The 576716-nt window shown below is 36.6% G+C and overlaps 3 protein-coding genes across 7 annotated transcripts; 1 reads left to right on the forward strand and 2 right to left on the reverse strand.

Annotated features, from left to right (window-relative positions):
• Positions 1-68670: 68670 nt before the first annotated feature.
• Positions 68671-385675, forward strand: LOC149548183 (uncharacterized). 5 transcript variants are annotated; one of them, XM_089792225.1, is made up of 12 exons: positions 68671-68920; positions 141280-141358; positions 174485-174579; positions 285217-285288; positions 285378-285487; positions 322424-322537; positions 322668-322760; positions 322926-322994; positions 359267-359355; positions 359476-360333; positions 384845-384939; positions 385190-385675. In XM_089792225.1, exons 1-12 carry the CDS (start codon positions 68822-68824, stop codon positions 385364-385366), a joined length of 1950 nt encoding a protein of 649 aa, XP_089648351.1. In that variant the 5' UTR covers positions 68671-68821; the 3' UTR covers positions 385367-385675. The 5 variants fall into 5 exon arrangements, with proteins under 5 accessions (XP_089648351.1, XP_089648354.1, XP_089648352.1 ...); XM_089792229.1 differs by lacking the exon at positions 68671-68920 and adding an exon at positions 69301-69422; XM_089792228.1 differs by lacking the exon at positions 384845-384939 and having other exon boundaries at positions 385190-385445.
• LOC149548184 (uncharacterized) lies at positions 135645-137296 on the reverse strand. Its single transcript, XM_089793660.1, has 4 exons — positions 136839-137296; positions 136299-136696; positions 135978-136201; positions 135645-135867 (listed from the first exon to the last, which is right to left on the reverse strand). The coding sequence occupies exons 1-4, from the start codon at positions 136921-136923 to the stop codon at positions 135645-135647; spliced, it is 930 nt and encodes a 309-aa protein (XP_089649786.1). The 5' UTR covers positions 136924-137296.
• LOC149548185 (uncharacterized) lies at positions 155037-156505 on the reverse strand. Its single transcript, XM_089794836.1, has 4 exons — positions 156229-156505; positions 155993-156117; positions 155622-155898; positions 155037-155514 (listed from the first exon to the last, which is right to left on the reverse strand). The coding sequence occupies exons 1-4, from the start codon at positions 156448-156450 to the stop codon at positions 155128-155130; spliced, it is 1011 nt and encodes a 336-aa protein (XP_089650962.1). The 5' UTR covers positions 156451-156505; the 3' UTR covers positions 155037-155127.
• Positions 385676-576716: the final 191041 nt, after the last annotated feature.

A 576716-nucleotide genomic window follows, 5' to 3' on the forward strand; every position in this document is an offset into this window, starting at 1 on the left:
ATGTAATCTATACTTAGAAAAAATTTCAAAAAAAATACACTCCCAGGAGCAAAATTGCTCACTAGAATTTGTATGGGAGACCATTTTAATTTGAAATGGAACAACAAAGAATATTCCTTTAATTATCCTTTTCATTTAAAATTTGAAATAGAACAAAATAGAGGAAAACATAGATATACTTGATAAATTTACAAAGAAATTCAAAAAAAAAAATACATAACATAATATCCTAAATATCTACTTTCTTACCTATAAAACTTTATTTCATCAATGCATTATCTTCTCTCTATGCACGTCAGTTCCCATGATACTTGAATAAGTTTTGTTTTAAGAAATTTAATTGCAAAGTTTGTTTTTGTCATCATTATGATGACATCATCCATGTCCCATCCCCCCCACCTTTTTCTCCTAAGCTTTGAGTGCTCACCTTTGGTTGCAAGTGGGCATGTTGTTTTTTTTATTAAAAAAAAAGATAAATTGGGGCTTGTGTTTTGTTTTGGGTGCCTCCCTTTTGATTAGGTTTGCATGTTTTTAATTGGGTAGAGCGGTGTCCCAAGGACAGTGCTTGGGAAGCGCTGCCCATGTGGAGGGATGTAGGGTGGGGTATAAGGATAGGGTAGGGTGTAGGTAGGGTTAGGTGTTAGTAGGTTAAGGGGGTTATTAGTTAGTATTAGTTATTTTAATTGTGTTTAGTTAGTGATTGATGTTAAGTTTTGATTTTGGTTAGTTGTTAATTAATGTAGTTTAAGTTTCATAGATTTAGTTGATGATATTTAAATTAGTATTAGTTAGTAAATGTTTTATTTAAGTTGTTTTAGATTTTCACATTTATTTTAAAAGTGTTTAGTTTAAAATTAGTTTAGATGGGTTGCTTTTATAAAGTATTAAATTTAGTTAGTTTCTTTTTTATAATTTAAGATTAATAGTATTTATAGTGTTAGTTAAGTTATGGGTTATTTTAAGAAATCAATTAGTTTTATTTTAAAAATATAGATGGAAGTTAGTTTGTTTTCGATTCTTTCAATTTTAGATATTATGGATGTGACCTTTAATTCATATTTGATTTTTAAAACCTTGAATGTATTTAGTTGGTAAGTAAAGTTAGATTTAGTTAGTTTTATTTATTTATTTGATTAAGTGTCTTTTCAACATCAGTTAGATTATCAATCAATAATTGTCTAAGAGTTTTATAGTTGAACTTGATTAGATATTTTAAATTAATTTTTTAAAACCGAATTCATTGAAATTGTTATTTAAATAATTTTTTTATATATTGGTGAGAAATAAATGAAGTAACATGATTAATTATTGGTATCAACCTTTTTACGAAAGTTTCAAAATCTTAATGATGTATTCATCCTCTAGAGTTTTAAACTTAAGATGTAACGTAGAGAACCTACACTTTAACTGTGATCGCAACTTATCAAACTTGAGCATTTTTAAAAAAAAAATTGTGTGTTTTTGCCCTCGTAGTTTGGGCATGACATAATGGGGCTAGTGCAGGCATTTAGTTTTTCATACCTCATGGTTGCACAATCCCAAAGTCCTACAAACTCATGTTTCCTTGAACTAATAACATAGAAGGGTATAAGGCCTTAACAAATGAGATTAAAATGGCTTTAGAATGGAGAATCGCAGAGCTGCACATCTATGGAGACTCCCAACTTGTTATTAACCAAGTTAATAATGATTATCAAACTAAAGATGACAAGTGCATACCCTACAAGAAATTTATTGGTGTTTTACATAACTACTTCACATTTATGAAATTTCAACAAATTCCTAGAGCTAAAATAAGATTATAGATTCTATGGCCACTCTAGCATCAATTCTTCAGTTAGAAGAACATGAATCACATTTTGAGTTCTTGGTGGAAGAATTATGTCACCCTACATATAAATCCTCCAAAAATCATGTGATCTACACTCTTGTTGATCATGATTCCTCATGTTATTACCCCATTTTCTCTTACCTAAATGTTTATAAAAATATTCATCACTTATAGCAGATTAGTCACAATTCTTCTTACATCTACAAATAATTCTAGGCAATAGCAGTTAACTAAGACTCAAAGATTAAATGTAAACAAGTAATGACCAGCTATGATATTCTTCATACATTTAAAGTAAAATCGATATTGATTTTTAGATGTTTGCTTGACATCTATCTATGATATTTTTATATGCTAATTGAAATAGTTGATCAATGCCTCACCCATTGGGATTTAGAGTCTATCCTATTTCTTGACCTAATTGACTACATTATAATCAATATCATCAACAATTTTTCCTAAAACTCATTCTTACATAAATCCTTCTTATTTCTTGGAGATCCTATCAAATTCATTGAAGCATTTACTCAATTCATTGAATCAAAAGCAATAACCAATTGACATACAACTTATCCTAGTTGCATTAAACTAAACAAGCTTGCTCATACAATCTCAAAATAACCAGCCAATAAAAATGGAGAAAAGATTTAGAGAGAAAAGATATGGGGATAGTTCATCTTTGTATTAATTCTCTTTGAAAATTATGTAACATTGGATAATACCTAGAGCAACTCAAAATAAGACACCACAATCATGGACAATTAATGTATTCATAGAATTGTAGAGAAAATACATCAAAGAGTTGACATAAAGCTAAACTAGACCAAAAATAAACTAGCAAAACTAAAAAGTTATACAAATAAAATTGGACCCCTTCTCTAGCTTTGGAATCTCACTTATATAGTGTGAGATGCAACAAGATTCAAGCATAGAGAAAACTGACAGCTATCCTTAAGACAGAAAGAGATTTACAATAATACTACCATAAAAGAAAAGAAAAAATAGTGCAATAGAAAAAATTTACATCATAAATATTCTTTTGTGTGGACCACTTTCTACCAAAAATTTTGTTGCTAAGAAGTTCATGATTGGTTTTGAGGTTGTTGACATTCCTCGAATGGTGTGACCAATGGAGTTGCATGTGATGGACCTGTTTTAGATTTTTGTAAAGTTATTTCAACTTGAGAGTCTCCATTGATATCATCATGCATTGTTAAAATAACATTTACATCTAATTTTCCTGTTGTCATGTCATCATTTTGGACCATTGTACTCATTACTGCAGCTAATTGTTCTTCTTTTTCTTCTTCTGCTTGAAATGATGTATTAGTTTCTTGCATCCCATCTTGGTCCATTTCCTTATCATCAATTTCTTCATTTACTAATTGCTTTAAATGCACAAAATCCTCCATCCATTTATTAAAAAACCTATCATCTAGCCAATCAAAACTCAAAACCTCTCATTGCTTCTTTATCACAAAACTTCCCAACTTAATAGTTTCAACAAAATCTTCTCTAATGGAATTATAACACAATTTCACTTTAACAATTTCTTCAATGGTCATTGCCCATAGCACATGCCCTATTTCATTTATAACCCCATTCATTCTAAGGCATAATAATTCATCTAATTCTTTGCCCCATTCCTCCTTTTCTTTCAGTTTATCAATTTTTTTAAGTGCATGGGGAAAAAGCTCAAACTTCTCAGCAAGATATTTTTAAAAGAAAATTATTATCTTCTTTTGTACTGCAATCCTTTACTCATCAAAATCAAATAAATCATTAGCCACATTCAAGATTTTTTCTTATATGTTCACAAGGTAGACTAATGGTTGAAATCAACAAGAGGGTGTCTCTACTGCTCCATTTACACATGATGGGTTTTAAAGCATCTTCACCATTCTTTATTTTAGTTCACATGTCCATTATTTGTACTAGTTGTTCATAAAATGTTGGTCATTCAATCTTGTCCACCAGATACAAGATTGTTTCTCTAATTTTATCTTCATATAAATCATTTAATTCTACATGCAAGGCCCAAATTTTATTCTTTTTCTTCTTCAAATTCCTCAGTAGTATAAAATTTTGACCTTTGTGGGGTGTTAGGTAACTCTACTAAGGGAGTTTATTTGAATGGTTCAACTAGGGGGCGAGGGTAAGTAATTCAGGGCCTATTAGACTCTCCCACTTTTATTTTTCCAAGTAGGTTATCCATTTGGGCTACTTGAGCCTCCAACCAATGTATTTTGTTTCCCCTTTCATCATACGCTTTAAGTATTTCTTCAAAGTTGGCATTGAGTTCAAGGAATTTGTTTCTATCCTTTTCAGCAACTACCACTCCAAAATCCATCATTTCCATAGTCATTTTGGATACTTTTTCACTATCTACCTCCTCTGATCTATATACCATAAGGCTACCTATATGCTCAACACTTGAAACTTTATGAATTTTGGTCTTGTCTCTTTTTTCAATGGACCATATCACCAATGCCTAGTGATTCTTACTAAATTTCAATCCTTTATGTGACTGCAAGATTTCTTCCTCAGTTTTAAACTGAGTGTCTTTTGTTTTCTTGACAAAATCAAATATCATAGCATTGCCTATGTCCCACTCATGCAAGATTAAAATTCCTTAAGTCCTTTAATAATTGTCTTCCCCCTTCAGGGGTTATATGTACAAATTATTCCATAAATCCATATTTAACTTCGTCTTCAATTTCAAAGTCCATTTTATTAGATTGCTTTGCTTTTATTAATTTACACTTATTTTCAAAATTATTAATGTTTCTTCTCCATAAAAATTGGGCAAAAGCTCTAAATTTCATGAAACTTTCATCATCAATGAATTTTTTGGCATCCTATACTATCATAGGATCTATTTCTTTACCTTTATAATCTTCAATAGTGAGATCAAGTATTGGCACAAGAGGTTCTTCTGGTACTCCTTCTTCAATGTTTATAGTGGTAACCACAATATTCTTCTCCCCTCCAATCTATCTCAAATGTTCTCTCAAGGATGATTCATCATCTATCCTAAGTGGTGTTTATGTTGGTGAGTACTCCTAAACATTAGAGGATGATCCTATCTCCAAATTTTATTTCTTTAGAGTATGTGTGTTAGGTGGACTCTCAGATCTTGGCCTCTTGTATAGAGGAACATACTACACATTCCTGACTACTATATACCTATCTCTTTTCTACAATGTATATTTCCTTAGGTTCATAATCATTTTACTGGCCATCCTCCTTTCCACCTCAATAGATTTATTCAGGTATGCTTGTGTCAAAATATCTTTCTTTTCATTCATTGTTTGCATGATCCTAGAAAAATTATTCATTAATAACTCTATCTTCATACCCCAATATTTCTTATCTACTAAGGGGTCATAATTTGGTTCAAAAGCATTTATAAAGTCTAAGACTTTACTATAAACTGTCTTTTTTTCCTTTCTAAGCTCTTGTTCTTGTAATGAAAACTTATTTCTAATTATATCCTTAGGAAAGTATACAATTTTCTTCTAAATATTATCCTTACTCCTTTCTTGAAGGAGGTCATAAAATCCCTTTGAGTCTACAAAACAGACATGAGACTGAGCCATTTGATATCTATCTGAAAATTTCTCCAAATTTCTCTAGCCCTTCTTAAAAACTACAAAATTGTGAATAATAGTAAGCTATGGAAAGAATATACCTTTAGATTTACCTAGTAAATCTCTCTCCTCAACTGATCCAATCTACCACAACAATTTAGAAATCCCTATTTTTAGAGGCACTTGGTATGGTAACACATGTGGTTTTTCCAAAAAACCATAAACTTTGAAAATAGTGGACACTTTATATGGGATGATATCTCCCCAATTATGGCTCACTGATAGCCCCTTAGCATGCTCTTTGGGTCTAATCAATTCTAATAGAGGTTGTGGTATCCTAGGGTTGTTCCCTATTAATAAAAATATGAGCCTAGAAGCAAAATATTTGTCAAATCTGACAAAACTAGCATCAACTACCTCCCATGTCATATCCACACTCCATAATTGAATAGGGAGCTTCTCTCCATCTCTCTTTAATTATGATTTCATCTCCTTGTTGAAAAGGTAACTCCCTTGTATAAACAAATATACATCCACATGGAGTACCAATAGAAAGGCTTATCAACCTTAGCCTTTGCAATTCCTATTAGGCCATCATGAATATCCTCTACTAAATAGGTAGAAAATTTTAAAAAAATCAACTCATTCCATATTGAAATTTCTAAGAAATAATAAAAACAAATGGAGCCTAGGATGTGATCTTGCTCATCCATGCCAAAGATCTTGTAAAAACAAAAATACAAGGCCTTTTTTCTAGGGTTTAAATATTTTTGGAGTAGAGGCTCAAGGGTTTTTTGTGTAACCAAGGGAAATGATCCAATTTTTACAAAATGTTCTCATAATGGTCCTCCCCTTAGATATATCTTTTGTGCCTCATACCTACCCTAGAGGCCTTCCATATCTATTTGTTCATGAATTTCATGATTAGGGTTTAGCTTAAGAACCTCTCTAATTAATTCTGGTGAAACCCTAAATAGATTATCATCCACATGGTTCTTTAAAATCTTGGTAATTAGATCATACTTTTTTGTGATTTCTGTCAGTAGATCATCATCAAAAATTACTCTTGGAACAATCAATTTTCCTATATCGCATTCCCACACATTGTTTATTGGCATATCTAAATTTCTCTCTACAAACCATTTCCAAAAAAGCCCTAATCCTCCAACAGACACTTATGCATGCCTTGACCAGTTTTCCTTGTCATAGAAACCCTCACTAACCAATAACCTAGGGCTTTTTGGAATAAGTTCCCTTCCCCTAGCTAATTCATTCATAGACTATGGCATTTGTTGTAGGAAATCATCATGAATAGCCCTCTTCAAGTAATAAACTTTTATAGAAAATCCTCTCATGGAGGCATTTTTTAATTTCACCCTAATGCAATTACAATTTCTCAATTTTCAAAATTTTAGATGACTTACCCACTTTTTCTTCTCTTCTCTTCTCTATAAATCACTCATTAGTGTGTCAAATCCCTTGAAAATCTTGCCCTTAGCTCTGGAAATCATTGCACTATCAGAATTATGTAGTCTTTTACTCAATAATGGAGAATTGGGAATTTTATTATAGCATTAAGCTCACATAAAACAACATTGATTAAATTTTTGCTTCAAAAGTTTGATTTTGTGTCACACCGTAAAGTTTAAAATTCAACCATCAATCATAAAGAATCAGATGGCCTAATTTGAAATGAAAATGGTTGGATTTACCCTTTTTAGAAATTTCCATGTGTCAACAGGGTGCATTCTCGGATTTCATAATGTTTGATCACTTCCACAAAGTGGTGAAGCATCGATCATCAATCTTCCAAAGATCAATGATCATGAAAATCCTTCTATCTTTATAACTCTAGCTTTAAAGTTATGAGCCCACTAGTACAATCACCTTCCAACTCAGTGAACACTTAGACAGCTCCACCAATTATCACATACCATGTTAGCATGCTTTCTAGCTTAGTGTGATAAGGAAACTTTTTGAATGACTAGCCCCACTTGTAACCATGGAAAGAAGGTGCTTCACCTCTTTAGTTAAATTTCCTTTACTTTCATGTTGCAGTGAAGTGCCTTCCATTGATCTTTCAAAGATCAATGGTGTCATACATCTTACCTTTTCTACAATCCATTTAGCAAGGTCAACCAATAAAATGTGTTTCTTTTTTCCAACATGTATGATAGTTGCCAACTAATTCAACACCTTTTAAAACTAAGATGCATGACATCACTAACTACACATGTTGTTAGGGTGCTTTCACTTATCAATTAAACTTTTCATGTCTTCAAGTTTTGGTGATATGTGTAATGTCCCCATCTTTTTAGCATCTCAATAGAGTTCTTAGCCTTTACGTTCTCCAAAGGTTAAGTGGAGAAGTAAGGAGAAATTGATTAAATTAATTTCTTATAAAGTCATTAAATAAATTAAAATTAAAAGGTGACTTTATATTTAATTAATTTAATTTTCTAGAAGCACAACTAATTATTGTATTGGAAAGGGGGAAGCTTCTATAGAGTGCATTTTTTAGAAGTACAACTAATTATTGCCTTGGAAAGGAGGAAGCTTCTAGAGAGTGCAATAAATAATATCTTATTTACTTCTAGAAGGGTGAAGAAAAATAATAAATAGGGAGGGCAGCCTCATCATTGAGCATCAAATACATTGCCATCTACTCTTCCAAATAGGTTGTGGAGCCAAAGGTTTTTGTAGTTGTTATATTGATCGTTGGGAATGAACGCTCCCATTGATTTTCATAACAGAGGTGGTGAAATATCTTCCAAAGGGTTGCGACTGTTGAGAAGACAAATTAGTATTTTTATTGTGCCAAATTTGTGGCCTAGGGCCAGCTTTGTGGAGTAGGAAATAAGTTTAAATTTTCTACAGGAAAATTTATGTTTTTGTAGCAATTCTAGGCTTTTATCTACTACATTTTGCACTGTTTGAGAGTAGATATTTAGGGCATTGGTAGGGTTTGTAAAATCTATTGTAATCTAATTTATATCAAAGTTTTATATTAGAATTTTTTTCCCTAATTTCTTATTGATGGAGATGCATATTTTCCTATTTATAATCAATGTTATTCAAAACAATTGCATCTACATTGCTAATTGTTTGGTGTATTCTTTGGAAGCATATTTATTAAAGTTTGGCATTTAGAAAGCAATTAGAATTTACATATGCAATATATCTCTTGTTTGCAAAGTGTTTGACAAAATGTCAAACAATTGAATTTGATGAGGATTTGGTGTTTCACAAAGTTATAATTTGTTGGGGTTATTACATTGGTATTAGAGATAAATTCTGCCATCCTAAGGGTTTAGCAATCACATACAATCACTTGGGGTTGTCTATCACAGATTTTACACTCATAAGAAAACTATGTTTGATAGGGAACAAGATTTTGATAGGTGGCCAGACATCATGGGTGATAGGCAAGAGCATAGCCCACCAAGAGACAATAGGAATGAGGATCAAGAAATAAGGGAATTTTTCAAATCACTAGTTATAGGATAAGAGCAGATGGCTTAGGCTTTGTAGGCACTCACCACAATGGTTGAGGGCATGAACCCACAAGATAGATAGAATTAGGAACAAGGGGATAATAGGACTGCAGTGGGATCTCCTAGAGCTCATAGAACTCTTTCCAGAATAGCAGACAAGCCCACACATCCTACCTTTGTTAGAGAAGAACTAGTACAAGAGCCAACAGAGGAAGTCAAGGATGGGACATTTGCAGATATCCTTATGGTTGCTAATGATGAATGGGAATTACTAATATTATAGTTACAGGAGAGAATAATTTTTGAGAGGTTTTGGAACCAAAGAAGAGAAAACTATCGTACAGTTAGATAGAATGGGAGACCTCATGGTGAGGATAATGAATTAAAGCTAGCTATAGGGAAGCTTTCCTTGACTACATTTGATGGGAGTAGCAGAATGGTAGTACAAGCTTTGATTCACAAGCTTGATACCTTCTAAGCACTAAGACCTATGAAAAAAGTGGAGGAAATAAAATATGCCACACTACATTTAGAGGGAGCTACACATGATTGGTGGTACCATGGGATGCTTACCCTTCAACATAACCAAGTGACTTCATATCAAGATTTCATAGATAGATTGGTAGAGATTTAATAAGAAGGATTTAGAAGTCTACTTTAAAGAGTTGGCACAGTTGAGATAGATAGGCAGATTGGAGTATATCGTTAGTAATTTTTAGAGGTTATCTATTATGGTGCCAGATATATTAAATAGGAGATTGGTTGTTTTGTTCATGGAGGGATTATCCAAACCATTGAAGGGTTAAGTAAAAGCTTTTGATCCATTCAATTTGCAAGAAGTGATTAATAAGGCTAGAAGTATGAAACAAGCAGCCCTAGTAAATAAATTTTAGTGAAAGGGACCATCATCTAGCAAAGACAAACCATTCTTCAAAAAACCTGATAGGAATGAAACAAAGGCTAAAAATAAAGATAAAACATTTTCTCCTTTGAATAGAGAGACATTGAATGATTTAAGGAAGAAAAAACTTCTTTTTTTATTGAAAAGGAGCTTATGACATGAACCATGAGTATCTCTTAAGGCCAAAGGGGAAAGAAAATAGGGTTATATGGGCATATTATGAGGATTCTAATTCTAAAAATTTAGACCAGCAATCTAAAAATGAGGAATCAATTGAAGAAAAGGAAGATGATATAGGTGATGAGAAGACTAAGGGTAGACTTAAGGAGGGCCATCTTACTAGTGTACAATAAGAGGGATCATTACAGATGAGAGAGGTATTGGTTGGTCAGCTAGTTATTACTTTGATTGATAGAGGTGCTACTCAAAATTTTATTGATTCCATATTGATTGAGAGGCATGGGATACAAACAAATAAATTTGAGGGTCTAAGAGTGAGGGAAGTTGATGGCTACATCCTCAAGTGTGATAAGAAGATTACAAGTCTTCTTCTAAAGATAAATAATTTCAATTTCAAAGTAGATTTTTATGTTGTTAAAATGGGTGATATAGATTTGGTCTTGGATTAGACTTGGTTAAATGACATAGGGGAGTTCACTCTCAATTTGAGAGATATGGAGATGAAGTTTTAGTTAGAAGGGAAGATCCATAACTTAAGGTCATTCATGAAAATGGGTTTGGGATGATGTCTTACACATGCATGGAGAGCTTGTTGAGACACAACCAAGTTGAGTGGGCAGCCCACTACACTTTAATGCCATCACAGGGGCAACCAAAATCAGAATATCACCTAGACATACAAGAATTGAGAATCAAGCACTACAAGGTTTTTAGTGAAATACCACTAGGTAGACCTCTATATAGAGGTATTAAGCATATTATTGAGTTAGATGAGGGTGTTGAACCCATCATGATCACACCATACAGGCATCCAAAGAAATTGAAGGATGAGATCAAGAAAACTATCAATGAACTACTTTCTATGGGGCACATTAGACCAAGTAAGTCAACTTTCACTTCTTCTATGGTTTTTCTGAAGAAGAAGGATGGAACTCTTAGGATCATAAATTATAGGGCCCTGAACAAGAAGACTATAAAAAATAGGTACCCCATCCCATGGATTGATGAGTTATTAGATGAGCTACATGGAGCATGTTTCTTCTCCAAAATTGATTTGAGATTGGGCTATCATTGGATCTAAGTTAGAGAATAGGAATTTAGATGTCATTATGGCCATTTTGAGTTTGTAGTTATGCCATTTGGGATAACTAATGCTCCAGCTACTTTTCAGTCCACATTGAACAAGGTTTTTTAGCATCAGTTGAGGAAATTTGTTTTAGTCTTCTTTGATGACATCCTAGTGTATAGTAGGACATGGGATGAGCATGTGTGGCACTTAGACACTATGTTGAGCATTCTAAATAGGGAATCCTTGTATTAAAGGAGTCCAAATGTGATTTGGGATTATCAAAGTTATTATATCTAGGTCACATTATGAGTGCTCAGGGAGTACGCATGGATCCTAAAATGATTCGTGCTAGTATTGAGTGGCCTACTCTAGTGAACCTGACATAGTTGAGAGGATTTGGGGTTGTGTAGGTTCTACAAGAGGTTTTTTAGTGGATATTCTAGGCATGCAACACCCTTTACAGACTTAATGAGAAAGGGTGCTTTCTTATGGACTCTTGAGGTATAGGAGTGCTTTGATAAATTCAAGGAGTTGATGACTTCTTGTATACTGCTAGCTTTACCAGATTTTAGCAAACCTTTTGTGTTGCACTATGATGCATCTAGAAAAAGTGTTGGAGTAGTGCTTATGCAAGACAAGCACTTGATTTCTTATGAGAGTAGGAAGCTAAGGGAACCTAAGAGGAGCTTGAACATTTATGATAAGGAAATTTTGGCCATAATGCATGCTTTGGTCAAATTCAGGCAGTATTTAGTGGATAGAAAATTTAGCATAAAAATTGACCAAAATAGCTTGAAACATTTCCTGAGTCAGTGAGATCTTAATGACACGCAATAGAAAGGGTAAGTAAATTGCAGGTATATGATTTTAATATTACCTATTTCAAGGGGACACAAAATTTAGTAGTAGATGCCTTGTCACAAAGACCCCACTTGAGCTTGATGACACATATATCAGAGGATTAGACACATTTTATCCTTACAGAATATGCAAAGGATACATGGGCATCGGGATTCGTAGATGGATTGATCCAAAATAGTGATTTCACCCTTATGAATGACATCATCATTTACAAAGGGTGTATTTATTTGGTGTCGGGGTCAAAAGTAAAGAGGATGATGTTGAGAGTTTATCATGAAAAACCTATGGTAGGACATCTAGGTTATTACAAAACCTACCAATAGATTTTTGAGCATTTTTCATAGAAAGGGCTCAAAGATGAGGTGTTGCAATATGTTAGAGAGTGTCCTACTTGCTAGCAGAATAAATAGGAGCACTCTTACCCAGCTAGCTTACTTAAACCACTTTTGATTCTTGACAGGAAGTGGACGTGGGAGAGCCCATGGTAGAGATTTTTTTTTTTTTTTTTTTATCAGCTTATTTGCCCACTTCTTCCTGATTAACACTACATACACTACTACACAGGTGGAAAATTTATTCTTCAAAGAGGTATTTAGGTTACATGGTTTATCTTGGAGCATTGTTAGTGACAGGGATAGAAATTTTATGAGTTACTTATGGTAGGAGTTGTTCAGATTATGTGGGATGGAACTCACTCTGAGTACTAGCTACCACCCCCAGATAGATGGTCAAATAGAGATAGTGAACAAATGGGTGGATGGTACCTTATAAATTACATAGCAGGGAAACACAAGACTTGGGTTAAGTGGATATATCTATGTGAATATTATTATAATTCCACTTATCACATGTCTATCTAGATGTCACCATTCATGGCATTATATGGATATGAGGCACCAAATTTCATAGATTTGTTGCTATCAAATAGCAGAGTGCCCAGTGTTGGAGACTTATTATAGGAGAGTCAAAGACATTGTGAAGGCTCTTAAGGATAAAATCACCAAGGCACAAAATCAATAGTAGTATGTTGATTAGAAAAGGACTGAGTGGACTTTTGAGGTAGGTAATATGGTATATTTGATGTTGCAACCTTACCGTTAGTCCACTCTCAAGAAGAGTGGTGTCAAAAAACTTAAGCCATGTTATTATGGGCCTTTTAGGGTGATCGGGAGAGTTGGAGAGGTGGCTTATGACTTGGATTTACTTACTGAGAGCAGAGTCCATAATATTTTTCATGTGTCACATCTCACAAAGGCATCAAGACACCAGATTGTTCCTTCTACAGTGCTTCCACCCTTGGACGATGAGGGCAAATTGGTTTTAATATAGAAGGCTATCATTGAGTTTAGGGAGAGGAATTTGAGGAGACGTACTATCAGGGAGTACTTGGTGAAGTGGAAGGACCTACCAGTAGAAGATGCCACTTGGGAGAATGAAGAAATTTTGTAGCATCCAAAGTTGAGATTGCTTGGGGACAAGCAATTTCAAGAGGGTCATATTGTAATGTCCCCATCTTTTTAGCATCTCAATGGAGGTCTTAGCCTTTACATTCTCTGAAGGCTAAGTGGAGAAATAAGGAGAATTTTATTAAATTAATTTCTTATAAAATCATTAAATAAATTAAAATTAAAAGGTGAATTTATATTTAATTAATTTAATTTTCTAGAATTGCACCTAATTATTGTATTGGAAAGGGGAAGCTTTTAGAGATTCCATTTTTTAGAAATACAATTAATTATTGCCTTGGAAAGGGGGAAGCTTCTAGAGAGTGAAATTAAATAAGATCTTATTTCCTTCTAGAAGGGTGAAGGAAAAGAATAAATAGGGAGGGAAACCTCATTGTTGAGCATTGAATGTGTTGCCATCTACTCTTCTGGATAGCTTGTGGAGCCAAGGGTTTCTGTAGTTGTTATATTAATCATTGGGAACAAACACTCCCATTGATTTGCATAACTGAGGTGATAAAATATCTTCTGAAGGGTTGCAACTGTTGAGAAGACAAATTAGTCTTTTTATTGTGCCAAATTTGTTTCCTAGGGCCAGCTTTGTGGAGTAAGGAATAAGTTTGAATTTTCTATAGTGATTTGCTACAAGAAAATTCATGTCTTTGGAGAAATTCTAGGTTTTTATCTACTACATTTTGCATTATTTGAGAGTAGATATTTAGGGCATTGGTAGGGTTTGTAAAATCTATTGTAATCTAATTTATATCAAAGTTTATATCAGAATTTGTTGCCCTAATGTATTATTGATGTAGATTCATATTTTTCTATTTATAGTTAGTGTTATTCAAAAACAATTGCATCTATATTGTTAGTTGTTTGGTGTGTTCTTTGGAAGCATATTTATTAAAATTTGGCATTTATAAAGCAATCAAAATTTACATATGCAATATATCTCTTACTTCCAAAGTGTTTGACAAAATTTCAAACAATTGAATTTAAGAAGGATTTGGTGTTTCGTGAAGTTATAACCTGTTGGGGTTATTATAATATGCCTACCATAGATCTTTCAAAGATCAATAGTGTTATGTTTATAATGCAAAATGGTAACCCTATTGCTTAGCTCAACTAATGAAATGGCTTGAAAACCCAACGTACTCTAACAACCCCCTAACATCTTTAAAAACCTGATGACATCTTTCAGCTTTTGTGGCACATTATGAAGCTTAATGTTAGGAAGTACTATGTGGCATGCAGGTGCTTCCCCAGATTTCCTAAAGGTTGAGAAAATTCATGTTGTGGGCAAGTGCTCATCGTTGATCTTGGGAAGAGCAACGGTTTGCAAAAGTAAACCATAGTGGTTAAACACTTTATAGAGTATTAAGAAAATAGTAAGGGTGAAACCATAGTGAAGGCAAGGTTTACAACAAAGGATTTTTAAATTTTAGAAAAAATTAACTTAAAAATAAATACGGGAAAAGGTAAAATTAAAACCTTAGGGTAACAAGCTTCCAGTGTAATTTTTATAAAACCTACTTTCCAAATTTTTTTAAAACTAGGGCGCATAACAAGGGTTTGATGAAATTATTAATAATTTTGTCTAGGGCTTGAACACATCTCACACATTGTTTAAAAATAGGACCAATGGGTTTTTCATTATGGAATGTAAAAAACTATGCAAGATGAAAAACTAGGCCAACAATGGCTCTGTCTAGGGATGATGAATGTACAAAATTCATACGAGGGATCAGAATCCCTAGGAGAAGCAAACCACAAGCTTGACCAATTTCTTGCTTGACAACTTTGAGAGAGAAACAATACAGGAAAACAATATACAAGGGTTGTACAAGAGAAAACAAAGAATTTATAGAAAATACAGAAAGAACCTTAAACTATTGTTCATGGAAGAAACAAGTATTTTCAGCAAAAATACCTATTCAAGAACTGTCCATGAATTGGTAGTTCAAGAATATTGTCTAATAAATCTTTCAAGATATAAGAATCTTCTCCCCATGTAGCTTCCACTAGATTAGGACATAGCCATATTGGGTCAAATTTTCCATGCTTTCCTTTATCCTCGATCCTAGAATTCCACATGAGAACTAGGTCTTCAATTTCAAACTTCTTATTCACCATTTTTCTGTCATAAAGTGTTTTGACTTATAACTGTAATTTTACATTTCTAAGAGAAGCTTCCTTTCTAGTCTCAATCATCCCTATCAATTCATCTATCCTCTCCTATATATCATCAATGATATCCTCATTATACATCTGGATGTAATTGCATAGGCCTGCTACATTTTTTTGGGGCATTCTTGCTTGGATTCCATACACAATATCAAAGGGTGCTACACCAATTGCTTTCTTTATTGTTACCTTGTCAGCCCATATTTCCTACTGTAGTTTGAAATCCCATGCTTTTTTATTATCATTCAGAGTTCTCTTTACGACTTTTAACAAGCTCTTGTTTGTAGATTCAGCTTGTCCATTCCCTTATGGATGATAATGGGAAGATGTTGACCTTGTTATACCATATTTATCATAGAACTTTATGAACCCCTCTAACCTAAAACACATTGCATTATCAGTTACAATCTTCTATGGGCATCCAAACCTTGAAATGATATTATTCAAAAGGAAATTATTCACCATTTTTTTGGTAGCATTCCTTGTAGGAATAGCTTCTACCATTTTATAAAATAATTAGTGGCTACCAGAATCCATGAATAACCAATGCTTGATTTGGGAAAAAATTTTCCTATAAAATCTATACCCCATTGCTGGAAAGGTTCTTAGACTCCAACTAGTTTTAAAGGAGTATTTTCGAAAAAAATTAGCTTACCTGCAAATCTCTAACAATAATTGAGCATCTTTAAAATGAGAAGGCCACCAAAATCTAGCTCTGATCACTTTATAGGCAGTAGTTTTAGCCATATAGTGTCCTCTACATATTCCTGCATGCATCTCATTCAATATCTCCTTGTATTTCTCTAGATCAATATATTTTAGTAAAACTCCTTCAAAATTCCTCCACCATAAAGTGTTTCTAACAATAATGTACATGATGGCCTATAAGTTTATGCTTCTTTTCTCATAATCTATCAAATGGGATGGAGCCTCCATGTGCTACAAGTAGTATATGAAATTGGTGTACCATTCACAATGATCCATATCACATAACCCTGATCTTAAGTCATCTTCTACCGCATTTATTTTATTGGCATCTAGGTTTGATTAAGCCATGAGATTTTCTAGTCCTTGACCTCTTACTAATTTGGTGATCTAGATATCAATGTTAAACTCTTGAATCCTATTGATCTATCTACATCTTCTACCAAACACTTCCTGTTGAGAGAATATATCCTTTATAGTTACATTAGGTACAAATGTTATAATAGTAGCCCCCACAAGGTAACACCTGAAACCTTTGATAGCTTTTACCAAGGCATAAGCTTGTTTCTCATTTATCTCATAATTCAACTTAGTAGGCTGAAGGGACTTACTAAAAAATGCAATAGGTTGTTCATAACCTTTCTTCATTCTTCTGCAATAAAACTATTGCCACAATGTGAAAAGATGCAAAAGAAAATATGTGCATCGGTTTTGTGTAATCAAGGGTTCTAAGGACTAGGGTATTTTTTATAGTTATTTTAATGTCTTGAAAGGCTTTTGAATAATAGCTCCCTTTTTGAGCATTTTAGATATTGGTCTACTAATCTTAACAAAATTTGTAACAAATCTTCTCAAAATGTTTACTTGCCTAAAGAATGATTGTATTCCTTTTGCATTCATTGGCTTAGGAACTTTATCAATGATAGCTACTCTTTCAAGATCTATCTTCACACCATCCTTTAATACTATATGACCTAATAATCTCCCTTCTGTTACTCCAATTGGACACTTCTTTGGGTTCAAAGATACTCCATATTCTAAGGCTTTGATAAAAATCCTTTCTAGATGTTTACAATGTTCCTCAGCCTTCTTGGAATATGTTGTGAGGTCATCTTGATACACTACCATAAACTTATTAATCTAATCATGAAAGGCCACATCCATAGCCCTCTAAAAAGTTTCCCTTGTATTAATTAACCCAAATGGCATTCTCACATATACATAAGTACCCCATGCAGTTGTAAAAGCTATCTTAAATTATTCTTTTTCATTCACAAGGACCTGATTGTATCCTAAAAATCCATCCATCATAGACATTAATTTAGAATCAGTCACTTGTTGTAGCATGGCTCCATGTTTGGTAATCCATAGTTGTCTTTCAAGGAAGCAATATTCAAGTTTCTAAAATCCACACATAGCCTTATGTCTCCATTCTTCTTTCTGACAGGCACTAAGTTTGATACCCAAGTGGAATGCTAATGGGTTTAATTATTCCCCTATCCCTTAGCTTCATTAATTCTTCTTGCATTTTAGGAACTAAGGTGGGATTTATTGGTCTCTACTTTTGCCTAAAATATTTAACATTTTCTTTTAGTGGTATGAAATTCTAGAATAAATATTCTCTATAGGCCTTAAGGTCATCATAAGACCATGAAAAAATATGTCTATGCTTTCTTAGAAAATCAATCAAAGGCTTTCTAATTTCAGCTAATAATTTTTGACCAATATAAACTTTCTTTGGGGTTTTAGAAGTACCTAGGTTTATCTCTTCAAGTTCTTGTGGTTTATGATCTCTAATTCTAGGCTTTACCCTATCTTGGTTATAAAACATGCTTTCCAAAACCACTAACCCTTTGGGTACTTTATTGGTTTTTAATTGCATAATTTCTTGGCCAAAAAAATTCTCCTTACCATCTATTGTTTCAATTAGGGAATTACAATATAATTCTTGACAATGGTATTTATCTTCACTTGACAAGAAATTTAAAATATCTCTATCATCTTCATAGACTTTCCAATGTTCTATATTATGAGGTATTGAAGGCTAATTTTGTACCTCAATTTGTGAAATCCTAGCAAATGATATGTCCTTTGGTTTAATAGCTGCATTTGCTAGCAAATTAGCCATCTTGTTATAATTTCTTTCCACCCAAGAAATATCAAATGCTTCAAATAACTCAATTTGGTCCCATACAACATTTCTATATTACTTTAATCTCTTATTTTTTGATGCATAAGTTTCTCTAACTTGAGAAACCACTAATTCAAAATCACCAATAACATATAACTTCTTGATTCCATGATAGGTTGCAACTCTCAATCCTAATAAAAGTGCTTCATACTCTACTATGTTATTAGTGCAAGAAAAATTCAAGGTGAATGAATATCTAAAAATGTTCTTCTTAGGAGAAACAAGGACTACTTTTTCCCCCGAACCTTCTTTAGAACTTGTCCCATCAAAATACATGGTCCACAAGATCTATGAATCCATGAAGCATTCAACCTCATGCGCAATTACAAAAGGGAGTTTCTCAACCTTTTGGATAATCAGTTTAGTGTTGAATGCATTTACACCAGTATCTAGGAAGCAAGTGGAATCCTTATAAATTTCATCTCCAAAAATATGATTAACCCTTGGCTCCCTGTCTACCCTAATATCCTTATCACCTATATGAAAATTAGCATAAGATAAGTCACATTATAGGCTACCTCCCATAGAAGCACTCCATTTTTTGGATAGCAACATTCCATAATGTGGAGGAATATCAACTACAAGGAATGACATTGTCAATTCTACATTAGGGTGTGCTGCTAGTTTGAAAGGTAATGCATTGATAGTACCCACGACAGGCACTTCCCTAGCATCCATACCTCTACATCTACCTTTTTTGGTGTCTACTTTCAAACCTAGGGCTTCCATGACTTTAAAAGGCATAATGGTATTAGAGGCTCTTCAGTCTATCATGCAATTCTTAAGAGTTTTCCCTTTTATAATTAAGCTAAGGAAAAATGGGTTAATATCCTACAAATAAGCCACAAATGAATCATATACATTTGAGGAATTTGGCACACAATGCCACTATCTTCAACTACCACTGGTGTTTTCTATATAACACTTTACTCTGCAATATTACTAATGTTACCTATCCCACCCAACCATGATAAAGCTTTGTTCTTATGTTCATTAATCCTAAACAATTTAGATAAAGGTACTTTGACAATTATTTGGGACAACATAGATATCATGTCAATTGGTTCAGACATAATAGCTTTTACAAGCATACCTAAAGATGAAGCCTTTTGAATAGTAGGTACTATTATTTTCTTAGCAACATCAGATCCTAAATTCTTCTCTTGCACATTTTCCCTAACTATTCTATTTTTCTAAAATTGGACGTTCTTTTTGGGCTCCTACTTCTTGGTCTTACTGTCTTTAACCTTTGCTATCTCTAGATTATTTTTCTTACTGTCATCCTTCATCTTATGAGTGATATCTTTTATAAAGATACTAGAAGGTTTGTCAATCTCACTACCAACTATCTTGCTTCTCAAGTTATAATTACTATGAACTTGAGAAATCATTTCTTTAGTAATTATGTCAATCTCCTCTTTAGAAGGCATTCTCAAATTTATATGACCAACATCAAAAGATGTAACACATACCTTATCTTCATCATAATTTTCATCATCTGAGAATACTTACTGATGGTGTAATTAATAGACAATTCTTTGATCATTAATGTTATTTTCATGCTTTTCTAGATCAAAATCTTCATAATCATCACAAATATTAACCATGTTACAACTTACATCATCATGATTCTTTTCTTCTTCCTCCTCATTCTTCACATTTTGATCTGCAACAAATGATTGAGCAATCACACAGTAATCTGAGGAGTGAGGTGATTGGCATATGATGCACCATGGCACATCATCATTCATGTTAACAAAATTCCTTTATAGAGGATCTGGGGAACCCTTATCTTTAATATTTTGAGTTTGATTAGGAATAGGCTTACCATCTTTCCATTGGGTAGTATATGGGTAGTTTTTCATTCTTGGTTGCCCAGTGAAATAACTATTATTTATTGGGGCATTTTCACCAACATTTGACTTATGTGTATTGAAAGCTGGTGGAATCATCTTTTTCAATAAGTCCAATACTTGACCTATTGTGGCTTCCTCAGGCTTCTTTCCTACAGGAGTTTTATCATTCTCTTTCTTATTTTTCTTTGGATTGAACAACTTTGGATCATCTCTCCTTCCTAGCTTACTATATGCTTTCCTATTGTTTTCAATATTCACAGCTACCTTGTAAGCATCCCTTAAAGTTTTGGGATCTTCGTCTCTCAACTGATAAGCCATTTTACTATCAAAAGAATTAAATTATGTTGTGAGACACACATCCTCATTTAATCTCATTACCTAAAAGAGCTTTTACATTCCCTTCTAAAACCTTACATTGAAGTCAAAATTAGATTCATTAGGGTTCTTTTTTATATTATTGAAATCATTCAACATAAAGATAGTATTAGCATTATCTCCATATTGTTCTTTGAAAAGCTTTTCTAAATCACTCTATGAACTAATGCTATCATCTAGTAATCTCCTAAACCATTCCCTTGCATCTTCAGTTAATGAATGAACAAACAACTTCATCACTATATCCTTATGTTCACCTTCAAAATCATTCAATATATCTATGAAAGCTCTCAAATTTTCCTCACCAATAACAACATTATTTCCTGAAAACTTCACAAAATTGTCTCTTAAATCAAATGATATTGGGTGTGGGAAACTAGGAATACCTAAGAATGACATATGTCTATACTTTTCCATGTATATAGGCTTCTTCTAAAAACCAATAGCATTTGATATGCTTGCTATATTAGTCTATTTATGAACAACATTTTGATATTGTTGTATTTGAATAGGAGGGATTTGGGTACTAGTGGTGGATGATGAAGTAGGAGCATATTGAGACACATTTTGGTTAGAGACTATTGGTCCATAATTAGGTACAAAAGTTGTGGCTTGTGTGGAAAAATTGGGCCATGAAGCTAAGGAAGAATTAGATTTAATAAATTGACTCTTCCATCTAGTCTATGTTGCCTAGGCTTCATTTTCAAATTTCTCAAGCTCTTTTGCAAGATCCTCTTTCTCTTTTCTGGCATTTTCTAGATCTAGATCCAATTTAGACATGGGAAGGTTTATATACTTGCTTGGTATATCTTAAGGTTCATTTATCTAGATCCCTACAGCCTCACCCTTCCCTTTATTTGTTGGCTTGGCAATATGCTCTACATGGTCTATTTGAATAGGCTTATAGGGTTGGACTTGAAATGTGACAGGTTCTTGCCTTTAGCTTATGAGTTTCTCTTGTTCTAAAACCTTGGATCTTAGGCTATCAATATCTCCAAAAACACTAGCATGAAGAACTGAAGTCCTTTCTTCTAGGTTTTTATTTTGCTCTTTTAGGGTAGCCATCCTTCTGAGAAAATTATCTCTTTCAATAAGAGCTTTCAAGGTGGCTTTCTCTCTTTCTTACTCCAAACAAACATGTTTGTCTTCTTCTTCTAAAATCCATTTCTTTAGAATCCCTATATTTGAGTAAACTTCCTTTCGATCTGTCAAAATTTTTTTGAATCAGCAGGGTCATCAAGATCTATAAGGTTTGTTTCAACATATGGAACTACTCTAGGATTAAAGGGATCTTCCATGATATTCTTATATCCCACCCTATGATTCATTTCATCTATTACATCTAGTTTATGTAATGTATCTCTTACTGAGGAAAAATTCTTGTCATGGTAAGTTTGTTTTTCTTGTACTAGGGTACTAAACATCCCTCCTAAGAGTCTTGTGGTTTCTAATTTAGAGCTTAACAAAGAAGATTCTCTCCCTACTAGAGGTTGGTATTGAGAATTTACTAATACACTACCCCTTGGCTTCCAAGTAGGATTTACATCTGGTTTCTTCTTATTTTGGTTCTTCCTACAACCTTGAGGTAAATTAGTATACAATGGTATTTTAGGATTGGCCCTTGTATAAGCTCATGTACATTTTTTTCTTGTTTGCCATTTGCAAAAATTATTTGTCAATAAGCACTAGTTTTGAAAACCTTGATCAAGTCGTCACCCTATCCTAGGGAAACTATAATGTGAAAAGCATTGACTTAGAGAAAAAATCACTAAATAATATGGAATAGATTGACACATAGAATAACCAGTCACAAATAACATAGAATGGCAACTCTTGCTTAATAGATAAGACACTTTTGTAAAATCAGAATACATCAATCTACACCTGGAGTACTGGGACTTTGTCCTTATTTTAAATTCTCAAGGTTTGTCACTAGAAAAGTCTAATACAACCATGAACAATTGCTAGAAGAATCTAACAAACACATACATAGACAAGACCAAAGAAAATGTAGTACTTTTTAGACATAAGCATGCGTTGAACAACAAACCAACAAAGTTGCCATTTTATTGGTGTTTCTTATTCTACCAATTAATAAAGAAACTTGATACTAATATAATGAATATCAAAACAACCAAAGGATTAGCTACTTCCCATTAACAACTAGATGCTCTCCAAATCTAGACCCAACTTCAACAAAATCATAAAAGATTTTCTATTCTTTTGGCTCTTCAAAACCAAGGCAGGTGCACCAAAGGGATAAAAGATTCACAACTTGATGCTACATTCATATTTCATTCATTCCATGAAATTTTATAACAATATTCATCCCTTATAGTAGATTGGTCACAATTATTCTTAGATCTACAAATATTTCAGGGCAATACTTGCTAACTAAGACTTAGAGGTTAAATGTAAACAAGTACTGACCAACTATGATATTCTTCATACATTTAAAGTAAAATTTATATTGATTTTTTAATTTTTTCTTGACATCTACCTATGATCTTTTCATATGCTAACTGAAATAGTTGATCAGTGCCTCATCCATTAGGATTCAAAGTCTATCCAATTTTTTGACCTAATTGACTGCATTACAATTAATATCATCAACAATTTTCCCTAAAACTCATTCTTACATAAATCCTTCTTATTTCCTAGAGATCATGTCACATTCATTGAAGCATTTACTCAATTCATTGAATCAAAAGCAATAACAAGTTGACATACAACTTATCCTAGTTGCATTAAACTAAACAAGCTTTGCTCATATAATCTCAAAATAACCAGCCAATAAAAGTGGAGACATGATTTAGAGAAAAAAGATATGGGGACAGTTCATCTTTGTATTAATTTTCTTTGAAAATTATGTAACATTGGATAATACTCTGAACAACTAAAAATAAGACACCATGATCATGGACAATATGTATTCTCAAAATTGCAAAGAAAATACATCAAAGAGTTGACATCAAGATAAAGTAGATTGAAAATAAACTAGCAAAACTAAAAAGATACAAAAATAAAATCAGACCCCTTCTCTAGCCTTGAAATCTCACTTATATGTTGTGAGATGCAACAAGCTTCAGGCATAGAGAAAATTGATAGCTATCCTTAAGATGAAAAGAGATTTACAATAATATTGCTATAAAAAACAAAAAAAAATAGTGCAACTAGAAAAACTTTACATCATAAATATTCTTTTGTGGGGACCACTTTCTGCTACACTTTTCATTGCTAAGAAGTTCTTGATTGGTTTTGAGGTTGCTCGCATTCCTTGGATGAAGTAACTAATGGAGTTACATGTGATGGATCTAGTTCAGATGTTTGTAGAGTTACTTCAACTTGAGAGTCTCCATCAACATCATTATGCACTGTTAAAATGATAATTACATCTAATTTTCCTATTGCCATGTCATCAGTTTGGACCATTATGCTCATTACTATAGTTGATTCTTCTTCTTTGTATTCTTCTACTTGAACTTATTTATCGGTTGCTTGCATCTCATCTTGGTCCACTTCCTCATCATCAGTTTCTTCAATTACTAACTACTTTGAATGCACAAAATCATCCATCCATTTATTAAAAATTGTATCATCTGGCCAATCAAAACTCAAAACCTCTTGTTTCTTCTTTATCACAAAACTTCCCAACTTAATAATTTCAACAAAATCTTCTCTAATGGAGTTATAGAACAATTGCACTTTAATAATTTCTTCAGTAGTCATTTCCCATAGCACATGCCCTTTTTCATTTATAACCCCATTTATTCCAAGGCATAATAATTCATTTAATTCATTACCCCATTCCTCCTTTTCTTTTAGTTTATCAAAAATTTTAAGTGCATGCAAAAAAAACTTAAAATTCTCAGCAAGATATTTTGAAAAGAAAATTATTATCTTCTTTTGTACTACAAACCTTTTCTCATCAAAATTAGATAAATTATTAGCCAAATCAAAGGTTTTTTCTATGTGTTCACAAGACAAACTAATGATTAAAATCAACAAGAGGGTGATATCCTTGGACCCTGTTGCCCAATTTACTCATGATGGGCTTTAAAGCATCTTCACCATTATTTATTTTAGTCCAAATATCCATTATTTATACCATTTTTTCATAAATGTTGGCCATTTAATCTTGTCTACCAGATACAAGATTGTTTTTTTGATCTTATATTCATATAAATCATTTAATTCTACATGCAAGGCCCAGAGTTTATTCTTTTCTTCTTCAAACTACTCAGGAGTATAAAATTATGGCCTTTTGTGGGGTATCAGGTAACTATACTAAGGGATTTGATTTGAATGGCTCAACTGGGTGGTGAGGGTAAGTAATTTGGGGCCTACTAGACTCTCCAACTTTTCTTGTTCCAAATAGCTTATCCATTTGGGCTACTTGAGCCTTCAATTGATGTATTTTATTTCCTCTTTCATCATATGCTTTAATTATTTCTTCAAACTTGGCATTAAGCTCAAGGAATTTGTTTCTATCCTTTTCAACAACTACCACTCCAAAATCCATCATTTCCCTAGTCATTTTGGATACTTTTTCACTATCTACCACCTTTTCTCTATATACCATAAGGCTACCTGTATGCTCAGCACTTGAAACTTCATGTATTTGGGTCTTGTCTCTTTCTTCAATGGACCATATCACTAATGCCTACTGATCATTACTATATTTTAATCCTTTGTGTGCCTACAGGATTTCTTCCTTAGTTTTAAATAGAGTTTCTTTTGCTTTCCTAATAGAATCAAATATCATAGCATTAGCTATGTCCCACTTAGGAAAGATTAAAATTCCTGAGTCCTTTAATATTTATCTTCCCCCTTTAAGGGTTATATGTGTAAATTCTTCCATGAAGCCAACTTTAACTTCCTCTTCAATTTCAAAGTCCATTTTATTAGGTTGCTTTGCTTTTATTAATTTACACTTATTTTCAAAATTATCAATGTTTCTTCTCCATAAAAATTGGGTAAAAGCTTTAGATTTCAAAAAACTTTTATCATCAATGAATTTTTTGGTAGCCTGTGCTATCACAGGATCTATTTCTTTACCTTTATAATCTCCAACAGTGAGATCAAGTGTTGGTAGAGGAGGTTCTTCTGGTACTCCTTCCTCAATGTCTATAGTGGTAACCACAACATCCTTCTACCCTACAATCCTTCTTAGTTATTCTTCAAGGATGCTTCATCATCTATCTTGAGTGGTGTTTGGCTTGCTGAGTACTCCTCAACATTAGAGGATGATCTTATATCCAACTTTTGTTTCTTGAGAGTATGTGTGTCAGGTGGACTCTCAAACCTTGGCCTCTTATATAGAGGGACATACTGCGCATTCATGGCTACTATATACCCATCTCTTTTCTGCAATGTATATTGCCCATGGGTTTAGAATCATTTTATTGGCCAACCTCCTTTCCACCTCAATAGATTTTTCTAGGTATGGTTGTGTCAAAAATGTCTTTCTTTTCATTCATTTTTTTCATGATCGTAGCAAAATTATTCATTAAAAAATCTATCTTTGTTCCCAAATATTTCTTATCTACTGAGGGATGATAATTTGGTTCAAAAGAATTTATAAAGTCTAAGACTTTACTATAAACTATCCATTTTTCATTTCCAAGCTCTTTTTCTTGTAATGATAACTTATTTCTAAATATGTCCTCAAGAAAGTATAAAAATTTACTTCTACATTTTAGCCTCTCTCCTTTCTCTAAGGAGGTCATAAAGTCCCTTTGAGTCTACAAAACAAGCATGGGACTAAACCATTTCATATCTATCCAAAAATTTCTCCAAATTTCTCCATCCCTTTTTAACAAATACAAAATTGTGAATAATAGTAAGCTGTGTAAATCTCTCTCCTGAACTAATCCAATCTACCACAACAATTCAGTAATCCCTATTTTTAAAGGCACTTGGTATGGTAACACATGTGGTTTTCCCAAAAAAATCATAAACTCTAAAAATAGTGGACACTAGATATGGAGGGCTCATCAACAGTCCTTTAGCATGGTCCTTAGGTTTAATCAATTCTAATAGAGGTTGTGGTACCTTAGGGTTGTCCCCTATTAATAACAATCTGAGCCTAGAAGCAAAATATCTATCAAATCTGACAAAATTGGCATCAGTTACCTCCCATGTCATATCCACACTCCATAATTGAATAGGGAGCTTCTCTCCATCCCTCTCTAATTCCAATTCCATCTCCTTGGAGAGAAGGGTAACTCCCTTTTATAAAAAAATGTACATCAGCATGGAGTACCAGTAGAAAAGCTTATCAAGCTTACCCTTTGCAATTTTTATTAGGCCATTGTAAATCTCCTCTACTAAATAGGTATAAAAATCAAAAATTGAACTCATTTCATATTGAAAATTCTGAGCACTAATAAAAATAATGGAGCCTAGGATGTGATCTTACTCATCCATGCCAAAGATCTTGCAAATTAGAGCTTTCTAAAAATGTAAACAGTTTGTCAATCGATATCCCAGATCAAAAGTTATGCCTCCCAGAAGTTGGACTACCATTTCTAGATTCTTTTAATTTTACACCAACTTCTGACATGTTTTCTAGAATCTTCCATTTTGGTGGTGGACGCCAAATGGCATATTCTAAAATGTATTCCTAACCCTAAACCTAATTTGGGTTACTTAAGGACATCTCTAGCATTGTAAATGCAATTTTTGGTGGAGTTTGGGAGAAGGTATTAGAGGAGGGTTTTTTCTAGAATTAGACAACATTGTAAGCCCGTAGGGCATGTCATTGGGTCCATTTTTAGTGTACTAAATGTAATAGTATATCAGTAATGAATGTAATAAAAAAGTGATATGCTATTATTAGTAGAAGTGATATGTTATTACATTTAGTACAATGAAAATAAACCCAATGATGTACCCTAGGGGCTTACAATGTTGTTTGATTCTAGAGAAAAACCCTCCTCTAGTACCTTCTCCCAAACTCCACCTAAAACTACATTTACAATGCTAGAAATGTCCTTAAGTAACTCGAATTAGGTTTAGGGTTAGGAATACATTTCAAAATATGTCATCTGGCATCCACGGCCAAAATAGAAGATTCTATAAAATATGTTAGAAGTTGGTGTAAAATTAGAAGAATCTAGAAATGGTAGTCCAACTTTTGGGAGGCATAACTTTTGATCTGGGATTCTAATTGAGGAACTATTTACATTTTTTGAAATCTCTCCAAGTACTCTATAGCCCTATGGATAAGCTAGGATTGTTCGCCATGTTTTGGGCCTATATGAGGTCGTTTAGTGCCTCAAATTTGACTTTGAAGTGCTCTTAGGGGGGTATCCAAGCAACTTAAAACTGTAATAACTTTCAAACTGTAAAGCCTTTTGACCTGATTCTTTTTTCTAGAGTGCTTTAAACTCATCATAATTATGGCTCAATTACAAAATAACCTATTTTCTATATTGACATGTACCCCAAGGGGCTCAAAAACTCTAACCCAAAAAACCAATAGTAGGACTACAAGAGTTGGAATCTCTATTTGACCCAAATGGGTATCCACAAATGAAAAAACATTAAATAAAAACTAACACTAAGCATATTTTTGGGTGATAGAGAATTGCCCCTACACCACTAGATGCTCCTACATCAAACACCTAGGGTAGATTGAAGAGTGTCCTTGTCACTTTATAGCTGGTAGAGGAAAAGCCAAATGGGCAACCTCCGTTGTGGATATCCAAGTTGAATCTTCTACTGGTCATCCTTTCCACTTCACCAAGTATTCTTCATACTACCTATTTCAAATACTTTGGCCCACATGACTATCTAGAATTTCTTCAATCTCTTCCTTCTCAGAAGTAGGAATTGGACATGGCTCTAGCATTAACTCCTCATTTGCACCATCATTATGATATTACGTTAAGTCTACAATATTGGAAATAGGAGAAATGTGAATCCCATTTGGATAATCCACCTCATATGCATTTCCTGAGTCATGTTTCTTCAAAAAAATTCAAGGGCCAAATTTCTTCATCTTCAGCTTGTTGTAGGTACCCACTAGGAATCGTTCCTTCCTCAAGTATACTATAACTAGATCCCCAACTTGGAACTTCTTATGTCTCCTCTTTTGATCTGCTCTAGCCTTATACTATAGGTTCATTTTGGTAATATGTGCATGTACCTCCTCATGTAGGTTCTTGACATGTTCAACAAATTCCTCTACCTTAGCACTTGTCATCTCCCCTTGCTCTATCTTCCTCAGTTCTAGTGCAGTCCTTGGACTAGTCCCATACACAATTTGGAATGGTGATCTACCAGTACTCCTATTCACAAAATTATTATAAGCAAATTCTGCTTGTGGTAGAATCAAATCCCATCCCTTGGGCTTATCTCCTACTAAACACCTTAGCAAATTGCTCAGAATTCTATTTACTACTTTTGTTTGTCCATAAATCTATGAATGATGTGTAGAACTAAACTTCAATTATGTCTTCAACTTCTTCCACAAATTCTTCCAGAAATACCCAACAAATTTAGTATCTCTATCAAAAACAATACTTTTTGGGAGACCATGTAGCCTCACCACCTCTCTAAAAAACAAATCTATAATATGCATTGCATAATGAGTCTTGTGGCATGGAATGAAATGTGCCATCTTGGAGAACCTATCAACCACCACAAATACTGAGTCATTACCCCTTTGTGTCCTTGGCAATCCAAGAAAAAAATTCATACTTATGTCCTCCTAAGGCTTTGATGGAATAGGCAATGGTTGATAGAGTCCAATATTGTAACTAAATCCTTTGGTTGTTTGACATACTTGACAACTTTGTACAAACTTCTTCACATCCTATGATAATTGAGGCCAAAAATAATGTTCTCTAATAATGGAAATGGTCTAATCTTGACCAAAGTGCCCTGTCATCCCTCCACTATGCTTCTCCTTGATCAAGTTGTCCCTCATGGAACTCCTTAGAATACACAATTGACTTCCCTTGAACAACATACCATCCTGAATCATATAATCTAGCTACCTGGTCTTGTCTATAGTAACATGTTCTCTATAAGCCTTCCAAGCCTCTACAAAGTCAAGATCCTTAGGTTATAGATTCTTGAGTTCATCAAACCCAACCACTTTAACCTACATTAATGTTAGCAACAATTGTCTCCTACTTAATGCATCTACAACCCTATTAGACCTTTTGCTTCTATGTTTCAATACAAATGTATAGCTTTGCATGAACTCTACCCATTTCAAATGCCTCTGATTCAATTTACCTTGGCTATTTAGGTACTATAGTGCCTAGTGATCAGTATACAAAACAAATTCTTATGGCGACAAATAATGCCTTCATTTCTTTAAGGCTTGATTGCATAGAACTCCTGATCATAAACAAAATACTTCTTCTTTACATCATTTAATTTTTCACTAAAATAGGTAATAAGCTTACTTCTTGTCTCAACATAGCCCTAATAGCACTGCCACTAGCATCACAATCCACCTGGAACACTTGTTGAAATTAGGAAGTGACAACACAGGTTCCTATGTCACATTCTTCTTCAGCAATTCAAAACTCCTTACAACTCCTGTAGTCCACTTGAACTCTTTTGTATCCCCCCTCATTGTTTTAGTTAGGGGTGCACATATACTACTGAAATTCCTAATGATCAACTTACTATAAAAACTAGTTAGACAATGGAATGACCTCACCTCAGTGGCAGACCTTGGAGTAGGCCATTCCAAGATGACTTTCACCTTCTCAAGGTCTATTTTGAGACCCTTAGCTAATACAAAAAACCACAAATAGACTAACTCCCTTTTGACAAAGCTACACTTCTTCAAATTAATCAATAATTTCTCTTCCCTCAACCTTTCAAGGACACTATGAATGTGTAGTAAATGGTCATCCAAAGACTTACTAAAAATCAAAATATCATCCAAATAGACAATAACAAATTTTCCCAAAAAAAATTTTAGTACCTTATTCATAAGTTGCATGAAGGTGCTTGGCGCATTGGTCAGTCCAAAGGGCATGACTAACCACTCATATAGACCCTTCTTGGTCTTGAATGCAGTCTTCCAGTCATCTCTCTTTTGTATCTGTATTTGGTAATGGCCACTCTTGAGATCTATCTTTGTGAAGTATTGAGCTCCACTCAAGCAGTCCATAAGATCATCCATCCTTGGCAAAGGAAATCAATATTTTATGGTTACTTTATTTATAGCCCGAGAGTCTATACACATTCTCCACTCTCTATCCTTCTTTGGTGCCAACACTGTAGATACTACACATGGACTCAAGCTCTTTCAAATTAAACCTTTCCTCAATAGCTCTTGAACTTGCATATTTATCTCCTTAGTCTTAATAGGAGTCATCCTATGAGCAACCTTGTTAGGCAAACTAGATCAAGGGACTAAATCTATTTGATGACTAATTTGCCTTATTGGTGGCAACCCTTCTGGAACATTATTAGAAATGACATCTCCATGCTCACTTAATAGACCTGAAACTTTAAGTGGAACTTCACTACTACCTTCCTTATCCTTTCTAGGAATTAAAGCATAACAAATATGTTGATGCTTCATGCCATCTAGAAATTTTCTTCCATCAGCAAGACATACCCTAGTACTAGTACATACCTTTTCACTCACCTTTATCAAGGGCTTCAATTTTTAGAAAACTCCATCCTTTGTCAAAGAGTATGTATTTGCATGACCATAATGTATAGCATCCTTCCCAATAATAAATGGTAGACATCCATAAGAATGATGTCACAGAGAACCTCATCATGGTAACTCCCAATCGTGAACTTTACCAAACATTACTCACTAACCAGGACCTTATGATCATCCAACACCCAAGCAATCTAATAGGGTTGTGAGTGTTTCTCCCTCTTGAGCCTTAGCTTTGAGACCATCTCCTCTAACACCAAGTTATCAGTGCTTCCACCATCAACAATCACATCACAACATTTACCCTCGCACTTACACCTGGTACAAAATAAACTCCTCCTTTGCCTAGGTTCAGTCTCACCGCTCAGTAAAACCCTTTCATTGACTAGAACCTCTCATCTTTCTACATCCTCTAAATGCAATGATTGTGCATCATCATCCACATGAGCAACCCTTTCTTGACCATTAGCTCTCCTATCTATCATGCCTTGGCATTAAGGGCATTCATAGGCACAATGACCTTCTTCATTGCATTGAAAATAAGTATGAAAAAAGCCTCCTCTTCCTAAACCTTATCCACATCCTCTACCTCTTCCTCTCTGATCTCCAAATTTTTGATCACGGGAGTGGTTAAAACTATCATTCCTTTGGCTTCAACTAGTACCCACATCTTCATTTTTCTTCTAGTTCTCATTTTGGCCTTCAAATGACCTACCACCGCCCCTTCCTCCTTGACTCTACCCTCTTTTCCATCCATCAAATTTTTTTTTTAACTTCTCCTCAACTCGCAAGGCAAACTAGTATGCCTCTTCAATGCTATTCATTATAACCAGACTTAACTCCTCCTGAATGCTAGGTCTTAACCTATTTAGGTAATGGGCAACCTTCTCCTTGTTTGCTTCTGCATGCCTTGCCCTAATAAGGACTTGATAAAATTCCTCTATGTATTCCTAGACAGATTTTCCCACTTGCTTTAACCCTTGTATTTTCTTGAACAAATCAAGCTCGTAATCAATAGGAATGAACTGCTTCTTTAGTTTGTCCACCATGTGATCCCATCTTGTGATTTTCTCCTTTCCTCTTCTATTTCTTTCCAAATGAATCTCTTGCCACCATATTTTGGCATGGCCTTTCATTTTAGCCTTGGAAAACTTAAATCTATTAGGGTCCTTGATATCCTCATACTCAAAATATTTCTCTAGCTCATTGATCAAGTTGATCAACTCATCCAAGTTTAGGTTTCTTGAGAACATGTTGACATCAATTTTATGTCTTTTTCCAATCTTGACCTCAAATATGACTTTGAAGTGATCTTAGGGGGGTCTCCAAGTAACTTAAAACTACAATAACTTTCAAATCATAAAGTTTTTTGATCTAATTATTTTCTAGAGTGCTTTGAATTACAAGTATAATCATCCCTCCAACTTACACCCTCTAACTCATCATAATTATGAATCGATTAAAAAGTAACTTATTTTCTACATTGGCATGTATCCCAAGGTGCTCAACAACTCTAACCCAAAAAACCAATAGTGGAACTATGAGAGTAGAAATCTCTATTTGACCCAAATAGGTATCCAAAAAAGAAAAAACATTAAACAAAAACTAACACTAAGCATACTTTTGGGTGATACAAGATTGGCCTTACACCACTAGATGCTCCTGCATCAGACTATTAAGTCTACCTTGTGAAAGGATTTAACTGTTTCACCTGTTAGGATGAGCTAGTGGCTGATCTCTGATCTGCAACTTTGATTTGCTAGTTGAGATTCCTTTGGAGTGTAATGATGACCCGTTGTGACAGATAAATCTCTATTGCTTCTTAGACTACTTGTAGCCTCTTACACTTATCTTTTTATATTCATTCTATTATTCTTCTCTCTGGATATGATATAATACATTACATATACCAATCCAAATTACAATTCATCAAAGTCGGCTACAATACAAGTTTTATCAAAATACAAAAAATTGGCCCAACTATTGGTACTCAAGTTGTGAAGACAAAATTGGTGAGGTTTTAATACTCAACAACCATTTTCAACACTCGGCATCATCATGCTCTCGATAGTTGTAGAAGCTCAGTTCATCCCAATCACTTCCAAGTAGTCTATGTATGCACTCTAAAATGGTCGCCTAGACTATGGGCCCCCATTATCAATTTACCAATTTATCAAATTTTCTGAGTCAATGGTTTGCAATATTTTATTAAATCAATTCAAATCAATTTTCTTGATCAAATTTGATTATTTCATTTCTAAGGTTGATTATTTTATCATGTCTTGTTTAATTAAAGGAAAATCTCTCTTTTAATTAAATAAAATAAGTCCCCATTTAATTAAAAGAAAACCTCTCTTTTACTTAAATTCATTACATTTAATTAATTAAGAGGGGGAAAAAAACCCTCTTTTAATTTAATTAAATATTTCCTATTTAATTAAAAGAACTTGCTTCCTGCCAATAGTGGCATGTTGTGATGGTTAAGTTGTTGTGTTGTTATCCTTGCCATCAAGGTTCAAATCTCATGGGGATGAGGTCCCCCGTTTGTGGCCTCACTGGTTCATTGCTCCAAGTCAAAGCGTTTACCCCTCTTTAAAAAAAAAAAAAAAAAGAACTTGCTTCCTTTTAATTAAATAAAAATCTCACTTAAATATTTTTTTTTTATGAAAAAGGAAATAAAGCAAATAAGAAATTAAATAAATCTATTTTTTGTTTTCTCTACACTTAATGTGGGAGTTATTATTTTCCTCTTTCCACTTTCTTCTCCAACACTCCTCTTTTCTCATTGGTGGAATTTTGTCTCACATGAATCAAACTCTATTATCCCATACTAGTTGTGAGAAGCCTCTCACCTCCATATTTTCCTTTATAAGGGAGAGCCCTCTCCTCATTTTTGGACATTCATTATTATGCTATTTTTATGCTACAAGTTTGGAAAGCGATTTTGAAGAAGAAGTTTGAATACTAAAGCTTTTTGTGGAAAACTTCTATCTTCTTGTCTTATTCTCTCTTGCATCCATGGTTTCCATCATGAGGTTTCATCCTTACATTTGCATATTAGCTTAGATCCATATTTGTTTTCATAGAATAATATTGCATTGTTATTACATTTCCTTTCTTGCATTATTTTGCATTGTTATCATATAAATTATTTTTCATCTCCATTTGCATGCATTTTGGATCCTTGAATCTCTTATTTCATGGTGTACTTACATGGGCACAAACTAGGTCAAACTGAGGGCCTCCATTAAAAACCCTTGCACTCCATGAATAGAGAGCTATGAGCCACCATTCAAGACCTCATTCTTGAGCAATCTTGGATATAATGACTCATAGAAGTGTGCTCACATTTTAGGCATACATTCTTTGGCACCCACCGTGGGGTAGCCCACCTTTACTTGTTGGTTTTGGACATTTTTAGATCTAAACCCCTTGAGTAGATTTGTCTGGAGACAAAAAATCCTATATCTAAAAGATTTGATCATATCTCCCAAATAGCTAGGTATTTTGATTTGAATTTTTTTTGTAAGGTGGTGACATATTAGACAAGTTTCAATCCAATTTTCAAATTTTTTTGAGGTATTTTCAATTTTTTATAATTTATTCTCTATTTTTAATTAAAAATCATTTTAAGGAGAAAATTAGTGAATTTTTTAGAAAACTCTACATTTTTTGAAAGCTCTCTGAATTCTAAACAGATTTGGTTTTTTGTGTTTTGATTTTAGAGATCATATTAGGGCTCAATAATTCGATTTGCAAAAATTGGTCTGTTTTGACAAAATGGCTCCCTAGTGCACAAATGAAAAGATATTTTTAAAATTATGACATTTTTGGAAAGCTCTCTAATTTTTTATAGGGGTCACTTTTTTGCATTTAGGGTTTTGGATCCGAATTCATATTATATAGGTCCAATCTTTATGACTAGGTCAAAAATCAATTTTAAAAAAGGGCATTTAATGAATAGCTTGCATTTAGTTTTTACAATGGATCAATGCATGACGTGAGCTTTCATTTGGATTATTTTCTGATTATTATCACTTTTAAAAATTAGATTTTTAGATCTAACCCTAATTTTGCATAAGTTGGATATACATTGCATATCTTGTGTTTGCTTGTTTTGCTTGTTGCTTTGTTTGTTGCGAGCGAGCAGTCAAGCGTAAACGAAAGGTACATCTTTCATCCATTTTATCTTCTCTCTTTGATCTTGACAATGTTGACCTATACACAAACATTTAGCTATCTTTTGAGCTATCTTATGATGATCTTGTTTTTATTCCTTTCATTTTTAGCCTTCATATCTATTTTCCTCCATTCATTCTAGTCTTTCACTATCCTTTTCCCATTACCCCCTTTGGTCTTGATCTAATAAAAAAGTGTAAATTATGATGCTATGAAGCCTCTTGACATGTCTACTCCTTTGGATTGCATCTTTCCCACTTTTACATTATGCTTGCATGAATTATCCTATGTTGGCCTTCATTTCTTGTCCAAATGTGCTTTACATGACAATTTTTCCCTAGCTTGGGTACTATTGCGGAGTTTTCCCTTGAGGATTTCTTCCCTTTATTCTCCTTCATTCTCCTATCTTTTATTTCTTCCACCAGCTTGCTAATCACTTTTGTCCTCCACCTTGCTAGACATTGGTATTGCACGATGTGCTCTTGCTTGAGAGTTTCATGCCCATTCTATCTAGGGGCATTGTATATTATTTGTATTTATTTATTGATCCTAAAAAAATGCCAAAAAAATTGATATATTTCAAAAATCTAAAAAAATGATATATTGTGAAAATTCTAAAAATTGAAAAATGTCTTGAAAAAATTATCATCTTAGTAATAAGCACTTTGATGTATCTCCAAAAAAAATTATATATTCCAAAAATACAAAAAAAAATCAAAAAATTCAAAAAATTCAAAAAGAAAAAAGAAAAAGAAAAAGTGCCTTGGTGAAAACCTGGAAATAGGCACCTTGGTAGCAAAAATAATAAGTCCTAAATTTTTTTATTTTTTTAAAATCTAAGTGGTGAAAACCTAGAAATGGCCGCTACTTGAGGCCTTTGCACCCTTATTTCTTAGCATGTGTCCTCGACACTTGGCCTTTCTCCATCATGCCTTGTCCTTTTTGCCTTGGTTTGGAATTGGTCTTTGTCTAGGGGGCATAACTGTGTTAGCTTTGGTCTCTTGGTTGCGTTAGTCTTTAAGACACCTCACAACCGGTTTTTTTAACACCATCCCAATTGTATTTTTCAATACAACCCCTGACATTGAGCATTTTTCAACACTTATTGGTTTGGTCTTAACCAGTTTTGTCATGTAATCTTACCTATTTGCAGGCATTTGATCCTTATCCTTGAAACTTGATATCAGTTAACACACTTAAATTTTTAAACACAAACACTTAATGATTGACTTATGTCATGATCTTTTCTTTGTGTGCTAGATGTTATTGATTTTCATTGAGTGTCCTTGTCCGATAAGTCTCTCTAAGATGAATAACTAGAGGACTTGGGGCATGGGGCATGTTTTTATTTTTATTTTTCTTTTGGGCATGGTCTTAAAACTCTAGAGTGTCTCTTGTTGTCCCCTTGAAACACTTAGGAGATTTGAGGCATTATCCTTGACTATTTTTGCACAACTATTCTTCTGGTCATCTAGGCATTTATGCCTTGATGCGAGCATGGTTTTGCTACATTAAATTGGGTAAGCTAACACCATAGTCATCTTGACCTTTATGTTTTTGATGCTTATGTTAGAATCTTTCCACATTCTAATCAGATACAAATCACATTCATATTTTCATAGTTATGCTTGTGACTAGTGATGATTGTGTGATTTTTCGATGTTTGTTAATAATGGCCCAATGATGAGAATAAGTTATTTTACATTCTCTAATGAATGATGAGCACAAAATCCTATGTTACAGTTGCTCTCTTGCAAGTACATCTTTTCATTTTCATGTAGCTTTCGTTGTTAGGCTTCATGTTAGTTTGTATCTTTAAGCAACTTATGAGTTTGAGAGGGTTCTCCCTTCATCTTTGTGGACTTTTAATCAACGGTGGTCATGTTTTGATCTTTATTTCCTTATCTTCTTTCGTGATCTCAATCGAAATTTCTATCTTAAACAGTTGATTGATTTTGGGGCATTATATTTTCTTCTTTCTATTTCTTTCATATCATACAAACTTCTATCTTCCATTTACTTTTACCCCACTTATTTTCTTTTAATTCACCTTTGGGGAATCATATTTCATGCTTAATAATCTACCTTGGTTTTGTGATTCTTATCTCTTTCATCTTACATCAAGAACTTTATCTATTGTTTGATTTGATCAATTTATCAATTTGTTGTTTCTCCTCTATCTCATTTCGATTTTGATCACGAGGAGGTAGTACCTATCAACTTCAATCCTTCATTTAATTTTATCAATTTTATTCTTGACTTTTTTAAGTCAAAATTTATTTGTATTCTTTGTCCTAATGTGTTCCTAAATCAACCACACATCTAGGTTGTTTTGTGATCCCAAATCGATCTCACACTTCAATTTCTTTCTTTGACTACATGTGTTCCCAAATCGATCACATATTACTCAAAGAGGGAAAATATATGCACCCTAAAATGGTCACCTAGATTATGGGCCCCCATTATTCAATTTACCAATTTATCAAATTTCCTAAATCAATGGTTAGCAATGTTTTATTAAATCCATTCAAATCAATTTTCTTGATTAAATTTGATTATTTCATTTCTAAGGTTGATCATTTTATCCTAAGTCTTGTTTAATTAAAAGATAATCTCCCTTTTAATTAAATTAAATAAGTCTCCATTTAATTAAAAGAAAACCTCTATTTTAATTAAATTCATCCACATTTAATTAATTAAGAGAAAAACCCCTCTTTTAATTTAATTAAATATTTCCTATTTAATTAAAAGAACTTGCTTCCTTTTAATTAAATAAAAATCCCACTTAAATATCTCTTTTTGATGAAAAATGAAATAAAGCAAATAAGAAATTAAATAAATTTGTTTTTTGTTTTCTCTACACTCAATGTGGGAGTTATCATTTTCTTCTTTCTACTTTCTTCTCCAACACTCCTCTTTTCTCATTGGTGGAATTTTGTCTCACATGAATCAAACTCTATTATCCCATATTGGTTGTGAGAAGCCTCTCACCTCCATATTTTCCTTTATAAGGGAGAGCCCTCTCCTCATTTTTGGACATCCATTATTATGCTATTGTTATGCTACAGGTTTGGAAAGCAATTTTGATGGAGTTTGAACACTACAACTTTTTGCGGAGAACTTCTATCTTCTTGTCTTATTCTCTCTTGCATCCATGGCTTCTATTATGAGGTTTCATCCTTGCATTTTTATATTAGCTTAGATCCATATTTGTTTTCATAGATTAGTATTGCACTGTTATTACATTTCCTTTCTTGCATTATTTTGCATTGTTATCATATAGATTAGTTTTCATCTCCATTTGCATGCATTTTGAATCCTTGAATCTCTCATTTCATGGTGTACTTACATGGGCACAAACTAGGTCAAACTAAGGGCCTCCATTACAAACCCTTGCACTCTGTGAATAGAGAGCTATGAGCCACCATTCAAGACCTCATTCTTGAGCAATCTTGGATATAATAACTCATAAAAGTGTGCCCACCTTTTAGGCATAAAGTCTAAACTTGGTCAACACTGGTGACTCGATGAACACTGAAAAACTTAGCACATAAACCGAATCACTTGGTTGACACTGCATAGCTCGGTCAACACTATCACTATGAGATTGGTATAAATTAAATCACTTGGTTGACACATCTTGGCATGGTCAACAATATATTCACATCATTGAAGTTGTGAACTCGATAAACACTAGAGAACTCAGTTTACATTGAGCAACGTGGTAAACACTATGAAGCTCCGATAACACTGATAATCATCAACTTGGTAGATACTGCTTGGTGCAAATTGAATACTATTTTCAAAACTTGGTAGCAATTGTAGAACTTGGTAGAACCTAAATGACTTGGTTAACACTGTAAACTGCAAGATAAGCTTGGTAGCTGCTAACCATTTGATTAAGTGTGTGTCACTAATATAAAAAATTGACTATAATGTCAACACTTACAACAACATTAGTATTGGAAGGTCCAAATGGGGAGTCACACTGATGCTTCTCACTATGCCATGGGGGTAATGTTAGGACATAAAGAAGGAGTAGTAGAACATGCCATTTATTTCATTAGTAAAAATTTGTAAAAATTAGAATTTAATTATAAAATAACAAAAAAGAAATTGCTTGTATTTATTTATGCACTAAATAAATTTAGGAATTATATTACTAGTTATGAGATATTTGTCTATACTGACCATTTAGCTATTAAATACTTGATGAATAAACCTACCATATTAGGAAAACTAGCTAGATGATTGTTGCTCATGCAAGAATTTGATATCACCAATGTGGACAAACCTAGAAAATCCAATGTAGTAGCTAAATTCCTAGCTTGTTTACATGTTCCTAAGGATCATGTAGTCATTGATGACAATTTTCTAGATGAGCATCTTTTTTTACTATTAGCACAAAATCTATGGTAGGTTAATATTACAAATTATCTAACCACGGGGAGGACACTAGCTCATTTTTCTCCCAAGCAGAGGAAATTTTTAGCACATAAAAGTTTCAATTTTTCTTGGATAGCTGGATTTATGTTCTACACTAGTCCTATTCAAGTAATGCATAAATCTGTTAAAGAAGATAAAGTATATGAAATCCTTTATGTTAAAATCTGAAAAGATTAATAACCCAGAAAACTAATGCAAAGAATAAATATCTAAACTATGAATGCAAATGATGTACAAAATCAAAATAGCATCATAGAGTTAGTCTCCAAGAGAGTAATGCAAATTCTGGAAGAAAAATAGCATTAAGAGGATGCAAAAACAAGAGATACAAATACAAGCTAGGTAGCATGCTTATATAGGCTAGGAAGAGGGAGGAGGTGGCAACACCAACCAATGAGGAGCAACCATCTATCGAACTAAAGATAGAAAAGTATCTTCCCAAGATAGCTAATGGATGCTCACATGTAGGAAGGTGACACCTCACAACCATTCACCTAATAAGACATGCTTTATTAACCTAAGCAAGATTATTAAAAGTGTAGGAAAAACCTAGCAAAATAGGAAAAACAAAAAACTACACTAACACCCCCCCATAAGTGAAGCTTAGGTGGATGCTAACCTAGCAAAGCTATGAAAGCAGGAAAATGGGTCTCGGCAACAAGGCCTAATCAGGTACCCAATACAAGAAAAAGAACTAGATGAAGGAAACTAAGCCTCCAATCTAGGAAATGTCCCATAGAGAGGAACAAAAAAGAGCATGAAGCATATCCGAAGCATGAAGTTGCAAACACTGTCAGAAGAAACTGCTGGAACCCCCATTGAAATAGTGCATGACCAAGTAGAGAAGACAAAGTTTGAAGAGCTGATCAATCGAAGAGGTGACCTCTAAAGGTAGGAATGAATGAGTGTCTATATAGTAGATGAACCATCTCACCGAAATGCATAGGTGCCTAGCCACTGCATCTACCTAGTACATAGGAGATCACTCAACCAAACCAAAGAAGCAATAGAGCCAACAGGTGAACCCCCCCATAATGCTGAAAAGGGAGAGGGGTGACAGGAACACTGAAATGCAATGCCAAAAACATTTGCAAGAAGAAGAATCAGGAACACCAATAGTGCAATATAAGTACAAGCACAGGATAAAGGGCGGTGTCACCGACACACTGCATGGGCTAATGTTGTGGAAGAAAAATTCACTTGACAAAGGTGAATGAGCACAAAATGGAAAAACATCATGACCCCCCATGGCACTGTATAACTGAGTGCGAGTATAAACAAACACAAGGTGTACAAGATCTCAGATATGCAAAAGCAAGCACTTTATCTCAGTGCGTTTATAGAAAAAGGAATGCAATAGAATAGAAGCATACAATGCTCAGAAGTTAGAAAGAAGAGTGAGCCAAAAGAACAGAAGAAGAGATTCTAGGACCTGCAGAATCCAAGTAATCCGCCAAAGTGCGAAAGTGCAAAACTCGAAGGAGAAAGAACCTAGAGCAGAATCTGGATAAAAGACCTCTACAACTGAATAACTCATAGAACCATCTTTCCAAAGATATCTAGCGAGCCCAGAAAAGAGTGTGAATGAGCGAGATATGGCTCTCGGAAGGAAAAATAGAACATCTGGCTTTGACTGCCAAAATAGGGAACTAAACTGTAGCAAAAATCAAAAAAACTTGTACCATCATCTTTGTCTCAGAACTAGCCTTCCGACGCATTTTACGGATCAAAAAAATACGTCCGTATGCTCAAGTTATGGAAGAAAAACCGATAGGGCCTCCTCATGAAGAGCATATGCTAAAAGTGAAACTTGGGCACAATAATCAAGGAAACAAATAGCACCACTGCGATCTACTCAAAAAATTATGCACTTTCAAAAAAAGAATCGCCTCGATACGAGGTCGTATGAGAAAGTTATGATCCTCCGAAGTATCCAAAACGAGAACTGTGCACAGTCACGGCTGAGAATCTGCAATTTTTGAAGAATTCATGCATGAAAATCAAAAAACAACTCTACTAGTGGATAGAGCACAAAAAAATAGCCAAGTTCATAATAAGAATCATCAAAATCAGAGTCTGTATGAGCAAGAATGAGACATTTGAAAACTGCGTTCAAATCTGCCACTGCCAATGGAGAGGGGTATGGCTGTAGCTTTGCATGCTCAATTTTGCAAAATATACAGCTTGCATGCAAAATCTAAAAGATACCTAGATGGTTTTTCGGGGCTGTGAACAAAACCCAGAAAGCGTTTTTCTTGTTGATGTACAAAAGATGTTGTTGTAGTGTAAATTAGATGCCTTTAACAGTAAAAAATGGCTCCAAAAATCAAAAACCGACCCCAGCAACCAAAATATGACATGAAAATGCTGAATCAGCTTCCTAAGTCCATCAATGGCATGCTGGAACCTGCAATACTGATTGAAAACTCCAAATATGCAAATTGGTTGTCAGATTTGAGATTGAAACCCCAAAGAAAAACTATTTTTGTCAAAACTTTTCTGATTCTCAGGATCATCCAAAGATGCAAGAGAAGAGCATACTATATTCTCTTTATTTCCAATTTTTAAGTTGTTTGTGCCATGATAATTGGCCGGTGAATGTCCCCAATTTCTTATTTCATATTTTGAAGAAGAGGGCTTTACTTGTACAAGGAGGTAAGCTTACCATTGTTTCTCACCATTGTCTAATTAAGATAATAGTGGAAAAGGAATTAAGGGAACAAACAGACATGTCATAGGAAGACATTCTTTTAGGAGAATTCGAGAATCAAACCTTAAGCCCTATAGGGAAGAAAGTAGGAAAACGGGTTCGTACTGAACATGGGATTAAGAAGATGATTGAGGAGATGGAATCAACATCTTCCTCTAGAAAATATAGAAGTTCTAGGCATAAAAACCCCAAGAATTCTCCTAGAGCCTCTAGGTCTAGGTTAGACTAGGCTAAAGGTAAGAAGTTAGTTAAATTTTTTGAAGAAAAGAATACACCCCTTCCATAAAAACTATGGCTTCTGTGAAGAAGAAACAAAAAGGAAGTGAATTGCCCTCTAGTTCCTATTAAAAGACAAAGTAAGATGTTCCTATAGTCTCATCCATTTCTAGAAAGTATAAAAATCTTATTAAATAAAAGGAGACATTGATAAGGAGAAGCCCTAGGGATAAACCAAATTTGTCTACAAATAAACCACAAACCAGGTCCTCAATTAGTCTTGAATCTTCTAAGCCACTTAAGAAAGAGATAAACGAACCTAGTAGTCATCAACAAAGTTTATCTAATTTACCACCCAAGGTTGAAGAAGACCAACCCTCTATAGATGAAAATGGTGAATAATGGATAGTAATTAAAGATGATTCTAGTTTTGATGAGCATAACTTTATATTTCAAAGGATGGGTTCATCTTCTCAAGAGCCCCAGTTATTTATCGACTCTATGATTTCAGAAAATGACATTGTGTCAGAGGGAGATTTCCTTGTGGAAGAAAACATTCTAGAGTCACCCCCTAAATCATCAAGAGGGAAGTATTTTGAAGTAGATTTTGGGGTTGACATGAGCTTCATGAATGAAGTGGAAGAACAAATATTGAAGAAAGGTATAGATGCACTGGCCTCATCTTCTCAACAGTTGGAAAAACCTAAGAAGATGAGAGTAGAGGAGACACACCCTTTAGAATTTGAAATTTTGGTTAAAAATGAGATTTTTGTTCCAAATACAACAAGAGGAGACCTTAGCGTGAATATCAAGTCAGGCACCTCTCATTCTATGTCATTACTCTATGTTATCTTTTAGTTATCCAATCAGTTGACTTTGGAATGAGAACAATGGAAGAATAAACATAAAAGGTTGAATCAAGTTATTGATAGTCATTATAATGATCTTTTAGAAAAAGAGGAAGAAGTAGAGTAGCTACAAACCAAGCTTACCAAGGAAATCTCAATGATGCCTAAACTTATGAGTTATCATTCTCCATTTTCTGATTATGCATTATTCCTGAGAGAATAGTTCCTGACTTATTAGATGCCTTGTGTAATGAGTGACATATCTTCATCCTTGGTTGATCCCCTTGAGTTTTCACAAGCCTTCCATATTTCTTCTACAATAATACAAAAAATGTTATGTGAATTTTTCCTTCATAACCTTGAAGTACTTGACAATAGAGAATGAAGTGTCTAGTTGTATGTTGGGGTTATTCAATTGAGAGCCCTGATGTCATGGATCCAAAATAAAATCAGTAGGGAAATACAAGATAAGTCTTATAGGAAATTAGAGGAAGAAATTTCGCTATACCTAAGGCCTAAAGCTAGAGATCCTAAGACTTACTATTATGATTGGTTAAAAATTACCCCTTAAGATACATGGAACCACACAATTTATCCCCTTAGAAGTATAGCATTTGATGCATATGATAAAATATCTAAGACAAAGTTGCCTAAAGCTATGTAAAAAATATTGTGGCAATGGGCTATTATGATAGAGGATCTCAAAAATAGAGAGCCACATTCACCCCTTAACTTCATTCTGGCTAATAGAAGAGCTCCTCGGTACATAATGTTAGGAAGGGTTTGACAGAGTTCTTGGATTCCTCTTACCTTCCAGCCAGCCATGCTTATTTCTCCTTTGTTGGCTAATGCTAAAAATTTGAATGATAATGATATGGCAGAGGAAGTAAGAAGATGGGAAAACTATAGAGACACAAAGGTTTTTAGTACGGCTTTGTAGAAGGAGGTACGAGACAAAAAATTGTTGTAGATTATAGAATGTCAGCCAGGGTAAAGAACTTCATGTTTACTGGAGGACTAGAAAAAAGAAAAGTTAGGGGGAAATGATCAGGTCAATTTAAGGCCTATTTGGTTCATATTTTTATATGTCTTGATGGTTAAAACTTGAAAACTTTATGAGTTTTTTATGAACTTATTCAGACTACTTATAGTTATACTATTATATATGTGTATACTTTGACATTTCTAAGATTGGATGAATATGCTATATATTATATGGTTACATAGAATAAAATGATGTATCTTTTTATCTTGCATTGTTTGGGTAGTTCTTCCTATAGCCATGTGATAAGAGCAAAGATAATATGAGAAAACTTATTATGAATTTTATCTTGGATATGTATTGTGGTTTTTGCATGTGCACACTAATATTTTGCAAGAAAATGGTGAGTCAACAATGGAAGAAGAAGTCAACATCAGAAGACAAAGTGTTGATAAGGAAATGGTTGACTATTTTAAGTTCATAATGATCCCATGACCTCTCAGTGATTAGATATTTTTATGGGTTAAGTCAAAGCCATTGACAATTATTATGGAGTGGATCTAGAAGCCATGAACTCTTGAATTCATGTGCAAATAGAGTGTAGCCTATTCCTATATTAAATGATGTTATGTGTCTTCAATCTTGTCATATCCCTGACATTGGAGGATCCTAGATTTTAGGAGTTTTTTTTTATGGAAATGTTATAAATAAGTTGGAGTTTAGATTCTTGAGTTTATCCATGGGAAACTCTTTTGTAATCCAACAATAGTGATGAATACAATTCTGCTACTGTAATATGTACTTATGAGTTGTTCATGAATGAAATAATATTTGCAATTCTTAATTTCTAAGTTGTTGTTTATTCATTCTTCTGTGGGGGTGCACACGAGAGGTGAACTTAGTTCATATCTAAGTAGGAATTAGTCTTTTGTTTCTATAGAATAAAAGCATTCTAGAACTTTGCTGCTTCTACAACCATATGATAACAAAACTGTTGGTTGTTTCCTATAGCATAAGTAAATAGTTTAGTTTCATGTGTGTAGCCTTATTTCTAAGTATTAGGTTATTTCATTCCTTAGCTTAGTATTTCTTTTAGCATTTATGTTGCAAGGTTACAATGACATATCAGATGAATTAGAGCATATACTTTATGGGCATCATTTCAAGTTTATGTCCCTGGTCGATAATTTAATGAGTTCAGTGTGTTATCCTAGTACATTACTTGGCACTGATAAGATACAGAGTCATTGTAAGAAGGATACCCAATCCTTAGATACAGAGTCATTATACTAACCAATCACCAAGTACAATTAAGGCCGAGCAATAAAAGGAAGAATAAGTATGACTAAGCATTAGAGATAGTGAGTATCTAGTAACACATAGAGAACACAAATGTCTAGAATGATACAAACTTTGAGGTAAATAGTTTCAAGCCAACATTGACATGGCATTTAATGATTGTAGAGTTTGTTGCAGAGGTTTTTATGCATTTTGACATGGACCACCGATCACTGTGAGGAATGAACAACCAATCAAATGAAGAGGCAAAAAGGGAAGCATCTAGAAGACTCTACAAAATTCTTTAAATAGGTAGACCCAAACCTTATTTTCATATAAAAGAGTGAGCTATCACATAAGAGATTGTGAAGCATGTGAAGGAAGTAAAGAAGTTAAGTTTTGGATGTTGCATGCATGTGAAATTTGTGGAGAACAGCAGGTAGTGACCTAATGAAGCAGTGAAGAACTAGACAAAGCAATATCAGATTGGAGATCAGATTAGAGATTAGAAGGAGGAGATCCATAATTAGTAATTAAAGTGCAGACTAAAGGATTAGGTATTGATTTAGTTCTAATAGATTGTATTAGGTAAAATCTCTTAACAAAATGGTTTTGATAGACCTTTGTAAATCTCCTAACAGAGTACTTACTTCATTGCAAGTGTAAAATCCTTTAACAAGGTAATACCCAACAATCTTAAATGCCTTTAGCTAGGAAAACCCCTCATAGGGTAGATCATCAGAAGTGATCAACATTGTAACCCTAATAGGTTAAATTTGTTACTACACTAGTGAAGATTTGTGGGTGTCATCCCCACCCCAGCTTTACCTTCACTTTGGAGGGTTTCTAGGTAACCAAATATTGTGTGTTATGTGTTTACATTTTGTGGATGTGATTGATAGTTAAGTCTACTCATTACAACATTTTGTTTTACAAGTTATGTTATGCATAAACTAGATATGAGAAGGTCAATATGGTAAATGCAGTGTAGTTGTTTTGAAGATTAAAATTTTTATAGATCCTAATTCAACACCACCCCCCCCCCCCCCCCACCCCGCCCCTTCTCAGTATCTTAGTTTCCCAATTAAAATTCCAACAATATTGTTGAGATTTTTATTTAGCCTCTAGGGCACATTCAAATCCTATTGTTGAGGCTACAAGCTATTATGGAAGGTTGGACACCAACACTTTATTAGATTAGATCTCTGAGACGGAGAAATTCTTTGAGTTTGAGGGCACCCCTAGTAATTGTAAGGTAAATATAGTAGTCACAAAGTTGAAGTTCCATGCTTCACTTTGGTGGGAACATTTTCAAATTGATAGACAAAGAAAGGGAAAAGAAAAGATCAAGTTATGGCTGAAGATGGTGAATAAATTGAAGAAGAAGTTTCTCCCTGCAAATTACCAAGTCAATTTGTTGAGGAAGATGCAAAAATTGATGCAAAAAGACATAAGTGTGAAGGAGTATACTGAGGAGGTCTATAGATTGGACATTAGACTTGGGCATATTGATGATGAGGTAGAGAAAGTGGTCAAGTAATTTGGTTTGAGGACTGCAATTCAAGATGAGATGAGTTTTGTGAAATTGGATAGTATGGAAGAAGCATATCAATATTCCTTGAAATCTGAGGAGATCTTGACACATAAGCATGAACAAAGACAAAGAGGTAGAGGTGGAAGATTTTAAAGAAGTAGAGATAGATCATATGGAAAAAATGCCAGATATGACAATACTATATTAGATAAGGGAAAATCTAAATGGAAAGCTGGCGAGAAAGGCAAGACTGAGTGGAAAGGTGGTGGCTCTTACTGAGGAAGAGGTAGTTCTTACCGAGGTGGTTATGGAAGAGGAGGATTTCATGGAACCTATTTCAAATCTAGTGAAGAACTGCATAAAGCCATTGAATGTAAGAAATTAAAGGTTGTAGCATAAATGTTGTCCAAGGAGAATCTTTGAGTCCACCAAAAGGACCTAAAAAAGGAGATAATTTGATGATAAGGAGAACTTTTCAAGGCCATATGCAAGATTGCAAGAAAATATTATAAGGTAATCGTTATTAGTGATAGTTTAGAAAATTTGGCATCAAAAGAGCTTGTTAATAAGTTGCAGTTGCTAAGGATGAGACACCCTAAACCTATCAAGTTGCTTGGATCAAGAATGAACATAAGTCACTAATAAGTGAACAATACCTTGTGAAATTAAAGATTGGGAATTATCATTATGAAGTCTTGTGTGATATATTCCCATGGATTGTTGTCATATACTTTTGGGTAGACCTTGCCAGTATGATAGACAAGCATTGCTTAAAGGTAGATTGAGTCAATCTACTATTTGGGCAAATGGAAAAAAGACAAGTCTTGTTACCTCTGATAGAAGCACATGATGAAAATCATTGTGCCATGATATGGGTTTCCATGGTTAATAGAAAACAATTTGTAAAAGATACGAGGAAAGAAAAAGTTTGTTTTTTTGTGATTCCTAGTGCACCAAGTAATGCTAGAGTTGACAGAGTTCTAGTAGGAGTTGAAAAGTTGCTCACCGAGTATCAAGAGATTATTTCAAAGAATGCACCTAATGGTTTCTATAGGAGTATAAGTCATTGTATGAACCTGATTCCTAGAGCTATTTTGTTGAATAAAGTTGTAATGAACCCTTTTTTGGGAGTCCTCTTTATTTACAACTTTTACTTTATTTGTATCCCTTTTTGCTATATTTTTCTTGATTGGTTGTCTCTAACATACAATATGTTATCCACACTACATATACAGGCTGAAGAATTATCTATAACTGCAGAGATATAGGTTGTGGTTGATATTTGTTTCTTGTATATATTGACTCTCTGATAAAAAGTTGTCTTTGATCTTTACTTGGGAGAATATGCTTCTAATGATACCATCTCCGATATAGAAAGGACTAATTTGCATGTTTGATTGTTGTAGCTATTGAGTCTGCTCAATCCAGTGCTCCACAAGGGAAAATATAAGTTATCAAATATGAATTCTTCACTATCACTTGGTAAGCCGATTGGTTTGTCTATGTATGTGCATCGAACTATGAGAGGGTGTGGGTGGAAGGATGTCACCCTCCATAACAATTGGTAATTATGTTGTTCATCAAATAATCATTCAAGATTATTTGATGAACTTAGTCATGAATGGTTATCGTTAACAATTTGCCAGCCCAATAATACTAATCAACTTGTATGATGGAAAATATATGATGCCTGATATATGTATCAGAAGTGATGCCTAATCCATATATCTATTGTGCCTCATTATAAACATTTTCATGCGATCATTCTTATTATAATGGCAAGATGTCTTTACAATCTAAGTGACCACATTCTCCCAAATCAAAATGAACGCATTGTGTTTGTCATTTATGTCATTCCCAGCAACATTATTATGTGTTCATCTATGCTGATTGATATAATAGTTGTTGTTTTCCGCAATTCCTTATAATTTTTATCTACTAGTCTTCATGTATCTTATGATCATTGTGCTGGATTGAGACATGTCCATGGTGCCTACTTCTTCTCACTATTTATCTCTTCTTTCCATATGTACTCATATGCACTCCTCTATTCTTTTCTTTTTAATCTGTACTATTGATTCTTCCTTTGTAATCGAGGATCAGATGTTGACCATAACCTTTTATGCCTGGATGTCGAATCTGAGGTTTATCTTGTGTCAACACCGACTAAATTGTTGTGCATATGGTCATTAACTTAATCATTCTGATGGTATATCTATTATCAAGTCGTTCTGTATGGTATGACAACTCTGTGCACATCTAATCTCCTTTAATACTATGAGAAACATGAAGAGATACATCTCTTCTCAAAAGGGTAGATTTAGTTATTAAAAATATTATTAGAAAGCATACTAATATAGTTTGATAAATTATAATATTTCATTTATATTTTTTTTCTTATTATTATCATATTAAGTTAATTTAAATATTAATAAGAGTATTTAGAATTATTATTCATCATTGTAATACTATTTTATTTATTTATTCTAAATAGTAACAAATTATATATTGTTTAGTGTACCATATATTACACATTATTATTATATTCATATATTACCTATTTGTGTATATTGGTTATTATATAAATAATATTTTATTATCAATTATTATATTATTAAATAATATAATTTTATCTTATTATTGGTATATGTTAATTAATTAATTTCTATTATCAATTCTTAAATATTATCTAAAAATGGGGACATTACAGTCCACCCTTCCTCAAATTGCTTGTCCTCAAGCAATGCAATAACTCCAATATCTACATGGTGACCTTGCAATGATCATTTCAACATAAGATTAGAATTTTAATAATTTATAAACTTTATCAAAGTACAAGATCGTAATATTAAAATTCAAAATATAGTTTAAAAAATAAATAAATAAACATGGGACTTATCTTGACTTATGGTGGCTCTTTTGATCTATTCTTGCTAAGCGGTGCTTGCCTTATGGCTAACTAAGCTTTTTCAAAGATATAATCCTTATCCTAATTCCTTTGTATGAATAAAAATCTTCACATTAACTCTATTGAGAATGCCCTTGATCTAATCTTGACATAATGCTGATTAATACTTGCTAAGAATGTTCATGATGTTTGAAACTGCTTAAAAATGTCCTTACTTTGACACTCATTGAGAATGTCTATAATCCTTGGCACTCACTAGGAAACATATACTAGGACATATGGAAACAAAATACATGCACCAAAGACAAATATATAAATAAATATTAGTGTATGAAGACACGATGCAGACACGAAGTATACACATTAATGCATGAAAACACAAAGCATACATGATGCAGACATATCATACATTCTTTGTTGATTCTCTATAATTTAATTTTCACAATGAAGTAGAGTAAAAGGAATTCTTTATAAAATATACCTCCCCAATACACCTTTTGATCATGGATCCTTTAAACACAAATAATTATTAGTATATAATAGCTCCAAGAAAGATGAGTCTTGTGATGATTCTTTTTCTTATTTACATAATCATTTGGAAGATTTCTTTATATAGGAATTTTTCTCTCTCCTTATTACGATCATCTTGAGATGGTAGATTTACAGTGCAAAGGGCACGTGAAACAGGCTACAAGTGGTTCCCTAAAGGATATCTGTCATGTGCCCGAAATTACTCCGCCTCTCCCTCCACCAACTCCCTATCTTAAAAGGTCATAATGTGGATGAGAAAATTAATCTAATAAACATAATTATTTGGCAAAGGAATCTTTCTCTCTCCTTATTACAATCATCTTGAGATGGTAGATTTACAGTGCAAAGAGCATGTGAAATAGGCTACAAGCGGTTCCCTAGAGGATATCCGTCATGTGCCCGAAATTACTCTGCCTCTCCCTCCACCAACTCCCTATCTCAAGAGGTCATAATGTGGACGAGAAAATTAATCTAGTAAACATAATTATTTGGAAAAGGAATCTTTCTCTGTCCTTATTATGATCATCTTGAGATGGTAGATTTATAATGCAAAGGGCGCGTGAAACAGGCTACAAGCAGTTCCCTGGAGGATATCCGTCATGTGCCTGAAATTACTTCGCCTCTCCCTCCACCAACTCCCTATCTTAAGAGGTCATAATGTGGATGAGAAAATTAATTTAATAAACATAATTATTTGGAAAAGGAATCTTTCTCTCTCCTTATTACAATCATCTTGAGATGGTAGATTTATAGTGCAAAGGGCGCATGAAATAGGCTACAAGTGGTTCCCTGGAGGATATCTGTCATGTGCTCGAAATTACTCCACCTCTCCCTCCACCAACTCCCTATCTTAAGAGGTCATAATGTGGACGAGAAAATTAATCTAATAAACATAATTATTTGGCAAAGGAATATTTCTCTCTCCTTATTACTATCATTTTGAGATGGTAGATTTACAGTGCAAAGGGCGCGTGAAATAGGCTACAAGTGGTTCCCTGGAGGATATCCGTCATGTGCCCAAAATTACTCTGCCTCTCCTTCCACCAACTCCCTATCTTAAGAGGTCATAATGTGGATGATAAAACATACCCTTACCAATTTGATATTCTAAAACTTCTCAAAACAGATAACTTATGTAAAAGGTATATTCAAGTGATAGTAGCATTCTTCCATGAAATCTACAAATTCAAATGCTTTTCCAAGCAATGTGGTAGCAATCCTATAGCATCCTATCAATAAAATGTGCATCTACCCCAAATATTTGGATACCTTGAGCCATATAACAAGATTATATTGCCATTATTTAGTTTTTTGTTAGTTATGTGCCTATCATGCCGCTATTTGCCTAACTCTCACCATTACTGGACTCCACCTTTCCAAAAGGCATCAGTCAACTAATCTTTCTATGTTTCAATTCACTTTTTTTTTTCATTCCTCCTTGCATAAGCCTAGATGCTTAAGTGACCCTCAAATTTGGCTCCAAAATTCAATTACATGGTATAATTTCTTCCTATTCATTCAAGGTTAAATAATTTCTACTTGTTCAACCACTTATAAGTTATCCTATAAACCAAGAAACTGTTGGTACACTAGTGTGCCAATTTAATCTCTGCACACTTCAATTTTTTTAATTTAGACACCACTCAGAATATTATTGAGGACCTCTAACATATCATTTGCCTTTGGGTGGCAAGATCTACTCATGTGATGCTATTATGAAATCTTTCAACAAAATTTATTCTATTCTACCAAAGAATGAGATCCACAATCACAATAAAGGCTCAAGTTTCAAGAAGCATCTGAAGCTAGTGGTTATTTTGTCACAGATAAACTTAGTCATTATCAATATTGTATAGTACCCTATCAGTGCCATCCTTATCCATTTTGTAAATACTTTGTTTCTAAGATTACCTATCTCATCAAAAGGATATTATAGCATAACTTTACACTTACTGTCGTCAACCTGCTAAAGTGGGAGTAAAATTTAGAATTGGAAATTAAATACCTTTGCAATTTTCATGTTATATTTTGGCTTTCTTTAGGTTTCACAACGCATTGTGTTTTGAGGTTGCTTTGGCCCATGCCTTAGCCTTTCCCACCCTCAGTGTCAACTTGTGTTTTATGCTTTTCTGTTCTCAACCTTTTCATGTAAAGCAATGTCTCTTTGAAAAGCCCAATTTGCTCAAAAGCCGACACAACATATACATCCACAAAATGCACTAGCATCGATTGACCCTCAATTTTTCCACTGCTTCTACCAACCGTTGCTACATTATCTTGATGATCAAGCTTGGTAACTAGCTTGGATCAAATCCTAATGGTGATCCCTAGCATTTTTATCTTTCCCTATACATCCATTTTTTGTATCTATCTCTTAAAATTTATCAAAATCTCTCTCAATCTGACTCTTGGACAATCTACAAAGCTATCTTGCAAGTTCTTTAGTTTTCTTACTCTTATTTAATATGTCACCAGAATACCATCAACGTATTAATGGTGAGGAATATGTTAATAATAAATCAAGAAGCGTAACCAGAAGCTTAGTAATAAGTGAATGTTTTTTAAATAAAGATAACATTTCTAATATTAGAGATAATAAGCTATCTCCAATATGGTATCATAGATTGATTTTCAACTTGACATCCTTCAAATATTTGCTTTGCATAAACCCTCTGATTGATTTGCATAAACTATACTTCATAGGTTGGCAGGATTTTTGCTCTGATACCATTTGTAATGAACCCTTTTTTGGGAGTCCTCTTTATTTACGACTTTTACTTTATTTGTATCACTTTTTGCTATATTTTTCCTAATTGGTTGTGTCTCTAACGTACAATATGTTATCCACATTACATATACAGGTTGAAGAATTATCTATAACTATAGAGATATAGGTTGTGGCTAATATTTGTTTCTTGTATATATTGACTCTCTGATAAAAAGTTGTCCTTGATCTTTACTTGGGAGAATATGCTTCTAATGATACCATCTCTGATATAGAAAGGACTAACTTGCATGTTCGATTGTTGTAGCTATCGAGTCTGCTCAATCCAGTGCTCCACAAGGGAAAATATAAGTTATCAACTATGAATTCTTCACTATCACTTGGTGAGTCGATCGGTTTGTCTATGTATGTGCATCGAATTATGAGAGGGTGTGGGTGGAAGGATGTTACCCTCCATAACAATTGGTAATAATGTTGTTCATCAAATAATCATTCAAGATTATTTGATGAACTTAGTCATGAATGGTTATCGTTAAAAATTTGCCAGCCCAATAATACTAATCAACTTGTATGATGGAAAACATATGATGCCTGATATATGTATAAGAAGTGATGCCTAATCCATATATCTATTGTGCCTCATTATAAACATTTTCATGTGATCATTCTTATTATAATGGCAAGATGTCTTTATAATCTAAGTGACCACATTCTCCCAAATCAAAATGAACATCCACATCTACGCATTGTGTTTGTCATCTATGTCATTCCCAACAACATTTTATGTGTTCATCTACGCTGATTGATATAATGGTTGTTGTTTGCCACAATTCCTTATGATTTTTATCTACTAGTCTTCTATATCTTATGATCATTGTGCTGGATTGAGACATGCCCATGGTGCCTACTTCTTCTCACTATTTATCTCTTCTTTCCATATGTACTCATATGCACTCCTCTATTCTTTTCTTTTTAATCTGTACAATTGATTCTTCCTCTGTAATCGGGGATCAGATGTTGACCATAACCTTTTATGCCTGGATGTTGAATCTGGGGATTATCTTGTGTTGACACCGACTAAATTGTTGTGCATATGGTCATTAACTTAATCATTCCGATAGTATATCTATTATCAAGTCGTTTTGTATGGTATGACAACTCTGTGCACATCTAATCTCCTTTAATACTGTGAGAAACATGAAGAGATACATCTCTTCTCAAAAGAGTAGATTTAGTTATTAAAAGTATTATTAGAAAGCATACTAATATAGTTTGATAAATTATAATATTTCATTTATATTTATTTTCTTATTATTATCATATTAAGTTAATTTAGATATTAATAAGAGTATTTAGAATTATTATTTCATCATTGTAATACTATTTTATTTATTTATTCTAAATAGTAACAAATCATATATTGATTTAGTGTACCATATATTACACATTATTATTATATTCATATATTTCCTATTTTTGTATATTGGTTATTATATAAATAATATTTTATTATCAATTATTATATTATTAAATAATATAATTTTATCTTATTATTGGTATATGTTAATTAATTAATTTCTATTATCAATTCTTAAATATTATCTAAAAATGGGGACATTACAAAAGCACCCGCAACCAAGAATGAAGAACTTTACATATAAGTGTAAGAATTGTTGTAGAAAGGTTTAATCAGAGAATTTTTTAGTCCATGTGATGCACCTAATTAATTAGAACCTAAGAAAAATGATGAGTGGAGAATGTGTATTGATTCTAGAGCTATTAACAATTTAATTGTGAAATATAGGTTTCCTATGCCAAGGATGGATGATATAATGGATTGTTTGAGTGGAACAAAATATTTTACAAAGATTGACTTGAAAAGTCACTATCTCAAATCAAAATCAAAGAAGGTGATGAGTAAACAAGGTCTTGAAGATTTTATTTGGTAAGTTTATGATTGTGTACCTTGATGATATTTTGATATTTAGCAAGACCAAGGAAGAACACCTTGAGCATGTTAAGCATCACATAGATTAAAAGATGAGAAGTTGTTGATTAACTTGAAAAGTGTTCATTCGTGAAGGAATAATTTGTGTATTTGAAATGTGCATAACAATATCATGGGTTGTTCATCGGTTCATATTACTTGGGTAAAGGTTGTCAACCTTTTGATTTAAAGGGAGAAAGAACCCTCCTTTGAAATGTACATATTATTAAAAGTGCTATTACAAAGTGGAGTTCTTCATTAGAAAATTATATATTATTTTAAGATAATATATTATAGAGAATCAAATTATAAATCTAATCAAATCTAACATGGTATCAGAGCTAGTCTAAGAAATGATCTCGATTAGATTTATTTATTTAGTGCATTCAAGCATTCTTAAACTATACTTATCAAAATGATGGATGGAATGAGAATAGAAGACCGACTTGAAAGTTCTTCAAATTTTGAATCTTGGAAACTACATATGATGATGATACTTAAAAAAAAGTTAACAACAATTATGGAAAATGCTCCTAAAAAGAAGACAGTTGAATTAGAAACTGACAACGCCAAATCTATGGAGTTATTAGTAGATGGAGTAAAAGATCATCTTCTACCTATTATCACAAAATTATACTCTGCATATGATATGTTCAAAGCTCTAGAAGATATGTTCGAGATCAACAACACTAGCAAGATTCTCACTCTGAAAAATCAACTCACTAATATAAAAATGAAGAAAGGAGAGGCCATTGCCTCATACTTTATGAGGATAACCAAGTTAAGAAACCAACTATTAACAGTCGGTCACAATTATTATAATAAAGAGTTAATTATTGTATCATTAAATGGGTTGCCTTTTTCATGGGAAAATTTTAGATAAGGAATAGGTGCTCATCCTAAACTCACCAAATTTGATTGATTAAAATATGACTACATTCAAGAAGAGTGTAACCAAAAAATGAGAGGAATTGACATAGAGTCCACAAATGAAGACATTCAAGCTCACACCACAAAATTAAAAGGGAAAAGAGGGGAGAATGATAACCATTCATTCAAGAAACCAAAAGATCTTTCTCATGTACAATGTTTTAGATGCAACAAATATGGTCACATTACAACAAGATGTCCTGACAAACTCAAACATCAAGCTTCCTTTGCTGAAGTCAATCATTCAAACTTGAATTTAGAGAAAGATTTATTCTAAAGAACTTCAAATATTAAATTTTAAAAAATTCTAGATTAAGAATGAGAGGAATTGACATAGAGTCCACAAATGAAGACATTCAAGCTCACACCACAAAATTAAAAGGGAAAAGAGGGGAGAATGATAACCATTCATTCAAGAAACCAAAAGATCTTTCTCATGTACAATGTTTTAGATGCAACAAATATGGTCACATTACAACAAGATGTCCTGACAAACTCAAACATCAAGCTTCCTTTGCTGAAGTCAATCATTCAAACTTGAATTTAGAGAAAGATTTATTCTAAAGAACTTCAAATATTAAATTTTAAAAAATTCTAGATTAAGAGGGAGTTCCTTATCATCTGCACCAAGTTTCTAGGGAAATAAAAGTGGATCACCTTTTAAGATAAACTTGGCATGTCTCATTATTGAGAAGAGTGTTAGTATATTTTATTATTGTATTAATGAATTACTTATTAATAATAGTTATTTCATATAGGCCCTGTGTACATCATGAAGGAGTGATGACTTCTAAATGATTATCACTTGTATTTGCAGAAGTCATTGAAAGGTGACGATCTTACAATAACTTAATTTTCTATTATGTGGATGTTCATATTGTAAGCATTATGAGAATGTGCATCCACATACCTTATGAACATATTTTTTTACATGGTGAATGTTATAAAAATTGATATTTAGGAGGCCATTACTCATAGTGCTTGGTGAATATCTTCCAACTCAACATTTAAGAGGCCATTACTAAAAGACATCTAGTGAATGTCAAATGAGTAGACATTCAAGAAATTGTAATGATATCCATAATCCATAATTTCAAACAAGTTGACATTCAAAAACCCATAATGTCAAATGAGTTGACATCCATTTTTAATATTATGTTGAGGTAATATGCTATTTATATAGTGCATGAATCTTATTATCCTCCCTAGCTAAGAGGGAGTGTTAATGTTTATAGCATGGGTCAAATAAAACATAGATTGAAAACCTAAAGAACATCTCCTTGATTATAAGATGTGTGTGTGTGTGTGTGTGTGTGTGTGTTTGTGTGTGTGTGTGTGTGTGTGTAATTGAATCGGGCATATTATAATTTATGGTAATTAAGACCATGTAACCATTGTGTCGGGCTTCATGTGACATGACTATAACAATTATATCATCAGGCCACTATTATATGGTTTCATCATTACCAAAGATGTCCTTCTTAATGGATAAAGCAGTACATTCATTGTCAATGTTTAAAGGGTTAAATAATGTTTTCAATATGCAACATGACAATGTCAAGTCACTTCATGTGCCCCCACTTCTATCTTGTCCATAGCATTGAGTTTTGTTGCTTACCCATTAAATGTGCATAACAATATGATTTATTATTAAAACTCATTTAAACTAATGGGTTGTTCATTAGGTCATATTGCTTGGGTAAAGGTTGTTAACCTTTTGACTTATATTTAAAGGGAGAAAGAAACCTCCTTTGAAACGTACATATTATTAAAATTGTTATTACAAAGTGGAGTTCTTCATTATAAAATTAAATATTATTTTAAGATAATATATTATAGAGAATCAAATTGTAAATCTAATCAAATTTAACAATTTTAGCTGATGGTTTGAAGATGGGTCTTGAGAAGGTTAAAGCAATTCTTGAGTGGCCTAAACCTGAGAATGTGAGGTAAGATCATCTCATGGTTTAGTTAGTTTCTATTAAAAGTTCATTAATAATTTCAATTTTGTTTGTAATCCTATGACTGAGACAATGAGAGGAGATAAAAAAGAATTTCAAGTGGACACATGGAGCTGATAAGAGTTTTGAAACTTTGAAACAAAAGTTTTATGAATTTTCTATGTTGGCTTTACCTAATTTACATAAAGTATTTCAAGTTGAATGTGATGCGAGTGGTAGTGTAATTGGAGTTGTATTGAATTAGGAGGATAAACATGTTGCTTTCTTTAGTGAGAAGTTGAATAATGCTAAAAGCAAGTATTTTTTGTATAATCAAGACTTTTTTGCTATTGTTCAAGCTTTGAAGAAGTGGAGACATTATTTGATTCCTAATGAATTTTTGTTGTGTACTGATCAAAAATATTTACAGTATTTGGGAAGTCAACATAAGTTGAATCAAAGACATATATATGAAGTGGGTTGAGTATTGTTGGTGTAAACAAATATTTACTATTTACATTTACTTAAGTTTACTTAGGTTAATGCATATTTTATTATTTATTTATTAGTCACCTAGGAGTATGCGTACTCTTGTGAGTTGTCATGATGACAACATAGGAGTTTGCACTCTAATTATGCACATGTTGTCTACACTTTGGAGTTAGCACATTATTTGAGCACATGATGTCTACAACATTCTAGAAACCTCATCGTGCTTATTATCTTATTGTGGAGGATATGTGATTAGTTGTCATGCTCATCTCCTAGTACATTCTAGACACCTCATCGTGCTTATCTTCTTACTGTGGAAGATATGTGCTTAGTTGTCATGCTTATCTCCTAGTTTTTTCTAGATACATTCTAGATGCATCTGAGAGGCCTTTATATATAGGCTCTCCTAGTGTGTATGGACATGCTTCTGATAATAGAAAGCATTTTCATATTGATCATACTCTTTGGTCTACTATGTGCTTGTGCTTGTGCTCCTTGATCTTGGGTGAATTTTGCTCTAAGGTAAATTCTTACATGGTATCAAAGCTTGGGGAGATTCTCTACACATAGCCGTTTGAGACCATTGTTGCTTCAGCACCTTCGATCCAAAGATCTAGAGAATAAGCAGAAATTGGGAGCATTTAGAGCCAAAGTAGACCTCACCACTGTGTCTGGTGTGTCGATATGGTGAATTGACTATAAATTCACCTATGTTGGGCAATAGTCAAAATTGAGGCAAAAATGTTTTACAAGCCGGCAACCCGAAGGCCCAATTTGTGAAATTGGTATTGATCATTTCAAATCTATTCATTTAATTTTTAGATTTTTATTTTTTTTCATCTACATCTCTACATTTTTTTTGGATTTGCATTTTTTTTGGGAAAAATTGGCCATTAGGCCTGCAGGAGAGATTTTTGCAGGTGAAGATTGAAGCTTGTTGGTGCAAATCTGATATTTGCATCACCTTTAAAAGGTCAAAAAAACCCCCAAATCAGATGTTGTTTCATCCAAATCGGACATCTGAGGTAAAATCTAGAGCCATTTCATTTTTGGAGGCGTGGCGATGATTCAGGAAAAATAATTACAGTAGTAATTTTCAAACTGTGATATCTCCCTCATATGGACTCCTTTTTGCGAGCAATTTTTTTTTTGTTTTTGGGTAGAATTTTGTGATCTACACATTGGTGCAAGTGGTTTGAGATCTTTGTTCCTAATTTTTTTTGTAACTTGAAAATCGTAATTTTTGCCACTTCAAATGCGTGGTACAGGCTCATCTGGACTCCAAATCAGGTTCCATTTTTTTTGAAAGTGCATATTTTTTTGTCTACTTTCCAAATCTGCAATAAGATTATAGGTTTTGTGGACAAAAATACTACTTTCAAAAATAGACTCTAAATGGCATGCGACTATTGCACTCGGTGCGAAATCATACATTTGGGGGGTTGATTGATTATTTCTATATTTTGGGGGGTGCATACATATATTGATCTCATAGAGCCTTATCACATATGTCAATCTGGTATAAGACCAAAGTTGACACCGAGGAACTATTAGAAATGGAGTGCTTTGATGCTTGATCAACTAAGAGAACATCAAGAAGTGATTCCTTCTCTCTGCTCGAAGATACCACCTTCATTCAAATATCTTTATAAACTTCTTGGCTTTATGTATAATAGTATGAGAAAGGAACCCTTTGCTCCTTTTCTTATGGCAAGTTTCCCTCATGATGTTTGGATGGCTCTTTGAGAAGCACATGGAGATCCATGTGTTTCTCCATTTCTAAAGGACGTTCTACATCCAGTCACTCTAGATGAGATCTCACCTCTTGATTCTACTGATCTAGTTCTAGCCATAGATGCTTATGATTCAGTGCAATTGGAAACATCATGTCTTCCTACTTCAGCTTCATTGGAAAACTTCCTTCTAGACATTGCTAGGTTGTTCGTAGAGTCTCACATTGAAGATGTATGAGACATCATTGATCATATCTGTCTTCTCTTTGTTGAGGAGACTACTTCGTGCATTGTGGAAATTGATAGTGACACCAATGATAATACTTCAACAAATTCAAACATGTGGGGTTCTATCGACATTTGTAGTGAGAGGTCACTACATCAGCATTCTCCACATGCCTATGCCACAATGATAGGTCCAACACAGTAGGGTACATCTAGTCTTCTAGGTCTAGCTTTAGTGATAGATTTAGAGGACAATATTGATGATTTGCCTCTTCTTCTTGATGCAACAGCTCCTTCCTCAGTTGTCACAAGGGCTCCATCTAACCCTCTTGTTCATTCTCTACATGATCAATCATTCCAGGTTGAAGTGATTGTGGATACTTATGATCAACAATTGCAGAAGGGTTCTTCATCAGTTTCAGTGACAAAATGTTCTTTGAGATAGGTTCTTTAGCCAGTTGAGCAGGTTTCAGAGACATCACTTCTCTATGAGATTCTTTCCACACACAGTGGAAGCGTCTCATTTGTACCCATGGCATTATTTCTTCCTGAGGGGAGGAACACCATTCTATAGTCTTGGATCAACTTCTTCATTGGAGTAGTCACTGGTAGGCATTCTTCTTTTTTTGTTGGGGGGGGGGGAGAGCCTATCCTGTCTCTCTTCCTCTTCTTATTTTACTCTATTGTATATACTTGATGTATGTTGTAATGGTTGGGGGGTGGTCTTGATTACTCCATCCATCCATACATCATGTGTGTTTTCATCTCTCTTTTTGGGGGAGGGTTTTTCCCATGAGATTTTCCCTCTTTCCTTGATTTATGAGAGCTTGCATTTCATTATGTACATGGGTACCTAACATGGCCTAGTAATTGGGACCCATCATGCATTGCATCCTAGATTTCATAAGCTTAAGGGCATTCCCCTAAGTTATACTTAAGGGGGGGTGTTGGTATAAATAAGTATTTACTATTTACACTTACTTAAGTTTACTTAGGTTAATGCATATTTTATTATTTATTTATTAGTCACCTAGGAGTATGTGTACTCTTGTGAGTTGTCATGATGACAACACAAGAATTTGCACTCTAATTATGTACATGTTGTCTACACTTAGGAGTTAGCACATTATTTGAGCACATGGTGTCTACAACATTCTAGACACCTCATCATGCTTATCCTCTTATTGTGGAGGATATGTGCTTAGTTTTCATGCTTATCTTCAAGTACATTCCAAAAACCTCATCGTGCTTATCTTCTTATTGTGGAAGATATGTGCTTAATTGTCATGCTTATCTCTTAGTTCTTTCTAGACACATTCTAGATGCATCTAAGAGGCCTTTATATATAGGCTCTCCTAGTGTGTATGGACATGCTTCTGATAATAGAAAGCATTTTCATATTGATCATACTCTTTGGTCTACTATACTTGTGCTTGTGCTCCTTGATCTTGGGTGAATTTCGCTCTAATGAAAACTCTTACAAGTATTTACATATTTCACATTTGAGATCAAACATAAGAGTGGAGTATTCAACCCAGTTGTAGATGCATTAAGAAGAAGAATATCTTTGTTAACTGAGATGAAAATTGAAGTTATTGGCTTTGATGAGATGAAGGATTTGTATGAGACTAGCCCTTATTTTTCTAAGTTGTGGACAAAGTGCAAAGTACTAGTACTAGATCAATCGAATGAATTTGTTGATTATATCATTCAGGAAGGTATTTTGTTCAAATGAGTTTAGTTATGTATACCAAGAGGATCTATGAAAAATAATATGATTAAGGACAAATATAGTGGTGGATTGGTTGGACATTTTGGCATTGATAAGATATTGAATTTTCTTAAGAGAAGTATTATTGGTCACAATTATACAAGGATGTTTAGAAGCTTGTAAGGAGTTGTGGAGTCTATCAAGTTGCAAAGGGAGTAAGTTAGAATATTGGATTATATACACCTATTTCAATACCTGAGAAACCTTGGAGTGATATCAATATGGATTTTGTGCTTGGCTTACCAAAGATTGCAAGATATCATGATTCTCTATTTGTTGTTATTGATAGATTTCTAGGATGACACATTTCATACCATGTAAGAAAACATCTGATGCAATGCATGTTGTTGAGATTTTCTTCAAAGAAGTTGTTAGATTGTTGAGGAGTATTATACTGATAGAGATAGTAAGTTTGTTGGTTATTTTTGGAAGACTTTGTGGAAGAGGCTGGATACCGAGTTGAAGTTTAGTTCTACATTTCATCCACCGACTGATGGACAAATAGAGGTTGTGAATAGAAGCTTGGGAAATTTGTTGAGATACTTAGTTGGGGATAAACTGAGTATCTGAGATTTAGTATTGGAAAAAGAACAGTTTACATACAATAATTCTCTGAACAAGAGTGTTGGAAAGACACCATTTGAGATTTTTACTAGAATACAACCTAGAGGTATATAAGATTTGAGGGATATTGTTGGAGAATAGAAGAGAATTACTCAAGGTGATAAATTTATAGAATTTATAAAGTCTTTACATGAGTAAGTGAAATATAAGTTGGAATAGAGTAATCATAAATACAAGGAGAATATGGATAAGTCAAGAAGACATATGATTTTTGAGGTTGGTGATGAGGTGATGGTTTATTTGAGGAAGGGTATAGATTTCTTGTTAGCGCATATAATCAATTAAAAATGAAGAAATTTGGTCCTTGTTGAATCTTGAGGAAGTTTGACAGTGGTAATGCTTATGAAGTTGAGTTACTTTATGACATGCACATATCTCTTATATTCAACGTTGTTGATTTCTACAGGTATCATGAATTTGATGATGAGTTGACAATACTAAGTAATTTACCCTGAGAAGTAGTCAATGGATTGAAGAGATAGAACAAATTTTGGACTAGAAAGTTGGTAAGTGTATGAGAGGAAAGGATTACTTTGAGCATTTGGTAAAGTGGAAGAATTTTCCAATTGAAGATCTTGCATGGATTTCTCAATCTGAGTTGGATTCAACTTAGGTTGTGACACACTCATGATTCAGGAGAATTATTTCTTTTCAATTTGGTTGTCTAATGCAGGAGCATCCTAGGTTGCACTGCTATCCTACTCGATAGATATGTGCTCGGTTATCATTGTGAACCTACTCAATGACTTTGTTGCTAATTGGCTTAGTGAAGGTGTTTTTGCCTTTGTTCACCAAGTGGATTAGGTTCTTCTTTTACCAAGTGGGTCTTTGTTTTATGTTCACTGAGTGCCTTAGCGACTCTTTTATGTTGTTGTTTGATGATTTCTTGTTCTTCTTTTAGTAAGTTGTTTGTTTGGCTCTTATTTGAGAACCAACTTATGTATTAATTTGAGGTCATGATTTAACATACTAGATTAATCATTGAGATGTGTGTAGACCATTAGTTGGTTGACCTTCTCCATATGATGATCTAGAATCTTTTGAAAGTTATTTTAGCAAGTATAAATAGAGGATCTTGGTCTAGGTTTAGCAATCAGTTGAGTAGGAACAAGAGCTAGGACTTAGAATCTAAAAGTCATTTGATGTGTATTTGAATCTTTGTATTTGTTGTAACCTGGAAGGCCTCAAAACCATACAGATATGATGAAATTTTGAAGAATTAATGAAAGAATTTTGGTTCTCTTTCCTTTCTAACATTATCTTTGGTTGATTTGTTTATATTGGGTTGACTCAAGGAGGTGGTGTGGAAATTAGGCGAGCCCTTAGCCCTTGTAATCATCTTTGCCTTGCATCAAGCATAGTGTGCCCCTGACCAATTAGGGGTGCAATTTGCCCTTGATGGTCCAATCAGGGGTGCAATTTACCCTTGATGAGGCCCTATTTTGGACCTCTTCTTGTGGTCTCGTGTTCTAAAATGTTCAGGGTGTTAAATTCCAGGTTGGTCAGCTTGCATGAGTTAGTTAATTTTGAGCTCTATATAAACCCTTCCATTTGCTCCATTTATCATCACAAGATTTCTACAATCAAGCATCCAAAAGTTCAAGTGCTCAAGTCTTCAAGTCCTCAAGAGGTCAAGGTGTTCAAGCTATGTCTCCATTGAAGATCAAGGATTCATGCATTCAAACCTTGAATGCATTAACATCCATCTCTTTCAAGATATACATTCATCCACAAGGCAAATTTCAAGCACATACATTCAAGAAGGTTTTGACTTCACTTTCATTTTCCTTCCTAGGGTTTTTGAAGTCGAGTCAAAGCTATTACATCTACATACTTAATTACATTCCAACTTCAAGAGAACATTCATAGATTTGCATTACTTCATGTTAGATTCATCACTACTACTTGCTAGCATTCCATTTGAATCATTTAAATTCAAGGTTAATTCCTAAATTAGGGTTTGACCAAGGCAACCCCCCTTCTAACAACAAACAAATAATCCCTTTGTTTTGAAGGTTTAAGATATTGAATTGACAAATAGGTTATAGATTTGAATACCCTCTTTGGCTTTTTGCATAACTGAAAAATACAAATTAGCATTGCACACTATCATTAAGAGTACACTGCACCCTTGAAGATTCCATTTCACCCTCGATAGATCTCTGAAAGATTTATGGGTTTTGTCCACCTCATAGATTTTAACCTAGATCTTGGATTACAATAGTTTTTTACATCATCTGATCACAAATTTCTAGGTTTGTATTCTACAAGGTATTATCTTCTCCTTTCTATTTCCATACTTTCCTTTTTTAAATTTCTTTATCTATATTCTATTTAAATCCTCTTAAGGTTGGGGTGAGAGGGAAGCAAATCCAAGTTATTCATTCCTTTTGTATTAGGGTTGTGTATTGATACTCCTTGTGTAACAATCAAATCCAATCAAATGGTTGGATCTTGGTCTTCCCCCTTTCACATGTATGTAGGGTTGGCTTGCTTCCATTTTCTAACCCTATAAGTTTCTATATCGATTCACCTCCTACCACACCTCCCCTTGCGTCGCCCCCTTTTGTAACTATGTGCTCTTCAATTGATATCATAATGGGTTCCTTCTATTAAGCCAAACTATTTGAAGGTAGTCATTGTGAGAACATATGAAAAAAGAGAGGAAGTATTAATAATAGTGCACCAAGAGCAAGTGGAAATGTAATTGATATTGAACTATTTAAAAGAGAAATTGAATCCATATGCAGTGGTGATTGTATCGATATCATAGAATCAAATATATGTGATAACATGAAAGCTAGCATATGTGAGTCACTTGTAATATACATGGAAATGCATAATGATGTTGTGATAAATAGAGATGATCTTGTGAGTGAAATAAAGACGAAGATGAAAGAAGATGATGATATTATAATAGAGTATGTAAGAAAGAGTTTGGTTCATGTATAGTACCCTTCCACTAGGATACATTATAGTTTCATGACAATGACCTTGTTTGGACTTTGTGTGTGTGTGTGTGTGTGTGTGTGTGTGTGTGTGTGTGTGTGTGTGTGTGATGCTATTTTTGACATCTTAGTTTTGGTTTCTCAAGATAATTATCATTGAGACCCTATATGATGACATTGATGTTTTATAATGAGATGGACACATTTCAATTGTGTATTAGTATATATGTTTTTGTTAAGATATATGTTTAGTTATATACATACTTATGGTTTATTGATGCACTAATTCTTGGTGATTATTTATGTTTGACGTGCCTTCATGATGTAGGATGAAGTCATAGTTACTCACTTGTGAGATCTACACATTTTCTCATTCACTTCATTATCTAATTTCAATTTGTAAAGCTATGCATATGTATACATACTTTTCTTTGTGATGAACCAACCATCAACTTCACTTGAATTAGGATGTTTATGCATAACCTCATATCTTTGATGGATATGATATTAATGTCTAGTTCTTGACTTAGCCCATCCACCATCCTATGCAAGGATGATCATGCTTTCAGTAACCCATCTGGGTTGTTAGGTAGAATTTCCTCAATCTCTTCATGACCCTATTGCTTGATTGGGTTGTGTTCTATTATGCTTGGTTGTGTTGTTTATGATATCAACTCCCATGGTTGCTTTTGTGAGTCATATCTCTTTGGTTGCTTATGTGTGGGGTACTGTGCTTCATGTTTAGATTCAATTAAATTAATCTGACGAGCTGATCATCATCATTATTAATATCTTTCAATAAAGTATGAAGAAAAAAAATATCATCATTAATTTATGATTACTAATGTTAGAATTAAAATATTATTAGCATATAAAGTATAAATGTAAACACCTTTATTTTATTAACGGTTAACTCACATTTTAGAAAATATTAAAAGTTGGCATAAGTTTCATTTTGGAGGAAATAATTTTGAAGATGTCAGGGGAGATATCTTGGCTTTGACTCCAAGAACAAGTTAAGTTGGGAGGATTGTGCAAAAAGATAACTTTGAAAGGATGGAAAGTGTCGCGTGCTCTTCAAAATAGGTGTAGAGAGACTAAAATTTGGCATAAAAAACTATCTAGGTTATCATTAGGCTTCTAGTGCTCCAATTTGTGCTTTAGAGATATGAATTATAGCTGGAAGAACTCTATTGTAAAGCGGAATCAAATTAAGAGTATTTCAAAGTGCTTGATCACAAGCAAGTTCAAGATAAAAAGTTTGGTTAGCTATGATATTTTGTTGAGTAAAGTGGGGAAAATCCTTATTGAAGCAATTGCTATGATAAGTTATATGGGTTATTTGAAAATAATTAAAAAACAAAACAAAACATGTAGATGACCAAACATTGCATTTCCTGATAGCTTAAGAAAAAAAGAGAGATTTGGATAAGATAGAAACACAAATAGATGAGTAAATGAAATATATATTTAAACCCTATAGGCAAAATAGAGATAAAAGATTTTGTCTTCGATAAAGTCAACATGTATACTTGGGGGAGAGTGCTTGTGAAAATAAATAGTAAATCGAGGAGTTCAATCCCACTTGTGATATTTTTTGAGAAAGTGCACATTAAGAGGTGCATCGATGGAGAGCTAAAATTATTGTTTCTTAATTAAGAATTAACTATCATCAACTTCGATGTGAAATTGGGTAGCAAAAATGGCCAAAAGAAACTTGGAAAGAGGGTGTGTGTTCTCTATACTTCTAGAGTAGTTGAATACAAAAAGACACTTCATTTTGGATCGTGAAGCTTACAACAACAACAACAACAAATTTGTTAATATCTTGATGACTAGTTCATGAATGGACTTTCCAGTGAGGGGGAAAATTGGGGAGCTCATGATCGTCCTGCATTAAAAAACAAAAAACAAAAAACAAAATCCTCAAGACAAAGATTGTGAAGCAAGTTGTCCCATAGGCAAAATGAGCTCTCTAATAAGAAAAAATGAACAAATGAGGTTATTGACATCTACAAGACCACCAATTTATGAGACCAAAGATATCATTGTTAACAATTTCCAATTTCCTATCCATTTAACTCTTTTATTGTCAATCTTGATAAAGAAATGTGCCTTTTGTAAAATCTTGCCTCCTCAAATAACTCATTTAGATTTCTCACCTTCAAATCATTTTTTAATTATATTTTATACAAATACCTTCCTATACTACACTTTCAATAATGAAGTGCCATTTAATTTCATCCACTTGCTATTTTCTTTGTCCATATTCTTTTCCTTCATTTAATTCCTCTTCAACAATTCTATGTATATATACCAGCAAAAGTCCACACCGAGTACCTGACGCAAAATTTATAAAATTTATCTTCAAATTTTGACATGGGATAGATTACTGGAGTAGCATTCCATACTAGTGCTTCGCGAATTTTCAAAAGATCCAAGTATCATTGGTAGAGTGATGAACCAGGAAACTCAAATTTGACGTAAATGGCGTGGTCAGGAACGGGATCGGGTTCGGTGCTCACTCACCTCCACGACGTCCTTAAGTCATGTTTGCTGAAAACAGTGGTCGATCCTTACGCCACTGTCTGTACTCTTTTCCCACTCTCTCGTTTGTTCCATTTACCTTCGTTTATCTGCAGGGTTTCAAAATGCTTTAGTCTTTTATCCAATTTTGTTTTTCCCTCTCATAATGCGTTTTTGACAAATCTGGATTGAAGAGCAACGACGCATACACACCAAACATATTTGAAATTTTTTCGAGATAGCTTTTCCAAATAGTTATAACTTTATGAACGTGACGTTTCTTCCGGTAGTGATCACAATGTACGAAAGAACCTTAAAATCTGTTACCAAGTCTCAATTTTTTATTTTTCTATAATTCCTTTTAATTGAGAATGCTTTTGTAAATTATATAAATTCAAACATATCAACAGAGCTCATTAGAGATTATAGTAAAACAGCGCTGCTAGGTGTGCACAACCCAAGAATTCACAACAAACTGTGAATCAAGGCGCCTCATAGCTACTAAGTTGGATGCACTATATTGAAGATGCGGCTGATCACCCTAAGATAGGGATTGGTCCATGTGAGGGCAAATCTTACTTTGTACCGAATTTTGGTTTCCATTTTAACTAATGGGAAAATAAAATTTATTGTTTATGCTTAATAGTTCATCCCTCTTTATTTTTAAAAATCGCGTTTTAAGTCTTGGCTATTGGCTTTCTGCTTGCAACCGAGGCAAAAACATGGACATATTAGCAATTTAGATTTCTTGTAAAACTCCCTTTTAAATGCTGTACAACGTGCATACTTATTAGGTGTCAAGGAGCTTTCTCTTATAATTCGAGGAACTGTTTGACCCATTATGCTGTCGGATTTAATTTATCTTGAAAAGAGACAAATTAAAACACGAGGAAGGCACAATTGCTTTGAATTAGTGCTATTTTAACTGGAGATGGCCTCTTAGAAGGCCCAATGTTGGTCTTGGCATGTCAAGATGAAGTGCAACCTCTTCGTTGAGAACATGGGGAAGAGACGTGGTGGTTCTGTAAATGACTTCACCATAAAGTTTAGGGCCGTGAACCATGGGTTTGGTTATCAAGTGTGCTGCATCCCTCAATATATTCTTTAGGAAAACTAAGTTTTAAATAATTTTTTAAAAATATGGATTGACCTGGTCAGATCACATAAATATTATTTTTTATCGTAAAAAATGCAAATTCTAGATTCATTTATAGGCCCCTAGTTCTCGGTAAACCCAACCCTACTTGGAGGAGTCTCAAACATTGGTCTAGCCACATTACAGGATCAAACTATAGAAGTTACTACTCCTTCAAGACCATCAGATTCTAGAGATGTGTGTCAGCAAGTACTAGTTCTAGTTACAAACCATTCATTGACTTTGATCCATTCATGCGCATAAATAGTAATAGACTTAGTTCATCCTAGTTGTCAGTTAAACCCATATATCCATCCACTTCATCTATGGCCACTATTTCTGATCTAGGTACTGATCATTAGCTAGTTGACTTTTTAGGCAGATAAGCTGGCCTGAATTTAACCTTAATCTTGAAAAAAAGCAAGAAAAGAAGAAAAATTGGATCAGGAAGATGAATGAACCGCTGGTATGATTAAGGAAAAATTCCCTACCTATGCAAAAACTCCGAAAAGAAAATAGAGTATGAAACACAAATCAACTCACATAAACATAAGCTTTTGAGTTTTATGAGTCAGGTAAATTGCCTACCTTTTATACTTTTATACTTTTAGAATACTCAATACTAATAAGAATTTCTGGGATACATGTAACCAAGGCTACATTACAAGGTTGGAACAACTCAGAGGCATAGAGGGATTAATTAGTCTGGCAGAATTTCTCTACCATGAAACATAGATGATATGGTTTTTGATGTTTTAACAACATTAGAAAAGGTTGAAAATATGAATTCAAAGGTCGAGATAACTCACAAGTAGTTTTCCACAGCATACAAGCCATCGATTCTCTAAACTTGCAATGAAGTGATTTGTTTTTTAAGGTGTTAAATGTTGTTTTTTTATATAAAAAATAAACATAAGCAATGCACAAAATAAATGAACAAAAGACACAACAAATTATCTTGGGAAAACCTTCCAACTTGAGGGGAAAAGCCCAGCCACACAAGAATCATTTTATTAATGAAAGAGCAGTAAACAGATTTACAATATGCCCAAAACTAGGCCAAGACTGAAGCCATGATCATCATCCCTATGATCCACAGACAATAAAATGAAAATACCCTTTTTTATACAACCAGTCAGCAAAGAATATCAATATCAACGAATTCCATCTTGAAGAATATAAAACATTGCCTTGATGATGTAGGATCATCTTGGGGTCGTTGACAATCTTGCATCACCCAAAAAGATTTCCTTTTTGTTTGTATTATTCTGTTCCACATGGGCAGTTTCTGGTGTCATAGTGTCATGTCCCCAATTTTCGGAGGCAGTCTGATTAATTGATTTGATTAACTTGGTTGTCCAAAATAATGAATATTTTATGAGGACGACTAATTAATCATTTTAATTAAATAAATAAGTAATATTAAGTTAATTATTTATAAAGTTATCAAATAAATAAATATTAAAAGATGACTTTATATTTAATTAATTTAATAAAGTGACTTGAATTATTAAATATTTTATAAAGTCACTTAAGAGATAAAATCAAAAAGGTTCTAGAAGTCTGTGGAGAAGATGGAGAGAAAAGAATAAATAAGCACCCTCGGGCTCCATTCGAATCAAGCAGTTGTTTTATCTCTCTTTTGATTCCAGATTGTGATTCAATCACAGGTGCATTGTAGAACCTAGGGTTTCTGCAATTGTCACAATTGGCCATTGAGAACGAAAACTCTCAATTGGTGCGCAATTTTGAGGGTGTGAAATATCATCTGAATTATTGCAGATTGGAGGTGACATTACAGTCATTTCATCAGGGCGATTATCTGTGGTTTAAGGCCAATTTCTGTGGTTCAGATTTAATGCTTCTAGAGACTGATATCAATTGAAATTTGTACGAAGAGTCTTGAAGATTATTGAAGATTAATTCCCCAGCCTGGTATTTACGCACCAAGTGGAGGGTTGCTACCCAAGACTGAACACGACATTGGATTACCTAACGGCCATCTTGAATATTCCTTTGCGACCTAGCCAGGAAATCTGGTACCTTCGTTCACGGGCTTCATGCATATGGTAATTACTGTCATCGTTCATAAGGGCACCTAAGTTACTTGCGGAACCGGCGGATCCATAGTGCGGGTGCAGCCGCAGGGGCGTCTAGGCAGTGAAGGCACCGTCTAAACAAATGCCAATTACATTGCGATTTCAATATTTCGGCAGCGCGACGAAATCCGGATGTAAATAATAGTTCTGAGTCTACAGCAAAGGACGAAGTTGGGACTTGTTTCCAGTAGAACGAATGAAACAAAGAGGTCGGGATTCCTTCTGGAGACAAGAGGAACATTGTTGAATTCTGATCTCATTTCTCCACCCTTTTGGCAGCCGCGGTAATAGAGAAATCAGATTATCGATAATGGAGGCCGGCCGAACATGTCAGCAAAGTCTATAATTGGGGAAGAAGCAGACGGACCAAGTTGGGAGGTTGCAGGAAAGACAGCACACTAATTTCCCCAAACGGAAATTTTGAATGAAGTTTCCATGCCGAGAACGTTGTGCTGTAGCGGCCATTCGATTCACAACTGATATTTCCGCCGAATTAAATTGAGGTGGGTAGGGAGGAATGAATGACTTACATTGGCCGCATCCTGCTGATGATTGCATTCAACAATTCAGTGATTACAACACCCATATCGGCTCAAGACCAGGCTGGATTGACATTCCAAATTAAAGAGATTGTTTACGGGCTCGGATTGAGGGTGGTAGGTTGGCGGCATCAGTCTACGTCTGCAAATAAGGTATATCTGATATGATGAACAGTAATGGTTGGGTCTCCCGTGAGCAAAATCCTAGGAGTTGAAGCACTGAGCAAAGACTGTGATCAGTATTATGAAGACGGAGGAAATGCAAGAGACCAGTTTAAGTAATTGAAGACTCAATATTGATTCTCCTCTTTGCCAGGTTCATCTAATTAATAAAATTATAGCACAGTACATTTGCAATTGTAAATATTGGCAAGATCCTATTAGCAAATAAAGCTGGCTTAAAGGTGTTGGACAAATTGTCGTAGAACAGTTTTGGTATAATTAAGTAGCTCCTTCAGACAGGATTACTACAGTAGCTTCAGAGCTTGATTGCTAACTGTTTGATGAAATGTCTAACCCTTGAAGTATTAAGATTTTGGTGTTTAAAGAAGCAATAACCTGTTGGGGTTATTTCAGTGGTATCAGAGCAGCATTCCTGCCATCCTGTTGGGTAGAAAATATTTAATGCAACCATATTCAGATATTATTTTCAGGAGAACAACACTTAAGGGCAGAAATATGAGTGAAAGACAGTCACAGAGTCCTCCGAGACTCTCCAGAGTTGATGCAACCAGAGAATTTTACAGAAGCATGACTACCGGACAACAAGAAATAGCTCAGTCACTGCAGGCTTTGACTACCTTAATGGAGAGAGTTGCTCAAGGTAGAGGTACACCGGATCATGAAATTAGAAGTGTGATAGGCTCACAGGGGCGCAGATCATGGACAGCGAATAAGCCTACTCGCCCCACTTCCCTAAGGGAAGAGGCTCAGGAGATAGGAGAAGATGATGATCTTAGAGCTGCTACTGCAGAATGGCAGGCATTACCCCCGCATGTGCGTAAACTATTGAACTTTGATCGTTATCTAAACCGAAGGAGAGAACATATGAGGAACAGCCACCAGAGCAAAGGAAAAAAGGAACAAGGGATCTCTACCAGTGAGGTATCAAGAAACCTTTACAAGGAGTTTGCAGCAGTTGATGACCAGCATATAGCCGAATCTAGGGAGAACAAAAATCAAACTAGTTTGGAGGAAGATGTTGGGCGCACAATACTTCAGGAGGTAGTGGGAATGGATATTATGCAGATTGATAGTAACTCCCAACTTGATGCTCAAGTTGAGACAGTTGTATACAGGTTTCCCAAGGGTGGTGTCTCAGGTACTCAGGGTGGTTTGGTTCCGACAGGCAATGATTACAGTGAAGTGAGTTCAGATGATGATAAGGATGTTGATGGTGAGATACCAGGTAGAGTTGAGCAGACATTGTGTATTCATGATTTTGCTGAGAGAGAGTACCAGGCTCAGTTAGATGCTTCATCACATGAGGATGAGAATGGCTGTACTTCTCATGATTTATCTAGCCAGCTGAAGGTGAGCGAAGACAATATTGTTACTTCATTATCTCATCATGACAAGATGCGGGACATGTTAGAGGATCACATCCAGATGATTCAGTTACAGAGAAGACTAAGGAAGTTCAGGCACAGTCCTCTTGTGTTGACTTACAAACGATTAGAGAAGGAATGGGAACGATGAAGTTGAGCTATTTACATCTTCTATCAGATCCTGACCATCTTCTTAGACTTGTCAGAGACTACTCAGATGCCTTGAGAAGGAAGGAGGGAATTGATAAGTTTTCTTGCAAGCTTGAAGGCACTCAAGTTTCTCAGGTAAATATTCCCTTGGCATTATAGGACAGGAAGAAACGTGGGTATGAGCACGACATGGAGCTGAGCTTAAGTTCATCTTGCACTCAGTTTTTGGCAGAAGACAAATCATATGTGGTTGCTGATAATGTTGCGCGTTCATCTTACATTCACATCCAGGATACCAGGACAATGGCAGACAGGTTTGTGGAGTTAGTTGGTCACATTACTCAGGTAAGGAGTTTGCTTGAGTTACCAGCTATTCCTTGTTTACGGATATGGACTCAAGAATGTTTTAGCAGCGTTTGGGATTCAGTTGACTGGAGAACACTTTATGGTAGCAATGATTGTTTGGTTGCTATCATGGATTTGATTAGCAGAATACACGGTGTTGTCTTTCCTTGTGCCAGCAGCTTGTCCGATGTTGGTATTGGTTTTTATACACCGGTGTTGGGCTCAGTTCATATTTTTAGACGACCATTTTTGCTGGAAGGTGTTGAAGATTTTTCATATTTGACAGTGTGTACAGGAGAGTTCCAGGATCATATTGGCCTTGCTGACATCCAGGAGGATGAAATGGACAGTTTTGAAGATTTAGCTTCTTTGACAAATTCCTTGGGTATAGAGGAATTAGAGAGCAGTACTACAGATTCTGACACTCTGGATGTTGATATGGACCTTGGAGATGATTCGCGAGATATGGATGATAATATTCTAGAAATCAGTAACCTGGAGGATACCCCTATAGACAACGCACTGGAAGAGGTTTGTGGGAGACAGTTCAGCCAGAGCCATCATGTGACTAGCTAGTTGAAAGTTAGTGAGCGAGACATTGCTATCGCTTGTGAGCATTTTGATACTGCTCGTCAGTTGTTGGCCGTTACTGGTTGGGGTACTTCTATGACGGATGAGTCCAGCGGTAGTTACTTTTCTTTGGCAGAGATTCATGCCTTGCGTGAAGCTGTCCGGATTTTGAAGCAAGATTACTTACGATTGGTAGCCGACCGTGATCACCTGGTTGAGTGGGGAAGTACAGCATATGAGGCACTCTTGGATTGTGAAGAAGAGGTGAGTGAGCTTTCCCAGGAGCTCATAGCGACTACTGAGGTTTTAGAGGACACACAACGAGATCTACAGAAGTCGCAGTTTCAGTTAAAAGAGGTGACTGTGGAGTTGGAGCAATTGCAGTCGAAACCAGCCCTAGACCCAGTTCACCTGACCATTGAGGTGGATGGTGGTGAGTACACTCCTGCGGTTGCTACTGAGGAGCATATTGTTGAGGCTGACACACATATTCGGGATTTGGTAGTAGCTGGTCCTAATGAGTTCGGGATACCAGTAGAGTCAAGTCCCCAGATTGATTCTTCTCAGATAAATGATAGTGTGGTTCAGTTGAGTATGCCACCCTTACAGGAAGATCAGTTGTGGTGTGCAGGGGAGTATGTTGACGCTTCCTCGTATAATTTTTACTGCACTGAACCGTTCATGGAATATTTGTTGGATAGTGCACATGTTCATCTGGATTCGCATAAAGTGACAGAAGGTGTTCTCATCCAGGATACTAGTGTTATTTGCAGATTGGTTGAGAAGATAATAGGGGTCCTTTCTACTATGCTACCTCATAGGGATCTCAAGGAGAGGTTTGTTGAGAAAAGTGCACAGGATCCTAATCAGCCTACAGCTACTCGGAGTCTGAGATTGGAGCCATCTATTGATTTTCCGTTCAGTAATGATGAGCTAGCAGCAGAGTTTGGGGGTTCTTACCGGTATTATACGGTGGGGTACGCTCATCTTTTTTCTTTTGACCTAGAGATAGAAGGTTTGATTTCACACAGGTGTAGATCGGCTCCAGTTTCTTGCCATCCATTATGGGATGGATTGGCACCATCTTTTGAAAATAAAATTGGTAGTTGCAAGTTACACAGCCTGCAGCATCGACACACCCGGAGCAGTTTATCAACGATTGGATTTGATGACAGTGACTCAGGTATCTATTGCTGTTATCATATCCAAAATACAGTTGGGTGCAGGTGTCATTTTGACAGGGGCTTGAGTTTTGATAGAGTTGATGTTTCAGTTGGCTTGAGTTCCGCAGAATGGTTTCTCCTATCGACAACTACAGTTGGTCTTCAGATGATTTTGTCAGTGATGTCAGTTGTTGGGGTGTCAAGTGCAGTGTCTTCGACGTTGATGATGATGATTTCTCCACGGGAGTATGGTGAGGATTGGGATATTACGCAGGTTTTCATTTGGGATCCGGGCGGATTGATTGGCTTATGGTTCAATCATTGCTTGGGGACAAGCAATTTCAGGAAGGGCGGACTGTCATGTCCCCAATTTTCGGAGGCAGTCTGATTAATTGATTTGATTAACTTGGTTGTCCAAAATAATGAATATTTTATGAGGACGACTAATTAATCATTTTAATTAAATAAATAAGTAATATTAAGTTAATTATTTATAAAGTTATCAAATAAATAAATATTAAAAGATGACTTTATATTTAATTAATTTAATAAAGTGACTTGAATTATTAAATATTTTATAAAGTCACTTAAGAGATAAAATCAAAAAGGTTCTAGAAGTCTCTGGAGAAGATGGAGAGAAAAGAATAAATAAGCACCCCGGGGCTCCATTCGAATCAAGCAGTTGTTTTATCTCTCTTTTGATTCCAGATTGTGATTCAATCACAGGTGCATTGTAGAACCTAGGGTTTCTGCAATTGTCACAATTGGCCATTGAGAACGAAAACTCTCAATTGGTGCGCAATTTTGAGGGTGTGAAATATCATCTGAATTATTGCAGATTGGAGGTGACATTACAGTCATTTCATCAGGGCGATTATCTGTGGTTTAAGGCCAATTTCTGTGGTTCAGATTTAATGCTTCTAGAGAATGATATCAATTGAAATTTGTACGAAGAGTCTTGAAGATTATCGAAGATTAATTCCCCAGCCTGGTATTTACGCACCAAGTGGAGGGTTGCTACCCAAGACTGAACACGACATTGGATTACTTGACGGCCATCTTGAATATTCCTTTGCGACCTAGCCAGGAAATCCGGTACCTTCGTTCACGGGCTTCATGCATATGGTAATTACTGTCATCGTTCATAAGGGCACCTAAGTTATTGCGGAACCGGCGGATCCACAGTGCGGGTGCAGCCGTAGGGGCGTCTGGGCAGTGAAGGCACCATCTAAACAAACGCCAATTACATTGCGATTTCAATATTTTGGCAGTGCGACGAAATCCGGATGTAAATAATAGTTCTGAGTCTACAGCAAAGGACGAAGTCGAGACTTGTTTCCAGCAGAACGAATGAAACAAAGAGGTCGGGATTCCTTCTGGAGACAAGAGGAACATTGTTGAATTCCGATCTCATTTCTCCACCCTTTTGGCAGCCGTGGTAATAGAGAAATCAGATTATCGATAATGGAGGCCGGCCGAACATGTCAGCAAAGTCTATAATTGGGGAAGAAGTAGACGGACCAAGTTGGGAGGTTGCAGGAAAGACAACACGCCAATTTCCCCAAACGGAAATTTTGAATGAAGTTTCCATGCCGAGAATGTTGTGCTGTAGCGGCCATTCGATTCACAACTGATATTTCCGCCGAATTAAACTAAGGTGGGTAGGGAGGAATGAACGACTTACATTGGCCGCATCCTGCTGATGATTGCATTCAACAATTCAGTGATTACAGCACCCATATCGGCTCAAGACCAGGCTGGATTGACATTCCAAATTAAAGAGATTGTTTACGGGCTCGGATTGAGGGTGGTAGGTTGGCGGCATCAGTCTACGTCTCAAATAAGGTATATCTGATATGATGAATAGTAATGGTTGGGTCTCCCGTGAGAAAAATCCTAGGAGCTGAAGCATTGAGCAAAGACTGTGATCAGTATTAGGAAGACGGAGGAAATGCAAGAGACCAGTTTAAGTAATTGAAGACTCAATATTGATTCTCCTCTTTGCCAGGTTCATCTAATTAATAAAATTATAGCACAGTACATTTGCAATTGTAAATATTGGCAAGATCCTATTAGCAAATAAAGCTGGCTTAAAGGTGTTGGACAAATTGTCGTAGAACAGTTTTGGTATAATTAAGTAGCTCCTTCAGACAGGATTACTACAGTAGCTTCAGAGCTTGATTGCTAACTGTTTGATGAAATGTCTAACCCTTGAAGTATTAAGATTTTGGTGTTTAAAGAAGCAATAACCTGTTGGGGTTATTTCACATAGTAGTGACCGGTCTAGTTGGCTTGTTATCTTATGCGATCCTTATGGTGTGATCTAGGCATTATGCAGATCCTATATCTAGCTTTGCAGCTTGATCCGTGATCTGATTAGGATCTAGGACTATTACAGAGGAATGCTTTAGATAATTACATAAAGTTAATTCAAAGTATTATTTCGCAAACTAATATAAATTAAATGCTTAAGTGAACAAAGCATAATAAGGTAATGATTGAAAGAAACAGAGAAGAGATAGAAGACAAAACACAATTGATAACGGAGTTCGTCTGCAGGTCGGACTACGTCTCTGGGTCCTACTCTAATAGAGGGACCGATCCGATTAGCTCCAAAATCAATTCCAAGTGTTTTGAAATAATTCTCTTCAAGCACAATTGCAACACTATTCTCCAATGTGTAGGAATAATCACCAAGTCTCCAAATTCATAATTTCCTTCTCATCACCAAGATGGTTTTTCAAACGACTAATGCCTCTTTTTATAGCTGAAATTAGCCATAATTAGGCTAAAACCACCAAAACAGATGAATAATCTTTCTTGGGAAAATAATCCCGAAAATGTCCCCTTTGCCATTTTTCAAATATGGCCTTATTTCATTTTTAGGGGTTATCTTAACAAAATAAATCTTATTTAACTAAGGTTGGTGGTTAAAACAACTTTCAAATAAAAATATGCACCGCTAAATGTCAAATTGCTATAAATAGCACAGCGGTGATCCACTATTTTGGGAGGCCGGCGGTCAGGGGTTCAACGCCCGCTGACCTCCATTCACTCTATTTGGCGGTCTGTTATTATTTAAAAACAAACTCCCTCCAAAATTTAGTTAATTCCATTTGTGGTGTGGCGCTTCTTTAGGAAACCACTTGGAAAGTGGTTGTGGGTTCAAATCCGACCATGTACTTTTGGAAAACAAACCTTCCCTTCAGATGCTACGTGTTAGATGTTGATTGCTTGAAGTTGCCATGTCACTTTGCTATGTCATGATGATGTCATCAATATTTGTATTTTTCTTCCCAATTCAAATGTGCATAATTTCAACATATGAGCTCCTTTTTTGATGAAACGAATGTCGTTGGAAAGCTCTTGACGAGCTGTTCAATTTGAAATCCATTGTTGACCACTTTTGAGATGATTATTTTTCCACCTTTTTACGACCTTTGTACCTGATTTGACCAATCTCTGACCGACCATAACTTTGTCATCTGGGCTCCAATTTTCCTTGTTCAAGTTGCGTTGGAGTTAGAATTGTGAACACTTTGTAATGATGTTGATTCTTGGAGCATCGGGGACATTTCAATTTTGACTTTTTTTATCCCCCGGATCAATCCGATGTTTCAAGATGAAGTAATCTTAAGATTGGTCCAATCCTATATTTGGTTTCTTGTTCTAATGGCCAGGATGGCAAGATATGGCTTGTGATAGAGATCCACATCATGTGAAGCCTAATGACACATTGTTCTACGTTATTATACATGTAGTAGACCTCCTTGTGTGTTCACACATGCTGATGTATCTAATTGGGATTGTTCTAATGGATTTGGGTCTTGGCCTATATTGTTGTAATATGTTTCTTTGACTTGGAGATTGTCGATCGGATAAGATGGCTTGTGGCTGGTGATCTTGTATGTAAGTAGGGTAGTAGTTCTTGTTTAGCAGTAGCATTCAGACAAAATATTGGAATGAGAAGAGCCAATGTATTTGATTGTGAAGATTAGGAATAAGGCTAGGTCCTTAGTAATGAGGTATGTCTGTTGAATGATTTGTAAACTGCACTTGTGGCCAACTTGATGATAATTAAAGATCATACTTCCTTTTTTGCTTGTGTCGTTCATTGTTTGCTTTGTCATTTCTCCTATAATGTTTCTAGTTGCAAGGTTTGACATTTCCTTTGAGGATTTCTCCTCCCTTAATTGCATCAGATGGTATCAGAAATAGGTTGTGATTCTTGTGATTGCGTATCCAAGTTTCCAAGCTTGCGAAGTCAGAGATTTGTTGTTTGCAGGGTGACAGTACCAAGGATCTCACCTACATGAACAAAGGACTTGCACAAGGTGGTTTGGGATAGGATTTGTTGCTGAGAGTGCACGACAACAAAGTTTCAACAAAAGGATTAATTAGATTGAGTCCCAAAGATCGTGAATCCTGAAGATCTTAGTTGTGGGGTGGCAAAAGGTGGATTTGACCTATAATTGTAGAGGATTGCGCGAAAGGAAGAGCTGGTGGATCAGTTGAGGGGCAAGTTGATGATTTTTAAAGATTGCATTGATAAATTGTTTGAGGTCAAGTGAAGGTGTTTGTAGACTGCTTAATTGCATTGGGGCAATCAACACTTGTGATCAGATTGCTGAAGATGAGGAAGTTGAGAAGTAAATTTTTAAGATATGCAAGGATGCTGCCTAGAAGAATGAACCCTAGAAGGCTAAAGCGAATGATGGAGGAATTCAGAAATGAGATCCAAAATGCTTTAAATGGGGCTAGGAGAAACCTTGAGATTGAAGATGAATTTGAAGAGGCGGTTGAAGATCTTGAAATAGCTGAAGTTGAGATCCTTGCAGATGACAAAAGATTATTGAGAGTGATGACACAAATGGGTAAGAGTCATAGAATGGATTATTTTTGCTTTGCTGGTTCATTACATCTCGAGGAATTGATAGATTGGACTAATAATAAATTAGAGGATTACTTTGAGTATGAAGATGTTAAGAATCCACAAAATGTTAGGTTAGCATAGACTAAGTTGAAGTGTCATGCCGCCTTATGGTGGAAAGAATTGTAGAAGGACAGAGAAGAAGTGGTGAATCTAAGATCACTACGTGGAGAGTTATGGTTTGTTGGTTTAAGGCCAAGTTCATACTAGAGGATTATGAATTGGAATTGTTTAAGAAATTGCTGAATCAAAAGGAAAAGGATTTGATAGTTAAGTTGTACATTGAAGAATTCTGCAAGATGAAAATCAGATCTGGACATCGAGAGTCATCTAAGGAGATGGTGGATAGGTATGTTACTGGTTTGGGCCTTAACATTCAAGATGAGTTAAGTATGTTGAGGATTAGGACAATTGAGGATGCTTATCAAAATGCTCTGAAGGGAGAACATAAATTGAAGAGGAGAAAAGTTACTCCTAAGGTAAGGGATAAAATGGTTTGTGATAAGAGCAAGGATAAGCTTGTGATTGAAGAGGAACTTGATTAGAAGATTCATGGAAGGGTGGTAACAACAGAGGGTTCAAATGTACTTGTTTCAAATGCGGAAATGTTGGACATAGAGCTTTCCAATATTTAGTTGGTTCTAGCAAAGGAAAAGAAAATTTAGTGGCACATGAGGAGCAAGCTAATGATGGTGACCTTGTTGAAAGAGAGGTAGCACTTGTGATGGGAGAATCTGCGATGTTTAGGAAGGTTATGTTGAGTAAGAAAGAACCAAAGCATGTGCAGAGAAGGCAATTGTTTCGAATTATTTGCAAATCAATAGGTAAATGTTGCAAGGTGATAATAGATAGTCGTAGTATCAATAACCTTGTATCAGAGAAGATGATACAAAAGCTTGGATTAAGGAGACTCAAACACCCTTGTCCACATGGGATAAGTTGGTTCCAGGATGACCATATGGTGGAAGTGAAAGAGCAATGTTCGGTTATTTTCAACATTGGGCCATACCAAGATGACATATTGTGTGATGTAGTTGATATGAGTGCTTGCCATGTTTTGTTAGGGATACCTTGGTAGTATGATGTTGAAGCTATTTATGATTGTCGAAGAACTGCTGTTTTTATTGTGAAGGGTGGCAAGAAGTTCACTATAATTCGTTTGAAGGAGGAAGGAAGAAAATCAAAGAACTTGAGTGTGACGAGGACTTATATTTTAAGAAACCAGATTGCTTTAAATTAGAAGGTGATGGATTTGAAGTAGGTGGTTAGGAAGGTTTCTAAGGTTGTCCAATTGTTGAAGGATTATGTAGATGGATCTAAATTGGTGGAGATGAAGACTTATGATATCCAGATGGTGTTGCAATAACAAATTACCGAAGTGGTATCAAATGAGCAACATGATCTTGTGAGTAGATTAGAGGCAAAGAAGTTGCTGAGCAATGATAGAAGTGGAGTCAAACAACGGAAGAAGCAACCATTGATTGTTGGTTGTAGGAGCGACAAAGACATATGTGATTGGTGTGAGTTGTATGAACAAAGCCGATGTTGTGGATGCAGTAGTAGAGAAGTACCCAAGGATAAAAGGTATACTACTGGACTTGTGAATTTGGATTTTTCACACAACCATTTGTAGAGAACGTACCTTGTTGATGAGGACATTTGGATAAAAAATGAGAATGGGACTTATGTCATGAATCTTATTTGATGTTCATAAGTTCTCTTATGGAACATCTTCTATTCACCTATGGTGTTTGGTGCAGGAGCATCTTGGGGTCGTTGGCAATTTTGTATCACCCAAAAAGATTTCCTTTTTGTTTGTTTGTATTCTATTTTAGTTGGGCATTTTCCTATATCTTAGGTAGCAATCAGTCTAGTTGGCTCGCTATCTTATCCGATCCTTATGGGGTGATCTAGGCATCTTAGAGATCCTATGTCTAGCTTTGCAAATCAATCCAATGTTTTGAGATGGAGTTAAGATTGGTCTAGTCCTATATTCAATTTCCTGTTCTAATAGGCAAGTTCAATGCCTAAAGCATGAAAAGGCATGGGAATGCCAAAATGCCCCTGTTGGAATGGATTTCATGCCATGAAACAAGCAAATTTGGACATTCTTAACAAAAATGTGCCCTTGGAGACTTAAAGCATGGAGGTATTTACTCTTGGAGGCAAAATTGTGGTTTCAAGATGCAAAAACATGTGAAGAATAATCCAAACGCATTCTTGGGAAGGCATTACATGTTTTAAAATGCATGGAATTTGTTCTCTTATGCGAATCGCACTCATGGAGTGCCTTTTCATGTTTTAAAATACATGTTTTTGGAGTCAAGAGGCAAATCGCTTTCTTGAGGGGTCATTATATGTTTTAAATTGTCAAAACAATGCATGTAGTGCAAAATCACACTCTCCAAGGGTCATTGCATAATTTTAAAAACAATGTAATTTTCAGGTCTTTGAGCCTTTAGATGCAAATTGCATTCTAGGAGACTCATTGCATGTTTTAAATTACATGTATTTACATGTTTAAGTATTTCAAAATGACTCTTTAGTGCAAAATCACACTCTAGAGGCATTTACAAGCATGCATATGCACAACTGAAATGATCAATTAAGCACATGTCTAATTGATTTTTGAGGAAATATCACTTAATTGGGTCAAAAAATATCATCTACACTATATAAATAATATATTATGTGCAAACATCATTTCAGAAAGTAATATTTAACTTAGACGTTTTAAATAAAACATAAAGTAACTCAAAAATAAATCAAACTATATAGTTAATAAAGTCACTTAAGTGAAAATTTTAAAAAACAACTTAACATGAAAATATAACATAAAGTGCTCTATAGTCATTTAAGTGATAAAGTAACTTAAAAACATAACATAAAGTGAATTTATGTTATATTTTTCAAAAAGTGAATGTCAGCATTAAAATATAACATGATATTTTAAATCATGCAATTGCATCTAGAGAGTCCACCTTTTGGGCATTTAAATGATCATATCTTTCGACTACCAAGTTCGATTAAGCCCCAAGATATACCAAATTGAAGGGAAAACCGAAAGAAATGGTTTGAGCAAAACCAAAAAACTAAAAGAAAACAAAAACCAGTGTAACATTGGGACGTGTCCCCCCCCCCCCACACACAAAAAAAAGGGCTGTCTCGAAGATGGGGATGTCCCTGGGATGGGGGGATGACGTCTCGGCATTTTGAGAGGCGCCACTATTGTTGGAGATAGGGAGACGTCTCTGATTGTGGGGTGCGGGGGGACGCGAAGGAGTCTCCTTCATTGCGGGGGGATGTTAGGAAGTCTCCTTTACTGAGAAGAATTGGTCTACATATAGCTTCATCCACTCTCTTAAGAGGGATAGACTCACCTCTCAAAGAGCAGAGAAGCTAGTGACTGTACACAGTGTGTTGTGTATCAATGACTGCAAGCCAACTGTGTACAAGGAGAATCCAGCATCACGATGGGATGTAGAGCCTGAGGAGCCATTATAGATTGATGAGGAGGAGGATGCTTTAGATCCAACCACAGGGCTAGTTGGTGTTCCCTTTTCGACTCTTGATCTTGGAGAGACTGATAGTTCCAGTGGCGATGAGTTTCAACTTCTAGCCTCCAGGGGATGATCATTGATCATTGATTTGACATTTTGATTTGGACTCTTGGAGACTTGTAGTTTTTGTTTGCATTATATACTTATTTTGATATCATGATTCATGGCACATGATACTTATTGTAATCATCTTTATGTCATGACTTGTATGATCATTGATTACTAATAGATAGTAGAATCTAGATACTCATACTATTGATTTGAAGATTGATATATAGACTAATATTTATTATTTGTTGATGTTCAATGTTCAATGTTCATTGTTTGTTTGTCATTTGATCATGAATCATGATGTTCCAGTTGAAAACTTCAATGCAATGTTCAATGTTTAAGTTTTTTACATTTTTGTATCTTATATTGTATAATTGTAGTACATCTTTTCATAACTAGCATTTTAAGTACCATATGTATAGTATATACACCCCTGCTCCCTCCGCCACCCCCCCTCCCCCCCCGCTATCCCCCTGCCGTCCCCAAATCAAGGCTCCTCTGTCCCCCTGTCTCAAAAACTTGTCCCCCTGTCCCCCGGTCCCCCCGTCTCCTAGGGCGGTGTAACTATGACAAATACACACTTGAAAACAAGAAAAAATGACGTTGAAGGCTTCAAAAATCAAGTATAGGCTCAACAAACAGAAAAACTAAAAGGACTTGGTGAAAGCCTTCAATAAAAAGAATCATTATATCAATTGGGATCAATTGGTTGATCAATGTTGGCCAATTAATTAATGAACTAACTTAGAGAAAAACGAAATTAAGTTGAAAAAGTTTCATATTGTTACCTACATTTTGTGGTGACAAAATGTAGGACAACAATTTATATATTTCAAATTGGGAGAAAGATATTCCCGAAGCTATATCTCCAATATTAAACATATCCCATAATCAAGTAATGATCAAATCTTTGAATAGCTTGATCAATCATAAAAACAAGTCTATGAAATGCTCATATGGTGTAGGAGCAACAAAGGGAAATCGTTGATGTGCACCTTCCAAAAACATATGCTAAATTATTTTTTCTAGTTTGGGTTTGTTGTGATTTTATTTTAGCTCTTGTGATTTGCTTTCTCCATGTTCAAATTCACAAATCATGGACGAATCTCAAAGAAGCACCTATTGATAATCTTATAAACTTGTCTCACCAATTCTCGTATTTTCAGCTCACAGAGCTGATGTAGAGGGATTATTTAGTTGCAACTACCTTGGTAGACATGTATAAGAAATGTGGGTTACTTGGATTGCTTGATAGAATACTTCAAAGAATTGTATCTCGAATTGCAATGATTTCAGAATATACACAGCTGGATTTGTTGAAAAAGCTTTATAAACTTTCAAGCAACTGAAATCAGTAGGTGTAAACCAAAATTATGCAATCTTTTACCGATCGAAAACCAGCCAAGAAAGGAATTATAGACACGGCGTTATGTTTCATAGAAAGGGAAGGGGATTGGTTTTCCATTACATGGAGCAATGCACAAGGGCAGCTATACTGTTGTGTGGGAGAAAAGAAAAGGTCATATTTGGGTTGTGGTAAACCAAAATAGGAGTCAACAATAATGTTGTTGCACTGAAAGGAATAGAAATGGAAAGTTATATAGGTATTGGGAAAGAGAAATAAACATAGGCATCCCAAATAATAGATAGTAGCGCTTGGTTGTAAAGATACCCTAATTTTACCATATGAAGAGAGGCTATGAGTCAAAAGGCTAGAATTTGAAGAACAAACATTTTTAAAGACAAGTAAATTCATAATGAATAGTTGACATTTGTAAAGTCAGGGAAATTAATTTTGAATAGGTGAGTATTGAACGAAGGAAAATGACTTGTGCATAATAAAGGGAGTCTTTGTGATTTGTGAGGGCTTAGAGTAAGTGCAAAGGAGTGACACCATAACATTGCCTTTCATAGTGCAAGGACTGGGAAATGACAAAGCTTGTGCAAGGTGTTGGGTGGATATTTTGCAACCAATAGTTTTTGGTAAAAATCTAGTCAGAAAATAGGATAACCAGCCACAACGTGCGAGACAGAGTCTCCCCTACCTTGAAGGGAAGGCTCCCCCTTCTCATTGTTCCTTGGATCAACTCAAGGTAAGCAAGAAGTCGAGAGATTTTGTTAAACGGGTGTTACCAATATCCTTTCTTCTTATCTTTCAAGAAAGAAACCACTTACTCGTGGAGCAAGTAATGGGCAGGGTAAATCTCTAACTACACTTCTATCAAGAGCTGGAAGCAGTGATACTGATAAACCTTCACTAACTCAAACGCTAGCTGAAAATGTACCAATTTGGCTCTAAGTCCATTCGTACTTTTATATGGAACAACTTTACAATTAGGGCACAAAGACTACTAAAAGAAACTAAACTAATTTGTGAATTAAGAGAGAAGTATAAACTATAGACAAAGCTTCTAGTTATATATTTCCACAATTGCTCCTAGTCAAAGCTTCGACTCCAATTGCTTCTTAACTCTTTTATATTCAATTTACAAGATACAATAACCAAGAATACAAGATAACATGAATCAAAGACAACTTAGATGAATTATAGACAAAGCTTATAATTCACACAAGTAACAATCTCACTTAATCAAAGTTAAGTCTCAAATGCTCCTTTGTATTCACTGTCTCCTCAAAATAGTGCTTACAAAAACAAAGTTCTGTTGGCACAATTTTTTCAGAGCTCTCTTGCATAAAGATAAAGATGATTTTTACAACGAGGGGGCACTCCTTTATATAGGCATAGGAGTTGAGAAAAAAGTGGAGGAAAAAGTGAGAGCAACTCAAACAACTTTGACCTAGTGTAACTAGAAGAGAAATTTTAGGGTTACATGCAACTGTACATGCAACTCGCATTACATCTTTTCAAGTACATGTAACTCACATTACATGTAATTACATCTTTTCATGTAATGCATTCTCTTAGACCTACAAACAAAAATAAAAATAAAAACAACAATCTTAAAGATTGTTTCTAAGTGCCTTGAATTTGACGATGATATCATGCATTGGGAGAAGATCAACAATTTCCATTGTCTTTGATATGGCTTTGATCCTCACTGCATTTGCATACGCTAATTGTACAACCTTGGAATTTGTTGCTAGAGAATCTAACAAGTGTTTTGTTGAGGGTTTATACATGACAAACTTGTCCATTGTGTGCGAACCAAAGTCTTCAGAATCTACATCAGCATTGATCCGGATTGTATATTCTAAGCTTACCCTTTCAATTGCAATGAGATTAACAGATTCGTCAATAACCTGGCATTCCATTTGTTCCAAATCACAAGTAACACTTGTTTCAACTACTTGACAATCTCCAAGGGTTGCTTGCAACTTTGTAATCAGCTTCCTCAACGTTTCTTTTTTGTAGCCAATAAGCCCTTGAAATCTGAAGAACATATTACATGACGAAAGAATGTCACATTAGACCAAGGCATCTCAATCAAATCTTGCCATTTCATCCCAATCATCGAGGATCCTTCAAATCATCCGCTTCTCGAGTCAAAGAAGAGATCAAATTTCGCTCCATTTCATTCATCTCTTTGACATGCCTAAGAACTGCAAATGTCTTCATAATGGCTCAAACTCCTTCAGAGATGATTTCTCCCATCCAAGACTTAGCGGCTTCAATCAACTTTCTTTCGTTGGATGTCTGAGACATAACAACTGCACTTTGAGAAGATTGTTGATGAATGACCTCGTTCAAGCGAGAAACTTCCTGTTTTAGTTGATTTTTCTTCTCCCATAGTTCATGATGGCTCTTTGATACATTAGCCAATGCGTATTGAGCATCTTGTAAACAACTCATACGTGATTGTTTCCCAATTTCAACCTTAGTAAACTTGTAATCAGAATGAAGTTCTTCAACAGGTTTGTCCACCAAGGGCTCGACAACTTCAACAAATATGGTTTTATGAATCAACCAAAATCCTTGAAACAATCATATTTTTTAAAGAGTTGGATTTGGTTTTCTTGATAGGGAGATTATCCAGAAGTACAACCATTTTTCTTCTCTTTGTTGTTATTTTGCTCAACCATGCAGGCAAGTTGAAACTTTCATCCGCGGAAGTAGGTACAGCAGAGACCATTGGCATTGATTCAGATTGTATTTCCATCGTGACTGAGGAAGATTTAGTTTACATAGTTGAAGGCATAAGAGCATGTTGAGAAGACTGTCATGAAAAGCTCAAAACTTGTCAAAGATGTATCAAGTTGAGAAACTTGACCACTTGTAAGAATTGGAAAATCCTCAAACACATTTGCCAAATGCTCATATTGTTCATTTGCGAGGATGAGAGGAGCAACAAAAGAAATAGGAAGAGCCATTTTATTGACTTTCGAGATTGGAACAGAAGGTGTGAAAATAGTGGAGAGTGAATCCACATCTTCATCTACTTCATCCGGAATAGGTGCTTCATGTATAGACGGTGCACGAGTTTGTGCAGGTCTTGGGGGAGATATGATCATGACTTCCCCTTCTTCGTCTGTATCTTCTTTATCCGATTTTGTCTCCAATTCCTCTTTTGATTCTTCCTCTGATTCTTGAACTGGTTAGGAGATCTGAGATAACTTAGCTCCTTTCCCACACTTTAATTTGAATTTGAGAGAATCCTTAGCATCAAAAGAGGAAGCACCATCCTTCCCTGTAATTTCTAGCTTTGACTTCCTGCTAGGAGGGCCAAAGCTTCCACAATCCAAGCTTATCTTAGGATTAATTCTTTTGAGGCCTTTATTTTTCAGCCATTTGTTGGTATTTACCAAAATGGATTGGAATCTATCCATGATAGATGTACCTTCCTTCTATTGCCACTGAATAGGAAAAGGGCAGCTCTTATCAAAACGCTCCGGATCAATGATGTTGCTATCATCTTCAACTTGGAAATCTGAAAGAATTTCCAATATGTTAAGATCAATTATCTGCTGCAAGGTTAACTTGTAGTAGTTCATCTTCATTATGTCAAGCTTTGTTCTCATATTGATCTAGATGTCCTCGATGCAATGAACATGCGTGTAAGCTTTTTTTATTTGAGAAATCATTTCTCGATAATAAAAGTTGAATCTGGCTTTGAACTTCGTCAAGGTGATCATCTGCAACTCTGCTTCCATGTTCTTTGCTTTGTGCATGGAGTTAATCGAATATTTATCAACCGCCAAGGGTTCGGCTGAAGTAATATCGAAACCAGGCCTGTGCATAGTATGCTGATTATTGTAATGACCCTGCTCAAATCTGATTCCAAAATGTTGATAAAGGTTCAAGAAAACACTTTGCATACAAGGGTCATATGACTGATATAAAATTTCAGTTTGCTTTTATGGCTCTTTCCTTCACTTAGCATCAATAAGAATGCTTGCAAGTGGACTCTGAATTGACTAAACAACGACCTAACATGAATTTGCAACTAATTTTTGCAATATTCTATGCATATATATGCTCTAAGCATGAGAAATGAACACCTACAGCCAACTGACATTTTTACAAATAGTTGGTATGCAAACTAACTAGCTGATAAATAATGATATTGAATTGCTCAAATGACACCAACAACTATTATCTCCTTAATTGCAATGAAATTTCTAATGCAATGCTCATGAAATATGGCCAAGACTCTTGGCATTTACATGGATTACAAAAATGATAATGTTGGTATAATGCACACCTACAACTGAAACTTGTAACACCTAAAATGCAATGCTAACAAAGGAACCTGGTTGTAGATGGCTGTAATAATTTTCTTCAATGCTGTCTTTCTGCTTTGCTTTTTTCTGTTCTGCTTTTTCACTTGCTTTTTTAAGATCTTTTTCGCTTGCTTTTTCGGACTGCTTTTTCGGACTTACTTTTTCGAGTTGCTTTTTCGGACCTGCTTTTTCGGACTGCTTTTTTCGGTTCTGCTTTTTCGGACTGCCTTTTAAAACTCAAACCCTCAGGTAGTCTGAGAATACAAATTAAGCTCAACTTGAAATGGCTGAATACCACTTCCAAAGTGCAACCCTTCAGAAGGTCTTTCACTTCCTCAGTTATGCAATCTCTTGAGAGGTATCGTTCTCAAGGATTATGCTGAATATTTGCAGACCTAGATGGTGCCACAAATGCTCAAAGAGAATGGTAGTAGAATCATCAATTCCTATCCGTCCAAATGAGAGGCCAAGCCCTCTATTTATTTACTTTTCTAAGAAGTTACTAAGGACTTTTAGAAGCATCCTTTTCTAAGAAGTTACTAAGAACTTCTAGAAACATCCATTATAAAATTCCGTTAGAATGCACTTTTATAATAAAATAACTTTATAAAATAAAAAGTGCAAGTCAACTTAGAATTATAACATGTAGGCCCAATATAAGAAGTAATGATAAAATATAAATAATATCTCCAAGAGCATAATAAACCATCCAATCCCCAAATAAATGCTAGAATGACTCTCTCATCACAACCACCCGTCTATGAGAGTTTGTGATAGATTGATCCGGCACGCAAAATGATGCCAGCCAAAACGGGGACATTACAGTCCGCCTTTCCTGAAATTGCACCTGGATCCCAAATGTAGTCATGAACCATACTATTGTCAGTCAACGTAGGCTCCAGTGACAACCTCTGAAATATAACCAAGAGGAAACCATGAATGGATCGTGAACCACTACGCAACTGAACTCCAAATCCACTACTGCCACGGTCAAAAACCCACGAGATACAAACTCTCAAAACATCAAAACCCAAGTAGAGTGAGCAACTCAAACTGCCAACACCATCCACACAACCCACCGTGTTATGCGGAATGCACATTCCAACTTTGCTACAATGGTGACCACTCTCGCATGAAACTGCACCAAATACAAAGAATCCACACATTGTACACCTATTGCAATCAGCACAACTCTGTAAATCACCGGTCACTGTCTCATAACCATAACTCCCATGCATCGCTGATGGCGAATAGTCATCACATGCTAAATAGCAAGAACTAGAACCCAAACCAAATCTGACGGCCATCAAGACCTCAACACCTGGATCCAATGCAAACTGATGAACATACCCTGCAGTATGATGCTGATTAAAAGAACTAACCTTAGTCGATAGCTTGCCATACATAGGTGATGCGACCCACTGCAACTGATCACTAACCAAGTCGGAACTAACTACTACTTCTGAAGTTATTGCCAAGGGAGTAGTGTCACTAGCAGGAACCATGCCAACTGTTGGCTCACCAACATCACACATGATCTTTGATACAACATCACTAGTCTCCTTGCCATCCGTAGTAGAGACCACCACCAAGTCAAACATACCATCATGCTTAGTTGCAACGCCCAACTCAACTAATCCTGCCTCCAGTGGAAACGAACCAAACATGCCAATACTGGTATTGAGGACAGATATATCCTCATCTCTACTGCCTCTATCAACCTTGACCATGGACATCCTTGGATCACCAAACACTGCGGCCTGTGACTGTACAAAATTTGGTAAAGACTGAAGTCGCTCTAACTCCATGGTCACCTCAGCCAAATGAAAATGTGACTCCTCGAAAGCCAACTGTGTACTCTCAAGGAACTCAGAAGTCACCTCGAGCTGCTGAGTAATCTCACTCACCTCATCTTCCTTGACCAATAATGCGTCATATGCTGTACTGCCCCACTCCATAAGATAATCTCTGTCGGCTACCAATTGCATATAATTTTGTCTCAGAATCCGGATAGCCTCTCATAAAGAGTGGATCTCTATCAAGGAAAGATAATTGCCTCCTTGCTCATCACTAGTAGGCATCAAAGTACAAACTGCTGCCCACTCTATATCATTATGCTTTGTTAATCTCTCCATCCGCCTAAATGAGATAGTCCTCACATCACCATTACGGATAGCCTTCAGCACATGAGTCCTGCCATTCACCTCGAATCGTATCTCCATATCCTCCAGTGTTAGGGTAACCTCCTTCAATGAATGTAGCCACTGCATCCTAAGTACTATGTCCATGTCACCCATGTTGACCACATGATAGTCCGCCTTAAACTCATAGTTGTTCAGGCGCAAAGGTAGATCTCGTACCATCCTGTCATAACAAAGAGTATATCCATCAGCTACCTTGACTCCCAGTCCCCCGAACTCCTCAGTAATGAGTCCACACCTCTCCACAAATCGTGCATCAATGAAATTATGCATGGCACTTGTGTCCAATAATGTAATAACCTTCTGCCCAGCCAAGACTCCTCGAAGTTTGAAAGATCCCTCTCTCTAGATACTAGACAGACGTGCCTCCTGTAAATGTAGCTTTGGTTCATTCTTTTGCTCTGCACTGTCTATCTCCTGCTCACCCTCTGCTTCATCAGGATCCTCATCATGGTTTTCTGAGCTATCTGAATCTGAACCCTCATAATAAGCCCACATCGCCTGGTTGGCCTTCCCTTTAGGCCTCATAGGACAGTCATGGCCATACTCATAGGGACCTTTGCAATAGAAGCAAAGCTTCTTCTTACGTAGGTCATTAAGTGTCTCATTGTCCAACCTCTTACTTTCCGCCTTAGGTAACTGAGCCTCTCTATGAAAAGGTTTCTTGTCCTTATCTTTTCTCGAAGGGAAACTTGTTACCTGGAATTTATTTTTAGACGTTGAAGAGGAATCCATGTCACAAGCTTTCTTAAAGGCTTCCTGCAAAGTGGGAGGGTTGAGAGCTTTAATCCACCCTCTCAACGGATCCGCTAACCCATCCATAAATAGAACTAGTATCATCCGTTCAGATACATCTGTTACTAACACTGCAAGTTTCTGAAACTTTGAACTGTATGTTTCCAATAATCCCCACTGTTTAAGCTGAGCTAACTCCTTGAAATGGAGTTTTGGATCCTTTTTATCAAAATGTTCAATCAATCTCTCCGTAAACTCCACATATGAGGTAATGTGTGCATGACCCATGGTGACCATACCATGATGCCACCACTCGTGTGCTAACCCATCTAGATGAATTGCTGCGTACTTAATAGCTTCTTCTTCAGACATAGGGTTCAATTGAAAGTATGTGTCAAGCTTTTGAACCCAAGCTCTTGCTATAGACTTCCCTGAGTGATCATAATATGGTAACTGAAGTTTCCCTACTTTCTTCCGTAGCTCATAATTCTGGTTCTTGTCTTGTCCATGTGGCATATGTTTCATCTGCACATCCATATACTCCCTAAAGGTGATTGCAGCAGTAAAGTCTGGTCCTCCAGCTTCACAATCTCTCCTCAGCTGATCCTGTATATCAGTGATCGAGGGCTCTAGTTCCGGCTGCTCCAGAGCTCTAGGAGGAAAGGTGGGAATCATAGGCCTTGAACTCACTGTCTTAAATTGCTGGGGTACATGACCGAAATTGTTCCCAACTTGTTCACCCCCTTATTGTGTCCCATCCTAGTTATTCTCATTCGGATTATTACCATTTTGATTATTTCCACCACCCATATTAGCATTCAACCCCATTTGATGAGCCATCATCTGCATCATAAGCTCCAATCTCTGATTCTATTCCTGTGCCCTTTGTTCTGCTAATCGCTGTCCCTATGCCAAGGTCTCTAATAATTGTAAAAATCTGTCCTCTCTAGGATCCCTAGTATTCCTGTCTCCCATATTGCCAATAACTGTTACAAATGTAAATGGCAGAATACTTGATTGATTAAACAGAGATCAAAACGATCAATATATACAAAAGGAGATTCGAATAGAATAGAAACATTCTATTCTAGACTACACCTAAATATTAGAAACATTCTAATATTTACAATAAGCTACAATAGTGAGCATTAAAGATTATTCTAATACCCCCCCTTAATGCTCAATCTATTTACTATACCAATAGATCCCCTGAATTTAACAAACTTGTGATGTGAATATCAGGATTTAACTGTGTGATTTTTGAGTCAAACTCGATGACCCATGTTTCATGAGTAGTGATTCAACATGAATCCATCTCTCATGAGAATAAATGGAACACTTAGCACTCATTGGATCTAGGTGATGCTCACAGGGGTGAAGCACCGGGACTTCCCGGGAGGTCACCCATCCCAGTACTACTCCAGCCTGAGCGCGCTTAACTACGGAGTTTCCTCCACAGTTAAACCCAAAGCTTGCAACCCCATTTGCAAAACCTTCACCAAGTGTTGTGCCTTATGAACCATTCATTAGAAAGCCCCTTGAGCTCATCAATTGATAATTAGGAGATGATTTCCACAGCTAGTCAAATTGTGATGTGAATATCAGGATTTAACTGTGTGATTTTTGAGTCAAACTCGATGACCCATGTTTCATGAGTAGTGATTCAACATGAATCCATCTCTCATGAGAATAAATGGAACACTTAGCACTCATTGGATCTAGGTGATGCTCACAGGGGTGAAGCACCGGGACTTCCCGGGAGGTCACCCATCCCAGTACTACTCCAGCCTGAGCGCGCTTAACTACGGAGTTTCCTCCACAGTTAAACCCAAAGCTTGCAACCCCATTTGCAAAACCTTCACCAAGTGTTGTGCCTTATGAACCATTCATTAGAAAGCCCCTTGAGCTCATCAATTGATAATTAGGAGATGATTTCCACAGCTAGTCAAATTGTGATGTGAATATCAGGATTTAACTGTGTGATTTTTGAGTCAAACTCGATGACCCATGTTTCATGAGTAGTGATTCAACATGAATCCATCTCTCATGAGAATAAATGGAACACTTAGCACTCATTGGATCTAGGTGATGCTCACAGGGGTGAAGCACCGGGACTTCCCGGGAGGTCACCCATCCCAGTACTACTCCAGCCTGAGCGCGCTTAACTACGGAGTTTCCTCCACAGTTAAACCCAAAGCTTGCAACCCCATTTGCAAAACCTTCACCAAGTGTTGTGCCTTATGAACCATTCATTAGAAAGCCCCTTGAGCTCATCAATTGATAATTAGGAGATGATTTCCACAGCTAGTCAAATTGTGATGTGAATATCAGGATTTAACTGTGTGATTTTTGAGTCAAACTCGATGACCCATGTTTCATGAGTAGTGATTCAACATGAATCCATCTCTCATGAGAATAAATGGAACACTTAGCACTCATTGGATCTAGGTGATGCTCACAGGGGTGAAGCACCGGGACTTCCCGGGAGGTCACCCATCCCAGTACTACTCCAGCCTGAGCGCGCTTAACTACAGAGTTTCCTCCACAGTTAAACCCAAAGCTTGCAACCCCATTTGCAAAACCTTCACCAAGTGTTGTGCCTTATGAACCATTCATTAGAAAGCCCCTTGAGCTCATCAATTGATAATTAGGAGATGATTTCCACAGCTAGTCAAATTGTGATGTGAATATCAGGATTTAACTGTGTGATTTTTGAGTCAAACTCGATGACCCATGTTTCATGAGTAGTGATTCAACATGAATCCATCTCTCATGAGAATAAATGGAACACTTAGCACTCATTGGATCTAGGTGATGCTCACAGGGGTGAAGCACCGGGACTTCCCGGGAGGTCACCCATCCCAGTACTACTCCAGCCTGAGCGCGCTTAACTACGGAGTTTCCTCCACAGTTAAACCCAAAGCTTGCAACCCCATTTGCAAAACCTTCACCAAGTGTTGTGCCTTATGAACCATTCATTAGAAAGCCCCTTGAGCTCATCAATTGATAATTAGGAGATGATTTCCACAGCTAGTCAAATTGTGATGTGAATATCAGGATTTAACTGTGTGATTTTTGAGTCAAACTCGATGACCCATGTTTCATGAGTAGTGATTCAACATGAATCCATCTCTCATGAGAATAAATGGAACACTTAGCACTCATTGGATCTAGGTGATGCTCACAGGGGTGAAGCACCGGGACTTCCCGGGAGGTCACCCATCCCAGTACTACTCCAGCCTGAGCGCGCTTAACTACGGAGTTTCCTCCACAGTTAAACCCAAAGCTTGCAACCCCATTTGCAAAACCTTCACCAAGTGTTGTGCCTTATGAACCATTCATTAGAAAGCCCCTTGAGCTCATCAATTGATAATTAGGAGATGATTTCCACAGCTAGTCAAATTGTGATGTGAATATCAGGATTTAACTGTGTGATTTTTGAGTCAAACTCGATGACCCATGTTTCATGAGTAGTGATTCAACATGAATCCATCTCTCATGAGAATAAATGGAACACTTAGCACTCATTGGATCTAGGTGATGCTCACAGGGGTGAAGCACCGGGACTTCCCGGGAGGTCACCCATCCCAGTACTACTCCAGCCTGAGCGCGCTTAACTACGGAGTTTCCTCCACAGTTAAACCCAAAGCTTGCAACCCCATTTGCAAAACCTTCACCAAGTGTTGTGCCTTATGAACCATTCATTAGAAAGCCCCTTGAGCTCATCAATTGATAATTAGGAGATGATTTCCACAGCTAGTCAAATTGTGATGTGAATATCAGGATTTAACTGTGTGATTTTTGAGTCAAACTCGATGACCCATGTTTCATGAGTGGTGATCAACATGAATCCATCTCTCATGAGAATAAATGGAACACTTAGCACTCATTGGATCTAGGTGATGCTCACAGGGGTGAAGCACCGGGACTTCCCGGGAGGTCACCCATCCCAGTACTACTCCAGCCTGAGCGCGCTTAACTACGGAGTTTCCTCCACAGTTAAACCCAAAGCTTGCAACCCCATTTGCAAAACCTTCACCAAGTGTTGTGCCTTATGAACCATTCATTAGAAAGCCCCTTGAGCTCATCAATTGATAATTAGGAGATGATTTCCACAGCTAGTCAAATTGTGATGTGAATATCAGGATTTAACTGTGTGATTTTTGAGTCAAACTCGATGACCCATGTTTCATGAGTAGTGATTCAACATGAATCCATCTCTCATGAGAATAAATGGAACACTTAGCACTCATTGGATCTAGGTGATGCTCACAGGGGTGAAGCACCGGGACTTCCCGGGAGGTCACCCATCCCAGTACTACTCCAGCCTGAGCGCGCTTAACTACGGAGTTTCCTCCACAGTTAAACCCAAAGCTGTGGAAATCATCTCCTAATTATCAATTGATGAGCTCAAGGGGCTTTCTAATGAATGGTTCATAAGGCACAACACTTGGTGAAGGTTTTGCAAATGGGGTTGCAAGCTTTGGGTTTAACTGTGGAGGAAACTCCGTAGTTAAGCGCGCTCAGGCTGGAGTAGTACTGGGATGGGTGACCTCCCGGGAAGTCCCGGTGCTTCACCCCTGTGAGCATCACCTAGATCCAATGAGTGCTAAGTGTTCCATTTATTCTCATGAGAGATGGATTCATGTTGAATCACTACTCATGAAACATGGGTCATCGAGTTTGACTCAAAAATCACACAGTTAAATCCTGATATTCACATCACAATTTGACTAGCTGTGGAAATCATCTCCTAATTATCAATTGATGAGCTCAAGGGGCTTTCTAATGAATGGTTCATAAGGCACAACACTTGGTGAAGGTTTTGCAAATGGGGTTGCAAGCTTTGGGTTTAACTGTGGAGGAAACTCCGTAGTTAAGCGCGCTCAGGCTGGAGTAGTACTGGGATGGGTGACCTCCCGGGAAGTCCCGGTGCTTCACCCCTGTGAGCATCACCTAGATCCAATGAGTGCTAAGTGTTCCATTTATTCTCATGAGAGATGGATTCATGTTGAATCACTACTCATGAAACATGGGTCATCGAGTTTGACTCAAAAATCACACAGTTAAATCCTGATATTCACATCACAATTTGACTAGCTGTGGAAATCATCTCCTAATTATCAATTGATGAGCTCAAGGGGCTTTCTAATGAATGGTTCATAAGGCACAACACTTGGTGAAGGTTTTGCAAATGGGGTTGCAAGCTTTGGGTTTAACTGTGGAGGAAACTCCGTAGTTAAGCGCGCTCAGGCTGGAGTAGTACTGGGATGGGTGACCTCCCGGGAAGTCCCGGTGCTTCACCCCTGTGAGCATCACCTAGATCCAATGAGTGCTAAGTGTTCCATTTATTCTCATGAGAGATGGATTCATGTTGAATCACTACTCATGAAACATGGGTCATCGAGTTTGACTCAAAAATCACACAGTTAAATCCTGATATTCACATCACAATTTGACTAGCTGTGGAAATCATCTCCTAATTATCAATTGATGAGCTCAAGGGGCTTTCTAATGAATGGTTCATAAGGCACAACACTTGGTGAAGGTTTTGCAAATGGGGTTGCAAGCTTTGGGTTTAACTGTGGAGGAAACTCCGTAGTTAAGCGCGCTCAGGCTGGAGTAGTACTGGGATGGGTGACCTCCCGGGAAGTCCCGGTGCTTCACCCCTGTGAGCATCACCTAGATCCAATGAGTGCTAAGTGTTCCATTTATTCTCATGAGAGATGGATTCATGTTGAATCACTACTCATGAAACATGGGTCATCGAGTTTGACTCAAAAATCACACAGTTAAATCCTGATATTCACATCACAATTTGACTAGCTGTGGAAATCATCTCCTAATTATCAATTGATGAGCTCAAGGGGCTTTCTAATGAATGGTTCATAAGGCACAACACTTGGTGAAGGTTTTGCAAATGGGGTTGCAAGCTTTGGGTTTAACTGTGGAGGAAACTCCGTAGTTAAGCGCGCTCAGGCTGGAGTAGTACTGGGATGGGTGACCTCCCGGGAAGTCCCGGTGCTTCACCCCTGTGAGCATCACCTAGATCCAATGAGTGCTAAGTGTTCCATTTATTCTCATGAGAGATGGATTCATGTTGAATCACTACTCATGAAACATGGGTCATCGAGTTTGACTCAAAAATCACACAGTTAAATCCTGATATTCACATCACAATTTGACTAGCTGTGGAAATCATCTCCTAATTATCAATTTAACAAACTTGTTAATACCAAGGGGTTTTGTGAAAATATCTGCTGGTTGCTCTGAGGTAGGGACATAGAGTAACTGAATAGATCCATCTTCTACTAACTGTCAGACATAATAGCAATGAAGCTCTATGTGCTTGGTTCGTTCATGAAACACTGGGTTTTTGGCAAGTTTGAGTACTGCCTGATTGTCTGGAAAAAAAGTTGGACCTCCTTGAGAAATATGCATATCTGCAAGCATTTGATGGAGCCAAACTGCTTCACAAGCTGCCTTGACAGCTCCTCTATATTCTGCTTCTGTAGAGGAGAGTGCATGTGCCTATTGCTTCTTACTGGTCTAGGTAACTGCTGCAGATCCGATACTGAACACATAACCAGAAGTAGATTTCTTGTCATCAACTGAGCCGGCCCAATCGGAATCGGTGAATCCTCTGAGCTGAGGAGTAGCACTCCTTGTGTAAAGAAGACCATAATCTGAAGTACCATGTACATAGCGTAAAACACGTTTCCCTGCAATCCAATGATCAGTCTTGGGGTTCGTCATGAACCGTGAGATGTAGCTGATTGCAAAACTAAGATCAGGTCTAGTAGTGGTAAGGTAGATGAGACTACCTACTAGCTGCCTGAAGAGTGTTTCATCTACAGGAGGAGAATCAGATTGTGCAGACAATTTCAGACCAATCTCCATACGAGTGGAGGCAGGTTTGCAATCCTGCATTCGAAACCTGTCAAGCAAATTTCTGGCATACTTGGACTTAGACAAAAAAATATTGTTGTCAGTCTACCAAACCTCAATACCTAAACAATAATGAAGCAATCCAAGATCGGTCATATCAGAAGTTCTGCATAGATCCTGTTTGATATTTGAAATCAAATGTTCTGAACTCCCAGTAATGATCAGATCATCCACATAGACAACAAGAAAAAGAATATCATTACTAGAGTGTTTAATATACAGATTACTATCTGACGGGCTGCGCTAAAATCCCTGATTAACCAAGTACTGATCAATCTTTATGTACCAACCCCTAGGAGCCTGTTTAAGACCATAGATGGCCTTCTGGAGTCTACATACTTTTGGTTTTGAACCAGCAATAAAACCTGGGGGCTACGTCATGTAGACTTCTTCCTGTAATTCACCATTGAGAAAAGCACTCTTCACATCTATCTAATGAACTTTCCAACCATACTGAGCTTCAATGGCAAGAAGAATGCGAATAGTGCTCATCTTGGCTGTCGGAGCAAATGTCTCCTTATAGTCAATGCCTTCGCACTGGATGAATCCTCGAGCAACAAGTCTGGCTTTGTATTTGTTCAAAGTACCATCTGCATGGTACTTGACCATATAGACCCATTTACAGCTAATGGGTTTCTTCCCAAGAGGGAGATCTGAAAGAACCCAGGTGTGGTTCTTTTGAAGACTCTGAAGCTCAACATCCATTGCCTGTTCCCATTCTGGAATTCCTTTGGCCTCTACATATGTTTGGGGCTCAGGGATACTATGGATGTTGGCCATAAGAGCTATATTAACTGTGTTGTGCTGAATGCTCTTATTTTTGGAAGTTCTACCCTCAATGAGTTCATCAGGACGAAGATCACTAATCGTTTGAGCCCACCATTTTGGCCGAAGAGTCGAGGAGCCAATATCAAATGCTGTTGGAATAGTTGGATGAGGAGCAGGAGCAGGAGCTGTATTATCAGGAAGTGGCTGAGGTGGTGTATCAGTGGCATTAGATGACTCATGTAAAATAGAAGAACCCAAGTCAGAGATTGCTAAAGACTGAATCTCGGAATCCGGTGAGGAGTTAGAGAGCGGAAATGGTCCGAGTTCCTCATCAAACAGAACATCACGACTGAAGATTAAACGATCAGTATTTACATCAATCACTCTGTAAGCCTTATGTGTGTGACTGTATCCTGGAAACATAAGTTTTTGTCTTTTGGAATCCAACTTAGTGCGTTTGGCATCAGGAATCCATACATATGCTAGAGAGCCAAAAACTTTCAAATGGTTGATCCTAGGTTTGCGACCAGACCAGGCTTCCTCAAGAGTCTTATGATTAATTGCAAGGGTGGGTGACCAGTTAAGAAGGTAGGTAGATGTGGATATTGCTTCTGCCCAATATTTTTTGGGAACATTTCCATGTTCTAGCATAGCCCTAGCCATTTCTGTGATGGTACGGCTTTGACGCTCTACAACACCGTTTTGCTGAGGGGTGTGAAGTGTGTGGTGAACTGACGTCTAATGCCATGAGTAGTACAGAAAGCAGAGAAAGCAGAAGAACAGAATTCCCCCCCATTATTGGTCCTAAGAGTACGGATGGAGAAACCAGACTCTTTTTCTACTAGAGCTTAAGAAAATATACTCACATTTTGCATCTGATTTTTGCTTAAGAAAATATACCCACATTTTGCGACTGAAATCATCCACAAAGAGTAAGAAGTACCTATTCCTAGTAACAGAAGGAGTATTCATAGGACCACATAGATCAGCGTGGACCAGCTGGAGCACTCTAGATGCCCGCCATGATTCGCCATTCTTAAATGGTGTCCTATGTTGCTTCCCTGCTTGGCAAGCTCCGCAAACGCGATGGTTCTGGGTTTGGATATTAGGTAGGCCATGGACTAAATTATCCCGAGCAAGTTGTGCTAGATATTGAATGTTCAGATGACCGTATCGTTGGTACCAGAGGCTGCTGAGAGCAGATGATTCGGTGATGAAGGCATGCTCAAGGGAATCTCCTGAATCTACAAGCCTATAAATACCATGATCCTCAAGATCGACAACAAGGGTAGTGCAAGAAGCACGATCAATAATCGAACACTTATTTCCACTGAAAACGACATCCAATTGAGGAGAGTGCTTCATAATCTGACTAATAGACAGAAGATTATGTTTCATGCCAAGAACATAACATACATTGAGGAACATGAGTTTTCTTCCTCTAGACTGAATCTGAACATTGCCCTTGCCGACAATGTTGTATTCTTCACCACCTCCAAAGATCACTGAATCAGAATAGGGAGTGAATTCAACAAACCAATCACGCCTATGAGTGAAATGTCGGGAGGCACCAGAATCGATGTACCAGGCAGAAGATTTCACATGATTTGCAAGTATGCTGGCCATAAAGGCATGATAGATAGATTCTTTCTGCTCTGAGTGTTGGGCAACATTGGCTTGCTGTTGAATTGAGTCTAACTTCTGATGCTGCTGATATAGATGTGCATAATATGTGAATATCTCAAATGGCACAAACTTCGAGGTGAGAAAATGAAAGACCTAGAAAAAATGGAGTACCCAGAAAAGAGCTCGAAAAACCCAGAAATAAAATGTCGGAATTCGGATTCGCTGGCTCGAAAATCGAGGCACAAAAAACAAAGCACCCACAAAAAACTAATGAAGACCCATTTGAGATCACGAAAAACCCACCAAGAATATGTGATCAAATTTTTTTTTTCGAGTTTCAAAACTAGGGTTTTTGAACAAAACCCTAGTCGACGGCCATTAATGAAGAAAAATGCAGAAAACGATAGTTTTCTTCAAAAAATGACAGTTGATGGCAGCTGTACCACCACTGAGACAATCGTTTGTCACTATGGACAAGAACAAACACCAAAAAAATGGTGTTAAGTCTTCCAATGTCGTGTGGATTTACAAGTGAAGTCTACAAAAAAAAACGGCACTGTAGATGCAAGAAATCGCGAGCATGGAGCAGAAAACGCAAGCAGAAAGAAACCACGAGTTTCCAGCGTTGGAGAATACAGACCCGTGTCAATAACCACGGGTTTCCACAGCTGAAAAACAGATCCGCATTGCAGAAATCACCATGAAAAAGGTTGCGATTTGCAGGAGAAAATATGCCAGAAACCCTAGACGGGTTTAGAGGAAAAATGCAAATTTGAACACACTGGGCAAATCATTCGAAAATCTTGAACCAGTAATTTCAAAGAGACATTAAAGATTTTTCGAAGAGACCAAGATTTGGTCTGATACCATGTTACAAATGTAAATGGCAGAATACTTGATTGATTAAATAGAGATCAAAACGATCAATATATACAAAAGGAGATTCAAATAGAATAGAAACATTCTATTCTAGACTACACCTAAATATTAGAAACATTCTAATATTTACAATAAACTACAATAGTGAGCATTAAAGATTATTCTAATAATAACCTGTTCACTTGTATCAATATGATCCTTTGGATTTCCCTGTTTCTCTTGTCTTGTGTTTAGATGAGCCTTGGTTCTTCTTAAATTATAATGATGATTTAAAGATTGAACATTCCAATCTGTCATATTAGCACCTTTTCATTGTGTTTGTACCCACCAGGATGGTAGGGTAATCTGGCTCAGATACCACTATAATGACCTTGCTCAAATCTGATTCCAAAATGCTGATAAAGGTTCAAGAAAACACTTTGCATACAAGGGTCATATGATTGATATAAAATTTCAGTTTGCTTTTATGATTCTTTCCTTCACTTAGCATCAATAAGAATGCTTGCAAGTAAACTCTGAATTGATTAAACAATGACCTAACATGAATGTGCAACTAATTTTGGCAATATTCTATGCATATATATGATCTAAGCATGAGAAATGAACACCTACAGCCAGCTGACATTTTTACAAACAGTTGGTATGCAAACTAGCTAGCTCATAAATAATGATATTGAATTGCTCAAATGACACCAGCAACTATTATCTCCTTAATTGCAATGAAATTTCTAATACAATGCTTATGAAATATGGTCAAGACTCTTGGCATTTACATGGATTACAAAAATGATAATGTTGGTATAATGCACACCTACAGCTAAAACTTGTAACACCTAAATGCAATGCTAACAAAGGAACTTGATTGTAGATGGCTATAATAATTTTTTCCAATGCTGTCTTTTTGCTTTGCTTTTTTCTATTACTTGCTTTTTTAATATCCGTTTTTTCGCTTGATTTTTTGAACTGCTTTTTCGGATCTACTTTTTTGGACTGCTTTTTTCGGATCTGCTTTTTCTTACCTGCTTTTTCAGACTGCTTTTTTGGGTTCTGCTTTTTCGGACTGCTTTTTAAAACTCAAACCCTTAGGTAGTCTGAGTATACAAATTAAGCTCAACTTGAAATGGCTGAATACCACTTCCAAAGTGCAACCCTTCAGAAGGTCTTTCACTTCCTCAGTTATGCATTCTCTTGAGAGGTATCGTTCTCAAGGATTATGCTGAATATTTGCAGACCTGGATGGTGCCACAAATGTAGTAGAATCATCAATTCTCGTCCGTCCAAATGAGAGGCCAAGCCCTCTATTTATTTACTTTTCTAAGAAGTTACTAAGGACTTCTAGAAGCATTCTTTTATAAGAAGTTACTAAGAACTTCTAGAAACATCCATTATAAAATCCCGTTATAATGCACTTTTATAAAATAAAAAGTGCAAGTCAACTTAGAATTATAACATGTAGGCCCAATATAAGAAGTAATGATAAAATATAAATAATATCTCCAAGAGCATAATAAACCATCCAATCCTCAAATAAATGCTAGAATGACTCTCTCATCACAACCACCCGTCTACAAGAGTCTGTGATAGACTGATCCGGCACGCAAAATAATGCCAGCCAAAATGGGGACATTACAATTACTCTGCATGTCCATGAGTTGTCTAGCTAGCTCCATCGAGATGATTTGATCTGTAGCATACTTAGGTAAGGCATACAGTTCGCCTTTGAAAAACTCTTATGTATGTACAAGTTGGAAACTGAATGAAAATACAACTGTATTGATTCACCTTTTCCCATGTTGCATCAGACACTCTCTTGATAGATAACTGTATATCCAATAAGCACCGAAAATGCTCAAAGAAGGCATCTTGGACTCTTCTATAGTGGAATTTACTATTAGCTAGAGTGATCTTGTCATAGTAATCCCAAACTGGAATTTGAAGATGATCTCCTTTGGTTGAGAGACCAGAGAAAGTTCTCATGGCAGTAGCAATGTAGACGAGGTAAGAGTTCATGTAAAATGGTGCCGAGGTTCCTACGTTGAGCAATTGTTGATAGTGCAGTGCTAATCAACTCTCCCCAAAAGATGTGTTCTTTGTTTTCCATGATCTGGAAGATGAACTTGTACATCCATGGCTCAAATTCAGTAGAATCTTTGAGACCACAAATTGCTAGAAATAAGGAATACTGAGAGGGGGGGTGAATTAGTATTCTACAAACTTTTGTCGTCAACTGGATATTATTAATTACTTTGAACCATGCATAAGAAAGTAAACAAGTAATATTGAACAATAAAAGTAGCCATGCATAGAGAAAACTCATAACACCATATTTTGTTAACTAGGGAAATCCTAGCCAAGGGAAAACTCCAGTGGGGATGATACCCACAAGATGATGCACTAATATAAATGTTCTTTGTAGAGGATGGACCATGTTAGGGGTCCATAAACTCATTCAATACATATGAGTCCCTGTTAGGAGACTTTGAATCCTTGTTAGGAGATTCCAACTTTGTTAGGAGTTGCGGTACAATGAGTGCAAGAAGAACTCACTGCCCAAACATGCATTTTCAATTACAAGAAGAGGTCACTACCCAAACCAGTGATTAAAGTTCCTCAAATACAGAAGTATGGATGTTGTACCTTCTTTCAGATCTCTGATCTCAGCTCGATCTCGGATCACAAAATCAGGTTATCAAAAATTCGCTTTTGCATATGATACAAAACTTTGCATTCACAACTTTTGCATGTCACTTCCAAATAATCTCGCAAGATGTCTTTACATAAATACCATGCCTTTTCACAAATTGTTGCTAGGTCGGTTAAGACCAGAATAAACTTTTCCATCTTAGAGTAAAAATCTAGGATGTTGTCCCTAATTGGTCAAGTAATTATTTTGTAAACAAAATAATTCCTTTACCTTTCATTCCAATGTTCTGTACATCTTAAATATTTTTCTTTTGTATTGTCCGTACTGATGTCCAAGGTTATACACATCATCATCAACATGTATACTGTTCCCATACATCTTCTTTCTCAAGAATAACATCGTATAAACCAGTTGCATATAAAACAATACACTACTGTAAACTATTTCCATACTTAGACAATTTCCTGAGTACCAAAAAGCTAAATATCTTTATTTTTGAAGTTTACTAAAAGCATGTACATCATGTGTTGTCATTAATGACAACATTTACATATCTACATATAGCCAATTGTCAAGAATCTCCCCCTTTGACATTGATGGCAACAACGTAGAAAAATTGGCTAAGTATCAAAAACTTTACCAAAACTTACAACATTACTATACTTACTATCTATTACAAATGCTTCATCTTACAAATGCTCCCCCTTTTGACATGACTACAAAATGCATAACTTACAATTTTCTCATACAACTTCTCCCCCTTTGACATCAATGACAAAGGTCAAAATGTCCAAAAGTTGTCAAAAAGTTCTGCTACTGTTGTCAAAAACTGTCAAAAATTTCTGTCTCATTGCTTCACGCTGATATCATCTTCACACAATCATCAAAATTTGCCTTTAGATTGTCCATGCTTTTCTACCATGTGTCTTTGACTGCTTCGGTTGTAGTGAGAATTGCACATAAGACATATGATGCAATCTCAACTTCATTAAGGTTGGAGTATATGAAATTGGAATAAGTGTCCTTTGCTTTGACACATTCCTCCAATTGTCTCTTAATGGCTGATAGTTTTAGAGCTATAGATTCTGTGAAATCTAATACTCTTCTTAAAATTTGCTCTTTCTCAAGTTGCAGTTTCCTAATGTCAGTGTGAACACTGACAACTTGTCCTTCAAAATCATCAACTCTGCTAGAGGGTTGCTGTAATTGTCTTGTCAGAGCTTCTAGCTCACTTAGCTTCCCTTCCATCTTATTATCCAGAACTTTAGTCAACTTGTGAGATAAAGTACATTTAATGTACAGTACCTTGCCATCTTGTTGACATCTTTGGAGCTCCTTGATATAAGTATCAAGACTCATCAAATCATTTTTTATGTTCTGACAAACAGTACTAAAAAGCTTAGCATCATGAGAAATTTGAGCCTTAGATTTTGCAACATTTAACAAATTATTAAATTCATCATCAAATGATTTTACTATTCTTTTGGCTCTCTGTTCGGGATCTGCTTCCGTATGTTTGGCTGCCAGAGTGCTGTACAATCTGTCAGTCACTTCCATTAATGCTCTCTGTAGACTCTTGACTTTCCTGTTCTTCTCAATTAACTTGTTCAAAGATGAGATCAAGTTAGATTGATCATCATCATCACCTGTAGGGTCGGCAAGAGATAGTGGAGTGGATGAGCTAGATGCTTTAGTCTCATCATCCTTTTGTTTCTTCTTTGCTGTCTCCCTTGTTTTTCTCTCTTCTTCATCCTTCTCCTCTTTTTCTTTCCTTCCCTGTTCTTTCATTTCTTCTTCTAGCTTCTTTTGTTTTTCCTCTTCTCTCCTCTTCTTTTCTTCTTTCTACCTCTTATCCTCCTCAAGCAATTTCAGCTTGGCTTCTTCAATCTTCTTCTTTTCTTCCTCTAACTGCCTCTTCTCTTCTTCAATCAGTTTTAATTGATCTTGAATGTCCTCGGAATGAGACTCAGGGTGATTAAAAGGATCATCTTGAATATTAACAGTAATACTAGTTTGATCAATTTGCATTGTATCACCACTTAATGATACTTCCAAAGTTTCTCTGTTGTGGTAGGTGTTACCTTTGATTCAAACATCATCTGGTTGATGGCTGCAGTTGTTTCACTTCTTATAACATTCTTCTCACCTCCCATTAACAGATATGGCTCTTCTTACTTCGCAAGTAAGGTTCTAGTTTGATCATCAATTTCTTGATTTGTTCTTCATCATCAGTTTTGCATATAGTCCTTAACATAGATTTCTGAAGTTCCATGTCTTCCTCATGAGCTGGTGCCTTCTTTTCTATAAGTTTGTCATAGACTTTCCGATTTACAATACCTTCAATATCTTCAAGTTTCAAGTTACAAAGAATCATATATCTCACAATAGAGATATCAATCTGATCTTTCTCAATATCATTGTACAAAGCATAAAACTTATTCATTTGCACAAAGTTCCCTTCACTGGCAATAGCTGTGTTAATATTTTCTATCTTCGGTTTCCAGGGTTGCCTTGTTTTACCTGCTGACTGCTTCGAAATAATAACCTTTTCTAGCTTTTTAACTTCTTGTTCCTCACCATCTTCCTCACTGGAGTCTTCAATTGTCAACAATGTTTTCTTCCTTTTCTCAGGTCCAGTAGCTAGTTGGTTAACTCTCTTTGACTTATGAGTCTCAACTTCTACTAACCTTTCAGACTTCCTTTTGGGTTCACTTGGTTGCTCAGTTGATACAACAGCATATGGAATACTCTGCTTTGTAGGAGTCGCTATAATGGATATACCTGATGCTTGCCCAACTGATAGAGGTGTTACATACATCACACCTTGTTCACCAATTTGCTTTAATCCGGAGATAGTTTGCCTAACTACCTGTGATTAACTTTCTGACATACCGGCCTTAGTTAATGCTTTCTTTATTATAGTCTCAATCTTCTTATGAGATGCTTTCTCCAAAGATGCCTGGTAAGCTGACTGAGTTATCTCCTCATATGTTCCAAATCTGTAAGATGCTTGGTCCCTTCAAGAGTTCAACACTAGATCAATGTAACCAATAGCTACATCATCACTCAATTCATAACCTAAGGGATCAAGAAATGTTTCTCGAGGTTCTACTGCTTCAATATTTGTTAGATTTGTATTACCATAAAGCATATATCATCCTTAAATCTGTCAACAATTGCAGGTGCAATTCTGTATCTCTATTTCATCTAATTTTGGAATGTTCTCATAATAAGGTTTCCGCTGTCCAAGATTTTATCTGTAGGATGCCTTTTGCATACATTTGTTATCTTATTCATAGTACATCTTTCACTGCTCATAATCGTTGTAACTGATAGAAATGGAAATCTCTTAAGTACATGAAATAAAATGTGATTGATTAGTGACTGAAATCTGAATACACCATTCTTAGTTTTCTTAATCTTCTCTAGATTCTCAAGGAGTTGTACTCTCAAAATCTCACTCAAATTCACTTGTTCTTTCTCAACACAAATCTTGTAGGCTACATAGATAAAGCCTGCAAACAACTCATCACTCTTAGAACTTGCACAAATAGAATATGCAAAGATTCTGCTCAAGAATCTCATATCATATTGTCTGATGGTGCTGATCACCATTGCCTTACCATTATAAATTGCCTCAGTATAACTTTCAACCTTTTTTTTAACTAATTTCTCACCAATAGGTACATTGCCTTGTTTGCTAAGACCAGTAACTTCATGAATAAGGTCGGCATAAATGTTAACTACATTGTCTCCCATCCAAAACTTCCCATTATGAATTTTGCTCAATATGATCTGAGTCCATTCTTTGGTATCAAGTTCACGGTAGAAATGATATATGAATAAGTCTAAATCCTTCAGATGTTCAAATCTGGGATTCACAGTCATATCATGGTTGAAAACAATTTCCATATCCTTGTTCATAAACTCACTTCCAATAGTTTCAAACCTTCTATTTAAATAACCTCCTACGTCTTCCAAATATACTACGTTGTTCGGAGTTGTTGATAGAGCCAAATTAAGGTTTCCTTCTAAGGGTTTCACAGGAGTAACCTTCAACTTGGGTCTCTCATCATCCTCAACATTATTAACTACTGACATATCCATGATTTCACCAAATATAAATTAATTGAAGAAATTCTGTGTGAAAAATACCTTTTTCCAAAGTAGGGTTTAGCTCAAAATCGCTTCTGAGTGCTCTAAGCTTTTGAGATAATCACAATGTGGAAATAATCAAGTTCATACTCTATTTTTCCAATTTGAACTTGCATTAATTGCATACTTTGCCAAATCGAAAAAGCTATTAATTTCATTCTAAAATCAAATATTTGCTCAAAATCATCTGTTTGATCTTCAAATGCTACCCGAGGTTAATCATAGCTTTCTTTCATCATGACAATGCTCCACAAAACTTTGCTCCTTGAAATTTGCTGTGAAAACACAGATTTCATCTTTTGTGATAGAATAAATTTTCTCCGTTATAACAGTAACTTTTATTTCCTTCGTAACTAGTTTCGATAAGCTCCAAATTGCACGCGAGCTTAGCTACAATCTCAACTCTTCTAGATACATCTTCTCTCAATCTCGCTACTCATAGCTCGATCTCTAAATGAAGTTTCAAATTCTGGTGTTGTGAAGATAAGATAAGATAAGATAAGATAATGATATTAATGTCCAACAAAAGACCAAAAAGAGGTTTATGGGACTGAAAGATTACAATAGTGAGGCTGACACTAGCAGGAGCACTGAAAGATGTCCGAAAATAAGAAAAATTCAACTTGGTTGAATCAAACTCGATTCCTGACTTCAATCTTTCTTTCTCTGCATCATCTGACTTTTCCTTAGATCTAATAGTTAATTCCTTTACAAATGTCTCATCAAGTTCTTTTCGAAGTTCATTGACTACATTTCTTTGACCTTCATTATCTTTCTTAGTTCTAGAGTTACTTTCCTGATTCCTTTTGTCATTTCCGAAGTTTTTTCCATTGTTGCTTCTGTTTCCAAAGTTTCTTTCATGATTCCTTCTATCATTTCCGAAGTTTCTTCTATTGTTCCTTCGGTCCATTTTGCAGTACTTCGCTATATGTCCAAAGTTGTTGCATAACTGACATACTGGGGTTCTGCTTCTAGGATTCTGTTGATCAATAGGTGCTTGACAGTTTCGGGCTATGTGTTCAAAGTTGTTACACTTATAACAAACGATCTGCTTTCTTTCCTCATAAGGTCTTCTTTCTCTTGATGTCCTTTCATTAGATCTTCTATCTGTAGGGTTAGTATTTCCAGACATTCTACTATTCCTTTTATCATTATCATATTTAGGCTTCTTACAATCAATTGCTTAATGACCAATACCATGGCAATTATGACAATAAAAATTCGTAACACGATCAAATGACTTATTTGTACAATCTCTTTTCATATGACCTATTTCATTACATGAAAAACACTTACCTCAAAATTCATACTTGGTTTCCTTAGGAGATTCCACTTGTTTAGGGTCATCTAGTTTCTCAGTTTGCTTCTCTTGTCTAACTCTTTAGATTTGTCAGAAGATTGACTAGATTCAATCTTATCATTAGATTTATCTTTCTCTTTCAGATCTGATCCACTTTTAGGTTTCTTTGCAGACATGTTAAATAGGTAACCAAGACCAATCTTATCATACGTAGGTCTTTGTATTGACATTGATTCATCAAACTTTTCTCTGCTAGAATAAAGCTTTTCAAGCTGTAGCTTGCACTGAGTTAGTTCACCTTTCACAATAGTGTTGTACTTATGAAGTTCTTCATGATCTGCTTTTAATGTTTCAAATTCAGATGTCCTCTTTGCTAGATTCACTCTAAGATCTGAATTTTCAGTCTTCAAATCAGATTCAACTTTGCTAGGATCATTCTTCAAACTCAACTTTAGATTGGTAATCTTCAATTCATGCTTCAAGGTCGTGTACTCTATCTTCAAATTTGAATATTCATCATCACTAGTTTCATATTTAGTAGATTCAGGCTTTGATTTGAGATGTTCAATCTTGTCCTTTAGTTGTCCAATGTATACTTTGGAGTCTTCATATTTATCTTTCAGCTTATCCTTTCTTCAGTAAGGAGATCAACTTGTTCAAGTGCTTCTTCAAGGTTCTTCATCAACTGTTCCATATCCATAGGGATCTCACTCAAGCTTTTAAGCCTCTTCTGAGTAACTATGCTTTGATACGAATTGTTAGAAATAGAGAATACTGAGAGGAGGGGGTGAATCAGTATTCTACAAACTTTTGTTGCCAACTAGATATTATTAATTCCTTTAAACCATGCATAAGAAAGTAAACAAGTAATGTTGAATAGTAAAACTAACCATGCATAGAGAGAACTCATAACACCATATTTTGTTAACCAGGGAAACCTTGGCCAAGGGAAAACCCTGGTTGGGATGATACCCACAAGATGATGTACTAATATAAATTTTCCTTGTTAGAGGATGGACCTATTAGGAGTCTATAAACTCATTCAGTACATATGAGTCCTTGTTAGGAGACTTTGAATCCCTATTAGGAGATCCCAACCTTGTTAGGAGTTGTGGTACAATGAGTGCAAGAAGAGCTCACTGCCCAAACATGCACTTTCAATTACAAGAAGAGCTCACAGCTTAAACAAGTAATTAAAGTTCCTTGAATACAAAAGTATGGATGTTGTACCTTCTTTCAGTTGATCTCTGACCTTAGCTCGATCTCGGATCACAAAATCAGGTTATCAAAAATTCGCTTCTGCATATGATACAAAACTTCGCATTCACAACTTTCGCACATCACTTCCAAATAATCTCGTAAGATGTCTTTACATAAATACCATACCTTTTCACAAATTGTTGCTAGGTCGTCTAAGACCAAAATAAACTTTTCCAACCTATAGTAAACCCCTAGGATGTCGTCCCTAATTGGTCAAGTAATTATTTTGTAAACAAAATAATTCCTTTACCTTTCATTCCGATGTTCTGTGCATCTTAAATATCTTTCTTCCATATTGTCTGTATTGATGTCCGAAGTTATACACATCATCGTCAACATGTATACTGTTCCCATATATCTTCTTTCTCAAGAATAACATTGTATAAACCAATTGCATATAAATCAGTCCACTGCTGTAAACTATTTCCATACTTAGACAATTTTCTGAGTACTGAAAGGCTAAGTATCTTTATTTCTGAGGTTTACTACAAGCATGTACATCATGTGTTGCCATTAATAACAACATTTACATATCCACATATAGCTAATTGTCAACACAAACTCTGCTGAGTAGAATGATGAGGTCTTTCTATTCTTGTTTGAAATTAGACCGATGAACTATCTTTGGCCATCTTGAGAAGTTATTCCTTTTATTGTCTAACCAATATTAGTTAGCATACTTCTGATAATCACCTTTCTTCTCATTCCAGCTTGCCAAAGATGATTCTTTGGTTAGATCTGCACATTCTACTTTATGTGGTACCTTGAAGATCTGCTCAATGACCTCTGGATCAAGGTTAATGATAACCTTGCTGTCAGTGTCCTTGATAGTCTTTGATTTTGGACTAAAGCATCATGCACATTCAAGAACGAAATCAGGTTCCATGGCAGCGATAGGAAATGCAAACACCAAGTGAATGTGCCTTCTTTTGATGCGCTTCATCTCGTGGTCAACAAGAGTTTCAACTCTCCGTAGAAAATCAACCACGTCCACATGACCGATCATTGTGTCCATTACATTATCAAGGACAGATATGACTGATGATGGAGTTGCATGAGCCAACTCTTTGTCATATTGATATTTCATCTTTCCTTTGGATTTTGATTTTGATGGTGAGGGCATTTTTTGTGCTTGCGCTGCAACACAAAAATCCCAAAACATAAACACATCATCAAAAGGAAACGCCACACAAGTTGATTTCCGATCAGCAATAAAGATTCAGAAATGGATTGGAGACTTTGTAGATCCAGTGAAATGATCTCAGAAATAAATCATATGCATATGCAGTGAATGAAGATGAATTGTGAACGAAATGTAGAATGAAGTGTTTTGAAGATGGAAAATGGAAGATAGAATGTAAATGAAATGAAATGAAAATGTGTGAAGATGGAAAGCATGAGAATGCGTACAAATGAAAATTGTTGATTTTTAAACGTGACTTGGGATCTTCAAGACGTTATTGCATTAAAAAAATGATTACATGTAAATGCAATATGCAACGGGGAATGAAGGATGAGATGGAATGCAAAGGTGGATGAAGATGAGCTTTTACATGTAAGTGCGAATGGAGGATGTTGTTGGTAGAGATTGTGTAGCTGACGGTATGATGTCGTCGGTAAACATTGTGTAGTTGATGGATAGATTAGCATTGTCATGTAGCTGACGGACCCCTTCAGGAAGGTTTGATGTGAAGTATATATACCCCATCTGAGATCATTGTAAATCATGATGGGATGGATTATGTAATCTCTTGGCATATGCGAATAATAAAAGGAGTATTGCTGTTCTTGTTCAGTGTCTGTATGCATTAATCTATTTACCTCTACAGTAAACATTTGGCATCGTTGCTTGATGGACTTGGAACGAAGGTAGAGGAATGTAGACTAATGCCAAATCAGCTTAACAAGGATAGAAATAAGCTAAAGGGAAAAGATGGAATACGCATCGCACAAGAAAATTTAATTTTAGCACAATAGGCCAAACGCAGACAAAGGTTTCAGCAAATTGTCGATGGATATCGAAGCATTGAGGAATTGTTGGAGGAGACTCGACAGCAGGTGGAATTGGTGGAAGAAGCAAGGGAGGAATTTTTGAATTTGTATTCGCCGAGGGAAGAGAGTCTAGACGGAAGGGAATTAACTCGCATAGCTTGGAGTGCCGAGGGAGCACGAGCATGGAGTGAACTCTTCGTCCGTGATACACTTCTAGAATGGACAACTTCGCTTAACAAAGACCCTTTTTCACCAAAGAACGCAACTGTTGGAAATAACACAACTGTTGGAGAGAGTGCCGATGTGGGAGTACAGAGTGCCGGTGTGGGAGTGTAGAGCGCCGGTGTGGGATTGCCGAACAACGCCTGTACACACAATCAAGTATTAATGGTTGGAGCAAAGGAAAAGTTGTCAAAGTTTAATGGTGATGGAACAACCGATCCAATCCGACACTGTAAAACATGCGAAACAATTTGGAGGGCGAATGGCATAACAGATACAAATGAATGGGTTCGACAATTTTCGACAACCCTAAGGGTTGTAGCAATTGATTGGTTTGTCGATACGAATCCCCAAAAATTAACCAATTGGGCGGCGTTAAAAAAGAATTTACCACCAAATTTCTATTGTTGCGCGACGACAATGAGATCGTAGCAGAGATATACAACACGAAGCAAGGAAAAAATGAAACAGTTTGAGTATATGTCAGAAAATTAAAAGACTTAATAAACAAGATGGAAAGTAAGCCAGCGAATGGGCTGCAAAAGAGATGGTTCATTGAAGGACTACACCCAAAGTTACGGAAGAAAATGAAGATTGTGCCGCCATCATCGTACACTAAAGCATACAATCAGGCGATGAACTAAAAAAGTGAGCAGAAAACAAAAAAGAAGAGTAGCTCATCCAATTTAGATGATGATGTGTCTTCGGAAGAAGAGAGCAACGATGACGAAAGGGGCAGCAAGAAGGTCCAAGCTCTCCAGAAGGATATGATCTGAATGATGAAAGGATTTAAGAACATGCAGAAAGACACGAAGGGAAACGACCTATGGTGCATGGAATGTAAGACAAAAGGTCACACGAAGGGATTTTGTCTAAAGAACCAATTCTGCGAGATCTGCCAGATCATGGGACATTCCACAAAAGAATGCCCCTTCACTATGAAAACAAGAGGACCTCAACAAGTGCTCCTGACCCAGGAGGCTTCCGCGTCAGGAGGGAGCGGAAACACCAGTAATGAAGGTGCCACATCGGGAGGATACAAAAATAACAGAAGAGGACAAAACAACAATACCAATAGCAATGCCAACAACAATAATGGGGGCTGCAGTAGAACTCAGTACGATGCGAATGACCGACCCATGGTTCAATGCCGAACATGCAATTTGTGGGGCCATTTTGCATGAAACTGTACATCAGCAAATACACCAAAGTTGTTATGCCGGTGGTTCGGTCTGGGAGATCATGAAGATGCGAAGTGCCTGAAATCAAGAGTCAATTTAATCACCATCGGGACGGACGAAGAGGAGGTTCTGACAATCACACGGAAACAAGCGAAACTGCACCCCGACCCGATGGAAGAAAAGAAGAGGCTGGAGGAAGTTCGGATGGAAATTGAGAAAGCGACACAAGCGGAGAAAACACACTTGAGGGACACTATAGGTACCTCAACAAGGAACTGTGCGGAACATAACATTGTACGACAGATACTACAAATTGAGGTACCCGTTAAAATAAACGATCTACTGCTCATAATGCCTCAGCTCCAATCGACACTCACAAACATCGCTCCAACTGCTAAATTACCAGCAGAACAAGGAAAGGAGAGGGAAAATGGAGCACGTGTAGAGGGCCCAATGTTGCTAGCTCTTACATCCAGACGACATCCAGCGGTCGTTGAGATGAGAATTTTGGGAACAGTTCTGATAGACCTAATTGTGGACTGAGGGTCCGGCGTGAATGTGTTACTAGAGGATACCTGGAAGAGGTTGGGACAGCCGATGTTGTGGCCACCTACATTCCAGTTGCTAACAGCGGACCAACACGGCATTAAACCTCTCGGTGTCCTGATGGCACAACCAGTGACGATTGGAACACAACCATTCTTACTTGACTTCGTCGTCATCCTGCTGAAAAGGAGAGGATATAACGCTATTCTGGGCCGAGGATGGCTCATGCAAGCAAAAGTTAAACATGATTGGAAGAAGAATACACTCACTAGAAAGCAAAGGACGGAAATTCACCATTGATTTACACACGCAAATGGTGGGCGAAGAAGCTTTGTTGTCAGATTCTGAGGAAGAGGATGAAGGAAAGCAGCGAATGGAACCAGATCAGGAAGGAGCCTTACGGTTGGAAGGAGGATCAATGGACAATGATCTGGACTTGGTGAACGGCCTTTTCCACTGGCAGATGGAGGACTATGAGCTATTCCAGAGCTGCAACATACTAACGATAGAGGAAGGACACAACGGAGACGGATTTCTTAAAGAATTTAGGGAAATAAAAGAGGGAGACGCACCGCTGGATGAAACACCTGCACATGAATTTGGTGAAGGGAAACAGATAAAATATGAGGAAGCCACGGTACAAACCATGAATTTGGGAGATGAGATAGAACCAAAAAAAATACTGGTGGGAGATAACTGCGATCCAGTACTAAAAGCAGCAGCATTTAAAATATTCTTTGAATACAAAGATGTATTTGCTTGGACATATAAGGATTTGAAAGGAGTTCCGCCAGAGCTTTGTGTTCACCGCATCTTGCTGGTTGAAGGTGCAGTACTTGTACGAAAGCGACCTTACAGGATGAATAAGAACTACGCGGTGCGGGTTACAGAAGAAATTAACAGGATGTTGGATGTGGGAATTATTTTAAAGGTTCAAACCAGTGAATGGGTGTCACCCATAGTCATATCCCTGAAGAAGGATACCACCCAAATCAGGATATGTGTCGATTTCAAATGCCTCAATGCAGTAACAATCAAGGACCCCTTCCCGATACCGTTCATAGATAGTATATTGGAGGTCACTGGACATGAGATCTATTCATTTATGGACGGGTTCTTGGGATATAATCAAATTTGCATAGCAGAAGAGGACAAGTTGAAAACAACATTTGTGATAGAAGATATGGTGTACGCATACAACCAGATACCATTCGGCTTGTGCAATGCGCCGGCTATGTTCTAGCGGATCATACTGCACATATTCGATCAAATGTCTGTGGGAAACTTCAAGGCGTTCCTGGATGACTGGTTTGTATTCAGCATCGAGGACAAACATCTAGCGGTGTTGGGCGAATGCATGGAAAGATGTCGAAGGCAGTGTCTAGCCTTGAACCTAAAGAAATGCAAATTCATGGTCCCGTAGGGAAGATTGCTCGGACATATAGTCTGTAAGGAAGGATTGAAAACAGATTTGGACAAAGTGAGAGTCATAATGGAAATGCAACTATCCACAAATGTAACGGAGGTAAAGTCATTCCTCGGATACAGGCTATTATAGAAGATTCATCAAATTTTTTGCCAAAGTATCATACCCATTGGACAGGTTAACATGCAAAGGGGAACTGTTCAAATGGGATAAAGAACAAGATGAGTCGTTTGAAGGGTTGAAGGTACGGTTGGCCACAACACCTATATTGGTGTACCCAGATTGGAACAAGGAATTTCATGTTCACGTGGATGCATCCAACTATGCAATTGAAGCAACTTTGGCGTAGACAGGTAGCTACGGGTAAGATCACTTGGTATATTTTGCCAGTTGACTACTATCTAAGGTAGAGAAAAATTACAGTACAATAGAATGGGAGGCATTAGGAATGGTCTACGTTGTGCAGAAGTTCTGACATTACTTGCTGGCGACACCGTTCGTGTTCTATGTGGACCATTAGGCTCTATTGTACCTAGTGAATAAACCTGTCATTCGAAGAAGAATCAACCAGTGGCTACTTTTGCTGCAGGAATTCACTTTCAAAATCATTGTACGGGCTGAAAAGAAACATGTCAGCGTAGACCATTTGTCACAAATTAAAACAGGTGAACCAGCGGATGGCAGTGTGAATGATGATTTCCCTGATGCATAGCTATTTCAAATTGCAGTACTGCTAAAATGGTATACGAGTATTGGGGAGTACTTGTCCACGGGACAACCACCGAGGGAGATGCCAGAGAATGAAAGCCGGAAATTGGTATTAAGGAGTCGTACATTTCAATTGATTAATGGATTATTGTACAAAATGGGGCCGGATCACATCCTGCGATGGTGTGTGTTGGAGGAGGAAATACCAAAGGTATTGAAGGAAGTGCATGAGGGGCCAGCAGGAGGACATATGGGACCCTACACCATGGCAAGGAAGATACTACTGGCAGGACTATGGTGGCCAATAGTGTACAACGATGTGTGAGAATGAGTCGTCGGTTGTGACACTTGCCAAAGGGCCAGGAAGCCACTAAAGGGAGACTTAATGCCACTTAACCCCTCACACGCGCAGGAACTCTTTGAAAGATGGGGATTGGACTTTATCGGACCTTTGAAGGTGAGCAAAACTAGAAGGTGCTGATACATTGTTGTAGCAATGGAGTATCTGACCAAGTGGGTGGAGGCATGTGCACTACCAAATAACTCGGCCGTAACACAACGAGATTTATTTATGAGCAAATCATTACCAGGGAAAGGATTCCATTATAGTTGACAAGTGATAGGGGAGGGCACTTCGTTAACCATGCTATCCGACTACTCACTACTGAATTTAAGATCTATCATTCATTATCGAGCCTGTACTACCCAAGAGCAAATGAACAGGTTGAGGCTACAAACAAGATCCTGGTAGCAATCATCTACAAGTCATGTACGATCGAAGGTGAAGACTGGGAGGAAAAACTGCCCTCTGCTCTTTGGGTATATTGCACGACGTACAAGGTGACAATGGGACACACACCATTCCAGTTGATGTTCGAGCAGGAAGCAGTGGTACTAGCAGAGTTCATGATACCAAGCCTGAGGATTGCGTTGGAAAATAAGTTGGGCGACATGGCAAGCCTGAGGGAAAGGTTGCATAATCTGAACAAGCTCGAGGAGAAGCAACTATTGGTACAATGGGCCACGAAGGCGACACAGAACATGCGCAAAACATGGCATGATAAACGCCTCAAACTGAACAAGTTTCAATCGGGACGGTGTTGAAGTATGATGGATGGAACGAAATCAAACCAGGCAAATTTAAAGTCAAACGGGTCGGGCTATACCAAATACGGGAAGTAGGTGACAACGGAGCAATAAAGTTGTGGACATTAGATGGACAAGAAATACCAGAAGCAGTCAACGGTTCAAAGCTGAAAATGTACCATGCCAGAATGATCCCCTTGTTGTCGGAGAAGGACGAAACTCGGAGGAAGAATTAGATGTATATGTTTCCAAAAAAAATAAAAATAAAAAAATAAAGAGGTCCCGCGGACACTTGTCCTGCGGACTAGGTGTTTCGTGTACATTGCCCACAGACACTTAGTGTCTCGCGGTCACGTGGCGGTGGACACAGTGTCCCACGGACATGGCTCCGCAGACACCATTGCCCGTAGAAGGTGGCCCACGGGTTACCTTTATTCCCCACAGGGTTGGTTGTTTTAAATGACTGTGCCCATCTATTTCTTCCGTGGCTCTTCTCATCAGCGTGCGATTATGTCTCATACTTTCCTTTTTAATTTATTTGGATTGCTTTCAAGAGGGCCACGAAGTCTCGTTGGTGTATGACTGATCGTTCTGGATAAAACTATTTACAACACCGTTGCAATATTGTGTCATGTGTATTGGTGTGTTTTGCTCTCTCTTCGCTTTCGGAGCAGGTTGTGAAAAGGCTGGTAGAGGGATTGTAGCTAGGATTCTCGAGGTAGTCGAGACTGCCGAGGGAGCACTCAAAATTCCGTGGCTTATGTTTTCCACTACCGCAGCCTCTATTTTTCTCTACGAGATATGCTTTGTATGGTCACGGCTTGTCTTGTTTTCAATCTCTGTGGGTGGGAGAGCAATTGATTTGTGCAATTGTTTTAAAGTCTCATGGGTATTTCCAGTTCGTGGTGAAGAATCCTGTGGGCAACCAGGCTGCCATTATTTGCCATTGGAGAAAGAAAAATATTAAGGAAAGGATATCTTCGGGAAAGTTCCAGACAGCTAAGAGAACATTGTTAGAATCTTTGCTGCAGAAGACAAGAAAAGAGGAAGAACCCTACATTATAAAGGTCAAGCAAGAAGCCGTTATTATGGAATCCGCAGGAAAATGGAAACGGTGGAAGAACTAGTTGAAGACAAATATGGAGAAGAATGCTAGAGTCTTGGCTTTTGGAATTCGAGTTGCAGGGCCATCAGCATCCTCCAGTAAGAAGCAAAAAGTAAGGGCTTAACTCTCACACTGCACGTTTCAGTTTGAAGGGCTCAATGGTAGCGAATGTCGGAAATGGTGGCAGGAAACTCCGGATACAGAGGTAATCAATCAAATTCTGGTACGAGCACAAGTGCATTGGGCCATATAGCTTCTAGTTTTCTCCATTCAATTGTTTGAATCAGTTTTGCGAACCATGATAGAATCATACAATAGGCATAGCAGAACCAATACATTTCTGTACAAAAAGCACGACATGATAGTTTTCTTCAAACCAAAGGATTTCACTAGGGTTTTTGGTATCCCTGGCCAAGGAGGACGGAAAGTGGAAATCAAGAACCACAAGCTGTCACAGGAACGAAAAAAATATTGGGTGAAGTTAGTAGGCTGCGATCTTACACCTGAAGAAATGGAATTGGTGGTCAAGGGTGCCAAATGTAGAGGGCTTCGGCGAGATTTTATTCGGGAGGGCCACTGGAGATGCATCATGGATGTCATCAAAAGCAAGTTGATAGGGGCATGTCGAGCATCGGAGATAGCTTTGCCACAAATTGTATTCATGAATGACATCATGAATGACACAGTGTACGATTGGGCTATAGTCCTCGTCGACAGGATGGAGTTCATGACACTTCAACACCAGACATTCTTTATGCTGCACCATGCCATTGGCTTGTTTTTGGAGGCAGCCATTAATTAGATACCACTTGATGATTTTGAGGTTCCTCCGAGGGGAAAGTTGGTGCCGGTAGAGCCTCTAATATTCTATTGGAGACATATGGACACGGGTGTAACAATAGCTGGGCAGAAGAAGGTATTCTAGGGATTGAAGGCATACGGAGACATAGACAATGGACGGGAGGACACTTCAGAGAGCAGCAAGGCCGAGTCCGAGGAAGAGAGTACTTTTGCGGAAGTTGGCAGCGACCCAACAGTTAGTGAGTCCACATTCTTCACTGCACCTCAGTTGCCAACTTCGATGCACTTGTCCACAACCACTTCACACATTTCTCTATTTGGCTAGCGTCATGCATTCGTCGTTATGACTTCACCGATAGTGGTAGATGTTGTCCCACAGACAGTGGCAAATGTCCCACGGGCAATGGCAGATGGTGTCCCACGGATGTCAGATGTTGTTGCACCAGCGGCCACTACAGATGCTGCTTTTCCGACAATCGCGGTGGATGTTGTTTCTCCTATGGCCATGACCAAGGGCATGCCTTCTCAGGATTGTATGCCAGACCCTATTGCATTAGCAGGGCCAGCCCCGGAGTTGGTAGAGTTGCCAGCGCCAGAGCCTAAACCTCAGGTTCGTTTGGATGTGATTGACTTTGATGCTGTGGTCACTATTTTATCCTCCTTGTTAACGGAAGCGCAACCAACACAGTCAGCATAGCCAACACAACAAGAGGAGAGCATCGAGCCAGCATAGATAGAGCAGCTCGAGAAGATGGAGGTGATGGATAGAGCGAGCGCATTCCTGCGGTAGCAGTTCCAACTCATTCCTGCAGAAGTCAGTCCATCCATTTAGTCCTCGAGGCATGGAGGGGTCTCCCCAGGACCAACCGCCGTATCAGAGCCACAGGAGGTGGTAGTTCCATAGTTCGAGGATGCACCCGGGAAGGAGGCGGCACCAGATGTGGACAGGGTTACTGCAGGAGTGGCAGAGACGAGTAGTGATGGGGAATGGACCATGGACGATGTGGCGAAGGAGGATTATGGGTCAGATGAGGACAGATGCAGGGACTACCTTAGGGCCATGCAGGTTGCACTGAAGAAATGACACACCATTGCATTACAGGCGTTGACTCTTTGGAAAGAGTTGCATTTGGTCTGGGCTTATATCGAGGGGGGTTTTTCCGGAGCGGTTCCGTTCGTGCTTTGAGGACAGGGGATGGCCAGTAGTTCAGACACCTGAGATGTTGGCTGATTGGGCCACCGAGCCTGAGTTGGAGCCATGCACCACTCCGATGGAGAAGCTGGCCCACGAGATAGTGGGATTATACAAAGAAGTCTATTATGCTCGCAGGCGGACAGGGTAGTAGACAAGGTCACAGCTAAGAGATCTTTGACATCAGAGAGGGAGGCTAGAGAAAAGTTAAATGCTGAGCGTGCAACACTTGTGCGGGATAAGGAAGCGGCTGAGCAGGAATTCAGTTAGCTAAGGCCTAGGCTATGGACACAACTCTTCTTCTGAAGGAAGCCGTAGAGGTTAATACACAGACTTAGAAGGATTTGCGCATTTGGACGGATCAAGTGTATGAATTGCGCCGGCAACAACATTCTTGAGGATCACAACCTCCTCTCTAGCATATATTCTTTCTATATTGTATATTATGGTCTCCTATTTTTGTTAGTTTTGAAGTCGCCAGGAGACGACTTTTCTTTTGGGAGGGGATGATGTCGTCGGTAGAGATTGTGTAGCCGACGGGATGATGTCGTCGGTAAACATTGTGTAGTTGACGGGTAGATTAGAATTGTCATGTAGCCGATGGACCCCTTCGGAAAGGTTCGGCGGGAATTATATATACCCTATTTGAGATCATTGTAAATCATGATGGGACGGATTATGTAATCTCTTGGCATATGCAAATAATAAAAGGAGTACTGCTGTTCTTGTTTAGTGTCTATATGTATTAATCTATTTACCCTTACGGTAAATAGAGGATGAGGTGTAAAGCATGGAAAAATTCAGAAACATGTATTTGTTCATGAAGGCGCAAATGCATATGGAGAGATGGAAATGGAAAATGGAAGAGGGACAATGAACTTTATAGTCATCTTTGGTGAAAAGGGGAAGTCAAAGTAGATGGAAGATGAAAATGACATCTTTTTGACTTTTCAAAAAGTGACTTTAAGTCAAAATCGAGGTTTCGAGATGCAATTACACGTAAGGTTTTTTCGTGTAATCGTGTTGTGCGAGTGAATGTGGAAAGTGAGATGAGTGAAAATAGAAGCAGAAAATGAGATTACATGCATGTGCGGATGGTGAATGAGATGGAAAACATGTAATCGCATTTGTCGGATGAGATGTGTTGTGACATAGAAGATGGAAGTGGAATGTGATGATGCTTTCGTATGAAAAAGAAACAAGTTCTTGGGAAAGAACTTGTAACTTCTCCAAAGTGGAGAAAACTGGAAAGCAAACACACAAAACACAAAAACTCAAAAAGAAAAACGTACCTTTGGAAAGTGACTTAAACATGTCAATACACAAACTTCAACACACAATTTCGAATTTGGAGTTTGGGAAAAAACCAAAAACATGAAAATGAAAATGAAAATTTCTTCATTTTTAAAGGAAAAATGCACTTTCTATGGTATTGATTTCAACAAGTGGCAATCAACAAGCAATAATGTGCATAAAATCAGCAAGATAAGCATAAATTAAATAGCAAGAAAGAATAAGTCCACTTACATGAAGATTAAGTGTCAAAAATGATAGAAAAAGATGCTCCAATGTTGAAAATTTCTTCAAAAACACTTTGAATCTTTCAAACTTTGCAAATTCGAATGGGAGAAGGCAGCAAACAAGGCGTTTTAGGTGGAAGATGCCAAAACATGCCCTATTCTTACTCCAAAATCCAACGTTTTTGGGTTGCATGCATATAGGACGTTTTCGGTAAAAAACCATTTTTCTCCAAGGTATGAGACCAAAACATTTTGGTCATTAAACACCAAAACATGTACCAAAATGCAATGCAAGCACCAAAATATGCTATATTGATTTCTTCTTGAGCAAAAACGTGGGCCAAAAATGGATTTATTTGGACTTTTTACCAAATTCATGCCCTTGGATGAAGCTTGAAAAAACATCTTTTAGCAAGATGAATCCATTTTCAATGTTAGAAAATCCATTGCTAAGCAAAAACGACCCTATTAGAGAAGATCTCATGAAAAACCATCAAGTAAATCTCTCACAATCTTCAAAATTGGGTTCTTGGAGGGTCTTTGCATGTGTTCTTCCAAAATCAGGTTTCTTGGGAGCAAATACATGAGTTTTAGTGTAAATCGCACCTTTTAGGAGGCATGACATGTTTTAAAATATGCTTTTGGTTAAAATCACAGCTTTTAGGATGGAATGCATATTTTAAAAACTCCCCATAAGGCAAATCACACCTTTTGGGAGGCATGACACATTTTAAAATATGCATTTGGTTAAAATTGCACCTTTTGGGGTGGATTCCATATTTTAAGTGAAAGCTCATGTTTTTGATGTAATGACACATTTCAAGTGAAAGCTCACAGTTTTGGTGTAATGACACCAAAAAGGTCCACATTTGATGACCTGATGCTTTTAAGTTGAACTTTATATGCAGTGACATGTAAAATGTCTGCTTTGATGGATTTTACATATAATAGCATATAAAATGTCCACTTTTGATAACTTAGAGTGGTTAAATAAACATATATCAATTTAATTTCATTAAAATGTTACTTTAATGCGACATAAACCATATTTATATATCATATTAAAAATTTAACGTATAAATATCATTTAAAAAGTAACATTTAAATGAGCATTTGATTTAAATATCAAAAATTAAGCTGAACTATATAGTTAAATAGTCACTTTAAGCGAAAAGTCAAAAAGTAACTCAACTTAAAATTATAACATAAAATGCATTATAGTTACTTTAAGTGAAAAATTTAATGATAAAGTAACTAAAAAACATAACATAAAGTGAATTTAAGTTATATTTTTCAAAAAGTGAATGTCAAATTAAAAATATAACATGATATTTTTAATTCGTGCTGTTGCACCAAAAAGGTCCACTTTTGAGGCACTAAAACGAACATATCTCTTGACTGACAACTCCGATTACGCTCTAAGTTAGATCAAATCAAAGGAGAAACTGAAAGCCATGACTTGAGCATGACCAAAGGACTAAAAACCAACAAAAGCAAAGAAAAGGATGATGAAAGTCTCAAAAATCAAGCAAAGACTCGATAGAAAACAAAACGAAAAAGACTTGACGAAAGCCTTTATTAAAACAATTTGATATACAAATTGGAGTTGATTGATCGATCAACATTAAGCAATTGAATATTAAATTCATCTTAGAGAGACGAAACTAGCTTGAAAAAGTTTCGTGCTGTTGCCAACATTTTGTGGTGACAAAATGTAGGACAGCACAAGGAAGAGTTTTGCAAAAGACTTGGGACATATGGCGTAGCATAAGAAATTGGAAAGCATTCAAAGTGAAGTTGAATTACAAACAAAGAATGACACAGAGATTTGTAGTGCGTGGGCAAGGACATCTGGTCAGAACACAGGAGAGTGTAATGGATAAGTACTTTATTGTTGTTCCAAACAAATAAGTATTTTGTAATTTGTAATTTTAAGTTTTAATGTCAATAGAACAAATATTAAAATTGCAAGTTTGTATATTGTTTCACGATTGATAGTTTAGTAAGAGTTATTGTGTTTTGAGGTTGTTTGAGAGATTAGATTGTGTAGTAAGAACCTCCAATCTCCCTTGCATAAATTGGCATCAAAGCCGGTTGTCTTGAGTCCGTGGTTAATAATGTCAAATGTGAGGTAGTCCACACCAGGACTTGGAGTGAGGAGCTGGATTGGATTGTTGTAGGTCCATGTGTATAGAGCAAAGTAAAGTTTGTGAATAATTTGGCATTACTTGAAACTTTTCAAGATGCTGACTCGAAGAAGAAGGCTTGCAAAGGGTGTTAGGATTAATGACGGACAAAAATAACAATTACAAGCAAATATAAACAATATCAGAAACTAATAAATTACATAGAAGAGAACACAAGACACCAAGATTTAACGTGGTTCACCCAATCCCTTGGCTACGTCCACCAAACAACAAGTCCAATATTATTACCATCTAGTGATTACAACCTGATTATAATTTGTAATCCCTTACAACTCCATACCGTCGCAAGAAGCAATTTTCGCATCACACATTATGAAATTCCTAACCTTAAGCCTTTTTATACAAGATTTTTGCCGCTTTAGGGTTAAAATTAATTACAACACGTCGGCCTAAAATTATGAAGTATGTACAGTACTTCCTTGATAAGTCACCACAAACTAACAAAGGGGCCTCAATTAGGGGACGATAGTGGGACAATGGCGGAAGGGGGTTGTATACACTGTATACTATACATATGGTACTTAAATGCTAGTTATGAAAAATGTATAAGACTACTAGATAGAGTAGTATGATATCAAAACAAGTACAAAATGTCAAATGGTAGTGAGTGGAGGCCTTTAGTCATCCCTTGGGAGGTTGTTCCTTAGGTGACAATTGGTAGCATAGTTGGGGACTTGGGAACAACTTTCCCAAGTCTTGAGAATGCCCCTGTCCCAGGGATAGCAACACTTGGGTGGTGGGGGGACATCCCCGTGAAACATTGCAGAATAGAGAAAGCATTGGAACAATTTTGAGAAATGATATAAAATGATATTCGAGATGAAATTAGAAATGAGGTGAGAATAGCTAAAAGAAATGTATGAAATTCTATGAGTGAAGAACATGAAACAGAGGATGAACAGTTAAAGGAAGTTGGAGAAGGTAGACTCTTGAGGATTCCTTTGAAAATCATGAAGAGCAATAAAATGGATGTATCAAATTTTATTGGAGCATTAAATCCAAAACAATTGATTGATTGGATAGGAGATCTGGAAGAGTATTTTGAAATAGAGGAAATTAGAGATGCTTAGAGGGTGAAGTTAGCCCAAACAAAGTTGAAAGGGCATGCTGCATTATGGTGGAAAGAATTGTTAAGAGTGGACAACAAATGGAGACCCCAAAATATCAAGGTGGAATTAAATGCTAACCAGGTTGAATGTAATGTCCCCATTTTAGCAGTTGACCAAGTGTGTGTGCGTTAGCCTTGTTCTACATGGTTCCGAGGGCTAATGAAGGGTTTAATGGGATCCTGGAGTGTTTTGGCCTAGTCATTTCCAGTTTGGGCCAAAACGAAGTTGAGTTACTCAGTTTCAGTCATACTTACTATTTTTAGTAAGTCGGCAGGACACAGTGCAGGTCAATTTTGGTGATTGGATTTGATAGTCCTCGGTGAGAGCTTTCCGATGAGCTATCACTCGCATTATTCTGAGTCCGATTGCTAATACATTTTAATGCCTGAAGTTTTATTAAAATAACGTCTAATTTAATTGTAATATATGTTTTATATATTACACATCTTTTATCCCACATTGCCCATATGAGTTGAGCGGACCCTTGGAAATAGAATAAAAGGAAGCATTTGTGGCTTCATTAGATAGGTTGAATATGAGAAGAAATTGGTGTGTGAGTTGCAGCTCCATTTTTGGCATTTGAGGACGTTTATCCTCTCGTGTAACATTCTAGACGTCATTCCCTTGGGGTTTGGCCTTTGGAATTCTTTGTTATCGGCTTCATTATCGGGCAGTTTAGTGGCATTTCCGGCTACAGGCAGATTTGATATTTTGCTCATATCTTCTTCACTACTTGTCCGACGCTTATGCCGCTTTGAGGGAATGATATTACCAAGGTAGTGGACTAATTGAAGGACAAAGTACTGTAGCAGCAAGTTCGAAAGCATGGGCTGGAGTATTATGTCAATAATGCTGAAGTAATTAGTGAGTTGATAAATCTGCCATGTATTTGGTTTTATGAATTCTGAGAATAACATTTTATTGGCAGCAGTTCATTTCCACTTTGCATATTACAGTAGTTTCTTTCTTGTTTATGTTGTATGATACCAATTCCATGCACAAAACACAACAAACAAATAAACATTTGATTTCTGGAGTTATAAGGGGTTTAAAACATTAAACGGAGAAATAAGAGGTTGGATGCAAACTGTTTGACATAATTTTTTCAGCAATTTGGTTTAGTTTTTGGGACATTCAGGGGTGCCCATTACAGTGGTATCAGAGCTATAAGTCCTGCCATCCTGTGGAGGTCTTATAGGGAATTTGGAACAGCCGGATAGAGGGAAAAGTGTTTGACGAAATGTCAAAACACTAAAATCAGAAATAAATAAATAAAAACACAGGCTAAGCATTTATGTTTGAGCATGCGACAGGGGCCTTATAATTTCCGTGATACCAGAGCAAGACAAAATAGGATTTCAGACTTGCAAAGCAAATAGTCTAGTACATCCGTGCAGGTGGACATTAAATCCATCCATACAGACACAGACGAAATATTCTTTGATCAGGCCAACAATATGGGTGATCGAGATGACAGGAATACAGGATTAGGCGGAGGCGGGAATGCCGGTCCAGATCAGGGGGAGGTAATGCTCAGACAGTTACTGGATACATTAGAGTAGGGGCAGCGTATGCAGCAGGAGCAGAATAGGTGAATGGACATGATGTTGCAGCTCATGGCTAGACAGATGGGTGTCAATATTAATCCAGGTGATGCCAACAACAAAAACAATAACAATGAGGGAAACAATAACAATGGGGGAAACAATAACCATGGAGGCCAAGGCAACAACAATGGTCTTGAGAATAACATTAATGGTAATAATGGACAGGGCAACAATGGGAATGAGGCTGATAACTTTAGACATGTTGCACGCCCAGCGCGGACTGTGAGCTCGAGACCTCTTCTACCCACTTTCTCACCCAGAGATCCGGTTCAACCAGTAAACGAATCGTAGATTACCGAGTTACAGGATCAGTTCAGGAGGGACTGGGAGGCTAGTGGACCGGAGTTTTAGGCGGATATTTCCCTTAGAGATTATATGGACTTGAGGATGAGACACATGCCTAAAGCAGGAGGGAGGAATCAAAATTTTGAGCTGAGAAAGAAAGTTGGAAAACTTTCTTTACCTTATTATGATGCTTCAGGGAAGATGACTGCACGAGCTTGGGTGCAGAAGGTAGATACATACTTGGAGCTAAATCCTATGCCTGAGGAGGAGGCTATCAAGTATGCGGCTATGCACTTGGATGGCGTTGCACATGAATGGTGGCATCATGGCATGGTGACTTTGGGGCATAATCAGATTACATCTTATGAGGAATTCACCGAAACATTGATTGAGAGATTTGACACTAGGGATCCCGAGTTACATTTCAAGGAGCTAGCACAGTTAAAACAGTCAAGTTCTGTGGATGCTTACATTGCCGAGTTTCAGCGCTTGTTTGTACTTGTTACTGATATCTCTCCTAGGAGATTGGTGGTGTTATTTTGTGATGGTCTTGCTGATCCATTATGAGGTTGGGTGAAGGGACATGATCCACTCACCTTAGCTGAAGCAACTAAAAAGGCACGAGATTTAGCCCCTTCGGTATACAAAGGAAAAAACCATTCAACAGATTCTTCCTACCACAATGACAAAGATAAAAAACCGTTTCAGAAAGAGTATAGCAAACCTAAAGAAGGATCAAAAGGACTAGACAATGAAACCTTGAATGAACTTCGAAAGAAGAAGTTGTGCTTCCATTGTAGAGAGCCTTGGGACTTATCTCATAAATGTTCTCTGAAGGCTAAGGCAAATCAAATGGAGTATTTTTCAGCAGAAGAGTCAGAGTCAGAGGGGGAGGATCAGCACTCCGATTCAGATGAGGGTAACACTATAGAGGAAAGTAGCATTCCTAAGGATGATAGATCGTTGGCACGCTTGACAGGTGCCCAAAAGGCAATCACATTTATGGTTAGGGGTACTATCCAGGGGCAGAAAGTGATATCTCTTATTGACACTAGGGCTACACATAACTTCATAGATGCACAGTTAGTAGCTAGGAGAGGGTTACAGACAGAGGAGCATGATGGGTTTAGAGTCATGGTGGCTAACGGTGATAAATTATTATGCACTCGAAAGATATCTTCACATCAGGTTTTGAGATGGCTACGAGTTGGAGGATGAGTTCTATGTTGTAGACATGGGAGATTATGATGTCATCCTCGGCATGACATGGATGGCTTCACTAGTTGAGTTCACACTCAACCTAGCGAAATTGGAGATGAGATTCTAGCATGAGGGCAGAACTGTGGTACTTAGAGGACTTTCAGATGGAGGTTGCAGAGTAGTGTCCTTGAGGAGAATGCAGAGACTTTTTCGTCATGATGACATAGAGTGGGCGGCAGAATGCTACATTATGCCAACTTCACCAGAGCCACAAGAAAAGAGTCATCCACCAGATATCCAGAAGATACTTGATAGACATGCTAAAGTATTTAGCGATATTCCTCATGGGGTTCCTCCTAACAGAGGGATGGAACATGTTATTGAGCTCGAGGAGGGAGCCAAACCAGTTATGATTACTCCCTATCGTCATCCTAAGAAACACAAGGATGAGATAGAGAAGGCGATTAAGGATTTGTTGGAGATGGGGCATATCAGGCCCAGTAAGAGCCCCTTTGCTTCAGCAGTAGTATTGGTAAAGAAGAAGGATGGGACGATGCGCATGTGCATCGATTATAGGGCATTGAATAAGAAAACAATTAAAAACAGGTATCCCATTCCTAGGATTGATGAGCTGATTGATGAGTTGCATGGGGCATGCTTCTTCACCAAAATTGATTTGCGATCCGGATACCATCAGATCAGGATGAGAGCAAAGGACATTGAGAAAACAGCCTTCCGATGTCACTATGGCCACTTTGAGTTCATGGTTATGCCATTTGGTCTAACCAATGCACCCTCTACATTTCAGAGTTGTATGAACCAGGTATTCAGGAAGCAGCTGAGGAAATTTTTCTTGATCTTCTTTGATGACATCTTGGTCTTCAGTAAGACCTGGGAGGAGCACTTACATCATCTGGAGGAGGTGTTATCTATTCTGGAGAAAGAGTCATTGTATGCCAAGGAATCTAAATGTGAGTTTGGCATGACTGAGCTCCTTTACCTTGGGCATATCATTAGTGCAGATGGCGTTCGGGTTGATCTTGAAAAGATTAGAGCTATTGTAGAGTGGCCTACTCCCACAAACCTTACACAGCTTAAGGGATTCTTTGGTTTATGTGGTTTTTATAGGAGGTTTGTTAAGGGATTCTCACAGATTGCTACACCCTTGATAGATCTTACCAGGAAAGGAGCCTTCGTGTGGACAGGGGCAACACAGAGGTGTTTTGAGCATTTCAAGCAGGTAATGTCTTCATGTCCAGTTCTAGCTCTACCGGATTTCACGAAGCCTTTTGAGCTTCATTGTGATGCATCAGGTGATGGGATTGGAGGAGTATTGATGCAGGAGAAGCATCCCATTGCATTTGAGAGTAGGAAGCTCCGGGGAGTTGAGAAGAGTTATTCTGTCTATGACCGGGAGATGTTGGCCATAATGCATGCATTGGCCAAATTTCGATCATATTTGGTAGGTGGACGTTTTGTGATCAAGACTGATCATAACAGTATTAAATACTTCATGAGCTAGCGTGATCTTAATGACCGGCAACAAAAATGGGTGACTAAATTGCAGGCTTATGACTTTGACATAGAGTTTGTCAAAGGTAAGAAAAATGTGGTGGCTGATGCCTTATTTCGGAGACCTCACTTATGTGCTCTGTCAGAGATTTCAGGAGATTGGAGAGATCGGATTATAGCAGAGTATGTCGGAGATGCTTGGGCTTCTGGATTGATTTCAGGTACCATACAGGATGATCGCTATGAGGTGATAGATGGATTGATCAGAGTTCAGGACAGGGTTTATTTGATTCCGTCATCACATTTGAGAGAGGGGATATTGAAGGCATTTCATGATGCACCCATAGCTGGACATCCGAGGGTCTTCAAGACCTACAGGCAGATCCGAGAGCGGTTTTCATGGAAAGGGCTCAAGGATGATGTTCAGAGGTATGTCAGGGAGTGTGTGGTTTGTCAACAAAATAAGAGAGAGCACACATTTCCTGCAGGTTTATTACAGCCCTTGCCCATTCCTGATAGGAAATGGGAAAGTATTTCGATGGACTTTATCACTGGTTTACCACGAGTGCAGGGAAGGGATTGCGTCTATGTGGTGGTGGACCGCTTGACGAAGTTTGCTCACTTCTTTGCTATTCTGTCCACTTACACAGCAGCACAAGTGGCAGATCTTTTCTTTAGAGAAATATTTAGGTTACATGGGCTGCCCAGATTCATTGTTAGCGATTGGGATAGTAAGTTTATGAGTGTTTTTTGGCAATAGTTGTTTAGGTTGTGTGGTACAGATCTTACACCTAGCACTAGTTATCATCCGCAAACAGATGGACAAATAGAGATTGTGAATAAATGGGTGGAAGGATATTTGAGGAACTATGTAACTGCACAACAAAAGGCTTGGATCAGATGGTTGCATATGGGAGAGTATTATTTTAACACCACTTATCATATGTCCATCAAGATGACTCCCTTCATGGCACTCTATGGTTATGAAGCACCTAGCTTCATGGATTTAGTTTTGGGGGACAGTAGAGTGCCCAAAGCCAAAAACTTATTGCAGGATAGTCAGGACATCCTGAAAGTGCTCAAAGAGAATATACAACAGGCCCAGAATCAACAGAAATTGTATGCTGATCAGCATCGAATAGAGCATAGGTTTGAGGTAGGAGATATGGTTTACTTGAGGCTACAACCATATAGACAGTCATCGCTCAAGAAGAGCGGAGCTGATAAGTTGAAACCTAGATTTTATGGTCCCTACAGGGTGATTCGCAAAGTGGGCAAAGTCGCTTATGAGCTTGAGCTTCCAAAGGGCAACCGAGTGCACAATGTGTTTCATGTGTCTAGGCTTAAGAAAGCCATTGGTCAGAGTGTAGTGCCTTCTGCAAATTCACCCCCTTTGGATGAGGAGGGGAAGCTTGTGTTAGTACCCGAGGCTATTCTGGACACCAGAGAGAGGAAGCTTAGAAACATGATAGTGAAGGAGTATTTGGTTAGATGGAAAGACCTGCCGGAGGAAGATTCTACATGGGAGAGTGAGCAGGTTATTCAGCAGGCTGGATTGAGATTGCTTGAGGACAAGCAATTTCAAGGGGGGCGGACTGTAATGTCCCCATTTTAGCAGTTGACCAAGTGTGTGCGCGTTAGCCTTGTTCTACATGGTCCCGAGGGCTAACGAAGGGTTTAATGGGATCCTGGAGTGTTTTGGCCTAGTCATTTCCAGTTTGGGCCAAAACGAAGTTGAGTTACTCAGTTTCAGGCATAGTTGGAAAACTCGCCAAATGCAAAAACTCGCCAAGCCCCTGAAAAGTTTAATCGGGAAAAACTTGGCGATTTAAAAAAAAAACTCGGGAAAAACTCGGGAACCTAAAAAACCGCTGAAATTTAATTAAAAATACATTTATTTTGCAAAATTTAATGAGAAGATGCATCTAATAAGTTAATTAAAGACAATACAAAAGAAAGAAACAAAGTTTAGATATATATAAATGCATAATGCGTACAAAATTGCATTCTCATGCAGAATGCTCATGGTAGGAAGCAAAATAGTAAATTACTAAATAGTTTCAATCTGTCAAATTAGAAGTAAATACTAAAAGTCTAAATACATCAATACAATGTGACAATGCCAATCACATCTTCCTCTTTCCACTTGCACTAGCAGGAAAGCGAGGGGGTCTAGTCCTAGAAGAAGTGCCCCGCACTGGGATAGGGCGTGAGCTGCGTGACTGTGAACTCTATGGCTGTGCACCCTCGCTCGATGTCCCTACTGACTGGCTCGGCATCCTAGAAGAGGATGCATCTCCACCTAATGGTAATGTCTGATCCTCGCCTGAATCATCATCATCCTCGTCCTCATCCTCAATGTCATCCATAGTGAACTGAAAATCAGTGTCAACCTCCCCCTCCATGGCCTGCCTCTCCAAATCAGCGATCTCATCTGGTGTAAAAAATGGACTTGGCTCCTGTGCTGTCCAATCAGAATAAGGATCTATCTCATCTAGATCAAGCGGACCAGGTAGTTCTAAGAGCTGTGACTTTTTTATGCGCAACTTAAGATTATAGTGCACATAAACAAGGTCATTAAGCCGTTTTTGAGTCATTCTGTTTCTTTTCTTTGTATGGATGGACTCAAATAAGCTCCAATTGCGCTCACAATGGGATGAGCTACAAGGTTGGGATAGGACTCTGAGAGCAAATTTCCTTAAATTGGGGGTATTGCCACCCCAACTTCCCCACCAAGCATCTGCAAAACAAAATTTAAAAAGTTGTAAAGCAATAAAAAACAAAATCAGAAGCACAACTTATCAATTAGCAAAAGTTTTAAAGTTTGACGCTTTACCTGGTGCTTGAGTAGATCTTGCTCTCTTTGCTAGCATAGAAGAGAACAAAGGACCCCTTGATTCCACATAGATTTGTTGTTCGGTCACAATAAGGTCTCTCTCCTCTTCACTTGATATCATTCTCTCAATGCATTTAGAGAGACCTTCCATGACCTCTCCATTAGGATCTGAGTAGGAATCATCAGCCCTAAAACAAATAGAAAATGATATCAAGTCTTACTACACAACCTTAAAAAGTAAAGTAAAATAAAGACTTATTAAAATCCCAACTTCAAGGACAATCAATTATCATAGTACCTGAATTTGGGATTGAGGAAGTAGCCTGCTGCATGAATAGGTTGGTGGAGCATATTGTTCCACCTCCTATCAATTATTTCCCAATTGGGGTCAAATCTGAGACTGTCCCCGTGATAGTAACTTCTAACAGCCTCTTTCGCCCTATCCATGGCCTCATAAAGACCTCCCATTGGGGATTGCTGCCCATCACATGTGCACAAGACTAGAACCAGGGGCATAGACATCTACATTTGAAATTCGAAAAATACAAATTAGTTAATAACATAGTAAGTTATGAATTGAAAATGAAACTTGAATAAACTAAAAATATAATGAAGTTACCTCCACAATCTTCTTAGCCTTTGCAAAAAAGCTATCATCAAAGACTATTCGTGCCACAGCTTCTCCTTCGGGCTTCTTTGAGTAAGGTGAAGCAACCCAATCAGCACACACAAACATTTGCTTCAAAGCCAATATGTGGTCAAGAATACTTTGCAACGTCAAGAAAACCATTGCAAACCTTGTCATAGCAGGTCTCATCAAATCTTTGCCTTTAGTGGCTTTTCTCATCAAACTGAGAACCCATGGGTGATTATAGATATATTTCGTGACTCGCCTAGCATCTTCCACAACTGGACTCACCCAATCAAGTTTTCCTATGTCCTCCAAAAGAAGGTCAAGGACATGTGCTGCACAAGGTGACCAAAAAAGTGTGGGATGCCTCTCTTGGAGGATTCTACCTAAAAGATTAGCAAAAAATCAATAATCAGTAACAAACTTTCCATATTTAGTATTTACAAATTACATCAAATCTAAATTGAATAATACCATAGCATTACATTCATGATTCATATTGATTCAAATATAAAAAATTAAATCTACCTGCTGCCACATATGCTGCTGCATTATCTGTGATTATTTGCACCACATTCTCTATTCCCACCTCCATGACAACATTCTCCAACATTAAAGCCAATGTGGCTGCATTTTTCACTTTGTTGGAGGCATCGACAGATTTCCAAAACACCACATCATCTTTGCAAGCAATCAAAAAGTTAATAATGGTTCTACTTCTTCCATCTGTCCACTCATCAGATAAAATGGTGCAGCCATACTTCTTCCACTCTTTCTTTTGGTCTTCTATCAACAATCTTGCCCTACCAACCGCTTTGTCAAGCAACCTACAAAATTTAAGTGTAATATTAAATAAAGTGTAAGTGTTAGTAAAAAATTAGGAAATAAGTTATAACAATTAAGATTTAAAATATAACAATGAACTAAAGTGAATCTCAATTATTTACAATTACTAAATAGTAAAATACTAACCTTCCACTCATATCCTTGCGATTAGGCGGCTTGTAGCCTTTGCCTGATATTGTCATTGCATTCACCATATTGACCCAATAGGGACTATCAGCGGCATTCATTGAGATATTGTTGAAAAACCAAAAATCAGCTGCTGCAATATCAGTTTGCTCATGCACCTCCTTAAACCATGCAGTGCCCTCTAATGATGGTTGTGCTCCAGGTGTGTTCCTGGGCACAAAATAACCACCTATCCCTGATGGGGATCCGGATGGTGATGATGAAGAAGTAGGAGATGTAGAAGAAGTGGAACTGGTAAAAGATAAATTTTGTTTGCGGATCCGTGGGCCACGAAGAAATCCTGGTATGTTCTCAAGTGCTTCTTCTTCCTCTTGCATATCAAAAGGAGCTCCTTCAGATTCAGCTATGGCTGCCCTCATAGATAATTTTGCCCTCTCCTTATTCAATTTTTTCTCTTCAGCAGCTGCAAGTAGGGCATGGATGAATCTTTTTTCTTCATCAGTTACCTTGAGACAAGGATTTGAGTCATGTTTCTTTATGCCTGCAAGGTGGTATTTGAGGCGGTTTATGCCTCCAGAAATAATTCTCTCACAGGGAATGCATATCACCTTCTCAATATCATTTGGACTTGGAGCTTCATAGGCATACCGCCATGCCTTATCTCTTGCATTTTTAGGCCGAGTGCCTATATATCCAGATGGGCATGGTGTTTGTGGCCACTCTTCTTGCGGGTTTCTCATGTTTTCTTAATGCTTGTCCGCTGCCCTACACATAAATAATTAAATTTATAGAAAAACGAATAAACAAAGTTAGAACTTAGAGTTAAAACTTAGAAGCTAGAAGTTTAGAACAACTAGCCACTAGGGTTTCAACTTTCAAATGATTTCAAATCATTTACAAACAACAACAAAAACAATAAAAGCTTTGCTTAAAACTATAAAAAGTTTTCAAACAATGATAAGATGAACATACTTGGAAAGAAATTTCTCTTTTAAATTCGGTTAGAATCCTCCAAAATCCACTCCAATCTGCCTTTAATCACTTGCAATCAGCTAAAACCTTCTTTGCTCCACACAAATGAAAGAAACAATGCAAAAAACAATGCAAATTTGACCTATTTAGGCGTCTGGCCGCTGGTTCCCTGAACCGCGAGTTTTTTAACATAACTCGCCGAGTTTTTGACTAAAACTCGCCGATTACTCGACGAGTTTTTGGACTCACGCCGAGTTTTTTGGCAGGCGAGTTTTTGGGCGAGTCTTCCATCTATGGTTTCAGGCATACTTACTATTTTTAGTAAGTTGGCAGGACACAGTGCAGGTCAATTTTGGTGATTGGATTTGATAGTCCTCGATGAGAGCTTTCCGATGAGCTATCACTCGCATTATTCGGAGTCCGATTGTTAATACATTTTAATGCCTAAAGTTTTATTAAAGTAACGTCTAATTTAATTGTAAAATATTGAAGTGTTACTTTAATATTTATTTTATGGGGATGTGTACCCAAGGGAGACATAAGGGGTATTTTAATATATGTTTTATATATTACACATCTTTTATCCCACATTGCCCATATGAGTTGAGCGGACCCTTGGAAATAGAATAAAAGGAAGCATTTGTGGCTTCATTAGACAGGTTGAATATGAGAAGAAATTGTTGTGTGAGTTGCAGCTCCGTTCTTGGCATTTGAGGACGTTTATCCTCTCTTGTAACATTCTAGACGTCATTCCCTTGGGGGCCTTTGGAATTCTTTGTTATCGGCTTCATTATCAGGCAGTTTAGTTGCATTTCCGGCTACAAGCAGATTTGGTATTTTGCTCATATCTTCTTCACTACTTGTTCGATGCTTATGCCGCTTTGAGGGAATGATATTACTAAGGTAGTGGACTGATTGAAGGAAAAAGTACTGTAGCAGCAAGTTCGAAAGCATGGGCTGGAGTATTATGTCAATAATGCTGAAGTAATTAGTGAGTTGATAAATCTGCCATGTATTTGGTTTTATGAATTCTGAGAATAACATTTTATTGGCAGCAGTTCATTTCCACTTTGCATATTACAGTAGTTTCTTTCTTGTTTATGTTGTATGATACCAATTCCATGCACAAAACACAACAAACAAATAAACATTTGATTTCTGGAGTTATAAGGGGTTTAAAACATTAAACGGAGAAATAAGAGGTTGAATGCAAACTGTTTGACATAATTCCTTTCAGCGATTTGGTTTAGTTTTTGGAACATTCAGGAGTGCCCATTACATTGAAGAACAAATTTGTTCTTGAAGACTATCAAATGGAGTTATTCAAAAAGATGGAACATCTAAAATGGAAAGACATGACTGTAAAGGACTACACAAAGGAGTTCTACATGTTTGTAGGGAACAGGTAGCTAGGTATGTGAATGCTTACAATTCAATATCCAATACAAAGTGAGTATGTTTCAGATTAATACTAGGCAAGAAGCCTATCAAGATGCATTGAAGGCTGAGGAGAAATTTATGAGAAGACAAATAAACAATTCCTAAAGTTATCGAAGATTTGCAACAAAGAAAGAACAAGGGAGAGAGGAAAGAGGAAAGAAGATTGAAGAAGAATCCAAGCCATAATGGAGGAAAGGATTGTGCAAAAACACAAAAGGAGGGGAGATACTAGCAAGAGGATGTGGTAGTGGTAATAGATGATTCCTTGGTAAATGTTTGCAATGTGAAGAAGCTGGTCATTGTGCCCATGGATGTCCCTAGATACACGAAGGCAGCAAGAAGAGTGAATCAAGAAACCATTTGGCGCAAGAGGATGAGGAGGAGAATGATGCATCCCCAAAAGGTGAAAATCCTGAAGAAGCTGAATCTGTCGTGATGAGGAGAGTGTTGGTGAATCCAAAGGTGGCAGAGGAGGAGCTATCCCAAAGGAGTCACTTTCAGGTTGTATGCATGTGTTGCAAAGTTGTAATATTTAGTGGTAGAATGATTTATCTAGTTTGAGAGGTTATGGTAGAAAAAAGAGTTTTGAAAAGGTCTACTCACCCTAGTCCGTACTATGTTTCTTGTTTGCAAAATGCAAGTGAGTAGTGTTTGATCGATTTTCAGATTGACTCATAAAGATGACATTTTATGTGATGTAATGCCTATAAGTGCTTGCCAGCGTTGTTGGGAAGGCCATGTCATTTTGATAGGATGGCCATTCATTGTGGTTGTAAGAATGTCTACACCATCTAGAAAGATGGTCACAAGTATGTGTTGAATCTTCCAAGGGAGAGGGAGAAGCGAGCAAAAGAATCAAGCTCCTTTGTTTGTTGTAGTGCTGAAAAACAGCGTATAGGAAAAGAGGAAGGGACTAAACATAGTGATCTGGAAACATCCGAAGGGAAGATTTTCGAGAGGATTTGGTAGATTGGATTCAAATTATTTGGAGCAGTGCAATGAAGGAAATTAGAATAGCAGTTAAAGACGCAAAAGAATGCAGTGGTTGAAAATCTGAACCCATGATAGAAAGTTGTTCCGAGTCATGGAACTGCACCAATGGAGGTGGCTTGGACTAAAGAGTGGAAGAGGGAAGATTCCTATGGAGGAGAAAAAGTGGATCAGAAACAAACTTGGAATTACCATCCTGTTTACCAAACAATGTTCCCGAGTTTAACAATTCAAGGACCATTTAACTTACCTAGCGTGTATGATGCATGAGCACTTGGGCGAAGCAACACTCTGCACCACCCAAAATTATTTTTTTCCTTATTTTGTTTAGTTTTGGTTTGTGGCGATTTTATTTTAGCTCTGCTGCTATTCATCTTCTCCATGATTGACTTATTAATCTTGTTGGACAAAGCTCAAAGAGGCACCTATGGCAATCTTATAAATCTTGTCCCATGAATTGTTGTATTAGTAGGATGTATACTAAATTCATATTGACTAATATTTTGGTGTTCACCTTATTTTTGAGTGTAGTTATATACATATTTTTTTTCAATTTTCTTTTAGTTTTAATCCAAATTGGTTTCTGCACATGCAGGTTTGTGATCTTTATTGTGGATGTGGAATAGATACTGAAAAGTGGGCCGAAGCTCAAATTGGGCAATACTTTGGAATTGGTAGGTTTGGCAATGCTCATATAGTTCTAATTAAATCCTTTGTTGTTCTCAAAATTATTTATTTGTGCTGGTTTGAGGTAGTTAAAAGCTTAGTATCAAGAATCCTCCAAACTGAGAACTGCCTACATTATTCATTTTCTATCATATACATTTAATATCTCACCTTATTGAAGATACCAGCTCAACACTAACGAATCTCTCACCAGCATTTTTTTTCCTTTCTATAGTTGAACACGCTTCGTTGATTTATGGAGGGATCCACGAGACCTTTAACTTTGAATAACATTTCTGGGGGTAAAAAAAATCCTTCTAAATCTTTTGGGGGCTCTAACCCAATGGACAAACAGTTTCTCTCAAAGCTCCTTAAACTTCAATTTTTGTTATTTCTAAAATCATGTATATGTGTTGGTTTGAAGTGGTTAAGGGCATTGCATCTAGAAACCTCCAAAAATTTAAAACAACCTACATTTTACTTTTGTAGTACAAATTAACAGTTTACTTTATTGAAAATACGAATATAACAATAACCACTCTCTCACCCATATTTGTTTAATTGAGGGAGCTACAAGACCTTTATTAAATATGAATAACTTTTATAGAGGTCAAATTCCTCCCCTTTTAAAGAATTTGGAGATCTAAGCACCCTTTTTCAATTAGTTGACCCATCCCAATGACAGACAATCTCTCTTTAAGCACACTTAACTTCAACTTTTGTTACTTCTAAAATTATTTGTATGTGTCAATTTGAAGTGATTAGAAAAGCAATATTAATAAATCTCTACTACATCTCTCTTTTCCACCATTTACTTAACAGTTCATTTCATTGGTGATACTAGTTCAACAATAACCACACTCTTATGAACTTTTTTTCCTTGCTATGGATGAGTACTCTTTTTGTTTTATTGAGGTAGCCATGAGACCTTGGTTAACCTTTGAATAACTTTTATACAGGTCATATTCCTCCCCTTAAGCATTTTTGGGCTCTTATGTTCTAGCACCCAATCTCAACTAGTTAACCTTCTTAATTGTATTCTTTTGCTTGCACAATTTTTACATATTTTGAACTATTGTTAAAAATTTCTCTCAAAACTAACAAAAGGATTGAACCTTGGCTATAAATTTCCTTGAAATCATTTCAAATTGGCATTTGTTGAACCTTGATTGTGTCATTATGGGTTGATGCTACTTGAGTCACTATAGGATTCTCACCAAAAGAATTTACATTAAACAGATGGGTGTTGAATTGACACCCAACCATATTATATAGAGACATAACTCTTTCTACGAAGCACAAGCATATATTTATTAAAACCTTTGTTGTGCATACACCTTACAAATATGTTCATATCAAAGTCATTGGAAATGGGTACTTTGTAAAGGAAATTGCCACTTTTAGAATTTCTTTGTTTTGGTTCATCTTGTAAATGTTGGTATGTACGGTTTAAAGGAAAATATGGCATAATATCAATGTTATGTGCATCATCATCATTTGAATAAACAAAAATTAATAGAGGTTTAGAAGTCATTGGCTTATGGGGGGTGGGGATGGATGTGTTAGTTTAGTTAATTTAGATTAAAAAAAAAGTTTTAGCAGAATTCATTTCTTGTTCATGCTAGAATTTACTTGGACTTGCTGGTACTTTTTGAAATTGCCAATTTCTTTTTCGATTTCCTTTTATAAGAATTTGATGAATATCAAGAGTTGATACATTCCAAGGTTATTCCAGACCCATGACTAAAACTGAAATAGAAGTAGTTTGTGTATATCGGGGGAGGAAGTCTTTGAAGGATCTTTGAAGAACCTGGTTACATAGTGAATAGGATAAAAATGAATGGGGAATGATATATGATGTAAGAGGGGGAATATAGGACCTATCCTTAACCCAAATTCCCAAAAGGAAAGATCCAAATTGATTAATAAAAAAGAAGCGATCAATGCACAAATGAATCAAATGATGGAGAATATGAAGAAAGGAGGAAATCCTATAATCTATTATAGAAAGTATGTACTTGAAATCTTGAATGAATAGAAGGAAAATACTAACTTCAAAGTAGGGCAAATCTGGAAAATGCTGATTTCTGATGTTTGTGCACAGTTTTGGGGAATTATGCATCTTGCTCCAAATTGGAAATGCCGAGACAGAGAAAACCCATAAAACTTTTGTGTTTTTGAGGGTAGGTTGACCTTGACCTAGATAGCGGGGCACAATCTTACCCCTTTATTTCTGACCACCTCTTGCATTGCTCCAATGAAAATTCTGTTTGCGAATCTCAGAGGTTCGCTGAAAAGGGTATCCAAATCTGAACTTCAATTCGCTGTCCCGTACATGTACCTACAAGGAAAATGGTTTTTTTGTTTGGATGGGGCATCTGCCTTGGTCAAACCCTAGTTTGGAATCAACTTGAATTGTAATTGAAATTGCAATATGTATAAACAAAGTAAATGAAACTATTCACCTTGCTTATGTTGAAATTCTTGTGGAGGATTCAAATCCTTGAATCCACAAGTATGGATGCTCCAAAATGAATGTAGGATGTCTCAAATCAATGGGATTAGATCTTCAACACCAATCTTGAATGGATCTTAGCATAGCAAGAGGCTTGAATGAAAGTGGATGGAGAAATCTTCAACAAGAGGGCTCCATAGCGATTGAATCCTTCAATGGCTAACAATGAATCTCTTTGATGAATTGGATCTTGAATGTTTAAATGCTTGAATGCTTGATCATGAAGATAATGGATTGTCCGATATCATAATGTGCATTAGAGAAAATGAGAGGAGGCTTTCTTATATAGTGATCTACGCCACAAACTTCTAGAAAGGCTGACATTGGAGAATTAAATCCCAATTAACCTTATCCCTAGAAATGGGCCTAGATTAAATACAATTTAAGAGTTTAACATTTTGAAATCCGAAACAACCGTCCCGAAAGTGGGAAAATGAAACTTTCCGAAGCCCGATATCCCGAAACCTTTGGAACTTGAAATTTGGACCTGGGGTTAGGATCAAGATCGACTTAGGGTCGAGGTTGACTTTGCTCTAGGTTAGAGTCGAGGTCAACCTTGACCCTTAGGTTGTCATTGACCTAGAAAGTCAAAGTCTTTAGTTCCTCAGAGAAAGTTGTCAGAAAGAGGTTGGTAATAGGGGGAGAAAAGCAGAACAGGGGGAAACAGTCAAATCCATGTAAAGACCTATTCAAATTGCTTGAGATGACCCCAGACCACTTACTCGGAGGGCTAAACGTTCTTATTATGGAAGTGCTTCCATTTTAAGACGATACATTAAGCCCCCACTTTAGCAAGAGTATGGACTCGATGCAAACTGTCGGTAAAAGAGATCATAATGAAAAGATAATCTTATTAAAATCAAAGGGACAAAGGGATCCTCAAATCCCTAGAGACTCAAGTCTTTGTCAACTCAAAGATCACAATAAGAGAGACATTTTTAGAAAAAGAGAAAGAAAGAGTGTGATTATCTTGCCCAATGAGAACTTATGTCCCATTGTGAACCACACAAGGAAACAACACAACTGGAAAGATGGAATTGAACCGCCTAGTAAATGTGACTACTCACTAGTCAACCCATCAAGGATTCACCCTCAAGAATATTCTATTAAGAGTAAAACCCCCCAAAAAAGAGATCCAGTCTTAAGGACACCTTCGACCTTAAGGGATCAAAACATTTGAAATTGAAGGGATCAAGAGATCCTAAAAATATAAATCCATGCTTTAAGATTTAATCACTAATCCAAAAAGTGCGTGTGCGCAATAGGTGAGTAGAGCGTATGACCCCACGTTAAAGTCATTGCTAACACTTTAATAGGAGCAATGGCTTTAACGAAAACATAAACAACTCCACTGATTACGTTTCCACTACGATATGCCCCCAGACAAAGACAAATCAAGGGGAATACCACATAAACATGTAGAGAACACAGAAGGGATCCACCTGCCGTGGGGTTAGTATGATCATAAGATTTTATATATATATATATATGATATTATTGCAAATGAATTGACATCATTTCCCAAAGAAATTAGAACTACAATCACAAAGGAGGAAAGATATATATATATATATATATATATATATATATATGATATTATTGCAAATGAATTGACATCATTTCCCAAAGAAATTAGAACTACAATCACAAAGGAGGAAAGATCACATAAGAGATACGAAGAAGTATCTTTTCAGACCATGACCTGAAGACCAAAAAGAATCAACGCTGCCAAGTCGTGGATCCAAGCAGATTACACAAGGAAACAGCTACGAACAATAGCACAGGTACAACATAACATGAAACAACATATGGAAGAATAGAGATACATATAGAGGAATGGTACAATAGGTTTGATTCCTTTATCACCTTGCACCAACAGAGCCACAAGGGTCGTATAAAAGAATCCAACAACATTTACACATCACGGGAGAAGCGCAATACAACAGGCAAACACACAACAAAAGCTACCATAAAAGACAAGCCAATCAAGCGTGCCGCCTACTCTCCCTATCTCATTCTATATCATTTAGGGAAGGTGGGTAACTCACAAGAGGGACTGTATCCAACACAATAGGAATGATAGCCAATTCCAAACAAGGATTCTCTTGAGATTCACAATGTTCGATACTAAGTGTAAGTGTCAATTGTGATGAAAGCATATTACGTAAACCAATATCAATGTCAATAGTCTCATATTTATCATCAACATCATCAGGATCATCAAGAGTATCTTTTTCATCTAGATTAATCAAAATAGGATCTAAGATATGAATGGAATCATTACAATCATGCATCTTAACATCATTATTAGCTACAACTTCTAACAAATCATGCATAGGTTTATCCGAAGAAGGTAAAGATTTTTGAAGAACAAAATTACGAACTTTAGCTTGTGCACGACGCTTCTTATGACGTTAATTAGCAGATTAATTATGTTTTTTCTTGTTTGAAATGTGTTGAGAACTAGGAGGAGCAATTACTAGATCCTTCACAGGTTCTATAGGAGGATTAATAGGATTATCAACAGACAGACAAGCAATAATAGGAGCTTGATTACAGATGTAGAAGTCATAGATAAAGGAGGTATGGAAGGTGTTGGCAAAAGACCATGATTAAGATCTATAGGAGGTAATCTTAACTCGAGAACCTTACGATGCTTATAGGTTTGATATGAACAAAAAAGATTATCAGGTCGAGAAGGACATGAATTAGGTAATTGTTGATGCGAAAGTGTGCACCCTTGCCTAAAGTTTTGACCTAAAGGCAACCTTGTGTAACATGGAAACAATCTCAGAAGTGTGGGACTTTGCAATTAGAGATTGAGTCTTTGGAGAAGGCCGACTTCCTTACTATCAGGGTGCATCTAACTATTTCTTGAGAGGAAAAGGGAGAAGGAGATGCATGAAAATCAAACTACCTATCCTAACCTAGAGGGGGTGATACACCAATTAGTATTTTGATCTACTTTCTGATAATTGCACTAACATCCAATAGACCTCACAAGATATACCACTATCTATATTCCTTCAATCTTATTACCATAGAAAAAGTCATGAAGATAGCGTAACCATACAAGGAACACAAAAGATTCACTTAATAGATAAGTTAACCAAAATGAACATAATCATATGATATTGAAATTGTCAAAATACATTCAGGAAAATGAGGTACAACAAATTACACAAACTTAATTGGTTGAGAATGGATATGACAGCAATGATTTCTATTGAATAAGAGGCAAGAACAATTACAAAGAATATTTGCAGAATACTAGAAAAGAGAGATCTTTGGAACAAGAACAAAACTTGCCTTTATAGGGTGTAGGCATAACCTAGATATAACCTTGAGTTTGAACTCACACAACCATGGGATTGGATTGTAGATGAGCAATAATTGAGAATTAGAGAAAATTTGATCATGAAGTGCAATTGCCCACAATAAATGACAGAAAGAACAAGGAAAAGAGTGTACTCAGCCGCAAGAGCTCAAATCAAAGTAGAATCAATCATGATATACATTTAAGAAGCATGGAGTGTAATGGTGTTGAGGACATCAAAAAATGGTTGTAGACGAACAAATCATTTCTCCTTAATCTTCCCTACTACTGCATGGATTACATACACATTGTGCCAGATCGGCCACATCAACAAGTCAAATGAATTCAACCATTCCATTTGCCACGTGGCCTTATACCCTTGAAACATTTCACCACCTTGCCCAATATTCCAACTATCTCGTTGACCTTGCATCCGCACCTATTCGTGGCTTCGCAACTTATTTTTCCTATTAATTGCTTGGCTTTGCAAAACTGCGACCTTTCTGCTTTATGCCTTACCGTTGCTTCGCAGCTCCTTATCACTTTAATCCTTAACTGTAGCGACCCTGCGATCAATATGAAACCGACCCATTGCACCATCGCCGTGGTCTGGACCTAACCATCCTTAATTGTGTGTCAATGCGAAGTCATTTGTTTTGCCTTTGTTGTGTCTTTGCAACCGCCAAACACAAAACATGTCTTAAACTTGCGATGTTGCGAACACGGTTAGGCTGACCATCATCATAAGTTGGAAGCTTCGTGACTTAAACCCTAATTGCATCTCAGACACTTGCGATGGTGCGAAGATCGCATCCTTGACTGTTTGATGTTCCTCGCAATTTCGCAACCAAATTTTATAACCGTAGACCAAACCCTGCGATGGTGTGCTCAATGGCTTGCGCGGCTTTGCCACTTTAACCCTGGTTTTCTTAGAACCTCCTGTGACATTGCGATCTATGGATTTCGCAACCTCGCCACCTTGACTCTGGTTTAGCCTTGACCGCTTGTTGTCGTCTGTAAAAACTATGTAGCCGACGGACTCATGTTGGTAAAGATTGTGTAGCCGACGGGTTCATGTTGTCGGTAAAGATTTTGTAGCCAATAGATAGATTAGGATTGTTATGTAGTTGACAGACCCCTTCAGGAATGTTTGGCGAGAAGTATTTATACCCCGTCTGGGATCATTGTAATTCATCTTACCTTATCTTATCTTATCTGATCTTAGGCTCTGTATGTAATCTTCTGGCATATGTGAATAAAGGAGTACTGCTGTTGCTGTTTCTTGTTCATTGTCTGTGTGCAGTGATTTAATTATCTATGAGGTAAACATTTGGCGCCGTTGCCCTATGAACTTGGAAGGAGGGAGGAATGAAGCTTAATGCCAAATCAGCTTAACAAAGATCGAAATAAGATAAGGGGAAAAGATGGAATACGTACTGCACAGGAAAATTTAATTTTGGCACAACAAGCCGAACGCAGAAGGAGATTTCAGAAGATTGCTGATGGACATAGAGGTGCGGAAGAATTGTTGAAGACTCGATAGCGGGTGGAGTTGGTGGAAGAAGCAAGGGAGGAGTTTTTGAATTTGTATTCGCCGAGAGAAGAGAGTCTAGACGGAAGAGAATTGACTTGCACGGCTCGAAGTGCTGAGGGAGCAAGAGCGTGGAGTGAACTCTTCGTCCGAGATACACTTTTGGAAGGGACAACTTCAGAAGATCCTTCTTCACCAAAGTTCGTAGCTGTTGAGACCACCGGTGTGGGAGAACAGACTGCTAGTGTGGGAGTGTAGACCGCCAATGTGGGATTGCAGACCGCCGGTGTGGGAGTGCAAACCGTCGGTGTGGGAGTACAGGCCGCCGGTGTGGGAGTGAACAGTGCCAGTGTTGTAGGACCGAACAACGCCCGTGCACAAAATCCAGTAGTGATGGCAGGACCAAAGGAAGGCTGCCAAAGTTTGATGGCGATGGTACAGCCGATCTGATCCGACACTGTAAAACATGCAAAACGATCTGGAGGGCGAATGGCATAATTGATACAAACGAATGGGTTCGGCAGTTTTTGGCAACCCTACGGGGTGTCGCAATTGATTGGTTCGCCGATGCAGATCCCCAAAAATTAACCACTTGGGACAACCTTAAGGAGGAGTTTACTGCCGAATTCCAACTGTTGTGCGATGACAATGAAATCGTCACAGAGATAGACAATACAGAATAGGGGAAGAATGAAACGGTTCGAGTCTATGCCAGGAAGCTGAAGGACTTGATCAATAAAATGGAGAATAAGCCGGTTGATGGGCTACATAAAAGATGGTTCATTGAAGACCTTCACCCTAAGCTGCAAAAGAAGATGAAGATCATGCTGCAATCGTCATACACTGAGGCGTACAATCGGGCAATGAACTTGGAAAGTGAACAGAAGATGAAAAAGAAGAAGAAGAGTAGCTCGTCAGATTCAGATGATGACACATCTTCAGCAGAAGATAGCAGCGACGATGAAAGTAGCAGCAAGAAGGTCTGAGCCCTCCAGAAGGACATGATTCGTATGATGAAAGAATTGAAGAACATGCAGAAAGAAACAAAGCGTAGCGAGCTCTGGTGTACAGAGTGTAAGACATAAGGTCACACCAAAGGGTCTTGTCCAAAGAACCAGTTTTGCAATATTTGTCGGATCATGGGACATTCCACAAAAAAATGTGCCTTCAACATGAAAACCAGAGGACCTCAACAGGTGTTCCTGGCACAGGAGGCTTCCGCGTCTGGAGGGAGCATGAACACAAGCACGAAGGGTGCCATGTCTGGAGGATACAGGAATAATAGACGCGGGTAGAACAACAACAATGCGAACAATAACAATAGCAATAACAATGGTAGCCGGAGTCAAATTCAGTATGATGCGAACGGACGACCGATAGTTCAGTGCCGAGCATGTAATTTGTGGGGCCACTTTGCTAGGGATTGTACAACGGAAAACACACCAAAATTGTTATGCAGATGGTGTGGACCCGACGATCATGAAGATGCCAAGTGCCTGAAGTCTAGAGTAAATTTGATCACCGTCGGGATGGACGAAGAGGTGTTGGCAATCACGCGGAACCAAGCAAAACTATACCCCAGCCCCGCGGAAGAGAAGAAGAGGTTGGAGGAAGTACAGAAGGAAATCAAGAAAGCAACACATGCAAAAACATCTCAGTTGAAGGACATCACGAGCACCTCACCAAGGAACTGTGCCGAGTAGAACATTGTACGACAGATATTGCAAACTGAGGTACCTGTCAAAATCAATGATCTGTTGATTACAATGCCTCAGCTTAGATCGACACTCACAAATATTGCGCCAGCTGCTAAGTTACTAGGAGAACTAGGAAGAGGGAAGGAAATTGTTGCCGGTGGAGAAGACCCAATGTTGCTAGCACTCGCATCTGGACGACATCCGATGGTCATCGAGATGGGGATCCTCGGACATGTTCTCACAGACACAATAGTTGACGGAGGGTCTGACGTAAATGTCTTACCCGAGTACACCTGGAGGAAGCTGGGACAATCGATGTTGTGGCCACCTACATTCCAGTTGTTGACTGCGGACCAACAAGCCATTAAACCTCTCAGTGTTTTGATGGCACAATTGGTGACGTTTGGCACACAGCTGTTCTTGCTTGACTTTGTCGTGATCTCGTTGATGAGAAAAGGATACGACGCCATTTTGGGCTGCGGATGGCTTATTCAAGCTAGGTTAAACATGATTGGAAGAAAAACACTTTATCACTTGAAAACAAAGGGAGGAAATTCGTCATTGATTTGTACACCCAGATGGTGGGGGAAGAAGCTTTGTCCTTAGATTCTGAAGCAGATGATGAAGGGAGGCAGCGTATGGAATCAGATCAGGAGGGAGTCCTGCGGTTGGAAGGAGGATCAACAGACAATGATTTGGATTCTATGAACGGTCTTTACCACTGGCAGATAGAGGACTGCGAACTCTTTCCGAGCTGTAATATGTTAAGGGCGGACAAAGGTGAGAAAGAAGAGGAAAGTGAATGTCCGAGGGAATACAGAGAAGTGGAAGAAGGAAAGGCGGTTACGACTGAAGCTGAAGGGAAGAACATACAGTACGAACCCAGAAAAAGGAAAAATCCCACCATATGACTGCGCAGGAAGAAAAGGTTACAGTGAACCACTGATATATTAGAAGGGTGTCGGCAGTAGGGAAAACACATTGTACGGTCTGCACAGGAGACAAAGAGAACAAGCTCAATAAAAACTTAAGCAATATAGAGTGAAGGTTCTAAAATCAAGAATATAGTTGACGGTGAGGAATGGCAGCCGACGGAACTCATGGTATGTGGCATGGAAAACCTGAGGGAAAGGTTGTATAATCTGAACAAACTTGAGGAGAAGAAATTGCAGGCACAATGGGCTACTGATCAAGATAATGAGGATTGTCCATTGGTTGTGCCGGACTCCATAAAGAGGCATCCAAAGAAGTGGTCGCCCAAGGTTTGACTCCGAGGGAGGGATATGGGGGATTCTTCTAAGGGGGATTCAAAAGGAGCCCTTTTTAGAAAGAGCATCTCTTCAATTATTGGGAAGAAGCGCTCCAGAGCTCAATTTGTGGTTCAATGCGCTTTGAAAAGATAGTTAACGGTGAAAACTCAAGTGTATGATTACATTCAGATGCCGGATAAGATCATGCAGGTGTTTGGAAAGAAAGTTTCGCCAAGAAGAAGAAAAAAAGAGAGCAGAAGTGGTCCTGCGGATAGGGTGCCCCACAGACACTGCCCGCGAACACTGAGTGTCCTGCGGATAGGGTGTCCCACGGACACTGAGTGTCCTGTGGTCTGGGTGTCCCGTGGACATTGAGTGTCATGCGGTCACATGGCCGCGGACACAAAGTGTCTCGCGAACACCTTTGCTGCGAAGGGTGACCCGCGGATTGCTTTTTTATCCTCGTGGCATACCTTTGTTTCTTCCGCGGACAGCATAGTATCCCCGCGGATGCCAGATTGTTTCTGTTTTAACCTCCCGCAAGATAATTTTTCTACTCCTTTAAATCTCAAGTCCATTTCTACCCTGGATTAGTGGTTGTGGTTTTCGGAGAGAGTTTGGAAGTTCCTCTTTCATGTGAGATCTCCCGTGGCTTTCATTCTTTAAAAAAAGAAAAAAAAGACGATAGATTGAAGCAGTTCAGAATGAGTAACGTAGGTGCCAAAGGGAAGAGAAATACATAATCAAGTAGAAAACATAAGCGGTTGTTAGAAAGAGTGTTGGATCAGAAGAAAATCACAAAAATGGTGTTTTGTGTGGCTTCGGAAGTGCTAATTTGGTCTTGGCGGTGAGGGGCATTGCCCTTCGACCTCGCCCTGTATTGTGACAAGGAGCGCACCTAGTGTGTTATCCCAGGACCTTGCGGGGCCCGTTGGGGGTGTTGCCCCCTAGACCCCCAGTGGTTGTGGTTATCAGTCGTGGGAAGTGTGACTGGTTGATGAGACTTGGAGCTACTGCAGGCATACTGTGCCAGAGGTAGAGACATCAGCGGAGCAAGCCTTTCGAGAGGGATGTTACGCTCGAGGCACTTGGAGTAGGTGTTGGATGTGAAGCTGTCTTGGTGGATGCATAGAGAGCTCGGGAGGAGCTGATCATCCAGTTGAAGGCAATACAGTGAAACGTGGCTCAGGGTACCCAGAGTTGGTAGCACAGGTGGCTATCAAGGTCAGCTTGACTAAAGTAGACAGTATTGTGTTTGCGGAGGCTGTAGATGCAACATATTTTGGAGACCAGTTAGTGTATTTTGTTTTGTTAATTTGTCCTGGATATGTTGTAATTGTATTTTGTAATTGTCGTTCGGAGACGACTTTTCTTTTGGGGGGGATGATGTTGTCGGTAGAAATTGTATAGCCGACGGGCTCATGTTGTCAGTAAAGATTGTGTAGCCGACGGGTTCATGTCATCGGTAAAGATTTTGTAGCCAATGGATAGATTAGTATTGTTATGTAGTTGATGGACCCCTTCGGGAAGGTTCGGTGGGAAGTATTTATACCCCGTTTGGGATCATTGTAATTCATCTTATTTTATCTTATTTAATCTTAGGCTTTGTATGTAATCTTCTAGCATATGCGAATAAAGGAGTACTGTTGTTGCTGTTTCTTGTTCATTGTCTGTGTGCATTGATTTAATTATCTATGAGGTAAACACTTGCGATGATGCGAAAGCACACAAATGGTTTGCTGTGGTTAACTTCATGCTATCGCAACCTGATTTTGTTTAAACTTGAAGCTACCTGCAATCATGCGATGCATGGTTAGTTGCATCTTCGCAACTTGAATCTGAATGCTAGCCTTCTCAGTTACGAAGCCGTACTAACTGTGAAATTGACCGTGTCGCACCTTCGCGAACCCTTTGACAGTTAAGCAATGAATTGGAGCGATCGAGCAAAAAGGAGTAATCGCATCGTTGCAACTTGAAATGACTCCCACAGTATGAAAGTTTTATAAGGCTAAGGGATATAAAAGAAAAGTCAAAATTTTGCCTATCCCTATAGGCTTGTATGGCAATTAATGAATAAATCAATGGACGTAGACATAGCTGTCACCTTGGATATTCAAATTTTAGGAAGGGGACAAAAATGGTCAATAGTAATGAAGGCCAAAAGAAGTCAAGGGTAGCACAATCTGGCCTAGAAGGGTGATATAAACTATGATTAACCGTCTTCGCTTCTTCGTCATGAATGTATTTAAGACATTTATGGATAGTTGAAGCAACAACATGCATAGCATTTAAACATGACAAACCAAACTTAACTTGAAATGATAAGAAGTAGGAACAACAACAAAGGTAGTGTTCACAATTTTGCCACAAAGTTCAACCGGTAAATTAATAGAACCAAATGATGGATAAAGAAAACCATTACAAGTTTGAATCCACACATCAGATGTATCATAAGAATCATGTTCCAAGTATTTCATTAAAAGATTTTCTTCAGTAATAACATTGACTGAGGAGGTAGGATCAACAAGACAACCACAAGTAGGTATCTGAGAAATCGTAGCATAAATATAAAGGGGACCATCAGGAGCTTTAATAGTCTTTGAATCATCAAAGGTAATCAAAAGTTCCGGAGGTCTTTTATTCTTAGGTTGTCGATGTTTAAGTTGAGTCTTCAATTTAGGCTTAGGTTTTAGTTGATGTTAAGATGGACCTTGAGATTGAAGCTGAGGTGGAGATACAGATTGAACAACATGCTTCACTTGATTAACAATGTGATTAAGATCATCCATCTTTGAATTATACACAATATCCATAAAAGATGGTTGAGCAATGGTATTAGTATCATGTTGGGGTAAAGGATTCTTATAGATTTGAAGAGGAGGATTAGGAGGAGAAACAGATTGGTTCCCACTACCAGCAAGATTATCAACAGATAAGGCATTAGAGTCGATTACGTCTTGAACCTTTTGTTTTAAAGAATAACATTTCTCAGTATCATGACCATTCTGACGATGATATTGACAAATAGATTTAGGATCAAAGGATTTAGATGCAACCGTCGTAGGTAAAAGAGCTCACATAGGAGGTAAAGCTTAGTTGCCGATTTGTGACACGAATCCGATTCGGGCACGTGAATCGGATCCGTGGATTCGGGATTTTTTTTTTTTTCTCAATTATGATTCGTGGAGGATTCGTGCATATATATATATATATATGCATTATATATACTAAAAAAAAGAGAAATATACATAATTCTAAAACTAAATCATTTCATAGTATGAATCTAGTATACTTGATCAATGACATTGATAATTAATCTATTTTCACGATTATAAAGAAAATCAACACATTCACATTGAATTACTGAAAGTGAAAGCTTGTAACATTCAAAATATAGATCATTAAACTTAAAGTTTATAACATGATTTACTCATAAAAGAGTCAAGAGTCAACACTAAAGTTTTTAATTTAATCATCAAATGGATTTTCAAGAAAATCCGCATCAGAGGGGTACTGGTGAGCTGCAAGTGCTGCATCTGTATTAGTAGAGGAACCCAAACCACTAGTAGTAGAGGGGATTGTTAACTCATAATCCTCCTCCTCATCATCCACATCAATCAAAGTGGATCTAGCAAGATCTCGGATGGTCATATCCAAATTAGGAGTCTCGGGTGCTACATCCCAAAGCTTTTCGGGCCCCTTCTTGTACTTAGGATCCTTCCGTGACAACAAGCGCAAATTGTTGTGAATGAACACAAGGTCTTCTGATTTTTTTGGAGCCAACCGGTTGCGTTTGATTGAGTGGATAAAGGAGTAAGTACTCCAATTCCGCTCAGCGGCAGAAGAGCTGGCAACCTAAAGAGAAATTAAAAATTATCAATACAACAATCAAGATAAATAAATTAAATAATAAATTCAAGGAATTGAGAATGTTAACCTTAAGCTTAATTTTACAAACTTACTTGGGATAGGACCTTTATGGCAAGAGGTTGGAGGTACGTGAAGGCTTGCCCATGAAGGTACCACCATTTGATGGCACCCATCCTGCTTTGGTTTGCTATGGCAATAGGGTCGAAATCCTCACCTGAGTTGAAAGCAGCAAATTCACTCCTCACAATTGCCCCAATCTCTGGATGTTGGAATATCTTAGCTAGTGCCCTCTTATACCCATCTGCAACCTCTGCATCTCTAAATGGTGGCACTCTACCTGGAAGGCGAAGTACATCTGCACTATAGTACCTGGGGATAACAAAAGACAATTGAACACTATCAAATATCAATAGCACAAACATTGGATAAAATAAGCACAAACATTTGATAAGAACTATAGTACCTCGGGGATAGAGCATATGCAAGGAGGTGCAAAGGTGTGGTCATCTTGTTCCATCGATGATGAACAATTTTTTCCACCTTCTTGTAAAGGGTTTCCTCAGGATCATTCTCCCTCCTCTGTATGACCTAAGATATGAAATATGAATAATAATTATAATTAGTGAATATGTCAATTTAAACTTTAGAATCTAGATATCTCTCAAATAAAAAATTGTTGTAAAAGAGCGTAAAACTTACCATTTTAATTTTTTCCAGCATACTATCCATGGAATCATAAATATCCCCAAGGCATGGCTCATCACTATCTGCGAAGCGAAGCATTGCCATTATTGGATCGGTGATTTCCAACACATAACTCACAAGACCCCACCAATCCTCATCTAGTATCATTCTTCTCACATTTAAAGCCCTTGCCGTATTGGAATTCTTCCAAATGCCCCATTGGGGGCTAATGACCATATGCTTCAATGCTTCTTTTACCTTCGCAAGTCGTCTCAAGACGATTGTGTGAGAGGCAAAGCGGGTTTCAGCAACCTAAGAACATGTTAAACTCAAGTTAGTAAAACATTTAAAAATTAAAACATGTTAATGTAAACAACAACAAAAATTAATAATTGTGGAATCCAATAATATTCAATTATATATTAAATATAAAAATTTACCTTCAATAACTCCAAGTCCGAGAAACTCCTAAAAATTGCTTGTGACATGTGGTGATTTGTCACAAGCATTTGAATCTCTTCAGCTTCCTCATATATCCTTTTCACCCAATCTATTTCGGTGCCAATTGCTTTCATCACTAAATTGAGAGAGTGGACGGTGCATGGTGTCCAAAAGATACGATCATATCTAGACTCTACAATTATCCCTGCAGCCCTGCAAACTTTTGCATTGTCCGTGACCACTTGAACAACATTATCAGGACCCACTGACTCTATGGCATCAATGAGAATGCGTGAAATAAATTCTGCATCTTTCACTTGCCCTTCACAATCAACTACCTTCAAGAACATTGCCCCCTTAGGGCATACAGCAATAACATTGATCAATGGACGGTTTCTACAATCTTTCCAACCATCCGAAATAATAGACACACCCGATTGAACCCAAAAATCTCTTATTGGTTGAAGTTGAGCCTCTACATTTTTCCTCTCATCATGTAATATGGTAGTGCGCAACTTCTCATAACCAGGCGGTTTGTAACCATGGGGTGCATCATTTATTGCTTCCACCATCTCCCTAAAATAAGGTGATCTAGCAAAATTAAATGAAACACCATTTGCAATTAAACAACATCCAATTTTGTGATCAGCAATGTCTCTCTTTTCAATTTGGAATGCCCTATCTAGTGGGCCTCTCTTGCGGGTGAGTGGAGATGGGTCTTCATCTTCATCATTTGTAGTTGGCATAGGCAAAAAAGGATGTGTTCTTGTGTTTGTTTGATCAAATGATGGTGTTGGTATATTTGTTTTTTGGGAAGCACCATGTTTTGCTTTTGCAACTGCTCTATTAGCATCATCTTGCTCTTTTGCTAATGCTGCTATTTGTGCAGCTGGTAATCCCTTCTTATCACTACCTTGACACATGTGAATTCCTTCACCCGCAGGGCCCAAAAAATGTAGTTTCACTCCGGAATAGGAGCTTCTATGTTGTATGTTGCAAAAATTACATTTCCATATGTATGCCCCACCCCCAGGACATTGTGCAACTCTTGTTGTGTGTCTCCATAAAGGAGACCCCTTATCAATTTTGAAGCTTGGTGATGCAGCCCCACCCCCACCCACTGAGCCTTGACTACTCATTGTTCTATTCTTGCAATCTAGAAAAAGTGAAAGAAAACCATGCTTCACACTTGCACAAAAACTTGAAAATTTGGAAAACTAAAAATAAATCAATAATCTATGAAAGAATTCAAAAATATGGTTGAAATGCATACCTTAAACACTTCTTGCAAGGTATTTGAAGCTCCACAACCAATCTCCTTCGAATCCAAGCACTTCACTTCAAACTAGCAAGTATGAGAGAGCAAAATGAGACAGCAAAATGAGACAGCAAAATAGAGAGCAAAATAGAGAGCAAATGAACTTGCATTGTGATTTAGAGGGTCGTTTTTAGGGTTTAGGGCCTTTAGGGCAAAAAAAAAACATTAAAAAATGATAATGGGCCCACGTTTTTGCATAATCCTCCTGTCATTGCCGCGGATTCACGCGTGGATCCTCAAGGATCCGGGCAGGATTCGTAATCCTGCCCGGATCCTCACGGATCCATACGTGGATCCGGATCCGAATCGGACCCGAGCTCGGATCCGGCCTTTTCCAGGCGAATCCGGTAACTAAGAGGTAAAGTAATCATATTAGCAGTTAACAACCTATACATAATGGAATGTAAAGATTTAGAAAGAGAAGTAAACACACAATTTAATTGAAAAACAGTGGATGCAGAAGTGGCATTGTGAGATGCAACAACAACTTGATCAGCAACTGCATTTACTTGTTTGTTTATCTTGACATAGTTGTTGAATTTTTGAAATTTGTTGGGATTAGTAGCAGCATCACTTGTATCAACAGGAACAGGAGCCATTGGAGTGTTGCTCTCAAATTGATTCACTTGTAATTGATAATGATGAAGTGCTGCACAAAGTTGTTGAAAAGAGGTAAATTCAGTAAGCAAAATCTTATCTCTAATATCGTTTTGCAAATTTGAAATAAACATGCGTTGAATATCAATATCAGAAACAAGATAGGAAATATGAGCATGCAAATGCTTAAATGTACCAATAAATTCAGTCAATTTTTCCGTAGCACTTTGTTTACAATGCATCAAATTAGTCAAAGACACTTGCGGGCCAATGTTGTTTTGAAATTGTTGAATAAAAGCATTGGCAAGTTGTGGAAATGAATCAATAGAATAAGGAGGCAAGGAACAAAACCATTATAAGGCCTTGTCGCCAAAGGTTCTAGCAAACAACTTGGCTAAAATCCTATGGTCATGAGCATAATCACTACAAAGGATTTGAAATGTTTTAACATGATGAACAAGGTCTTCCTTACCATTGTAATTCTCAAGACTTGACATATCGACTTGTTGAGGAATGGGAGTACGAATGATATCGTGGGACAAAGGACTTTCCATGTCACATGTAGGAATACTAAACTTGTTTTGAGTCAAGGATGCAAGTTGTTGTAAAGATGACACAGTTTGAGCCAAACTGATAATTGTTGAATCATTAAAGAAATAGGAGGAATAGCAACATTTGAAACACTAGGTAAAGTGTATGAAGTTGTAGGAATGGAAGACACAACTGGAGAAACATTTGGAAGTACACTTGGCAGAGGATTAGAATAAGTAAAAGGAACATTATGATAAGAAGGTTGTGATGTAGGAAGGGACATAGGAGAAACAGTCATAGGAATAGAGGGAACCGTTGTAGTCACCAAAGGAGTATAGGTAGGAATACTAGGTAAAGGAACAAAAGAAGGTTCTACACTAGTGACAGGAGGAATTGACCCTAAATCTTGAGCTTCTTGAGCTAAAGTTTTAACATTTGAATGCACAAGGTGAGTAATACTACGTAAGAGGTTAACACCTTGATCATTATTACCAAAAACTTTTTTAAGAGCCTCTATAACTTGAATAGAATCTTGATTATCGTTTTTTGCACGAGCCAATTACCCATTTTATCAAGTACGGTTGAAAGTTTTTGGACTTGTTTAGGAGGAACTCTTTAAGCATCATCGTCATCATGAGATGAGTGAGAAGAATTTTGCTCCATAATAGGATTGAAATCATGATTAATCAAATTATACACCGAGATCCTTAGAAAAGGAGAGAAAGGCTCAGGATCAAAGGCACCCATAAGTCTATCACTTTGTCTAACCAGAATATTATAAGTAGGACTAGAAGTAGTATTTTGCATTTTTTTTGTATTTTTTTGAAATATAGATGCAAGAAATCTAATTAGCATGCAAGATTTAACATAAAAGACAAATCTAACACTAAGAAGATAATATAAAAGGAAATCTAACACCACAAGACACAATAGGGCATCTAATCCCACAAAAGAAAAGAGGGTAAGTTTGTTGGGTTCACCAAAATGAATAGGATAAAAATGAATGAGGTATGATATATGATTTAGGAGGGGGAATATAGGACCTATCCTTAACCCAAATTCCCAAAAGGGAAGATCCAAATTGATTGATCACAAAGAAGTGATCAATGCACAAATGAATCAAACAATGGAGAATATGAAGAAAGGAGGAAATCTTATAATCTATTATAGAAAGTATGTACTTGAAATCTTGAATGAATAGAAGGCAAATACTAACCTCAAAGTAGGGCAAATCTGGAAAATGTCGATTTCTCATGTCTGTGCACAGTTACGGAGAATTCTGCAACTTGCTTCGGATTGGAAATGCTGAGACAGAGAAAACACAGAAATTTTTTGTCTTCTTGAGGGTAGGTCAACCTTGACCTAGATAGCGGGGCACAATCTTAACCCTTTATTTTTGACCTTGACTTGCACTGCTTCGACGAAAATACTGCTTGCAGATCTTAGAGGTTCACCAGATAGGGTATTCAAATTTGAACTTCAATTCGCTGTCCTGTACCTGTACCTGCAAGAAAAATGGTTTTTTTGTTTGGATGGGGATTTGTCGTGGTCAAACCCCAGTTTGGAATCAACTTGAAATCTAATTGAAATTGCAATATGTATAAACAAAGTTAATTGAACTATTCACTTTGCTTGTGTTTAAATCCTTGTGGAGGATTTAAATCCTTGAATCCACAAGTATGGATGTTCCAAATGAATGTAGGATGTCTCAAATCAATGGCATTAGATCTTTAACACCAATCTTGAATGGATCTTAGCGTAGGAAGAGGCTTGAATGAAAGTGGATGGAGAAATCTTCAACAAGAGGGCTCCATAGAGATTGAATCCTTCAATGGCTAACAATGGATCTCCTTGATGAATCGGATCTTGAATGCTTAAATGCTTGAATGCTTGAATGCTTGATCATGAAGATAATGGATTGTTCGATATCATAATGTGTGTTAGAGAAAATGAGAGGAGGCTTCCTTATATAGTGATCTAGGGCACGAACTTCTAGAGAGGCCGACATTGGAGAATTAAATCCCAATCAACCTTAACCCCTAGAAATGGACCTAGATTAAATGCAATTTAAGAGTTTACGATTTCAGAATCCGAAACAATCAACCTGGAAGCGGGAAAATGAAACTTTTCGAAGCCTGAAATCCCGAAACCTCCTGAAATTGAAATTTGGACATGAGGTCAGGGTCGAGGTCGACTCTGCCCTAGGTTAGAGTTGAGGTCGACCTTGACCCTTCAGGTTGTCATTGACCCAGAAAGTCAAAGTCTTTAATTTCTCAGAGAAAGTGTCAGAAAGAGGTTGGAAACAGGGGGGAAATAGTCGGATCCATACTAAGACCTATTCAAGGCGCTTGACATGACCCCATACAACTTACTCGGAGGGCCAAACGTTCTTATCATGGAAGTGCTTCCATTTTAAGACGATACACAGATACAAATAAGGAAAATTATTTTTATTTTTCATTGTCAAGACATGCTTTGATGGTGCATCAACTCATCATTTAGGACTGGTGTGAGATCAGTAGAAATTCAAATATTCCATTTCAAATGTGGCACTTGTTTCATTTTATCTAATTCCCTCTTGTTTCTTTTTGATCTTTATGGAGGATTTTGCGTATTTTTGTTCCAATGGATGAAGCCACTAGTTTTTCTTGTGTTTTTCCGATAGCCAATTCTGTTTTCTTTAATAGGAAAAATCCCTAGCTCTATGGGGTTGCCACCAAGAAACCTCCTGCATGTCTGTAGGCCTCTTAGGCTAATAATTCTGAAATAAGCAAAAAAGAATTATGTAAGAGCCAGACCCTGATTTTTTCCTTGAGATTTGTGCAAGTGTAATATCCCTAACTCCTCATAATAAATCCTCACAAAATCTCCTCACAATAACTCCTCCAACTTCTACATCTGAACACATGCAGTTTGCTCACTAAATATTTCGTCAATGTTATAATAATCAATTCCAGATTTGCAGGATGTAGCTCAGAATTTCATATGCAAATATGCAACTGTAATAACAGATCCTGCAAACTTCAATATCTCTGCTATTAGAAGTGCACCGGACAACACAGCAAGGTTTGACACAAATAAATAGAACAGATGCATCTTTTCCTGTAACAGACTAGGAGGAAGAAGTGTTCAATACAAAATTAATGCTGCACTTGGACGTGCTAGACATTTTTATATGTTTAAAAAGCTTTGACACATAATTCTAGTGGTAATGACATCCACAGTAAGACTTTGATCGCGAAGAAGATTTCTTTCCAGAATAATCTTGTGGTCCACAGTCTTCAAACCTCCAATACATGTAACTGCAAATGGCTTGCAAATAGGTTGCTTCTCATTCCACATCAGCTCATTTTGGAAGCTCATCCTGAGGCATATACTCCATGCCAGACCAAGTATACTCCTGACATACTAGGGCACATTCATCAGACTTATTTATTACAACATAGCTATGAATTGCTGGTTCAAGTCTCGGACCGATAGAGAGGAAATTCCACTCAGAACAATGTCTCACACTGTCTACAGATAGTCGCTCACACACAAAGAAGAACTCCACCCAGAAGTTTCAGGTGAGATGGCCAAAAAGGTAGGAAAAAACTGTTGAACCAGAAAGAAGGGTTGGTTTACAACTCAGAGCTCATGTGCAGGGCTAATGATGTCATAATGTCCAGTTCCAGTGCCTTAAAATTCAAATGAAATATTTATTCTAAACTTTAGCTTTACTTTATTGTTCCTATAATATCCGCTCTTAACTTGTCATGCTAATAAAGCTTATGCCAAATATATATTGGATTCACACATTCTAATCTACAACAGATTTATAATATTCAGAATAAATTAACTCTATTTCCAAAGTCATATAAATATAAAATACCTCTGTAGAAATTGTTTTCATTACTGTAAATTTGTCTCCAACACAGAGCTCATAAATTTGGCCCAGTTGTGAACATCATGAATCCACCTGTAAAAAGAGTCAGGCTTTTGTCCAACCCTTGTTGATACTGAAGGTTTCCGCCAATTTCTCATAAATCATCACACAAATTTGTCATACCAAGTCAATTATCATGCCTTATTTCAGCTCAAATCTCCTTATAAATACCTCTGGGTATATCTAAAAGATTAGGCCTCATTTAATATTTGCAAGACCTTATTTAATATTTGTTACAACTGGAGAACTCTATTTAACAAGAGGATGCAGTTGCATTATGTTCCTGCCATAATGTTTTTGTATTGAAGTTGAAACAGTTGTATTTTGTAGTAATAATATTAAAATCTTGATATTGTTAAATCATAAGTAGGAGTTCTTTGAATTATAATTGTAGTAATAATATAGTATACTTTGACAAATAGTAATGATAAATTTGAATTTATTAAAGCATAATTTTTTTTCCTTCCTAAGTAAACAATAGATGTATTGCTTCTAATTCCTCTCAATTAGTAAAATCTATAACATATTGCTTAGTTAAACGTTATAACAATAATTATTTATTCATGTAATGAAAACTAGATATGTATACTATTAGGTTTGCAAAAAAACGAAATATTTGAGATTAGAACTAAATTTCCATATACAATAATTTTTAGTCAAGAATGGTCAGAGATCAGATGATGCATGCAGGCACATGATATTGATGCTAGCATAGATAATGTTTATCATGTTTCATTAGCAATTGGCTGTTACTGACAAAAGGGCAACACACGTGATTGAGCAGAAATACAGATGTGGTAAAAAATGCATGCACAAATTCACAGACGAAGTCACAGAGAAGTGTTGGGTGATATCTTGCTGTCATGGAGGGAGTGCTTTAGTAGACATAAAGGAGATAATCGAAGAGAAGGGGTTGTAGACGGCGAGCAGGAGAAATATAAGGAGATCTGATGATCTGAGCGATGGAGAAATAATGGTCATGGAGGGACAAGGAGTCAAGGAGAGATAAGGAGGGGCTCAATTGACCAAATTAATGAGGAGAATGTAGGAATCAACATAAGAGAAATGTAGAAGGCATTCATGCCTTATCACTTGCCCATACCACCATGGGGAGGGGGTCCCCCAGTGTGACCCCATTGGTTCATTGCTCCAGTCAAAAGCATTCAGCGGTTAAAAAAAGCTTATTATCATATTCATTATTAATAATATCTGTTATTATTTAAAGTAATTATTCTTTAATTTATTATTATTATTGATTATGTAATATAAGAATGAATTATTCAATTAAATATTTGTTAAGTAATCAAATATAATAAATTAATGATAACTAGTATTATGTATAATGATACATGTAATAATTGATCTATATTATACTAATGAGAATAGACATATAAAAACAACTTATTATACTATTTATTTCTATTATATATAAGGAAGGCTCATTACATCAGTTTACATCAAAATACTACTTCCTGAAGAGATCAAGTACCTAACACTATGATACTATGTTCAGCTTACACAATATATATCACTGCTATCATGAGATAGATACATACGTTACTGATTATCAGTTATTTTATACAGAAAAGATCATTTACAAGTTTATGCCATCTATTTATCATCAAGGGTAAAACCTTTAATTTCCTTTAACCATGCTTCCTATCAGAGCCTTGAAAATGGTAATTCCTGTTGTGACTAGATTATGTAAGGCAACACCTTCAGGAACAACAACTTCCAAAAGAAGAAGAACAACCACTTCTTTTGGAACTGCAGGATCTGCTTGAGCTTTCCTTCTGTGTTCTTCAAATTCTGCCATAAGTTCTCTCATCCGATCTCGAATGGGGTTTTCTTTTTTGCTCTGCTGGTCTAGAGGTGTGCGTGACAGATTTCCTAAGTGAATACTCTCACTGTACCATCATGGAGCAGGCTTTCAAATTTGTCCTTGGCTATCCTATAGTAATTTTAACCTGCCATTCAATGTCATGTACTATGAGCTTCCAGCCATTAAAGAGCTCATTATTTCTAGCTTTCCATAATCACCAAAGAATCTCACAAGGAAGAGTAGCCAAAAAAAGGTCAGTGAAAATCCCGAGGAATTGGACCTGCCCAATTTTGACATCAACAGGACAGATTGAAACATCAAACTTAATACCAAAAGGATTCCACACTTGCAAATATGCAATCAAAGAAAATATGCTTAATAGATTTAGGTACTCTGCATAGAGGGCAGATATTAAGATCACATCAGGTTTGTTTATTGGGAGTTTAACAACAAGTTCTAATCAAAGCATTTTTTTTCTTAGGCTCTAAAGGTCTGGACTCTGGTCCACATGCATGATAGTACTAATGCCAAGTTTCAGGGTCTTTGTTCTTGTTCTAAGAGGTAGAAAGATGGGAAATAATGTCCAGATTATCAGAGAGCAGGGAGTAGATGAACTTGGCTTTAAAAGTGGAAGAGGGGACCCATCGGGCCACATGAAGCTGAGAAATCCGCTTTTAATGGATACACGAGGTCTAGGAAGGGAAAGAGTATGAGCAGGCTAGTCTCAAGACAGTGTATACCCTTCACTGAATAGGGGGAATATCAAACTCGTCTTGAAGTTCCTGCCATGTTATCAATTGGTCTTCCCTATTAATATCACTGATGGTTTTCAACTCTTTATGAACCCATATTTAAGTAGAGCATCCCTGTAGGAGGGCCTAAGGTTTATCATCATGCTTTAAATTCCACCATATAGACCTCTCACCACATAGCTTTTCATTGCTATTAATTATATCATTTTGAGCAATGTACGTCCTTTCCACATCCCACACTTTCCAGATTGATATGAATACAGATGAGCCTGTTGGTTTAACAGGGAAGTTGCCAGCAGTGATATCCACCAGTGGAAGACCGGTCCAAGATTGATTATGGGTAGGAAAAACACTGGGAATGTTATGCCTAATCGACACTTTTCATGGCTCATTACCTTGCAAAGCTTTAAAAATCCATTTGGCTACTAGAGAGATGCCTTGTGTTCTATGATCTTTCAACTGTAAACTGCCTTTTCCTTTACTCATACAACAACATGCCCCCTTCACAGAATGGCAGTTCCTGTTGCCCTTACCATCAGACCATAAGAAGCTTCTAATTTGCTTATAAATGTGATTAATCGATATTGGCAGAAGGGCCATGCAGAGTCATAAAATATGTGATTGATTAATTTTTTAGTATGTTTATTGTTACCAGTAAACTGTAATATATTAAAATTAAAATACTGTATATTGTTATTGCATTATATAACTGGTAACAATATACAGTATTGTAATATATTTAGTTCTACAATCTTTATTTGTGCAAACTGACAAGTCTATGATATACATACTTTTCATATACATAATATTAAAATTAACTTTATTGAAAGAAGTAGAATTCAAAATTTTAGTTAAAAATACCTCTAGAATTAATATGTAAGTTAAACAAGGCTAAGAACAAGCATTCATTGATAAGTTCTCTAATATTTGATTCTTTATCCTTAGACTTGCTGACTTGAAGTGTAGAAAATGGCTGGTGACAGAAAGAGGAACTCTTTATAGAAACATGGGACACCGGGACCAAATTGAGCAGATGTGAATTGTAACCATTGCGTTAAGAAGAAGAGTGGAGGTATATGCTGACTGAAATATCACCTTGCAAAGATTCCATGTAATGATGTTACACCATGTATTGGCTATTTGGAAGAGGCTACAAGGGAGGCTTTGGGGGATTTTAGTTCTACAGGGTCACAAAAAACGTGAAGAGGCTTCTTCCATTAGGCAATGGATATGAGGATTAGGAAATGTGGACAGACATATATCAAAGTTTTGGGTTCCACAAAACATTACTGGTGTTCAACTTGGATTGCAAAGCACTGCATGGAACAAAGAGATGCATGAGAAGACAAGGATGGTAGTTTCAATATTTTGGTACTATAATGAGATTCCTTGCAATGCTTTATATAGTCTATATTGGGATCAATTTGTTGCCGCAGTGACTGCTTTTGGTAAAGGGTTGGAGCTCTCAGCTTGTTATGTGAGGTGAGTGAACCATTGTTATTGGATGAGGTCTAAAGCATTCATCAACTTGTGGACAAGCAAAAAAGAGTTTGGGAATAGAGAGGCTACGCTATTATAGCCGATGGGTGGACAGATGGCAGGAATAAGACGGTCATCAACTTTCTAGTTGCTTCAAGGGAACAATTAATATTTCTAAAATGAGTTGATGCCTTTGATCAAGTGAAAAACTGCAAAGAATTTGTGCAACATGTTGAATGAGGTAGTTGTAGAAGTCAAGGTGGGTAATGTTATCCTGACTGATAATGCAGCTGCGTATGTGGCAGGTGGTAGACTTCCGATGGAGAAGCATCACACATTATTTTGGAGCCCTTGTGCTGCCCATTGTCTGGAGTTGCTCCTTGAGGACCTAGGGAAATTGATTTAGGTGGAGAAGGTGGTTGAAGATGGAAGGAACATCACAAAGTACATATACAACCACACATGGGTGCTGAGTCTTAGGAGAGAGCACACTAATGGTAAGGATCTTGTGTGATTGGGAGTCACATTCTTTGTGACTAATTTTCTCACCTTGCAGAGCATATTATCCACTTTGCGCCACTTGAGGTGGATGTTTGTGAGTGAGAAATGGTTGGAGAGTACCTATGCTAAGAAGCCTGAAGCAAAGACGTTGTGAAGGATATGCTTGATGTTAGATTTAGCAAGCTAATGGATGACATCATCAATGTAAGTTTTCAACCCTGATTGGTGATTTATCATTTAACTTTTAGATATTGCAATTTGCTGATTTTTTTTAATATTTTTATTTGCAAGTGTCAGAACCATTGGTGAGGGTTTTACAGCTTGTTGATTGGGATAGAAACCCCATGAGATATTTATACGAGGCTATGGATAGTGCCAAAGAGGCCATTCATCACTTGTATAGGTCAAATGAGACCAAAAATAGATCCCTATGGATCATAATCGATCGTATGTGGTGATGGAACCCTATTTTTTTTGCAAAATATTAAGAGTCTCCATTTAAGAAATAATTTTAGAAACTTGATGGAGTATTGATAAAAAATAAAGAAGAGAAATAAATAGTAAGGTGAATCATAGAACATTGGGTGGAGCAATGGTGACATCATTTGCTATATGTTGGCAAAGTATTCAAACTGATGGTTTTGGAAATTAAAAAGTTCAGTGGCATATCAAGGGTGAAGGAGTTAGGAACCACAAGGCTTTATGAGACAAAGCTTTTAGGATTAGAATATCAATACCAAAAGTATTTTCTACATTCTAATTAGTACAGTTGAACTCTTTGATGACTTCTTTCTGCAAATTTGGCATCAAAATTAATAGATCATATTCTGAGCTTGTATCCTCTGCTCACCAAAATCCAGATTGCCCCCTGGATATGCAATAGGTTTTATTGGAGGAGAATAGTGCTATTAACACAACTTTTGAAAATGATAAAAGCAAACACATAGCTAATACCAATCTATAGTGATGACCTTGAATGAAACCAGATATAACAATGAATAGAAGTAGTGGCACAATGTAGAAACGATAAAGCAAAGTAATTGTAGAGGTGCAGGAGAACATAAAATCCTCAAAATCATATATATATATGTATATACACACACACACACACACGCTATTGGAGCATGTATGACAACAAACATCCATGTTGGCAACAACTACTCCAAAGATAAATTCGTGTTAACTTTGCACTGACGACACTCTTTGCAACCATGGTCAATAAAAGAACAAATGTTGGTGGCAGTGTGTGTTCGTTCTGGAAAAAAATGACAAGAAGCATCTATGGAGCACGTTCACCACCAGACTCATATATTCTTCCTGAAGAGTTATCATTTGAACTTTTATCAATACACACGGTGAAACAAAGAGCAGATGTGATACATAAAATTGGCTCAATAACAAAGATGCTCTCGAGAATGGATGTTTAGAACGTCAGAAATGCTCCTTGTAGAGTGCTCGCACCAATTTCCTACTAGAATATTAGTCAAAAGACGAGTTCAAGTAGAAACGAGAGAAGCTTGCGAATATTGGTTGCAAAAAATATGAATGGTGAAGAACAAAAGTTTGGTGAAAATACCCGTGTGTTGAGTTTGAAAAAGCCTGATAGTGGTGCATCGGGATATGTTATTATAATACGAGGGATACTAGGCCGATGGATAGATATTAATGTTGAAGCCATGAGCAATCACGGTCAACAAGGAACGAGTTGAGAAAAAACATCGACTTGAACAGGAAACGACAGTTAATAGTCAACGTTTGAAGAAAGTGTTACTCCACAACATATGCATTGTCTTCCACTTGATCAATTATATAATCGTGCCAATACGTTCTTTAAAAACCAATTATATTCAATAGACCCAACGATTGTTCTTTAAACGTGTCCAGTTTTTTCAAACATGGTTTGATAACGATATTTTTTAAGGGTGTTATAAGTTTCCTGCCTCCTAGATAGCTCGATATAGAACTCAAATTTATGATCTGCGATCGACATTTTTGAAAAGGAAAGGAAGTTATTGGTTATTGCTAATCAATGTTTTGTTTTGAAGCAGTGTTATTTAAGCGATGAGTTATTTTCAAGGGGAATGGTCTTGTTGTGAAGGGGCACAACAGTTCCCTCTTTTGCCTATAAAGTTGGAAGTCAAATAACATAACAAGACATTCAAAAAATCATTCTACAATGAAGAAGTATTATATGTTTTCTACAAAGGGATAAGGAGCTTAAATATGATTTTATAATGTAAATTCAAATATTTTTTTAATAATAAAATAAAATGTCCTTTGTTTATTTTTATTAAAGGCATGGAGATTTAAACTATAGTTGATTCGTCCTTTATAATCATTTTAAAAAAATTCTGTAAACAATTTATGTCAGATAAGTGGACGTGGTCATCTATGGAATTTTAAACTCAATCATCGCAGATATTGTGAAATATTTGTTTGTTTCCAAATTTGTGTCCAGTTTCTCTCCCTGACCTAAGGAGTTAAATTGCAATCTAGACTAGTTTAGAATTGTGTATATATATATTTGATCCCTTGCATTTTGATTATTAAATTGTTTATAGTTCATGTGCATAGAACATTTTAAAGTTGTACGTTATAATCTTCATTGTAGTTGACTCTATTGCCCGAATAAGCTAAAGCACTGGTCTTTTTATCATTAAAGTATTGGATTTATATTTGAAGCCATAAAATCTATAACTTCCTTCATACAAACCTCAAATTCATTGTTAAAACCTTATACAATTCATTCAATTCAAACACTCAGCATAAATTTTCATTTTGATTGAGCTCTAGGACCTTTCCAACCAGCGAACTCCCAAAGCTTAAATTTGCTATAGAATGCTTTGAACCAAGTGATTAGGATTGAGGAGAAGGTTTACCTGCCTAGATGTAGTGGAGCCTGAAGTGCAGGGTAATCAAGGTGATTCTCGTTTGTTGGCCAAAACTGATTGTGGAATCCTATCGGAGAAGTGGAAGGCTCTTGGATTTTCAATTTATGATTTTTGGAACCAACAGGTGGAACTAACAACTCCACTGACATATTCATGCTATTGCCTACTACTTGAATCCCAAGTATTATTTCTCCAACACTTTCAAAGTTGGTGCATAGGTGTAAGTTGGTATGGACACATGTACTTGAAGATTGGTTGCTGATTTGGATTTCCGAGACCTTGTACTTGATGAGATTCAAAGCTACAAGAGGGGAGAGGGCCATTGTTTTCTTCACCTAATTGCAAATGTAGGAGATACACCTTACAACTAGGTAAAGGAGAACATGTGTTTAGTTTCATTATATCATTTATTTCGTTCACTAAGCTTATTGGAATCTTCACCACATTATAAATGAATTTTTTTATCCTTGTAGATCTGTGGTGGGAAGATTATGGTGCCATAACACCTAACCTCAAAAGCTTGTCACCAAATATTGTCCCGGCCTTGCAGTGCTTCTAGTTATGAGCAAAACTGGAGTACTTTTGAGAACATACACACAAAGAAGCACAATAGATGACTCAAAAGCGCTTGAACTACTTGGTTTATGCGTTGTACAACCTTCGGTTTTATGAAAAGGTTCAAGGGTAAGCTTCATATAAAACATTTGACTTAGATGAGATTTATCCATATTTAACAAATTGGATTGATCCTCTTGATGGCGAGGATGTAGATGCTCATGTGGATCCTTTTTTGACTAATGAGAAGCTAGCTAAGTTTAAAATGGAGGCAACTGACTGGGATGCAAAAGTGGTAGCATGTGAGGAGGATCATGAGCTTGGTCATCCATCAAAGGCTTCTGTTGAGGCACTTATTTAGGCACCTATTAAGGATGCTGCAACTATTTCAACACCCACACAACGACAATGATCTCTTTTAATCTTTAGTTGTAGATGCAATTTACGATTTCTACTTCTAGTTTTCATTTATGCTAAAGCTCGAACTTTATATGTATTCAAAAGTTGTAATTTCATGGAGTTTGAATTCTATAAATATTGAACTTATTTTCATTCAGGTATTGTACTTGTTTTTTGATATATGATTCTATGTTAATCTATTAAGTTTTAATTTCTATGTATTTAACTCAAAAAATTGATTAATATATGGTGGGCATCTCAAATCAATATATGTTCTACAAATTTGGTGTATATGTATGTGTTTTTAATAATATTCTTAGAAATTGTATATTTTCAAATGGTCGATTAAAGTACTGATTCATTGTTTATTTTTTCGCCAAGCTTTTGGGATTCCAAGATTTTCAAAAAAATTGGGTAGCCGGGATATTGCCAAGTCCAAGTTTTTCAAGTTTGGTCAACACCTCCTTGGAGATTTGTGAAATGGCTTGACTACCTTCCATTGGTTGGGTAAATCTGGATGGTTTGAGTTTTTGATGCAATGACAAATGATTCCAACAAGACCTTATTGTGTCTAATTTGGACATGTACCAGAATGAAAGGGGCAGGCTAGTCTCTTTAGAATTGGCCAAGAGAGGAAGAACCACTCAAACCATAGGTATAACATTTAGAATTTTGGAGTCTCACATGCATGATAAGTAGATAAAAATTAAAATATGTTTTCACCTTCTGACTCTTTAATATTTTATTTTGCAGATGCTTGGTGGTGAAATGGGTATTGAAATGCCTCAAATTACAAAAACCTACCCTCCAAATCTTATGCAAACCTTGTAGTTCATGCAGGTTGTGAGTGTAATTGGAGCTTGTTTCAGGCCATACACACAAAGAAGACGAACAAATTGGTGCAAAAACGCCTCAATGACCTTGTCTTTGTGCAATATAACCTTTAGTTGCACACAATGAAGGTAGAGGAAATGCTACGTAGTCCACTTGATTTAGATGACACAAAGAGTGTCCTCCATTGTTTACAGAGGATGAGATCTCTAATTTGGAGAGGCAGGCTATGGAAGGGGGTGGATTCAACTCAGAAGACATTGAGGAGGATGTGGAGGTTGAGGATGACGAGGAAAATTCATTGGCAATTCTATCAGTAGGACCATCTACATCAAGGATGGAGGTCGAGTCACAACCAGCCATGTTGAGGAAGGAGGTGCAACCACAGTGGACTCCTAGGACTCCTACCCCTCATGTAGTTTTTACCAGAGCTGCTAAGAAGGGGAAGAGGAAGATGTAGAGTGTTTTGATGTCATTTTTACTTATAGTTTTACATATACAATTTGCTATTTTAATTTTGCTTTAGACTATTAGTGCACCAGCCATCAACATTCCACATGAGGATGCCATTTTGTACCCAATTCGCATTGAAATTATCTTCAAACCCATTTTCATGTCCCCTTTCTAGGTCAATGAGTTTTGTTGTGTTGTTAGCCCACTTTTTGTTGGTCACTTGGGCTAACAGAGTATTCTCTAGGATTAATTCAGTTTTTGGCCTAGGTAGTCTTAGTCACTAGCCAATTTGTGCTATTTAAGTGGGGTTTACGTACACTTACTATATTTAGTAAGTCACCACACTCAACATTCTTTGCATTTTAAGGTTAGAGTAGGAGCGTTGTCTCGAGGCCTTTTCGGCGAGCTATTACACTTGCATATCCAAGTGTATTTGATTAGAGATTTTAATGCCAAAAGATTTAACTAGTTTATTATAAAGTGAGTTTTAACGTAAGTTCATATTGTTAATGACACTTTATTATATATGGGCACTTTGTTTCCTTAAGTGGGTGGAAATAACATTATTTCAAAAAGAAAATAAAGGAACAGAAAAGGGAACGCGAAAAGTCATCAGGTTGTGTTTGAAAGTAGGAGAAGCTCATTTTAGCATACTTGGTTTTGTGATTTGGATTTTATTTTCTCTTTTGGAGAATTAGTTTCGACGGCTTCAACTTTCAGCAGGTTAGAGGACAAAAATCCTCGATCATGGACAGTGGATGGAAACCCATTATTGGTTGGAGACATCGTGCGGGTATTTCACATTGTATTCTAGGTTCATCTTCCCTGTTATCCAATTTTGGTGTAGTTACTATATTTATGATAATTGGATTTGATTCTGATTTGTTTGAAGAACTTAAATGAAATATTATTCATGAAAATGTATTTCCGTTGGAGATTTATGGCAATGATGTTTTAAGACTTCTTTTTATCAGGTTGTTTAATGGGGTTTTGCAAGTGAAATCTGAAATACATTGCATAAATTTATTGGTTAAAAAACTTTTTTGATTTTAATCGAAAAGTCAGCCTAATATCCGGTTAGGGAAATTACAACCTAGCTAGCTTCTTTTGTTTAGTCATTAACTGACTCATTAGATGCATCTCCTCATTAAATTCTTCAAAGAAAGTGCATTTATAATTAAATTTAAGCAATCTTTTGAGTTGTCGAGTTTTCTCTGAATTTTTGCCAATCTTTTTTCGGGCCTTGGTGTGTAGTTGTCAAGTCCAGTTTTTCCAGCTATGGTTATGATAGTTTGTAAAATGGTTTTGTACTTTTGAAGACTCTATGTGTCTTCAGATCTAGTTTTGATCCCACTAATGGGGTCAAGCCTTGTGATGCAAACTGGGATGTAAATTATTTCGTTAGTTTAATTTATCGTGCAGTCCCTCTGCTGCGGTTTACCTATCAAAATAATAATAATGAGAAACTAAAATAATTGATAATATTTTATGAATGAAACAGGAGTATCTTACTAGAATGTTGGTTTTGATAAGTGTGTATTATTCACAGATGCTACAGCTATCTTTATTATTTGCTTTCCAAATTAAAAGAAAAGATTATGGAAAAATAATTAAAACTTAACTTTCCTGTCCAAGAACGCATGATATAAAATCAGAGGCTGTGATTATTGCTTGTGCAAGCATTTTAATGCAAATATAGAGACTAGCAGTACTTATTCATAATCTTTATACATTGAAAAAAGTTCAATTTTTGCTAACTGGCATGACTTTTTCCAGATTTGTCAGCATCTGCTCTTAGTGAAGCTCGGGAACAATGGGAGTATCATCGGAGGCCTTACCCTGCTGAGTTTTATGAACTGGATCCTTGTATGGTATGTGCCAATGCAGTCTTTTATCAATTGTACTATGTTGTATATGCATCGTTTACATAAGAAAATATCTAATATTCATATTACTATCTTTCATTTGTCTGTAGTTGCTTTGCATGCTTGCAGTGTATATTCTTGTCACATTTCTGTTGTATATTTCATAGTTACATAATGACACTCTTGAAATATTTAGAAATGTACATGTTGCACTTGCTGAGATTTTGTTCCCTAAGTTTTTTCCACTTCAGTAAAAGCATAAATGATATGTACATGTATAGTTAAGATTGGGAAAAGGTTGTGAATGTGGCTCAGCAGATAAGAAAAAATAAGATAAATTTTTTAATGTTCAACAAATAACATTGAAGATACCATGTCACTTTGAAAAACAGTCACTGAAGAAAAGAGCAACAACCAACCCCAAGGACAGCAACATATAGTGCCCCAGAAAGAAAGAAAACACCAGAAAGTTACCACATGTACACATCCCTTACATATTGATTGATTCATTATTTGGGTGATGGTAGTTTCCGAGGGTCATATAATAAGCCATATCAGAATTTCGACACCAAGAAAAAATCAAGAATGTGAGGAAGAACACATGACAGAGCTATTCATATCTGTTTGCCACGGTAGGATTCAACTCCGGTCACTGTTGGAAGGACTTGCAAATGTGACCAAGTGTGCAGGGCCAAAGCTTGTAGGACAGCTCTTCTCATCAGAGTTTCCATTAATAGAGATATGCAAAACATGTATATCATATGTCTTTGAAACTTTAAATAGAGATCCCTTGCTCTGATTACTGCCTCAATTGGAAATGGGTAGCTAGCAACGTCTATCAATGGGTTATCCTGAGCAGCAGGATCTTCTTCTTTCTGATGTGAGGAATGGAGCCCTGAAGAATCACCATTATCATTTAGCATTGCAGGTTAAGGAACCTGGGTTGCATCACGCGTTATGGGCCGGCCATCACTATTGTATTGTACACTGTCAGTTTCATCAACCTGTCCCAAACACACCCTTGAACATTATAAAATCTGAGCTAGAAAACAGTGTTCAACTCGTTGGTCCTTTTGTAAGCCTTTCTAGAGACCTGCTGTAATGTCCCCAGTCAGGATATCCCAGAATTAAAGTACAACTACTTGAATTCTTTATTTGTCGATACTATGTCAAAACGCTAGCATCAAGGTTATCTGCTATTACTCCTTTGGACAATTAGTGTAATCTTACTGAGATAATCTTTTAGATGATTCTATACTTAATTCAATGTCCACTGTGATTATTCCTTTACCCGATGTATCCTTAAATATATGCCACAAAAGATTATATTATTGCTTTGTTGTAACTGATGTGAATGTTTGTTTGTACAGCTGCGGTGCAATCCTAGATGGATAATTGAATGCTTGCAAACTTCTTTGTGTCACTAAAACAAGCGGTCAAGGAATGGGTTCTAAATAGGATAATCAAGAACCACTTGAATGCCTATCTGAATAACTTTGAAGATAATTAAGCTCTCATGAATCAGAACAACCATAATCAACTTAAAATGATATTACAATCTGTTGAGACTTCTTGAGCTAGGCAACAAATCTATGAACAATATGTATCTACAATGATACAAATTATATGAACCCAATATATGTCTCTAAATGCCAAATCGGGTGTGGAGAAGAATCTCTGGTGTGAAACTGATATGCATTCAACATGGATGCAACTTGCGCTGTGCAATCGGCAGATTTCCTTTATAGACTTGATGCATGTATTGAGTTGGAATTGTTTTGGTTACTCTGTATTGTTATCAACTTGTTCTAAAATTGATTGCTAGGAGGACATTGTGTTACTAATACCTTGCAAGAATGGTGATCGATGAAGCTGTAATGTCCCCTTTTTGACAGGCACCAGCTACTTATTTTATTTTAGCCTTTATTTTCCCTGGAGGTTAAAAAGGAAATAAGGGGGAAAAGATATATTAAATTAATTACTTATAAGGTTACTAAACAATGAAATATTAAAAAGTAACTTTATATTTAATTGATTTAATATTAAAGTGACTAACATAATAAAATATCAAAAAGTCACTTAAAAGAATAAAGTGCTGGATTCCTCTAGAAGCTTCTTGGAGTTGCTTGTGAAATCTTTATAAGGAGCCTTTGAGGGGTCATTTTACACATCTTGAGTTGCATATTCATCTATTGTGCTGAGAGCCTTAGTGCTTGCATACTTGCCTGAGGGTTTGAAGACTCTAAGGTGCCAATTTCGGTTGTGAGATATCAACCCTAGTTGGGAGTGGAGTTTTTGGTATTCAACCAATTCATTTGTGATTAATTGGGAGATAATATTCAGTGATTTTTGTTTAGCCTGTGCATCTAATTTTTGACATCAGTTGGCAAGGAGAAAGGTTTCAGTTTTTGCAGTGGATCCGAAAAAGCAAAGCCGAAAAAGTAGTCCGAAAAAGAAGATCGGAAAAAGCAGTTCGAAAAAGAAAAGCGAAAAAGCAGAGCCGAAAAAGCAGATCCGAAAAAGCAGTCCAAAAAAAGCAGAGCCAAAAAACATGTCATCTCAGATAGTTGTTCCAGGTTCTTTTGGTATTTACATTTGGCAATTGTAGATGGATACATTTGACAAATAATATATGTCTTTTTGTTACCAAAGTATTCAGTCATTGTGAACATTGAAGTATTGAAGGGAAATCAACTTAATTCAGCTGTTCAGTTTGTATGCCAAATGTTTGTAAAAACGTCTCATTGCATAGTCATAGGATGCATACCAAGTGTTTGTGAAAATACCTCTTGGCTGTAAGTGTGCATTTTACATCAGAATTTCATGTACTTGCATTTGGAAAATAATAAAAAGAAGTTGCATATCACTTTGATTTCCAATTAGTTATTTTGCAATCATTTGTATTCATGAATATCATTGGCATTCAAAAATCATAGCAAAACAACAAACATCAGCAAATTGAGGCTACAAGGGAAGTGTTTGACAAAATTCCTAAGGCAGAAAAATAGGGATAAAACTTCAAAAATTGTCAAGGCATTTTACAGAAGCTTCTATATATGTCTATGATCACCTTATGATGGCCCTTTGTACCTTTCTTCATGGTTGGTCTCATACTTTTCATATCTCTCTTGGTTCCCTCAGAGTGGGCTCCATGCCTAGATTGGCCACCATTTAGCTAGAGAGGACAATATTTGTTAGCTTTGTGATCTATCAGAGGCCGAGATAGAGACTCACTTTATTTTTTGCTGCCCCATATACTACAAGATGAGAGGGAGATTCTACTACTTATTTAGAGAGATTGAGTCTCTTCCGACCACATTTTCATTTACAGATTAGAGATTTTTTGTGCTATATCTTCAGGAGACGCAGAGACTCTTGGACGACACCCTTCAGCAGATTCTCCTACCAAGATCGCACTTTGATCAACTCATCGCCTCCTTTACAATGCTTCCCTATATGCGGGGCACCAAGTGGGCAATGGATCCCCCTTCAATGTCTCCTAAGGCTGTTAGGCCTCAAAAATCCTCCTATCAGCAGTGGCTTTCTTCTTCTTATAGCACTTGCATCGGCTCTCGGAGATGTCTTCAGACTTCCAAAATCCTACAGCCTATTTGTCGATTTGGGACTTTTTCCCGATAGATCAGAGTAGCTAGTTTTTTGGTCATTTGCTTGTTGCTCTGTCTTTTTCTGGACACTATTTTGGTGCTCTCGCTGTTTGCTGGGTTGCTGCTCTTTTTTTGGTGCTCCCTTAAGCTTGGCCTCATGTTGGACATTAATAAATTCATTTTATCTTTAATAACATTTTAATATTATATTAACATATGATAGTATATTGATATTATATATTAAAATATTAACACTATTATAGTATATGTTATTATATTAATAATAGATTTAATATTTAAAGAGAACAGATTTCCACAATCCATAAATAATGTTTGACAATTTTCTAGGTAGATTGCTTAATAGTTTTTTCATCAACGTTTCGGATCACACTTCGTGATGCATCATGAGGATGATAAAGAGAGCATAAGGAGATTGGAAAAAAGAAGAGCTATAGACCCAACACTAGCTATAAAAAGGAGGAAGAGGATGGTAGGTGACCCAAGAACCAAGGAAGGAAGATAGATAAGATAAGATAATGATATTAATGTCCAACAAGAGACCAACGAGGGTCTAAGGGACTGAAAGATACAACTAGGAAGAAGAGCAACCTAGTGGGAGCACCAAACGGTGTCCTAAAAAGAGCGAACAGGAAAACAAAAAAAGAAAAAAAAAACAACACAAAAGAGGATTAGAAATCCTTTCTCGGAACAAAGAAGTCTTTCAAAGAAGAAAAACAATAATAAGAAAAAAGAGAGCTGAATTGTAATGTCCCCAATTTAGCTAGTTTCGGGAGTTAGGGTTTTGTCAACTCATCATTGTGACCCTTGTGAGTTGACAATTGGTTTTGGGGGTCTTTCAGACAGATTTACTATTTTTAGTCACTTTCAGCTAGTGTCTATTCTTGGCAAGACAGTGTTGGCAGTGGTGGTTGCCTGTTATTTTAGTCTTGGGCTCCAGATGAGGTTTGTTTTGGGAAGTCATATTTATTGCATTTTATAAGGAGTTTTATAAATTTTAAATGCACTTATTATTATTAATGTGCTCTATATAATAAAGTAATTGCACTTTATATTCTAAAGCAATGTCTAAGTGAAAGGTGTACTTGAGAAGATAGGTTGCACAAAGGCATTATAAATATGGCTTTCATTGGAGAGAAAAAAGAATCTTGAATATTATTATTTTGCTTTTGACATCTGGCTGAGGGTTTCTTACTTCTATGAATAGCTCTGAGATCATCATTGCAAATTGTGCTGAGGTATACAATTTGTCAATTCCTCCTATTGTTTTACTATGGCTAAAGAGAGATTTGTTATTGAAGAATTTCCATTGGCATTGAAGGAAAATAGTGCAAATTATTACTTGCGATTTATGTTGTAGAGGGTGTGGAAATTTACAAGCTGTCGTCATTGTTCACGGGGCCATTTACATATTGAAAATGCAAGCTTGCATATCAAGAGGCTATGATTTAATCAAAGGTTGGGCGAATTTAGTGCAGGGCCTGTGATCAATTTTCATAGGCTGGCGACATTTATTTGGGACCTGGGATTCACCCTTTTGGTCCTGCGATCACTCTTTGAGGGGATTGATGCCTTTGTTGGGGGCCTGCAACTCCATTTCTGCTACATGCGTGAGCATTTAGGGTTGCATCTGTTAGATGTAGCCTACATTTGGGAGTTGGAGATCAACGTTTGGACTGGGTCTGTCATTATCTACCATGTTAAGCAGCGATCAGCTCAGTATGGGAGCATGTATGCATTTAGTGGTTGCTTTGAAACGTAAACCAGGTGTTATTTCTTATTGTTTGCAAATTTTAAATAACTTGAGTCAATAAAATTGCATAGTTAATTTCCTCTAGTCAATTGTTATACTTTGTATTTCCTTTCAGCAAATTAGTTAAGTACACTTATTTCGAAAAAACAAAATAAGCAAATATTCCCAAAAATCACAAAAAAACATAAAAACACCAAAATACAGATGACATTATTTACTTTCCATCAACATTTCAGTCAGAGGCTAGTGTGGGGCTTTACGGTGGTACCTAAGCAGTTTCTTGCTAGCCTGCAGCAATTGGGCTCAAAATTATTAATTAGTGGTTTGTACAGGAGTTGTTAGCATCCGTTTTCTATTTCAAAATCATGGGAGATGATAGGCTATTTGTGCTGGGTATGCGCTATACTTGAAGAGGTCATATCTCTCTTCCGAGAGGAGAACTTGGGATATAGTTTGATTTTGTTGATAGTCTAGGCGGTTCGACTGGTGCAGGATTAAGAGGTACTAATGCAAAGTTTGACGGAGAGGCCAAGCAGACATTCAAGAATTTGGCAGCCAGACAACACCAGATGACAAGTGTTTAGCAACAACTATTTGACACATTGCAGTAGTTGGCACTCCCATGGGGATGGAGCAGGGAGAGAGCTCATGATTGTTCGGTTGGTTCTCATAGATCATGAGTTTGGGATGGGTTTAGGGATGGTGACAGACACAAGGCTGAGGACTGAGTTAGGATTAATGATAGGGTGGACATGACAGGTTATATTGGAGCTTATGATAGGCTATAGAGACCCACTTTTTTGAGATTGGAGTTGGATGCAGTCAGTACCACGACTGAGGCTGCACCTTTTGTAGATGATGTTACTTACTTTGCTAAGTGGGATGCTCTACGTCAGGCATTGAAGGACAATTTGAACTTTGACAGGTACTTGACCAGAAGTGTAAGCATTCCAAAGGTAGGTCCACTTCTGATAGACAAAGGCCTAGGTAGACTGTGCTACAATAGGTTGCTAGTAAGATGACATTGGCTCATTTTGATGGGATTGGTAGAGTGATTGTGAGAGCTTGGGCTTACGAGATTGACACCTACCTTGCCTTGTGTAACGATCCTGTTCCCCTATGTCTTCTCTGAAACAATCTTTCTCCCGTCAATTACTGTTAATGTCAACCAATGAAGCTATTATGGAAGCCATACGGTCTATTGGGGAAGCAGTACAGCTAGGATTAGATGTTGTACGGTGCCAAATGGAGGATGTACAGTTAGGGTAGAGGCCGTACTGTGCAGGCCATATGATGTGGTGATGGGTGGCAGAGGATGTTTGTACTGTAGGACAAAAAATGTCGTACGGTAGTGAGGTAGTGGTGTACGGTAAACAGAGTCTTGGCCATACGGGAACCAAGGAGGCCGTATGGTTATCAATATGGTGGTCGGGTTGGTGAGAGGTATGGAGGCCTTGGTAGGTGAAAGACGTGGTGAGAGTGATGGAGTGGTGTAGGTGATGCGAAGGGTGAGTCAACGATAAGAAGTAATTGCCAATGATAACTCAAACCATACAATTATGTAATGAACATGAAAATGAAAGTGGCACTCACATATACTAGAATTTGCATTCCTGATCACAAAATATAATGGCACACACAGATGGTGCTCATGATGTTCCAGACCCGAAGTGAAGTAATACACACATGGAATGGGGTGAGGGTTGAATCCCACCGAAATTGGAATAGCCAAGTAGGGAAGATCTTTCACTTCCGAAATGACGAACAATACCAAACTCCAACAGGAATTCACAATACAAAGAAATAATCCAAATTGCATACTAACTACTACTTAGATGCCGTGTTCAAATACCCGTCAGGGAAACCTTTCTGAGGGTGTACAAAGATAGCGGATAGCCATACCTACCTACAAAAACAATTAAATAAAATGGGTCTGAGATATACTAAATCAATCCGTCCATTAACAGAGGTTTGATTAATTATTATTTTTATGACGAGAACATTACAATCCTCCCATCCCAAACTTTTCTTGTCTTCATGCAAATGCAATGCTAGATGTTGAAGAATGTGTTCGCCCTCCCAGGTCGTTTCATCCAATCGGGAAGTGTTTCCAGCATGCCAAGTGTTCCTTCAAAGTACGATTCAGCAGGATCATCTCACGTACATCAATGGTCTCGGTAGGTTCCAATATGAGCTTCCCTTCTTCATTGAGCGGCGAAAGGTCTGCAGTTACCATAATGTTTTGTCCCACAACTTTCTTTAGGCAGGAGACATGAGAAACGTTATGAATGCGGCTTCCCACTAGAAGTTCCAGCTCATAGGCAACTTCACCGATGTGGTGAGCTACACAGTAAGGGCCATAAAATCGTGGCTTCAGTTTTTCTTTCTCCTTTGCTTTCAATGAGGACTTCTTGTATGGATGCAACCTGAGATAGACCAAGTCTCCCACTTCGAAACTTCTCTCAATTCTGTGTTTGTTGGCGTACATCTTCTGTTGATTCTGCGACCTTTGTAAGTTCTCTTTCAAACATCTAAGGATGCCTTGCCCTTCCTGAAGCTAGTTCGTGGCCCTTGGTGCGCCACTCTTACCTAGCACCATGTTGACAGAGGAAAGGGGTTCATACCCATATAGTGCTTTGAAGGGTGCCATCCGGATGGACATGTGTTAAGTAGGGTTGTAACAGTATTCCCCCAAGTGCATCCATTTGACCCATGCTCGTTGTTGTGCTAAAACGTAGTTTCGAAGGTAGCCTTCTAGCCACTTGTTTACAATCTCTATCTGTCTGTCTGTCTGAGGGTGGTAGCTAGTACATGGCAACAATTTTGTTCCTTCTAACCAAAACAATTTTCTCTAGAAAATATTGATAAATCGACCATCCTAGTCACTATCAATATTTCGAGGTAACTCATGTAGACGAAAGACCTTTCGGAAAAATAATTCGGCTACTTGTGCGGCCTAGAAATCTGAAGAGATGGTGAAGAAGTGTGCATACTTTGTTAGTTTGTCAACTACCACGAAGATACAATCCTTTCCATTCAGCTTGAGAAGTCCAGTAATGATATCCATCAAGATACTTTCCCACTTCTGTTCCAGTATAGGAAAAGGTTGCAGTAACCCATCGGGTAAAGTATGTTCAGTTTTTTTTGCTGTTAGACTGCACACTCTCTTATATACTACAATACGTCTCCTTTAAGGCCTTTCCATGAAAACCTTTCCTTGAGTTGTCTGTAAGTTTTGAGGAAACGTGGGTGTCCATCCAAGGGTGAGACATGTATCTCCTTCAATATTTCTTGCTTTAGTTTGGATTTAGGCACTAAGTACATTTGATTCTTATAGTAAATGATGTTATCCACCACTTGTACTGATCCTGAGTGTTGCCATCCATTAACTCACAGACAAATGTGTTTTCAGAATATTCCACCAATAACTGTGCTTTCCAATGAGCTGAAATCTAAGTCAGTAAGCAGATGGCGGGTTTCTTGGACAAGACATCTGTAACCACATTGTTCTTCCCTTTACATATTCAATGTCGAAATCAAAAGCATGAACCTTGCTTACCCATTTTTGTTGCCTGTTGTTCAAGTACCGTTGCTCTAGAAAATATCTCAAGCTGTTATGATCAATATGGATGACAAACTTGGCGGCCACCAGATACTGTCGGAACTTGGTCAATGCATGTACAATGGCTAACATCTCTTTGTCATAAATGGAATATAGACGCTCTACTTGTGTAAGCTTTTGACTCTCATAGGCTGTGGGGTGTCTGTCTTGCATTAGTATCGTGCCAATGCCTTCTTCGGATGCGTCACACTCCATAATGAATGGTTGACTGAAGTTAAGACGAGTACTAGGCAAGCGCTCAGTACTTCTTTCAAGTTATCAAAAGTGAGTTGCGCCTTTTCATTCCACTGAAAGAACCCTTTTTTGTTAGAGCTGTGGTGCACTGAGCTGAGAAAATCCTTTTACAAACCTCCGATAATAACTGCACAATCCAAAAAACCCTCGCAACTTAGAGAGCGATTTTGGGAGGGGCGGCCAATCAAGGATAGCCTGATTGTTCTCCTGATGAACCTGTACTCCATATTTACTGACAATGTGCCCTAGGTACAATATTTCTATCATCTCGAATTCACACTTGGATTGCTTGGCGAACAAGGATTGAGCCTTCATGATCCTTAGGACTTCATCCAGATGCTTCAGGTGTTCTTCCCACGTCTTGCTATAAATAAGGATATCATCAAAGAATACCAGTAAATACTTACGCAATTACCTGTTGAAGATGTTGCGATTCATGCGTGACTGGAACGTAGTAGGTGCATTCATTAATTTGAACGGCATGACCAGGAACTCATAATGCCTAAAGTGACAATGAAAAGCCGTTTTCTCTACGTCTTCTTCCCTCATGTAGATTTGATGGTATCTGGACCAAAGATCTATTTTTGAAAAATAAACTGCACCATGTAATTCATCCAAAAATTCATCGATCCTAGGGTAGGATATCTATTTTTAATTGTCTTTTTGTTCAATGCACGGTAATCCACACAAATGCGCATTGTTCTATCCTTTTTTAATCAATACTATTGAAGATGCAAAAGGGCTAGAAATAGGATAGAGCCATTCTTTCTCAAGCAGTTCCTCAATCATCTTTTCGATCTCATCTTTGAATTTCTTGGGATGGTGGTAGGGTGTGCTTATGAATCGTTTGGCGTTTGCTTCCAATTTGATGGTATACTTAAACCCACGATGGGGAGGTATGCCAGGAGGAATATCTGTAAAAGCTTTATCATGAGCACTCGAGATCTTCTAAAGATCGTCATACTAGTGAGGTATCCGTTGTCCTTTTACGGGTTCTGCCGAAACAAAATAGTGTGCAACCCATACAATGTCATCATACCAAAAGATTGCTTCCATTTGTTGTACAAAACCTCCTCGGTCCCTCATTGGCCTTTTCACGGAGAACCACCTTCTTCCCATTGACAACAAAAGTGAAGTTCATTCGTTTGAAACTCTGAGTGTGTTCATAAAGTGTCTCCATCCACTGTATGCCCAGAATAACCTCCATATCATCTAAGTCCACTATAAAGAAATTCTCTGTCACAGTGTGGTTAGTCATGGTGATATTTAGTTGAGGAACAAGGTGTGTACAGGGCAGAAGGGTCTTGTTGGTTATCAAAACCGTTGATTAGAATCTTACGAGCCTTGCCTGCTCGATGTTGGGGTAATTGGTTTTGGCCAACTTGATAGGATCAATCAATTTTTGATTTGGATCCTCTGCACTTTTGGCTTCGCAAAACCAAGGATTGTATACCTGATCCTGGACAACAAAACTTGGATCCAAGATGTTTTATAGCGAATAGATATAATGCGAAGACAATTTCCTTAAATGGAAAGATTCTAAGGGAAACTTCTGGATTGCGAATGGTGAAAATTAATCTTCGAATTTTGATTACTTTAGTAGAGTTGTAAATTGCTGATTTTTTAAAAAAAAAATGAATTACTAAAACAAATAAATATCAAATGCTTTAGAGAAAAAGATTAGAAAATTGCCATCATATAGATTGAGAAATATGAATGGTTTCAATGATTAGTGCCGAAATTTAAATGGGCAATAGAGTCAAAAGTATATGCTTTCACATACAACTTTATGATATTAGGTATATTGTATCTATAAACAATTCAGTTCTCACGATGCATCAAATTGTTTCTTTTTATGCGTATTTAAACTAGTCTATGATGTTTTAACCCTGATACGGACAAAGTAGATACAAATAAAGAAAACAATAATATTTCAAGATATTTGTATTTGTCAGATTTAAATAGCAACGAACAATTTGATCTACTTATCGTGATAATGAATTGTAAATAAATAAAGAATAAAATGACCACAAAGGACGAACTATATAACATTTAACTCTAGAGCAAATGAAATTCTTACTAATTATATTGCAAAAAAGTCATGTTGAAGACACCCAAGTATTGATGCTCCACTCAACACAATTTCTTACAGTATTTGAAATGTATGTCCAATAATCTCAATATCCAGGAGCTTAGTTCAACTTCAATCCTTTTCAGAAGAGAAATTTAATAATATATGCTTTAGGAATGTCAAGAGCCTTTTGAAAGTATATTGAATGGCGTCTTATTTGATATTCTCATCATATATATATATAAACAACCTAAGGGTGTCGGTTGCTTTGTCCATTCATTGCAACCCTTCATAAAAAAGTAACTAATGTTTATATAATTTTAATAAAAACCAAATACAACCGCCAGTTTAATCATTCTTGCTTTATATATCTTCAGCTGCAGATGCTTATATCTTTTGTGTCTGTTGTGGTTGCACATAACTCCACCTTTTCTCGGATATGCATCCACAATTTGACACCCGCAAATGAAAACCTGTCCATATCTCTACATTCCGGTGGCTCAAAGAAAATTCGATCCCATTTCAACACATTTGCTAATCTCCCGCTTCTGCATATCTCCGGCTCAAGCCCGACATGGCTCCGCTGTTTTCGTCATGTATGAAGAAGTATTGCTTATCCTCCTTGGGTAATTTAAAACCTGCAATAGATACGAAATGTCATTAGATATGATAAAAATCAAAGAAAAATATATTCTGCCTGCTTCAGATAATATTGTAAAACATAGAAGCTACAGATTCAATTGTCGAGTATATTGATCTCCTCGCGTTCATTTGCTAGATTTTACTCTGAAGACGGTACTACCAGATATGCTTGCCCTTTGATCACACTTATTCGAAAAATAATAGATGGTATTCGCAGTTTCACACTGGTATCTAAATGCCTTTTATTTACCACAATTCTCATCGTATTTTGCAACCGTTCTTAGCTTTTAGTGGATTTTCAATACCTTTCATAGTGCATCATTAATATAATCATATTTCCTCCACGCCTGGGCTGAGAGCAATCAAAATGTGGCTATTCACTTACTGAATGCAATATGTGAGCACCTTGGATGTTCCATATCTTATATATGCAAAATCTTATACTTTCCTGTGGCTTACTTAACATTGAAGTCTTTGGAGATGGATGAATAATGATTTTCAAATAAATTCTTAAATCCAGAGAAACATGGAGTAAACTCTTAATGCCCTCCAAAGAACACCAAACATTTAGTCATGAATTAAGTCCATCGTAATCTCCACTCTCTGAAATTGAACGCACAAATAGAGGACACCATCCTCCAGGCAAGCATTAGTTGTAACGTTCCCTTTTTGGAACATTAGAAATATTGAAGTCTTATTTTATGCAATATTAAATTGACTATGAGACTTAGGCTCAAAATATTAAAAAGGTCGATTTAATGTTTTATAAAGGACAAAGGGGCAAGGAGGAACAAGACGAAATGCCTTAGGGAAGTTGAAGAGCCACGAGGGAATAAGACGAAAACTAGAGAGGAGCCGAAGAGTCTTGGTTTGCATATTAAAAAGGGAAAGAGGCTCATTGTTGGGAATGCTTGATTTATTATTTAGTTCAGTTTCCTCTCTTGCGAGAGTCTCAGAAAGCTTCAGCTTTCAGCTAGTTCGAGGACGTAGCCCCTCGTGCTAGCAGGCAGTGGATGCAAACCCATTGTCTCAGGAAACATCACTCCAAGTGTTTCATTCGTGCTTACAGTTTCTTGTCCTATCATTCCAATCTGACTGTTAAATCTTTATCTAGGATTGGTTTCTATGTACTGGTTATTGTATTGCTGTTGTATAAGAAAATAACATTTTAGTTGCTGGTTGTTATATTGCTGTTGTATAAGGCAATAATGTTGTTTAAGAAATTAAGAGTTTGCTGGTTCATCTCATCAGTTTGTAATTCATGGATATATGTTCGAAATCTTGAATGTTATGTTGGAAATAACAAATTGTTATCTTGTGGAGAAGTCTTTGGTTTTATTGTTGTTTTGTATTGCATGTGCTTATAATTACATCTGAATATTATATTCATAAAGAGGTTGTATATATGCTGGCTGGTCTTCTACTTTTTACGATTGGATTCGTGATACATCTGCAATATTCAATTTTAAATATATTGAAAAAGGGAAAAACGAGATAATATCCGAAAAGGGATATAACAGTGGTCTCAGAGCTGGTTTTCCTGCTAGCCTGTGATATTGCATGAGTAACATAACTTAAGGTTTTGCAGCTCTAGAAATTCTTATTTTGGAGAAAGAATGAAATAACTATTTTGCTATATGTTTACCGCATAAATTAATTGATTAATGCACACAGAGTTCGGTGGCTACATAACAATACTAATCTACCCGTCGGCTACAAAATCTTTACCGACAACATGAGCCCGTCGGCTACACAGTTTCTACCAACGACACTATATCATTGAGGACGAAGTGGGTTTCTGCAAATTAGTAACTTCTAAAAGAAAGTGTGTAGTTGTTGAAATATTGTTATTGGTTGAATGTAAAGCAGGTGTTAAAATACCGGATTGAAAGAAATATTTAATTTAAATCAATGAAACTTGATTGGTAAGGAGATATATTTTTTTGGTGTTTTGTAAAGGATTTGTGGGACTCTTATAAAGCCAAATTTGCTTGAAGCTCTGTAGAATTTTTTATGAAGCGCTTCATTGTTTTTGTGCAATCATATTAGAGTTCAAGATTATATTATTTTTGCTACACATTATGGAAGGCATTAGTTTTATTTTATTTGAAGCTTGATGGTGAAGAATGCATTGGAGAGAGGATTCACCCACTTTCACTCTGGTCGAATTAAATTGACCCATTTAAAAATTTGGAGCTCCTATCTTTAATACTAGTAATCGTTGGATATTGGCATGGCTTATCGTGGTGAACAACTACTTTAAAAATACATTTGTGCAAGAGGATAGTGGAAATCATTTGGGAAAATATTATCGAAATAATACAATATTTATATTTGGCAACTTGAGGTTGATTAAAATTTGGGTGCAGTAAATAATATTGATGCACAAAGACCTTGCATAAGGTTGGGGAATTATAGTCCTGACGGCATCAAGAGGAAGGGAATATTTCAAAACATAAAAAGAGCCAAATACTTCGATAAGGCAAAACCATGGAGATTAGCACAGTTATAGGTTGTGACTAAGGTGATACAGCAACCACGCTGTCGGCTGAGGAGTAGAACACGCACCTACATGAAAGTTGTGTTGACTGAGAGCAGACAAAGTGCGGGCATTAGGAAGGACATGCAAACAACACCACTCTCGATGACCAGTTGGCCGTTGGAAGCTTCCTAGGAAGTCATGTTGTGGCTGGAGATTTCACGATGAAAAGAAGAAATGGAGTCTGAATGTTTCTGAAAGGGAATTACAGGGTTCACCATCTTCTTGACTAGGAGTTACTAGCTGACACAGAAGCCCTTGAATTGATTTCAAAAGGAAACGATTATTTTGCCCACGTGTTTTCATCTCTTTCACGGACGTTGAGTAAACCGAAATCAGAAGCGAAAGCCTGCGAAGGAAGAAAATGAAATATATTTTCGAATGCACAATAGCTATACGAAGAAACTCTAAAGGCTGCAAGCTACGATAAAGATTGCAAACAAACAATTCCAATAGTCGTAGCCGTTACGAATTATAAAACTAGTTTGTGCCACTTGGAATGATGTCAATCGTGCTTATCATTTCTGCATGATAACATTGGAATTTTGGGTCGCGCTGGAGCCGTTACATTGAAAGAATATCAAAAATCATGACACTAGTCTATTTTAGGGGAGGAAAGTATCGCAGGTAACGTTTGGTGTCTGCATGCACAAATCTTCGATACTTGGATAGACATAACAGACGGTTGCGAATGGAGTGATGACATGGCATTGGGACTTTTGAATATCTATGGTGGGCTCAAGTTATAACAAATGTGTTGACAAGAAGTCAGGTTGAACTAGAATGTGCACGACTCATTTGTGAACGTACTGTTAGAATAGAAAAGTTGAAGCGCAAAGTGCTTCACTGCTCACATAATATACTTGCTTCCAAAAGGGATTGCGTTGCCTTTTTTGCAGTTTTCCACAGTTCTTTTCTGCTGCCAGATTTCAGCTCGCATGCTGACTTTGCTCAGGGTTCCATTACATCTTTTCGTGGACTTACTGATGCAAGTAAATCTTGGAAAGATATTAGTCTAGAAAAGTGTCGATTTGATGGATATGATATAGATATTGGGCCAGGTCATGTCAAAGAAGCTGCTCCAGGCTGCTCAAAATCAAATCATCAAATGATTGTCTCAAATGATATTTTTCGTGACAGAAATTTTGGAGATTCATTTGCATTAGTAGGGAAATTTGGATGTTCAAGGAAACTATTTTACATACTCATCTCAATTAGGTGTTGGTGACAATAGAGAAGATACAGAGAGAAGGACGAAGAAGTCTAGGAAGGTTAATTGAATTGGCATACATCATTCTGAGGAGAGGCGGTCCTCATATCTCCTCTTGCTGTGTTTGGGTTCATCAGTCGATCCATAAAATTGGAAGACATTCAATTTCCAGGGACGCCCATACCTTGCAGAGGTTCATTGCTTAACTAGACATTCAAGGAGCTTTGGAACTTAAGTTTTTTGTATTAAATCCTTATAGATCCACTAATGTGCTGACAGGGTTAAAACTTGATTGCTCTAGATGTTCTCTTATGAAACTTTTGCTAATGCCTCAAAAGTACGACTTGTGAAGGTAAGAAACTGTGTGTTATGAAGTGTGGAATTGGGTTACTTAAGGTTGAATTGTTCATAATCTGCTACAACTCAAACTCTGTTACAACAGATCTAATTCATAACAGTATTAAGCCAGTAGTCATAACAGCAGCTGCTAGCAGACTGGAATAACTTTCTGGGATCAAATTGAAGAAGTATTAAATAGAAGGGTTATGGAATAATTTAGAATCACGTGAAACATTGAAACCAGATTAAATGTACAACAAAGTGGGGAAAATATCACTCAGCTGGAATCAGATATCACTCTTCTGATTGTAATTCTCAAACAAAAAAGGGGGGTTTCTCTGGTTTTAAAGTTCGACCATAAGGAAAATACATTGAACAAATGACTTTAAACTACTCTCCCCATTAAGATTTTCGATATTGTATTGCAGAAAGTGAAGGCACAATAAGGAATTGCTATTACAGTTGAAGTGAATCTAGATGAAGTAGATGTGGCTTGCTTTGGTTGATAAGACGGTTACGTACAGGGATTTGAAGATGAGAAGGAAGGATAATGGGAATCGTGAGAGCAGAAATGTTAATGATCAATATGAAATAAGAGCAGAAATACTCAACATTTACAAGGAGTATCAAAGGCTTCCAAATCAAATTCAGAATGTTTTACCATTCAGTAATTATGTGGATTTTTATTTCGACCAGCAAAATAAGATTGAGATGGCAAAAAGAGAGTACTTGGATTTGGTTTAGGATCATTTTGCAAGGGGCCAGGACAAAAATGTGTATGAGTAATTTCAAACAGATCACGAGCTTCAATAAGAGGTTCTTGAAGAAGAAGAGCAGCCAACCACTATTGATGTACAGCTTTCTAGCGATCATGTGGAAGGTGTTACCCAAGGTACAAGTTTTTATGTTGGTGAAATTGAGGTTAGTGTTGACAAACAGGCAGATGAGGGCGGTTGCACTCAAGATTATTGCAGGTTGGAATCTTTGTATGATGAATCTTTTAATTTTGATGCCTATGACATAAAATTAGAAGAACATATCGAGATGACCCTACAAAATGATGAACCGCTTCGAAATGACAATCATGAAATGCACACCTTAAGGAGCCAGTTTAAGGTTAATGAAGATAGAATTGTGACTTCTCTAGTACAGTATGACGGCACTCACAAGTTGGTTGAGGATATCTACAGGAAGGCACGAAGGGAAGGGAAAGAAGATTGGTTTGTTGCTGATCTACAAGTGATCATAACAACTCTTGAGACTATGAAATCAGATTATTTGTATTTGCTTTCCGACAGGGATAACATTCTTAAGGTTGCTGAAATTCATGTTGGTCAGTAGGATAAAGAAAGGAATGAGATTATGGAGTTCAAAAGGGAGCTTAAGAATACTCATGAGGCATTAGATGATGCTCGATTTTCTCTTCAGGAGGTAGAGAATCAGATTAGGATTATGAATCACTCTCAAGAGCAGGAGGATAAAGAGGCAAGAGTTTTTCCTCGAGGTAATTGATGAATTTGAGAGCATTCAACAGATGTATGATTTGTATAACTGTCCCAAACAGTTAAGTAGCAAAGCTTCAGAACACTTTAAGCTTGTTGACAACCCTTTGTTTGAAGTTGCTACTGATTGGACATCCAACAATCCTCCTTTTGTGCTACATGATTAATCTTCCCTTGTTTGCCATGAAGAGGAAGAGTTTGATTTCAGACTTTGGGATCCTAGCTCAGATCCTAGCAGTGAATCCGAATCTCAGCATGGGAATGATGAATCAACTTATGTATCACTTGATCAGCCCCAACATATTTTCTAATTTCACCCCATTTAGGAATTGGGTGAATTTTCTTCATCAACCTTTGAACAGTTCTTGGAGTATTTATATGAGGTTTGCGGTTATATTCTTGGAGTATTCATTGAAAGAATGGCTTAAGGTACTGCCCATGGACTAGAAAATCCTGCATGCGACCATCTGTATCTTGCAAAAAATAAGAGTGCTCCCTAGCCTTTTCAAAGACGATAAATGGTCCTAGCCATAAAGCCTCGAACTTACCATGTTTTCCTTTGTCTTGATCTTTCTCGTTCTATTTCAGGACCCAATCACCTACCTTAAAAGATCAATTTAAAGTTTTCTTGTCATGAAGAAATTTAACTTGTTAGTGCTTATTTATATTCTGTTCTTGTGCAAGCTTCCTTGCTTCATCTAGCTCAATTAGTGTGTTTAATCTATTCTCCATGAAATTGATATCCTCTAATTGTTCCTTAGTAACAAATTTGTAAATAGGCAATAGATTTTTTAAAGAAAGCTTTGCCTCTTTGCTGTAAACTAGGTGGAAAGGAGAAAAACCGGTTGACTTTTTCATCGTGATTCTATCTGCCCATAATGCTGAATTCAACTTTGAATCCCAGGTGCGCTTGTTGTTGTCTAACATTGAATCCCAGGTGCGCTTGTTGTTGTCTAACATTCTTCTGATAATCTTCAAGATGTTTTTGTTACTAGATTCGGCTTGTCCATTTCCTTGATGATGATATGGAGATGAGTATGATATAGTTATGCCATATTTCCTACGAAAATAAGCAAACTCATTAGATCTAATACACATACCATTATCTGCTATGATATTTTTAGGGACTCCAAATCTAGTTAGTATATTCTCAATAAGAAATTTAATCACTACTTTACTTGTAGACAGTCGAGTGGGTATAGCCTCTGCCCACTTCATAAAGTAATTAGTAGCCACTAGAATCCAGCTGTGTCCTCCACTCTATTTATCACTGATTTCCCCGGTAAAATCGATTCCCCACATTTGGAAAGGCTCTTTTGCTTGCAATGTTCTTAAGGGGTGAGCACCATCATATTTCAATTTACTAGAGAATTTTTGACAAGACTCGCAATTTCGTACATAAGATTGACAATCTTTAAAAAGCTGAGGCCAGTAGTAACTTGCTCACAATATTTTATGCGCAATGGTCCTAGCTGAAAAATGACCGTCGCATACCCCCTCATGCATTTCTCTAAGAATAATTGCAGATTGAGCAATATCCGAACAGAAAAGTAAAACTCCATGTTGGTTTTTTCCAATATAGATCTCCCTGAATTAAGACATACTTAGCGGCCTATAATTTAGTAGTTCTTTTTTGATGGTGATGGAACGGCCGATCCAATCAGACACTATAAGACATGCGAAAAAATTTAGATGGCGAATGGTGTAACTGACATAGACGAGTGGGTTCGACAAATTCCAGCAACCCTAAGCGGTGTAGTAGTGGATTGGTTTGCCGATGCAGATCCCTTAAAATTAACTATATGGGCTAGAGTTAAAAAGGAGTTCATCACTGAGTTTCAATTGCTGCGAGAACACAGTGAGATAGTAGCAGAGATCTACACCACAAAGCAAGGGAAAAATGAAATAGTCTGTGTATATGCCATAAAACTAAAAGAATTAATAAATAAAATGGAAAGTAAGCTGACAGATGGGCTGAAAAAGTGATGGTTCATTGAACGATTACGCCTGGAGTTAAGGAAGAAAATGAAGATTGTGCCACCATCATCATACACCAAAGCATACAATCGGGCAATGGACTTAGAGAGTGAACAGAAAACGCAAAAGAAGAAGAAAAGTAGCTCATCCGACTCGGATGACGCGTCTTTGGAAGAAGATAGCAATGATGATGAAAAGGGCAGTAAGAAGCTCTGAGCTCTCCAGAAGGATATGATCAGAATGATGAAGGAATTTAAAAATATGCAGAAAGAGACGAAGGGAAACGAGCTGCGGTGGATGGAATGTAAGACAGAAGGTCATACGAAGGGATCTTGTCTGTAAAACCAGTTCTGCGATATCTGTCAAATTATGGGACATTCCACAAAAGAATTCCCCTTCAATATGAAAACAATAGGACATCAACAAGTGCTTCTGACACAAGAGGCTTCTACGTCAGGAGGGAGCAGAAACACCAACAGTGATGGTGCCACTTCAGGTGGGTACAGAAATAATAGAAGAGGGCAAAACAACAATACCAACAATAATAATGGGGGCCGCAGCCGAATTCAGTATGATGTGAACGGTTGCCCGATGGTTCAATGTCGAGCATGCAATTTGTAGGGACACTTTGCACGAAATTGTACATCAGTGAACGCACCAAATTTGTTATGCAGATGGTGTAGTCTTGGAATCATGAAGATGCCAAGTGCCCAAAATCGGGAATGAATTTGATCAGAATTGACACGGACAAAGAAGTCTTGGCAATCACTCGTAAACAAGAAAAACTGTACCCCAACCCGACAGAAGAAAAGAAGTGATTAGAAGCGCGGGTGGAAATTAAGAAAGCAACGTAGGTAGAGAAATCACAATGGAAGGACACTACTAATACCTCAACAAGGAACTGCACAGAACAAAACATCGTACGACATATACTACAAAATGAAGTACCAGTCAAAATAAACGATCTGTTGCTCACAATGCCTCAACTTCGATCGACACTCACAAACATCAGTCCAACTACCAAAACACCAGGAGAACATGGAAGGGAGAAGGAAAGTGGAGCAAGTGCAGAGGACCCAATGTTGCTAGCCCTCACATTTGGACGATATCCAGTAGTCATCGAGATGGGAATTCTGGGAACTATTCTGACAGACACAATTGTGGACGGAGGGTCAGGCGTGACTGTGTTACGAGAAGATACTTGAAAGAAGTTGGGACAATCGACGTTGTGGCCACCTACCTTCCAATTACTGACGGTGGACCAACATGGCATTAAACCTTTTGGCATCCTGATGGCACAACTAGTAACTATTTGAAATAGCCATTCCTACTCGATTTTGTCGTCATCCCTCTGAAGAGGAGAGGATATGACGCCATTCTGGGCCGTGGATGGCTCGTACAAGAAAAGGTTAAGCATGATTGGAAGAAGAATACACTATCACTGGAAAGCAACGGGCGAAAATTCATTATTGATTTACACACAAATGGTGGGTGAGGAAGCTCTCTCATTTGATTCCGAAGAAGAGGATGAAGGAAAGCAGCGAATGGAACCAGATTTGGAAGGTGTCCTATGGTTGGACGGTGGATTGACGGACGATGATTTGGATTTGGTGAATGGATTATTTCATTGGCAGATGGAGGATTATGAGCTATTTCAAATATGCAACATACTAATGAGAGAGGAAGGGCACAATGGAGACGGATTTCCAAAAGAGTTCAAGGAAATAAAAGGGGATGCACCACTAGATGAAACACTTGCACATGTATTCGTTGAGGGGAAGCCCATCAAATACAACGAAGCCATAGTGCAAACCATGAATTTGGAAGATGAGGCCGAACCAAAAAACATACTGGTGCGGGATAATTGGAATCTAGTATTAAAAGTAGCGGCATTTAAAATATTTTTGTAATACAAAGATGTATTCACTTGGAGATATAAGGATTTGAAAGGAGTTCCGCCGAAGTTGTGTGTTCATTGCATTCTGCTGGTCGAAGGTGCTGTGCCTCTACGGAAGCGACCTTACAGGATGAATAAAAACAACATGGCGCGGGTTACAGAAGAAATTAATCGAATGCTAGAGGCTGGTATTATTTTTAAGGTTCAAACAAGTGAATGGGTATCACCCATAGTCATATCCTTGAAGAAGGATACCACCCAAATCAGGATATGTGTCAAATTCAGATGCCTGAATGCAGTAATAATCAAGGACCCCTTTCCGATACAATTCATAGACAGTATATTGGAGGAAGTAGTTGGACATGAAATTTATTCATTTATGGACGGGTTCTCAGGATATAATCAAATTTGCATAGCAGGAGAGGACAAACTGAAAACGGCATTTGTGGTAGAAGGTGGGGTATACACATACAATCGGATGCCATTCGGCCTGTGCAATGCACCGGCGATGTTCCAAAGAATCATACTGCACATATTCAATAAAATGTCCATCAAAAATTCCAAAGCATTCCTGGATGACTGGTCCGTATTCAACACCAAAGACAAACATCTGGCGGCGTTGGGCAAATGCATGGAAAGATGTCGAAGGGCGCGACTAGCCTTAAATCCAAAGAAATGCAGATTTATGGTTCTGCAGGGAAGATTGCTGTGACATAAAGTCTGTAAGAAGGGATTGAAAACAGATCGAGACAAAGTCAGAGTGATAATGGAAATGCAACCATTTACAAATGTAACGGAGGTAAAGTCATTCCTAGGACACATAGGATATTATAGAAGATTCATCAAAAACTTTGCCAAAGTATCATATCCGTTGGAGAAATTGACATGCAAAGGGGAACTGTTCAAATGGGATAAGGAACAGGATGAGTTATTTGAAGGGTTGAAGGTACGATTGGCCACAACACCTATATTGGCGTACCCAAATTGGAACAAGGAATTTCATGTTCACGTCGATGCATCCAATTATGCAATAGGAGCAACTTTGGTGCTGATAGGTAACCACTGGTTAGATCCCCTGATATATTTTTCCAGCCGACTACTGTCAAAAGCATAATAGAACTACCGTACAACAGAATGGGAAGCCTTTGCAATGGTCTATGTAGTGCAGAAGTTTTGACATTACGTGTTGGCGACACCGTTCGTGTTTTATGTAGATCATCAGGCTCTGTTGTATCTCGTGAATAAACCTGTCATCCAAGGTAGAGTCAATCGTTGGCTACTTTTGCTGCAGGAATTTACCTTAAAGATCATTGTATGGCTTGGGAAGAATCATGTCAGCGCAAATCATCTGTCGGGAATTAAAACAGGAGAGCTGACAGACGGAGTGAATGATGATTTCCCTGATGCAGAGTTATTTCAAATTATAGTATTGCCAAAATGGTACACGAGTATTGGGGAGTACCTTTCCACGGGATAGCATCTGAAGGATATGCCACAGAGTGAAAGGCGAAAATTAGCAATCAGGAGCCGTACATTTCAATTGATTAATGGATTACTGTAAAAAATGGGGTTGGATCACATCCTGCGACGGTGCGTGTTAGAGGAGCAAATACTGAGTGTTGAAAGAAGCACATGAGGGTCTAGTAGAAGGACATATGGGACTTGATACCACAGCGTAGAAAATATTGCTAGCAGGACTGTAGTGTTCAACAGTGTACAACAATGCACGCGAATGGGTCGTCGGGTGTGACACTTGCCAAAGGGCTGAAAAGCCACTAAAGAGAGACTTTATGCCACTTAACCCCACACATGCACATGAATTATTCGAACGATGGGGATTGGATTTCGTGGGACCTCTGAAAGTAAGCCGAATGCATTGATGCCGATATACAATCGTAGCTACGGAATACTTAACGAAGTGGGTAGAAGCACGGGCTCTACTGAATAACTCAGCAGTCAGTACAGTGAAATTTATATATGAGCAAATAATCACTTGTTATGGGATTCCACTTCAGATAACGAGTGATCATGGAGGGCATTTGGTCAATCACGTCACTAAACTGTTAATGGCGGAATTCAAGATATATTACTCTCTATCTAGCCCATACTACCCGAGAGCAAATGGACAGGCTGAGGCTACGAACAAGATCTTGGTAGCAATCATTTACAAGCCATGTGTGGTTGAAGGTGAAGATTGGGAGGAAACACTGCCCTCTGCTCTCTGGGCATACTGTACGACATACAAGGTGACAACGAGACACATCGTTCTAGTTGATGGTTGGATAGGAGGCAGTGGTACCAACAAAATTTATGATATCGAGTCTGAGGATTGCGCTCGAGAATAAATTGGGCGACATGGAAAGCTTGAGGGAAAGGTTGCATAATCTAAACAAACTCGAGGAGAAGTAGCTATTGGCACAATGGGCCACGGAGGTGATGCAGAACAGGCGTAAAGCATGGCATGATAAACACCTGAAATTGGAAAGTTCCAACCGGGACAGCTGGTGTTGAAGAATGACGAACGAAACGAAATCAAACCAGGCAAGTTTAAAGTCAAATGGGTGGGGCCTTACTAGATCTGGGAAGTAGGTGATAATGGAGCAATAAAGTTATGGACATTGGACGGATAGGAAATTTCGGAAACGGTGAATGGTTCCAAGTGGAAAATGTATCATGCACGAATTGTTCCATCGTCGTTGAATATTGAAGAGTAGTAAAATTCTTTAAAAGAAAAAGAAAAAATTAAAAATTAAAAAAAAAAAGGAAAGAGAGAGAAAGAAAAGTGAGGTTATCGTACGGTCATCATACGACAACTCCAAGCCATTGACCGCCGTACGGCGTTAAGTGCCTCTACTGTACAACATAAACATAGATAAATAAGAAACCCTTCGACTACCCTAGTACGTATAAAAATTAAGAAGTTTAAAGGGAGGAAATATGGCTATCGGTGAAGGAGAACAAATGCCAGGTACAGAGATGTAGAGCCTAAAGACAAAATATTTATATGCCTTGAGAATATTGGCGTAACAATATGGAGATTTATATATTTTGGGTGGACGACTTCAGGTGTACAAATATACTTTTCAAAATAACGGTTTCTGCTGTTAGGAGGTGTTTGCGAACATATGAAAGGCCCATTTAAGTGACGTCGGTATACATTTTTGTGTAAAAAGAAAGCAACTGCAATCATTCTGATATGAAGTTTCATCAATAAATTATTAAATTGTGAGAAGACTTCATATGCTGAAGACAGTTATAACTTGTGGAAGATATCTTGTGAGGAAGGATTATTTTTGGCAACTTCAAAAAACTGACTGACTTCCATATGAAGTTTGGAGGGACGCATTTGGACAAACAGGTATGTAAAGGATTGCCGTCATGGAAAAGGGCAAGGATGATTTTTGTATTTTTTCTTCGTTGGTCTCCATCGACCAGCATCGGTATCTTTTGACAATTTTGGCTACCTTGGATTCCCTTAGTCTACAAAGGGTTTAGTTCATTGATATGGAAAGAATATTGAATCATTGAATCAATAGTATGAGCATCCAATATAGTAAACACAAGGAAGTAGTTGATTATCACAGTCAACCAAAACTGGCAACTAGAGGTAAGAGAATTTCATTCTAATATCAGGTGTGAGTGCATGAACTAAAGGATATAATCTCAAATCTAGAAATACTAAGTGCATCAGGAGAATGCCAGTCTTCGAAATTGAAATAGAATAGTCTACAGGAACCAAACTTGTAGCATTGTCGTCGACACCAACAACCATCGCATAGGAGGCCGTACGTTAGGTCGTTTAGAACAAGGGAAGGCACAGTGTCCGTACGGTGCACCCAACAACATAGAAGCAAGGACAACCATACGGCTGTACAACATATAGGGAAGGAAAGAAAACAGTAATAATAATAATAAATATATAGGTTGCTTCTATATGGTGGCCAGGGGTCTGTACGATCTGAGGTCAGGAGGGGAATTTTTGCAGTAGACAGTTGTATGGAAACAGTAACTGACCTAACGGTAATCTATCCAACAAAACGACAAAGGAGTAATAGGCATGCAGTCAGCCGGAAAAAGGGCTTGGAGAAAGAAACTCGATCAAGATTTAGCCATGAGTCAAAATACGCAAGCAAGGCCTTTAGAAGCGCGGCCAATCGGAAAAGACAAGGGGAGACAAAGGGCCAAAGTGCAGAACCAGCCAAATATATAGATAACGCCACAGAACATAGCATTCAAAGGGTTGAATGCGTTGGAATGCAGGAAATGGTGGAATGAAAATCTGGATGACCACCTCGTCAAAGCAAGCATACGGAAGGCACAAGTGGAGTGGGCAATCCGGATGCCAGTTTTTTTATCCGGGATTTCAAAGGAGTCTTGTGTATCATGATTGAGGCATACGACAGGCACACCTGTAAAAGTTCAGTTCCATACTTGGGATACGCCATGGTGATATCATTCCGGCCAACTGACTTTACTAGGGTATTCGGCATACCAGGAACAACACACGGAGGAAAGAAAATTGATAGCAAGCCAAGAAAGATGGACAAGGAGAGAAAATTGAAGCTGGTGGAATTAGCGTGCAAGGATCAGGTACAACAGAAGAAAGACGCCCTTACTAACACCTCGAGGGGAAGAGGGTTGCGGAAATCAGATATTAGAGAAGGCCATTGGAGGTGCTTCATGGACGTGATAAAGAGTCGACTTATAGGGTCAAGTAGGGCATCAAACATCTTTCCGCTGGTTAGTATGATGAACGAACTCATGAATGGGAGGGTTTATGACTGGGCTTCTCTATTGGCCACACGCATGGATGAGTTCATGACTTTGCAGCATAAAACATTTTACATGCCACACTGTGCCATTGAATTCTTTTTGGAAGCAACTGCGAGGATGATACCCAAAGAAAAGCTAGAAATCCAGCCGAGTCCGACAATACTCGGCGAGCCTCCAATAATGCAGTGGAGGGATTTAGACACACCTGGATGGCAGAAAGGCGTTGGCCAGAAGAGGATACTGCAAGAGATAGAGGAATTCGGAAACACGGATAGTGGCTGACAGGATACTTCTTGTGAGGAGGACGACTCAGAGGAAATGGAGGTAGAGCAAGATGAGGAGGAAGATGATGAGGAAGTCGGGGTGATTTCAGCAACCTCACTTCGCTTTCCGCAGCAATTGACAGCTGCCCCAGTGACAGTTATGCCATCTTTTTCAGCACCGCATGTACACACTATGTTAGATGTTCACATTCCAGGGTTTGGGCAGTTTAGACAACCAGTCTTGATGACCCCAGTCACCCTAAACCCCAGAGCACTGACAATAGCAGGAGCGACAGGATCAGTTTCACACTGAGCGGCTACCAAACCTTTAGGAAGCTGGAGGATAGCATCACTAGCAAACACACCTACGGGAATGCAACCTATGGGAACGCAACCTTAGCCAACAGTTCAGGAGGGAAGAGAATTGACCTTTGTACCTCAGGAGCACGGATCATCTCAGTTAGTAGCATTGAGCCTGGATTAGCCACATCCAATAGCAGAGTCGACAGCCACGGAGGGAGGAGATGGTCAGGGAAGGGCACAAGAGTAGGTCTGATTACAGGTGATTGGGACAGATGCATTAGTCACGATAGCCGACACACTGTTGGATGATGCAGCAGATCAGGGTGCTGATTTGAGCATGCCGGAAGCTGAACACTAGGCACCACAGCTGCACAAATTAGTTTAGTGAGTTGGGCAAGTGAGTATTTGAGACGACCACTAGTTTCCCCTGTTGCTAGAGGTCCTTCCATTCAATCTCCCATGCGAGAGGACCTTTAGTTAGAGGCGATTTGGTCGAATAGCGAGGTTGTTGAGGTCCCTACATCACCAGAGGTAGGAGATCAGAGTGCAGCGGCACCAGAAAAAGCAGAAGGAAGGATACAGATGCAGGGTCCTATACTAGTAGCGGAGGAAAAGGATAAGGATATCCATTCATGCTTCAGTGACGTCACCGAGAGAAGCAAGTTCTTGGCAGAGTTGGTGCTCACAGAGAGACGATGGGCAAAGGCTAGGCAAGAAGCTCAGGAGGCCCCAGAAAAGGCTCGGGAGGAGATGGCCGACCGACTTGCCACCTAGCAAATTGCATGGGAAACGGAGCGGACAAGATTTTTAGCACAACGCGATGAAATTGTACGAGGGAAGCAAGAGGTAGAACAACTTGTAGTAGCACTATAGGAAAAGGAATCAACAAAGAAAGCACAAGATCAGAAAGAAGCTGAATGCCATGAGGTCACAATGATGCTGAAGGAGGTAGTGGAGGAGAATTCACAAATCAGAGTTGATCCAAAGGTCCGGATGGAACAAATGTATCAGCTACGTTGAAGCCGGTCTACACAGTCAGAGACATATCCTTCGGTCTAGTTTCTATGCATTAATGTAATTAGTTGTTTTTGAGTTTTCTTGTGTTGATGTTTGGAGACGACTTTTCTTTTTGGGGGGATGATGTCGTCGGTAAATATTGTGTAGCCGATAGGTTGTTGTTGTTGGTAAATATTGTGTAGTCGATGGGTTGTTGTTGTTGGTAATTGTTATGTAGCTGACGACCCCTTCAGGGAGGTTCTTGTTTTGTAGCCGACGGACCCCTTCGGGAAGGTTCTTCGGAAAGTATATGTACACTATGCAAGATCATTGTAATCATCATTGAAAGCATTATGGAATCTTTTCGGCATATATGTGAATAATAAAAGGAGTATTGCTGGTACATGTTTTGGTTTTATTGTCTATATCATAGTTGGCATAATCGCCGAGTTTTTGGGACTGGCGAGTTTTTCTCAAATTTAATCGCTAGAAAAAATCGCCGACTAATCGCTGAGTTTTTGCAAAAAATCGGTGAGTTTTTCAGAAAAATTCTTTTTAAATTTTTTTTTTTTTTTTATTTTTTTTTTAAATTTTAATTTTTTTTTTTTGTTAAAAAAAAAGGCAAAAAGCCTATATATATTATGTAAGATAGAGAGTTAGAATATGCTAGTAGAGCTAGGAAGAGGAAAATGTGATTGTAATGATGTTTTTACTTCTAGTTTGACACAAATTATTTACTATTATGCTTCCCGCCATCAGCATTCAGCATGAGAATGTGATTTTGTACCCACTATGCATTTATATATATCTAAACTCCTGCTTCTTTCTTTTGTGTTCTCTATAATGAACTCATTAGATGCATCTTCTCATTGAAATTTGCAAAAAAATGTATTTTGAATTAAATTTTAGCGGTTTTTTTAGGTTCCCGAGTTTTCCCGAGTTTTTTTTTTAAATGGCCAAGTTTTTCCCGATTAAACTTTTGGGAGGCTCGGCGAGTTTTTGGATTTGGCGAGTTTTCCAACTATGGTCTATATGCATTAATTTATTTACCCCATACGGTAAACAATCTTTGCTCCCTTTTTAAGCACTTTAGTGATAGGTTTAATAATCTCAGCAAAATTAGAAACAAATCTTCTCACAAAATTGATTTGCCCAAAGAATGATTGGATACCCTTAGTTTTTTTAGGCATTTGGATGTTATCAATGGCTGCTACCCTTTCTGGATCTATTCTTACCCCTTCCTTAGAGACAATATAACCTAATAGTTTCCCTTCAATGACTCCAAAATGACATTTTTTAGGGTTTAAAGAAATTCCAAATTCAAGAGCTCTTATGAAAATTTTCTCTAAATGCTTACAATGATCTTCCGCTTTTTTTGAATAGGCAGTGAGGTCATCTTGATAAACTACCATAATTAGGTCAATTAGTCCATCAAAAGCGATATCCATTGCCCTTTGAAAAGTGGCTCTTGTATTTGTTAACTTGAAAGGCATCCTAGCATAAACGTAAGTACCCCAAGGAGTTGTAAAAGCTTTCTTATATTGTTTAGACTCTAACTTTAACTTGATTATAGCCCAAAAATCCGTTCGTCACGGATAACAGTTCATTACTAGTTACCTTTTGCAGTAAGATCTCTATATTAGGTAATGCGTAATTATCCTTTAGAAAAGATATGTTTAAATTCTTGAAATCTATACATAATCAAATATCGTCGTTCTTTTTTCTTATTGGCACTAAATTTGAAACCCATGTAGAGTTGCTAATAGGTTTAATTATTCTGGCATCTCTTAATGAGTTCCTCGTTCATCTTTGGGGCTACAGTTGGAGTGATTGGGTGTCGTCTCTACCTGAAAGGTTTAGTGTCAGGTTTGAATGGTTTTTCATGTTGAAACAAGTCTTCCCTAGAAGCTTTAAGTTCATCGAAACTCCAAGCAAAAACATGCTTGTACTTCCTTAATAAAGAAATCAAGTCAGCCCTGATCTTGGATGATAATTTCTTCCCTATATAAACTTTTTTGGGAAAAGTTTCACTTCCTAAATTTATTTCCTCAATATCATTTTGGATTTTAGTGGATTTGCTAGGTTTTGCACTTTTTCTTTCATTAAAGACTCTTTCTAAGGCTATTAGACCCTTAGGAATTTTGTTTGTTTTTAATTGAACTATTTCTTTTCCAAATAGCATTTCCTTGCCATCCTCTTCTTCCACACATCCTTTCCAATCAATGAACTGATTTTCATAATCCTTCTGACAAGTTAAAAACCTAATTATCTTTGTCATCTTCAAAGACCTGTCAGTTTTGTATGTTTTCTGGTATTAAAGTTCTATTTTTCATTTCTACCTGAATAACCTCATCAAATGGAAGATCAATATGTCTAGCCGCAAGGTTGGCCATTATATCAGCCAAATAGTTGGCTGACCTATCAATCCATTTTATTGAAAAAAGCGTCAAGAAATTCTAATAAATCCCTTACATAATTACGATATTGTTTTAATTTTGGCTTACTAGTTGAAAACTTATGCCTAATTTGGGAAACAATCAAATCTGAGTCCCCTAAAATAGTGAGTAATTTAATCCCATAAGCCTTAGCAATATCAAGACCGATAATCAAAGCCTCATATTCAGCAATATTGTTAGTACATTCAAAATTTAATAGGAAAGAAAATTTAAAATTTTTACCTGATGGTGAAATAAATATAATTCCGGCCCTATTTCCTTCCTTACTACAAGCACCGTCAAAGAACATCTGCCAAATGTGATTACAATCTTCTTTTGCATGTATTGAAATTGGATTAATAACTTCAGAAGCATGTTTATTAATACTTACTTGGAAATTATCCATGTCAGAGTGGCAAAAGTTGACTTCAGGATTTGGAATGTAATCCTCAACTAGGTAATATGATTGGGGTTCCCTCTCAATTTTGATTTCTTTGCCCCCTACTGGTATGGTAGCATAGGACAAATCTAGCTGTATATGACCTCCAACCAAAGTTGACCACTGTCTAGATAACAACATGCCATAACTCGCTGAAATCTCAACTACAGTGATGTTAGTCTTGTATGATATATGTGGAAATGGTGGAAAGAAAAATTCAACATTTTTAATAATTCCAAACTATTGGCACAGATCTGTTATCCATAGCTTAGCATTTGCCAAAAGGAGTATCTACTTTGAGACCTATTCCGTTCATCACATCAGTAGACATAATAATAACTACTGTGCCAGAATCAATCATACAATTTTTTATCAATTTATTATTTATCAGCAATGTTAAATAAAATGGGTCTACTTGATTTGAATTTTTATTCAATGCTGTCCCTGGATACACAATAGGCGGTTTTTCATTATTTCTTGCATCATTTTTATTACTAATATCCTCTATGCTAAATAATATCTTCGAAGTTTCATCCCTGTAATCAAAAAATTTCATCATTTCCATTAGAGAAACAATAATTTTTAATTGAGACAATGCATGATTCATAAAATTATGACAGTTGGATACTTGCTTACCATTACTGTGCATGAACGGCTGTTTGGTTAGCTTACAAGACTGATTACTTTCTTTTTTCTTAGCCTGAGCTTGATTACCAGGCTTTTTAGACGTTTCTATCTGTTGCTGAGTTTTTGTAAATATACCAGTAGGATTACCTTGATCAGCAGTGTTGTCTTTATTTCTTCTTTGATAGGTGTGTTTAGCATGTTCTACAACTGCAATAGTATAAGATTTCCTTTCATCTACTGTCAATCTCCGTAAGATAGGTATATCTTCCTCATTTGAAAACACCTGTTGGATACAACGTTGTTGATTAAAACCCTTGTAATGATAATCAGAATTTTGGTCTTCATCTGTAGAATCATCCTTATCTCTACCCCATAATGGTTCTGATGATATGGCGTTAACCACAGGTTTTTCTTCGCCTTCTGATTTTACTCCTCAAAAATAGATTGTGCAACAATGCAATACTTAGGATTATGGGGCAGCCTACATACATCACACCATGGCCCCATCAACAATGTTGATTTTCTTTAAAGGATCAAGGGTGTCCTTAACATAATTCGGTCTTTTTGATTTCCCATCCTTCCAATTTGTATTGTAAGGCATATCCTATAGTCTCAACTTGTCATTTATGTGGAATGATGGTTTTTCATTTCTATTTTGTTTAACCTTCATTTCTTTGAGCATATCCATGATCTCTTTTAATTCATCCTTTTTAGGGTTTTTAGGATTATATAATTTTGGGTCATCCCTCTTGTTGATTCTGCCTGCTGCTTTCCTATCATTTTCAATTGTCATAGCAACTTTGAAAGCTTGTGGCAGCGATGAGGGTCTTTGAGATTTTATCTTATAATGAGTTTTATTATCAAATGCACTCAAGTAGAAATCAATTAGAAATGAATCCACTAGTCTAGTCTCTCTAGGGATCTTGTTTAAAACTTTGTTAAATCTCTTATTAAATTCTGATATTGATTCATTTGTATTCTTTTTAATACTTTTCAATTCATGTGATTCAAAAGATGTGTCACTATGATCACCAAATTGCTCAATAAATTGATCAGCAAAATCGCATCATCCAAAAATGGATCCATCTGGCAAACTTCTATACCATTCTGTAGCATCCTCAGTTAATGATTGTACGAAAAGTTTCATGAATACATCCTCGTGATCCTCCTCAAAATCTTCAATTACATTTTTCAGATTTATCACATGCCACTCAGCAGATTCTGTCCCATTTCCTGAAAACTTTGGAATAGCATTCCTTAAATCATTAGATATCGGATTTGGATATCCTCTAATCCTACTGAAATCAAGCTGTCTATATCTTTCGATTGTCATAGGCTACCTTATTGCTTGATTCCTAATGCCTTGATTTTGAACCATATAACCGTGGGTGTTCTGATTGTTATTATTTTGATTCATACCATAGCGTTGTTTGATGTTTCCATTGTTTTGCGGAACTCCTCTGGTATGTTGTCCAGCATTCCAAGCCCGTTGGTTATTGTTGAAATGCCTATTAAAAGTTGTTGTTTTGATTCTTACCCCTTTTGTTCTCATATAGCAGATTAGCATGGCTATTGGCGAATTGAGATTCCAAGTTCTTTCTATGAGGTGGATTGTACTTTGATGATGTATTTACTTCATTTTGCACTTGATCAGACCTTTCTTCTGTCCACCTACTTGACTTATCTTCATTACAAGTTTGTGTAAGTGGGGAAGCAATAAGAGCCTTTGATATCCCTATTTTTTCAAGGATATAATCTGGCTGCATTTTTAATGTTTTTGCTAATATTGCAGCATTGGCATTTTCTATATAATCATATCCCATTGCATTATCTATTCATGCTCCTCGTCATTTTCAACACGAGTTATCTCGCAATCTGGCTCTTCATCTACCCTAGGAATGTGAAAAAATGGATTGCAGTTTTCTTCCTTTTTTTCAGAACTATTATGACTTGATTCGTCTCTCACTTTGCTTGTTGGTCCTCTCTTGAAAACTTCTGTGCCCTGTGTAAAGCATTTCCGATTTTTGATTTTTAAATTTCTTCTTTCTTGGTTTTTTCTCAAAAGTTAGCTGCTCAAGCCTTTTATGTCTGGGATTCATAGACCTTCTTCCCCACATACACCTTAAAAGCAAATATGAACTCTTCAATAAAATATGTTAATGATACACAATAGAGTTGCCGCTTTCCTTTTTTTCTTTTAAAAAAAAAAGGAAGAAATAAATGTTTGAGTTCTTTCTCAGCAGAGTTTAATGCCAATAATAACTTGAAAGTGATTTTCTGAAAATAACAATAGAACTTTAGTCTGAGTTGCTTTCAAAGTTTATGTAAAATGGAGAAAACTTCGGATTAAGCGAGAATTATAGCTTCAAACACAATCATAAATTTTAACCTCAGGAAGAAGTTTATGTATTTATGCTTAAATACTGATAAGAAAACTAATTTACAGAATTTGAAAATTATAAAACAGCAAATGAAAATACCAAAAGTAAACTTAATAATATATTCATGATTTTGGCAAATTCTTACAAAATTTGAAAACTTACCACAAAATCCTGTTTAAAAGAATTTCTACACTGGTCTGATGAAGTAAGTATGCAAAGGTTACTTGTGACTTTGTCTCCAATAGAGTCGCCAATGTGTTGGTTATCAAAACCGTTGATTAGAATCCTACGAGCCTTGCCTTTTCGGTGCTGGGATATCTAATCGGTTCTGGCCAACTTGACAGGGTCAATCAATTTGATTTCTGTGCTTTTGGCTTCGCAAAACCAAGGCATGTACACCTGATCCTGGACAACAAAACTTGGTTCCATGATGTTTTATAGTGAATAGATATAATGCGAAGACAGTTTCCTTAAATGGCAAGATTCTAAGGAAAACTTCTGGATTGCGAATGGTGAATATTAATCTTCGAATTTTGATTACTTTAGTAGAGTTGTAAATTGCTGAAAGAAAATTTTAAAATGAATTACTAAAACAAATAAATATCAAACACTTCAGAGAAAAAGATTAGAAAATTGCCAGCATATAGATTGAGAAATATGAACGGTTTTAATGATCTGTGCCAAAATTTAAATGGGCAATAGAGTCAAAAGTATATGTTTTCACATGTAACTTTATGATTTTAGGTATATTGTGTCTATAAACAATTCAGTTATCACGATGCATCAAATTGTTTCTTTTTATGCGTATTTAAACCAGTCTATGATGTTTTTAACCTTTGTACTGACAAAATAAATACAAATAAAGAAAACAATAATATTTCAAGATATTTGTATTTGTCATATTTAAATAGCAGTGAACAATTTGATCTACTTATTGTGATAATGAATTGTAAATAAATAAAGAATAAAATGACCACAAAGAACGAACTATATAATATTTAACTCTAGAGCAAATGAAATTCTTACTGATTATACTACAAAATAGTCATGTTGAAGACACCCAAGTATTGACGCTCCACTCAATACAATTTCTTACAGTATTTGAAATGTATGTCCAATAATTTCAATATCCAAGAGCTTAGTTCAATTTCAATCCTTTTCAGAAGAGAAATTTAATAATATATGCTTTAGGAATGTCAAGAGCCTTTTGAAAGTATATTGAATGGTGTCTTGTTTGATTTTCTCATCATATATTTATAAACAACCTAAGGGAGTCTGTTGCTTTTTCCATACATTGCAACCCTTCATAAAAAACTAACTAATGTTTATATAATTTTAATCAAAACCAAATACAACCACTAGTTTAATCATTCTTGCTTTATATATCTTCAGCGGGAGATGCTTATATCTTTTGTGTCTACTGTGCTTGCACATAACTCCACCTTTTTTCGCATATGCATCCACAATTTGACACCCGCAAATGAAAACCCGTCCATATCTCTACATTCCGGTGGCTCAAAAAAAATTCGATTCCATTTCAGGATCTTTGCTAATCTCCCTCTTCAGCATATCTCTGGCTCAAGCCCGACATGGCTCCTTTGTTTTTGTCGTGTATAAAGAAGTATTGCTTATCCTCCTTGGGTAATTTAAAACCTGCAATAGATACGAAATGTCATTAGATATGATCAAAATCAAGGAAAAATATATTCCGCTTGCTTTAGATAATATTTTAAAACATAGAAGCCACAGATTCAACCTTTGAATATACTGATTTCCTCGCGTTCATTTGCTGGATATTACTCTGAAGATGCTACTACTAGATACGCTTGGCCTTTGATCACACTTATTCAAAAATAATAGATGGTATTCGCAGTTTCACACTATTATCTAAATGCCTTTTATTTACCACGATTCTCATTGTATTTTGCAACCGTTCTTAGCTTTTAGTGGATTTTCAATACCTTTTGTAGTGCATCATTAATATAATCATATTTTCTCCACACTTGGGCTGAGAGCAATCAAAACGTGGCTATTCACTTGCTGAATGCAATACATAAGCACATTGGATGTTCCATATCTTGTATATGCAAAATCTTATACTTTGCAGTTGCTTACTTAACAGTAAAGTCTTTGCAGATGGATGAATAATGATTTTCAAATAAATTCTTAAATCCAGATAAATACGAAGCAAACTCTTAATGCCCTCCAACGAATACCAAACATTCAGTCATGAATTGAGTCCATCGTAATCTCCACTCTCTGTAGTTAAATGCACAGATGGAGGACACTATCCTCTATGCAGGCATTAGTACCCTGCTTTGCATTGCTATGCTTTCGTCATATATGACCAGTACTCAAATTTGATCACCGTGTCTGAATAGTAGGCTTTAGAAACTTAAACCATTACTATCTATAAGAACTTTAAACAAATCCCACTGTTATTCAATTCACCTTCACTTACTTTGACTGGTAGCAAAAGTGAGAAAGAAATATTACAGGCGCTAAATTTATGCAACTATTCACAGCTAGATATGCTCAAATCTTTTCTGTCAGCAAACTTCTATCTTAAATATATCTTCATAGTTTTAATCATGGAGTTTGATATTCATAAAATATCCTCAAATAGATGCCTAAAATTTTGAATTTTAGGGCTCAATCAGGTCCCTTTGGCAACCTTAACTTGGAATCCTACATTTATCTCAGTAGGTAGACCTCTTCATTTTACCAAAGATGAATTTATGAAGTTTAGAGTGGCTACGCTATCGAGCATCACCATGACCCTTTGTCCTTGAAGGGTTCCCTGTACAACTCGGGCTCTCGACTAAGGCGATAGTTCCTTCGTGCTGTACCAAAGCTACAATTCTCTCCATATGGTTCAGGTTAACCATTGTGGTCTCCTCATGGGGATGGTTGTCTTTGGTAGGTAGATCCTCTTGATTGTTCTCATCATTGGATACGACTTCAATGTAGTGTATGTTTCCTTTACTGAGGCATCTGTGCCCAGGCTCCCATGGTCCCTTGCAATTGAAGCATAATTTCTTCTTTCCTAACTCTTGTCTGGTGGCTTCATCCAACGAAGGTTTCTTTGGCAGAGGTTTGTTATCTTTGTCCTTGGGAAAATGCTAGTGGTTTGGAGTGTATGTAACCTCGAGAGGATGATGTCGATGATGATGCCATGCTTCGCGCCTTATTTATAGCCTCCAAAAGGGTGGTAGGATTGAAACCTTTTACCCAACCTTTCGTTGGTTCTGTCAGTCTGTCCATGAAGAGCACTCTCTGTCTCCTTTCGGAAATGTCTGTAACCAAAACAAAGAGTTTTTGAAATTCTGTGATGTATTGGTCCACCGATCCAGTTTGCCTTAGTTGTGCCAATTTCTTTAGCATGAAATCGATCTATCAATCTTTCAGTGAATTCCACATAAGTATTTATTTGGTCATGCCCTAGTGTGATGGTGTCGTGATGCCACCATTTATGCAGTACTCCCTCCAAGTGTTGTGTTGCAAATTTGATTGCTTCTTCTTCTGGCATTGGATTAAGTTGGAAGTAAGTATTGGCCTTAATTATCCATACTTGAGCAGATATGTATCCGGATCCATCAAATGGTGACAAATTTACCTTACTGAACTTTATTTTGAGATCATCGTTAAAATATCCTCGATTTCTGCCTCCAAAATATCTCATTCTTAGTTTTGTGTAATCTTTGTAGAATATATCCTCCTTCAAATTTGCATTCTTCCAATCTTTTCTCAATTGTCCTTGAACTTCCTCAAAGGTTGTTTTCTTTCCTCTATGTGGTACCTCCGTTTGTGGAGGGAACGATGGCATGGAAGGTCGAGAGTGTGTTGGATGAGGGTTTGCCTTCCCTGACGCCGAGTCCGCCCTATGACCATTCACAGGCTAGTAGGATGGTTAGCTTTGATAGCACTATAATGATCCCATTCCCCTACGTCTTCTCTGAAACAATCTTTCTCCTATCAGTCACTGTCAATGTCAACTGATGGAGCTATTGTGGAAGCCTTACGGTCTATTAGGGAAGCAATATGGCTAGGATGAGATGTCATACGATGCTAAATGATGTACAGTTAGGGAAGGTGTTGTATGGTGTGGTGCTGGGTTGCAGAGGATGTCTGTACTGTAGGCCACGGAATGTTGTGTGGTAGTGAGGTAGTGGTGTATGGTAAACACAGTCTTGATCGTACGGTAACCAAGGAGGCCGAAAGGTTATCAAGGAGGTCGTACAATTATCAAGAATGCAATATGGTGGTCAAGTTGGTGAGAGGTATGGAGGCCTTCGTAGATGAAAGACGTGGTGGGAGTGGAGTGGTGCAAGTGATGTGAAGGGTTAGTCAACAATAAGAAGTAATTGCCAATGATATCGAAATGATGTAATTTTGTAATCAACACGAAAATTGAAGAGTGGTACTCACATATGCCAGAAGTTGCATTCCTGATCACAAAATATAATTTCATACACAGATGGTGTGCCATACTCGAAGCAAAGTAATACACACATGGAATATGGTGAGGGTTGAATCCCACTGAAACCGGGATAGCCAAGTAGGGATGATCTTTCACTTGTGAAATGGCGAACAATACTAAACTCCAATAGGAACTCACAGTACAAAGAAATAATCCAAGTCACATATCAACTACTACCTACATGTCGTGCTTAAATACCCATTGGGGAAACTGTTCCAAGGGTGTACAAAGATAACCGATGACCATACCTACCTACGGAAACAATTAAATAAAAAGGGTCTGAGATATACTAAATCAATCAGCCCATTAACAAAGGTTTGATTAATTATGTATTTTCTGACGGGAACATTACTCCTTGCATGCTATGATTGAAGAGGATGCCATCGGATTCACAAGTTTACACCTTGATGGAGTTGCACATGATTGGTAGTATCGCTGTTTGGTATCCCTCCATGACGATTAAATCACATGATACGAGGAGTTCGTTAACAGGTTGATAGGGGGCTTCAACCAGAAGGATCTAGATGTTTACTTTAGGGAGTTGGCTTAGTTACGCTAGATAACTATCTTGGACGCATTTATTAGTGAGTTCCAGAGACTTTCTGTGATGGACTATGAGATATCAAAGAGGAGGAGAGGCATGCTCTTTATAGAATGCTTAGTTTAGCCACTAGGGGGGTTGGGTTAAGTCATTGGACCCACCTTCCCTATAGGAAGCTATGAAGAAGGCTCAAAATTTAGAGACATCTACACCTAGAGGCAAGTTTGCCTTGAAGCCTTCTAGTTCGGCTTGTGATAGGACAACTCCTAGGAGAGTGGAGAAATCTGAATCTAAGCAACCTATGGGAGTCCTATTGGATTAGGATACTATTAATGATTTGAGGAGGAAGAAGTTATGCTTTTATTGTAGAGGTCCCTATGATGTTAATCATGATTGTCCTATGAAGCCTAACGATAAAAATAGGATGATAGATTGGTTTTATGATAACGAGGATTGTTCTGATCCCACATGGCAGCTAGTTGATTATTAACAAGATGAGCACAAGGTTGCTGATGATGAGGTTGAGGTGGATGATTCCAACCTCAAGGTTGCTTATCTTTCTAGTATGAGGAAAGAGGGAGCTTTTAGGTGCATGGGCTTATTGCGGGAGAACATGTGATTGCTTTGTTTGACACATGAGCCACTCAATTTTATTGATGCCCATTTGGTTACTAGGAGGAGTATGAAGACCAAGGATTTTGAGGGCTTACAGATACAGGTGGCTGATGGTTACACCGTGAGGTGTAACAAGATGATTTCAGATCTTCTAGTGAAGCTTAATATATACCTTTAATATATATTTTTATGTGGTAGACATGGGTGGTTCCGATATAGTCCTTGGCATGACATGGCTACATACTCATAAGAACATGTAGTTGAGCACCGAAAGGATGGAGATAAGCTTCATCAAAGATGGGCAGCCACAAGTCCTTAAAGCTATAAGGAATGAAGAGCTTAAGTTGATATTTCTTAGACACATGCAACATTTGGTATGCATGAGGATGTTATAGATTGGGTAGTTGAGTGTAGGATCATGCCTACCCTACAGAGTGCCAATGAGCTAGATTATCACCTAGATATTAATCAGTTGAGAACTAAACACTCTAAGTTGTTTAGTGTTTACCTCCGAGCACACCTCTGGACAGAGGGATTGAGCATATCATAGATCTTGAGGAGGGCATCAAGCCCATCATGATCACAACCTATCAACATCCGAAGTGGTTCAAGGATGAGATTAAGAAGACCATACATGAGCTCCTTGACATGGGGTACATTAGGCCTAGTAAGCCCCCGTTTGCTTCTTTAGTTGTATTGGTGAAGAAGAAGGATGGTACTTTGTGGATGTGTATAGACTACCAGATGTTGAATAAAGACTATTAAGAACCGGTACCCAATTCCATAGATTGATGAGCTTATTGATGAGTTGCATGGGCAAAGTATTTCTTGAAGATTGATCTGAGATTAGGATACCAGTAGATTCAAATTATAGAGCAAGATATAAGAGAGGTCTGCATTTAGGTTCATTGTAAACATTAGTTTTTGGTCATGCCTTTTGATTTGACAAATGCTCGTGCTACTTTTCAGTCTACTCTAAATAGGGTGTTTTACAGTCAGCTTCAGAGATTTGTGTTGGTATTCTTTGACGAATTCTTGATTTATAGCAAGATTTGGGGTGACCATGTTGCTCATTTGGATATTGTTTTGGATATTTTGGATAGGGCTTCCTTGCATGCCAAGGAGTCCAAGTGTGCTCTTGACATGACAAAATTACTATACTAGGGACATATCATCAGTGCTGGTGAAGTTCGCATGCATCTTGATAAGATTCGTGCTGTAGTGGAGTGACCTATACCTGAGGACTTGACACAACTATGAAGGTTCATTGGTCTTTGTGGTTTTTACTGTAGATTTGTTGCAGGTTCTCTCGAGATGCAGCTCCCCTCACAAATTTGACTTGTAAGGTTGCTTTCTAGTGGATTGCTTAGGTACAAGAGTGTTTTGAAAAGTTTAAGTCTATCATGACTTGGTGTTCTGTGCTAGCTTTACCAGATTTCTCGAGACCCCCTAATTTGTATTGTGATGCTTCTAGAGATGGCATTGGCGCAACTCTATCCCAGGATTGACACCCCATAGCCTTTGAGAGCAAGAAGTTACAGGGACCAGAGAGATCATTCAATGTCTACAATAAGGAGATGTTGGCCATCATGCATGATTAGGCCAAATTTAGGTAGTATTTAGTAGGTAGAAAATCTTTCATTAAGACTGATCATTATAGCCTGAGACATTTTCTTGGACAGAGGGACTTGAGTGAGAGGCAGGAAAAGTGGGTCAACAAGTCATAGTCATATGATTTTGACATCTCCTATATCAACGGGAATCAGAATGTTGTTGTAGATGCCCTTTCGAGGCCTCACTTATGTGTAGATACCGAGATTGTTGATGACTGGAGGCAATTGATTATTGCTGAGTATGATGGGGATCAGTGGGCTTCAAGCATTATTGATGGCAATGTTCAGGATGGTAGTTATTCTCTTGTAGATGAGTTGATCATCTACAAGGGAAGGATACATTTGATTCTAGGGTCAACTGTCTGCGAGATTATTCTTTGAGCATTCCATGATTCTCCTATGGCCGCTCATCCAAGGTTCTTCAAGACATATAGACAGGTTTGGTACAGGTTCACTTGGAAGGGGTTGAACTCTAATTTTCTCTGCTATGTGCGGGAGTGTTCTGTTTCTTAGCAAAACAAATAGGAGCATACTGACCTTGTTGGGTTGTTGCAACCACTCCCTATTCTTGAGAGGAAGTGGGAGAGTATATCCATGGACTTTATTGTGGGCTTACCCAAAGCCCAAGGCAAGGACTGCATTTATGTGGTAGTGGACAAGCTCACAGAAATGCTCATTTCTTCCTCAACACCACTACCAATTCGGCTGTGTAGCTAGCTGAGTTGTTCTTCTTGGAGATCTTTAGGTTGCATGGTTTATCTTGGACAATAGTGAGTGATCGTGATAGCTGGTTTATGGGTCACTTTTGGCAAAAAAAATTTAGACTATGTGGGGCAGAGTTGACTCCTAGTACTAGTTATCACACGCAAATGGATGGCCGAACTGAGATTGTGAATAAGTGGGTTGAAGGTTATCTGCGAAACTATGTCTCTTCAACAGGCTTGGGTGAAGTGGATCTATATATGTGAATACTATTATAACTCCACACATCATATGACCTTCCAGATGTCTCCCTTCAGAGCTTTATATGGATATGACCCTCCTAGTTTCATGGATTAGCTGTGTAGTAATAGCAAAGTGTCGAGTGCAGGTGATATGTTAGAGGATAGCTAGGACATTGTGAGATCCTTGAGGGATAACATACAAAGGGCACAAAATCAGCAGAAACAATATACTGATCAGCGGAGGACAACTCGTTCTTTCTAGGTGGGTGATATGGTTTATTTGATGTTACAGCCATATTGATAGTCTTCTATTAAGAAGAGTGGAGCGGAGAAGCTCAAGCCCCATTATTATGGTCATTTCCATGTAGTAAGGTGTGTTGGTGAGTTGGCTTATGAGTTGGATTTGCCTGTGGATAGCAGCGTCCATAACGTATTTCATGTTTTGCACCTTAAGAAGGCTTTGGGAAGACATGTGTTGTTGTCTCTTGTGTTGCCTCCCTTAGACGATGAGGGAATACTCAAGTTGATTCCAATGTCGATTCTTGACACTAGAGAGAGGGTTGCAGAAGACGACAATCAAAGAGTTTCTGGTTAAGTGGCAGGGCCTACTAGATGAGGATGCTACTTGGGAGCCTAAGGATATTCTTCAGCACCTTAGATTGTGATTGCTTGGGGACAAGCAATTTGGGGGAGGGAGGACTGTAATGTCCCCAATTTAGTAGGTACTCGGAGTCGGGGTTTTGTCAAATCTTCATTGTGACCCTCGTGAGTTGACGATTGGTTTTGGGGGTCTTTGAGGTGGATTTACTATTTTTAGTATGTCACTTTTGGCCAGTTTCTATTATTGGCAATGTAGTGTTGGCAGTGGTGGTTGCCTATTGTTTCAATCTTGAGTTCTGGATGAGTTTTGTTTTAGAAGTCATATTTATTGCATTTTATAATATGACTTATAAATATTAAATGCATTTATATTTATTAATGTGCTTTATATTATAAAGTAATTGCACTTAATATTATAAAGTAATGTCTAAGTGAAAGGTGTAATTGAGAAGATAGGTTGCACAAAGGCATTATAAATATGGCTTTCATCTGGAGAGAGAAAAGCGTGTTGAATATTATTATTTTGCTTTTGAAATCTGGCTGAGAGTTTCTGAATTCTGTGAATATTTCTGTGATCATCATTGCAATTGTGCTGAGGTATACAATTTGCCAATTCCTCCTACTGTTTTACTGTGGCTTAGGAGAGGTCTTTTATTGACGAATTTCCGTTGGCATTGAAGGAAAATAATGCGAATCTCATTACCTGCGATTTAACTTGGAATGGGTGTGGAAAATTACAAGCTGCCGTCGTTGTTCAGGGGGCCATTTACAAATTACAAATGCAGGCCTGCATATCAAGAGGCTGCGATTTAATTAAAGGCTGGGTGAATTTAGTACAGGGCCCTTCATCAATTTTCATAGCCTGGCAGCATTTATTTTGGACCTGCGATTTACAATTTGGGTCTTGTGATCACTGTTTGAGGGGGTTGGTGCCTTTGTTGGGGGCCTGCGATTGCATTTCTGCTCTCTGTGTCAGCATTCAGGGTTACAGCTATTAGCTATAGCTTGTATCCGGGAGTTGGAGATCATTGTTTGGACTGGGACTGCCACTATCTACCATTTTTGGCAGCAATCAGCTCAGTATGTGAGCATATATGCATTTAGTGGCTGCTCTGAAATGTAAACCAGGTGCCATTTCATATTGTTTGCAAATTTCAAATATCTAGAGTCAATAAAATTGCATGGTTGATTTCTGCTGGTCAATTGCTATATTTTGCATTTCCTTTCAGCAAATTAGTCAAGCAGTATGCTTATTTCAAAAAAACCAAAAAAACAAATATTCCCCAAAATCAAAAAAGAAAAAAGAAAAACATGAAAATACAAAAGACATTATTTACTTTCCATCAGCATTTTGGTCAGAGGCTAGTACGGGTCTTTACATGAATTTAAGCTGAAAGTAATTTTTTTTGATTGATACTGATTGCTCAGTTCCCCAAGATTCTTTTGCACTAGATATTGCTTAAATCTGGAAGAGTTACCTAAAATAAAATTTATTATTATTAATTCATTTATATGACTATTTTCACTTTTTATTATTTATGTTTCAATAACATTATTATTTATATATTAGTAATATATTATATTAATCTAGTTCCAAGAATCATGGTGATTCACGTGATTCATGTGATTCGGCAATTCGATTCAAGCCAAACAATTTTTTTGTGAATCGGTGAATCGAATCAGCGATAAAGGGTTTATGAAATAAGTTACTCACTGAATTTCAAGGGTTTTTTAAATTTGTCGATTCGTGGCTGATTCACGATTCGATTCGCCCTTGCCGATTCCGATTCTTGTTACTTTGATATTAATGTTACATTTGATAGTAAACTATATTATAACATCATGACGCTCATTTATTATTATATTTTATCATAAAATCTTAGCTTAGATAGGGGACAGCACATTTGCAAGAACACCTAGTGGATGGGGTTTTCTTTTTAAAAAAAACAGTGAAATAACATTTACCGTTTTCAATAAATTCCTTGTTCCTTGCATCGAGTGGAACCATGAAACCTTAGTGGGCAAAATTTAGCATAGTATAGATTAATTTAAAGATTCTTTGCACAAGCTCCTTTTCCAAGTGCTTGGATTGCCAGTCAGCAACTTATGTGGCAAGAGGCGCTTGCCAATATGGTGGGCACTGTTCTAAAAGGGAAATGGATATGAATGTGAAATTGAATATTCTTCTCCACTCCAAAGAAGCTGAAAATTAAAATTCAAGAAACAAAAATGGAATTAATTTATTTTTGGTTGATATTGATTGCTCAGTTCCCCATGATTCTTTTGCACCAAATATTGCTTAAGTCTAGAAGATTAACCTAAAGAATCATTTCAAAAAGTAAATAGGCACATTTATTTTTAGAATGGTTATAAATTAGTATAATGAACCCAATTGGGTCACACTACTGAAAATATGATATCTATTAATTTTACGGACACAATACTGAATATACGCTAGTCACAGCTAATTAAGTTATCTAGCACACTATAAGTTCAGCAATAGAAATCTCTCAATTTATTTCATCAATTTTAAGCCATCACACATACACCATACTAACATTACAATTTCATTATATCAGTTAATAGAAAAATGGGAATCCTTACTTCAATTATTGCTTTTGCTAAGAGATCCTAATTGATAGTAAAATGTAGCTGAAATAATTGGCTAGGATGCCAACTAAACTTCTTTGCAATTTAAGAAAACATTCCACGAGCTACTGCTGCAACCTTATTAAAATAATTACAACTGAATTTAGAACCTGTGTGTTCCTCAGAGATGATGAGACAATTTTGCAGCAGATACAGATTCCCAGCTGTGCCAATAACAGTCAGCCTTTAGGGTCAGTTTAAACCCTTAATCGCCCTCCAAATATCACCAGAATAATGACATCCAAGGCAGCATCAGACCACCTATGGAAGAGGTGTTAACCAGCAGATCACACTTCTAATCAGAGTGCTAATACAGATATTAATGCCACCAAATGCCCAGCTCCCCGCACAGGAAATTGGCACTTGATCTGTGATGCAAAAGCTAGCAAGTTCGGGCTGTATGGATGCCCAGATTGCAAGTATTTCCAGTGTTAACAATCATACAGTCCCAGACGTTGGTATTGCAGCTTGATGTAACACCCAGATTTGGTGTCTTTAATGCAAGAAATTCTCACCAAATAAACTCCAAGATCAAATATAACCCAACCATAACAATTGCTTCCAAGCAACAATGAAAAAACAGTAACGAAAGACACATCAATACCAGAAACTCAGATACCAAGTCCACTATACCTTAGTAATGGAAATGGAGTGACCACAACCTTCAGTAGTAGACTCCTTGTTAGCCACAGGAAAATACAGTAGGAGAGATGGCCAATTGTATACCTCAGCACAATTGCCAATGCATCTCAGAACAAAATCCCAGATTTGTATCTACAATACTTCAGTTGTAGATCCAATAAAACAACTCAGTATTGAGACCCTTATACTTCAGCAAAGGCATCAAAATTCAGAACCTCAGAAAAAGCCACAAAGGCAACAAAAGAAAATAAATATCCAAGTGTTCTTTTGCTAATGAAATGAGCTCATATTTATAATGCTTTGTTGATAAAAGTTTCCAAAAGAACTCAACTTCAGAAACTGGGAAACTTTTCCAAAAGAACTTAGCTTTTGAAACTTTCCAACACAACTTCACTTTAAATATTTAATACTTGGCTTAGGCATATAATAAATGGTCTCTTCAAATGATGACTCAACCTTCAACTTAAGTGAAATTATATAGTTAAATTATAACTTTAAAATAAGCCATTTAATGATTTATTAATAATTTGGCCACTAAAAATATATTAACTCCCAAAATTCTCATAATTTAAATATTCCATCTAAAATAGGAGTCACACCTATTATTTCTCCATTTGACTAAATGCACTTTCCAAAGATAGAAAGGATCCCATCTCAATCAACACCCAACTTACCACAAGTAGTAAGTACACAAATCTAAGTGCAAATGAAGTCCAATTTGAGCCAAACAAAGACCAACTTGTAGCTTATTGAATTGTGGAGAAGACAAGACCCACCCAAGCGAAGTCACTTCTTTAGAAGACTCTCTATCCACAATAATTAGCCCACAATGATCACAATAGTAGGCTAATCCCTAAAACTCCGATGTTGGCAAAAATGAGGACATTACAATTAGCAACAACTACAGAAGGCAGGCAAAAAATTCATCCCCTTATGACTTGAAATTCATCAAACTTTTCTTCGTATAGATCTGGAGCTAGGGCTATGAATGCTTGCAAACATAATCATGATTGTGGGCATCAGTAAATGCCATGCTAAAAATTAGTATAAATGGATAAATAAAAATATTGTTGGCAAGCGAATGAATCAATATGTTAATAGAGTTGGTGAGATTATTTTAAAAAAGGTGTATTTTTTTAAGCTTTCAGAATAAAGAAAAGAAGAGAGTATATTAAAGTGATGTCTATGAGTAACCAAAGGAGATTGTTATAAATCAATAGTACAATCCATTACAACAAAGCAAGGAAGATGAAAACAAGCTTCTAAAAAAGAGTAAAATCTAGAAAAACCAAGCTAGGAGTATTAGAATAATATCTTCCTATTTATCTTTTTGTTTTATTTAATGGTCAATATTGTAAATCTTATACATATTAGAATGTTTCTAATTATAACAATTGTTTCATGATATAAACATCATCTCTTTGTAACCTATAAATGAAAGTCTTGTTTAGTCATTATTTCATCCAATATTTTTCCAATGCCCTGAGTAAATGGTATTAGAGCCCGATTAATTTTTTTTGGATAATTTATAACTTTTAATTGCAATTACTAGTAAATTTTTTGAAATTATTTTGTATATGTTCAAAATTAACTTTGTGCAAGTTTTTCATTTTTCGCCACCCACATAGGGTTTTCGTGGCTCTAGACATTTTTAATTGTGTTTTTTTGTGTACAAACTTGTGCTTTTCTACTGTTGACTCTAGTTTTTGCTCCCGGTGACTATTATTTTTATGGTTGACATTACCTTTGCAACCCATGTGATGGGATTCTTGTGCTCTAACATTGATGGATGACTCTTTTTGGTGACTTCATCTGCTTGTCTCGGCTATCACGATCATTTCTTGGTCATCTTCAGTTTGTAGAGCCCATGTTCTATTCATGGTTGCATGCAATGTCACTTTTGTTCTCTACGCACGTCATGGCAACATGCCTCACCATTTTTGTTGTGTTTCAGCTACTCAAACCATCATATATTTGGTCATTTTTCAGCAGAAACTCATTTATCATGAAAATGACGACCATTACACACCGTTTTTGGTTATTTTGACTATTATTGTGGTCATTTTGCTAAAAATTACTAGGGTTTCTGACAAAATGTGACTTGCATTTTTCTTCTTCTAGAAGTTCTCCATTTTCTTCTTGAAGTTTGCATTCTTTTCAATCCATTAGGGTTTGTTGCAACACCCTCTATATTCTTGATCAGATTCAAATTTGTTTGTAGATTCCTTGTGGGTTTTTTAGCAGATTTTTGGGTTTCTCTTAAAAAATTCTGGGTCTTCCAAAAATCTTGCATTGGGATCTATGCCTGGAAATTCAGTGTTCACCCTCAAAATCAATATATACTTTTTGCCTCAGTCTCTTTCATTCCATTATTAGTTTTTTGATTGGTAACACAAATATTTTATAAATAATAGTATGAAGTATGCCCGTCATTTCAATATTACTTGCAACTCTTTGAGGCTGATCATCTTCATTACATCACCTTAACAGTAATCTTGGCTATCTGTTGGCTATAATTACTTACAAAAATTATATTCTAAAAACCTTTCAAACATTGTTTATCTAGCTTCACCTATTGTCTATCTTAGCTTGGATACATTATACCATATGGATAATAACAATCTGACATTCCTAATAACAAAAGGCTTGTTTCCTAAGGACAGACTTACACTTTCCTAAAAACCGCATTTTGCTGAAATTTCTTCCTAAGTCTTTGAAACACGCGCAACTTCCCTCAGTCATCAAAACTGGCTCCAAAAAACACGGTCCATGCCATCCTATCTCTTAATGAATTTCTGAATTGACATTGCTTGGAACCCAACTATCATTTGAAGGAGATGTAGGCTTTGTCTTCATCATATTCTGCTGTGATAATCAGCCTTACACACTTGAAACCCCATCATCAACAACATTTCCCAGAAAAATTTACCTAAACTTGCAGCATAACAATTTCAGATATTAGGGCTTATCCCCGACACCCCCCCTTGTGCCCTTTTGTCTTCTTCCCCATCTTGGCACTAGCATATTAAAAACATGAACAGCCTCCTTTTCAATTTTTTCATGCCTAACTATTTCCATTTTCAACCTTCTCCAAGCCTCTGCCACATTCCTTCTGTAGGCAGCCTTATCAACTCTCCTCCACCACCTCACAAACGACAGTAACCCAAAGCACCTCATATCTACTTCATCCTCAATTCACTCACTAATGTTCAATCCTATCCCTAGGACAGCCCATTCCATTATTAAATCAAGCCCACCCAACATTTCTTCTTCAAATAATGCTTTGATTACCCTTCAAACCTCCTTTGTTTCTTCCCCTATCTCAAACCCCATGCTATAATGATGGAAATAACATCCACATTTACCCTCCATTTCCCTTTTCTTCCTTGAAACTAAGGACCAATTACCTCCAAAACAACAATAATCGTCTTCGTGGTTTTTATTTTTAGTAGCCCATGCAACCTTGTCCTTCTCACAGGTCCCTTGAACCTTTTGTGTTGTTTATCCGCATCTATTGAGAACGAGGCTTCCATCCTGCAATTTCCTAAACAATCTGCACTTCAAAGCTTACACCAGCTCTGCTCTCACCTAGAACGCTTTGCTAACGATTATTCTACCTTGCTTTCCATTAAAATGGCTTCCACTATCACATTATGATTGTTACTTGCCACTAACCTATGTGAAAAATTACACTTACACTGCTATCATTAAAACATATGTTGTCAAACAAAGACATTCGCCTTAAATATCATATCAAAATCTTTATTTGCACATGAGCTAAGATGACAAGTTTTAAGAAAGGGCAACTTTTAACCTTAAATAATTTCACCGCTTCATAGAAAAGATGAAATAAAATTAAAGTTTAATCTGCCCACAAATATACTTTTGTCATCACTGCCAACTAACCATCCTATCAATACTAATTGCTACCATCTGCCAATGTTTGAGTTTGAAAGGTAGCCGCTAGGTCCTCTACTACCATTTTGCCAACACTATTTATTGAAACTACTTATTTTGCCAATATATCTACTTCTTTGTTGCCTTCTCTGAGTATATGATTGATCCTAAACTCTGTGAAGCTAGAAAGCACCTCCCTTATTGTCATGTCCCCTTTTCTAGATAGTGAGTTTTTTAGCACCATTTGGCCATTTTGCCTTGGTTCCATAGGCAAACCGGATCTCCTATATGATTAGAGCAGTTTTTGGCCTCGGCAATTTTAGTTGCGGGCTAATCAAGGTTGCTTCAGTGGGGTTTCTAGACACTTACTATTTTTAGTAAGTCAGTAGACTCATCATTCTTGGCATTGCAGGGTTGGACTAGGAGCGTCTTGCCATGACCTTTCTAGCAAGCTACCACACATGCATATTTGAGTCCGTTTGGTTAGAGATTTTAATGGTCAAAGATTTAGTTGATTAATTAATAAAGTGACTAAATAAAATAAGTTCACATTTGCTAATTATCACTTTATTATTATGGGCACTTTATTTCCCTAGTGGAATTAGTATTATTTTCTAAAGGAAATAAAGAAACAGAATGGGGAATGTGAAGAGTTTCCTATTAATACTTAAAAGGGAAGATGGAGCTTATTTGTAGCATGCTTGATTTATGATTCATATTTCACTTTCTCTCTTGGAGAGTGATTTGGAAAGCTCCATCTTTCATCTAGCGTGAGGACGAAAACCCTCATGCCGATAGACAATGGACACAACCCCATTGTCTGTGGAGATGTCACACCAGGTGTCTCACGTGTGCTTACATATTCTTTCTTATGTTTCCATTCTGAATGCATTTCTGTATTTAAGATTGGACTTGATATTTGGTTATTGTACTGCTGATGTTTAATGAAATAACATATTCTGAGGCATTTTATGAGAATCCACTGGTTTATATTGTTGGTTTACATTGCATCATTCATTTGTTTATGTTTTGAAAATTATTTCTGAGATAAAACTGGGCAAATATCCAGCTGGGACATTACACTTATGTTGGTAATAATGGTGCTTAGATGCCAAGGTAGCGTCTTTCCCAATATGATGGCATCAACAATGATCTTGGAGTTCCCCTCCACATAAAATTTATCCATATTCATAGCCTTGAACAAATTCACGGCTACCAATGCTGCCTGAGCTTTAGGTTGATTATTGGAGCTTGCTGTTAATTTCTTTGCTGTTATGGCCAACATGTCACCTTTCCAGTTCATTGCTATTACCCCTGCTCTAGATGGTCTTGGGTTCCCACGGGTGGCCCCATCAAAATTTACTTTGTGTCATCCTTCTTGTGGAGGACATCATCTCACCTTATTTCTATCACTTTTCCCAACTTTGTTGTTGACGTAATTCCTAAATATAATTTTCAATCCAGGACATTGCCTTTGAACAATACTATCTCATGAAGTAAATATCGTGTTTGGCTTAATGTGAGCAGTGGCCTTAGTCATCACCTCTTTTGCAACACTATCAATCCTTCTCAAAAGTTGGCTGATTGGTTCAGATTTACCTTGAAAGGTTCTACGATTACGTTCTTTCCATATCTCGCAAATTACTATAGGGGGGCAAATAATCCATAGTTTAGCAAAGGTGGAATATTTTTCAATAATTGGCCATCCTTCGAAAAATATCCAACATTTTTTTTGGTAGGGGTCCTTTCCATTCTAACTTCATCCTTACCCTTTCCCAACACTCCTGTGCAACCTCACGTTGTGCTAATAGGTGATCCACATCTTCACAACTTTTGCCACACATAACACATTTCGTTGGACCAACAAACCCATATTTCTTTCTTCATTCTCTTGTAAGGATCCTCTTGTTACTCATTTTTCACCTACTGGCTAAAAGTTGGTAGAGCCATGATTGCTAGACTAACCGCTGATTTGAATGTTTATGATCATGAATTTGGTTATTTAAAACAAAGTAAAAGCCATCACAAGCAATGTGAACCACACTAAGCTGGAAAAAACCATAACCTATTCTTGCATACCTAATTTGACTTCTAGCCCAATGAAGTGTTAAGGCTACTTGCGAAAATTGTTACTCATTTTTCACCTACTGGCTCAAAATTGGTAGAGCCATGGTTGCTAGACTGACTGCTGATTAAAATGTTTATGATCATGAATTTGGTTATGTAAAACACTTGTTGTTTCATGCATATGAGTTACATTTTATGTCGAAAAGTAAAACATCACATAGAGCGAACAAATACCACATATTTTTTCTTTAAATGTAGCTTTATTTATCAAGTGTTTATTACTTTTCACATAGGCCGTGGAAATAACTAGAGGAAAATAAATCAAAATCTGATGGATATAAATACAAATACAGAAAATAGAGACAAGAAAGTAAGACAGTTCATGGGTGCCAGCCATTGCCATGAATGACTGGCCGCATTGTTGGTTCTCCGCATTTTTGTTCCCGCTATCCCGCTTTCCATGCTCCCACTCCAAATTCTGCAAGTACAAAAAAGAGAGGATTAGATTGAAACGATCTAAGCAATGGGCAACAATCTCACCATCCTCACCCCCGAATATGCATTTACATCCAAAACCCCAAGACCCCAATTTATTTTCTAACTGTTTGTATCATGTGAAGTAAAACGATCAATGTCGCGAGGACGTAATATGTGGCTCCCACAAGGGTTTGAGCTCAGCGTATCATTGATCAACAAATATCAAAGAAAGAAAGAAAGAAAGCACATAATATCAAAGGGACATGTGTTTATTATGCATGAAACTTTTTATTATCATATTGCAGATCACAAAGGAAAATGAATCAGCTAGCTTTTTATGGGGTGAATTATCATTAATTTGAAACCTTACAGTTAAACAATAATTGAAGCTGCGGCTAAATAAAAGTGATCAACAGGCAGAGTGAGAGAATGCTACAGCAAGAGTTACAGGAGTAGTGAATTTTTCAGCAATAAAAGTTAAACATAATAGGAACATTCACCAAAATGCAAAAAAACCTTATGTTTCAGCAGATAAAATGAAAATATGTTCAGCGTGAAAGACATTTGGAATGAAATTACAGTGAAGCTACCACAGGAATATAACCATAGTGTAAGTCGCCAGTATGCTTGCTATGCAAAATCAGCACATCATATCAACAAGAGCAATGTGCGAAGCAAAGGAAAGCTACAACAATATTTTACAAAATTGCTGGTCATGCTACTGCAAAAGAAGTTTGTAACTTACATTAGGAATTGTAAAAGCAATAAGTGTAAACTTTGATTCTCAAAACAAACTTTGCATCTTAGCTCTTTATTCAAAGTGACTTCTCAAGCTTTACCCGCAAATGCAGGAATATAATAGAGGTATTTCATATATCAGCAAAGAACAAAGAAACTACTCATGCACAGGTATGAAAATCAATGTGAAAGAATGGCTTATCAAACAGAGTTACCATTTGCAGCTGAGGATATTCTTTGCATTCCTTTTCAAGAACATGATTGGCATTAATTCTAATTGTGTGTTACTTAGTGATGGAATTCAAATGAATTGATTTGTAACTGTTTCAGTAAAGACGAGTGTTTCTTACATACATTTCAAGAAGTCATGGTGCTGTTATTTAAAGAAAGAAAATGCAGGCAATCCTTTACCATCGAAGTTTGCTACTGGAAGCAGACAATGGCTAAAGATGCTGATGTGATAATTGAGGAACAACAGTACATGCTCTGATTATGGCAAATAGGGGTATTAGCAATGGTAGCTGAGTGTTGAGATAGAGAATCTGGAACAAATATTCTACAAGTGTGTGATCATGAGCAGACAATCATACAAGTAGTTATGCCTCTGGAGTATATGCTACATAAAATTTGTTATGGATTCACAGGAGAAGAAAAATGAAAGCATCATTTAAACAAGTCCACAAGCAGCGTGTAACATGTATGCTGATCCATGGTGATAATGAGCAAAGAAATACAGTAAGAAATGGAAGTGTTTTTAACAATTTTCTACCAAGGGAAAATGCATGAATCCTTTTGAGGGAAAATGACATTAACACTACTATACAGTAATAACCAAGGATACCCACAAACAGAAAGGGTTTCTAAAGAACATTCTTTCTCAAATTCCCTGAGAAGCCTGGAGTGTAAAAGAAAGAAATGCATGGAAAGAGTGTGGTTATGGTTGTAGATGGAGCAGCTAAGAAAGTGGAGGGAGAAAGGGTAATTTAAGCAAAATTTTAGCTAGACCCTTATTCTCTTCTACAAGTTCCAGCTTGAAAGAAATAGGTAAATCACAGATACATAGCTGTATGGAAGAAGATAAAAGCAAAACCTGTGCCTGTGAGATAAGTGATAATGAAATAGTTTTGTCAAACACCTAGAGATGCTTTCTTGCTTAAGTGAATAAAAGGTGCAACTTAAACTTCATCTCTGAGCTCCCAAAGTGCCTTTACAGAAATCCATGTTTTGGCAAAGGGAAATTATTGTTAAAATCTCAGAGGAGAAATTGTAGCATAAGTCAGTAATGAAACCCTCAACAGCAAAAACGTGGGAGGGAAAATGAAATAGAGAAGCAAAACCCTCATTCAGAAACAAATTACAACTCACGATGTACCTGCAGGTATGAATAGAAAGTTCATGAAAGGCATCCAGACTCTACAAAGAAATTTTATGAGTGCCTAGGTTTATTCAAGGAACAGGCAACCCAAATTCATGTGTTGAAGATTCCTAATACAAGGAAAAGAATTTGTTCTAGTAGATATAAGGAAAATAAAGAAGAAGCATACAAGATGAGGAAAATTTATGAAATTTTAGTATTTTACACACCCAGTTTGAAAGAAAAGAATTGCAAAAATGCAGAGCCATGGCTAGAGGAGAAGACATGCGAAATCTTCTCAACATAACCAAGCCAGGTCGGTTTTTCATGTATGCTCGGATCTGGGAAAAGCTGGAAATGCAACAAGAGAAGTGGAATTTTTATTTAACTCATATATGCCTAGCAAAATGTCTTTGAGCGAAAGCTTTCACTGAACCTAATGATAATGCAAAGAAAACTTCACCTGCAAGAAAAATGAAGCTTGATATTGAATGGGGAAAGAATGCTATTCCAACATCAATACAACAATAGAAGAATAATGATGGCTACCAGTGAAGTCTTCATCAAACCCTTGCAAATGGCGGCCTTCGGAAAAACTCCTGAATTCCCAAATTGGCAAGAGAAATGAACAAAAGAGACAAAGATGTCTACAAAATGACAGCCCAAACACCAAAATATGTGTAAAAAACCCAACTTGGCTTCCAATTTGCACTACCTAAATTGTTTTTTGCAATTTTCTCAAAGTTTACCAATTAGTGTATTTGTTTTTCCTTTGTAGATATAAATCAGCCACTTCAGGAAATAAAATTAAAATATGCATAATCAGACTGTGACTAAATGATAGACTTTGCACTTTATTTAGGACAAACATGAATCAAAAGAACAATTTATTTTATTGGCACCTAGAAAACAAGTGTATTTGGCTAACCGTCCATCAACTTACCCCCGTGTTATTAACATTGGCTCCTCAATGTCAAATTGCAACTGCAGATAATAGTTGCCTTTCAACAGTAAATTGCACCTTCCTCCAGACACCAAATCGATGCTCGAAATGGAATTGCAGGCCGGCCGCAATGTACAGGTGCTTAGTGTTAATGCGTGGCCCCTAGGAATGTGCAGCCGTGAGTGACAGTTCTGCTTCCAGGAGTTGGGAGAATGGATGCAAGTCTTCGGGAATGACGTCTGCAGTCACCAGATGTAACGCTGCCCATAAATGTCACAATTCCGAGTTCAATAAACACTGCGACAATACAAATCACCTTGGTATAGAGAAATCACTGTCTGGAAGATTAATCAATTTCACTTCCCAATTTCAGTCAAGTGCCATTTAAATAATCTCCAAGACACAGCATGAACAATAGGAGATATGCCATGCCATTCTCAAAAAACTTCTCAGAATCCCTCAGCCGGATAATCAATAAGAAAAGATTATCCAATATAATAATTAAGACTCTTCTCCTTAGCTACAAGAATACAATAGGAGAGTGTTGGCCAATTGTATACTTCAGCACAATTGCCAAGAATTTCTCATATGGAACCCTTATACTTCAGCAAGGGCTCACAATCTCAGAACTCAGAAAAAAGCCAGAAAGGCACAAAAGCAAATAAATGATCAAGCGTTCTTTTCCCCACGAAATGAGCTCTTATTTATAAGCTTTTCGTTGACCAAAGTTTCCTTAAAACTCCACTTCAGAAATTGTGGAAGTTTCCCAAAAGAACTCAACACTAGAAACTTTCCAACTTGCTTTTTTAGAAACATCTCTGAAGTCATTTTTATAATAATATAAGTCATTATTATAATAATGCAACTCAATGATTAATAAAAATAAGAGCTCATGCAATTATTACTTTATTGATAGCAGGGGACGACCAATTGCTGAAGCCATCCACTGCACTCCCAAAAATAGACTTACTAAAATAGTAAGTCTACAACTAAGACCCCCAAAACACCATGTCAGCTCACGAGGGTCGCTATGATGAGCTAACTCTTGTTTACCGTATGGGGTAAATGAATTAATGCACACAGACAATAGACAAGAACATGTAATAGTAGTACTCCTTTTATTATTCGCATATGCCAAAGACATTACACTATGCTTATGCTGATGATTACAATGATCTTGGAGGGTGTATATATACTTTATGAAGAACCTTTCCGAACGGGCCCGTTGGCTACATTTTCGAAGAACTTTCCCGAAGGGGCCCGTCGGCTACATAACACTTACCAACAGCATCAACCTGTCGGCTAGACAATATTTACTGACGACATACATCTTGTCGGCTACACAATATTTACCGACAACATACATCCTATTGGCTACACAATATTTACCGATGAAATCATCCCCCCCAAAAGAAAAAAGTCGTTTCCGGACGACAATTACAAAATATCCGAGACGGATTAACAAAACAGAATACATTAACTGACTAACTACAACAAGATAAATCTATTTTTGTCACACCACTTTCACATTCGTCCCATGCTTGCACCAAATTGGTCTTCAAACCACATTGCATTTGTAGCCTTTGCTAACACAACATTGTCTCCTTAATCAAGCTGACCTTGATAGCCACCCATGCTGCTTTTTTTGCTTCCAACTCCTGGGTACCTTGAGGCAAGTGTCGCTATATTGCCTTCAACTAGATGATCGGCTCCTCCCGAGCTCTCTATGCATCCACTAAGACAGGTTCACGTCCAACACCTACTCCAAGTACCTCAAAGCGTATCACCCCTCTCGAAAGGCTTGCTCTGTTGATCTTTCCACCTTTGGCACACTATGCCTATAGCAGCTCCAGGTCTCATCAACTGGTCACCCTTCCCACGACTAATAACTGCACCGACTGTGGGTCTAGGGGGAATCACAAACCCACACAAAACTGCATGAAACATACTATTTTTGTGATTTTCTTTTGATCCCACAATGTTTCTGGCAACTGCTTGTGTTTTACTACCTGTTTATGTCTTTCCCTTCCCTTTGGCATCATACTTTAATCATTCTGAACATTTTTGATTTGTCATCGTTTTTTAAAATTTTTTTAGCTCCTCTTCTTACTGCTTCCTTCTGCTCCGAAGATGTTTGCAAAGACGAAACCAAAATAGCTCTCCCAAGAGGAAAACCTCTGCTTGTTCATGACGTACAGTGGTGTATCAAAAATTGTGGGCTTGTATTATTCTAGTGACAGGTCGTACGACTTTCATTTTCACTTTGCACGACTTTTGTTTCTCTTTTGCATTCCCTCCTGCCTGCATGCTTCATCCCAATGGCCGTATGCTAGTCAGAATCAAATACTAATTTCTGCCACTGGCCGTACGGTTGCATTCAAGAACCCTTCTAGTCTTCAAAATACCATATGGTCGAAGCACTTCACGTGCGTTTACTTTCCGTACGGTGCCAATAGATGGTTGTAGGAAGATTGGTCGCACTTAGCCGTATGATGAAGGAACATAAAAACTGTACGATATTTAAATCACCATAAGAAGAACCGCTGCCTTTTCTGTACAGACAGGGGGTCTTTACTGAAGGGGGCCGTACGGTGTTTGTGCCTGAACAAATACCGTATGGGCAATATAAACTCCTCAGGACAAAATCCGTACGGTGTTTGTCTATACTAAAGGGGTTGTACAGAAAAATAAGAAGAGCGTATGCTGCCTGCCAGATACCTCTTCAACCTCTGATGGCCTACAATGGAATAAAAAAAAGTCCATATAGGGAAAGAATAAAATATTTGCTGCACTATCCGTATGGCTATAAGGCTCTTAAAAATCGTACGACGACCAGTGAAGCCGAAGTACAATAGCCATACGATGGCTTTAAAAAACTTCACTTTCTTTTTCCAATTTTTTTGACAAAAATTCTATTGCTCCTTGATATTCGTCGACGATGGAATAGGTCGCAAATGATATATTTTCAATTTTGAACCGTTCACCATTTCCAGAATTTCTTGCCCGTCCAATGTCCACAACTTTATTGCTCCATTATCACCTACTTCCCGAATCTGGAATGGACTGACCCATTTGACTTTAAAGTTGCCCAGTTTGATTTCGTTTCGTCCATCATACTTTAACACCAGCTGCCTCGGTTGGAACTTGTTTAGTTTCAGGTGTCTATCATGTCATGCTTTGCACTTGTTCTGTGTCACCTCCGTGGCCCATTGTGCCTGCAATCGTCGTTCATCAAGTTTATTTAAGCTACACAATCTCTCCCTCCGATTTTTCATATCGCTTAGTTTGTTCCCGAAGCTTGGTACCATCGATTCCGTCGGCTGCCCCTCCTTGCCATCAATAGCTGTATTCTTGATTTTAGGACCTTCACTCCATACTGCTGAAGCTTTTATTAAACCCTTCCTCTTTGTTTCCTGTATAGACCGTATGATGTGTTTTCCTTGCTGCCGGCACCTTTCTACTATATCCGTGGTTCGATGTAGTATTTTTTTTTTTGTGCGGTCCGTTTATTGCATACCGTACGATGGAATCTTTCCTTTTTTTGGGTTGGTATTGTATGTTCTTCCCTTTAGCTTTTGTCGTAACTACCTTTCCTCCCGCTTCTCTATATTCCTTCAGACATTAATTTCCCTCTTCTTTCTCACCTTCATCGACCCTTAACATATTACAGTTCGGAAAGAGCTCATAATCCTCCATTTGCTAGTGGAAAAGGCTATTCATTAAATCCAAATCATCGTCCGTCGATCCACCTTCCAGCTGTAGGACTCCTTCCTCATTGGGTTCTAATCATTGCTTTTCTTCATCTTCAGAATCAGAATCAGATGATATGGCTTCTTCACCCACCATTTGTGTGTGTAAATCAATAGTTAATCGTCGTCCCCTACTTTCCATTGATAGTGTATTCTTATTCTGGTCATGCTTAACCTTTGCTTGCACGAGCCATCCATGACTCAGAATGACATCATATCCTCTCCTCTTCAACGGGATGACGACGAAGTTGAGTAGGAATGGCTGCGTTCTGATAGTCATTGGTTGTGCCATCAGGATTCTCAATGGTTTGATCCCATGCTAGTCTGCCATGAGCAACTGGAATGTAGGTGGCCACAATGTTGGCTGTCCCAACTTTTTCCAAGTATCTTCTGGTAGGACATTTACCCCTAAACCTCTGTCCACAATTGTGTCTGTCAAAATAGTTTCCAGAATTCCCATTTTGACAACCGTCGGATGCCGTCTGGATGTGAGTGCTAACAACATTGGGTCTACTGCACTTGCTCCGCTTTCCTTCTCCCTTCTGTCCACTGTACTTGCGCCACTTTCCTTCTCCCTTCCGAGTTCTCTTGGTAATTTAGCAGGTGGAGCGATGTTTGTGAGTGCCGATTGAAGTTGAGGCATTGTGAGCAGTAGATCGTTTATTTTAACTAGTACTTCCGTTTGTAATATTTACTGTGCGATGTTCTGTTCCGCGCAGCTCCTTGCTGAGGTACCAGTAATGTCCTTCAAGTGTGCTTTATTCGCCTACGTCGCCTTCTCAAATTTCCACCCCTGTTTCCTTTAATCTTTTCTTTTCCTCCGCCGGGTCGAGATACAGTTTTTCTTGCTTCCGTGTGATTGCCAGAACCTCCTCTTCGTGCGTCCCGATGGTGATCAAATTGACTCCTGATTTCAAGCACTTGGCATCTTCATGATCACCAGGACGACAACATCTGCATAATAACTTTGGTGCGTTTGTTGTTGTACAGTTTCGGGCAAAGTGGCCCCACAAATTGCATGCTCAGGATTGTACCATCGAGCGGCCGTTCGTATCGTATTGAATTTGGCAACGGCTCCCATTATTAGTTGACATTGTTGTTGTTTTGCCCTTGTCTATTATTTTTGTACCCTCCCGACGTGGCACCCCATTACTAGTGTTTTTGCTCCCTCCTGACGCGAAAGCCTCCTAGGTCAGGAGCATTTGTTGAGGTCCTCTTGTTTTCATATTGAAGGGGTATTCTTTTGTGGAATGTCCCATGATCTGGCAGATCTTGCAGAACTGGTTCTTTGTATAGGATCCCTTCGTGTGACCTTTTGTCTTACATTCTTTGCACCATAGCTCGTCTCCCTTCGTCTCTTTCTGCATGTTCTTAAATTCCATCATCATTCAGATCATATCCTTCTGGAGAGCTCGGACCTCCTTGCTACCCTTTTCGTCATCGCTGCTCTCTTCTTCCGAAGATGCGTCGTCATCTGAATCGGATGAGCTACTTTTTTGTAATGATCCCATCTTTTAGCAGTTGACCAAGTGTGTGTGCGTTAGCCTTGTTCTACATGGTCCTGAGGGCTAACGAAGGGTTTAATGGGATCCTGGAGTGTTTTGGCCTAGTCATTTCCAGTTTGGGCCAAAACGAAGTTGATTTACTCAGTTTCAGGCATACTTACTATTTTTAGTAAGTCGGCAGGACACAGTGCAGGTCAATTTTGGTGATTGGAATTCGATACTCCTCGGTGAGAGCTTTCCGATGAGCTATCACTCGCATTATTCGGAGTCCGATTGCTAATACATTTTAATCCCTGAAGTTTCGTTAAAGCAACTTCTAATTTAATTGTAAAATATTAAAGTGTTACTTTAATATTTATTTTATGGTGATGTGTACCCAAGGGAGACATAAGGGGTATTTTAATATATGTTTTATATATTACACATCTTTATCCCACATTGCCCATGTGAGTTGAGCGGACCCTTGGAAATAGAATAAAAGGAAGCATTTGTGGCTTCATTAGACAGGTTGAATATGAGAAGAAATTGGTGTGTGAGTTGCAGCTTTGTTTTTGGCATTTGAGGACGTCTATCCTCTCTTGTAACATTCTAGACGTCATTCCCTTGGGGTTTGGCCTTTGGAATTCTTTCTTATTGGCTTCATTATCAAGCAGTTTAGTTGCATTTCCGGCTACAGGCAGATTTGATATTTTGCTCATATCTTCTTCACTACTTGTCCGACGCTTATGCCGCTTGGAGGGAATGGTATTATGAAGGTAGTGGACTGATTGGAGGACAAAGTATTGTAGCAGCAAGTTCGTAAGCATGGGCTGGAGTATTATGACAATATTGCTGAAGTAATTAGTGAGTTGATAAATCTGCTATGTATTTGATTTTATGAATTCTGAAAATAACATTTTATTAGCAGCAGTTCATTTCCACTTTGCATATCATTGTAGTTGCTTTCTTGTCTATGTTGTATGATACCAATTCCATGCACGAAACACAACAAACAATAAACGTTTGATTTCCGGAATTATAAGGGGTTTAAAACATTAAACGGAGAAATAAGAAGTTGAATGCAAACTGTTTGACATAATTCCTTTCAGCAATTTGGTTTAGTTTTTTGGGACATCCAGGGGTGCCCATTACATGCATGTTTTACTCTCTGCAAAATGTATAGGAGAAGGAAATAATTCCTTTCCCCAAATATAGAGCAATAAAATATTCAAAATGAATATACCTTGGAACCTTGTAAAAAAAATATTAATAAAACATCATATATGCTAAGGGATACGATTCAAATAATAAAAAATACCTATCCCATGAATATTATAAGTGGAGACTCATAAAACTCCTCATTGGATGCTTCAACTGACATAGAAAAACTCCAAAATTCCTTCATTTTTGCTCATAACTTGAGTTTTACTCAATGGATTTGCATGGGATTTGTTCCATTTGAAACGTTTTTGCATGGCAATGAGTTTCCTTGCTTCTAAAATTGATTCATTTGCCTCAAAAATGTTTTTGAAACTTTCATGATGAATCACGTTTTTGCTTAAAATGCTCGGAAAATTGAGGTTTAAATCCACTTTTATGTGTTTTAAAGCAGCTTTTTTGCATTTGGATCCATGTATATACATTTGGGAAAGTCATTTTTGCATTTACAAGTCAAAAATGACTTAAAACATGCATTTTTTGCCCACGTTTTTGCAAAAGTGGCCTAGATTTTTGCATTAAAAAGTCATGTTTTTGTTCAAAAAACTCAAAAAAATGCATTTCCGGCCCATACCTTTGACCAATAGGGATTGTTTTTGAGTTATAAATGCATGATATTGTCTTTGGAAACTATTTATTTGGCACTTGCATGTCAAATTCGACCATTGAATGTCCATTACATGCAAGTGCGGAAAAAGTCAAAAGGTTGTTTGAAAATTTGGATTTAAGGGAGAATTGGTCTTAAGTTTATAAAACTTGCTATTTTGGCTTTTTCTCCTTCATTTTTGGCACTTAATCTTCATGTCAGTGGAATCTTTCTAACTTGCTCATCAATTCATGCTTATCTTGCTATTTCCATGCATATTATTGTTTGATGATTGCCATTTTTCTATATATATGCCATGAAAAGTGCATTTTGCTTTAAAAATGATGAAAACTCTCATTTTCACACTTTTGGAATTTTCCCAAACTCCAATTCGAATTTGCATGTTGAAATGGCTTCCTTGTTGACATGTTTGAGTCTTTTGCCAAAGGCATGTGCTTGTTTTTGTGTCTTGCTTGTTTGCATTTCAGTTTTTTTCTCCATTTTGGAAGAAATTACAAGTTCTTTCCCAAGAACTTGAGCACGTTTCACTTTACTCAACTTTCCATTTCATGCGAAAGCATCATCACATTCCACTTCCATTTTCCATGCCACAACACGTCACATCTCATCCGACAAATGCGATTACATGTTTTTCATCTCATTCACCATCCGCATATGCATGTAATCCCATTTTCTGCTTCCATTTTCACCCATCTAACCTTTCGCTTCCATTCGCATGACACGATTACACGAAATGTCTTACGTGTAATTGCATCCAAAAGGTTCGATTTTGATCAAAAGTCACATTTTGAAAAGACAAAAAGATGTCATTTTCGCTTCCCATGTACTTTGACTTCTCCTTTTCTCCAAAAGTGACTATAGAACTCATTATCTCACCTCCATTTTTCATTTCCATCTCCTCATACGCATTCACGCTTACATGAGCAAATACATACTTTTCCTTTTTCCACATATTTCCATGCTTTGAACCTCATCTTCCATTTGCACTTACATTTTAAAGCTTGTCCTCCATCTGCATTTGCATGTCATCTCACTTTCCATTCCTTATTGCACGTTGCATTTACATGTAATCATTTTTCATGCAATGACGTCTTGAAGACCCTAAGTCACATTTTGAAAATCAACAGTCTCCATTTGCACGCATTCCCATGCGCCAAGCACTTAAAAAAAAATCAAAGAGATAAAGGTGTTGATGGAAAGTTGTTTCGAGTTTACATCCGAACATTGTCAAGAAGGTTTTCAAAGTGTTAGAGACTCCAGTTTGTGCTGATCTACAAAGGAGAATTCACTATAACTTGAACGAAAAAAGTTTAATCACATCAAGCTATCAAAAGATGTAACACCATGGTTATCAAGGTGAATGCAGTAGTACAAAGTACAGGAACTTTTGATCCTGTGATCATTCGAGATTGCATCGTCAAGTACAAAGTCCTTCAGGATCGTTTCAACTCTCTTCCGTCTTCTTCTTTCATGTTTGTAATTGAAGAGGATGTATTACATGAAGATGTGTAATTACATGTAATGCGAGTTGCATGTAATGCTTTAGTTTTTGTAGTTAGACTGTAATGGTTCCGTTATAAAATAAATAATAATTTAATCTTTGTAACGGGCCGATTGATTTATTTTATCTCGGACCCATTTTTTTTTTCGTAGTTTGTGTCGCCGTCAGCTATCTTTGTACACCCTTGGAAAGGTTTTCCCGATGGGTATTTAAGCACGGCTTGTAGCAAGTCTGGAGTCATGCTTTTGGATTATCTCTCTGTACTGCGGATTCCTGTTGGAGTTCGGCATTGTTCACCATTTTGGAAGTGAAAGACCTTCCTTATTTGGCTGGTGCGGTTTCAGTGGGACTCAGGGATCACCCTATACCGTCAGTGTTCAACTGGTTTGTATCTGGCAAATTAGAGTGCTCTCATTATTTGCAAATACTTATCAGCTAATGAATATTTTTGTATGCTTGTACGGGCATTATTTGGTGTTAGAAATCCACAGTGATTGGCATTGATTTAATAATATTCTGTATTTGTGTTCGAGCAACATTGTGTTTCCGCACTGCACCCATCCACCCCTCTGTACTGTTTTCCCTCACCCTTCCATCCATTCGTACGGCTTACCTAGAACACTGTATGGCTTCCCTTTGCTGCACAAAACCCCATACGGACTGTAGAGCCTCCCCATCCTACTCGTATGACCATCCATCTGCATCGTACGACCAAGTAGTTTTCCTACCGTACGACTCTCCTATCCCACCATATGACCACGACCTTCACTCCATTGTCTCGAACGTTGCATGTCACATAGGCCGTATGGCTCCTACCCTCCAAAGACACCATCACCGTACAACTAGAGTTTGAACGGCCTCTACCATCACACTGTACTGCTGTAAATCTATATGCCCATTGCTTCTACTCGTATGGCTCCCATTGTAAGCATCTGTACATCTAGTGATTTTGGGGGCATTACTGTAGCGGTATCATTACAGTGGTATCAGAGCTCTTCGATCTTGCCAGCCTGTGGACGGTGAATGAGAGTTTATAGCTAGAAGAGGACACATTCCGTTGATCGAATGGTTGACGAACGGGAACCAACGGGCGCCAAACTTGTGGCGCTTTTGAGGGAACTTGCCCGGAATTAGACACAGATCACTGACACGCAGCGACTCATGGAAGAAACTCTCAAGAAGTTGGTAGAGAACAAAATATCTAGGGGACAGAATGGTCATAGCGCAGATTCAGTATCGGGTAAAGCACATCCTCAGCCAACATGCTCTCGACCTTCCATGCCGACCTTCTCGCCACGAACGGAAGCACATCACGGAGAGTGAATCCCAACTTTCGAAGAGATAAGAGAGGATTGGAGTAATGCAAATCTTGAAGAGGACATTTCCTACAAAGATAACGCAGATTTGAGAATGAGATACTTAGGAGGCGGAAACAGAGGAGGATACTTTGATGATGATCTTAAGAGAAAATTGAGTAAGGTGAATCTGTCTCCATTTGACGAATCGGGTTCCATTTCACAACAAGTGTGGGTGATGAAAGTTGATACCTACTTCCAGCTGAATCCTACGCCAAAAGAAGCTATCAAATTTGCCACGTTGCATTTGGAGGGAGTTGCGCACGAATGTTGGCACCATGGCACCATCACATTAGGGCATGATCAAATAAAGACCTATGTGGAATTTTCAGAGAGTTTAATAGAATGATTTGATGAGAAAGACCCTGAGCTCAATTTCAAAGAGTTGGCACAAGTAAGGCAAACTGGATCGGTTGATCAGGTCATTGTAAAATTTCAGAGACTTTCTGTGTTAGTCACGGACATCTCCGAAAGAAGGTGGGTCATGCTCTTTATGGATGGACTGACAGAACCCCTTAAGGGTTGGGTAAAGGGATTCAATCTGTCTACCCTGTCGGAAGCAATCAGTAAGGCACGAAGTATAGCATTGTCGTTGACATCAACCTCATCCTCTCGAAGTCACTCTTATCCAAAACCGCCGACGTTTCCAAGGGACAAACCTCCGCCTAAGAAGTCGTCATTGGATGAAGCTAACTGATAGGAACTTCGAAGGAAGAAATTGTCTTTCAATTGCAAGGGCCCTTGGGAGCCTAGCCACCGATGCCTCGGGAAGGGAAAGATCCATTACATCGAGGTGGTGTTTGATGATAAGGACGAACACAAACAAGAAGAAATGTCGGTTGAAGATGACCAACCTAACACTGACAACAACATGGTTAGTTTAAACCGTATGGAGAGGATTGCCGCCTGGGTATAGTGCGGAGGATCCATTGCATTGGCTGGCAGTCCGAGGTGCACAGTTTTCCGTGCGCGGGGTATCCTTCAAGGACAAAGGGTTACGGTGATGTTGGATAGCGGAGCTACTTTGAATTTCATAAGCTCATCCTTGGTAAAGTGAAGAAGTCTCCCTACGGAAGCACACGCAGGGTTTCAAGTGAAGGTTGTCGGAGGGACTTTCCTATCCGGCATGCACCTTGTTCCTAGGCTGAGGATCACAATGGCGAATCACACGATGACGAAGGACTTTTTTATAGTGGACCTTGCTGACATGGAAGTCATTCTTGGCATACAGTGGATGGGGACCCTTGATGAGTACACTCAGAGTTTCAAATGGACGGACTTCACTTGTGTGTTTGACGGAAAGAAGGTTGTCCTCTAAGGGATGGCAAATGGAGGGCCAAAGGAAGTTTCCACGGATCGGATGGAGGTAATCTTGGGGCACGATGACGTTGTGTGGACTGCGTATTGTTTTATCTTGAGGGAACCTATAAATGGGCACCGAACACCTTCGCAGGATGATGAACTCCAGGACAGCTTAAGTAGGCATGAAAAAGTTTTCATGGATATTCCTCCTGGCATACCACCTCACCGGGGGTTTGAACACACAATCGAGTTGGAATCAGGGGCAAAACTAGTCATAACCACACCGTATCGCCACCCCAAGAAATTCAAGGATGAAATCGAATGGATGATTCAGGAGTTGCTTAAGAAAGGATGGATCCATCCCAGTTCTAGCCCGTTCGCGTCATCTATGGTGTTGGTCAAAAAGGACGGAACGATGTGCATGTGTGTGGAGTATCACGTTCTAAACAAAAGAACAATAAAGAACAGGTATCCCATCCCACAGATAGATGAGTTGTTGGATGATCTACATGGCGCGGTCTATTTTTCAAAAATAGATCTCCGTTTCAAATACCATCAGATCTAAATGAGGGAAGAAGATGTGGAGAAAACGACTTTTCGCTGCCACTACGGACACTATGAGTTCCTGGTCATGCCATTCAGATTGACCAATGCACCTGCTACATTTCAATCATGCATGAACTGCATCTTCAACAAACAGTTGCATAAGTATCTATTGGTATTCTTTGATGATCTTATTTATAGCAGGACATGGGAGGAGCACCTTAAGCATCTGAATGAAGTTCTGAGTATCATGGAGGAATAGTCCTTATTCGCCAAGCAGACCAAATGTGAGTTTGGTATGATAGAGATATTGTACTTGGGGCATGTTGTCAGTAAATACGGGGTTCAAGTGCATCAGGAGAAGATTCATGCTATCCTCGACTGGCCTCCCCCAAAATCACTCACGGATCTGTGAGGATTCTTTGGATTGTGCAGTTACTACAAGAGATTTGTCAAAGGATTTTCTCAATTCAGCGCACCTCTAATAGATCTGACGAAGAAGGGGGCTTTCCAGTGGAACGAAGAAGCACAACTCACCTTTGACAAGCTAAAAGAGGCCATGAGCACTTGCTTGGTTCTTGCACTGCCTGACTTCACCCCACCGTTTATTTTGGAATGCGACGCGTCCGGGGAGGGCATTGGAGCGGTTCTGATGCAGGATATATACCCGATTGCCTATGAGAGCAGCAAGCTTACACCAACAGAACGCCTGTATACCATTTACAACAAAGAAATGTTGGCCATCGTACATGCACTCACCAAGTTCTGGCAGTATCTGGCAAGTGCCAAGTGTGCCGTCCGTACGGATCACAACAGTCTGAAATATTTCCTAGAGCAAAAATGGGTAAGCAAAGTTCAGTCTTTTGATTTTGATATTGAATATGTAAAAGGGAAGAACAATGTTGTTGCAGATGCTTTATCTAGAAAACCCACCATCTGCTCGCTAGACCAGATCTCAGTTGACTGGAAGGCGCAACTGTTAGTAGAATATTTCAAGAATACATTTGCCTGTGAAATAATGGATGGCCACACCCACGATGACCGGTACAGAGTGGTGGAAGATATCATCTATTATAAAGATCGGATATACCTGGTGCCAGAATCTAAACCGAAGTAGAAGATTTTGAAGGAAGTACACAACTCACCTTTGGCTGGACATCTCGGCTTCCTTAAAACTTACAGAAGCATTCGGGAGAGATTTTCAAGGAAGGGACTGAAAGGGAATGTGTTGCAACATGTAAGAGAATGTATGGTTTGCTAACAGAACAAGTCCGAACACACTCTTCCTGTCGGGTTGTTACAGCCTTTGCCTATTCGGAACATAAGTGGGAAAGTATATCCATGGACTTCATAACAGGTCTTCCCAAGGTGAACGGAAATGACTGCATCTTTATGGTGGTGGACAGATTGACAAAGTATGCTCACTTCTTCGCCATTCTCTTGGACCTTCAAGCTGCACAAGTCGCCGATTTGTTTTTTAGAGAAGTCTTTTGCCTGCATGGGTTACCCTGAAACATCGTCAGTGATCGGGATGGACGATTCGTTAGTGTTTTCTAGACAAAATTGTTTCAGATGGCAGGGACAGAATTATCACCGAGCACGAGTTACCACCTGCAGACAGATGGTCAAACTTAGATTGTGAACAAATGACTCGAAGGCTACCTTCGGAACTACGTCTCGGCACAACGACGAGCGTGGGTAAAATGGATCCATCTTTGGGAGTATTGCTATAATACCACGTATCACATGCTATCGAGATGGTGCCATTCAAAGCTTTGTACGGGCACGAACCTCTCTCCTTCATCGACACAATTCTAGGTGACAGTTGCGCTCCAAGGGCGAAGGATTGGCTTCAGGAGGGACAGGAGATACTAAGGAGCTTGAAAGATAACTGCGACAGGCACAAAATCGACAGAAGGTGTACGTCGACAGACACTGGATGGAGAGAAGTTTCGAAGTGGGGGATCTGGTCTATCTCTGGCTTCATCCATACCGAAAGTCTTCATTAAGGAACAGGTAAGGAGAAATTGAAGCCACACTTTTATGGTCCCTATTGCGTGATCCATCACATTGGTGAGGTAGCGTATGAAGTGGAACTTCCGAAGGGTAGCCGCATTCACAATGTCTTCCATGTTTCATGTCTGAAGAAGGCTATAGGGAAAAACGTCACACTCACTATCGACTTTCCACCACTCAATGCGGAAGGGAAGCTTATTTTGGAACCTACTGAGATTCTCAAAGTGCGTGAAAGGGCCCTACAGAACCGCACTATGAAGGAATACTTGGTACGCTGGCGACACCTACCATTGGATGATGCAACGTGGGAAGGCGAGCACATCCTTCAACACACGACATTGCACTTGCTTAAGGACAAGCAAATTTTGGAACGGGAGGACTGAAATGTTCCCGTTATAAAATAAATAATAATTTAATCTTTGTAATGGGCCGATTGATTTATTTTATGTCGGACCCATTTTTATTTTTGTTTTCATAGTTTGTGTCGCCGTTGACTATCTTTGTACACCCTCAGAAAGGTTTTTTTGATGGGTATTTAAGCACGGCTTGTAGGAAGTCTGGAGTCATGCTGTTGGATTATATCTCTATGTACTGCGGATTCCTGTTGGAGTTCGGCATTGATCGCCATTTTAGAAGTGAAAGACTTTCCCTATTTGGTTGGTGCGGTTTCGATGGGACTTAGCCATCACCCTATTCCATCAGTGTTCAACTAGTTTGTATCCGGAAAATTGAAATGCTCTCATTATTTGCAAATTCTTATCAACTAGTGAATATTTTTTCATGCTTGTACGGGCATTATTTGGTGTTCGAAATCCACAGTGGTTGCCATTGATTTAATAATATTCTTTATTTGTGTTTGAGCAACATTGTGTTTTCGCATTGTACCCATCCACCCCTGTATACTGTCTTCCCTTACCCTTCCATGCATCCATACGGCTTATCTAGGACACCGTATGGCTTCCCTTTGCTGCACAAAACCTTGTACGGATTGTAGAGCCTGCCCATCCTTCCCGTACGGCCATCCATCTGCACCATATGACCAAGTAGTTTTCCTGCCATATGACCCTCCTATCCCATTGTATAGCCCTCCTCTGCATCCGTACGGTCGCGGCCTTCACTTCATTGTTACGAACATTGCATCTCCCTTAGACCGTATGGCTCCTACCCTTTAGAGACACCATCACTATACGGCTAGAGTCCGTACAGCCTCTACCATCACACTGTACAGCTATAAATTCGTACGCCCATTGCTCCTACCCATACGGCTCCCATTCTTAACATCTACACGGCTAGTGATTTCGGGGGCATTACTGTAGCAGGATCATTACATAGACTTGGTCAAAGTTGGTTGAGTTGCTCCCACTTTTTCCTCCACATTTTTCTCAACTTCTTTGCCTGTATAAAGGAGTGCCCCCTCATTGTAAAATTATCATTATCTTTATGCAAGAAAACTCTACAGAAATTGTGTCAACATAACTTTGTTTGTGTAAGCACTATGTTGAGAGAAAGTGAATACAAAGGCTAGCTAGAAACAACATTTGAGACTTAACTTTGATTAAGTGAGATTGTGATTTGAGTGAATTGTAAGCTTTGTCTATGATTCATCCAAGTTGTTTTTGATTCATATTGTCTTGTGTTACTGGTAATTGTTCTAGTGAATTGAATTGAAAAGAGTTAATAAATAATTGAAGCTAGAGCTTTGACCATGAGCAATTGTGAAAGTATATAGCTAGAAGCTTTGTCTGTAGTTTATATTTTCTTCTTAATTCGCAAAATAGTAGTATTCTTACTTTTAGAAGTTTTTGTGCCCTAATTGTAAAGTTTTTCTATATAGAAGTATGACCGGACTTAGAGCCACACCGGTACATTTTTTAGCTAGCTTTTGAGTTAGTGAAGGTTTATCGGTATCACTGTTTCTTTTATCGGTATCACTATTTCTAGCTCTTGATAGAAGTGTAGTTAGAGATTTACCTTGCCCATTATTCATTCTACAAGTAAGTGAATCCTTTCTTGAAAGTTAAGAAGAAAGGATATTAGTAACACCCTGTTTACAAGATCTCTCGACTTGCTTACCTTGAGTTGATCCAAGGAATGGTGAGAAGGGGGAGCCTTCCCTTTAAGATAGGAGAGACTCTGTCTCACACGCAGTGGCTGGTCATCCTATTTTGCGACTGGATTTTTACCCAAAACTGTCAGTTGCAAAATATCCACCCAACAGTTTTTTGGCGACTCCGCTGGGGATACGATGCGCATTTGAGAGCCTCATGCATTCATTTGAAGCATACTCGTGTCCTTTTTCATTGTAATATTATTCATTGTAATTGTTTCATGCATTTGCCAAGGACATGTAAATGGCCCAAGGTCCTTGGGGAAATGCTTTTGGACTGTCGAATCTAGCTCCACCTTTACATGATCTTCTTGATGGCTCATGAAAGAAGTTTCCTAAGTTCTTTGGTGATGAAGAACAACATCCTGATGAGCATATTGCTGCTTCCTACATTGCATGCGGAGTTCATGCTATTGAATATGAGGATGTGTCTATAAGGTTGTTTGTGGAAACTTTACAAGGTGTGGCTGCTGATTGGTTTTAGCATTTACCACCACGTACTATCACAAACTGGGCTACCCTCATAGCCAAGTTTGAAGGAAGGTTCAAGCCTCCTAAAGATGCTTATGCAGTATTGGTACAACATGCTTAGCTGAAGAAGTCATCTCACATGCCTATGCGTGAAGTTGTTGTTCATTTCAACAAATTGACACGAAGAATTCCAGTTGCTGCTCAACCTACAACTGCCAATTTAAAGTGTTTCTTTGTCAATGCTCAAATTCCTGAAGTTAGTTTTCTATTAAGGAGAGAAGCCTTGACTACTCTTGCAATTGCACAGACACTGGCAATAGAAATTGAAGATGATCTTATTCTTACTGGGAAGATAAGAATTCTAGCAAGTGGGTTTGAAGAAAGTTATTATTCTTCTAATTCATTTTCTTCCAATATAAGGGTGGATCTTGCAGTGCAGAGATTAGCAAATGAGATACTTGCCCTCAAAAAGCAAATAGCTCAAGGCATGTTCTTTGTTCCTCATGAAGATGTACCAAGGAGACGTCTTCCAACTATTCCTCATAGTTCTCTTGTTGGGAATCAACAAAAGTTAGCTTCACCATTTAAGAAGCTTGCAATTGAAGTACCATTAGTGAAGATAGTAATGACACACCCTGCATCTGAAGCTAGTGATCTTGCTATTCTCTTCCAGGAAAAGGAAGAAGAGATAGCTGGCGACTCTCATATCTGGTGTACGCAGTCTCAGATGGCCTGTGATAAAAAGATGAGGAAGGAAAAAATTTCTTCCAAGGTTCAAGATGGTCGTGTCATAAAAGTTGGCATGCAAGAAAGTTCAATCCAAGCTGAAAATGATGTATTCATGTCGCAAGGTCATGAAATTGAGAACACTTTGCATAAATGTTCTACCTCGAAGTTTGAAAAGGAATTTTTCATTAGCAATAAAGACTTTCCGAAGTCAAAAGTTTGTGAGCAGGATATTGAGGCAGACAATGCAATCATCTCATCACTAAAATCACATGAGCAAGGTTTTTTTGATCATCCTGAGGTGTCGGTGATTAATGAACCAGTCAAGAAAGTTGTAGTTGGAAAGAACTTAGAATTTGTTCGATCAAGGGGATGTCCAATCTGACATCTTGCTTGGTTGGACACTTATGGAAAGTTAGAAATTCCACACGTACCTGAACATGAAAACATTTTCAAAGAAGATGTCAAAGAAGAATTTTCAGTTCTAGAGGAGCAGTTTCAATTCATGGACCTTTCTTGGAGCAATAGTACATATGATTCATCTCAAAAGGGTGAATTTTTCCATCTCTCCCAGGAGGTGTTACATCAGGCTTTGACATCATTGCTCCAGTTGTTCGTGATTCATCAATATGAAGTTGAATGCGAACATGCAAGGTACTGAAAAAAGGTAGCTATTTTGTTGAACCCGTAAATGGTTTCATTTAAAATTTGCATGTTTGTCTAGTTTTAATTAGGTGGATTTTCCTTTGTTTTCAGTAAGTGCACTTGCACATTTTTGTTTTATTAGATTTGTTGTGCTTTAGTCGCTTTAGATTTCGTTTTGTTTTTCCTCCCTTGCTTCTTCCACCAAATGCAACTGCTGTCGAGTCTCTTCCAACAATTCCTTAGTGCTTTGGTGTCTGTCGGCAATCCGCTGAAACCTTTGTTTGCGTTCAGCATGTTGTGCCAAAATTAAATTTTCTTGTGCTGTGCGTATTCCATCTTTTTCTTACAACTTATTCTTATTTTTGTTCAGCTGATTCAACATTAGTCTTCATTCCTCTGCCTTCGTTCTAGGTCCATCGGACAATGGTGCCAAATGTTTATTGAATGGGGTAAATGAATTAATGCACACAGACAATAGACAAGAACATGTAATAGCAGTACTCCTTTTATTATTTGCATATACCAAAGACATTACATTATGCTTATGTTGATGATTACAATGATCTTGGAGGGTGTATATATACTTTCCGAAGAACCTTCCTGAAGGGGCCCGTTGGCTACATTTTCGAAGAACGTTCCCAAAGGGGCCCGTTGGCTACATTTTCGAAGAACGTTCCCAAAGGGGCTCGTTGGCTACATTTCTGAAGAACTTTCTTGAAGGGGCCTGTTGGCTGCATAACACTTACCGACGACATACATCTTGTCGGCTACACAATATTTACCTACGATATACATCTTGTCAGTTACACAATATTTACTGACAACAACTCTACCCACTATGTTGACTTGCCAAAATTGGGGACATTACAGTCCTCCCTCCCTTGGATTGCTTGTCCCCAAGCAATTCAGCAATACAGTGAACTTCAACCTCCACCTGGATCCCAAATGAAGAAGTGCATGATATCCTTGTTGACACTGAACCAATTGCGAACTAACATCATCAAGACCATCAACATCGCCTGCAAAGTAGTGCCCAATGCCTATGTTGATAGTGTAAAAGTTAGAGCATCACTAGAAGACAACTCCACAAGAAATCTCAACATACTCTTCTTCTTGGTCACCACCCACATAATATATACTGGAGTGGAATCCTGATCATCACGAACAATTCTTGGAAAAGACATAGCTACAGGAGAACCATGTGCACTCATGCCCATTGTAACAACAATACGAGTATCCATGTCAAAATATGTGGATGGAGGAACATCACCAACTGTAGCAACAAAAAACTGAACCAAATCAGCAGATGGTGAAAACTCATAACCATCAACAAAACACACATCATTAACCGAATACACATCGCTAAACCCCTCCATAGATGGCTTTATTGGTGCAAAAGTAGTTGCTGATAGGATTGTATCATCGCATGCTCCTAGTCCCGCTATCATCGCATCACCATCAAATGCATAATCTTGGGAACTCATCTAACAACTGCATCATCCGACTATTTTACAATATCCTGTATCTCAGATTCTCCATCCCTACGCAGAGAAGTACATTTTCTGGGTGTATAATATCTACTTGAAATGAATCTCTTGTTACCATTCATGTCACTATATCAATCACAAAAATTAATTTGACAATCTCAGAAGTAAGTACCGACCAAAATAATAATTGAGCCCAATTCCTGCAAGCTGGCTGGAAACTGCTCTGATACCACTATAAAAAACCCAACTTGGCTTTGAATTTGTACTGCTTATTTTTTTTTGCAATTTTCTCAAAGTTTACCAATTAGTGTATTTGTTTTTCCTTTGTAGATATAAATCAACAACTTCAGGAAATAAAATTAAAATATGCATAATCAGACTGTGACTAAATGATATACTTTATACTTTGCATTTTATTTAGGACAAGCATCAATCAGAAGAACAATTTATTTTATTGGCACCTAGAAAACTAGTGTATTTGGCCAGCCATCCATCAACTTGCGCCCTCGTTATTAATGTTGGTTCCCTAATGTGAACTTGCAACCACAGATAATGGTTGCCTTTCAAGAGTAAATCACACCTTCCTCCAGACACCAAATTGATACTCGAAATGGAATTGCAGGCCAGCCGCAATGTACGAGTGCTTAGTGTTAATGTGTGGCCCCTAGGAATGTGCAGCTGTGAGTGACAGTTACGCTTCCAGGAGTTGGGAGAATGGACGTAGGTCTTAGGGAAAGACGCCTGTAGTCACCAGATGTAACGCTCCCCATAAATGTCACAATTCTGAGTTCAATAAACACTGCCACAATACAAATCACCTTGGTATAGAGAAATTGCTGCGTGGAAGATAAATCTATTTCACTTCCCAATTTCAGTCAAGTGCCATTTAAATAATCTCCAAGACACTACATGAATAGTAGGAGATATGCCATGCTATTCCACAATGCAATTCTCAAAAAACTTCTCAAAATCCCTTAGCCAGATAATCAATAAGAAAAGATTATCCAATAGAATAATCAAGACTCTTCTCCTTAGCTACAGGAATACAATAGGAGAGTGTTGGCCAATTGTATACTTAAGCACAATTGTCAAGAATATGCAACCCTTATACTTCAGCATGGGCTCACAATCTCAGAACTTAGAAAAAAGCCACAAGGGCAGAAAAGCAAATAAATAATCAAGCGTTCTTTTCCCCATGAAATGAGCTCTTATTTATAAGCTTTTCGTTGGCCAAATTTTCCTTAAAACCCCACTTCAGAAATTGCTGAAGTTTCCCAAAAGAACTCAACACTAGAAACTTTCCAACTCACTTTTTTAGAAACATCTCTTATGTCATTATTATAATAATGCAACTCAATGATTAATAAAGTAAGAGCTCATGCAATTATTACTTTATTAACTGCAAGTGATGACCAACTGTTGAAGCCATTCACTGCATTATTAAAAATAACAATTGCCAAAAATAGACTTACGAAAAATAATAAGTCTACAACTGAGACCCCCGAAACACCATGTCAGCTCACAAGGGGTAATGATGAGCTAACTCCATCCACTATGTTGACCTGCCGAAATTGGGGACATTACATTATGTCCAGATTTTGCCATGTAAGTGCAGTGATATAGAAAGCAAAATGAAAAAAACCCTAATGCCACTTTCTTCATATCCAAGTTTCCAGACAACTCGAACAATGAAAATGAAATGGATGTTAGGTTGAAAACACCAATGTATATGCTCCTATATCAAAGCCTAATATTCTTTGGAGTCCGCAGGGCATTATGGTGGTATTTTATTTCTTTCCTAAGTTTATTGTGACCATGAATAGATTTTGGGGTTTTATTTTTAAGACTTGTTGAATGTTAAAGTATTTGCATAGTTTTTATAAAGTAAAATGAAGGTATTTAATAGTATTTATAAACCATTTTATATATTTTTTATCTTTAAATGCAAACCTTTGTTACATATGCAACATGTGTCATTGAATGAAGACAAACTCATTGTGCTTTGACCAAGTGTTTTAATTGGTTTAGAAACACGAGGAGCAAAGTTACGAGTTGGTGAAGGTCGACTTTGACCTTGTCTTAGTAGTTGAGAATCTTTATGGCCAGTTGGAGCTTTTTTGGGACAGTTTCTGATCAGTCATAGGTGTCTTTTTGACTTGGTGGGCCTCAATGAGTGGTTAGACTTCATTTTTAAAGGTTCGAATCCCTATTCTACAAGCTATTTTCATGCATCCAACCTAGGTTGTTGTGGGTTTACTTAGTGAGTTTTGAACTCATTACTGTTTCAGTTTTGATTATGTAGAGGAGACTTTTGAGACATTTTCATGTCCTTAGTGTATGTTTTTGCATTTTTCTGTAACTTAACTTAGATACTTAATATGTTTTGACTGAATTATTTTGAGTAGGTCTTACTGAATACTAGCCTTCCTTTTTTTCTGCACTCTATGTAAATGCATGATAGTTAGGGATAGTGAATTTTAGAAATCCTATGTCTTGTCTCAACTCTTACCAAGTTGCAGGACTGTAAGTTTGTTTGCAGGTTACAATATGCGTCTCTTATATTTTTTAGATTGTCAAGTGAATATTATCTTTTCCTTTGCTATCTTTTTAGGACGTCACTGTGAAATATTTATGCAAGCCTTTATAGAATGGAAGTGTTTACTTATCAAATAAGGTCTTATGGAGTGAAACTAGTTGTATGTTTCTGTGTCCACATCTTTGGTGAATCACCTGTCTGTTAGTTTTAAGTTTGAAGTTTGTGAGTTTTCTGCATCTCTTTTCCCCTTTTCCCTATCAATTTTTTGTGTTGTGTTGAAGAGCTAAATATGTTATTATTCAATAGGAACCATCCCAGAATCTAGAGGTCTCATTTTAAAGATTGCATATCCCACATGCAGAATATGAGTCCCATGTTATGCTAGATTATTGAACTTTAGAGTTGCAGTAGGGTGCAAATTTGGTGCATAACACCTCCTTTGGATTGCTAGCCATGCAAAGGCTCCTGCTTTTGGTAAACAAGCCCTGTACCAACAAAGCTTACATGGCCAGTCATCTAGAGGTTGTTCATTTACCATAAGAGAGTAACCTACTTTTATGGAGTATTTACCACTTTTTGCTGCACACCAAATTAATTGGTCATCCAGATTACTGAGGTGCACATTTCTCTCCTTGAAAATCTGCAATATACAAATCCTTTGATGCTCATCGAGATTCAGGCCTGAGAAAATCTTCCACACTTTCTGGAAGCCTAAAGGTGTTACCTTTTCTTCCAGTTTCTCCCCTTACACGTTTAAAAAATTCCTTACTGAGTGAAGCTCCACATTCTCCCAAAGAATAGGTAAGCCATTCCTGAAATTCTCGCAGAAAGATATATCACTGCCATTTCTAACCTGCCATGATAAATAATCTATTATTACCTTTCTGCAATCAATAATAAAATTCCAAATTGCAGAACCTTTAGGAAGGTCCCTGAGTGTGGAGATCCTCGTATACTCCATTGAATCTAAATATTTTTCTTTGAGAATGTGCACCCCTTATCAAGATGAGTTGGTGAAAATTTCCCACACTAGTTTGACACCTAAAGCTTTGTTCATAGTCTGCCAGCACCTCACATCAACGCCTCCATTTTTCTTGGGCTTACATATTGTGTCCCATGCCACCAGTGGAATTTTCTCTTGATCTTGCAAGCCATTCTAGAAAAAATTCCTCATCCTTTGTTCAATATTTCTCTATACTTTTAAAGGTATTTGAAGGAATAGACTTGAATCAGGGAAATTACAGAGTGGAGCATAAGAATCCCGCCTGCATAGGTTACCCACTTCCCTTCCACCCCTCTGATTTCTAAATATAGCTATCAATGAAGTTTTTGCATAAATAAGATCTGGACACACCTTCAAATAAAGGAATGCGTATGTATTTCCTCGGTAACATCCCAACTTTCAGTCCTAACACCTTACTGATTAGTCTTTGAACTGTCTATTCAGTGCTAAATTTTTTTTTTCAGATTTTGATCAATATATATGCTGCCCTGAAGCTTTAAAATAGTTGTTAAGGGTGGACTCAATAACTTTAGCTTTCGGAATAGTTGCGTCCCCCTTTAAGTATGTATCATGTACAAACTATAGATGAGTGACAAGCTCTATGTCTGTTGTGACCTTCACACCCTTCCATTGCCCATTCATTCAAGCTTGCTTTGTAGATCTGCCCAAGATCTCAGCTAAAATGATAAATATAAATAGTGATAGGGAATCCCCTTGTCTTATACTAGTACCAATTTCAAAAATCCTTGGGGGCTGCCATCGACTAATATTGAAAATCTTAGTGCAAATGCAACTTTTAATCAATTTAGTCCAACCATGATTCAAGACAAACTTATCCTATACAACAAGAAAGAATCATCTATTCACATTATCATAAGCCTTCTTAATATCCACTTTAATCATCATTTTATTGGTTTTGGCAGCTCTTACCGAATGGATTGCTTCATGGGACATAATAACACCTTCAAAAATTGATCTATTAGGGGCAAAGCCACTTTATTCAGAAGAAATTGTTGTCGGTAAAATTATAAAATCGCTGACGGGTAGATTAGCATGTTTTCAGTAAAGTTATAAAATAGTCCACGAGGTAGATTAGTATCCGAATGGGCGTGACGGTTGAGTCACCCCTTCGGAATGGTATATGTACACCATCCGGAATGGACTTTGGATGAGGGTTGTAATCATCATTGGAAGCACTATGTAATCTCTTCAGCCTATATGTGAATAATAAAAGGAGTACTACTGTGTACATTTTCTTGTCTATTGTCTGTATGCATTAAACTATTTACCCCATATGGTAAACATTTGGCGCCGTTGCCCCATGGACCTGGAATGAAGGCAGAGGAATGAAAGCTAATGCCGAATCAGTTTAACAAAAATAAGAATAAGCTAAAGGAAAAAGATGAAATACGAACCGCACAAGGGAATTTAATTTTGGCACAACAGGCCGAACACAGATGGAGGTTTCAGCAGATTGCCGATGGACACCGAAGCACCGAGGAATTGTTGGAAGAGACTCAATAGCGGTTGGATTTGGTGGAAGAAACAAGGGAGGAATTTCTTAACTTGTATATGTCGAGGGAAGAGAATCCAGACGGAAGAGAATTGACTCGCACGGCTCGGAGTGCCGAGGGAGCACGAGCGTGGAGTGAACTCTTCGTCCACGATACACTTCCGGAATGAACAACTTCGCTTGAGGAAGATCCTTTTTCACCAAGTAATGTGGTTGTTGGAAGTAGGACGGTTGTCCGAAGCAGTGCGGTTGTACAGAACAGTGCGAGTGTGCAAAGTAGTGCGGGTGTTGTGCAAAACAACGCGGGTGTGTAGAATAGCGCAGGTGTTGTGCAGAACAGCGCGGGTGCTCAGAACAACGTGGATACTCGGAACAACGCAGGTGCTCAGAACAGCGCGGGTGCTCAGCAAGTACCTAAGAATAAAAAGAAAGTAGCGATGGCAGCTCCCAAAGAAAAATTACCAAAGTTTAATGGTGATGGAACGGTAGATTCAATCAGACATTGCAAGACGTGCGAAACCATATGGACAGCAAATGGTATGACAGACGAGGATGATTGGGTCAAATAGTTCCTAGCAACCCTATAGGGTGTGGCAATTGATTGGTTTTCGGATGCCGACCCTTAGAAACTGACTACATGGGTAGGAGTTAAAAAGGAGTTTATCACCGAGTTTCAATTTCTGCGAGACGACAATGAGATAGTAGCATAAATCTACACCACAAAGCAGGAAAAAAAAGGAAACAGTCCTTGTATATGCCAGAAAACTAAAAGAATTAGTAAATAAAATGGAAAGTAAGCCAACAAACGGGTTGAAAAAGAGATGGTTCATTGAAGGATTACGCCTAGAGTTAACGATAAGATAAGATAATGATATAAATGTCGAACAAAAGACTAAGAAGAGGTCTATGGGATTGAAAGATTACAACAGTAGGGTTGACACTTGCAGGAGTACACAAAGGTGTCCTAAGAAAAGCAAAAACAATCAAAGAAATAAGAACAAAGAGCAGAGACCGGGAAAGCAATAGGAGGCTTTCTTGGGTGAAAAGAAATCCGTCACAGAATGATACATGTGCCGATGCATAGAGGTACTGCATTGTCTTCGTCCAGTCATAGAGGAGTGTCTCTGGTGCAAATAAGCAGAACGGGATCTGACGCATTTGGAAAGCTCAATAGGCCGAATAGAGCTAGAGGGCCTTTTCACACCATGCAAAGGGGATAATGGTGTAAAAAAGGCAGTAATGAGCTGAGTAGACGAGTGCCGGTATGGAAGTAGTGTCTAGATTGTGCTATCCCGAAGCATGGTGGCCACGAAGATACAGTGCAAGGCATCTCTGATCATAATAGCTGAAGAAGTCATAGAGAGATAAGCACTCCTCACTGTGAATATGATGATTAGTCTGAGCTCGAAGACGGTGAGAGCCAACTCTAAAAGAAAAGAGATCCGCAGGGCATGAGACCAACGCTGTGAGAGATAGCTAGGCCAGGCAATAATCCCATCGGAAATCTCCAAAAAGTGTGCCACATAAAAAGACATTCGTGGGCATAACCCACCAGGAGGGTTAACCCAAGTAGTCGTAATGTAACGTCTATAAATATCAAGATAAACATGCTGATTTAACTCCTATCGAGAAGGGAGAAGATGAGTAGGGGCATCTAAAGAAAACTGAAAAGGGGGGAGACGATTAATGTCAATCCCAATTGAACTTAGCAAAGAAGAAACCTGTGCATACCAACACCGTGCATGAGCACTAGATTCAGCAGCTACAATGGAAACATAAGAGCAGTAAGCTAAATAGGAGTAGCGATCCTAGTCCCAAGCCATATCCGCAAACCCACGAAGGCGATGAAGGAACCAAACTAAGTAAAAAATGGTCGCGAGTTTGAAAGGATGAGCACCGAACTCAGCAAGAATGATACTGTGAGGAGTGAACCTGCGACATCTAATAATGCGCCTCAAGAACAAAGTCTAAACCCGCCCTATTGAGGCCCAGCCAGAGCTAAGAAGAGAAGGGCCCCAAACCACTGACCCATAAAGAACAGTTGGTCGAAAAAGAGCATCTAAGAGAGATAGCTTAGATGGGGTATCCTGGAAGTGATGTCTGAAGCACTATTTCTCAAGAAAAGGAAGAGAGCCCATACCCTTATTAACTCTGGGCTGAATAGCAGGTCTCATACTAAACCGTGGACCGGAAAACATAACCCCTAGATATGTGTAGGATGAAGTAATCTCAATCTCCTGATCCTGAAATATGAAGTGAAGATGAGAGGTCTTTAAACAATTAAAGACCATGACTCGAGTCTTACCCAAGTTAACCACTAGTTGTGTCTGATCACAAAATAAAGCCAAGCCATCAAGAAGTCTCTGTAACCTGTCAGGAGAGTAAGCAAGGAGAACAACATCATTTGCAAAAAGAAGGATAGAGATCAGAACTTGATGAAGATAACAACGATCTCCCGGGAGCGAAGACTTCAAGAGGAAGTCTTCCAGCTCATCAATATATAGCCCAAATAAAGTAGGAGAGAGAGGACAATCGTGCTTAACCCCAATTGTACTATGGATTGGATCCGAGAAGCCCTCAGGAGTTCGGAATCTGCCGACCACAGTCTCATACAATCTCATAATAGCGATACGCAACATCTCATAAATACCAATCTGTCTAAGTCTCTCAAATAGAGCCACCCTAGGAACATAATCAAAAGCTTTGCGAAAATCAACAAAGCAACAGTAAATCTTCTTTGATCTGTGTCTAGCCTCCTCAATAATAGCCCATAACGTGAAGATGTGATCAATAGTTTGATAGTCCGCCTGAAAACCAGCCTGCCCTCTAGCCCTACAATCAATCCTGTTGAGCTCCGTAGATAGCATAGTGCTAAGAGTTGTTGCATATAGTTTGGCAAAAGTGTGCCCAATCATGATGGTTCTATAGTTCCTCGGATCAAAGATAGGCCCGGTCTTGTGAATGGGATAAATCAAGTGCCTAGACCAAGAAACCGGAAATCCAGTGTGAATCACTCTATTAAAAAGAATAGAGAGATAGGGACCCAGAACTAAGGCACCGAACTTGAAAAGCTCAGCTTGAAAACCTGCCTCATCAGCAACTCTACTACATTTCATGGATCTGATTGCCTCATAAATGTGGGAAGGGGTGAAAAGGCGGACGAAAGGAGATGAGGAGGGGTGAATGGAAGGTTGCCCAAGAATGTCATAAAGAGCCATTGTGTGCAAGGTAAGGGAGCGAAAGTCAAGGGTAGAAGGCGGAGGGGAATGATGGGGGAAAAGGGTGTGCCAAAAGATCTAGGGATTGTGAATTAGTGTGGAGCAAAGAGACTTACATTTAGAGGTAGTGAAGTTACGCTTGTTACTCCGAAGCAAGCGGAGATAAGACGAGTGAATATTGGCAAAGTCAGTGGAGTGAGCCTCAAAAGCAGAGCGCATAACACGATGGAAGGATTTGCAGTCTAAATCGAACCAGTGGTTCATGGGGCAAGTATTACGACGTTTGCTGCGAAGGAGCAAGGGAGGGCAGTGAGGGATGGAAATGGTGCTAGACTTAAGGATAGCCGACATGAGCAGGTCAAACATGGAGGCGGCCTCGCACAAGTTTGCGAAGCCCAAAGTGCTGAGGAGTCTGGAAAGATGAGTGGAGAAGAGCTCACAGTCACCATCAGTAAAATGGAAGCGAATGGGCAAGTGAGCAGTGACAGAAGAATGATGAGGTGACATGAGAGACGACATAGAAAGAGGGGAGAGGCTACAATGAATACTGAGGAGAGAATGATCTGCTAGAGGAAGGCCTAAGATGGTGAAATTGCACATGCAAGGGATGAAGGAGGGATAGGCAAGAACATAATCCACGACACTAGCACCCCCACATTGGCGCCAACAAGTAAAGAGCTTAGAACTAGGAAAGTAGGAGAAGTTGTTCAGGATCGCAAAACCAGAAGACTCACAAAGCCGTAGCAAATGTCTACCATATATGGACAACGGCTCAAGGGCATCCACAAAAAATCTGTGAAGCCCTAAGGAGGTAGGATCAATCTTGGCGGAGCATATGGAATCCGAACAACGATCATAAAGTGGAGTCTGTAGTACTTTGGTTCTCGCATTGAAATCCTTGAGAATAAGAATGTCCCCTAAAGCAGCAAACTGTGAGAGTCTCGCAAAGATCGATAAAAGGATCTCCATCATCGGTACCATGAATAGCATAGTGAGAAGCAACCGGTGGAAAGTAGCAGGCGACCAAATACAGATCTCTTTGACGGTAACACTTATGGTCAATGCGGACCCACATAAATCTGGCAAACATGTCTGAGTGAACAATAGAAGTGCTACTGAAAATATCTTCCTTAATCAAACAGGCGACACCCCTTGAGCCCCAGACACCACCCGAAACACAAACCTCTCTACAAATGGATAACCACTGAAAACTGGTGACACCTAGCAGAGGACGCACAAGACTCTCATGAGTCTCCGATATGACAAGAATATCGGCAAAACCCACAACATCATGAAGAAAAACCAAGTAAAGACCATAAAGATCCATTACCATTCTAGCAGTTAACAAGAAGGGAGCAAGTGGGGGCCTCCCTCTTGTTCGACTGCTGGTGGGACCATCATTTGGCCTTGGGGGCCTGCCTCTCTTCCCAACCACTGGGGGGGAAATCTCTAATAACTGCTTTCAGATTTTCGATAACTACCCATTTACCAACCAATCTCGCTTTTGCAACAATACTGCGAACATGTTTGAGCTTTGGAACCTGAATCTTCGTCTAAGAAGATCTTGAAGGAAGAGAAAACAACTTCCTCTTAGCACGGAGAGCTTGAAGCCTGTCTACAAGTGAAAAGAATCTGATAAAAAGGACGTCCCCATGCCCAAACCAGCACCTATCCAACGTAATATCGGTAAGACCAAGTTGATCACAAAGGAAAGAGTGTCCCGCTGTGAGAGGATCCTTAGTAGAGGGAAGTCCACGAATTCGCAGGTTGAGCTCACGAACCCATCTCACTCTCTCATCCTCAATTTTACCTTGTACCAGAGGTTGAGAATCTGTGTTACTACAAAGAGAGGCCCATGACTTGACTTTTTGTTTAGTTTCAGAAATAAGAGAGGAGTGTTTAGCTACTATGACGGATTGTTGTTCTTTGATGGCATCAAAACCCTCCAATTGTGAGATGATAGAACTGATACTGTTTTGTAGTCCCGCTGTCTCTGTAGTGAAGGTATTTGAGAAACATTGAAACTGGGCTACATTGGAGGTGGTGGTACTCTTAAGTTCAGAAATGGTAATCGTAAGGGAGGAAACCTGCTCTCTCAATTGAACATTGTCAAATTCAAGCTTGCAAATTCAGTTGCATAACCTCTGGTAAGTGCTGAGTTGTTGGCCCAAGGTTGACTCTGAGTCACTACAGTCTGCCATAACCAGACAGGAAGTAGAATTGCAGCCAAAATTGCAGAGAGCACCGTATGAGAGAATGAAATCCCTGCTTGCCAATACAGATGTAACCCGTGCAAGAATAAGTAGCAATAATATGCGAAAACAGAAACACCTTCCAGCTACAATGTACCCGCATGCAATGCCTGAGAAAACTCCCATAAGAACTACTGAGAAACCCGACCTGCAAGACTGAGAAGGCTCCCGCAAGAACAACTGAGCAACTTGACAAGCAACGATAGAGAAAAACACCCGCAAAAATTACTGAGAAACCCGACCACTTGAAAAACCGAAATTGAATACAACAAGAGCACCTAGGTCGTGAGACGTGAGTATGAAACAATTGGAAAGAATGGCCAAACCAAACCCAGACCAGACCACGCCCGAAGAGGTAGAGTGGAGGAGTGGGGGAGAGAAGGAGAGGAGAGCTGCACGAAGGCAAAAACGGAACACGAAGTCGCGCATGGAAGCAGAGGGAAACACACCAGTAAATGGCGACAATCATGACCACCCAGTTGTAGATCACTGGAGCGATGAGAAACCACAGGCTGCAAACAAGTGATCGTGGGAGATGGTCGTCACAGGAGAAACTCGCGCCGTGGGAGTTCATCGCGAGAGTTACTCAGATCTGAAATTAAAAAAAATCAAATCACATCACAATCATGATGGTAGAAACAAATCAAATCACAAATACCTCAATGACCTTGGCTTTGTGCATTACAATCCTTAGCTTAATAAAAGAAGGGTGGGGAACAAATAAGAAATCACTAGCTAATATAATTTCAAACTAGCTAACAACTCCATGAATTGGTGATTCTGAAATCACAGTTAACAATAACAAGAGACAAACCTCATTGCTGTCCAATGTCATGAAATAGAAATTCCTTTGGAAGAGGAAAATGAAGATTGTGCCACCATCATCGTACACCAAAGCATACAATCAGGGGATGGACTTAGAGAGTGAATAGAAAACGAAAAAGAAGAAGAAAAGTAGTTCATTTGACTCAAATGACTCGTCTTTGGAAGAAGATAGCAATGGTGACGAAAAGGACAGTAAGATGGTCCGAGCTCTTTAGAAAGATATGATCAGAATGATGAAGGAATTTAAGAATATGCAGAAAGAGACGAAGGGAAACAAGCTATGGTGCACAAAATGCAAGACAGAAGGTCACGCGAAGGGATCTTGCCCAAAAAACGAATTCTATGATATTTTTCAAATTATGGGACATTCCACAGAAGAATGCCCCTTCAATATGAAAACAAAAGGGCATCAGCAAGTGCTCTTGACATAGGAGGCTTACGCGTCAGGAGGGAATGGAAACACAAGCAATGATGGTGCCACTTCGGGTGGGTACAAAAATAATAGAAGAGAGCAAAACAATAATACCAACAATAATAATGGGGGCCGCAGCCGAATTCAGTACGATGTGAACGACTGCTTGATGGTTCAATGCCAAGCATGCAATTTGTAGGGCCACTTTGCATGGAACTGTACATCAACAAACGCACCAAAGTTATGCAGATGGTGCAGTCCTAGAGATCATGAAGATGCCAAGTGTCTGAAATCAGGAGTGAATTTGATCAGCATCGGCACAGATGAAGTCTTGGCAATCACTCGTAAACAAGCAAAACTGTACTCTAACTTGACAAAAGAAAAGAAGAGATTGGAAGAAGCACGGGTGGAAATTGAGAAAGCAATGCAGACAGAGAAATCACAATTGAAGGACACTACCAGTACCTCAACAAGGAACTACGTAGAACAAAACATCATAAGACAGATATTACAAACTAAAATACCAGTCATGTTAAATGATCTGATCCTCACAATGCCTCAACTACGGACAACACTCACGAACATAGCCCCGACTATAAAACTACTTGGAGAACATGGAAGGGAAAAGGAAAGAGGAGCAAGTGCAGCGGACCCAATGCTGCTAGCTCTCACATTTGGACGGCATCCGGTGGTTGTAGAGATGGGTATATTAGGAACGGTCCTCTTAGACACAATTGTGAACAGAGGTTCTAGGGTAAACATCCTACCAGAAGATACCTGGAAGAAGTTGGGATAGCTGACGTTGTGGCCACCTACGTTTCAATTACTAACGGCGGACCAACACGACATTAAACCTCTTGGGGTTCTGATGGCACAACCAGTGACTATTGGAACACAGTCATTCCTACTCAACTTCGTCGTCATCTTGCTAAAGAGAAGAGGATATATGAGGCCATTTTGGGCTGGGGATGGCTTGTACAAGCAAGGTTTAAGCATGACTGGAAGAAGAATACACTATCAATGGAAAGGAAGGGATGATGATTCATTATTGATTCACACACACAAATGGTGGGCAAAGAAGCCGTATCATCTAACTTTGACGAAGAGGATGAAGGAAAGCAGCGATTGAAACCAAATGAGGAAGGAGTCCTACGGTTGGAAGGTGAATCAACGGACGATGATTTGGATTCGGTGAACAGCCTTTTCCGCTCGTAGATGGAGGATTACGAGCTCTTTCTGAGCTTCAATATGTTAAGGGTCGACGAAGGTGAGAAAAAAGAGGGAAATGAATGTCCGAAGGAATATAGAGAAGTAGATGAAGGAAAGGTGGTTACGACAAAAGTTGAAGAGAAGAACATACATTACAAACCCAAAAAAAGGAAAGATTCAACCGTATGGTACACAATAAACGAACCGCTCAGAAAGAAAATGTTACGTCAAATCATGGATGTAGTAGAAAGGTGTTGGTAGCAAGGAAAACACATCATACGGTCTGCAAAGGAAACAAAGAGGAAGGGTTTAATAAAAGCTTCAGCAGTATGGAATGAAGGTTCTAAAATCAAGAATACAGTTATTGACGGCAAGGAGTGGCAGTCGACGGAATTCATGGTACTGAGTTTTGAGAACAAACTGGGCGATATGGAAAACCTGAGGGAGAGATCATGTAACTTAAATAAGCTTGATGAGCGACGATTGCGGGCACAATGGGCCACGGAGGTGACACTGAACAAGTGCAAAGTGTGGCATGATAAACACTTAAAGCTAAACAAGTTTCAACCAAGACAGCTAGTGTTGAAGTATAGTGAACGGAACGAAATCAAACCGGGGAAGTTTAAAGCCAAATGGGTCAGGCCATACCAAATCCTAGAAGTGGGTGATAGCGGAGCCATAAAGCTATGGACATTGGACGAGAAAGAAATTCCAGAAGCGGTGAATGGTTCCAAGTTAAAATATATCATGCGAGAACTGTTGCCCCATTGAGGAATAATGAGGAGCAGTAAAAAAAAAAACGACAAATAAAAAATGTTCAGAAAGAGTGTGGAATCAGAAGAAAATCACAAAAATGGTGTCTCCTAGACCTCCAGTCGCTTCAGTTATCAGTTGTGGGAAGTATGACTAGTTGATGAGACTTGAAGCTACTACAGGCATAGAGTGTTTGTGTACTAGAGGTAGAGGGAGCACTAGAGCGAGCCTTTCGAGAGGGGTGATACGCTCTGAGGCACTTGGAGTAGGTGTTGGATGTGAAGATGTCTTGGTGAGCTGATCATCTAGTTGAAGGCAGTACAACGACACTTGGCTCAGTGTACCCAGGATTTGGAAGCAAAGAAAGCGGCACGGGTGGCTATCAAGGTCAGCTAAGGAAACAGTATTGTGTTAGCAAAGGCTGCAGATGCAACTTGTTTTGGAGACTAGTTTGATGTAGGCACGGAACGAATGTGAAAGTGGTGTGACGAAAACATATCTATCTTGTTATAGTTAGTTAGTGTATCCTGTTTTGTTAATTTGTCTCGGATATTTTGTAATTGTCGTCCAAAGTCAGCTTTTCTTTTTGGGGGGGATGATGTCGGTAAAATTATAAAATAGCCGACGTGTTAGATTAGTATCCGAATGGGTGCAACGGTTGAGTCACCCCTTCGGAATGGTATATGTACACTGTCCGGAATGGACTTTGGATGAGGGTTGTAATCATCATTGGAAGCACTAGGTAATCTGTTCGGCATATATGTGAATAATAAAAGGAGTATTGCTGTGTACATGTTCTTGTCTATTGTTTGTATGCATTAAACTATTTACCCCATACGGTAAACAAAAATCACTGAGGGCAACACCAACTTCAGCCTGTTGGCTATAACCTTGGCAATAACTTTATAAATTGTGTTACATAAAGCTATTGGCCGAAAAGCATCAAAAGTTTCCCGCAAATCTTATTAGTGGATCAAAGACATAAAGGTATTATTAAAGTCATTAAAGATGAAACCACCTTTGGATTCCTCTACCACTTCCCAAATATCATCTCCTAGAATATGCCATGCTTTTTGGAAAAAAATTGTTGGAAAGCCATCAGTTCCTAGTTCTTGGGGCTTTATCTCCCCTAGATTGAAGATAACACATTTTACTTCCTTCTTAGACACCAACTTCATCAACATTTCATTTTGGTCCTTTGGAATACAATTCAGAATGAGGTTAAGAATATGCTTTCGATCAAACACCTTAGAAATGTCTTTTGCAAAGATGGATGAAAAGTAACAAACAACCTCATTATTAATATTAGCAATGTCCTCAACAATGTTTCAATGCTGATCTTTAACTGGGAAAATTTTGTTATGTGCTCTCCTCATCTTAATCGATTTATGACAAAACTTTGTATTTCTATCCCCCTAATGTATCCATGTTTTCCTAGACTTCTATCTTCAGACTCTTCACTTGCTAGAACCTCCAAGTATATTTTTTGTAGCTCCTCTTGCATGAAAGCATCCTCATTGATCTCTTCCTCAGTAACTTCCAAGTAAAGAGCCTCCAGCTCCGATTCCAATTTGAAATTTTCTGTAAACACATTTTTGAAGTCCACTTTGTCCCAAAATTTCAATTGCTTCTTAAAATAATTCTTGAAGAAAATAATGGCTTTATTACTTGTGTTTGGGGGAGCATTAGCCCACCAGTGGTTAATCGAAGCCATTAAGTTATCCGACCTTAACTACATACCTTCAAATTTGAAAGGGGCTGTTTCTGGGGTTGAATCTTCATGTAGTTCTAAGCAAATAAGGAAGTAGTCAGAACCAGTGATGGGAAGAATTTCAACTTGACATAACCAAATTCAATGTACTCCAATTGCCACCAAAAAGGAACCGGTCCAACTTTTCAATTATACATAGAAATTCCTTTCTTCGTTTGGTCCATGTAAAATCACCATTTTGTAGATCCACTTCAGCTATTCTTTTATCACCACTACAGTTTGCAAAATCTCTTTGACTTAGGCTCATCCAAACCCTTCTGCCTTTTTTGTCAATTGGAGACAAGATTGAATTGAAATCACCACCCAATAAAAAACAAGCCTTCTGGATAATTATTCATCATAGAGGACAGATGTCCCATAATTCTTTAAGGCAGAGTTGCTAGGCCTGTATATATTTGGGCAAAACATTTATGCCTGAGTTGATAAGAGTAGTTTTTCTCATCTACATTTGTGACTTTCCACAATATACCCAGCCCTCTAGAAGCCGCTTCAACATCTACCAAAACACTGTTCAACAATGAAAATTTCCTACCAAACAACTCACCACCATCTTTTCCAATATTAGTCTCTTGAAAGAAAGCTATATCAGGATCAGCCTGATCTAGTCATCTCTTGATCAGACATATCTTGTCAAGTACATTGCAGCCCCTGACATTCCATGGAAGGACCTTAATTGTGATTGAGAAAAGGCATATCCTTTTCCCTATCTCAACAGTTTTGTCTAGTCTGCTGCACTACCAACAATTTCAAGTTTCATCCTTGTAGTTTTTGCACCCCTCTTCTTCCTATCTCCAATCTTTGGCTTTGCAACTGTTAAGGTGGTTTGATTAGTGATTGTAGGCCTAGTAACATGTAGTTGATCATTGTATCCTAGCGGATATTTTTCTCCATCCTTCTTTGAAGATGCATAATCCGAATTCAAGTAAATGCCGTTACCCCCACTATCCCTTGCCCCTTCCAAAGAGATCTCTAAATTTCTTATCAGAGAGATCTGAATATCCTTATAATGAAAGGTGTCATGATCATCCACATCCTTGGTTTTATTTGTATCTGCTCCAACTGAAAATGCTATGCAAAATCAAAACTAGGCTTGACAAATCTGTCATCCATGCCTTCGTTGTCCATCAAAGCATCTATAGATTTGGATTGGAAAGTGCCCAAGACATAAGAGGGAATTTTGAATCACTACTTTCTAGTATATGCCAATAAGCATTATCTTATTGTTTCCCTTCCAAATGATTAGGATTGCCTTCAACATTAACTTCGTTATTTGCTATCTTCTGAAAGCCTGCGAAACAAGAGGTTGGGGCTTCCTTGATCACCAGTGTCGATAGAGAGAGTTCTACATCCCTTACCTCACCTTCTATTTCCAATAAAAACAATCTGTCAATCAAAGTTCTAAGTCATTTGTTCTTTCTTGAATTGAGCTGTGGATGCAAACATCTCTTAAAAGCATCTCATATTCAGAGTGAAGGGATTTCCCTTTCTGAATTTTGGACACTTCATTAATCTCCTTGATAATATCTAGACATTTATCTAATTCTAGTCCCTTCCTTTTGAAGGATGAATCATTATTGGATTCCAAAATAGGGTCCTCTTGTTCTATCTCAAAATTTTGCCTCCATTCACCAGTATTAGAACCCAAAACCAAAACCACATAATCTGGTAACACATGATCCCTTGCACCTTGACTAAAATCCTTGGATATACAGAGAAATCCCTCAGATTTACCTTTTCTTCTTAAGCTAAAAAGGTTTGTAAAACTTTTCCCTATTAGTTTAAGGGTTTCCATATCCCTATTTTCAAAGGGCATTTTACAGAGCTTAAACCAGACACTTATTTTTTTAATTTTCTCCTACTTAGAATTGAAGTTTGGTGTCCAATTTCTGGTATACATCCTATTCCCATCAATTATGTAAGGACCCCCTTTGAGAATGTAGTCTTTATCTTCTTTGCTGGAGCAAATGACTAATAAAAATCCATTAGGCATGGTTTTCATTTCAAAAGCCCACCCTACTGATTGACACACCACCTTCCAATCTTACTAATAGACAGCCAAGGGCCTATCCATTTGAAAAGGAAGGCTTTTGCTTCTAAGAAAGACACTGAATCGACCCATTACTTGTTACTGATAAGTGCAAAAGAAGCTCTAACATGTTGAGCATTGTCACCTACCTCATTAGGGTTTGTAATAGTCCCAGGTTGCTTCTTGGGCCTCCAAAACTTATGTTCAATTTGTTTTAATAAAATATCTTTGCTAACGAGGAAGTGATTCAGATGTGGATTGTTATCACGACCATTGTTCTCCTAATCCCAACCTTCCCCGTCTAATCTGCCATTCCTTTCCACATCTTTAACGACTCTCCCATTAGGGGCTCCTAGGTTTCTAATAGGGTCGAACCACTTTAGATTCCTCCTGTGAAAGGCCATTAACTTGGTTTAGGTTTTCATTCATTTGTAGACGCAACGATCCTTGGTGTCATCTATTTGAGGAGCTACCATTCTTGTCGAATTGTCATCCACTTGCATTTGTTAATCCCAAACCACTATGTCTTCCAAATGTTCTACCATGCATCCTTCCTTCTTGCGATTGTTGTAGAGCCATCAGTTTATTTATTGTATATCCATTCCATGATTTTTCTTGTTGAAAGTCTTTTGCTTTGAGATTTGTACCGCCATTCAGTCAACCACTTTTGAACTCGATTTTTCACAATGTTATCTCTAACAAATGTTTTGCTTGAGGGCAATAAAAAAAACTTCAACAAGAAAAACTACAATACTTGGAAGTAGCATATGGTGTCGATCATTGAATACTGATGTCTTGACAAAATTGTTTTGAGTATGATTGATCGTCTTGATGATGCAGGTAGGGAGCAGGACAAATTCGATGAGCAAAATCAGGAAGCTATAAATGCTCATCAAACTTTTGGGTACTGATGATTAGCTAGTACAGGTTCCTCTAGCAAAATACTTGCAGATATTTGGATGCATTTAAAAGGCTTGCGTGAAAACTCTTACAAGAGTTGTGCATTCTTCTTAAAAGACATGCTCTCCACAACTAATGTTTCAGATCAAACTCCACGAGTCATCATCAAGGTTAGAAAGCAAGAGAAGAGAAATGAGAGGTTTTTAATATACCAAGATGACTAAGTGAATGGAGGGAATCATTGCACATGAACCCTATAAGGTAGGAGGGATGGAAAAGAAAGGATAAACCTTGGGTGACTGAAAGACAAGAAGGGTAAAGATATTTCGAACTTATGAGAAGGGGATGTTTGACAATAGGCTTACCGTTCTTGTGTATCCTTCACCCCAGGTTTATCCTTTGTCTTGTATCTTTTCTAGGTTCCAGGTTCCCTTGCCAATCTATCTCATGCTATGATACCCTCCATTTATTTAATCATCTTGGTTTGCTACCATCCTCTCATTTCTCTCTATTGCTTTCATAGCCTGATGACACTATGGAGTTTTCTCCAAAACGTTGGTAATAAAAACCTACATGGTCAAATCAAAAAAAATATTGGGTAGACACAGTCATTAACAAAGGAAAAATAAGTAATAATATCGGTTGTGGAAGCCTGCCCTATCCTAAGATGAGTGACCATTACCCACATTAGTTTCTGTGAAAGAGCCACGATAGGATTTTATGATGTTCATGTGTGTAATAATCCCAACCGTTTATGAGTTCATAACCCCAATTTCCTTACTAGTCAGTTTTTGACATTTTGTCAAACACTTTGCAAGTAAACTTTGTCACCACTGAAATAACTCCAATTGGCTCCAACTAACAAGGCCGAATGATGTGTTATCAGTTTTTGTGTTTAATGCTTTTTTTTCAAAGTAGGTATGGAAAACCAAACATAAAAATATCTATGCAAGGACTGTTAATGGTTTTATGATTAAATGCTACAACTTTACATTTAGTTTAGATTTGCAAACACAACCCCACTAAATGCAATATCAACATAATGATTAGTTGCAATTAGCAGTTTGCACAATAGTTATTTCTAATTACAATCTAGTAATTTCAATGCCATCAATTAATTTGCAAGAACTTGGGAGATGAATAATTGATTTGCAGAAGGCTTGTACAAATCAAGAACTCCTAATTCCTTGTCCAGTCTGCTTGTGCGCTTGACAGTGCCTAGCTTCCAAACATCAGATCGCCTTAATTCAACACCAAAAATTCACAACTTTTGGGCACCTGAAAGCATAACTAATCTCCACAAAATGCGACTACCCAGGCCAATGAACTAGCACCCACCTAAGAGATAATGAGCACCAACTTGCACAGATATGTATCACCAAGAAACAGGAAGCTAGATGCTGGAAAAGCAGGGTGAATGTTCACCAAAATGCAGGAGAGAAAATCACACCATTAGGCAGAAATACAGTGCATTCGATTTCCAGAATTCCCACTCTTATTTCTTAGCAATAGAACTCTTCCCAGTTACAGTCAAAACAGTAAGAGAAGGTCCCCAATTTCTCCAATAGAGAATTCCTCCTCAGCTATAGTAGAAACAATAAGAGGAAGCACTAGATTTTCAGATAAATACCATTTTACTTTAGAAATGAAATTGATATCACCACACTCTGAACCCTCACAAGAAACAACAAAAGTAAAATAGACAATTGGATGATTCATTTGCTTCGTGAAGCCATATTTTATAATCCACTTGACTTCACCAACACACCGTTAATTAGAAGCTTCCATTAGATTGTTTTAATAACTTTTCTAGCACATGGCTTCATGAAGAGGATTTTCACTTTAGAGGCCTCAACTTTTAAATATAACAATTTATTGCACTCTTATATTTAATACTTGACCTAGGCTTACAACTAATTACATAAATGATCCCTTCCAATGACGACTCAACCCTCAACTCAAGTGAAATTATACAGTTAAATTATAAGTTTATAATAAGCCATTCAATGATTTAATAATAATTTGGCCACCAAAATAATAATAACTCCCAAAATACTTATCTTTTAAGTATGCCTTCTGAAACAAAAGTTAGACCTATTATTTCCCCATGTGACCAAATTCACTTTCCTAAAATTGAAAGGGTCCCTCTCGCTCATCACCCGACTTGCCATAATAGCAGGTGCATGAAACTAAGCCCAAACAAAGTTTAGTTTGAGTCAACGGATGACCAAATTGGAACATATTGAATTGTGAGGAAGACAAGACCTTCCTGTGGCCAAGCCTCTGCCTTAGAAGATGCTCTATTGACAATAATTAGCCTACAAGGATCATAATAATAGGCTAATATCTCAATCTTTGATGCTAGCAAAAACGGGGACATTACAATCCACCCTCCCTAAGATTGCTTGTCCCTAGGCAATCTCAGAAATAAATAACACATCAGTGCATCCGAGTCCGAAGGGTAGAATAGTGTAATGTCTTTGAGATTACCAACTGGCTCCTGTAGCGTCATCTCCGGTCTAACAGAACCTGCCAAACTGAAATGAATCTAACTATAGATGTCACAAGAGTGAAAATCTCATAGGGAAGCAACTCAAAAAGCTAACAAATCTTGCTTCCTTGAATTGCACAAAGTGAGCTGCCATACACACTATCTGACTCATGTACAATTGAACTGTGCACTTGAAAATATCACACACATGAGAATCAAAAGTAAAACCATATTTGCTCGGTACCATGTACACATTCCAAGACTCCTTTGTGAGCCCTATCTGAAATCCTTATGCACTAGAAGGATTGCAAACATTGAAGGAAAGCCTACCCAGAAGAACATCATCGAACATTTGTTGCTCAACAAATGCACTCATCCCGCACTCATCCCAATTGTATCAACAACACCTATATCTTCAATGGATGTAGTCACATCCTTATAGTTATTTGTGTATACAGGAAGATTTCCAACAATTGCTATAGGAAACTGAACTATATCTGCAAATGGTGTAAATTGTGCCTAGCTTCACTTAGGTGAGTGATCTACTTCACCTCAAAAAGCGGATTGTCATAAGAAAATGTTGTATCAATCTTGAACATAGGATTGACCATAAAGTGAATGTCACCACTGTGTCGATCTCTATTATAATATGATGTTGTCTCTACATCACTCAACTCATTATCAACAATATGTGTGCTATCATTTGTGCACACATCAACAACCCCATGCATATTGCTAAACACCATAACAAATGGCTCAACTGGCATGGAAGTGGCTACTGATCTGATAGTATCATCACACACTCTCACTTCCACTATCACTGCATCACTATCAAATGCACGATCTTGGGAATTCATGCCAACAATTGCATCATCTGGCTCAACTTGATATGAATTCCAATTGCACTGCACATCTAATGCGTCCAACACCTGAGCACTTGTATGTGGTAACTCAGAAGCAGTGTCCTACACATCTGTAGTTACCACTGTATCATCATTATGCCAAATCTTTACTGCTGTCATGCAAATCAGAACTAATGTGACTATCAATAACCATGTTATCTTCCTCAATATCATTAATAACATGCACACTATCATCCATTACTCTATCCACAACATTTTCAGACTTTTCTATGTCACTAGGTGCAATTGTAATCTCATGTTATCTTCCTCAATATCATCAATGACATGCGCACTATCATCCATTACTCTATCCACAACATTTTCAGACTTTTCTATGTCACCAGGTGCAATTGTAATCTCATGTGGGCCACTGCTGATATAAAAATCAGACTTGGAGTTTTGACTGAAAACATGCTTTTGCTTTCTAATGGTGTCCACTATAGCATCACATTTCTTCCTTTGAAAAAATTATATCGCGTTCTGCTCAAAGTTTGGATTTGAAATCAGTGTCGTCATCCGTTTGTGATTTTGATTCGGCTCATTCACTAATACATCCAATTGTTTCACAATAGCATCCATTTGTTTCTGATTAGTGGCCAATATGGACAATATATTTTATTTTTCTTACCCCACATACCACTGTAATAACCCCAACTGGTTATATCTTCGCAACCCCAATTTCCTTATGAATCAGTCATTTGACATTTTGTCAAACCTTTTGCAAGCAAACTGTCACCACTGAAATAACTCCAAGTTGGCTCCAACCAATTATGTTGAATGATATGCTATTGGTTTTCGTGTTTAATATTATTTTTACAAACAGGTATGCAAAGCCAAACATGCAAATATCTATGCAAAGACTGTTAATGGTTTTACAATTAAATGCTACAACTTTACATTCAGTTCCGATTTGCAAACACAACTCCACTGAACGCAATATCAACATAATGATTAGTTGCAATGAGTAGTTTGCACAATAGTTATTTCTGATTACAACCTAGTAATTTCAATGACATCAATTAATTTGCAAGAACCTGGGAGACGAATAATTAATTTGCAGTAGGCTTGTACAAATCAAGAACTCCTAATTCCTTGTCGAGTATGTTCATGTGCTTGATAATGCATAACTTCCTTCCCAATGTCAGATTGCAATTACCCAAGACAAGCTGCTTGAGCGTCAAATTCTCAGGCCTGATGTGGCTACAACAGCTTGCTAACATGGTAAATGCATGCCCAGTCAGGATGCTGAAATATGAGATCAGATCGCCTTAATTCAACACCCAAAATTCACAACTTTGACACGCCTGAATACAAAACCAACCTCCACAAATTGCAACCGCCTAGGCTAATGAATTAGCGCCAGTTAAGAGATAGCGAGCACCAACTTGCACAGATTTGTGTCTCCAAGAAACAGGAAGCTAGACGCTGGAAAAGCAAGGTGAATGTTCACCAAGATACATAAGAGAAAATCACAGCAGTAGGCAGAAACACTATGCGCTCAATTTTCCAAATTCCCACTCTTAATTCTCAGCAATAGAACTCTTCCCAGTTACTGTCAAAACAATAAGAGAAGGTCCTTAATTTGTCCAATAAAAAAATCCTCCTAAGCTACAGTAGAAACAATAAGAGGAAGCACTAAATTCTCAGATCAAAACCATTTTAGTTCAGCAATGGAATTGATATCACCAAACTCCAAACCCCCACAAGAAACAACAAAAGAAAAATAGACAGTTGGATGATTCATTTGCTTCATGAAGCCACCTTTTATAATCCACTTGGCTTCACCAACACACCATAAATTAGAAGCATACATTAGATGCTTTTAATAAAACTTTTATAGCACACATGACTTCATGAAGACACTTTTCACTTAAGAGGTCTCAACTTTTAAATATAACAATTCCTTGCACTTTTATATTTAATACTTGACCTAGACTTATAGCTAATTAAATAAATGACCTCTTCCAATGATGACTCAACCCTCAATTTAAGTGAAACTATAAAGTTATAACATTATAATAAGCCATTTAATGATTTAATAATAATTTGGCCACTAAAATAATAATAATTCCCAAAATACTTATTCTTAAAGTATGCCGTCTGAAGCAAAAGTCACACCTATTATTTCCCCATGTGACCAAATGCACTTTCCTGAAATAGAAATGGTCCCTCTCACTCATCACTTGACTTGCCATAAATAGCAGGTGTATGAAACTAAACCCAAACAAAGTCTAATCTGAGTCAAACAAAGACCAAAGCAGAACATACTGAATTTTGAAGAAAACCAGACCCTCCCATAGCCAAGCATCTCCCCTAGAAGACCCTCTATCGATAATAATTAGCCTATGAGGATCACAATAATAGGCTAATCTCTCAAACTTTGATGTTGGCAAGAATGGGGACATTAGAATGTGTGAATGTAAGTTATCATGACAGAAGAAAGCATGTTGACCTGCATTGCCGCTATAGATTATTACTTGTTGGAATCAGAGGAGTTGAGATGCATGATTACTTGAGACTATTACACAATTGTTAAAATTGGAGAACTTGAGTTGCAATAGTATGAGATTTTTAACCTTTGCACAACTATTTTTACCATATCTAGCAATTTAGGTATGTTAAATTTAGAGACATGTTAGTTTTGAACTAACATGAGCATCACTGAATGGTATTAGATGTAATGTTCCCGCTACAGTAATGCCCTCTTGGTTCTAGAATTGGTGGTCGTGCAGATGCTCATAATGGGAGTCTTATGGTTGAATGTAGCAGTGACCGTACGGATTCACGGCCGTACAGGGTAATGGTAGAGGTCGTACGGACTCTAGCCGTATGGTGATGGTGTCTTTGGGAGTAGGAGACATACGATCTAATGGAATTGTAATGCATGGGAAATGAAGTGATTGCCGCGGCCGTACGAATACAAATAAGGGTCGTATAGCAGAACAATACTTGGCCGTACAATGCAGATGGATAGCTGTATGGTTGGTATGCAAGATGACTGAACAGTGAATGGGTGCTGCCAGGATGTCAAAGAGGTACGAGGTTCAGGAGGGAGTGTATGGTGAGGGGGGCAATTGTCCGTATGGTGCAAGGAGTTTGGTGTGGCTGTACGATGGACACAAGTTACCCATACGGTGGAATCAGTGGTTGGTGAGGGGCTCGAATAGTATGGCAGGGAGAATGGAGTGAAAGCCATACATTGTGTAGGTGATGTAGAAGAGAGAAGTCATACACCATAAACTATTAACAGATATTATTAGCTAATGCTAAATAACAACGAAGATTTTAAACACCAAATAATGCCCGTATCGGAAAAAATAACATTCGCACGTTGATGAATATTTGCAAATAATGACAACACTTCAATTTGCCAGATGCAGACAAAGTAGAACACCGATGGAATAGGGTGAGGGTTGAATCCCACCGAAACCGCACGAGCCAAATAGGGAAGATCTTTCACTTCCGAAATGGCAAACAATTCTGAACTCCAACAGGAATCTGCAGTACAGAGAAAATATGATCCAAGCATACCTACAGACTACCTACGAGCCGTGCTTAAATACTGGTCGAGAAAAGTTTTTCGAGGGCGTACAAAATTAGCTAATGGCGACACAAACTACGAAAACAAAATAAAAATGGGTTCGAGATAAAATAAATCAATTGGCCTGTTACAAGATTAAATCGTTATTTATTTTATAACGGGGACATTACAGTCCTCCCGTCCCAAATTTTGCTTGTCCTCAAGCAAGTGTAATGCCAGGTGTTGGAGGATGTGCTCGCCTTCCCACGTTGCGTTGTCCAATGGTAGGTGTCGCCAGTGTACCAAGTATTCCTTCATAGTGCGGTTCCGTAGGACCTTTTCATGCACTTCAAGAATCTCAGCAGGTTCCAAAACGAGCTTCCCTTGTTGAGTGGCGGAAGGTCGGTAGTGACGGTGACGTTTTTCCCCTATAGCCTTCTTCAGACAGGAGACATGGAAGACATTGTGAATGTAGCTACCCTTTGGAAGTTCCAGTTCGTACGCGGCCTCACCAATGCGATGCTTCACGTGACAGGGACCATAAAAATGTGGCTTCAATTTCTCCTTACCTGTTCATTTTAGAGAAGATTATCGGTATGGCTGAAGCCAGAGATAGACCTAATCCCCTACTTCAAAACTCCTCTCTGTCCGGTGTTTGTCGGTGTACACCTTCTGATGATTTTGTGCTTGCTGCAGGTTCTCTTTTAAGCTCCTCAGTATGTCCTGCCCCTCTTGAAGCCAATCCTTGGCCCTTGGAGCGCGGCTGTCACCCAGAATTGTGTTGATGAAGGAGAGGGGTTCATGCTCGTACAGAGCTTTGAATGGTGCCATCCCGATAGACATGTGATACGTCGTATTGTAGAAATACTCCCCGAGATGGATCCATTTGACCCACGCACGTTGTGTCGAGACGTACTTCTGAAGGTAGCCTTTGAGCCATTTGTTCACAATCTCAATTTGGCCGTCTGTCTGCGGGTGGTAACTCGTGCTCGGCGATAACTCTGTCCTTGCCAACCGAAACATTTCTGTCTAGAAAATATTGACGAATCGTCCATCCCGATCACTAACGATGTTTCAGGGTAACCCGTGCAGGCGAAAGACTTCTCTGAAAAATAGATCGATGACTTGTGTAGCTTGAAGATCCGAAGGGATGGCGAAGAAGTGTGCATACTTTGTCAATCTATCAACCACCACGAAGATACAGTCCTTTCCGTTCATCTTGGGAAGACCTGTTATAAAGTCCATTGATATACTTTCCCACTTATGTTCGCGAATTGGCAAAGGTTGTAACAACCTTGTAGGAAGAGTATTTTCAGACTTGTTCTATTGGCAAACTGTACAGTCTCTCACATGCTGCAACATGTCCCCTTTTAGTCCCTTCCATGAAAATCTCTCCCGAATACTATGTAAGTGTTACCAATTTAACATGCCTCTTAAATTGTTATGTTTTACGCTAAACTGATTATGTTTTATCTGCTAACTAAGTGTGTTTAGCTGTTGAGAGTATATAGTACAGAACGAAAAGAATGCAGTAAGCAAAGTACAGGAAGCATAAAAATAATACTTTTTACTCAAGTATTCAAAAAATATTTTACAAAGTGTTCATGTTTACACAGTACTTGAATACAATGCATTCAGATATTACTAGTGCTCTCAGCTTCTAACATAAATATCTGAATTAAACACATTGTACAAACAGAAAACTACTGAAAAAGAGATAGAAAGGAAAGGCATCCATTGCCTGAATGGAAAGTTGTTGCGTTGAACACTGGAGGGCTGATCCTGCATCTCCATCTGGGAGTAAAACCTGCAAAAAATGAATAAAGAAATGGATCAGTTCATATGAACTAAGCAATGGAAAACTTTGCTATCATCTATACTCTGCTGTTTATACAAAGTGGTTATCCAGATAACTATGTTAAAAGGCAAGAAGGCAAGAAAAATCCGAAGGAGATAAAACATGTTTTTTACTAACGAGTTTGTTCCATGTGCAGATACAGACATGAAGACTTGAAGCTATAGAAGGATCATGCGTAAGTTACATGCATAAAGCCTTTTGGCTTAGTTTGTTCGGGCAAAGACAGAAGATATTGGGGAGGCTGTTGAGGGGGCATACATAAGTTACAAGTATGGGACCTTCCGGTTAAACCAATGTAGCTGATTGAAGACATTGAGGAGATCATAGAAAGGACGTGCATAAGTTACAAACATGAAACTTTTTGGTCAAATCAAGGAGGGGCGAAGACCAAAAGATTAGAGGAGATCATGGAAGGGACACGCGTACATTACAAGTGTGGAACTTTCTGGTTGAATCATGTAGCGGCAAAGGCAAAGGACAAGAGGAGACCGTCGAGGGGGCATACATAAGTTCAAGTATGGGACCTTCTGGTCAAATCATGAAGGACATGTAAGGTTTTCAAAATCTGAAGCTAAAGGAATTTTAGTTATTTTTACAAGCATATTTTAGCATATATCAGGAAGGTACATATGCAATCGGTCACAAGGTCAATTAGAATTACTTATCAGTGCCAAATAAATAAGAAAAACAGGAGTATCAACATCAAAAAATCATTAACTCATAGTGTTGAGCAGACTGGGAGATTTATTTTGGTAATAGAAAACAGGTTTGTAAGGAAAAGAACTTTATTTTTATGCTGCATTCCTTTGTTAATATGACATATCAGACTGCTATGAGCAAAATACAGAAGCATGAATTCATGGTATTCATCTTATTCATATTCTGCATGATCTTCAAGTAATAATCAGATTTATAGTTAAACAGAAACATAAATTACATGTTTTTATCCATAACCAGTATTATGCTAAAGGATGGAACAGCAGATGGTCAGATTTATAGAAATGAAGCCATAAACAGTGAGCCAAGTCATGATAATAAAGCTCTTGAATCCTATAATATCTCTAGCAATGGCAAGAGGGTGGTCAAAGAGACTGTTACAAACAGCGAAAGTTGTCCTCGGCAGCCCATAAATTTCTTGGAAAGAATGGCTGTACTGGTTTGTGGAACCTACTTATTTCAACTTTCAAACAGTATTTGTATTTCTGATTTTAGCAACATAAGCAATTCTTCTGCACTAAAATGTTTCTTAAATCTATAAGTTTAACCTCCTGGTTACTAGAAAAAAGTTGGAGGCATCTTCTAGAGGCTTTAACAAAGAGATGGTTTGTTTTTCATATGGCATTGTTGTGGAGTTGATAATATTGAAAACATGGAGTGTAACAAACTCTGTGGATAGAAAACCCAATACTGTCTTTAGTCAACTGAAACAGGATCTGGATTTTAGTGATTTCTGCCCTTCAAGTCATTTATTGGAATTCAGATTTAGTCAACCTTGGCATGCAAATGGCAGAAAAAATTGGGCTGAAAAGAATTGGCACTGATACGGCAACTCAGAAGTTGAAAAAAGTAATAACTACTATACAAGGGATTAAAGAGTCAAGGGGAAGTAAACCTTCCTTTAATACTAATAGGCATAAAAGTAAAGTGTTACAGTCATTGTGTTCAGAATATTTGCAAGCTCAAGGCGGTTAGAAGCATGTGGTGTAATATTTGGAGATGCGGACCAAATAGGAATTCCTCTTAAAGAAGCAAGCAGTATCATTGTTGAGGAACATGTGGCATAGCATAACAAAGAAAAAGATGCAGAACATTGTAACAGCAACAGGAGAATTTCAGATTATTGATCTTCAACAATACATACAGCACAGGGTTCGAATCTTTAGTAAAAAGCCACAAAATGGAGTATTCACAGCATGTTTTGGTAACAGCAAAACAAGTTCATACACGACATCAAAAAATGTATGACCAAATGGGTTAAGAAAATCACTTTCTATATGCAAACCGTTGAAATTTCACCACCGAATGTATATCAATTGATACAGATCAAGAACCCATAAATTTCGAAGAAAAAATCGAGTCTAGAAACAGTAAAATATACTGCTGTATGGAGCATGTTTTTTGGTAACAGCAGAAAGTAGACCCAACAAAGGCTCATACCAGTGAATATGGCATCCAAAGATAACTCCAAGAAGAAAATCTGCAAGCTCATGAAGCCGTCCAAGCTCATAGAATGGTGTCTCACAAACATTCAGATTACAGGTTCACAGCAAAATACCAATGCCCAACAAGCATAATATGGCGTCCATCAGCACATAGCAAATACAAATACGCCCAGATCTACAACAAAAAGCGGCATCCAAAAAACCAAAATCATGCCCAACAGCAAGAACAATGCTCATGTGAGAGAAGAAGGCAGCATGGTATCATGAAATCACTGGCATCCACGACAGAGAATGAAAAAATACAGTAGAGACCAATCACGCGGCTAGGTTTTGATGAAAACCCTTCGTTCTTCCCCCACGCAAGGAGCAAACAAAACACAAAAAATGCCTTTTACAAATGCCTTAAACGTATTTCAAGTTTGCCCTTTGCTATTTTTAATAGAATTTCGGGTCCGTGTTTGATAAATAAGGGCATGCATTTTTAATAAAACTCCATTTTTAGTTTTATATGTATGAAATTGATAAGTTATATCAATTATAATTTTATACATATAAAACTAATAGAGTTTTTTTTTATAGACTATTATATTCTTTTATTTTTATTATTATTAATATGTTTTAAATTTTAATTTACAAACACATTAATATTAATAAAAACAAAAATACTAATTCCCTTTATTATATTTAATATTAACGTGTTTGTAAATTAAAGTTTGATAAATAAAGGACAAACTCATTAATATTAAATATAATAAAAGAAATAATTGTAAAAATGATAAATCAAGTGATTATAATTATAAAATCATTGATTTTATTATTTAAAGGGAATTATATGTGTTGATGCCTAAATGCAAGGACAGAAAATGGGAACGCTATTTTTGGAACAAGGGGACATTCAGTTAACAAGGGGTACTCGTTGAGGCTAGGTTCAGTTCCAGTTCCTCATGCAGGTTTATGAGTTATTTGATGATGTTTTTAGCATCCTATGGGGCAGTTGAGATCAGTTATGCATGCAGTTCAGATTGAGGGCTTATTTTATGCATATATTGCATAATTTGGAGCATTTTCACATGCTATTTTTGAGGGTTATTCTGTATATCCGAGTTTGAGCTTTTTGTGCATGATTTTGGAGAGTTAGAGGCAGTTTTGAGCTATCCATCAGTTGGGTAGGTGGTTGAGTTCAGTTTTCAGAGGCTCCTTCATTGTTTTCATCAATTTTTGGTGATTTTTCCTAGGCTTGTTTTTTAGAATCCGAGTTAGGGTTATTCTTCTATATATTGTACTTTCACCTCATTATGAAAGACCTTCTTTTGGATTCAAATTTTTGCGCATAGCAGATTTTGAGTTGATTGTAAGGGCACTTGTGATAGAGATTTTTTCAGCATTGATTATAGAGATACAACGGTTCCTTATCATAGATTTTTGTGCAATTTTGTGAATTTCTTGCTTTAATGTTGTGTTTGCCTTCATTATAGTTACATTCCTAGTTGCAGATTTGAATTGTGATACATGTGATTGCAGGTCTATGTTTGTGATTATTGTTTTCTTGCAGAAAATTGTTGAAACTTAGGTATCCCTTTCAAAGCAGGAGATCCCAATCCTTACATAGAAACACTTTTGTGATTACATGATAGTCTGATATTGTGAATCAATTGTTTTTTCATAGTTTGTGCTGAAGTAATCAAAATTACATTCACAACCATTGGTGTATCACCTCACTTAGGTTAGTTTTTATTATTCATTCTTTCATTTCTTACCCTTATCTCGAGTACAATTTAGGATTAGGTGATCACAACTTAGGAACCGGCCTAGCTTTCGAAGATTCTTCTCTCGTTTTAGGACAACCCACCACCCGAGAGAGTTTCCATTGTTTCACAGGATAGCTTGATTCTACATCTCACTGAAGGTGCAAATCCTGATTAACAACAGTAAGTTTTAAGGAAACCGAGATGTCCAACTAGAGGGGAGTCGTGCACTTCATGATCTTCTGCTTTAGTTTGGATTTTGGCACTAGGTATATCCGATCCTTATAATAGATGATATCATCAACCACTCTGTACTGATCATCGTGGATGTGACCATCCATTATCTCACAGGCAAATGCATTCTTGGAATATTGTACCAATAGTTGTGCCTTCTAGTCAGTTGGGATCTGGTCTAGCGAGCAGATGGTTGGTCTTTTGGACAAGGCATCTGCAACAACATTGTTCTTCCCTTTTGCATATTCAATGTCGAAATCAAAAGACTGAACTTTGCTTACCCATTTTTGTTGCTGTTCGTTCAAGTTCCGCTGCTCCAGGAAATATGTCAGACTGTTGTGGTCCGTACGAACGACAAACTTGGCACCAACCAAATACTGCTGGAACTTGGTTAGTGCGTGTACGATGACCAACATTTCTTTGTCGTAAATGGAATATAGGCGTTCTGCTAGTGTAAGCTTCCTGCTCTCATAGGCGATGGGGTGTTTGTCTTGCATCAGAACCGCTCCAATGCCCTCCTTGGACACGTCGCTTTCCAAAATAAACGGTTGGGTGAAGTTAGGCAATGCAAGAACCGGGCAAGTGCTCATGGCCTCTTTTAGCTTGTCAAAGGTGAGTTGTGCTTCTTCGTTCCACTGGAAAGCCTCCTTCGTCAGATCTGTTAGAGGTGCGCTGAGCTAAGAAAATCCTTTGACAAATCTCCTGTAGTAACTGCACAGTCTGAAGAATCCTCGTAGATCTGTGAGTGATTTTGGGGGAAGCCAGTCGAGGATAGCCCGAATCTTCTCTTGATGTAGTTGAACCCCGTATTTATTGACAACATGCCCCATCTACAATATCTCTGTCATACCAAACTCACATTTGGACTGCTTGGCGAACAGGGACTGTTCCTCCATGATACTCAGAACTTCATTCAGATGCTTTAGGTGCTCCTCCCATGTCCTGCTATAAATAAGATCATCAAAGAATACCAATAGATACTTACGCAACTGTTTGTTGAAGATGCGGTTCATGCACGATTGAAATGTGTCAGGTGTGTTGGTCAATCCGAACGGCATGACTAGGAACTCATAATGTCCATAGTGGCAGTGGAAAGCCGTTTTCTCCACATTTTCTTCCCTCATTTGGACTTGATGGTATCCGTAATGGAGATCTATTTTTGAAAAATAGACCGCAGCATGTAGTTCATCTAGCAGCTCATCTATCCTTGGGATGGGGTACCTGTGCTTTATTGTTCTTTTGTTCAGCGCGTGATAGTCCACACACATGTTAACCGTTCCATCCTTCTTTTTGACTAACACCACGGATAATGCGAACGGGCTAGAACTAGGACGGATCCATCATTTCTCAAGCAATTCCTGAATCGTCCGTTCGATGTCATCCTTGAATTTCTTGGGGGTGGTGGTACGGTGTGGTTATGACTGGTTTTGCCCCTGATTCCAACTCGATTGTGTGTTCAAACCCCCAGTGAGGTGGTATGCCAGGAGGAATATTCATGAAGACTTTTTCGTGTCTACTTAGGATGTCCTGGAGTTCATCATCCTGTGGAGGTGTTCGGTGCCCCTTTAGAGGTTCTATCGAGATAAAACAATGCACAACCCACGCAACGTCATTGTGCCGCAAGATTGCCTCCATCCGATGTGGAGAAACTTCCTTCGGCCCTTCATTTGACATCCCTCGGAGGACAACCTTCTTTCCGTCAACCACAAAAGTGAAGTCCATCCGTTTGAAACTCTGAGTGTACTCATCAAGAGTCTCCATCCACTGTATGCCTAGAATGACTTCCATGTCAGCGAGGTCCATTATGAAAAAGTCCGCCATAATTGTGTGATTCGCCATTGTTATGCTGAGCTGAGGAACAAGGTGCATGTAGGGCAAGAAAGTCCCTTTAGCAACCTTGACCTGAAAGCCTGCGTGTGCTTCTGTGGGGAGACTTCTTTGCTTTACCAAGGATGAGTTTATGAAATTCAAAGTAGCTCCACTATCCAACATCACCGTAACTCTTTGTCCTTGAAGGGTACCACGCACATGGAAAACTGTGCACCTTGGGCTGCCAGCCAATGCAATGGATCCTCCACGCTGTACTAAGGCAGCAATCCTCTACATACGGTTTAAACTGGCCATGTTGGTGTTAGTGTTAGGTTGGTCATCTTCAATGTACATTTCCTCTTGTTCATGTTTGTCCTCATCATCTGACACCACTGTGATGTAATGGATCTTTCCCTTCCCAAGGCATCGGTGGCTAGGCTCCCAAGGGCCCTTGCAATTGAAACACAATTTCTTCCTTTGAAGTTCCTGTTGGGTAGGTTCATCCAATGACGGCTTCTTGGGCCGAGGTTTGTCCCTCGAAATCGTTGGCGGTTTTGCATGTGAGTGACTTCGAGAGGATGAGGTTGATGCCGACGACGATGCCATACTTCGTGCCTTACTGATTGCTTCCGTTAGGGTAGACGGATTGAATCCCTTCACCCAACCTTTCAATGGTTCTGCCAGTCCGTCCATAAAGAGCATGACTCGCCTTCTTTCGGAGATGTCCTGACCAACATAGAAAGTGTCTGAAATTCTGCAATGAACTGATCTACCGATCCCATTTGCCTTAGTTGCGCCAGCTCTTTGAAATTGAGCTCAGGGTCTTTCCCATCAAATCGTTCTATTAATCTCTCCGTAAATTCTTCATAGGTCTTTATTTGATCATGCCCTAATGTGATGGTGCCGCGGTGCCACCATTCGTGTGCAACTCCCTCCAAGTGTAATGCGGCAAATTTGATATCTTCTTCTGGCATAGGATTCAGCTGGAAGTAGGTATCGGCTTTCATCACCCACGCTTGTGTTGAAATGGAACCCGATCCGTCAAATGGAGACAGATTCACCTTACTCAGTTTTCTCCTGAGATCATCGTTAAAGTATCCTCCTCTGTTTCCCCCTCCCAAGTATCTCATTCTTAGATCTGCGTAATCTTTGTAGGAAATGTCTCCTTCAAGATTCACATTCCTCTAGTCCTTTCTTATCTCTTCAAAAGTTGGTAATCTCTCTTTGTGGTGTGCTTCTGTTCGTGGCGGGAAGGTCGGCATGGAAGGTCGAGAGCATACTAGCTGAGGGTGTGCTTTACCCGATACTGAGTCTGTGCTGTGACCATTCTATTCCCCAGATATTTTGTTCTCCGCCAACTTCTTGAGAGTTTCTTCCTTAGGTCATTGCGTATCAGTGATCTGAGCTTGATTTCGAGCAAGTTCCCTCGGAAGTGCCACAAGTTCGGTGCCCGTTGGTTCCCGTTCGTCAGCCATTCGATCAACGGAATGTGTGCTTCTCCTCTTTCAGCTATAAACTCTCATTCACCGTCCATAGGCTGGCAAGATCAAAGAGCTTTAATACCACTGTAATGTTCTTGCTACAGTAATGACCTCCTGGTTCTGGAATCGGTGGTCGTGTAGATGCTCAGAATGGGAGCCGTACAGTTGAATGGAGCAGTGACCGTATGGATTCACAGCCGTACAGGGTAATGGTAGAGGTCGTACGGACTCTAGCCGTACGGTGATGGTGTCTTTGGGAGTAGGAGTCGTATGATCTAATGGAATTGTAAAGCACGGGAAATGAAGTGATTTCCGTGGCCATACGAATACAAATGAGGGTTGTACGGTGGGATTGGAGGGCCGTACAACAGAACACTACTTGGAAAATAAAGTGATTGCTGTGGCTGTATGGTGTCTTTGGGAGTAGGAGCCGTACGATCTAATGGTATTGTAATGCACGGGAAATGAAGTGATTGCCGTGGCTGTAGGAATACAAATGAGGGCCTTACGGTTGGATTGGAGGGCCGTACGATGCAAATGGATAGCCTTACCATTTGTATGCAAGATGACTGAACAGTGAATGGGTGTTGCCAGGATGTCAGAGAGGTACGGTGTTCAGGAGGGAGTGTATGGTGAGGGGTTAATTGTCCGTATGGTGGAATGAGTTTGATGTGGTTGTATGGTAGACACAAGTTACCCGTACAGTGGAATCAGTGGTTGGTGAGGGGCCCGAATAGAATGGCAAGGAGAATGAAGTGAAAGCCGTATGTTGTGTAGGTGATGTAGAAGAGAGAAGTCATACACCATAAACTATTAACTGATATTATTAGGTAATGCTAAATAACAATGTAGATTTTGAACACCAAATAATGCTCGTACTAGAAAAAATGAACATTCGCAAGTTGATGAATATTTGCAAATAATTAGAGCACTTCAATTTGCTAGATGCAGACAGAGTAGAACACCGACGGAATAGGGTGAGGGTTGAATCCCACCAAAATCGCACGAGCCAAATAGGTTGGATCTTTCACTTTTGAAATGGCAAACAATTCCGAACTCCAACAGGGATCCGCAGTAAAGAGAAAATATGATCCAAGCATACCTGTAAACTACCTACTAGCCGTGCTTAAATACTCGTTGGGAAAAGTTTTCCAAGGGTGTACAAAATTAGCCGACGGCGACACAAACTACGAAAACAAAATAAAATGGGTCCGAGATAAAATAAATCAATCGTCCTGTTACAAGATTAAATCATTATCTATTTTATAACGGGGACATTACATTAGAGTTTAAGATAGTAGTACTCAATGTTGGTTTTTTAATATTTACAATATTATTTCTTATTTTTAGCCAATTAGATATGGGAATAGACAGTTTGTGGAGATGCCCAATCTAGTAAGTCTATTCATCCAAATATTGTATTTTTTCTTGATCCCTCGAATGTAATTTACATAGGCTACTGCAGTTGTGTTGCATACATTCCATTTCATTTTTAATCTTCGACTATACCTTTTTTATGGAATTACCATCTCACTCTATGTTTGTTTCCTAAATTTCATGTTTTGGAATTTTATGGCAAGAAAATCTCGTTCTGATTTTATTTTATTATTTGATTTCTCCAAACAGCCAAATTTAGCATCATTTTTTCCAGAGAAGGGTATTCCGACTGATATTGTATGCTGTCTCAGGAACTTGCAGGTATCTACATGTTTCTATCAGAGATAACTCTTAACTGGTCTGAATTTTTGGCTTCTTACAATTGCTGACGTCTTGAATATAATTTGTAGGACTGTTTTGCAAGTGAGGATCATGCAAGGTGTCTTCTTCAAAATGTAGCATCGCTATTGAAACCTGGAGGCTACTTCTTTGGAATAACTGCTGATTCATCCACTATATGGTACAGGAATTTGAATCTTAAATGAATATCTGGTTTCTCACAATTGTTATAAGTGCTTCAGATGATTGTTTCCATATTTAGATATTTATAAATATGTATGGATTTTGTTTATTATCAATTTTTTTTTTCTGTTATTAGATGGTTGTTGTGGAATGGCTTAAATTACTTTTTCCGCAAAGCATAGAATCCTACATTAACAATTCTTCAAATTCCAACTCTATTATATATTCATGTATTTCTTGATTAAGTGGGTTTTTTGTCAGTTGCATGTTGTCAAGGGTGTCATTTTCTTGCAATATGGATTTTAAACTCCACCATTACATATTTGCAAGGAAATTAATGATTTTTAAATAGATTATAAAGTATTGATGTGCTTTTTGAGCTTCATTGCATGTTTAAAAGTTTAAATGCTTGTAAATGTGCATGACAAACCCATCTTTAAAACAAAATGATGATTTTTAATAAATATAATACTTGCTTGGCGGGTTTTTTAGCCTTATTTCCAAGTATTATTTTGTTTTCAATATAAGCATGTTTTTGCAAAGCAATTCCTAAAACCCATCCAAAGACAAGGTGCATTTTTGAAGGCTTTACATATTTGTTTTAAAGTTATCTAATGACTTACAAGTTCTCATAAAAAAGCCTGTCATTGGCTAATAAAGGTAAAAGTGATGATTTTTTAGTGCCTTGCATTGCATGATGTCATCTACGACAAGGATAGAGTCTATTTGGTACCTGAATCAAAGTTGAAGGAGAAGATTTTGAGGGAGGTTCATAGCTCGCCTCCCATAAGACACCCTGATACCTCAAGACATATAGGGGAATCTGAGAAAGTTTCACTTGGAAGGGCTTGAAGGATGATGTACTACAGTACGTGTGGGAATGTTCCACTTGACAACAAAATAAATCTAAGCATACCTTGTTTTCATGCCTCAATTTATTTTTATTTTTATTTTTAGTTACTTCTTACTTTTAGCAAATAAAAACACATTTATTCTTTCAAGTCTGCTAACAACCTAAATAATTTTTATTTATTCATTTTTTTATAATAAAAGGGTAATATTATTTTACAGAATGTAGTTTTGTACAAATATAATTTACTGTAGTACTTCTGTGATGTATTATTTTAAACAGCAAGAAGATCTATATCTGAAATATTCTCCATCTCTATACTTAAAGATAATTTATTATGGTTACTAACAAGATTAATTTTATTTTAAAGACTTAGCAACTACATTTCCCTTTTTTGTCATATGTAAATCACTTAAGTACTGTAATATGACTTCTATGAACTACACATTTTAAGCATTTATTTTATAAACATAGAACAAGAAAATAAATATGTGCATTACTTCTGTTTTACAAGCATCAACTTACATACAGATTTTATTAAGATCCATATCATAAAATAGAATATTAAACTCTACATTCCTGCTATACTTTTGAAAAAATATTACTTTTTCTCTCACAAATGATATAAAATAAAACTTAGAGTACAACTTGATGAGAGGCTCCTTCACATTTTGTTACAACAAGATATCAATAAGTGAACCAGGGGGAACATAATAACAACACAATTATGCTCCAAGCTTTATCAAAATTTCACATAAACGTGGAGAGCTCATCTCCCAGCCTAGGCCTTTACAAGGCCACCCCCAAGCTAGGAGAACTAGATACCAAAGTAGGGTACACACATAGTCCACACAACATAAGAAGTTACAAAACAAGAATTTATACAATTCACAAAACACCATTTTCTTAAACTTGCACAATAGGCCACCGAAGGGCCCATTAAAGAGGGTGAAGGACACCTTCACACAAGAGGAGAAGCCAAAGAAATAACCAGGTATCATGCCTTCACAATTAAGACTGTAGCTTCTGTCAGATTGATTTTATCATGAGATACCTTATTGATGGTAAATAATCTTTAAGATAAATATCTTATATATATAATTTATGTTATATATATGTAATATATTATATCTTATTATATAATAATATAACAATATATTACATATATGGTTATTTATATTACTATTAAATATGTTATCTAGTGATGATTAATCATGGAGACATGTCTCTCTTCATGAGACATGTCTCCTTCTCTCATATTTATATGAGATCCAAATCTGCATTTGGAAATTATCAATAACATTGGTAATGTTAGTACATTTGCAGAAAACGATCCATGTTACTCAACATGGTATCAGAGCAATGGCTGCAAATGTAGACCAGATGCTTAAGACGTTGGTCACATATGTTCTTCGCAGTAGAGAAGAACAAAGACATTGAAATAGAGAGACTACGGGTACAAATAAGAAAATCATAAACCAGGTTGTTTACTGAGAATAATTAAATGCAATAGGTCTGGAGAATTTCCCAACTGCATAGTCACTCATGTATCTTGCGCGAGTCTCACAATATTCTCAACGCATGAAATTCAATTTCCAGACATCGATATTAGAAATATCGACACCAAAAGTGTAGTATTGAAGTTTGGAGCCTTATCATTAGTTATTTGATTGTCTGAGAGAAAGAGAAGTCGTAGAGGGAGGGCATTAGAGATAATGTGGATTGAAGGATAAATAGGAATCCACCTAGTTGAAATTTGTTTTCAATTGCTTACACTTATATGACAAATGCCCTCCATCACAGGTCAACAATAATGATGTGATAAATTACGATCTGTAGTTTCCTACACTGTTTCAATATCATGCTCAACATGGCTTCAGTTGAAGGTTGATTGATATTAGATTGATATCAGACACTGCCACCTAAGCAGTACTAAATCTTAAGTGTTTCTGACAATGTACATAGGGGTTTATATCATCAAATGTTTATAGCATGCTAAAGCGAGACATTTGAGGGCTTTCAAATTATAGTCAACAAATATACTCGAGTATGCATTCCTGATGATTATCAAAAGCGATGCATAGGGCAATATTATTGCTATGGAATGAAGTAGCATAATTTCTATTTGTATTTGGATTAGAACAGGTTATCTGATGACTAGTATAATGGCAAACAAAATAAATAACAATTTAACTTTCTCGGTAGGGTATCTCCATGTAGATACCTCTGAGAAGATGTTAAGAGATTAATTACATCATTTTTAATAAAAGTGGCATGACCAGAAGTAAAGTGTTCTTCAAACCAATAAAAGGGACTTTACAATGGATAAAATAACTTACTTCCTATCCCATGCTAAGTACACTCAGCACCTATCCTTCTGCCACATAAAAGCATCACAGAGGAGAAAAATATTGCAGTGTCATTCCGAAAATACAGGGCAAAAACACACCAACATTTTTTTTTCTAAGATAATTAATTCACTATAAAAATGCATGCTACATTGAAAACCTTATGGAAAGTTTAACCAAGGATTAAAGTGAGTTTCGAATACACATCATAAAGATGTAGAATCGGTATTCCAACACAATGCATAGGTTTGAAAACCCTAAGTCCTAGTTTTACAGGAACACTTAGCTTGGGTTGAATGAGACGATCAATTAACATTTAGGTTCAATTTAGAAAGGTACGACTTCCACTTCAAATTACATTTTAGGGTTTCCAAGTTCATAAGTTGACTATGACACTATCCATTTTAACACTATAGTAGATCAATCTTTAGGAGAATCTAATTCTGCATTTAAAGGTTAATCTATCATAACACACTAATAATTAATTCTGAATATTATCATAACCTATCTAGAACTAATTAAAAACATTAAATATTTATCATTAAACTTATCATAACATCATTAAACTTATCACAACATTGACCCATCTTCTAATCAAAACCCAAACAGTTCTATCAAGCTATCTAGACAACTTAAAATCCATTACACATTTAAATCCTGATGTAGCCATTGGAACAAATTTATAATTTAAAACATAATATTACTTCTAAAGCATTTCTAGAATACTCAAGATAGAAAAATAGATAATTCAAATAATAATATTCTATAAAAAGGTGTTTTAACTATACACCTAGTGATCTAACCACTAAACTTTACCAACAAATACAATTTGTTTCAAACATGAAATCTCAATCTTAAAATAATTAATTTAATTAAACACTAACATTCATATTCAACTTCAACCCATGACCCTATTCCATAGCTTAAGTCTGGTTTAATTATCCCCTAACTAGAATAGTTTTAATTTCGAAAACTATAAAAGAAAAGAGATAATTCCAAATATAATACTTGAATTATATCCTAATATATCTTAATCCAAAATATTTATCTATAAAACCATATTATCGAACTCTAACACAAACATAGGCATATCCAAAAACATAAAACACTATAAGATCCTACTTACTCAATAATACCTAAATTACTCACTAACTATACGAATAGTCATTAATAAAATAGCACTAACAAATATAATGTTACTAACCCACAACAATTTTCTAATAATCTAATCTTTACTCTCCAAAATAATTTCCAACAAACTCTAACTAACCAATCCCAATATCCTAACACTTTTATTCTCTTACAAAAATGAAAGGTAGTAAAAGGGAAAAACAAATATCTTTCCAAAAATCTATTTACTAATTTACAACACAATTAAATTAAATTAGTAACAAACTAAAAATTTAAATCTAAACTAATTCTACATTTCTTATTTTAACATCTCACTAAATAAATATCCTAACCTTATCACTTATTAACCGTACCCTAACCTAACATCTAACACAACTCACTTAACATCTAACATATCCCAACTTTGAACTTTAATACATTACTAACCTAACCTAAACTTTAACTACCTCTAACCCAACTCTACCACCTAACCTCTAACTTTACCCCATTATCCCAAGAAGTCTCCCATACATTTGAATTGAAACGATGACTCTGGATTCATGCTTGGCTCCATATCAAGGTAGCCAGTATGAAATTTGCAAATTACATCATGGTAACCATGGAGAAACCGAAACTGATTAGGAGACAATTAGATTTAACACAAGGACACATACAACCAAATACTCCTATCCTAGGTTGCACAACAGGTTCATTAATGAACCGGACTAGGGAGAAGGTGGATGTTTCTAGTGTAGGAGAAGTTGGTCACAACACCATAACAGATGCCTCTTCCAAGGCTATAATCACAAGAACTTCCGTTCTTTCACTTCTTGATTTCCAAAACACAAACATGGTTTGTACTGATGAGTAGGGGCCCATATCACCCTACTCTCTCCCTCTCGTCTTGAGGAGAGACTCTACATTGCTCAGAGTCCAACTGAAGCCTTCCTCCTGTACATGGCCACTTCTACCCTATCTAAGGGTGAGAAATGCCAACACAACCCTTATAGTTTCCCTCATAAAACAAAATGTAAAACATGAAAAAAAGCAATAAAAAACCCATCACAATCCCATCCCTTACATATTTCATGATACATATGAATACACACACATGCAGAAGCCTACTTAAGAAATGAAAACACAGCATGAATACACGAACTTGAAGGATTCCTAACTTCACAATTGGTTATGGCAACTGAAATTTTGAGAAGAGCCATCCTTTCTTCCTCCTTCAATTCTAACTTTACTTTCTCTAGATGTAGAGATTGGGTGAACACTCTTCAACCCTCAAATCTGCAATTAAATAGGCTCCTAACTCAACCACCTAAAAATTGCAATAACTCCAAACTTGACTAAAGGCTTCTAGGGTCTTCTAATTTAACTCTATCATTAAGGCAAACTTTATGGTGGAGTATAAATTTGTCAAACTCATGGTGAAGTTCCAATTTTCGCACTAAAGTAAAAATGGAATAATTGAGTGGTCACAAAAGTCAACAAAAGGGGCTAGAAGGGTGGAAAATGCCCCCAACCAATACATATACCCCCTAGGCACTTAGTTTTCATAAATTTTTGCCTCTAGGACTATTTAAGGACCTATTAATTTGCTTGATATATTTGGATTTTCTAAAAATCCTAAGAATGCAATCTTACCACTAAACCCTAATTAGGGTAATTAATCCCGATTAACAACTAATTAGTTTGTCCATATCAGATTATTAGGTTACTCGGCTAACCCTAATTATTATGCTGATATACATATACGGATTAGAGTCTCAAGTGACACTATAAAATCACTGTTACAAAACATTAAACACTTTAGGATTACAGAATGATACACACATTCAATTTACAATACAAATAAAATATGAAACAACAGGATTTACATCTTTCATTAGACTCAACCCTGGTTTTTACAAACTGTACATAGGGTCGAGTTCCGATTCTTCGTTAGATTTCTCGACTAATAATCCTGCACACTGAATTCACACATCAATAGTTCGAGAAAAATCACATGCATATATTTAAAACTCATCTAGATAATCACATAAATCAAAACATCAATCTTTCATATAAATAATTGTTAGCTCATTTCTGCTCATATATTTAACCATTAAAATTTGCATAATCAGTATAACATGACCTATTCGTTAAGTCGAAACAAAATACTAGAATAATCATCATTAGGCATGCATATATTTAAACATCACAAACATCGTCAATAGGGCATACTGAACTATTCAAATGCATATAACCTAATTATTAAGGTACCATAATCAACATCATCATCATAAGGTGAAACACCTCATATTATTGTTACTGAAATTTAATGTTTAACCAAGCGAGAGAATGTAGTAGTTCTCGAATCACGAAGTATTTAAAACATGAACATATCAACTAATCTATTTCCATTAGGACACCTAAACCATAAAACATTACTTCATATCCATTCCAATCTCCTATAATGGATTTAACAGAGAAATTCATATTTAATAAGTACATACGAGGAGGGACCTTACATGCGGGTCCCAAGTTTTGAATGACGAGCCATGTGTTTGAATAGAATACGAGATTGTGGTAATTCCATAAGAAAATTAACATATTCCATCAGAAATTAGCGCTAATTCAAATAACTAGGAACAGGAAGGAGAAAGGCAGCAGAAATATTAAGAAAAATAAGAACGTGCTAGTATTTCTCCATGAAGAAGATAGTTCAAAAGGAGAATGATCAAATAAGACATTGCAGAAAAAGGTTTGGTAGAACAGTGACCCCACATACTCGTTAAAGCCAAGGGCATTGATTGTTAGGGACTTGGGGTATCGACTCTCATAGAAGTAAGCACTTTGGGTATCGACTCTCATAAAGGTAAGCATTATATTATAATATATTGTGTTAAGGTCTTAGCATGATTAATATGTTAGTATATTTGAAAGTATTTATAGGTGAAATCTAGGTATATGAAAGCCTATAAGAAGAATACTCTAATTCAATAATGAGAGTTAGTTATGAGACATTTTAAATATAAGGATGTGAAATAAGGTATGAGTATAATTTTAATTTCTATATATCATTATATTTAATATAAATTGAGATATTGATCATGTAAGGAAACAATATGTTGGAAAAATATAGATTATAGTATGCATATAGAAGATGCAATATATGCATGTATAAAATCAATTAGATATTTATTATATTGGAATAATAGGGATCATTCTAAAAGTAATAGAGCATTACATTAGTTTCTAATTATCTACATTCTGTTGGAAAAATCTTATATTGAATATAATTTAGGTCTCTCTCATAGTTTTCCAATACATACTATAAGAGCTATGTGTCTTGATCTTTTCCTTCGAGAATGTTGTTGCGGGAAAAAGAGGCAGATTGAGATTCAAAGGGAGACTGACAACTCATTAGAGACAACTTTTAAAGAAATGGAGCATATAGAGGATATGATACAGTCAACCTTTTGGTGATCTTGATCATATTAATTCAGAGGGAGTAAACCATGTTATAAATTCACTAATGATATAAATTTGGAATACACAGATTGCAAGATGTGCATAATATAGGTTTAATCAAAAGATCAAACAAATACCTTTTCATAAACAAAGAAAATTTGAGTTCTTGTGAGATTTTAGTGAAGTTTTAAGAATTCATTTGGACCATCTATGAGCCTCTCTTTGATGAATAAAACTTGATGTATGAGTTGTATATTCATACATGTGGCACAATCATACTCAATCAAGATATTGGCGTATTATGAACGATTTTGAGAAAATGGAAGGACATGTTCGCTTCTACTGTTAAACTAAATGAATGTTTGGACCTTCAATGGATGAAAAGAGCAAGTTGGAACTTAAAAAGGAGATGTCATATTTCATACAAAATTGTTCAACAATATAAGAATGAGTGGAAAATTTACATTGTAGGGGGAATAATAGTCAATGTTTCATTCCCACTTGAACCTTATTTAGAGGGGAGATGTTCCATTCTCAAATAATCTAAAAAGATAATTTCTGAATCTTCATATGCAAAACAAGTAGTATTCTTATCTTTTACATTTATCTACTTTTTGTACTCTCTCTCTTATTTTTGATTCTATGCGTACTACAAGGGTTATTTGCCTTGATCTTTTCCTTTATGTTTGAGGATATTCTTACAGGAAAAGAAGGTTGGTACTTTACTACCAAATATTGTGCAGACTCAAGCTAATGATAGTAGCTCCAAAGAACCCGATGATCAAGATGGATAAAGTGAGGCTCTTAAAGAAAACATCTTTGATGATTGAGATTATGAGATTCTTCTATATTAAGAGGGAGTATGACACTTCCTCTAAGGCAACATAGGAGCTTAGAAGATTGATACTCAGAGGGAGTCTAGAAATACTGACTGCATGATATGATGGGCCTACTTCTATGTATATCATAAGGAAGTGATGAATTATTGCTAGAAAAGCAGACAGTTGATTCAGAGTGAGTTCGACAGGCATCCTTGGGTGGAGAGAATTTCTGAGGAAGTAACTAGAGAACCTGACTTCCCAGGATTGATGTTCAGAGGGAGAAATTTTGAGATGCACTCCTTTGTGAATGATATCATCTCTATGAGAAGAAGTTCTAAGTGAAATTCCATGTAATGCATTTTTCTCTATGAGAGAGAATTGAGGTGAAAGCCTTTGCACCACCCTCTGACTTAGTTCATGGTGGTTACTATTTCACATATGATATGTAATGAAAGGTGGCACTCTTTCATTGACATATATAAACAGAAGGTAACCATTATAAGATGACGATTTTGTAAATGGTAGACCTGTTATCATAGCTCTTTGGGCCGGATTTTGCCGAACACCATGATAACAAACAGTTAGAAGGTAACCATTGTAAGGTGGTGATCTTACAAGTGGTAGACCTGTTATCATGGTTCTTTGGGCCAAATTATGCCAGACACCATGATTTCAAACTTGTTATGGTTCTTTGGGCCGGATCTTGCCGGACACCATAGTTGCTACTATAGACCACACTTAAGGTGGTATTTTTGAAGTAATGGAAATTGCTTCAATTGCGTGTTATGAAAGGTGAGAAATTTAGTCTCATAGTAATTGAATATCATATTGAAATGATATCTCTTCTTATTCTTGAGAGCATAATGTGTTCTATAAATCCTGCTTAGCTAAGAGGGAGTGTTAAGGTTGTAGCTTCTGTTGGATTGATTTTTATCATGAGATACCTTGTTGATGGTAAATCATCTTTAAGATAAATATCTTATATATATAATATATATCCTATATATTCTATATTCTATATTATTATATAATATAATAATATATTACGTATATGGTTATTTATATTACTATTAAATATGTTATCTAGTGATGATTAATCATAGACATGTCTTAGCTCATTCTCTCATATTTATATAAGATCCAAATCTGCATTTGTAAATCATCAATAACATTGGCAATGTTAGTACATTTGCAGAAAACGATCCATGTTACTCAACACTCACAAGGCTTGAAGCTCCACATAAACAATACCATGCCTTCACAAGGCTTCAAAATGCACATATCATTCTTCTCACACATTCTCCCCTTATCACCCCCAAGTGTAAAAATGAGATTTGGCACATGGAGCCCATACTCTATACTTTTTCCCCTCTCCCCTCCAAGGGAAGAGACTCTACACTCAAGGATTGACCCAACTAACCCCTTCACGCACAAGGCCACTACTTCCCTTCCAAGGGTGAATGATGCCTTGAACACCCATAACAACATACAAGGAGAACAATAAGTAAACAAATGCCATCCAAAATACCCATTGTATGCAAAGCAACAATATTTACAGTACAATTTTGCAGCAAGAACATGAAATACACAAGATGAGAAGTAGGCCAACATTGGTCCAAGCTAAGGCAAAATAGTTGTTGAAGAGCTACCTTTCCCATCCTTCGAAATTCTCTATCTCCTAAACTTGTCTCCAAAGTTGGAGAATGGGCAATGGTTTCCCAACCATGGAGAAACCCACTAAAAGGGCTGTACACATTTCCCATGATCCTCTTGGTGAAATTGTTAGTTCCCATTGGTCACTCTTCCCAACCCTTACAAGTTCTATGTTTGGCAACTAGAAAGTTGGTTTTAGAAAAGGAGGTCCTTTTGCATAAAAATGGAAGGTTGCCTAACCAAGGTCATGGTTCGAAGAGTTGATTTTCGTCCATCTTGGAAAATCAAATTTTTGGAAGGTCTCCCAAGTCATCTAAGGGTTGTCCTAGGGTTAAAAATGACTCTTCCCCATAGGTATACCAAGTGGAGTTGCTAAAAGAGGCCTAACTCAACCCTAGGTGCTTAAATGACCCTTAAAAAACTCACCTAAAGTTTACATACGGGTTCCAGGAGATTTGACGCTTTCTAAGGCTCTCTAACCAAGTGGGTCACATGGGAAATCTTATAGGGTCTTGTAGTCATGGTAGGGTTCACATGTTCCTAAGTGGACATATCATAGCCACATATAAATCCATCACATGTGTCAAGTGACACCACATTAACACATCACAACACACATGACATGTCCACCTAGAAATTACACATTTAAAATTAACAATTAACATTTAAACACATGCAAGCAATTTACGTTTACAAACAGAACACATTTACAGACGAGGTTTTGTCATTCAATAGACGTAACCTTGGCTGGCTGTTTCACAATGTTTGATTCTAGTTCTCCAAATTAAATTCCATGGACTTGCCTATACATCTCAATTCAAATATCAGTAGCCCAAGAAATCGCATGTATGTATATACATAACAATGTGCAGAAATCATTTCATCACATAATTCAAATATCCTTTCAACCAATTTAATCTATTTCTGTTCTTTTCCAATATAAAACTTAATGATTAACATTTAAACCATAACTATCTACACTTAAACTCAATTCACCATTTATAGAATCATCACATATAGAATAGATTCATCCCAAAATTATATCCTTCAATTAGATTGATCATAATGAAATTACTAACAGTACCATCATGAGGTGAGCATCAAAATATAGAGTAATTAATGATAATATCAAATATGTCAGCTAATCCGGAGGCATGTATAATAATGTCAGCATAAGCAAGATAGCCAATCATGTAAAATCATCACATTCTATGACATCTCCTAGTTATTGATGTATAATAATTTCAGTATAAGCTAGATACCTAATCATCATGTAAAAACATCACATTCTATGACATCCATCGCTTTTGTTATAGTCCAATCCATAAATCAGCAACATGATGTATCAACAAAATGAGTCTAATGTGAAAATGTATCAAATGCTATGATGGGCTTGTGGTGGAGCCTCTCACCACATAACATCCCTTCAGATCAATTAACCATCACGAAATCACTTAAAATAGTCAATCATCATCAGGAGGTAATTCATAATAGAATCAGGTGCATAATTCATGGGAGCACTTAAGCGACCTAGTCAGGATGCATGCATAATGATGTCACATAAGTTTGACAATCAACCATCAGATAAAAGAACTACAGCCCATGCTGCCCATGTATTCTGAAACATAAACAGTAGCATAGTAATTTTATATGATATAATAACCTTATCCTAGAATTGCTTCCTAGTCTAATGCAATCTCTATCTATAATCCCTAATGCTTCTCTCGAAGGAAGATGACAAATTATTCTACCCTACTAGCCATCCATAATCTTTGACAAAACAGGAAGTATCCCCAAGCCCTCAACATGGGTCATTCTCTAATACAGTGACACATCAAGCTTTTGTTTAGTAAGTCTCACCACATCAACCTAATGTAATTGACTAGGAGATCCAATCATGGAAGAAGGTGAAAAGCTATAACATTCTCAAATAGGTTCTTACAATTAATCAAGCGATGAAGGGAATATCATAAAGGAACACCTGAAATCTTCTTAATGGCATCCCTATGAAATTTTTTCACATGAAGAAACAATAGGTGATTCGCAACAATATTCTCTAGCGAAACCATCACTTTACTCTAAAATGAAATGTCTCATCTCACATTATTAAACTTTCAATTCCTCTAACAAGGGCACCTTTATAAACTTGGGTTTTATTAATTGCATAAGAGGAGGGGTCTTACATATGTTTGTAGGGTTATTTGAACCCTTCCCAATATTTGCTCTAAAATAGGAGAGCATTTCAATGGATTTCATCAATGTGTTTCCAAGAGTGTGAGGGAAGGATTGCATTTGTCATGATGGAGTGCTTGACCAAATTTGGCTATTTCTTTGCCATTCCCACAGGATGCGTAGTAGATCAAGTGGTCAAGTTGTTTTTTGGAGAGGTTTTCTTCTTGCATGGCCTTTTGCAGAACATATTTAGGGATAGGATAGCCGTTTTCATTTGGTAGTAACAAGATTATCACCGAGTACGAGCTACCACCCATTAACAGATGGTCAATCAGAGATTATGAACAAATAATTGGAGAGCTACTTTAGGAACCCAGTTTCAGCACAATGAAAGGCGTGTTTTTGTTGGATGCACTTAAGGGAGCATTGTTACAACACTACCTATCACATGTTGATATGTACGACACCCTTCAAGGCACTTTATAGTTATGAGCCTTCATCATTTGTGGATATGACATTATGTGATAGTTGTGCACCAAGAGCCAAGGTTGTAGGAAAGTTTGGACATCTAGAGGTTGCTCAAGGACAACCCGCAGAGGACTCAGAATGAACAGAAATGTATGTCGACTAATTTTGATATTATTAGTCCCTTCCCCTCCTTGGCTCCCCACTAAACTTTGACTAGCATTACCACCGATATCCATTCTTGCCTAGTCTTTTGCAACCTATTCTATAAGAAAATAAATAAATTTTAATTAGGTCTTAACAACTATGAACATCATGCATACAAGTGAAAAGAAGTGAGAAAAAACTACTAAAATAGATACCAAAAGTTGCTTCTACATATCTTTCAAAAAAAAATTTGAAAAAAAGGTTGAAAAAAATCTTCAAGAACTTGAAAAAACATCAAAATTTTTAAAAAATTCATCAACATACTCAAGAATGGGATTGGTCACTTACCTTGAATGATTTAAACTTCTTTGAGAAAGCTATCTCTCCCTCTTCGATCGATCCTCTTAAAAAATGCTTAATTTGGCTTTACAATGACAATGAAACATAGAGACCAAGTGAGAAGTGGCTGTAGGTGCAAACAAAGTTCCAAAATGAGTTGTGAGTGCTTCAATATTCAACTTTAGGGTCGTTTTAGGGTTTCTTAGCAAAAAAAAACTAAAAATGCAATCACAACAGATGTTTAATGGGCAACTCAAGTGTTTTAAAACGTTTGAAATTGTTTTTTTTTCACTTTTCCGACTGCTGGGCCTGCGGATGCGTCCGGAAGCCCAACGAATGCTGGCCAGAAGCCAGCCATAGGTGTATTTGGCTTCCAGACACATTTGGGAGCCTGCGGTTGGCTTCCGGCCAACATCTGCAGGGCTTCCGAAAGCATCCCGCATCTGTCTGCATTCGATGCAGAAGCCTCGACATTTCCATTTGAATCAGTATCCTAGCCATAATCTGTTGGTTGAAGTTATTTTATAGCAGATATTAATTGTTTGGTATTTTAATGCTTATTCTCTTCAAGGTGGCAAATTGCTTCCCTGGTCAATAGAGAAGATTATAAGTCTTTCTTTTAAATTATAATTTTTTATTTATTGCTGTATGACTTATATATTTAATGAGCATGGAGAAGTAAGTCAACACTTTGAAATGAAGAAATTATTAGATTACCTTAAACAAGATCCACTCAATTTCAAATAGACTGGTGCCTTTATATACAAATTACACTTGCAAAATTTTAATTAAAATACTGTATGTATATCTGGTGAGACGGTACTCATACGATCAACCAAAAGGTTTCTATATGTTTTGATGATTTGAGCAATTCACAATCAATCTTATTGAATTGAACTTACTTTGAAGGCCAATAAGATAGATTGAAATATGACAACCACAATTTCAATCCGATAATCAAATTATTTCCACATAAGACTTCACATTTGGTATTTATTTCTTAGAATAAAAATAACCAAGAACAATATTTTCTCACAGTGTATGCGCTGCAAATATTTATATTATAAAGGCAACTAATTTGTCTTGAAAGTGAAAAGATATTGTTAATAGATAAGTAATGAAACTTTTCATGTAGTATTTACGACAATTTGATCTCAAAAAGTGACTGACTGACTTGCATATAATTTTGTTCTTATGTAAAATTTCTATCTCTTATGATACAAAATGTTCCTCATTTTATAGAAGAGGAAACAATTACTGGTGAAAGGGCATATCGTTTCACCAAAAATTACTATAACTAATCCTGACTTCTAACTATCTAATGAACTGACACAACTTGACAAATGACATAAAAATATAAGTTGGCACATTTTCATATAAACTTGGTGGCGCAGGGACTAATCTCCTAGAATCTCCATGCAGTTCTTGATATGCTGCAGGTGCTTCAATGAAGCATGGGTATCTGCAGCCCGAGTGACATCTCTGACAACGATTTTCAATGTGATGAACTGGTCCATGTATAAGGTAGTTTCTTTTAGTTCCAGACTATTAGACTGGGCAACATCAAGGGCACTATCAAGTAGATTTTGACATTCCTTTATCCATTTTTCCTTTGTAATAACCCCAACCAGTTATAACTTCGTCAAAGACCAAACTCTTTTATAATTTAGTTGTTTGACATTTCATCAAACACTTTGCAAGCAAGCTCTGATACCCACTATAATAACCCTGCTTGGCTATAGCTTTAACAAATACCATTATTTCTGATTTTTGACATTACATCAAAACATTTAGCATACAATGCCAATACTACAAAAAAGATCTCCAAGGCTGACTAAATCACATTCACCAAGATTAGGCAATTTTTAACAACATTGATGATGACCAAGCTCAATTCAATGGCAATGATAGATTTGCATTTGATTTACTATGCCATTCAACTTAAAAAATACTGAACTATTTCATATTTATATCTCAATTCAATTTACATCAGCATTGAATTAAATTACATCTTAGAATTTCACACACTTTCTTCCAAGCAACAACAATGACAGAGATGGAAGATGCAAATCTTAAGAAATTGATCCACAAGACTCGAATTCCAAAATTACCATACCTCAGAAGTAGGTTGGAAAATAATCAGCTCCAACAATTAATCTTCTCCTTAGCCACAGTAAAACAGTAGGAGAAATGGCCAATTGTATAGCTTAGCACAATTGGCAATGCAAACTCAAAACAAAATCTCAAATTTGAATCTACAATACTTTAGTTGTAGATCCAATGGAACAACTTCGAATTCAAATCTTTATACTTCAACAAGGGCACAAAAATCAGAACTCAGAAAAAAGCCACAAAGGCATCAAAATAAAATAAAATATCCAAGCATACTTTTCTCAACAAATGGGCTTGTATTTATAACTTCCAAATTCCCCTTTATTGCCAAAATCTAACTTCACTCAAGAAGCTTCACCACACAATATTAATTAGAAGCTTCCTTTAGATTCTCTCACTTGACTTGGCTTAACTAATTAATAAATGACACTTTCCAATGATAACTCAACTCTCAACTTAAGTGAAATAAAAGAGTTAAATTATAACTTTATAATAAGCCATTTAATAATTAATAATAATTTGGCTATTAAAAATATAATAACTTCCAAAATACTCATCATTTAAATATGCCGTCTGAAATAGGAGTCATACTTATTATTTCTTCATGTGACCAAATGCACTTTCCAAAAATAGAAAGGGTTGATCTCTATCAATACCCAACTTACCACAAATAGTAAGTACACAAAACTAAGCCCAAACGAAGTCCAATCTGAGCCAAACGAAGACCAACTTGTAGCTTATTGAATTGTGGAGAAGATAAGACCCTCTCAAGCCAAACCACTGCCTCAAAAGACCCTCTATCCACAATAATTAGCCTACGAGGGTCACAATAATAGGCTAATCTCTGAAACTTTGATACTGAAAAGGATAGGGACATTACATCCTTATCTTTGATCTCCGTCTTCTGATCCAATGACAGTGGCAATCCCAACTTTATTGGATCCCTGAATTCTTTAAATTCCGCTTTTAGTTCTTCACCAAACCTGTCATGCTTCTCAATTTATTTCTTGACATCTTCAATCCTTTTGGCATATGATTCCTTAAGTTCCATGTCATGCAGCAGTCTCTCCAATCTGTACTTTATGCTGTCATGTGAAACTGTATTTTCCAGATTCATCCTATATGACTCCCAGAGATTATTGAAATAACATTGTAATTTCTCAAACCTTGTACTTAACAAGAAGGCAGCAGTGTCAATCCTCACATTTGCAGCTGTTTGGTTAATTTCTGATTTTCCTTTAGGAGTCTTCATATTCCTTTTTTCACTTAGTATTGTCTGGTGAAGTTAGTAACAGCACAAGTTGTCTACTTCTTTTGAAACTTTCCTCATAGAGAGCCTTGTATTGATCTCTTTCTTTTAACAGCCGTGATGTGTGAGATCTGTTCAATGCTGAGGACATTAACACCTAGGTTTGTTTCTACCATTGGGTTTATCTCTCCCACTTTGAGTTTAATCATATGATGGAAAGCCTTGTCAACATCAATGATCTTTGACCTTTTACTTGGTAGATGCAATGCCCATAGTACTAATGCTTCCTTATCTTGATCAAATTTGGAACCAATGAAAACATCATTCACTCCTCAAATATCTAATTTAAACTCTTTATTCTTAGATTGCAATACATTGTCAAAAATGAAGGATGCACTCAAGTCCCATCCTTGAAACAATATCACTCCAACCTCTGTCAACAGTTGTCTCTCCTTTTGTGGAGTCGTGACCTCAATCTCAGCATCAATGTCTTCTTTAAGTTTTCTCAGCAATACAGCCTAATTCTCTTGTGTCACATTTGGGATGGACTCCCTGAGTGTTTTTCATTTGAAGCTATACAAGAAGGTCCTGAATTCTTTTGATTTCACAAATACATCATCAGAAACAAATGCTGTATGCTCTTCCAACCTCACATCATTATCGATTTCTAATTTAGATAAAATCTTTTCTTCCCTATCTAATTCGTCCTCCATATAGTGACATGATATCTTGAGATTGCCTCTTCATCAAACTCATTCTCTGCAGTCTGTTCCTCTGATTCCAACTGCTCCAATACTTGGCTCTTTTCCCTTAGTTAACTATTGTAAGCATCAATAGCTTTCTGGACCTCATTATCCTCCAGATTCCTGAATATGTCCTATCTTTCAATGGCCTTATGTATGTAATCTCCTAGGCTCTATTTCTTCCTACAGGAATGAATGTAGCCTTCAGGATCATAATTTTTCCTTGGTTTATGTGAGAACAAATTGAAATGTCTTTTAATTTTTTTGTAATTACTTCATAAGCTTTAGGGGAGACAATGGTGAAATCTCCAAAACTTAAGAGTCCCTGGCAGAAAAGTTTGTTTGTGTGAGTGCCCCCAAAATGCCTGTTGCTAGAAACACTTAACTACCTTACAATTCCTACATGGTCTAACCTGTTAGGAACAATTTTTGGTAACATATATGGAGCCTCTTCAAATCCATAAATCTTGAAACAGGTAAAATCTTGATACATATACTAGTTTCCCCAATTATGGTTAACAAGTCTCCTTTTATCAAAGTCCTTCGGTCTCAAGAATGCCTTAACTTCTTTAGAGATGGATTTGTCACAAGGGAAGCCAAATATTTGGTACAATGGTTTAACAATCCATTCTTCAAATTTGATATAATTGGACTGTGCAAATCTTGAATCCCAACGCGAAGTCCACAATTGTGCTAGCTGATCCTCTCTATCCTTGTTCTTAAGATTTTGTTTCAACTTACTTGGCCACATACCTCTTTTATGACCATAAAACAACACTAGATGCATTATCAGAGGGTAATGCTTGAAAGATGGATACTCATTGTCTCTAAGCCTAATGCAATCTGTCAGCAAGATAGGCTGCCTAACTGAATTGCTTGGTTCATACATTTGGATATCTGTTGCCAACACCATAGGCCCCTCACTCATCAAGTCTAGCACTTCAATTCCTCCTAAATTCCACACGACATGTATGTAATTTGCAGATAATGTCGGAATGGGTTCATATTAAATTGGCATCCATCCTCTACTGTGAGTTTCCTAAGTACATTCTTGCGTATGGTAACTTTTCATCCAATGTATGTAGTATCCATTCTGTAATAGTCATTCTCTAATTCAACAAATGACAGAGGCTTATTGCATCTAGGGTCTAGGTTGAAGGCCTCCTCAATGGTTTCTATAGAAAATTTAATGAACACATTTCCTTCTAAGTGACAAATGCACCTCCTGGTTGATCTATAATTTGTCACCAAAAATTCTAAGACTTAAGCTCATAAAAACGTTAGGGACAAAGAGCTTCCCAGATTAGTTTCGCATGGGTCGCACATAGGTATTTCCTAATTCCTCTTGAGATAATGAAACAAGAAAAGTTTGTATCCCTGATTCTGGTCCATATATCCCCTACATGCTTATACTTATCCTTCAGCTGATCTCTCCAGTAATTGCTACTTTGACCTTTTGGATTTGGGGTTTGGGGCTTGCATTTTATCTATCATGTCTTGGTTAAGTTTTCTGGCAGGCATAGTATCTTCTGTTTTAGATTTCTTACCCTTGGACTTAGTACTCTTAGTGGGTTTCCTCTTGCCAGACATACATGACACTTCCATTTTGGAATTCTTTTGCAACTTCTGGCGAAACCTTTTGGAATTCCTTCTCTTTGCAAATGGATTTTAGCCTCTGTAAATACTTTCTGTCGTACAACTGTAATTATATAACCAATACTTTCAGTGGTGGTTCATAAATTCAACATTATATTCTGCCTCGTGTGATCCTTTATGTTTTCCCAATGTAACCATAAAATAGGAACAACTTCATTTAGTTTTGGAATTCGAAAAGATATAACAACGGCTTCTCATCAGTATAGATTTTCTGACAAAATGCCATCTTTTGGCACCATCGGCACAATTATTCTGAAACCATGTTGTTATCAGCATAGGTGTTGCCAAAACTTTAATTGGGGCTTTGAATAAACTATCTTGCACTATACCGATAGTGTATGTTACACCGATGAGAATTTTTTTGGCATATCTTAATCCAATATCCATGGTCATATCAGCATGAGTCTCTATGACATCATCCTACATGAGCTCGCTTATCACATTCATCAACATTATATTGGACGACCATCATTCCTTTGTTTTCATTGGCGTAAGTTACTCCACCGATCTCATCAGGGGCTGGGAAGACTTATAATCACTCTAGCCGATAGTATATGTTACTCCAATGAATATTGCATTGGTATAGGAGATTTTGATAATCTTATCGAGGTTTAAGAAGACTCAAAATCAGGTGTACGACTAATGTATGCTACATTGCTATAACACTCTCCCATGAACCTATTAGGGATTAGGATAAACAAACATGACACTTGTTGATAGTTCATGTTATGCCAAGGTATACTATATTACTGTAACTCTTGCCAAAAAGATTTTTCACATGATTTTTTGTTAATTGGATTATGTTTTGTTGATAAGCTCAGCGGTTATCGGTAAGACTATTTTTCATCTTGTCGATAGTGTAAGTCTTGCCGATGGAATCATTCAGTGTTAGTTAACCCAATGTGTCATACTCCCTCTGCTTGCTTAGATATGTTTGGCCTGTCATGACCTGATGAATTTCTTCCTTATGTTCTTCCTTTTGTTAATAGTATATGTTATCTTGTGCATTCCACGAATCTCTGCTCATCGGCTCAACCTTCTTTGACAATAAGTTATTTACTTCTGCATGCCTTTTACATCCTCTGGCTACTTTCAAAATATCTAGTTTGATTGCCTTTGTACAAATGAAACTTCCTTTAATCCCTCTATCCAAGGATTGATAATTCCATTAGAGCTACAAATCATTTCCATTTTGTATGGATATTAAGATACCCAATCTTTACTAATATTACCCTTGAGCTGCTTGGCTGATAGTTGGTACTTACGAGCTAGATACACGTTAATGATGTTTTGTTGGTGACAATCTTCTTCCTGCATAGCAAATGGACAGTAACTACTCTCATAAGGAAAGGATACATCATTCGAACATTTAAATTAAGATGCGATTATAAATGGAGCAAAAATGAGAAAAATTTGAAGGAAAATAAGGTTGAAAATATAGGTGTCAACACCTAGCTTCTCCGGTTAACAATGGTTATCAACCTTTAGAGATGAGGTTAGGTCTCCTAGTGGAGTCAAGGGTTCCAAGGGGGTCGCTTGTTTAGTCAGAGATTGCCTTTTCAGCATAACTTCAATGGTTCATACCGACAACTTGCCTAGGTATTTGTAAATCCATATTAGCCGTTGAACACCTTACTATAGAGACATCTTCATTGCAACTTGCTTCTTTGCTTTGGCCTCCTCTCCTTATGTGGTTCACTATACGGAGAGTGGTGATTCATTTGTTGACCTCTAGTAGCATATCACTAGGTTTTCAACATTGGGTGACATCATCATTCTGGGTGACATTAATGTGCGGACTAGAGACTTGTAGACTCCTCTCCATGACCACAGATCTGAATTTGTATGTACAAACGAATCAGATCCAAGCTCTCTGGGTTTACAATGCTCCTCTAAGGATAGTCAAGGACCCCTAACTAGATACGAATGCCATCTTCTTTAGTTATGTAAGTCCTTAGATTTGGTGATCCTGAATGGGCTTACCTACGTTCTAGATTTCGATCTGTTCACCTGTTGGCCTCAATGTAGCGGCACAAGTGTTTTGGATTATGCTCTTTCTTGTGCTTCCCTCATCCCCTCCATCAACTACTTCACCTTGTCTCGTCTCCTTGTGGTTGACCACTCTTGCCTTAGCCTTACCCTCAGGATCTTCCCCCCGTCCACCTCTCCACCCCTCTGCCTCCTCCCACCCTCCTATGGCGACTACCCCCACTTGCACCTCTTGCTTCACGGAGAGGGACCATGACCTCTTTGTCCACCACCTTAGGTGGCTCCTCCCTTAGGATTCTCTTACTGATATTGTTAATGCTTCCTCCATTTTTTACTTGGTTGCGTCTGTGTCATAGGAGTCCGCCCATGAGATGACCCTTACCGCGAGTGCCTCGTAAGAGCAATACTGGACTGCGGAAATTTGTCAAATACTTGGCATACACATGAGGAAAGAATGTAATTTTTGAAACAATTCACCAAAATAACAAGTTCAATGGTTAATGATAATACTAACAGCATTTAGTGCAGATCTATAACAGAATAGCGAATTCCTCTTGTATCCAATAATGGAAATGAATAACAAGTCTGGTTCAAACACAAACTTGATTCACAAAGAGTAGACGGTTCATCTATATTTTTCTAACAACCAAATGAGTATCAAAAACCTGAAATTCAAGCCTCCATATGAAATACTGATGGCAGATTCCTCCCTTGAAGCTGGTCCAGTCTGGGTCGAATTGAGCTTTGATTCATTCCCGCTTGTTCAAAGTGGATTAGCCATTCTTTGCTGTGTATTCAACCATGACCCGTAGTTGTAAATCAATATCGACCCCTGCAATACATAAGGAATTCCTGCGATTTTTAAAATGATCTTCCCAAACTCCACGCTGATGATAGTAATATCTGCAAATGCTGTAGGAAGTCGCCGAAATTAATAAGAAGACGCCTCTCCCGTCCGATCACCTTCCTCTAATCTGTGATCCAATTGCTTGCAAAAGAGTGAAATGAAACCGAAAACTTCCAAGCTGTTCTCCGATCTGCCCTTATACGGTTTGCTTCTATTGCCGGCTAGATGCGATATTCAACTCCTCTATCGTTCTGCCTGTTCGGATGAGGATTGAGCCGTTTGCTTTTTAGTGATGACCCTGCAACTATTTTGCACACGATTTCCACCACAATCTGCTTATATAGCCGGCTTGATGCAATTTTTATTATTAATTGCAACCTTCAATTGAAATGCTAGACCTGATGTGAACTGAGCCGTCAGGGGTCAAGGGTGACCTGGAAACAATTCATGCGCAATTCAGACCAGGGTGGAGAGATTTATGATTCCAAATGTGTTCCCAGTTTCCTTCAAATTCCTCCAGTTCTGCAATAATTGTTTACCGTACAGGTAAAGTAAATGAACGCATACAGAAAGTAACAGCAGAACAGTAGCATAATATTCGCAATAGTAAGTGAATGATGATTTACAATGATCTCGGACGGAATATAAATACTACTGCCGAACCTTCCCGAAGGAGTCCGTCGGCCACAATTATTTTATCCATTACAAACTATTTACCGCCGGACCGTCGGCTACAGAAACACCGCCGGACCGTCGGCTACAGAACATCGCCGGACCGTCGGCTACAGAAACACCGCCGGACCGTCGGCTACAAGAACACCGCCGGACCGTCGGCTACAGAATACAAAATATCGCCGGAACCATCCAGTCGGCTAACACCATCCCCCCCAAAAAGAAAAGTCGTCTCCTGACGACTGACAAAAATATCTAAGACAAATTAACAAACAAAATACATTAATAGAGTGACTACAACAAGAGAAATCTGCTTCTGCCACATCACTTCCACATTCATCCCGTTACATCTGTAGCCTCTGCTAACACAATACTGTCTCCTCAAGCTGACCTTGATAGCCACCTGTGCTGTTTTCTCTGTTTTCAATTCCTCGGTGCCCTAAGCCAAGTGTCATTGCACTGCCTCCAACTGGATGATCAGCTCCTCCCGAGCTCTCTACGCATCCACCAAGACAGCCTCACAACCAACACCTGCTCCTACTACCTCTGGTACACAGAAAGTCCATGCCTGCAGCAACTTCAACTCTTCTCAACTAGTCAGACTCCCACGACTAATATCCGCCACGACTGGGGGTCCAGGGGGCAATGCCCCCGGCGGGGTCGAGGGGCAGCGCCTCCACGGGGTCTTGGGGCAGCGCCAGAAACACCGCCGGACCGTCGGCTACAGAAACATCGCCGGACCGTCGGCTACAAGAACACTGCCGGACCGTCGGCTACAGAATACAAAATACCGCCGGAACCATCCAGTTGGCTAACAATAATTAATTCCTTTCTATTGACCCTTCAATGATCAACAAACCACAAAGTTTTTTGGCCTTAGGCCACAGATCTCTACCCAGGTGAAATGACTATAGCGTCACCTCCAATTTTGCAATAATGCGGGTGATATTCCACACCCTCAAAATTGCTTATCAATGGGAGTTTTCGTTCCCAAAGATAATTTGAGAATTTGCAGACCAAATGACTACAAATTGCTCCAATTGGAATAGAAGTTGAATCCACAAAACTGCTTGTCCAAATGGGTGCCTCCTGTCCTCTATTTATTCACTTTTTGAGAAGTCACTGGAAGCTTCTAGAAATGTCTTTTATAATATCTTATTATAATGCACTTTATTATTAAATAACTTTATAAAAATTAAATAAATAACTTTATAAAATTAAAAGTGCAATCTCAATTCAACATTAGAACATGTAGGACCCAACTTACTGGATGTAGGATTAATTGTACTCTTCGAAAGCAAAATGCAATCATCTGGCAACAGTAGGACTCTCTCTCCAAAATCATTTGCCTACGAGAGTCGATGATAGGCAAATCTACCGTAGGAATCATGTCGCTAGAAAGGGGACATGACAGCCCACCATTCGAATCTCTATCACCCCTCCCCTCTTTCTTGTAGCTCCAAGCACATGAGTACTTACCCCACAAATTAGTGGTTTGACGAGGACTGCAATTCCTTTTACTAGCTCAGTTCACTTGGCCTTCTCCACTTTCTCCTTCTCTTTCATCCAGTTGAAGCTTTCCTACCGCCATTTTTTTGTTCTGCAAGAAGTGTTTGTTCTTCGCATTGTAGTGCAGATCCCTCTGTGCCTCTCTCTTGTAATCTTTGAAGCTCTTCTGGCATACCCCGTTCCTCTTGCCATCCTCCTCTCCCTCCACCTTGGATCACAACTTACTCATCTCTCACATCTCCATTCTCTTGAGATCCCCAACCAACCTAGTCTCCTCATCCCTTTGCATCACTGCCACCTTTTCACAGTCTCCAACATCAGTGAGGCCATTAGATGCTTGAGCAGTAGCAGAGGTGCTTATGAGGAAGGGTTCCAAGCGGAGCTCTTCAGGCTTTGTATCTTTCTTTTGTGATCCATTCTCACTATGCTCTTTAACTGGGTGGTGTGTACTGGCTTTTTTAACCCTTAGTCGCTACACATTATCTATCTGATCCATAAGACTGGGTTGATCTCAGACCCCAACAACTACATGACTATCGTGATTGGGCATACCTTTTCCAAGCTCAGTGCCATTGTGTTGAATGCTATCTTATTTAGGGAGTTTGATCGACAAAATTACCGGGCTAGGGGGCAGGCTGATTTTCGTAGAGACTCACAGACCATGGACCATATTTTGACTCTACGGACTATCATTGAGGAGGCTTGACACTGCTCAACAAAAGTCTATTGTTGCTTTGTAAATTTTTGCAAAGATTTTGATTCAGTTTCTTGGATGGATCTCTTTCAGAAACTTAAGGATATCAGGATTTCTAATCATTTCTAATAGCTATCATGAAGTTATATGAGATGGTCGTGGGCAAGTTCAGCATTCTGTAGGGGTTTCTTTGATCCTATTTAGAGTACCACCGGGGTTAGGGCTGCCTTCTCTACCCTACTCTCTTCGGTATCTATATTGATGAGCTTGAGGCTTTCCTCTAGGATGTCTCATTGCCTGGTGATGGTTGCTATTTACAACAGCTCCTGATCTCTATTTTACAGTTTGCCAACAATGTGGTTCTGTTGGCTTCTTCTCTGGAGGGGCTTTATGACTGCTTAATAGTTTGGCCTCTTTTTGTGACTTGTGTTAGCTTGTTGTGAACTTGGGTAAGACCCAAGTTATAGTCTTCAATTGCTTGGAGATCTTGCATCTCCATTTCTACTTTCAAGGCGACGAGATTGCAATCACTCCCTCTTATACATATGTTGCCAAGATTTTCACAAGGCCTAATTCTAGTAAAACCACATTTTTTCAAGCAAACAATATTCAAATGACACAAAGACCATTAAAGTAAAAAGAGATCACAATCTCATTTACATTAAACATGAGCTCAATACATTTGTGTTTATGCATTCAAAAGAAAAGAAAGTGATTGAATGTCAAATAGATTTCTCACCCAAAAGCTGTGAGACTAGCCTATTTATGTTTCATACAAATACAGAACAAAAGGAAAGATAGGATAAGAAGAGCAAGGTGGTCAAGAGTTTCCAGTCATTGCCTTGTGCTTTGACTGGTAGAAGTGGCTTGTTGATGTCTTCTCATCCAATCATGGTCTCCTAATAGTCCCTGGACAGCTCCTAATAGCTCTTGAAGCCTGCATGAGTGTGAAAAAACTGGTATTAGATCCAGTGGATCTAAGCAGTGACTAGTTACTCCTAATCATCTATCTCTATGTGTATGCTATCCGTGCTTGCCTTGAATATGCATAAAAGATAGAATATAGAAGACTCACGAGAGCAATGAGAGCTAAAATTAGATATGAACAATCTTCATGTTCAGGTAAGGAATGGAAGAAAATTGACAGAAATAATATCAGGGGAAGACAAATCAACCAATATGCATCAAGTGAAAGTATCAAGAATGCAACAAAGGTTTAAAAAATACATCAATAATTGTATCAAGTTCATGAGAGTGCAAAATGATTAGTAGTGTACAACTGATGGCTGAGGAAAACAATTAAAAAACCATAATAAAGTTTTAGCAAGTAAAGAGAGATAAGATGTGCTACAGGAAGCAGAGGGACAGATATGTAGTGGTGATACAACAATCGAAAAACAGCAGTACACGGTTTAATTATGGCAGATAAAAGCATCTTCAAGGGAATCTAATATATGCTATTCACAAAGAGATGTTCAAAGATCCAACAACCTTTTTTTGGAGAAAGGATGATATCAACTGTTGATCACATGATAGGGATAAAAAAATCATAATGTTATAAGAGATGTGATAGTCAAGCATCATTCTCCAGGTGAAGATGCTGGTAGGGTAATCCTAGAGTTCTGATAGACAAATGGCAAAAGTTCTATTAACTTGCAAGTTCATTGATAAGCCTGAGCAATAATAGTATTTGTCAAAAAGGAAGGCAGTGACAAAATAAATGATTGCTTATTATTGTACAAATCAATATGTGAAGCAATGCAATTCAAGTTATTAGTGACAGAGGTATGCAGCTACAGTACAAATTTCAGAGTAGCTCAATTTGTGAAAAGCACAATCAATTCTTGAAAGGACTTATCAGTCACTTATGTTGCAAAATCAATCAAACTCAGCATTGCAATATTAAAAATTGATTTATACGATTCAACTTATTGAATGTAAGGAGAGGCTATTTCAAGATCAGCTAGGAGTGGTAACTCGGTGACAAAGATTAAAAGGATACCTTGAACAGTTCTATCAATTTGCTTTTATACAAATTGCAGATGCAAAATTGCTCATATTCATTAAAAATAGCAGCATAGAAATGCAGTGAAAGCACATTGAGCTGAATGAGAACAGTAATATAAATGAATGTTGCTATGTTACAAAATTACAATGCTATGTATCAGAAAAAGGGTAATGTCATACCCCTACAAAGTGCACTCTATATGGAAGACAGTCAACAATGCAAGCAGATCAACAAAGGAATCAAGGAAAGAAAGGCAGGGAAAGAAAGGGAGTTGAAGAGTCACAACTTTTATGATTAAAAGGAATACTCAAGAGCCTTTGAAATGGAGTCTTTTTTCATATAAATCGTGTGTGTCGCTCAGAGGAAAATTTCAGACAGAATCCATTGTGGAATGGATCAAATTTCCTTCAAATCCTTGTCAATGGCAGCAGTCTTAGAGTGCAGAAAATGCCAAAGTGCAAAAATTGGAATGAGGTTGTTATTAGGGTTGTGTACCCTAAAATTCCAGTGGGTAGAAGGTTTTGTCTTAGGTATTGTTTTTAATTCTCTCAAAGACAAATACCCGCAGGGTATCATTATTATATATTATATGTAATGACTGCATTACTTTGGTGTAGATCCATGCATTGGGTTTTTTAATTTTTTATACGTTTGATATAATTTAAATTATATTAATAAGTGGTTAGTTTATGATCACTTCATTAAGTATAAGTTAAATAACATCAAATATATAAACTCAACTTTGTTTAATATCCACACACATGTAAATCTGTAAAGATACTTTTTAAGTCTCATTTTCCTTTTAAAGCACTTACCAAAGTTTTATTTTAAGTGTGAAGGGATTGTAAAAAGGCTTGCATTCATATGGCTATGCCAATAAGGATAGACTGATATTCATGAGCTTTCAAGCATGTAGGGAGTTGTGCTAGTTGGTGGACAAAAGGAGCATATCTAGGAGTTTATGGAGCGAATTTAGGGAAAAGTCGTACGACTTTTCCAAGGTAGTTGGAAGGCATTTATTGACTGATGGAGTGTTTTGTGGACAGTTTTGATGAGAGCCTGGGTTCTTTATGGGATGAGATGACTTTTTCCAGCATCATGGCATCTTCTCATTGGGTTTTGACCCCCTATCTTTTAGCCTTTTTGGTTGCATTTGACCCGGTTGGTTGAAGTGAGATTGTACTTAATGAGTTGGCAAGTCGTTTTAGAGAGTTCGGAGTTATGCAGTTTTCACTCTTAGTGACTTTTCTCTGTCCTTCGGAATTTTCTGCATGATTTTGTAGCTCATTTTATAGTATATACGAAAACAACCTTGGATACCAGTTTTGGAGAGCATTCATCACCTTGTTGCTCACTTGTAGGATAGTGTATTTGTGTGATATGATCATATTTTAGTGAGAAGTCTCATTTTCCTTCAGTTCTGTCCCAGTGTTTCAGGCCTTCTCTGTGATATAGATGTAATGTGCAAGCTATGTTTTGTGTCAAGAAGATGCTATAAGCTCTCTATTGGGAAATCTTCCTTTTCCTTTATAGAGAAAATAGGCACTTAGATCTTTCTGTGAAATATTAATGTGCATGCATGGTAGAAACAACTATTGTGAGTTCAGTGTTGTTACTTTGGTTTTCAAGTGTTATATACTCTCTGGATGTTACAAGTCTGAAAACTTATGTGCATAACCATAATTTAGCTTTCTTTTTTGTTAACTTTCTTTCCCTTTCCTCAAAGAGTTTGTGAAGTGAGGCATCTTATAAGAGCTAGCCTAGAAACCAAAGGTTCCACTTCAGTTTCATGTTCTACATTGAAGTGATTCCCATGTTGTGTGAGGAATTCTAAACTTATACAATTTAGTCTAGGGTGCAAATTTCGGTGCATAACAACATACCTTGGGGTTAAGTTCTCTGGTTTCTATTTTAGCATGAAACATGTCGTGCAGCCCCAAGTTAATAAGGGGCTCAACTCCTTGGCTGTGCTTAAGAGACAGTGCTTCAGACACCACTTCTAGGATACCATGACCAAGTTGTCCTTTCTAGGCTCCTTGGTTAAGTCAACCATCCTCTATTGGTCGATTGTGTTGTGGCCCTCTCTCCTAGAGTTTGATTGGGTTGTGGTCGAGAGCGTCTAGACCCTCCTCCTTCAACGCATTATCAGATGCCACCGGTCCACTCCCCACAGTATCATCTTAGCTGAGTTTGGGGATCATCCTTTCAAATTGGAGACCATCTTCAATTTGATTTGGTTTCTCCATTTGCTTCACTACTGCGTGAACTCTGTTGAGAGCTTCCACAGGTACTCCTATCTAGCTTATTGTTCCTCCAAGGCGATTGCAAGCTCCGATCCTACTAACAGAGCTCATTGTTGGTTGATGTTTGTTAGCTTCAATTGGATAAACTATGAGTTTAAAGTGCATATATATATTATATGTAAATATGTGTGTGTGAGATATATGTACATTAATTAAATAATCAATTATTATGTGAGATATTATATAGTTAAATAATAATTGTTATTATATTAATTACATTATAGTGAACAGACATGATGCATGAAGAGACATGTCTATTCATGTCTCATATTTTTAATAAAAATACAAGAGGTTGCTGCCGGTGGAAGACACATACCAAACATTATGGCAGTTCTGTTAGATTCACAATGATCCTTAGAAATCCTTTTGTTGCCGTTATGGGTCTCTACTCAAGCTCCATGCGACATTTTTCTTTTAGTGCATATGTGGAGTTTATTGTTTGCTTGGACTCATTTGGAAAAAGGGTTGTGGGCTTTCACAACATATGAGACTTCTCTCAGTATGTTCACGCAGACATGGCTTCAGAAGTGGCGACCTTGTTCTTTTGTCGAGAGCATTGAATTGATCTTCGAGCTTGGTTACAAGCTACAAAGGTTGTGTTGTGCTGGATTTTACTAATAGCATGGTCCTCCCTATGACGTGGCACTGCTAACTTTATGATCATCTCTTAAAACAAAACCACCACGCTGTAAATGGTAATGTTGCCAACAATTGAGGACAATGTGCACTAATTTAAGCATCGCACAAACTTGAGTATATGCAATCGCTGCAAAGTGCTGCCAAACAAATGAAAACAATATTGAACGATATTAATGTGATGTGATATGGTGCGATATGAAAGACAACGTCAATGAATATTAGACAACCATCTCTCATGGCAACAAATGTAGTGGTGAAAAATTGTATGCCATGACAACAGAGCAAGAATATCTATACAGCAACATGAAGGTGATCGATTCATTTGCAGTAGTTAGTCGACACATTTATCAGTGGCAAATGATTAAAGACAACGATTGATATTGATAATCGGTTTAAGGAAGAAGGAACATTGTACATGTCGAGTCAAATACACTACCACGGAATTGGATATTGCTATATGGTCACAAGGAGTGGAGGATTCAACATCGTTTATGTTACTCCATTAAGGGAAGCATACAAAGCACCAAAGTGGACAAACTATCGTGCTGGCTGTACGTTGATTCTTAAGAGACTGAGAAAGGTGACGTTTATTAACTTAACCACATGAGATACAAAGTTCAAGTCAAACGAATAGGAATTGATAGATATCATCACCAGTCCAAGGTTGTCATGTAAGAAGTGTCGTGGAGTGGGGGGGCTAATTCATTGGCCCAAGGGGAGCCATTTGCGAATAGAGTATAAAGGAAGAACATGCATGGGTCAAGCACGTGGACAAATAGATCTGTAGGCAATTAAGATTACTCCCATACTCAAGCAAACTTATGACCATACACTTAGTCGATAAATAGTTCCGAAATGACCCTTAAAGGTCCGATACACGAGTCCCACTTAAGGTAAGCTTAAAAGGTACGTTATGTTACATCCTCTTTTTGTTATATTCATTATTATATGAAATAACATTATGACAGCTATATATATATATATATATATATATATATATATATATATATATATATATATAATCACATTGAATTACATGCATTTATTCAAAATGCTATTTAACTTGATGTAATGTTTTTGAAATATAAAGTTATCTATTATGGGAGTATGAAAGGTGATTATAAGGTATAATTATATTTTAACTTTTATGCATCATTGATATATAAAAAATTAAAATTAAGTATCATGTTATCTTAATTTTATTATTGAAACTATAAAATAAAAAGTTATGTTGTTAGTAATAGACATGAGATAAGTTATTAACATCCTAATTAAAATTAACATTCTTATTTGTAAGAGCAATTTGCCTTGATCTTTTCCTCTAAGAATGTTATTGCAAGAAAATGGATATTGATATCAGATTTAGAGGGAGTCTAGTGCTCCATCAGAAGCATCATTGGATGATGAGCTCAAATGATTGATATTCAAAGGGCATTGGAAAGTCCGTGTGTGTGACCATATGATTTTAATGGGCCTTGTTGGTTCCCAAAACCGCAGATTGGAAATCCAAGAGCCTGCCACTTCTCCGATAGGATTGTTCAATCAGTTTTGGCCAACAAACAAGAATCACCTTGATTCCCCTGCACTTCAGGCTCCACTACACCTAGGCGAGTAGACCTTCTCCTCAAACTTGATCACTTGGTTCAGAGCTTTTCTAAAGCGAATTTAAGCTTTGGAGTTCTTTGGCTGGCAAGGTCCTCGAACTCAATTAAAATGAAAACTAGATGCTGAGTGTGTGAATTGAATGAATTGTAAATATTTGTAAAAAATGGATTTAATGTTTGTAGGAAGGAATATATAGATTTTTTCTTCAATAATAGAAAGACCAATGCCTCTGCTCATCCAGGCAATAGAGTCAACTCTGCTCTCAACAAAATTTCTTCTCTAGTTGCTTAGTCTTCTGCTTGCGAGCCTACAACAAACATAAAAGAGCAGTAAACATTGTTGAAAACAAATGAATTAATTCCTTGTGATATTGGGATGATTCCAAGCTTTGCAATAATAATCGACTATTTCAGAATTTTTGACTCTGCCTATAGCATGACAGGTGATTCCGAAGGTCCAATGTCTGCATTGTCCAGTGGCACCCGCACACTTAAGAATTCCTCCATAATTGCTACTGTGAGTGGGATATGTAATATTATCTCCATCGTGGCACCAATGATGATCAATTGACCCCATTTGGATTTATTGTGAATGCCTCTTTCTTGATTGATATTATTGACAATTAGAATTTCTCTAATGATGAGCAGTTGTCTTCTTTCAAGATCAATATCTTAATATAAATTTCATTAGCAGCCAGCTCTGCTTTTAATTATTTGCACTTATCATTATTAAAGACATTTTGTATCTTCACCGCATGGGATCATATGTTCTCTTGACAGTGAGAATTCCACAGTTCTGAATACACAGTTGACTCTTAAATATTCAAATATTGTATAGCATTGTTGTTTGTGCGTATCAAATTTAATTTAGCAACCAAATGATCAATCCTGCGAATATATTCTACAGCCTGGGTGTCTTCATATAATTGACGAAGTCTTGTTACTGTTCTTTTTATACTTGTTGTGTACAATTTTTTGAATGATGCTACAGACATTTTTAGAATTACATTGGCTGCCAAATCTTGGAATGTGCTCACTAAAACCATTTCCCGGAGATAATGATGTAAACTTTCAATCCTGCAGCTCGTTTAATCCAAGTGACAAAAATCCATATTTAATATAAGAATTTTAGTTGCTTTATCATGACCCTGTTCAGTAGATGAATGCCAAGCCTGATTTGATATTTCATTCACATGCCCTATTAATGTTATCACTGAAAATATACCAAAAAATATTTCAACCAATCACAGATTTAATACATTGAAAGAAATTTTCAATGATGAACTGCTCCATACTACATACAGTATCCTATAAAGAATACTCAATTTCCTCTGTTGCTTCTCTCTTCAGGCAACATCCTGATTCTTGTGCTGATAGCATAAACATCCAATTCATAAATCTTTAGAATACCCTAACTCTTCATGCTTACATGAACAATCTTTATAATATTTGCAGGATGAGAACATGAAATAGGTTCTTAGAAAATGAATCACTAAACTATGCAAAACAATGACTTTAGGACTGTAAGAAAGTGGCATGAACCATACGACTTTAGGAGTGTAGGGAATATATATTAGATATAATCTTCAATGATAAAAATATGAAAGAAAGATGAAAAGATTAGAAAAAGGTGCTCAAGTGGATGCTCAGAATTTTGGGCTCCATCAGACCTAACCCTTGTGTACATCATGGGAAATGATGACTTCCAAATGATTATCACTTGTATTTGCAAAAGTTATTGGAAGGTGATGATCTTACAATAACTTAAGTCATGATATACATTTTATGTAAACGTTGAAACAAATCATGTTGGATTATATCTTGTAAATCAATAGCTAAGTGTTAGATGTTATTCACTTGACGGTCTATGAGTTGTTTATAGATATAGAATAGGTTTTTGGTGAATATCATATGTTGATATTCTAGAGGCCAATACTCATGATATCATATGTGATATCAAAATTGTGGATATCTTCAAATCAAAGATTTTTAAAAAAATTTCATTCCTAATATTACCAATGGTGTAATATTATCACGTGTTTATCCTCCCTAGTAAGAGGGAGTGTTGATGTTTGGTAGCTTTAGTTGGCTAACTATGAGACAAAAGTGTGTGTGTGTATATATATATATAAAATAGTCAATTATTATGTTAGATATTATATAGTTAAATAATAATTGTTATTATATTAATTACATTATAATGAACATACATGTCCCATGAAGGGACATGTCTTTTCTTGGCTCATATTTTTGATAAAAATACAAGAGGTCGCTGCCTTCTGAAAATACATACCATACATTATGGTAGTGCCATTACATTTGCAATGAACCTAAAAAATTAACAGTTGTTGGTTCAACCTGGCCTTTACTCTTCTTGGTTTGATTGGGACTGCAATGGACCACCTTCCTCCTTTAGAGTTTTGTTTGGATGCCCCCATTCACCTCCTGTCTCAACAAGATCTGAATGAGCATGTTAGACTTGACATATACAGGCAATACATTATCATGGCTTGGAGGAATTCGTCGGGGGGCTCCGCTTGAGAATGGCTTTCTATACTGAGCACTATATGGATATTCAAGATAGAGTTATTGTGCGGCTATGGTACCTCACTCACCGCTAGACTCATGCCCTCTTCCTCTCTTTGGGATCTTTTAGGGTGGGCTCCTACTGGTTAGTTATGTATACAGACTGATCACCAACTTGATTAGGAGGATAGGATTCATCGTCTTTGTCCCCTAGGGGAGCTTGAGTATGAGGCCCATTTGTGTTTCTCTATCCTATCTACTATGAGATCAGAGAAAGGTACTAATACTTTTTTAAAGATTGTAAGTCTCTCTCCTCATTTTTTAGGTATGTTGATCAGTTGTGTCTTGCCCTCTATCTGCAAGAGGCCATGTGGCTTCGTGATTACACTTTGCCACTTCTATTTCCGACAACATAGCCTCCAAAATTACTCATCACCTCCTTCATTCCTGGGTCTCCTGCTCGGGGGAATAAGCGACCTCTCAGACTTTCCTAATCAAATGAAACCTGATGGGTGAGACTTCGCAAAGGACACACTCGGTAGTGCCACCCTCTCTCCAGTGGTTCCTTGCTATGATTCGGGGCATAGCATCTCTGTAGATAATATACTTCAGTTTTCGACTGCTTCTCGCTTGTAAGGAGTATTTTGTTGTTGTCTTCTATGGTTCTATTCTTTGCTTTCTTGTTGGTTCTTTCCGCAGACATCATTTGGTGCTCTTGCTACTGGTTGTGGCCTTGTTGTATGTTTTTAATCCCTTAAACCCTTGGTGGTATCTCATTGGACATTAGTAAATTTATCTTATCTTATGTTTTCTTTGTATATGCGCATTCCAATTGGAGTTCAACTTCTTTATCGTTTCGAAGGTGCAAGATACTATTTTGGTATTTGTAGTTTCAATGGGAATCAGTCCTAACCCTATTCAATTCGTAGGTCGAAGTCTGTAATGCTTTCATTCGAAGACAAATTATAATCAAGCTCTAGATGAAATTTATGCTTCTAGAGATTTCCTTCTTTGTGCAAAATTAGTATATGTATTAATTTAAAAAGTATATTATATAGATTCTAGCATTTGATATCAAATTAATCCACAGGTCCATAAGATTAACCGTTGTTCTAGACCAATCACGTACTGTGGTAGAAGTGACCATATGGTGTACTGTGCATATTGCACATAATTGGAGCTAGCAATGGTACAACTACACTGTATGGAGGTGTAGGAAATCATTCATCATGCATGCAAACCATAGTCACCATATGTATGACATGTTGGGACCCTCCTCGCTGTACAGCTGGAGCTCATCTATCGTACGACTGTTTTTCATACAGGTGGGATGAATTTCAGTGGGCAGATGGTGTAGTGTCCTAACAGAGGGACTATATGGTTGACGAAGGTTTGCACCAAGTGTTTCTCGCATGACAGGGTGTGTCGTAGGTACACTATAGTGTTAGTGTTTGTGCATAATATGATGTTGAGCTTTGGTTTATTTCGTATCTTTAATTTTTTTTGGTTATTATTAATGTCAGTTATTGACAATAAAAAATTATTATTTTTATAATGTCCCCTTTGTAATTTAGCTTAAAATTTTCCTTATTAGAACAATTCCAATAAATTTGGGCTAGGATTACATCTTACTAAGTAAATAATCCTTTAGGTTTTGTGATTGTCAATTTGAATCTTGCATCAGAACATAACCAACATATACAACTATGTATCTTTATTTGTATCTGTTCAATTATTAGGGTTTGATAAGATCACATCATAATCATATACTGTCATTTTGCAAGCATATTCAAGATTGGAGGAAGAAACATGATAGGTCTGTCCAAAGCCATTGCTGCAGTAATTGTAGAGCGGATTTATACCAGTGCCTTCTCCTTCGCTTGTTTAGTGGTTTGTTTGTACCTGCTTTCCCTCCCTATGTCTTTTTCTCCCAAAGACACATGCCACCTTGTGGAATTGGGCTGAGGTTGTAAAAGGGTTTCTCGTTCCTATATAATTGCCCTTTTAGCCTCTGTACATGATGCAAGTACTCTCTTGGCCTCCTCACATGATGCAAGTGCGATCTCTGCCTCCTTACGTGATTCTCTTTACCCTTGTCTTGTGCCTCAAAGCCTTGATGTAAGGTGGGTTGCAGACAGTGGAGAGCATCCTATATTCTATTGTGCACATTCATCTCAGCATTATCTACCATTCCATAAATGCATGCATACAGATGTATCACGATTACTGGGAAATGGGATGCATGCTGAAAATTACAGATCTGATATAATATTAGTTATCCGATATGCGGATAAATTCTTGGGTCTATTTGCTAATCAATCTTATAAGTTGTCCTTAGTCCTTTTTGGGTGCTGGTGCTGACTCGCTCTTACACTTGATAACCGGTTGGCAGATGTGATGGGGTCAAGGGCTACTGGATATGTTCAATTGCTGATGTTATAACTTGTTTTTTCTTTTTCGAATAATAGATCATGGACTGTGATCCATCAATGGAGAAAACAAATTCTATACAATGATACACAGAATTATTCTCAATCAATCACTAACAGACCTTAGAAATATCATGTCTACTAAAACTCTTGTTCCAACCTCATTGATTTTGGCTTCTCTGATTTTGTGATGGAATGTCAACAGTTACAACATCACTAATTGGGCAGCAATGGTTCTCCAAACATTATTATCATAAAAAACTTAAATGAAGAAACAAATACTTTGGCTACTTTACAGGGATTTGTTTTCTAATGATTAACTTTCCAAGTTTGCTATTCTGCATGACCATTTTCCTAGGAGTTGAATGCCAACTTCAGTTTGGGCATTAACATTGCTTTCTTCAAATGAAATATTCATTCAGATGAAGTACCTTTGTGGAAAGTATTATACATAATGATATCCATGGTTTCTTATTGGTCATTTGACTGTAAAGACGGAGATAGACATGAATTCCTTCAATTAGTATCTGCTTGGGGGATATGAATTTTACTTGCAAAACTTAATTTTTCTGTCAGTTATGAATCTGAAGGTCGAAGTATCAAAAGGCTGTTGAAGGTGTAATGAAGGCAGGTAGCCTCAAAGTTAATGGAATGCTGCCTCGTGTACGTACTGAGTACTATGTTATAACTTTTGAAGATGATAGGTATGCACTAGAATTCTGTTACTCCAAATCTTAATGGCCTTTTATTCAATGTCTTGCATTGTAACTGAATCTTGATTTTTACAATATGGGTCATGTATCTTGTCACTTATAGCTATATTATTATATCTAGGTTTACGCCATTTGGCATGAAATATCAACTACAATTTTCAGATGGTTTGCCTTCACAAGCTCAATTGTTGGTGCACTTTCCAAGCTTAATCAGGTATGGTTGAGATGTCATTTCCAAGCTTGGGTATTTTGAATTATGTGCAGGTAGAATTGGCTATACTGGCCTAATGAGGCATACTGTACGTCTGCATCTTTAAAGTAAAAGATCAGGATTGCAAGATAACTTTTCTAAAAGGAATTTCAATGCCATTTCTTGCAGGTTGTCAACAGAGGTCGGCTTGGAGTATGTTGAGATACAGAATATGCTGGACTTTTATGAGGACCATCGGTACGTGACTTACACGCTTATTAATAGAATATTCATTCCGAATAGCATGATGGATTGTTGTATTAGGAATAGCAGTACCTTGATTTTGGGCTCTCTCTATCTCTCTGATTGAGTAAGCTCAAAACCATTGTGTAATAATTACACAAATTTAAACAAGAAGATTAATTAGAGGGCAGGCACGTATCATATATACCCAGCTTAACAAGCTATTTAATTTCAGAAATAATATCTGTAGATGCTTGGTAATTCATTTTGACTACATCTTATGCCACTAGTTCTAAAACTTACTGGCTATGGCTTTCCTGTGCTATAGATGTTGTATATTATTATGTTCATAATATCATTAGAAACAAACATCAGGGAGATAACCACTAATTAATGAGACCTTATATTTTTATGTGGGACACAGTGGCATTAATGTTAACACTGGTAACCGATTGAAGATGATAATATGAATTGGGTCTGATTTTTGTTCTTAAACAACAGTAGAAGAATTATAACAACATCAAATGACAAACTAAAGGAAATAGAAGCTCCAAGATAGGATGCTTTCTATTACCTCACACTGTTCATTTAAATTAAAAAGAACAAAGAAATGGTCTTAATTGATGCCCTTATGAAATTAAACAAATAGTTAACACTGAAGTAAGAGATTGGGTAGCAACATAATTATCTAAATCTAATCGATGTTCATAACCTAAGTCATAAGGCTTGTCAGTTTTTTGAGTTTGATGAAGCGAAAATTGGGAACAAATTCATCAATTGGCAGATTTGGGAAATACACAACTAAATTCAAATAAGATAAATCTGCAATTTAAAAACAAATATTATATTAAATTTTAAATTTTAAATATTAAAGCCTCATAAGTCATAGGCTGTGAAAGCAAATGATTAAGTGGTAATTGCATGCTTATTATTAATCAAATGAGCAGTTATAGGCAATTACATTGATGAAGTTTCTAAAAGAAACTGAAAGACTAAAAAGAGAAGGATTCTAATTAAACCGAACTGTGAGAGTCTAAAGTTTAAACTTATGTTTTTCATTATTATTGACCATTAACTATAGAGATATTATTCTAACACCCCCCCCCTCCCCTTTCCTTTTTGGTTAATTTGTCAACCACACCAAGTTGCCCCCTGAATTGACAAACTTATTTGGGCTCAAAGATTGGTGAGAATATCTCTAGTCTGATCCTCTATAAGAACATACTGTGGCTGAATACTTAACAAAGTGGGTAGAAGCACGGGCTCTACCAGATAACTCAACGGCCAATACAACAAAATTCATATATGAACAGATAATCACGCGGTATGGGATTCCACTTTAGATAACGAGTGATTGTGGAGGTCATTTTGTAAATCACGTCATTAAACTGTTGACGACAGAATTCAAGATATATCACTCTCTATCAAGCCCGTACTACCCATGAGCAAATAGACAGGCTGAGGCTATGAACAAGATCTTGGTAGCAATCATCTATAAGTCATGTGCGATCGAAGGTGAAGACTGGGAGGAGAAATTGCCCTCTACTCTCTAGGCATAACGCACAGCATGCAAGGTGACAACGGGACACACACCGTTCTAGTTTGTAATGTCCCGAAGCTCTCCGGATCCAGAAAAACTTGGAAACTCTGCAAGTGATTGCTTGAGTGTGGTTGTTCGGTGTATAGGAGGGCAAGAATTTTGGCCGTACGGCTGATATGAAGGCAGGTCCGTACAAAATAATGGTCGTACGACAGGAGCAGGCACAAGAAGCAGGTCGTACGGTGAAGATATGTCTATACGAGAGTATATAATATGAGCCGTACGGTATGTATTGTGGACTAGGATGCCGTACGGAGGTGTGAGGTAGGAGGACCGTACGATGATTAAGGATTTCGTACTGTGTTATTATTGGGCCGTACGGTGACTTCCACTAGTCGTACGGAGTGTGAAATTGGAAGCTTTCAGTCGCATAGGTATGAATGGCCGTATGGATGGAATGGGGAAACACACTAGGCCGTACGGTGGAAGGGATAGAAGGCAATATGCCAAACGGTGAATGGGATAACTGCAGGTGGTGTACGAAAGTGAATGGAATTGAGGGTGACGTGTGGTAGAAACTTAAGCCTGTATAGTGTCAATTATGTGAATAGGATGCCGTATACAGAAAAGATGAGAGGGAAGCCGTACAATGTATTAAAGTACAATGATGCATTCACACAAGAACATTAATAACACTGAGATTATGAACATGAAATAATGCCTGAACGAGTATGTAAGGAAATTCCCTAGATTGATTTAGACACAAAATTTGCAAACAGTATGAGCACTCCAATTGTTAGATACGGAACAGTGGAACATCAATGGAATAGGGTGAGGGTTGATTCCCACCGAAATCGCATGAACCAAATAGGGAAGGTCTTTCACTTCCGAAATGGCGAACAATGCCAAACTCCAATAGGTATCCACAGTACAGATAAATGAAATCCCAAAAGCATACCTATCAACTACTACGAGCTGCGCTTAAATACCCATTGGAAAAGCTTTCCGAGGGTGTACAAAATTAGCCGACGGCGACACACTCTACTATGGCAAAAATTAAATTTGGGTCCGAGTTAAATTAAACAATCGGCCCGTTACACAAAAATAATTAAATATATTTTTTTCTGTTCAGGAACATTACAGTCCTCCTGTCCCGAAATTTGCTTGTCCTCAAGCAAATGCAGTGCCGGATGCTGAAGGATGTGTTCGCCTTCCCACGTTGCATCGTCCAGCGATATGTGTCGCCAACATACCAGGTATTCTCTCACCGTTCAGTTACGCAAGACTTTTTCACGTACTTCGAGAATCTCAGCAGGTTCCAAGATGAGTTTCCCCTCCTCATTGAGTGGTGGAAGATCTGTAGTGACGAAGATGTTTTGCCCAATAGCCTTCTTTAGACAAGAAACGTGGAAGACATTATGAATGCGACTACCTTCGGGAAGCTCCAGTTCGTATGCTACCTCACCAATGTGGCGGATCACGCGGTAGGGACCATAAAAACGAGGCTTTAGTTTCTCCTTCCCTGTTCCCTTCAGTGAGGACTGTCAATAAGGCTGTTGTCGAAGATAGACCAGATCCCCCACTTCAAAACTCCTCTCTAATCGATGTCTGTCGGCATATACCTTTTGTCAGTTTTGTGCCTGCTTCAAGTTTTCTTTCAAACTCTTTAGAATGTCTTGTCCTTCCTGAAGCCAATCCTTCGCCTTTGGAGCGCGACTGTCGCTCAACACCGTATCAAGGAAGGAGAGTGGTTCGTGCCCGTATAGAGCCTTGAATGGCGTCATTCTGATCGACATGTGATAAGTGGTATTGTAGCAGTATTGTCCGAGGTGGATCCATTTCACCCACGCGCATTGTTGTGCCGAGATGTAGTTCCGTAGATAACCTTCGAGCCATTTGTTCACAATTTCAGTTTGGCCATCTGTCTGTGGGTGGTAACTTGTGCTCGGTGATAGTTCAGTTCCTGCCATCCGAAACAGTTTTGTCTAGAAGATATTGATGAAGCGTCTATCCCGATCGCTGACGATGTTTCGAGGTAACCCGTGTAGGCGGAAGACTTCTCTAAAAAACAGATCGGCGATCTGTGCAGCTTGAAGGTCCGAAGGCATGGCGAAGAAGTGAGCGTACTTTGTCAATCGGTCAACTACCACGAAGATGCAATCCTTTCTGTTCATCCTGGGAAGACCTGTTATGAAATCCATAGATATACTTTCCCACTTATGTTTGGGAATCGGCAGAGGTTGTAGCAGTCCAGCAGGAAGAGTGTGTTCGGATTTGTTCTGTTGGCGAACAGTACATGCTCTGACATGCTGCAAGACATCCCCTTTCAATCCCTTCCATGAGAACCTCTCCCTCATACTTCTGTAAGTTTTTAGGAAGCTGGGATGACCAGCTAGAGGGGAGTTGTGCACGTGCTTCAGGATCTTTTTCTTCAACTTTGATTCAGGCACTAGGTAGATCCGATCCTTATAATAAATGATATTATTCACCACCTTATAACGATCATTATGGATGTGACCATCCATTATCTCACAAGCAAAAGTATTCTTGGAATATTCCACCAGCAATTGTGCCTTCCAGTCGGTTGAGATCTGCTCTAGTGAGCAGATGGTGGGTCTTCGGGACAAGGCATCTGCAACAACATTGTTTTTTCCCTTTACATATTCAATATCAAAATCAAAAGATTGAACCTTGCTTACCCATTTTTGTTGCCGTTCGTTCAAATCTCGCTGCTCCAAGAAATATTTCAGACTGTTGTGATCCGTACGAACAACAAACTTGGCACCAACCAGGTACTGCCGAAACTTGGTCAGTGCATGAACAATGGCCAACATTTCCTTATCATAGATGGAATACAGGCGCTCGGCTGGTGTAAGCTTCCTGCTCTCATAGGCGATGGGGTGTCTGTCTTGCATCAAAACTGCTCCAATGCCTTCCCCTGACACGTCGCATTCCAAAATGAATGGTCGGGTGAAGTCAGGCAATGCCAACACCGGACAAGTGCTCATGGCCTCTTTTAACCTATCAAATGTGAGTTGCGCTTCTTCATTCCACTGGAAAGCCCCTTTCTTCGTCAGATCTGTTAAAGGTGCGCTGAGCTGAGAAAAACCCTTGATAAATCTCCTGTAGTAGCTGCACAATCCGAAGAACCCTCGCAGATCCGTGAGTGATTCCGTGGGAGGCCAATCGAGGATGGCCTGGATCTTCTCCTGATGCACTTGAACCCCATATTGACTGACAACATGCCCCAAGTACAATATCTTCTTCATTCCAAACTCACATTTGGATTGTTTGGCGAACAAGGACTGTTCTTCCATGATACTTAGAACCTCGTTCAAATGTTTTAGGTGCTCCTCCCACGTCCTGCTATAAATGAGAAGATCATCGAAGAACACCAACAAATACTTACGCAACTGCTTGTCAAAGATGTGGTTCATGCATGACTGGAATGTAGCAGGTGTGTTGGTCAGCCCGAATGGCATGACCAGGAACTCATAGTGTCCATAATGGCAAAGGAAGGCCGTTTTCTCTACATCCTCTTCCCTTATTCCGATCTGATGGTATCCAGAACGGAGATCTATTTTTGAGAAATAGACCGCACCATATAGTTCATCCAGCAGTTCATCTGGAATGGGATACCTGTTCTTTATTGTCCTCTTGTTCAGTGCGCAATAGTCCACACACATACGCAATGTTCCGTCCTTCTTGACCAACACTACTGATGATGCGAACGGGCTAGAACTGGGACGGATCCATCCCTTATCAAGTAACTCTTGGATCGTTTGTTCGATTTCATCTTTGAACTTCTTCGGGTGGCTGTACAGTGTGGTTATAACAGGTTTCGCTCCTGGTTCCAACTCTATTGTATGTTCAAATCCTTGATGCGGCGGTATGCCAAGAGGAATATCTATGAAAACCCTTTCATGCTTACTTAAAACATCCTGAAGCTCTTTATCCTATGGAGGTGTTCGGTGCCCCTTAATAGGTTCTGCTGAGATGAAACATTGTGCAACCCACACAACATCATCATGCCGTAAGATTGCATCTATCCGATGCGCAGACACTTCCTTCGGTCCTTCATTTGCCATCCCTCGGAGGACCACCTTCTTCCCATCAGCCACGAAAGTGAAGTCCATTCGCTTGAAACTCTGAGTGTATTCATCAAGCGTCTCCATCCACTGTATGCCGAGGATGACCTCCATGTCGACCAAATCCACTATAAAAAAGTCCTTTGTCACCGTGTGATTTGCCATCGTGATACTCAGCTGAGGAACTAGGTGCGTGTAGGGCAGGAAAGTCCCTCCGGCAACTTTGACCTGAAAGCCCACGTGTGCTTCCATTGGAAGATTTCTTCGCTGTACTAAAGATGAATTTATGAAATTCAATGTAGCTGCGCTATCCAGCATCACTACAATCCTTTGTCCCTGAAGGGTACCTCGCACACGGAAAACTGTGCACCTCGGACTACCAGCCAAGGCAATGGATCCTCCACATTTTATTAAAGCGGCAATCCTCTTTGTATGGTTGAAGTTGGCCATGTCAATGTCACCGCTAGGTTGGATGTCTTCCACTAGCGTTTCCTCTCGATCTTGCTCATCTTTTTCATCAGACATCACTTCGATGTAATGAATTTTCCCTTTCCCGAGACATCGGTGGCCAGGTTCCCAAGGCCCCTTGCAATTAAAACATAACTTCTTTCTTCGAAGTTCTTGTCGGGATGCTTCATCCAGTGATGGCTTCTTGGGCGGAGGTTTGTCCCTCAAGAATGTCGGCAGTTTCAGATGTGAATGAATCCGAGAGGATGAGGATGATGCTAATGACGACGCCATGCTTCATGCCTTACTGATTGCTTCCATCAAGGTTGACGGGTTGAATCCTTTTACCCAACCTTTCAGTGGTTCTGCCAGTCCATCCATAAAGAGAATGACCTGCCTTCGTTCAGAAATGTCTATCACCAACATAGAAAGTCTTTGAAACTCTGCGATGAACTGATCTATTGATCCCATTTGCCTTAGCTGTGCCAGATCTTTGAAATTGAGCTCGGGGTCTTATCCATCAAATCGTTCAATTAGTCTCTCCGTGAACTCAGCATAAGTCTTTATTTGATCATGCCCAAGAGTGATAGTGCCGTGGTGCCACCATTCGTGCGCAACGCCCTCCAAGTGTAATGCGGCAAATTTATTCGCTTTTTCGGGCATAGGATTTAGCTGGAAGTAGGTGTTAGCTTTCATTACCCATGCCTGCGCTGAAATGGAGCCTGAACTGTCAAATGGAGACAGGTTCACCTTACTCAATTTTCTCCTTAGGTCATCGTTAAAATATCCTCCTGTTTCCACCTCTTGCGTATCTCATTCTTAGATCTGCGTAATCCTTGTAGGAGATGTCTTCTTCAAGATTTGCATTCCGCCAATCCTCCCGTATTTCCTCGAAGGTTGGAAGTCTCTCTTCGTGATCTGTCTCAGTCCGTGGTGGGAAAGTCGGCATGGATGGTCGAGAGTGTGCAGTGTGAGGGTGTGATTTGCCTGCCACCGAATCTACGCTATGTCCATTCGGTTCTCCAGAAATTTTGTTTTCCGCCAACTTTTTGAGAGTTTCTTCCATAAGCCCATAAGTATCAGTGATCTGTGCCTGGTTCCACGCAAGATCCCTCAAAAGTGCAATGAGTTCGGCACCTGTCGGTTCCCGTTCCCGTTCTTGTTCTTCAGCCATTTGATCAATAGAATGTGTCCTTCTCTTTCAGTTATAAACTCGCATTCACCGATCATAGGCTGGCAGGATCGATTGCTCTAATACCACTGTAATGTCCCGAAGCTCTTCGGATCCAGAAAAACTTGGAAACTCGACAAGTGATTGCCTGAGTGTGGTTGTTCGGCGTATAGGAGGGCAAGAATTTTGGCTGTACGGCTGATATGAAGGCAGGTCCGTACAAAATAATGGTCGTATGACAGGAGCAGGCACAAGAAGCAGGTCGTACGGTGAAGATATGTCTATACAAGAGTATATAATATGAGCCATACGATATGTATTATGGACTAGGATGTCGTACGGAGGTGTGAGGTAGGAGGACCGTACGGTGATTAAGGATTTCGTACTGTGTTATTATTGGGCCGTACGGTGACTTCCACTGGCCGTACGGAGTGTGAAATTGGAAGCTTTCAGTCGCATAGGTATGAATGGCTATATGGATGAAATGGGGAAACACACTAGGCCGTACGGTGGAAGGGATAGAAGACAATATGCCATACGGTGAATGGGATAATTGCAAGTGGTGTACGAAAGTGAATGGAATTGAGGGTGACGTGTGGTAGAAACTTAAGCCCGTATAGTGTCAATTATGTGAATAGGATGCCGTATACAGAAAAGATGAGAGGGAAGCCGTACAATGCATTAAAGTACAATGATGCATTCACACAAGAACATTAATAACACTGAGATTATGAACATGAAATAATGCTTGAACGAGTATGGAAGGAAATTCCCCAATTGATTTAGACACAAAATTTGCAAACAGTATGAGCACTCCAATTGCTGGATACGGAACAGTGGAACATCAACGGAATAGGGTGAGGGTTGATTCCCACCGAAATTGCACGAACCAAATAGGGAAGGTCTTTCACTTCCGAAATGACGAACAATGCCGAACTCCAATAGGAATCCGCAGTACAGATAAATGAAATCCCAAAAGCATACCTATCAACTACTACGAGCCGTGCTTAAATACCCATCGGAAAAGCTTTCCGAGGGTGTACAAAATTAGCCGACGGCGACACACTCTACTATGACAAAAATTAAATTTGGGTCCGAGTTAAATTAAACAATCGACCCGTTACACAAAAATAATTAAATATATTTATTTCTATTCAGGAACATTACATAGTTAATGTTTGGACAGGAGGTGGTGGTACTAGCAAAATTTATGATATCGAGTCTAAGGATCGCGCTGGAGAATAAGTTGGGCAACATGGAAAACCTGAGGGAAAGGTTGCATAATCTGAACAAACTCGAGGAGAAGCCGTTGTTGACACAATGGGCCATGGAGGTGACGTAGAATAGGTGCAAAGCATGGCATGATAAACACTTGAAATTGAACGAGTTGCAACTAGGACAGTTGCTGGTAAAATACGACAGACGGAACGAAATCAAACTAGGCAAGTTTAAAATCAAATGGGTCGGACCATATTAGATCTGGGAAGTAGGTGATAACGGAGCAATAATGTTGGACACTGGACAGGCAAGAAATTCTGGAAATGGTGAATAGTTCAAAATTGAAAATATATCAAGCGCGACCTGTTCTGTCGTTGAAAAATATCAAGGAGCAGTATAATTTGGGAAAAAAAAAAGAGTTACTAAAGGTTACCGTACAGTACCGTACGACATTTTCAGCAGATGAATAAGCACCGTATGGGAAAAAAAAGAGAAACGGTGCTTTAAATATATGCACCGTATGGATTTTGCCTTAGTGAGTTTCCAATTGCCCCGTATGGTATTTGCTCAGGTGTATAGTCACTGTACGACACAAGCACCATACACCCCCTTTATGTGCCCGCTGTAACCATACAGAAAGGAGGGTTGACACAGAGTTTTGTCTTGCAGATTTTATATGGCCCGTACGGTAATAGCCCAGGTTCCTATTGTATGAACACCATACGGCTTCTAGCCCATGCGGGTTTCTAATTCCACAGTACGGTCCTAGTTCCCCATATCCATACAGCGTCCAAAGAAGCAGACGCCGAGTTATTATATTTAACACAGCCATTGGAAGTGTACTAGCGTATGGACATCAGGCAATTGAAGGGCTCAATTGTACATGCCTTCATACGGCTTCTTTAGGGAGATTAGTGAAACAATCAAACACTGTATGCTGGTAAGAAAAGGTTAAAGCTGTACGCTCAGAAAGTATAGCGGGAGGAATTTGTTTGTTCAAGATTGCAGAGGCCATCATACAGAAAGGAGTCAACACAGGATTTGCATAGTGAAAACTAGAAGACCACGTACGGAAAAGGCAAACAAATGTTAATCCAAGGGTCGTATGGCAATTATAAAGCAATTGATGGACACTGTACAACGAAGTTAGAAGCAGAGAAACCACTGTATGCCATTTCCTTGCTTGTTTTTTATGTTCCATATGGTTTGTACGGCATAGGAGATAATAAATTGTAGTCAAGCAGAAGCTCGTATGGACGTTTGAGTATTTCTGGAGAAAGGGTACAAAAACAAAGGCCCTACGACCGATTAGATCAACTAACTTGAACAAAATTAGAGTAGAAGTCTAAAGTCTATATCATTCGACTGTACAAGTGAGGGATTGGTTAACTTTCATCTGTAAAGCTTGAGGAAGGGCCATACAGACCCCTTGGGGAGAAAAAGAATTTGCATAGAGAAATAACTGACCTAAGAAAAAATGCAGTTTGCAGGCAAGAGAAAGTGGAAAAGATAGTTAGAAGGATCTACAGTTGGGAAGGGCATGAAAATGTCGACCGCAGGCAACCAAAATGAAGGCACCTGTAGCAACAACAAGTAGAAGCGTAAGGCACAGGCTCTTGCAACCGCTGAAATCACACCGCAGAATATAGCATTTGAAGTATTGAGCGGAATGGACTGTAGAAAGTGGTGGCAGGAAACTCCTAGCAACCATCTAGTAAAAGTCAACATCAGAAGGGCACAAGTGGAATGGGCGATTCAGATGCTTGTTTTTTGCATCCGAGAATATGAGGGTTTCTTGCGTGCCATGATCGAGACTTATGGCAGGGGCTCTCGGAAGAGCACATTTCAGTATTTGGGAAGAGACCTGGTAGTTTCATTCAAAGCAGCAGATTTCAAGTGGGTGTTTGGCATACCAAGGTCGTAGGGCAAGAAGGTACAGCCTAAAAAGATTTCCAAGGAGGTAAAAATGTTTTTAATCAGACTGGTATGCGAAGACATGGTTGAAGCAAAACAGGAAGCGTTGGCTGAGACATCAAAAGGTAGGGGATTAAAGAAAACAGACATCCAGGAGGGACCATGGTGATGCCTAATGGATTTAGTCAAGAGTAGACTTATGGGATCAAGTAGGGCATCCGATATCTCCTTTCCGCAAGTATCCATGATGAACGGCATAATGAATGGGAAGGTGTATGATTGGGCATTTGTGCTTGTTGAACAAATGCATGAATTTATGACACTCTAGCATAAGACATTTTATATGCCACATTATGCCATAGGTCTCTTTCTTGATGCTATAGCACGGATGATTCTAGAAGATAGGTTGGAGGCGAGACCTGGACCATTAGCTCCCACGGAACCTCTTATCATGCAATGGAGACACTTAGACTCAGCCATTGGGCAAAATGGCTCTGCAGGACAGAAGAGACCTCAGCTTGATACAGGAGGTGATACGGACAGCGGACGGTAGGAGACATTTTCTGAGGAGAACAACTTGGGAGAGGAGGAAGGGGAAGACGATGATGAACAGGTTGAGATTGTCACAGCCACTCTCTTGTTATTTCCGCACCCTATACTATCTGCCACTTCTTGCCTAGTCCTAGCAGGTCTGCACATGGCACATATACCAAGGTTTGGACAAACACAATAGCCGATAGTGATGATTGCAGCAGCACAACAGGTAGTTATAGTAGCAGCACCTTGGCAGAAGGTGGTAAGGCCTCCCCCAATTCGACCAGCAATTGGCTTTGCAGTGGGATTTGCACGGGTGGCAGCACCTATCAGCGGAGAGAGTATGCCAGCTCCTGCCGAAGCACTTTCGATAGCAGAAACGGTAGCACCTACCGAAGCACAACCAGCAACAAAATCTGTGGCACCTACAGCAGAGAGGGTACCTGAGGAGAGAGAGGAGACTACCATGGAGGCACCCGAACTTCCAGTACCAGAGATAGTGGAGAGCCAGAATATGCTTGGTGTGCACTTGGATGTAGTGGGTTTGGATGCAGTAGTTACGGTGGATGCAACACTCTTGGCATCACCCGAGCGTGATAGGGAGAGTAGAGCGCAGAGGTTGAGTACTTACTTGAGTACGTGGTTCCACCGCACTCCAGTACCTCGGATGGCCTACATGCAGACACCTACATGGGACAACATTATGGAGGAAGACACTTAGCAGGCACAGGTAGCAGAGCCAGTATAGGACGTGGGACCGTCGCATAACACTGTGGAGCGTATGGCGGAAGCAGTAGAGAGGGCTATGGGTGTGCAGCAGGAACATCCAGTAGCACGGAAGATAGGGATGAGAGAGGCATTTCTTGCTGATGTAGCAGCTCTAGCGACTCGGGGTCACCAGGTGTTAGCTTCAATGGAGACTCAGGCGTTGGACTCAGTAGTGAAGGAGCTAGAGGGAGTCATATCTTTTATGAGATTAGGATGCCCAGCCGCCTTTATGGACTGTTTGAGGAGTGGGGATGGCCGGATGTGGAAACTACAGAGATGTGGCACGACTGGGCCACGACGACAAATCCCAAGACGGAGAGCTGAGTAGAGGCTTTAACTCATGAGATAGTGAAGTTATACAAGGAGGTGTATTACACTCTTCAGAGAAGTCAGGTTGATCAGGTAGTAGCTGAGAGGGCTCGGGAGGAGTCATCTGCGAGGTTAGCCTCAGAGAGGGCCACCTAGGAATCCGAGAGGACAGCCCTATTAGACAGATAGAGTCAGCTACAGAAGTTGGCAGCGGAAAAGGAACAAGTGGCAGCAGGAAAGGAGAAAGAGTTGGGAGAAATTGCAAAGATGATGCAGTCAGCTTTAGAGCTCCAGATGGAGGCTGAAGTAGAACTGAAGGTTAGGAAAGAGCAAGTCTACAAGCTACGGGCAAAGCTGAACGAGTTGAGAGCACGGACGACCAGTACGCCAGGGACACATCCCTCTGTTTAGTATTTATGCATTGATGTATTTTGGTTATTTTGAGTTTTGTTGAATTGTTGTCCGAAGGCAACTCTTCTTTTTGGGGGATGATATTGTCGGTAAAACAATCTACCGGCCCCTTCGGAAGGTTCTTGTTATGTAGCCGACAGGCCCTTCGATAATTGTTATGTAACCGATGGACCCCTTCGGGAAGGTTCTTCAAGGAGTATATGTACACCATCCGAGATCATTGTAATCATCATTAGAAGCATTATGTAATCTCTCTTGGCATATATGCGAATAATAAAAGGAGTACTGCTGTTACATGTTCTTGTTCATTGTCTGTATGCATTAATCTATTTACCCCATACGGTAAACAGAATACACATTGCACAAATTAAGGGTGCCAATTTTCTCACAAAATCTATAAAAGATTGATGGATATTCTTTGGACACAGTGCTTGAGGTAAAGAGCATGGAGTTCAAACTCCAAAGGATTGCATTGAAGAAGTTCATGCCTAGAAGTTGTTTTGACTAGAGAGGCCTTAGTTAAAAAATGAGGAGGGAACTCATGCATGGACATCGCCTTGAAGGCCTATGGATTGACTTGCATAGAGAGGTGGACATCGGAAGGTTGGACTATTGCCAATTGACCATCAAGCAGATCATTGACTTAAGCCTTGTAGAAATCCCTCTTGGGGTTGAAGATGATGATGACATCCTCGATCCAAATTACAAAAGGCATCATGTGGAGAACTTGCCCATCCTTCCACTGTAATGTCCCTACTTGAGACAATGAAGATGATCCAATAAATTCCAATATTTTAACAATTAAAACCCAAGATAACGTCAATCTGCATCAAGATCTGCCTATTCTTCTTGAATAAAGTATATGCAATGCTTATAAAAATGTAATTTCCAGTCATCAACAACTTCTTTTTACTTAAGAGCTTACACATAAAGCTTTCATATGTGTTATAGATGTTGTTTTTGAATCTGTTAAATGTCTATAATAATATACATGTCAAATGGATCAGATCATTGAGGAATCGATTAATGACAATGGTTTGATATTATTGAAGACTTATCTGCAGTAGTTATATATTTTAGAACTGTAATTGTAATGACCCCTTGGCTGGGATTGAATAATGTGATTATAACCTCTATGTTGTCTTCTCAGATTGTACATGGTTCTCTACGATCTTATCTTAATTCTGAAATTTAATGGACTGTCATATATATTGATCAATCTCCTGTCTCTAGTTTTATATGGGCGGCTGAAGTAATAAGTTTTTGCTAATCAATGCTAGTACTCTCTGTGTCCTTTCGATCACATGCCTGCAAACTGCATTTCCTTCCTTATTATCAATCTTTCCATTCCTGATTCTGAGTCACCTATCTTATCAGATTCCTTGTTTTCCTCTAGACTTCGACGCCTATCTTATATTCTATCCTCTTGTATAAATATTGGATGATGACTTTGTTTTCCATGCTATCATCCACGACTTCTTTTGTTTTGTTTATTTCCTTTATTCTTTGCTGACTGGGATTATGTTTGGCTTTTTGCCCTCCTTATTCTAACGTTGACAGTGTTTAGACTGTTAGAATGTGCTTTTCTTGGGCAAATCAGCTCATTTATTTCCCATATTCCTGATTGGATGATTTGCTGACTGTATATAAATGTGCTAATTGTGAAATGGGATGTTGGTGGTCTTCCTTGCTCTTCCTGCGATCTTCCTCTATATTAAACCGGATTGGTATCTCTTATTTGGATGTTCAATGTCTTTAATATCTGGTTAAGAGCCTTATCGTTGAAGCACTGAATGCCTCATATCGGCTCCAACTCAACTGCCTACATCATCGGATGCTGAAGTCTTCATTAATTATCTAAATCTCCATTTACATCCTTCATCATTGAGTTGCCTTCTCCGTCAGATGTCTCTGCATTGACTATCTAAACTTCTATGTGTTTTCTTGGGAGATTTAATGTGAGTTATGAATGCTCAATTGGTCATATATATTTTCAGTCCTTTGGATTTCTGGATTCTTATCTGCCTGTATTACTGTTTTAAGCATCTGATTTCACAGGGAATAAGCTCCTCTTCTCCAGTTTGATGATCCTTTTTTTTTTCCTCCTTTGCATTCTGATTCTCATCCCCCCCATGCTCCCACTTCTCTGCCATATAAATAACGAGATGAATAATGTTTTCTCATCGGTTGTGACTTTTCTCTATAGTCACATTATTATAATTAATAATATTTAACATGTATTAATCATATATTTTAATGATAATATTGATGAAATAATTAACATTATTTTAATATTTCATATACAAATATTATCTATTCTATTTTTAATAACAATCGTTTTGTCTTTATATTTAATATTATTATAATATAATAATATTAAATAAACTCTTTTTACATATATTAGTGCAATTATAATCCTTCCTTATATGATTAATAAACTATATTATAGTTTATTATTTTATTTAGTTAATATTTTAATTTACTAAATAATTATTTATTCATTTATTTAATTGTATATCAACTCTATTATTATAAAAATCAATCCTGGAAATGAGGACATTACATCCACCTACTTGGTCATTCAAGGAGAGTACCTCCATCTGGGATTGGCTTCAATCCATCCTTGCCAATACCAACATTTGGTTAAAGAGAAGAGGCATTAAATGTATCAAAATCAAGCCAGGGAAAGACTTTGACTCCGCTGGTGTGATTGGTTTAAGGTTTGAAATTGAGGGCAAGGGTAAGGATGGTACGTCTACCTCAATCTCAGAGCCTCCAGTTTCATCTATTCCATAGTTCACCATTAAAAGAGGTAAGGCTACAGGAAGGGTCCTTCAGGTAAAGACCGTCAAACCTCAGAAAATCCAAACTGATTCCAGTGATGACGAGATGCCATCAAAGCCAAAGAAGTCTACTACTATAGCATCTCCTCCTATGAACACATCAGTTGCACCAACACTTCCTGATAATGCACCTGTGTCGGATGAATCACCCGATTCACCTTTTGACACAGTTATGGATGCATTTTGTGCAGAACAGGCACTTCTTGTGGTTCTACTCATGATAATACAAGCTTTGTCCATCTCCTGAACTGCTAACGCAATCATGTCAAATAATCAGTGTCAAAGTTTGGAAAGTGTGGTACATACTCCATGACTATTCTGTAAATGTCAATTCCATCTACGACATCGTTGGACACTACCTCACCACAATTTGAGCAGTTCATGGCTGATGTCACTTATAGCAGTCCTACACTAGTGGCCATTCAGATGGAGACGCTTCCCATTGTGACCACAGTTGTACAGGGTGGCTCAGTAACTGCATTGGTTACTATGACCACAACAGGAAACTCAAAAAACAAGGGGAAAAGTACTAGACACCAACAGGTATCAAACAATTTGCATTTTACAGCAGAGATAAGTATTATGGTTAACTACAATAGAGAGTGTGTCTTTACATCCTAGACAAAGATATGTCATTAAAAAAACATAATTTGTAGAGTTGGGCAAATAAGTTTGCAGAAAAAAAATTGAGAATGTTGCATTGCACTGAGAGAAAACCCTACACAAACATATGTGACAGGTAGAAGCCAAAAAATGCATTTAGAAATTGCATTTTGATGAACTGAAAGCTAGAACAAAAATTGTGATTTTGCAGAGAACATGCAAAATTTGAGCCTCTGTAAAATACGGTTGTGAAACAGAGAAAAATGGCCAAACAGGAGGTTGTTCTTGCCAGAAAAAGAGAATATATGGCTTAGAAAATATTAATTTTTCTACAAATGAATTTATATTGTGAATTACAAAATAAAAATACCTACCCAAGGAAAGGCTGTTCTGGTACCACGTGAAAGCAAATGATTCACTGGTAATTGCATCTTTATTAATTAATTGAATGAGAAGCATTTATAGGCAATTACTTTGATGAAGTGTGTAAAACAAACTGAGAGGCTAAACTTGAAAGATTCTATGTAAACTGAACTATAAGAATATACACTAACTATTACATTATTATTACCCATTAACTATAGAGATATTATTCTAACATAGACTTCCAATATTTCCTTAAGAAATCATTTTGTGCTTTCTATTTCAACTGTCATTCTTTTAATCTTCATTCATTAGATATATTGTCTGCTTAGATCTAATTTCAGCAATGGCTCTAGTGTATATTCATGCGGCAAGCATGAAAAGAAGGAATAGTGCCCCTTCTTTTCTTAGATGCATCCTTCCTCCTTGACAAAGAGGCACAAGTCTCAAATAAACCCTTCCGTTAGGATGAAACATCTATCTTTGTTGTGCTGAACCCAATCTTAAACTAATGGGTTTTGGTCTGTGTACAAGTTGAGTATGTCTAGACTATATCCTTGAGCTTGTGTGTCTACCATGAGTATGTCTAAGGCCTAACAAAATCAAACCCATAGGTCAAGGAATGTACCCTTGGATTTGTTGAGAATTTGTGTTTTTCTTTCTGAATAAGAAACATGACAGAGCTTCGTATTGTAATGTCCCTTTTTTCAATCCATTCCAACATCTTTGGAAGCTCCAAGTTTCTTGGAGAGTGACAACTTTATTGGAAAAGATATCTTTACAATGACAATGAGTTATTAGAGCCAAGATGAGTACACTAGTGCAGTTGGGGAAATATTGTAATGACTCCTTCCTAACTAGTTAGTATGGTTGACAATTAGCCTATTCAGTGGGTTCTTGTAGGCTAATATGTTAGGGAACTTTGAAGACAATTTATCCAATGGGATAGCAGTATCCGAGGTTCAGTTGAATTCTGACATTTGTTATGAGCATAATACCATTTCTTGGAGTGATTTCAGGTGAGTTCCCCAATGCTTACTATTTTTAGCAAGTCAGTTTTGGGCACCACTTGAGCCAGCTGATAGAGTAATTATTTTTAGTCATGTTAGTTGTAGTTGTGGATATGAATATTTCGATATTTAAATAGTCTAGTGCTTTAAATAAAGTTACAATAGATTACTATTTTATAGAGTTAAAATAAAGAATTCACTTTATTGTTATTTTAATATTTAATAGAAGAGTATTTGGAGCATCAATCTTAAAGTGCCAATACTTAAAAGCGGCCTTTTGGAGACATGGACATCACTTTAGAAAGATGATTTTCTTTTAATGTTGAGAAAGAAAAATAGGAGAGGCTAACTCCTTGGAGATTACAAAAAGGAGAGAAAGGGTTCATTTTTAATATGTTGAATGTTTACCATATAGGGTAAAAGGATACTTGTCACATGTAGTATAGCAAGATATAACATAGAACAAATACTTAATTCATATACGCAATATGCACTTCAATACTTACAATATGATTGTGCTCATTACAATGATTACAATGATGATGATTACAATTATGATGATAAAGTTCCTTCCGGACAGTGTACATATACTTCCGAAGGGGTGATTCAACCGTCACACACCCTTTCAAATACTATTCTACCCGTCGGCTACAATATAGAATTTACAGACAATATCATCCCCCCCAAGAAGTAAAGTCGTCTTCGAACGACAATTACAAAATTACCGAGACAAATTAACAAAATGGAATACATTAACTAACTAACTATAACAGGATAGATCATTTTCCTTCACATCACTTTCACATTTGTCCCGTGTCTGCACCAAACTGGTCTCCAAAAACATGTCGCATCTGTAGCCTCTGCTAACACAATACTGTCACCTTAGGCAATCTAACCTTGATAGCCACCCGCGCTGCATTCTCTGCTTCCAACTCCTGGGTACATTGAGCAAAGTGTTGCTCTACTGCCTTCAACTAGATGATCAGCTCCTCTTGAGCTCTCTATGCATCCGCCAAGACAGCCTCACGTCCAATACCTACTCTGAGTGCCTCAAAGCATATCACCCCTCTCGAAAGGCTTGCTCCAGTGCTCTCTCCACCTCTGGTAAACAGACACTTCATGCCTGCAGCAGCTCCAGGTCTCATCAACTAGTCACACTTCCCACGACTGATAACTGAACTAACTGGGTGTCTAGGGGCAATGCCCCCAGCGGAGTTGAGGTGCAAAGCGCCTGCCACCAAGACCAAATTAGCACCCTCAAACCCACACAAAAGTCCATGGAACACACCATTGCTGTGATTTTTTTCCAATTCCAAGACAGCCTCACGTCCAATACCTACTCTGAGTGCCTCAAAGCATATCACCCCTCTCGAAAGGCTTGCTCCAATGCTCTCTCCACCTCTGGTAAACAGACACTTCATGCCTGCAGCAGCTCCAGGTCTCATCAACTAGTCACACTTCCCACGACTGATAACTGAACTAACTGGGTGTCTAGGGGCAATGCCCCCAGCGGAGTTGAGGTGCAAAGCCCCTGCCGCCAAGACCAAATTAGCACCCTCAAACCCACACAAAAGTCCATGGAACACACCATTGCTGTGATTTTCTTCCAATTCCATACTCTTTCAGCGAACTGTTTATGTCTTACTACTTGTTTATGTCTTTCCCTTCCCTTCGGTATCATATGTTATTCATTGTGAAGTGTTTTGATTTGTCGTCTTTTTTTTAGAACCCTATCACCCTTCTTTTGTGTCCATATAGTGGTCTTCTCTTGTATCTGAACTAGTGTAAGATATTCTATTGCGCTATACAGTGGTACCTTTCGTTATTTTATAACCCTATTGCTAATATTATACGGTGTATGGCTACACCATACATTGCCTCTGCATAGTATTCAGTACGGCCATTAGAATCTATACTAACAATGGCTCTATAGTCTCCTTATGGTGTACCAATGTCTTGTCTAATTTCCACTCTCCGTTTAGCTGTACGATGGATCACTGCAATTATTTGCTGACTCTTCACAAGGTTGGGCAGTCCAATATTTACCTATATTGCATTCCGTACGTCCGTACGTTTCTGAAGTTTGTCACTCCCTTTATATTTCCTCTTGTATGATGTTCAACTAAGTGCTTCTTGCATACGAAGGTTCTTATTCCCTGTGGGCCATATGGTCAAGTCGCTTTCCCCAATGTCCTTACGATCTCCTTCATGGTTGTACAGTCCAAGTTCTCTTTCGTCCAATGTCTATACTGGTTCTTTCAATATGTGGTCGTATGGTATTTTCCTCTATTACCTGCTACTGTACGGTCTTTGCAACTGGTCGTAGTCAATGCTCCCTCCTAATACTTCTGTATGGGCCGTACGGTATGGTTTTCTTGTATGTCCGTACGGTCGTATGGTATCTTCTCCAAATAAATAAAAAACGTACAGTGTCTTCACTATTCTCTGAAATACCCTTTGTTTACTATTCAAATGAATATTATTTTTCTCTGTAACATCTATTATAATCTCCTCCATACGGTATCTGCTGTACGGTGGTGGCTTTCTCTGTTTTCTTGTTGTGTGATTTGTTGATGATTCTTTTGACTAATGTTCTCCTATTTATATTTCGTTATTATGTCTATCAGCTTGAAAATAAAAAGATTTCATTTTGCACTTATTTTACATATATACATTAATATTCATTATTTATCTTTAGTTGTTCGTCCACGGGGGCACATGACTTCTTTCATGATAGATTTTCAACTTCAACCCATTCACTACGTTGGGCACTTCCTTTCCATCTAGTATCCATAATTTGATTGCCCCATTATCGCCAACTTCTCATATCTTGTATGGTTTGACCCATTTAACTTTGAACTTTCCTGGCCTAATCTCATTCCGCCCATTATACTTCAAAACTAACTGGCCCGGTTGAAACTTATTTAATTTTAAATGTTTATCATGCCATGTCTTCCACTTGTTTTGTGTAACTTCCATGGCCCATTGTGCCTACAGTCGTCACTCATCCAGTTTATTTAAGTTATACAATCTGTCCCTCAGGGTTTCCATATCGCCCAATTTGTTCTCGATCACAATCCTTAACTTGTATCATGAATTTCGTCGGCTGCCACTTGTTGCCATCAATAACTGTATTCTTGATTCTAGAACCTTCACTCTATACTACTGCAGTTTTTATTAAGCCCTTCCTCTTTGTTTCCTGTGCAGACCGTATGATGTGTTTTCCTTGCTGTCGGGACCTTTCTACTATATCCGTGGTGTGGCATAACATTTTCTTTTTGTGTGGTCCATTCACTGTATACCGTACGGTGGAATATTTCCTTTTGCTAGATTCGTATGATATGTTCTTCCCTTCAGCTTCAGCTGTAACTGCCTTTCCTTCTTTTGCTTCTCTATATTCCTTCAGACATTCATTTTCTTCTCCTTTCTTACCTTCATCGACCCTTAACATATTATAGCTTGGAAAGAGCTCATACTCCTTCATCTACCAGTAGAATAGGCCGTTCACTGAGTCTAGGTTGTCATCATTCGACTCTCCTAATCTCAATACTCTTTCATCCAGTTCCATTCTCTTCTTTCCTTCATCAACACCTTCACCTTCACGTTCAGAATCTGACGATGTTGCCTCCTCACCTACCATCTGTGTGTAGGTCAATTTTAAATCTTCGGCCTCTACGTTTCATGGATAGGGTATTTCGTTTCCACCCATGTTTCACTTTTTCTTGTACCAACCAACCCTATCCAAGGATAGCATCATACCCTTTTCTTTTCTGTGGAATTACCATAAAATTTAATAAAAATGGTTGCGTTCCAATAGTTACCAGCTGTGCCATCAAAGTTCCCAGCGGTTTGATTTCATGTTGATCCACCATGAATAACTGAAACATATGTGGCCACAACGTATTTTGTCCCAACGTTTTCCATATATCCTTTGGTAACATGTTTATGCTTAACCCTCCATCCACAATTGCGTCTATAAGTATAGTTCCTAGGATACCCATCTCAACTACTGTCAGATGCCTTCCCGTCGTGAGTGTCAGTAGCATTGGGTTTGCTACAGTCGTTCCACTACCATCCTTTCCTGTTTCCTTTGTTGCTTTCGGAAGTGGTTGTCATATTCAGAATCGCCATCCGTAACTGAGGCATTGTAAGAAGAAGGTTATTTAATTTTATAGGGACTTCTATTTGCATTACTTGCTTTATCATGTTTTGTTCAGCTAGGTTCTTCTTCAAGGTATCGGTAGTGTCTTTTACTTGTGACTTTCCTGTTTTCATTTGTCTTTCCAACTCTGTTTGTGCTTGCTGCAACCTTTCCTTCTCTTCCTTCGCATCAGGGTACTTTTCCTTCTTAGCTTGGTCACGTGTAATGGCTAGTATCTTTTCATCACATGCTTCAATGCCTAACAAATTTACCCCCTGCTTCGGGTATTTTGAATCTTTGTGGTCTCCTGGACCACACCATCTGCATAACAGCTGCGGCGTCTCCTTCATGGTACAGTCTCTGGCGAAGTGCCCCTAGAGGTTGCATGCACGACACTAGATCATCGGCTGTCCACTCGCATCGTATTGTATCCGACTCTGGCCTCCATTGTTGTTATTATTACCACCCCTTCCACATCGGTTATTGTTGCGATATCCTCCTGAGGTTGCATCGTTGTTCGTGTTTGTTCCGGTGGACACTTCCTACGTCAGTAATACTTGCTGGTGTCCTTTTAACTTCATATTAAATGGGCATTCCTTTATGGAATGTCCCACAACCTGGCAAATTTGTGTGGCCTTCCTCTTTACAGTCCATACATCACGATTCCCCCTTCACTGACTTAGCATTCTTTTTCAGATTTTTAAATTCTTTCATCATCCATAGCATATCTTTCTGCAATGCTTGAACTTTCTTGTTTGATTCTTCATCGCTATTGCTACTTTCAGACGATGAATCATCTAAGTCTGACGAATTGTGCTTCTTCTTCTTGCTTTTTTTTGCTCACTCTCTAGGTCCATCGCTCAATTATAAACATCTGCGTACGATGCTGGAGGTACAATCTTCATTTTCTTCTTCAAATCCGGCCGTAGCCCCTCAACAAACCATTGTTTCTTCAATCTGTCAACTAATTGGCTCTCCATGTTCCCCACCAATTCTTTTAGCGTCTTGCATAGGCACGGATCGTTTCGTTCTTCCCCTATTTTGTGCTGTACATTTTTGCTATGATTTCGTTATTGTCCCTTAGCAGTTGAAACTCTGCTATGAACTCCTCCCTGACGTCTGCCCATGTAGTCAATTTCTGAGGATTCGCGTCTGCAAACCAATCAATCGCTACACCTTGCAGGGTTGTCAGAAACTGTCAGACCCAATCATCATTAGTTGTCCACATTGTTTCACGTCTTACAGTGCTTGATTGGATTTGTTGTCCCTTCACCATTAAACTTTGGCAATTTCTCCTTTGGTCCTGGCAATGCTACTTTTTTTTTATTCTATGGAACTTGTTGTGTACCCGCATTGTCCTGCATAATCGCACTGCTTTGGATAACCACCCTGCTTCCAACAACCACGTTACTTGGTGAGAAAAGATCTTCCTCAAGCGAAGTTGTTCAATTCTTTTCTTGTATCCATTCGTCGGGTGTATTGGGAACAAAGAGTTCACTCCACACTCATGCTCCTTCGGCACTTCAAGCCGTGTGAGTTGCTTCCCTTTTGTTCCGATGCTCTACCCTTGCCGTATTCAAGTTAAGGAACTCCTCCCTTTTCTCTTCCACCAAATTCAATCGTTGTCAAGTCTCTTTTAGCAATTCCTTGGCACTCCTCGCTCTGCTAGGTGAATGCACTCCCTCCATTTGTGCTCCTTCACCCCCTCGGTGCCCGTTGACAATCTACTGAAGCTTCTATCTACGCTCCACCTATTGTGCTAAAATTAAGACGTCTTGTGCTATGCGTATTTCATCCTATCTTTTATCTTATTCCTATCTTTGTTAACTAGATTCGACATTAATCTTCATAACACTTCCTTCGTTCCAAGTTCGACTGGCAATGACGCCAAATGTTTACTATACAAGGTAAAAGGATACTTGTCGCATGTAGTATAGCAAGATATAATACAGAATAGATACTTTATTCATATACGCAATATGCACTTCAATACTTACAATATGATTATGCTCATTACAATGATTACAATGATGATGATTACAATTATGATGATAAAGTCCCTTCCTGACGGTGTACATATACTTTCCCGAAGGGGTGACTTAACCATCACACGTCCTTTCGGATACTATTCTACCCGTCAGCTACAATATAGAATTTATCGACAACACTGAATTTGATATTTGATATTGCTTCTTGTTTTGGAGGAGATTGTTTTTCTTTTGGTTTGTGAGGATAAAAGCCTTTACAGGCAACATTCTTCAGATTATTGAAAGACCCCATCTGGAGAATATCTTGTTAATATAACATAAAAATTATAATTGAGCTTCAATGTTGTTTGATATCTTCATCAATGTTAAGAGGTGTGGCATGTTGGAGATTATTCATGAGGATTGATAGAAAAGATTTTCAGAATTCATTGTATATCTTTTAGCTTATATTTCTTGCTGGCTGTACTTTCTCAAGGCTGCTCTTACTAAAAATGATGTTTTGGACCTATAGAGGGGTCAACTTGGGTTTGAGGAGGATTTCCCAGCATTTCGCGACTTCATCTTTCTTTTCTATCCTTGTTGCAATCGTCACTTCTGGAACTGTTTGGTGTGGGCGGTTAGGATTTGGAAACCGTTATTTGCTGATCTTTGATGCTGTTACTCTGTATTTTTTATAATTAGCAAATGGGTATGTTAGATTAATGTTTGTAATCAGATTTGTGTATCTCCAGTTTTTGTATCTGCATTGTACTTTCATATTACAGTTAGTTTGAGCTTTGAATGTTGTAAGTTATTTTATTGTCATTTTCCAGTTAATAATCTGCTATCTATTGCAATATCACTGGTTTTCTATCTCTCATATCTTCTGTCGCAAACAGTCTCAAGAAAAAAACAAGAAAGAAGGAACAAATGCAAACAACACAACATATTACAAATATTCCTATTAGTTTATTTTACTTCTTTGGTAGTCAGCACAAGTTGTTTCTTAGAAGATATGTGAACAAATGGATGAGAAGACCAAAGGTTTTATGAACAATTGGTTCCACAATCCCACCTCATGGAAGTGGAAAAGGCCAAGGTGCATCATTTTGCTTAGTTTCAAATCACATTATCTTTGTCTTTTCCTTTGGTTGTTCTTTACCCGACTCAGCATTAAATTTTGTGAAAATCACATCTCTAGAAACAACCAACTTCTAGAAATTTCCTCAAATTTCTAGATAAAATGATCACAAATGTCTATTAAAGAAATTGCTGAAACATAACCTGTGATCCGATGCTATGAAATTAAAATTGTGTAAAACAAAATGAAACTGTGGTAATTGCATGATTATTATTAAGAAATGAGGAACCATTAAAAGCAATTAAAATGATGAAGTTTCGAAAGCAAACTACTGACTTTTGATAACAATTAGATACATTCTATTCTAACTAGACTGAAACAAATCTCAACTAATTTATTACATTATTAATGATTAATTATATATAAATATTATTCTAACCGATTGATTGTTATATTACAAAGAAGAGGAATGCTCCCTATATAGAAGATTACAAAAGATCTTTCCAAAATGGAAATGATCGAGAACTTAAGACATAAACAGAAGTGATTTAAACTAACTCTCATAAGAAAAAGCTACTAATTGAACTACTTAAATGACCTCTATAAACTGAATATTACAATATTACTTTAATACCCTCATCTTCCTACTTTGAGACCAATTGAAGGTATCTAATATTACAATCAATTTATCAATGGGGTTTTGCAAAATCATCACCTCAGATTTGCAGAGCATGCAAAATCTCTTATTGAAATTCACTGATCCAATGTACAGTTTTATAAAGAATTTACAGGTTAATCCAACTATTTATATCTCTAATACACAACTACTCTGATCAACTACCTACTAACAAATCACCAATCTACTAACAACATTCATTAGCAATGAATACTTTCAAACAATACCCTTTGTCATAGTTTGCAAATTTGGACTTGGAGAGTACTTGGAAGCCAAACTTTTCAACTCGGAAGAAACTTGATGAAAACTTGGCAACTTAGAAGGAACTAAAAATCAAAATCTCTTAAAAACATATCTTTGTTATGTAAAATTCAATTACAAAGTTTATGAAATTAAAAACTGTCATCTTGAAAGAGAAAATGCATGGTTTTATAGAAAAAGAAGCGTGTGGAAACACATTTTAACTAGCATTTTACTTGCATCAACATTTTTACCCATAGTATTTTGTGTCTATAGAAACATAACTGTTGAATTTGAGTACTCGCCCAGCAAAAATAATTGAGTACTTGGCAGCTTGGGGAGTACTCGGAGAGATTGCAAACTATGCCTTCCATAAAATTGATATTGGTGAGTATGAGTAACAACACAAATTACCAAGTAAGTAAAGCCTTAGTTGCCGATTCGTGAAACAAATCCAATTCGGGCACGTGAATCGGATCCGTGGATTCGAGATTTGTTTTTCCCAATTATGATTCATGGAGGATTTGTGTGTGTGTGTGTGTTTGCATTGTATATAATAAAAAATAAGAGAAATATACATAATTCTAAAACTAAATCATTTCATAGTATGAATCTATGGTTTTAGTATGCATCTATGAATCTAGTATACTAGATAATTGATCTATATTCACAATTATAAAGAAAATCAATACATTCGCATTGAATTACTGAAAGTTTGTAACATTCAAAATATAGATCATTAAACTTAAAGGTTGTAAGATGATTCACTCATAAAAGAGTCAAGAGTCAAGACTAAAGTTTTTGATATCAATCATCAAATGGATTTTCAAGAAAATCCAAATCAGAGGGGTTTTGATGAGCTACAAGTGCCATGTCTACATCACCAAAGGAATCCAAACCATCTCCACTAGTACTAGAGGGGATTGTGAACTTATAGTCCTCCTCATCATCCGCATCAACCATAGTGGACCAGCAAGATCCCGGATGGTCATATCTAAATTAGGAGTCTCGGGTGCTACATCCCAAAGCTTTTCAGGTCCTTTCTTGTACTTAGGATCCTTCCGTGACAACAAGCACAAATTGTTGTGAATTAACATAAGGTCTTCGGCTTTTTTTGCAGCCAACTAGTTGCGTTTGACTAAGTGGATGAAGGAGTAAGTACTCCAATTCAGCTCAGCTGTAGAAGAGCTGACAACCTAGAGAGAAATTAAAAGAATATCAATACAACAATCAAGATAAATTCAAGAAATTGAGAGTGTTAACTTTAAGTTTAAGAAATTAACTTTAGGTGTTAAATTTTACAAACTTACTTGCGACATGATCTTTATGGTAAGAGGTTGGAGGTACGTGAAGTCTTGCCTATGAAGGTGCCACCATTTAATGACACCCATCCTACTTTGGTCCGCTATAGCAAGAGGGTGGAAATCATCTTCGGAGATGAAGGCGGCAAATTCATTCCTCACAATCACCCCAATTTGTGGATCTTGGAAGATTTTAGCTAGTGCCCTCTTATACCCATTTGCAACCTCCTCGTCTCTAAATGGTGCCACTTTACCTAGAAGGCGAAGTACATCTGCACTGTAGTACCTGGGGATAACGTAATACAATTGAACATTATGAAATATTAATAGCACTAACATTTGATAAGCACTACAATACCTCAGGGATAGAGCATATGCGAGGAGGTGCAAAGGTGTGGTCATCTTGTTCCATTGGTGATGAACAATTGCTTCTACCTTTTTGTAAAAGGTGTCTTGAGGATTATTCTCCCTCCTTTGTATGACCTAAGATATGAGATATGAATAATTATAATTAGTGATTATGTCAATTAAAACTTTAGAATCTAGATATCTTTCAAATAAACAATTGTAAAAGAATGTAGAACTTACCATTTTAATCTTTTCCAACATATTGTCCATGGAATCATAAATATCCCCAAGGCATGGCTCATCATTGTCTGCAAAGCGAAGCATTGCCATGATTGGATCAGTGAATTCCAACACATAAGTCACAAGACCCTACCAATCCTCAGCTAATATCATTCTTCTCACATTTTGGGCCCTTACTGTATTGGAATTCTTCCAAATGACCCATTGGTGGCTAATGACTATCTGTTTCAATGCTTCCTTTACCTTCACAAGTCGTCTCAAGAAGATTGTGTGAAAGGCAAAGCGGGTACAACAAGCTAAGAACATGTTAAACTGAAGTTAGTAATACATTTATAACATGTTAATGTAAACAACAAAAAGAAAATATTATGTGATCCAATTATATATAAATTAATTTTTGAAATATACCAATTTACCTTCAATAATTCCGAGTCCGAGAAACTCCTAAAAATTGCTTGTGATGTGTGGTGATTTGTCACAAACATTTGAATCTCTTCAGCCTCATATCTTTTTCACCCAATCTATTTTGGTGCCAATTGATTTCATCACCAAATTGAGAGTGGACGATGCATGGTGTCCAAAAGATATGATCACATCTTGGCTCTACCAATAACCTTGCAGCCCTGCATACTTTCACATTGTCCGTGACTACTTGGACAACATCATCAGGACCCACTGACTCTATGGCATTAATGAGAATGTGGCAAACAAATTATGAATCTCTCACTTGCCCTTCATAATCAATTGCCGTCAAGAACATTGCCCCCTTATGACATACAGTATTAACATTGATCAATGGACAGTTTCTGCAATCTCTCCACCCATTCAAAATAATAAACACACCCAATTGAACCCAAGAATCTCTTATTGGTTGAAGTTCAACCTCTACATTTTTCTTAGCATCATGTAATATGGTAGTGCTCAACTTTTTAGAACCGGGTGCTTTGTAATCACGGGGTGCTTCATGTATTGCTTGCACTATCTCCCTCCAATAGGGTGATCTCACTAAGTTGAATGGAAGATCATTTGCAATTAAATGACGTCCAACTTTGTGATCATCAATGCCTCTCAATTCTTTTTGGAATGCCCTATCTAGCAATGCCTCTCAATTCATTTTGGGATGCTCTATCTAGCAAGCCTCTCTTGCGGGTGAGTGGAAATGAGTCTAGAACTACTTCATTTGTAGATGGTATAGGCAAAAAAGCATGTGTTATTGTGCTTGTTTAATTGGATAGTGGTGTTTGTTTACCACATAGATTAAATAAGAAATGCACATAGATAATGAACACGAACATCAACAACAGTACTCCTTTATTCACATATGCCAATAGATTACATACAGAACATAGCATAAGATAGAATGATTTACAATGATCCCAGACGGGGTATAAATACTTTTCACCGAACCTTCCCGAAGGGGTCCATTGGCTACAAAAAAATCCTAATCTACCCGTTGGCTACAAAATCTTTACTGACGACAACACCCTGTCGGCTATAGTTTCTACCGACGACATCATCCCCCCCAAAAGAAAAAGTCGTCTCCGGACAATACAAAATATTCGAGACACATTAACAAAACGGAATACATTAACTAACTAACTACAACAAGATGGATCTGTTTCTGTCACATCTCTTTCACATTTGTTCCGTGCGTGCACCAAACTGGTCTCCAACCCACATTGCATCTACAGCCACAATACTGTCTCCTTAGTCAAGCTGACCTTGATAGCCACCTGTGCTGCCAACTCTGGGTACACTGAGCCAAGTGTCGCTATACTACCTTCAACTGGATGATCAACTCCTCCCGAGCTCTCTATACATCCACCAAGACAGTCTCACATCCAACACCTACTCCAAGTGCCTCTAGTACACAGACACTCCATGCTCGCAACAACTCCAGGTCTCATCAACTGGTCGCACTTCCCACGATTGATAACCGCAAAGACTGAGGGTCTAGGGGGCATCGCAAAACTGCATGGAACACACCATTTCTGTGATTTTCTTCTGATCCCACACTTTTTCTGGCAACCATTGATGTTTTCCCTTCCCTTTGGCATCATCCGTTATGCATTCCGAACTGTTTGAATCTGTCGTCGTTTTTATTTTATTTTTTAAGCTCCTTCCTCTACTTGTCCGCTGTTGTGCCTCTTTCCTCTAATCTATCTCTCTATTGCTCCAATACTTTTGCCTTTATAATGCAAGGTTCCTCCTCTTTTCATTCTTCTTCCCACGGAGAATATGCCTTAGATATAATTTTTTCCTTTCCATTGCCTCTTCCCTTTTACCTGCGTGAAGCTGTCTCTGGAATCTTGGCCTTCCTTCCTCCTGCGCATGGATGCTCTGGTATAAAGTTAACATCCTCGAAAGATAAGAGTTTACACCGCTGCCAACATATGGTAAACATCTGCGGTTTAATACTCTGTCCGCGGGGATATAAGGCAACCCGCACATAAACCTTCCTCGGATGATAAAACCAAGGTGCAACCACTAAAGACCACCTGCGAAAATGAGACCACCAGCGGAAGAAGAAATTACTATTGCGTAAAATGAAGAGGTGGCTGCAGAAACCAAAGCAAAGACCTCCACTGCTACTCGTCCGCGGAAAAATAAAGAGCCACCAGCGGAAGCAAGGAGAAAAACTTGTGAAAAAGAAAGCAGGATGCCAGAAAAACAACCGTGGGAGGACAAGATAGCCTGCGAGGAACAAGACTGTCCGCGGAAGGTAAAGAATACTCCACGGAACTTCGAACACATGCGGAAGATAAAGAACGTCGGCCGCAGAAAATAAAACAGCCGTGGAAGAATAGAAAGCCCGCAAAGAGAAAGACCCCCGCGGAAGGGAGGTCCACGGGACCACCTACGGAAAGTTGCCCGTAGGACAGGTGTCCGCAGAGCAACAGTCCGCGGGCACAATTCCGCTCCCTTCCATTTTCTCTTCTTTTTTTTCTTTTTTCTTTTTTTTGGAACAAAAATGCAAAAATACAACTCAACTTTGAAACAAATGTACAAGTCAACCTTTCCTCCAAACCTCACCATCCTGCGATGACGAGGGAGATGGTCAGGCTTGGTCATTCTACAATGACGACGGGCTCTTCCTTGCATGGTAGATCTTCAACTTTGACCCATTGACTACCTGAGGCACTTCTTGCCCGTCCAAGGCCCACAACTTTATTGCGCCATTGTCGCCTACCTCCCGAATCTGGTATGGTCCGACTCATCTGATTTTAAACTTTTCTAGTTTAATTTCATTCCGACCGTCGTACTTGAGTACCAACTGCCCCGGCTGAAACTTGTTGAGTTTGAGATGCCTATCATGACACGCCTTACGTCTATTTTGTGTCACCTCCGCGGCCCACTGCACCTGCGGTCATCGCTCATCTAGATTATTTCCTTGTTGTCGGCTCCCTTCAATTAATTTTATGGTGCGGTGTATTCTTTTCTTTCTATGCAGTCCGTTCACCATGTACCAGACAATGGGATCTTTCTTTTTTCTAGGTTCGGACTGTATGTTATTCCCCTTAGCTTCAGCCATAACCACATTTCCTTCTTCTGCTTCTCTGTATTCCTTCAGACATTCATTTTTCTCTGTTTTCTCACCTTCGTCGACCCTTAACATATTACAACTCGGAAACAGTTCGTAGTCTTCTATTTGCTAGTGGAAAAGGCCATTCACCAAGTCTAGGTCGTCGTCATTCGATCCTCCTAGTCTCAATACTCCTTTGTCTGGTTCCATTCTCCTCTTTCCTTCATCGTCACTTTCGCCTTCACCTTCTGAATCTAATGATGTTGCCTCCTCACCTACCATTTGTGTGTGCAGGTCAATTATGAATCTTTTGCCTTCACACTCCATTGATAGGGTATTTCGTTTCTAATCATGTTTTACTTTTGCTTGCACCAACCAATTTCGTCCCAGAATAGCATCATATCCTTTTCTTTTCAATGGAATGACCACGATGTCCAATAAAAATGGTTGCGTTCCAATAGTTACCGGTTATGCCCTCAAGGGTCCCAACAGTTTGATCCCGTGCTAGTCTGCCATAAGCAACTAGAATGTAGGTGGCCACAATGTTGGCTTTCCCAACTTCTTCCAGGCATCCTTCGGTAACACATTCATGCCAGACCCTCCGTCAACAATTGTGTTTGTCAAAACATTTCCCAAAATCCCCATCTCGATGACCGTCAGATGCCTTCCCGTTGTGAGTGCCAAAAACATTGGTTCTGTTGCCATCGTTCCACTATTGTCCCTTCTGATTTCCTCCGTTGCTTTCAGAAGGGGTGTAGAATTTAGAATGGTCGTCCGTTATTGGGGCATTCTGAGAAGGTCACTTAATTTGATCGGGACTTCCATTTGCATCACCTGCTTTATTATGTTTTGCTCAGCGCAGTTCCTTGTTGAGGTGTCGGTGGTGTCCTTCAACTAAGATGTCTCCACCTGTGATGCCTTTTCAATTTTTGCCCACGCTTCCCTCAATTTCCTCTTTTCTTCCACCGGGTCCAGGTACACCTTTGCTTGCCTCCGTGTTGTTGCCAGAACCTCCTCTTCGTCTGTTTCGACAGTGATCAAATTTACTTTGGATTTTGGGCACTTGGTATCTTCATGGTCGCCGGGTCCGCACCATCTGCATAATAATTTCGGTGTCTTTGCCGTTGTACCATCCCACGCAAAATGACCTCACAAATTACATGCTCGTCATTGAACGATCAGCTGTCCGTTTGCATCATACTGGATTCGACTTCGGTTGCCATTGTTATTGTTATTGTTCGCATTGTTCTTGTTGTTTTTCCCTTTGCTATTATTCTTGTACCCACCTAAAGTGGCACCATCAATGTTTGCATTTCTGTTCCCTCCTAACGTGGAAGTTGCCTGTGTTAGGAGCACTTGTTGATGTCCACTAGTTTTCATATCGAAGGGGCATTCTTTTGTGGAATGTCCCATGATCTGGCAAATCTTGCAAAATTGGTTCTTTGGATAGGACCCTTTAGTATGACCTTCCGTCTTACATTCTGTACACCACAGCTCGCTTCCCTTTGTCTCCTTTGCATGTTTTTAAATTCCTTCATCATATGGATCATGTCCTTCTATAGGGCACGGACCTTCTTGCTACTATTTTCATCATCACTGCTATCCTCTCCTGAGGACGCGTCGTCATCTGAGTCGAAAGAACTATTCTTCTTCTTCTTTTTCGTCCTCTGCTCGCTTTCCAAGTTCATCGCTCTGTTGTATGCTTTTGTGTATGATGACGGCAGCACAATTTTCATCTTCTTCTGCAACTTTGAGCGTAGGCCTTCCACGAACCATCTTTTCTACAGTCCGTTTGCTGGCTTATTTTCCATTTTACTTATCAAATCTTTTAATTTCTTGGCGTAGACGCGGACAGTTTCATTCTTCCCTTGCTTCGTATTGTATATCTTTGCGACAATTTCGTTTTCATCGCACAATAGTTGAAATTCTGCAGTAAACTCCTTAAGGTTGTCCCAAGTGGTTAAGTTCTGGGGATCTACAGTGGCGAACCAATCAATTGCAACCCCCCGTAGGGTTGCCGGAAACTACCGCACCCATCGTTTGTATTTGTTGTGCCATTTGCCCTCCAAATCGTTATGCATGTTTTATAGTGTCAGATCGGATCGGTCATACCATCACCATCAAACTTCGATAACTTTTCCTTTGGTCCTGCCATCACTATTGGGTTTTGTGCACAGGTGTTGTTCAATCCTGCAACACTGGCGTTGTTCACTCCCACACTGTGGCTTTACACTCCCACACCGGCAATCTGCAATCCCACACCGGCGATCTGCAACCCCACACCAACGGCCTGCACTCCCACACCAGCGGTCTACACTCCGGCGGTCTACTCTCCCACATCGGCGGTTTGCACTCCCACACTGGCGGTCAACTCTCCCACATCGACAGTCTGCTCTCCCACACCGGTGATCTCAACAACTGCGAACCTTGGTGAAGAAGGATCTTCTGAAGTTGAAGTTGTCTCTTGCGGAAGTGTATCCTGGACGAAGAGTTCACTCCACGCTATTGCTCTCTCGGCACTCCGAGTCATGCGAGTCAATTCTCTTCCGTTTGGACTCTCTTCCCTCAGCGAATACAATTTCAAAAACTCCTCCCTTGCTTCCTCCACCAATTCCACCCACTGTCGAGTCTCCTTCAACAATTCTTCCGCGCTTCTATGTCTGTCGGTAATCTTTTGGAACCTCCTTCTGCGTTCGGTTTGCTGTGCCAAAATTAAATTTTCTTGCGCAATACGTATGCCATCTTTCCCCTTTATCTTATTTTGATCTTTGTTAAGCTAGTTTGGCATTAGCTTCATTCCTCCCTTCTTCTAGGTTCATAGAGCAACGGCACCAAATGTTTACCGCATAGATTAAATAAGAAATGCATACAAATAATGAACACGAACAGCAACAACAGTACTCCTTTATTCGCATATGCCAACAGATTACATACAGAGCATAGCATAAGATAGGATGATTTACAATGATCCCAGACGGGGTATAAATACTTTCCGCCGAACCTTCCCGAAGGGGTCTGTTGGCTACAAAACAATCCTAATCTACCCGTCGGCTACAAAATCTTTACCAACGACAACACCCTATCGGCAATAGTTTCTACCGACGACAATGTTGGTGTATTTGATCTTTTGGGAGCACTATGTTTTCCTTTTTGCAATTGCTCTATCAACATCTTCTTTCTCTTTTTCTAGTGCTGCTATATATGTAGTTGGTAATCCCTTCTCATCTTCCCCCACTACCCTCACACATGTTAGTTCCTTCAACCTTAGGACCCAAGAAATGAAGTTTCACTCGGGAATAGGAGCTTCTATATTGTACATTGCAATAATTACATTTTTGTATGTATGACCCACCCCCAGGACATTCTTTGATTCTTGTTGTGTGTCTCCATAAAGGAGATCCCTTATCAATTTTGAATTTTGGTGATCCAGCCCCACCCATTGAGCGTTGACTACTCATTGTTCTATTCTTGCAATCTAGAAAAAAAATGAATTAAAACCATGCTTCAACACTGATACAAAAACTTGAAAACTTGAAAAACTAGAAATAAATCAATATTCTATGAAAGAACTAAAGAAAATGGTTGAAATGCATACCTTAAACACTTCTTGCAAGGTATTTGCAGCTCCACAACCGATCTCCTTCGAATCCAAACACTATACTTCAAACTAGCAACTATGAGAGAGCAAAATGAGAGAGTGAATGAACTTGCATCATGAACAAAAGAGGTGTTTTTAGGGTTTAGAGCAAAAAAAATAATAATAAATTGCACTTGGGCCCATCTTTTTTTTCTATTTTTCCCTCTTGCTTTGCCGCGGATCCGTGCTGGATCCTCATGTTGTGGCTTGGATCCATGAGGATCCTGCCCAGATCCTCATGGATCCGAGCCTGGATCCAGATCCGATGTGTATCCCACGAATCCGGCAACTAAGAGTAAAGCAGCTGTTGCACATAAGGGACAACCACTCCTCTTTTTAAAGGCTTAGAGTTCCAATGTATGTTACAAATTTACATATATAGACACTCTAGATAAAAATGGAGTGGTTCTTTGTGTAGGATGGATAACTTGTGTGGGTGTCCTTGGAAGTGAGCCACCTAAATGTCTAGGAAACTCTACTGCAAATGCCAAGCTCCAACTGGAGGAATTTTTATGCCGTTTTTGTAAAACTATTAATTTTAATTGTATTGTTATGAAGATATCATTTTCATTGAGATGAAAATGAAGTGTGTATTATCATGCTCATCAAACCCAAGCACCATATAAGTGGTATGGTATATTTGACAAACTTTCCACTACTTGCTTTACCTTCAATATTTGCTTTACATCCAACGGAATTTTACCAACTCTGTTAAACATGGTGGATTTAAAAAAATAGAAATTACTCTATATAAAAAAAAATAGACAAAGTACAAGACACACATCTATTTCATTCTTAATTAATCATTAGGTGCCATCTACCATATTGCACAATTTTGAGCTGGTCATTGATAAGCAAAAAAATTAGAAATCACAACTCATATGGTTCCTGTATCTTATGAGCTTTACTTCAAGTGTGAAATGTCATCTGTGGGTGAAGCTCAAATTGATTAAAATGAAAATTTATTTTTCAAAACTAAAACAGAACCTACTTCTAAACAAAAAATTATATTGACATGCTCATTACATAATCAGTACAATGATATAAAGTGATTCAGATTGCAGTTGTCAATCAGAATCTGGACATAAGTTGGGAGGTACTAAAGAGCAGAATTATAGTTACAGAAAATGCAAAATAGTCAGAAACTAATTTTTTAAATTACTAATAGAGCTTTTATCACGATTATTAGCTCTGAAACATCAAGTAACATTGTTGCATTCTGTCCACCCTGATTTTGGAATCTAGCCAATGCATTAACTATAATTTACCTTTCTTATCTTGAATAAAAACAGTGTGTTTTGACAATATATTTGATTATTTTCTATTTTTAAAATTTTGACATGTTGTATTCTTATAAGATGGCCAAATGATAAAAGTAGTCAAAATGGTGCTAAAACATTATCCTGGCTACAGAGTTATGTAATCTGATCGAATGGTAATTTTTAATGTCATAAGTTTTTCTCAGTAATGTTTGTTTCAGTTTTAAAGTTCAGGGATCTGAATGCTTATTGTATTTGATATTGTTGCTCTTATAATTGAAACAAACATTTAATATATTAGACAAAGAAAATGTCGTGGTAGCGGTATATCTCTGAGATAAGAGATCAATGATCAAATAAATTGTCACAAGTTTGTATAAATTTGGAATAATTGCACAGTAACTGGCTTTACTTGTCATAATGGATGTGATTGTGCTATGCGCATCTTATCAAAAGTTATCGTTATATAGATGGGCTTCCTCTTGGACCTCTTTCAACACACATACTGTAACTGCAACTTGGTGTACTTTTGAGACTTTCTGACCTATCTTGGTTATTAATCGACATTAATGTAGATTTATTTCTATAACTCTTAAAAAAATGTGTTGTAGAAATATAAAAATGTAGTGCTTATGAATTATTCTTGTATCTGCAGTATTGAACTTGCGGGTATGCTGCATAGCACATTTGGAAGTTTGCTAGATAATAAAGGACGGCTCTCTCATCGAACTCTTGATGTCTTGAGTAAGTCACTTTTCTTTGTCACCCAATATCTGTCTTTCTATTTTATGTTACTCCTGGTTCTCAAAAACTAAAAGTTATAGATTTTCCAGAAATGCCTTGAACACAATTTGGATGTTTCAGGTCTGTTTACTACTTTCATATTTCGAAAACCAGATCACTATCCGATTGAATCAATGAGCAGTCCAAGTTTTGCTTATGATAGGGCACAACCAGAGAGTTTGAACCCTATGGTTGACCCTTGTTCTGAATCTATGGGTGCTCAAATTCATGATACACAATCTTTGTTAGATTCGAGGGATGAAAATCAATCAAGGCAGTGCCAATTCTCAGAAATGACATCTAATGAGCAGTTGATACCAAACAATTCGTATTCACATGTCAGCAATCAGAGGTTGAACTATGACGGAAATGGGCACGGCGATGTTGAGAGCTGGCAAAAATGTTGTGATGATCCTAACAAGCTTATGGGCTGTGCATTCAGTGAAAAAACAGGAAGCATCGAAGAAGAGCTTTTGGATCATGCTGATATTTCCCCACAGAGAGAGGTTTTCAATGACACTCAAAATGGAAAAGGAAGACATAACTCCTGTTTAACTCGTACGCATGTACAAGTTGATTTATCAGAATCCCATGATGACCATGGTGAAAAAATTTCACCTGAAAAATCTTTAGGCTTGGACACCTACCATGAGAAAAGGTCAGCTGAAGTAAAATTCTATTCCCTTTCAAATGATAACAACAGGAAATATATGGATGGAGAATTGCCCATCTCATTCAGTACATCTCAAGAACCTGAAACTGTACGTCAACATATTGATGATGATAACTCACAACAGGGAAATGAAATTCAGCAGTTAAAATCAGAAAAGAAAACCACTGCAGAGAAGAGGCCAAACAGTATTTCCAGAGACAAAAGGGATACCATCGTGGGAAGTGATCCCCCTTTGAGCTATGACAAAAGTAGTAGTTATGATGAAGGTACAAATTTTTTCTTTTCTCTGTGAGTTTGGTTTTGAAAAGCTAGAACTGGAAAATTTTGTTCCTCATGTATGCACAACATTCCTCACATAATTAGAACCAACAGATCACACTTTTATGCTTATCTTTTAGATTAATCCCTATTTATATATGAAAAATCTGCTCTTCAGATTTTGTATTCTTTTAGTTGTTTTAAAGAATTCATTTTCATGATTTTTCTACGCTTGTATGTTTCTCCATAGTGAACCATAAAATGGTGAATTTCTTACTTCTTAGTATCCTACATTGCAAAGACTACCTAGGAAATCTATTATTCTACAGTCTGTTTGATGTAAGCACCAAACTCAGAATTAGGATTGGTGTACCTTTGACTAAGAGACAGAAAACTCTCATTGCTCCATTTCATCAATCCTTTCATTTTTTTGCATGACAGACTTTGGTTTCAAGGAAGATGTAGTAGTGCACATAACATACCATAGGCAAGACTTGTTGAAAGACTACCAACATTTTTTAAAATAGTATCGCAAGATTGGAATCCTCTATGCTGAATAGGTGTCATCACTATGTGTGACACTTGGTACTAATAATGCATATGTAATGTCCCCTATTTAGCATGACCATGATAGTGGATGGATTTAGCCTATTACTAGGTTCTTGTAAGCTAATACTATTAATTAGATGACCCTTTTGATGGTTATGGCTCCATTTGGTGGGACTTACTATTTGTAGTAAGTCAATAGATGATTTTGATGAGCTCAGATGAGTTAGATGAGTTGAATGATGCTCTTAGTTTTTATTTTTGGCTTCTGGTTTAGGCTCCAAGAATCTTGGAGGGAGCATCTACTTTTAGTAAATCACACCATCAGGTTCATTCAATGTCTTTCTTCATCAGGATCACTTATTTGCCGTTAGATTTCGATTCTAATGCTTCTTTAGTCGTTTATGCAAGAAAAGTGAATTTAAATTATTATTTAAATAAATATGCCAAGGTTGGTATTTTTACTGGTATTGTATATTGGTCACCTTAGTGTTAGCTCGTTCGAATTGGGTTGAAAATTTTTAAATCTTAGGCACATGAAATAGTGACCTTGTATGTCAGAAATTAGAATATCATGATATTGATGAAAGCTTTGTTTTTGGAGCCAAAGGGAGTTACTAAATTATATTATTCAAATATGTCAGCTCATTATGGCAACCCTCATGAGCTGATGTCTGTTTTTGGGGGTCTTTGTCATGAGATTGCTATTTTGGACTTACTATTTTTAGTAAGTCACTATTGGTCAGTTGCTATTTTTGGAGTGCGCAGTTCAAGCAGGATAGTTCTCTGATTCTAGTTATTTGATCTCTCTGGGATTCTTTATTGAAGTCTTTTATCGGTGAGCTTGTTGGTTTAATGATGATTTAATTTGCATTTAATAAGCATAGTACTTTATATAATAAAGTTGCTTTTTAAGCAGAAGGTGTGAGAGTGAAGCTAGATGGCTCAATTGGTGTTATAAATACAGCTTTTTGTTGAGGAGAGATCATCTTGAATATTATATCTCTTATGATTATATGGTTGAGGGTGTCTAAAGATTTCTGAGAATTCTAAAGCTTAGTGTCTGCAAATTATGCTAACATATATAATTTGCAATTTCCTCCTACTATAATTACTGTCTATGGAGAACTTAATTTGGGAATAGCATTAAGGGATGGTGAAGAAATTATATGTGGAATTTGAATGCAATTCTGGAGTTATCCTAGGAAGTACGATTTTTTGCAATCAATGTCCATAGACCATTTGGTATTTCACGTGGAGCCTTGAGGTGCGAAATTTGGAGTTCTAGAAGCTGGACGCTTCATTTTTATGCTCTTGTGGGTTACAAATCAAGGATCCTAAGCCATTTTCTTGACCCACGATTTCCATTACAGCCCAGCGTTAATTATTACAGGGCCTACGATTTCATGTCTATGACCTGTGATTTAATTCGAGTCCAACAATCCAATATTCTGAGGGGGCGACAAACAGCTTGATACACGGCTTATGCATTTTGGTGGTCCTACGGTTTGGTATTAGGCCGATTCTTCAATTCCCAGGCACATGTGATTGAAGAGTCATTGGAAATTGCTTGGCTATGTGTTGCCGACATATCCAGGTTCTACATTGTCATTTGTAATTATTATTTACATGCAAATAAGCAATCAGGGAAAGGGTATCGATTTATGTTTTTTTGGAATTTTGGTAACATTGAAAGTTCTTGCAAATAAAACTGGAAATCCATTGTATGAGCATTATTTATTTTTAGTTATTTATATATGCAAGTCTGATATATCAAAAAACCAAAAAAACACATTTTGAACTCAAAAAAAATCAAAAAAATACCAAAATACAAAAAAATTAGTTTGTTCTTCAGCATTCCAGTTAGAAGTGAATTCGGGTCTTTATAGTGGTATCAAAGTGGTTTCCTGCCAGCCTGCAGGAATTGGGCTCAGAAATTATCAGAGGCATATTTCTTTATTTTTGCTTCCTGAAGTATGGATGGTGATCGAAGGTTTGTGCCTAGAATGCACTAGACCCGACAGGATCAAAATTTACCTCCTAGAGAGAGAGCCGGAGATTCAATTTTGCATGGTGGGTAGTCCAGGTGGTTCTAGTGGTTCCAGACAACGTGCTACGGAAGCTCAGGTTGAGAGAGATGCCTTGCAAGCATTTCGAAATATCGCAGTTGGGCAATAGCAAATGACAGGTGTACTTCAGCAGTTGTCAAACACCTTGTAACAATTAGCTTTGCCTCGGAATGGAGGTAGAGAGAGATCGAGATGTTTTTGTTGGTTCCTATAGGTCACGTGTGGATGTAGGGCCTAGGGCTGATGATAAGCACAAGACTGAGGATCATGTCAAGATGGATGACAGGGTGGATATGATAGGTTATATTGGTGCTCAAGATAGGCCACAGAGACCCACTTTTCTGAGACCTAAATTAGATACAGTTAGCACTACTACAGATGTTGCTCCATTTGTTGATGATGTACTAACTCATTTTCATGAATGGGATGCTCTTCTTCAAGCATTAAAGGATAACTTGAGTTTTGACAGATATTTGACACAAAAGTGAGAGCATTCTTGGGGTAGGCCTGCTACTGACAAACAGCGACCCAGGTATACTGAGCTCCAGCAGGCAACTGGTAAGATGACATTGGCTCATTTTGATGGGAGCGGTAGAGTGACTGCTAGAGCTTGGGTCCACAAGCTTGACACCTACCTTGCTTTACGTCCTATGACCGAGGAGGATGCCATTAGGTTTGTTGTGTTACACCTTGATGGGGTTGCGCACGATTGGTGGTATCATGGTTTGGTATCTCTCCATCATGATCAAATCATTTCATATCAGGAGTTTGTTGACAGATTGATAGAATGTTTTGACAAGAAGGATCCTGAAGTTTTATTTTAGGGAGTTGGCCCAGTTACGACAAACAGCTGGTTTGGAGGCATTTATTAGTGAGTTCCAGAGATTCTCAATGATGGTGTATGATATATCTAAGCGGAGGAGGGTTATGCTTTTCATTGGGGGCCTTGCTAAGCCACTCAGAGGGCGGGTTAAGTCATTGGACCCCCCATCATTATAGGAGGCAATGAAAAAGGCCCATAATTTAGAAGCCTCTACACTTAGAGGCAAGTCTGCCTCAAAGCCTGCTACATCCTCCTATGATAGGACGCCTCCCTGGAGAGAGGAAAAAACTAAGGGTAAGCGTCTTGCTGCAACACCCTTGGACCAAGAAACAATTAATGAAGTTGTGTTTCTATTGCAGGGGTCCCTATGATGTCAACCATGACTATCCCATGAAACCTAAGGGGAAAAATAGGATGATGGAATGGTTCTACGATGATGATGACAGTACTGATTTTCAAGAGCCATTTGGGGCTAGTGATTAGGATCAACATAGGAGTGATGAAGTTGATGATGAGGTGGATGAATCCAACCTCAAGGTAGCATACTTATCCTGTATGAGGAAGGAGGGAGGTTTCCAGATACATGGGCTCATAGCTGGATAGAGTATTGTCGCTTTATTTTATACTAGAGCTACTCATAATTTCATTGATGTTCATTTGATTACCAAGAGGGGTATGCAAACTGAGGATTTCGAGGGCCTATGGGTACAGGTAACTGATGTTTACACCTTGAAGTGTAACAAGATGATTTTAAATCTTCCTGTGAAGCTTAATACATATGCTTTCACTGCAAATTTTTATGTGGTGGACATGAGGGGGACAAATATAGTTCTTGGTATGACATGGTTACACACACTTAAGGATATCTACTTGAGCACTGAGAAGATGGAGATAAGGTTCATTAAGGATGGGCAACCCCAAGTTCTGAAAGTAATCCGTAATTATGAGCTAAAGCAAATTTCACTTAGGCGCATGCAACACTTGGTTCGTCATGAGGATATTGCTGATTTGGCAATAGAGTGCAGAATTATGCCAACTCAAAAGAATATTGAGGAAGCAAAATATCATCCCGATATCCGGCAATTGAGGACTAAACACTCTAAAGTGTTTAATGATATACCCCCTGGTAGGCCTCCAAATCGTGGAATTGAGCATATTATTGAGTTGGAGGAGGGCACTAGGCCTATTATGATTACTCCTTACCGCCATCCGAAAAGGCTCAAAGATGAGATTTAGAAGACCATATAGGAGCTACTTGATCAGGGGCATATCAGGCCAAGTAAGTCCACATTCGCTTCTTCAGTTGTTCTGGTGAAGAAGGATGGTACCCTCTAGATGTGTATTGATTACCGGATGCTGAATAAGAGGACAACTAAAAACGGGTATCCCATTCTACGGATTAATGAGCTCATTGATGAATTGCATGGGGCAAAGTATATTTCAAAGATTGATCTAAGATCCGGGTATCATCATATTCGGGTTAGAGAGCAGGACATAGAGAAGACAACACTCAGATGTCACTGTGGGCACTTTGAATTCTTGGTCATGCCTTTTGGTCTCACCAATGCTCTTGCCACTTTTCAGTCTACTATGAATAGGGTGTTCCACAGTTAGCTCTGCAGGTTTGTGTTGGTTTTCTTTGACGACATTTTGATTTATAGTAAGACCTAGGATGATCATGTGGTTCATTTGGATACAGTTTTGGCTATATTGGATCAGACCTCCTTGTATGCCAAAGAGTCTAAATGTGCTCTTGGTATGACAGAGTTACTTTATTGGGACATAATATCAGTTCTAATGGAGTTCATATGGACTTGAATAAGGTCGGTGCTATTGTGGAGTGGCCTACACCAGAGACCTTGAAACAGTTACAAGGGTTTATTGGTCTATGTGCCTTTTATCGTAGGTTTGTGGCCAGTTTCTCATGACATGTTGCACCCCTTACAGATTTGACCTGTAAGGGTGCTTTCCAGTGGTCAGCACAAGCACAGGGATGTTTTGAGAAGTTGAAGACTATTATGACTTCATGTCCAATGTTGGCTTTGCCTGATTTCTCCAGGCCCTTCGATTTGCAATGTGATGCTTCCGAAGAGGGTATTGGTGCTATTTTATCTCAAGATCGAGATCCCATCGTTTTTTAGAGCAGGAAATTGTGAGGTCCTGAGAGAACTTTCAGCATTTATGATAAGGAAATGCTAGCTATCACGCACACTTGGGCTAAATTTAGGCAGTTTTTGGTGGGCAGCAAGTTCTGCATTAAGACTGATCATAATAGCTTGAGACATTTCTTGGGACAGAGAGATTTGAATGAAAGGCAGCAGAAATGGGTCAGCAAGCTACAATCTGATGATTTTGATATCTCTTATATCAAGGGGACTCAAAATATAGTTGTGGATGCCCTCTCAAGGAGACCTCACCTTTGTGTAGTTTATAATATTTCAGAGGATTGGAGGCATTTAATTATAGCTGAATTGGCGACAGGTATTGTGGATGGTAGTATTCAGGATGACAGATGTTCACTTTTAGATGAGTTGATTATCTACAAGGGGCAGATTTATTTAATTCAAGAGTCAGTGGTGCGTAAGATTATTTTACGGGCATTCCATGATTCTCCCATGGCTGGTCATCCGGGGTTTTTCAAAACTTATAGACAGGTTTAGGAGAGATTTACATGGAAGGGGTTGAAGGATGATGTTCATCACTATGTCCAAGAATGTTCAGTTTGTCAGCAAAACAAACACAAACACACATATCTTGCTAGTTTATTACAACCACTTCCTACTCCTGAAGGGAAGTGGGAGGGAATCTACATGGACTTCATTGTGGGCTTTCCCAAGGCCCAAGGGCGGGATTGTATATATATGGTTGTAGATAGACTCACAAAGTAGGCTTTCTTCCCTAGTACCACTACATATTCAGTTGTGCAGTTGGCTGAATTATTTTTCTGAGAGATCTTCAGGTTGCATAGTTTACCTAAAACCATTGTGAGTGAGCGTGACAGTAGATTTATGAGCCATTTTTGGTAGGAGATTTTTAGATTGTGTGAACTAAGTTGACTCCTAGCACTAGCTACCATCCACAGACTGATGGCCAAACAGAAATAGTGAACAAGTGGGTTGAGGGTTATCTGCGGAATTATATCTCCTTTCAGCAGAAGGCATGGGTAAAATGGTTATTTGGTCTCTGTGGGATTCTTTATTGAAGTCTTTTATTGGTGAGCTTGTTGGTTTAATGATGATTTAATTTGCATTTAATAAGCATAGTACTTTATATTATAAAGTGTTATAATTTTATATTATAAAGTTGCTTTTTAAGCGGAAGGTGTGATAGTGAAGCTGGATGGCTCAATTTGTGTTATAAATACAGCTTTTTGTTTAGGAGATATCATCTTGAATAGTATATCTCTTATGATTATATGGGTGAGGGTTTCTAAAGAATTTTGAGAATTCTAAAGTTTGGTGTTTGCAAATTATGCTAAGGTATATAATTTGCAATTTCCTCCTACTCTAATTACTGTCTACGGAGAACCTAATTTGGGAATAGCATTAAGAGATGTTGAAGAAATTATATGTGGAATTCAAATGCAATTCTGGAGTTATCTTGGGAAGTGCAATTTTCTACAATTAATGTCCATAGACCATTTGGTATTTCACGTGGAGCCTTGAGGTGTGAAATCTGGAGTTCTAGAAGCTGGACACTTCATTTTTATGCTCTTGTGGGTTACAAATCACGGATTCTAAGCCATTTTCTTGACCCACGATTTCCATTACAGCCCAACGTTAATAATTACAGGGCCTGGGATTTCATGTTTATGACCTGCGATTTAATTCAGGTCGAACAATCAAATATTCTAAGGGGGTGGCAAATAGCTTGATAAGCAGCTAATGCATTTTGGTGGTCCTGCGGTTTGGTATTAGGCTGATTCTTCAATTCCTAGGCACACGCGATTGAAGATTCATTGGAAATTGCCGGGCTATGTGCTGCCAACATATCCAGGTTCTACATTGTCATTTTTAATTATTATTTACATGCAAATAAGCAATCAGGGAAAGGGTATCGATTTATGTTTTTTGGAAATTTGGTAATATTGAAAGTTCTTTCAAATAAAACTGGAAATCCATTGTATGAGCATTATTTATTTTTAGTTATTTATATATGCAAGTCTAATATATCAAAAAAACAAAAAAAAATACATATATTCCAAACTCCAAAAAAAAATCAAAAAATACCAAAATACAAAAAATCAGTTTGTTCTTCAGCATTCCAGTTAGAAGCGAATTCAGGTCTTTACATTTGGGCTCCAAGAATCTTGGAGGGAGCATCTACTTCTAGTAAATCACCCTGTCAGGTTCATTCCATGTCTTTCTTCATCAGGATCACTTATGTCCTATCAAATTTTGATTCTAATGCTTCTTTAGTCGGTTATGCAAGACAATGAATTTAAATCATTATTTAATTAAATACGCCAAGGTTGGTATTTTTACTGGTATTGTATATTGGTCACCTTAGTGTCAGCTTGTTCAAATTGGGTTGAAAAGTTTTAAATCTTAGCCACATGAAACAATGACCTTGTGTCTCAAAGTTTAGAATATCATGATATTGATGAAACCGTTGTTTTTGCAACCAAAGGGAGTTAATAAATTATATTATTCAAATATGTGCCAAGTATAAAGTAAAGAGCACTTAAGTGAAAGGGGTCCTCATGAAGCTAACTGTTAGAGTGATCTGGAAGATTTGTTTTATTATTATAAAAGGGATGGCTTGTTGGAAATGAAATATTTTTGGATATCTTTTGTTTACATTTTGTGGAGAATTAGGAGTTTGACAGTTTGTTGAAGAAATTGTAAATTTCTTTCAGACTTTTTTCAGCACTTTGAGTTGGTGTCTTGCAAATGAATTGTGTTTCTTTACTGCTGGGAATTCATGAGCGAGTGATATTTTTATGAGAGGGCTTGGTTCAAGCTGGAATTGAAAATTTATCTATTGGAAGTGGTTGGGATTTGATGCTATAAGTTGGATCGATTTGTATGTTGGTGTCTACTGTATGACATCTGCAATGCCATTACTGTTGTGCGCTACATTTTTAGGTTACTGTGTATTCATTAGGTTGTAAGGGATATGTTTTGGATAGCTGCATGCATATAGCAGCTAACATCAGTGCTAGGAAGGCTGCATTCAAGTTCTTAGTGGCAGCCATTGTTTGCCAAGGCAACATACACATACCAGGGTCGTTTGGGTTGATAGAAGGCCTGTGCATTAGGTGAGACTCACTCAAGGCTGTCGTACATCATCTTGAGACAGCAGTGTTGCCATTTGCAAATACCAGCTTTCTTGAATTTAAACAAATGAATGTGTATATTGTATATATTTGCATACTTTTGCTTATGTTTGCATAATAAAGAGAGAATATGCACTTCAATTCAATGTAATATCTTTCATTTCACATTTTTAAAAAGCAAAAGAAAACATATATTTGAAAGAATACAAAAAATATAAAACTTTCAAAACAAAAATATTATTCCCTAGCATAGATTGAGAGTGAGCCAGTAGATCTCATTACAATGGTATCAGAGCGGTTTGCTATCATCCTGTGGTGTTGGAAATTTTGATTTCGCACACTGATTTGTGAGTGATTAGCACTCTCACAGGTAATTTTAATCATGGCCAAATACAAGAAATCTAGTAAATATGGAAACTAGTTGAGCAAGGTGTCGCATTTCTGGAAATAAATAGATGTCCTAGAAAATGAAATGGAGAAATTGAGCCAAATACAGGTAAGGCCGAGTGCAAGACTTTCAAATCTGGTGACAGTTGACAGGGCAGCTAGGTTCATGGTTTCCTTTTTCAGTAAGTCCTCTTCACAAAGAATGTAGGAAGAGAAACTAGATATTTTCACCGAGGAGACATCCACAAGTCTTCACAATGAGTTTTAAGCAATTAGTGATCATGGTAAAGTTGATCCTGTGCTTAGTGGGGCAGCCACTAGTCCTATCTGTAGTTATTATGTTGGAGATTCTACACAGGGACATGCAGATGTGCTTGTTTCAAATGAGGGCAACAACATTGAGCTCCAACAATTTTGAGGATTTCAGAGTTGGTGATTCGGAAAATGTTGAGAACATGGTAACTCCCTTTGATGGCAGTCTTACATCAGTTGGTAGTGTAAGCTTTCTGCAAATTCTTGCTGCAAATCAATCTACTACAATTCTGGACTGAATGTTATTGTTCTGGAATTCTGCAATAAATTCTGGAAATTATCTTTTTATTTCTATACTAAATCGCCAAGGAGTAGATTGCTAGAAGAGCAGACTTAAGATTGTACTGTGTGTCTTCTATCCACAATCTTGCTCCCTATATATTAACCAAAGGTCTTGTCTTTTCATAAGACGCAACCCCTTCTAGGTTGGCCCTCCATGAAACAACTTACTCCATAAATCAGTGCTCTTTATGCATTAACTAATAGTTAACTATTCTTTAACTACAATAGTCAAATACAATGCATATTAATATGCCTTGCAAATTGCCGATCTGCTCTAGGGAGATGCACATATCATGAGGCCATATATAAAGGAAATTTCATGCATTTTAGATCTGTCTAATCTGAAAAATCAGAACATTAATATGATCAAGTTATTAGGATTTAACAGGTAGTAGTTGGGATATAGGTACAGCAGGGTCTAATTTTTTGGACAACGGTCCCTTATGTGAATATTTTGATGATGCTGCAAATAGTGCGAGTGCAGAAGATGCGGTTGATACCATTGTTGGTCTAGACTTTCTTGATTAGAGTGTTGTTTTTGATGACTGTGAGGAGCATTTGAGCAGTGACATTTCTGACTTTTATGGCAGAATTCTCAGTGTTAGGTCTGTGCAAAGGACAATAGTCTTCTCATGTGTAGAAGGCCTGGGTATGGAGTCACTTGGTGATAACACTCACGATTTGAGTGTTGAGGAAGAGTTACACAATGTAGATTCATTCCACAGTGATGTTGATCTACATGTTGACATTGAGTCATGATCTAGAAATAGGAGATAGCAGAAGAGTCTCAATTAGACAATGTGGATACTAGTGTCATGGGCATCTCTAATGATTTGTATGAGGATGTGACATGCTGTAGCTAGTATGAATTATCATGTCAGACTTTGAGTGATGATTCAGAGTTGTCATGGGATGATGATAGGTCCTAGGATCATGTTTTATAGGGACATACAATTGAGGAAGCAAAAAAATGTAAGGATTTGGACAATAGAAGTGGCTTCAAGTTTAGATGCATTGTTTGCAGAGGTACCTAGTAGTAGTACCTCGTTGATGGACATGTGCGAGGTTGTTAGTGCACATGATGTTAGTAATCATGCCATGAGTAGTAAGGATACAGTTTACTATCATAATGTAGTTAGTGAGGCAAAGAGCTTACATAGGAGCCAGGGTATGCAGAGACATCATGAACAAATAGAAGAAGATGAGCGATAGTGATATTTTTTCAGTTCTTAGCATTATGATGTTATCCAACAGATGTTAGTTGTATCTGATTGGGGTGATCCTATGTTAGATGAGCATGGTCATAGTTTCCCTTCCCTAACAAAGATTCATTCACTTCGAGAGGTTTTCAAGATCTTGAAGCATAATTATTTACATTTGGTGGCTGACAGGGATTACCTTCTTGAGTGGGGTATGCACTTTTTATGAGGCATTGTTAGGGAAAGAGGAGGAGGCGGTTGAGCTCACCCATGAGCTTAAGGCGACTTTTGGGGTGTTGGAGAGCACCTAATTGGCTCTCCAAGAGTTGCAACTGCAGTTAAGAGAGGCGGTCGGAGAGTTGGATCATGTATAGTCTACACCAGCCCCAGATCCAATTCAGCTATATATAGTGGTGGTTGGTGGTGAGTTGACTTACATAGATAGGGATGATGGGGGATGTGACGAGGATGCAATTACTTCCATCCTTCATATGAACACAATAGCTACAAATGAGAGGAGTTTATCAGTGGAGGACTGCAAAGAGCTTCATGTTGTACTAGGTCCCTCAGTAGTTAGCAAACTGACAAATGATGCGAAAAAGGCTAATAAGAGTCTTGATGTCACAGTAATGGATTCTTTAGTGGGTTGTGTGCGAGCACCTAACACTACACCCTCTTCTTCATAGGACTTGGGCAGTGCTTCATTTGATTTGGAGACGAGCTCTCATGGGGATTTGTTTCCTTTTGTTGAAAGCAAATCTATATATAACTGATAGTGATAGAAAGTTGGTTGTGCCACAGTTTCAGAAGGATCAACCGAGGGTTGTAGGGAATAGGTTGATGCTTCATAGAATTTCTACTACACAGTCATTTATGGAGTATCTGCTTGAGAGTTTGAAATTGTAGGAGGGACCATTTAGAGCCTTTGATGGTACTCTCATCTGGTGTTCTCACAGTATTTGACATTTGGTGGAAAATATTGTAGACTTTGGCTAGAATGCTTTACCATAGAGATTTTGTGGTTGGGTTTTTTGAGAGAAGTACCTGGGGTCTTGTCCATCCTATTGTTTAGAAACAGAAGTTGTAGCCATCTCTTGGTTCTTGGTTTGATGATGATGAGCCTCTAATGGAGATTGGTGCATTTTATCCCAACTAAATAGTGAGAAGTTTTCATCATTTGTCTTTTGACCCACAAGTAGAGGAATTGGTTTCACACAGGTGTGGATTGGCTCCAAATTCATACCATCTTTTCTAGGATGGGTTTGCACCATATGCAATTGGTGTGATTATGTGTTGCATATTAGCAAGAGGCTACTTGTAGAGTCAGCATGTCCAAGACAATTTTGCACAGGATGGATATCTAGGTTATGGTACAGATGCTTTTGGGAGTACTAATTCCTATTGCACAGATAGACTTCATACTCATGGAAATTGGTAGGGTGTGTAGGTAGTTTTGATCAAGTAGATGGTATTAGATATCTATTTTTCTTTTTTATGGATGGATGTGATTTTTGTCTTTACAAGGATCCAAGTGGAGATAGGATTGGCTCTGCAAATTGGGGAAGTCACCTTTGTTTGTATAGTGACAACATGTTTAAGATAGCTTTGTGGATAGTGTCATCATAAGAGGAGTTTGCAAGTGACGCTAGTGACATACACATTTATCTTTGGAACCCGAGTGGATCATTGTCTTTCTTTGATTCCTGTGATTGCTTGAGGACAAGTAATCTTAGGGAGGGAGGATTGTACTGCCCCTTTTTTAGCATGACCATGATAGTGGATGGATTTAGCCTATTATTAGGTCATTGGAGGCTAATACTGGTGATTAGAGGACCCTATTGAGGGTTATGGCTCTGTTTAGTGGGGCTTACTTTTTGTAGTAAGTCAATGGATGGTTCCGATGAGCTTAGATGAGTTAGAGGAGTTGAATGACGCTCTCAATTATATTTTTTGGCTTCTAGCTTGGGTGTCAAGATTCTTGGAGGGAGCATCTATTTTTAGTAAGTCACCCTGTTAGGTTCATTCATCACCTTTCTTTAATATATCACTCATGTGTTGTTAGATTTTGATTCTGATGCTTCTTTAGTCATTTTCGCAAGATGGGTGAATTATGATTATTAGTTAATTAAATACGCTAAGGTTGTTATTTTCGCTGGTATTACATATTGGTTGCGTTAGTCTCATAGCTCATTCAAATCAGATTGAAAAGTTTTAAATCTTGGACACATGAAACAATGACCTTGTGTGTCAAAATATCATGATATTGATGAAAAGGTCATTTTTGGAGCCAAAGGGATTTAATAAATTGTATTATTCAAATATGTGCCCAAGTATAAAGCAAATGGAATTTAAGTTATAGGGGTCTTTAGGAAGCTAACTGTTGGAGTGATAAGGAAGATTTGTTTTGTTATTATAAAAGCAATGGCTTGTTGCAAATGAAATATTCTTGGATATCTGTTGTTTGCATTTTGTGGAGAATTAGGAGTTTGAGGGCTTGAGCTGAAGAAATTGTAAATTTTTTTCAGACTTCTTTCAGCACTTTGAGTTGGTGTCTTGCCAATGAATTGTGTTTCTTTACTGCTGGAAATTCATGAGCAAGTGAAATTTTTGAGGGGGATCGATTCAAGCGGGAATTGAACATTTTTCTGCTGGAAGTGGTTAGGTTTTGATGCCATCAGATGAATTGATTTGTATGCTAGCGCCCACCTCAGGAAATCTTCAATACCATTACTGCTAGGCACTACATTTGCAGGTTACTGTGTATTCATTGGGTTGTGAGGGACATCTTTGGGATAGCTGTGTGCATGTATCAGTTAACTTCAGTGCTGGAAAGGCTGCGTTCAAGGTCTTACTGGAAGCTATTGTTTGTCCAAGGTAACAGACACACATACCAGGGCTGTTTAGGTCGGTAGAAGGTCTGTGCATTATCAGAGACTCACTCAAGGCTGTTGTATATCACCTGGAGATAGCAGCATTGTCATTTGCAAATACCATGTTTCTTGTATTTGAATAAATGAATTTGTACATTAAATATATTTGCACCCCCTTGCTTACATTTGCATAATAAAGAGAGAATTTGCACTTCAGTTCCTTGCAATGTCTTTCATTTTATATTCTGCAAAAGAAAAGAAATCATATATTTGAAAGAACATAAAAATATAAAACTTTGAAAGAAAAGATATTTTTCTTTAGCATAGATTGAGAGTGAGCCAGCAGGGCTCGTTATAGCATATAAAATACAACTCGGTGAATGAGCATGATGGAAGAGTGGTAGGATGAACATGGAAGGAGGTGGGTAGTACACATCCCCATGTGGCTGTAATCATAGTGAAAAAGTAGCCAGACACAAAAATTCACCAAGCCCCCAAAAAATTGACAAAAAATTGGGAAAAACTCACCAACAGAAAATATTTGCTTAGTTTTTATGAAAAATGCAATTTTTTGCAAAGTTCAACTAGATTCATCCAATGATTCAATAAATGAGTACACAAAAAAAAAAGCTGCGCCTACATATATTTAATTGACTTAAAAAGTTAAATGGAAATTGGGTACAAAATGACATCCTCATGAGTACACAGAAGGAACAAGCGAAGTCTAGCTATATTTGATTGATTAAAATAGCAAATTGTTTTTGTAAAACATCAAGCAGTTTACATCTTACACTTCTTAGCTGTAGTAAAAATTAGGGGAGTGGTAAAACTAGAGGATCTAGTCCTAGGAGTTCACTTTTGCTGTACCTCCTCTCTTGACTCTACTTGTGTGGCTCGGCATCTATCTTGGAGTAGATGCTTCTTGCACTGAAAATGACTCTTCATCTTCCTCAAGCTCCTTATCCACCTCAACATCGTCCACTGTGAATCTAAATTCACCGCTTTCCTCCTCCACGTCTTGTCTCTTCAAATCATGGATGTCATCATTGATAAACAATGGGGGCTGCTCTTGTAATGTCCAATCACTGTAAGGATTTATACCATCCAAATCAGTTGAACTTTCCTCTACCTTCTTTATATATAACAGATTATATTGCACAAAGACAAGGTCATTGAGGCATTTTTGAGCTAACTAGTTCCTATGCTTTGTTTGGATGGCCTCAAACAAGCTGCAATAGCATTCACAACTGGATGAACAAAAAGGATGGCATAAGATTTTTTTTTATTTTTTTTTTAAATATTTGGGGTATTTCTACTGTAGTTTTGCCACCAGGCATCTGCAAATAAAATATTGAAGAGTTAGAAAGCAACATGAACATATTTCATCAAATTGTCAATAGTTGTAAACTTGTAAATTTTAACTTTGTAGATTGTAAGATGCCTTTGAAAGACTCCAAATATTGTGTTTGAGATTTGAGTGGTTTTTCTTCTCTCTCTGAAGAGAAGAGCATACCGTTTGCATTTTGGTAAATTCCCAAATTGACCATAATGTGGTCTCTTACCTTAGACTCGGGTATCATCTTAAATACATTTAGTAAGGCCCTCCATTATGTCTCCATTGAGACCTAAGTAGGAATTCAAGAAGAAAATCTGCATGAAAAGGTTGGTGGAGCTGATTGTTCTACCTCTTATCAATAATTTCCTATATGGGATCAAATTTGAGGCTGCCCCCTTGTAATTTTTCATAGACTCCTTGGGCCTATTTGTAGCCTTATAATGAGATCCCACTAGGGTTTGATCCGCATGTACCAACTAGAGAACTTGAACGAAGGGTTCCAACGTCTACAATTGAAGAATACAAAAGAGCAGATCATTAACGTCACAAATTGATAATGAATGACTTGATTAATGAAATTTAAATATCCAATCTTTGAAGTTACTCTCACAATCTTTGTAACTCTTCATGCAAATAGGTTGTCGAAGACTATGCATGCAACACCCTCTCCTTTAGGCTTCTTCGAATAAATTGAGTCTAGCCATGCTTGACTCACAAACATTTGTTTCAAATCCATCAATGAACCAAGAATGCTTTGCAATACTAAGAATTTTTTTGTAAACCTTGTGACAAATGATCTTACCAACTTTTCACCTTAGGTGTGTTCTTTCATCAAGTGTTAATCCCAAGAGTGATTGTAGATGTATTTTGTGATTCTCCATGCATCCTTTACAACTAATGTCACTCATTCCAATTTGGCTACATACTCCAAAAGAAGTTCAAAGGTATTTGTTGTGATATTAGTTATTATTTGCACTGCATTTTCAAGTTCCACCTCAATGACAACTTGCTCCAGCTTTAGAGCCAAACTTTCAACATTTTTCACCTTGTTGGTGGCATCAACCAATTTCAAGAAAACCTAAGTTGTCGATTCGAGTTCAGTTCGAAGTTCGAGAACCAATTCGCAAGTTTGACAAAATTTTGGAAAGGGGTTTGGGTTCATTTGGGTTTAATAGTACAAAAACATTTTAAAAATATATATATATATATATATGAAGCATGAGTTAAAATTAGAATGTAGCATAGTAGCATAAACACAATGAAACAACAAAAACTTTAAGACACCGTAAACAGTTAAACTTGTAATCATAGTGATCATACCATCATATAGTAACATAGTTCAATCAACTTCAACATCATAGATTCAGAACATTTAAAATATCAAGTTCAAATATTATTGTTTCACGTTCATTGTTTAACTAATGGAATGAAAATCTATTAATATTTTTAGTTCTAAGTTCTTCAATCTTCATCTTCTTCTTCATATTCATGTTCTTCTTCTCTGGTATTATTTGTGCTAAGGCTAATTGGATGAGCAGCAAAATCAACAATGGTATTGACATCAAAGTCATCAAAATCATTAACTGTAAGATGAGCAATGGAAGCATCCAAATCCGCAATCTTTGCACCTACATCTCACTTCTTTATCTCCCCTTCTTTGTATTCTTGACTCTTGTGCGAAAGAAGGCGCAAGTTATTATGCAAAAATACCAAGTTCTCTGCCTTTTTTTATTGCAACCTATTGTGCTTCACCAAGTGGATGAAAGAATAGGTGCTCCAATTTCTTTCTGATGCAAAAGAACTAGCAACCTATAAAGACAACATAGGGTAAGCAATTAAAATATAATTAATTCAATCTTATAAAAAAATTAAAATCACTTTCTAGTCATGATTCTTTTGAAGATAAAGTGAGCTAAATTTTTTAAAATGAAATTTACTTGCGATAGAACTTTGATTGCAAGGGGCTACAATGTTTGGAATTTGTGGCCATGGAGGTACCACCAACCATGAGAATCCTTCTTGAATCGATGACAAAGAGCATCATTACTTAGACCTCTAGCATTGACAAACTCTATGAACTCATCCATGATTACATCTCTCATATCATCATCAGGAAATATTCTTCTAAATGCTGCCTAGCACCCATCAAACACTTCCATATCTTTATATGGTGGCAACCTTAATGGTAGATCACAATATTGTGAGCTATAGTATTTGGAGGTCAAGGCATAGGCAAGAAAATGTAATGGAGTTGTCATTTTGTTCCATCTTTCATTAATAAATTTTTGCACTTGTTTGAAAAAAGTCTCTTGTGGATCTTGCTCCTCATTTATAACTTGCTTGATCTTCTCAATCATTGAGTTTATGAAATCATAGATCTCTCCAAGGCAAGGCCTATCCATGTCAATGTACCTAAGCATGCTCATAATGGGCTCGGTGATCTTAAGGAGATATTCCACACCTTCCCACCATGACTAAGCCCATAGCCTATCTATTATTTTGTTTGCCCTTTCAGTGTTATTTTGCTTCCATACACCCCAATGGTTGTTGATTACCATACCTTGAAGTGCATCTTTCACTTACACAAGTCATCTTAAGAGGATTATATGTGATGCAAAACGGGTCTCAACAACCTATGACATAAATTAGAGCAAAAACAACAACTATTAGATACATATTTTAGAAAAGTATACACATCGCACAAGTAAAATATGAATAATCAGAAATTGTCAAATATTAAAAATTAAATTAATAACTTGAGTTCAAGTTCATTTATCTTCAATATCTCCAATTTTGAGTAATTCCTGAAAAGAGATTGAGTCATGTGGTGGTTTGTGACAAACATTTGTATGTCCTCAGCCTCTTCATAAATTGTTTTGATCCACTCAATTTGGTTCCCAATCTTTTGTTGCATAAGATTGAGTGAATGGACTGCACAAGGTGTCCAAACGATATGTTATATCGTTATTCAACCAATAAACTTGTTGCTCTACAATTTTTTGCATTGTCCGTTATGACTTGGACAATGTTTCTTGCTCCCACTTGTTCAATGGGCCCAATTAGGATATCAACAATAAATGGCCCATGTTTTACTTTCCCCTCACAATCCACCGCTTTAAGAAACATTGCCCCTTTAGGGGACACTGCAAGGACATTGATCAAGGGACGGTTCGTGGAATCTTTCCAGTCATCCAAAACAATTGTCATCCCTATCTCAACCCACGAGTCCCTTATGGGCTTCAATTGATTTTCAATCCATTGGACCTCCTCATCCAACAAAGTGATGTGCACTTTCTCATACCTGGGGTCACAATACTCTTTGGGAGCTTCATTGGCACCCCTCAACATGTTCTTCCAAAATGGAGAGCAAACAACATTAAAGGGCAACCCATTTGCATACAGGCATCTTCCCACCTTAATGTCAGCAATTTCCCAACACTTATTTTGAAAAGCAGTTTCTAGTGGCCCCTTTCTTTTGTGTACAACGGGGACAAATTTAGTGTCAGTGTCTATTGCGTAACTAAAGAAGGGGTGGTCTTGTACTATAACATCTAGGGGGGCTGCATTCCCTTTGCTCTTTTACTTTTATTGGCATTGCTGCTGAGTTCTATTGCCCTACGTCCTTATCTCTCTTTTGTTGTCTCATGCTCTTCAATATATTTTAACATAGTTTGATTTGGTATAGGGGCACCTTTCTTGCCAGGGCATTTCTCGACTCCTCTTCCTGTGTAACCACATAAATGACCTACCACACGATAATAAGAACTATTTCTTTCTACACCACATCCTCGACATTTCCAACGGAATGCACCACCACCTGAAAGGGGTTTTAAAATGTCTACATACTTCCATAGAGGAGGATCAGAGTTGGGTTTCATTCTTTATTCAGTGTTGCCCATTGATGAAGCGGTAGATGACATTCCTTTCCCTATGGTAAGAAATTCGATACATGTTCATAATTTATATGCAAGAAAATGACAAGTTTTGGAATAATGGAAAATATTCAAGAGAACATATGAAGATTAAAGAGAAATGGAAAAATGAAAAAACTAGAACAAAAACAATAGCAAATGGAATAAGATCTTACCTTTTCCAGCCATTGCAAGCTTGCCAATGTGTATGAATGATGCACAAACACTTGAAGGACACCAACAAATCAATCTTCAAACTCCTCCTTGCACAATCGGATGCTTGCTCAAAAACTTATGTGCTGTCCCATAAGACAAAATAACCTATTTAGAAACATAAAATGACAATGAGAGGGCACAAAAGCAATTCATATTAACTTTTAGGTTTTATGGACACCAAAAAAAATTAAAACTTGCACATAATACACTTTTCCAGCCGTCCACGAAGCCCAGTTCGCTGCGGGTTCAAACTGGGTTCGAAAATATGAAGGTGATTCGCCTGGGTTCAAACCAGCAATGCAAAAATTGCACCCTAGTCGAATCAAGTTCGAACCGGACCCAAACTTTGAACCCATTCGAACTTTCTTGGGTGCAGAGGGGGGGGAGGGGAGGTACCCGTGCAACTTAGAAGAAATAAACATCATTCTTGCAAGCAACCAACAAACTAATGATGCCACAATTTCTGCCATCCGTAAACCCATCGGAAAGAACAGTACATCCATATATTTTTCACTACTCTTTCCCTTTCAACTATATTTGTGAGCAGCTTAATTACAAGTATAAAGTGAAATAAAGTCCACAATTTTGATGCAAAAGAATATTTTTAATTAAACAAGAATTAATAATTCTTGTAAATATATTCAAAAGAACATAAATTTAGTCTAAAATAAAAAACTCAACATAAGTTATACAAACTAAAAGAAACATCTAAAATTTTAAATTTTTTGGAATAACCTCTCACTCAAGTTTTCATGAGAAGGTGCCTTGGAGTGACTTTTTGAAACTGTGAATGTAGTGACCAAATTAAGCTAGTAAGGATTGTTTTCCATATTGAAAGCGATGTTATTAAAGTACTAAAAATCAGCTCATGAAATGTCTACATGCTCATGCACCTCTCTATTCCATCCAATCGCCTCTAATGGTGGTCGTGCTCCAAGTGTGTTTTTGTGTACAAAAGAACCAACTATAGATTTTTGCATTGATGGTGGCATTATGCTAGAATTAGTTGAAGCAGTGGCCATGGTGGTTGTGGATTTGTGGATATGCGGGCCACAAAAGGAGCTCATTCTGTCTTGTATTGCTTCTTTTACTTCTTCAAGGTTGATTGGAGCACCTTGAGATTTAGCTATGAATGCTCTCATGACTAGTTTTCCCCTCTTCCTTTGCATTTTTTTTCTCTTTCCTTGTTGCAAGTAAGGTGTTAATTTCTCTTTTTATTTCCTCAATGGCCTTTAAATAACTCTTACCATCACACTTAGTGATTCCTGTAAGGTGGAATTTGAGGTAGTTTATGCCTCCATGAAATAGGTTTTCACATTTAATCCAAAAACTGATCCAAGTTCTAGTCCTTGAAAGGCATACTTCCAAGCCTCGTCTCTAGCACCTTTAGGATGAGTACCTACATATCTAGATGGACATACATCTATTGATGGGGCAAACCCTAAAGCTGAACCAGTTATAGAACATTCTCAATTTTCCATTATAAATTAACCTACACATACAAAGTGAAAACACAAATTAATATTTTAATTAAAAAATAGAAACCAATATATGAATTAGTTTAAATAAATTTAGATATTGTTAAAACTTGCAAAAAAATGGAAGGGTTCGATTTTTTTTTGCAAAGTTGAGATTCTTGAAAAAAACAATGAAAAAATCAATAAAAATTGTCGAAAAAGGGTGTTAAATTTTGTTCATTGGACTCTAAAGCAGTGTAACACAGGCACTAAGGTATGTCAGGATGAGTTTCTGGGACGGGGGGACAAAGGGTCTCAATTTTAGGACAACGATGAGGGGTAGGGGGTGTTGTATATACTATACATATAGAACTTGAAATACTAGTTGTGAAATGAAGTACATTATATCATACCAAATTGAAATATGTGAACATAGCACCATTGCAACTTGAACTTGAACCATTCAACATTCAACATAGTAACATAGCACATACCTAATAGTAACTTTCAAAAATAAAAAATAAAAATGGTAATTCAAGTACCCATCTTGTCAACATGGTTGTAGAATGACAGAGGTGGGGGTACTCCAAATACCCTATGCAAGGACATCCCAAGGACAAGTTCTTCAAGGTTTGGGGGGGTGCGAGTCTTCAGGTTTCACTTCTCTAAAGAAATATAGAGTACTTAGGAAAGGCTATGTTGATGTTCCAAAACCAAGATGCAACAAAAAAAGAAATAAAATGTTTTAAAAAGACCAGGAATAAAATCAGAAATCATACCCGTGATCCAATTTTCACTTCAAATACACTTCTAATCAACTAAAATTGTCACAAATGACTTCAAAGAAGCTTGGGAGACTGTTGTTTTGTTCGGGGAGCAAAAGAGAGGAAACAAAATAAAAATGAATGCCCATTTTCCCATCCCGAGCCTTTTTTTCAAGTGTAGGCAAGTTTTTAATTTGAACTCACCGAGTTTTTTGCAAAAACTCTTCCAAAAATCAGTGAGATATTCACAAATAGTTGGCACATTTTCTAGTGGGTTAAAGGCTAGTTTACTCGCTGCCAACAAAAACTCATGATTTTTTCGAACTCGCTGAGTTTTGAGTGAGTAGCGCAACTATGGGTGTAATATTCCTATTAAGATAAATTCAAATAATTTTGGATTTGTCTAGAAGCCTTTTAGCTCAAATCAAGAGTCATTGAATGGTATATTGATGAAAAATTATAATATCTTCAGCTGATTTTTCCTTTTTGTATCAAAGTTGCTGGTTCGGATTCCAGTTCATATGCGGGTTCGAGATTCGGGTTTGACATTCACTCAAATATTTTTGGGGCTGAGTTTCGGTTTGTTTTGGGTTCGTCTGTACAAGGATTTTTTTTATAAGAAAAAATTATATTATGTAGGCTAACTGCATTTTGAGCATAATTCACATATTCTATTTATTTCTCTCTGCTCTAGTAATCCATAGAATGTAAATTACAAACACCAAACTACTGTCATAACACGACTCCATTTATGATACTAAGAGTTGCAATTATGAACCATTGTATAATATTATATTACATTTGTCCAGTTTCTAAAATAAAATTTAATAATAATTAATAAACATATAAATTATAATAATTATTTTTAAAAATTAAATAATTTTTTAATTATATTATTATACAGTAGTAAATATTAATAAACTTAATATAATATTATACTAAAACCAAATCATACATATGACAATACTCATAATATACTATGCTATTTTTTAAGATAAATATAACTACAATACAATACTTTTATATATATATATATATATATATATATATATATATTCATCTGTATCAATAAAATATGGCATTGGGCGCATCTAGGTGTACCAGATAGGGGTCGAACAAGAGGAATCACGTCAGACAGAAACACAGCAGGGATAAACGATATCAAAGCCACATATAACTTGCAATGCCACGGTTTTATACCTTTTTGGCTTTGTATCTATCAAGCAGATTGGGTCTCCTTTTCTTAAAACTGAGGCCCTCAACCGTCACCAATCTAATCTCCATATCATTCTACGCTACTTCTACAATTGGCAAGGATCGTTTTGCAGGTTATAAGACAAAATTAGAAAAGAAACGTAGTAGGGGTAATACAGAATTGAAAAAGAAACACAGTAGGGATAAGATAAATTAATTTGAAAATTCAACAGCGACCAAAGTTGCTGGTCATTCACTATGAATTTCGTCTGGGCTCAATGTCTTTTGTCCTTATTCGCTGAAGAATTGCCACAAAGTCGCCTGGGGTCCTTTCCAACGTATAACAATCGAATTTAGCAGAGTACAGGTGAATTTGCATCAAATTCGAACCGAATTCGAATTTGGTGTGAATTGACTCCCGAATTGCAGGGATGAATATGGTAACTTAGTAAATTTTTATTTAGCATTCACCATGCAGCTTTTAGAGAACCACTACAATTTTTGTCTTGCTCTTCACATTTTATCCTTTACAATTTCTTACTCATGTGCACAGCCCATATCTTATTTTACTATCTGATATTAATTATCCATTCATCAATGAGACTCACTATGTTAAATCCACAAATTATTCACTCCTTTATCCTCCCTTTTCATTGTCATTCTTGAGGTTTTTCTCTCTTTATTCACTCATCCTCCATCATTTGGACCACCTTATTTGTTGAATGCATTGATTCTTTAGTTCTTCAATGTTGATTATCAATCATTTCAACATATGGTTCCAACATTTACTCACTAGCATAAGGCTCAAATGTTTTTCGGCCACATGTAAGCAATATGTGTAGTTATGAAGATGAACAATAAATTGAGCATGCCAATTTTAGTAGTGAATTATAAATTTTTTATTTTTCTGAAAATCAATACATTTGGTAGATAACATTTGATCTTTTAACTGCGACTTGACCCACAACAATTGACTTAATCTTCCACCTATGCGCATGACTAACTGTCATTTCTTCAAAGAACACATTGACACTCTAAATCTTGCACATTATGGTTATATGTGGTTTGATATAAAATGATACACTATATTGTATATCTTTTTCACATCTTTGTTGTTTAAAATGGGCAATATTTGGTAAAGATATTCCTTTTGCAGCTGCGATGATTATGCAAACTTCAAATGACAAGATCATATAGGTACTAATCATACTGCTAAATTTGTAGAAGAAGTATGCATGATAAGCAGCAAGTCGGCGTTATGGAACTGTACAAAGTTTTCAGATTTTCACTTCAAGCATGTGCTTGTATACATCTTATAGAACCTTTCACCTAACATCCATATGACCCACAAGAAGTGACCTCAGTCTGTATTCATGCACATGGCAAATTTTGTCTGTAATAGTTATTTTTCTCAATATATAGTGCGATGTATACAAGTAGACAAATTTTCATTTAAATATGTTTAATTTACTGCAAGAGTGGAACCATGATTTGGTTAATAATGATTTAGTACATTCAGGCTTACATAATCTGGTTAGATTTGGATAGAAATAAAATGATGCACTTGTAGATTTTATTCGCACCTACATTATTATTATAAATGGGTAATATTTGACAAAGATCATTCCTTAATGCATATTTATTCAATTTGTTACCAAGAACATACCTTTGTAGCTCATATGATCCTCCAAAGTGTTAACTTACAATCACTTGAAAAAATTAATGGAGGGTTTAATCATACTACAAAAATTGCATATTGCATTAGTTTTGGCACTTAACTTGTAGTGACAAATTTTGATGGATGATCAATGTTGCTATGAAGAATACTAGTGGCTAAGATTTTTTAATCTTGAGGTGATGTCTATTTACTTATAGGTGAGCATAGGAGCTGCAATGAGTGGCCACAAACATCAAGATCACATTGCAATGATGCAGCAAACCTACCATATAATGCACACCTTGCTAGGGCGGTAGGTGGGACGTAGTAAACATTATAAACTTTTTTAGGATTATTATTTACTTGTGAATATGCTACATTTAGTTTTAAGCATGAGTTTCTTTTTAGATGTGTATTGAAAAATATTATTATAGATGTGGTAGTACATTTACCAAGGGAAAAATAGAAAACAAATGTTATCAAGTTTTAATCTCTAAGACAAAATTAAAAGGATACATTATTATAATCACTTTAATGTATTTGAAACTCATGCTTTCTTAAAGGGTGGCAACAATGTTGATCAACAAGATATTATGAGTGAGGATGGTGAGCATTGCAATGTAGATCCAAAGAAACAACAGTTACCAAGCATTTTGGGTCCAGGCCCTATAGAGCTAAGGTTTGAGCACTCAATTGATATCCAAGAAGACACTAGTGATTATAGAAAGAGAAAATTGTAGCTTGGAACAAGAAGGCCTATTGTACAGCATCAGATAGTAAATTGATGGATGATAATGCATTGTAGCCTTTGTTCACAAATGTTCTTTATGCACTTGCAAATGAGCATTTACCCTCAAGTAAAGTGTTATTAAGGGTTTGAGCCCCAAGTCTTCACTAGAAATATATTATCCTTACATGACATGGTAAGAGTTTTAGTACTCAAAACTTTCAAAGCCTATACATTTTCATAGGTAGTTCTATATGTTTTCTGATGTAATAATGAAATTTTAAGTTCCAAAGTTGAAAGGTTATGCCTTATTTTTCTGTTATTGCTTAGAGGTAATTATGGATTCTTGAAAACTTATTGAAAATCTCTATTTTGATAGAGCTCGTTAAATTTTTATATTCTCATTTAAATTGCTCAATGCTCTTTATTAAATAAAATTGTGAATGTATAATGGTGATATGTAATTGAATGATTTATTTTCTTTATTTTTGGAAAAGCCTACACTCTTGAAATTTATTAATGTATAAACTAAATTGAAGTAGCACTAAATATATGTGATACATATACTTCCACAACTACATAAACACACTCTCTCTCTCTCTCTCTCTCTCTCTCTCTCTCTCTCTCTCTCTCTCTCTCGTTCTCTCGTGCACACACACACAAATAACATATATACATATATAAACATTAATTAATATAAAAGGTGATGTATATACATAAAAGATATGAAAAAATCCTCAAATAGTGATATTTGATGTTGAAGTTGTACTTTCACTTGATTTGGAACCCTTCCATACAAATGAAAGTGACAGTGGGGTGAGATTTAGGGTTAAAAACCACAATTTTCAACTTTCTATTGAAATTTGCATCATAACAACTTTCTATCAAAAGTTAATAATTTCAAATTTCAAATTTTATATATTAATTTTTCATTTAAAGTGACTTTTGATCAAAGGTACTTGAAATAGGTACTTTTAATCAAAAGTACATTTTACATATTTTAAATTTTAGATGATTTATAGGAAATCCTTTATTTGAAAGACTATAGCCCACTATTGTGGGTTCACCCAAGAAGAGGAAGAGGGAAAAGACTAGGAAGATGATGTTTTTATTGGGCTTGTTTCTAGAGTGGAGAAGGAGATAGAGTTTATGAGTTTCCTTAGTATCAATATAGGACAATTAGAAGACCAATAAACAATACACAAGTTATACATGAAGATGAAGGTATTGAGCCCTCATTTTGAAGATGTTGAAAGAGGAGAGGTCCTTGTTACTAGAAGAGCATAGCTAAATTATGAGAAGGGACCTAAGAAACATACAAATAAAATCGCATAAGGTGTAAGTTCAATTGTAAACTATGCAATACCATTATTGTTAGTGATAGCACTAATAACCTTATTTTAGAGGATACACTTAACAAATTTACACTGAAGGGAAGGAAGCATTCAAACCAATACTAGATTGCTCAGTTGCAAAATGATCACAAGGCTTTAGTCAATGAACGATGTATGGTAAAATTCAAAATTAATAACAACAATGATGAGGTATTATGTAGTATTATGCCTATGGATATATGTCATCTTTTGTTAGGGAGACCATGAAAAATTTAATCATTGTGCAATACATTATGAGTATGTAAATACCTACTCTTTGGCAAATGAAGGTTAACACAAGCTAAATCCATTGAAGGAAATAGAGGTGTAAACACTCAAGAATGGGTTATGCCTACACTTTCATGAGGACTATGAACTAAGATTTCCTCTTTTCTCATTTCCAAACTTTGATTATTTTGGTTAACCTGATCATTCTTCAAACCTATTTCGAAGCACATCAAAACCTTTTCAATATACTTTTTGGTCATTTTCACCCCTTTCAAAATAAATGTAGATCATTTCATAATCAATTCAAATCAAACACTACATGCTTCGAAATCGATCCAAAACCATTTCAATGACATCCATATCACTTGCAATCAACCTTGATGTAATGTCCCCATTTTAGCAGTTGACCAAGTGTGTGTGCGTTAGCCTTGTTCTACATGGTCCTGAGGGCTAACGAAGGGTTTAATGGGATCCTGGAGTGTTTTGGCCTAGTCATTTCCAATTTGGGCCAAAACGAAGTTGATTTACTCAGTTTCAGGCATACTTACTATTTTTAGTAAGTCAGCAGGACATAGTGCAAGTCAATTTTGGTGATTGGATTCGATACTCCTCGGTGAGAGCTTTCCGATGAGCTATCACTCGCATTATTCGGAGTTCGATTGCTAATACATTTTAATGCCTGAAGTTTTATTAAAGTAACGTCTAATTTAATTGTAAAATATTAAAGTGTTACTTTAATATTTATTTTATGGTGATGAGTACCCAAGGGAGACATAAGGGGTATTTTAATAAATGTTTTATATATTACACATCTTTTATCCCACATTGCCCATATGAGTTGAGCGGACCCTTGGAAATAGAATAAAAGGAAGCATTTGTGGCTTCATTAGGCAGGTTGAATATGAGAAGAAATTGGTGTGTGAGTTGCAGCTCCGTTCTTGGCATTTGAGGACGTCTATCCTCTCTTGTAACATTCTAGAGGTTATTCCCTTGGGGTTTGGCCTTTGGAACTCTTTGTTATTGGCTTCATTATCAGGCAGTTTAGTTGCATTTCCAGCTACAGGCAGATTTGGTATTTTGCTCATATCTTCTTCACTACTTGTCCGACGCTTATGCCGCTTTGAGGGAATGGTATTATGAAGGTAGTGGACTGATTGAAAGACAAAGTATTGTAGCAGCAAGTTCGAAAGCATGGGCTAGAGTATTATGTCAATACTGCTGAAGTAATTAGTGAGTTGATAAATCTGCCATGCATTTGGTTTTATGAATTTTGAAAATAATATTTTATTAGCAGCAGTTCATTTCCACTTTGCATATCATTGTAGTTTCTTTCTTTTTTATGTTGTATGATACCAATTCCATGCATGAAACACAACAAACAAATAAACGTTTGATTTCCGGAGTTATAAGGGGTTTAAAACATTAAACGGAAAAATAAGAAGTTGAATGCAAATTGTTTGACATAATTCCTTTCAACAATTTGGTTTAGTTTTTTTTTTTGGGACATCCAAGGGTGCCCATTACAGTGGTATCAGAGCTATAAGTCCTGCCATCCTGTGGAGGTCTTATAGGGAATTTGGAATAGCCAGATAGAGGGAAAAAGTGTTTGACGAAATGTCAAAACACTAAAATCAAAAATAAATAAAAAACACAGGCTAAGCATTTATGTTTGAACATGCGACAGGGGTCTTATAATTTTCGCGATACCAGAGCAAGACAAAATAGGATTTCAAACTTGCAAAGCAAACAGTCTAGTACATACGTGCAAGTGGACATTGAATCCAACCATACAGACACAGAGGAAATATTCTTTGATCAGGACAATAATATGGGTGATCGAGATGAGAGGAATACAAGATTAGACAGAGGCGGAAATGCTGGTCCAGATCAGGGGGAGGTACTGTTCAGACAGTTACTGGATACATTAGAGCAGGGGCAGCGTATGCAGCAAGAGCAGAATAGGCGAATGGACATGATGTTGCAGCTTATGGCTAGACAGATGGGTGTCAATATTAATCCAGGTGATGCCAACAATAGAAACAATAACAACGAGGGAAACAATAACCATGGAGGCCAAGGCAACAACAATGGTCCTGAGAATAACATTAATGGTAATAATGGACACGGCAACAATAGGAATGAGGCTGATAACTTTAGACACGTTGCACGCCCAACACGGACTACGAGCTCGAGACCTCTTCTACCCACTTTCCCACCCAAAGATCTGGTTCAACCAGTAAACGAACTGCAGATTACCGAGTTACAGGATCAGTTCAGGAGGGACTGGGAGGCTAGTGGACCGGAGTTTTAGGCAGATATTTCCCTCAGAGATTATATGGGCTTGAGGATGAGACACATGCCTAGAGAAGGAGGGAGGAATCAAAACTTTGAGCTGAGGAAGAAAGTTGAAAAACTTTCTTTACCTTATTATGATGCTTCAGGGAAGATGACTGCACGAGCTTGGGTGCAGAAGGTAGATACATACTTGCAACTAAATCCTATGCTTGAGGAGGAGGCTATCAAGTATGCGGCTATGCACTTGGATGGCATTGCACATGAATGGTGGCATCATGGCATGGTGACTTTGGGGCATAATTAGATTACATCCTATGAGGAATTCATTGAAACATTGATTGAGAGATTTGACACTAAGGATCCCGAGTTACATTTCAAGGAGCTAGCACAGTTAAAACAGTCAGGTTCTGTGGATGCTTACATTACCGAGTTTCAGCACTTGTCTGTACTTGTTACTGATATCTCTCCTAGGACATTGGTGGTGTTATTTTGTGATGGTCTTGCTGATCCATTACGAGGTTGGGTGAAAGGACATGATCCACTCACCTTAGCTGAAGCAACTAAAAAGGCACGAGATTTAGCCCCTTCGGTATACATAGGAAAAAACCATCCAACAGATTCTTCCTACCGCAAGGACCAAGACAAAAAATCGTTTCAAAAAGAGTATAGCAAACCCAAAGAAGGATCAAAAGGACTAGACAATGAAACCTTGAATGAACTTTGAAAGAAGAAGCTGTGCTTCCATTGTAGAGAGCCTTGGGACTTATCGCATAAATATTCTCTCAAGGCTAAGACAAATCAAATGGAGTATTTTTCAGCAGAAGAGTTAGAGTCAGAAGGGGAGGATCAACACTCCGATTCAGATGAGGGTAACACTATAGAGGAGAGCAACATTCCTAAGGATGATAGATCCTTAGCACACTTGACAGGGGCCCAAAAGGCAATCACATTTAAGGTCAGGGGTACTATCCAGGGGCAGAAAGTGATATCTCTTATTGACACTAGGGCTACACATAACTTCATAGATGCACAGTTGGTAGCCAGGAGAGGGTTACAGATAGAGGAGCATGATGGGTTTAGAGTCATGGTGGCTAACGGTGATAAGTTATTATGCACTCGGAAGATATCTAATCTTCGCATCAGGTTTGGAGATGGCTACGAGTTGGAGGATGAGTTCTATGTTGTGGACATGGGAGATAATGATGTCATCCTCGGCATGACATGGATAGCTTCACTAGTTGACTTCACACTCAATCTAGCGAAATTGGAGATGAGATTCCAGCATGAGGGCAGAACTGTGGTACTTAGAGGACTTTTAGATGGAGGTTGCAGAGTAGTGTCCTTGAGGAGAATGCAGAGACTTTTTCGTCATGATGACATAAAGTGGGCGGCAGAGTGCTACATTATGCCAACTTCACCAGAGCCACGAGAAAAGTGTCATCCACCAGATATCCAGAAGATACTTGATAGACACGCTAAAGTATTTAGCGATATTCCTCATGGGTTTCCTCCTGACAGAGGGATGGAACATGTTATTGAGCTTGAGGAGTGATGCAGGAGCATCCAGAGGTATAAGGGCAATCCTGTGTCACCCAAAAAAATGTACTTAGACTTAGTTTTTGTTTTATGTCTTTACATTTTTGGATACCCATTTGGCTCAAATAAAGGTTCCAACTCTCATAGTTCAACTATCAGTGCGTTTGAAAATCTCGAAAAAATAGGAGCATGTATTTGGGCCATCATTTCGGTAAACTAGAAGGTGTGAATTGGCCAGATGAATGTAATCATGATTTAGAGCATTCCAGAAAAAGAATCAGGTCAATAGGCGCCACGGTTTGAAAGTTATTGCAATTTTTTGGGTTTTGGAGACCTAAGAATGCTTCAAAGTCAGGTTTGGGGCATTAAATGACCTCGAAAAGGGTCGAAAAATGGGGGACGAGTGAAGCTGGTCCATAGAGCTATAGAGCGCTTCGAGAGCTTTCCAAAAATGTAAACGGTTCGTCAATCGGAGCTACGATTCAAAAGTTATGCCTCCCGGAAGTTCGGCTACCATTTCTGGATTCTTCTAGATTTGCACCGACTTCTAACGCAGCTTCTGGAACCTTCTATTTTGTTGGTGGATGCCTACTAGCACTTTCTAGAATGTACTCCTAGTCCTTAACCCTCCGGGGTCTATTTAAGGAGATTTCTGGCATTGTAAAAGGTAGTTCGGATTGGAGCTTGAGAGGAGGTGCTAAAAGGAGAAATATTCTTCAAATTTATGCTATTGTAAGCCCGTAGGGCATGTTTTGAAGTTTATTTTCTCTGCACTGTTTGTACTAGCTTATCTTCTCAATTAATATAATTTCCCTTTTCTATTGTGTCCATTCTGTTGTTGGGTTGTGTCCCCATCAAGTGGTATCAGAGCGGGTTTTCCTGAGTGTGTAGACAGAGCGCCGACTGTGAGGCAGTTTGCACCAGGACTGTGTGGTTGTGGGTTCGAGTTAGAAGATGCCTCCACGAAGAGAGCGTGGCAGAAGGGCCAGAGCTATTGATCCTGAGGAGGTTAGAGCCCTCCAGAGACAGGTACAAGCATTGCAAGAGGAGCTTCGTGGAGGAGCAAATGTTGCCGCAAATGACAATAGTGAGGATGACAATGAAGAGGAAGTAATGGAAGTTGACGGAGAAGTTCTGAATCCTGTAGAGGAAAGGCTTTTTAGGGCCATTACTAAGTTTGGGAAAAGACCTACAATTAAAGTGGGTATATTTTCAGGAAATCTGAAACTAGATGAGTTGATCGATTGGATCAATGAACTGGAAGAATACTTTGAGTATGAGGATATAAGGGACCCAGATAGGGTTAAGTTTGCAAAGGCCAAACTGAAAGGCCATGCCAAAATCTGGTGGCAAGAGGTTCAACTGGAAAGACTTAGAAGAGGAAAGGAGAAGATCATGAGATGGGATCGCATGGTGGACAAATTGAAGAAGCAGTTCATTCCTATGGACTACGAGCTTGATCTATTTAAGAAGATGCATGGGTTAAAGCAAGCAGGAAGATCAGTCCAAGAATATACAGAGGAGTTTTACCGACTCTTGATTAGAGCGGGGCATGCAGAAGCAAATTAGGAGAAGGTTGCTCGTTATATCAGTGGGTTGCGACCTAGCATCCAAGAGGAATTAAGTCTGGTAAGAATGACCAGCGTTGAAGAAGCATACCAGTTTGCACTACGAGTTGAAGAGAAGCTGAGTAAAAGGTTTGAAGGAAGACAAAGATGGCGCGGTCAAGGAGGAAGGGGAATCGGTAGATCATCTGGAGGCCGCAATGAAACTCAAAAGAAAAATGAAGATGAGGGTACTAGCAGGAACCAGAGGAATGAGGGTTTCAACCGCTCCCGTGATCAAGACTTTGGAAATCAAAGAGGAAGAGGTAGAGGACGTGAACAAGGAAGAGGAGGCTTCTGTGGTACCTGTTTCCATTGCAATGAAGAAGGTCATCGTTCCTTTGAATGCCCTCAACGACAAGGAAGGACAGATAGGAGAGCTGAGGGCCAAGCTAGGGTTGCTCATGTGGATGAGGATGCACAATCATCACATTCAGAGGATGCAGAAAGAGGAGAGACCTTGGTAAATGAAAGAGTCCTACTAAGCGGTGAAAATGAACCAGGACAACGGAGGAGTTTGTTCCGTACCAGATGCAAGTGTGAGGATAAATGTTGTGATGTGATCATTGATGGTGGTAGCACTGATAACTTGGTATCAGAAGAGATGGTCTCTAAGCTGAAGCTCAAGAGGGAGAAACATCCCCAGCCCTATCGGATTTCTTGGGTAAAAGATGATCATAAGGTCCTGGTAAGTGAACAATGTTTAGTAAAATTCAAAATTGGGAGTTACCATGATGAAGTTCTCTATGATGTTATTTCGATGGATGTTTGCCATCTATTGTTGGGTAGACCATGGCAGTTTGATAGACATGCAATACATGATGGACATGCAAACACATACTCTCTGACAAAGGATGGAGTTCGCCACAAATTGAAGCCCATGAAAAAAGAAGGTGAAAAGGTATGTAGCAGTGCTAGGATTTGTCTTGTTGATGGAAGGAAGTTTTTAGATGGCATGAAACATCAGTGTATGTGCTATGCTTTGATTCCTAGGAAAGATAAAGAAGGTAGTAGTGAAATACTGTTTGAAGTTTCAGATTTACTAGGGGAATTTGGAGATATTATCTCTGATAATGTTCCAGATGGATTGCCACCAGTAAGGCAAATCAGTCATCAGATAGATCTGATTCCAGGAGCTAGTTTGCCTAACAAGGCTGCTCACAGGATGACTCCTACTGAAACAGAGGAGCTAAATAGACAGGTTCAGGAGCTGTTGAGGAAGGGCTTGATTCGAGAGAGCCTGAGTCCATGTGCAGTACCTGCAGTACTTGCACCAAAGAAGGATGGAGAGTGGAGGATGTGTACAGATTCTCGAGCTATAAATAGGATAACCATCAAGTGCTGGTTTCCTTTACCAAGGATGGATGATCTTATGGACTACTTGAGTGGAGCTCAGTACTTCACAAAGATAGATCTGAAGAGTGGCTATCATCAGATACGGATTCGAGAAGGAGATGAGTGGAAAACAGCCTTCAAGACCAAGGGGGGTCTTTATGAGTGGTTAGTCATGCCCTTTGGATTGACGAACGCCCCAAGCACCTTCATGCGGCTCATGAATGAGGTACTTAAGAAGTTCTTGGGAAAATTTGTTATTGTCTATTTGGATGATATTTTAATTTTCAGCAAGACTTTGGAAGAACATTTACTGCATATTCGTAGTGTCCTTGAAAGGCTAAGGGAAGAGAAACTATTAATTAATCTAAAGAAGTGTGTCTTTGCAAAAAGGGAGTTAGTCTATTTGGGATTTGTTATATCACCTAAAGGTCTCAAAATGGATCCAGAGAAGGTAAAATCCATCTTGGAATGGCCTACTCCAAGGTCTGCTACTGAGGTAAGATCATTTCATGGTCTGGTTAGTTTTTACAGGAAGTTTATTAAGAATTTCAGTGGCATATGTGCACCCCTAACTGATACAATAAGAGGGGATAGAAAAGAGTTCAAATGGACTGCAGCAGCTGCGAAAAGTTTTGAATTGCTGAAGAAGAATGTGACTGAACAGCCTGTGTTGGCACTTCCAGATTTTAGAAAAGTATTCCAGGTGGATTGTGATGCTAGTGGTAGCGCTATTGGGGCTGTATTAAGCCAAGAAGGTAAGCCTATTGCATATTTTAGTGAAAAATTGAATGATGCAAAGAAGAAGTATTCTGTTTATGATCAAGAGTTCTATGCAATAGTTCAAGCCTTAAAGAAATGGAGGCACTATTTATTGCCAAAGGAATTTGTTTTGTATACTGATCATCAAGCATTACAGTACCTAAATAGCCAAGGTAAATTGAATCAGAGGCATATGAAGTGGGTAGAATTCTTGTAGAGTTATACATTTGTGTTGAAGCATAGAAGTGGAAACTCTAACAGGGTTGCAGATGCATTAAGTAGGAGACAGTTGTTGCTTACAACAATGCAGGTTGAAGTAGTTGGGTTTGATGAACTCAAGAATTTGTACCCGGAGGATCCTGATTTTGCTGAAGCATGGAAACCTTGTAAAGAACCTGTTGTTGTAGATAGAACCAAGTGGTTAGACTATTTGATTCAAGATGGCATGTTGTTCAAAGGTAGTCAATTGTGCATTCCAAGGAGTTCCATGAGGGAAAATCTGATTAAGGAGAAACACAGTGGAGGGATGGCAGGACATTTTGGTCGAGATAAGACCATTGCCATTCTTAGAGAACATTTATTTTGGCCTCAAATTACACAGGATGTGAAGAAGTTTGTACAGAGTTGCCAGGTTTGTCAAGTTGCCAAGGGGTTTAGTCAAAATACTGGCCTATATCAGCCATTGCCTGTTCCATCAAAGCCATGGGAGGACATAAGTATGGATTTTGTTCTTGGATTGCCAAGGACACAAAGGGGTAATGACTCAGTATTCGTGGTGGTTGATAGGTTCTCCAAAATGGCACATTTCATTCCATGCCACAAAACTCATGATGTTGTCCATATTGCAGACTTGTTTTTCAAAGAGGTGGTAAGACTACATGGTCTTCCAAGGAGTATAGTTTCTGACAGAGATACTAAATTTGTGGGGTATATCTGGAGGACATTGTGGAAGAAGTTGAGAACAGACTTGAAATTCAGTTCCACGCATCACCCACAGACTGATGGCCAAACAGAAGTGGTAAATAGAAGTCTGGGCAATTTGCTGAGATGTTTAGTTGGAGATAAGCCCAAGGGATGGGATTTGATTCTACCACAGGCAGAGTTTGCTTATAATAACTCTGTAAATAGGAGTACTGGAAAATCACCATTTCAAATTGTATATGGGAATAGCCCAAGGACTGCACCAGAATTGAGGAAGATAGAACAAGGGGAGAGGACAAGTGTTGAAGCTGAGGAATTTGCTGAACACATCAAGTGTCTACATGAGGAGGTTCAAGCACACATTATCAAGATGAATCAAGAGTATAAAGCTAGGGCTGATCAAAGGAGAAGACATAAGGAATTCCAAGTAGGGGATCTAGTCATGGTGCACTTACGAAAAGAAAAATTTCCAATTGGTACTTACAAAAAGCTGAAAATGAAGAAATTTGGCCCCTGCAAAGTTTTGAAGAAACATAACTCAAGAAATGCATATGAGGTGGAGCTGCCAGATGGTATTCACATTTCTCCCATTTTCAACATTGTAGATTTAACAGAGTATCATCATGATGGTGCAGATGAGGAGCTAGTTTTAGAGCCATGTCCAATTCCTGCTTCTAAGAAGGAGGAGATAGAAGACATTCTAGATCATCGTGTGGGTAGGAGTACCAGAAACAGGCAATATGAAGAGTATTTGGTCAAATGGAAAGGACGACCGATCGAGGACTCAACTTGGATTTCAGCAGCTGAGGTTCCCCATTTGGGATTTCCTCTACCATCCATAAAGTGACAGGGTCACTTTTCAATCTACCCTGGGTGTCTGATGCAGGAGCATCCAGAGGTATAAGGGCAATCCTGTCCCAAAAAAATGTACTTAGACTTAGTTTCTGTTTTATGTCTTTACATTTTTTGATATCCATTTGGCTCAAATAAAGGTTCCAACTCTCATAGTTCAACTATCAATGCGTTTGAAAATCTCGAAAAAATAGGAGCATGTATTTGGGCCATCATTTCGGTAAACTAGAAGGTGTGAATTGGCCAGATGAATGTAATCATGATTTAGAGCATTCCAGAAAAAGAATCAGGTCAATAGGCCCCACGGTTTGAAAATTATTGCAGTTTTTCGGGTTTTGGAGACCTCCTAAGAATGCTTCAAAGTCAGGTTTGGGGCATTAAATGACCTCAAAAAGGGTCGAAAAATGGGGGATGAGCGAAGCTGGTCCATAGAGCTATAGAGCGCTTCGAGAGCTTTCCAAAAATGTAAACAATTCATCAATCGGAGCTACGGTTTAAAAGTTATGCCTCCCGGAAGTTCGGCTACCGTTTCTGGATTCTTCTAGATTTGCACCGACTTCTAACTCAGCTTCTGGAACCTTCTATTTGATCGGTGGATGCCTACTAGCACTTTCTAGAATGTACTCCTAGTCCTTAACCCTCTGGGGTCTATTTAAGGAGATTTCTGGCATTGTAAAAGGCAGTTCGGATTGGAGCTTGAGAGGAGGTGCTAAAAGGAGAAATATTCTCCAGATTTATGCTATTGTAAGCCCATAGGGCATGTTTTGAAGTTTATTTTCTCTGCACTGTTTGTACTAGCTTATCTTCTCAATTAATATAATTTCTCTTTTCTATTGTGTCCATTCTGTTGTTGGGTTGTGACCCCATCAAGGAGGGAGCCAAACCAGTTATGATTACTCCCTATCGTCATCCTAAGAAATACAAGGATGAGATAGAGAAGGCGATTAAGGATTTGTTGGAGATGGGGCATATCAGGCCCAGTAAGAGCCCCTTTGCTTCAGCAGTAGTATTGGTAAAGAAGAAGGATGAGACATTGCGCATGTGCATCGATTACAGGGCACTGAATAAGAAAAAAATTTAAAATAGGTATCCCATTCCTAGGATTGATGAACTGATTGATGAGTTGCATGGGGCATGCTTCTTCACCAAAATTGATTTGCGATCCGGATACTATCAGATCAGGATGAGAGCAAAGGACATTGAGAAAACAGCCTTCCGATGTCACTATGGCCACTTTGAGTTCATGGTTATGCCATTTGGTCTAACCAATGCACCTGCTACATTTCAAAGTTGTATGGACCAGGTATTCAGGAAGCAGCTGAGGAGATTTGTCTTGATCTTCTTTGATGACATCTTGGTCTTCAGTAAGACCTGGGAGGAGCACTTACATCATCTAGAGGAGGTGTTATCTATTATGTGGAGAGAGTCATTGTATGTCAAAGAATCTAAATGTGAGTTTGGCATGACTGAGCTCCTTTACCTTGGGCATTTCATTAGTGCAGATGGCGTTTGGGTTGATCCTGAAAAGATTAGAGCTATTGTAGAGTGGCCTACTCCTACAAACCTTACACAGCTTAAGGGATTCTTTGGTTTATGTGGTTTTTATAGGAGGTTTGTTAAGGGATTCTCACAGATTGCTACACCCTTGACAGATCTTACCAGAAAAGGAGCCTTCGTGTGGACAAGGGCAGCACAGAGGTGTTTTGAGCATTTCAAGCAGGTAATGTCTTCATGTCCAGTTCTAGCTCTACCGAATTTCACGAAGCCTTTTGAGCTTCATTGTGATGCATTAGATGATGGGATTGGAGCAGTATTGATGCAGGAGAAGCATCCCATTGCATTCGAGAGGAGGAAGCTCCGGGGAGTGTAGAAAAGTTATTCTGTCTATGACCGGGAGATGTTGGCCATAATGCATGCATTGGCCAAATTTTGATCATATTTGGTAGGTGGATGTTTTGTGATCAAGACTAATCACAACAGTATTAAATACTTCATGAGCCAGCGTGATCTTAATGACCGGCAACAGAAATGGGTGACTAAATTGCAGGCTTATGACTTTGACATAGAGTTTGTCAAAGGTAAGAAAAATGTGGTGGTTGATGCCTTATCTCAGAGACCTCACTTATGTGCTCTGGCAGAGATTTCAGGAGATTGGAGAGATCGGATTATAGCAGAGTATGTCGGAGATGCTTGGGCTTCTGGATTGATTTCAGGTACCATACAGGATGATCGCTATGAGGTGATAGATGGATTGATCAGAGTTTAGGACAGGGTTTATTTGATTCCGTCATCACATTTGAGAGAGGTGATACTGAAGGCATTTCATGATGCACCCACAGCTGGACATCCAAGGGTCTTCAAGACCTACAGGCAGATCTGAGAGCGGTTTTCATGGAAAGGGCTCAAGGATGATGTTTAGAGGTATGTCAGGGAGTGTGTGGTTTGTCAACAGAATAAGGGAGAGCACACATTTCCTGCAGGTTTATTACAGCCCTTGCCCATTCCTGATAGGAAATGGGAAAGTATTTTAATGGACTTCATCACTGGTTTACCACGAGTGCAGGGAAGGGATTGCATCTATGTGGTGGTGGACCGCTTGACGAAGTTTGCTCACTTCTTTGCTATTCCGTCCACTTACACAGCAGCACAGGTGGCAAATCTTTTCTTTAGAGAGATATTCAAGTTACATGGGTTGCCCAGATTCATTGTCAGCGACCGGGATAGTAAGTTTATAAGTGTTTTTTTGCAAGAGTTGTTTAGGTTGTGTGGTACAGATCTTACACCTAGCACTAGTTAACATCCGCAAACAGATGGGCAAACAGAGATTGTGAATAAATTGACGGAAGGATATCTGAGGAACTATGTAACTACACAACAAAAGGCTTGGATCAGATGGTTACATATGGGAGAGTATTGTTATAACACCACTTATCATATGTCCATCAAGATGACTCCTTTCATGGCACTCTATGGTTATGAAGCACCTAGCTTCATGGATTTAGTTTTGGGGGACAGTAGAGTGCCCAAAGCCAAAAACTTATTGCAGGATAGTCAGGACATCCTGAAAGTGCTCAAAGAGAATATACAACAGGCCCAAAATCAACAGAAATTGTATGTTGATCAACACCGAATAGAGCGTAGCTTTGAGGTAGGGGATATGGTTTACTTGAGGCTACAACCATATAAATAGTCATCGCTCAAGAAGAGCGGAGCTGAAAAGTTGAAACCTAGATTTTATCGTCCCTACAGGGTGATTCGCAAAGTGGGCAAAGTCCCCATTTTAGCAGTTGACCAAGTGTGTGTGCATTAGCCTTGTTCTACATGGTCCCGAGGGCTAACGAAGGGTTTAATGGGATCCTGGAGTGTTTTGGCCTAGTCATTTCTAGTTTGGGCCAAAACGAAGTTGATTTACTCAGTTTTAGGCATACTTACTATTTTTAGTAAGTCGGCAGGACACAGTGCAGGTCAATTTTGGTGATTGGATTCGATACTCCTCGGTGAGAGCTTTCCGATGAGCTATCACTCGCATTATTCGGAGTCCGATTGCTAATACATTTTAATGCTTGAAGTTTTATTAAAGTAATGTCTAATTTAATTGTAAAATATTAAAGTGTTACTTTAATATTTATTTTATGGTGATGTGTACCCAAGGGAGACATAAGGGGTATTTTAATATATGTTTTATATATTACACATCTTTTATCCCACATTGCCCATATGAGTTGAGCGGACCCTTGGAAATAGAATAAAAGGAAGCATTTGTGGCTTCTTTAGGCAGGTTGAATATGAGAAGAAATTGGTGTGTGAGTTGCAGCTCCGTTCTTGGCATTTGAGGATGTCTATCCTCTCTTGTAACATTCTAGAGGTCATTCCCTTGGGGTTTGGCCTTTGGAATTCCTTGTTATTGGCTTCATTATCAGGCAGTTTAGTTGCATTTCTGGCTACAGGCAGATTTGGTATTTTGCTCATATCTTCTTCACTACTTGTCCGATGCTTATGCCGCTTTGAGGGAATGGTATTATGAAGGTAGTGGACTGATTGAAGGACAAAGTATTGTAGCAGCAAGTTCGAAAGCATGGGCTGGAGTATTATGTCAATACTGCTGAAGTAATTAGTGAGTTGATAAATCTGCCATGCATTTGGTTTTATGAATTTTGAAAATAGCATTTTATTAGCAGCAATTCATTTCCACTTTGCATATCATTGTAGTTTCTTTCTTGTTTATGTTGTAGGATACCAATTCCATGCATGAAACACAACAAACAAATAAACGTTTGATTTTCGGAGTTATAAGGGGTTTAAAACATTAAACGGAGAAATAAGAAGTTGAATGCAAACTATTTGACATAATTCCTTTCAGCAATTTGGTTTAGTTTGTTTTTTTGGGACATCTAGGGGTTGCCCATTACACTTGAATCCATTTAGAAATTTTCAAAACAACTTTAATTAGTCTAAAACATATCAAAACCAATTTGTATGACTTTAACCATATTAGGTACTGTCAAAACCCTTAGTGCCTTGTCATCCTTGTTTGTAATAAATCATCATCAATTTGATCATTGACATTGGTGAGTCCATCATTATCTAATCAAGTCCTTATCCAAATTGATCTAGTAATATTGATAGGATTCATTTATACCATTCTAACCAATTTTAACAATTAATTCCAATCAATCTTATGGCATTGTTTGAGTCCATTAATGTCATACATCATTGATCTTTGTCCAATCAATCTGACATGTCATCGAATCTTGTCAGTCAATCCAACATTATTTATCCTATCAATTTGATCATGGTTTTATCATTTTAAATATCAATGCAATTGTCTACATATTTATCATGATCATGGAAATTGGGTTATCCTTGCATTCATATTGTCAATTTGGCCAATTATTTTCTAATGATCCCTAAAGGAGTGAATAACACATGCTTTAAGTTCCTATTCCACAAATTATTTAATCATTTCATATTATTAATTCCACCTTTCCCAATTAATTAATTTATATTAATCAATTGATTATTTTCCCCTAATTTGGGAATTTTCTAAATTCCTAATTTCTAATTTGGAGGGATTTATGAATTTTTTAAATTCAAATTTCAAACACTTATGCCTTCATTTTAATTGTGCTTTTCATCTCATTAATTTGTGCTTCATGAATTCCTATGAGTTTGCCTCTTTGTCTCTCCCATCTTTTCTCCACTAATTGTGCTTCCTAATTGCATGCTAATTTTCCCATTCTTTATTCTCCCATATTTTCTCCAATTTTACATTGATTTGTGAATTCCTTTTGTGCTCTCAATATATCATAAGCATGATAATCATTCCAATTTGCACATCTAATTTGTACACTTTTGGCTCTCAATACCATAAATTGAGCCTCTTTTGCCTCATTTTGGTTAATCACATTCCTAGTATTCACGCATTCATTATCATCATTTTTCTTTCATATCATAGGTACATTTTGTCAATATCGAGAACAACATCAAAATACTTGCAATGGAGAAGAAAGGAAACATTAGAGCATCATTTGAAAGGGTTGTTGAGTTTTCATGCTTTATAATTTATGCAACTTTGTTTCAATGGCTTTAATGGTAGACTAGGATTGTTTGCATGATATTTAGGGTTTTGTGGTTGACTCTTCCATGCACATAATGTCTTTTTCTAGTCCAACAAGAGGAAAAGGTATGTATTCATGCAAGAATATGTTATTTGAAGGGATGAGGTTTTTGCAATGCATGAGATATGAGGACATACTTTATTTAGTTCCAAAATTTTATTAGTCATTAAATGTACTTGATTCATGAGCCAATTTCCAAATAATGAAGTCAATAATACTCTACTAGAGAGTGAAGATTTGTTGCAAGCCCTATGTTGTATCAATAATACTAATTCCAAAGAAAAATGGATAATAGAGGATGTGTTTTTATTCTTAGGCTATTAGTAAAATTACTATAAAGTATAGGTTTTCCCATCAAAGGGTGGATGGTAGTATGGATTATTTGAGTGAAATGAGTACTTCACAAAGATAGATATAAAGATTGGGTATCACCAAATCTATAAGGAGATGTATGAAAAATAGCCTCCAAGACAAAGGAGGGATTGTATGAGTGGTCATTCATTCCTTTTGTTCTAATAAATGCATTAAGAGCATTCATCAAGGTATTGATGAAATTTTTGAGGAAGGTTATAATTGTTTACTTGGATAATTGTTTGATCTTTAGTAAAACATTGGAAGAACATATAATACATATTCAAAGGGTCTTTGAGAAGTTAAGAAAATAATTGTTTTGACTAATATGAAGTAGTGTAGTTCGGTGAAAAATTTGCGTACCTAGGATTTGTTGTCTAACTAGATTGTCTTAAAATGGGCCCAAAGAAAGTGAAGGTTATCCTTGAATGGCCTACTACAAGGAGCACTATTGAGGTAAAATATTTTCATAGTTTTGATCATTTCTACATAAAGTTTATAAAAAACTAAATAGTAGTATCTATGGACCTCTAAATGAAATAATGAGAGGGGATAGAAAAGAGTTTAATTAGACTACAAGATAATTAAATAGATTTGATTTATTGAAAAAGAAACGCTATATAGAATTGTATTTTACACTACCAAATTTTAGTAAGGTGTTTTGGGTAGACTATGATGCTACTAAAATTGTTATCAGAATTGTTTCGAGTCAAGAAGGTAAACCTGTTTCTTAACATAGAAAGAAGTTGAATGATACAAAAAGAAAGCATTTTATTTATGATAATGAATTTTATGTTTTAGTGCATGAGTTAAGGAAGTGGAGATATTATATTTTCCTTAAAAGTTTCCTTTATTCACTAATCATCAAGCAATGTAATATTTGAATACGAAAGAAAAGTTGAATAAAGCAATTTAAAATGCGTTGAGCTCTTGTAGAGCTAGAATTTGTAGAAATTGTAACTAAAGAGTTTGTACCTAAAGGATCCTAGTTTTGGTGAGGCTTAGAGAGATTTCATAGAACATGTTACTCTTGATAGGAATATTTGGATGGATTTCATAATCCAAGATGGTATTGTTGGTTCCCAAAACCACATATTAGAAATCAAGAAGTTTTCCCACTTATCCTAGTAATTTCTCAATCATCTCTTACCAACGAACAAGATTGATATCTTGATCAAACTCTCCTGTACTTTAGACTCCACTAAACACAAGCATGTGGACCTTTACCTTAAACCTAATATGTTGATTTGAGTCTCTTATGTAGTGAACTTTAATTTTAATGAACTCTCAAGATAGCAAAAGAATTCTTGAGACAGATCAAATTTCAATTTTTACCACTGAGTAACTAAATGTTGTAAGAGTGCTTTAACAAAATACTTTTTAAAGAATGCTCTGTAATAATATATTTCTTTTGATGATAGATTACTTTTAAATGAATTTCTTATGAATGCAAATGTTACTCAAACTCTAGGGGTTAATAACAAGCATATGCCTTCTCCTTCTCAAGTAATAAATTATATCTTTATGACATTGGCGATAACCTTATGAGATAGTCCTAAACTATCAACCAAATGACTTATATATGTTCAATTAATTTAAATTAATATTGTAGTCATCATTGGTTTTAACTCTTTTTAAAAATATCAATAAGACAAAATTAATGCTGATAACTGATTTTTAATTTTGATGACAAAACTGTAATAAATTCAAAATACTATTCCATAATACTGTACATTTGGCATCTATTTCTTAGAATAGAGACCATAAAGGAACTAATCAATAGAGATGGAAATATCACACCTTTGGAAGAAAATAAATCTTGGTTTGTATTAAGCCTCAAAGTCGGGTATGATACAATTGAGCATGTGGCATGAATAAAACATCAATTGTGCAACAATTACAGTATGATTGAATTTATCGTATCTACATATTGGTCCTAATTTTCCTTTGATATATAAGGGAGCATTTCAAATCGTTACATCAAAAAGTTGCAACCTTTAGTCTATTAAACAATTAAAACCCTAAATATCATATAATTTGGTATACCATTAATGCCTCATTTTTATATTCTTCTTTTGTAATGTTTGTATCATATTTTCTAGGAATACTCTTTGATAAATAGATCCTACAAATAAAATAAATCAAATAGATATCTTTTTTAATCTAGAAAAATATAATCTTACCTAAAATCATTCGTGACCTTGTAAATATTCATGATTTATTATATGTTGTCAATGTTCTTGGACAAAAATAATCACATATATTTTATTAATCTAAAAAAATAGACTTTATACATTATTAGGAATTATCTCAAAAGGGTGATTACAATATTGTAAATTATCCCTTTAAAAACTATGTTAGAATGCTCATCTTATGAAATATTTCTTTAGCTCCAAAGATATTTTTTGATTAAGGAAAACAGGTTTTGAAGGGTGCCTGAAACCCTTTACATATCAAAATATTTTCGAAGGAGCCCAAACAAAAGATACAATAGCCCAAAGGTGAAACATGTCGCCAACTTAAATAAGGTGACCAAGATGGCCTCACAGATAACATAGTACACTTTTGCCACCAAAACAAGTTTTGAACAGGTGCCTGAAACCCCATGGTTACAAAAGAAATAGACATTTAGTCTTGAACTATGACATACAACAACAAAACAACGAGCCAAAAAGGCCAGGGGAGCCAAACAAAAAAGGGACATCCTCTAAAAGAACAAGCAAGCAGCATGTTTTGAAAGGATCTGAAACCTATTACAAAACCAAGCCTCAAGATTTACATTTTGGTCTCATCTTTTGAGAATGTAAAGGCATATTAAATGAAGGATTGGAGGGCTCGACTTTTTTTTCCTTTTACTGTTGTCCATCCATCCTTTACCTTCCTAGCAGCATTTTGCTAATCAAGGCCATCAGCTTTACAACCACCCCCAACACCCTCATAGTAGGGAATAAAGAAACAACACCACCACATGATTTCTAGATCATAACAGAAGAAGGGACAACAACACAGCCTTGAGACAGAGTTGCAAGAGGGGTCACAATCAAATCAACAATTACAATAGCCAAAAAAGGGATTACTGCGACATGCTTGGTCACTGCCATAGGGACAACATTTGAAACATCAAAGACATCAATAGAATCCAAACCAAAGAAAGATCTTCTTGAGAAGAGCCTTCCAACCGATCCCCAATTGTGGAAACTTTATGAACCATGCAATGATCATCTAAAACCCCCAACCACCAAGAAGGTGATTTCTTCAATCTAACCTTTCCAGGGGAGCATCGCACAACGACATGGCCTATCTTATGGCATTTCTTGCATCTAAAGGGAATACCTTCATAATCAAGAAGTTGAATCCAAGACCCATCTAGAGAGGCCATTAACCATTTTAGAGAGCCCCTTGGAGATGTTAATCTCCACAAGAATGTGAGCATATTTCATCTGATATACATTGGAAGACACAACATCAATCAACAAGAAATCCCCAAGGGCTTCCCCCACAACCTCCAAGATTGAATCCAGCCAGAAGTGAAGGGGAAGATTCAACAACCTTACCCAAAGAGGAATCTTATTAAAAGATTCAGTCGATGAGTCAAAATCTTTATACCAAGGTTTAGCCATCAAGGGGAACCTCTCCTCCCAAGAGAAACCACAACATAGGATGACATTTCTATCTTCAGTAGTAGCAAATTTCCAATTAAAAATCCACTTGCCATAGGGTAAATTTGAACTAAATCCAAAATGATAGGCTCCCAATATTTGGATATCCAAGCATGTTGATCCGACAGAGAGGGCCAAAATCTCCTAAAATGAAAAATAACAGTCGTAGAAGAGAAGTCCTCCACATATGTGGAAATCTCATCAACTATTTCAGAATCAAGATGAATTAGAATTGGGTTACTTATAGCAACAGACACATCAACTCGGAGCCCCAACTTTACAGCTTGACCCCCAATACCTTCCTCATAGGCAGCCACATCAGCATAACAGATAGTGGATCTTCCCACTGCAACCTAAGGTAGAGCAACAAGGAAATGGTGAGCCTCCCTAGCAGGCATCACAAGAGCAGAAGTTGCACCCCTAACTACTACACAGGGACCACCCATCACCTTGGCCAGAGAAAAAACAACAACACCATTATCTGTTAGAGAAAGAGCAAGAGAAGACACGGATTCAAACCCTACAGGAGCATCGTGACAGAGACAGAACTAGGAGCGTGAGACATCATGGGAGATAAATAGTATTAATACATTAGGTTTCCTTAAATAACTTATCTTTGTAAATGTTTTGTCATTTTCTCTTTTTGAATCATAAGATTTTTCCTACACAATTCAAAAATATTCCACAACAAATAATATATGTATATAATATTATTTTGAAAACAATAATCATATAATTTTCCCTCATGATGAAATCATCTATAAAAATCTTCCTCTATTTGCAAATATATTTCATAACATAGTCTTCCCTAAAAATGACATTAGGCAAGATTAAATTTTCCCAAAAATGAAAGGAATAATAACAATTTGTCTAAACAAAGTTTAAATGTTTTGATTAAGTAAAAATAGATTTTGAAAGGACTTGAAACCTTGTACAAAGGGACAAAAAAGATATAACAATGAGAATCTTAAAAACAACTATGGACAACTACCCGAAAAACTAGAGGGACACACTGATATTCCCTACATGAGGGCAAACAACCCAAGTAAAATATAGACCATCAAGATTTACATTTTGGTCCCTTCTTTTGTTAATGTAAAGCCATGTCAAATGAAGGTTTGGAGGACTTTTCTTTTTTCCCTTTAACTGAAGTCCAACCATCCTCCACCTTCCTTGCAACTTTCTGCCAATCCGTACTAACCCCCAAAACCCCCACAGCCAAAGAGCCAGCAACAGTGTTCTAGAAAGAGTTAGCAAAAAAAAGGACAACAACAAAATTTTCACTCAAAGCAGGCAAAGGGTTCAGAACCGCAGAGTCAGTAAGAGATAGATCATGAACAACACTTCAAGTCAAAACTGTAGTAGGGACAACATGCACAACATCAAAGACATCAACATATTTCTCATTCAAAGTGAGATTGATATGCGAAGAACTATCCAACCCATCCACAACCGAAGTAGTTTCTGAACCGTATAATGATCATCTAAAATCCTCTTAGATCTAACCTTATTAGAGGAGCATTGAGCAACAAGATGGCTATTAGTTTGGAAATTCATTTTGTGTCAAAAAAAAAGTCCCTCTTAAAAATAAAATATACTAAATAGATCCTCAAAGTTTTATTTTGAAGTTTTTTTCTTTTGGATAGTAAACATATAAAATTACATTTTCATAGGGATTCAAAATATTTTCCCTAAACTTGTACTCATTTTCCCCCTTTAATATAGTCTCCCTTTGTAAATTTAGGGGACAATAAATATTTTTTCTAGAGAGAAAACACTTGTACTATAGTTAATTTTAGATAGTAAAATCGCTTTCATAATCCCACTCTCTTAACATGTGTGAAAAATATTTTCATTAATGTGTAAATTATATTTTCACAAAGAAATAAACCTTCTTGGAAATATAAATGAAGCTTGATTATTTTATCCAAAATAATTATTATGGAATAAATGATCTTCATTTATAGAAAATTTCTCATTTAAATCCTCTCTTGTCAAAATGTATCCCATCTGGCCTAGTTTCTTTGTATATGCTTCTAGTGATGCTGACAACCCAAGTATTTGTCTTAACCTTCCTCTTTATATGTGCACTAGATGTTGAACTAAGCTTATCTATTTATAAATAAAAATGGTTTTACCAAGATTAACTAACATATAATCTTGTGGACTTGGGAGTACAAGTTTGTATGAAAAGGCAGGGAGCAAGTGGCTTGAAGTTACTCATTTTTAATTTTGATATAAATAATTTTCAAATGTGTGCATTTTGGACAAAAATATTGTTTACTTTGTCAAATGTGTGTTTCTGAATATCCATTTATGAATGTTGTTAAAGGATGACTCCATTTCTTTTTGAAACATCTTTGTAATTGCGCTAAGAAGCGTCCCAAACTTATAGAAATCTTCTCATCAAGTTAAGAGAATTTGTAACCAAGGAAATTGATTTAGCGCAATACATTTGTATAAGGTTTTTAATAGGATTGGATGTATATTATATATTATATCATCCACTTCTAGTCTTTTTACTTTAAAAATATTTTTAAAAATTGCATCATACACATTTAATTATTTAAGCCTCTTACCACTTTAGAATAAATTCAAATGACTTAAGCTACCAATAAAAATACAATTTTAGTTCATTTAAATGGAATATTAAGTTGGGCCATTTGAAGGGGATGAAATTCTTCATCCTATGTTTGTTTTAGGTAATTGTTTTTTATAAGAAAAACAAGTTTTACAGGGAACCTGAAACCCAAAAGTTGAAACAAAAATCAAGGCTGATAATAAGCATGAAAACCCAGCCAAAGAAAAGGCCATTTCAAATTACATCGAAAAAGCCAGAACAAGAAAAAGCTAACTAGAAAAAAAACAGTAGTAGACTAACAACTAAAGACAAGAATAAATAAAACATGATTACTCTTCTATCTTTTGCTCGAGCTCCTTCATCGTCTATGCTACTTCATAGACTTTGTGAGTCTCCTCAACAATCTACTCCTGACTCTTCTGGGCTTCTTGGTCCAAGCTGCTGAAAGTAATTTCAGTCGCCGCATCCTCTTCCCCCCTGGCTCTATCCCTGTCCTTTTCCTCACTCTCGTCCAACAGGCCTCTAGCTCTTAACATTCCAGTAAGGGACATAATGTTATCATTGATAGAATTGAGAATGGAGATCATCCGGTTCACTAGATTGTGATTATAGTTTTCCAGGTTTAGGATTCTCTTATTGTACACTCGAAAGTGTCCCACTCTAAACCCTTCTATCCAAACGATTCCATGAGTTTGGAATGTTCGAATGCCTGCTTAGAGCTCCCTATCCATGAAGTGCAAGAGAGTATATTTCACGAATAAGAAAGCTCTCATATGAGCCTTAGAGATACTCTTCTTGCTAGTAAACCATGCAATGGGAGGTTCCAAAGACAAGATGCAAGAATGCAAATGTCCCAAGGAGTTCCTCAAAGATGCAATGCAAATGAAGATTAAGCTAGAATGAAATGTAAAGTGTAGCTATGGTAAGCATGTATGAGAGTGTTGCAATCCAACTATTAGACTATATGATTTAAGCTACATGTAAAAATGAAAGCTAAGCTAAGCTAGAATGCCATGGATGAGAGAATGTAGACAAGAAAGAGAAGTTCTCCACAAAGCTCCAAAGAAACCTGTTAGAAAACCTGCAGCATAACAATATTCAAATGATGGATGGATCTTTTGAGGGGGAAAGCTCTCTCCCTTTTAAAGTCATATGGATGGTAGAGATCAAGATGAAGATGGTGGATGATCAACGGTGGAATTCAAAAATAGGAGTGATCCATGTGCACACACAAGTCACCAATAGAATATAAGTTGACTTGTCACATAAGACAAAACTCTCACAAGCCTTTTCTTTTAATTGTAAAATAGAAAAAGGACTTTATGTGTGCACTTTAAGTGGGTTAGAAGAATGGGGTGTTTTATTTAATTAAAAGGGGACATGTTCTTTTAATCAACTAATGAACTTAGGATAGCATAGTCAAACTATAGGTTATAATCAAATAAATTGATTATTAGCAATTTGGCTTAGGTAAGTGATTATATTAATTTAGCCAAAATGTTGAAAAGGGGGCTAATAGTCTAGATGACCATTTTTAGGTGATTACACTTATCAACTAAACTAATTCTATCCTCCTTATTCTTCTAATTTCCCTTACCTGGCTCCATCCTACTGTTTTCCATTTGGCCAATTTTTTCCTTAACCTCTTCTAGTTCATGGTAAAGTCATTTAATTGACATGAAGTTGTCAATCATGCTATTACAAGCATTATTCAACAAATTCATGCATGTTTCTCTAGCAATATCCATTATTGCCACCATAGTTGGATCAATGAGATCTTCAAACTATAGTTGGCCTTGTTTTTCTTCTAGAATTTAGGGATTCATTGTCTCCCTGACTATCCCCATCTTGGATGTTTTGACATTAAAATTTCTCCATGCATTTTTCCTATCCTTAATAATCACTTCTCCGCCCTCTCCTCCAATATTCTCCTTCTCCTGCTCCTGGGGATGAATAGGGAAAGAGGAATAGCAGAGATATTTGGCCCTGATCCTAAAACCCCCTCTGCATCCATCGGTTTCCCTTTTCCTTTTCTTTGTAACTGGTTCCTCCCTCTTTATTTTTTTCTCCTCCTCCTCCTCATCTTCAAATTTTAAATCTTCCCCTTCCTCATTGTTTTCTTCATCACCCTAGCTTGTAATTTTAGGCCCATGTCCTCTAGGACTCTTCCTACTTGGGATAATTGGTGAGGGCGATTTTTTCTTTGACTCTTTTTCCTTCTTTCCAAAGGAAACTTTTTCCTCCCCCTCTAAACTGATACTTTCAATATCCTTAGAATTAGAGGAAAAACTAGAGCTACCTGAGTCCTCAGAGGCATTCGCTCCAGGTTAAGGGGATTTGCTTAAAGTCTGGGCTTTAAAATACTCAAAAATTAACAATAATAATCCCTCATGTAGGGTAGGATTCACAGAGGTTTTTTTCTTATATCCTGTGATGGTCTTGCTCATAGAAGTAAATAAGTAATAGGGTAAAGAAATCTTGATGCCATGATGAAAATGGTTGAGAAAAAAAAAGTGATGGGTTCTCACCTAATCAAATCTGGTATCCAATGAAATATACTCTATAACAGCTCCTAAAGCATACCTCCAAATTTTTTTGGTGGAATCCATTTCATAGTACGTTTCACATTTTACCAATTCATTCCTCTCCTCTATTTTCTTTGCAAAATCTTTGACTGCATTCACTAACAACTTCTTGTCTCTATAAAATTTGAAGCCCTCCACTGGAATTTTGGACACAATAGCAATGACTTCCTCTATTATCTGAAAAGAGACTCCATTCACTATAACTCTCCCATCCTTCCAAGAGTTCACCATGTTGTTGGTAACATCTGGGTCGAAACCATGGAGTTTAGCCATGTAATTTGCTATACCTCCCTTCTCCAATTTCTCCCGTACTGTAGCCCTTTCTTTCCTTTTTTTTGCTTCCCCCATAGGCTCCTTCCTACTCCATTCCCCCACCATTTCTACACTCTCCACCCCTACAATTCTCATAAACACCAACCTCTGTAAACGCTTCTCAACCCTTCGAAAGCTCTAGTTTTTGCATCTTTGAGAAGCACCAAAAAAATTTTCTATGCCCCAGGAAAAAAGGTAGACGAAAATATCAACCCACAAAACATGTCGATATGACATTGATAACCTCACCTCCTGACTGCATTTGCTATAAACACGATAATTACAATAAATCACACCCCAACTTCCATAAATTAACATAATTACAATAAGATCTCCACTGTACTTCCCTAAATTTTTTCCAGTTCGATAAGGCTTTGTAATGCCCCACCCGGAGATCCTTGGAACAAGGATTCAATACAAGCCAAGATTAAAAAAAAAATTTACAAGTATGAATGTACATGTCAACATCATACAGGGATCACACAGATCGCAATGGAAGACTTCACCACAATTCCGATAACCAACGAATCTCCAAATGCCACTACCAAACTAACACACGCAAACAGAAGCCAACAACAACCACACACATGATGAGGGCTCGAAGAAATGACCACTCATCAAAAAAAAACCAAGTTGGGGTAAAATGCAAAATCTTGAAATTTGGCTAAGTTTGAAATCCTGAAGCCCTAAAATTTGGCTAAGTCGAATCTTTATCTTATCTCAGAAAGGTCTAAAACCTATCTCAAAAGTTTGTCACATATATTAAAATATATCTTTAGTATAAGGAATTAAATATACTTAAATGATATATTTTAAACCCCTAAGAAAGATTGTTTTGAACTGGAAAGGTGTGAACTCCAATAAGATGTCCAAAACCAACTTTCGAAACTTCCTCGGCCAAGCCTAACTGCTCCCTATTTATCATGCGAGAAAGTGCGTTGGTCTCGAGTTTCGTGCGAGACTTTGCATCACTTCGCAAGAGAAAGTGCATGGCTCTGTGCAAGGATTCGCTGCACACCACAAAAGGATTTGCATCCCTGCACAAGGAAGTACATTCTCACTCGAGGAAGCACCTTCTCGCATGAGGCACTACCTTTCCACGCGAGAAAACACATCAACATGACAACAAAATAAGAATAAAAAGCATAAAAACATGAAACCTCCACACCAGGGAGTATCAGATCCACGTAAATCGAGGAATGAACACTTGAGTGCATAAACATCAAGAAGAAGAACATCCATCCATCTAAACCATAACAGTAGAGAAAATACTGAATGCAACATCGTAGTGAACAGAAGTAACATCACAATGTATAGAAATAACATCACAATAACTGAACAACCAAACTAAGTACACGGTTCCTCCCAACCGTAAATAGCATCATAAGACCATCATGGATCGTAGCCATCCCTCATGCGTAACATCCCAAGCCACCGATCAGATCGTCAATACTATCATAATAAGGATGTCACTACTAAAACATGCTACAATATAAGCATAAGGAAATCTAACATGCTAGTAGTAAAGCATAAGATAATCCTACAAGTAGATAACATCACCTATCACATGCTAAACATCAATAAGCAACAGATACACCAACAAAAGAATTCACATCATCTAATCATATGCTAAACATCATAATATAGGAATGCGTCAAATAAACTAGCATCATCTAAACATGATATCTAAGCATTCCAATGAAAGCATAAATCATAAGAAAGCATCCAGCAACGGTCACACTAGGATAAAAGATCATCTATGTACACCGATCCTTAACAGTGGTGAAGGTAGCTATGCCTCCCAACCACATGGCACCCATAGGTCCACACTCGCCATGCTAATGGAGATAATGATCCAACCACAAACACACAAAAATAACATCCATGGCTAACACTCATGCTAGACAGTATGATGGTTGTAACCAAGAACCTAAGACAATGCAATGAGTATAGGTCCTAGTCAGACACTCAGTAGGCCACTAAGTAGGGGCTGACATCATGGAGAGTCGCTTGGCATCCAAAAGCCCAAGCTCGAATCGTGCGGATACAACATCTCTCAATGAAAAAGCTCTCACACATACATTTTATTATCTTAAGTTTTATTAACACTCACACATTTTAATTTAGTTATCACTTACTTAAAACTTCCTATCCTCCACCAACCTTCGACGCCATGATTGCTGAGCTGCAAGATAGAAGCCCCCTCCAGATGCTACGCTACCCTACCCATGCTCATCCTAGGACAAGTGCCCATGGGTATGCATATTCCCAACCCAACCCCAATGATCATAACTTTTGAAAGTACCACGGAAGATCGAGACTCGCAAGTCTTTTGACAAATGTATGCACACATAGTCATGTGTGGCGCATCACCATCATGAAGATCATAACACAAGAACTGGATGAGAACACAATGAAAAACAAAACACCCAACCGAAAGCAACTCAGGAGGATGGATTCTACGTGAATCTCAAAGCCAATAAAACCATACATCATGAAATCACTCAACCGGCCTCAATCTGAGAGTATGGATTCTACACAAATCCTAGTGATGCAACAAGACCAAACATCATGAACTCATTCAACCAGCCTCAATCCGAAAGTATGGATTCTACACAAATCCTATTGTCCACAAAACAATAACAAAGGTCCAAGAGAAACCATAACAATATGTATAAAAATCACTCAACTGAACACAAAGTCAAGAGTACGGATGTGACACGCATCCCAATACAAACACAAAAGTGCAACAAAGTTTTGACTGATATCCAAATGAATAATCTAGGTCCACGACCCAACTCGTGTCAAGAAAACTCAAGAAAATAAGGTGGCATGCAAAACAAGGTAAAAACTCTAAATTTTGAAAATCTTCAAAAATCAAAACCCATTTGGCCTTTGGGTAGGAAACCTCCAAAATTTCAAAAATAACTAAGTTCAAACACCGTATGCAAAAACAACCAGCATAACAGCGCAAAACCCCAAACCCTCATCCTGAAAAATAGAGAAATATTTGTACCCACCCAATTGGGTAGAACTAGCATATAGAAAAAGAGGGGAACACTAGTTCTCAGCCTCCAAACAAATGGATACCAAAAACAAAAGTAGAAACAAAGCCAAAACAATAAAACGGGAAAGCCCTACCTCACAGCGAAAAGAGCAAAACGAAAATCTGAACTATAAAATAAATAGCTTGCAGAAGTAGCTGAAAATCATGGAAATCCAAGGTTTCCCTGAGCTGGATCCAATGAGCTCAACCTCGAGACGATCTCATGCTCGTAGTTCCCACAATGAACAAAATAGTAAATCCTCATGAAGAGGATTTTGGGTTTTACTCTCAAACTTTCTAATTCAAAAGTGAGAAGTGAGGAATTAAATTCCTTTTTGGATATTTATTCACTTTTTGAGTGAATAATCGATTAGGGAAAATAACCAGCCAGCCTAGTTAAACTCTGAATCAACCCAAATGAAAATAGGCCATTCTTAGAAATAGGAATTCATCTATGGCAAAGCTGCCAAAAATTAAAATAAATCAATTTAAAAACTTGAAAACCCAAAAACATAGAAACCTCCTTAACAACTTTCGCAACAATGCGAAACTCTAAAAGCACAGACATGCTCACTGGTCTAATCACATAATGAAAATGAATTCGGATTTAATAATCACCAAAAGGTTTAATTTAAACATTTAATTAAGGATACATCGACCATTCAGGGACAACATTGGTAAAATATGAATCGCTAAATCATTAACTCCATGTACCATTGCCAAGGATATAAATCCTGCACATTAAACAACATGATCAAGTGCAATTGCATATAATAACATAGTCGAAGCAATAAATGCATTAAATCACCTAATTTAACCATTTATTTAATTATATCAAAATAATCTATTTACATCACTCACGTTTGGATAAAGCATAACAATGTAGGAATGAAGTAAATAACCATAGCATTAAATCCACCACATAACATAATCAAAGATATGTCCAAATACAGGGTAACCAGGTATCATCATAAAACATATTGTCATCTCAAAATGGCATCATTATGCAATATCATCAATTGAACAACATATTAGTCTAACATCTATGATACTAAAATCAAAGTATAACATCTAACCCTTAGGTCATCTCAAATGTAAAACATAACATGAGAACAAAATATCTCTCGGATCACAATATAACAAGGTAAATATTTGTAACACAAAACCAATGAATCCAACATGGACAATCCATTTCTAATTATTTAAGCATTTAATAATAGTAGTTTACACAACATAAAAAGGCACTTAAAACACATAAGTGAACATAGTCATAAACATGACTAACCACTGCTACATGAACCTAGTCCAGTGTAGCATGGTAATAGTACACAATGCAATCTCTGCACACATCTCGAGGTAATCATGAAAAAACTTCATGATACCACATCGATCCTGGTAAGCATTGGCACAAACCTCAGTGAACCATAAATCACATCATAATCTCATAAATCAGTCAAAGCATAATCAAAGAAACTGATACAAAAACATAAATCCAATCACCTCAATGGTCTAGACCACTCATGGTCACAATCATGATCCCTTCTCAAAGAGAGATCAACAAAGTTGCATCCATCAGGATGACTTACAAAATTCAAATGGGAGAGGCACTATAGACTCCTCACTTTTGCCAGAATATTCCCATCTGAATTCCAAGTCACCACCTTATCTTGCCTAAATGCTTCGTTGGTGAACCAGTCTGCCATGGGGTTAGCTTCCTTATAGACATGAGTGACATGGAAACATTCAAAATTTTGAAGGATATTTTGGGTCTCTTCAATTAAATTAGCAATAGACCATGAAGGTTGACTAATTCCACATCTTATGATGTTATTAGAATCCCCCTCCAACCATAATTTTTTGATCCCCATTTCAAAGGCTAGTTTAACTTTATAGCAAGCAGCACTAGCTTCTGCAAAGTGGTTTTTTTGGAAACCTAATGGATGAGAAAAAGCCGCCACCCCTCCACAAAAATTATTTCTTATGATTCCTCCACAACCTGAAGGCCTAGGGTTACCTTTTGAAGCACCATCAAAATTTTCTTTGTGCCATCCCTCAAGAGGGAGCAACCATTTCACATCATGTATTTTAAACCTCTTTTCCTTTTCTTTCTCCTTCTTATTACCCCCATTTTCAAGATCACCCCCCTTCCTTACCTTGTAGTTTTCCTTTATACTTCTATAAATCTTCTCTCCTAGAACATAAGCAAGTTCCTCTTTGTCTCTAAAAATTCTATTGTTTCTTTCCTTCCAGATTCCCCAACAAAAATGGGGCAAAGTCCAAGTACTTAAGTCTAGCAAGTCTAAACCCTTGAACATACTTATCCAATGGCAAAAGAAATCTGGTTTACACCAGTTAAATCCAATTTTTTTTGTTATGTTATCCCAGACCTCCCTTGAAAAAGGGCAACGTATAAACAGATGATTAACTAATTCCATCTAATTCTTATAGAGGATACACCTATTAGGCATAATATGACCTCTTTTTATCAGATTGTCCTGTGTAATAATTTTGTCTTGCAAAGCCAGCTAGTAAAAAATATTAATCTTTGGGGTAAGCCCAAGAGACCATGCTTTCTCCCAAGGGGGTTTCTCTTTAAGTCTCCAAAGGGAATTGTAGCCTAAAGCTACCGAGTAACAACCATTAGGGTTGTCACCCCATATAACTTCATCCCTTTTTTTATTAATAACCATAGCATTCAACATAGTCATGATCGGTTTGAGATCCCCAAAGATAACCAAGAGGTCTTTCCATCAACATCGTCATGATCAGTTTAGGTAATTGTTACATCAACAAATTCTAAATAAAAGATTTGAAAACTTAATCAACCTTGTAATAATATTATTATTAATCAATTTCAATAGTAAAACATTGGGATAGTTATGGAGGGGGAAGTGAGGAAGGCAGTGTTCTTGATGAAACCCTATAAGGGACTAGATCTGGATGATTTTCCCTATGCTTTTTTCTAGCATTTTTGGGAGATTGTAAAGAAAGATATGACTAGGGCTGTAAGGGATTTCTTAAGAACAGGTAAATTGTTGAGGTGGGTTAACAATACTTTTATTGTCCTTGTTCCCAAGATTCTAGATCCAAAGATATTGATTGACTTGAGACCCATTATTTTATATAATATTGTTTATAAAGTGTTCTTTGAAATTCTAGTGAATAGACTTAAACCTTTATTGGGAAACTTCATTGGTTCACCCCAGAATGGATTTGTCTTGGGTAGACATATTCTAGATGCACTGGTTACCACACATGAGGTGATCCACTCAATGAAAAAGAGTAGAATCAATGGTAATGTTATTAGGATAGTAAAAACTATGATAGGAACTGTTAAAAATTTTGTTATTGTCAATGGGACTCCTTGGGGGTCCTTCAATTTTGGTAGAGGTCTTAGGCAGGGAAACTCCATATCACCCTACTTTTTTATTATGATTGTTGAAGTCATGGGGAGATCCTTTTCTAGGCTAGCTAGTGCTAGTACTTTGATGGGAGTAAAAACTGCCAACTCTTTAACCTCTGAAGTCATACAATAATTTGTGTATGATACTTTCTTATATGGTTGATCTTCAATCGTTGAAGCTAAGGTTTGGCATAGTATGATGGATGATTAAGATCCTAGTTTGAGACAACAAATAAATTTCAGCAAGAGTAAAATATATTTTGTTAACATGGATCAAAAAAATCAATATCGAAAAAAGAGTATATTGAGTTGCCAATTTGTTGGTCTTCCTAATACCTACCTTGGTCTTTGCCTCATGATAGAGGAAGTATCTAACCAATATTGGAAATAATTTAGAAGAATTTGCTTGGAATTGTAAGTTGTTGAGCAATATTGGGAAGATGTAATTACTCACTACATCTTTTTAAGGGGTGCTAGTGTACATTCTTTCTCTTTTTAAGATATCCAAAACTATGGCAAAGAAATTGAAAAAACTCTAAAGAAATTTGTTATGGACTTGGAATGAAGAAAGGAATAGATTTAGCCTTATCAATTGGGAGATAGTGTTTAAACTTGGAGATAATGGGGGGGGGGGGGGGGGGGGGGGGGGGGGGGGGGGCGGGGTGGGGGGCGGGGGGGGGGGCGCGGGGCTGCAAATTAGAAAGATAATGGATATTAATAAAGCTCTCCCTCTAAGATAGGGTGGAGACTAGGTGAGAATCAATCTAGCTAGTGTAGTATCATAAAGGCAAAGTACCTCAGAAATGTCCCCTATGTGTATTTCTTTTATGGAGAATGATTGTCCACTAGATCCCAAGATCTAGAACAATGTGATGAAAATTTAATTATCTTCTCAAAAAGGGTTGCATTTTCTGGTTGGGAGATGAAATAAACTGAGGTTGTGGGAGGACAACTAGCTAGGAGGAAAGCCCCTTACCTAGAGAAAATATACCCATATGGAGGTGACATTAACGTAGAGATTTGGTGAAAATTTTAGTGATTATCTTATGAGGCAACAAGAAATGGAGAAAGATACTTGAGGTGGTCCCTAACCACTTAAGATCCTTAGCTAGTGAGCTTATGGAGATCATGGATTCTCATAGGGTTACTCAGTTCCCAAAGGAACAAAAGTGTGCTTGGGATAAAACTTCTACTAGATCCTTCTTGATCAATTCTACTTACCATATGTTGTTTGACATAGATAATACTCCACCATACTGAGGTAAGGTTTGGAACAATCAATTCATTCCCAAAGTGAAGTTTTTTTGGTGGACTATAACCTAAGAAAAAGAGGTTTTCTAATCCCTAATAGATGCTACCTCTAGAAAGTAGATGAAAGAAAGTATATATCATATTTTCCTTCAATATCGCTTTGCCTCAATTATTTGACAATTCATTGTACAAAAATTCTTTGTGGAGTGGGTTTTTCAAAATAATCTATAAGAATTTATTTTAAATTGGGACTATCTCTTCTTACACCCCTTCATCAAACTCATGTGGAATATGATTCCTCCTCATGTTTGCAATAGAATTTGGAAAGAAAGGAATAATAGGATCTTTAGGGAAGTCGAGAACAAGGAGGAGGTAGTGTATAACATTATTGATAGGTTGGTGAAGGAGAACTTGGAGATCAACAAACGGAAGACCCCACATGTCCCCCCATAAATAAATGAACAAAAAATTGCTATGAATTGGAAACTGTCAAAGTCTTTCTATAAGTTCGATAATTCTAAAACCCTTATGAGGAGGAATACTGAGTGGAAGCCCCTTATACAGCCCAAGGTGAAGCTAATATTTGATGGTGCTTCTAGGAATGAATGTGTTGTAGGTGGAGGTATTGTTAGAGACCCATCTGGTCGACAATTGATGGCTTACATGGATAACTTATGGAACACCTTGAATAATGTTGTAGAGGCTATGGTTCTCTTTTGGGGACTTAAGCTAGTTTCCAACTTAGGATGGAAGCATGATAGCATAGGAGGTGATTCCATGCTAGTGGTGGAAACAATTAAAGGGAATATAGACCCGTGTAGTTCAATTATCGAGATCATAGGAGATATTTGGTACCTCCTTGCTAAAATGGATAGTTATGATCTGCAAAAAACTTATCAAGAGGGAAATACAATTATTGATGTGATGGCTAGCTATGGGCTGAATTCTAGGGTTCAAGGTGCTAGAGGTAGATGGATCTCCTCCTAGCTTAGGGTCGTGCTCTCCTTATAAGGGAACACAATATTAGACACAGGGAATGATGAACAAATTGAAAAATATTTATTATTATTGGCTTATATTGGTGGTGCTTACAATGAAGTGAGATATTGTTTTAAACTTGAATTTAAATCATAAATGTTAGAAAGGTTGTAATTTTAATGATGAGATAGGGGATCGAAAAAAGTACTATGTTTCCATAATGAGATTTAATGGGAAAAAGCCAGAAAAGATTTTAAATGACTATGCCAGTGATAGACATGGTAGGAGTATTAATTATATACTCATTAACCTTTCAAATAGATTTACAAAGCACAATCTTTAGAGGCTTAGGTGTCATTTAAGTGAAGGAAAGGACAACAATACACATATGTCTATTCTCTATCAAAGGGACAAATTTTTTAGTTGCACTCCTTGTAATAATTCTAGAAATTTGAGAGAAAGGGCATTTCTAGAATTAGGAACCTAGAGTTTTGACATAGGGACCGACATATTCAAGAGGAATTAATCCAACTCAAACCAGGGAACACCCCTGATCAAAGTTACACATGAAAGAAACATACAAATTAAATAAACAATAGAGAGAAAGAGACCAAATTCCATGCAACCATATGAATGCAATCAATTAACTTTCATAATAGAGATCCAAACATGCCTGACTATAAGGCCTTTTGGGTTGCGGCCATATACAAAGAAATATGAAATCAAGTCCAAGCTTGTATACTATCTTCTTCTTTAGGATCTTATCATGATCTACCATCTACATAATCTCATCTACAATAATCACAATTTCCTACATCAATCCATGCTCCCTATATAGCCAACTAAGCCACAAGTGGGCTAGTCGGGCATTTAATTACATTATACATTCTCCTTGGAAGACTAAACCAAAACTATAGAAAATATGAATGAAAATTGATACCAAGCCATATTTAGGTCCACACATGATCCAAGAACATGGCCCTATCTTAAAAAGATCCCATTTCCTCATACAAAACTATGCAAGACAAAAACTTCACATGTTTTTGCGAAAACTATCTGAAAATTGATGTTTGAGGAAAATGGAAATATCTCCTAGCTTTGATGAAATTAGAACTTTTTCTTTGAATTAAAGGTATTAATTTAGGTCCTCTACAACCCCTTAAGTGCGCAAAGGTTGATTCCTTAAGGATGATTGTACATCCATCTCAAAAGTCACACACAGAAACTTGTTGTAAAAACTGGCAAAAAATTGATGTGAGAAAAATAGTCATATGTCCCAAACCATGATGAATTAGGACTTTCTCCTTTAACCATAGATAGTACTCTACGCCTTTTTTAATCCCTAAAATTTTCAGCCTCTGAATGATTTCACAAAATTAGTTACATCGCCTGCAACAAGCACGCAGAATGCATAAAATACAACTCCAGCAACAATGCTACTTTACAAATAGAGATGTTTTTGGTTGATGCTCAATTTCTCCAAGATCCAAGATGCTCCTACATCAAGTTCTCAGAGAATTCTGATCAGGGTTCAAAATGGGTGGGAACATGGTTCGTAATGAGCCATCTAGGATTGAAAATTATGCTAGAAAACCATGCACCTGGATGGATTTGTATGAGGGAGGCATGACTCCTTTCATGGAAGCCACAACTGGTTACGATGATAATGTTTCTTTGCAATTCCTTTATTCTTGGAAAAAAATAAGAGTTACGATTAATGGCATTTCCTTCCCACATGACCGAGGAGATTATTGCCATGACTACTATTTTATCTATGGATGATCGAAAGTGGCAAAGGGTTAGAAAGATCACTGATGAAACAAGCATGAATAGGTTTTTTTTAAAGATGAAGAGCATGTGAGATTTATAGGTGGGTTTTAGTCATGTTAGCCTCATGTCCCCATGAAATTAGGTAACTTTTGTTCTCATGAAATATTTGACCCTGGAAGGTAGATTCATTATTTGTTATTACTACCATTTCCCACTTCTAAATCATTTTAGGCACCATGATGAAGTTTCCAATCTGTTCTTTCTTTTGCATGATTTGGAAGTTATTGTTGTTTAAGTTAGCTATACTATTTTACATCAGGCTCTTATCCTTCATCTCTATAATTTCCACCTATCCCTTGCTCCTCCTCATTGAGTTGCCTTAGTTAATAACCTGACCCCACCTAATCCCACTTGAAATGGTGGGGGTTGTTTTGTAGCATCCACTCCTCAACCTTCCCCTTTTTCCACCCCTTTCAGAAACTCTAATAATAATTCCAAGATTTTGGATGGGACCTAAAACAAGCAAAAGCAAAAAAATGGAAAGGATGGAGGAAATTGACCTTGCTAACTCTAGGGATGATAACGAAAGGGGTCAAAGAAGATCAAGGAGATTAACCAAAAGTAGGGCCAGATGAAACAAAAATCTTGTGGGATTTGGGAAATCAATGAGGAGACATAATCATAAGCCAATGAGAAGAAAGACGGAAATGAGAAGAAAAGAATGGGTAATGAGAAGAATATGTGGGAATGGGGACTAAGGAGAATAAATATTCTTAGGAGGAGTTAAAATAGACAGAAGAAAAAGAGAAAAAAAATATTCAAGACATGACTCATGTGTTTGCAAGCTTAAAAATGAATATCGTGGACTTCACTTCCAAGGCTATCCCTTCCCTGGGGACACCAAAGGATAATTCACCAATGATGACTACCTCCCTTGTGCGGATGAAGAAAAAAGAAAAGAATATGTTTTCCACTCACCCTATGGTGATGCAAGTGTAGATGGTGGAGACGACGCAAGAGAATTGTGTTGGGTATCAAGAGTTGTCTAGTCTAGTCAAGCACATGAAGCGGGGGATGGAGGCACATTATGCCCAATTTAATACTCTAGATAAGAGCTTTGCAACTCTTTCCAAGTTCTCCCTAAAATTTACTCATGCAGTGGTCACTACTCTCTAGTTTTTGCATTAGGAGAATGAAGATGATGGTCTTGGTGTGGAAGACTCCAGGAAACTCTATGGGTTTCTAGGTGAATATTAGGCCAAAATTTTGTTGCCCAGGAAAGGAAAGGAAAAGGCCAAAGTTTAGGCCTATTTATTTTATTTTATGCTTTTCCTATGGATCTATGTTGCTGGTATATACCAACCTTTACTTATCTAATCTAGTCATTGGGATTTAAAGACTTGTTTATATTTTGGTTAAAACATCTTAGTAGATATGTTTGTAGTATCATTATTATTATTTTAAGTTGGAAGAATGATATGTGGCCTACTAGTAATTTTGTTTCTATTACTAGTAGATGGGATACTACACTTGTTATTATCTAGTTTGATGTTTTTGGGTTGGGTTATCTTCTTTTGATATTAAGCGAAGGGTCGTCAATGTGATGATAATGTTTTTGTAGTTAATGTGTTGTGTCTGAATGGTTTACCCATGGTTTTGTACTAAGGTTGAGCCCACTTGTTTTGGTTGTTTTTAATATTAGAAATAATAAGCTTAGTAAATATCAAAGGATATTTCAGATTTTTCAAGGTTTATCTTTGTATATTTTTTATTTCAAAGTATAAAGTTGAGCTCTAATCATACTTTTCTAAGATTAAAAATTGTATTTGATAAGCAGGAGATATTTTTCCACATCAAGTCAATTTGTGATATTGCTATTAGGATTTAACTATGTAGTTTTTTAGTCGAACTCATTGACTTGTGTTTCATGAGTAGTGATTCACACAAATCCATCTTTCATGACAATAAATGGGACACTTAGCACTCATTTGATATAGGTTATTCTCATAGAGTTGAAGCATGGGGACTTCCTCGAGCACACTTAATTATGGAGTTTCCTCCATGATTAAACAAACTCTTCTTGCAACCCCATTTGTAAAACCTACACCAAGGGTTGTTTCTTATGAACCATTAATTAAAAATCCCTTTAATCTCACCATTTGATAAGTAGGAGATAATTTTCCACAACAATTCAATTTGTGATATTGCTATTAGGATTTAACTATGTAGTGTTAGAGTCAAACTCATTTAATCATGTTTCATTAGTAGTGATTCACACAAATCCATCTCTTATGAAAATAAATGTAACACTTATCACTCATTGGATGGAGGTGATGCTAACAGAGGTGAAGCATTGGGACTTCCCGGTAGGTCACCCATCCCAGTACTACTCCATCTTGAGCACACTTAAGTACAGAGTCACCAATAAGGCACAACACTTGGTGAAGGTTTTTTAAATGAGGTTGCAAGCAGAGTAGGTTTAACCATGGAGGAAACTCCATAGTTAAGCATGCTCGAGCTAGTGTAGTACTAGGATGGGTGACTATTGTCACAAAAGTTTGCACCCTTGTCCAAAGTTTTTACCTAAGGACAACCTTGTGAAACATGGAAACAACCTCCAAGCTATGGGACTTGAACTATGAGGTTGAGTCTCCAGAGAGGTCGGCTTCCTTTACTATCAGGGTGCACCTAACAACACTTGGAGAGGAAGAGGGAGAAGCGATGCATGAAAGAAAATCTACCTACTCTAGCCAAAGGTGTGATGCACCAAAATAGAATGTTTGACCTTATCTTTGCCCATGAATGCATAGTTAACCAATTATAACCTAAAAGAATACAGATTTAGACTTTGCTTGGTTCAACAACCACATATAAATCAAACAACAAAAGAATGCTATAGGAAGAGTCTTCACTTAATATCATTCAAATGTCAAAAGTAGATTCAATCATGCAAATTGCAAAATATAAACAAACAAACTTAACCAGAGGCAAAGAAATCATGCACAGTGTGTTAATGCCCAAAAGAGATTCAACAAAGGATTACAATGGCTCAGAGGCATGAGAAATTATAGTAGTATGCATAAAAGCAATACTAGAGAATCAGAGGAAGATCAACCCTTAAAAATATTACAAAATTTTCCTTTGTAGCTCAGGTATAACTAAGATATTTCTAACTGAAGTTACTTTACAACAACTATCATAAGTACCCAAAGGACAATTAAGATGATCCCAATAGTAGATTTTATTTGGTACACTTGCAGAGGTATGAGAATAATGGAAACCCGATTGGAGCGAACCCTGAAGTGATGAAAACAACACCAATCAATGCATAGTTGGGTAGATGGATAACCAAATGATGAGCACATGCTCCTTTTGCATTTACTAGCCATGGGGATGCTCAAAGAAATATGTAGACGATCGAAAATCTGATCTGCCATTAAAGAGTTATTTTCCTTTTTTTCTATCAGCATGCCAAGTTGGATATATTAGCAGATCAATAATAGTCAATGTTCATCCTATACTTTTCCTATGATTCTATTGGTTGAAGACCCTTTTCCTTTCCAACTTGGACAAGTGAACACCTTTATCATGGTCAACTCAAGGTTCTACAATTGTAAGATCATCAACCTATCTTATGGTTGGGGACACTCTTAATAATCTCTATGATCTTATGATCGTCAGTTTATTGTGACATTAGGCTCCCTTTAAATTTTCTTTATGATCTTACGATCACCATGATGATACAACAAACCTTTGTCTTTGTACCCTTGGAAGACCTCTATAGTTGCACCTACAACCTCATGACAACCATATACCGTAAGATCGCAACCCTTCCTTATCACCTACCATGACCATTTGCTTCTATGATGTTATGATAACTACATATCATAACATCGATGGCCTTGATAATTGACTTCACAATCTTATGCTGGATCATAAGATCATAACACAAAAATCTGGTCATATTATTGTAGCCTTGACTTTCACTCTTTGCGATATGGAGAGTGGGGGCCTATCAGGGAGATGTGGCCATTTGTTGCTTGCCCACAATGTTTAAAGTCCTTCCAATTTCATAATGCGGGGAAGCGTTGATTATCGATCTATGAAAGATTGACAATCATGAAAACCTTAGTTATTACTATGCCTTCCCCTTTAATAATTTTGGGCCCATGGACTACTCAACATCCAACACAACAAAATGCCACCCTTTCTGGCAAATCAACATGAAGCAACTAGAATGAAATCCACCTCAACATGACCTGGCATCCCTTTCCAACCCTGGCAGCCCACATTGAAGAATGGACCCACATGTCAAAAAGTCACTTCCGCACATTGTTAGAAACTCTGAGAAAATATAGAATGCAAGAAAGTGACAGCAAATCAAAATGTCAATGAACACCAACATGTCACCTCTATAAGCATCACCTAGATCCAATGAGTGCTAAGTGTTCCATTTATTTTCATGAGAGATGAATTTGTCTAAATCAATATTCATGAAACATGAGTCAATGAATTTGACTAAAAAATAACATAGTTAAATCTTGATAGCACTATTATAATTTGACTTGCTGTGGAAAAATATCTCCTACTTATCAATTGATGAGCTTAACAGGCTTTCTAATGAATGACTCATAAGGCACAACATTGGTGAAGGTTTTGAAAATGGGGTTGCAAGAAGAGTAGGTTTAACCATGGAGGAAACTTCATAGCTAAGTGTGCTCAAGATGGATTAGTACTAGGATGGGTGACCTCCCAAGAAGTCTTGGTGCTTCACCTCTGTGAGCATCACCTAGAACCAATGAGTGCTAAGTGTTCCATTTATTGTCATGGGAGATGGATTTGTATGAATCACTTACCATGAAACACGAATCAATGAGTTTGACTCAAAAACTATGTAGTTAAATCCTGATAGAAATATTACAATTATATTTGAGTTAGGTATTATTTACATAATAGGTAGTAATGGGATGAGAGTTATAAATAAAATGTTTTGAAGAATAATGCATACAATCTAGCTAATTACTTCATGTAGAATAAAAATCTAGGAGATGATATTGATTAATAAATGAAATGCATAGAGTCATAGAGGTAACTATGAATGATAAATGTGTATGAAATTTTAAAAATTGTCGATGTGTGGGTCATAAAATAAATAGGAAGGAGGAGAATAGAAAAGGAGAATGCTAATATGAGAAGGAAGAGGAGGGGAAGAAAAAAGGAAAGAAAAAAACAAGTAGGAGCAAAAGAAAAGAAAAAGAAAAACATGATGATAAATCATTGATTGAGAACAAAAGAAAGTGGAGGGGAGAAGAGGTGGAACACGGTGAAGCAAGAGAATAAGGAAAGGAAAAAGGAGGAGAAAGAGGACGAGAGGAGAAGAGGAGGGGAAGGAGATAAAGAACAAGAAGATTAAGAAGATAATGAGAAGCAGAAGAAGGGAGGAACAACAACAAAGAAGAAGTAGCATCCAAAGGAGAACAAGAAAATATAAGAGAAGAAGATGAAGTAGATGCCAAAGAGCAAGGAGGGAGGGAGGGAGGGAGGGGGGGAGGGGTGAGAGAGAGAGAGAGAGGGGGGGGGGAGAGATAAGTAGAGAGAAAAAGGGTGATGAGAGAGATTAAGTCTTACCGAAATAGAACAATTCATAATCGAAATTGGCTAAAACCTTCCACCAATTGGTGCAAGTGCTAGTTATAATATCTTGCAATATTGTCTTGCTAATGCCTAGTGTAGTACACAAAATCCTTCGTGGATAAATATCTCAAAATTTTAATGCTTGAAAACAATCTTAGGAAATTGTTTCAGTCATCATAACAATATTCATGGCTCAAGTGTATACTACATCTATTTCTTAGTAGAAAAACATCTTATCATCGCAGTAACTATCACTATCGGTAAAATATAAAAGATGTTAACTAAGTGCCCAATGACGTTATATAAATGTATTATCTAATCGACTTAAATATCACACATTTAAAGCTTGATTCTTAGACTAAGAATCTAAAACTCAATTACCCTGGCCTAATGAACTTCCATTTTCTTACATAGGTCCCATCATAGTTTCTATGGATTCAAAATATTTTTAGTCATCATGTTAATATTCGATGGACCATTGATTTATCTCGTATTATTTCAAATTGATGAAAGAATAAAGTGTCTTACTACCTCATTTCACGTTACAAAACTGCGCACCATTTTTTGAATCCAAGATTTTATGAAATTTTGATATTTTTGGATTTCACTAAGCCATATCTTATAATGTTCAAACCATATAATCAAGAAGTACGACTTCAGATGATTTCAAAAAAATTAGGAAAAAAAACCAATGCAAATTGCTCATTTATTCCCTCCTTAAAAATGTATTGAATTAAAAATTTAAGCTTCGTGATCCAATACGCCTATATTGCATTATATAGGGAATCCAATGAATTGGTTTAATTGAAGTGTTACTTATGTAGATGAAAGATTTCTTTTGTGTGTAATTTGAGGATAAAAAATAACTGCATTTGGTTTTGATTTTGGAAAATCATTAAATTAACTCATAATGCTATGGGATTTGGCAAACACCAATATCTTTAATGCACACACAAATGTAAAGCTAGATGATTTTTCCAGTGAGATTCATAAACATACCAGAAGAGAAATTTGAAGTAACTTTCACAATGTACTGGCTAGATAAGATACAAATAATTCGTATAAACAATGAATTTAATATAAGAGTTAATACGAAAAACTTATCATTGCACAACAGTTACAACTTCAACACAAATTTCACAATGCAAATAGAGAATTAAGAAAATTTCAAATGGATCAAGCTTGCTAAAAATAGCAAATGAAGTTATAAGGCTTTGATATTTTTTCACAAGAGTTCATTATGAGGAAGCGAATATATGTGCACAAACGGTTTAACATAGGGGTTTATAAGGCAAAAGTTACTAATGCTTGAATATGATCACATTGATAAAGTTGAATTTTACAACTAATATATTTTAACAAAACATAAATGAGTTATCTTTAGGAAAAATAACAAATAATATAATAAGAACTTGGAAATTGGTACAAAAGTATTTGAATATACATAGAGTATAGTACAATGGCCAAATTGAAATAAAAATATTTAACTAGAAATACATTAGGATCTCAAAATGCATACCTAGAATGATTCCACAAATGCAAATACATATATACCTAAAATTTGACCATTCGATGCATATATCAAAACTAGGATCTGGGAGTTGGAAGTCTGATGAAATGTTCGAACATAAGGATTTCACATGATCAAACATTAGGATTCTCTTTTGGGCATGGAATCTGGAGGCCTTATTTTTTGCAAAATTTAGAGTTACAACAGGTATTTTATTCAAAGACAACAAATTGTGTATTAAAAAATGTTGCATGAGGAAGAACCTAATCAAGAGAAACATAATAGAGGATTTGGTTGGATAATTTGGTTGAGATAAGACCATTTGTCTAGTTAGTGAGAATTACTTTTAGCCAAAATTGCAATAAGATGTTAGTAATTTTTTGCAAAATTGCACCAAGTAGTTCACATAGGGTTATGTTAGCCACTATCTATACTAGAGAGGCCATATGAAGACATAATATGGACTTTGTTCTTGGTTTTCCAAGGACACAAAGAGGACTTCCATTTTTTTGTGGTGGATAGGTTCTTAAAATTGGCTCATTTTATTACCTATATAAAGAATAAAGATTTTGCTCATGTGAAAAATTTATTTTTTAGAGAAGTAGTTGGACTAGTCTACCAAAGAGCATAGTTTCAAATCGAGACACTAAGTTTGTTGGGTTCTTCTGGAGGACATTATGGAAAAGGATAAAGATGGATTTGAAGTTCATCTTAGCACAAAATCCCTAGACTTATGGACACACATAAGTGGAAAAAAGTAGTTTTACAAATTTTCTAAGATGATTAGTCAGAGATAAGCCAAAGATGTGTGATTTGATCTTTCTGGAGACAAAAACAATAATACTATTAGTTGGACCGTTGGTAATCACACTTATAGATTTTCTATGAAAGTAAACCCAAAAATTATTTTAATGAAATGAGATGATGGAGAAAAGATATAAGTGTTGAAGCTAAAAACTTTTTAGAATACTTGAAGAATTTTCATGAAGAGGTGAGAAAAATACTAATAGAATCAATATTTAAGACAAGGTGAAGGTAGACCCAAAAAGGAGACGTGCAAAATTTTATTTTGGTGAAGTCATGTTTCATTTGAGAAATGATATATTTCCATAGAGAACCTATAAGACATTAAACTTGAATAAGTTTAGACCATGTAAAATACCAAAAAAGTGTGATTCGAGAAATGCTTATGAAGTGCAATTATCTAGTGAACTCAATATTTTGATTATGTTTAATATTTCAGCTTTGAAAGAGTATTATAAAGACATTATTGAAGATGAGATAAGAAAATCACAATGAAATATTCTAGCACCTACTTTAGTTACAAAGGAGATAAATGATATAGTGGAGAAACCTAAAGAAAGAAGCACAAGAAATAAGAAATATGAAGAGTACTTGGTCAAACAAAAAGGATGATGAGTTGAATATTCTTCATGGATATCTAAAGAAGAGGTTGGCCATCTTGGTTTTCCTCTAAAAACTTGAGATGTGACAAGGGAATTCTCAAATTAGTTAAGGTGTTTTATGTGGGAACATCTAGGATGCAAAGCAATCTTGCATCACTCAAAAATATTGTTTAGCTTTTAAATAAGAGCTATTTTAGAAATGAATATTGTTTTTGGAAAGTTTACTATTTTTGTTTGATCATGGATGGTTCCAATTTAGATATATAAGCCTTTTGACATGGTTCCATGGCATGACCAAGTTTGATCATGATGATATTGAGTTTTGTGATTTTTTAGGGTGGTACAATAGCTTTGAGCTTAGTTTTCAAGGCTTTGACGAAGGCTTTAAAAAGTAGTGAAAATTTGATCACGTATTTTTTAGCCACTCCATCTACAAAGCACTTAAAGAGGTTTCTAAAATGTGGTTATAATAGACAATTGGGTCAATGGTTCACAAGAGGTTTCCTTGAGAAGCCACACTAATTTGGAAGGAAAAATAAAATATTGTCAAACACTTTTTGAGTTTTGAAACCAATTTGGGATTATATTATTGAAATATTCCAATGTATCAAAAAATAATATAAATATGGTAAGCCTCAAAATTTGGGTTATACTTTCTATAAATTTCTATGGAAGTTAAACTTCCCAATACAAAGAAGACAAATAAGAGTTACCAAGGGCAATTCTAAAGGGGTATATGGTGGTTCTTGCTTTATTGTAATAAAACAATTTTGTGGGGACATAGCATCTAGTTTTCTAAATATTACAATGTCATTTCATTGAGGATAATATTAGGCACATGTTTATGTTCTTGCAATTGCTCATTTCTTGTAAGTTCCTATTATTTACTTGTTGTGTAACATGTATTTGGGTTATTAAGGGGTGTGCCCTTCACTAGGGAAAAAAACTACTATTTAGTGCAAGGATATAGGTGCTGTGCACTAGCCTTCTTCTTCCTCCTTGCCATGGATATTCCCTAAATTGAGTCTTCTTATTCTCCCAACCTTCTTTCCTGGTAAGGGCAATATAGTTTTCTCTAGTTTTCTATCTTTATATTATCTTTTTTTCAAATTTTTATTCTATGGTAATTGCATTGCATCTATGGATTTTGTTATCAATTTTTTATGCTTGAAAGATCATATATTCAAGTTTTTTATTTCTAATGTGAATTTATTTAGCATGTGTCATCCACTTCTCAAAAAACTTGTTTACTTCTAGTGAGGACTTACTATTAGAAAGTATGAGAAGTTCTTTAAATGGGTGTGCATTGTTTTAATTATCAGAAAAGAAATAAAAATTATCTCTAAACCTAGAAAAATATGATATTTTAGCCAACCAATCATCATTTGAAAGGGGATTCATAATTCTAGAGGCTTCGGTGCTTATATTTTCTTCTAAAATATTTGGGTAAAAAGTAAAAAAGGTTAGGGAGCTTGAGAAGGAAGAAATGTTAGTTCAAATAAAGTTTCTTCATCACGTAGGGTTGAAATATAAATCTTTTAATAGAAGCAACTAACCATCCATCACAATTATAGTACCACTCATTACAAATGAGGAAAAAAAATTAAAGTCCCAATTTTGATGTGAATTCTTGTTCAACTTTCTTCTCAAAAATTGAGATTCCATCGTAGTTCAATGCACTAGTAAAAATTTATACCTTTTTCCTACTAGAACCTAAATTATATGTATAGTGAGTGTGTGCACCAAGTTGGTGTGCAAAAAAGTGGACAGCACACCCCGCCACCCCAAAAAAAAAATAATAAAAATAAAAAAAAAATTCAATAACCCCATTAGGTTATTTAAAAGTGAAATGCCGATCAGGCTTGGTATCCAAGCTTGGCCATTATACTTTAAAAAAATCCAATAGGGTTATTAAATAATATAATTCAAAAAACTCGATTGGGTTTTGTAAAACCTAGTTAGGTTTTTTGAATTATCTAAGTTAATAACCTAATCAGGTTTTGTAAACTATATATTGTGATTGTTGTCCACATTTGAAGGTATTTTTATACCCTCAAATGGCATTAACAGCGTGCATTACAGAGGAGAACACCTAAACTTGATCATGTTTAGCATTAAAAATTATTTTTGATTGCATTTCCATCCATGGTGCCTCGCAAATAAGGTAAGTCTTCATTCTATTCATTGCTTATGTATTTTTTAATTAAATTTTGTAATGTGGTTTTGTAATTTATAAGTTTTGTCATTATTTTTTAATTTTTTTAATATAGATGCATCAAGGAATCCAAGAAAATGAGGGAGAGAATAAAGACCACCTCCTACACAATCAAACCCTCCACCCATCATGACACAACCATAAAATACTCCACCCATTGTGACACAACCACAAAACCCTCCATCCATAGTGACAAAACCACTAAACCCTCCACTCAATGTTCCCGTTCAACAACCACTGCCTCCTATAAACCCTTCGTGCATACAATTACATCATTTAGCTACTACACAAGAGGACCTCATAAACCACCTCTCACAAAATAGTGCTAACATTACCCAAATGGTCAATAGGTTGCATTCATCTACACTTTCTCACCACTCAACCCTAGCAAATACACTTGAACAAATGACCCAAAATGCAAATGAGGTGTGTAGGGAGGTTACAAAATGGGGTACATGGAGGGATAATTGTCATTCATTTTATGTCGATGGGTTATCATATCAACAAGTGAAATATAAAGACAAAAAGAAAAGTACTATATGTTCTCTTTTCACCAATCATATATATGGAAATTCCCTATCACACACAACCAAAACTTTTCCTATTTATTCGTGCACTCATGTTAGGATGAGATCATGTTTCTGGGATAGGTGGTATATGGTATTTGACCTACCACCATGTAATAATTATGAGGTGCCTCTATATTTTTTGAGAAAGCTATATTGTTAGTTCATCCTTGGCAAGTAGCTAACTTGGAAAGTAGCTAAATTACTTTGACATCCATCAATTCCAGTGTAGAAGGAGAGATTTTGTGCATGATAGACTTGGGGCTAATAGGGTGGTACTACAACATGAGAGGAGACGTATAGCATGAAAAACTATGCTTCATGTTGTACTCCCATCAATTGTAAAGGAGTCTATTGATTTACATACTCTTCATGTGGTTGCATCATTGACAGATGTTATCATTAAGCATGGCTCAAAGTTAGGTGGTTTTCCTTCACCTATGACACCCTGACCATCATCAAATGCACCTTTAGGGTCATCACAACATGCAACATCTCTATCATCATCACCTATGGCACCGGGGTCATCATAGCATGTGACAACTCCATCATCATCACCTATGGCACCTCGGTCATCACAACCTACAACAACTCCATTAGCATCACCTGCACCACCAGTGTCATCTCTACTTGTGTCACCTACACCACTAGTATCATCTTCACTTGTATCGCATGCACCACTAGTGTCATCCTCACTTGTGCCACCTGCATCATCATCACATGCATCATTACAGACTTCAGGGCCCAATCAACATCTTGTTTTAGCTATCAGCACATGTGTGATGGGATAGATATGGAGGCATCTGAGGATGGAGTGTCATCTCATCCATGTATACATTGTGGGTATACTTTTTATTCATACAGAGGTGGGGATTTCACATTCGCTGATGATTTGATGGTGACGGTCTTTGGTGGATAGGATACACAGGTTTTCTTGTTTGAGTTTTGACATGATGTTATTTAATCACCTAAATATATTAAAAGAAAAAAAAAATTAATAGATCACTCTAGATTGATATGTGAAAAATATGCAATGTAGGGTGTGAAAAGCAATACGAGAACACCACAGATTACTCGTTTTGCTAGAAGTGTGAGGCTAGGAGCAAGGACACCAGAGACAAATGTTTTTGAATATTTTTAAAAGTGCAATAATACATTGGCTTTAAAATATTGTTTCTTAATTGGTATGACAATAACAACCCACTTATAGATCCTCTTCCATCTCCTACCATCATTGAAACCCTCCCATTCATCAAATCTATCCAATTCCCATCCACATCTCTTGCTCCTAGCATTACCCAAAACCCATCTAATGAACCTCATGAGTTTTGACATGATATTATTTAATCACCTAAATACTATAAAAGTAATTTTTTTTTAATTTTACAAAGCACTTTAGATTGATATGTTCAAACAATATGCAATGTAAGGTACAACAAGTGGTATGAGAACACCACATAGTACTTGTTCTACTAGATGTGCGATGCTAGGAGCAAGAACACCCGAGGTAAAGTTTTTTAAATATTCTTAAAAATACAATAATACATTGGCTTTGAAACATTGCTTCTTAAATGGTATTCTTAAAAGTAAAATAATACCTCTCCATCTCCTACCATCATTGAAAACCTCCCAAATTCATCAAATCCATCCAATTCCCATCCACATATCTTGCTCCTAGCATACCCAAACTCCATCTAATGAAACTCATGAGTTCATCCTCCATATACCCATCCACATCAAAGAACCTCCACATCACATAAGGTGTCTTGTAGGATTGTGGAGATCATGAATCTCCACTTTTATTTCTTGACAAGTTGCCAAAAGTTCATTCACATCTCTCTTTTCCTTCTCGGTCTCTTTGTTTTCAATTTAGGCCTTGTAGTCTTTTTGAGCCCCATTTTTTCCTATCTTTCAACTATCCTTCCAATATTATCCTTCTTGTGTCATCTTGCCCTCCTATGATCTTATTATTGTTATTGCACCTTCTTTCCATTTACAACATTATCTCATATTTATAACAATACTCTTTATTATTTTATAGGGCTTTTCGAGGGTTTAAATTTCTCAAATTGATGATGCTAAACTTTCTACCATTGACTTTGTCCTTGAGAGCTATGTAGTGTCATAGCTTGCACACCTATCAAGTTTACAATTTGAGTTTAACTCATGATGTGTCTTATTGATTCCTCTTATGTTATATTTGTTTCTTCTTTAGGATACTCCACATAGCTTGAGGTATGGAGGAAAGGGAAGGAAATCAGCAAGAACACCGGAACAAAAAAAAACTATTAACTACAATTCAAGTTTATATTTTGAAATTTATTATGAATGAATGTATATACATGTACTCAATATTGATGAATACGTGTTGAATTATTTGTTGTATATATGTAGAAATGATTTACTTTTGTAGAGTTGATGAATGAACCTGAGACTGATGATGTTAAATCAATGGAAGAGGTAAATTTTCATATTTTCCTTCTCATAAATTTTAGGTTATAGTTTGCATTTTTTCTATATACATATTAAATAGTTGTATTTACAAATGAGTAGAATTTTTTTTTAGTCTTATAGTAATTATCAATAATTTGTCTTATTACCATGTGTTATTTATCTTTTATCTATTACAACACTCTTTGAGACTTTGTGCAAATCCTTTCCCATTTCATTTTGTATGTAGAGTCTTAGTTGAACCCTCTTGTAATCTCAATTTGAATTGCATGTGTGTGTGATAGAAATCCCCAACACCTACTCTACAATTGTAACATCTTTTCGCTTACCATATAGGTTGTGCCTGGTACTAGCATTGACTCATCAGTGGTTGTGCCTCCTACTAGCATGGGAGATCCAACTCAGGTTGTAGCACATTTTATTATTATTTTACTCTGTTTGGAATCCCCAATGCACTCTATAATGCTAACATTTTATCACTTACCATACAGGTTGTGCCTCATACCAACACTGATTCATCAGTGGTTGTACCTCCTAGCACAAGATATCTAGCTTAGGTTGTAGTACATTTTTATTTTTTACTCTATTTGGAATCCCTAACACCTACTCTACAATTCTAACATGTTATCTCTTACCATACAGGTTGTGCCTCATACTAGCATTGCTTCATTAGTGGTTGTACCTCCTGCTAGCATGAGAGATCTAGCTCAAGCTGCAGTAAGTTTTTTGTTTTTTAAAGCTATTTGGAATCCCTAATGCCACTCTATAATGCTAATATTTTATCACTTACCATATAGGTTGTGCCTCATACCAACACATCTTCATCAGTGGTTGTACCTCCTACTAGCATAGAAGATCTAGCTCGGGCTGCATTATATTTCTTGTTTTTTTTAACTCTATTTGGAATCACAAATGCCACTCTAGAATGCTAAGATTTTATCACTTACAATATAGTTTGTGCCTCATACCAGCATTAATTCATCATTGTTTGTACCTCTTGTGAGCATTAATTCATCGATAGTTATGTATCCCATCGTCACTCTACCTCATCTTTTTTTAGGAGTCCCACCCATCAATGAAGGAGCCCATTACCATTATCATTTAGTCCAACTATGGGACAAAGGGATGAGGTAATGAACAACTCAACTATCCACAATTTAGAACCCAATTTCTAGTTATTTTCATATTACTTATAGATAAGATATTTGGGAGTGTATTTTAATTTTTCTTCTACAAACACCTGGCAAGCCAAAAACTGCATCAAAGAGACTCAATTTTGATGATCCTGCACAGTCATAGATATTGCTAGTGATATACATATGTAGTTTTGGTCATCACATGACATTGACATATATTTGACTTTTATATTATATATATTCAAGATTTTTATTATGCATATTCGACATTTATATTGTACACATTCAACATTTGTCAGGTATTCAACTTTTGTATTGTACATATTTGAGATTTGTATTGTGTACATTTGACATTTATATTGTACACATTCGGCATCTGTCAGGTATTCAACTTTTGTATTGTATCGATGAGACATAACATCTTTTTGTAACTATACAATTAATATGACATAATATATTTTTCATTTTGATATACATTAAAATTGGATTTCCATCAAACTTGTTCAATGTGTGCATACAAACTTTTATTTCAGCTTACTTTCTTGCAATTAATCAAACACATGAGCATTCATTATTTTATATAGAAAATATAGCATGTTTATCAAATTCATTATAACATGTAATCATATGTCACTTATTTTGATGCAATAAGACATGAAAAGTAAAAATATGTCATGATTATTGTATTTGTGTCAAATATCGTTGTCCAATAATGCTTAGAGACCCTTAGGGACACTTCCATTCAATGTGGTTGATACCGTTGGAGGGACATTGTTTCTAAAATGAGGGTTTTCCTAGGCTAAACCTAACCAACCAGAGCTAATAGAGTAGATGATTTTATCCTAGGACCAACGGTTTGAAATATACACAACCTTGCTCATTTTAACTGAGTAAAATTACAACTTTTGGCAATAGGCAAGATATTGATGCCAAATCCAAACAAAATTGAATCTCTAAAAATTGAGATAGGTTGTTGTAGGCCTAGATAATATCTTGTAGCACCTAACAGTTCATCAATACCTCGCATGAGCTCAAAGAAATTCCTCTTGTGTAAGTTAAAAACCTTTCAAACATATGGTCTTATAATAAATGGGTAATATTTGAAGCTATTAATATTTGGGTAATGTTAGCACTATTTTGTGAGAGGTGGTTTATGAGGTCCTCTTGTGTAGTAGCTAAATGATGTAATTGTATGCATGAAGGGTTTATAGGAGGCAGTGGTTGTTGAACGGGAACATTGAGTGGAGGGTTTAGTGGTTGTGTCACTATGGATGGAGGGTTTTGTGGTTGTGTCACAATGGGTGGAGTATTTTATGGTTGTGTCATGATGGGTGGAGGGTTTGATTGTGTAGGAGGTGGTCTTTATTCTCTCCCTCATTTTCTTGGATTCCTTGATGCATCTATATTAAAAAAATTAAAAAATAATGACAAAACTTATAAATTACAAAACCACATTACAAAATTTAATTAAAAAATACATAAGCAATGAATAGAATGAAGACTTACCTTATTTGCGAGGCACCATGGATGGAAATGCAATCAAAAATAATTTTTAATGCTAAACATGATCAAGTTTAGGTGTTCTCCTCTGTAATGCACGCTGTTAATGCCATTTGAGGGTATAAAAATACCTTCAAATGTGGACAACAATCACAATATATAGTTTACAAAACTTGATTAGGTTATTAACTTAGATAATTCAAAAAACCTAACTAGGTTTTACAAAACCCAATCGAGTTTTTTGAATTATATTATTTAATAACCCTATTGGATTTTTTTAAAGTATAATGGCCAAGCTTGGATACCAAGCCTGATTGGCATTTCACTTTTAAATAACCTAATGGGGTTATTGAATTTTTTTTTTTTTTTTTTTTTTTTTTTTTGGGGTGGCGGGGTGTGTTGTCCACTTTTTTGTACACCAACTTGGTGCACACACTCACTATACATATAATTTAGGTTCTAGTAGGAAAAAGGTATAAATTTTTACTAGTGCATTGAACTATGATGGAATCTCAATTTTTGAGAAGAAAGTTGAACAAGAATTCACATCAAAATTGGGACTTTAATTTTTTTTCCTCATTTGTAATGAGTGGTACTATAATTGTGATGGATGGTTAGTTGCTTCTATTAAAAGATTTATATTTCAACCCTACGTGATGAAGAAACTTTATTTGAACTAACATTTCTTCCTTCTCAAGCTCCCTAACCTTTTTTACTTTTTACCCAAATATTTTAGAAGAAAATATAAGCACTGAAGCCTCTAGAATTATGAATCCCCTTTCAAATGATGATTGGTTGGCTAAAATATCATATTTTTCTAGGTTTAGAGATAATTTTTATTTATTTTCTGATAATTAAAACAATGCACACCCATTTAAAGAACTTCGCATACTTTCTAATAGTAAGTCCTCACTAGAAGTAAACAAGTTTTTTGAGAAGTGGATGACACATGCTAAATAAATTCACATTAGAAATAAAAAAACTTGAATATATGATCTTTCAAGCATAAAAAATTGATAACAAAATCCATAGATGCCATGCAATTACCATAGAATAAAAATTTGAAAAAAAAGATAATATAAAGATAGACAACTAGAGAAAACTATATTGCCCTTACCAGGAAAGAAGGTTGGGAGAATAAGAAGACTCAATTTAGGGAATATCCATGGCAAGGAGGAAGAAGAAGGCTAGTGCACAACACCTATATCCTTGCACTAAATAGTAGTTTTTTTCCCTAGTGAAGGGCACACCCCTTAATAACCCAAATACATGTTACACAACAAGTAAATAATAGGAACTTACAAGAAATGAGCAATTGCAAGAACATAAACATGTGCCTAATATTATCCTCAATGAAATGACATTGTAATATTTAGAAAACTAGATGCTATGTCCCCACAAAATTGTTTTATTACAATAAATCAAGAACCACCATATACCCCTTTAGAATTGCCCTTGGTAACTCTTATTTGTCTTCTTTGTATTGGGAAGTTTAACTTCCATAGAAATTTATAGAAAGTATAACCCAAATTTTGAGGCTTACCATATTTATATCATTTTCACACAAGATTTATTTCTCATTAGACTTTAACTAAACATCAATAGACATTATTTCAAACTCCACAAAACCTACCATCATAGAAGAGGTGTCTCTCTAAATAAATTTGATCTTTCTCTTAACTAGGATTTGATACCATGTTAATTAAAGATCACATTCAAGATCAAAGTTCTAATTATTTATCAAATTTGAATTCACCAAAATGAGAGAATGGTAATAGATTTTGATATATCTCCTAGCTTTGAAAAATTGGTATAAGTATGTTATGAAGGAGACATGTCATGAAAGGACATGTCTCCATGATGTGGAGCCATGTTCGTTCATGGCATGGCTTTACTATTAATTAATCAAATCATAACAATGGCCTAGATTAGATTAGTTAATCTTAACCAATATTATTATAAGCTCAAGTTATTGATATACATAGAAGAAGAATGGATAATATACTCAATCCCTTTCATGTATCAACATTATTGTATTTGATCCTTTCTTGACTAATTCTATTTATGAATATCAGATTATTGCTCAATCTGTTGCAAATAAAGGATAGCAATAAGTAATATTTTGATCCCCTCCCAAACTGCATTTATGGGACCTGTCTAAAAAATAAATGTGGTTGAAGATCTATTAGAACATAAAAAGAATCTTAAACACAAAATTCACAAATAATTATATAACACAACACAACTCTAATACAACAGAAAATAATCTCTTTTATTCTTTTCTCAAACAATAGAATTTTCTAGAATTTTCTAGGTACATATTGGTGAAGACTAAACAAGGAGTGTTTATTTGCCTGCTTCTTTTTCATACAATATATATGTATAAGCTTGAAGAAGAGATGCCCAACATTGTACTTGTGCCCTTTCCATATGATAATTTAGATATTTTTAGACCTTTGGATACCACTTTCTCCATTGGCTAAGTACTGTAACAAGAGCATTGCATTTTGATATTTAGTCATTGTATTGGCCTTTGATATTTATAGAAATAATGATTCTTTGGTGACTAATATATACCAAACTGATCACAACAATAATGGATTTGATACCAATATGATGTAGAGGGGATTGCAGTTTAACTATCCAAAAACATTTTTTCTTAACAAGGTCTCAATGACCATCCAATAGTCTACTCATTAGTGGCCTTCTTAAGGTATCTAACAATAAAATCCAACAATTCTTGGTAGAGTTACAAACTCTCCAACCAAACAAACCTTGAATCATATTCCTTCCCAAGGACTACCTTTCCACAAGCGCTTTACTAACTAGGATATAATCAAATTATAATTTCTCATAGAGAATGAATGTGTTTATATTTTACTTAGACCCAACGTGTAACCATGGATACTTTGGTTCTTGTCCACGAAAAAAACCACAATCCAATTTGTTGTAGTAAGGGATAAAAGAGAGATGATAAAATTAGCCCTCCTAATGAGGTATTTGAGCTTTTCTCCTACAGTTCTAAATGACCCCCAAATTGCATATTTAGAAACTCTTTTCAAGTTATGAAATAGTATCAAAGAATGGGAATTTGGTTTTTCTCCTAACTCCCTTCACATAGATTGAGCAAGGGTAGGCTTGATTTATAGATTTAGGACCAACTCGCTCTATAAGTTACTAGTGAAAATATTCACTAGACATCTCTGTTACTAAGGAAAAAATCATATACCCTTGATGGTATGATTTTTATATGTTTTCATTGTTGGTCAAAACCTTTATATTATGTTGTATGAAATAAGGAGAAGTGTCATCAAAAAAGTGTTATTGATATACTTATAATCTGGTCCAACTTCCATTAACTTTTGATATAAATAGATCACTGGATTCTTCATCTTGTATTTACATTCTCACTGGGACTTATTTTTAGTTTTCTATTGATTGTTCACTGTTATATTTTCCAATTTACTTCCAGTGTTTTCACATCATTCTTTCATTGTTTCTACCCAATTGTCTATTTGTTCTCATCTTGAATGCATCCTTTTGGCATAGGGTGAAATCATTTGTTAGACAAAGAATTTGTATTTTGTGGAGTAATGTGCTTACAAGAACAAGAAATAACTCCTTGTGTTGTTACCATTGTAAAAAAATTACATCTTTAATCTCATGCAAACCTTGATCCAATATTTCCTTTTATTCCCCAAGTTTTCAAGATGGGGATGATGGTAAAGGACAACAATTAAAATAAGGAAATTGATAGAAGCATAGAAAAAATATTTTTTAATTGCAAACAAAAGAATTATTGACTTTTTTTTTACCTAATAGTTATTACAAGATTCATATAGATATAAAAATTTAATGAATGTGATCATTACTATATTCAAACATTATATAGATAATAATAATAAATTATAGAGAGAGAATTCTAGTATGCATATTAAAGTCACTCTTAAATAAATTTTTTAATAGTTGTTAATGTCTTGTCAGATCTGACATTGAGAACAATTACTGCTTGCTTGTTAATTTAAACCAACATCTCATCCTAACTCATGTCTTGTCAATTAATTTCCCACACTTCAACTGATTGTTTGCATGAATGTACATTCATAACCTTCTCTTTAATTTAAACCCCTCAATCTGATTACAATATGTCCTTCCACTGAAACAAGCATATCATGTGATCTTAGGGTTTTTTTGGCACCGGGCATTTTTCTCTCTGTGTTGCTAGGCTTCCCATTTTATTAGCTTTTTAAGCTCCCAATGGTTCTGCTTTGCATTTCTTCTTCAACATTATTTTTTTTGTCATCTGCATTTGTTGTTATTTCAATTGGTTTGAAAATGTGTTACAATGTTTAATAGTTTATTAATTTAATTGTATAAAGAATTTTTTTTTTATTAGAATGCAAGAGAGCTAAGGAGTTTTAAAAACAATTCCTTCATCCAAGCACTAAAATCAAGATCAACAAGTAGCGGAAAAATTGTAATATAAAAGCATTCATTTTTTGGCCTGAAAGAAATAGGAAAAGTTATTTTTTCAATCATTACTTTGATGTACTTATTTTTCTTCTAGTTCTAATTTATTTACATGTAATTACAAGAAGGGAAAGATTTATTGTTTTGTTTATTTTAGAATTAGATTTCTTTTTTTGGTTATAAATCATTTCCTTTCATGCAAGCATGAATATAAGAACATAGAAATGAAGGGTTTCCTTTCATGTGAAGTCGCTCTGACCCAAAATTCCACTTTAATCATTTGTCTATGACATCTTCATATTTTTTTTCACCAACATGCAGTCTTCCAATAGAAAACCATTCTCGATATCACTGGGTGTAAAGCCACCAAAAGAAAAATGGTTTACATATGATTTCCTATCAAGCACACACACCTATTAGACCATTTTCTCGTACCCCTTGTGTTTTATGTGATTGACTATTAGGAATACAAACCTAGTATACTATTAAATGTCACCCTTTCAGTGTGCTTCACAATAAGGGAAATAAACTTTTTTGGGTGAATTGACCTCTCTCTATATATGTAGACTATTTCATGAGTGATAGAGTTTAGATTCCATCATATTTTTGAATCCCATGAGATCTAAGACCCTACTAGAATTTGAATCAAATCTACAAATCATACTCTCACATTGTAGACCTTATGTGATCAAACCAAGTGAAGACGACACCTATTGTAGCTCAGTCAAAGATATGTATCCATCTTCATTCCTATCAAACACTTTGAATTATTCCCTCATATCCTTTGATTCATCTTCTATGTCTTCATCTTAATTAATAAATATTGGCTGATATAATTGCACAAATTATTCAAACTACATGTACCTACAATTCATGTCTTCAACATTGCAAAGAGAAGTGAACACACATGTGAGATCTTGTTCTGAAATTGGTATTCCAGGTTTGGATAAGAAGCCATTGATTTCACCAATAATCACAACCCCATCAACATTCTCATCTATAATTTCATAGACTCTTTTGATCTCATCAAGATTGGCCATTAATTTTCTAATGGGCAAACAATAGAAACCAAAATAAATAGGAAATACTTGTGTAATTTGAAATAATGTAGCTTGTTATATGAATGTATTTATAGCATGAGAAATTATTTTTTAAATATTAATATTTTAGCATGTTGTCATAATTACGATGGTCTGATCCAATGGAACGACATCGAATGAACAGCATTTTTGTCACATGGTTATCTCCATTGTGACAGCAAAATCCAATAGATATTTGTCACACCCATGGAACTAATGTTAGAAACCATTACAATTGTTTTTCCAACTCTAACAAATGACCATCAACCTTTAAGAGTGTGCGTCGTTATTGCAATGGCATACTGAAACTGTCAAATGTCATAATTGTGATGGTTGCCTATCACAATTATGAAAACATGATGATAAACTCTTAGACTTGGATTTTTCCAAATTGTGATAACTTTTTCCATCCCAATTGTGATGGATGAGCTTTCCATCATAATTTGTGACACAAAAAGTCTGGTGCCTATGCAACGAGGGCTAATTCTTCATATTTTCATTTGGGCCATGGGAGGTCATCGCAATTTAGGTCCAAATGTAGTAGAGTGTAATACAATATCTCATCAATGTGGGAAAAGTTGTCATTGATGGATTGGTTAAGAACTTTGATCATAAAGCATTAAAAGATCCTATCCCACATTATGAACAAGGAGAATCTTCAAAAGAAAACAAAAATGGTATTGATGCTAAGATCAATTACACATATGCCAACACTAACAATGTTGTAAACATGCTTGATCCTATTAAAGAGAGTGTCTACAAGATGGGACCTAAATTCGATGAAGAGATTAACTATGACACAAATGATAAAAGGCCTGAGGTAATTTTGAGGACCCATGACCCCCCTCAACATTTTGATAAAAATAGACCTATGGTTTCACTTAGGTTAGTGATTCTCTCTTCTTCTCATGGTGAGATACTAAATATTGTTACTAGGGGGTAGTCCAAAATTGTCCTTAAAATGGTTGATAATTCTAAACAATCCTCATCTTCTAAGAAACCTACTACCTCCACTATATCCAATTATGATATTGTGATGTAGTTGTGACAAATCCCAACTTAGATATCCATTGTTGAGTTTCTAGAGTTGTCTCCTTTATACAAGGAGATCTTAGAAAAAGATTTATGCATATCTAGTGATCCTATGAATATTGACACAGATAAGTTCCAAGATATGGTGAATCAAATATCATCATCACATTACCTTAAACTCTATGAAGATGATGTCAAATCTCTTAGTCACTCACATAATCTTGCACTACACATTGAGGTTCAAATTTATCATGCCTAAGTGAAATGAGTATCGATAGACAATGGTGTAGGGTTGAACATTATTTCTTTTAGTGTTGTTCAAAATTTGGGTTTATCTAAATTTTCTATTGACTGTAGGTGCAAAATCACTATAAAATGTGATGATTAGGTTGAAAATTCTTCCAAGGGTCTTATTGTTCTACCTATTTGAGTTGGTCCTATAGAGAAGGACGTGGTGTTTCAAGTCCTTGGAATTCCACTTATATACAACCTTTTGCTAGGGAGACCATGGATACATGAAATACAAGTTGTACCATCAACCTTTCATCAATGTCTAAAATTCCCTTTCAATGGTACTAAAGTTTTGTTTCTAAGGGATAATTCTATGTCCATAAACATTCTTACCATTGTAGAATCACTAGTTCTGAAAAATAGACTTGTTAATGAAGCTAGGTCCTCAGTTTGTATACTTTAGACTCTATTGTTGAATTACTAGTTTCCCCATGCTCTTATGGAAAATCATCTACTAACATGAAGCCCACATCCTTAGTTATGACCTTTTATGGTATGTTTGTTCAATCCTCGATTCCATTAGAGGACAAAAAAGAAGACCAAGTTGTTAGGGATTTGATATATAGAGAGGAATATCCAGTTGATAAGGTTATACTTGCTACACCTATTTCCCCTAAGAGATATGGAAAAGGTTATCATTTTCTTAAGAAGATAGGCTATCCTAGACATTAACCTTTAATTAATAATAAGCATGCCCTTGTTAAACCTATGAGTCATACCAAAGGTTGAAAGAGTGAAGAACCTCCTATAGCTAGAAATTTAGATGATGAGGTTCAACACTTAGTTACTACTACTCCTAGGGATGATTTAATTCCATCTACTTCCATTCTTTAGGGAGAGGATGAGCTACTTAATTATTACACTATAGAAGCTTCCACTTCTAGGAAACCTGAGATTGATGAGTCTGACATGAAAGATCCTAATAGAGAGATATTTAGAATAAATATTGCTCATCTTGTGGCTCATAATCAAAGCACTAATTCAAATTAATATGAATGGGACTCTCTTTCTGACCATCTCATGAGGTAGGAATAGATGTTGTGCATGCTTATACAAACCAAACCATCATAGTTAATGGATCTTTCATAGGGTCTTAAGAGTCAAGCTCTTAACTTTCTTTGGTAGATCACGTTGATGCTCTTAGGTATTACCCTATTTTAGGTACCTTTGGAGATTTGCTTATAAATTCAGACTCTCTCGTCAATAGAGACAATTCCTTCCATGTCAATAACCTTGAAGATTTCACATCACTATTACTCATGCACCACAATCTCATTGTTTGTACAAAACCAAAGACTTGGAGCTTCCATCATTCCAAAATGAGTATTAGATTTCTTGCTATCTAAACATTATTAAACTAGTAGTCTCTTTCACCAGGAAACTAACACTTAATATGACTGAGTCATATATCAATTACCTTAGTCATAAATTAAATTTAAAAAGATGAACTCTCATGGAAAAATCCACTTTGTAGTGGTGTCAAAGCCAAAAAATAGTAAAAATAAAGACACATTTAAGGGTAAAAACCTCTATAACACACCTAAAGATGAGGTTCTTTTTAGTCTACTAAGCTATTTCCAAGATAGATCATCAATCTTAATTGATCATACACAACCTATTAATCTAGGTATATAAGAGTCTCCTAAGATCATATACTTAGCTCAGTCATTATTAGCTAAAGAAAGGGTAGGGTTCACTCAATTTTTCTTGGACATATGTTTATATGCCTAGTCTTGATGCAAATCTCATTATGCATCACCTTTATATAGATCTTGGTGTCAAACCCATTAGACAAAAGCTAAGGAAGATGCATGCATATTTTTCTCTACTAGTGAAAGTTGAACTTGAAAAATCCTAAGTGAAAATTTTATCAAATCTATAGACTACATTGAATGGATATCCAACACTATTCCAATTTCAAATCATGACAAGTCCATTTGAGTTTTCACAAACTTCTGAGATTTAAACAAGGCTTTCCCTAAGGATGGATTTCCACTTCCAGACATTGACATGATAGTGGATATGACTATGGTCTATGAAATGTACTTCTTAATGGTTGGGTTCTCAGGATATAATTAGATAAAAATAGCTTCTAAAGACCAAGGGAAGACAACTTTCACTTGCACTTGGGGTACCTTTTGTTGGAACTATAAGAATCTAACTCAAGCTCCTATATAATGTAAGAATTTTCCTAAGGCAATTATGAAATCCCAAGATCAGGAAGCACAAGAGATAGCACAAGAGAGATAGGAGATGATCAAATGAGAATGGAATAATCAGACAATTGGATGAATACATCATAGAAGTACCTTATATATAAAGACAATCAAGATGACTAGGAGTCATGCAAGAGATAATTACAACCACTAAGAACATGTCCACCAAGAGTGGATTATGCTCCATTGTGCATGAATATATGTGCAACAATGAGAGTTTAAGAATACAAAGGTGTATCTCATAAAGAGATGTAGTATACAACATGTGCTCAATGGGAGTGTAAACTATTGTGTTGTACACATGACCACTCATATGAATATGTAAACTCCTAGGTATCTACATGACAACTAATATGAAGATTCATTAACCTAAGTAAAGAAAAATAAAGTGTAAGTAGTAAATATTTATTTACACCAACACCCTCCTTAAGTGCAACTTAGAAGAATGCACTTAATCTCACAAAATCAAGATAATAATGCAAGATAGGTCCCGACTACTAAGACATGTTAGGTGCCTATATAAAAATTGAAAGTGAAAAAGATATGCAATGTTATCTCTCATAAATCCGAGAAGGGAAAACCACATGGGAAAAATGCTCACCCAAAAGGAGAGATAAGTACAATAAAAGAAAACAAGAGAGAATAAGACCTCATGTGAGGAAAAGATCCCCCCTATAGAGAAGAAGAGGAAGAGATACCAAGTAGCCTCCTCTCAATGTATAATGTGCACCCACGATAGATACTCTAGGCTCGATGTAGAAACTACGTCATGAGTATAGAACAAAATTCGTCCCCTTAGGAAGAAACAAAACCAAACGTGTATCAATGAAGCCTCCCCAATCTATAGGAAGAACCCTCAAAATGTATAGAATCTTTGAAGCCTTCACAAGTATCCCCATTTCAATACCAAAAAGTGTCTCCACCAAATCATGTGTACTATGCCACTCTACTAAAAAAGACAAGTCAAGATCAACTAAGGATGAATGTATAACATGAATCAAAGACTCAATTGTCTCCTCTAAAGAGAAAGTGGCCTCCTCAAACTATTGTATTAAAGGATCTACCATCAAGTCAACCTTGAAAGAATGATCAAGTAGAGAATGGAGGTGAGGTTAGAGAAGGATAATCTTCACCAAAGAGAAGATGAATGTCTTTAATAATGTCTCCCAGATTTGCAATGTAGGACTCCACAAACAAACCTACAATGTTTGTCAAGTAGTCATCCAATGGAACTAAGTCTAGAAGACAATAAATATCCTACTATACTAAATCACCTAAGTCCATGGCTATGTGAAAAAAAGTATCATCAGGAACAATAGTAGATGGAATATTAGTATGATGAGGAGAAATGGAAGGCTCAAGAACTTGATCATATGTGAGAGTACCAAAGTTCAAGTAGCCAAAGTTCTCCTCAAAATATAAATAATCACTAGGAATATGATCAAAATCTACTAAAAATTTACTATCATCATCGTGACCAAAGTCTGAGAAGTAGTATAGCTGAGATGCATGATCAACCACCTCTATAGCAATGATTTGTCTAGTCTCTAATAAAAATTGAATCAAGTGTGAATTCCACAGCCCTCTTGTATATAATGAAAATATCAATATAAAACCCACTAATAAATAGGATTCATTCTGATCCCTTCAATATCCATTCAATAAATTTATGTTTTAGAAGCATCTAATGAGATGAAACAAAATATGCTTCAACAAGTTTACCAATATATCTCCATTCACACAGTCTAATTTCTATATCAGAATATTTTATTTATAATTTTTTTTCATAATAGTATCTTTCCAAACTCTTTTGAGGTCTTGTTAAAACCTAGTCTTAATAAATTTTATCAAAATATGAGTCCAATAAAATAAATCAAATGTAAGTTATGGTCTCTGTACCAAGACCCATTTTCACATCATAAACCAGAAACAAAACTTGTAACCCTGTCTAGGGAGTCCAATAACTTTCTCAAGACAAATCTAAATGATTCCAAAAAAAATTCATAGTAACCCTCTATGAATTTAGTTTCTTAATATTTAATTCATTAATTTTTTCAATGCATGAATCATTATGTGAGCACAAATCATTGCCTGCAACTCCATTGAAGGTATTTACAAACTAGTTTTCACTAAAAGATGTATAACTTCCACAAATCTAAATTAAAACAACTCAAACCAAAAGGAAATGAAATATTATTCTTATATTTTTCTAATGAGTTTATCTAGAGGTCATAAATCATCTATATGTGTTATTTCCATATGCTGCAACATGGCTATTGTTAGGGAATCTGAAAACTATAAATAACCACTTTCACAAAAATAATCATAACTTCCTCAAAACTTAATAAAATTAATTCAAACCAAAAATATAAGGTAAATAAGTCATACTAATATTAAAATATATAACATATATAGGGTTTATATTCTTTAAATGACCACACCAATCCTAGAAACAACATAAGAATAGTTAACACCAATCAAAATAGGAAGAATTAATGCACAAACTTATACCAAAATGTTCTCCTTCTTTCCTTCCTAATTTAGTATGATCAATATAGTTTATTTATACCATTTTAGGAATTTAGAAACTATCCAACTTCCCCTATGACCTTTCATATTCATTTTTTCAACATTTTGCTATATTACAATTTTGTAATTTTGCACTTTCTTGACAACTTTATATTATATTACCCTTAGGAATTACCATTGATTCCATTACATGGAATATCACATACAAACATATGGAGTTACATTAAATAATTATAATAATTATTGGGATCATCTACAATATATTTATGACTATGTGCTCCTATACCATACTCCTGACCTTGAAATATTTCCACGTCCCATGGAAATGCTCTAGTGAGAATTTGTAAACAATTTTTTTGCCTCTTTATCTTCATCACTAGATTGATGCCTTCACTACTTCCTCTTTATCCTTTCAACTACAACTCCTATCTAAGTATTTTATGTTGGCTTCCTCCAAGGTGCATCTCTCATCTGAAGTACACTCCTCCATGTTGCTAACACCAACTTTTGTCCCTCACTTGGGAGTCCTCTCTTGCCTCTCTCCCTAGTCTCTTGGTGACACACAATGGACCATCTCCTCTAGCCATAGATCATCTCCTATTTCCCTTTTGTCAAATATCCATGTCCACCTATCAGTAGCAATTGAACATGCACCTACAACTAAGTAACTTCACAATAAGAATCAAAATACCCAACATTTTTGGGTGTACATTATCTTCTATTTACACACTCAAAATCTTCTGAGCTCCTATACCAATTTGATGCAAGTATAAATATAAAACCCACTAATAAATATGATCCCTTCAACATCCATTCAATAAATTTATGATATAGAGGCATCTCATGAGGTAAAACAAAATATGTTGCAAAAAGTTTATCAATATATCTCCATTCACACGGTCTGATTTCTATATCGAAATGTCTTATTCATAACTTTTTTTCTTGATAGTATCTTTACAAACCCTTTGGATTAATTGTTCCAAACTACTCTTAATAAATCAAATCAAAATATTAGTCCAATCCAATAAGTCAATTACAAGTTATGGTCTTTGTACCGAGACCCATTTTCATTGTCATAAACTAGAAACAAAACTTGTAACCTTGCCTAGGGCATCCAATAAATTTTTGAAGATAAATCCAAATTATTCCAAAATAAATTCATAGTGAGCTTCTATGAATCTAGTTTCTTAAAATGTGAGTCATTAATTTTTTCAAAGAATAAATCATTATGTGAGCACAAATCATTGCCTGCAACTCCATTGGAGGTATTTACAAACCAGTTTTCACTAAAAGATGTATAACTTCCACAAATCTAAATGAAAATGACTCAAATCAAAAGAAAATGAAATATTATTAGTATATATTTCTAATGAATCTATTTAAAGTTTATAGCTCATTTATATTCATAGTACCATATACTACAACATGACTATTTTTAGGGACCTCAAGTCTTTGATTAATGACTTTCATTAAAATAATCATAACTTCCTTAAAACTATTTTTAAAAAAAATTGAACCAAAAAGAGAAGGAAAATAATTCATCCTATTATCAAAATATATAACATATATAGGGTTTGAATGTTGTACATGGTCATGCCAATCCTAAAAACAACATAACAGTAGTTAACACCAATCAAAATATGAAGAATTGAATACACAAACTTATACCAAAATGTTCTTATTCTTGTCCTCCTAATTTGGAATGACCAATAAATTGTATTTATACCATTTTAGGCATTTATAAACCATCCAACATTCCCTATGACCTTTCATCTTCCTTTTTTTCAATATTTTGCACTATTACAATTATGTAATTTTGGACTTTCTTGACAACTTTACATTGTAGTGTCCTTAGGCATTACCATTGATTCCAGTACATGAAATATCACATACAAACATATGGAAATACATTAAATAATTAAAATAATTATTGGGATCATCTACAATATCCTTCTGACTATGTGCTTTTTCACTAGTATCCCCATGAGTGATTTGATAGATGGAAAGAAGATTATGGCTTAGGTGAGGTACGCACAACACATTTTTGAAGTATCCCTCCCATTTATCATAGTGTATTTCCCATTAATATTCATGTAAGTATGATTTCCCATCAAGATAGGTGGAGTATGAAAAGGATCAAATGATAAAAACATAGGTTATGAAGATGTCATTGTTGTCAATTAGGATTGCACCTATAGCAAGATGTGGAATCTAGCCATCCTATTGAAACATGGAAACTCTCTCAGGTGGTGGGTTGTCCCAAAATGAGAGATGAATCTTCAGAAGCTAGGTCAATTCCTAAATAGTGATCACCTAATCCTAAATTATACGCAAGATAAGGGGTGAGAAGTGAATGACAAATAATGAATACTAACCTAAATGAGGTGATACACCAATGGTTTTGAATGTAACTTTAATCAAATCAACATGAATTATGAAAGACACAATTGATTCACAATACTCAGATAAACATGCAACCACAAAAGTGTTTCTATCCAAGGACCAAGATCTTCTGCTTTGAGAGGAAAACCTAGGTTTTACCAATTTTTTGCAAAAAGAACAATGATCACAAACAAAGACCTATAATCATAAGTATAAAGATTCAAATATAAAATAAGAAATGTAACTTAAATGAAGGTGAACACAACATTAAAGTAAAAAATTCACAATATTGCATGAGAATCAATGAGAAGAAACTGCTAAATCTCTATAACCAATGCTGATAAAAATCTCTGCTACAAATTTTCTCTTACAATCAACTCAAAATATACAATGTACAAAAATTTGAATTCGAAAGAAGATCCCTCATAATGAGGTGAATGTACAATATATAGAACTCATAACCCTAATTTGGATTCCAAAATCATGCCTAGAAAAAATCAGTCAAAAATGATAAAAACTATGAAGAAGCCTCTGAAAACTGCCATCAACCACCTGCCCAACTAATAAATAACTGGAAAACTACCTCTAGCTCCTCAAAATCATGCATAAAACCCAAACTCAGATCCCTCAAATAACCCAAAAATATAGCATGTATACTCCTCAAAATTATGCAAAATATGCATAAAATAGGCTTCCATCATGAACTACATGCATAACTGCCCTCAACTGCTCCATAAATCACTAAAAATAGCACTATCCTACCCCATCACTGCATGAGAAAATCAACCTATCCTTAGCCTCCAAAAAATAGCTCCATACTCAACTCTATAATTGCATGTAACATTCAGTTATCTCAAATAGTCCATACTTGCTAAAATAGAACTCATCTTTGCATGAACGAGTTAACTGAACATCTCTAAAGATATCCACTAAAAGCTCTCTTTGCATTTAGGAATTAAATTTTTTGAAACTCCTCTTAATTCCCTTTATTTAACTAATATAATCAACGGTTTTATAATTGCAACCATTTGATATATTAATTTTATAATAACATCTTTTTATTATATTTATTAATATTAACATGTTTATCTTTATATTTTAGCAATTTTTAAACACATTAGTATTAGTAAATAAAATAAAGAGAATATTGTCAATCATATATTTTTATAAGTGCATTAAATAATTAATAATCATAATTAATTTAGCACTTATAAAATATATCTATTTAAATTTTAATATGTATTGAATGAAAAATATAGAGATTTATTCATTTAATACATATTAAAACTTAAGTAAATAAATAAAAATTGAGTTTCAAAAAAAAAAAAAAATGCATAACTTATATGCATGGACCCAAAAGCCTTATAAAATATGGCAAAGGAAATATTGCCAAAGGAAAAAGGGTAAACACTTATTTTGTTTTGGTCATTTTACCATTCATGCAAACGGAAGGAAGGAGGGTTTAAAAACCCTAGCTATAGGGATTCTTGTTGCGATTTCTACCTACCATGGACATTTTTTTCAATGATTTCTTGCTGATTCTTCTAGTTGAGACACCATATCTTTGAGTTTAAGCTTCATTTTGGATAATCATCATTTTCTTTAAACTTTGGTAGCAGATATTATCTTTATCTTGACCTCTATTGGATGCCATGTCTGCTCCATCTTTGGCTGTGGGTTTCATTTGCATCTTTAGCCATAGATTGTCTTGGTAGTGGTCGTCATTGGAGCTGTAAGTTATAAATAACTTGGAAGATCTTTTGGAAACTCTTGTTGTTCCTTGGCTAGAAACATGTCTCTATGTATATGATCTCTCCTTTCTTCTATACATGGCTTTCCTCACTCCTTTGTTTTCTAGGTTATCTTGCCATGAATCTGGGCATGATTTTTGTGCTAATCATGTTGATATTGTAGATGTTTATGGTGAAAGTTCAAAAAAATCACTGTGAACTGCATATTGTATAATTTCTTTGAAATGTCCCTTTTCTGATTTTACATGATATTTCCAACCTCTAATCAGATCTTTAAAATCAAACAGCTAATATCCCAAAGATCCACCAATTCCTCAAGAAACCCCAAATCGGGTATGTTGAAAATAGTGCTAAAAGCTTCACAACTTCACAAATTATTAATGAATCTGAAAATGGAAATTTTTACAGAACTTTCAGCAGCATAACAGCCTACAAATTGACATTTCCAGATCCGTATAGCCTTTACACAATAGCTCAAAAATGTAGGACCAAAACTATGCTCATCGGGCTCCCGAAATAGCACAAAATATGCCCGGAAACACCACAAGAACACTAATAATCTATCTCAAAAGTTTAATCACGTCCCAATATATATATTCAGCTCTATTTTAACAGCTTAAAGTATAAAATACAGCAACAACCAAAACTGATATGAAATACTCAACCGGAAACACCAAACTCTTACAAAAATACACCCGGAAACTCACAAATCTGCATTGTTCAGCACAAAGGCAAACTCTGTATGAGCATGCACATGGAATGGCTTCAAACTCCCGTTCTTAGCCTTCTTGGAAACCTGCAAACTCCCGTTCTTGGGTCTCCCTGGAAACCTGCAAACTCCCGTTCTTGGGTCTCCTTCTCCACAGGTTTGGCAGCCTCTGAAGAATAACAAAGAATGAGCAAAAATCAAGTCTGGAATCCCCCCAAAATGCCTCCAAACCTCTTTAAAAAGGGAATAACTGTAACTCACGTCCAAGAGAGGTTAATGAAACATATTTTAATAATAATTATCATTTATTAGTCCAACGGTTTCCAAAGATTAACTCCCTTTTTCCGAAACTTCACTTTCTTGGGCCTGCCTGTCTTAGCAAAGATTATTATTTTTTTATTATTTGAAAAGGGGACATGACAAGTCCTCCCCTCCCAAACATTGCTTGTCCTCAAGCAATGGCTGAACAATAAACCAATCAATCCTCCTGGATCCCAAATGTAGTCATGAACTATACTACTACCAATTAACACAGACTCCTGCAAGATCCTCTGCAATATGACCAAGAGGAATCCATAATCAAACTGGCAATTATAGCTCAACCAAACTCCAAAATCACCATTACCACAGTCAAAAACCCATGAGACACAAACTCTTAGAATATCAAAACCCAAGTAAAGTGGACTACCAACATAGTAAATACCATCAATGCATTCCACTGGCCTATATGGAATGTACAATCCAACTCTGCAACAATGGTGAATGCTCTCAAATGAAACTATACCAAGTATGGAGAATCCACACACTATACAACTCCTGCAGTCAACACAACTCTGTAGATCATTGGCCACTGTCTCATAACCATAACTCCCATGCACCCCTGATGGTGAAAAGCCATCACAAGATAAACAACAAGAAATGGAACCCAAACCAAATTTTCCTGCCATCAACTCCTCAGCATAAGGATCAATTGTTAACTGATGTACATACCTTGCAATATAATGTTGATTAAAAAAACCAACCTCAGTCAACAACTCACCATGAACAAGTGATACAACCCACTGTGACTGATCACTAGCTAAGTCAGGAGATGTCATAGCCAAAGGAGTAGAATCAATAACAACACTTGCTGAAGCATCACTCCAAAACTCCTGCTCTAAGTCATGTATTATCAAGCTATCAACTACAAAACCTGTCGCCATGTCGTGCCCATCACAACTCTCATCTCGAGGCATCAAACTATTCCATAATTGATGATAAGCACTAGGAACCAAAGTACATCTCTGTATCATAATCTCATCAACATGGTCATCAAAGGTAAATTGATGAGCGTACCTCACAGTGTAATGCCGATAGAATGCGCCAATCTCAGTCAGTGGCTCAGACTGTAATCCAGATGAAACTAACTGCAATTGATCATCAACCATGTTGGAACTGACTACTACCTCCAAAGATATCACCAAGGGAGTAGTATTACTATCAGGAACCATGCCAACTGTCGACTCACCAACATCACACATGACCTTTGATACATCTCTAGTCTCTGTGCCTTCAGTACTAAAGGCCACCACCCTGTCAGGCATACAATAATCTGCTACAATACCCAACTCAACTAAAGCTGACTCTAGTGGGAATGAACCTGATATGCCAATGTTAGTATCAAGGATGGATGCATCCCCATCTCCATTGTCTCTGACAATCTCAGTCATGGACATCCTCGAATCACCAAACACCATAGCTTGTGACTGTATAGAATCAGATAAAGACTGTAGTCGCTCTAACTCCATGGTCACCTTAGCCAAATGAAACTGTGACTCCTTGAAAGCCAACTGTGTACTCTCAAGAATCTCAGAAGTCACCTCAAGCTGCTCAGTAAGCTCACTCACCTCATCTTCCTTGGCCAACAATGCATCATATGTTGTACTACCCCACTCCATAAGATAATCTCTGTCAGCTACCAACTGCATATAATTCTGTCTCAAAGTCCGAATAGCCTCCCATAAAGAGTGGATCTCTGTCAAGGAAAGATAACTTCCTTCCTGCTCATCACTAGTAGGAGAACCCCATCCATAAACTGCTAATAACTGACGAGCAGCATCAAAATGTTGGCAAGTGATAGCAATGTCTCGGTCACTAACTCTCAACTGATTAGACACATGATGGCATTGGCTTGACTGTCTCTTACAAACCTCCTTTGATGCACTGTCTAAAGGAGTATCCTCAAAGTTACTAGTCTCTAGAGTATTACCATCCATGTCCTGTGAATCAACTCTAAAGCTCATATCAACATACAGAGTATCAAAAACTGTAGCACTGCTATCCAACTCCTCTGTACCCAAAGAAACTAAGTCTTCAAAATTGCCCACTACATCCTCTTGGATGTCATCAATGCCAATATGATCCTGGGACTCATCTGTACACACTGCCAAATATGAAAGATCATCAACACATTCCAGCAAGTATGGTCGACTGGATATATGAACAAAGCCCAACACCGGTGTATAAAAACTAATACCAACATCAGACAAGATACTGGCACAAGAAAAGACAACACCGTGTAATCTGCTAATCAAATCCATGATAGCACCCAAACAAACACTACTACCAAAAAGTGTTAAAGATCTCCAGTCAACTGAATCCCAAACACCAATATAACAATCTCGAGTCCATATCCGTAAACTAGAATCAACTGGTAACTCAAGCAAACTCCTCACCTGAGTAATATGACCATTACCAACTAACTCCACATACCTGTCATGATGAGGTAATGAAGTCACAATACTATCTTCACTCACCTTCAGCTGGCGGGATAAATCATGTGAAGTACTACCTGCCTCAACCTCATGTGATGAAGCATCTAACTGTGCCTGGTACTCTTTCTCAGCAAAGTCATGAATGCTCAATGTCTGCTCATCTCTACCAGGTATCTCACCATCCTCATAATCATCATCTGAACCCACTACACTGTAGTCACTGCCTGTTGTAACTATACCATCCTGAATACCTGTGGCATCACCCTTTGACAACCTGTAAACAATTGTCTCCATTTGAGTATCAAGTTGACTGTTACTATCAATCTGTGTAATATCCTTTCCCACCACCTCCTGTGGCAGAGTAGAATCTGAGACCTCTACCTGGCTATCAGCTAGTTTCTCAAACTCCTCATGCAAGTTCTTGGGAATTGTGTCATTTGTCCTGTGAGAAGATCTGCCAAATAGAAATCCAGTCAACTTATCCACCTTAGCTGGGTCAGATAACATGTCATTTATACGGTGGTGCTCAACCAACTGTTTAGACATGTCATGGCTTATTTTCATAAGTTTATCTCGAATGTCTAAATAACCATCCTTTCTACTATTTTGACTCTGGCTATCAATTGTCCAAGATCGTTCCCTCTGAAACTCTGTACTATACCTGTCCATTCTGGATAAAGTAGAGTGTAGCCCCAATAGGATATAACTTCTTCAAACACCAAGAACTAACATGCAAATGATTAGAAGTAGCATGCAACCATAGATTTGGACATGCAACTGATTAGAAGCAACATGCAACCACCAAATTATGACATGCAAGATCTAGGTAGTTGTCAAAACTGACATGCAAACTTCTACAACCACCAAATTCACCAAGAACTAACATGAAAATGATTAGAAGTAGCATGAAACCATAGATTTGGACATGCAACTGATTAGAAGCAACATGCAACCACCAAATTATGACATGCAAGATCTGGGTAGTTGTCAAAACTGACATGCAAGATCTGGGTACTTGTCAAAACTGAAATGCAAACTTCTGCAACTTCTACAAACCCTCAGGCTGGCAAGATCATGGCTCTGATACCACTGAAATGTCCCTTTTCTGATTTTACATGATATTTCCAACCTCTAATCAGATCTTTAAAATCAAACAGCTAATATCCCAAAGATCCACCAATTCCTCAAGAAACCCCAAATCGGGTATGTTGAAAATAGTGCTAAAAGCTTCACAACTTCACAAATTATTAATGAATCTGAAAATGGAAATTTTTACAGAACTTTCAGCAGCATAACAGCCTACAAATTGACATTTCCAGATCCGTATAGCCTTTACACAATAGCTCAAAAATGTAGGACCAAAACTATGCTCATCGGGCTCCCGAAATAGCACAAAATATGCCCGGAAACACCACAAGAACACTAATAATCTATCTCAGAAGTTTAATCACGTCCCAATATATATATTCAGCTCTATTTTAACAGCTTAAAGTATAAAATACAGCAACAACCAAAACTGATATGAAATACTCAACCGGAAACACCAAACTCTTACAAAAATACACCCGGAAACTCACAAATCTGCACTGTTCAGCACAAAGGCAAACTCTGTATGAGCATGCACATGGAATGGCTTCAAACTCCCGTTCTTAGCCTTCTTAGAAACCTGCAAACTCCCGTTCTTGGGTCTCCCTGGAAACCTGCAAACTCCCGTTCTTGGGTCTCCTTCTCCACAGGTTTGGCAGCCTCTGAAGAATAACAAAGAATGAGCAAAAATCAAGTCTGGAATCCCCCCAAAATGCCTCCAAACCTCTTTAAAAAGGGAATAACTGTAACTCACGTCCAAGAGAGGTTAATGAAACATATTTTAATAATAATTATCATTTATTAGTCCAACGGTTTCCAAAGATTAACTCCCTTTTTCCGAAACTTCACTTTCTTGGGCCTGCCTGTCTTAGCAAAGATTATTATTATTTTTTTATTTGAAAAGGGGACATGACATTCTTTCATCTAGATCAGCTCCTATAGAAAGGGGTTTCTTCCTTTGTTTTATTTTTGAATAGTTGTAGGTTATGCTGTGAGATAGACTTAGGAATTTAGCATCCCCTTTGGTTGGAAATGAAACACAACTTCAGCTACAAAATTTTAACCACTGCTTATATTCTTTTTCCATGATTTTCTTATCAGTTGTTTGTGGAAAATCCCAATTCGAACCTTTATTCTAACCATTTTTAAATAATTTTTTGGGCATTTGTTATCTTGTATAGTATTTGAACACCACTTTGACTCATTGATGGCACTAGAAATATTTTTTTCTATGCATTTCTCCTTTGTCTCGTGTTCCCATGGTTGAAGCATTGATTTTCCTCTTCTGGGTATTTGCAAATCTGCCCAAATCATACTTTTTGATCCCTCTCCTTAAAGCTATGAGGATACATGTAAGAGGTTTATGTTGCCAAATAACTTGAACTAAATCTTTTTCCCCTTCATCAATCTAGATATTATTTTCTTGCAAATCTCTGGTCTTAATACACAGGACTCTCATGCTTTTGTTATCACACTAAAACAAGTAATAGGAAGTGAAATTTCTAGAAACTCAACTCTAGCTGAACCTTTCTATTTGCTCTTGTTCTCATATGATTTAAAATAACTTTCTTGAATATTGGAAAGGCAAAGATCTAGTGTTATTCTTGAGAAACCCTTACCATTTCAATGATGTTGTTGCATACTTTTTCTTTCTGCTTATAATGTCTTTTGCTCGATATATTTTGCTTGTTTGCTGATATGAATCATTTCATAATGTGATCACTTTTCTTTCTTCTAAATATAAACCAACAACATGGCTATATCAAAAAAACTCTTTTTTTGAATTTGGGTTTATCTTATGAGCTATAATGGAAGTCTCTACAGTGTTCTTATGTTGGAGTTAAAATCTATATCATTATTCCATGGAGTTTCTTGCTATTTGAATTATGAAAGCCATCAATATACCATTGTAAATTAATGTTCACTTTTGTAAAAAAAATATTTCCATTTTTAGCATTCCCTGCTATAGAAGAAGAACAACTCTGTAGATTAGAAATGTTTATGACTGTAATATAGAAACACTTGTGCCTTATTGCATTAATTGCTATAGCTTTATTTAGTTCCCTTACATATCACAACTTTTCCATAAAATCTCTGTTGTTTAACACCCTTTTTTCATTTTCTGCCCATATGCTTGTAAAGATCCAAATCCATTAACCTATAGACTAAGAATGCCATATGCCCTCCATAATTTGACTAAAAGGTTTTATACCTGTAACACATGTACGTCCCTTTAACAACATCCTCGTGTCTTCAATCTCCTGCTATGGTTCAATTAGAAGGTCCCATACTTGTATCTTATGTATGCCCCCTCAATAGTCTCCCCATGTCTTTATTCTTTGCCTCTACATGATTCAGCCAGAAGGTTTCACGCTTGTAATTTATGTGTGTCCCTTCGATAGCCTCCTCAGTTTCTTCAATCGTCTACTTTGGTTTAACTAGAAGGTCCCATACCTGAAACTTGTGTATGCCCCCTCAACAGTCTCCCCAAAATCTTATGTCTTTTCTTCAACAAATTTAGCTAGAAGGCTTCATTCATGTAATTTACACATGATCCTTCCATAGCCTCGAGTCTTCATACCTGTATTTACACATGGAACAAACCTGATTACTATAAAAATCAATTGTTTTCTACTCTTTTCTTCACTTTCTCTTTGTATCTCTTAATGCTCTTTCTAAATTCACATGTTGTACTTGGATGGCATGTAGTAGAGATAGATAGAAAAGTCTTCATTGCTCAGTTCATGAGAACTGACCCCTCTCTTATCATGTTTTTGGCAGGCTATATCTGAGCTAGATGCGGGCCTGGGTCTTCATTAAAGTTCAACCTACCAACCTTGTGCTCAAGCAATGGAGGTTTTTTCCTTTATATTTTCTCCATTTCATGCATGTATAATGTGTTAATTCATATCTATATATTTTATGGTGCCGTAGACTGTATGGATTCTAAATGCATTGTAAAATTTTGCATATGAAATATGAACACTTTGTATATTTTTTGAACATTCTTATACTATTTTATATATGTACATCAATTTTGAATTGATAGTGATCAAATTTACATAACATCAGCACTTCAGTAGTTACATTTCAGCATTCAAATAACTCTGTAATGTATAATATCTGCAATTCAAATGAATTTTGTACTTAGCAATTTAGGTGTAGGCTAAATTGGTAACATTTTTTGGTGACCTCTTAGGGATGTTTGCTCGCTAAACAACAATAAACTAGATGCCTTGTAAGTCCATTGGGTATAGAGTCATCTTCAACATTTAGAAAACTGGACCTTCTCAAAATTTTAAAAAATTATCAAATTAAAAACATTGCTGAAATAAATACACCTCACCACACCAATCTAAAATTGAAACTAAAAACTAAAAGCTGAAAACTAAAAAACAAATGTGTTAGTTACCATAGGATCCTTAGCTATTCATTTTGATAAGTAGGATGGAATTGTATCACAGTAAAGAGATAAATATATTTTCTTTTATGCTCTATTTTTTGTGGCAAAACAATTTTATCATGGTTGTGAGGACTAATAGTTGTTGGCTAATTATGACACCTTGCAAATTTGGCTAAAAAAATATTGAAAACAACTATTAAACTTCAACTGCTAAGCTTGAATCTATACCTTGCATCATGACAGCAACATGGTGCATTATTTTTTATTGTACTAGGGTGGTATACTAACTGTTGGGTAGTGGCCATAACTCCTATTTTTTAGTATTTTCATATTTTATACAATGGTATATCAGTCTAGTATGATGGTGGATAATACATCATATTACTATTGTGTGGAAAGATACTTATTCAAGTCAACCATAATTCAAAATCAAAATTTATAACTATTGTTTTTATGAAAAAATTTCAAAAGAATTTGTACAAGCAATATGCCTAAATTATCTCTGATTCCCTTATAACTGAATGGTTGAAAACTACACCATGTCATTGTGAACCTATTATGAACCCATGGAGTATGTATGATTCAAGGCATCAGAATTTATTCCATGCTTTGTGTGATATGTACCTCATGTGTTGATGGCAGATTGATAATGATGTGTTGTAGCTTCCATTTTTATTACTAACAACTAACAAGCTGAAACTTGAATCTAAATGTGTTGAAGCAACACTTATTAAAATCTGAAAACTAAATCATACCTCTACTCTATTGTGCCAAAGCACTTATTTTAATCTAAAAAATACCTCAAAAGCAATGCTTGAGGTGAATTCCTTTGATCGGGATTCCCAACTCCTCTCCTTCAAGTGTAGACAAATGGAAAGCATTGTGTTGCATGGTACCCATTATAATATATGGACTAGCCCACATGGCATCAAACTTTGTATGCTTTCTGGGCCTACTCTTCAATTTATCCCATTTTAGTACAATGTCTCCCAGCTAGAAATTCCTTGGAGATGCTTTCTTGTCAAATGTTCTCTTTATTTGAGTTTGATGATTCTTAATTTTCTACAAAGCATCTACCCTTTTCTCTTCTAACTCATTGAGTTGATCTAGCCTTACTGTCATAAGCTCCTCGTCAAGCATATCTATCTAGTGCATAAAATCTATCGCTGGTAACTCAACTAAAAATAGTAATCTAGCTTCCTTACCATAAACCAACATATAAGGAGACATACCAGTTGATCTTTTAGGATTTATTCTATCAATTCACAGCATTGATTTCAACCTTTCATGCCAAGAATGTTGATTCCCTTCTAATGTCCTTTTTATAATAAGAATCAAATTCTTGTTAGTGGATTCAGCTTGACCATTACCCTATGGGTAGTAATTTGATGAAGTATTTAGATACATGCCCTTCTTGATAGCCCATTCCACAATCTTGTTTCCTATGAATGCAAGTGTGTTATCTAAAATAATTAAATCTGGTACACCAAATTTGCAAACTAAATCTTCATAGAAATTTAGAATAGCAGTTTCATTTGCATCTTTAAGAGCTACCGCTTCAGTCCACTTAGTAAAATAATCAATGGCTATCAATACCCACTTATGATCTGCACTTGATGGTGGGTTAGTGATGCCAATAAAGTCTAGACCCATTTCATAAATGGCAGGTCCACTTGGATAGGTTGCAAGGGAAGTGTTGCTAATTTCTCTTTTGTAGCAAAAATTGAACACTTTGTACATTTCCTTACCCAAGAGTGTGTGTCTTTAAACACATTTGGCCAATAATAGCCTGCTTTCATCACCTTAAGAGTTGTAGCTCTTGGTGAGAAATGACCTCCAGATGGCCCTTCATGAAACTAATGGAGAATATGATCCACTTGATCTAGTCTAACACAGCTTAGCAAAACACCCTGCAAATCTTTCTTGAAGAAAATACCATTCATTAAATAGTAAGGAATAGCCTGCAACGTATAATGCCTTCGTTTTGATCTGTCTAATCCTTCAGGACAGCATCCTACTTATAGGAAAATGACCATGCCATCCACCCAGTCATTCTAAATATTAGAAACAGTAAGCTTTTTGTTATCAATCAGAGCTAAAACAGCATCAAGATCGTCATTTAAACCATTATTTCCCTTTTCCAGCAAGCTGTTCACACAAATCTTTACCTCTTACCAGCTTGGTAACTTTGATCTCAATGTCATATTCCATTGCTTTGGTGATCTAGCCAACCCTCTTGGTATTTAAATCTTTATTCAGGAGGAAATCCTTAACAGAAGGATGGGCAACCATTAGCTAAATATTATTGTTTGAGAGCATATGCCTAAAAATTTTTAGACTTCTTATAATAGCAAGGACACATTTTTCCACAAATGTGCAATGTAGTTCATAGTCCTTCAATCCTTGGCTGAAAAATACTAACAGCTATTCAAACCCTTCATCATTTTTTTGTACCAACATAGCAGCAATATTATCATTATTTCCATAAACATATAATATGAAATCTTTTGAAAATTTTGGATTTAACAATGGAGGAGCAGAAGCCAATGCCTCTTTTATTAGCTCAAAGCTACATTTGCCCACTTTAGTCCAACTAAAAGTTGTACCTTTTCTTAACGTGGTTGTTAAAGGCATTAATAACTTAGCAATGTTTGGAATGAATTTTCTTACAAAGTTAATCCTACCAAGAAAACTTTGGAGACCTTTTTTGTGAGTTGGTAACCATAATTCAAGAATAGCACTTACCCTTTTAGGTTTAATAGAAATACCTTCTTTAGAAATAATAAATCCCAACAATTTACCTTTATGAATAGAAAAAAGCAATCTTCTTTGGATTTAAAGATATACCATATTCCCTGCATCTCTCAAATATTACCCTTAAGTGTTGAAAATGATCTGTTGCATTCTTTGAAAAAATAGTAATGTCATCAAGATAAACAAGTACAAACATGTACATTAAGTTTAAGAAAGCGTTATCCATTGCTTTCTAAAAGGTTGCACCTGCATTTGACAAACCAAATGGCATCTTTTGATAGGCCATAGTTCCCCATTTGGTAGTAAACATTATTTTAAATCTGTCCTCTTCCTTGACTAAAATTTGATTATAACCAGAGAAACCATCCAACAATAAGAATCATTCTGAACTTGAAACAACTTGTAAGATTTGTTCCATTAAAGGCAAAGGATGTCTATCCTTCAATGAAGCTCTGTTTAAATCACGAAAATAAACATATAATCTAATCTCTCCATTTTTCTTCCTAACTGGGACCAAATTTGAAACCCAAGATGTATGCTTGATAGGAAATATAATATTGCTCTCAATTAACTTAGTTAGCTCTTTGATTAGAAGGGGTTCTAATTTGGGATTTATTGGCCTTTGTTTTTCTCTAACTAGTTTTGCACCAAGTTATAATTCAATGGTGTATTGAGCAATATTAGGATCAAACCCGTTCAAATCTGAATAAATCCATGCAATAATATCTTGGAATTCATTGCACAAATTAACAAAAGTTTCATGCTCTTTAGGGGTACATATCTTTCCAAGTTTCAACTTTTTATCCTTTGCAACTTCAATTTCTTCATAATGTTCCTCTTTAATCTACAGGCTAGATTTGTCCTTTTTAAGTTGGTCGTTAGTATTAAAAATGGACTCTAATGTGACCAAACCTTTAGGTAGCTTATTTGACCTTAATTGAATGACCTGGTCTTCATACTGATCTTGTAATTTTTATTGGTTTGGCTGGGAAAACTTAGCCTCTTTTCTTAAAAAATTAACAATGTGTTGATCAAAATCAAAGACTTGCCAACTTTCAGCATTATTTGGTACAATAGGTTGGACAATAAATTTTACATGATTACTTCCTTGATTTTTACTGATTTTAGAAGGTATATCATATTGTGCACCAATTACAACAAGTCTATTAGCATGTTTATTCTGATTTCTAGGTACATATTGCAAATTAAATTCTTCAAAACCTTCAATTAGATCTCACACAACATTTTTGTAACTTTTTAACCGATCATTTTTAGTAGCATGGATGTTTCTAACTTGGTTAACAATCAATTCAGAATCACCATAAACCTGCAAACAGCTGATACCTCACTTTATGGCCCATTTTAACCTATTCACAAGTGCTTCATACTCAGCAACATTATTGGTACAACTAAAAGTGAATCTAAAAGAAGCATAATATCTTTCATTTGCTAGTGAAACCAACATACAGCCTCGTCCCGCACATGTTTTTCTACATGAGCCATCAAAAAATAATTTCCACACTTCATTACCTTGCTGTTCTAAACTTAAATATGTACTTTTCATGACATTTTGAAAAAAATCAATAGTTTCATGAATGACATAATTGCCCAAACTTGGTTCTTCAACTTGTTCTTCTATAATTTTAGCATTTTCAGCAGCCCATTCATCTAATAATATGTTAGGGACATTTTCTATCTTTGTTTTGGACTCATGAACAATATTAATTTCCTCTTGGTCAAATAAAATAGCTAATGTCTCATTTTCAGCAACAACAACATTATGTTCAAGGCAATCCTTAGCAATAGGTTCAGATAGAATTGTGATCTTAGTACCATGCCTAGTGCGGCAAAGCATGTGAGACCAATTTGTAGATACATAACCTCTTATTTTGGCAGTGAAATCATATGATAAACATTTGGAAAAATAGGGAGGTAAGTCAATGATTTATATATCCATAGGGACTGAAAATCTAGGACAAGCATGCAAGGTCAAATCCATATTCCTAATAACTCCAATTATCTCAATAGCTATCCCATCTAGCTAAACTATGCCCTTTTCAATTGGCTCATATTTAAGGCCTAGCTGGTCAACTATCTTCTTTGGCATAATTGAGCTAGTGGCACCTGAATCTATCATGTAGTTATGAACAAGGTACTTGCCTATTATGACAGTAACATAAAAAGGTGGTGGTTTAACTATCTTGGATGGTTTTTGTGACTCATTAGCATTTACAACCTTTAGAACTGTAGGAGTTTGTTGTGCTAAAGTGTTATCAGATAAGGTAAGTGACTGTAATGCTTCCTATAGCATATCTTTTTGACCTAGAAGTGCTAAAACATCCCACATGAAAACAAGAACATGAGTCTTTTTTAGATGCTCAACAATATTAAAATTTTGTGTACTAACCTTAGACTAGTTTTTTCATAAGCAGGCTCCTTTTGCTGTTGCCATGGCTAAAAACTTGCCTTTTGTGCTTGCACTTGTTGTCCTTTTGGCACATATTGCATCTTTTGCACATTTGATGGTCTTGGTTGAGTACTATTAGTGTTAACTTGCTATTTTTTTGCCTTATCAACTTGTTGTTTTACTTTTGTAACTTGGGTCTTTGACCTTGTTCCCATTGATATAGGTCTCCAACCTTGGTTTTGATCAAAATTTGTTGCCATAATAGTCTCATCTTCACTAAAATTCATTAGAGTAGCATCAAGGTTGCCTTGTTTCTACATTTGATCATGATGAACCTCTTCTTGAGTAGTTATTTGTTGCCCTTTAAGAACATCTTGTTTTCTTGCCTCAAGTGTGTGTGCACAATCTAGCCAATAATGACCAGCATTACAAGTATTGCACCACTCCTCATCATGTGCATAGTTGTTTTAAGGAACAACTACCAAATATTTAGAATTGCTAGGAGTTGCATAATTGTAAGGTTGGTTAGTTCTTTGACCATAATTTCTTTGTTGTCCTTGAGGTTGCCTTTGCTAATTTGATCCTAAAGCTTGATTGAATTGCCTATTTTCTTGATAGGAAGCTTGATTAGGCCTATTGTATTGACTTTGTTTCCTTTTCAAATTTTTTATTTCATTTCCATAACTCTATAATGTTTTCATCAGACTATCACTTTTCTCCTTCAATTCCAAATTATGCTCTTTTAGCTTTCTAATAAGAGTTGTAGTTGCATGTTCCTCTACTGCAACTTGTACATTAAATGTTGGTAATGTTGGACCAGGTGGAACAATAGCTAGTGGTGGTACCACAACTGGTACAAGTGGTTGTACCCTAGCAAAATAAGGCATTGGTGGCTGAGGAGGTAATTTTCTAGCTTGTATTAGGCAATTTTCAACTCTAATAGCAATATCAAATGCACCAGGCAAGGTACGACCTCCCATAGATTGAATCATAACTAAAATATCACTATTAAAAGCCTTCAAATAGTATAAGAATGCATGATCATTAGAAGGTTTAATAGATGGTGGAATTTTGTCCCAAGTCCTTTGAAAACAGAAGTTAAAATCTGAAATATGCTCTTTAGGATATCTCTTAATAGTAGTCAACTGCTCAACCAGTGACAAATTATCTGATTTTTCCTCAAACTTATTAATAAATATGGTCCCTAGCTCATCCTATATGGCAATTGAATTAACTGATAAGCTACGAAACCAAATTAATGTTTTACCTTTGGAAGAGGCTGCCAACAACTTCAGCACCACATCCTCATGAGTCACTTGATGTAAGCCACAAAGTGTGGCTACATCCCTAATATGTTCAACTACTAAAACCTAATTTTAACTGATAAAAAATGGAAAAATTTTCAATGTTGTTGATGGTATATCATGATGAGCAGCAATTTGTAAGGGACTCCCAGCATCAAAACCTACAAATGGCAAATTTTGGGCCATTTAATGAAGTGATCGTACTTGTTGTTGAACCAAAGGTGATATTAAGGGTTGGTTAGGCTTAGTTACCTTCCACTGATATGTTTTTAAGCCTTGAATAGCAACTAGAGTACCACTGGTAGATGCTATAGAAATAAATTGATCCTTGGGTGGTTCCTCAACAATTGGTAATGTCGAGTTAGAATTATCAAGAATATTATAATCCTATGGAAAATTAGTATCTTCAGCAATTAGCTCAGATCCTTCAAAATTAGTGGTCTGTTCTTAAAATATAAGATTATCAAATGATAAAAAGTCTAACCTTTTTTCTCCCTTTTTTGATTTTCTCCCTCTTCTACCTGGTTGCAATTCTTGATATACAAATCCTTCTTTATTTGATCTTGTTGGAGTCCTTCTCATCAAATGCTAATCAGATCTGCAAAACCCTTCAATAATAGATTCGCTAGGTGCTGATAAAAATCCTTCAAAAAGGATGGAACATTGCTGCTTGCACCAATAATAGTGATAAAATCTAATAATTCAATGAACTAAATAGCAGTATGGGTCCCACCAAACATGTCAAAAACTATTGTCAATCAGGATGGTGCCTATAGCAAGATGTGGAATCTAGCCATCTTATTGAAACATGGAAACTCTCTTGGGTGGTGGGTTGTCCTAAAATAAGAGATGAATCTTTGGAAGCTAGGCCAGTTCCTAAATAGTGATCACCTATTTCCAAATTATATGCGAGATAAGGGGTGAGAAGTGAATGAAAAATAATGAATACTAACCTAAATGAGGTGATACACCAATAGTTTTGAATGTAACTTTAATCAAATCAACATGAATTATGAAAGACACAATTGATTCACAATACTCAGACAAACATGCAACCACAAAAGTGTTTCTATGCAAGGACCAAGATCTTCTACTTTGAGAGGAAAACCTAGGTTTTACCAATTTTCTTCAAAAAGAACAATGATCACAAACAAAGACCTATAATCATAAGTATCAAGATTCAAATCTGTAACAAGGAATGTAACTTAAATGAAGGAAAACACAACATTAAAGTAAAAAATTCACAATATTGCACGAGAATCAATGAGAAAGAACTGTTGAATCTCTATAACTAATGCTGAAAAAATCTTTGCTACAAATTTTCTCTTACAATCAACTCAAAATTTGCAATGTGCAAAAATCTGAATCTGAAAGAAGATCCTTCATAATGAGGTGAATGTACAATATATAGAGCTCATAACCCTAATTCAGATTCTAAAATCATGCCTAGAAAAAATCAGTTAAAAATGATAAAAACTATGAAGAAGCCTCTGAAAACTGCCATCAACCACTTGCCCAATTGATAAATAACTAGAAAACTACCTCTAGCTCCTCAAAATCATGCATAAAACCCAAACTTGGATCCCTCAAATAACCCAAAAATATAGCATGTAAAACTCCTCAAAATTATGCAAAATATGCATAAAATAGGCTCCCATCATGAACTACATGCATAATTTCCCTCAACTGCTCCATAAATCAAAAAAAATAGCACTATTCTGCCCCATCACTACATGAGAAAATAAACTTGTCCTTAGCCTCCAAAAATAGCTCCATACTCAACTCTATAACTACATGTAATGTTCAGTTATCTCAAATAGTCTATACTTGCTAAAATAGAACTCATCTTTGCATGAACGAGTTAACTAAACATCTCTAAAGATATCCACTAAAAGCTCTCCTTGCATTTAGGCATTAAAAATTTTGAAACTCCTCTTAATTCCGTTTATTTAACTAATATAATCAATGGTTTTATAATTGCAACCATTTGATATATTAATTTTATAATAACATCTTCTTTTTATTATATTTATTAATATTAACTTGTTTATCTTTATATTTTATCCAATTTTAAACATGTCAGTATTAGTAAATAAAATAAAGGGAATATTGTCAATCATATATTTTTATAAGTGCATTAAATAATTAATAATCATAATTAGTTTAGCACTTATAAAATATATCTATTTAATTTTAATTATTTATTTAAATTTTAATATGTTTTGAATGAAAAATATAGACATTTATTCATTTAATACATATTAAGACTTAACTAAATAAATAAAAATGGAGTTTCAAAAAAAAAAAATGCATAGCTTATATGCATGGACCTGAAAGCCTTATAAAATATGGCAAATGAAATATTACCAAAGGAAAAAGGGTAAACACTTATTTTGTTTTGGTCATTTTACCATTCATGCAAATGGAAGGAAGGAGGGTTTTCAAACCCTAGCCGCAGGGATTCTTGCTATGATTTATACCTACCATGGATGTTTTTCTCAGTGGTTTCTTGTTGAGACACCATATCTTTGAGTTTGAGCTTCATTTTGGATAGGCATCATTTTCTTCAGACTTTGGCAGTAGATTTTATCTTTATCTTGACCTCTATTGGATGCCATGTTTGCTCCATCTTTGGCTACGGGTGTCATTTGCATCTTTAGTTGCAAATTTTCTTGGTAGTGGTCATCATTGGAGTTGTAAGTTATAAATAACTCGGAAGATCTTTTTGAAACTCTTGTTGTTTCTTGGCTAGAAATGTGTCTCTATGTCTATGATCTCTCCTTTCTTCTATACATGGATCTAGACATGATTTTTGTGCTAATCATGCTGATATTGCAGATGTTTGTAGTGAAAGTTGAGAAAAATCACTGTGAATTGTATATTGTCTACTTTCTTTCATCCAAATCCGCTCCTAGAGAAAGGGGTTTCTTCCTTTGTTTTATTTTTGAATAGTTGTAGGTTATGCCATGAGATAGACTTAGGAATTTAGCATCTCCTTTGGTTGGAAATGAAACATAACTTCAGCTAGAAAATTTTAACCACTGCTTATATTCTTTTTCCATGATTTTCTTATCAGTTGTTTGTGGAAAATCCCAATTCGAACCTTTATTTAACCATTTGTTAATAATTTTTTGGGCATTTGTTATCTTGTACAGTATTTGAACACCATTTTGGCTCATTGATGGCACTAGAAATATTTCTGTCTGAGCTCATTTTTATAAGAAGCTCTATGCATTTCTCCTTTGTCTCTTGTTCCCATGGTTGAAGCATTGATTTTCCTCTTCTGGGTATTTGCAAATCTTCCCAAATCATGCTTCTTGATCCCTCTCCTTAAAGCTATGAGGATAAATGTAAGAGGTTTACTTTTCCAAATAACTTGAACTAAATCCTTTTCCCCTTCATCAATCTAGATATTATTTTCTTGCAAATTTCCAATCTTAATACACAGGACTCTCATGCTTTTGTTATCACGCTAAAACAAGTAATAGGAAGTGAAATTTCTAGAAACTCAACTCTAGCTGAACCTTTCTATTTTCTCTTGTTCTCGTATGATTTAAAATAACTTTCTTGAATCTTGGAAAGGAAAAGATCTGGTGTTATTCTTGAGAAACCCATACCATTTCAATGATGTTGCTGCATACTTTTGCTTTCAGCTTATAATGTCTTTTGCCTGATATCTTTTGCTTGTTTGTTGATATGAATCCTTTTTCATAATGTGATCACTTTTATTTCTTCTAAATATTGACCAGCAACATGGCTATACCATAAAATTTATTTTTCTAAATTTCGGTTTATCTTATGAGCTATAATGGAAGTATTTGCAGTGTTTTTATGTTGGAGTTAAAATTTGTATCATTATTCCATGGAGTTTCTTTTTGTTTGAATTATGAAAGTCATCAATATAATGTTGTAAATTAATGTTCACTGTTGTAAAAAATATATTTCCATTTTCAGCATTCCTTGCTATAGAAGAACAACAACTCTGTAGATCAAAAATGTTTATGACTGTAATACAGAAACACATGTACCTTATTGCATTAATTGTTGTAGCTTTATTTAGTTACCTTACATATCACAACTTTCCATAAAATCTCTATTGTTTAACACCCTTTTTTCATTTTATGCCCGTATACTTGTAAAGATCCAAATCCATTGACCTATAGACTAAGAATACCATATGCCTTCCATGATTTGACTAAAAGGTTTCATACCTATAACACATGTACGTCCCTTTAACAATCTCCTCATGTCTTCAATCTCCTATTATGGTTCAACTGAAGATCTCATACTTGTATCTTATGTATGCCCCCTCAATAGTCTCCCCATGTCTTTTGTCTTCACCTCTACATGATTCAACCAGAAGGTTTCATGCTTGTAATTTATGCATGTCCCTTTGATTGCCTCCTCAGTGTCTTCAATTAGCTACTTTGGTTTATCTGGAAGGTCCCATACTTGAAACTTGTGTATGCCCCCTCAATAGTCTCCCCAAAATTTTCTATCTTTTCTTCAACAAATTTAGCTAGAAGGCTTCATGCATGTAATTTACACATGATCCTTCCATGGCCTCGAGTCTTCATACCTATATCTGCACATGGAACAAACCTAATTAGTATAAAAACCAACTATTTTATGCTCTTTTCTTTGCTTTCTCTTTGTATCTCTTGATGCTCTTTCTGAATTCGCATGTTTTACTTGGATGGCATGTAGTAGAGATAGATAGAAAATTCTTCATTGCTCAATTCATGAGAACTGACCCCTCTCTTATCATGTTTTTTGCAGGCTATATTTGAGCTGGATGCGGGCCTAAGTCTTCATCAAAGTTCAGCCTACCAGCCTCATGCTCAGGAAATGGAGGCTTTTTCCTTTATCTTTTCTCCATTTCATGCATGTATAATGTCATAATTCATATCTATATATTTTATGTTGCCATAGGCTCTATGGATTCTGAATGCATTGTAAAATTCTACATATGAAATATGAACACGTTATATATTTGTTGAACATTCTTATACTATTTTATATCTGTATATCAAGTTTGAATTGATAGTGATCAAATTTACATAACATCAACACTTCGGTAGTTACATTTCAGCATTCAAATGATTGTATAATTTATAATATCTGCAATTCAAAACATAGAGTTTAATCCACAAATGAACTTTGTACTTAGCAATTTAGGTGTAGGCTAAATTGGTAACAGCCATATGATGAGAAGCCCCTAAATTTAGAAGTCATCTCCCTGAATCTTAACTTTAAATAGTAATGAATGCTTGACCTTTTCCCATGTCATAATTTCCTTTATCAAAATCTAAATGTGAAGAATAGGATGAAGTAGTCATTCTTAAAGGTAGACTAATTTGATTATTCTTAAGAAGATTCTTGAGTTCATCCATCTCCTTCTTGCAACAATGATTCTCTTATTGCCCATTCTTTTTACAAAATGTGCAAGTAAGAAAATCCTTCTTGGATGATTTCCCCTTATTGTTGGAGTTTTCTTGTGGTGAGAAGGTTAAGTGTTCATTCTTTTTTTGTGAATTTTGTTGCCATGATTATTTTTTTTGTTAGACCATTTTCCCTGATTCCCTTTACTAGCCACCAGTTCTGTAGACTTTGAAGACTTGATAATCCCCATGCTCATCAAGTTTGATTTTTCTAAAATCAACATCTCATTGAATGCATAAAATGAAGGCATAGTGTAGGAAGAACTTGAGGTAAAATTATGAGTGTTGAAGATGGAAACAAGTGATGCATACTTTGGAGGAACTTTTCTTATCAAATTATGCATCAATTTTTCATCCTCTATGGTAATTCCACAATCCTTAACCATTGACCCTACCTCATGTGCCTTTTGATATAGTCTTGAATTGTGTCAAACTCCTTAGGATCTGATGACAAGAGATTTTCATCAAGTTCAAATCCCCCTAGCTTTGTCTACATTTGCATACAAGCTAGGAAAAGTATCCCTTGCTTCCTTTACTATTTTAGAATTATCAATATGGAAGATAAGATCATCATGTACATACTTCCTCAAAGTACCAATAGCAACCTTATTGTTATGATTCCATTCATTTAGTTTATCAGGATCAGATGATGTAACCATGGTTCCATCAATATAATCAATTAAACCTTTTTCCATCATTTTTCTCCATGCTATAATTTTCTATGAAGCATAATAATGTGGAGTTAAAACTGGAAATTTAGAAAAACCCATGATACAAAATGAAAGAAAATGAGAGAAAGAGAAGCACAAACACTCAAGACACCACCCCAAATCACTCAATCAAAGACCTCCCCTCCAAAAAAAAGGATGATTTTGGCACTTTATACTTAATGCATGTTCAATTGTCACTTGTCAAAATGAACCAAAGTGGACTTCTAATTTTGATGGTTACAATAGCAAATATGAAGCTTTATCAAACTCAACAAGATAAGACACAAGATCTCTCAAAGATCTAATTAATTACAAGTACCCAAGTAGGCTAAAAATGACCAAATGTTGAAAGTATGTGTCCACTCAAAATTACTCCAAACTGAAACTAGATCAAGAAAGTAGACAAAAAATTATACACTTTCAAAAAAAAATTGCACCTAATATGTGTCCATATGAGCCTGAATGAAGCCTTTGAAGTTGCAAAAATTGGGATTTGAAATTTTAAGAAAAATTTAGGAAAAAAGATTACAAAAAATCTTCCTTAATGAATAGATCACAAAATTCTACACCAAAACCAAAAAATAAATTGCTCAAAAAAGGGTTCCATACGAGGGAGATATCATTGTTTGAAAATCACCTCTAAATTATTTTTTTTGAATCGCTGCCCTCATACCTCCAAAAATTAAATGGCTCTAGATTTCACCTCAGATGTCTGATATGGATGAAACAATAGCCAATTTAGGGGTTTTTAGACTTTCTAAATGTGATGTAGACATCTTATTTGCACCATCAAACTCCAATCTTGACCTGCAAAAAACATCTCTCCAATGGCTATGCAATGAAGACTCCTTTGGCTCTGATACCATGTAAGAATTTGCCTCAAGCTCTTATATCATGTAAGAATTTTTCTAAGGCAATAATGAAATTCCAAGATCAAGAAGCTCAAGAGATAGCAAAAGAGAGACAAGAGATTATCAAATAAGAATGGATTAATCAGACAATTGGATGAATACATTATAGAAGTGTCATATATAAATGTAATCAAGATGATTAGGAGTCATGCAAGAGATAAGAATAGCAACTAAGAACATGTACACCAAGAGTGGATTATCCTCTATTTTGCATGAATGTATGTACAACAATAAGAGGATAAGAATACAAAGGTGTATATTATAAAAAGGTGTAGTAGACAACATGTGCTTAATTGGAGTGTAAACTATTATGTTGTCTATATGACCACTCATATGAATATGCAAACTCCTAGTTGTCTACATGAGAGCTAATATGAAAATTCATTAATCTAAGTAAACTTAATTAAAGTGTAAATGGTAAATAGTTATTTACACCTATAGGAATATTATGCCTTTTGGTCTTATGAATGTGAGTGCTACATATCAAAGAGCTATGAAAACTATCTTTCACAATATAATGAATAGAAATATGGAAGACTGTGTTGATGATACCCCAAATAAGTCCAATTAAAGAAGCACATGCCTAGATGAGTTGAGTTTAATATTGGATCACATGGAACAATTTCAACTTAGGCTCAATCCTAAGAAGTGCACTTTTGGTGTCACTTCTGGTAATATAATAGGCTACATCATATCCTCCAAGGACATTGAGGTTGATCTAGAAAACATCCAAGATATAATGTAAATGCCACCTCAATGCCACCTCATAAAAATATAAGTCAATTAAGGAGTCTTCAAGGATGTTTGCAATCTATAAGGAGGTTTATCTCTTAGCTAGATGATAGGTCTCAACCATTCAATAAAACTCTACATAAGGGGACTACATGTGTGTGGAATGATGAATGCAAGAAGAGCCTTACTAAAATAAAATGATATTTGACTAAACCACCTATTCTCATGCCTTCTATTCTAGGAAAGTCTCTGATACTCTACATCCCAACTAACTTTCCTAGGGGCATTACTAGCACATCATGATGAGAATGGAAAGGAACAGGCCTTATACTAAATTAGTGGAACATTGGTTACTTATGAGATCAACTATAATAACATTGGGAAAGCTTTCCTTCTTGTACTATTTACCTCTCAAAACTTGTGACACTACATGATTTCTCATACTACCCATTTAGTGGAAAAGATTGATCCTCTTAAGTACCTTTTAAGTAAAGCTACACATATAGGTACACTTGCTAAGTGGATTATGATTCTATTCAAATTTAACATTTAGTACATCTAACATAAAGCTATTAAGGGACAAGCTATTATAGACCAGCTTGCTGATTTTCCACTCAAAGATGTTGTCCCTATGTAGATAGAGTTTCTAGATTCATCAATAATGTATGTCACAAATAGAACTTGGAAAATGTTCTTTGATGGGTCTCATACTCAAAATGGTGTTGGTGTTGGTATCCTCTTCATTACACCCCATGGCTACATGATCCCTAATTCATATAAGTTGTTGTTTCCATGCACAAATAATATAATAGAATATGAGGCTCTTACCAATGGTATCAAATTGGTTATTGAATGGAGGATAATTGAGTTGCACATCTATGGTGACTCACAACTTGTCAATAAACTAGCTTAACAATGACTACCAAACCAAGGATGAAAAATTGGTCCCCTATAAGAAATTGGTTGATGCTTTAAGGAACTACTTTACATTTGTCGCATTTCAACAAATTCTTAGGGCTGAGAATAAGGATGTAGATGCCATGGGTACTTTGGCATCTATAATAAAATTAGAAGAACATGAATCTCAGTTTGAATTTATGGTAGAAGAGTTGTGTTTCCGCACTTACAAATCCCTTGACAACCAAGTCGTTTGTGTTATCATTGGTCATGAATCTTTCATTATGCTACCATTTACTCTTACCTTTGTGACCGATTTATCCCTGATAACCTTACCCAAAATGAAAAATGCCAACTCATCCACAATGCTTCATATTTTTCCATTGTCTATGGTGACTTGTATAGGAAGAGTCTAGATGGAATGCTCTTTAGGTGCTTAGAAATGGATGAGTCCAAATAGGCATTAGTAAAAGTCCATGATGACATTTGTGGGTTACAATCTAATGGCCTTGTGCTTGCTTAGAAACTATTTAGGGCTAGTTATTATTGGCCTACTATAAAAGTAGATGTTGTACATTATGTGAAATCATTAAAAAGTGTCAGCTACATGGAAACCTAATTCATGCTCCTAGATGAGAATTTATTTCATCTATGATGCATTGGCCTTTCTAAAAATGGGCCTTTGACATAGTTGGAAAAATTACCCTAGCTCATCAAGTAGACATAAGTCTATCATCATTGTGGCAAAGTACTTCACTAAGTGGGTTGAGATTGTTCCACTCTCTGCTGCTATAGGAAAATTTGTTGTCTTGTTTATTTTGAATCACATCATTTGCTGCTCTAGAATTCCCTTTTAATAGTCATTAGTAGTGGAGGGCAGTTCAATAATAAGGACCTTACGCAACTATGTAAAAATTTCAAGATCAAGCAACACTAATCCTCTATCTATTATCCCCAAGGGAACGTTCAAGCTAAGCCTTTGAATAAGACACTCCTAAAAATATTGCATAGAATTGTACAGAAGTCTATAAGAGATTGGCATTTGTAGATTAATCCCACTCTTTATGCCCATCAAACTAGCATATGCACTCCTAATTATGTTACTTCCTTTGCTCTAGTATATGGTTCTAAGGCTATTTTACTTCTTAAGTTTTAAATTTCATCCTTATAAGTCTCCTTGAAAGGGTTGATCATTGATGAATATTATAGGTCAATGAGAATACATGATCTTGAAAACTTAGATGAACATTGTAAGGTTGCCTTTGATCACATGAGGGCGTACCAAAAAACCATGTCTATAAGCTATGATAATAAGGTTCATTGTACATAACTTATGATCCTAAAAATACAAAAATTTATAAAAAGTCTTGAAAAAAAAAACCTCACCAAGTGGTGAAAACATGGAAATAGGAACTACTTGAGACCCTTGCACCTATGTCTATCAGTGTCTCAATTTGTACTCACAAACCATCCATTCCATATTTCTTTTACCTTTCCTAGCTTGGAACTAACACTTGTCTAGGTCTAGGGGGCAAAAAATTGTTTAAGCTTACTAGGCCTCTTAGTTGTGTTGGGGTTTCTTTGGTAGCTTTTTTAACAGTGTTTTTCAGCACTTCCCTTTGACATCGAGTGTTTCTCAACACTTATCAGATGATTTAGCCACAATTTAAGATGTCACGATACTTCTCATTAGCAAACTTTAGTCGTAAAGAGATAGATATGTGACTTTCACATATGCACTTAAGCATTAAATATTGGCTAAGGCATGTTGGATTTATTTCACTTTGTGTGTTGTCTATGACAATTTCTTTGTTGAGTGTTCCCTCCCTAATAGTCTCTCAAGGATGTCATGGACTAGAAGACTAGGGGTACATGGCATGTTTTCTTTTGCTTTCTACCTATTGGTACACCTTGTTTATTAGGTGTCTTGAGTATCTTGTGTGTTCCACCTTACACCTAGGGTATGCTTATGGCCATCTCAACATTTTGTGTCTTGATGTTAGTATAATATTTCTACATGAAACCTAGGGAGTCTAACTACACTAGTCTTTTTGACCTATATGTCTTTGATGCATAGGTTGGGTTCCCACATACCTATTCGATATAAATCATATTCAAATCCTCATAGTTATAGTAGTGATAATTGTATGATCTTTTGATGTTCCAAATAATACTTGATGATAAAAACTAAGACCTAATTACATGACCCTTTCAATTACATCTATTCATACTAGCTTGAATTTTAGGATTTCATTCTAGGTTACCTTTGCATTTGAATTTTGAGAGAGTCGTCTTTATCTTTCTTAGACATGTCAGCTAACTACATTCATCATATCTTTCTTCTTTTCAATCATGTTGATGTGACAACCAATATTTCTCTCAAATCCCAAGCTCTTTAGGGTCTCCATTAGATATTTCACTTGACCAAATAGGGCTCCTACACACCCTATTGCCTCTAAGGATCCTAGCCAGTAGATCTTATTCCTTCAACTGGTGCACATCAATTGGTTAGTACAAGCTTGATCATAACTTCACAAATAACCCAATGCTAATTGGATTTCCCAAATGATGAAATGGAAACTTAGATACACCCTACATCATTCATCAAGATGTCAAACCTAGAACAAGAACAAAACCCTAATTGAGTTGCAAACCATAAGTCAATTTGCACTCAAATGCTTGGAAAAAGGCTACAAGGATTAGCCCTCCAAACACACTAAAACTGAGATATTTTGAAAAAACCCTTAACAAAGGCCAAAAAAATCACCTTTCTAGATACCCTTTTTAGAGTACTAGAAGATTTTGGAATTATTCAATCCCCAGCTTGTTCGTACAACACAAGCACATTTTTAGCCTTAATTTGAGAGTTTTAAGGGCTTTGGAGTTGTTTGGTTCAAAAACCTCTTTAAATTACTTATCCAAAATTCTCCTAGAGATTAGGGTCAGCCCTTACCATCTCCTTATTCATCACATGCTTGGATTGATGTCTTTATACTCTCAATCCACTCCAAATGCGCATTTACTGATTTTATATCCCTAACCAAACATGGTTTACTTGCCTAAGGCATCAATCTAATAGATATTTTTGTGCATTCCAAGGGCCCTCCATTAATTTACATTAGGTACATGGATTTTAGGTCCAAATCCCAAAGAACTATACAAATTTAATAGTGGGAAGTGGCCCTAAAACCCCATTTTCCACATACAGTCTTGTTCAGACCAGGAAATTGTTGGAACACAAAATAATTTATTTACACAAACAAAACTTATTGGAAATTTAAAAAATACTCTAAATATATTCTAAATAACCTAAGGAAACTAATATAACACACAAAAAACAATAACTAATCCATTTTCCAACAAATGCAATCAAAAATCATAAAACTGGCACTATTTTGTTGTTACACAGTTTGTACAAACTCTTCTCAGATTTTATCAACCAATTGGAAGGGTTGGATTTGGTATTTATAGGTCCTCCCCTCATTTTCATAATTCTTCCAATTATTTAGAGTCTTTCCAAGACAAAAATGCAAAAATTTCACATTTGCAAGAAAAAATTGTCATGTTGTCATTGACAACATTTTAGCAACTTTTGCCCCAAGTGGAGTTAGACTTCAAACTTGTTCCAAAGACCATGTAAACATGTAATATGACTAAAATGGACCTTAAAAACATATCTAATTTTATAAGAACCTTATTAGACCAATATACCCTCCCTAGGACCTAAATCACCTAGTTTGACAACTATGAGCAACTTGGCCACTTTGGGCTCTTCCAACCTTCCTAATCACAACTTGGGACCAAGTGGGTCCTCTTATTAAACTAGTGATGTGGCTAGGATCACTAAAATACAAAAAATCAACAAGCCCTAGTTATACCCTTAGCCTACCTAGGTGCTCCTACACCATACTCCCCCCATCAAAAAAAAAACTAAGTCACACATGATGGCAAGATGTCCTAGGGTATTCCAACCTTCTTTAACTTTTTCTTAGCAACCCAAGTAGCCTCTAAATTTTTATTTCCCTTCCATTGGATCATATTCTCCATATACACCCTATGCCTTTTATACTTCTTCACTCTAGATTCTAACACTCTCTCTACCTCCAACTTGCTAACCCTAGGTGTTGCAATAGGTTCAATGTCTTCTTGAACATCAAGATTGCTTTGAGGTAATGTACCTTTGAATTCCACCAAGTCTTGAATATTGAAAAAAGGAAATATGCCTATATTTGATGGAAAATCTACCTTGTAGGAATTTTCTCCATTATTTTTGAAGATTTTTCAAGGCCCTACCCTCTTCATCTATAGCTTGGTAGGAACACCTTTTTGAAGTCTTCATTTATTCAAATGGACCATTACATAGTCCCCAATAGAAAATTGAATATCCTTCCTCTTTTCATCCACTTTGGCCTTTAGCTTTTGAGTGCTATCTTGGATGGTCTTCTTGACTTGCTCTTGAATCTCATTTATGGTTTGAAAAAAGTCTTCAGCTTGACCACTTCTTTGATCCATATCTCCAAGATATCTTAGTTCACATACACCTCCTTGATGCATTTCATAAACTATCTCAAGAGGACTCTTTCTAGTGGTCCTATTCCTATTATCATTATAGGCATATTTTGCTTGTGAAATGATAACATCTCAACTTTGACCATATTCCTTGGTTAGGCACCTTAGAAGGTTACCTAAAGTCATATTAACCACTTTATTTTGACCATTAGTTTGGTGATGGTAAGCTGAACCAAATGACCTATTTGTAGCAAGCATTTTCCACAAGGTTTTCCAAAAATGGATCATAAATTTAACATCCCTGTCTGACATAATTTTTAATGGGATTTCATGAATCCTTACAACCTCCTTGAAAAATAGATGGGCAATATGACTTGCATCATTAGTTGACCTACATGGAATGAAATACCCCATTTTCTTGAATCTATCAACAAAAACATATATGTTATCATATCCTTGCTCATTTTTTAGCAAACCAACAATAAAATCCATACTTACACAATACCATGGCCTGCTTGGAATTGGTAAAGGCTGATATAGACCTGTGTTTTTCATTCATCATTTTTCTTTCATGCATACCATTCATTGCTCCACATAATTGGTTACATCCCTTGCTAAATTTGGCTAATAATAGAACCTTTGCACTAGTTCTATGCTTTTGCTAATAGCAAAATGTACACTTAGGTTGCCATTATGATTCTCATGTATTAGGTTCTCTCTCATGGAATCCCTTGGTACACACAACTGATTATCCTTGAATAACAACCCATTTTGCAAATTATATTCTAAAAATTTTCTATGAAAATGATTCTTAAAATCATTGCATACCTTGTAGGTTTCAGCAAAGTCCTCATCTTCTTTGTAAAGATTCTAAAAACTCTTTATTCCAATGCGTTGGAGCTAAATCTCTTGGACTTTCATGATCCTTACACGTAGTGCATCTACCACTTTATTCAACTGCCCCTTCTTGTGCTTGATTGTGAAGGTAAAGGCTTGCAAGTACTCCATCCACTTCAAGTGTTTTTTGCTTAGCTTCTCTTGAGTTTTGATGTAGTTAAGAGCTTGATTATCAACAAACACAACAAATTCTTTGGGCAACAAATAGCATCTCCACTTCCTAAGACATCAAACTAAGGCATAGAGCTCGAAGTCAAAGGATGAATACTTCTTCTTAGCCTCATTAATTTTCTCACTATAAAAGGCTATTGGCCTATCCTCTTGACTCAAAATCCCACCTACTGCTAAACCACTTGCACCACATTCTAGGGTGAACAATTTCTCAAAACTAGGCAATTTTAGGATACTTTGAGTAGCTACTTATTTCTTTAACATTTAAAATGGATTTTTAGCTTCTAAAGTCCACTTAAACTTAGACTTGACTCCACCCTTTATAGTATCCAAAAAAGGTGCACAAATCCCATTGGAACTCCTAATGAATTTCCTATAGAATTGAGACAAACCATGTAAACTTCTTACCTTAGTAGATGTGGTAGGTATTGGCTAATCTAGTATAGCAAAAACTTTCTCCTTGTCCATATTTAATTTTCCTTGAGACACCACAAAGCCAAGGTACACAAGTTCCTCCTTGAATAAATCACACTTCTCAAGGTTGATGACTACCTTCTCTTCATGAAATCTTTTCAAAATTTACTCAACATGCTTGATATGCTCTTCTCTAGTCTTGGTTAAGATAAGTGTATCATCTAGATATACTATTTCAAATCTTCTTTTGAATTCCTTAAGCACTTCATTCATGAGCCTCATGAATGTGCTAGGAGCATTGGAAATACCAAATGGCATTAGAAGCCACTCATAAAGACCATCAGTAGTCTTAAATATTGTTTTCCATTCATCTCCCTCCTTTATCCTAGGATATTTGGTGATAACCACTCTTCAAATCCAACTTAGTGAAGTACTTAGCTCCTCCAAGACAATCCATAACGTCTTCAATCCTAGGTATGGGGAACCTATACCTAATTTTAATCTTATTTATGGCTCTTGAATCTATACATAATCTCCATGTTCCACCTTTCTTATATGTCAACACAATAGGGATTGCACATGGGCTTATGCTCTTTTGTATCAGACCTTGATCCATCAATTCTCGGACTTGTCTTGCCACTTCTAAGTTCTAATCTAGAGTGAGCTTGTATGCTACTTTATTAGGCAAGGAAGCACCTAGAACAAAGTTAATTCGATGACTTATAACCCTCCTAGGAGGTAGGATAGCTAGAGTACCATCACTCACTATGTCCTTGTATCTTTCACACAAAGTTTGTACTTCAGCTGGTAAGGGTTCCTTAGCTATAGTTTCTTTTTCTTTAGACTTCAACACTACTACAAAACTTTGAAATTCCTCATCCTTGAGGTCTTTAATCAACTCTTTTCCACTACAAAATAGCACACTAGGTGCTTTGGCTTGTGTTTCTTCCCATTATAATATAGACTAAATTTTGAAGGTCTTTCCTCCCTTCTTAAAATTTATGGCATTTTCTCTACCATCATATACAACTTCCCTAGAAAATTTCCAAGGCCTACCTAGAAAAATATGGCAAGCATCCATAGGAAATACATCACAAAATAATCTATCCTTGTATCTTGCTATGGAAAAATCCACCCAAGCTTGCTCATTCACCAAGATGCTTTGTCCCTTATTAAGCCAAGTAACCTTTTAAGGGTTGTCATGAGGTATCTTCTACAATTTTAGCTTAGTAATAACCTCCTCTAATATTATATTATTAGTGTAACCTGAATCCACTACCACTTTGTACACTTTTCCTAGGATTTTTCATTTTATACTAAGCAATGTCTTTCTATGTTTAGGTTCATCCGAAGATGGTTATTTGATCAGCACTCTCCTAAACATGAGATTCTCACCTTTTTAACATTCAATTTGGTCCATATTTGATTCTTTTTTTCAATCCTCTTATACATAAGCCATTCTTTTGTCTTGGTTTGAAGAAGAAGGCTTGTCTAGGCATCTATAGGCTAGATGACCCAACTAGCCACAGTTATAACATTTCATACTTGAAAATTATGAATTGGGTCTACCTGATCCTCTCCCCCTAGTGGATCCTCCTTGTTTGCCTCTTCCTATGTTATAACCACCTCTTGAGGATTCGTCCCTAGTTGGCTCTATGGACTTGCTTTCACCTTAATTATTTTTCTCACGTCCTCTACCTTTGTAGCCTCCCATTTTTCATCTTTGATTTATGCCCTTTCCTCTATCCTTGAAGTTAGAATCTCCTCTCCTTTTTTTCTTTTCTTTCACCTTTAGAGCTAGCTAATGACATCTTTGAATAGTGGTAAGTACCCACAAACTATGCTCCTCTTTGATATTCTACTTCAAACCACCTAGATATCTTTCTACTTTGATTGGCTCATCTTCTTCTTGTTTGGATCTTAGACATAACCTCTAAAATTCCTTAATATAAGAGGTCACATCTAGGTATTTTTACTTTAGCCTTTGCCTTCTCTTATGGAGCTAGATCTCAAAGTCTTTAGGTAGAAAGTTCTCCTTCACCTTAGTGACCATAGCCTTCCAATTTTCTATAGGAGTCTTACCCATGATGATTCTTTCATCTTGTAGATATTTCTACCATGTCAAAGATGAACCTCTAAGCCTTGATTTAGCCACTTTAACCTTTTGTGCCTCTGCTACCCCCTCACACTTAAAATAGTTCTCCATGTTATCTATCTATTCCATCACTACATCTATGTCCATGTTTCCACTGAAAGTGGTACACCTTCCTAAGATTTTCCTCCTAGGGATTTGATATCCTTCAAGAATGGCTCTTTATTCAAGATAGGGTTAGGTTTAGGTACAATGTCCTCCTCTACTACCTCTTTACCCTTATCATACTCCTCTTCTTCCTTCCTCCTAGTTGCTTCAGCAAATTCATCTTTTTGCACCTTTACCTCTATTTTTTCATCAACTTCCTTGGCTAGTTTTGCATTATTCATGATGTTGGTTTCACCTACTACTTCTCCAGTAGTTGTAGACATCCACCAATTGTTCCCAAATCTTTAACCTACTCTGATGTCACTCTAATGTGACAACAAATCTTGCTCTTAAAGCCCAAGCTCTTCAAGGTCTCCACTAGGTCATTCACTTGACTAAATAGGGCTTTTACACACCCTATTTCCTCCAAGTATCCTAGCGAGTAGATCTTATTCCTTCAACTAGTGCATATCAGTTGGTTAGTACAAGCTTGCTTATAACTTCACAAATAACCCCAATGTTGATTGGATTCCCAAAATGATGAAATGGACACTTAGATACACCCTAGGTCATTCATCAAGATGTTGAACCCAAAATAAGAACAAAACCCTAATTGAGCTGCAAACCATAAGTCAATTTGCACTCAAATACTTGGAAAAAGGCTAGAAGGATTAACCCTCCAAACACACTAAAACTTAGATATTTTGCAAAAACCCTTAACAACGGCCAAAAAAAATCACCTTCTTGGATACCCTTTTCAACGTACTAGAATATTTTGGAATTCTTATACCCCTAACTTGCTCATACAGCACTTCACCTTTTTGGATACCATTTTCAAAGGTGCTTGTGTTGGGTTTGTTGAATTCGAAGGAGTGTGTTTGTTCATCCTCGAGTGTGGTTGGTACACTTCCACCTTCAGTGGTATCAGTATGAATATGGATTCAAAATTAGGACTCCATTGAACCATTCTATGTGTAGGGGAAGTGCTTGAAGGGAATCTCATAGTAGGTTTGTTGTTAGGGTTCGTTGTAGCATTTCTTGATTCTTAGGGTTTTGTGGATACATTCTTAAAGGGTCCACAAGTAAAGGTTTGTATGCTTCAATTTGGTCTTCATCAAATGTCTATTGAAGTTTCTTGCTCTTCTTTGATCTTGGATGAGGTTTTGATTGTGTTTATACCTTAGAAAATAAGGGTTGATATAATTCTTTGGGTCTCTAAGTTGATTGTGTCTTTGTAAGTGTTGGCATGATACCTAATGAAACAGATGCAATGGGGGAAAACCTAAATGAGCTCTCTGCCTCCCAAGTGCACACCTAAACTACAAAATACTCTCCAACAATACCAAGTTTACCCTTGGTACACTTGGGGACCTGAAGGTAAGCAATTGGTAAGCAAAAGGTAGGTAGTTGGTAAAAAGAGGTGTTAGGGTGACCAATATGTAGAATGTGAATGATTTGAGTGTTGTTAGGTATTTTCTAGGGTTTAGGGATGCAATGCAAGCTATGGAAGTGCAAATTAGGGTTTTGGAACCTAGAATGAAATCTCTAATTACTAAGTACACTCTAAAACTACTAATTGCACACTGAAACTACCAATTGTGCACTTGAAGTGTGCAATTGGTAAAATAGGGGTGTAGTGGTAAAATAGGGAAAAACTTAGAAATCTGGAAGTGGGTATGCAATATATGAGTATTTTTCAAATTTTTAAATGTTTAGGAATGTTAAAAAACCTAAGGAATTTCCAAATGAACTAGGATCTTGATATGCAAGGTGCAAATGTCCTAGGGAAACTATGCAAATGAAAATGTGAATGATGTTTTGGCTTTTTGACTAAAGGGGATGAAAATGACTCAATGGTATGCAAAATGAAGATTAGGGTTGGATTTTGGACTTGATAATGATGTTAGAGGTTGATGTATGAAAGTTTGATTATGCAAAGGATGGTACCCTAAGGTTGATAATGACATTTAGGATATGCAATATGAGGACATGAGATTAAGAAAATTGAAGGATTTGATACAAGATTTGGACAAGATGATTGTTGGATTTTTTGATGAGATTTGATATTTCTATATTGCTTGATTTTGGTGCTACCAATTTTTTTGTATCTCCTTTTGTAGTGGAGTGTTGTGAGCTAGTGGAAGTTAGGCAAGAGTGAATTGGCCTTTGGGGCTAAGGTGATAGTTAATTCCTTTATACACAATTGTCAGATTCAGATTGGAGACATGAGCACAACCTCAGATCTACAAGTTACCCCCCTAGGATCGTATGATGTAGTCCTTGGTATGGATTGGCTATGTACATATAATGCTAATATGGACTATAGATAGAAGAAGGTTGACTATTTTGATGATCATGGTACTCCTACGGTGATTTTAGGGATGCAAAGGCTAGTGTCTCTTCGTATGATCTCTACCATGCAACTTAAGCGATGTCTATGAAAGGGATATCAATTGTTTTCAGTATCTATCAGTAATAGGGAGGAAGAAGATGAGAGGGAACCTTCTCTAGATGACTATCTAGTATTATAGGAATTTAAGGTTGTATTTCCCTCAAAGCTTCCGAGTATGCCACCACCTAGGGTAGTTGATTTCCACATAGATCTGGTACCAGGAGCTGAGCCCATTTCTAGATCTCCATATAGGATGGCTACACATGAACTAAATGAACTCAAGATTTAGGTGGAAAAACTCTTGGAGAAAGGGTGTATCCATCCCAATGTATCACCTTGGGGTGCGTCAATGATCTCTATAAAGAAGAAGGATGGATCACTCAAATTGTACATTGATTATCGCCAATTGAATAAGGTGACTATCAAGAATTGATACCTGCTCCCTAGAATCAATGACCTATTTGATCAGTTGCAAGGTGCCTAAGTATTCTCCAAAATAGATTTGAAGTTTTGGTATCATCAGTTGTGGATTGTGGAAAGTGACATTCATAAGACTGCATTTCGTACAAGGTATGGTCATTATGAGTTCACAATGGTACCATTTGGTCTTAAAAATTCCCTTGCCATATTTATGAGCCTTATGAATGGGGTGTTCCATATATTTTTGGATAAGTTTTTAGTAGTGTTCCTTGATGATATATTGATATATTCATGTGATGAGAAGGAACACAAAGAGCACTTGAGACAAGTACTACAACGCTTAAGGGAAAATCAACTATATGGTAGTTTGTCAAAGTGTTCCTTCTTCAAAAAGGAAGTGCATTATTTAGGTCATGTTATATCAGGAGATGGAATCATAGTGGACCCATCCAAAATCTAGGCCATCATGGATTGGCCAGCACCAACAGATGTTATAGAAGTTAGAAGCTTCGTGGGATTAGTAGGGTATTATAAGTGGTTTGTGGCAAGATTTTCCAGGGTAGCTCATCCCATCACATCCCTTCAAAGGAAAGGGAAGAATTTTGAATGAATAGACAAGTGTGAGAGGGCCTTCCAAGAACTCAAGAGAGCACTCACTAGTACACCAATCCTAGTAGTACCTGATCCTTCATCAAATTTTGTAGTATGCACAAATGCCTCACTAGGTGGGATTGGAGTTGTTCTTATGCAGAATGGTCATGTTATAGCATATGAGTCTAGGAAACTTAATACTCATGAGCTCAACTAGCCTACCCATGACTTAGAACCTACAATAGTGGTTCATGCCTTGGTAATATGGTGTCGCTTTCTTCTAGGTCATCACTTTGAGCTTCATTCAAATCACCAAAGTCTACAGTATATTTTCACACAACCAAATCTGAATGCCCAATAGAGGGGATGGATGGAGTTCTTATGTGAATATGATTATGATTTCAATGTACATTACATTAAGGGAAAGAAGAATGTAGTCATGGATGCCTTGAGTAAGAGGCATCATGGTATATCTTCTATGATTACCGAGATAGATTTGATAGAGTGCATACTGCAAACCTTCTTGAAAATGTATTTTATGCAGAAGTTTGTTAGTTAGTCTACTCAAGAGACCCCTAGACAGAAGATTTTCTAATTTCTCATTAGTTTTGGATGGATTATTATGTCATAAAGGGAACATTTATGTACCTTCCTTGGGTGACTTAAGTGAATTCATCATTTTGGAGGCTCATAGAGCACCCTATGTGGCATATCCAGATGTCAAAAAGATTCATGCTAATTTAAGATAGTTATATTATTGGCCAAGAATGAGGATGCAAATTGCCAACATCGTAGTTGAATGCCTAGAGTGTCAAAGAGTTAAGGTAGAACATAGATATCTAGGTGGACTCTTGTAGCCACATGAGATACATGAGTGGAAGTGGGACACTATATCCATGGATTTCATTGTTGGTCTTCCAATGTCTTCTTGTTGTCATGATGCCATGATGGTGATGGTGGACACTTTGACCAAAGTTACCCATTTTTCACACGTTCGCACTACCTTCAAAACACCCACAGTGGCCTAAGTATTCTTGCAAGACATTGTTAGACACCATAGCATTCCTTATAAGATAATATTGGATAGAGATTCTTTATTTACATAATCCTTTTGGAGGGAATTGTAGACATCACTAGGTAACAAGCTCAACTTTAGGACATCCTATCATCCTCAGACAAATGGGCAAATAGAGAGAGTTAACTAGATCACAGAGGATATGTTACGGATGTATGTGATGGACCACTAGTCCAAGTGGGAAGAATACCTTCATCTTGCAGAATTTTCTTATAATAATGGGCATCACAATTCCATAGGCATGCCACCCTATCAAGCCTTATATGGTAGGCCTTGCAAAACACCCCTAAGTTGGGATAGGATTGAGGACATGATATCTATAAGGCCACAATTAGTCAAGGATATGGAGCAATAGGTGGTTCTAATTAGACAACATCTTAGAGAAGCTTAAGATAGACAAAAGAAATATACAATGCAAAGAAGGTGGATAGAGAGTAAATGATTGGTGAGAGAGTATTCTTGAGAGTGTGACCACATAAGAGCCCAATTCATTTTGGAAAAGGCTCTAAGTTAGCACCTCGCTTCGTGGGTCCTTTTGAGATTTTGGAGTGGATAGGACTAGTTGCTTACCATTTAGCCCTGCCACCTAGCCTATTTTGCATCCATGATGTATTTCATGTATCTGTATTAAGGAACTATATATATGAGAAGTCTCAAATCATAGATTGGGATACTTTGTAGGTGCAGTTAGACAGACAAATAACATTGGAGCCCATTTTCATTTTGGCTCGACGGACCCTCATACTTCAAGGCAAAGAGCTGGACCAGGTTAGAATCTAGTGGATTGTTATGACAAGGTCATGGCTTCATGGGAGGATACATCTCAGATGAAGACTTAGTACCATATCTTTTTTATGAACTCTAGGAGGAAGTTCATGCCTGGGGAGAGGATGTGAGGCCTCACCTCAACCCATCATAGCATTGATATTTTTACTTACATTTTGATATTCAAGACTTTGATATTTTGATATTTATTTGAGACTTAGATGGATAATGGCTTGTTTTATTTATTGATGTTGACATTACAATAATGTTATGCATTTATGATATATACTAAGAACCTAATATTGTGAATGGGATGGTCAAACAAATATGGAAGCAAATTTACACATGTCAGGATAAAAATTACATTATGATGTGATGTGAAATGTTAATTTGATTATGATGATTTATGATTTATGTGATATGTAGATTTTGATATTTTTACATTTTGAATGATTTATTTGAAATAATTAAGTAAAGGAATTCTATTGAATTATGTTAATATGGATTATGTAACATTTAAATTCTCATGCATTTATGATAAGTATTTTATATGACCTCCTCGGACTACTGATGCTTGAGTTTAGTGTGTAGAAAGTGGAACCATGGAAATTTTTTGGGGAGACAAGTTCCAAACCTATGTGAATATGGTTTAACCAAGGCAAATCTTTGGAAGATTCAAAAGCCCCATTGTGAAGTATTTTGCTTCATAAATGCAAGTTGCTTGTATGTGGAAATTTTTAATCACAAAGATGCATTAGGGATATGTTATGGTGATGTGGAATGTGCTTTTATGTGTCACTTGACACTTGTGGATTTTGTGTTAATGACATGTCATCTAAGGTTTTGGTCATGGTGGCATTTTACCCTAAAAACTAATTACCTTGTCAATGACTAAGTAAACCCACTTGACAAGGGATAGGATGGATCACAATCAAAGAAACTTCGAATTTAGACTTGACTAGGGTTTTGAAGGGTCATTAGGTGGTCCCAAAGTGTCTTTTGTGTGAAAATAAGCTACCCATATGATAATATAACATGTTAAGGACCTAATTTTGACCATGATAGTGCCTAGATAGCCTAGGGGACCCCTTTACCAATGCCTTCTTCCATCAATTCGAAAATGGAGTTATCACATGAGCCCTTTTCCCATGTTTCCACTAAGTCAAAAATAGTAAACTTAGGGGGAGACAAATTTGTAAGAGGAAGTGGCTTGGTGTTTTTTCTTAAATAGTTAGTGGGAAGGCCTTTTTAGAGAGTCTTGGACAAACTAGTGGGGTGTTCGCCCACTCTCTAAGTTTAGAGAAAGTTAGGGTTTTGGAGGGAGGATAAGGGATCTCTTCACCAACTATCATTTCCATTAGCTTGGACCAAGGTTGTTGCTCAAACCATGATCATTTTGTTTTAGCAATGCACAATAAATCTGCAAGTATGGAGTGTTGTTATAGAATCATGTAATGTTGTTGTGATCTTTGTGTTGTGTTGTGATTGTGAATTGTGTTCATGCATTTTCTTATTTTTCTTCCTTGCTCTTCTTGTTTTGTTTGAATGTTGAATTTTTTCATGGGTGTGAAGGCTTCACTCACCCTTGGGAGGGAAGAGAAGCCTTAGGTGAAGGGTTTAGTTGGGCTCAACATTGTAGTTGATAAAATCTACCTCATGATGAGGATTTGTTCTTTCCTTCATGGAGTATGGGTTCCATTAAAGCCATATGCCTTTTATTGTTTTGGGAGGTATATGTGTATGTGTATGTCATGCCCAAAATTATCAATGCAGAACACCACAATTTTTTTTTTGAAGTATAAACTCATGAGACATATACAGAACTACACATTTATTCATCACAAGATTAGGAGTTTGGAATACCTTACTATGCTTATTAGGTTGTATCTTACTTCCAAAATCATAACTAGTCTTAACTTATCTATGTTGATGCAAGGGTCTTCTCTATTAGACCCAGAATTGATAGATACAAAAACCATGAAATAGATAAGAAGAACTCAACCTTAAGTTTCATGATGCTAGGATACATTGGGTATTACTAAACATCATGACCTAGCATACAACAATGCATGGACTATAATTTTGTACCTAGGATGGGGTTACCACCAAATTATCCTAATGGTAAGTGTATAGGTAGCCATATTATTCACCATGAGAGACGTGGTTAAAACTTCAAATTAGGATATTGAATTGAGTACCGGTGCACAAATAGATGGATTATTCTATTTTTATTTTCATCTCACCCCACATTACCAATCTTCATTGGTGAACTCATCTAGCTTACCTATCCTTAAGTTACAATATAGTTGCTCTGGGTACTAATATTTCTAGCTCCAATAATTTGCATTCACTTATAATACTAAGGTCTCATATCATTAATTAATTTAAAGAGATCAAACCCACTCTAGGACTACTTATTCCTAGTTTATATAGTATGTTGAATGATATCCATCTAACTTACATACTATGAATTATGGCTGCTAACCACCCATTAACAAATCAATCACTAGTATGTATCACATTTTATATTTACCTAACTAAAATGATATACTTAAAGGTCACTTTGACTTAAAGTGAAATCCACCTACTACATGTTCTAAATTGATCAATTGGCCCATAGTCATTATTGGATGCTTAGGGTAGAATTTGATGCACAATGTAAATATATTGGAAGAATTAATTGTGGTTTATAGAGTGACATAATAACAAGTGAAATATTATATGTACACATATATTATATGCTATATTTATTTCCTATTTATTAAAGCTCCTTGCTATAACATCTTATTCTATTGGTTACCAACTCGGTGCTTATGTTCTCAGCATAAAAGGTGAATTCGATTGCCAAAGAATATATACCCCACATATATATGAAATGCCTTAGAATAATTACTCCCATTTCACCTTATACTAACTACCTACTTTATCAATTTATTACTAATACTCCCATTACACTGTAATAACATAATACCACATACTTTCAAATTTATTTATTCTATCTAATGTTCACTTTAGTGCCCACTACCCAAACTACTAACATTCCTAACACCTAGCAAAGTTTTGACTATCACCCATCAATATGTCCCATTATTGATTTCTTAAATAACTATGTCCTATACTAAGGGCTAACACTATGTCAAGGAAAAATCTAAGGTTTTTACTAACCCAAGGGTTTTGCAGGAAACCTATTCCTTGTAGAAATAAATAATGGAGGCATATTTACATTTTGCCGTCCTACAAGGGATTTAAGGAAATGGAGGCATTATTTATTACAAAAAGAATTTGTTATGTATATTGATCATTAGCCATTATAGTACCTAAATAGCCAAGGTAAATTGAATTTAGAAATCTAAAATGGGTGGAATTCTTGCAGAGCTATACATTTCTATTGAAACATAGGAGTGGAAGATTTAATGGGGTGGTAGATGCATTAAGTAGGAGGAAATTGTTGTTAGGATAAACCACGGACAGAAATAAAAAACTACATGCAAATATAACCAATAACAGAAAATAATAGAACACACAGAAATGAACACAAGGCACCAAGATTTAACGTGGTTCACCCAATCCCTGGGCTACGTCCACCAAACAGCAAGTCCGATCTTATTACAATCCAGTGATTACAACCTGATTACAATCCGTAATCCCTTACAGCTCAATACCGCCGCAAGAACCAATTTCGTATCACAACATTATGAAAAATACCCAACACTAAGCCCTTTTATACAAGTATTAAACCACTTTAGGGTTATAACATTTCGGCCATATGTCGGCCATAATATATCGGCTACCATGTCGGCTACTGCCCAAAAAAAAATTTTGGGGCCCCGAACCCCACTATTTATGAAGTATGTACAGTACTTTCCTGATCAGTCACCACAATCTAACAATCTCCCACTTGGGGACTGATCAGGCTCCACACTAAACAAAAATCTCCCACTTGGAGACTGATCTTGTAGCAATACCACTACCACATGGGGCTCCCATTGGATCAAACCATCCTGGACTCTACTGTTCTTTTATTCATGTTCAGTCTAAAAGACCAACCGAAGCTGAAGAGGAGTTCAACTTCTCCCTTGTTACAACCTTTTTCAACATATCTGCTGGATTGTCATTGGTATGTATCTTCTCCAGCTTTAACTGTCCATCCTCCAAAATTGACCGAATGAAATGGTACCACAACTGTATGTGTTTGGTCTTAGAATGCGGAGCTGAATTCTTAGCAAGATGAATGGCACTCTGACTATCTGTGAACAAATAATTATCCTTCTGAGGATGTCCCAATTCTTCCAAGAAGAACTGAAGCCATATCATCTCTTTGGCTGCCTCTGTAGCAGCAACATACTCTGCCTCTGTAGTGGAGAGAGCATTAATCTTTTGTAACCTAGAAACCCAGCTCACGGCTGCCCCACCAACAGTAAACACATAACCTGTAGTACTCCGCCTGGTATCAATATCCCTAGCCAAATCTAAGTCAACATAGCCCTGTAAATCAGTAGTAGAGCCCCCAAAGTGTAAACACTTATTGGATGTTCCTCTCAAATATCTAAGAATCCACTTGACAGCATTCCAATGCTCAAATCCTGGATGACTCATATACCTGCTAAAGACTCCCACTGCATGTGCAATATCTGGCCTAGTGCATACCATAGCATACATCAAACTTCCTACAGCTGAAGCATAGGGTACCTTGGACATCTTATCCTCCTCTTCCTGTGTCGTGGGACACATCTCCTTAGTCAATTTCAAATGACTAGGTAAAGGTGTGCTGACAGCTTTAGCATTCTCCATAGAGAAATGTTGCAACACCTTCTCAACATAATCAGCTTGAGATAGCGTCAATGTTCTGTTCTTCCTATCTTTGCAAATCTTCATACCAAGGATTTTTTTTGCTGCCCCCAAATCCTTCATAGCAAATGCATGTGCTAATTGACATTTCAGCCCCTTAATATGATCCATGTTAGACCCAGCTATAAGCATATCATCAACATATAAACATAAAATAATGTAGCTATCATCATCCAACCTCTTAAAATAAACATAGTAATCTGAATGACACCTATTATATCAATGCTCATGCATAAAACTGTCAAATTTCAGATACCATTGCCGAGGTGCTTGCTTCAAGCCATATAAACTTTTCTTCAATTTGCACACTAAGTTCTCTTTACCTTTGACCTCAAAACCCTGTGGCTGAGCCATATATATTTCTTCATCCAAATCACCATGAAGAAAGGTTGTTTAACATCCATCTGCTCTAAATGAAAATCTTCAGTAGCCACAAGACTTAAAACAGTACGAATAGAAGTCATTTTAACAACAGGAGAAAATATCTCATCAAAATCAATTCCCTTTTTCTATGCAAATCCTTTTACAACTAACCTAGCCTTAAATCTTTTCTTACCTCCTTCCTCTTCTTTCAACCTGTAAACCCATTTATTCTGTAAAGCCTTTTTACCTGCAGGCAACTTGCACAAATCCCATGTCTTATTTTTCAGCAAAGAGTCCATTTCATCTTTCATTGCAGACTCCCACTGAATCTTAGTATCCACCTGCACAGCTTCATCATAACTTTCAGGTTCACCAGCATTAGTAAGTAAAATAGAATACAAAGAGGGAGAAAACCTTTGTGGAGGTCTAATTTGCCTTGTTGACCGTCTAACATTCACTGGTGTGTGTGGTATTTGTTGTTGCAGTTGTTGCACATCATGAGGAATGGTTGGAACATCAGCTTTTGGAGTATCATCCAGCACTACATAATCATCTTCTTTCTTCTCATGTTGCTGCAACAGATCTTTGTACAACACTTTTTCATTGAATATGACATCCCGGCTTCTTATAATTTTATGATTTTCAAAATCCCAAAGCCTATAACCAAATTCATTAATGCCATATCCAACAAAGATACATTTCTTTGATTTAGCTTCTAGCTTGGTTCTATTTTCAGAGTCTATATGAGCAAAAGCTTCACAACCGAAGGTCTTGAGAAAAGAATAACTCACCTTCTTACCAGTCCATGCTTCCTCTGGAATACCACAGCCCAAAGGAGTGGAGGGACCTCTATTAATCAAATATACTACAGTATTAATAGCCTCCGCCCACATGTGTAAGGGAAACCCAGCATGCAACCTCATGCTCTTTGCACGCTCCATTATAGTCCTGTTCATGCGTTCAGCCACTCCATTTTCCTGTGGAGTCCTTGGAACAGTTTTTTGTCTACAAATACCATTAGTGGAGCAATAATCTTCAAATTTGTGACTGCAATACTCACCACCATTATCAGATCTGAGACATTTTAATTTCTTACCAGTCTCATTTTCAACCAAGCATTTCCATTTCTTAAAAGTTTGAAATACATCAGATTTCTGTCTAAGGAAATAAACCCATACTTTTCTAGTTGCATCATCAATAAATGTAACATAATAATGAGAGCCACCAAGGGAAGATACCTGAGCCGGTCCCCATACATCTGTATGCACAAGCTCTAATTTCTCCTTTTTATTTTCCTTCCCTGTCTTTACAAAACTCACTCTCTTTTGTTTTCCATACACACAACTTTCACAGAAATCCATATTCACACATTTTAGACCTGGTAAAACTTACCTTGAATGAAGTACTTTCATACCTTTCTCACTCATGTTCCCAAGTCTATTGTTCCACAGCACTGTATCAGAATCTACAGCAGCTATTTGTTCTCCCTGCTCAACTGCAGTAGTTGTTCCTGAATATTCAATAGTAGAAGGAACAATATGACCTGTACAAAGATATAAGGTGCCTACTTTCACACCTTTTGCTACTACAAGGGAACCTTTTGAAACCTTCCAATTTTTATCATTAAAAGTAACTACACAAACCTCATCACCGAGTTGCCCTACTGAAATTAAATTTCTACTTAGTTTTGGAACATGTCTTACCTCATGTAGTAGCCAATGATTCCCATTCTGCAACTTAATCTTAATTTTTCCCTTTCCAATAATTTGACAGGGTTCATTATCCCCCAAATAAACAAGCCCAAAATCCCCTTGGACATAATCAATGAAATAACCTCTATGAGGTGTAGCAATAAAAGAAGCACCAGAATCTAAAACCCATGAATCATCAACACTCTCTAAAGACAGAAGCAAAGCATCCTCTTCGGATTTGTTACTTACCACATTTGTCTCTTTGTCTCCATCTGATTTATCTCCTTCATTTTTCTTTGGAGTCCAGCAATCTTTCTTTTTGTGCCCTGGTTTCCCACAGTACCAGCAATCATTTGGTCCTCTCGATTGAGACCTCCTCCCCTTTGACTTTCCTCTTGATTTCCCACGATTTCCAGAGTTACTTCCTCTTTCAGTCGTTCTGCCCCTGCTTTGTGCATTTAAAGCACTTCTTGATGTAGATCCAACTGAGGATTTTCTACGAGTTTCCTCACTTAAAATAACACCGATCACATCATCATATTTTAGGGTACTAGATCCAAGAACAGAATTACTCACCGCCATTACCAAGCCATTCCAGCTTTCAGGCAAAGAACACAAAATCAAGAGAGCCCTAATTTCTTCATCAAAATTGATACCCACAGAAGATAATTGACTAGTAATAGTATTAAACTCATTTAAATGATCTGCAACAGATCCACCTTCTGCCATTTTCATATTAAATAAACGCTTCATGAGAAATACCTTATTGGAAGCGGAGGGCTTTTCATATAGTGTCGCTAGGGTTTTCATCAAATCTTCTGTCGTCTTTGCTTTTGTAATATTAAATGCCACCGATGGTGCCAAGCATAACCGAATGCTTTCGAGTGCCTTTCTATCCAAAAGATCCCATTCAGCCTCTAACATAGTTCCCTGATTCTTGGCTTTTCCTTCCAACGGCTTCCATAAATCCTTCTAATATAAATAGTCTTCCATTTGCATCTTCCATAACTGGAAGTTCTGCCCATTAAACCTGTCAACCCTCAACTTACCCTCATCTGCCATTGCTCCCACTCAACTGTGAGACTCCCACTTAACTGTGAGACTTTCCTGCAGAGGATAATTGAAAGACAACCTTGCTCTGATACCACTTGTTAGGATAAACCACGGACAGAAATAAAAACTACATGCAAATATAACCAATAACAAAAAATAATAGAACACATAGAAATGAACACAAGGCACCAAGATTTAACGTGGTTCACCCAATCCCTGGGCTACGTCCACCAAACAGCAAGTCTGATCTTATTACAATCCAGTGATTACAACCTGATTACAATCTGTAATCCCTTACAGCTCAATACCGCCGCAAGAACCAATTTCGTATCACCACACCTGAAAAATACCCAACCCTAAGCCCTTTTTATACAAGTATTAAACCACTTTAGGGTTATAACATGTCGGCCATATGTTGGCCATAATATGTCGGCTACCATGTCGGCTACTTCCCAAAAAAAAAAAAATTTGGGGCGATGCCCCAAACCCCACTATTTATGAAGTATGTACAGTACTTTCTTGATCAGTCACCACAATCTAACAAAGGGACCTTACTGTGTAAGAAGAAGGAGATTTTATAATAGCCTTGAGAAGAAAAAAATACAATTGCAATTTGATTTTGTGTTATGGATATGGCATTCTTCTCCTTGAAAAGTCCACCTTCACCAAATGTGTTAATGATTGCAATGGTGAATCAATGTGAAAACCATGGAAGGGATTGATATGTGTTGTGTTGTATGTTTTCATGCATTATCAAATGTTTAATGTGTGTATCCCATTTGGACTTTTTTCCCCTGCTCAGTGGGTGGCTTCATAGAATCCTAGGATGGGAGGTGAGCCTTCATGGTTCCAAGTTTTGTGTTGTTTTGCAGGTTTTGAAAAGATGGTTCCTATGAAGCTATTAGGGTTTCACTCTTGGAAATGTTGAAAATCAAGTGTATGGAGAGACTAATCCTTCCCATGTCATCTCCAAATGTGTTGTGATGTTAAGTTTCCTTTTTTGTTTCATTCTAATGCAAAAAGGGATTTACTTCTTATTGTATATTGATGTAATTTTGTAAAGTGGAGTTTGAGAAAACTATAGTTGTCCTTGTAAGGAAACATTCATTATAAGGAAACACATTAAAAAATTTATATGATCAAGCTTTTGCACATATAAATATTTATGCATTTATTTTAAAGCTAAATCTTATGGGGTCTTCATATAGGATAATCTTTGTAACAACTATGCAAGGTAGATTGAGTAAAATCATTGTAAGTTTACACATTTTTTGATCTAATGTAATATGGAGAAGTTATGTAAATGAGACACTCCTACTTTTGTTGATCTATAAATCAATTAGTAGAAATATTTCATAGTTTGTTGTGTGGGGGATTCTTATTGATATAGTTAGCTCAATTCTATACATAGGTGAATGAATTTTAAAATCATATGTTATGTATTTGATACAATGGAAAGAAAGTTATTACATTTTGGCAATTCATTGTATATGCATGGAAGTTGGTTCATTTGGTTTTCAAGTTTTAGTAGATCCTTAGATGAGATAGATGCTATAGTAACACCAAACTTGCAAATTAAAAAAAATTATTAGTAAGGAAGTTAAAATCATATCAATGACCCTCATAAACATGTTCTCCTAAAATGAGAGAGGAAAGAAATGTATTAAACTTATAGTGAACACCCTCATATAGCTACACTTTTACTCTCTAGAATTTGTATGAGAGGGACAACTAAATCCCATTCTAATTATAGACCAATAAAATAATAAGGGAATATGTTTTGATACTCCTAGTAGGAGCCAATAAAGTTAGGGGTTATAATATAAGATAAATAACAATAGGTCTCCTAAATTTTCCCCAAGAAGGGTCATGTGATCTATAGAGGGGACATATATGATTTAATCAAAACATAGTACCAAAAAAAAAAAAAAACTTAAAACATAAATTAACTAAAATAAACCTAGGCACTATGAAAGTCAAAATAAAAAAATTCAAACTAGTTAGAAAAGTGCTTACCGCCTTTTGAAAGGATTTGAGCACAATTATAGGTGACCTGTCCTTGTCATGTTAGGCCCTATCCTTATGCACCTTCCCCATTGAAAAAGGTGAATATTCCCATCCTTGAATGAGGTGCTTTGGCCTTGGTATAGTCGCATAAGGATAGGATAGGGGTATGTGGGATAGGGGTAGGTGCTAGGGGGTAAATTTGTAGTAGTTAATCATTAAACTTTAGGAGATGGGTGTCTGGTTAGGAGTAGAGTATGTTATGGTATTAAATGGGATGATTAGTAAATATTGGGGTTTATTATTACATAGAGTCATGTGCTAGTAAGTGTGTTAAGGAGTAAGGTTGGAAAGTAGTGTTGGTTAAGGATATGTAGTAAAGTGGTAATGTATTTAGATAAAGATAGGATTAAAGAAGTTAGTGATAATTATTTATGTTATGGATAATGTGGAAGGGATTTATGTAGAAAATAGGTTAGTGGGGAAGGAAAGTATGAATAGGTTATTTAATAGTTAGACTATTGATTAAGTAAGTAGAGGCTACTATATATGCATATAAGTTTACTGTTAGGATTTTTTTTTAAACCAAATAATAATGGATGATAAAAGTTTAGAAAAAATGTTATCAAATAAATTCATTAATGGATTCTCATGTTGTTGTTGTGGCATAACCACATGTATACATATTAAGTGTTATTAAGTAAATAGAATACTTTATGTAGGTTTAGGATAACTTATGAAGATACTTTATTATCAAATAGCTTCAACTTAAATTTTATAGTCATTATAATAATGATAATGATGACAATAATAACCAAATAAATAAACAAATAAATGTCCAAAAAAAATTTATAACAATATGTATATAGATATATATGTAAAATTAATGATTAAACTAATAACGTAATTGATAGGATAGTGACAAGATTAAGGCACAATTAAAGGAACATAGAAATATATTTAAATGGAAGTTACTACACATTTGCAGATCATTAAGTTCTTGCAAATATAATGATAAAGGATTGGCATTTCACATCTATAGATACAACGTCTCATCACAAGGTTAGGATGGGGAATCAAAATGGTAATATCATCTAGCTTTTAGGTGATAGTTTAGACTTTCAACAAACATTAGAAAACTAATTGATTTCCTTGGAAACTCGAAGTCTAGGTTTTTCTGTATGAAACAAATTCTTCTTCATTAACTAGAATTAATTAGCACCAATTCATTGATCGAATAAAGTGACATTCCAATATTTCTCAAGGGACATGATTTGTTATATTCCAACTACCCATGATTTGATAGAATTTTCATAACAAAGTATAGGTCTGTATATGTGCTATCCTTTAGTTCACCTTTCAAAAATAAAAATAAAAAATTGTTGGTTGTGTTTTTCCTTGTATATTTTGGGCATGACAAAAACCCCCTCTTTCATTTGTAGCTCCCATGTCCTTCTTTCTTCTCCATATGATGTAGCTCCAATTGCCTATAATGTAGACAATTAGGAAGCAAAAGTCTATGATAATGATATGAGAGTACTGGAAGAAGTGTTTTGAAGCATAAAGATATTAAGAAGTTAGAACTTAAAGGTTAAGAATTGATGGACTTGAAGGACTTGAAGGACCAAAAATGAGAGGCAGAATGCTCAATTTATAATCAACATGCAAGATGAGAGAATTGGACTTGTTACTTTACATATGTGGCTTGGCAAGAGATTCCTTTGAGAATCCATAATACATATGACACAAGATGCCAAATGTAGGATTGTATGACACTTGGAAGTCAAACATGGCTAAAAATGGTGGAGGATCTATGACACATCATGTGACACCTCAAACCCACTTAAAGCCAAGAATCTATGACAATGGAAGCCAAATATAGATATGTGTAAGGGAATAAGAATATATGGATTATGACATATCTTAGCCCAAGTGTAAATGGAGAATCCATGATGTGTCATCCCATGCATCATGATGATGTCAAGATTGTGTCAATATTATGCAGAATATTTGAATTAAAAATCCATATATCCACACAAATGGAAATTAGGAATTTGGAAATTATGAGCGGAAAATGGGACTTAGGAAATTATAAATTCCCATAGTTTGTGAAGATGAATCAATTAATTAATAAAATATCAATTAATTCAAAAGGTTAGTTAGGAAGAATTAATATTGAAATGACATATGATTAAATTATGGGTTATTTAATCCTATAGATAAAATTAGTAGATGATTGGTCAATTTGATTAAATAAGTGCGATGGTTTCCTTTGATGAAAATGTGATGATTATTCAGATTGACTAGGATGATGATGGATAAACCAAATCCATGGTCAAATTGATTGATTGATTAAAATTGATAACATGCCAAGGACACATGACATGAATTAAGGACATGTAACATTTAACTAATATCATAAACTCTATAGGATTGAGATTGATTGATATGGTTGATCATAACAACATCGATGCATGCTATCAATGTTATTAAAATGGTTCAATGATGTCGTGATATGACACTGATGGACTCGACAATGTTAATGATCAAATGACAAGAATAACAGTTTGACCTAGCACTAAGAGCCATGACAGTACTAAGGTTGGATTGATAGGTTTTTGAGGCACTAAAAGCCACAAAAAATGCCTAGGATTGGATAGATGATGATTTATTTAAGGTATCTAACATGATTTAGGATGATTGAGACTGATTCTGAATGATTTTGGGTGATTTTGGGTGATTCTGAGTTGATTTGATATGATTCCAAGTTGATTTGATGTGATTCTAAGTTGACTTGATATGATGTGAAAGAGGATATGAATGATGAAGAATATTGTTGAGATATAATCACATTCGCCAAAAAATTAGAATTAGTAAAATTAGAAAATGGGATGAATTAGTATGAAGTGATGAAACCATAGACACGAACCATTTTTGAGCATCTACAAAGTAATGCATGTTTTCTGAGCATGCATGAGCCTAAGATAGTGAAAGATGCCTTAGAAAATGAGGACTAGAGTAAAGCCATGAAAGAAGAGATTGAGAAAATTAAAAAGAACAAGATGTGGACTCTAGTTCCCAGACCAGAGGACAAGAATGTGATTGGAACCAAGTGGGTATACAGAAATAAGTTAGATGAAAATGGTGAATTCACAAGGAATAAGGAAAGATTAGTTTGTAACAGGTATGCACAAGAAGAAGGAATGGACTATGGAGAAATATTTACCCCTATTGCAAGATTGGAAGGAGTAAGAACTCTTCTTGCTTACTCTACATACAAAGGTTTCAAAGTTTATCAAATGGATGTGAAATCAGCATTTCTGAATGGCATATTAGAAGAAGAGGTTTACATAGAACAACCAAAATGATTTTTTGATGCTAATAACAAGAACATGGTATGTAGACTACACAAAACTCTATATGGTTTAAAGAAAGCACCAAGAGCATGGTATGAAAGGCTTCACAATTATCTTATGAACATTGATTTTGAGAAGACTGATGATAATAGCAATCTATACTTGAAGATGAAAGGAGGTAAAGATATTTTACTAGCTGAAATTTTTGTTGATGACATCATGTTTGGAGGTCAAGGTGGATTATGTAAGGCATTTGAATATGAAATAAAGAAATAATTTGAGATGTCTATGTTTGGAGAGATCAAGTTCTTTGTTGGTTTGCAAGTATATCAGATGAAATATGGTATATACATCACTCGGTCTAAGTATGTGAAGGAAATATTGAAAAAAATAGATTGGAAGATTCCAAACTAGTTAGCACACCTATGGCAACAAGACACAAATTCTCAAAGAATGATGATTCAACTGATGTGAATCAAACATTGTATAGGTCTATGATTGGAAAATTGCAATATGTAGTGCATAGAAAACCTAACATTGCATTATCTATTGGGATTGTTGCAAGATTCTCTAGTAATCCTAAGGAGAACCATTTGATGGTTGTTAAGAGAATAATTAGATATCTAAAAGGAACAAAAGAATATGGTCTATACTACAAGAAAAATGAGAAATTTGAGTTGAGAGCTTGCACTGATGTTGATTGGGCTGGAAACATTGATGACAGAAAGAGCACAAGTGGAGGAGAATTTTTATTAGGAAAGAGGTTGGTCACCTAGGCCAACAAGAAACAAAATTACATATCTCAATCTACTACTAAAGTTCAATATGTGGTTGTTTTAGTAAATTGTACAAACATTGTATGGATCAAATAGCTACTCAAAGGTATGAAGGAGGAAATCAATGAACTTTTGGTACTTTATTATGATAATAAAAGTGTTATAAATATATCAAAGAACCCTATGATGCACATAAAGACTAAGCACATTAAAATCAAGTATCATTACTTGAGAGAGTTAGTTCAAGACAAAGAAGTGAGGATGGAATATGTGAGTACCAAAGAGTAGATAGCTAATATCTTCATGAAAGATTTACCTAAGGATGCTCATGACTATCTAAGAGGTAAACTAGGGGTGATACCCCTATCCAAAGATACTTAAGAAGCATAAATAGTGCCCTACATCAATTGAGTTGAATGTTGTATCTTACAACTTGATGTAGTTGATATTAATTTAGGAGCTTCCTAAAATAATGAAGGAACTGAATTAGAAGATTTACAGTCACATGACAGATGACAGTGGGAGAATCTAAAATTGATTATATCTGCATATAGAGATAACAAGTCTTTGGCATTGTTGTCAAAGAGGGATAAATGGACCTGCAGAGGGAGAAATGAGAAATGACCTACATAGGGAGAAATTATTTATTAAGGGAGATATAAAACTGAAGAAATACATCTACCTAGTAAGAAGGAGAAAGTACTGAGGGAGGTATAAGTCAAAGGAAGAAGATACAAATTTAGTAAAAGGAATATGACAAAGCTCACATTACCCTATACAAAGGAAGGACATATACTACACTAACAGAGGGAGAAATTTCAAAGATCTATTTTGTATTGTTGTTGGTATTGGTTTTCCATCAATACCAAAGAGGGAGATTGTTGATATGAGATTATTTTGAGGTGAAGAACCTATAATGAAAAAATCATTATTTTTTCAATGATGTCAAACCAACTACTTGTTGGTGAGACCATTTCATTTTGGTCTGAAAGTTATCATTTAGTTGATTGATGAAGAGGATTTGGAAAGAGGAGATAACAATAGCACCTAGAGAAAAGTTGTGTTATTTGGTATGTAAAAGAAGCCCTAAGACCAAGTAAGACATTGATACTATAGTGTATTGTTTATCTATTTAAACTCTAAAATGAAATATTACAAAAGTTAAGACTGGAAGAAGATCAAGTATGAAAAGTGTCTACCGAGCCTTCTCGAGTAGTTAGTGCAAACCAAGCAGAAATCAGTGGAAGCCGAGTAAAAATCAATGCAAGTTGAGTGATTGTTAGTAAATTTAAAGTAAAGTTTAGTTACTATTAAGCATCAATAAACTTTAGTGTTCACAGAGTAAACTAGTGTTAATTGACTGGAAGAAAAGTATAGAAGCTGAGTTACAACATATTGATGTTGAGTGATAGTATTCATGTTAAATCATAGATTTGACAAATCTAGGCTAAATATTGTATTTTCATTTAATTTTGTAAAGTGTGTGGAAGATAGCTATGATGAGATGGTGGCACAAAATTCAAGGTAAACCATTTTGTGGTGAATTCAAGGAAGATTGAAGAAGGATTTTCTAGAGGAACCAAAAAGAAAAGTGGGTAGATTCATTGTATCATACCCAATCCTACCTAATCCTAAAATGGATGATTATGGTTAAGTAGACAAAGATCTTGATTCTCTTTTTATAAAGAGATTTGGTCTGAAGCAAAGGTTTTCATGTCCAAGAACCTAAGGAAGACAAGGAGTCTAGGGTATTTCTTCATTCAATGGCCGAACAGAAGAGATTGCAATTAGCATGCAAAGTAAGAAGGCTTAAGAGTATGAATGCTTGAAGGGTGAAAAAGCTATTAGAGATAAAGTGTGTGAATCCCAAGAAGAATGGAGGACTAAAATAGAGATCTATAAGCTACAAGTAAGTTGCAATTTGTTATCAGATCAAGCCTTACTATTACTTTCTAATCATTGTATTAGTCTAGGGTAAATCCTTTGGATTGAGGTTGACCTTATATTCATTTGTAAATCCTTTAACTAGGTGACATTCTAATGGAATGGTTAAAAGTCTGCTAACAAGGCTCACTCCTAATAGTGTGATTGAAATCCTTTAACTGAGTCACATTTAATAGTGTGTATTGTAACTTTAACAAGGTTGGCCTGTCATAGGGCATCACTTCAAAAAAGTAAGAATTAGTAGCATGTTACTGGTGGTTTTTCCCAAATTGGTCTCCATGTAAAATCCTTGTGTCAAATGTGTTGTTAAATTTGCTATGTTTCATGTTTACATTTCCACAAAGTTGTTTTTACCTAGGATAGTAACCTACAAAGTTTAAGATTTGTATGATCTATTGGATGGATACATAACAAGGTTTTATGGATATGGGTCTGCTAAGCATTGAAAAGTTCTATTTCTACATGTGGATCTTGGATAACTAATTCACCCCCCACCTCCTCCCCCCCTCTCAGTTGTTCTAAAAAAATCCAACAGGTTTGCCTTCTCATCGTCTAGCATTGACCACACGTATTTATGTTTTATGTTTTATGTTATCAATTTTAATCAATCAATAAATTTGACCATATGGTCAAATTTTATCTTCCTATGCACACCTATACATTACCTAGTCAGGCCCTATACAAAACATGAATCCATCTATCCAAGAAAAATTAAAACTTTTATTAGCTAATAGCCTTCTTTCTTTTGGAGAAAAGTGTGTAGGTGTCTTTCCTATAGCAAGATAATTTGCAATGTCAACATACCAAGAATTATGCATAGATACTGAAAAGAGATGCTTGACAATAAAACTATCATCAATTTCTACAAGATTATCTCAAACTTGTAAGCATGATAAAAAAAATTAGTCACTACATTTTCTTTTCCTTGTTTATCAACAATCTTGATATCAAATTCCTGCATAAGAAGAAACCATCTAGCTAACCATCTTGATATGGTAGGCTTATTCATAAATTATTTAATTACTACGTAATCTTTGTGTAATAAAATCTCATATCTTGTTATATAATGTTTCAATTTTTTGAGAGCATAAGTAACAAGAAGTAATTCCTTCTCTCTAATAGTATAGTTGAGTTCTGCTCCTGGTAGTTTTTGTTTAATATAGTAAATATCATGTTCCACTATCCCTTCCTTTTGACCAAGAACTAAAAAAATAGAAAATTTAGAGGTTTCTATATGAATATGAAATAGAAAAGCCCAATCTGGAGCTCACAACATCGGTGCTTTTGTCAAAGCTTCCTTCAATTCTTAAATGACTTGGCATAGTCTAGACTCCATGCAAATTTATATTCCTTCTTCAATAGGTTGTGCAAAGGTATTACAATCTCAGTGAAGTCATCAATAAACCTTTTGTAGTATCCAACATATATTAGGAAGCTTCTAACATCCTTTCATTTCTCTAGTGTAGGTAATGTACTAATCACTTCTATCTTAGTTAGGTCCAATTGGATTCCAAGTGATGAGATATAATGTCCCAATACAACTCCTTCCATCATCATGAATAATTTCTCAGTCCTCAAAGATAGGTGATGTTCTTGTCACCTTTTCAAGACTTTCTCTAAATCAGCATGGGATTCTTTAAAAGTAGACCCATAAGCAATGAAATCATCAATGTAGACTTCCATATAGTCAACAAAAATATCAAAGAATATGTTGATGATAGCTCTTTAAAAATTAATTTGTGTATAGCACAACCCAAGTGGAAACAATGAGTATACAAATGTTTCCCAAGAGTAGGTAAAAGTTGTTTTATCATGATCCTCTAGTGTTATCTTAATTTGATTATATCCATTGAACCCATGTAAGAAGAAGAAATATTTATTTTTAGATCTATTATTAGGGACCTAATCTATAAAAGGAAAAGGAGAATGATCCTTCTTTGTAGTGATATTGAGTTCCCTATAGTCTACACACTCATCATTTACACCCCTTTTTATGTACTATCACTAAGGGTGATAAACATTGGTTGTCAAAAATAGCATAAATAAAACTAGCATCAATGAGTTTTTACAATTCAATTTTTACAATATCCCTAAGGACTTAATTTACTCTCCTTTAAAGTTTCCTAATAGGTTTATAGTTAGGGATAATTTATATCCTATGGGTGCAAAGTTTAGGATCTAATCCCTTTATATGTTTATAATCCCATAAAATATTTTCTTATTGTCTTGCAAAAAATTCAACAAGCTTCCTAACTGAGAACTAGAAAGATTTTTATTGACATTAAACTCCCTTCCTAGTTTGATTTCTTATCTTTGCAACTTTCTCTAACATGAACATGTGTGCAACACTAATTAAATTTATTTCATGAGGTGCCAATGTATGTACAAAGGTAGATCCTGCAAAAAAGTTAGACATGGACCTTGGAGGAAGTATAATTTGTAGGGAACAATCATTATCAATACAAGCTTGGGAAGAAACTTCATATCATTTGAAATGATAGTAGTCAAAATATCATCTTCCTCTTGGGACACAATAAAAGGTCTTCAATCAAGCATCATGAGTTGGCTTACTGAGTTTGGTTCTTCTTCATCTCACCTAGGTATTTCCATAACACTTATCATTATCCAATTGAGGTGGATCAAGAGAATATAATATGATCTTCTTGGTGATATTCTATTTTATATAGTCATTTTTCCTAACTTACATGCTATGCAGGTATCATTTTTGGCTAGCCAAGGTCTACCTAATATTATTGGATACCCTCTCATGGTGACTTTTGGGTAGAAAATTACAAACTTTCTTAGGATATTCCTATGAGTTAAGGTTACCATAACATCCTTAACTACTCTATTAGTGTTCATTGTGGAACTATGTACAAGATACAAATAGTAGGTGTCTCCCTCATGTTATGAATATTTAATTGCAGCATTATATACTTGCTCATAACATGTATGGCTACCCCTAATTCTACTAAGGAATTCTTAACTTGCACCCCATTAATATCGAAGGTAACCATAGGGATCCCTTGATCTAAATATTTAGGGATAGCTAGCATTTCTTGCATAAGATCAAGTAAATATCCTAAGACATGAATAATCTAAGGATCTTTTCTCTTTCTTCTAGGCCTTTTGACATAGACATCCCTAATAGGTTTGGTATAGACTGATACTTCCTTAATGATATCTAGCAGAGGGATTTTTACTGTCATTTTCTTTAGATTACTCAAAAGATCAGTAGTAGTTGCATTCTTAGGGTGGGTAATAGCTTGAATAAGCCTTTGAGGAAAGGGAGGAGACATGGTTGTAGGATCCCACACTAGTATGGGAGTAGGGTCAACCAAGTCTTCCTCATTAAAATCCTCATCAACATTAAATTTAATTACAATTGGATGAGCTTGTGAAGGTAGGGAAACTCTTGATCTTAAATGGATGTCATGAAAATTTATGACATAGGTAGGTTGTTGATTCATATCAGAGGCATAAAATTTCTTATTTGACTATTTATTATTGGGGTTAGGCGTAGGTTATGATGGAAGTTGGGTTATCTTGGGAGGACTTATATTGGCTTCAAGAGGTGGAGGCATTATAGCTTGTTATTAGGGATTCCATAGGGCATCATATTGCTAGTTAGGCCTCCATTGAAGTGATTGTTGCCAGTTTCCTTGTGGTGGTTGTGTTGGAAATATAATAGGAGTAATTGAGAGAGAAGGGGTGAATCATTTACCACTAAAATAAATCCTAGATCCCTTAGATGTCAATACAAATCAAAGCATAAATTTGATTAAACATTATTCTATTATTACTCAACAAACACACAGGCACTCAATTAACACTAGCAAATACTACAATTCGGCAAGCACTGAGAATCAATTGTAACTTGGAAATAATTGAATATACTAATCTTAATGTGATTAATAATGAATAAACTTTAATTTAACTTAGTTGCATACACATAAAATTAATAGCATGAACACAAGTGACACCAAGATTTAACATGGAAACCCAATTTGGGAAAAGTCACCAATTGCAACCAGTTACTAATTTTCACTCTTTTGAAGTGAGAAATGTTAGGAGCCAACCCTATTAAAGTTTACAAAATACATTTTTAGGTGTGACACTGTTAGAGGATTTAATTACCCTATTAGAAGTGGCCGTGTTAGAGGTCTTTAGACACTTCAATCTAGAAATTCCACCTTGTTAGAGGACTTACAAATAGTTGTTAAGCCAACTTTGTTGAGAGATTTAGATCATTACTAAAATTTTTAGAGAGTAACAATGAGATGACTTGATTTCTTATGCAACTAAATTGCTAATTACAGATCTCAATTCTATCTTGTATACTTGATCTGTTATGATCTAATGTATCTTTGCAAGTCAACAAGGATATTTTTGCTTATCCTTCTAATTTTCTTCCTTTGAGCATCTTCAAATATTCTATTCTCTTCTACAAATTCAATCCTCAACTTGACCCTATATTTATATCTTACACATTTTCAAGACAGCTTAAATACAACTTAGATTACTTAATATTCATCTCCTTAGTTGGCTAGAACCAACAAACAAATAAATTGAACTCAATATACCAAAAAAAGAAAATCCTTCATTAGCTAACCCTACTTGGTAGATACTAACTCATAAATGAATTTCCTATGATAACCAAGTGAACTTGATTAACACTATATTTCTACAAAGTTCCTTTGGTAACTAAGTGAGCTCGATTAACACTAGTTCCATCCAACATTTCCTTCATTAACTGAGTGATCTTAGTTAACACTCAACTTATGTGATCTTCCCTTTTTCACTCGAGTGGACTTGGTCGACACTGCCTTCTGAGCTTGGGAAAATTTGGAATTCTCAGCAAACATAGGATACTATCTTCAATAGGTTGTTATCAATTTTTTAGTAGATATTTTCATTGGTTCAAAGGAATTGGTTACCAATTTTATTAGGGTTGTTTCCAATTATGTTAGTTATTTCATTGATTAGGAGATTGGTTAAGCTAGGGGTTATTCCAATTCTAAGGGTTTCAATTTTGCCATTGATTATTATAAGAACTATAATTTTGCATAGGGTCTTGAGGCATACCTTGTCTTTGGGCCCAAGGCTTGCATTGATAAATTGAAAATACCTCCTCATCTCCATTAATAGCTTTCAACCTCGTAGCTAAGGGCTTTGTCTCTAGATTAGTAATTGTCTTGCATCAACAATTTTTTTTTTTTTCCTATAATGTGAACATAATTTAGCTAACATTGCTTCATCTTCCTCATGCTTCTTTTTCACCTACATTATATCCAGTTGTGTGGCCTTGTTGTTGATAATGTCTTTCTTGAAGTTAGATAGTAAACATGTAATCTTTGTTCTAGACACTCCATCTCCTATAGCCTTTCTAGTATAATTCTTAAATCCTCTACCTTTCTTAACAATTACTCTTGAATAATTAAGGCATGTCTTCTTTAAATTGGCCCTATCTATTTGGGTAATATCTCCTCTAGCCATTAGATCAAGAGCTTTACTACTCCCTTCATAGATTCCTCTAAGAAATAACTACTTCTAAGATTCTTCATTTAATTCATGTTAGGTGTTCCTTTGTGATGCAATGCAAGGCAGGAGAATCTCCAAATGAGATGTCCTAGCCTGTAGCAAATAACTACATAGTAGAAACAAAACAACAATGCAAGATATGATACCAACTCACAATACTTGATTCATAAAAATAACTAATTACATGCAATGTGTTGGGTTCTGAGGCCTTCTTGGTTACAGCCAAATAAAAAGAAATTAATAGTTTTGCAAGATCCCTCAAGATCCAACCTAAACCCTAGCTAGTCCAGATCTACACTCTAGTAGAAACCTCCAAGGAAGATCTGAACTTCTACTCACAAGCCCACTAAGCAATCTCCTTGTTTCCTAAGCCTCAACTACTAGCTCTTCAAATTTTTATCCTCTACCACATCCTCTTCTCCAAGATGGATGACTATGACTAAAGACTCCACAAAACCCCCTACTTATACCTAACTAAGCCACAAGTTGGCCTAGTAGGATACAAATTAAATAAACCCTTACATTAAATACATGTTGAGCCATAAGTTGGCCTCCAACAAATATTAAATCCCAAATGCCTTAAAAGGCTTATAACACTTATTAAATACATCAAGAAACATTAACCAAGACAAAAATAGGTCCAAAAAAACTCCAACAATCACTCCACATCATGATCTCACACAACACTCAATAATGCTCAAACTTGATTGAGAAAATTTGCAAGAACTTCATCTAGCAAGCCAAACTCTTGAACATCAGCATGTTAACAAGCATTTTCAAGCTCTCACAAGCATTTTTGAGTTCCTTATGTGTCAAGAAACAATGAAGATGTTGAGAAATCCTTCAATGACTGAGTCCCTTCAATGAGTGAGCACCTTGTCCAACACTAAACCCAATAATGATTGAGCACTACTCCTATGACTAAATTCTCTAACTCCAAGGCCAAAACCAATCCAACATGTAGAATTTCTAGCTACCCCAGGATGCTCCTACATCACACACCCCAAGTGCATAAGATTTTATCGATAGCTAGAAGAACATCTTCTAGGATTCTACACATAAATCCCAAACTAGTTCTTCACATGTATGTCCTCCAAGTCTTTAACTTGTACACTCTTTCCCTTGTTCCATCTCTACTTATTCACATCACACTTAAATGATCCATAGGTTTTATTTCCATTAAAATATCTAAGCCTTGTAGAATCCTTCAACTCAACTCGGCTACTAATACTTAGTTTCCTCCTACAAAGTTCTTCATTGTGCAAAGGAATCACAGAATACTTACTGCCACCTCTCACAATTGTAAACACATTCTTGACACAATTGTGCATAGCCCTACAATCATACTACCAAGGTCTACCAAGTAATATGTGACAACTATCCATATCCACAATATCACACAACACTTGATCCTTATACTGCCCAATCTAAAAATTAATGACATTGCTCCCTCACTTCCAAAGCATGTTCATCTTGAAACCAACCAATCCTATAATGACAAGGATGTCTAACTCTCTTCAAACCAAGTTTTTGAACCATCTCATCAGTAGCAAGGTTGTTAGTACTACCACTAGACATAATCACATTGCGGACTTTACCTCTAGACTTACAATAAGTCCTGAACAAATTACTCCTCTGACAAGATTCTAATTTCCTCTGACTGACCAATACTTTTCAAGCTAGTAAATTTTCTCCTTACATAGGTTCACTAATATGACCTTCAACCTCATTCATAAAAGCAACTCTTCTATCACCAACCTTAGGAAATTCATAAGCTATATGTCATTCTTCATGACATCTGAAATAAGTACCCTTAAACTCACCTCTACTTATCCTTCTCTTTGATCAATAGGTTTTGGTTCTTCTTTAGTAATATGTTTGTTCTTCACAAATTGATCCTACTTCTCCTTCCCTTGAGGATTACCTTTATTCTTCCTCTTCAACTTCTCTTCTTCCTTTAGGGCATACTGATAAGCATCCTCAATAGAAGAAATATTCAGCATACCAACCTCATCTTGAATATTGAATCTAAAGCCATTAATATATCTCACCACCTTCTCCTTAGACAACTATTTATGCCTAGACCAAATAGTCAACTTGTATAACTCCTATATATAATCTTTCAGAAACATATATTTCTGCCTAAGATTATACAATATCTTAAACATCTCAAGTCTATAATTTTTAGGAATGAACTTAGCCTTCAGTTTAGTCACCATTAATCTCCATCTACTGATCTTTATTTCACCTTCCTCTTCTCTATCTCATTGTAATTCCTTCCACCAAAGAACAACATTTCCCTTCGACTTAGTCTGTGCCAACCCTACTTTGAGTGGATCTTCAATATCCTCCAATTCACCAATCCAATCAATCAGTTCTTTAGGAGTCAAAGTACCTAAAAATTTAGAAACCTCCATCTTATACTTCAACTTTAATTAACATCTAGGTCTAGCAAACTAACTAGCCCTATCTCCCATTGGTATCTTTACGCAAGTCATTCTATCCTCACTGCTTGATCCAACAACCTCAAAGTCTTCAATAACTTCCTCATAACCATCTTCAATACGTGCATGTTGAGGTACACCACCTATAGCACTTATGATCTTAGTGATCGTGTCTCTCTTCATCATCACCATCTTTGATCTAAATTCTACTTAATCTTCTTTGAGATCATCACTTCCATAGCATCATAGAGATATTTAATCATCCTAGGGTCCAACTATCCTAGAGGCATCTTCCAAGATTTTTGCAAATCCTCCACAAAAAATAAATCAAATCCAACCTTCAGTCATATAATTCTCACCCTCTTGGTGCAAACTACCTCAACTTTGGTGATCTGTTGATAAGCTCAGGAAAACCTTCACTTTGATACCATCTGATGTAGTGCAAGGTAGGAGAATCCCTGAAGGATATGTCCTAGCCCACAATAAACACACAACAACAGTATAAGATCTGATACCAACTCATAATACTTGATTCATAAAAATAACTGATTACATGCAATGTGTTAGGTTGTAAGGCCTTCCTGATTATGACCAAATAAAAAGAATAGTTCTGCAAGATCCCTAAAGATGCCACCCAAACCCTAGCTAGTCCAAATCCATACTCTAGTAGAAACCTCCATTGAAGATCTAAACTTGTGCTCACAAGCCCACCAAGTAATCTCCTTATTTCCTAAACCTCAACTACTAGCTCTTCAAAGTTCTCTCCTCTACCACATCCTCTTATCCAAGTTGGATGATTATGGCTAAAGACTCCACAAGACCCCCTAATTATAGCCAACTAAGCCACAAGTTGGCCTAGTAATCTACAAATTAAATAAACCCTTACACTGAATACATGTTGAGCAACAAGATATTAAATACCAAATGCCTTAAAAGGATTAGAACACTTATTGCATACATCAAGAACAATTAACCAAGACCAAAATAGGTCCACACAAACTCCAATGATCCCTTCACATCATGATCTCAAGCAATGTGCAATAAATGCTCTAGCACAATTGAGAAAATATGCAAGATATCCATCCTGCAAGCCAAACTACCAAAAACCATTATCGAGCTCCCAGAAAAACATTGTCGAGTTCCTCACATGTTGAGAAACAATGAAGATGCCAAGAAATACTTCAAGGACCACATCCCTTTGATGACCTAGCACCTCATCAAACACTACACCCAATAACAACCAAGCACCACTCCTTTTATGAATGATTTCTCCAACTCCAAGGCCGAAACCACTCTAACGTGTAGGATTGCCAACTACTCCAAGATGTTCCTATATCATTTTGTAGACTAAACAAGAATCTAGAGACATAGTCCTCCAAACTCTCACCTTCCTTTAGTATCACCTTGAAAATATCATCACCCCTTAAATCACTCCCCCTACAATACTCCTTATATTTTTCTAAAAATAAAATCTTCATATTGTCCCAATCATGGATAACATTCCATCATAAACCCATAAACCACCTAAGGCCAGAGTCCTTAAGGGTTTTAGGAAAAAAATTGAGCCTATAAGCATCATTTTTGCAATCATATCTTCCATAGAGGATGTCAAATTCAAACAAGAATCAATTAATTATTATTACACCTTACTTAATTTTACTTAGGTTAATGCATTATTATATTAGTTGTCATGTAGACACCTAGGAGTATGTGTAGTCATATGATTTGTCTTGTTTACAACATAGGAGTTTTCATATTCATCTGAGTTGTCATGTTGACAACATAGTTGATTGCACTCAAATTAAGCACATAGTGTCTATAACATATCTTTATGAGACACACCTATGTAAACTTATCCTCTCATCATCACAAAAACTCCTATGCTCAATGGAGAATAATCCACTCTTGGTGGACATGTGCTTAGTTGTGAGGCTTATCACTTTGTTGACTCCTAGTCATTCTAGATGCCTTTATATACAAGCACTTCTAGTGTGTATTCATCTTATTTCTATTATTATTTTGATCATTATTGAGATTCTTAATTGATCATTGTTAGTCTCTCTTATGCTATCTATTGAGCTTCTTGGTCTTGGTGTTGAATTATTGCCTTAGGCAAATTCTTACATGGTATCAGATCTGAGGGAGCTTCATTTCATAGCCATTGGAGAGCTTCATTTTTGCATCATCTTGGAGGGCCATGATTCAGATCTAGTTTATCACAAAAATTGGGAGCATTTTGATCAAGATCTAACCTCACGATTACGTCCAGGTGGTCGTTCCATTAATTTTGACTATAAATTTACCTATGTTGGGAAAAAGTCAAATCTAAGGCAAAATCTTGGTGCTACAGATTTGAGTTTTTTTAATCAAAAATAATAATTCTCATTTTTTCTCAAATCTACATATATTCAGTCATTATTTAGAGATTTAGAAATTTGGCATTATTTTGAATCTCTATTATTTCAAAGTTTTCTTTTTGGGCTATTTTGCTAAATTGTGGCAAAACAAATTTGCAAATCAAACTTGGAAGCTCAATTTGCCTATTTGAAGGATTATTAAAATTTGTCGATTTGGGGGAAAAAAATTACAAATATTGTCTGTCGAAGGTTAATCCCTACCCGAGATCTCTACACTCATGAGTCAATGATTTGTGAAGATGACTTATCTCTCAAGAATATCTTCAAGCTACCCTCGGTATTGTCCAAATACCAAGCTTTGCATCCTAGATGAATGACTAGTTCCCTGCAGCCTATTTTTTACATCTCATAGTGTACACCACCTCCAATAAAATGATTCCAAAGTTGAACATATCAGCTTCCATTGTGGCCTTGTCAGAAGCCACATATTCTAGCAATAAGTAGCCGAAAAAACTCGTGGAACAGAACCTATTGAATGGTGTTGAATAGAACCCGTGGATAAGAGTCCATGGAAAAATAAGAACATGGTGGGAATCATCGCCATAGTTTAGAGACATAATGAATCCCAGTGAAAACTATGGACCATATGTCTTTCATCACTAAATGAGAGCTTGGAGTGTGTGACTAGTGCCAAAGTTCATAGATCCAGCTACCTCACTAGTTCACTCATCAGCATTCTCCACGAGCTGGTGCACCAGAAATGTAGCATTATAAGGCTTCACAATATTGCACAGCAAATTCTGTGGGAACAATGACCAAATTTTATCTAAGCTTGGAGGGTGAGAATCATGATGACATAGACATGGAACACTATGTATTACACATCAGCACTGCTTTAGATATGTCACACCAATCTCTTCATGATTCCCAAACACTCTTATAGGCAATCCATCTACTATGATCATGATCTAGTGTGGGTTCCAGAGGATTGTCTAGTCATGGAAGTTTGCAGTGGGATCAAACAACAAGTAACATTGTCACTCCTATCTCAAGTTTGATGGGAGCTCTCAACCCAACTCATAGCGAGATCTTTGGAGCATTGGCATATATCTGGTCATCTGTGGCAGACAGATTTTTTTAGTTGGTAACATTTTCATTGGAATTTTGCATTTTTTGTAGTTACTAAAGCCATTAAATTTGACACCCACTAGAATGTCATTGGTGCATTCTTTTCTTTGTTGTGACGGGACCCAAACTATCAATTTTAGACCCTAGTTTTGATGACATCATAAGCTATTGGAGATAGGGACCCCACTTCATATGCATTTTTTATTTGACAAACTGACTTCAAAGAGCCATATCTTGGTCATCTGGACTCCAAATTAGGTACAATTTTTTTTTGATTTGGGCTAAAATTTCCTAAATGTTTTAGTGATGCTATTATTTTTTATTTTTGGTACATGGATTTGTTAGCATTTTGCAACTTCAAATCCTCTGTACAGGATCATCTGACACATATTCAAGTTATATATTTTTTGAAAGTGCATAATTTTTCATCTACTTTCCATATCGGCAATCAGATTATAGGATTGTGTGGATAGAAATACCATTATTAGAAATAAGTCTTTTTGCATAGTATTGCTTTGATCAAACTTCAACATTGTTGTATATCTGAGCTACATTGCTAAGTACTAGATTTGAACTCCAATAGGAGTTTGTAAACAGCAAAATCAAAAGTCCACTTAGACCTAAATCATTGCACTAAATATAAAGTGCTTAAAGCATTCATTTGGGGGGGGGTGTTGTGTCTCTTGGTGTTGTGTTCCTTTCTTCTTCATGTCATCTTCCTTTCCTTGCACTATGGGAAACATTAAGGTTCCAAAATTAACACCATATAATTATGCCACATGGTTAGTTAAAAAATAGTGTGAATTAATTAATGAAGAAGTTTCTCAATATGTAGATGGATCTCTTCCTAAACCCATAGGTGATCAAGTCACTCAAAGTGAAATTTGTGCTTGGGAATTGGTAGATAGAAAATCCCTAGGAATCATTAGGTTAGGGGTTGATGATAAGATCCTCTATCAAATCATAAAATATGATACATCCAAGGAAACTTCAGATGCCCTCAAAAGGCTATATGGGAAAGTGACTTAGGAGGATGTCTACAAGATTGAAGATGAACTTATCTCCCTAGATCCTAAGACCTTTGACTCCATATAGTATTTTATCATTAAGGTGAATGAGTTAAGAACAAAACTTAATGATTGTGGTAGTTCCATTAAGGATGATAGGTTAATTTATCTAATTTAGAATAAGTTTCCATCTGAATAATCCACATTTTTCTCTTCTTTCAAAACATCAAAGGCAACCTTAGGGGCTTCTTATAAGAAACTCAGTTTTGATGACTATGCCCAGTTGTTAAAAGATGAACAAGCTAAGTTGATAACAATGGGGATTCTCAAGTCTTCAAAGTCTACGGCATTGATGGCTAACAATGAGAGCTCCAAAAATCCAACTGGTGAAAGTTCAAACAAAGGCAAGGGCAAAAAGAAGTGGAAAGATAACAAACAAGGGGACATAGTAAAATCACCACCTAAATGAAATCAACAACAAGGCAAGTCTTCTCCTAATACCAACAAAACAGGGGAAAATAATCAAGAAAAGAAGAAGTGTGTCTACCTAATGCAAAAGAATTGGTCATGATGAACATCAATGTTATCACAAGAAGATTGATGAATTGAAAAACATCATGAAGAAGCACAATTTTCCATTGCCTAATTCTTAAAAGGAAAAGGGGTCTTCATCTTTAGATTCTAAGAGGAAAGGGCAAGCTTTACTCACACACACTATCAGTCAAGAGGAATGGATTATTGACTCGGGTGCCACACATCACATGGGTGCTTCAAAGAGAGATTTTTCATCTATGACACCTTCGAAGGTACCTCACATCTTTGTAGAGGATGATAATAAAGTGGAAGCTAAAGGAAAAGTTGAAGTTGAGATGGAAAGTGGAGCATTCAAGGATGTTCTCTATGTTCCTAATCTTACCTCCAACCTTCTTTCAGTTTACCAAATCACTCACTATGGAGGTGGAAACAAGGTTGAATTTCTTCCAAATTTAGTTGTTGTGAAAAGCATCAAAGATGATTCTATGGTTGCAATAGGTGAAGCTAAACATGATTCAAGGATTTACACTTTCTCTTCCTTTATGCCTAGTTAATGCATTCAAATACAAAAAGAAAATAGTGGCATGAGAGATTTGGACATCTCAACTACAAATATCTTCAACAACTTAGCAACAAGAACATGTTTCATGGTCTACCTCAAGTCTAGTTCTCAGATGGTGTTTGTTTAGGTTGTACACTTGGAAAGCATCCAAAAAAAATGTTTGACAAGGGGAAATCTTTCAAAGCACAAAGTGTCATTGAACTAGTTCATAGTGATGTGGCAGGCCCATTTCCAGTGCCATCATTTGGAAAGTCTTGCTATGCACTCACCTTCATTAATGACTATTCTTGATATACTTGAGTATTCTTCATGGCTCATAAGAGTGAAGTGTTTGAATGATTTCTCACCTTCAAGGCTCAAGTAGAAAAGTAGTCAAAGAAAGCCATCAAATTTCTTTGAATTGATAATGGAAGGGAGTATGTGAACTAAAGACTTATAGACTTTTGTACTCAAGAGGGAATTGACCTTCACCATTTAGTACCATACACTCCATAGAAAAATGGTGTTGCTGAAAGAAAGAATAGAACCCTCAAGGAGATGACAACTTGCATGCTATTACAGAAGTCTGTTGATCAAGTCTTTTGGCTGAAGCAATGAATTGTGCAAACTATATCCAAAATAGGAGTCCTTATAAAGCTTTGGATGGTGTAACTCCTTTTGAAGCTTGGACTAGAAGGAAACCTTATGTAAAGCACTTTAGAGTATTTGGTTGTCTAGTATGAGCATGAATACCTCCATAGAAACACAAGGCATTAGAACCTCAGAGTAAACCTTGCATCTTTGTTGGTTATGCAGACTCTCATAAAGCCTACAAATTGATGAATCCTAAGACACATGACATTTTTTATGAGAGGAGTGTACACTTTGAAGAAAGTTGTCCAAGCTTTACTTCTTCAATTCCTCCTTCTTCCTCCTGCATTGAAGAGAGTAACAATGATGATAGTGACTTGGAAGATGCTCATCCATGACCCATAAAAAGGTAGCAAATAGATCAGGTTGAGGAAATTCCTTCTACTTCTACATCTTCTTCCACTAGACCTAAATGGGCTCAGCAGACATTGGATGCGGCAAGACCATTGGCAAGGAATCCTTTAGATACTAGGAGGACAAGATCACAACACAACTCACTCCCTCATGCTTATATTGTAGTTTCTTTTGATCCTCAATCATTCAAAGAAACCTTAGGAATTCTAGAATGGGATAAAGAAATGGAGGAAGAATATAATTCTCTTATGAAAAATAACATATGGGACTTAGTCTCTCTTCCTAACGGAATAAAATTGGTTCAGTGTAAGTGGGTCTATTGGACCAAGTTTGTAGTAGATGGAAGTTTGGATAAGTATAAGGAAAGATTTGTTGCAAAAGGTTTCTCTCAGGTGCCTATTATTGACTACACTAAGACCTTTTCCCTAGTTTTAAAAATGAGCTCCATTCATTTGACACTAACTATATATGTAGCTTAGAGATGGGTTGATCATCAGATGGATGTGAAGAGTGCATTCTTGAATAGTGATCTTCATAAGGAGATTTATATGGAGCAGCCACAAGGGTTCATTCAAGATTCTACTTTAGTTTGCAAGTTGAAAAAGTCTATCTATGGACTAAAACAAGCTTTATGAGCTTGGTATGCCAAGATGGATTCTTTCCTTCCCTCGGCAGGGTCCACCAGATGTCATTTAGATTTGAATGTCTACATTCTTCATTGGGATGATTCTCACTTGCTACTTGTGTTTTATGTTGATGACTTAATCATTATAGGGAGTACAACATCCATCATTGATAGTGTCAAGTCTACTTTGCAGGATAGATTTTCCATGACCAAATTGGGTCTACTTCATTACTTCCTTGGTATTGAGATACAACAGTCTTCATCAAGGATCACATTATCACAACCCAAGTATTCTCTTGATCTACTTTCTCAATTTCACATGAGTGACTGCAAGGCTGAATCTACTCCATTTCTTTCAGGTATTAAGTTAGAAGCAAAGTGTTCCACTCCACTTGTTGATGCTACTTTGTATAGACAATTAGTTGGAAGTCTCATCTACTTAACACATACACACCCTAACATATCCTTTGTAGTTGGCATGGTTTCTCACTTCATGCAATAGTCACATGAACTTCACTAGAAGGCAACCAAATGCATCTTACACTATATCCAAGGTACACATACATATGGGATATGTTATGTAGCTGATATTGGACTATAATTAGTGGGTTATATAGACTTAGACTATGAAAATGATCTTGATTCTCACAAATGCAGTTGAGGATACATGTTTCATCTTAGTTTTGGTCCCATTTGTTAGCAAAGTAAAAAGCATAACACTATTGCTCTTTCATCTACTGAGGCTGAGTATCAAGGAGTTGTCACTATAGCTACAAAAGCTATTTGGTTAAAGCATATTTTGAAGGATTTTGGTTTTGACATACCTAGACCCACAGTCATACATTGTGATAATTAGAGTGCCAATGAAATCTCAAAACTTCTAGTGCAACATCAATGCACAAAACATATTGATGTTCATATGCACTACATCAAAGAGCTAATTCATGAGTAGGTCATTACATTACAGTATTGTCCTACAGAAAATAAAATCGCAGATATCTTCACCAAGCCCTTCATTGAGGTCAAGTATCTTCATTTGCAAGATCTCTTGGGGGTGAGGGATATTTCACTAGGGGGGGGTCAAATGACTCTTCTCTTCTTTATTGTACTTATCTCTCTTTTTGGGTGAGGATTTTTTCCATTAGGTTTTCCCTCTTTCTCCATTTTTAGAGAGATTGCATTGCATTATATGTAGAGCTTTGCATTTGTACATGGGTACCTAACATGGCCTAGTAGCCGGGACCCATCATGCATTTTCATCATAGCTTTTGTGAGCTTAAGTGCATTCCCCTAAGTTGCACTTAAGGGGGGGTATTAGTGTAAATAATTAATTATTATTACACTTAAGTTTAATTAGTTTAATGTATTATTATATTATTTTTCATGTAGACACCTAGGAGTATTTGTAGTCACATGAGTTGTCTTGTTGACAACACATGAGTTTGCATATTCATTTGAGTTGTCATGTTGACAACATAGATGTTTGCACTCAAATTGAGTGCATGGTATCTACAACATCTCTTTACAAGATACACCTAAGTAAACTTATCCCCTCATCATCACACAAACTCTTGTGCTAAATGGAGGATAATCTACTCTTGATGGACATGTGCTTAGTTGTAAGGCTTATCACTTTGTTGACTCCTAGTCATTCTAGATGCCTCTATATACAAGCACTTCTAGTGTGTATTCATCTAATTTTTATTATTATTTTGATCATTATTGAGATTCTCAATTGTTTTTCATTAGTCTCTCTTGTTCTATCTATTAAGCTTCTTGGTCTTGGTGTTGAATTATTGCCTTAGGCAAATTCTTACATAAACCACCTAAGGCTAGAGTCATTAAGGGTTGTAGGAAATAAATTGAGCCTATAAGCATCATTTTTACAATCATATCTTTGATAGAGGATGTCAAATTCAAACAAGAATATGTCAAGTTCCTTTGTAACTAGTCCATAATAATTTAGTAGGGTTAAAGTTGGTATGTTTTTGAGGTTATTATCATCTTGGTCTTGAATTGGAAAGGGAAAGGTAGGTGGGTTTCTCATCCTTCTCCTAGGAAGCTCTCTATTGTTAGGGGGTCCTTGATATACTACTAATGCTCTATTAAGGTCAGCTTGATCATGGTTATTAAGGTATTGGTTATGATTATTTAGCTAACAAAAATACAAATTGGCCAAAATATCAACATAGAGATCAAGGTTCAAGGGTTCTTCAAATATATAGAATCCAAATTGATCTTCTTCTGAGGATGATGAAGAGGTTGTACGTAATTCTTTTAAAGCATCAACAAAGGGGTTTTCTTCAACTTGTGGGGCATGAACAGAATCTTCTTCTTCGATTCATATAGAGATGTGTGAATGTAAAAAGCAACCAACTAAAAAATGAAAGTCATACTAGAATAACTAGAAACTTCCTACTCTATGAAAATTTCTAAAAACTAACCCTTGTAAATGGCTTAGATTGACACCATCCCTAATAATAGATCCAAAAACACTTGAAGTTAATTAATCAAGTTGAAAACCTATTACTCATGGATTGGGCATCCTTAAATAGTTACCAATTGACTTCTTAAGCTCATTTATAGTATCAAACTAGGGACATTAACTTTAAATGGTGAAGCAAGGTATATGCTCTAAGCTAAGGAAATGTCCATGACTATGTTATGAAAAAAAAATACTTGAAGTTAATAAATTGAATTCAATCATATCTTAAAATCTAGGAATAGACCATTTATTATATTGAAATCAATTTAACTATAAATAGGATTCTACTTTGCAATATTCCTCTGTCGCAGGAACAACCACAGGTTCTATCACCATGTAGCTACAAGAGCAATAGAGTACTAAGTTACTCTTAAAAAGAAAGAAAGTAAATCTAATGACAAGAATCACTCACCAAGTGGGGCCCCTTAGATGAGTGAATATGAAAAGTCCTCAAGACAAACTAATGGAGATAATCTTCATTTTATTCATACTTGAGACATCAATTACAAACTAAAATATAAAATTCTTTATTAACTAATGTTGCTTCATATTACAATATGCCTTCTTGACTAACTGAAAGAGGTTCATGAGATGGCTTATTTATGATAGAACATTCTAAACAAACTTCCTATATTTAAGATCCCTTCAACCACGAGGATGTAGTAGAGACTTGATGAGTTACAAAAATATGAGATATTTTCTCATTTTACAAATGATATGTCTTTCTTCAAATAGCTAACCAAATATATAAAATCTTCTGGTGTTGGATTTTCACATAGTCAGTTGGTTATTGTATTGACCCACTAAGTGGATAGTGGATGGAAATTAACCACCTTTCTTCCTGTAATTATTACTTGAACCAATCAATCTTCTTATGTTTTGGTGCTTCCATACTTGTTGATTTGTTCTTACAATAAATTAGTAGCACATGCAATATTTTCCAATACATAACCATATCATTATTTCATAAAAACCATTTACTATACTAACTTATTCTTGCACACATGGGACACTTGGCTCGAGGAACATCTACTCAATAAGAACTTGGTTAAAATCTACTCAGTTCATTAATGTGTATACTATTGATTGTCTTTCGTTTATAACCATAAGTTTTGACCATAGTATTATAGTTCCAAAATTTCAAACTATGATAAGTACATATAGTATGAAAGTTTGTATAGTATAACACTTAAATATTATTTAGTAATAAAACAAAAAAAAAACCTTTCTAGACACCGAAATTTGATTACATCATTTAATTAATCCTATTCTATCATCTCCTAAGGCATCATTTCTTAAGTATTTAATATTTAATTAATTTATTGTCACCCCTTAGTTTTTGATAAGATAAACAAGTTTTATAGGGACCCTAAAACCTAAAAGTAGCTACAGAAACATGGCTTAAAATAAGCAATAGAAGCCCAGCCAAAAAAAAACACGTCTAATGACTGATAATAAGCACGAGGCCTAGTCGAAAATAGAGGCCAACGGAAAGCCAGTAAAACAACCTATATTTTAATAGAACTTATCAAAAGCCAAAACCAAAAGCCAAAAAGGAAACAACAAAAAACAAAAAGACAGAACAATAGGGCTACTCTTCATTCTTCCTCTCGAGATCTTGCATGGCCTAGGCTGCCTCATAAGTCTTCTAGTTCTCCTCGACCATCTGCTCTTGGGCTTTTTGTGTATCCTGGTCCTAACTGGTGTAGGTAATATCAGTGGTCATATCATCATTCGACCTGGCTCTACCTCTATCCTTACCATCCTCATCAACCAGCAGGCCTCTATCTTTAAGCACACAAGTTAAGGAGAGAATGTTGTCATTGATCAAATTGAGGAGAGTAATCATCTGATTAGTAAAGTTGTGGTTGTAGTTTTCCAAATTTTGAATTCTCCTCTCAACAAGGCTGAATCTTTCTGCATTGTCCTCCAGGTTCTCATGATCTGTATTCTTCTTGTTACCCTCCAGCTAAACAACCTTCTCTCTGACCTCATCCAGCTCATGATATAGCCACTTGATTGATCTAAAATTATCAATCATTCCATTACAAGCATTTTTTAAAAGATTCATTCTCGTCTCCCTAGCATTATCAGTGATCACCACAATAGTTGGGTCAATGAACTCTTCAAGCCGGGGTTGTTCCTGGTTAGCCACTAGAATATGAGGATTCATAGCTTCTCTAAAAATTCCCATCTTCATAGTCCTAACATTAAAATTCCTCCAAGATTTTCTCCTATTTTTCACTAGCACTTCCCCCTCTTTACCACCAATATCAACCTTTTCCTTCTCCTCGGGATGGGAATGGAGATGGATAAGGGAAAGAGGGAGAATCATAACTTCTGGCCCCTACTTCAAAACCCTCTCATCATCCATCCCATCCCTCTTCCATTTCTTCCCAGCATGTTCTACCATATTCTCCTCTTCCTTCTCCTTACCCTCATCATCTGAAGCCATGTCCTCCTCATTCTCATTATAGTCCATCTCCTCATGACCAAAGATTTTTTGGCCATGGCCCCTTGGACTCTTTCTTCTTGGGGTAATTGCAGAGGGTGACTTCTTTTCTTGACCCTTAACTTTCTTTCCAAATGAAATATTATCCTCCCCCTTCGAGCTTATGCTTTGAATGTCATCAGAATCAGAAGAGTAGCTAGAGCTACCATTGTCAGCTTCTGCTTTCAGCAAGGGATTGTTGCTAATCATCTGAGCTTTGAAGTGCTCATGAATTAGTAGTAACAATCCCTCCTGTAGAGCAGGGTTGATAGTAGGTTTCTTCTTGAAACTAGACATTGCCTTACTCATAGAAGTTAACAACTAGTAAGAGAAAGAGATTTTACTATCATGATGAAAATGATTTAGAAGAATGAAATGATGGCTTCTTACTTGATCAAACCTAGGATCTAGAGTAATATATTCAATGACAACATGCAAAACATACCTCCATAGCTTAGTTAATTAATCTAATTAATCAATTATAGCCCAATTAATAAAATCAAATGACAAATCCTAAGTCTAATTATCAATTAAATTCCTATAATTCTATTAAATTAAATAAATTCCTAAAACTATTTAATTTAATCCCAAAAATCTCCTTTGATTTAATAAATCATTTTAAATCAATTCCCAACCCCTAACTATACCCAAATCCCTACCATTTCCAACCCATTGACCCATGCTAACCCTGCTTAACCAACTAATTAACCTACCTCATAAGTGCTAGCCCACTTGCATCCCTCTAACATGCCACTTGCACCCTAATACCCTCCTAAGCTAAGCCTAATCCCTTTCCTAAGCATGTGCACAACTTGAATCTAGGGTTAAGAAAGTCTTAAACCAAACCAAAGTCAAAGTTCTAGCCTATCCATCTTGCATTCCTCTCCAAGAGCTTTAAAGGCTCTTACACAACTTGAAGGCTCCTTAAATGCCTTTTACATCCATTTTTCACACTCATCTTCCCTCACCCTCCCTTATCCTCCCTCATAACTCCCTTTGACCACCTATCTTGAACCACTTCCCTATCCAATCCCCTTGTGACACTTGTCACAAGGCTAGAGCTTTGAAGAAGCACAATCCATGTGCTCTCTTATCCTTGCATCCTAGCCCTCCTTAACCAATTCCCCTTCCTTGCATCCTAACCCTCCATCTCACTACCCCCTATCCTATAAATAAAACCCTTTCCCTTCACAATTTAGAATAAACTTCCATACAAACTTATAATACCCCACCAGCCACCATAGCATAGCTATTTACATCCCCACCATGTCAAAATCCATACACACCTCCATTGTTGAATATGTCATCCACCTCCACATCTAAGCACACATCCCTTAATCATTGGACACATCAACACCATCAAGGTCACACTTGGGGAGCCTATCATTCTTGGATTTCTTGCCTCAAACGTGTTTCCTTCAACTTATCATGAAGTAATTTTTAATTTCATTTAGTCTATAAATGTTTAGTTAAAATTCTAAATGGTTTTTTTCATATTAGTTCAAATAAATCACTAAACCCTTAGACTATCATTTAAACTAAGGAGCATATAGATTATTAATTAGCCTCATCATGAACTTTCATAGTTTGGTCAAAGTAAGCAAAACAAAAGTAGTAAGAGGACTACCTAATTTTTTAAAAACTGCACAATATTATGTTCAAAGAGTGTCAGTTTGGAAAGTTGACCAAGTCTATCTTTATTAGTAAAAGTTACACTTTTGAAGGTATACTATACTTATTTCATACAAATCTATGTGTTCTCTATTACCTAAATTTTACTCTCAGTTCAATTCAAGTAGAAACACAGTTATATCAAATCATAAGGTGTATTTCCACATCATGTTATTTTAAATTGAAATGCAATAAATTTGAAATTTTATACAAGTAAAGATTCATTACATTTTATGAATAAAATACCATAACATATAAATAACATTCTACAACTCTTTTCTAAAAATGTAATTTTTTATTCATCAAAGTATTGTACAAGTGCTCCACACAAGTCATTAAACTAGCTATAGAGTATTCAATTCATTTTGAGTTCAAGAAATGCATATACATTTGTGAAAGAGAATCAAAATAAACATGTGAAAAGGGGCCAATTATTGCTTTAATAACTGACAAGCATGGAATTGATCCCAATTGCTTGCATCTTTGATGCTTTGCTTGTTTGTTTCCTTAGTTCCCCGTGCCCTAAAAATGTAACAAAAAGAGGTTAGATTGTTGTTATATTGGATATAATTGTATGTAATTGTTGTTTCTATATTGTTAATCCTAACATAGATCCAATGGATCTAATAAATGAAGGGTACTAAATCATACATTTTCCCCACACGTATATATAAAACTCAAACTCAAAATACACTAATTTATCTATAACTAGTTTTTTCCTTGTACAGTAACATGTATATCTAATTAGAAAGTAGATGTAAATGTGTCTCCCACAAGGATTTAAGACCAACTTGCTAACAAGAGATATTATTGAATATTGAACAACAAACGCATTACCACTTAATCAAAGAATCATAATAGTATAACAAGTTGCACAAAAAATGAAAGTATTGTTGCTACAGTAGTAGCAACTAAAATATTGATGTGCATGCAACAATAATTACATCATGAAGTTCAAGAGAATAATTGATTAGCATCATGATATACCATATGAAACATCAATGAAATGTATTCAAGCATAAATATGTTCTTAAAAGGTGGTAATGTTATCAAAAAAAAGAGACTAATAAGAATCTAAATATTACCTTCCCCAAGGAAGTACATTCATGTGAATGTAATGTGGCTTTTTCATGTATCACCAAAAAAGTGAGCTCCATTTGAAGTGATGAAAACTTGGTTTCATTTTAACCTATTTGCTCTATGTGTTTGGTTGTTTCTAGTTTTAGGCTCTTTATGTTCTCTGCAAATGGGGGGTGAACCGCAGAAGCAAGAACCTAAAAAGTGTGATGATTGGAAGGCTCAAAAGGATGTTTGGAAGATTTTATAGAAAGGGAAGGTGATCAGTTACTTGGAGCGACTGCATGGTTTTAAACCTCATGTCACGTATACCTTTTTTAAAAATTGGTCTGATGATAGGGTCACTCTTCATGGAGTCACTGTGAAATTAATGGAGGACTTCATAGCTGAGATCACAAGGCTCCCCACAGTTGGTATTAAGTTCACCAAACAAACCAGTATCTCTAATGCTACCTACAAAAAATTTCTAAAGATAGATGTTGAGGAGAAACAACTGGAAAAGAATGGAGATTTCTTTGATGTGGAACAGATAAAAGAAATTTGGCAAGATGTGATATGTTGTATCTGTGAGTATTTCATCCTCGATGGTAGAAATAAAAGATTCCATAAATTTCATTTTGTTTTTCTCAACCATTTCACGCATAAGGATAGACTTTCTTTCCCTTTCTATTTGCAGTTTTCTTTGCTTCAAAGTTTGCGTGCTCATAGGAAGGAGTCTCGTCCTATTTTACATGAAGGTTTGATACTTCTCATAGAGGGTTATTGTAAAAATAAATCCATAGCCTCCACTCCTTCTATTGACAAACATAAGGGTTCTCACTCTAAAAAGAGTAAGAAGGAGAACAATGTAAAAGGAAAAGAGAAGGTTCTTAAACTTAAACCCTCTAATTCTCAAAAACAAATTTTGGAAGAGGATTTTGAGTCTAAGAATACTGAAAGCTTTGAGAATGATATCCCTAAGGAAGAGGAAGGTATGGATGTTGGGGATTTAAGTTCCAATTTGGAAGGGTATCCAGAGACCAAAGGAAAAAATGAGAAAGGGAATGAGGAAGAGATAAGTGAAGGAAACTCAAAACAGAGTAACTCTGATAATGAGGGCAATCAAATTATTTCTGGTGGACGTGATAAAGACAAAGAAAAATTAGTTGAGAATCTTGTTGACAAGAGAGAGGAGGATCATATGGTTAAGCCTACTTCACCTGCTACGGAGACTGGGAGACAAGATAAGGAGGACCTTGTTCAAAATGAGGACCCTATTGAGACTAGGGAGGAGGAATAGATGGAAAGGGAGGAACATATTGACAAGTTTGGTTCTCCTCCTCATGAGATTGCAGAAGACACTAGTGACTCTCTGCAAAGGGAAACCAAGCTTTCCTTCCTACATTCTACCAAGCTCAAATCTGACTCCATTCTACAAGTTGATTGATGGATTTATAATGAATTGATGGGGCTGAAGAAGAAAGTGGAAAATCTGCAACACAACCAGGATACTAATTGTGCCAAAATTAGCCAATTGGAGGTGCAAATGGGAGATATCCCAAATACACTTAAAGACTATGAGAAAAATCTCATAATGCTTATAAAGGAAAGTGGAACAAAGATGGAACAGGTTACATCTAGTATCTATGTTGTCGTTGCAAGCCTTGGCAAAAGAGCTAATGAAGAAATTATATCTTCCAAGCATCCAAGCAAGAGAACAAGGCAGAGCTTGAGGAAGATAGCCTTGAAAGCTACTATTGCTTCAGTTGTTGACTCCATCCAAGATACTGATGTGATTGGTAAGGAGGCTGTCAAGATGATTAAGGAGCTGCAATAGCAACATTGGGTCTTGCTCTATGGTTTTGTTCCTATTTTGGTCCTATTTGTTGGTTGTAGTAAATGGTTCTTGTTTTTGGTCATGTTTACTGGTTTTTGGTCTAAACTAAATTTGAGGTTCCAAGTCCTTGTAAAAATTGGGTACTTTTATTGGACTATGTTTGTGGTTTTAGGTCCCTGTAAAACCTGATTTTGATGTTGTTTTTCAATAGGTTTCAGGATTGTTTTTCCTAGTGGTTATTATTGCTTTATCTTTTCTCTTACTGTTAAAGGGTTTTGGGGCCCCTTTAAAACCTACTTTTACCGAAATCTAAAAAATAAGAATCTAAATATTATTAATTTGTAGTTTCACTATATTCTTATTTTTTAATATTATAGCCACTTTACAAGCATGATATAGACTTGTATAGACACATGAGCATATGACATCATATTTGAATAAAAGGTCTCTAAGTATACTTTAATTTAAATCAAGTTTGAGTTGTTTTCATGTGAAAATGGAAGAGTTGTGTTCTTTTTTTTCACAACGCCTTGCCCATATTTTTTTTCCACAACTTATAGATAAAGAAAATTTTGGCACACCTACATATGGACTAGTATGACCCTCTAATTGGTGAGGAGTAATTTATTAAGGTTATGAACAAACTTTCTTCTTACTAGGAAATTTTATTTTTTGAAAATTTCCCTATTATTTTTTGTGGGATTATGTCGCTATTGTGACAAGTAGATTGAAAATACTTTGTAGTTGCATCAAATGTGGATATGCAATGATAGTTATCAGAAAATGGAACAAATAACACATCAAGTATATCCTCAAGTACAATGAATGAGATATGCATGAAATGTAATCAACAGAAAGAACAATAAACCCATATTTATAAATGTTCAAAAGGACAAAAGATGAGTGTGATAGTTCCATTCACAACAAAATAACATTTCAACATTAGTAACATTCAAGGAGAAAACACTATCAAATCTTCTATATTATTCTATAGTATCATGCAACTACAATATGTTGAGGTTTTAAAGGAAATATAAAGAGGCATACTTGTTTTAAAGTTAGCCATAGGAAAGGTATAATGCATGAGTTGAATAATGGAAAAAGCTGAGCTTTCAGAAGCAATGATCCATAATAATGGAGCAAGAAAATAAACTATGATGATTGATCATTAATATGCTTTCAAAATAAGGGAAAGCATCATAGAGAGTAATCATTTGGATAAAAAGTGAAAGCGTAAGTAATGACCATTTCCATTAAAATAGATGTGTACTACAAGAATGCAGACTTGATAGTCCTATTTGTGAAAGAATGGAAAAGGAAATGAATTTAAAATAAGAGGAGGTCTCAAATTTTATACTACTATAAAAAGGCACAAAACAAGGCCATCATCAAAAACTATTTTTGTCTAGTATAATGGCTAAGTCCTATTTGTGAAAGAATGGAAAAGGAAATGAATTTAAAATGAGAGGAGGTCTCAAATTTTATACTACTATAAGAAGGCACAAAATAAGGCCATCATCAAAAACTATTTTTGTCTAGTATAATGGCTATGCAACAAGTGGTCAAGAAACTTACTACTATTATTAATCTATTTAAAGGAAAAGAAACAATAGATAATTCAAGCAAGGAAATAATATGCATTTCAAAGGAATGTAGCTTACATATATCGTTATGATAATAGGCAGTACTTTAACACATAGTGGGTGAGAAAAATAGGAAGTATATGAGTCTAGAGCTGATAAACTATGAACACTCACAATCATAGCTAAAGATGCAACTCCAAAAGGATTCCTTTGGAAACTAAGATAGGATAACAACTAACCTAACTTGAGACTAATTTCATAGCTAGAGGGATCATGATTTTGCAAAAATGGAGTATTAAAATTCCTTAGAAAAACTTCATTTTTCAACAATGGAAGCCGATTTCTTCTCCAAGAAACCCTCGACATATAATCATAGCTAAAGATGCAACTCCAAAAGGACTCCTTTGGAAACTAAGATAGGATAAAAACTAACCTACCTTGAGACTAATTTCATAGCTAGAGGGATCATGATTTTGCAAAAATGGAGTATTAAACTTCCTTAGAAAAGCTTCATTTTTCAACAACGGAAGCCGATATCTTCTCCAAGAAACCCTCGACATATTTTATCCTCCCAAATTGCTAAGCATAAAGATGAAAATGAATGCCTTTTAGGGTTGTGATGTGGCTTATTTTTTAGTATATTACTTTTAAATGTTTCTCAAGTCTATCAAGGAGTGGTATCTAATGGCTTTTTCAAGTTTCTTTTTATTGAGCATATTTGATACCATAATAATATTTTATTAATACTATTATGTTATTAAATAAATAATAAAATGCTACCTTGTTTTCATGTATTATTAATATAATTTAATAATTGTTAACTAGCCGATATTATAAATCAATTAATAATTCTTAAAGTTTTTTAAAAAGAAAACAAGTAATGACACATTTTCAAGAAAATAATGATGCATTGATGGATATGTAAACTTCTTCTTAGAAGATGTTTTAGTTTTCAGACATATGGAGAGGATATATGAAGGTTGGAGAAGGATTAGAGTCAAATTTGACTTTTGCTTAGAATTTGGAAGGAATTTATAATCAATTGGAGTATTTTTGGGGCAATTTTAATGGGTTAGAGGGTTGTTAGTGAATTAAGTGGCTTTTTCATGTATTTGACTTCATTTTTAGATGGTGGAGTGACCTATTGTTGGGGCTATTTTATTGCATTTGACCCCAGTTGGTTAAATGATGTATTTAATGATTTTCACTCACTTTGTAAAAAAATCATGATTTTGGGAGAGGAAATACTTAGTGATTTTTGTTCAGTCTTGGGTCTTCACTAATTTGAGTTTTATAGCTCAATTTTTGAAGATGTATATATAACACATAATTGATAGAAATTGTTAGTGAAAGATTTTTCCTTTCATTTCCTTCTCATAGAAGTACCTTCTGATAGCCCTTATTTTCACTGTGCAAAAAATTCAAAAAATTTAATGTGAAAGTATCTTGAAAATATTGTGTAGATGGGGTTTGTTATACATTTGTTGTAAATTTCAAATAAAAACCCTAATTTGATGTGATGGATTTGGTTGTGGTGAACATCGACAACCAAGATGTGATGGATTTGGCTGTGGCGATGACTGATGAGGTGATCGTTATAACTAAGGTGATGAGGCATTAGATATTGGGGTATCCTACAGCAAGTGTAGTAAGGTCAACTTGAAGTCAGGTATTATATCACTATAGTATATAGCGATTGGGTTTATTGTTGGGCAGAGAAGGCACATTTTTTATATGGTGACAAGCAATAAAAGAAGGTATATCACTATAGCTTATGGCAATCATCGGCAACTGCGGTGTCATGGATGTGGTTATGACAATGACCTATGAGGTTGTCGATAATGGTTATGGCAATGGGTAAAGGAAGCTAGATATGAAGTTCTCATTGTATGTTATGGACAAATTAATCATCAGAGATTGGCAAAATGACATTCTGTTATAGTGAATGGTGATGAGAAATCTTACATCACTATAGGTTTTGGCAACCAAGTGTCTTGGAGATGTTGGATCACTTTTGCAATAGCAATAAGGAATTCAATGATCAAAGGAGTAGTATTTTATTCTAATGATAAAGCAATAATCACTATACCCTAAAGTGATGGTGTCTATCAGAGGTTGCGAAAGGAGATTTGTGGTATAGTGATGACTGATAGTGTCGTCATTATTTTTATGAAGATAAAGGTGAAAGATAAAGTTAGTACAAGGGGTGGTGCCATGTCTGCAATTGATATTTGGTTTAATTATGAAGGATAGGAAGAAATTCTTGCTCAAAGGGAATGAATAGAATGAGTGCCTCATGTTGTGCACATCACGAAGAAAATATTTCAAATCATGGGTATGGGTTATTTGCAGAGGTAGAAAGATATCAATATAAAATTTCATCCCACATTTAGCATGTGAACTATAATTTTAATGTTTATATGCCCAAAGAAACAATCTATTGATGTCTCAAAGGCATGATCCTTTTGAGACATAAGGCTCATGCATGGGGCCCACATTCACCCAGGTGGACAGCTGGCGGCAATGCAAGAAATTTTGAACCAAAGCACAAATAGAGACATGATGACATCATCAGTGTAGATACATGACATGAAATGGTGGAAATTACAATGTTGCAAGATAGGGTACACATTTAGGAAATGAAGTCACGAAGTCACAAAATTGTTAAGGCACAACATCGCAAGGATAACAACATTGTGAGGCCAAACTGTTGTGAAGTCTTGAAAAGGTTAAATTACAACTTCACTCGAGGTTAGATGTAGTTAGAGAAAATAGTTGTGAGGGTGGGAAAATTTTTTGTCATAGCATCACAAGGGTGAACTCACAGTTAAGGCTAACAAGTGCGATGGTGTGAAAGTGTTAGTTAAGCACCAAGCATGTGGTCACAGCAGTTAACGTATGGTTAAGAGTTAAAGCTCTGACGATAAAAAAATGTGACATGTGGCAAGAAGTAGTGAGGTGGCAGATCTAGCTAGTGAGGAAATGATATGTAGCACACAGTTAGTTGTAAACTAAAGGATTGATCAAGGTGGAGATAAGGTAAATTGCAAAAATTTGAAATATTAAAAAATTCTCTCAAACAAGTTGTACGTGCATTCTCAGGATAAAATTTGAAATTAGATTTGCAATATTGTAAAGTCCAGACTATGTCAAATGATTAAATATCTCAACATTAAAATGCTCAGAATCATGGTCAAGGGCCTGAAACTTCCAATGACCACCAGAGGTCTTATATTTTGTCGAAATATAGAGTGCGGTATACTGTTGGAAAGGGGAGAAAGTGAATTTTAGCTTTTGCAATTAGAATATGTGCAGGTATTTAGTGGTAAAAGTTATAGGTTTTTTTTTTTTTAAATAGGGGCATTCTCAGAAGAATTATTGTTTTTTCATGATTGAGCACCAGAATTAGTTAGAGAGTAGATAAGGGAATTTGTTGGCTCCACATTTGGGGGAAAATATTTTTAAGAGTATCATTTTGCCTCTAAAGTCATTTAAAACTAGTTTTGGCATGAGTTTTAATGAAATTTGCATCTTTTTGCAAATTAATTAAATGTTTTCATCCTTTGAAGATAGTTTGATCAATTAGTAGAGGCAAGAGGATAAGATCTAATTCTTAGTTATAGGAAGAGAGTAGAGAGAAGTTTTTTATTAGTGGGTGGAAGTTCTTTAAGTGGACAAATGGCAACATCATAGTAGATTTGGGATTGCTTCCTTTTTTTTAATCTCTTATTTTCTCTTTCTCTAGGGTTGTTGATGGTTGGTTGTTCCCAGACTATTAAGTAGAGCTCTAGTTGTGATCCCACCATTCATGCCCATCATTTCTCTTTGTATTTGAACAACATTAATGGAGTTAATATATATAGTTCTAGTTTATTCAGCTATTTTATGAGTTAATTTCATGCATCCTCATGTATTTTTTTTGAGGAAATAAATAAAATGTAGAAATTGAGTTTTATCTTTAGTCTAATTCTTGTCTCCTATCTTTGTTGTCTGTAATATTTTCTAGTTTCTGAACAAAGAGTTTAAACCCAATTGTAACCCCTTAAAGTTGTATGTCTCAATATATTTTATTGTTGGAACAAAGAGCCAAGTCAATGCTTAATATTTTTGACAGGGTTTCAGATTTCATAGAAGGATAGGTTGAGTACGAGGTTCAGTCTTGATGTAGATGTCTGATTCACAAAGTGATAGGATAGATTTGGATTCTTGATATATGAAATGTATTACTGATATCCAAGGATGTGTGTTAGTAATTTAAGGAATTGTCCAATAGATAAGGCATTGATCAGCTAGATGATCTATATGTTTGTTGTTCATACCTTGGTTTTGTTGATAATAAACACATTACTCAAAAGTCTTTTTCCTTTTATGTTGAAGATTTGAAAGGATTTACCCACACTTAGCTTGTCAAGTTCATAGGTCATGTTATTAGCTATTTCATGTCTATGTTGTTCATTTAAGCATAGAATATTTTGGGGTTTCAATCTGCTTTATCCATATTTAGATATATGTTTTAGAATTGGTACCATATGAACAAATTTGAGGTTCACCCACCTAGGTATTGAAGAGCTTTGAAGAAGAAGGAATATAGCCTTATAGTTAGCCTTAATGTTTGAATAGGTATGTTGAACATGGGAATTAGTTGTCCCTGGGTGTATTTTATTATCATCATTGGGTTTTTGAAACTTGACATTTTAAAACATCAACACCTTCTCAATGTTTCAGGATATAGATAGTCTTAGAAGGATTCATTTAAATTTTTGTAGTAAAGATTTTATTTCTTCCTCTCTTTTTTCATGAATTTTCAGGCCTTTTTTCTAAAATATTTATACACATACATGAAGTTGTGATTAGTGTCATTTCTAAATGCATGAGAGGGTTATCCAAGTAATTACTAATTTTTGCAACCTTAATTTTTGGTGTATCATCTCCTATAGTAATAGGTTGCAGTTAAAGTTATTCAAAGTTGTTATTTTTTCAAGTTTACTTCTTACCCTTCCCCTTCTAAAAGCCTTAGTTTAAGGTGATACTCAAGGAATTCAGTCTTCTCTAGAGGTTTTTTCTAGTTATAGGCTACCCACAGCCTTGAAATAATCCATGTTTCTCTAGATTATGTCTAGTTTTATGAAGATTAGTATAGGGTGAAATTTTAAGAAATAACAATCCCAAAGGAACTTAGAGCTACCATGGAGACAAGTAGTTCATGCTATTTTTTGATGAATACTCTAAAATGGTGTGGGTTGTCTTTTTTTTCTATGTAAATTAGATGCATTATGTATTTTCAAAATCTTAAAAACTAGAGTTGAAACAAATACTGGTAAGAAGCTTAAATGCTTGAGATTGGATAGAGGGGGTGAGTTCACTTCACATGAATTCACTACATATTATGAAGAACATGGAATTAGATGGAAGATGTCAGCTCCTAGAATGCCACAACAAATGAAGTTGTTGAAATAAGAAGAAACCCAATTACTTACTATGCAAGAACATTGATATTGCAAAAAGGTTTAGCTCAATTCTTTTGGAGAGTAGTGAGAATTGTAGTCTACATAGTAAACTAGGTACAACATAAGAAAGTTAAAAATAAAACACCCTTTGAGTTATGGTATAGGAGATCATCCTATGTGAAATATTTCAAAGTATTGAAGGTAGATGTTACATCAAAAGAGATGACTACTCTGGAAAGTTTGATTCAAGAGGGGATGAAGGAATATTCCTATGTTATTCCACTAAGAGTAAAGCCTAAAAGTTCTTTAATAAAAGAACAAATAAGATGATAGAAAGTGCTAATGTGAGGATTGATGAGTACTCTAAACAAAATAATGAATCTAGTAACAAATAACTAGAAGACTACATATGATTTGTCTACAAGTATCTTATTGAAAAGAATGACAAGGTACAAATAGTAATAGAAAAGGAAAACATATAGGAACCAACACAATTAGTTGAGGAAGCTCCAGGAGAAAAACTAGTGTTACCAAGGTATGTCAAACTTAATCATTCTTTAGATCAAATAATAGGTGGAAAAAGTGTTGGTGTGTTGATTAGAAGAAAAGAAAGGGAAAGTACATGTATGTTATCTTAGCTTGAACCAAAAATAGTGAAAGATGCTTTAAAGGAATAATATTAGGTAAAGGCCATGAAATAAGAACCAGATGATATATAAAAGAACCAAACATGGACTCTAGTGCCCAAAATAGTGTATAATAAAGTGATAGGAACAAAATGGGCTTTCAAGAATAAGATGGATGAAACAATTGAAGTGGTTAGAAAAATAAAGGAAAACTAGTTTACAAAAGGCATGCACAAGAGGAAGGACTAGATTACAAAGAAACCATTGGACCTATAGCAAAAATTGAGGTAGTTAGTGTAATGCTACACTAAACAAAACCAAAAGATTAGAAAACAAAGACCAAGAATAATGAACGTAAAAAAAATTTTTATCAACTCATCTTAATACAAATACAAGTACAATGGTTGAGCCACGCTCAAACTGAAAACCTCAAAATGCAAGTACATATCATCAAAATATATATCAATTATGATGTGAATACATATCGAGTTTAGTATAATAATGAAGTACAACATCATTCTTAATCACTAATGTCTCACATATGGACCCTACAAGTAATTAAATACCGATTCAAGAAATAACTTCAATAGTCATCCTTAGCTACTTGTTAATCAACTCGAAGCACCTGTAAAATATACAGAAATGCAACACAACACAAAAGGGGGCTCAGTACACACTGAGTTGAAAAGTGTAATCCACCTGCATACATGTTAGAATAAACACATACATAACCATAATGCAGATATCTGATCCACTTAACATAGTGCAGTTCCAAAATTATTATGCAAGAAGTAAACATTTACTTAACAATGCAAAATTAAACTCGAGTTAAGAATAACCATAAATGAATCATATATATACTGACGTGTCATCGTTATGGCACTAAGATTCTGCATCCGTGTATGGTATGCCCATAGTCAACACATAACGGGATTCTCTATTATACTTGTCAATGACAGAATAGAGATATGTCTTGTTCTCCGTACTTAACCATATAGGTTTAAGTCATAGGTAAGGCCAATTATCTTTTATATGAATTAACCCACCCAAATTAATTTTAAAGTTATCACTGAATTAATTAACTGAATAGGATAAACCAAATTTAGCCACCTCGATATACGTTCATCACAGCTATTCTTAAAATACACATCAAACAAATATACTAAGAATGTACATGCAACAGATATAAAATCAGTATACAACATGATACTACATCCTTTGATCTATTTGTAACTTATCTTATTTTGCCAATTTCAAAGGTAAATATAGATAATTATAACAACAGAAACAGAAACCTATAAAATCAAGATCACACAAATACAATTAAACTATTATCTCAGCTTAGTGGTATGTACTTAACCTTAATACTATACAGTTAACTTCCTGCTGACATAATCATCTACATCTAACTTCAAAATGACCAAGATAACAAATCAGAATGTATAATATATTCTTGCTTTAATGACGTATCATCAAACATATTTTATAAAATCTGTCTCAGTACTTGTAACAACTTACATTTTAATTATGAACTGAATACATCTTTGTAATAAAAGATATTTAATTTACAAATTTTAATTTCATAACATCATATGAATATCCATCGGAATGCTTCATAACATAATCAAACTAATTTAATCATGACTGGTAGACTTCTCCAAGTAATGTTTTATATATATATATATATAAAAACATCAATAACGATACCATGTATTCCACATAAATTCTAATATCCAAATGCAAATTCTACTTATAGTCAATTCATATGCTAACACCAATTTTTGGATTTGCACCAACTATTTATCTATATGCTACTGCCCATAACCAAAATCTTAGTAACATGCGAAACTGTGAAACTAAATCAAATTATTATGCTATTTACACAGGTACTGAAAAACTTCTAGCATACCAACCACCGAAACTAACTAGAATGGAAGTTCACCATGTTTTGAGATGCACACTTACTGTTCAACATAATTTTCATTCTAGACATTAAGTAACAACAGCTAAGTAAATTTTTTTTAACTATCACAAATACTTTATACAATTGTGAATGAAACCAAATCAAATGCACAATTTAGTAAGCAACGGTTATTATAACCTGATACCTTTCTACATTCTTTCTTAACTTAATGAGAAATTATGTTGTCGCAGTGATATATATATCAACTTGTTCTCCAATTTCCTTTTTACTATTTCGACAAGATATCATGACTGGTGTTGATAACAACAATATTACCAAGTTTCCAATTATCATAAGATACCTATTGCCAATGATAAGTAATTCTACACAACAGTTCTCCGCGGCATCGACTGCTAATAGCACACAATACAGTTTGCTGACAAATGCTATTACAACATTTTTATAAATTTTGAGCTAACCATTTGACCAAATGCCCTCCCACAGTTTAATGTAGATGCTCAAAGGTTTATCTATGTTTTAGTTTCTTACAACTTGCATAACACATAAAACTTAAAAATACTGATGTTTAAATACAATCACTGTGGGTCATACTGAGTCTCATACCCGTATATATCTATATAATTCATAAGACAGGCTCGATTTTAAAACCCCAATTCTTACCACGAAATAGAGAAACATCCACTCTATCTCTCATAAAGCTGACAAAGTATGGCGAATGCAAAAAAATTCCAAATAAAACTTATACCTTAACTTCTTGCAAACTATATGACAAAATGCCTCGGCTATAACTATACAGTTCTACATTATTCAGTTTCAAACTAACAGTCGAGAGCATGTATATCAAACACAATATGACTCGATGGAAAAAATAAGTAGGTTAATATCTATACAACTGTTTTACCCAGTACCCATGCCAACTAAAACCCCAAACAAAAACACTTTCTCATAATTCTATAATTAATTTTGCCTCGAGCATATGTAAATTGTTTACAAAATACCAAATAACGATATGCATCAAAACTCGAAACACACAGAGCTTGCCTCAATGGAACTCGAAACATCACATTATTACTCATATCCATAACATATAACAATAACACTACAGCATGCTATGTTACCATGGCAATTTTTTCCATACCCACATCCAAATCTGGAAATACACAAAGTTCAACAAGATTATTGCCGACCCTGCATACTCCCACCCTTGGGTGTCGATATGCGAAACCATAAATAAATCATCTTTTAACAATCTTGTTTACAATTTCAAATGAAACACACACGACAAAAAGAGTATAGGGTTTAAGAAAGGCCCCCTACCTCAAATCACAGTAGGTCCCCAAAAAAAAACTCAATACAAAACTCTGCAAATAATCTTGGTGCCAAAGCCCCAAATACCAAATCAAAGCCACACCTCCAAACTGGAAACACCGATTTACAGCTGTGAGACAATGCTTGATAGGGAGAATTCCAACATTGCACGGCTTCATAAGCATGAATGCCCTTACAACCCATTCCTCCATGATGTTGAATCCTAGCAATAAGCATCACAGATGCATAACATACGGAGAAATGCGGCCAAGTTTTTGGCCCCTAAAACAACAATAAAACCCTACTTACAATAGAAATGGCCGACAAACCATCGATGTTGTTAAAGCCATAATAAAAGTGAAATGAATGAATCTGCAACTCACACAGTGACGTGCATATGGCTACCTCATAGCCACCGCCACATTTTGGCCAAGTTTAAAAACAATACAAAATTCCCTTAAACATAATGTATGCGAAACCCTTTAGGGTTTTAGGTTAAAAACCTTTTTGCAAATATGATATGTTAAGCACATATACATTAACCACCATGGGTTTTAAACCCCATTTATTAATAGTAATTGATTTAAAAACATAAACTTAGCGTATATATAGACCCTTTTAAAACAACAACATGCATATATATATATGACATGCCAATGAAGGATTAGGAAAATACCTAAAACAAGAACTCATACTTAAGCATCATTATAAAATTAATCTCAACACAGGCCAATGGATAAATTGAAATTAAATCATACCTAAGCTCCATCATTGTCCATAATACAGCGTATTATCATTAATACTGTTTCACTGAATAAAATCATGATAATCATAAACAATATGTTGATATTCAATAAAATATGAAAGCGATAACCATAAAACCTGAGCTTGATTTAAAAAAATTTATAGTTTTATCGGTCATATTTTATGTGAAGTCTAAACACAACAATATCATGTAAACTAGAACATCAGAAATAATTTCTAAATACATCAGAAAGTTTGTCAGATTCAAAAGTGCCTCTACCAAAGCTCAAAATAGAGTATTTCTGAAACAAAAAAGTTTTGTCCATCAATAGTCACATGTCCCAAAGACATTACTAAAACCAAGTTCTATAAAAATAGAAACACAACATCTGAAAAGAACTTATAATCATAAAATCCTAATATGCAGTAAAACCATAGTAGTGGTCGGGCATGACAGTTAGGATATTATTTGCATTTTCTTCTTATAAAAGATTCAAGGTCTATCAGATGGATGTCAAGTCAACATTCTTGAATGTTATATTAGAAGAAGAGGTTTATATTGAACAACCTCAAAGATTTTAAAATTCAGAGGGAAAAAACATGGTGTGCAGATTATAGAAGGCTATATATGGATTGAAACAAGCTCCCAAAGCATGGTATGAGAGGTTACATTCATATTGAATAAACATTGGATTCACAAGGACAAGTGATAACAATAATATATATCTAAAGGTAAAAATGAGGAAAAGTTGCTAATTGTATAAATCATTGCTGATAATTTTATCTTTTAAGGAAATGATGTGCTGAGCATTACATCCTCAAAATAAATGAAGAAGGAATTTTAAATTTCTATGATTAGTGAGGTCAAATTATTCATAACATTACAAATGTACCAACTCAAATATGGCATATACATAAGTCAAATCAAGTACATCGAGGCAATATTGAAAAGATTTGGTTTAGAAGATTCAAAACTAGTGGGTACTCCTATGATTACAGGATACAAGGTATCAAAGGAATATGAGACAAAGAAAGTATAGGTATATATGTATGTATGTATGTATGTATGTATGTATGTATGTATGTATGTATATATATATAGACTAGATATATCATAGGTTGTTGGATTAGTGGAAAGATTTTCCTCTAATCCAAAGGATTCACATATGATTGTAGCCAAAAGAATCTTTATATATCTCAAGGGAATTGAAGAATATGGATTAGGATATAGACATAAAGGAGATTCCACATTGAGTGTAACTAATACTGATTAGGTAGGCAATGTGGATGACATGAAGAGAATGAGTGGTGGTGCATTATTTTTATGAGAAATATGTGTTGAATGGATAAGTAAGAAATAATATTCTGTATATTAGTCTAGAAGTAAAGCAAAATATGTTGTTTTTGCAATACATTATACACAAGTAATCTAGATAAATCAAATTCTAGAAGAGTTATAGAAAAAGGTTGATGAACTGGTGGTTATCTACTGTGATAACAAAAGTGTAATTAACATTTATAAGAATTAGTGATGCATTCTAAGACTAAGCATATACCTATCAAGTATCACTATCTTTGAGAGAAGGTAAAAGAAAAAGAAGTATAGCTAGAATATGTACCAACCAAGGAACATGTAGTTGATATCTACACAAAACCACTATGAAAGGATATATTTGAGTACTTAAGATCAAGGCTAGGATTAATTCCCTCACCTAAGTTGAACTAAGAGAAGATGTAGGATGCATCAATTCAAATATAGTCATTGAATATCTTGAAGACTTGAATTGATATAAGGACGCTACTCCTCAGAGGGGTAATTACATGATGAAGAGATGCACACAAAATAAATACAATATAGTTGAAAAAATAGGTAGAAGTAGAAAAGAAAAAGAAAGGAAGAGGTTTCAGAAGACAAAATAGAATTGAGGAATAGGAACAAGCAGGAAAAAGAATGGGTAGAAGAAGAATAATTAAATGGTGTATACTTACACATTGACATTGTTATGAAAGGGAGAGAGAATGAAGAAGAACTACAAGGAGTGGATGAAGGATAAATAGGGAGAGAAAGTAGAGAAGACACACTGGGGATAAAATGAGCAAGATTGAGAGATTGTGAGAACTATGTGCAAAGCAGAGACCAAGTAAAAAATAGAAGCATGTGAATGAGAAGGTAAAAAGAGAATAAATTGAACCTAAATGAATGTTATTGTACATGGAAGTCTAATGAAAGGGCTACAATCATAATAGAAGATAGTTGGAGAAGTAAAGGTAAAGACCTATATCATGTATAAGTTATATGTGTTTCCATTAATGCCAAAGGGGAGGTTTTTGGCATAATAGATGGAATTGGTAGAATAGGTGATCATTTATAAAATAGGTAATGAGGTGATGATGTAAAGATGAAGTGATGATTTTATTACATAATGATCAATTATTGTGTTGTCATTGATGTCAACTATTAACCTAGTGATATTAGTATGTTGCCAAGTATGTTTGATCAAATGTAGCTTGAAGTGTATTGTTTAAAAGTGTGAAAAGGATCGACAAAGTAGCAGGTGCAACTATTATGAGTAGTTAGTGATCATTTATAAGTAATTTGATTGGTTTATCAAATCTATGATGACTTGAGTGGATCAATCATAGGAGGATATTCACTGGTCAATAAAGATGATTTATTTATGATAGAAACTAATTATGATTATAGGTAAAGTGTTTCCAAGATGGAAAGATGATAGGTGTGACAACATCAAGTTAAGGATAGGTGATTGGTGAAATTACAGTAGACATGTTAATAAATAATAAGTTCTTGAGTAATTATTGGTTAAACTGGAATCAATGAAAGGTGTCACAATTTCAATGACTTATAATGAGCCAACTATAATTGTATGACATGGTTATATATGTGAAGATAATGTCATCTATCATAGTCATTGAGATCAAGTATTATTGGAGAATATCTTAGAGGAATCCCATGAAAAGCCAAAACATGCTTGACTTCTGCCATAAAATGCTATGAATTAGTGGTGTGATCATGAAAAGTGACATACAAAATAAGTTAATATCTTATGGTAGTTGGACCTAAGCGAGGTATTTGAAATTCCTAATGGTAATACGTTTAATTTTTTTCAAGTTAGTGGAAGAGACAAAAAATGGTATAATAGGTGGAAGAAGGATGTGCTTATTTTTTGTCAATCATGTTCCAATGGCGTGTGAAGAATTAGAAACAATGGTCCAACTAAAAATGAGAGGAGAGAAAGAGAGTTGAAGTGGATCTAAATAGGAAGAGAAAGTTCTATTTTATAGATCATAGTTTTTGTTCTTACCTAATAGTTACAATAGGTGAAATCCCTTAACAGGGTGGATCCTAATAGGTCCTCATTGTAAATCCTCTAATGATGTGGCACTTTGATCAATGTATAATGTCCTCCAACAAGGCTACCCCTAAAAGGGAAAAGCTCTTAACCAAGCTAGAGGTAAATCCCCTAATAGGGTAACACTAACCATGTATTTGTAACTCCTACTAGGATTAAGCTCTTAAAGGGAATACTTTAGAAGAGAGAAAATATTTTGTGGGTGCTAATCTCCACTACATTTTCCACCCAAGTTGGATTTTTGTAAAACTAAAATGTTTGTGTCAAATGTGTTGATGATTTCATGTGTTCCTTATTTTATTTTATGTATTAAGTTTAATTATGGGTTAACTATTTAAAAGTTAAAAAAATTATTTAGTTTGTAGATTATTGATTCACCCCCCTCTTAGTAATCTAATAACATAGGACCAACAAAAACTTTCAATGAAGAGTTTGTGATTGCCAAATAATTAGCAAGAATAACCGATATAACTATCACCTTAACATTTATTAAACATCAAAATATCAAGAGAATCAACACCATATTCATTATTTTATGTATAAATGGAATTTAAAGAAATATCTTTGTTCATAAGTAAATCTACTAGGTTTATCTTTAACACACACATGATCTATATAAGACCTCCAACCAAAAATCGATGAATACCTCTAGATGAAAAATGACAGTCCATAACATAAAAGAATGAATGCATATAAAATTCCCCTTATGAGCACCCCTCTTGAATATTATTGCTTAGCTGGCTGCCCACCTTTATATAGGGTGGGGGTGGGATGGCAAACAACTTTGTACTGGCAGCTAGAGTAGTGTCGGGGCATCGTGCATGATCAATGTTTTAAACTTGATTCATAGTTGTATTTGTGTTAGGAGTTTTCTTTACCCTAAGTCATTGACCATTTAAGGGATTTTTTTCTCTTTGTTATAAAAATCATGTTTTTCATGCTAATACCCCACATATATGGCCAGCATATTTTTATTTTTACATCTAGACAAAATGTAAAATGTTTATTAAGTGGTAATTTATGAATTATTTAATAAATATTATTTATAATTCAAAAATAATAGCATTCATTTTCTAGTTATTGAGTGGAGGGTTTATTCTTTAAAATTTATGCAAATGCCAAGTATATAGGGGAGTTAGAGAAATTGTAAACATATGTATGGTATATAGAGTTTTTTGACTCAATTTTGAGGAATTTGGAATGTTTTTAGGTGCTTTTATGGTTCCAAGAGAAGTTGGTGATTAAGACTTTCCTCATGCTTTGAGCCTTTTGGGGGTTATTTGAAAGGGTTTAAAAGTAGGCTCGAAAGTTGCATATGACCATGAAGGTTATGGATCCATATTTTTATGAAACTCTTTTGGTGAAGTAGAAATATCTTGAGATTTCATTTTTTAAGTTAGTTCTTACCATTCTCTCTTGCTACATTGTAATTCTTTGGAGTTCTTTTTACAAGAGAGATAGGTTTTGAAACTTATTTATAGACCTTTATATAGCTATGCATATCATTTTTCTCAATATAATTTAGTGATTTTACCTTCTTAGTGCCTATTTTATTGTGTAAAACGTAGATAGATAAATATTTCAGTGAAATTGTATGTAGCCCAAAGATTGAGTGAACCATGTTAATTTTTTTTTTGTCTTTTTTCTCTTCTGTATGATATATTATTTTTTGATATTGGTTATATTTGCATGTAACTATTATTTATGTTTGTGGTTTATCCTAGCAAGTGGTATCAAAGAGAGGTGTCATCATTTTTTTAAGCTATCCTGTGTAGGCAAGTCTCATGGTTGAGTAGGAGAGATGGAAGTTGAGGGTAAGCTAAAGGTTGAGAAGTTTAATGGGAAAAACTTTCAATTATAGGAGATGCAAATGGATAACTATATTTATCAAAAGGATTTATGGTGGCCATTACAAGGAAAAACCAACAAATTGACCACTATGACAGATGAGGACTGGGCAACTAAATCAAAAGATACTTAGAAGTATGTATTTATGTCTAGTGCAATTCGTGACATTTAATATTACAAAAGCTAAGATGGTAGAGTTGATGCAAACCCTAGAAAAACTATATGAAAAGCCCTCCACTTCAAAACAAGGTATTTCTCATAAAGCATTTATTTAACATGAGGATGGTAAAAGCTAAATCTATTGCAAATCATTTAAATGATTTTAGTATAGTTACCAATCAATTATCTTTTGTAAATGTTGATTTTGATGAAAATATTAGGGCTCTCTTGATTTTTTATTCTTTTCCTGAAAGATGGAATGGCTTGGTAATGGTTGTGAGTAATTCTATTTCTAGATATAATACCCTAAAATTTGATGATGTAATTGGTGTTATTCTAAGTGAGGAAACTCATAGGAAAATTTCAAGTGGATCTACCTAAGGAAGTGTTTTGAATGCATAATGTAGAGGTAGAATGACTGAAAGAGGAAACAATTCTAGAAATCATGGGAAAATAAGAGGAAAGTAAAAAGGAAAGAGGTCTCAATCCAGAGGAACAAGAGATTGTGGGTATTGTGGAAAACCAAGGCATAAGAAGAAAGATTGTTGGACTGGAAATAAATATGAAGGAGACAAACAAGGGAACAAGGAGGTGTATGCTAAAATGTTGACACACTTCTATGAGTCATTATATTCAAGATTTCTCAAGAATGAGATCGCAAATGGTGACTCATAGCTCTCTATTCATGGAGTGCAAGGGTTTTAATGGAGGCCCTCAGTTTGACCTAGTTTATGCTCATGCAAGTACACCATAAAATGAGAGATTCAAAGAGGAAAAGCAAGGGTGCTAGTTTCCATGATCATCAAATATGCATGAAAATGAAGATGCAAGCTAATCTAAATGACAACAATGCAAAGCAATGCAAGAAAGGAAGTCTAACCTATGAAAGAAAATAATAATGCAAGATTAATCTATGAAAGCAAATATGACTCTAAGCTGATATGAAAATGAAAGGATGAAGCATGATGATGGAAGCCATGGATGCATGAGAGAAGAAGATAAGAAGAGAGAAGTTGTAATGAAGCTCCAATGTCCAAACCCTAAGGTTCAAAACCTAATGCTCAAACTCCTCCAAAATCGCTCTCCAAACCTATAGCATAACAATACTATAGGAATGAACATCTATCCAAATGAGAAGAAGAGGGCTCCTTATAAAGGAAAGTGTGGAAGTGGGAGACTTCTCATAAGAGCAATGTGGGATAAATCTCTAACAATGCAAGTAAGAGGAAAAAGCCCACCACTTAGAGATATGTGCAAAAAAGGAATCTTTATAAGATTTTATTTGATTTATTTTTTTTTTATCAAAAATGGAGCTTTAAGTGGGGATTTATTTATTTAATTAAAATAGAGATTTTCTTTTAATTAAATAAGATAAGATTATTTAATTAAAAGAGAGATTTTAAATAAATAAGATAAAATTATTTAATTAAAAGAGAGATTTTCTTTTAATTAAATAAGATTATTTTATTTATTTAAAAGGGATGTTTTCTTTTAATTAAATAAGATAAGATTATTTAATAAAAAGAGAGATTCTAATTAAATAAGATAAAATTATTTAATTAAAAGAGAGATTTTCATTTAATTAAATAAGATTATTTTATTTATTTAAAATGGATGTTTTCTTTTAATTAAGTAAGATTATTGACGAAATGATCAAACCTTAGGAAATATTGAAATAATTAAATTAATTACAATTTGATCAAGGAAAATGATTTGAATTGATTCAATAAAATATTGTGATGCATTGATTCAGGAAATTGATAAATTGAATCAGGAAACTGATAAATTAAAGAATTGGGGCCCATAGTCTAGGTGACCATTTTAGGGTGCATACTTTTGCTCCTCTTTGACTAATGTGTGATCATTTCGGGAACACATGTAGTCAAAGAATGCAGTTGAAGTGTGAGGTCGATTTGGGATCACAAAACAACACAGATGTATGGTCAACTTAGGAACAGATCAAGACAAAGAATAAAAATTTCGATAATAACTTTGTTGTCCCAAGTAGAACAAATATTGATAAAGCTGAATCAAAGATTGAAGTTTGATAGGTATTTCCCCCTCGTGATCAAAATGAAATAGAGGAGAAACAACAGATTGATAAATTTGATCAAATTAAACTAAAGATAAGGTTCTTGATGTAAGATGAAAGATATAAGGATCACAGAACCAAGGTAGATTATCAAACATGAAAGATTATGCTCCAAGAGTTGAATTAGAAGAAAAGAAGTGGGGTGAAAGAAAATGGAAGATAGAAGTTTGTAAGAGGTGGAAAGAAATGGAAAGAACAAAGAGAATTTTGCCTCAAGAAAAAGAACACCGTAAAATCAATCAACTATTTAAGATAGAAAATTTTGATTGAGATCACAAAAGAAGATAAGGAAATGAAGATCAAGACATGACCATAGTTAATTAAAAGTCCAAAATAAAGATGAAGGAAAACCCTCTCAAACTCATAATCTAACCTAAAAATGTAAAGTAACATGAAGTCTAACAATGCAAGCTACATGAAAATGCAAAGGTGTACTTGCAATAGAGAAACTGTAACATAGGATTTTGTGTTCATCATTCATGAAAGAATGTGAAGGAAATTATTTTCATCATTAGACCATTATTAATGGGCATCAAAAAATCACACAATCATCACTAGTCACAAGTGCAACTATGAAGATATGAATGTGATTTATATCAGATTGGAATGTGGAAAGATTCTAACATAAGCATCAAAGACATAAAGGTCAAGATGACTTCAATGTTAGCTTACCCAATTTAATGTAGAAAAATCACTCTCACATCAAGGCATAGATCTTAGGATGACCATAAGAATGGCTATGCAAAAATAGTCAAGGATGATGCCTCAAATCTCCTAAGTGTTTCAAGGGGACAACAAGAGACACTCTAGAGTTTTAAGACCACACCCACAAGCAGAAAGAAAATAAAAACATGCCCTATGTCCCAAGTCCTCTAGCTATGCATACCAAAGAGACTTATTAGACAAGGACACTCAACAAAAATTAATAACAGTTAGCACACAAAGAAAATATCATGACACAGCTCAAGCATTAAGTATTTATGTTTTAAAAATTTAAGTATGTTAATTGATACTGAGTTCCAAGGATAAGGATCAAATGCTTGCAAGTAGGTAAGATCACATGACAAAACTAAGTAGGACCAAACCAATAAGTTTTAAAAAAAACACTCGATGTTAGGGATTGTATTGAAAAATACAGTCGGGGTGGTGTTGAAAAATACCATTTGTGAGGTGTCCTAAAGACTAACACATCCAAGAGACCAAAGCTAACACAGTTATGACCCCTAGACAAATACAAAGACCAATTCCAAACCAAGGAAAAAAGGACAAGGAATAATGGAGAAAGGCTAAGTGTTGACACACTAACAAATAGGGGTGCAAAGGCCTTAAGTAGTGCCCATTGCAAGTTTTTCACCACTTGGATCTTATTGCAATTTTTTTTGAATTTTTTTGTATTTTTAGAATATATAATTTTTTTGGAGATACATCAAAGTTTATATTACTAGGTTTTTACTAAGATGATCATTTTTTCAAGATATTTTTCAATTTTTAGAATTTTTAACAATATATAATTTTTTTGGATTTTAGAAATATATCAGCTTCTTGGATTTTTTCAGGATTAATAAATATATACAAAGAATACCCCTAGATAGAATGAGCATCAAACTCCCAAGCAAGATCATATCGTGTAGTCCCAATATTTAGCAAGGTGGAGGACAAAAGGGATTAGCAAGCTGGTCAAAGAGATGGAAGACAAGAGAATGAAGGAGAATGAAGAGAAGAAATCCTTAAGGGTAAACTCCACAAGAGTACCCAAGCTAGGGAAAATTTGTCATGTAAAGCACATTTGGACAAGCAATGAAAGGCCAGCATAAGATAAGTCATGAGAGCATAATGCAAAAGCAGGAAAGGATGTAGTCCAAAGGAGTAGAAATTTCAAGCGACTTCATAGCATCGTGTTTTTACTCTTTTTTATTATAAGAAGACCAAATGAGAAAAGGAGAGTGAAACGCTTGAATAAATGGAGGAAAATAGATATGAAGGCTAAACATGAAAGGAGTGAAAGTAATCTCATCATAAGATAGCTCACAAGATAGCCAAATGTTTGTGTATAGGTTAATATTGTCAAGATCAAAGGAAGATGATGGAATGGATGAAAGATGTAGAAGAACTATGCATGATGCCTGATTTCCAAGTTTTCATCACAGTATTTATCCTAGGTGTCACAAGGGAGTAATTTTCACCATAGGAAAATTTTATTTCTCTTTAATTTTGCTACCAAGGTGCCTATTTCTAGGTTTTCACCAAGGCACACTTTCAATTTTTTCAAAAAATTTCCTCTTTTTTTTTTTCCTTTTTTTTGAATTTTTTGGAAGAAGACAAGATTTTAGATAGTGCTCCTTTAAAGTATAAACCATGATATGACAAGGATTCAAAATGATATGCTCAAAGATATTGATAGGGAAAAGAAGATGGAAGAGAAAAATAGAGGATAAGGTTTTAAGCAATGCGCCTGAGGTTGGAAGATAGGAGAAATATGAAAGTGAGGAAAAAGGATAGAAGGTAGAAGGATGGTGAATGGAAGGAATATGAAAGGGTAGATGGAAAGGAAGGAAAGATCAACATCAATGCACACCTTGAAGGGTTGCAAGAGGATGGAGGAAATGTAAATGAAGGAATACATAAAGGAATATGGTGAATGGATAGAAGAGGTTGCAGTTAGGTGCATAGAATGGAAGAATTCTTTTGGAAGAAGATGAAGTGGAAGTATTTGGAAGCTTGAATGTCAACTTTACTTGTTGCTTAACATTAGAATCTTTCAAGAGAGACTTTGGAATCCATACAGTCGTAGGCTTTTTATTTATTTTTGATGATTTAGAGAGAATATCTTCAATGATGGATTTTGGAACCCATACTTGTTTTGTAGTTCTCTTCTTAGGTATCTCTTTTGACTTTATGCCCCTATGTCAATTAGAGGAGACGTGATGATCTTCATTTTTAGATGGATTCTTGAATTTCTTTTTTTTCTTCTATTGAATATTCATGTTACTTCCAAAAGACCTAGGAATTGTGGAAGAAGAAGGAGGATATGACTGGTTTAGATGGGTGGATGAATGAAAATGATTCAAGAATATGCATCTACATTGATCTTGAGGAAAGATAGAAGATGGAGGGACATAAGGACCCAAGATGGATGATGAATTAGGAGAGTTAGGAGAGGAAAATGTAGGGACATAAGGACCCAAGATGGAAGGAAGACATGAAGCCCTTGGTATTGGTGGAGGAAGTCCAAGGATGGACGTGGAAGATGAGAAATGATAATCAATAAGTCCATCAACATCTATATGACAACCAAGGACATCAGCATCTTTAGAGTGAGCATTAGGATTTTCAATAGAATAATGATCATCTTGAATAGGAGAAACTTATTTGATAAGATTTTTTGGAGCTTGAAAAGACTTAGGAAGTGTATAAAGTGGAAGTGAACATGGAGTGGTAGAACAAGAAGATGGAATAATTTGATCTTGACAAGTTTCTTTGGATAGAATAGGCATAGAAATTTGTTCACAATTTTCAGTAAGCTCAAGGGAAATAGTGGAAGTAATCTCTTCATCATACTTTGGAGGTGGATAAGGCATAGGATATGGAACAGTGACATCTTGAAGGAGATGAAGGAGTGCTTGATCTTGATCTTTCTTGACATTTTTATCTTTATCCTTTTAAGAGTCCTCTCGACATGGAGCCACTTCTAAGTAAAAGGAAGCATATGAGGTTTGCATGATAGGATCTTGAAGGGGTAATGAAGGACTAGCTGAAGTGAATGTAGGAGGCATAGCATCACATGAAGGTTGAGCATCTTTAGTCTTAGTAGCATGAAAAAGGTTTGCAGCCAAGAATAGATTAGCTTGAGTTTCTTTTATAGGTAGCCCTTGAGGATACACATAATCAATGTGGAAAGCATTAGACTCTTTGTTTGATGGAGGTATGTTGGATAGCTTTAAATTAATAGGAAGTTCATGAGTGTTAGAAGAAGTGGAGGTATCAAGGAAACCATCACTTGACATAGGTTCATCAACATGATCTTGTTCAAGAGAGGCATCCACATCATATAAGTCTTTAGGAATTTCAACATCAATGATTCCATCATCAATAAGATCTTGAATTTTAAGTTTCAAAGTAATACAATCTTTAGTTTTATGACCTTTGTTTCTATGGTAGCCACAATAGTGATCATCTCTCCACCATACAGGTTTTACCTTGGGTTCATAAGGTCTATATTTGTATGGTAAAGTAATTATCTTGTTTGCAACTAAGGTCTCAAGCACCATATCATATGAAAATCCCAAAGGAGTAAAAGTTCTCTCAAAAGTATGTCTAGGACCATTTTTTTCATTCTCATCTTGGTCAAAGATAGATCCATCATGAATTATTGGCATATGCTCAAAGGAGTTATTACTCGCTTTCTCTCTCAAGAGGTCTTTGGATCTAGAAGATGAAGATAATTGATGTCTTGGAGTAGAAGATATAGACCTTAAAGAAGATGATTCATGTAATGATGTAATCTTCTCTAATAATTTTTAAAATCTAGATTGCATTCCCATTATGCACTTAGTGAGATAAAGGTAAGTAGGTTCATTTATCTCTTCTATCTCCAACAAGGCTTGTCTCTCCAATATAGGAGTCTAAATTACTCTTCCTTTTTAGCTTGTTCATCTAGGAAGGCTTTATTTTTGCATTTAATTCTCTTAAGTCTTTCACTCATGTATCTTGAAGGTGTCTTGAAAGGGTAACTTGGTCTTGAATGTCTAAACAAGTTATTGGTATATGTCGCATTCACATGAGTGTCATGAGGTTCATCAGCTTGGTTTTTATGTTGTGATTATTCTTCTTGATAGGCTTGCCTCTTATCTCTTTCATCCCTTTAGTGTGCATCCAAATATCTAGTTGAGATAAGGGATGAGACTGCTTGATTTTCATGAGAGGAACTGTCAAACAAAATGGTATCTTGATGTATTTCAAATATGTCATGAAGGTATTCATCTATTTCTTCCCTCTCTCATTGATTCATCATGTAACTCATATCCATATCTAAGTGAGAAGGTGCTAAGGGTGTACTCAACTCACTAAGGTTACTCTTGGGATCAAACCAAACTTCTGAGTTGTTCCTGGGTGATTGATCAAATATGGGTTCTTTTCCCTTATGTCTTTCACGAGTTTTAAACTAAGGGTAATTGGTTAAAGACTACTTGAGGTCACTTTCCTTGATCTATTTGATATCTTGTTGTAACTAACATGAAAGAAAAGGTACTAGTTGATAGGAAAACCCTAAGAAATGTTAGTACTAATCTAGGATAGTAAAAACACTCACTTGTCCAAAAGAGATGATAAGATAGAATTTTTGCAATAAACATAAACCAACACTGCCATAGAGGTGCCCACTACTTTGGGTGAATACCCTAGCACATATGGATTAGGAGGATGATTACCCAAATTATAATTATTTAAATTGAATTTGAATGTAAGTGAATGGACAATAGATTACTAAGACTCTCCAAGCATGTTACCAAAGAATCCAAAGGTTTAATCTTCTCAACAAGGATGGTTTCTAACTCGTCAAATCCAAGCAAGGTCACCCATAAAATAAAAGATTACTATTTCAAGAGGTCAAAACACAACAATTTCCAAGGTGAAAACAAGCTTCCAAGAGTCGGGTAAGTGACCTAATCTGACCAGGATCAACCAAGGAGGACTAGAAATGACAAAATAACAAATTGAGAAAGGTTTCAACTTGGGAACTCAATTTTTTTGTTCATTTTAATTGACCAACTAGATGCATCAATAATTTTTTATCATAAATCTGGGACGTAAGATATCAATTGGGGAGTTCGAGCAAATTTCTACAAGCAATGGGCAAGGGACAAAGCAACCTTGCACATAAACAAGAATAGTTTCTTAATATGAATCTAATCCCTAAAACCACTACTATGTATGTTCTCAAAATGTTTTCCAATCATGCACATAGTCCTATAAAAGAAAATTTGGTTTGCACTATGGTTCTTAGTAATGGTCAACTCTGCAACTCTTGCAATCTCAAGTGGGCGAAATCTAGTCCCAGTGCACCAGGGTTTTGACACTGTCCAAGAATTCAATCAATTGAAGATGCTGAGAAAATCTAATAGCCCAATAAAAGACTACACTCATGGATATTTCTTCCATAAGGACATTTATATAGTAGGTGTTTCTACCATGGTGAAAGTGGCTACTATCGCTTGAGGTTCCATCCACATGGTTTACCCAATAAAGGAAGTGTTCACTACTATTAACCCTCTCTAATCAAGGAAGACTCAAAAAATTAGACCACATGAGGACTTAGTTTATGCTCATGCAATTACACCATAAAATGAGAGATTCAAAGAGAAAAATAAAGGGTACTAGTTTCCATAATCATAAAATATGCATGCAAATGAAGATGCAAGCAAATCTGAATGATAACAATACAAAGCAGTGTAAGAAAGAAAATCTAATCTATGAAACAAAATAACAATGCAAGATTAATCTATGAAAGCAAATATGACTCTAAGCTAATATGAAAATGCAAGGATGAGGCATGATGATGAAATCCATGGATGCATAAGAGAATAATACAAGAAGAGAGAAGTTGCAATGAAGCTCCAATGTCCAAACCCTAAGGCTCAAACCCTAATGCTCAAACTCCTCCAAAATTGCTTTCCAAACCTGCAACATAACAATACTATAGCAACGAACATCTATCCAAGTGAGAAGAAGAGGGCTCCTTATAAAGGAAAGTGTGGAGATGGGAGGCTTCTCACAAAAGCAATTTTGGATAAAGCCCTAAAAAGGCAAGTAAGAGGAAAAAGCCCACCACTTAGAGATATGTGCAAAAAAAAAAGAATCTTTATAAGATTTAATTTGATTTATTTCTTTTTTTCATTAAAAATAGAGCTTTATGTGGGGATTTATTTATTTAATTAAAAGAGGGATTTTCGTTTCATTAAATCAATAAGATTATTTAATTAAAAGAGAGATTTTAATTAAATAAGATAAAATTATTTAATTAAAAGAGAGATTTTCTTTTAATTAAATAAGATTATTTTATTTATTCAAAAAGGATGTTTTCTTTTAATTAAATAAGATAAGATTATTTAATAAAAAGAGAGATTTTAATTAAATAAGATAAAATTATTTAATTAAAAGAGAGATTTTCTTTTAATCAAATTTGATTATTTTATTCATTAAAAGAGATGTTTTCTTTTAATTAAATAAGATTATTGATAAAATTATCAAACCTTAGAAAATATTGAAATAATGAAATTTATTGCGATTTGATCAAGGAAAATGATTTGAGTTGATTCAATAAAAAATTGTGATGCATTGATTCAAGAAATTGATAAATTGAAGAATTGGGGCCCATAGTCTAGGTGACCATTTTAGGGTGCATGTAGGAGGCAAATGTGGTAATCACTAAATCTGAAGAGGATGCTTTGCCTTTTTCTTTAGAAAGTGTTGATGATTCATGGATTCTAGGTTCAGGGGCTTCATTTCATGCTACTCCCCATAGAGATTATTTTCTTGATTATGACCAATGGGATTTTGGACTTGTTTATTTGGGGGCTAATGAAGCCTTTCAGACTATTTGAAAGGGAAAGATTAAGATTAAGTTGTAGAATGTGGATCATTGGCTACTACAAGAGGTAAGACATGTTCCAAGGATGAGTAGGAATTTAATTTTAGCAGGGCAACTGGGTGATGAGGGTTGCACAATTACTTTTAATGATAAAAATTAGAATCTTTGAAAAGGTTCCCTTGTAGTAGAAAAAATGTGTGAAATTAGGCACCTTATATATTTGTACAATTCATATTGTTCCTTCTACTTTAATTATTTCAGAGAAAAATTAATGTTTTAGAATAATTGTTGCAGTTGATCAAGGAGAACAGACAGTTGTTGTAGATTTTGAAATAGCACTATGGCACAATAGAATTGAGCACATGAGTGAGAAAGGTATTAAATTACTTCATTCAAAGAAATTTTTACCAGGTCTGAAATATGTCAATATGGATTTTTGTGGAAGATATGTTTATGGAAAATAAAAGAGAGTGAGTTTTGTGAAGAGTGGGAAGGAAAAGAAAATTGAGAAATTAGAGCTTGTGCATATAGATGTATGGGGACTAGCTCAAGTATCTTTGTTGATCTCATTTTGGTTTCGACAAGGTAGTGGCAAAACACTTAAGTCATTATCTAGCAGGAACTTAGTGCAAGCTAGGTGTATAGAGTATACTGAGCATAAGTTGCTAGAGAATACATGCCGAGCAATATGACAGTTAGTACCAAGCAATAGTATGTTTTGAGTAGTCTATTTGTGTCGAGTCATTCAGGAGCAGAGCAGATAGTATGTGTCAAGTAAATAGTGTGTATCGAGTTGTTCAGAAGTTGAGTTATAACATTCAAAACATAGTGAAGGTCAAGCATCAGAGCTTTTGGATGTCAAGTGAACAACCAAAGACATAGTTGTTTGTAATGGCACAAACTACTATGTAAACCATGTTTGGATTGACATAAACATTATTTTGTGATTTTAGAAGATAAGGATCGAGTCATTTTGTGAATCCTTGTGTAGTACATGCAACCAATCAAATTAAGGGTTGATTTAAGTGACAATATGGATCAACCACAGCCATTGATTCTAAGCTAACCCATTCTACCTATGTTTATTTAAGAAGGAAAACCCTAAAGAGTTTGTAATGTGCCTGGGAACAAGTGCTAAATGTAGAGAGAGAATTCATGGTGGTTATGGAGGGTATGACAATGTTATGAATTGCAAAATTAGTTAAAGAGAACATAGAAAATAAGAGAAAGGACAGAGGAGACATATCTAATCAGAAGGATCAAGGATTTATCAGTAAAGAGAAGATTTGACATCTAGCAATAATGTGCTAATCGAAGGATCATGGTGGTGAATCATTTTAACAAGTGATATAGAGTAAATCTCCTAACAGAGTAGTCTTAATAGGCTTTGTAGTCTTAAAACGCTCTTATAAATCTCTTAACTGAGTGCTTAGGGTGAATGCATAAAGTTGGGCCACAATTTCACGAAAGTAAATTCCACAGAATGAGACCTCTTCAGAAACAGGTACCATTTTTTTAAAATGGGCACCTATATTAAGCTTGAGTACCTAATCCTAAATTTAAAAAATAGGCACCTATTTTTAAAAAAATCAGGTGCCCATTTTTTATTTCAAAATTCAAGTACCCATTTTTGAAAAAATGAAAAAATTGTAATTTTTAGAAATGGGTACCCATTTTTTAAAAGTAAAAAAGGGGTACCCATTTTTAACTTTTAAAAAAAGGGTATTGGCTTCTTAAAAAATTACTTTTCTAAATTTTTGGGGTGATTTTAAATGTCGCTTTTAATTTTTCAAATTTTGAAAAAATAGAGAATTTGATTTTTTAGAAATGGGTACTCATTTTTTAAAAGTAAAAAATGGGTACCTATTTTTCAAAAATTGGGTAATACCCATTTTTTACTTTTAAAAAATGAGTACCCGTTTCAAAAACAAAAATTAAAAATTTTGGGGGGAATTTTAAATGCCACTTTTAAATTTTCAAAACGGGCACCCATTTTTTGAATTTCAAATAATGGGTGCCCATTTCTTATAGCATGAGGTGGGATTTTTTTTTCCTGCCTCAGATTTTGGTTCGAGATAGGCCTGGTGAGACCAAACCTATGCCTTGACCTCTCAAGATTTGGCTAAGGCATTGAACTGACAAATTCATGCCTTCTTGTAATTTTTAGAGGGTCTTCCAGATCAAAAATAATAATTTATGAAACAAAAACCCATTAGAGCTCTCACTTTCTTGATTTCAAAAATATAAATTCTATAGTATTATGATTTTTACTATTTTTGTATTGTTTTTTAATCAAATGTGGTACCTAAATGTAAAATAGTGAGGTTCACTAAAACTTTAATAACTTTTTAATTTTATGATTTTTCTTAAATTAATTTATATGTCATCAATCTAAATACAATTCTTTTGAAGTTCAAAAAAAGAATTTTTTTTAAAAGAGAAATTTTGATCAAATTATGATGTTTGTACATGAGAGGTTTTAAAATTTACCTTTATAGCCAATTAAAAATTAATAAAAAAATATTCAAAAAAAAATTAAGGAAAAATATTATCATCAATCTCTGGTGTGTTAGGTAACTTTGTTTAAAAGGATGTACAAAAAATCATTTATTTGTGTCAAACTATGGTGTCCATATATGAGTGTGGTATGATCCCGAAACAAGCATTTTGAAAAAGTGGTTTTTTAAGATACATACCAAAAAAAAAATCTATCGTATGGGTAAACAAATAAATTCCATATTCAAAAAGTAGATTCTAAGCTCTACAATTTTTTATTTTTGATATTTTGTTATATTCAATCTCTAAATGCATTAAATTTTGACATCAATTGACAAAAAAGTTCAAAAATAGGAAAAACACTTCCACTTTTGCCCAAAAGTGAGACCAAACTTCTTTTACTTACCCCTTACTTAATTGTGAGTGTAAATCCTCTAGAAAGGTGAGACCTAACAGTCTTTGTAAGCCTTTGACAGGGCAGACCCCTCACAGGGCAAATCAAAATATTTTGTAACCATAATTGGCTACACTTTACAAGTGTAGTATGAAGATTTGTGGGTGTCATCCCCACCCTAGTTTTACCTTCTCCTTGGAAGGTTTTTGGGTAACCAAATTTATTGTGTCATGTGTTAAATTTGTTTTATGCTACGGATGCAATGTGTAGTTAGCTATTTTAGTTTATATGCTAAAGTATGAGATGGATGTGTGGTGAGTGTTTTATGGTTAAAGTTTTGATGTGTTGATCTCCCCCCCCCCCCCCTCTTAGAGTTTACTTTCCCAATTATTTTCGACAATTGGTATTAGAGTGTTGGTTCTCTTGAAGGAAATCCTAACAACTTTGGAGGTAAGATCTTGAAGATGGAAGTCTATAAATTGGGAAAGACTATTGATAACCAGAAGATTGAAATACAGCTTGTCCTACACTAGCTCAAGGAGGCAAGAGATGAATTTTTGCATTCATTAAAGAGAAGGAAATAGATATATATTCAACAAGATGACACTCAATATCAAGAAATTGATACTACTGGACTATTTGAGAATAGAAACTCTAGAGAGTTTGATGAAGTAATTGCAGATCTAATGAAATAGAATGATGCCTTAAATGAAGAAGTCAAAAATCTCAAAAGGGAACAAGAAGAAAAATTAATATTTTTGTATGAGACAGTTGAACTAAAAAAGAAATTTGAAGAAGATAGAGTCATGATCGAAGAAGACAAAAGAATTCTAGCTAACAAACTTGAAGAGAAGACATCAGATGTGCAAAAGCTTGTAAACATGCAATTGGATATAATGAATCAATTGATGCTTGCAAATCAAAAACTGAATAGGAAAGACATTGAAATAATTACTTTGGAAAACCATAATTCCCTACTACAAAATGATTTGAGAGCCAATAGAGAAAAGCTTAACAAATCAATTGAAGTCATTAATTATTTTGAGAAATTGATGGAATCACCAAGACCTAATAATGATACTATTGGATTGGGATACACCACTATTGAAGAAGGAGAATCATCTAGAAGTAGTGAAAAAAGGAGAGCAACAATGGTACTTGAACAACAAACCCACTTGTCATAACTATGGAAAATTGGTCACACAACAAATGTTTGTAGAATCAAAAAATGGAAATCGGAACCCTAAGCAGCAATTCAAGGGTCATTGTTACAAATACAAGAAACAAGGACATCAGGCACATGAATATAAGACCAAGATTACTAACATGCAAATATTTGATAGCTATTATTACAACTATTAGAAATATAGACACAAGGCATATGAATGTAGATCCAGATCTAAGTGGACATCAAACAAGCAAACAAAGGGAAACCACAATGGAAATTCATATGATTGGGATTAAAACACAAGGTATAAATGTCATTATTGTCAAGAGAATGGTCACATTCCTAAGAACTACATTAGAACACATTTTAGAGGCAACTGCAATAGATGGTTGAATGGGATTGTATGCTTTAGTTGTTTGAAGACTAGTCATGTCAGTAGAAACTATCCAACAAGGTCACCTACACTGAGCAATGAATTTAACAAGGAAAAAAGAAAATGTTGATGTTGAAAAGGTAAAGGTGCAAATGAGCAAGATATGGAAGACGGAGGAGGATTACAGTACATCAAGTGCAAATGAGATCACTTTATCCAATGTATTAGTTGATCACATCACCCCCAACTACACAATCAAGAGGTATGTATGGGACTAATATTTGAAAATTTATATTATGTATCAATTCCAAGAATCAAAGATTTGAAAATATTATATATGCATGAATAAAGATGCAATGAAGTGATTAGAACCTAGAGAAAATCTCTAGTTTTCTTGTTTCCTATGTTGTTGCTGAGAATGGAAATTTTCACAATTGTTGTCGAGCATGAATGGTATTGTAGTTATAGCCAAGCAATGGAGTTGTGTTAGTATTGGCCAAGCTCACTATGTTAGCTGAGCATATTAGAAATCATGTGTTAGCCGAGTGAGTTGAAAATTCTATATTGACTGAGCTTACAGTTGTGTAAGCACTGAGCAATTAATGTCGAATATCAAGGATTATATAGTCAATGTTTTACCCATTTTCACTTATCATAGTTTATATAGTGCATGAAGAGCACGAAGGTGAATTGCAACAAGAGATTCAAGCATTTGTGAATTGGATTTGACTGCTACTTGGCATAATTCATCATATTTGAAAGGTATTTAGCTATTGTTGAGTTACGTTGTTTGATTTTTTGCAAACCCTAAGTATTCAAAATGGTAGCTAGCTATCCTTCAAATGTTAGGAAAAAGAGGAAGGAATTTTTCAATGTTCAATTGATAAGTAATGATTTTAGGCAGCCCCCCTTCCAAGCCATTCCTGAAATTGCATATAAAGAAGACTCATTTGGTGCATTATCGATGATACCACCAAAGGTTCTCATGATTCAAGATGTGAGGTGTTGTTACATATGTAAAATTGGAGAGGTAGGAGATATGGATATTAGGGATATATATAGTCAACTTTGTGATAATGGATTCTTGAGGGAAGAGAATAAAATTATAGAGAAGAAAAGCCTAACCCGTGCCCTAGATTTTCTCCAAGTATTCAAGAGTGAATGGATCAAAATAGTGCTAAGTCACATACATGATAACTATATTTGGTTGGAAAATGGACCAACTAAGATCACTAAGAGGATTATAAATAGAGTATAAGGGTACCCCACCCTAGATTGACCTAAGAGTATGTGCAGTGATGCAAAGGAAGTGATTGAAAAGAATACAAGTGTCGTGTGGAATAAAAGAGGGAAGTCTATTGATACTATATCAGACCCCCTAGTCACCTATTGATACTATATTAGACCCCCTAGCTCACAAGTTCTTTCAGTCTAACTGAATGAATAGTGTTTCATGTATGGTTGTTGATTTGGGTTACAAGATAGTAAAGAGAGACCATTCCTATGACCTTACCAAGTTGCAACTACAACAGTTCTCACAAAACTTGGAGGCCATCAAGAAAGCAAAAAGTGCATCATACAAATTTGGTTCTTTACTAGTTTGCATATTATTTTATGTGCAAAACACATTTCCTACATTTGTTAAAGTGGTGTGGAAGACAAACTAGCCTGTCACACATCAAATAGAAGAGTTTATTGAATAGCTTAGAGATTTGAGTCAGTAATGACTAGCTACTTTGAGGATTTTAAGAAATTCATCAAACAAAGGATGAGTATCCTTGTATCACTAGTGGAGCAACATTACAATGATTTTTGTTTCCTAGTGGACGCAGATTACACATATGTGCACGCAAAAATACCTAGAGTTAGATGGTTGAAACCCTTGCCATATGAAATCAATGTAGATGAGGTCTCTACAGTAACAAAAACTCTATTATCAAAATACATTGACAAGAGTTCCACCTCATTTGGAAATTATGAGGAAGCCAAATATAGAATCGCAATTGACTTGAAGACATCTACAGTTCTTAGGAAGAAGAACAAATTGGTTAAGAACTTCAAAGAGAGATTTGGTAAAGGAGAAGAAGAAGATGATGATGAAGAAGAAGAGGAAGACCAAGGCCAAGCCCATTGGAATTAACACAAGGCATAGGAGAGGATAAAGGTAGAGATGCAGAAGGTGTTGAGGGAGAAGAATTCAAGGAAGCACCTAAGGAAACAAAGACCAAAAAAAGAAAAGAAAAGGAAAAAATAGTGGAGAAAATAGAGAAGTCCATGAAGAAGCCACAAAAAAAGCCTGCAGTACCAACAACTAGGTCAAGCACTAGGGAAGCCACTATATAGGCTATTGAAGTTGCAAAGCCTAAGGGAAAAAGGAAAATTGCTATAGTAGAGCCAATCCAACTTGTAAAGAAGACCTATAGGAGGTTGAGAAAGAAACAAAGAAAGGAAGATTCAAATGAGGAGAGGAAATAGTTAAATGACTTGAGCCAATTCAAGGTGGTAAGCCACAATCCCTCTTCTGATATAGATACTTTGTGTGAAAATATCATTACAAATGCATATTTATCTAGTTTCACACATGTAGATTTTGATAAGCTAGGGAGTGTAGATAAGAATAAGTTTGAAGAAGTCATATATGAGATGATGGCTACATTTAAATCTACTCCACTAGAGATTGTTGACTCCTTACCTAAAATTATATATGTCCGTGTTGAGAAAAAGTGGCAATATAGTTTGACTACTAAGAAGAAAATAAGAGAGGCTCAATTATCCCAAGTTATGTTTGCTTTGTACAAGTAGATGATGGCTAAAGCCATGAATAAATACAAGGGGGGATTTGCCCCCAAGTATAGAGCTTTAAATTTTTTGAGAAATCAGATAGAAGAAGTAGTAACACAAAGCACATCACTTTGGAAAGACAATTATGGTCTATCCACCAAGGCCACTAAAAAGAAAGTAGCTAAAGAGAAAAAGGAACCTAAAAAGGTTGGGAAAAAGGTAAGCAAGAGAAGGATAACCAAGATAAAGATGGTAATGTGGATGGTACTAAGGAGATAATAAAGGAGGCAAAAGTTGAAGAAGAGCAGCAAGATGTACAAGTGTTGAGTGCCAGTCCTCCACACACAGACCAAGTGAGTTAATAGGACTCAGTGCTAATCAACGATGTTCTTGACACATCAGCACAAAATGTCAATCCTTTGACTAAGGAGGATTTGAATAAGATATTGACAGACTCTACTACAGCAGCATAGTTATGTACCAATCCTATATTGGTGAGAGTAGATGAGATTGAGAAGAAAGAACTTACATCTATAGGGGAGAAACCACAAGAAACATAAAATGTGCCCCCTTAATCTACAGAAGTAAAAGAGATAAAAATACAAGATCTTCAAACATATCAAAGTGAAAACCTGGTATAGATAGTTGCTACAATAGATACACCATCTGCAATGCCCATAGTTGTATTTCAGATGAAAGAGGTTGAGGCACAAAAAATATATTCATCAGTGCCTAGCCTAAATAGTTCAAGTTTTCCAATATTAGTTATTGTTGAGAAAGGTGGAATTGTAGTGCACATAGGTTAGGAAGCAAGTTGTGTACCTAATCCACCATATCAGGGTGAAGCTCAAAAGGAGGATAACAAGACTAAAGAGTTAGAATTGACTAATAAGCTAGATGAACAAATTTCTATATAGACACTAGTCACACTGCCAGTTTCTACATCTCCTCTTACTAGTCACACTCTCCAAAGGTCAAGTACCCAAGAAACACCACTGCAAATATCAAGGTTGAGTTCTAGCACACCCATGAGTGTTGAAGCTACATCATATGGTGATGTAAGTCTAGGTGAAATGATTGAGCTACCAAATTTTCATCTTAACACAATCACTATTGAAGAAATGAGCATTTTACATGAATCTCTACAAAGAAAAAACAAGCAAAATATATTGAGAAGGGAGTACAAGCAAAAGCAAGTTTTGCATGACATTAAAGATATATTCTATGATGCTTTCAGTCTCCCTGATATGAATGAAGATAATCCTATCATTGAGCAACTTGCCAATATTATTGACAAGATAAAGGATGAAGACCTAGATTCTAATGTTAAACTCTTAAAATGGTCTGAAAGCAAATTTCATGCAAAGGGATTAGAGAAGATATCTAGTGTTATTGCACTACGATAGGTTGACTTAGCATCCAAAGTGGAAAGTGTGAAGAAGGTATTAGAGAATTTTCTCTCTCTATACACTAAGCTATGTGATGTTAATTTTTTCACACATGAGGTTCAAAAGACTATTGACCAGCTTGGCGCAGGGATGAGTAATGGAATAACTAGGGCCAAAGGTACACCCAGCTATCTAAGTCACTTGCGAGAGTAAACATAGTGGAGAACAACACAAATAACAACCATCAAAGGAGATATGAGTAACACAGTGCTTTATAGATTCATCAAATTATCAATATACATGTCCAATTGTAAGGCCTTCTAGGTTACAACCAATATTATAATTCATACATTGATCTTCAATGATAAACTTCACATTCCAACTCTGCTTCTTTTCTTTCTGAACTCTGTTCCCTGCTATCTCTATCCTAAGACTCTATTCAAGACCTTCTTAAATACATGCACGACCACAAGTCGGCCTAATGCAAATACCAACTAATTAAATCCTTATATTAAATGCCAAAACAAGCCACAAGTTGACTCTCAACATATATTAAATACGAAAAATTCAAATTTACTTACAAGGTTGGTCCAAACAAAAACCAAACACAGGCAACTTGATCAACCAAGTACCCAAACCAAAATATTGTCACTCGATAACCAAAGGAACTTGGAAACCAAAGGAAATTGGTAGCCAAAGGAACTTAGTAGCAACTACAAACTTGGCAAGCACAACAAACTCGACAACAACTATGAACTTAGAAACCATTATGAACTCGACATCAAACAAGAAGCTTGAAAACCACTACAAAATTAGCAACAATAGAGGAGCTCATAAATAACTAAGGAGCTTGACAATGCATGACATTACAACTCAAAAACAACTAAGAAAGAAGGAAAACATGCAGGATAGCAATGCAACCTAGGATGCTCCTGCATCAAACAACCAAAGTTGAAAGAAACGATTCTCCTGAATCATTGAGATGTCACAACCTAAGTTGAATCCAACTCAAATTAAGAAATCCATGAAGCATCTTTAACTGGTATGTTCTTCAAAATACTCATAGTAATCTTTTCCTCTTGTGCTTTTACAAATTCTCTAATCCAATTATACCTGTTCAATTTCTTCAATCTGCTTCTTAGGATAATCTTCCAATACAAGAAATTCATCATCTGACTCATGATACTTATACAAATTAGCAACATTGAATATAGGAGATATTTCCATGTCATTAGGTAACTCCGCTTGATAAGCATTACCATTGTCAAGCTTTCTCAAAATCTTACAAGGTCTAAACTTCTCCATCTTAAACTTATTGTATGTCCCAACAAGAAATCTTCCTTTTTTCAAATGAACCATCACCTCATCACTGATCTCAAAAATATGATGTCTTCTAGAGTTGTTAGCATTCTCCTTATACTTATGATTACTTTGTTCCAACCTCAACTTCACTTTCTTATGAAAAGACTCCATAAATTTAGTAAATTCTTCTTCTACAACACTTCTCTTTTCTTCACTAGCAACATCCCTTAAATTTGATATACCTCTAGGCTGCAATCCTATACTAATCTCAAAAGGTGTCTTCCCTATACTCCTACTCACAGAATTATTCTATGCAAACTTGGCTTGTGCCAACACCACTTCCCAATTACTTGGCTTATCTCCAACTAAACATCTTAGCAAATTACCCAAGCTTCTATTCACAACCTTTGTCCATCCATCTATCTGTGGATGGAATGTAGAACTAAAATTCAACTTGGTACCCATATTTTTCCACAAAGTCTTCCAAAAATACCCAACAAACTTACTGTCTCTATCAAAAATATTACTTCTTGGTAATACATGCAATCTCACAATCTCTTTGAAGAAACATTCAATAACATGCTCAACATCTGATGTCTTCTTACATGGTATGAAATGTCTCATTTTAAAAAATTTATCCACAACAACAAACATGAAATCATACCCCTTCACTCTCTTAGGCAATCCAAGAACAAAATCCATACTAATGTCACTCCAAGGTTTCTCAGGAACAATAATAGGTGTATATAATCTAGTATTCTTACTTATTCCTCTTACAACTTGAGAAACTCCACAACTCTTTACAAAATTTTGAACATCCTTATACATTTGTGGCCAAAAATATTATCCTCTAGCAAACTCAATGTTTAATCAATTCCAAAATGTCCAGTCAATCCACCACTACGCTTTTCCTTGATCAAATTAACTCTCATAGGACTTATAGGGATGCACAACTAAATTCCTTTCAACAACATACCTTCTTGGATCAATACTTACTTATGTGATCTATTAGATTTGGTGCTCTACACTCTCTCCATGCCTTAGAAAAAATAGGGTTAGTATCATACAACTCTTTCATTTCATCAAAACCAAGAACTTCAACCTTCATCTCAGTCAATAAAGAATATCTTTTGCTCAATGCATCAACAACTCTATTAGTAACTCCACTCTTATGCCTAATCACAAATATGAAACTCTGCAAGTACTTAACCCATTTCATATATCTCTGATTCAATTTATGTTAACTTCCCAAGTATTGTAAAGCTTTATGATCAATATACAACACAAACTCCTTAGGAATAAAATAATGTCTCTACTTCTTCAAGGCTTAAACAATAACATAAAACTCTTGATCATACACAGAATACTTCCTTTTAGCATCATTCAATTTCTCACTAAAAAAAGCAACAGGTTTACCTTCTTGACTCAATACAGCTCCTATTGCACTACCACTTGCATCACATTCAACTTGAAATACCTTATTGAAATTAGACAAAGCCAATACAGGTAACTAAATAACCTTTTATTTCAAAGTCTCAAAAATCTTATCAACTCCATGTGTCCACTTAGATTCTTTTTTTATCTCTGCTCATTGTCTCAGTCATAGCATTACAAACAAAACTGAAATTTCTTATGAACTTTCTATAAAAACTAGCCAAACCATGAAATGATCTTACCTCACCCACATTCTTAGGTATAGGTCAATCCAAAATTTCTTTAACCTTCTTAGGATCCATTCTCAAACCATTAGCTGAAATCACAAATCTCAAATACACAATCTCCTCTTGCATAAAAGAACACTTTTTTAAGTTAATCATCAACTTCTCCTCCTTTAATCATTGCAATACTTGTCTAACATGCTCAAGATGTTCTTCCCTAGTCTTACTAAATATCATAATGTCATCCAAATGAACAGTCATAGACTTACCCAAAAATCTCTTGAGAACTTCATTCATTAATCTCATGAAACTACTAGGTGCATTGGTCAAACCAAAAGGCATAATTAACCATTCATACAAACCATCTTTTGTCTTGAAAGTAGTCTTCCATTCATCACCTTCTCTGATTTTGATCCAATGAATGCCACTCTTCAAATCAATCTTGGTAAAATACTTTTCTCCACTTAGACAATCTATTATGTCATCCATCCTCGGCATAGAAAACCTATATTTCATTGTGATCTTGTTAATAGCTCTGGAATCAGTACACACCCTCCATTCTCCATTCTTTTTAGGTGCTAATGTAGTATGTACACCACATGGACTCAAAATTTCTCTGATCAAACCTTTTTGCAACAATTCATACAATTGTTTATTAGGTTCTTCATTCTTTGTAGGTGTCAAGCTATATGGTGCTTTATTTAAAAATATAACTCCAGGAATCAAATCCATACAATGACTTATACTTTTTATTGGAGATAAACCATCTAGTATATCTTCTACAACAATCTCCTTATACTTATTCAACAATTTTTCAATTTCCACTAGCATTTGGTCAGTACCACTAGTTTTTTAATTGTCACTCGTTCGTTGCTGACTAGAAATCAATTAACACTAGCTTCTAATATTCAGTTGCTATTGGCACAACTTGGTCATCTAGGAATTATAGAAAAAAATTGGTTCCTTTTCATTTCATTTTCAAATTTCTTCCCATTAACAATGCAAATTCTCATAGTAGTACAATTAACCTCATCCAGACTTTCAATCAAAGGTAACAATATTTGCTTTTACTCGTTCACCCAAAGAGTATATTGATTCAATCTTCCATAATGTATAACATATCTATCATATTTCCAAGGTCTATCCAAAAAAATATGAAAATAATCCATAAGCATAATATCACACAAAATTTCATCAAAGTAATGTCCAATCTTGAACTTCACAACACATTGTTCACCTACCAATATCTTATGTTCATCTTTGATCTAGGAAAATTGATAGGGTATAGAATACTTCAGCCTCTCAGACTGCAACTTTGTAACTAGCTCTTTTGATGCCAATTTGTAGAACTTCCACTATCAATGATTACCTTGCAACATTTTCCAGCCATCTTACATATGGTCTTGAAAAGACTTCTCCTTAAAATAGGTTCCTCGTCACTTCCCTTATTACATAAGGTTCTTCTCACCATCAAATTTTCTCCAATCTTAGGTCTAGTTGATGAACCCTAAATGTCTCCTTGAATTACAATATTTCTATTCGCTTACCCACTTTCAGAGGATCTACATTCAAAGGATCTATGTCCCTATTTACCACATCTAAAAAAATTACCATGAAAGCCACCTCTAGAATAAGAATTACCTCTTTCTTGGTAAGAACTAGTACCTCCTCAATAAGAATTACCACCTTTCTAGTCAATCATGTTCTTGATATCACTTTTCCATTTAGTTGCCCTTATCTTGTATAAAACTGTCAGATCTGCCACCTTCTCCATAAGATCTACCTTTGCCTCTCTAGAATCTACCACCTCTACCTCTTTATCTTTGTTCATGCTTCTTTTTCAAGATCTCATTAGCTTTCAAGGCATATATGTATGCTTCTTCCACACTTTCCAATTTCATAACACTTATCTCATCTTGAATCCTAGATCTTAATCCATTTAGATACCTTGAAATTTTCTCAACATCATCATCTACATGTCCAAATATGATGTCCAATCTATAGAATTCATCGATATACTCTTTCACAATCATGTCTCTTTATCTCAAATTTTGCATCTTTCTTGATAACCTAACTTGGTAATCAAGAGGAAGGAATTTGTTCTTCACCTTGTTTACCATCTTTGGCCAAGTCTTGATCTTCTCCTTTCCTCTCCTTTTTCTATTAATTTGCAAATTCTCCCACCACAAAGAAGCATGGACTTTAAACCTAGTAACTACAATTTTCACTTTTCTATTATCAGGAGTATTTTCATGCTCAAAGAACTTCTCCATATCAAAGATCCAATCTAACATTACATTGGTGTCCAATTTCCCATAGTAAGGAATAACTTCTACAGTAGGCTTTGAATGTGCCCTAGACAATACTCTCAGCAATCTTGCTTCATCTTGATCTTCTTTAGGTTCTAGATTAGGGTTTGGTGCTACTGCTTCATCATCACTCACATCATCAAGATGTGCTCCTCTCCTCTAGGATGTCTCTACGATATCTAATCTGGCTACAATTTGTCTCAATGTATCCAATATTGCATTATCAACATTTCCTTTACCTTGAACCATCTTTACAATCAAGTTCCAGCAAGATCGTTACCCTTTGCAAGATATAGGTCAAATCTATAAATTTGCAGCCCTACAACCAAATTTGAATTAGGGTTCTACAAGATCCAATTCCCACAAGTATGAACCTCAAGCTCTAATACCATCTGACGCAAGGATAAACAATGGAACAACCAGGGCTAAAGGTACACCTAGCTATCCAAGTCACCTGTGAGAGTAAACACAATAGAAAACAACACAAATAATAGCCATCAAAGGAGATAGGAGTAACACAATGCTTTATAGATTCATCAAATTGTCAATATACATGCCTAGTTGTAAGGCCTTCTAGGTTACAACCAATATTACAATTTAGACATTGATCTTCAATGATAAACTTCACATTCCAACTTCGCTTCTGCTCTTTCTAAACTCTATTCCCTACTATCTCTACCCTAACACTCTACTCAAGAACTTAAATACAGACATGGCCACAAGTCAGCTCTCAACAAATATTAAATACAAAAATACAATTTAATTTGCAAGGTTGTCCCAAACAAGAGATAGACATAGACAACTCGGTCAACAAAGGACATAAACCAAAATATTGTTACTTGGCAACCAAAGGAACTCAAAAACCAAAGGAACTCAGCAGCAACTACAAAATCGACAACCACAACAAACTTGGCAATAATTGCAAAATCAACAACCACAATAGACTTGACAATAACTGCAAAATTGAAAACACTTGTGAACTTAGCAACCATTACAAACTTGACATCAACTAGGAAGCTCGACAATAACTACAAACTTGACAGCAAAAAAGGATCTTGGCAATAATTAAGGAGCTTGGCAATGCAAGGCATTGCAACTTAGCAGTAACTAAGAAGGAAGGAAAACATGCAGGATAGCAATGCAACCTAGGATGCTCCTATAACACAGTTGCAAGGAGATCTACAACATACAAGTACCACATTAAAGTTATCTCCTAGTCAAATTTAGTCACATTTTCAGAGGTTACTATCCACTCAAGGTAAGCTTGTCGAGATGTAGGCATGGAATGCTACCATTAGATCTACCTTGATCAATATCAAATCCATGTTGACTCTGCACATGGAAGTTTTGCACAAGGAACTAACTTATAATGAGACATTGATGAAGAAAGACTCCCAACTTTCTACACAGGATGAGTTAGTTGACCTTGTTGCCTAGCTAGACATTTAGTATCAATCTCTAAAGGTAGCCAACAACAATTGGGATGCAACATTAAAGATAATTATGGAGATCCATAAATATTTTTTGGATAAACATACTATAAGTGTACCACCCAGCTGACATAAGTGTCAAAAAAGGGGGATAGTAAAGTTTTTGAGACAATGATGAAGTTTGCATAAGACATATTTACTTGGGGGAAGTACCAAAAGTAGAAGCAAAAACATAAATGAAACATTTACCCATGGGGAGTAATGGAGTTAGAAGGTATGATTGATAAGTCATTCATTTTGCAAGTTTTAAAGTTTTGAAAATTTTGTATGAGAGCTGAGTCAAGAATATCGATTTTCTCTGTTATGCTCATAATAAGGTTGTATATGCATGGCAAAGTTTTTTTTTCACTCATGTCAAAGGGGGAGATTGTTGATCTCATTTTGGTTTTGACAAGGCAGTGACAAAAGACTTAAGTCATTATCTAGCAGGAACTTAGTGCAAGTTGAGTGTATAGAGTATGTCCAGCATAAGTTGCTAGACATTACATGCTAAGTAATATGATAGTTAGTGTCAAGCACTAGTATGTGTCGAATAGTCCATGTGTGTTGAGTCATTTAGAAGTCAAGCAGATAGTAAGTGTTGAGTGATTCAAGTGTCGAGTAAAAATTTTTTTTCCAAGTTGTTCAGAAGTTGAGTTATAGCATTAAGAACACAGTGAAGGTCGAGCATCAGAGCCTCCGAATGCCGAGTGAACAGCCAAATACATAGTTGTTTGTAATTGGCACAAACTACTATGTAAATTATTTTTGAGATGACATAAACATTATTTTGTGATTGTAGAGGATAAGGATTTAGTCATATTTTGAATCCCTATGCAATACATGAAACCAATCAAATTAAGGGATGAATTAAGTGGCAATATGGATCAATGACATACGTTGATTCTAACCTAACCCATTCCACCTATGTTTATTTAAAAAGGAAAACCCTAAAGAGATTATAACATGTGTGAGAGATGAATGCTAAGTGTAGAGAGAGCATCATGGTGGCTATGGAGGTTATGACAATATTATGAATTGTAGAATCAGTTAGAGAGATCAGAGTAAAGAAGAGAAAGGATAGAGGAGACATATCTGATTAGAAGGATCAAGGATTTATCAATAAAGAGAAGATTTGACATCTAGAAATAATGTGCTAACCGAAGGATCATGGTGTTGAATCATTTTAATAGGTTATAAATTGTAAATTTCCTAACAAAGTAGTCTTAACAAGCTTTGTAGTCTTAATATGCTCTTATAAGTCTCTTAATCAAGTACTTACTTAATTGTGATTGTAAATCCTCTAGCAAGGTGAGACCTAACAAACTTTATAAGCCTTTGAGAGGGCAGACCCCTCATAGGGTAGATCATATTTTATGATTAAACATTTTGTAACCATAATTGGCTACACTTTACAACTACAGTAGTGAAGACTTGTGGGTGTTATCCCCACCCCAATTTTACCTTATCCTTGGAGGGTTTCTCAGTAACCAAATTTATTGTGACATGTGTTAATTTTTTTATGTTATGGATGCAATGTGTAGTTAGCTATTTTAATTTATTTTCTAAAGTATGAGATGGATGTTGGGTGAATGTTTTATGGTTAAAGTAGTGATTCACACCGCATCCCCCCCACTCCTCCCTCCTCAAAGTTTACTTTCCCATTGTTATTTCTAATAATCTTCCCTTAGTGGGTCTCAGTATTATGTTACATTCATTGATGATGCAACTATAAAATTATGGGTTTATTTCCTTTGATAGAAATTAGATGTATTTGTCACTTTTAAGAAATAGAAATGCTTAGTTGAGAATGATACTAGTAAAAAGTGAAATTTTTTTAGATTTGATAATGGTGGTGAGTATTGGAAAAATTATTTTGAAGATTATTGTTCCTCTAATGGTATATTCATAGACATAAAATTGTTCCAAGAACTCCACAAGAAAATAGAGTGGTTGAATGCATGAACATTACAATAATGGAGTGTGCAAGGAGCATGAGGTTGCCTGTTGGGTTGCCCTTAAACATGTGGGTTGAGGTTATCAATACTATTATATATTTCATTAGTAGAGGTCTCTCTTCTCCTTTGGGTTATGTTATTCCAGAGGAAGCATGGACTGGTAAGAAGATGATTTATTCTTTTCTTAGGACCTTTGGTTGTGAAGCAATTACACATATAGATTATGAAAACAGAATCAAGCTGGAAGCTAAATGATGAGGAGGGATTGATACTCTACCTTAGGCTATCCATTAAGGAACTCAAGGATATTATATAGCCTTGTTAGGGTCTTATCTTCATCCTAACACTAAGGGAATACATCATCTATTGCCTTACTCCACCAATCTACTCCCATCAATTTGAAACTCTTCCTAAGCTCCAAGACTCAACTTCATTCCTTGTCTTGAACCCACCATAGGATGAACCAAGATATTCACTAGGCTCCCATTACTAGTAGAACCTCCATTCTATTAAATTCCATTATTTCTAAGGTGCTTGAAAATATTTGTGTCATTAGTTTTCATACTATCATAAGATTTCCTTATTTATGAGGGCTACGAGGGCTAGTAGCAATTACACCTCCTAGTTGACCTTTTGATCTCTAATCCCAAAAATTTACAAAGGAATTCTCAAAAAAAATCTAGATTAGGATACCCCTTTTAGAGTACTCCAAGATTCACCTAGTTTTAGGTTCCAAGGTGTCTATACAACCCCTTTCCAATTTACCCTTATTTTTAAGGGTTTTAAGGATTTCAATCAGCAACTTACTAGGGTCATCTAAAATTATTTCAATATGGCTTCCCTAGTACTTATCCTTTAGCTTGGTGTAACTTCATTCACCATTCTTCTCGTCCAAAAAATTGGATTGGTGATTTCAATCAATCTGTTATGTCCTTGACCTCTGTCTCGTTGAATTTCACCTAGTTGGGCAACCTTCTACTTGCCTAGGGCTTTTTGTTAAAAATAGAAAACAATATTCCCAATAATCCAAAATTGAAATATTTATATTATATAAATTTCTCTTCTTGATTCCAAAGGGCCATATGGGTTTGACCATTAGAATTGAAGAGAGAGTCATTTTTCTCTATGTTACTCCAAACAAGGCAGTGAACTGTACAGTTACAAATTGATTTTTTAACAACTACTTAAACAAAACTTCAAGAACCCAAATTTAAAAAATGAAAAATAAATTCAATCCTCTAACTATAAATATAAAATAATAATCCCAATCAATCCATTCTCATTTGGATCTTGAGCATGCAATTTGATTGTAATAGGAAAATGCTTCAAGTTCATTATTACTTCAAAGTAGAATCCCAACAATCTGAACACCAACCCTTCTCCTGGGTGTGTAATGGTGTTTTATACCCCTTTTTCAC

This window comes from Cupressus sempervirens, chromosome 7, assembly GCF_028749045.1.
Source record: "Cupressus sempervirens isolate cs-2001-9-10 chromosome 7, ASM2874904v1, whole genome shotgun sequence".
Classification (NCBI taxonomy): Eukaryota; Viridiplantae; Streptophyta; class Pinopsida; order Cupressales; family Cupressaceae; genus Cupressus; species Cupressus sempervirens.

What these genes read in the sequence shown, in the direction of transcription:
- LOC149548183 (XM_089792225.1), top strand. Translation starts at nt 68,822, where the DNA reads ATGGCGTGGTCAGGAACGGGATCGGGTTCGGTGCTCACTCACCTCCAC. An exon ending in TGGGCAATACTTTGGAATTG is followed by an intron (nt 141,359 to 174,484) that starts GTAGGTTTGGCA and finishes GACTTTTTCCAG; the next exon opens with ATTTGTCAGCATCTGCTCTT. An exon ending in ATGCACACCTTGCTAGGGCG is followed by an intron (nt 384,940 to 385,189) that starts GTAGGTGGGACG and finishes GCTTTCTTAAAG; the next exon opens with GGTGGCAACAATGTTGATCA.
- LOC149548184 (XM_089793660.1), bottom strand. Translation starts at nt 136,923, where the DNA reads ATGTTGGAGAATGTTGTCATGGAGGTGGGAATAGAGAATGTGGTGCAA. An exon ending in AGGCTAAGAAGATTGTGGAG is followed by an intron (nt 136,202 to 136,298) that starts GTAACTTCATTA and finishes TTTCAAATGTAG; the next exon opens with ATGTCTATGCCCCTGGTTCT. An exon ending in TTCCTCAATCCCAAATTCAG is followed by an intron (nt 135,868 to 135,977) that starts GTACTATGATAA and finishes TATTTGTTTTAG; the next exon opens with GGCTGATGATTCCTACTCAG.
- LOC149548185 (XM_089794836.1), bottom strand. Translation starts at nt 156,450, where the DNA reads ATGGTCATTAGCCCCCAATGGGGCATTTGGAAGAATTCCAATACGGCA. An exon ending in TGCTGGAAAAAATTAAAATG is followed by an intron (nt 156,118 to 156,228) that starts GTAAGTTTTACG and finishes TTCATATCTTAG; the next exon opens with GTCATACAGAGGAGGGAGAA. An exon ending in CCATAAAGGTCCTATCCCAA is followed by an intron (nt 155,515 to 155,621) that starts GTAAGTTTGTAA and finishes ATTTCTCTTTAG; the next exon opens with GTTGCCAGCTCTTCTGCCGC.